The sequence below is a fragment of the Cervus elaphus genome, chromosome 25 (genome assembly GCF_910594005.1).
Source record: "Cervus elaphus chromosome 25, mCerEla1.1, whole genome shotgun sequence".
Taxonomy (NCBI): domain Eukaryota; kingdom Metazoa; phylum Chordata; class Mammalia; order Artiodactyla; family Cervidae; genus Cervus; species Cervus elaphus.
The window spans coordinates 41,809,914-42,386,629 of record NC_057839.1 but is presented as its reverse complement, the minus strand read 5'-3'; the positions used below and the strand labels follow the sequence as shown (position 1 = coordinate 42,386,629).

The 576,716-nt window shown below is 41.4% G+C and overlaps 3 protein-coding genes across 6 annotated transcripts; 2 read left to right on the top strand and 1 right to left on the bottom strand.

Moving 5' to 3' along the window:
* Nucleotides 1-107,263: 107,263 nt before the first annotated feature.
* Nucleotides 107,264-130,562, top strand: TARS1 (threonyl-tRNA synthetase 1). Of its 2 annotated transcripts, XM_043887549.1 has the most exons (20): nt 107,333-107,511; nt 111,245-111,325; nt 113,024-113,214; nt 115,917-116,009; nt 117,895-118,018; nt 119,301-119,422; nt 119,962-120,079; nt 120,327-120,391; nt 120,478-120,556; nt 121,321-121,467; nt 122,017-122,115; nt 123,339-123,505; nt 124,636-124,798; nt 124,898-125,035; nt 125,395-125,472; nt 125,587-125,687; nt 125,783-125,887; nt 127,700-127,772; nt 129,450-129,564; nt 130,019-130,562. In XM_043887549.1, exons 1-20 carry the CDS (start codon nt 107,455-107,457, stop codon nt 130,165-130,167), a joined length of 2,265 nt encoding a protein of 754 aa, XP_043743484.1. In that variant the 5' UTR covers nt 107,333-107,454; the 3' UTR covers nt 130,168-130,562. The 2 variants fall into 2 exon arrangements, with proteins under 2 accessions (XP_043743483.1, XP_043743484.1); XM_043887548.1 differs by lacking the exon at nt 115,917-116,009 and having other exon boundaries at nt 107,264-107,511.
* Nucleotides 130,563-167,587: 37,025 nt separating this feature from the next.
* Nucleotides 167,588-546,341, bottom strand: ADAMTS12 (ADAM metallopeptidase with thrombospondin type 1 motif 12). 3 transcript variants are annotated; one of them, XM_043887192.1, is made up of 24 exons: nt 545,868-546,341; nt 533,898-534,259; nt 410,358-410,508; nt 351,393-351,589; nt 350,325-350,408; nt 327,676-327,800; nt 316,986-317,135; nt 311,208-311,351; nt 310,462-310,606; nt 304,970-305,062; nt 302,904-303,049; nt 300,302-300,471; nt 288,482-288,615; nt 276,978-277,098; nt 266,304-266,548; nt 264,516-264,654; nt 242,082-242,208; nt 229,790-230,000; nt 214,667-215,806; nt 204,774-204,926; nt 195,441-195,617; nt 189,589-189,732; nt 181,914-182,073; nt 167,588-169,161 (listed from the first exon to the last, which is right to left on the bottom strand). In XM_043887192.1, the coding sequence occupies exons 1-24, from the start codon at nt 545,992-545,994 to the stop codon at nt 168,983-168,985; spliced, it is 4,824 nt and encodes a 1,607-aa protein (XP_043743127.1). In that variant the 5' UTR covers nt 545,995-546,341; the 3' UTR covers nt 167,588-168,982. The 3 variants fall into 3 exon arrangements, with proteins under 3 accessions (XP_043743127.1, XP_043743128.1, XP_043743129.1); XM_043887193.1 differs by lacking the exon at nt 276,978-277,098 and having other exon boundaries at nt 288,475-288,615; XM_043887194.1 differs by lacking the exon at nt 195,441-195,617.
* On the top strand, nt 416,962-417,342 carry LOC122683538 (ATP synthase subunit g, mitochondrial-like). The gene has a single exon (XM_043887195.1). It carries the CDS (start codon nt 416,962-416,964, stop codon nt 417,271-417,273), a length of 312 nt encoding a protein of 103 aa, XP_043743130.1. The 3' UTR covers nt 417,274-417,342.
* Nucleotides 546,342-576,716: the final 30,375 nt, after the last annotated feature.

Here is a 576,716-nt window from a genome sequence, read left to right as displayed (position 1 = left end):
TAATGCAGTTTAACACAAGTATCAGAATCAGACTCAGGTATGGCAGGGATGTTGGAATTATCACCAGACTGAAAATTTTAAATAACTATAATTAGTATGCTAAGTGATTCAGAAGATGAGATGACAAGCCATCAGTTTGGAGAAAATATTTGCAACATATACATCTGATAAAGCACAGCTATCCAAAACATATAAAGACCTCTTACATCATGACCAAGTGGGATTTATCCCCGGCTTGCAAGGTTTAACATATGTAAATCAAGCAATGTGATACACCACATAAACAGAATGAAAGATAAAAACTACATGATCATCTCAACAGAAGCAGAAAAAGCATCTGATAAAATTCAGCATCTATTCACAATAAAACTCGCAAAGAAATGGATATAAAAGGAAATTTTTTAACACAATAAAGGCTATTTATGAAACGCCCACAACTAACATCACAATCAATGGGGGAAAAGATGAAAAGTTTTTACTCTAAGATCCAGTACAAGGCAAGGATGCCCATGGTGGCCACTTTCACTCAACATAGTACTGGTAGTTAAATTATAAATAGCAATCACACAAGAAAAAGAAATAAAAGGCATACAAATCATAAAGAAAGATGTGAAATTATCTGTTTGCAGATGACAACATGTTATATATAGAAAACCCTAAAGACTATCAAATAACTGCTAGAACTAATAAATGAATTCAGTAAATTATGAACAAATTTTAAAACAAAAATGTATTTGTATATGCATGTGCAGGCACACATACACACTCACATACCACACATACCATAAAGGAAAAGATGGCAGATGATATTGGAAGGGTATTAAAAACATCCACACGATAGGAGAGAATATTAGTAATAGAAAGATTTTTATATTTGTAGAAACTCCTCAAAAAAAGACCATCCAATAGAATAGAAAAATAAAGGCTAGAGTCTTGAGCAACAATATTATGAAAAAGAAATCCAAAAGACAAATAAATATATGTGCCCAACCTAATATCTGACCTAACAAATACAAGTGAAACAGATACCACTGCACTCTAAACCAATCAGGAAAATTCAGAAAGTCTGAAGATATGTGTTGGGTGAGGAAATGGAACAAATTTAGAAACTCTAATATTGCGCTACTAGAAGTAGAGATTGGTACAGGCACTTTGGATAAAGCAAGTGGGCATCATCTACTAAAACTGAATATGTGCATATACTATGATCCAGCAATTCTGCACTTAAGTACATCCCCTAGAGAAATTCTTACATATTTGAATCTAGATACATATACAAGAATGCTCCTAGCAGTCTTCTCAGCAGTTCCAAACTGGTATTTTGGAAACAACAGTGCCCAGCAAAATAGAATGAATGGATTCTAGTATGTACCTCCAATGAAATACTACACAGCAATAAAAATGAATAAACAAAAACTATACAGTAGGTATAGTTTTGAATAAACAAAAACTATACTTAAAGACAAAATATTAAGCAAAAGAAAGAAAGATGACAAGGTAATATATAAGTCCATTTTCATGAAGTTTAAAAATGAGTGATAGTAAAATTATTATTATTTTTAGCAGTGCATACCATTAAAGTAAGTTTTTCAAGCTCTTTAGTTATAGGTAGGTATTAAAGTTATTCATGTTTTTAAATTTTACACACAGGGAAAGGGATACCTAGAGGTATACTCAAATAGTTATTCTTTGTAGGTACATTTAATAGGAAAGGAGAATGATTAGGTAGTCATTTTTAGTCTAGATATCTAAAGATGTTAGAAAGGAAATGCTCAAAATCCTTCAAGCTAGGCTTCAGCAGTACATGAACTGAGAACTTTCAGATGTACAAGCTGGATTTAGAAAAGGCTGAGGAACCCCAGGGAGAAGGCAGTGGCACCCCACTCCAGTACTCTTGCCTGGAAAATCCCATGGATGGAGGAGCCTGGTAGGCTGCGGTCCATGGGGTCACTAAGAGTTGGACACGACTGAGCGACTTCACTTTCACGCATTGGAGAAGGAAATGGTGACCCACTCCAGTGTTCTTGCCTGGAGAATCCCAGGGATGGGGGAGCCTGGTGGGCTGATGTCTGTGGGGTTGCACAGAGCTGGACACGACTGAAGTGACTTAGCAGCAGCAGCAGCAGCAGAGGAACCCCAGATCAAATTACCAACATTCGTGGATCACAGAGAAAGCAAGGGAATTCCAGGAAAACATCTACTTCTGCTTCATTGACTATGCTAAAGCTTTTGACTATGTGGATCACAACAAACTAGAAAATTCTTAAAGAGATGAGAATGTCATTCCACCTTACCTGTCTCCTGAGAAACCTGTACGCAGGTCAAGAATCAACAGTTAGAACCAGACATGGAACAACGGACTGGTTGAAAATTGGGAACAAAGTATGTCAAGGTTGTACATTGTCACCCTGCTTATCTAACTTGTATGCAGAGTACATCATGTGAAATGCCAGGCTGGATGAATTATAAGCTGGAGTCAAGATGCTGGGAACAATATTAACAACCTCAGATAAGCAGATGATACCACTCTAATGGCAGAAAGTGAAGAGGAACTAAATAGCCTTTTGATGAGGGTAAAAGAGGAGAGTGGAAAAGCTGGCTTAAAACTTAACATTCACAAAACTAAGATCATGGCACCAGTCCCATCACTTCATGGCAAATAGATGGGGAAGAAATGGAAACAGTAACAGATTTTATTTTCTTGGCCTCAAAATCACTGCAGATGATGACTGAAGCCACGAAATTAAAAGACACTCTTTGGAAGAAAAGCTATGACAAACCTAGACAGCCTATTAAAAAGCAGAGACATCACTTTGCCAACAAAGGTCCATCTAGTCAAAGCTATAGTTTTTCCAGTCGTCATGTATGGATGTGAAAGTTGGATCATAAACAAGGCTGAGTGCCAAAGAATTGATGCTTTTGAGTTGCAGTGCTGGAGAAGACTCTTGAGAGTCCCTTGGACTGCAAGGAGATCAAACCAATCAATCCTCAAGGAAATCAACTCTGAATGTTCATTGGAAGGACTGAGGCTGAAGCTGAAGCATCAGCTGATGTGAAGAGCAGACCTTGGAAAAGACCCTGAAGCTGGGAAAGACTGAAGACAGGAGGAGAAGGGGCATCAGAGGATGAAATGGTTGGATGGCATCACTGACTCACTGGACATAACTTTGAGTAAATCCCGGGAGACAGTGAAGGACAGGGAAACCTGACATGCTGCAGTCCATGGGGGCAAAATAGCTGGACATGACTTAGTGACTGAACAATAATATCTAAAGATCAGGATGAGGTTAAAGGTAGCAGATTTTTGACTGATAGTCAACTGAGAACCCAGTTGACTGGTGAGTAATCCATTTCCAAAACAAATCTCATTAAAGTTCATCAGACCTTTTTTCAGACACTCTATCAGGAATGCTAATCTTTTCCAAGAAAGTGGTTATAAATTGCCTCACACAAAAAGTTTCTACTCAAAAAGGCTTTTTCTACACAAAAAGGCTTGAACAATTTTTCTTTTACTGTATGTACCATACAAAGCTAAAAAGAAACGTGAGGAAATCATTGCCATAAAATGCAGGACAGTGACTACCTAGAGGACAAAGTGAGAGGGAGGTTCTTGGCAAGAGACACTCAGGCTTCAAGAATACTCTTCATGCTTTCTAACTGCAACTGCATGCGTGGCTTTATTTCATCGTATTGATTCATCAAACTACTTTTCATTAAGCTAAACTGGGGTACTTTTCTGTGTCATATTTTCTGTCATATTGTCATTCTGTGTCATATTTTCATGTGTCATATTTTTTTATTTTAAAAAAGATGATAAGTGGAAGATGAAATTCTGAGTAACAGAGTGATTGATTTACATATTTCATACCCACGTGAAATATATTCAATGAGCACCAAACTTTATATGACAGAGCCTCAATAGAAAGCTGGTTTCTCTGTCCTCCAAAAGGCTTTCACATTCCTCCCCATCCCACAGTGACTACCTCCTCCTCTGCTCACACGGAACTGATTGTTTGGGCCTCTCACTGGCCATAAAGTGAATGTGCCTCATATGCAATGCCTCACGACCACTCCCATGCTCTTTTTCAGGTTCTCGCATGTGTATGCTTTGTCTTCCAGCTATGGCTTGGCACAAAGAATCCCCTCGACACCCTTTCATTCATAAGAAGCAAGAGAGAGTGTAAGTGTGAATCTTAATCAGAACAGGTCATTTTAAGGCAATGTTCTAGTATTTATCATCATCATTTCTCAAACACTTTTCTCAAGTCCAGCTCCCAGAGTTGGACATGAAGTCTCACACCCCTTTTTCATCAGTCAGCAAACTCTCTTGCTTTTTTTATAAGCCCAAAGACTGGTGATGATACGATAGCACTTGTTACCCAATTATGTGGCAGCTCCTCTAGGGATTCATAAAGATTTTTGAGGCTTAGTAATTGCTCACCAACTCTTGTGCATTAAAAAAAGGGGGGGGGAAGCAATACTTTGGGTAGCAGTCCAGTGCAGAGTGAGGACACAATAATCTTACTTGTATTATCCTTGTGAGGGGTGGACTTAATTCTGACCATGAACTGCTTTTCTAATACAAATATTTGTTAAGGGTCTACTGTGTGAATATCGCCATGCCAAGACCTGAGGATATATCCTGAATTTTCTTTTTCCTCCCTGTCAAACATATTCTCATTCATCAATAGCCATTATCAAGCAAAAATACAGAATTCATTAATTAGCCCTTCCTTTTGTAACACAATGTTGCAACCAAGGCACCAAAATATAATAGCTATGACATTCAGAGTGATGTGCCAGGCCAAGATGCAAATTTTTAAAGATGGTAGTCCCCTCCCCCCAAAAAAGACTGCAAAACTCTGGAACCCCAGGATATAAAAGATAGAGGAAAAATAGAGCTCAGGGAGAAAAATTTCCTGAGAAAATGCTATACTTTCTCCTACCTCTTCTCCTCCACGGAAGAGATGTGAGAGAAGTACTAGCTCCTAAAATAAACGTGCTTCAAGGACATTGCTCAAGGAAAATTTCTAGAGAAGATTTCTGTGGAGAAAATCTTAATGTTCAATGGGTCCACCCTTTTCCAAGGAGGAAGTGAGTTCTTCCTTCTTCACTCCACCATGACATAGACGAATGATGACATAGAGAGCAGAGTAATTTATCATTAATTTCCTTCTGTTAGGACGGAATCCACTGGTGTCTGACTCTTGCCTAGAAACTTTAAAGAGCAAGAGACAGGTTGGCTTGGAGCTTTGGCAATGGGACAAAAGTTGCTACTGCATTCACTGTGTTTACTGAAGCAACAATGAAGGAAGTATTCCTATGAGCTAAATATGGGACATACAGTACTGAGAATCAGCAATTTAGGTCTAGTCAAGACAGCCTCCCTGGAGAAAACTAAAGATAAACCTTCAGATTCTCAGATAGCTTACTAATCTGTCTTCCTGCTTCTATCCCTCTCCCCTTCAGCATACCACAACACAGAAGTCAAATGTTCCACTAAAATATAAGTCTGGACTGATACTGAAGCTGAAACTCCAATACTTTGGCCACCTGATGCAAAGAACTGACTCATCTGAAAAGACCCCGATATTGGGAAAGATTGAAGGTGGGAGGAGAAGGGGATGACAGAGGATGAGATGGTTGGATGGCATCACCAACTCAATGGACATGAGTTTGAGTAAACTCCGGGAGTTGGCAATGGACAGGGAGCCCTGGTGCTGCAGTCCATGGGGTCTCAAAGAGTTGGACACGACTGAGCGACTGAACTGAACTGAAAAGGTAAGTCAGATCATGTCACTTGTCTGCTCAAAACCCTTCAGTGGCTTCCTTGTCATGTGAGGTAGAAGCCCAAGCCCTCACCAGGCCCATGAGCCTCTACACAATCAGGCTCTGTGCCTCATGCCCGTATCTCCCCTCTCCCCTCTGCTCTCTGCAATGCAGGCACACCTGCCTCCTCTTCCTTACACTCCCCAAGGCCTCTGCACTCGCCAGACTCTGCCTCCAACACTCCAATGCCTGGAGTCCAAGTCACGAGAGACAGAATTTCCACAAAGGTGGAGATTTTCATCTGCTTTGTTCACTGTTGTATACTCAGGGCCTAAGCAGTGCCCGGCACAGAGTAGTTGGTCAATAAATACTTGTTGACTGATTGGATGCATTTTAATAAAAGTTTTGTGAATGAAAATATTTCTGAGGTTATTGTTCCAAAAGGAGGCCAAAGGGGAAGAAATTTTCTTCTCTTCAGAACAGGAAGTCACCAAATCCACTTGTAAGTTTGCTGGAAGCAGTAGGCTTGAGCCTGAGCCTGTTTGTCCCTTCCTCTCTCTCACGCCTGGTGTACAGATTTCAGTCAGCAGTGATTATGATCTATGCTGTTCCCCCCTTTGTTTCCCTTTTGTTCTTGGTGTTTAATAAGGAAATCTCCAGCTTCACCATTAGAACATTATAAATCACCCACATTACGTAGCCTGCTCAGGCAGCTCTGATAGGAACCCCCTGGGCTGGGTGAGAGCTCAAACAAATCAGGAAATGTTTGCTCAGATGCAAATGTTTGGAAAAATCCTAGGGCATGAATCATGTGGGATTTCAATTTCCCTGATGCTAAATATGAAAACCATCATGATTTCTAAGAAATTATGTGTTGAGAATACATATTTTTCTTTGACTCCAAAATTTTCTAGAAATGTGTTCCTCCCTTTAAAAATCCTGAGTCCAGAATTCCAGTTTTACAGGAGGCAAAATTGCCAGGTAACAAAGGAGTGAAGAGCAGGAAGACTACGATGTTAGAGCAGCCTTCTTATCTCCCCTTCAGCATGACTCTTGTACAATTTTTCAATATAACCAAGAAACTTCAAGGTTTTAAGGAAAAGGAAACACAGAATATTAAAATTATCTGAATAATAACACTGTGTTGGCCAAAAAGTTCATTTAGGTTTTTATGTAAGATCTTAGGGAGCAAACTTTTTGGTCAACCCAATACAAACAGTATCTCAAAAACAAGAAAAAAAAAACCTGCTTGAAATACAACCACTCATGGTCACACATGAACAAACACACATACGTACACTCAAGCACCCACACAAGCATATCCTGAGGGCCCCTTGTTCCAACATGTCACAACCTTAAACTCCTCAGGCTCTCCCAAACGTCATGGTTTATTATATACAGGAATTCCACTCATTTGACTTCATGCCCTCTCAACCTGTTTCTTCACAGTGAAGCTAGAAGAAAACTGAAATTACAAATGAATGTGCTGGGGGCTTACTCAAAGCCAGAAAAAAATTCTGAAAGGTATAGTAGTGATGGTAGCAGTAGCAGTCACAGTAGTAGCAGCCATGACTATCACTGCTTACCGTTAAGGCAGTGAAGTGTTTTAATGCACTCTATCATTTGAATCTTCATGGTCCCTTAGACGATGGGGCTCAAGACATTTATTTCATAAGAAACCATTGTCCAGTGTAGTTTTAAATTGTGAACTCTCACAATTTAGCATATTAGAGAAATGAAATAAAGATATAAAAGAAATATTCTAAAAAATTCGATTACAAGGGAATTCCCTGGTGGTTCAGTGGTTAGGACTTGTCAAAGGCCTAGGTTCAACCCCTGGTTGAGGAATTAGGATCCCATAAGCCATGTGGAAGCCAAAAAAAAAAAAAAAAAAAGAAAAGAAAACCATTTCAAATATAAAATTCTATTATTCTAATGAAGTAATAACCCTTCCCAATGAGAATAACTGTAAGAATATATAAGGACCTCACTGAAAACTATTGTCAATAAATTGGGGAAAAGGGTACAAAGTCCCTGGACACACACTTACTTACCTACACAGTGTAGGTCATCAGTAATGTCTGATGAATGCATAAATGAGTGCATATATAAATCAGTGAATGAACAAACAAGCCAAATAAACAGCACTCCTTTTTGTACTCTTGGTTGCCTGAGAAACATTGACTCTTGCTCATGAATAACTTCTCTTTCTGGATCTCAGTTTCCCTTCAAATGCAGCATACTCTAGTGGTTTTTTTTTTTTGTGGGGTGGATATTAACACTCTAGAGTCCTCTGATGTTCAGAAATAGCCAGATTCCACCCCTTCCATTCTATTTCCACTGCTACCACCCTTATTCAATTTCGAATCCATATTAAAATTCATCTGCTTTCACACTACACTCCAATACATCTTCCACACTGTCCCAGATTAAGCTGCCTTTTATATCACTTTTTATCATCCTCCTTCTCAAACGACTTTACAGTGCCTACACAAAGCACAGCTCTGCTCTGACATTCAAGGCTTTCAGCTCCCACATTTCCTGCTGTATCCCGTGCTACATCTCAACACATACTTTAGATGCAGCAATTTTTTGACAGTTCATCATTTCCTAAAGCCTACTGCATTTTCCTTCAGTTCCTGTCGTCATTCATGCCATTCCTTTTATCTGTAAATGTCTTCACTCAGCTTCAACTATGAAAATTCTACCCATTCTACAGATTCTAGTTCTGATTTCCCTCCTTCAGTATGCACTTCATACTTGACTTAGTTGGAGAGATCTCTCCATCCTGTCATCCCTAAAGAAAGCCTCAGATCAAAGAACACATTATTTTTGCATAATTGCAGGGGTAAATATTATTCAGGGCAATGTTTCACTAACTGTGCTCTAAAGAACAATATCTCATGATTCTTCAAAAACAAACAAACAAATAAGAAGAATAAAGGTCCTGATGAAATAGTGTAAGAAAATGCTACACACTCTACCTTTCTCTTGGAGATTCATGGTTCATATTAGCATAGGAAAGGCTCTGAGAATCCTGAGATGAAGAAACGTGATTAACTTGATTTAACCCAATATTTCCCAAATACATTTGATCAAATTTTCCAGTTTTCCCTTATTAATAAATCATTCTTGGAAAGCTAGTTCTCCATGGAACACAGTCTAGGAAACACTAATCTAATATGACTCCCTCAAGGGAAGAGATGATTAAATTAAGCTCTAGAGAAGTGAAATAACTGAACAAAGACCATGAGCTAATTTGTAGAAGAGTCAGTAGTACACCTGGTCTCTTGTCCTCCAAACCAATCCTCCTTCACTCTATCACTATGATCATATTATATTACAGTACAAAATTGTAGAATATTTTTTATACCTTGCCAAACTTTTTATATATTGAAATTATTTTGGCAGTAATTTGCACTGGGAAGACTATATTAAAGAAACAAAATAAAGTCATTTTTTAGCTTAATAAAGAAGCTCCATATACACACAAAAAGATATTAATCAGGGAAGCTAACATCTGTACAGTCCCCAAGGATTAGAATTCATATTACCAAACTGAAATTACAGAAATACAAAATTCTGTGATATTCCATGGACAAGGTGGCTAAGAAACAAAATATATCCAAAAAATAAAAATAAAAAATAAAAATCTACAGTTAAAAAAGAAATACAAATTCAACATCATACTATTCATGAAGGCACAAGTATTAAATAAATGACGAAATCCTTCCCCAGAGCTCACTATACAGTAACTGTTCCTTTATACAAAAACAAAAGCAAAAGCATATTTTTGTCTAGTGAGAACTCAGCTGGAATCATCATTTATGGCAGATGCAGCTGACTGCCTATTCAACGGTCTCACCTCCCATTTTGCTTTCCCTTCCTGATGTGGTCAGGAAAGGTGAGCTCCTCTCCCATTTTCAAAAGATGAACCATGATTGGTCCATGCCAATTTTGCTTTTTCTCACTCCATTTGTCAGGGGATTTAAAAGTAGGAATATGACCAATATAAGGAAAGTACAGTGAGGTTTCTGGAGCTTTGTGCTCCCCGTAGAGGGGGCAGGTTGGGCTTCAGGTGGCACTGGTGGTAAAGAACCCACCTGCCAATGCAGGAGCTGCAGGTTTGATCCCCTGGGTTGGGAAGATCCCCTGGAAGAAGGCATGGCAACCCACTCCAGTATTCTTGCCTGGAAAATCCCACGGACAGAGGAGCCTGGTGGGCTATAGTCCATAGGGTCGCAAAGAGACGGACATGACTGAAGTGACTTAACACGCACGCACGCAGAGGGGATGGGTTAGGGCCACGTTTTATACCTTCCCATATTCCTATAAATGCACTTAGTTATAATGAAGAAGTGATGTGTGGAATCACTGAAATCATTCTGATACCATGAGGAATAAGCCCAAGAATAAAAACTAATACATTAAGGCTGGCAGAACAGGAGGTTCACAGAACAGAAAGGTGATCTCCTCTTATATGGTACTCCTTATTTTCTGTCTTTTCTTTCCTTCTATTCCTCTAGACCATGCACTCGAAATCAACCTCTCCCTGGTTTCTCTCTCTAGGAAACAGTAGTTCTGTATAAGCCCATATTGTCACCTCAGTGCATTAAACACTCAAGATCATACCTGTGCTATGCATAGCCACACCCACCACTCTTCAGCTTCCCAGGCTGGAGTTCTCTCCTTCCCATACATCAGTACCATTCTGAAAGTATATTTTAATGAAAGCAACAAAGACACATACACAGTTTTACCCAGGGCCACCCTGCCTCTGTAAGACTCCTTGATGGTAGGTTATCCTCAATCTCTTTGACCCTGCAGTGTTGAGCAGCATGTCTATTAGTGCTCAATAACTACTTTCTGATCAATTTAACCAAAAAAGTAGGCCCAATTAACTTATCCCTTGAAAAATTAAAAGTTCAAGAAAAGACATCCGATGAATTGAAAGGAACAGCTTGAATAAAACGGCATGGAAATAAGTTCTATGGATCCAAGTGTATTCCTACAATGATTTCAAAATTGACATATTGAAAATATGAGGACCTTTACTGCAGTATCTCATATCTACATAGCGTTTTATGACTTTCAAACAGCCTTGTGTCTACTACCTCATCTGAGCATTTCTCAAGTGATAAATTACTTTTATGTATAACAAGCTTGACAATATTGGTAAGCAATTTGAGAGACAGCCAATCAGAGGTCATTCAAAAACATATTTCAATTACAGGCTGATGTGAAGCTTGAAAAAAGAGAAACAAAATGAAAATGTACAATAAGCTCTCTAGAATAGAATCCAATGTATTGGGCCAGATCTGGGACACTATGTTTATTTCTGAATGTTATACTGTAAAAAGAACACTGTCAAAACAATGTATCTCTAGACAAGGGCAACCAAGATGATGTCTGGAAACTATCTCAAGTGGAGAATGAGAGAACTGCGAGTGTTAGCCTATAAAAGGCAAATTTTTAGGGTAGACATCTCTAAATTCAATGGTTGTCAAGTGAAAAGGTAAAAGATCCTTTCTGTCATGCTTCTGATGGCAGAACTAGTGCCAATGATAAACATAAGAACAAAGAGGATTATTTAAAATATATCCTTACCATTATTCTCCAACCTTCCAGATTGTTCAACACAAAGAAGAAATTCTCTAAAATCCAAAGCTGTCTAAAATAGACTGAACTACTTGTAAATCAAAAACACAGAATTTACAGAAATGCAGACAGTTGGAAATAGAGTTTCTGGTGCCCTTCCTCAGGAACTCTGTGAGAGGGATTCCTGTTTTAGCAAAATGAACCAGATAATCTTTAGAAATGTTTCCAGCATGAACACTCAATGATTTCATATTCTGAGAGCATCCCAAAGTACAACTGTCAAGCTGCACTCAATTTATTCAGGTAATCAATCTTTTTTTTTTTTACTTTTTATAGGCATGCAGTTGCTTTACAATATTGTGTTAATTTCTGCAGTACAGCAAAGTAAATCAGTTATTCATACACATATCCACTCTTTTTTTTATATTTCCTTCCCATCAAGGTCACATGGTGCATTGATTCTCCATAGAAGACTTACAAATGGCAAAAAAAAAAAAAAACACATGAAAAGATGCACAACATCATTAATTATTAGAGAAACGAAAATCAAAAGTATAATGAGGTATCACCTCACATCGGTCAGAATGGCCATCATCAAAAAAAATCTGCAAATAATAAATGCTGGAGAGGATATGGAGCAAAGGGAAGCCTCCTACACTATTGGGAATGTAAATTGGTACAGCTACTATGGGGAACAGTATGGAGGTTCCTTATAAAACTAAAAATAAAGCTCCCATATGACCCAGCAATCCCACTCCTAGGCATATATCCAGAGAAAATCGTAATCCAAAAGGATGCAGGCCCCCTGATGTTCATCGCAGCACTACATAAAATAGCCCAGACATGGAACAACCTAAATGTCCATTGACAGAGGAATGGATAAAGAAGATGTGGTACATATATACAAAAGAACATTATTCAGCCATAAAAAGGAATGAAATAACGCCATTTGCAGCAACACAGATCAAGAATTTCTTCATGTAATGAATCTCACCTCTCAAAGTAAAAAGATTAAATATATAATTTTCAAAAGATATGAGTAGACAAATAAAACCTAACCTATAACAGCTAACACTGAGCATCTCCAACACCTAGAATAACACCAGGCTCAGAGTCTGAGCTCAAAAATACGTGTGAATGATCTAGGTATCTAAATGTTAGGTAATTCTGACATGTTTCTAACTTTTTCACACATATCATATGAGCTTTCAGCAACAATGCTCTGAGGTAAGCTAGAAAGGTTGCTGTGTCCACTTTACATACCTTATTTTATTACCCTCTCTCAAGAGGACACTTCAATTAACATTATACCTTTATGTTTCATTAAAGGTTATTAAAAGAAAAATTTATTACAACAACATCTTATGTAAAACTATAGCTGAAACTATCACTGTCCATTATGTCCCTCATTTAAGAATCAAGATAAATTCCTCCTGTAATTAACACCAAGGAAACGCTTGTCTTGCCTTACAAGGCATACATATTAGTCTGCTCTTCCTTTCCTTCCTTCTTTCCTCTCCTCCTCTCCCTCCCTTCCTTCCTTTTTTCCTAAACAAAATAATGGAGACTCTATAAATAAACATGGTGCCTTTTTATCCTCAGAAGTTGCCAGGAAGTCCAGTCAACCTTGGGGTTCTGACTTTGACATCCCAAATTCCTAACTAAGTTTCTCCAACATTATAACAAATAAAAACTTAGAAAAAAAAATTTTAAACAATGGACTCTGGTTTGAAAAAGAATTACTTGGAATCTTGATACATAAAACAGAATAAAACTATAACTGTTGAGAAAGGAGCTCAGAGCCCCACAAACTAAGCCTCCTTCAAACAACCCCCACCTCTAGTAGCCCTGAGACTTCTTAGGGTTCCAGTGATTGTCATTTGATCATTCTTCAAAAATTACTGCTCTATAGTATTATTAAGTTATTTTAGCTGCCTTGTTTTATGGACTTTTATTATAAGCCACAAGAAAATGTCTCAACATTAGGAACATAAAGACTATATGTATAATTCCATACATGCTTACCTTCTCAGTGCTCAGCTGTAAAGAAGCCACTTGCCAATGCAAGAGATGCAGGAGACTCAGGTTCAATCCCTGGGTTGGACAGATCCCCTGGAGGAGGAAATGGCAACTCTCTCCAGTATTCTTGTCTGGACAATCCCATGGACAGAGGGGTCTGGGGGGCTACAGTCCATGCAGTCACAAAGAGTTAGACATGACTGAGCAAGCAGACACACATACACAGAGATAACACTATACAGTATTTGACTCATAATAGTTACTTTTTATTGTCTTCCCACTGGTGGCTCAGCTGGTAAAGGATCTTCCTGCAATGTGGGAGACCTGGGTTTGATCCCTAGGTTGGGAAGATCCCTGGAGAAGAGAATAACTACCCACTCCACTATTCTCGCCTTGAGAATTACATGAACTGCATAGTCCACGGGGCTGCAAAGAGTCAGACACAACTGAGCGACTTTCACTTTATTATCTTAAGTACTTTTTCACTCCTACCACTATAGTCTGATCATATGTAATGTCAACAGGAAATTTAAATTCAAGTTAAAAAAAAAAAAGGAGATACTAATCTGGAACTGGAAACCACAGAGACAACGGGCAGCACTGAAGGGCAAGTGCAAGATAAGACTGGTCAAGAGAAGTACTCGGCCTGCTGTTCCCCAATGCTGTTGAGAGAAAGGTGTCATTACCAAAGATGGCTAACAAAAGAAATAGGTTGGTCATCAAAAAAGGCTGACAATGAGTCAGAGACTGAAACTAAAAGAAATAAGAAAAGATTCTGTCATTAAACCAACCCATAAAATCCAATAGATAAGAGAAAGTTTTGACTTTAGTCATGTCCTAGCTATTTCACTTCCAAGGGAACATTAAATTGCTTGTATTTGAAGAAGTACAACTTCAACAGAGCCATCGGGAAAAACATGGAGAGCATTTATCAGTCCAGCCCAGCAAGACTCCCCTCCAGTGCCTCTTCAGACTCCTCCAACAGGAAATCTTTTAAAGCAATGCTTTAGCTCTACCACTGACATCTCCCTATAAACTAATGTGATGTTTGGCATGGAAGGTTGTTTATTTAGGTGTGTGAAGGTTCTGGCTGTTAACTTGGGTAAGAAAAGCTATTTCTCTCCCTCCCTTGAGAGACCATTCAAGTACTTCTTTGACAGAGTGAACACCCATTACACACAAAAGAGGAGCTGGACCAGCCTTCTGCAAAACTAAGTAGGTGACTTTGTATCTGACAACTCCTTTCCACCTCTTTTGGCTGTGAGCCCTGTTCCCTGCCCCCAGCTGTCCCACTGCTAAACTCAGGTATCTGCCCTGGACTCAAGTTCCCAGGATTTTGTCATTATCTAATTGCCAGCTAACTCCCTTTCTCTCTCTGTCCTATCCTTTCAAGTAGGCTACAATTGATAAGTGTTCCCAGGAACATTAAATTTTAATTGGTACTTAGGAATGCAAGAAAGTCTTTAGAGTTTAAAGAAATAAAATCAAACTGATAGAATTTGAAGTTCCATAATGGGCCTGACGTTGCTGTTTATAGGCTCACACAAATAAATCAATCAGCCCATTAAAGTGACCATTTACTAGGCCTACGTTCAAGGCTGGCCTGGGAAAAGACAGTTATTTCCCTAGAAACACCTAAGACCAGAAGATTATATTAATAGTATAAACAGATATAAAACCTATCTATATGGACTTCCCTGGTGGTTCAGACACGTAAAGCATCTGCTTACAATGCGGGAGACCTGGGTTCGATCCCTGGGTTGGGAAGATCCTCTGGAGAAGGAAATGGCAACCCACTCCAGTACTCTTGCCTGGAAAATCCCATGGACGGAGGAGCCTGGTAGGCTACAGTCCATGGGGTCACAAAGACTCAGACACGACTGAGCAACTTCACTTCACTTCATATTATATGTATATTATGTATTTACACTATATATAGTAAATACTTTATATATGTAAATATAGAGTATACTTAATGTAATACATAGTATATTTACATATATAGTACATAAACACATATACAGCATATACACCAGATATATAGTATAGATTGTTGTTGTTGTTGTTCAGTTGCTATGTCCAACTCTTTGCGACGCCATGGACTGCAGCATGCCAGGCTCCCCTGTCCTTCACTATCTCCCGAAATTTGCTCAGACTCACGTCCATTGAGTCAGTGATGCCATTCAACCATCTCATCCTCTGCCATCCCCTTCTCCTTTTCCCTTCAATCTTTCCCAGCATCAGCGTCTTTTCCAATGAGTTGGCTCTTCACAACAGGTGGCCAAAGTTTTGGAGTTTCAGCTTGAATATTGAATATTAAGGGTTGATTTCCTTTAGGATTGGCTGGTTTGATCTTCTTGCTGTCCAAGGGCCTCTCAAGAGTCTAGCACCACAATTCAAGGGTATCGATTCCTAGGTGCTCAGCCTTCTTTATGGTCCAGCTCTCACATCCATACATAACTACTGAAAAAATTTGTCTTACCTATCATATATGTATACCTAGTTATACCCTAGGTAACACAAATATCAATAAAACATATACATAAAGCATATATACACATATATAGTATATATTATATGCACATATATGATAGATAATATTTGTGTATGTGATAGATAATTTCTTGCACACCTAAGCAAAGGAATTAATTTTGTAGGCCATACATATTTTTCCAAATGTTTCCATAATTATATCTTGGCTGGCTACAGATTCATTCTGGATCATTAATTAAGGATGTTTCTGCACTAACAGCTCATTTCCAAGTATTTTCCACAATAGTGTAGTTAAACAGCAAAGTGAACTCCTGAGAGTAGGTTCTCAAATTCCCATGGATATAGTTTACAAAGGCTGAGATGCCAGAAACAGTAAGTCACAAACTCCATGCCTCCCACACTTTTCTTTATCCTGAAGAGTGTAGGATACCCCACAAAGCACAGACACAGGCCAAGTACCCAGGGATGATTTCAACAATAAGTTTGAATCATTTAAATCCAGCAAAGTGGATGCCTTGGTATAAAAAGATGTGGGATGATATGGAAAGCTTGGAGGAATGGAAGCAAAGACAGAATATTAACAGGAAATTGTATTAAGCACTGAGAAGACCAGAGAGGCTGGGGGACGGAATTCAGATTCATCATGTATAATTATCACAAGAAGGTTACAGTTTTTTTTTTTTTTCCAGCCTTACAGTGGAGACTCTTAGGCTAAAACATCTGTGGAATCAAAAGGGGAAAAAAGGCTTTATGATTGCCAGCATCTTTATTCTGCCCCCCTCCCTCCTCAACACCAGGAATGAGCAATACATTTAAAAGGTGTTTGGACTGTCAGAAAATGTGATTGATTTTTCTACTCTGCCGTAAAAGCCTGCTACATGCTGGAACAAAAAGCAAATGCTTTCCTCATATCCAGGTCTGGGTGGAACTTATATATTATTTTAACACCCATCAAGGGACAGCCTTATTTCTCCATGGAGACAGGGAAAGCAATCTATATTCACAAAAAGGGTTTTGGCCATTCTTTTTTCCCCTTTCCCTCCAGAACCCATTGGAATCTTACTCAAGACTAGAAAAACTCACAATGGAAAATTAATACAAATGGTCTACATATTTGCAGGATCAAAATGGGATGAAGAAACATGAAAGTCTGGATTATCTGGGAACCGAGCTCTGTAGGATGGAAACAAAGCTGGGTGGAGCTAATTGGTTCAGAATAAATGAGGCTACATTTAGTGTTTTGCTTTTCCATCCATCAAACTGACAGTTACAGTCAGCAGAATAGAACTGATCATTGCTGAACTAGGAAAAGAAAGACAGAGCTTGGAGCTACATGCCAGAATTCAGGATCAGGTGTCTTTTAAATTAGTGTGGACTACAGATGGTAAAGTGATTACTATTAAGTAGTTATATAATTGCTTACTTAAGGTGAAAGGTCACACCTCAGTCTGTAACTTTGCCAGAAATACACTGCCAGAATATGTTAACCTTAGAAAAGACAAAAGGGCCAGATGTAATTATAAATAGCCACATAATATAAATTTTAAATTCAAATTTTATATTATGCAATTCTATATTATTCTCCAAATCCAATAAATAAATAGTGGTTTTGAAGGACATAAGTTTACTATAAAGGATCAATAATTAAAACTGAGCAACATCTCCCAAGGGCTTAGGGAAACATTAGAGTCATTATTTCCAGTTCATATGGTACAGTTTACAGTTAATTCAATGGTAACTTTTTCATTGTTCTTCTGGGTCCCTGTAAGGTCAAGTTGGATGGGATAAAGAGTGAGGGAGGAGTTGTATTGGCTTGCTGTAATTTGGTTTATTACTTTGCTTTTAGAATGGAAATTGAGTGTAAGGAGGCTCTTACCTGGAGACTTTCTAGGGCAGGCAAAATTTATGGTAGTGGTGCCTCATCAGTGATTGTTCTGCATTTTTAGAGATTGAGGAACATCTGGAAGAAATGTGGGTTATAGGGGAGAAAACCCTAAAGGGATATGTATGCCCCATGATCTCAGTGATTATTAGGATTGAAGTTTATTTCCAAAATGCAACAGCTGGAATCTGTTCCATTAGGGGCTGTTACTGCTCTTGTAGATCACATACTGGGTAGGTGGCACTTGATCAGGACTCCTGCTACGTCAGCTTGCTTGTTTGCTTTGGAGGAAGAAAAAAGAAGATTATTAACCATCAGGTCTGGAGTCATTTAACAAATGAAGAAAGAAAAAGTACCCCAAAGGTCAATAAAAGGTTTGTCTGCTCTATTTTCCAGTCAATAAGAAATAGGTGGGTTTTATTTTCAATATTATCTATGTGGGCAAAAAAGGGAGAAGTCAAGAGTATTACTGCTCATATTCTGGGAATGATTTGGATTTTATTAATTCTAACTAGCCAACATAGTATTATGTATATTCCCTATACCTACTAAGACAAGAAAACAAACTATCTTCAATAAACCTAGGCCAAGGTAACCCCTTTTTCTTCTTAACTTTTGTAATATCTACCACACTACAATAGACATTTGGGACATATATAAGCCACCAGCTCTATCCCACTCATCTGTCAAAGAAAACACAAGACACATCTGTGAGACCACCATCTCCAAAGTTTTCAAAAAGGAAGGTGGAGCCCAAGTCCCTCTATTCTTGGAAACCTAAAAATCTCAAGGCAAATGTTAATTGTGTCCTCTGCTCAGCCTCATCCCCACTGGGATGTTGAGAGCTGAGCATAGGACTATTATGCTACATCTAATTCTCCTCTTCCTCTCCAACTGCTCTTTCTCTTTCCTAATTCAGTGGGTCTTTACCCAGTCTGGAAACAGGATGAGAAACCTGTTTAGTATGTCAGCATCGCCTTGAATCGTCCCTATCTCACTCCAGATGAGACCTTTCAGTTAGAAGCTACAAATTTGGCATGTGCTATTTACAACACTCAGGTAATAGGTGGCCAATGTGTACCTGCAAATAGGGTATCATTACCAGGAAAATCCCAAGGACAGAGGTCCCTGGTGGGGCTATGGTCCATGGGGTCGCAAAGAATCAGACATGACTTAGTGACCTCATGAGCACCAGCAAAACTAGGAAGATAAAAAAGAGCCCATTAATTAAACTTCCCATTTCATCGCACTACAGATATTTGTATATTCACTGTCAACTGTAACACCTTGAACATGATAAATGCCCAAGAAATGTCTGTGATTCGTGGGATTAATGAGTGCACTTTAGACACATTTCATATTAAAGCTGATGCCAGAGAGTTTAAATTATCAGTCCTTCCCAGCAAAATAACAGCTGAGGAACATGAATAGTTTCCATAGCCTGGGAAATAGTCCTCTAAAGACTTGTGTTTTATTTTAACAATGCATACATGGCACAATCTGACTTTTATGATAACTGGAAATATCATCGGTAGTCATTCCACTAAGTTAGTTAGTTTGAGATTTAACTGTATTATATTTCCAAATTGAATCTCAGCATTCCATCTCTGTGAAAAGTAAAAGTGACTCAGACGTGACCCGATGGAGTTCTTCAGGCCAGTATACTGGAGTGGGTAGCCTTTTCCTTCTCCAGGGGATCTTCCCAACCCAGGGATCGAACCCACATCTCCCGCATTGCGGGAGGATTCTTTACCAGCTGAGCCACAAGGGAAGCCGAAGAATACTGGAGTGGGTAGCCTATCTCTTCTCCAGGGGATCTTCCTGACCTAGGAATCGAACCTGGGTCTCCTGCACTGCAGGCCAATTCTTTACCAACTGAGCTATCAGCGAAGCCCTTCCATCTCTATATGCAAAACAAAACAAAAAGAAAACAGGCCTCCCAGGGACTAAAAAGGAAATTCTCTCCCTCTGTCAGTACTACTCGAGACAAGCAGTCTTTGGCACCTTTAGTATATCAATTTCTCATACACTAACCCATCCTTCCTAGTCCCTGCAATCTAAGAGAGACAGTGAACCACATGTATATTATTTGATCAGTTCTTCATATGGGCAGAAAATTATTCAACAGCTCCCAAAGATAAGAATCAGCTTGACCCTCATAAATATAAAAATGATAAAAAAAAAACAGTGCTTTTATCTATCCAAAGGAAAATATCTATCAAAAAGCAATCTATTTAGATAGACTTAAGTCAACTTTGTAAGTCTAAATGCAGTTCATAAATATAAAAATTCCATTCTGTATCCATAGTAACTGACATTCATTACCAACTTAAGGCCAATAGATAAATGGATGAGAGAAACCAATGATTTCTTGTCAGCCACATGGTAGACATTTATAAACACATTTTTGTTAATGGATTGTTTTATTGTTAAGTATTCCCTCATGGAGTGACATATGTTAAAGAGGACAGGAATTTTTTCTTCTAAGTTAAAGAAGATACATGAACCAGGAAACTTTAGTGCTCCATAAAGAAATTTGTATGGAGAAAATTTTTCAAGAGCACAAACCCTTTGCTTTTATTTATAAACATTTTCAGATTTAATCACAGGCAGCATAGTCTAAGGCTCAACACACTGTTTGGAGCAATCACATTTATTATGCTTTATTGTCTTAGTGATAGCTATATTTTAACAAGACCTTTCTTGTGAGCTACAGGCAAGACGAGTGAAAAAAAATGAAATGTTCGCCACTGTCATTTTTTATCTTTAATTAGATCCAAAAATATGCATAATGAATAAAGGATTTTTAGGGTTAAAACACCACCAATACTCTCACTGAATGACTTATAATGATAAACAGGACACATTTCATTTCCTAGCCAGAAAAACTTCTCTTACATATGTGTTGTTACTTTTCAAAAGTATGAAGGAGCAGTTTTGTTTAAGAAAAGACATGCTCACTAAAAAGCTTTACTATACTTATAATAGCTCATAATTCATAATCCACTATGGATTTTCTTAAATTAACAGATAAAAGGTAAAACTACTATTGTGTATTGTATATGCATGCTTGCAGGAGGTGGGGGGGACAGCATAACATTCTGACGTGGTCGCCATCCTGAAAAGGACTGCGTTATTGCTACGTGATCTGTGGCACAGCTTCCCTGGGTGTAGCTCCTATTGTGTACAACCCACTGTCAGCTATCTGCACATGATTAACAGCTAGCACATGAATACGGTAGCCAACAGAACAGGAACAGCCTCAACCTGAGCAAACATCAAAATAAACATTTACACTTATAAGAACACTACTCAGTTTTCTTCTGAAGTATTGTATGAATTGTAAGATGCTACAACAGACTGGTAAAGGAGATTCTGACACACTGTCTTCCAATGGAGATTTTGAGAGATTTTAACAAGAGAAAAAAAGAGAGGGTTAGATTAGGTGGAGCACTGGGCAGTCATGCCTGGTGATTTTGAACGAGATAGATGGTGTTTTAAGGTTACTTACAGCCAAAAGCTAATAAAAACATGTCAATCATTCCTTATTCTTAATGGACTATTAGTTATGAAATTTAACTCAGAAACTTTATTAAACTCTATGTGAATTTCAAGTATAGCTTTTAATGAGAAACTTTTGATTTCCGAAAAAAAAAAAAAAAGCGTAATATTTACGCAACTAGATCCAGACTGGAGAAAATATTGGCAAAGACATCATAAGGACTTCTTTCCACTGAATATTCAAAGCAAGAAGAGCCATCAGAGACCTTACACAGAGAAGGGTCAATTTAAATGGAGCAAAATTTATTTCAAGGACACAAGAGCTTTGTGGGAAGGAGTTTATAGTAGTTAAAAAGCACTAACAAAATAAAATTTAAAATGGATCTCCTTCTTCATATTTTGTTTATATTGGAGTGTGGGGTGGTATCAGAGACAAAAGAAAATGCGTCAGGCTTTCCTTTAAGAACCCATGTGCCTCACTCAATTAATCCTTTCTCATTTACAAAGACCCCAACAAAGTCCACCATATAGCAAGCTCTAAGGTTAATGTTTTTGTTCGATGATCCAGCGGATGTTGGTGATTTGATCTCTGGTTCCTCTGTCTTTTCTAAAACCAGCTTGAACATCTGGAAGTTCACGGTTCACATATTGCTGAAGCCTGGCTTGGAGAATTTTGAGCATTACTTTGCTACCGTGTGAGATGAGTGCAATTGTGTGGTAGTTTGTGCATTCTTTGGGACTGCCTTTCTTTGGGATTGCAATGAAAACTGACCTTTTCCAGTCCTGTGGCCACTGCTGAGTTTTCCAAATTTGCTGGCATATTGAGTGCAGCACTTCCACAGCATAATCTTTCAGGATTTGAAACAGCTCAACTGGAATTCCACCACATCCACTAGCTTTGTTCATAGTGATGCTTTCCAAGGCCAATTTGACTTCACATTCCAGGATGTCTGACTCTAGGTGAGTGATCACACCATCATGATTATCTGGGTTGTGAAGATCTTTTTTGTACAGTTCTTCTGTGTATTCTTGCTACCTCTTCTTAATATCTTCTGCTTCTGTTAGGTCCATACCATTTCTGTCCTTTATCGAGCCCATCTTTGCATGAAATGTTGCCTTGGTATCTCTAATTTTCTTGAAGAGATCTCGTCTTTCGCATCTGTTGTTTTCCTCTATTTCTTGGCATTGATCGCTGAGGAAGGCTTTCTTATCTCTCCTGGCTATTCTTTGGAACTGTGCATTCAAATGGGAATATTTTTCCTCTTCTCCTTTGCTTTTTGCTTCTCTTCTTTTCACAGCTATTTGTAAGGCCTCTTCAGACAGCCATTTTGCTTTTTTGCATTTCTTTTCCTTGGGGATGGTCTTGATCCCTGTCTCCTGTACAATGTCACGAACCTCTGTCCATAGTTCATCAGGCACTCTATCAGATCTAGTCCCTAAATCTATTTCTTACTTACACTGTATAATTATAAGGGATTTGATTTAGGTCATACCTGAATGGTCTAGTGGTTTTCCCTACTTTCTTTAATTTAAGTCTGAATTTGGCAATAAGGAGTTCATGATCTGAGCCAATCAGCTCCTGGTCTTGTTTTTGCTGACTGTATAGAACTTCTCCATCTTTGGCTGCAAAGAATATAATCAATCTGATTTTGGCATTGCCCATCTGGTGATGTCCATGTGTAGAGTCTTCTCTTGTGTTGTTGGAAGAGGATGTTTGCTATGACCAGTGTGTTCTCTTGGCAAAACTCTATTAGCCTTTGTCCTGCTTCATTCCGTACTCCAAGGCCAAATTTGCCTGTTACTCCAGGTGTTTCTTGACTTCCTACTTTTGCATTCCAGTCCTCTATAATGAAAAGGACATCTTTTTTGGGTGTTAGTTCTAAAAGGTCTTGTAGGTCTTCATAGAACCGTTCAACTTCAGCTTCTTCAGCACTACTGGTTGGGGCATAGGCTTGGATTACTGTGATATTGAATGGTTTACCTTGGAAACGAACAGAGATCATTCTGTTTTTTTGAGACTGCATCCAAGTACTGCATTTCGGACTCTTTTCTTGATCATGATGGCTACTCCATTTCTTGTAAGGGATTCCTGCCCACATCTGAGTTAAATTCACCCTTTCCAGTCCATTTTAGTTTGCTGATTCCTAGAATGTTGACGTTCACTCTTGCCATCTTCTGTTTGACCACTTCCAATTTACCTTGATTCATGGACCTAACATTCCAGGTTCCTATGCAATATTCTCTTTACAGCATCAGACCTTGCTTCTATCACCAGTTACATCCACAACTGGGTATTGTTTTGCTTTGATTCATCCCTTCATTCTTTCTGGAGTTATTTCTCCTCTGATCTCCAGTAGCATATTGGGCACCTACCAACCTGGGGAGTTCCTCTTTCAGTATCCTATCATTTTGCCTTCTCATACTGTTCATGGGGTTCTCAAGGCAAGAATACTGAAGTGGTTTGCCATTCCCTTCTCCAGTGGACCACATTCTGTCAAACCTCTCCACCATGACCCGACCGCCTTGGGTGGCCCCACACGGCATGGCTTAGTTTCACTGAGTTAGACAAGGCTGTGGTCCTGTGATCAGATTGGGTAGTTTTCTGTGATTATAGTTTCACTGTGTCTGCCCTCTGATGCCCTCTCGTAACACCTACCGTCTTACTTGGGTTTCTCTTACCTTTGACATGGGGTATCTCTTCACGGCTGCTCCAGCAAAGTGCAGCCGCTGCTCCTTACCTTGGTATATATCCTCACAGCCTTTCCTCCTGACCTTGAACGTGGAGTAGCTCCTCTCAGCCCTCCTGTGCCCACGCAGCCACTACTCCTTGGATCATTGAAAAAGCAAGAGAATTCCGGAAAAACATCTATTTCTGCTTTATTGACTATGCTGAAGCCTTTGACCGTGTGGATCACAATAAACTGTGGAAAATTCTTCAAGAGATGGGAATACCAGACCACCTGACCTGCCTCTTGATAAACCTATATGCAGGTCAGGAAGCAACAGTTAAAACTGGACATGGAACAACAGGCTGGTTCCAAATAGGAAAAGGAGTACGTCAAGGCTGTATATTGTCACCCTGCTTAATTAACTTATATGCAGAGTACATCCTGAGAAACGCTGGGCTGGAAGAAGCACAAGCTGGAATCAAGATTGCCAGGAGAAATATCACTAACCTCAGATATGCAGATGACACCACCCTTATGGCAGAAAGTGAAGAAGAACTAAAGAGCCTCTTGATGAAAGTGAAAGAGGAGAGTGAAAAAGTTGACTTAAAGCTCAACATTCAGAAAACTAAGATCATGGCATCTGGTCCCATCGCTTCATGGCAAATAGATGGGGAAACAGTGTCATACTTTATTTTTTGGGGCTCCAAAATCACTGCAGATGGTGACTGCAGCCATGAAATTAAAAGAAGCTTACTCCTTGGAAGGAAAATTATGACCAACCTAGATAGCATATTAAAAAGCAGAGACATCACTTTGCCAACAAAGGTCTGTCTAGTCAAGGCTATGGTTTTTCCAGTGGTCATGTATGGATATGAGAGTTGGACTATAAAGAAAGCTGAGCACTGAAGAATTGATGCTTTTGAACTGTGGTGTTGGAGAAGACTCTTGAGAGTCCCTTGGACTGCAAGGAGATCCAACCAGTCCATCCTGAAGGAGATCAGTCCTGGGTGTTCATTGGAAAAACTGATGCTGAAGCTGAAACTCCAGTACTTTGGCCACCTCATGTGAAGAGGTGACTCACTGGAAAAGACCCTGATGCTGGGAGGGACTGAGGACAGGAGGAGAAGGGGACGACAGAAGATGAGATGGATGGATGGCATCACCGACTCGATGGACTTGAGTTTGAGGAAACTCCGCGAGTTGGTGATGGACAGGGAGGCCTGGTGTGCTGCGATTCATGGGGTCACAAAGAGTCGGACACGACTGAGCAACTGAACTGAACTGAACTGAACTGAGGGTTAATGTTACCATCCAAACTTGCCTACCCTCATTATGGGTAGGTATAAGGCCAGTCCTCTTTGATTAGAGACAGAAGCCACCATATATATATATATATAGAGAGAGAGAGATATTAGTGCCCACTGATCATATTTCTCTCCTGTAATAACTGAGAATATAGTCTTTGGCTATAAACTGGGATTTTGGAAACACATTGCTATAATCAAAAGACTGAAATAGAACACTTAAAAGACTTCCTTGGGTATAAAAAAAATTAATCAAGTCTTTTCACTAGCAGTTACCCAAACCAGACACCGGTACAAAATCAAAGTAACAGTTGTTAACACTAATCTACTAACTTATCTTTTTTTGAGCACCAAAATGTTCACAGAAGTAGGAAGAGTTAAATAAAAGAGACAAGCATGCTGTTCCCTTGCTAAACAGTCACAGGAGAACAAATATAGTTGGATAATAATAGTTAATGTTTATTTAAAGGGCTTACTGTGTTCCAGGCACTATCCTAAACAATCATGCATTATTTCATTTAATCTTCAATCTGATACTATCATGTAGGAACTACTATTATCCAAATTTTACAGAAAGAGAAGTTGAGATTCATAGAAAACTTGCTCTATTTCCTATAGCAAAGTTATAGTATAACTATACCTCCAAATCCAGTGCATTTAAGCATTACTCAAAACTGCTCCTATAGGATAGGTGACTTGTCGATGCTTCTTTGTCAGCAGTGTTACATGGACTTAAATAGCATTCTCAGGCCCAATTCAATACTGTGATCAGTTTTGAGGGCATGGAATATAAAATGCATAGTTAAATACAGTGTGTAAAATGAGACTGAGACAACAATTAAGTATATGATTGACAACTTTTCTTTGGTGTCCCTTATCCCTATGTGAAGGTCAAAAATATGAGTTTTGTATTTCTTTGCTATGTATCTTTTGTAGACAGACTCTTTCAGCTATAATTCTTGCCATCATTATTCTGACTTCATCACTTAGCAGATTGTCTGGCATGTTGAATAAACTGCTTGGACTAAATTCAAGCCCTGTATTACAGATCCTTTGAGCTATATGAATGATATCCACCATGCATTACTAGATAGTCTTAGTGGAAATCCAGTAACCATCAAATCAACTTTTGCAGGATATTACTTGTTTTTCAGATTTGCTGTAACATGATACAGTTTGAATCTTAAAGCAGCAGGAATAATCTCTTTTTCAACTATCTAGTCTCCCTCTTGAGTAAAATTGACAAGATTCGTTGCCTCTCTAACTTTTATTTTCACATTTCTCTGAAACAGAATATCCTGGGAGGTGAGTCTGCCATTACACTAAAGAGAGTTCCATGATGTTATTAAACCTACAACAGGGGCCTACTGCAGTTAAACTTCTGCTAATGTGTATTAAGCAACAGTTTAACTTCCTGGTTCCTTGCATAACAACCCAGGTTTATTATTTTTGACCCTAGTCTAAAAGAAGGAAAAGAAAAACCTTAGAACATAAATCTGGGAAGGTTCATGTTATTTGAAGACTGGAGGCCAGGATACAAGAGTGACTTGATTATGAAAAATAAATTTAAACAAACAAATTTATCCACAGGTGAACACAAAAAATGGAGAAACGGCATAGTAACCACACATTTACTACAAACTGCTTGTGCATGTTGTGGTGAGCAGGAGGGCAGTGGGTGGTGGAAATAATATTAATAAAAGTACATGTTTCTACTAATGTAAATAGTGTTTATGACCCTATTCATAAGCTTTTAAAGACAGTTGTTAGCACTGGGCACTGAATCAGGTTCTAGCCAGGGCCTGGCAATAGAATAATTCTAACAGTTAATAAAATACACAGTGAGAACAGGATATGAATTTATGCCTCCTGAGAATTACTGTATTCACAAATGACCATTTCAGCACAGTAGTTTTGGCTGTCTCTTGGGAAAGAAAGCAACATGAGACTAGTTTGAAACAGGAAGAAAGGCAATATGCCAACTTTGAGGTAACCAACAGACATGATGCCCTTTCTTGGGAAGGCAGGAGGACCTTGAAAAGACAGATTTTCTAAGTGCCAGTAGGTAATGTAGAGATGGAAGGAAAAAGAAAATGAAAAGAGGAAAAATACCCTTGTAATTTTAGATTGCCACATAAAATACATAAACCAAACAGGTCCAAAGGAACAATATAGATGAGAAAAGTCTACTCATTCATAAATAAGAAAAATCATAAACTCTTTCCTGTCTTCTTTGGAGCCCCTGGAGGTGGAAGGGAGGTCAAGAACAACAAGCTTCTACTTTTCCTCGCAGTGTATTTAATTGTGGACAGATTCTGTCAGGTATTATCTCTAAGAATACATAAGATCCAGGACTATTTACTAAAAATGCAAAAATAGCAATGTTTCTGATATCAATTAGGGCTAAAAATTACAGAACTCCTCCTAGCTTGTGTCTTGGAAAGTTAAAAGCTGATCACCTGGCAAGCATGGCCTTACCCCTGAAGTGAGAAGCACATACTGAATTCCTCCTTCAACACTGTGCCGGGTGCCATGAGAACTTGAAAAGCAAGTACACACATTTTATGTAGGGTCCATCCTCAGAGAACTGGAAATAACACTAATGCATGTAAAAGAATTTGGTAGCAAAGCAAGTTACTTAAGTATTAAGTCCCAAAAGAAATAATGCAAAATAGTGTGAAATTTCAAAGGAATCTGATTAAGGCCTGGAACCAGGGAAAGTCTTATTGAAATAAAGAGATCAGAAATAGTTACTAAAACTTATGAAGTATTTACTAGATACAAAGCCCTACTTTGAGCACATTTGTTCTAATGCATTTAACCCTCACATTACTACCACGGGGGTACAGTTATTCCTGTTCTGCATATGAAGAAACCAAGATGCATAGGAGTTAAATACTGAATTGCAGTTTTACTTTTAAGTACAAAAGTCATTTAAGTGACCTATGTTTTGGAATCGCTTCTGTTCTATTCATCTATTTGTCTATGCTTGTACCAGTACCACGTAGTTGTAATTGTATAAACATGTTCACATTTATATACCTAAGTCATCAAAGCCAGGGTTCAAAAAGAGATAGCTAAGCTCTAGAAGCCCCTCTCTGAATCATTTCATTATTTGGAATCTGAGGAAAGGGACAATTTGAAAAGAAAAAGGAGCAAAAAGAAGGTTTATGAACAGAGCATGCCTTTCTGTGGTTAATCTGACCTGCCTCCTCTCTCTGGTCTCGTCATTCTTTTATATATATTTTTTAATCACTTGTAATTTTTTACCAGTCTTTCTACTCTGGCCATTGGAAGAATACAAAATTATCTGTCAGCCTTACCAATAAGTTTGGTTTTCAGAAGTTTTCTCAATTGCTAGTAAGCACAAAGTCAGGTTTAAGAAAACCCTTCCTGCATCCTCTCTCCTTTCTTTATACTTAAATACTGATGAGAAAGATCAAAATATTTTAAGATCCCTCTGAGTCCACAAAAGGAAAATGTATCCACTCATACAAAAAGAGTTCTTAAAGCCTTCTTAAGAGGATTGAATGTAGGATTGAAAGGTAATTGGTAAACAGGCTTACAGCACTGAGGTGCAAGGCTTATATTTTGAGTTTCTCATGTTCCCCTTTATGGTCATGATCCCTATTGCTCGTAGCATTGCTCCGAACTAGCATTGAAGCCAGGAGAAAAGCAAAGGTCTGAGCAGATGAAGGAAGATCCTAGGAAGCAGAACAGTCATGAGAAAGAAAAAGAAGGAAGGAAGAACATTCCATGCCTCTCTCTCTTGCAGCCATCAGAACCTGACACCTGCAATCCTAACCTGCAAAACATATTAGATGAGGCAGAACACTACATACAAGCGGTGAGCTGGGATGGGGGATGCTTAATAGGATACAGGTTCACACAGTGGAGGCCCAGAAAGAACTGGGAACTAGATGCATCATGTATCTCTAAACATGGCAAAACACTGGTAAAGCATTCATTAAAAAAACAAAACAAAACTGTTCTCCTACCACCTATAAGCCTGAATATTGATTCTTATAAACACATTGAAAGAGACAAGAGACACATACTCAGAGACAAGAGGCACAGGGGGAGGCAGTAGTTCTATATTGTAAATAACAGGTTAAGCAAAGGTTTATGACTCTCAGGTTTCTTACTTATAATGTCAGAATCTGGGTTATATCTCCAGGGCAAGAGATTGGAGAATTCTTTGGGACCACAAACCACTCCAAAGGAAAGATCCAACTAAGATTTTCTTGATACTAAGAGTCAATGAAAAGGTATTGAAAGAATGGCCAGACCCTTATCTGATCATTCTTCAATGATGCGTATTTGGACAAGCCCACTCCACATATCCAGAATGTTTTTAGAGTATTTTAGTAAAATATGAATGGGCAACCAAATACCATGCAACATGGATAAAAGTTAAAATCTATAGTCTATAGATATAAAGGATAGAAGGAAAAGTTCCAACATACATCTGGAAGGAGCTCCAAAAATCTTGAAACGTAGAGAATGAAGGTGAGGTAGCACGTCGACAGCACCAAGAGAGTTTATAACTACAAATTCCAGGCTCCACACCGGATGTACTGCACTAGACTCTCCATTGGTGGAATCAAAGCATCTATGTGGCACTACAGTTTTACAGGTGATTCTAATGAACTGTAAGGATTAAAAATCACTGCTTAAATCTGTGTCATGTAATCCACCCAATTAATTCCCCCCCGGACCTCCAGGTAGTGTAAGAGCACTGAACTAGAAGTTAAGAATCTCAGAATGAAGTCCCACTCTCAATCATACATTAGCCAGAAGACCTTAAAAGTCCCTGTTGATCCTCTGGGAGCTTTAGCTTCCTCATCTGCAAAATTCAAGAAACAACACACCTCCTGTGTCACAAGCTGAGGAGGAACTAATGCTCATCCACCCACTTACAACGCCATAGGCAGAGTTAAATGCTTAGCGCACAGCCTTCTCGGAACTTCACAGAAGGTCTCTGAGATTGTGCCATTATCAGTCTTATTTTATAAATGAAGAAGTAGGAACCTAGCGCTTTGAATAACTTTCATTTGATAGTTACTATTATAATAAAGTTACCTGAATTTCTCTCTCTAGCAATTCACTCTTGCATGTAAGAGCATCTATACCAATTGAGAAATTCAAATATCTTAATACTTTCCCCCATTCTAAAAATTAGGGTAACCCAGTTATAAAAATTAGCACAATAATCTCAAATTTTCTAAGGAACACTAAGATTTACCTAAAGGAATTCGTCTGCAAAAAAATGTAAATCCTTCCCCTCAAAAAACTGAAAACATGCCTCCATTGTCACTTTAACACCAATTAGTTGAGGGAGTCCTGATGAATCTGTGAGCAAGTGGGAATACCTGCCAAGTGTAAAATGCCCTTTGAGGACCATTCTGAAGGGAAAAAACCCTGAACATTTATGGAAATGTTTACTCAGTTTAATAATAAATGTCTGTAACACTGGAGTGTTTGCCAGCATAAGTCTCCTCACACAATGGCTGCGTGAGCAGTTTTCTAACTGACTTACAATCAAACTGGCACTAGGGAGAAGCAATAACCATAAACTGAATTCTCCATAATATGTTTTCAAGCAAAGGGCTACAAGACTATTTCCAGATTTGATTGCTATGATTCATAAATTCCAAAGGCCTCGTGCTTCCCTGTATCAAAATGTAGTTGGGTTTCACTAGTCCCTGTGGAGTAGAGAATTAATTGCTTAAAAACCTCAGGAATAAAGCCATCAACTTGGCTTCAATAAGAAATAGACAAGTTGGCACTAAGCAGAACAGGTAAGAAAGCTGGATGCAAGCCTGCTATCTATGTGCAGAAATAAGCCTCTATAAATTGATTTTTGCAGTGAAACATTGCAAAATAGAACATGCATGCAATATAATTATTCACATTTTAACCTAATACAGGACTTTTAAAGCAAATTGCTTCCAAAAACTTATGGGTACAACAATCCTTTTGGTCAATGCTGGGGGTAAAATAAGCCATTAAAGTAAAGTGAAAGTCACTCAGTCGTGTCCGACTCTTTGCAACCCCATGGACTAAACAGCCCATGGAATTCTCCAGGCCAGAATACTGGAGTGGGTAGCCTTTCCCTTCTCCAGGGGATCTTCCCAACCCAGGGATCGAACCCAGGTCTCCCACAATGCAGGCGGATTCTTTACCAGTTGAACCACAAGGGAAGCCTGAAATAAGCCATAAAAAGCACAAATTTCAATACTGGCAAATGCCACAGTTTCTAAAGCTTGTTTTCCCCAAAAAGGGGTTTTAGATGAGATTTCTTTGAGTCTTCTGTCACATAAGGGAAAGGTCAAGTTAATAGAGTTATCTGAGCCTCACCCTAGCTAAGGGTCAAAGAAAAACTCAAAGCCTTCAAATGTGAGGAAAAACTTAAGAAGGGGCATTACACATTAAGAGTAGGCCTAAGGCTCCTGCAGGTTTTCAAAGACCACTAGTCATCTGAAACGCTGCAGTATGATGGGTTTTACTACACAGATAGCCTGTAATGACAGCTACAGAAGTCATCAGAAAACCTGACTCTAGAACACTTGAATGCTAGGAAAGTAAATGAGTGGAGGAATATTAGTCATTAATATTTTGCACTTGACCCTGAAATCTGAAGTAATTCAAGAGAAACAGTGAAAAGAGGCTATGACTAAGAATCTAAAAGCCTTTACTAAGTGCCACATTAGCCTTGGTCAAAGCCAAAGAAAGGATTAATAACAGAATAGCCTCCTATACTCTGTGCCAAGCTCTTTATGTGCATTAGCTAGTTCAATTTAATCCTCTCAGCAACATTATTAATCCCATTTCTAGACATTAAGTAACTAAACTGCCAAGGTCACAAAACTTATTAAAGGAAGAGCTAGGATATGGATACAAGTCAGTCTGACTCTAAAATAAATCATTTAATGATCCCTGAAAGAGATTTTCAAAAATTCATTTATCAAAGACATTTTTCAAAGGCCAACTATCAGTTTACAAAATTCCAAATAAGATTCAAAAGCCTCCAAACTGTATGAAAAAGAAATCAAGTCAACTGTACAGGAGTAAAATTCAACTAGGGACAACATGGGCTCATAGTGAATAACAAATCATGTTCAATTAGTACCTCCCACAGAGCCAGAAACCGCACCTTACAGTCTGTGCTATTGCTAGAGAATTCTAATTATTATTAACACTGACTTGAAATTCTTCTCCATTTAACTTCCATTCAAAAGTTCCATTCTACCCTCTCTTACATAGAAATAGACTAAATTCCTTCTCTATATTCTCGCAGCTTGGATGTCACCTCTCTGTCTTCTCTTACAGAAGTAAAATAGCATCAGTTTCTTCAATCATTTCTCATATAAGAGTTTTTGTGAAATTGACCCCCCTGTTTTTATTTAGACTGACTTCTCTTTATGAAAATCTCTCTCCAAGTATAATACCAAATCTGAATATATACTTCTGGAATGGTCTAAGCACTAGGGAGGATAATGGAATTATTAGGAACCAATTTTGAAATGGATGTTATCACTCCAACCTGAAATCATCTTAGCTTTTTTGGCTGTCATGTAACTCTACTGGCTTATTCATATGGAGCCCTCAGTCCTTTCTGCACATACACTCATTCTAGACAAGTGAATCCGAGGTCCTAAATAAAAGATTCTGTATTTATCTCAATGGAGTTTTTTTTCTTATAAAACTTGACTAAATCCTAAACTCTCAAGATTGGTTTGTGTTACTTCCAAGCCAAAGACTGATGCAGATGCTAGACCCTACAGAGCTGATTTTTCTCCCTCTGCCACATGGACCATAATTTCCAAATAGCGGCTGCTCCCGTCAACCCCCAGAGTCAGGACAATTGTGTTGCATTAACAAAGCCCTCTGTTGACCCATGGTACACATGTAGTGGGAGCAACAAGCACTCCTTTGTTGTCTTAAGCCATGTGGGTTCTGGCAGAGCCTCCTTCTACAATCTGGTCTACCCTGGTGAATAAATGACATGAAGTTTTGTAACTCAGCAGCTGATTCCCTAGGTACCAGATGCTAGTTTCAGCAGCTCCTCTCTCTTACATAATTTAAAAAGCTGAAATACAAAGATTTCATCCTTTACTCATTGTTATTAGAAAACTGCTCCTTGGAACTGCTGCCCAATCTATAAAATCTGCCACTACCACTTCTGTATACACACACACACCCCTCATCCTCGGGGGCTTCTTTCCCTTCAAAAACGGAATCCTGCCAAGGGGGCTGGTTTTAAAGTCCAAAGATTTCTTCACCTAGGACTGGTGACTCCTAAGAGGGATGTATGCAATTCTTGTCTAAAGGACCACAATCACAGCCTCATGCAGACATGCAAATATTCAGCTTAATTGCATGTGTCATGTTCTCTTGTTCTCAAAATGCCATTGCCACACAAAAGAATCCTGTGTTGTTTTCTCTGGTGGGTGGTTAGGGCGGGATTACATTATTGAGAAAGGGAGGAAAATGTTCAAATAAAAATTACAGATGGAATTTCTAATATGTGACAGGAGGAATTTGACCTTTAACCAAAGAGTTAGTTTAGAAGATACTGGAGTAGTATGGCAGTTCTATTTCCAGTTTTTTAAGAAATCTCCACACTGTTCTCCATAGCGGCTGTACTAGTTTGCATTCCCACCAACAGTGTAAGAGGGTTCCCTTTTCTCCACACCCTCTCCAGCATTTATTGCTTGTAGACTTTTGGATAGCAGCCATCCTGACTGGCGAGTAATGGTACCTCAGTGTGGTTTTGATTTGCATTTCTCTAATAATGAGTGATGTTGAGCATCTTTTCATGTGTTTGTTAGCCATCTGTATGTCTTCTTTGGAGAAATGTCTGTTTAGTTCTTTGGCCCATTTTTTGATTGGGTCATTTATTTTTCTGGAATTGAGCTTCAGGAGTTGCTTGTATATTTTTGAGATTAATCCTTTGTCTGTTTCTTCATTTGCTATTATTTTCTCCCAATCTGACGGCTGTCTTTTCACCTTACTTATAGTTTCCTTTGTAGTGCAAAAGCTTTTAAGTTTCATTAGGTCCCATTTGTTTAGTTTTGCTTTTATTTCCAATATTCTGGGAGGTGGGTCATAGAGGATCTTGCTGTGATTTATGTTGGAGAGTGTTTTGCCTATGTTCTCCTCTAGGAGTTTTATAGTTTCTGGTCTTACATTTAGATCTTTAATCCATTTTGAGTTTATTTTTGTGTATGGTGTTAGAAAGTGTTCTAGTTTCATTCTTTTACAAGTGGTTGACCAGTTTTCCCAGCACCACTTGTTAAAGAGGTTGTCTTTTTTCCATTGTATGTCCTTGCCTCCTTTGTCAAAGATAAGGTGTCCATAGGTCCGTGGATTTATCTCTGGGCTTTCTATTCTGTTCCATTGATCTATATTTCTGTCTTTGTGCCAGTACCATACTGTCTTGATGACTGTGGCTTTGTAGTAGAGTCTGAAGTCAGGCAGGTTGATTCCTCCAGTTCCATTCTTCTTTCTCAAGATTACTTTGGCTATTCGAGGTTTTTTGTATTTCCATACAAATTGTGAAATTCTTTGGTCTAGTTCTGTGAAAAATACTGTTGGTAACTTGATAGGGATTGCATTGAATGTATAGATTGCTTTAGGTAGAATAGCCATTTTGACAATATTGATTCTTCCAATCCATGAACACGGTATGTTTCTCCATCTGTTTGTGTCCTCTTTGATTTCTTTCATCAGTGTTTTATAGTTTTCTATGTATAGGTCTTTTGTTTCTTTAGGTAGATATACTCCTAAGTATTTTATTCTTTTTGTTGCAATGGTGAATGGTATTGTTTCTTTAATTTCTCTTTCTGTTTTTTCATTGTTAGTATATAGGAATGCAAGGGATTTCTGTGTGTTAATTTTATATCCTGCAACTTTACTATATTCATTGATTAGCTCTAGTAATTTTCTGGAAGAGTCTTTAGGGTTTTCTATATAGAGGATCATGTCATCTGCAAACAGTGAGAGTTTCACTTCTTCTTTTCCTATCTGGATTCCTTTTACTTCTTTTTCTGCTCTGATTGCTGTGGCCAAAACTTCCAACACTATGTTGAACAGTAGTGGTGAGAGTGGGCACCCTTGTCTTGTTCCTGATTTCAGGGGAAATGCTTTCAATTTTTCACCATTGAGGGTGATGCTTACTGTGGGTTTGTCATATATAGCTTTTATTATGTTGAGGTATGTTCCTTCTATTCCTGCTTTTTGGAGAGTTTTAATCATAAATGAGTGTTGAATTTTGTCAAAGGCTTTCTCTGCATCTATTGAGATAATCATATGATTTTTATCTTTCAATTTGTTAATGTGGTGTATTACATTGATTGATTTGCGGATATTAAAGAATCCTTGCATTCCTGGGATAAAGCCCACTTGGTCATGGTGTATGATTTTTTTAATATGTTGTTGGATTCTGTTTGCTAGGATTTTGTTAAGGATTTTTGCATCTATGTTCATCAGTGATATGGAATTTAGAAAGAAGGTAACGATAACCCTATATGCAAAACGGAAAAAGAGACACAGAAATACAGAACAGACTTTTGAACTCTGTGGGAGAATGTGAGGGTGGGATATTTCAAAAGAACAGCATGTATACTATTTATGGTGAAACAGATCACCAGCCCAGGTGGGATGCATGAGACAAATGCTCGGGCCTGGTGCACTGGGAAGACCCAGAGGAATCGGGTGGAGAGGGAGGTGGGAGGGGGGATCGGGATGGGGAATACGTGTAAATCTATGGCTGATTCATATCAATGTATGACAAAAAAATAAATAAATAAAAATTAAAAAAAAAAAAAGAAGATACTGGAGTAGTAATCAGGAATCACAAGACAGGAATCACAAGCTTATATTAATAGATTCTGTACCTAGGTAGTAACTGACACAGCATGCCATATGATCACTACCCACTGTTTTCTCATAAATTTATGTGTGTTTTTCTTGTTTTCCTAATTTGATTGTAAATGACTAATGAGCAAAAATATCTTAGATTTTATTTAAACCAACTCTGTTAGTCACCCTGAGTCAACATAGGGAGACCTCAATCAGTATCTTTTTAGGACATTTTAAAGATAATTTTGATATTAATAATGAATTTATAACATAACTAAAAATATAACCAAACCTCAAAACAGCAGAAGTTGACATTTAGAGAGCATAACAAATGTTAACAAGAAATCTCTAAAGATGGTTTTATAGCTACTTATTTAGTTGCTATAAATTCCCCCTGTATATTTTCCTGTTAGCTATTATTTCGTTTAGAATCACTTCATTAAGTGATCTATGCCTGTCATACACAATCTCATACTTAGTTTCCCATTATTAGGAAAAAGCAAAAGCATAATATAGTTAAAAAACTGTGTGCTTAGAAAATTTTAAGTAGTAAAATTAGTAACTGAACTTGCAGAATCTACTAAAAAAATATTAAAAGAGAAGCAACATAAGGGGTCCCAATAAATTACATTAATGAAACTGGGGAAAAGATAGTACAGTAAGAATTATAGAAATTAACCATGAATGCTGTTGCATTTAGAGTCACCTGGTAAGCTTTTAAAAATACTGATTCCTGGATCTCGCCCCAGAGTAAATTAGAACCTGGTAGGTAGGGTAGCGTCCAGCATCAACAGTTTATAAAGCTCCCAGGTGATTCCAATGTGAGCCACAGTTGAGAGCCACTGCTAGAGGGAAATGAGGTGGAATTTTTAGGTGCCTTTAAGGGCTTCAGCAAGTGATGCTATCAGTTCTTTAAATTTTGTCTAGTTTAACTGTAAAATAACTTGCTTTCAGGTTTTTTTTCTTTTGACGGAGCTATTATTGCACATCACCTCTTACTCAAAATTAAGGTCATTTGGGGGCTTATAAATGGAATGAACACTCTCTCTCCTTTCAGTCGAAATATAAATTCTACACCTGCCAAAGCTAAATGTCCCTCTTAACCAGCCTTTCTCTTAACTTAGTTCTGCAGGCTCGTGTCTCTCTCAGGGTTTCTGTCTCTGACTTGTCTTGTGTTTCTTTCTCCACTGCCTTTATGTTCATCCCTTCCAGTCCCAGGAGCAGCAAGATGCTCCCTCATCCCTCTCCATCATGTTGTCCAGGCTCATGAGGAAGACAAAGTCCATGCAGTTAGGAGTAGCCAATGAACAGGATAAAGACAGACTGTGACCCAGAGAGCAGGACAGCATTGTCAACCCATATCAGAGAGAACAGAGTGGGGGTCTCCAGATATAAGAGGAGTTTGCCTGCTGAGAAAAACACTTATTTTAGATGTTTACAAGTAAGAACAGTCTTTCTATAATAAATATCAGTTAGATTTTAGGACTAAAATTCCTTAAGCCATCTGTAGTATTTTTAAAAAACAAATAGAAATATGCTTTAAGATAAAAATGTACAAATTAACTAAACTAGTATATTTCTTTGCTTTCAGCTGGACTGATGTCAATTCAGAAAGTTAATTCTAGCTATATTAACTAGACCCTCTGACTGACAGTTACATATGTCTTATTTATTAAATAAGCAAATAACCTCTTTATAATAAATGCACTCTAGGATTTTTGGTTGTTTAGGTTTTGAGTTTTTAAAAAACTTATTTTAAAAGCAAGGGAAGAGGAACTCTATTCAATTAAGAGACTTAATAGATACAGCAACCAAATGCAGCGTGGAGGCTGCACTGTTTGACTTAATTCAACTACTGATTCAACTGTGGGTTTTTTTTTTTTTTTTCTCAACATGCTGGACCTCAGGTAGTGAGTTCTCACTCAACTGTGGGGTTTTTTTAAGTGTTTTTGAGGTAATCAGAGAAATGTGAATACTGATTGGGTGTTAAATGATAAAAGGAATATCAAGTTTGATAGATTGATGGCACTGTAATTATAAGGGAAAAAATCCTTATCAATTAAATATACATAACTATTTACTTATGAACTTACATGATATCTGGGGATATGCTTTAGAATATTCTCCAAAATAAAAGAAGAGCAGGAGAGATGGGTAAAACAAAGTCAACAAAATATTAATAATTGTTAAAGTTGAGTAATGGATACATGGAGCCCATTGTACTATTTTCACTACTTTTATGTTTTAAATGTTTGAAAATTTCCCTAATAAGAAAATTAGCTTTAAAAAAGCTTCCAACCATAACATCCATGGAAAAATAATTTTAAAAAGAGATACTTTATGTGAAAAATGTTAGAAATTTTTCTCTAGATCATTTGACTCAGAGCATGTGTCAAATCAGGAAATTAAAGGAGACAGCTATCAGTGGTGTGGAAAGGTGAAAAACTTCATCAAAGAGGTGAAACTGGAACTAGAACTTAAGCAATGATCAGTGAAAACAATTAAAAATAAGTAGCATTTTGATTCGGAGAAGGCAGTGGCAACCCACCCCAGTGTTTTTGCCTGGAGAATCCCAGGGACGGCAGAGCCTGGTGGGCTGCCGTCTATGGGGTCGCACAGAGTCAGACACGACTGAAGAGACTTAGCAGCAGCAGCAGCAGCATTTTGATTAGGAGAGAGATTTCTTCTCTTTCCTTTTTTTTTTTTTTTTTTTTTTAACTTAAAAGGGTTTATTCTCTATTTCTATTTCAGAAAAAAAAAAAAAAAACTCTTTACATAAATCCAAATTATTGTTTGAGAGACATTATCTTTAATGAAGATATGAATGATACCAACCCACAGATCATGATATTGGAGACCCAAAATAGTTAATTTCTATGGAAATTAATAATAAAGGTATCAATAATAAAAACAATAATAAAGCAACTAGCAGCAACTGAGTGCTTACCACTTGCCAGGTACTATTCAAAGTACTTTATATACAGTTCTCCTTTAAGCCTCACAGCAATCCTATGAAATGTGAGCTATTATTAGTACTCAACCCCATATATCCCTTTCATACATGAAGAAGCTGAGTTCAAAAAGGTAAAAAATAACTGCCCAAAGTCACTTGCTAGCAAAATCCAGAGCTGGCCCTTAATCCAGGTCTGTGGCAACCTAAACCCCAGGTCCTTAAAAATCTTGTTCTTCTATTCCCTCATGACGAGGTCAAGTGCTCTACATATACGGGAAGCATAAGGGATATCTGAGGCTGTGATTTCTGGTTTTAGTGATTCCCTTTTGTTGCCTGACGTATGTGAGGGACAATCTAAATAGGATCTACAGAGAATTCCTCAGGGAAAGGGTTACAAACAAGGCAAGAACACGGTATAACAGAAGGATTGAGCCTCAGCCAAGTGTCCATCTAAGAAGGGTGAAAAAGAAAAGGGACTCATACGTTTCTCACACATCCAGAGGTGACAGAATACCAAAAACACCAAATAAATAAAAACTGAGAAGGATACATGCCAGGGCATGTACTGCTGTTAGAATCTCTCTACTCTAAAAGCAGGCCACTCATCCTAATTTTAAGTCTCCAGATTGTTCTGTTCTCTCTTCCATAAAACATTATTTTCAGAAAACAAGCCCCTATCTAGGTTTACCTAATAGGATGGAATAGGATAGTTGTCTACTATCCCCCAAGTATTTATGCTTTAAGCCTAACACACCTTGCCACAACTCCAGAAGCAACCAAAAAAAAATCTCCAACCTCCTAAAGTAGGCAAGGAAGGCACATGAATTAAAGAGCCAAGGAAATCTTTCCTGGGCCCTGACATGTGCATAGCTGAATCATAGTGTTAGGGACTTGGTATACTCAAATAAAAAGTACCCTCTGGGAGCTGGAAGACCTGAACTCCTATGTCCCATTTCTGCTATTAACCTGCTACATTATCTTTGGCAAGTCACTTCACCTCTCTGAGCTCCAGATTCCTTATTTTTAAAGAGCTGGGGTATAATGAAGAGTTTTATAACTCATTTATAGCTGCAGGATCCTTTCATCAACTGATATCTTTCAGAAAAACTAACAATGTATAACAGACAAAGAGTTAAACTCCTTTTAAAAATTAAAAAAAAAAATACTCAGAGACAATGTCGAGGGGGTCACTTCCCATGTCCCATTATAACAGAACACATTAAGGTGCTTCTCAGCTAAAACATTCCATGATTATACGTAAAACCCCTGCAGCTTGAGAAGAAGGCGGGGTCCCCATGGGCAGCTGCACCAGAGGATCCCCTGGCCCCTAGATGACTGCCCTCCTTTATCAGTGGGCCTCTTCCTAAAGCAAATAAGCAAAGAATGAAATCCCACAGAAACAAGAGTCTGACGTGAGGACTCAGGGAGCCTCAGCTCCATCCATGCAAACTAAAACACACTCCAAGGAAGAGATAAGGCTTATGAAAAGGAAACTAACACAATCACTTAAAAGAATCTCAACATTACACCGCTCAGGACAGGCTGCCAGGCTACTGGAAGGCTGCAAAACATCCAAGGTCAGGCCTGAAAGACTGCAGAGACCCAAGCTGTGATTTTCCTCTTTTGTTTCTCCTTGCCCTGGGGTCATGCTTTTCTGAGTCCAGATATATGGGGACGTGGCAAGGCACTGGACACAGCACACGTTTCTCCTGGCGCTGAGTCAAGCAGGACTTGAGCCCTTTGGAAAAAGGGGTTATGGAGGAGTGACTGCAATTTAATAAATCTGGAACTTAACATATATCAGAACAAAGTAGCCAGCTCAGAGGACCATCACATGAAAAACATGATACCCTGTGCTTCTGAATTTTAGTTAAATAACAAATATTTTTTACCTGAAATTCAAATTAAACTGAGCATTCTTCTGTTTCTTTTTCTCAGAAATCTGGCAACCATATACCTTAAGGTGAAATACTGTAGCCACATTTCTAATACTCCAATCATTTTTTTAAAATTCCTCAAAAAAAATAAAAAATAAAAAATTCCTCCTTGGGAATGGCCCTTACTGGATGAAGAACATTCCTTCCAATAGCCTCTAAAAGTTAAAACTTCAGCCTCAGAGATGGAATTAAATTTCTGAAAACTGCCAAATATTATTCAGAAATGAATGAGAGTGACCAAGCAAGGTAAATCCATTTGGGGCCAAAATATGAGTTGCCTGCAACAGTCATTATTCTTTTAACTTCCTACTACACACACACACAAACATGCACCTTTGATTAACCCAGCTCCTATTCTATGTAGGCATTCTCTAACTCAAAAATGGGTCCTTCCAGATTTCAGGATCTACCCAAGAGGATGGACTTCCAAAAAGCTATTTCATCAAGGTACACAAGACGGAAACATCTTTTAAAAAATGTGTTTGGCATCAAGAATGTATACTTTCCCTGAGGTGATTTGGGAATCATTATTTCAGGTTTCCTGGCAAAGAAACTAAGCTGATTTATTATTTAGTAGTGGTAAGGTCTACTGGGGGGGCTTCCCTGGTAGCTTCCCTGGAGCTGGTTAAGAATTCACTTGCAACGCAGGAGACCCTGCTTCAATTCCTGGGTTGGGAAGCTCCCCTGGAGAAGGGATAGGCTACCCACTCAAGTATTCTTGGGCTTCTCTCTTGGCTCAGACGGTAAAGAATCCGCTTGCAATGTGGAAGACCTGGGTTTAATCCCTGGGTTGGGAAGATCCCCTGGAGGAGGGCATGGCAACCCACTCCAGTATTCTTGCCTGGAGAATCCCATGGACAGAGGAGCCTGGTGGGCTACAGTCCATGGAGTCACAAAGAGTCAGACACAACTGAGTGACTAAGCACAGCACAGCACAAGGTCTACTGAAAACTGGATTCTAAGAGAGAGGCTGTAAAAGAAAGCCAAAATAAGGACTAGAATCATAATCAAGAACTGACCACATTTTAAAAAAATAAAATTCAAGCCAAACATTTGCAGAATACTTAAAGTACCTCCGTGGAGAGAGCTCTGTGGAATATAATTTGAAAAAATTTGACCAGTTATTATATAGGCCTTTCCTAATACTGTATTTCTATAATTTTGCATCCACATGTGTTCTAGGTTATGTCTGGCTTTCTGCGACCCCATGGACTATTGCCTACCAGGCTCCTCTCTCCATGGAATTTCCAGGCAAGAATACTGGAATTGGTTCTTCCTCCAGGGGATCCTCCTGATCCAGGGATCGAACTCACATCTCTTCTGCCTCCTGAACTGGGAGGAGGCACCACCTGGGAAGCCCTATATAATTCTAGGGACACATTAATATAGTGTCTTCATAATGAATCCAGACTGTGTTTTTTTGGCTGCCTGTTCAGTCTCAGAAATCACAGGCCAATGAGCTTCAGTCAGATTGAAGCCAGTTCTGACCTTCAAGAGTTCTTCTCTGCAATGCAAACAACCCCGTGTTGTTATTTTCCCTTCCTGAACCAAAGAAAGTACACACAGACATATCTTCAAGTGTCAGTTTCCTCATTGAGACCATGCCTCTATTATAATAGAATTGTTTTGCTGAGAACTATTCAGAGTAATTTCCTTCAGTCATGATATACTCTCTATTTCTGGTAAAAACAAGGAAATCTACCAGCCTCTTCCTGGCAACCCTTTGCTACTCACAAAAGAAGTGGCCTACAGAAACAGGATGGTTATATACAAGGTGAGAGGGTGGGCGAAGGCCCCAAAAAACAGGAAAAAGCTGGTGTGATTTCACTTTATTCTCCTACAATCCCATAACCCATTTTTGTATACGGCAAACAAAGTAGAAAGGTCCCCACCATGGAATATTACTCAGTCATAAAAAGAAGGAAATCTTGCCAATAGAGAATGACAAAATACCCTATGATCTCACTTACATGTGGAATCTGAAAAACAAAACAAATGAACAAGCAAAATAAAACAAAAACAGACTCACAGACACAGAGATCAAACAGGTAATTGCTGGAGAGAAGGGGGTTGGAGGAGGCAAAGAGGGGATGGGAATTAAGAGGCACAAACCTCCAGTTCTAAAGTAAATAACCCACAGGGATATAATAAACAGCATAAGGAGTATGGTCAATAATATTGTAATAATTTTATATGGGGAACAGCTGGTAACTAGACATATCATGGCGATCATTTCATAATGTGTACAAATGTCAAACTAACAAAACACTGTACATCAACCATATTTTCAATTTTAAACAGGTTCTGAAAAATGAGATAATAACAATAAATAAATAAAGGGGCATATTCAAAGATAATACAGCAAATCTAAAGCTAGAAGTAGGCCTCTTAATTCCTGACCCACTGTGACTTCAACTTCAAGAGTGAACTGTGACAACACAAGACCTTAATGTAAGCAGAAAAGGGAGGAGGGAATAGAGGAATTGTTTGCCTTGTTTGGAGAAAATATAGAGAAGACACAGGTCAACACAGGACAGAAGCCCTGGGAAAGGCTATGTTTGTGAAGGAGGATTCATTTGATTCTGTTGCTAATACTCTGACTCATCTACACTGGTGGAATCTGCTCCTCTTTATCAGTATGTCTCAGGCAATTTGAGAGCAAGAATCATATTGTATGCAGAGGACTCTGGGCATAAATACTGTTATCCCAGCTTGTCCTCCAGGCCCTCTAATTCTGCTTTTTCATCCTTCTTCTTAACCCCTTTCCAATTCCCTAGAAATAAATCCTAAGCCAAGTATCTTTACTTTTCCTAATGGCATGAGCTTTGTGACCAAGAGTAGTAGAACAGAGCCCCGGGCACTCTATGAGATAAGGTGAGTGTTTAGTGGTTAAAATAAATGTCCATTGTGCCTTATTCTTCCTTCCAGATCTTATCAACTTGGAAAATAATGCCCTTCACGCAATGGCAAAGAAAAGTACAATGCAGTCTTTAATCTGTCCTTCAGTGTTTATATATCAGCCATTTGGCACCAAGTGAGCAAACAGGGGTTTTGTTAACAGGGGGGAAAGTTGTCACTTTCACACAATGCATCTGAGCTGAGTGATGTGATGTCACTACTGTCTTAAGGTAGGAGCACCCACTAGGAAGTTCTAAACTTCTCTTGCTTTTATTGGCTTCAATAGCCCGTGGTTGAACTGCACGTAGCTGAGTGACTCAATAGTTCACTGATGTATACAATCCTCATGATCTACAGTGCATTAGCTTTTAGGACTGGAAGTTTTCTCAAAGAGCTAGAGGTGTGGGTGGGAGGTGGACTGGGGAAGGGTCAAGAGTGAGAAGTGGTTCATTTACACAGCAGATCTGCTAGAGCCTGTGACCTGAATCTTTCCATGATAAGAAAATTTTGTAGTTTTGATTACCTATATATCTTTCAAACTTTAGTGATTCCCTTCTATTAAAACGTTTCAAGTTACTTTAGCATTATTTGCCTTAGTAATTCTTTCAGAAAAGCAAGAGAGAGAAATGTCTCTAGAAGTGCTGCAGTCCCTGGGGGTCACAAAGAGTTGGACACAACTGAGCGACTGAACAACAACAAGAAATGTCCCAATGACTGACTATTTTTTATTTGTCCTGCCTGACACACTTCCTCCATTTTCTACTCAGCATGGTGCCCTGGATTTCAGCCTTTACAGACTACATCATTTCATTCCCTGCCTTCTGGCTTTCTACTGGGTAAATCCAACTGGGTTAATGGCACGGGAGGCACTGGATGGAGGCCAAAGGAGCCACGTGAGTATTAACGATAATGGTCTTTTTCTTGGTCTTACCATCTTAGCATCACTGGACACTGGAGAGGTCCTTCAGGTTAGCTGGATTTGTTTACAACAGCCTATCCTCTGACTTTCTTCTAGAACCACAATTATTCCCTTAAGGGCAGAAGTGCTCCCTTCCCTGAGCAGTCAGTTTTAGGGGTACCAACTTCCCCCCACTGTTGTTAGCCCAAAGATGCTTCACTACTCGTTATTTTCCCTTAAACTTGTGTAAATAATATTTCCTAAATTAAACTTTCCTCAGATGCTCCATTTGAGATTCTAGTGTATTTCCTACAGAGATTCGAACTAATACAACCTGAGCTCTAAAATCTCCTTGATTTGGATCACCAAAAAAAATACAAGATGCCTTTTCTTGCATAAATTCATATATTCAATCCCCAAATATTTATTGAGCACCAATAGCATCCAGGACTTCCCTGGTGGCTCAGCTGGTAAAGAATCCACCTGCAATGTGGGAGATCTGGGTTTGATCCCTGGGTTGGGAAGATCCCCTGGAGAAGGGAACAACTACCCACTCCATTATTCTGGCCTGGAGAATTCCATGGACTGTATAGTCATGGGGTTGCAAAGAGTCGGGCATGACTGAGCAACTTTCACTTTCAATAGCATGCCAGGCACTGGGTTTACAATGGTGACCAATGTGCCCACTGCTCTCCTACAGCATAAAATACAGCATGGTAGATAAATTAAAACGATAATCACACAAACTGGGGGAAAACTACAACTGCGCCATGTGCTTTTGAAGGAGAGGTACATGGCTTGATGAGGACAAACGATAGGGGTCAATCCAGTTAGAAAAATCAATGCTTGCATGAAAAAGGAAAATCTGAATAGATATCCACAAGACAAATAGGTGTTTATTGGACATAGAAGGAAAGAAAGTTCATTCCAGGCATAAGCTGATGGCCAACAAAGGTGTGACTGGAACAGAGAAAGTAGGAGGGTGTCTAAGGAAATACCAAGCTAACAAGCTTTGCAGACCATATTGAAAATTCGTTTTATTCCTCCAGTTATAGTGTAGAGATTGGATTAGAAGGCCAGAGTGAATTGTACAAAGACCATGTGGGAGTCTGTTATTCCAATTAACAAAGTGAGAAATGATCTAAATGGTGGTGGGAAAAACGGATGGAAATTCATAGATCTGCCCCTCCCTGGAAGATTTCAGTGCTTGGTTCCTTATATTTATATTAATATAGCTGTCTGAGGGTAATGACTTTTCAATGAATGGAAAAATGCTGCCTTCTCATTGTGGGATGGGAGTCAAGAAACATTGTTCTCGGTCTAAGCACAAGGATGAAACTCAGTGATGCAGCCAATACACAGGCTTAGGATATAAACCTGTCCTCATATTGACTCCCTGTCTTTCCCTCTAACAATCCTCACTGCTTAGAAATTCCATGAGAGGGAGAGACTAAAGACCTGAGAGACCCAGAGAGACTTGGGTTTCCATCTTGGCTCTTCCACCAACTGTGCTTGGCTCTTCCACCAACTGTGCAGACTATAAAGTTATTTTTCTGATCTTTACACTCCTTTTCTGCAAAATGAGAACAATTTAAGCACTTCATAGGGCTGTTATAAGAATTAAATTGGGCAATGTACATGTATAAGTATGCCATAGAAAACAGAAACAAAGAAAACATATATATATATATATATATATATATACACAAACTTATATATGTATTACATAATATTAGGTATGGCAGATTTCAAGGCTGATTGACTCAGAAGCCTAATTAATTTCTTTCTGACTTTCTCTTCTGTGTCCTTGGATGTGTTAATACTACATTGAGCTGGATCCCCTCATGATCATAATATTAGAAGTATCACATTTAAAGAAAGAGACAATTAGAGGTAGAAATGGATATCTTTTTCACTACTGCCTACTTAAATGTGAGAAACCTTTACCAAACAGCCACAAACTTAATCTCATTAACTAAAACTAGAATAAAGACACACAAGGGCAGGAATTTGTCTGTTTTGCTTACTGATGTATTCCCAACATTCAAAAGAGTAGTTAAGACTTAATAACTATTTGATTTCAATGGACTGCAAGCCCAACTCTAATCGAACCGGTAGTAAGGAAAAGGGTATTGGCACTTTTCTGTAAAAGACAAGATAATGACAATTTTATGCTTTATGGGCCACATACAATCCCTGCAGCATATACTTCTTGTTTCAACCCTATATATTCTGAGTTCATGGGTCCTCCAACAACATGCCAGGGACTGGATGGCTTGCAGACTGTGTTTGCTGAACCCTAGCTAAGACTAATCATGTGAGTGAAATGGATGCAGTCAAGCACCAGGGTCAGTAGAATAGGTACAGCACTCAGCAGGGTCCTCAACATGTGATAAACACTCAGTAGATATTTCCTGCCATTGTTTTTTGATGATACTATCGTTTTCCTTATTCTTGCTATTCTAGGACAGCTGGACTCTTAGAGACCTCTGCTCTGTGATAAACCTGCCACGAAGAGTTTAGTGCCTTTAACCCTGGACTAAAGCAGCATCTGGGGTAAGAATCATGTGAGTCACTGCAAAGAAAGACACATTGTACAAGAATAAGATATAGAAAACAATAAGGGTCAAAAACCTAGATCCATAAAATCAGGAGAGGATGTGATAGGTGTTTCATGGTAGAAAAAATGCGTTCAATACCCAAATATCAGAAAATTCAAAGTAAAAAATGTAAAATTTGGGGGCTTTCCTGATGGCTTAGTGGTAAACAATCCACCTGCCAATGCAGGAGACATGGATTCGATCCCCGCTCCTGGAAGATCTCACATGCCTCAGAGCAACTAAGCCCATGTGCCGCAACTATTGAGCCTGTGCTCTTGAGCCTGGGAGCCACAACTACTGAATCCAAGTGCCACAGCTACTGAAGCCCACACGTCCTAGAGCCCATGCTCCACAACAAGAGAAGCCACTACAATGAGAATCCTGCATGCTGCAGCTAGAGAGTAGCCCCCACTGGCCACAACTAGAGAAAAGCAGCAACAAAGACCAGCACAGACAAAAATAAATAAATGAAATTTTTAAAAATGTAAACTAAGTTCTTTTACCATCTGATAATCTCCAATAGACGAATAGGCAGCAATCTCACCAAGGTAAAAATCCTACATGTTATTTTCTGTACAATAGAACTTTTTCCCAGAGGTCATTGCTACAACATTAAAAAGAAAAATATTGCTTTTAAGATTTACAGCTGATCTGTCATCTTCATTGTTTTATATTATCTGATCTTCAATAGCAACCCACTGACGTGGGGAAGAATGTTATCATTATTATCCCTAATCAGTGTTGACATTAAAAAATTTTAACAACCAAAATGGTCTGGGACCAACCACAGCTCCCTGAAATGGAGGGGATCCTTAATGTCCCTGGCTGAGTACCACGTTAAGTCTCTTGTTACTGAATCATGGGAATACGGGGCAGATCTGAAAGGAGGGGGACAGATGGAATGGCGAGTCATCAAAGAGTACAGAAGGATTTCAATATTTTAGTAAGCAGTATGGCTGCACCAGTGTGTTCCTGGTGACTATCAGCCCTGTCTACTTTTACCAAATAGGAAAGAAAAAAAAGAAAAGAAAAGACTTTTCTAGGAAACTCTAAACCAGTAAATGGCAGAGCCCGGATTCAAAGTTAATCCTTAAGGACTTAAATCCTCTACTATTTCCTCTCTGCCACTCACTGTCTTTACTTCTGGGTTCTTTTTCGCATCCTGTGGACTACCCAGTCATGAACTCAGACCAGGAGAAAGAATGCCAGACTTGGAAATAGGAGATTCATGTTTAAGTGCTACTTCTGCTGTTGGTCAATTGTGAGACCTTGCGCAAGTCACCTGATCTGTTTCTTCACTGGGAAAATCGCAGTAATCTTGGTCTATTTAGCAAGGCAGCTGAAGAACAGCTTTGTAAAATATTAACTGCTACTCAGATGTTAGCCACTCAAGCAATGTACAGACTGGCAGTTCTCATCTTAAAAATGAGAATGTTGGAACTGGAATTCTTTTTCCAGATGAGAAAACTCAGACTTCTGAGAGATTAAATTACTTGCCCAAGGTCACACAGCAAGTGATAGAGTCAGGGTTAATATCAAAGATCTTGAATTCCAATTCAGGGAATTTCAGCTGGGCAGTCTCCAGTCACATCATTGATTACCTAAAAAGATAGAAATGTAAATGACCTTAACTTACAGTCTCAGCAGTATTGAAAGGCCTTTGTCATCAACTCCTTCCAAGTCTGCAAAAAGGCCTGCTTCTGGCCCACTGATACAACTTCTATAGTTCAGGGCACAACTTGCCAACTGTTAGGTCACTCCAGGAGCTCTGGACCTGGAAGAGAGGAAAATCATGTTAATGATACTATTTCTAGTATAGATACAACAAGCAGGAGACAGCATGGATAGGGACCATGCCTATCTTACCAGGGTCTGACTCTCAAGCCTCATCTACCATAGGCCAAAGGGGTCATGTTTGCTAATGTGACAACCTGAGAAGAAAGAGTTATTCTCAACTTAGGAAGATACACCATAGGCTATAAGTTGCCTCAAAAAGACAACCCTCATTGAAAGTCACATGGATATTCCCCATTTCCAAACCTCTAGGTAAGTTGAAGAAAGCAATGTGGTTTTGTGATACAAAACTGATTTTTAAGTAGGTAATGTTTGAATTTGTAAACCAAGTCTTCCACTTACTAGCTCTGGGAGTTATTTGCATCACCCTCGAAATGTCTCCTCTGTCTCCCAGGTATGTAATAGGGTACATTTTCCTAGTTTGCCTACAGTTAGGTCAAGTCATGTGACTAACTTTGACCAGTGCATTTTGAGAAAAAGCGCTTTATGTCACTCAGAGGCCAAGTATTATTACTGCTATGACACTCTCTAGAGGTGTCTGTTCTACTGGTTCAGCAATATTTGTGATAGTTGCTGCTCTGCAGCCTAGATCCCTAAGGATGACAACCAGGGCCCTTTCACTGACTCAGTATGAACACATGAAACAAGTGAAAAATAAACCTTTGTGTTTTAAGTCACTGAGATATAAAGGCCGTTTATTATCACAGCATAATCTAGCAGATCCAAGTTGGTACATCATCTATATGAATTTTTTGTAAGTTACTTAGCATTTCTGAGCATGACTTTCTGATGTTTAAAATTAGGATACATATCTTTTCAGGGTTGGGAGGATTACCAAAGGTTCATGTAAAGTACCTCACTGCTCCCAGCACATATTCAGTGCTCAAGCAATGTTAGCTATTTCTATTATCAAAACAGGGAGAAAAGTCAGATGGAATCAAGGTATCCTTAAGCAAACACACAGTTCACAGACTCTACTAAACCGGTCACCTAGATACCGAGCTTTGGCAGCCAGATTAGCCAGCTAGAGGGAGGACTTTGAATGCCACCAGTCACTCATTTATTCCTTCATTTTCTAAATATACAGCGAGTACCTGCTATGTGATATTTCACTGTTCTGGAAATAGAAAAAAAAGTTTCACCTCTCATGGGCTTTGTCTATACCACCTAATGCATTTGAATGACTGATAATCAGGTTATCTCACTGTATCCTCAGAAAGAATAAGAAATCTAGAATTTGATTCTTTGCATTTTGGGGACTTTTTAAATTCCTTGAAGATATTTTCACATGTATTAACATATTTAATCCTCACTGCACCCTTACAAATAAGAAAGGAAGTTATTACTATATATAGCCACTAGTAGGGAAACAAAGGCAGGGACAAGTTATTATTTTGTTTCTATTAGCATCCTGCTACTCAGTGACACTGTCAGATCCAGAGTCTGCAGTCTCAGATTCCTCCTTCAGGTTCTTTTCTTTTTTTAAATCCTGAATTCACAATAAATAAACTTGAATTACTGTTTTGTCCAGGGATACTCCTAGATAAAACCTATAATATGTTAAAATGCTATAGGTGAAGTATAAGAATGGAGTTATTCTATAATAATAATAAACCACCACAAATAGGATACTAAGCAGAACTAGCCAATGCCAAATTCTGCCTACTAGTGGGTTGAATTTCAGGAAGTACCTACTTCATAACTCCATGAGTGGACAGGAACCTAAGCACACATCTAATGTAGGAATTATTGCCACACTGGTGCAGTATGTAATTTAAAAAATGCAAAAGGCTTCCCATGTCTTTTATTAGAATAAATGTTGTAGAAATCTAGGCTGCACCTAGTCTCTCATCAATAGCTCAATATTTCATTTTAAGCCCTGAAAATCCAATATGTCAAGGATCAATTCAAATGTCACCTTTTTTATGAATTTTTCTTGATTGCCTTATCAAAAGTAACCTCCTGTCATACTTTTTGTGTATCTTAATCTGGTACCTACTGAATCCTAAAGTCATGTTCAAGATGACAGAGAAACAACCATATTAAGCTGCTATTCCACGTAGAGAAAAGATGGAAAATAAAATAAGAAATATAGATGGAGAAGTCACTGAATGCCAGACTAAAAAGTGAGATTTTCCTCTATAGGCAAGAGTAGCTGTTGGAAAATGCTTAGTCTTTTCAAAATATAAATAGCATCATATGATCACTCTATACCTTTTCCTAACTGATGTGTAAAATTCTGAGGTGCTTTTACTTCTGTGTGTGTAAGACACACACACTGCTCTTACAGGAGCTGAACTATCAGCAGTCAGGAACAGCCTTGCTTTCAGCATCTCCTAACTAAAATCATCAGGACTCCTCTCCACCAGCACTAACTCCAACTTACCAACTATGCTTGAAGGACGCGATCCCATCTCACTGGAAGCCTATCCTGACATTAGCTGTTGCCCAAAACCAACTCGCTGCAACTATCTGGCTAAATTTTTGTGGAGCCAACTTTTTAAGCAACTGTTGCCATTTTATATTTTCTGTGTTTGTTCCAGGAGTCACTTCCGAATAAGCCCTACAAAGGTCTTTCTAGCTCTCAGTCCTCCAAAGCCCCTCTATGGTACACCCACTATAGCACGTATGTTGTTGTTTAGTCAGCTAAGTCCTGTGTGATTTTTTTGAGACCCCCATGGACTATAGATCTCTCAGGCTCTTCTGTCCATGGGATTTTCCAAGCAAGAATATATATGCTACTAATTATCCCTTCTTCACTGCTCTTGATTTTTCCCAACTATTCTATTATCTACTGTGAGAAAATCACCACCCTTAGACAAACTTCATTTTGTGCATTTCCTATGACAGTGATCTTTAAATTTTTGGATACTTACCCTCCCCAAAATTGAAAACTATATACCCATTCACACATTTTTAAGTAATCCTCCAAAATTTTTCACCAAAAATTTAAATAATTGCAAAGGGTGATATTTCCAGTGTATTATAAATAGCATTTAAAAACAACTATTGCATCCTTTATAAATTTGTTCAGTGAAATCTAAATACTACAATGACTTGATACCCATCCATTTGAAAATAGGTAAATGAACACTTCTTTAACATGTTAACTTTGTTGCTTTTATTTTTGGTCATCAGAATATGCCCCTGTAGAATTCATCTAAATGAACTATATATCATTATGTTTCACTGATCACTCTATCATCATTGTCTCTAACAAAAATACGTATGTTATCTGAAATATGTATTTATGTTTTTAATTTCTTATATTCATAATTCTCTTATGTTTATAATTTCTTCTAGATTGAGTGAGCCATTAAAATTATCAGCAGTACACAACTATTCCAAACAACATAAATATACTACAAAGTTTGATAATAATTATTCAACACGAAAAGTAAAATTTTCCTGGACACATATCTTTCAATAATATATAAACATAATATATATTACATATTTTACAAAATGCCTCATAAGGAATGCAGGGCTAAAGTTGCAACAAGAAGACCATCAGAGCTATGACCATCTTTTACAAGATGAGGAAGACAGCAACAACCTCCTTGCTTTATACAACAGCTCTGCAGCCAGGGATTTGAAAACCTCCTAAACTGGGCCTACGCTTTCCTTTCTAGATCTTTCTTTCACAATTTCCTTTACAAAGTGCTCGCCTCTGCCAACACCTATTTTTCTAATTTCTGCTTTTTGTTTTATATGAGGTACCCTCTCCCCAGGCAACACAGTATAGTAATATTTGGAAATGGTTGGAGGTGTGCTATACTTTTGTCAAGCAATAGAAAGATTATTTTAAAAGGAAAGATTGAGAAAGAGAACTGGCATCCACTCCAGGCTGATCAATTTTATGAAAAAGTAAATATGGAGCTTTGGGATTTAGAAACAAATTCCCTAAATCTCTCTCACCCCACTAAATACTTTGAAGAGTTTCTGTGCATACTAGGGGTCCAAATAACCCAGTTTACTGACAGCTGGTCTAAAAAGTGTAGATATTTTAATTTCAAATGGCTCAACTGATGGGTGTTTCCTGGATACAAAACACAAACAAACAGGTAGAAAAGAGAAGTAAACATTTATTGAATCTAGACTATGTGTCAGCCACTGGACTAGGTGGTTTCATATACATTAACTGCTTTCAGTTCTCACATTAACTCTGATAGAACGATGGTGTATGAGCTTCCTTCACAACCCAGCATGCAATTTTATCATACTCTTCTATTTCTTTAAAATCACGTTTGGTTCAGTCCCCACTTGAGATGGCTAAAAATCAGCCACCACTTGATTCCCTCTTGACTCTTCATAGCAATCCCCCACTTCCAAACAAAGTTTTGGGTGGTAGTGGCCTCAGGGGAGAGAGATGCCTAATCTCTGGGAAACTAAATTCCCTCAAGGACCAGGGAGCACAGAACACAGAGATCCAGATATAGAGAATGAGGAGCATGTAAAGGAAAAGGAAAATTACGTTTTAGATTTCCCACCTTTCTACGACACTGAAACAAAACAAGATAATAGGCACACCTCAGTAAAAATCTCTGGTGGCACAGTTACTCTCATCTATATTTTAAAACTGAGAGAACTGAAATTCAAGGAGTTTAAGCAAGCTGCCTAAGGAAAACAGACAGTCTTAGGAATGGCTGTGACTTAGAATGGCTTTTCAGTGAGTATTTGTGGCTAGACCTATAAGTGGAGGGCTTCCTAGGTGGTGCTAGTGGTAAAGAACCTACCTGCCAATGCCGGAGACGTAAGAGACATGGGTTCCATCCCTGGGTTGGGAAGATCCCTTGGAGGAGCGAATGGCAACCCACTCCAGTGTTCTTGCCTGGAGAATACCCATGGACAGAGAAGCCTGGGGAAGTCCATAGGGTTGCATAGAGTTGGACACAACTGAAGTGACTAAGCAGAAACACACACTGTAAGTGGAACACTGGAGCCTTGGTGGGATCTGTTTGCTCAAAGACAGACTATAAATGAGATGTTTGTGTGTCCAGTGCTATCTGCTTTCCTTACCTCCTCCACTGACACCTGTGCTTTTGACTGGCAGGAAAGTCAATGACCTGCTGAGGTCATTCCACTGAAAAACTTACAGCCAACTGGAGTATTTATTGAGCATCTTTTATGACAGCCCCTTTTGCCATCCTTTGGGGACTTTCTAAGATATTCTGGTCTGCTGTGCTTCCACCAGAGGGTGTGGAAGAGAGGCAGCCCAAAATCTGACATACAGATAATGGAGCCAAAAATTAATTGAGATATCCATTTCTTTAAACTACAAATCCAGATATTCTCTGTCTGATTCTGTCAGTGTTCACACAGTACAATCAACACCATGAACCATGACCAGAGGCTCCACAGAGCCTTCACAGTCTGGCTTTAAGAGATCCTTTGATCAACCTCTCCCTCTTCAAACTCCCAGTGAAAAATCATTTACTTTTCTACCCTCCCCCTAGGCTTATGGGGCAACCCTCAGCAACTAGTCCAGGTTCAACGTTGAGTAAACACTTGGGTTTACTGTCTTCTAATTAGCCCCTCACTATGACCAAAGAGAAACATTCTAATGTCACAGAAGTCATTCTTTCTAAGATTTAAGACCTTGAATACACAGTTCTTCAGAGAAAATCTTATCAGTGACCTCTTTTTTTATTATTTCAATTCAAAATGTATTTTGAAACAATTGCTATCTGCTTGATGCCATAAGCCATATGAAAATAAAATACATGCCATAGAGTTGGGGGGTTTAAAATGTATAAGAGGAGCAATTGAGTTTATTTTCAGCAGAGATGGGGTTTTCACTCTGTAACCCTGGAACCTGGACTGATGGGTGATACTCAGAAAGTGTTAAACGAGTGTAAACTGAACTGAATCAGAGTAAGTCAAATATAAGTAAGTCAAATATAAGGAGATGCAAGGAACCAAGAAATAAAAGGCAGGCTGATGACCAAGTTAGAGAAGGTCTTAAGGATGGGATGAGTCTGGTTTTGAGGGACAGGTAGGTGTCCAACACAGAGAGGATATTTTATATCAAGCAAAAAACAGAAATGAGAAAATGCATGTTTTCAGAAAAGGAGAGCATTTTGTAAAGAAAATTGTGAAAGAAAAATCTGGAAAGAGAAGTTTAGGAGGTTTGGGGAAGTTTTCAGATCCCTGACTGAGGGTCAGGATTTTCTCTATGTGCTGAAGGGTCTTTCTAGAAAGCAGAGATGTTGCTACTGTACCTCTGCATCTCATAAAAGACTGTCATAGCTCTGAAAGACTTCCACTCATTTACTACGAGATATTTTGTAAAATGGGTTTCCCTGGTAGCTCAGTTGGTAAAGAATCCCCCTGCAATGCAGGACACCCTGGGTCAATTCCTGGGTCAGGAAGACGCCCTGGAGAAGGGATGGGCTACCCTCTCCAGAATTCCCGGGCTTCTCTGGTGGCTGACATGGTAAAGAATCTGCTTGTAAAGCAGGAGACCCAGGTTTGACCACTGGGTGGGGAAGATCCCCTGGAGAAGACAATGGCTACCCACCCCAGGATACTTGCCTGTAGAATTCCAAGGCAAGAGTAGCCTGGTGGGCCACAGGCTAAAGTCCATTGGTTTGCAAAGAGCTGGACACGACTGAGTGACTAAAACATTTTGTAAAAATGTAATCAAAAACTTTATCACTGAGGCTAGGAAAAAGATAGCCAGCAGTTTGTGTACGTGTGTTTACTTGGGAGAGAAGCTTCAGAGTTATTGCAAAGAGTCAGAGGATCCATATTCACAAACTGCACTATCTGTAAAATACATAAATAATATCTCAGGTAGACAAGTATCATTATTTTCAAAATGTATATGGATATAGATATTATTGGTATTTAAAAGTATAAGTCAGTCTAAACATATTACAAATTAGAATAACTCTTTGCTATTATGCATTTTCTCAGTTTGATATGGCTAATGTCATGAAAGGCTCTGTGAGTACTTTGTTACTGGAGAGAAGTTTTCAGCCTCAGAAATATTGAGGGCTACTGTGCTGAGGAAAATTCTTCCACATGAGATCTTATGGGTGATCATAATCCCAGAGTATGAATAAACACAGTGTAAAGAAGCAAATTCCTCTTCTCTGAAATTGTCGATGCAGGGATTATCTTCATGAGAAGAGGCAACCAGACCTATCAGCCCCAAATCCTCCAGTTCAAGAATCATTTTCTATTTAAGGAAAGTATGTAAAAAATAACTGGTCAATTATTGGATAATTATCTCACAATGTAAAACTAGGAGAAATGCAAAAAGGCAAAATAGTTGTCTGAGGAGGCCTTATAAACAGCTATGAAAAGAAGAAGCGAAAGGCAAAAGAGAAAAGGAAATATATACCCACTTGAATGGAGTTCCAAAGAACAGCCAGGAGAGATAAGAAAGTCTTCCTCAGTGATCAGTGCAAAGAAATAGAAGAAAACAATAGAATGGGAAAGACTAGAGATCTCTTCAAGAAAATTAGAGATACCAAGGGAACATTTCATGCAAAGATGGGCACAATAAAGGACAGAAATGGTACGGACCGAACAGAAACAGAAGATATTAAGAAGTGGTGGCAAGAATACACAGAAGAACTATACCAAAAAGATCTTCGTGACCCAGATAATCATGATGGTGTGATCACTCACCTAGAGTCAGACATCCTGGAATACGAAGACAAGTGGGCCTTCGGAAGCTTCACTATGAACAAAGCTGGTGGAGGTGATGGAATTCCAGTTGAGCTATTTCAAATCCTAAAAGATGATGCTGTGAAAGTGCTGCACTCAATATGCCAGCAAATTTGGAAAACTCAGCAGTGGCCACAGGACTGGAAAAGGTCAGTTTTCATTCCAATCCCAAAGAAAGGCAAAGCCATAGAGTGCTCAAACTATCACACAATTGTACTCATCTCACACACTAGCAAAGTAATACTCAAAATTCTCCAAGCCAGGCTTCAACAGTACGTGAACTATGAACTTCCAGATGTTCAAGCTGGTTTTAGAAAAGGCAGAGGAACCAGAGATCAAATTGCCAACATCCTCTGGATCATCAAAAAAGCAAGAGAGTTCCAGAAAAACATCTACTTCTGCTTTATTGACTATGCCAAAGTTTTTGACTGTGTGGATCACAACAAACTATGGAAAATTCTTAAAGAGATGGGAATGCCAGACCACCTTACCTGCCTCCTGAGAAATCTGTATGCAGGTCAAGAAGCAACACTTAGAACTGGACATGGAACAGTAGACTGGTTCCAAATCGGGAAAGGAGTAGGTCAAGGCTGTATATTGTCACCCTGTTTATGTAACTTCTATGCAGAATACATCAAGAAAAATGCTGGGTTGGATGAAGCACAAGCTGCAATCAAGATTACCAGGAGAAATATCAATAACCTCAGATATGCAGATGACACTACCCTTATGGCAGAAAGTGAAGAAGGACAAAAGAACCTCTTGATGAAAGTGAAAGAGGAGAGTGAAAAAGTTGGCTTAAAGCTCAACATTCAGAAACATAAGATCATGGCATCTGGTCCCATTACTTCATGGCAAATAGATGGAGAAACAATGGAAAGAGTGAGAGACTTTATTTTGGGGGGCTCCAAAATCACTGCAGATGGTGACTGAAGCCATGAAATTAAAAGGCACTTGCTCCTTGGAAGAAAAGTATGACCAACCTAGACAGCACATTAAAAAGCTGAGACATTACTTTGCCAATAAAGGTCCATCTTGTCAAAGCTATGGTTTTTCCAATAGTCATGTATGGATGTGAGAGTTAGACTGTAAAGAAAGCTGAGCACTGAAGAATTGATGCTTTTGAACTGTGGTGTTGGAGAAGACTCTTGAGAGTCCCTTGGACAGCAGGGAGATCCAACCAATCAATTCTAAAGGAAATCAGTCCTGAATATTCATTGGAAGGACTGATGTTGAAGCTGAAACTCCAATACTTTGGCCGCCTGATGCTACGAACTGACTCATTTGAAAAGACCCTAATGCTGGGGAAGATTGAAGGCGAGAGGAGAAGGGGACGACAGAGGATGAGATGGTTGGATGGCACCACTGACTCAATGGACATGAGTTTGAGTAAACTCTGGGAGTTGGTGATGGACAGGGAGGCCTGGCGTGCTGCAATCTGTAGGATCACAAAGAGTCGGACATGGCTGAGCAACTAAAATGAACTGATCTCATAACTTAATGGGAGATAGAAAAGTGAGAGAAGACATGAGCGCCACCACTGTGGCCGGTTGTTTGCACTATGGCCTTGATTTTTCACATATCCAAGGCCCTATAACTCTGGTCCTATGACTTGCTTTCCCAACAGGATGTTCGTAGAATGACATGTGTAGACACTTCAAGACAGCTTACATGCTTCTACTTGTTGCTTTTGTCCTCTGCCATGTCATGAGATGGACATGCCTAGGCTAGCATGCCATAGTGGGAGCAAGAAATGAAACAAAGAAAAACTCCCAGCAGAGGTCATCCCCAATTAGCCAATAACTAGCCAAACTCCAGTCATGTGAGCAAGCCTAACCAAGATGACAAGACCACAAAGCTGTCCCAGAGCTGGTCACAAGAGTGAAACCAGCTAAAATAAGCCAAGTCCAGATGACATTAGCTTTACCCTACAGACTCATGTGCAAAACAAATGTTTACTACTATATGTTAATGAAGTTTGTGGTTATTTATTATGCACTATTATTGTTTGTCAACAGAGGTCCATATAGTCAAAGCTATTGTTTTTCCAGTTGTTCTTCAGTTGCTCAATCTTGTCCAACTCTTTGCAACCCCATGGACCGCAGCACGCCAGGCTTCCCTGTTCCTCACCATCTCCCGGACCTTGCTCAAACTCATGTCCATTGAGTCGGTGATGCCATCCAACCATGTTGTCCTCTGTCAACCCCTTCTCCTCCTGCCCTCTATGTTTCCCAGCATCAGGGTCTTTTCCAGTGAGACAGCTCTTCACATCAGATAGGCAAAGTATTGGAGCTTCAGCTTCAGCATCAGTCCATCCAATGAATATTCAGGGTTGATTTCCTTTAGGATTAACTGGTTTGATACCCTTGCAGTCCAAGAGTCTTCTAAGAGTCTTCTCCAATACCATGGTTTGAAAGTATCAATTCTTCAGCACTCAGCCTTCTTTTTGGTCCAACTCTCACATCCATACATGACTACTGGAAAATCCATAGCTTTGATTATACATACCTGGTTTTTCTAGTAGTCATGTGCAGAGGTGAGAGAAGAAGAGAAGAGAGACAGGAGTGAGAGGAAGGGCAGGGAGAAAAAGTGAATTACTGCTACCTCATCACTCTGACCTCAGAGAGCATTACTGTTTTTAGACTCAAATGACATAGCATGGCCAAGATCAAGTTTAAGCATTCAAATAAAACTGTTGCTGAAGGTTCTCAGGTCACCAAAGGAAAACAGAGTAATACAAAGCAAGATAATCTATCTTCCAGAATATCTCCAGCTGTGTTTTCCAAAATATCTTCTGTGGGAATGTCTCTTCATGTGGCCCCTCTGACTCCAGATAAAAGTGAAAAACCTTTTCTCACTGCTCTGTAAGGCCCACAAGCCCATCTCAAAGTCCATATTCACAAAGACACAGACTTAAAAGAAGCAGTTTGTCTCCCTGTCTAAGAGCTGCCTCCCCAAAATTAGGAGAATCAATGTCCAGTCAGAACAGTGATCTCTTCCACAGATAGTGAATTCAAAGATTCACCTCCCTTTTAGAGGGGAATCCCAATAACTAGTTATGGTAGCATGGCCTTAACGAAACAGATGTGTCAGAACACAATACAATTGTTCATATGCCTATACAAGATGTGCGAACAGGCATGGGGCACTGGGGAGATGAATCCACAGATAAAAGAGAAAAAGAAAATGCTCATGGAGCCTATGTTATATCTTTTACCTGCAATGCCAGGTCCTTTCTCTCCCTACCATTTCCACTGTTCAAATTCAAACTGGTGCTCTAAGGCCACCTCATAGTGTCTCTTCTCTGAAGTTTTCTCTGACTGCTATTCCAGTTCAAACTTCTGTAGGCATTTGTCCATAGAATAATCACATAGAAGAGGGGAAAAATATAATCCTGTCAATCAGAATTGTAGTTATGCCATTCATCTTCAGTAGAACCTTGGAAAAGTTGCTTACTCCATCTGAGCTTCAGTTTCCTCTTCTAAAAATAAAGATGGCAATAGCACCTACCTTGAACAATGAATAAGTTGTCTATATAAGTGCTTGGTACCACGTGGTATATAGTACATATTATTGCGGTGGCCAAAAAATTTGCCTGGGTCTTTCTATAACATCTTATGGAAAAACTCAAATGAACTTTTTGGACAACTGAATATTATTATTATCACTGAAATAATTGTTTTGTAGTATGTGATAGTACTAGCATAATATCTGGCACATAATAGTGAAATATTACTTTATTATTATTGAAGCATTTTATGTGTATATTTTTTACTTTTCCTCTAAAGCCTCTTTTTTAAATTAGTCACTTACCCATTCTGTCTCCCCACTGGGAGTCTAAACTCTTGAAGGCACACTGTTCCAAAACATCTTATCTGTGGAGGGCAGAGAAATTTGAGGTATTCATAGCTTCAGTGTTATTCGCCCCCTGGTCAGGAATTGCTAACCTCACTCCTAATGAAAAAAATACCACCCTTGAATACAAGTCCAGCTGTGCTGCTCTGCAGGGGTAATTGAACTCTTGAAGGGACACGTGGTCTCTTTTTCCCTTAGCAACCAGGAAGAATCTAAATTAATGTATTGAATCTCCAGGATTCCCTAGGCAGGCCAGACACACAAGACAGCCTGGAGAGGGACTGTCATTAAATGAGTTGTGATAAAGAAAATAAGATCTCGTATCCCCACATTAATAAATATGGCAAATCCCAGACAGCCTGGGTGCCTAGGTCCTGGGCAGAAAATGTTTTAGGATTTTTTTTTTTTCCAGTGAGTCATAATTGTCATGGCCCTAACACCTGTCACTTGAAAAAGAAAAAAAATCAGTGTAATCACCAGAGCAGTCGCCTCAGGAATACATTCTTTTAATAATTTGGTTGGAGGAAGTTCAAGAATGCATCACTGGGTTAGTTTCAACTGTAGAGTGACCGGAGTTGCCCTAAGTGCTGAGCTCTCTGAATTTAAGGATAACGGGGGAGAAAAGAGAAGTTATAATATTATTAACAGCAGAAGATCAAGTTATTGAAGACTCATTCAGTAATGAGTAAGATCAGTTCTGATGCCAATCTTTCTGGTCCACATGAAAATATGAAAAAAAAAATTATTAGATTCCGCAACAAACCTATTAGTGATGGGGTTGGCCTGATAAAAAGATAAGAACTGATGCCCTAAAAAACAAGGGTCTGGGATTATACCCACCTTTTTAAATACAGACAGATAAAAGATGACTAACAGGGAAAGTGTCTTTACATAGTAGGGTAGAGGTTACAGTTGATAGCACACTGCTGGCAATGTCATTTTCTTGTTGTCCATATTGTTAAATTCCTTAAAGGTCATATAGACCATCTAGGTGAAACTAAAACCACAAACCATTTAGATAGATAGAGATACATATATAAACAATGTTCCAAGGCAATTCAGTGAGGAAAAGGAAATCTTTCCAACCAATCATACTGAAATAACTGATTATCAAAAGAAAACAAAAAAATCTCAACTCTTACATTCTCCACTACACAAAAATTAACTTGAAATGGATTACAGAACTAAACTGAGTTTTAGTAAGAGTTAAAACTATAAAATTTCCAGAAGAAACCATTAAAAAAAATCTTAGTTACTTTGGTTAGGCAGTTTTCTTAAACTAGATTTAAAAAAAGCATGAAAGTATTTAAAAATTGAATCTCATCAAAATTTAAAACTTTTGCTCTTCCGAAGACACCATTAAGAAAATGAAAAGACAATCCACAGGCTAGTATATGAAAATATTTGTAAAACATGTATCCACTGAAGGTCTTCCAATTAAAATGTATTTTTAAAACCCTTACAATTCATTAAAAAGAAAACAACAACAACAGAAAGAACAAAGGCTTTAAATAGTCACTTCACTAAAGGAGACACATGGATGGAAAAGAGTCACCACATCATTAGTCATCAGGGAAATGCAAATTAAAATCATAATCAAATACCGCCATTAATACGCTAAATACTAGAATTTCTAAAATCAAAAAGACTGACAATGCCCAAGGATTGGCAATGGTATGGGGCAACTGAAATGCTCATAAATGTGGATTTCTTAAAGAGTTAAGCATACATTTAACATATGACTCAGAAATTAAAATTCTAAATATTTACTCAAGAAAAATGAAAATGCATGCTTACACAGAGGTTTGTGCTCATATAGTCATAGCAGCTTTCCTCATAATAGCCAAAAAAACTGAGAGAAAAATAAATAATCATCAGATGGGGAATGAAATAAACATATTGTGATATACTCCTGCAATAAATACTACTCCATAATAAAAAGGAACAGACTACAGATAAACACACACTATGGATGTGAATCTCTAAAGCATCATACTAGGTAACAGAAGTCAGACCCAAAAAACAAATAAACTATATACTGTATGATCTCATTTATATGAAATTCTAGAAAAAGCAGAACTATAATGAAAGAAAGCAAGTCAGTGGTTAACAGGAGCCAAGAAATAAGGAGAGGGGATGGGCTGCAAATGGACACAAGGGAACTTTCTGAGGTGATAGAAATGTTCTATATCACAGTTACAATGACTGTTACACAGCTGTGCATATTTGTCAGATTTCACCAGCTTGTACATTTTGTTCCATGAATTCTATTCTAAAAATCAGTTCTAAGGAGAAACCTTTGATATGTGGAAAGAATTAGCCACAATAGTATTTGTTGCATTTTTAAAAATAACAGTAAAAACTTGGGAATAATGTCTAACTATTAGGAATTTAATTAAATCACAGCATATTTACCAGATGGATTGCTTTGAAGCTATTAAAAGTAATGGTGTTATTGAATATTTAATAGCACAAAGATATATGGTTACTTTAAGGTAGATAACAAAGCAGTATACCCACAGTCCATTTTATTATCCCTTTATGTGATTGTTCCATGGGCAAGTGAATATGTATGAGCCTATACATATATTTAGATCTTTCTGTATTATTAGGATGCTTCCCTGGTGGCTCAGGGGTAAAAAATCCCTGGGTTGAGAAGATTCCCTGGAGAAGGAAATAGCAACCTGCTCCAGGATTCTTGCCTGGAGAATTTCATGGACAGAGGAGCTGGCAGGCTACAGTCCATGGGGTCGCAAAGGAGTCAGACACGACTTAGCAACTAAACAACAAAATATTAGCGGAAAAAAAATTTTTTTTCATTTTGTTTGCTTTTTAAGTATCTGATACTGAACATATATTTCCTTTGAGGAAAGAGAAAAAAAAAAGGCATTATTTTAAAAAACATGTATCTTGTCTTTAAAAGATTTATGGTCTAGATAGAGAAAAAGATATGCAAATAGCATAATACATGGTAGAATGAAATAAGCACCCACAGAAACTGAGGGACAACTGATTGGGTCAAGTATACTTTGTAACCAAAGCTAGAACCACTGTTCCCAGCCAACTTCCAGACCATGAGGTTCTATCTGAATCACTGAGCCCACTTTCTTCACTCATGACTCTCAAGGAATCCATGACTTCTGACTGCCACTCTAAGCCCCCAGCCCAGTGCACCAGACAAGAGTGTGACGATCTGAACTTCCATTGTGAACTGAGTTCAAGTTCCCTTCCACAACAAGCCAAGGATATACTTGGATACTTGTTGCAGTATCCTTGAACTGCAGGTCACGGACAATTTCTAGAAGTCCTCTGGGAATTCCATGATAAAAGATGGCCTGCCTGGGGGAAAGAGCACTCCTAAAAGGCACTGTATGCCCCAATGCCTGGCACACAGGTGTTTAGTAATACTTGTTAATTGTTTAGTGGATATATTGAGAATCAAAGCATGGACTTAAGATTGTTTCAGCTGGTTTTTGCCCTGGCTTAATCAAGGAGGACTTCCTGAAAGAGTTGGGATTCTTTGGTTTAAGCAATGTTTACTCACTGCCTCCACTCTGGTTGTACTCTTAGGTTTGGGATAATTCCAAGACAGAACTGTCTCCTGCTGGCCACTATGATGCTTTCCGTCTCACCGGTTAAGATATTTGTTGACTAAACCTGTTGCCAGCGTTTTCTGCCAAACTTCCCTGCAGTGTTGAGTAGGGCTGAGCAAGTCACGAAGCAATGAGCAGTTTGGTCCAAATTCTTCAACTCTTTCTCAATATTCTGGATTCACTCAAACCCCAATTACCTGGCAGTTTTGTCTTTCATTTTTCAACCTCAGTTGGTTTTCAACAAAACTGAATCCCTGTTGCTGATCAACTTATGTTCTGGTCCATCCAAACTCAACTTTGCCAGAACCATCCAGTGATTCTACCTGGAAACCTCCAATGCCCTGTGCTGAAAGGATAGCAGAATGTCCCAATTTACATTCAGACAAACTAAAAGTGAGAAAATCCAGTGTTTATAGAGATTACATAGTATAATAAAATCCAGATCATGAATCTTAATTTATGGTGTAGGAAAATGAATGCTGTGTTAAGAGTCAGATACTAGGTCCAAAATCTGCTTTTATGGCCTGATTGATTAAGGCAGGTCACTTAAACTTTCAAGCCTCAGTTTACCCCTTTCTTGTTTAGGGGAGATGGTTTCTTTTATCTGGGTCACTAAGTTGCCTTTAACTCTAGTATTCAGTGATTTTACAATGTTCCCTTACAGATGCTTGGGGGAGGCAGTCATTTGGCAAGACATTTTTGCATCCCTGCCTTGTCTCATTGCTTGTCAGAGTGTGCAACAACAATAAATAACCATCGGCTACAAGAAAAGCATGTGTTGGATCGAGCTGGTATGTCAGTTCCCTGCCTTCTGGAGAGGGAAGAGGAGGCTTTGATGTCAGAATAGGTTCCACATTTTGATCTAGGGACCCCTCAGTTCCAAGTGGACCCCACTGCCAAATATTATTTTGCAACAATTATTTACAGTGAAAGAAGCATTTCATACCTCTTTAAAAACTGCCAGAGTTATTTTATTTTAAAAAGAAAGAAAAGTATAATCCCAAAGATGAAATTCCTGATCTGCAAATGGAAAACAGAAAAACAAAAAAAGTGAGCCAGATACCTGCTCTTCATACATGGTTCCTGTTTAGCAGCAGGCAAGGAACAGGCTCAGTGATGCAGCCAGTCTGTCTGTTAATATAGATTATAATGGAGAAAACAGACATGAAACACTTGTGTGATCCTACATGGTACCCAAAGGACTGAGGCCTTTCTGTGCTCAACCCTGGACTCCAGATCAACCCTTTCCTCAGCCTCTGTGATGGCCTATGAGATTGGTTACATGCAAAGCGAAAGTGAAAGTGTTAGTCATGCAGTCGTGCCTGACTCTTTATGACCCCATGGACTGTAGCCCACTTGGCTCCTCTGTCCATGGAATTCTCCAGGCAAGAATGTTGGAGTGGCTTGCCATTTCCCTCTCCAGGGGATCTTCCCGACCCGGGGACTGAACCCGGGTCTCCTGCATTGAAGGCAGACTCTTTACCAACTGAGCCACGAGGGAAGACACTTCCCTTCTCCTTCACCAAATGTGCGATTAAAGGTGCAAAGGCCTGCATTCTTCCACATTCACTCAGCTCCACTGAAACAGAGAGCATTTTCTGGAATGTGTCCTAAGGAACTGTAATCCTGACAAATGAAGTGATCCCCGTACTAATAAACCTGAGATGTGCTGCATAATCTCTCCTTCTCTTGAGATTCACTCACAATATCAAAGGCTCTAAGAAGGTCCACACACAAGAAATGGTAGTTTTGCTATTGGCCGGGAAGAACAAGTACCACTGGGCCAAAGCAGCACTTCATTTCTCCATAAAGACTATCCATATTTCCTGATCCCAAACTTCCCCCCTAACTTATCTTCCCTAACCAGTCCCCTCCATTAGAAATAATGTCTCCTCCTCTGAAGTAGGGCTTCATTTGCACTTATCTCATAAACAAAAAAAATTTTGTTTATTTATTATTCTTTTTGGCTGCACTGGGTCTTCATTGCTGCATGTGGGCTTTCTCTAGTTGCAGAGAACAGGGGCTACTCTCTAGTTGTGATACATAGGTTTCCAACTGCAGTGGCTTCTCTTGTTGCAGCACACAGGCTCTAGGGCACCCAGGCTTCAGAAGTTGTGACACAGAGGCTTAGTTGCCCATCTCATGTGGAGTCCTCCCAGCCCAGAGATCAACTCTGTATTCCCTGTACTGGGAGGCAGATACTTAACACTGGACCACCAGGAAGTGAAAGTTGTTCAGTTGTTTCCGACTCTTTGTGACTCCGTGGACCATACAGTTCATGGAATTCTCCAGGCCAGAATACTGGAGCGGGATGCCATTCCTTCTCCAGGGGATCGTCCCAACCCAGGGATTGAGCCCAGCTCTGCTGCATTGCGGGTGGATTCTATACCAGGGGAGCCACCAGGAAAGCCCAAGGATGCTGGAGTGGGTAGCCTATCCCTTCTCCAGCAGGTCTTCCCGATACAGGAATCAAACCAGGGACACTTGCATTGCTGGTGGAATCTTTACCAGCTGAGCTACCAAGGAAATCCCCTTATTAATTTTTTAAATTACTTTTTATTTGGGCTCCCCTCCCTGGTGGGCCAGTGGTTAAGAATCCACCTCCCAATGGAGGGGACACAGTTTCGATCTCTGCTCTGGGAAGATTCCATATGCCATGGAGCAACTAAGCCCATGTGCCAAAACTACTGAAGCCCTAGAACCTGTGCTCTGCAACAAGAGAAGCCACTGCAATGAGAAGCCCATGCATCACAACCAGAGTGGCCCCTGCTTTGTGCAAGTAGAGAAAGCCTGTGATCAGCTCAGTTTAGTCGCTTAGTGGTGTCCGACTCGTTGTGACCCCATGGACTGCAGCATGACAGGCTTCCCTGTCCATCACCAACTCCTGGAGCTTATTCACACTCACGTCCATTGAGTTGGTGATGCCATCCAGCCATCTCATCCTCTGTCGTCCCCTTCTCTTCCCACCTTCAATCTTCCCCAGCATCAGGGTCTTTTCAAATGAATCAGCTCTTCGCATCAGGTGGCCAGAGTGTTGGAGTTTCAGCTTCAGCATCAGTCCTTTCAATGAATATTCAGGACTGATTTCCTTTATGATCGACTGGTTGGATCTCCTTGCAGTCCAAAGGACTCTCAAGAGTCTTCTCCAACACCACAGTTGAAGAGCATCAATTCTTCACCACTCAGCTTTCTTTATAGTCCAACTCTCACATCCATACATGACTATTGGAAAAACCATAGTTGTGACTAGACAGACTTCTGTTGGCAAAGTAATGTCTTTGATTCTTAACACACGCTGTCTAGGTTGCTCATAGTTTTTCTTCCAGGAGCAAGCTTCTTTTAATTTCATGGCTGCAATCACCATCTGCAGTGATTTTGGAGCCCCCCAAAATAAAGTCTCTCACTCTTTCCATTGTTTCTCCATCTATTTGCCATGAAGTAATGGGACCGGATGCCTTGATCTTAGTTTTCTGCATGTTGAGTTTTAAGCCAACTTTTTCACTCTCTTCTTTCACTTTCATCAAGAGGTTCTTTTGTTCCTCTTCACTTTCTGCCATAAGGGTGGTGTCATCTGCATATCTGAGGTTATTGATATTTCTTCTGGAAATCTTGATTCCAGCTTGTGTTTCATCCAGTTCAGCATTTCTCATGATGTACTCTGCATATAAGTCAAATAAGCAGGGTGACAATATATAACCTTAATGTACTCCCTTCTGATTTGGAACCAGTCTTTTGTTCCATGTCCAGTTCTAACTGTTGGTTCTTGACCTGTATACAGATTTCTCAGGAGGCAGGTAAGGTGGTCTGGTATTCCCATTTTTTAAGAATTTTCCACAGTTTGTTGTGATCCACACAGTCAAAGGCTTTGGCATAGTCAATAAAGCAGATGTTTTTTCTCGAACTCTCTTGCTTTATCAATGATCCAGCAGATGTTGGCAATTTGATCTCTGGTTCCTCTGCCTTTTCTAAATCCAGCTTGAACATCTGGAAGTTCATAGTTCACATACTGTTGAAGCCTGGCTTGGAGAATTTTGAGCATTATTTTGCTAGCGGGTGAGATGAGTGCAATTGTGTGATAGTTTGAACATTCTTTGGCATTGCCTTTCTTTGGGATTGGAATGAAAACTGACCTTTTCCAGTCCTGTGGCCACTGCTGAGTTTTCCAAATTTGCTGGCATATTGAGTGCAACACTTTCACAGCATCATCTTTTAGGATTTGAAATAGCTCAACTGGAATTCCATCACCTCCACTAGCTTTGTTCGTAGTGATGCTTCCTAAGGCCCACTTGACTTCTCATTCCAGGATGTCTGACTCTAGGTGAGTGATCACACCATCATGATTATCTGGGTCACGAAGATCTTTTTTGTATAGTTCTTATGTCTATTATTGCCACCTCTTCTTAATATCTTCTGCTTTTGTTAGGTCCATACCATTTCTGTCCTTTATTGTGCCCATCTTTGTATGAAATATTCCCTGGGTATCTCTACTTTTCCTGAATAGATCTCTAGTCTTTCCCATTCTATTGTTTTCCTCAATTTCTTTGCATTTATCACTGAGGAAGGCTTCCTTATCTCTCCTTGCTATTCTTAAGACCTATTCTAATTGCTGGTACATTGCAAAAGAGCAGATTCCTCATTTTTCAGTCTTTACCAGAGAAGAACTTGCTTGTGTTAGTTGCTCAGTCGTGTGTGAGTCTTTGCCACCTCATGGACTGTAGTCTGTCACGTTCCTCTGTCCACGGTATTCTCCAGGCCAGAATACTGGTGTGGGTTGCCATCCCCTTCTCCAAGAAGACCTTGTACATGAGAGCAATCTATACATGTTTGATTAAATGGATCAAACAGTCTAGTAGCTGCTGCTGCTAGCATCTTCTAAATATCCATACCATCTCTGGCAAATAACAATAGAATGTAGGTAAATTCTGAAAATCACTAAAGAAAAAACAAAACAGTACTATACTCAAATCTAAATTGGAGGGACTTTCCTGGCAGTCTAGTGGTTAAGATCTTTGGCTTCCACTGTAGAAGGCATGGGTTTGATCCCTGGCTGAGGAACTAAGATTCCAATGATTGTGCCATGTGGCCAAAAGAAAACAAAAAATGCAAGAAAATTTTCAGGAATTCCCTGGCGGGTCCAATGGTTAGGACTTGGCACTTCCACTCCTGGGACCCAGATTCAATCCTTGGTCAGCGAACTAAAATCCCACAAGCCAGGCAGTGTGGCAAAATAAAAATAAAAAAAGCAGAAGTTGGGAAAATGAAAATATTAACACTAAAGGCAGAACTGCCAGATGTCTCTCCTCTCTTCATTTAATAATTCAATTACGGAAAAGCTGGATATCATCACTCTTTCTTCTTTATGTCTAGAAACACGCTTCATATTCATGCAATTTACTTAACATCAGTTCAGTTCAGTCGCTCAGTTGTGTCCGACTCTTTGTGACCCCATGAATCGCAGCACGCCAGGCCTCCCTGTCCATCACCAACTGCCAGAGTTTACTCAAACTCATGTCCATCGAGTTGGTGATGTCATCCAGCCATCTCATCCTCTGTCGTCCCATTCTCCTCCTGCCCCCAATCCCTCCCCAGCATCAGGGTCTTTTCCAATGAGTCAACTCTTCACATGAGGTGGCCAAAATATTGGAGTTTCAGCTTCAGCATCAGTCCTTCCAATGAACACCCAGGACTGATCTCCTTTAGGATGGACTGGTTGGATCTCCTTGCAGTCCAAGGGCCTCTCAAGAGTCTTCTCCAACACCACAGTTCAAAAGCATCAATTCTTAGGCGCTCAGCTTTCTTCACAGTCCAACTCTCACATCCATACATGACCACTGGAAGTACCATAGCCTTGACTAGATGGATCTTTGCTGGCAAAGTAATGTCTCTGCTTTTTAATATGCTATCTAGGTTGGTTATAACTTTCCTTCCAAGGAGTAAGCGTCTTTTAATTTCCTGGCTGCAGTCACCATCTGCAGTGATTTTTGAGCCCAAAAAAGTAAAGTCTGACACTGCTTCCACTTACCATAATTAAACTCAATTTCTGTAGGCTCAATATTCAGGGAACTACAGTTTTAAAGTCTCTGTTGCTAAACTTTGTTAGAATGCTTTTTTTTTTAAGTTAATTTTATACCTTGGTATTTTAAAAATGCTAAATAAAAGAACCACATAGATGATCAATTTGGAAACAATTTTAGTTTCATAAAGTGTGCCTAATATTAAAACCAGAGTGATAGAATTAGGTCAGTGTTTGGAGGATGGGAGAAATAAGTATTGATTGCTAGGGAACAAATATGAATAAGATAAATTTCCATGGGCTTCTCTGGTGGCTCAGTGGTAAAGTATTTGTCTACTAATGTAGGAGACACGGGTTCAATCCCTGGTTTGGAAAGATCCCACATGCCGCAGGACAACTAAAGTTGTGTGCCATACCTACTGAACCTGTGCTCTGGAGTCCAGAAACTGCAACTACTGAACCCACGTGCTACAGCCACTGAAGCCCAAATGCTCTAGAGTCTGCTCCACAACAAGAGAAGCCGCACAACGAGAGCCTGACCACCACAACTAGAGAAAGCCTGAGTGCAGCAAGAAAGAACCAGCACAGCCAAAAATATATAAAAAATAAACAAAATTACAAAATGATAAGTAAATAAATAAAATCTCTGCCCTCCTGCGGCTCATTATATAGTGGTTGTTGTTTAGTCCCTAAGTTGTGTCCAACTCTTTTGCAATCCCATAGACTGTAGTCTGCCAGGCTCCTCTGTCCATGGGATTTCCCAGGCAAGAATACTAGAGCGGGTAGCCATTTTCTTCTCCAGAGGATCTTCCTGACCCACTGAACCCACCAGGGAATTTCTGAAATTTTTCTTGCATTTTTTTTTTCTTTTGGCCATGTGGCACAACAAGGATCTTAGTTCCTCAACCCATGCCTTCCAAGGATCCAGTCCATGCCAAGGATCAAACCCATGCCTTCCTGACTGCCATCTCCTGCATCAGCAGGCAGGTTCTTTACCACTGAGCCACCAGGCAAGCCCTACCATGTAATAGGGCTTCTCAAGCTCAGCGCTATTGGTATTTTGGACCAAAAAATTATTTGTTGTAAGAAGCTGTCCTGCAGATTGTAAAATGTTTAATGGCATCCCTTGCCCATATCCACTAATGCCAGTAGCACTTCCTTAATTTTGAGAGCAAAAATGTCTAGTCCTTGTTACATATATCTCCTAGGAAATAAAATTGCCCCAGTGTAGAATCATTGTCATGCAGGAAGAGATCCTTAAAATTGCACAGATTTCAGCATCGTCTTTTGACCACCAGTTCACATTTAACAATACTATTGGATGTAAAAAATGTAGAAAACCTTGAGTTAATTGTAAACTGAGTCCCAAACACAACAAACAGTTAGTATTTGATATTAATTTCCCTATTCAAAGATGAATAGAATAAAAGGTAGAATATTTGTACTTTCTGGGGGCTTGAATCAGCCTCTAAGTATTCATCAACTGAGTTCTTTGCATACATATTTAGCTAAGCATGAGGAAGATAGAAGTTATATAGTTCTATATACAATGAAAATCTCCTTGAGCAGCAGAAATAATAGAATTAAATTAAAAGTCATCTTAGAAATTATCTACCTAATCCCATTTTTTTCCCTAATCCCATTTTTTATACGAGAAAAATAAGACCCAGAAAAATGAGAAAGGCATTATGACCTAAGGATATCTACCTAGTAAATAAACTTGGGCTAAAACATAAGTGTCTTGACTACTACTCAGTAATGTGGGGCAATACCAATTATACAGTCCATGGAACACTCCAGGCCAGAATACTAGAGTGGGTAGCGGTTCCCTTCTCCAGGGGATCTTCCCAATCCAGGAGTAGAACCTAGGTATCCCGCATCACAGGTGGATTCTTTATCAGCTGAGCCACCAGGGAAGCCAAGGACATCTACCTAGTAAGTAAACTTGGGCTAAAACTTCAGCAATATGTGAACCATGAACTTCCAAGCTTTCAAGCTGGTTTTAGAAAAGGCAGAGGAACCAGAGAACAAATTGCCAACATCCACTGGATCATCGAAAAAGCAAGAGAATTCCGGAAAAACATCTATTTCTGCTTTATTGACTATGCCAAAGCCTTTGACTGTGTGGATCACAATAAACTGTGGAAAATTCTGAAAGAGATGGGAATATCAGACTACCTGATCTGCCTCTTGAGAAACCTATATGCAGGTCAGGAAGCAACCGTTAGAACTGGACATGGAACAACAGACTGGTTCCAAACAGGAAAAGGAATACGTCAAGACTGTATGTTGTCACCCTGCTTATTTAGCTTATATGCAGAGTACATCATGAGAAACGCTGGGCTGGAAGAAGCACAAGATGGAATCAAGATTGCAGGGAGAAATATCAATAACCTCAGATATGCAGATGACATCACCCTTATGGCAGAAAGTGAAGAGGAACTAAAAAGCCTCTTGATGAAAGTGAAAGAGGAGAGTGAAAAAGTTGACTTAAAGCTCAACATTCAGAAAACTAAGATCATGGCATCTGGTCCCATCACTTTAGGGCAAATAGATGGGGAGACACTGGAAACAGTGTCAGACTTTATTTTTGGGGGCTCCAAAATCACTGCAGATGGTGATTGCAGCCATGAAATTAAAAGATGCTTACTCCTTGGAAGGAAAGTTATGACAAACCTAGACAGCATATTAAAAAGCAGAGACATTACTTTGCCAACAAAGGTCCGTCTGGTCAAGGCTATGGTTTTTCCAGTGGTCATGTATGGATGTGAGAGTTGGACTGTAAAGAAAGCTGAGTGCCGAAAAATTGATGCTTTTGAACTGTGGTTGTTGGAGAAGACTCTTGAGAGTCCCTTGGATTGCAAAGAGATCCAACCAGTCCATCCTAGAGGAGATCAGTCCTGGGTGTTCATTGGAAGGACTGATGCTGAAGCTGAAACTCCAATATTTTGGCCACCTCATGCGAAGAGTTGACTCATTGGAAAAGACCCTGATACTGGGAGGGATTGGGGGCAAGAGGAGAAGGGGACGACAGAGGATGAAATGGCCAGATGGCATCACCGACTAGATGGACATGAGTTAGAGTAGACTCCGGGAGTTGGTGATGGACAGGGAGGCCTGGCATGCTGCGATTCATGGGGTCGCAAAGAGTCGGACACGACTGAGCGACTGAACTGAACTGAAAACGTAAGTGTCTTGACACCCACTCAGAAACGTGGGGTGATACCAATTATTTTGCCTGCATGCTCAGTTGTGTTCAATTCTCTGCGACCCTATGAACTGTAGCTGGCCAGGCCCCTCTGTCCATGGAATTCCCCATGCAAGCATACTAGAATGGGTTGCCATTTCCTCCTTAATAGAATCTTTGATCCAAGGATCAAACCCACATCTCCTGCATTGGCAAGCAGGTTCTTCACCACTGTGCCACCTGGAAAGCCTGATTAGTTAACTGCTAAATAGAGAAAGATTTCAAGTTCTGGAGGCAATCATAGTGAAAGGAAACTCAGTAATGGCTGAAATAGTTAGAGAAGGCAGCAAAGAAGACGAGGGACTCAGGCCAGGCCTTGAAGATTACAGGTGGCTTCAGGGAAGGGCCAGTGATATTTTCCCCATGGCCCTGGTGCCAAGCTGGGAATGACATGAGAGGAGACAGAGAGGCAAGACAGCATCTGATATGAGCCAGGAACTGAGTTCATGCAAGGAAAACCAAAAATCAGATTTGGGATCATTTTCAAAATAATTCTGAGGAATCCCAGACCACCTTCCTTTCTGGGACTGTCCACACTTTTTGCTCTTCAATCTCCAACAATGAACACCCTACTGGCCCAGCTGGCCCTTGGCACCAGCTTTACTAGAGGTAGAAGGCATCCCCAAGTTTTCAAGCACCCTTGAAACTTACCAGCATCCAAAGTTATCATCTTTATGATTCAAATTATGAACTCAAAAAAATACACACCAAAGCACCAGGAACAGAAACAATCCTTGTGCTTCTAAAACTAAAACTTTCATCACCTCTTTCCCTTTAGTATTTTATCTTGAACATTGGAATGGATTTGATTCCTTTTGCCTTACGCAAGCTAAATTTCCCCTCTGAATCAAGGGATGAGTCTGGATTCAGTGAATGGATTATGTAAATCATAAGAAAAGTGAACCTTATTATATGGTTATATAAAGCTGAATTAATGCAATACCATAAACAAATAAACCTCAAGCTTGAAAATTTCATCAAAACCTGAAAAAGATTCACAAAAAGACGTTTTCAGGAAAGAACAGAGTCAGCTCACTAATATTGTCAGCTTCTCAGGAGGATTACTGGGAGAAAAAAAAAAGAGAAAGAGAGAAGCCATATCTCACCCTTTAAATTCATTAAGCATGGAGATGATCATTCTAATGCGTGTGCTCATGGGGGAAATGCACATTTTTCATGCGGAAAATGAGAGAAAGAGACATTCCAAGGTAAAGGAGTAGAATTGATTTCAGAAGGGAAAAATGAAGAAGGTAGCTGATAATGTTGTTGTTCAGTTACGTCCAACTCTTTGTGACCCCATGGACTGCAACATGCCAGGCTTCCCTGTCCTTCACCATCTCCTGGAGCTTGCTCAAACTCATGTCCATTGAGTTGGTCATGCCATCCAACCATCTCATCCTCTGTTGTCCCCTTCTCTTCCTGCCTTCAATCTTTCCCAGATCCAGGATCTTTTCCAAAGAGTTGGCTCTTTGCATCAGGTGACCAAAGTACTGGAGCTTCAGCCTCAGCATCAGTCCTTCCAATGAATATTCAGGGTTGATTTCCTTTAGGATGGACTGGTTTGATCTCCTTGCAGTCCAAGGGACTCTCAAGAGTCTTCTCCAACATCACAGTTCAAAAGTATCGATTCTTCAGTGCTCAGCCTTCTTTATGGTCCAACTCTCACATCCATACATGATTATTGGAAAAACCATAACTCTGACTAGACGGACCTTTGTCAACAAAGTCATGTCTCTACTTTTTAACACACTGTCTAAGTTTGTCATAGTTTTTCTTCCAAGGAGCAAGCATCTTTTAATTTTATGGCTGCAGTCAGCATCTGCAATGATTTTGGAGCCCAAGAAAATAAACTCTCTCACTCTCTCACTGTTTCCATTGTTTCCCCACTATTTGCCATGAAGTGATGGGACCAGATGCCACAATCTTCTTTCTTTTTTTGAATGTTGAGTTTTAAGCCAGCTTTTTCACTCTCCTCTTTCACCTTCATCAAGAGGCTCTTTAGTTCCTCTACACTTTCTGCCATAAAGGTGGTGTCATCTGCATATCTGAGGTTACCGATATTTCTTCTGGCAATCTTGATTCCAGCTTGTGCTTCACTCAGCCCAGCATTTTACATGATGTGTTCTCATATAAGTTAAATAAGCAGGGTGACAATATACAGCCTTGACATACTCCCTTCCCAATTTTGAATCAATCCATTGTTCCATGTAGTTCTAACTGTTGCTTCTTGATCTCCATACAGGTTTCTCAGGAGGCAGGTAAGGCAGTCTGGTATTCCCATCTCTTTAAGAATTTTCCACTGTTTGTTGTGATCTACACAAAGGCTTTAATGTAATCAATGAAGCAGAAACCTGATATAGCTCAGGTTTAAAAAAAAAATTGTTGAGAGGCGAGTACAGCTCCAATGCAGCTCTTAACTACTACTGTTGCCAATTGATAACCAATGTGAATAAAGTAGTATAGTCTTTCTCCCACTTTCTCAGGCATTTCTCAGGCAGAAGAGGCCACTAAGGCATTGAGGTGATTTTGCCTACTTTTCAAGCCTTCTAAACATATTGGCTGAGGGGAACCAACTGTGTAATTACTTTTCTTTCTTAGAACCAAATTTCAGTTCTGTGGGGAAAGTATGGAGGCAAAATCAGGACACAAATCCAGAGAAGACATCACTGTGTTTATTTCAGATATTATTCTCAACTTCTGTCTGAGGCCAGTGAAGGAAGAACTACAGGCAGCAGCTGTAGGAGGTGTCTGTAAAAGGGACTCCATGAGGTGTGGGGACCTCCTCAGCGAGGCACTGATGTCCTGGATGACGCAGGGTGGCACAGAGCTGGGAAGCGGAGCCTCCTCTGCACCTCTGTGCAGTGCGTCCCTCCGACAGCCCGAGAACTGCGGGCAGCATGAGGAGACCGCCCTGGGAGTGGGCCAACAGCTTCCTCGGAAAGAGCAGCAGCAGTAGCAGCTGCTGGGACACTGCTGGGGCATGTCCCTCCAAGAGACCTTGTTCACACCTCAGTAAATACTTGTGAGCACCCTCTGCGCCAGTCTTTCTTCTACATTTGGGGGATACTGAAAGAAGCAAGGGCAGAAGAAAGCAGTAAGAGAAATAGAACAGCCCATGAGAAATCACTGGCGCTCATTTGGAATATCCCACCGACTCCCAGAGATAATGGAGGTGAAGTGGAGCTGGAGGGCTACAGTTGAAGGCTGGAACTCTGCAGATGGGGATACAATCTAGTTAAATTTTGGTTCATATTCTTACTGTGGCCCCACTGGCGTGTGCACACTGGTATAGATGCACTGTGGATCCATGCATGGATAAGGGCTGGAAGGAAATATATCAAAATGGTAACAGCTGTTGTTTTGGGGCAGTAGGGTTATGAATATTTTTATATGATTTCATATAATATTTCCTATTTTCCAAATGTTCTGTGGTGATATATATTATTTTGTAACTATAAGCAGAAAAAAAATTTGGTGAAAAAGTAGGTGGTACTACCCTGTCATTAATTTAATTTGCTTTGGATAGCATGATTCTCTATGGGAAACTCTGACCATGCTGGAAACTTAGAAGAGGTGTATTTCATGACAAACCTATAGAAACAACAGGTCAGATCAAATGTGTTTCTAAACAATATTATAGATAGAAGAATCGACAAATTTCTCTGCTGCTGATTTGTAATTACATGTCTAGTTTTATTGCATTTTTTATTCCTTCCAGCAAAGTAAATTTTACCAGAAATGAAAAAGGAAGATGGTAATTATCTCTTTCTGGGAACAATCATAAAAATAAGCTCTGTAATTTCTTGGAAGATCAAGTCTACATCAATAAGTAGATAATTAATTGAATTCTTCAGATAATTCAAGAATTTTAACATCACCTCTTTGCCCTAGTGTCTCTATAAAAAGATGAGATGGTTTACATGAGTGCCTTGTTCTGTATTCTGTTACCATAAATATGGCAGTTTTAGTTCATTTGTAAGGAGTTCTCCTTGAAACATCTGGCCTTCAAAAGTTTAGTGTTGTCTTCAAAGCAACCACACGCCTTCATGTTTTATGATGTTCAGTCGCCCAGTCATGTCTAACTCTTTGTGACCCATGGACTGCAGTGCGCCATCACCATGTTTGCCTAAGTCCATGTTCATTGCATCAGTGATGCCATCCAGTGATCTCATCCTCTGATGCCCTCTTCTCCTTCTGTCCTCTATCTTTCCCAGCATTAGGGACTTTTCCAATGAGTCGTCTGTTTGCATTAGATGACCAAAATACTGAAGCTTCAGCTTTAGCATCAGTCCTTCCTGTGAGTATTTAGGTTTGACCTCCCTTAAGATTGACTGGCTTAATCTCCTTGCTGTCCAAGGGACTTTCAGGAATCTTCTCTAACACCATGGTTCGAAGGCATCAATTCTTTGGCATTCTGCCTTCTTTTTGGTCCAGCACTCACAAGCATATGTGACCATTGGGAAGACCACAGTCTTGACTATATGGACCTGTGTCAGCAGAGTAACGTCTCTGCTTTTCAACACACTGTTTAGGTTTGTCATCGCTTTCCTGCCAAGAAGCAATCACCTTCTGATTTCATGACAGCAGTCACCATCTGCAGTGATTTTGGAGCCCAAGAAGAGGAAATCTGTCACTGCTTCCACCTTTTCACCTTCTTTTTGCCATGCAGTAATGGGGCTGGATGCCATGACCTTAAGTTTTTTTAATATTTAGTTTTAAGCCAGCTCTTTCACTCTCCTCCTTCACCCTCATCAAGAGGCTCTTTAGTTCCTCTTCAGTTTCTGCCATTAGAGTGGTATCATCTGCATATCTGAGGCTGTTGACATCTCTCCCATCTATCTTGATTCTGGCTTGTAATTCATCCAACCCAGCATTTCTCATGATGTGCTCAGCATATAGGTTAAACAAACAGGGTGACAACAGACAGCCCTGTTGTATTCCTTTCTTGATCTTGAACCAATCGGTTGTTCCATACAGGGTTCTAACTGCTGCTTCTTTATCCACAAATAGGTTTCTCAGGAGACAGGTAAGATGGTCTGGTATTTCCATCTCTCTAAGAGCTTTCCACAGTTTGTCACGAAATATAACAAAAACATACTGTTTTATATTTTATATATAAATGTTGTGTTCTCCTGGAGAACTTTAATTCAACCTAGTATCTGATACAATTGGTATTCTTTATTAGTAAAAAAAAAAAAAAACGAGAAATTTTATCTAGTAGTTTTTCCCCTATTGGGCTTCCCTTGCAGCTCAGCTGGTAAAGAATCCACCTGCAATGCTGAAGACCTGGGTTCGATTCCAGGGTTGGAAGATCCCCTGGAGAAGGGAAAAGGCCACCCACTCCAGTATTCTGGCCTGGAGAATTCCATGGACTGTATAGTCCACGGGGCCACAGAGTCAGACACAAGTGAGCAACCTTCACTCACTTCACTTTCCCCCTTTAGACCGACTGCAATTTTTTTTAATGGAAATTAATTTTTCTAAAAGCAATGCAATGAGACTTTATCTCAACACAAGAAACATGTCTATGTCAGGCTTAGAGAAATGAATAAGAAATAGAGATACGTAGCAAGCTTGGGAAAGCCAGGGTTGGGTGGGGCATAGGAACGAGAGATTAGAATGTGGAGATTCCTAGAAGTGAAAGACGCTGAAAAGAGAGGTGATGGTGCTGACATACAGCATTGTCCCCAAACGGTCACTAGTCACTGCTTGATGATGATTTTAGTGGCAGCTATGCACATGAATCACTAAACCCAGAAAATAAACTATAAATGCTGTGTTGGTCGAATCAAGCCTTCAACAGAGTACATCCAAGACCTTCAAAGAATTGCTAAGGAGGTTTACTGTCCACAAAACATTCATGACTCCAATACAAACACCAGAGCAAACTCACCAAGCTTCGGAAGCCAGAATGTCTCCATCATGAAGAAAGGATGCTCCAGGTGTTATAGCCATGGAAACATATATACACGGTTATGTATGTATACTTTGTCCTGGAAGCCCAGATCTTGGGATTCGTTTGTGCCCTCCAGACCCAAATGGTTGAGTAACCTCTGAAGGGAGAAAGTTCAAAGGTTCACTGGGAATCTTTGATGCATTACAGACCTTCCTCTAGCCCATGTTTCCTTTCCTGCTAAGATCTGGGAAATCTAAAAGAGCTGTGAAGGGCACCACAGATCACAGTCAATGTGTAGAAAGTCTTGATGGTTGTTCTTTCTACTACATTGAAAATGTGGGAACTCTCCAATCTGTTTTTTTTTTAATTAATCTCAGACTGCCTGGGAAGCCAGGCAAAGCCAGTGGAAAGACATGAGGTGCTGGGGAGTTCTCCCCTTCCTAATGCAGATAAACCAACTTGGATTCTCAATATACTTCTAAATCTTGCCAAATAAGCTGTTCTGCCTGAGTAACAATCCAACAACCTTACTGTAAAAGTGAATACACTTTTCCACATTGCAAACACCATGCAGCTAAAAACGCAAGTCCTTCAATGATTGTCAAATCACATGGGAGGATGGGATGGCATTCATGTTGAATTACAATTCATCATCTCTGTGGTACTTGCCAAGGCTTTCTCATTGTTTCCACTTCTTTTCTTTTTCTCTTGGGGAGAGGGGGAACAGAAAAAATATACTTTGGCTTTTTCCCACTTAAAATGAGGAACCCAGGTCTAAGTAAACAGTGTATCTTAACACTTCTCTTGCTTTCAAGAGAGAAAAACAAGTGGAAAATTATTAAATACATCTGGAAAGAAGAATTCTTCCCTTGTAAGCTGAACTATGAGTGGAACAAGAATAGTCATATATCTGGAAAAATTATTTTGACCCCTATTATCAAGCTACATTACCAGATCATCTAGAAAATATGTTCAGTGTCAAAATATGCAATGGCACTCACCAGTTGGAGTTATCACGATTTGGGCCACATCTCCTAGTCTAGATTGCTGGGAGTTAGCAGTTCTTTTATGGGAGCTCTCTTAGGTAGGCAAGTCAGTCTTGAGCCTGAGGCAGGTGAACTTGATGCCATTAACCAGCTTTATGTGTTCTTGTGCGAGTGGATTAACCTATCTGAGCTTTGGCTTCTTCATCCATAAGCTGATGATAATAATAGTATCTTCTTCGCTAGTTGTACTAATGTATGTAAAGTAGTCAACACAGTTGTTGTTGTTTAGTTGGTCATGTCTGACCGTTTGCAACCCCATGGACTGTAGCCTGCTAGTGCCTTTGTCAATGGAATTTTTCAGGCAAGAATACTGGAGTGGGTTGCCATTTCCGTCTTCAGGAGAGATTCCCCACCCAGGGATCGAACCTGCATCTCCTGCACTGCAGGTGGATTCTTTACGATTGAGCCACCTAGGAAGCCCCAGTCAACACAGTACATGGCACTTAATAAGTATACAAGCACATGTTAAATCCAGAGTCAACAAATTAGTGATTCACAGGGCACTCGTTTTTGTAAAGTTTTACTGGAACACATTCACATTCATCATTTACATGTTGTCTATGATTGCTTTCTATTTACAACAGCTTTGAGTAGTTGCAATAGAGACCATGTAGTCTATAAGCTGAAAATATTTGCTCCTTGGCTCTTTCCAGAGTTTCCCAATCCCAATTCCTGAATAAACAATTAAAAAAATAACTATTATGACAGTGATAGCTCAATTTTCTTTACTTTCTTCTTTTTTTTTTTTTTTTTTGGTAGAGAGAGGAACTGATTTTCAAAGAAGAATAGCAACCTAGTGAAAATCACCCAGCAAGGTAGTAACAGTAATTCTCTTATCCCCATTTCAACCCCATATTCCTTCTTGCACTTAAAGAACTTTGAAAGAGGTCATTTCTTTCAGGAAGCCTGTTTAGCTTGGGGTCCCATAACACAGTTGCTATTTTTTTTCAACTGATTGGCTTTCAATTCAAATTGAACTTACTAAAATCAAACATTGGGACTTTCCTAGCAGTCCAGTGGATAGGACTCCATGCTTCACTGCAGGGGGTGCAAGTTTGATCCCTGGTCAGGGAACTAAGATCCCACATGCCCACAACATGGCCAAAAGAAATTAAAATTATAAAAATAAAATCAAACATTATCATTTGGGACTTTGAAGATGAATAAAAGTTGTACATTGTTTAGTTCATCTCAACAGCCCTTCCCCAAAATAATCTTGATAAAAATTTGGCCCAGATAGCCCCCACACTGTGCCTATCTCTCTCTGAGATCAGCTTGCTTTGAAGTCAATGTGCACAGAAAACGTCCTCCGGGGAGTGTCCCTGGGCTGGAGCCTTGGTCTCTGAAAGCAAGTTCAACAAAAGCCTCAGGGTCACCCAAGTTATCAGTCTGCTTGCAGGTTAAAAACTGCAGGGCACAGACAAACTGGCAGCTACAAATTCGTTTTCCAGAGAGACAGTTAATCTAAAAAAAGTATTTTACTTCTACAACACCCTGGCTCACTTATGGATAAGCTCTAAAGAGACACTTTTACAAAGTGAATTTGATGTGTAGCTTTGCTCTCGTCACTTCTATCCCCAGAACACTCTTGCTATTAAAATAAAAAGTAAAATTTGAGCTAAAACATTAAAAAGGGAAAGCATATGAAAGTAACTCAAGAGAGAAAAGGTGAATAAGCAGCATTTCTGATGACTTTATCGCAGAGGTTGAAGAAAGACAGCTTTAGAACATGCATAAATGGTTTCTCCCAGTGCACTGTGTTGTCTGCCCTTTCTCTATGTAACCCTCACAAAGCTATTTTGTTACAAACAAGAAACTTTCAAAAACAGAATTATTTTCTCACCCAGATGTTATGTTGGTTTATTTGTAGAGATCCAATGTCCTTTGTTGATCTAAAGATGAACTTCCAAACTATACTAAAAGTCACATAGTATGAAAGAACTTAATGAATTAAAAAATTATGCTTTAGGGTTTGGAGTTGACAAAAAATAGCAACTAAATTTGAACCATTGGAGATTTTTGCTGTTAATTATTTTGACTATTTAATATCTTATTCAATTTAAGCTAAATTTATTTCCTTCTTTCTTAAATGGCTCTGGGATTGAGAGCAAGTCTCAAAGTTGAGGCAGAATTTTATGGCCAAGTTACAAAAGCCTGACAAAGTTTATAATGTGAATGCCAATGTCATGTTAGCACAACTAACCATCGTTAGTATGATATAATCATACTATCTCTTTTTTCCAGTAATATATATGAGTTTATGAAATTCCTCCATTGAAATAAAGCACATTTGCTGGTTATTTACTGTGAATAACAGTATTTCTATATCAAGGGGATATGGGGAATATAGAAACTCAATCAGCACATGCCTGAGAGATGCAAACAGAGGTGATGGCCAGCTTGTCTGGTTTCCTCATTGAAACCAACGGGAACCTTCCCACAACAAGCAACTTCCATTTTGTAAGTATTAATTCATCAAAGGGATTGAAAAAGAGGGAGACCACATAAAATAGGAAAAATACCATAACACTCCAGTTGTCCCACACAGGAAGATATAAAATAAAACTGCAAATAGCTTCAGGGAGATACTATACAGATCCTGGTGTTCCTTCATGTTGGAGTTGAGCAGAAAAAAAAAAAAAATGGGGAGAATACAAGATCTGGTCCTTGAATTCACAGAGCCCCATCCCAGCCACCTCGGTATTGGTTCAGAGTTTTCCCATTTCTTTATCCTTGGCAGGACCTCTCTGACCATTTCTTATCTTCTGGAAAGGAGATCAGTCCTATTATTTATCACCACAGAGAAGTTAACCCATGGCCCACTCTCCTTTCTGTTCTGTCTTTTAAATTCTAAGCTTGTCCACTTTCTCAGCTCATCTCCCCACAAAGAGCTTTTCCTGGGAGGGTGTGTGCGTTCACTTTTTCTTACTGTCATCATTTTAATAGTTCACAGTTATATAGCACTTTCCATTTTCCACACTCTTTCAAACATCCCATAGCACCCCTATGCTGTAGTATTATTACCTCAATTTACTCAGGAAATGAAGCAAGTTTTAACAGACTCACTTTTTATATACATGATCCATTCCCAGCCCCATCCCAACAAAAGGATTTATTATAACTTCACATGTATAAGCATTACATAAACGACTTTCTCATATAAGCACAATTTACTCCTTTTGACAGCAAAGCTCCATTTAACCAGTTGAAGAAATCCCACTCAAAAAACTTACATGTCATACAGGATAGTCAATGCAAGTTACTTCTTGGAGGGCCAAATATAAATGTCAATATCTGTTATTTTATAATTATGTAATATAGTTTTGTCTGAGTCTAGCAATTTTCCTCCTTATTCCTTTCAAGCTATTTGATGTTACTTCCTATTTTAGTGGGCCTGCCTCTTATAGTCCCATCTGTTTCAAACACCCTGGAGTCATCAAACTAAGAATTAGACAACTATGTTTATTAAAAATTGCATGTTAGGACTTCTCTGGTGGGCCTGTGGTTGGGAAACTGCCTGCCAATGCTGGGGACATGGGTTCAATCCCTAACCTGGGAAGATTCCAGGTGCTATAGAGAGTCTGTGTGCTGCAACTAAAGATTCCACGTGACACAACAAAGACTCATGAACTTGCAACTAAGACCCCAGGCAGCCAAATAAATAAATCTTAAAAAAAAAAAAACTGAATGTTAGCTAAGATTCAATGGATGACACAGGAATTATTGTTAACAGGTTTGGTGCAGAGATCTCAACTATTTCACTTTTCAAAGAAAGCCCTTTTCAATTTTTCCATCCAGGACCATGTTAAAAAATGAAAACCTGAGGTTGCCCAAGTCTAAACATCAGCTAATCTAGGTGTTTGTGAATTCTGATTCCCATTTTCCTTCACATCTACCCAGTTTCTTGTATCCTCCTAGGACTTACCTGCAGACAGGTCTCAAAACAGAGTAGGAATCTATGAATAATATTACTTTTTTTAATTGGTATTACATTAAATCACAGAAATTTGAACAATATACTCCAGATACCCAAAATTACTTTGAGTAATAGTTCAATGAGAAAATGGGGGAAAAATCAAAGTTGATAACATGCAAAAACAAACACTACTTACTTTAAGGAGAGGAAAGTTCACTGGAATAGAAGTCAAGAAATCTGATTTTAATGCTAACTAGCTATGTGATCTTAGCTAAATCACTTGATATATCTAGTTCAAATAGTCTATTTTTATTTTTAGTTAACTGACATGATTGAACAATATGAATTTTAAGGTTCCATTCAGCTTCCCAAACACCCTGGCATCCAGGGTTTGATAAGCAAAACCTGTGAAGTTATGACATCTAGTGGCTTCTACGTTGATGTACATCCTGACTATCTAACAATTCCAATGAAGTTACTGTGTGCAGGAGGGCGGAGAGGAGCTACTCCACGTTCAAGGTCAGGAGGGGGGTGCCGTGAGAAGATACCCCTCATCCAAGGTAAGGAGCAGAGGCTGCGGTTTGCGGGAACAGCCGTGAAGAGATATCCCACATCCAAGGTAAGAGAAACCAAAATAAGATGGTAGGTGTTGCGAGAGGGCATCAGAGTTCAGACACACTAAAACCATAATCACAGAAAACTAGCCAATCTGATCACAGGACCACAGTCTTGTCTAACTCAATGAAACTAAGCCATGCTGTGTGGGGCCACCCAAGACGGTCAGGTCATGGTGGAGAGGTCTGACAGAATGTGATCCATTGGAGAAGGGAATGGCAAACCACTTCAGTATTCTTGCCTTGAGAACCCCATGAACAATACGAAAAGGCAAAATGATAGGATACTGAAAGAGGAACTTCCCAGGTTGGTAGGTGCCCAATACGCTACTGGAGATCAGAGGAGAAATAACTCCAGAAAGAATGAAGGGATGGAGCCAAAGCAAAACAATACCCAGCTGTGGATGTGACTGGTGAAAGAAGCAAGGTCTGATGCTGTAAAGAGCAATATTGCATAGGAACCTGGAATGTTAGGTCCATGAATCAAGGCAAATTGGAAGTGGTCAAACAGGAGATGGCAAGAGTGAATGTCAACGTTCTAGGAATCAGCGAACTAAAATGTACTGGAAAGGGTGAATTTAACTCAGATGACCATTATATCTACTACTGTGGGCAGGAATCCCTTAGAAGAAATGGAGTAGCCATCATGGTCAACAAGAGAGTCCAAAATGCAGTACTTGGATGCAATCTCAAAAATGACAGAATGATCTCTGTTCATTTCCAAAGCAAACCATTCAATATCACAGTAATCCAAGCCTATGCCCCAACCAGTAACACTGAAGAAGCTGAAGTTGAACGGTTCTGTGAAGACCTACAGGACCTTTTAGAACTAACACCCAAAAAAGATGTCCTTTTCATTATAGGGGACTGGAATGCAAAAGTAGGAAGTCAAGAAACACCTGGAGTAACAGGCAAATTTGGCCTTGGAGTATGGAATGAAGCAGGGCAAAGGCTAATAGAGTTTTGCCAAGAGAACACACTGGTCATAGCAAACACCCTCTTCCAACAATGTAAGAGAAGACTCTACACATGGACATCACCAGATGGTCAACACCGAAATCAGATTGATTATATTCTTTGCAGTCAAAGATGGAGAAGTTCTATATAGTCAGCAAAAACAAGACCGGGAGCTGACTGTGGCTCAGATCATGAACTCCTTGTTGCCAAATTCAGACTTAAACTGAAGAAAGTAGGGAAAACCACTAGACCATTCAGGTATGACCTAAATCAAATCCCTTATGACTATACAGTGGAAGTGAGAAATAGATTTAAGGGACTAGATCTTATAGACAGAGAGCCTGATGAACTATGGATGGAGGTTCGTGACATTGTACAGGAGACAGGGATCAAGAGCATCACCATGGAAAAGAAACACAAAAAGGCAAAATGGTTGTCTGAGGAGGCATTACAAATAGCTGTGAAAAGAAGAGAAGCTAAAAGCAAAGGAGAAGAGGAAAGATATTCCCACTTGAATGCACAGTTCCAAAGAATAGCCAGAAGAGATAAGAAAGCCTTCCTCAGGGATCAATGCAAAGAAATAGAAGAAAACAATAGAATGGGAAAGACTAGAGATCTCTTCAAGAAAATTAGAGATACCAAGGCAACATTTCATGCAAAGATGGGCTCGATAAAGGACAGAAATGGTATGGACCTAAAAGAAGCAGAAAATATTAAGAAGAGGTGGCAAGAATACACAGAAGAACTGTACAAAAAAGATCTTCATGACCCAGATAATCACAATGGTGTGATCACTGACCTAGAGCCAGACATCCTGGAATGTGAAGTCAAATGGGCCTTAGGAAGCATCACTACGAACAAAGCTAGTGGATGTGATGGAATTCCAGTTGAGCTACTTCAAATCCTGAAAGATGATGATGTGAAAGTGCTGCACTCAATATGTCAGCAAATTTGGAAAACTCAGCAGTGGCCACAGGACTGGAAAAGGTCAGTTTGCATTGCAATCCCTAAGAAAGGCAATCCCTAAGAATGCTCAAACTACCACACAATTGCACTCATCTCACACGCTAGTAAAGTAATGCTCAAAATTCTCCAAGCCAGGCTTCAGCAATACGTGAACTGTGAACTTCCAGATCTTCAAGCTGGTTTTAGAAAAGGCAGAGGCACCAGAGATCAAATTGCCAACATCTGCTGGATCATTGAAAAAGCAAGAGAGTTCCAGAAAAACATCTATTTCTGCTTTATTGACTAAGCCAAAGCCTTTGACTGTGTGGATTACAATAAACTGGAAAATTCTGAAAGAGATGGGAATACCAGACCATCTGACCTGCCTCTTGAGAAACCTGTATGCAGGTCAAGAAGCAACAGTTAGAACTGGACATGGAACAACAGACTGGTTCCAAATAGGAAAAGGAGTATGTCAAGGCTGTATATTGTCACCCTGCTTATTTAACTTATATGCAGAGTACATCCTGAGAAATGCTGGGCTGGAAGAAGCACAAGCTGGAATCAAGATTGCCGGGAGAAATATCATTAACCTCAGATATGCAGATGACACCACCCTTATGGCAGAAAGTGAATAAGAACTAAAGAGCCTCTTGATGAAAGTGAAAGAGGAGAGTGAAAAAGTTGGCTTAAAGCTTAACATTCAGAAAGCTAAGATCATGGCATCTGGTCCCATCGCTTCATGGGAAATAGATGGGAGACAGTGGCAACAGTGTCAAACTAATTTTTTGGGCTCCAAAATCACTGCAGATGGTGATTGCAGCCATGAAATTAAAAGATGCTTACTCCTTGGAAGGAAAGTTATGACCAACCTAGATAGCATATTAAAAAGCAGAGACATCACTTTGCCAACAAAGGTCCGTCTGGTCAAGGCTATGGTTTTTCCAGTGGTCATGTATGGATGTAAGAGTTGGACTGTGAAGAAGGCTGAGCACTGAAAAATTAATGCTTTTGAACTGTGGTCTTGGAGAAGAATCTTGAGAGTCCCTTGGACTGCAAGGAGATCCAACCAGTCCATCCTGAAGGAGATCAGTCCTGAGTGTTCATTGGAAAAACTGATGCTGAAGCTGAAACTCTAGTACTTTGGCCACCTCATGCGAAAAGTTGACTCATTGGAAAAGACCCTGATACTGGGAGGGGTTGGGGGCAGGAGGAGAAGGAGACGACAGGATGAGATGGTTGGATGGCATCACCGACTCGATGGACATGGGTTTGAGTGAACTCCGGGAGTTTGTGATAGACAGGGAGGCCTGGTGTGCTGCGATTCATGGGGTCACAAAGAGTCGGACACGACTGAGCAACTGAACTGAACTGAACTGAACTGTGGATTACTACAATTTCACACACACAAATATTTAGAACTTTAAAAGACAGAGCACTCTAAAGAATCATCTAGTTCAGGGTCCTCATTTTACACTCATGACAACAGAACCAAGAGTGGTCATATTCTTGCTTAATTAAGGACCCACTAGAGTTTACCCAAAGTCTGTTGATTCTAAATCCAGTGTGTTTGTCTTCTTTATTTTTATGTTCCCCACAAATGCCAAAGATGGCAAGAAATAATCCTATAAAAGATCAAGAAGGATTTTATTCCTTTATACAAGATTATATCAGTGAAAAATTAATCAGTTGATCTAAGAAAGAAATGGAAAATTTTATTCAAGCCAAATTGAGGATTATAACCTGGAACAGCCTTTCAGAAAGCTCTGAGAACTATTTTGCATGTTAGAAGTCAAAGCTAGTTATACATGTTTTTGAGACAGCCTGTACCTTACATGGGGCTCCCCAGGTAGCAGCAGTGGTAAAGAACCTCCCTTCCAATGCAGGAGACATAAGAGACATGGGTTCAATCCCTGGGTCAGGAAGATCCCCTGGAGGGGGGTATGGCAACCCACTCCAGTATTCTTTCCTGGAGAATCCCAAGAACAGAGAAGTCTAGCAGGCTACAATCTATGGGTTGCAAAGAGTCAGACATGACTGAAGCAACTTAGCGCGCGCGCGCACACACACACACACACACACACACACACATTAAATGCATGCCTGGTGGCTCAGACTGTAAAGAATCGGCCTGTAATGCAGGTTATCCAGGTTAGATCCCTGGGTTGAGAAGATTCCCTGAAGAAGGGAATGGCTACCCACTTCTTGCCTGTAGAATTCCATGGAGGGAAGAGCCTGATGGGCTACAGTCCATGGGATCACAGAGTCGGACACAACTGAGTGATTAAGCATACATGTTTGCACAATCCAAATCTATAAATACAAAATGGCAGATCATCATGACCCTTTACAAGATTGTAAGCAGATAGGTGGCAGCAGGGGGGCCTCCCCTGAGGAAGGGAACCAGAAATTACTTTCTTGACAAAAAAGTACCATTCTGGCCTAAGCCGTTTTTGTGATCTAAGCCTGAACACAATGATTGCCCTTGAATAGGTCAAAGTAATAAATGATTTTAAGGGAGGGAATGCAGAAACTAGGGAAGAGCAGTCAAGAAACAATAGTGTAAACTTGGCTCAGGGTCCTGGTTCCACAAGGGACATACATAACATATCTTTAAGGTATATAGGAACTTAGATCCCCACCCAGGCAGAGGATGGAATTATGACTTCAATCAACCTTTGCCCCAATTCTATGCCGAATTCTCCTCTGCTCAAGCCTCTCCATGAATATGCATGTTGTTGTTATTGTTTAGTTGCTAAGTCCTGTACTACTCTTTACCATCCCTTGGACTATAACCCACCACACTCCTCTGTCCATGGGATTTCTCAGGCAAGAATACTGGAGTGGGTTGCCAGTTCCTTCTCCAGGGAATATTCCCAACACAAAGATTGAACCTGAGTCTCCTGTTTGGCAAGTGGATTCTTCACTCCTGAGCCATGGAGGAAGCCCATTTGAACATTCATGTACTCTTAGCTTAAAAAATCCCCAATTTGGGGATTTCCCTAGTAATTCAGTGGCTATGACTCCATGCTCTCAATGCAGGGGGCCAGGGTTCAATCCCTGGTCAGGGAACTAGATCCCACATGCTGCAACTAAGACTCAGCCCAGCCAAATAAATTTTAAAATAAGAAGGGAGTTTGGAGGAGAATGGAGACAGGTATAGGTATGGCTGAGTCCCTTAACTGTCCACCTGTCTGGGGAGACATTGCTTTGGTAGAGATCCTCAGAGTTCTCCTTACTTCCTTCAAGCAAATCCTTCCTTCTCTTGATTTCCGGCTTGGTTGTGTCTACTGGCTTGATACCCACCGAGAATATAGTTAGGTAAAAGATCAAAAAGATGCTCTTTTTACATCAAGAAAGTTGCTCTTTTTGGTTGAACCAGTATTTCTGCCAATAAGGAGGTTTCAGTTCAGTTCAGTCGCTCAGTCGTGTGCAACTCTTTGCAACCCCATGAACTGCAGCATGCCCAGGCTTCCCTGTCCATCACCAGCTCCGAGAGCTTGTTCAAACTCTTGTCCATCGAGTCTGTGATGCCATAGGGAGGTTTGGTTAATGAATAATGCATCTGATGCACAGTAGAGGGGTAAGAAGAGGCCAAAGGACAGGGAAAAACATGTTATTTGTAAATGTTCCTTGCCTTAAAATTAGTTTTTATTGGGAGGGGGGATTGGGAAGGGGAACACATGTAAATCCATGGCTGATTCATGTCAATGTATGGCAAAAACCACTGCAATACTGTAAAGTAATTAGCCTCCAACTAATAAAAATAAATGAAAAAAAAAGAAAAAAAAGAATGAGTTTTTATTTCACCAATCATTATGTGTTATCGTACCTGTTAGTAATTATCACACTGTTTATAATGGTCATCTATTTGTTTAAATTTCTCCATCAGTAATGAGATTTATGAGATTAAGAACCGCAGGTCTCACTCATTCTTGTGCCCTAGTTTTTGTTGTTCAGTGGCTAAATCATAACTCTTTGCAACCCCATGGGCTGCAACATGCCAGTCTCCTCTGTCCTCCACTATCTCCCAGAGTTTGCTCAAATTCATGTCCACTGAGTCAGTGATGCTATCTAACCATCTCATTCTCTTCCATCCCCTTTTCCTTTTGCCTTCAATCTTTCCAAGCACTGGGGTCTTTTCCAGTGAGTTGGCTTTTTGCATCAGGTGGCCAAAGTATTGGAGCTTCAGCTTCAACATCAGTCTGTCCAATGAATATTCAGGGTTAATTTCCTTTAGCATTGACAGTTTGATCTTGCAGTCCAATGGACTCTCAAGAGCCTTCTCCAGCACCATGATTCGAAAGCATCTTCAGTGCTCAGTCTTCTTTATGGTCCAATTCTAACAGACATACAGGATAACTGGAAAAACCATAGCTTTAACTATATGGACCTTTGTCAGCAAAGTGATGTCTTTGCTTTTTAATATGCTCTCTAGTTTTATCATAGACAAATGAGTGCAATTGAATGGTAGTTTGGTGGTCCTAATACCTAATACCTAGAGTTATATTGAGCCTATCACTGATGCTTAAATATACATATTTACTACCTACTATCTAACTACCTATCAACCAAGGATTAACATACTGTCAGTGTATGCTTTTAAAATTTAATGGGGAGCAATTTTATAAAATAAAAATTTAATCGTGTACTATATGTGTAGCCAAAAGAAGACAACTTTATTGGACAGTTTTTCCCACTTTCTGTTGGAAAACCACTTATCTCCATTCTTCATTACATGGTGGGGGTGGGCAGTGGCAGTTTTCCTCAGCCGCAGAAAAGATTCAACACCAAAGATTCATGATCCAAGCCTGGTCAATCCATTTGTCTTCCCCATTTTTCTGGGTGTGCCTGTGAGGGTATTTCTGGATAAGAATAACATTTGAATGAGTAGGCTAAAGCATATTGCTCCTCCATAATGAAAGTGGACCTCATCTAACCAATTGAAGACCTGAATAGAATCAAAAAGCTAAGTAAGAGGAAATCCGTTCTGCCTGACTGTTTGAGGAGGGACATTGGTCTCTTCCTGCCTTCAAAGTCGAACTGAAAAACCAGCTCTTCTTGGATGTCAACTCCGCTCTCAGACTGGAACTTACACCACTGACCTTCCTGGGTCTTCAGCATACTGACTGCAGATCTTGGGACTTCTCAGTCTTCATAAGTGCAAAATCCAATTGGTAGCTCAATCATAAAGAATTTACCTACAACACAGATGACCTGAGTTTGATCCCTAGGTCAGGAAGATCCCGTGGAGAAGGAAATGGCAACACACTCCAGTATTCTTGCCTGGGAAATCCCATGGACAGAGGAGCCTGGTGGGCTATAGTCCGTAGGGTCTCGAAAGAGTCAGACACGACTTAGTGACTGAACAACAGCAAAAGCAATTCCTTATAATAAATCCCTCTCATGCTCTTTCTCTATAAATATATGTGTGTGTGTGTGTATATCCTATTGCTTCTGGTCTCTGGAGAACTGTAATACAGAGGATATGTATATACATGTATACACATATATATATTCCTATGTGAAAAAGGAACTGAAAAAATAGTTTTTTTCATAATCACGTCGTCATAATTCCATCACTTGGTAGGAAATCTTCAGTTTGGAAAAAAACTATCTGACTATACAATTCAATTAGAAGACCACGTGGTCCCTTACCGACAAACACTCAAGGTCCAAGGAGGACCTCCCAGTTGCTGCCCTGTTGGTTCGATGATGCCCAAAGGTTGCACAGATGTAACTTCATCCTTTTAGACGCTTGTTCTCAATTGTGAGTGATACTGCCCCCACAGGACAAATGGGAAGATCTGGAGACATTTCTGGTTATCACAACTAAGAGAAGAGTGTTACTGACATATAGTAGGTTGAGGCCAGGGATTCAGCTTAGCAACCTGCAAGGCATAGAACAGCCCCCTACAACAGAGTTTTTGGCCCCAAATGTCAATAGTGTCGAGGCTGAGAAAATCCTGCTTTAGACAGTTTTCACTATCTGAGTGAGGTAACAAATCAAAGTCAAGCAGTCATTCATTTAGTGAAAATAAATTCAAGCTTCTTTATAGGTGATCAGGATCCTGGCAAGAACAGCTGACAACCATAAACTGGGTAATTTGAAAAAATTTTACTAAAAGGACTATTTCCAGAGGCATGGGCAAAATGTAAGGAAATCACAGGAAACAATGCAAGATTTAAGACTAGCAATAATACCACTCTTACTCCTGAAGTGGGTATGGGAGGGAGCATTTACCTAACCACTGAATTCAGAGAGTTGTTCAGGGGAAACATCCTGACCGGGGTATGACATTTGGTCAGGGGATACATCCTTTCCAGGAAGAAACCGGGAAAATACATACTCTTTTCACTCTCCTCGTCCCTTCTGATCTCCAGCTGGCACTTCTCATCGGCTGAATCCAAAGGACATTGAGAAAGGAAGATCACTTGGTGAAGGTCAGTGTCTTAGTCCATTCGGGTTGCTATAACAGAATACCATAGGTTGGGTGACTCATAAACAACAGAAGTTTTATTTATTTCTCGCGGTTCTGGAAACCAGAAAGTATAAGATCAGTGCACCTGCAGATTCAGAGCGTCACACTGCATCCTCACGTGGCAGAGAGGCTGCGGAGCTCTCTGGGGTCTCCTTTACAGGGACACTAATCCCATTCATGAGGCATCCACCCTGAAGACCTAACCACTCTCTGAAGGTCTCATCTCCTAATACCATCACATTAGGGGTAAGAATTTCAACATGAAAATTTTAGGGGGACACAAACATTCAGTCTCTAACAGTAAGCCTCCAAGTCAGACCCAGGGAAAGAGTAGGGAGTGTAATAAAAGTCAGAAACCCTACAACACAGTCCATCCATTTTGACCCTCAGTATATACACTCTTGTCTTCAATTCAAATGAAAATTTTGTGTCTCCAGCACACATCAGTTGTTTCATTCTTGTTGATATCATTCATTAATGTTCCCATATGAAAACTAAAAGCTAGCTGGCATCAGTATCCTTCACAAATGGAGAAAGGTGGAAAGGAGTGGGAAGATAAAACAGTTAAACTATATTTAGCATAACTGCTACAATTCCTACTTCAGTAGCTGTTTACTAATCTGAAGTTGGTAATCATGGCTGTCTTCTTCCCTCACTCATTTCAAGTTCCCTTTACCTTCTGATCGTATCTCAGCTGGATTATTTATCCGGTAGGAAGATCCAAATATTTATTTCCATAGGATATGAGGCTTTGCTGGTCTTATTTTTATTGGATTGCTACAGTTTCACTCTGAATATGACTATCTGTCATAGGAGTGTCATGAGGTACGCCAGTGACTCTCTAGGTTCTAAAGATAATATTCATTACATCCACTATAGGGTAGAAACTCAATTCCTCACTTACAAACACGATGAGGCATCCTTGCTAGTACAGTAATGTGGGAAGTGGGGCTGGGGAAATAATACTAGATCCCATAAGGAGGACCAGATTTCTCTGCCTCCAGCTTCACAGCACAACAACCCACTCTCTCAGGTACATTCCTAAAACAAATCTGATAGATCTAATCCTTCTGATGACTCCTCACTGGTCCTGAAGAAAAGTCCAAACTCACTATACATAGGTCATCATCTCTAAATACTGCCTCTCTGTCCAGGACCTTTTTTTAAAACCATTACCCCATTTCTTTGTGGCCCCTTTCAGATACATAATTTTAAATATCCTTTGGCTTGGTTTTGTTGTTTGTCATGTGCTGAGATCACTCTTCACTTGCAAGATTGTCATTTCATGAAGAAAGATTAGAATTATGATCCCAGTTACACTGCTCATAAAAAAGAAAAAGAAAAGAACCTATTCATTCTTGAAACCTTTCTGGAACAATTAACCAATAAATAGACAGTGGACATGAGTCTGAGCAAACTCTGGGAGATGGTGAAGGACAGGGAAGCCTGCTGTGCTGTAGCCCATGGGGTCGCAAAGAGTTAGACACAACTTAGTGACTGAAGAACAACAACAGCAAAACACAAGCTATGCATTAAAGCCTTAGTAAAGGTGAACTGGCTAATACAGGGACATACAAAACAGTGTTTCTGATTTCAATCAGCTTTATAAAGAGTAACAGGTAAAAATGATAAAAGATACAAACACTAAGGTCAACATGACAACACAAGTGCCTTCATATGCTTTCCCGTGAGAGTCTGTGACTGACAGGAAATAACTAGTGTCATGGTAATGCAATTTGGAATAGTGGAAAAGAGACAAATTTCGGAGACAAATGGACCTGTGGTCCACCCTTAGTCCTGCTTTTACTAACTGTAACAGTGACCAAACCATTGAACCTCCCTAAATCTGTTTCCTCGAGGATGAGGTACCATGCAGGATAATTATGGGGATTAAATAAATTGTAGTAGTTGTTATTAAGGTGAGATTTCCACTTGGAACACAGATGTTTAAACACAAAGCACCTAGGCTGGAACCCCCTGAGATGTAAATGGTCATCCTACAGCCAGGGGGCCCCTGAATGGCGAGGAACTGGGGAAGTGCTGCTCCTTGAGGGCCATGCTCAGATAAAAGAAGCAGTTCACAGAGGATCCAGAGAAGGAAAGGATCCACACAGGTGAGGGAAGGAGAATATTAGAACACTGCCAAATTGATCAAGTATCTCTATTCGCCATCTCTGTCATTCCCTTATCTACTCTCTACAAGTGCAACTGCAAATGCTTAAAATAAGGAACATTCTGGAATTCATCTCAGGAACATACTAGAAGAGAGCAGCAGAGAAGAATCATACCTCACACTCCATCTGGGAGGAAGAAAGTTCTCTGGGAAGCAAGCAGCTTCTGGCATTGTAAGAGAAAAGGGAACTAAGCTGAGTCCTATGGGCCTGCACAGAAAAAGGGAGAGGCAATAAATACTGAAAATATGACCCTTCATTGCCATGAGGCATATTAAGGTTCCCAACATTTGATTAACTTCCAAGAAAAATATATACCCAACAAATGCTCTAGATACAAATATTAGTTATGAGTTTGCTAAGGCATTATGCTGGGTATTGAGAAACGGCAAGATCTAGATGGATCTGAAGGAATAAGTTCATGACCAAGTGAGAAGGCCAAGATACAAAAAACACTCTGTCACCTCTCCTGGGGTTCATCCCTTTCACTGGAATTTATGAGGACAGAGAAGAAACAAACTGGAATGTTACTAGGGTCTAAGTAGTGAAAGTCCTTTAATGCTAGGATAAGGACAACCTTTGCTCTAGGCAATGAAAAGTCATTGTAAGGTTCTCAGCAAAGAAGAGAGATGATAAAACTGAAGATTAACTTGGGGGATTTTTTTGGATAGTCCCTAATGAATCTGAGTTAAATTCACCCATTCCAGTCCATTTTAGTTCGCTGATTCCTAGAATGTCGACATTCACTCTTGCCATCTCCTGTTTGACCACTTCCAATTTACCTTGATTCATGGACCTAACATTCCAGGTTCCTACGTAATACTGCTCTTTACGGCATCAGACCTTGCTTCTTTCACCAGTCCCATCTACAACTGGGTGTTGTTTTTGCTTTGGCTCCATCCCTTCATTCTTTCTGGAGTTATTTCTCCTCTGATCTCCAGTAGCATATTGGGCACCTACCAACCTGGGGAGTTCCTCTTTCAGTATCCTATCATTTTGCCTTCTCACAGTGTTCATGGGGTTCTCAAGGCAAGAATACTGAAGTGGTTTGCCATTCCCTTCTCCAGTGGACCACATTCTGTCAGACCTCTCCACCATGACCCAACCGTCTTGGGTGGCCCCACACGGCATGGCTTAGTTTCATTGAGTTAGACAAGACTGTGGTCCTGTGATCAGATTGGCTAGTTTTCTGTGATTATGGTTTTAGTGTTTCTGCCCTCTGATGTCCTCTCGCAACACCTACCGTTTTACTTGGGTTTCTCTTACCTAGGACGTGGGGTATCTCTTCACGGCTGCTCCAACAAAGCACAGCCGCTGCTCCTTACCTTGGATGAGGGGTATCTTCTCACGGCCGCCTCTCCTGAAAAATGGACTGGAATGGGTAAATTTAACTCAGATGACCATTATATCTACTACTGTGGGCAGGAATCCCTTAGAAGAAATGGAGTAGCCATCATGGTCAACAAAAGAGTCCAAAATGCAGTACTTGGATGCAATCTCAAAAATGACAGAATGATCTCTGTTCATTTCCAAGGCTAACCACTCAATATCACAGTAATCCAAGCCTATGCCCCAACCAGTAACACTGAAGAAGCTGAAGTTGAATGGTTCTACGAAGACCTACAGGACCTTTTAGAACTAACACCCAAAAAAGATGTCCTTTTCATTACAGGGGACTGGAATGCAAAAGTAGGAAGTCAAGAAACACCTGGAGTAACAGGCAAATTTGGCCTTGGAGTATGGAATGAAGCAGGGCAAAGGCTAATAGAGTCTTGCTTTCTTGCAGAGAATGCAGTGGTCATAGCAAACACCCTCTTCCAACACCGCAAGAGAAGACTCTACACATGGACATCACCAGATGGTCAACACCAAAATCAGATTGATTATATTCTTGGCAGCCAAAGATGGAGAAGCTCTATACAGTCAGCAAAAACAAGACCGGGAGATGACTGTGGCTCAGATCATGAACTCCTTGTTGCCAAATTCAGACTTAAACTGAAGAAAGTAGGGAAAACCACTAGATCATTCAGGTATGACCTAAATCAAATCCCTTATGACTATACAGTGGAAGTGAGAAATAGATTTAAGGGACTAGATCTTATAGACAGAGAGCCTGATGAACTATGGATGGAGGTTCGTGACATTGTACAGGAGACAGGGATCAAGACAAAATGGTTGTCTGAGGAGGCATTACAAATAGCTGTGAAAAAAAGAGAAGCAAAAAGCAAAGGAGAAGAGGAAAGATATTCCCACTTGAATGCACAGTTCCAAAGAATAGCCAGGAGAGATAAGAAAGCCTTCCTCAGTGATCAATGCAAAGAAATAGAGGAAAACAATAGAATGGGAAAGACTAGAGATCTCTTCAAGAAAATTAGAGATATCAAGGGAACATTTCAGGTAAAGATGGGTTCGATAAAGGACTGAAATGATATGGACCTAAAAGGAGCAGAAGATATTAAGAAGAGGTGGCAAGAATACACAGAAGAACTGTACAAAAAAGATCTTCATGACCCAGATAATCACAATGGTGTGATCACTGACCTAGAGCCAGACATCCTGGAATGTGAAGTCAAATGGGCCTTAGGAAGCATCACTACGAACAAAGCTAGTGGATGTGATGGAATTCCAGTTGAGCTATTTCAAATCCTGAAAGATGATGATGTGAAAGTGCTGCACTCAATATGTCAGCAAATTTGGAAAACTCAGCAGTGGCCACAGGACTGGAAAAGGTCAGTTTGCATTGCAATCCCTAAGAAAGGCAATCCCTAAGAATGCACAAACTACCGCACAATTGCACTCATCTCACACGCTAGTAAAGTAATGCTGAAAATTCTCCAAGCCAGGCTTCAGCAATACGTGGACCATGAACTTCCAGATGTACAAGTTGGTTTTAGAAAAGGCCGATCAAATTGCCAATATCTGCTGACTCATCGAAAAAGCAAGAGAGTTCCAGAAAAACATCTATTTCTGCTTTATTGACTAAGCCAAAGCCTTTGACTGTGTGGATCACAATAAACTGTGGAAAATTCTGAAGGAGATGGGAATACCAGACCACCTGACCTGCCTCTTGAGAAACCTATATGCAGGTCAGGAAGCAACAGTTAGAACTGGACATGGAACAACAGACTGGTTCCAAACAGGAAAAGGAGTAGGTCAAGGCTGTATATTGTCACCCTGCTTATTTAACTTATATGCAGAGTACATCCTGAGAAATGCTGGGCTGGAAGAAGCACAAGCTGGAGTCAAGATTGCAGGGAGAAATATCAATAACCTCAGATATGCAGATGACACCACCCTTATGGCAGAGAGTGAAGAGGAACTAAAAAACCTCTTGATGAAGGTAAAAGAGGAGAGTGAAAAAGTTGGCTTAAAGCTCAACATTCAGAAAACTAAGATCATGGCATCTGGTCCCATCACTTCATGGGAAATAGATGGGGAGACAGTGGAAACAGTATCAGACTTCATTTTTTCGGGCTCCAAAATCACTGCAGATGGTGATTGCAGCCATGAAATTAAAAGACGCTTACTCCTTGGAAGGAAATTTATGACCAACCTAGACAGCATATTAAAAAGCGGAGACATTTCTTTGCCAACAAAGGTCCATCTGGTCAAGGCTATGGTTTTTCCAGTGGTCATGTATGGATGTGAGTTGGACTATGAAGAAAGCTGAGTGCCGAAAAATTGATGCTTTTGAACTGTGGTCTTGGAGAAGACTCTTGAGAGTCCCTTGGACTGCAAGGAGATCCAACCAGTCCATCCTAAAGGAGATCAGTCCTGGGTATTCATTGGAAGGACTGATGCTGAAGGTGAAACTCCAATAATTTGGCCACCTCCTGCGAAGAGTTGACTCATTGGAAAACACCCTGACGCTGGGAGGGATTGGGGGCAGGAGGAGAAGGGGACGACAGAGGATGAGATGGCTGGATGGCATCACCGACTCGATGGGCGTTAGTTTGAGTAAACTCCGGGAGTTTGTGATGGACAGGGAGGCCTGGTGTGCTGCGGTTCATGGGGTCGCAAAGAGTCGGACACGACTGAGCGACTGAACTGAACTGAACTAATGAACCTAGACAAAGCCTGAGCGGGTAATTAGCCAGAACATTCATTTCCTAAACATGACTAACTTTTATAGCCCTTCAGAGTTTGCAAAGTACATCTAGTTTCATACATCTAGTTTGATTGTATTCTCCCAACAAGTTCCAGAATCATGAGTTATTCTTATCCTCATTTTACAGCCGAGGAACACGAAGACATCAGACAGGCTCTGGAAGGACTTCCTGAGAGAGTCGCTGCTTCAGTTTTTTCCCATGCACTAAACATTAGGCCGGGGCATTCTGTAAGTGTTGTCGAATGGAATAATATTTGCTCTCTCAGTCTTTCTCAGCCAATGTTCCAGACAGTAGACAGACAGCAAAGATACACACGGACTAAAGAGCACTGCTGTGTGGTAGGACTAGGACTGCTTAGTTTTAGAACTAGGTCTAGGTATCCAGAGCTTCAGCAGTTGTCCCAAATTCCACTCTTCTCTGCATGGTTTTGGAACTGTATTTAAAAGTGTGCAGGGAGTAACTTTTTTGACTTTTGTGGTTTATCCAGAGATTTCACCAGCTATGTGATCTTAAGTAGAATTTTGACTGTTGAAAACATTTTTTAAAATTAGTACATGTTATTGACCAACAAGTCAAGGATAGAGGTCTTTATTACAAAGAGACTATGTTCTTTCATAAAACTGCAGTAGAGAAACAATTGAATTAAAGTATTGCAAACCCAAAGGTGAAGAAAGTAATTACATTTTACAAACCCCTGTGTCTGAAGTCTCAGTCTCTGGGAAGCAAGTATTCTTAGGAGATCCAAGCAGAAGGCGAGAAGCTTGAAAAATACACTTCAAGTCTTAGTGTTAGAAATCAGCAGTTGTTACACTGAAAATAAAACAAGAGAAGACAAGCTGATTAAGTTGCAGAAAGAGAGATTTTTTTTAAGAAAAAATTATTAGGGTGGAGGCAAGAAAGCAAAAAGTATATCTTTAAGAAAAGGACAGATAGATACTAAAAGGACTAACCTCAAAAGGTAGAAGAGAACTAAGGTGTTCTTCAAAAAAGCAGCAGAAAATGAGGAACTGTGTTAGATGTTATTTGTCAAAATAATTAGATCCACAGAAATAAAATATAACAGGATGGGAAGCAAACCGACTAAACAAACTGAAATAACTTATAAGAAACTAGGATTTAAACACCACAGAGTGCCTTCTGCAAGATTTAGACAGACTTTCTATTTTGGAGACACCCACTAAAGACTGAGACTGTCAAATCAAAACACTCATAGAACATTTAGACAGTTTTGGAAAGTAAACTAGAAATACTGGTGTAAAATACTCAAAGAGTTAGTTCTGAGTGAGCTTCAACTTGACAAAGTTATAGTGCTTGTGCCTGAGTAAACATACGGTTATATATATATACACACATATATATATATTCACATACACATATGTACATGTATATTATATATAAATAAATCTGCATCAGCATTATCTTCTGTACTGTGGTCTCAGTTCAGTTCATTTCAGTCACTCAGTCATGTCCGACTCTTTGCGATCTCATGGGCTGCAGCACGCCAGGCTTCCCTGTCCATCACCAACTCCCAGAGCTTACTCAAACTCATGTTCATCAAGTTGGTGATGCCATTCATCCATCTCACCCTCTGGCATCCCCTTCTCCTCCCACTTTCAATCTTTCCCAGCATCAGCATCTTTTCAAATGTGTCAGTTCTTCATATCAGGTGGCCAAAGTATTGGAGTTTCAGCTTCAACATCAGTCCTTCTAATAAATATTCAGGATTGATTTCCTTTAGGATGGACTGGTTAGATCTCCTTGAAGTCCAAGGGACTCTCAAGAGTCTTCTCCAACACCACAGTTCAAAAGCATCAATTCTTTGGTGCTCAGCTTCTTTATAATCCAACTCTCACATCCATAAATGACTACTGGAAAAACAATAGCTTTGACTAGACGGACTTTTGTTGACAAAGTAATGTCTCTGCTTCTTAATATGTTGTCTAGGTTGGTCATAGCTTTTCTTCCAAGGAGCAAGCATCTTTTAATTTCATGGCTGCAGTCACCATCCACAGTGATTTTGGAGCCTCCCTCCCCCCCCCCCAAAAAAAAAACAAAGTCTGTCACTGTTTCCATTATTTTCCCATCTATTTACCATGTAGTGATGGGACCAGATGCCATCTTAGTTTTCTGCATGTTGAGTTTTAAGCCAACTTTTTCACTATCTTCTTTCACTTTCATCAAGAGGCTCTTTAGTTCTTCTTCACTTTCTGCCATCCAGGTGATGTCATTTGCATATCTGAGGTTATTGATATTTGTCCCAGCAATCTCGATTCCAGCTTGTGCTTCATCCAGCCTAGTATTTCGCATGATGTACTCTGCATATCAGTTAAATAAGCAGGGTGACAATATACAGCCTTTATGTACTCCTTTCTGATTTGGAACCAGTCTGTTGTTCCATGTCCAGTTCTAATTGTTGCTTCTTGATTTGCATACAGATTTCTCAGGAGGCAGGTCAGGTAGTCTGGGATTCCCATCTCTTTAAGAATTTTCCAGAGTTTGTGGTGATCCACACAGTCAAAGGCTTTGGCGTAGTCAATAAAGCAGAAATAGATGTTTTTCTGGAACTCTTATGCTTTTTCAATGATCCAACGGATTTTGGCAATTTGATCTCTGGTTTCTCTGCATTTTCTAGATCCAGCTTGAACATCTGGAAGTTCACAGTTTATGTACTGTTGAAGCCTGGCTTGGAGAATTTTGAGCATTACTTTGCTACCGAGTGAGATGAGTGCAATTGTGTGGTAGTTTGAGCACACTTTGGCATTGCCTTTCTTTGGGATTGGGATGAAAACTGACTTTTTCCAGTCCTGTAGTCACTGCTGAGTTTTCCAAATTTGCTGGCATATTGAGTGCAGCACTTTCACAGCATCATCTCTTAGGATCTGAAATAGCTCAACTGGAATTCCATCACGTCCAATAGCTTTGTTTGTAGTGATGCTTTCTAAGGCCCACTTGACTTCACATTCCAGGCTATCTGGCTCTAGGTGAGTGATCACTCCATCATAGCTATCTGGGTCATGAAGATCTTTTTTGTATAGTTCTTATGTCTTTTCTTGCCACCTCTTCTTAATATCTTCTGCTTCTGTTAGATCCATACCATTTCTGTCCTTCATTGTGCCCATCTGTGTATGAAATGTTCCCTGGGTATCTCTAATTTTCTTGAATAGATTTCTAGTCTTTCCCTTCTCTTGTTTTCCTCTTTTTGCACTGATCACTGAGGAAGGCTTTCTTATCTCTCCTTGCTATTCTTTGGAACTCTGTGTTCAGATGGGCAGATCTTTCCTTTTCTCCTTTGCCTTCAGCTTTTCTGCTTTTCTCAGCTATTTGTAAGGCCTCCTCAGACAACCGTCTTGCCTTTTTGCATTTCTTTCTCTTGGGGATGGTCTTGGATCACTATGTCCTGTACAATGTCACGAACGTCCGTCCATAGTTCTTCAGATACTCTATCAGATCTAATCCCTTGAATCTATTTGTCACTTCCACTGTATAATAGTAAGGGATTTGATTTAGGTCAAACCTGAATGGTATCCTGGTTTCCCCTACTTTCTTCAATTTCAGTCTGAATTTGGCAATAAGGAGTTCATGATCTGAGCCACATTCAGCTCATTTTTGTATCCATGATTCTGCATGATGATTGGCATCATTTTCAACAATATTCATAATTTTAACCATATTTTTCATATGTAAAATGATCTCTAGGATGAATTGCAAAGAAATCAGAATGAAAAAAATCATATCAGTAGGGACCATTTATCTGATAGCTCTAAGGACTTCACACTAAAACATAAATCAAGATTTATTTGAAAAGCATTATGTCACTCCAGATGTGATTGGTAAGTAATCTTTTCGTAGTAATAAACACCTTACAAATGGTGTCACATTTTCCAAAGTGCATTCCATGGAACAAGTAGTTTTGTTAGATGTTATTAGAAGCTAAGCACCCCTGCATCCCCTCCCTACCAAAAACTTACACACACACACACACACACACACACACACACACACCCCTCCACACACACACAAAAATCACACCATAACAAAAAAAAGCCCTCTTGGTCATTTTTAAGTGAAATAACACCCAAGTTTCTATACAGTAACTGAAAATACTGTCGAATCACAAACAACTTTTGCCTTAGAGATAACACTTGTTAGCACCTGTCATGCTCATCATCTCCTTCTCAAGATGCCCACAGTCTATGGGGAAAGCAGTTGATCCCTGCAGCAGGATGGCTGTACCACATGACAACCCCTCAGCTATTATGGATCAGACCAGGGGAGGCACCTGACCTGGTGCCAACCAAGGAACAACCAACCCATCCATAAGCTGGCCTGTAACTTACAATGATGTGCCTTGGTCATTAGACAACTACTTTGATACTCCCTCGTAATTTGAACCAAGACACATGAAATAAACTGGCCAGCTGGTACTAGGAGGAACAAAAGACAAGACTAACTGAATCTTGTTACTAGCAGAGTGCTCATCTCAAGTTCAGTTGCTCAGTCATGTCCAACTCCTTGAGACCTTGTGGGTGCCAGCCTGCTCTGTCCATGGGACTTCCCAGTAAGAATACTGGAGTGGGTAGCCATTTCCTCCTCCAGGGGATCTTCCTGACCTAGAGATTGAACCCACATCTCCTGCACTGCAGGCAGATTCTTTACCAACTGAGCCACCAGGGAAGCCTCCTACTAGAGTTCAAAGACACAGCTTCCTGTTACAACAGAATACCTCAGATTCTGATTACTCATCAAGCTGCAGTCTTTGCAGCCTCCCACGAGGCCCAATTGTCAATTTTCCTACAGTCCCTATGGCCTGGCCTCACAGATGAGATTCCAATTTCCCTTTCTACTTCATGTAGCTTAGGGATAAATTCCCTATTAGTTAAAATCACCAAATGAGTCTCTTTGCAACCAAAGACCACCCCTCCTCATTCTCACTGTAATCAGATTATTCTTACCTGGTTATGTTCCAGTAAATGTTTTTTCTAAGATGTACCAACACCAAAGCAGAACTTTCTTCCATTGTTATACACCCTTTGTACTTCCTTTTTTTTTTCCTCTAATGGTCTTACATGAGTGAATAAGAAATTATTATAGATCATCTTGAATCTTCTCTAATTCATATTTCTAAAAAGTTGATTATGTGTAATCTTCCATTATTTGTAACATTTTTTTTTGTAGCATAGCTCTTAAATAATTTTGTTCCACTTCTCAATGCCGAGCTGTTGGAAATCACTATCTTAGAAAGTATGTAGGGTACTAAGCATAATACTGGTTGTCAGTCAACATTTTTGTGTGGATGGTAAATACAAAAAAGTTGCATAACAGCATGGACTGAGATCTGCTGGAAGCTCCCATCTCTGCTTAGTTCTCAAAGTGCATGTGATGAAAGTACCCCTTTCCTAACACCAGAGGGCACTGTGCCATCAAGATAGTGCCAGCAACTTTTTCTTTTTTTTTTTTTTCCCGCAGCTGCTTCTACATTCCTGTACCACATTGACCCCTTCAGTAAAGCCTTCTGCTTTTTCTTTTTACCATTCTTAGGCCAGGACTGGTTCTGAGGTTAAATGAGAACAAGTTTCACCGCAGTAAGAACACTGTAATTTTTAGCCAATCTTATTCTGCCTCTGGGGCTTTCCTGGTGGCTCAGAGGATAAAGCATCTGCCTAAAGTGCAGGAGACCCAGGTTCCATCCATGGGTCAGGAAGATCCCGTGGAGAAGGAAATGGCAACCCACTCTACTATTTTTGCCTGGAAAATCCACTGGACAGAGGAGCCTGGCGGGCTACAGTCCATGGGGTCACAAAGAGTCGGACACGACTGAGCCACTAACACTGTTCTGCCTCTAGCAAATTCAGTATCTTGATCTTTCTTGGTCTTCATCAGGAAAACACTGCTAATGAGCACAATTAAATTGTTTTGCATTAGAAGCAAAGACTAGATCTTGCTGATTCTCATTGTGATTTAAATATAGGAAGTCAGATTCATTTACTTAAGCCTATAAAATTGTGTCTAACTCCTGGAACTTCTTAAAGAGAACATCCCCCAAGTACTACCAATAATCTACTCTAATTATAGACCTTCTTCTCAATCTCATTAGTATAGAGGCTTGGGTTTCTTTCTTTCACAATCCATATTAAGAGGTAGTTTTTCAAGCAAGGATTGTCTCAACACTCATTAATTCCCTCAACATGTATTGAACATCAACTGTGTGTCAGGTTTTTATCTGCTAGATGCTGGCAAAAATACACAAGTTGTGCTTCTGTGACGTTTTCAACCTGAGAAAATAATTTTTTAATTGTAAAACTGAAGTGGTTTTACAATTGTGCTACAAAGAGCGCTACAGAAAGCTACCAGAATATGTAACAGGGAGACTTACCCCATCCCAGTAAGAGTGGTCAAGAAATTCTCCCTCAAAGAAACGGTTTCTGAGATCTAACAAGTAGTTGCTAAATAGGCAAAAAGTATGTGGGGCAGTCAGAGATGAGAATGAGAATAGCCTCAATAGGCAGACCCAAGAAATAAAAATGTCATTAAGGTTGCAGCTCAGTGTAGTGAAAAAGCGGGGCAGTCAGAGGCCTTCAAAACCATGACTTTCTTTACACTGAAAGCCACTTAAAGCTAGAGGTTGCCATGATTATATTTGTATTTTTTTAAAAAGACTATTCTCCCTTGTGGAAAGATAATAAAAGGAAATTCACTGAGAAATAGACTGCTGGCATGTGAAAAAAAAAAAAAAATGAACACAAGAAATCGGGTTAGGAGGCTATTGACTGAACTTCATGAAAGGATGACCCTGAAGGAGGCAAGCTGTCGAGGACTGATGTTTAGAAAATATAATCCATGAAACTTGGTGGAGTACATAAACTGTAAACCAGCTCATTATGCTTCTGATTTCAAAATAGCGACTGTTTTAAATTGACTGATAAAATAAATGAGAGTCATTCGATTCCAAACACTGAGACCTCTGTGTGGGAGAATCCGAGGAGTCGGCGTGGTTATTTCCTTAAGTAAAGTTTCGTTGCATTTTCATAGTCTCTGTGGAAAAGTTCCCTGATGCAACAGACTGGAGGTGGCGTGTAATAATAATGAATATCCGAGGAAAGGCGCTCGTCCCCGGATCAACAAGGCTTAGGTCTTGGGAACTCTGGATTGCAAGAAGGAGGGCCTCGCTTGGTTCACCGCTATAGACTTGAGAGCCGGGAAAAGTCCGCAGAATTCAGCAGTCACGGCAGGTCAGGATAGCGCCGAAGCATCAAGGAACTATGGCCTCTACTGCAGGGTCTGACCCTGGGCCAGGAACCGGTAACCGGAAACTTCCCGGAAGCTCAGACTTAGCGCGTCTTGCTCGCTACGGCGGCCGAAAGGGCCCTGGAGTAACAGGCGCAGTCAGCCCGGAAGAAGGCGCACGCGCATTGCGGACTTCTGGGCTCCGGGGATGGCCCTATAACCCGCCAGGAGTGAGTGCAAGTTCTGTAGTTTCCTCTCCCGCCCCGCCGCTGCCAGATTTTCTAGAAGGGGTATCACCAAAGACGCTTTTCTATTGGTTTAGAGAAAGGAGGGCCCGCCATTCCGGGTTGTCGATTAGCTGCCTGCTCTCCCATCAGGTTGGAGGAGGCGGAGTTTGGGCGCTTTCCGATTGCATCATCTGTGGACCACGAGGCGCAAGCGCAGTGCTCCTCGGCGCCTGCTTGGAGACAGCTGTCCTTTCCTCCTGGCCGTCGATCTGGGATTTAGTTTTCTCTTGGTGGTTTGCGGATGTCCGAGGAGCAGGCCAGTAGCCCTTCAGCGAAAATGGGAGACGAGGAGAAGCCGGTGAGTGGGCTGAGTGGATCCCGGAGGCCGCGCTGGGGCTCTTGTACCCTTGTTGCCCAACGTGGGGAGAGAGAGGGGTGGAGGAACCCAGGGCGGGGGGCGATGGAACTCCGGGACAAGTCAGGGCCCCCTTTGGAGAGGAATCGCAGATTCATTAAGCAGGGCGGGGCCTTGCAGATCATCTCTGGGTCCATCTTTTTGTAGATGAGGACGCTGAGTGTCTTGCTCAGAGCCACACAACTAATTAGAAGCCGACAAGAGAACTAGAATCTAGAGCTTTGGACTTATAGACTAGCGTCTTTGGCTCACTTTAGTCAGGAAGAATGTTGCGGAGCCTCATTTAATTTTAAAACCACGTACGGGTAAAAGACCCAGTAAGGGAAAACCAAGTCACCGGTATCTGCCCAACTGTATAATAAACGGTGGAGACCACCCCTCTTGGCAAACTCTAGAGAAGTTACACAGTTGCCGGATGCTGGAGGCTTGCCTTATCACACTGACAAACGTACATCATTTCACGTCTGAACTTTTCCCTTTAGTGGCATACTATGCTTGGGAACATCTTCCCAATCCTGTTCTGTGGGCCAACTTTTGGGTTGAAAGTTCAGATCGCTTTTATGTAAATATATAGTATGTACACTTGCCCATCTTTGTTCTGTTTTCGTTGGAAATGAAGAACGGCTGCCCCGTCACGTTTCCAGTTGTTACAGGAAAGGGGAAGTGGACCTCAGGGTTCCAGAGAGACCCATTTTAGTGTTGTGGCTCTACTGTTCACTATGCTGTGCTTAGTCGCTCAGTCGTGTCTGGCTCTTTGCGACTCTAGGGACTGTAGCCCACCAGGCTCCTCTGTCCATGGAATTCTCCAGGCAAGAATACTGGAATGGGTTGCCTTGCCCTCTCTAGGGGATCTTCCCAACCCAGGGATTGAACCCAGGGCTCCCGCATTGCAGACGGTTTCTTTAAGGGAAACCCTGTTTATTAGCTGTATGCAAATAAAAAGTTACTTACTCTTTTTTAGCCACTAGCCTCTTTTGTCAAATGGAGAGGTGTTGTACAACACAGAAAAAACCTTGATGTTAGTTCTCTCCTTTATCATTACTGCTTTCATTTAGCAGTATCCATGTGACCAAAAACATTTAATCTGAAAAACAGAATTGTTTCCTCTCTTTCCGTTTTGAATTTTCATAGATAGACCTGCAATTAATTTTGTATCCATCTTTTTACCTGAATACTTGGCTAGTTACTAATAATATTAATGTTCACTATTATATTCTATTCTTATATATTACTTGTATATGTAGTGTATATTATGTATAATATATATCACATAATACTATCATGTTATAATTAATACAATATTAATCATATAGTGAAGGCATGCAGGTAGTCTTAGAATCCTGTCAGGACTTGACTAGAATGGACTTAACAGTGTATTCATTGTTCAACTGTCGGCTGTAGATGAACCTTAAAAGTTCAGTAAGTCCTGAATCCCAGAGTAGGAGACGTGTTAGCTTAAAAGGAAATTTGGAGTAATATTTTTACAATTTGTTTTGTGTTTTAAGTGATGCAAGTCATAAGCTTTGTGAAATTGAAAAGAACAATCAAAATGTCCACAAGTGATAAATGAATAAATAATGAAATGTTATTTGACAGTAAAAAAGGAGTGCAGTACTGATATACATAATGTAGATGATCTTGAAATCATATACTGGCTTAAAGAAGCCAGTCACAAATGACTTTATTGTATGATTCCATTTGTATGCAATGCCCAGAATAGGCACGGCTATAGAAACAGAAATACTAGTTGTTGCCAAGTGCTAGGGAGATGGGGGAGGAAGGAATAACTGCTAAAGTATACAGGATTTCCTTTACAGATAATGAAATTGATTATGGTGATAGTTGGGCAACTGTAAATACACTGAAAAGCCATTGAATTATGCATTTTTTTTTGTGGGTGCATTTTATGGTGTAGGAATATATCTTGAACTGTTTTTAAAAAGTTCAAAGATCAAAACATTTACAAAACTAAAGTGTTGTGCCCCCGCCCCCATCCCCAGTTCTGCCCTAACACTCCTTCACTGCTGAAGATCACTCCCTCCCTTAGAGTTGACCACTGTCAGCCTCTGGGTGGGTGTCTTTTCTTCCTACCACTTAAGGTTTTCTGAACCTAGAAAAATTATCTAACTTTTTCTAATTTAATCATGTATAAAATGGGAATAATGATAGCCATCTCACAGTGTTTCTGTGAGAATCCAGCGTGATTGTGGAGGAACTCTGTAGATGGTAAAACTTACGTGGTGCAATTTGCTCTAGGATGTTTCTCTCTGAGCAGTGACAGGGAGGTAAGCCATTTATTTCTGAGATGATACTCTTTGTAGTAGTGTAGTACTGTTAGTTGCTAGTCATGTCCGACTAGTCACATGGACTGTATAGCCCACCAGGTTCCTCTGTCCATGGGACTCTCCAGGCAAGAACACTGGAGTGGGTAGCCGTTCCCTGTAGTATTCCTTAATGTGGTTCGGGATTTCTCGACCTCAATGCTCTTGACACTACAGACTGGATAATTCTTTGTTGTGGGAAGCTGTCCTGTGCCTTGTTGGATGCTTAGCACTTTCCCTGGCCTCTGCCCAGTCTATGCCAATTGTACTCCCCAGTTGTGACAAGCAAAAAGGTTTCCAGACATTGCCAAACGTTCACTGAACAGGGCACTGCTTCTGGGTGAGAACCACTGGTTAAGACTAGTTCTTGCCATTGGTGTCTTCTTGCACAGGACTTCCTACTTTAAAACTTTCTGTGACTTCCTGGAATTGAACTGAATTCTAAGAAGTCCACATTCTTTATGGTAACTTTTAGCACTTCTGTCTGAGCCCTCTCCTGTCTCCACTGACAAGATTTCCTAAGAGGTTTAGTCATTATCACTGTCTCGTTTCCAGCAATAAAGAAATGTCCTTCATTGCCCTACATGTATATGTATGGCTGAGTCCCTCCGCTTGCTGTTCGCCTGAAACTGTCACAACATTGTTAATCACCTATACCCCAATACAAAATAAAAAGTTTTAAAATAATATACAAAATAAAGAAATGTCCTTCATTCTCAACATCCAGCCTGTTGAAACCTCCGTCCTGTAAAGTCTTTTAAAGCTCTAATGGTTGCTGTTGGCCTAGCGCATCTGACCTCACATCAGAGTGCTACAGCTGTTTTCTTTTCTCCTCTAGGAGTTTCTCACACCTGTATGCCTTAGTTTCTCTGGAAAGATTAAGTTTGTACATGATAGGGATTGAGTCTTATGTTTGCTTCTTCTGCAGGGGTTTTAAAACAAATACTGTGAGCACAGGGGCTCTGGATAGTATTTGTGGAATGGGTCAGTATATATTACATTAGTATTTTTTTTTTTCCTGAAAATACAAACTAAATAAATTGCATGCTTCTTGTGGCTATATAGTATATGTCCATTTAAACTTGAAGCAGGGAGTCATGAGAATAGGGAAAGTGAATGAAATTTGAGGACTTGGATATTACCAAGTAACTCTTCTGTGCTTTTTAAAGGCCTGTCTTAATTGTAAGTTGTTAACTTGTCTTTGGCAGTGGTGAAATTTCCTCCTCTTTCAAAATCAGACTTCCACTTTTTTAAAAAACGGATGCTACAATAACATCCTCAAAACTTTCCTAGGGGTAGCTTGGATGGATGTCAAATTAAATTAAAGAGCCTTCATGTCTTTTTTGCTTCTTTAGGTAGGTGCTGGTGAAGAGAAACAAAAGGAAGGAAGCAAGAAGAAGAATAAAGAAGGATCGGGGGATGGAGGTCGAGCAGAGGTAAATGTTTTCAGGGCTCTCTCATCAGAGATTGACCGGGCAGGGAACTATCTTAGACTTGTCCTGTGTGAGAGTCTTATGGTTTTCATGGGATTTTAGGATGGCACAAGATGGAAAAATCAGGGAGAAGAACCAGGAAAGTCTAAGAGGGAAAGAAAGACTAGCGGTTACTTGTTATTGAAAAAGAAAAACAGCTGAAGTATGATTGTAAGATAATCTGTGGGATTAGATGTGAAAACCAGAGAACAAACGTTGGTAAAAAGAGGACTGTGATAATTATTCAGTTTCCAGATTGGGTGCTAGCCCTCTGACCATTTCCTTTAATGAGACATTGAGGGACTTGGTGTTTGAGCTTATATTAAGTACAAGAGAAACCAAAAAAAAACCCCATTCCTTCACCCCATTCACACTGTTTCCACCTGGACCTGCCACTAGGGACTGGTTTTAAGCCAGGACAAATCTCCTGGAGGCCTCACAAGTGTAGCAAAAATGCTTTCAGTTCACCAGGCAGACACTGGAAGGAACTGGCATCTCAGGAGTCATCCCAGAATCCACCTAGTTCCTGGGTGCTGTAGGAGGCAGTGAGACTCATCTTCCTACTTTGTTTTTGAAGTTGAACTGCTATGAACTAGGCTTCACTTTTTGCTTTTGTCATTGCAACTGTTTTATTAGAGACTCTTTAGAAAATGACCAAAAGACAGAAGAAGAAAGGAATAGGCTCTTAAGAAGTACCCTATAGCACAGTAAACTGACTTAAGAGCTCTTTTTATAAACGTTGCATTGCTAAACTTAAAGCACTTCCACTTACTGAAACGTAAGTTTGTAGGTGATCAAGCACCACTAAGTGTTGCTTAGAGCCCTGCGTAACCATTTCTGTTACGTTCTGTCCATTGTATCCCACTGTAACTGTAGGGGGAATTGTTGACTGAATTTCAGAATTTGTAAGAAAATGCATAATGTTCCCTAATTTCTTTTTTATACTTTTAATACGAGTAGTACATGCTGTTCTGTTAAAGTTTGAGAATCAGCCTGGAAATAGGAAAGAAGGGATATAATTCGAGGACTTTTCTGATTCACGAATGTGTGTGTGATGTGACTGATGTGACTGATTATCTGATTATGGAGATTATGATTATCTGATTATGGAGAGTATCTGCTCCATGAGTGGTGAATAAGTTAAGTTTAACACTAAGTGCTTCTGATCAGGAAGTGCCAAATGGATGTGGAGATAAAGAGCAGTAAGATCCAGAGGGTTATATGGGTGGGTAGGACCGTACGGATGCTTCTGAGTAGGTGGGACCAGGTAATATAAGCAGCATTGTATTAATAGAATGATGGGCTCTGAGCTTTCAGTTAATTTATTGGTGCTTCCCTATCAAGGAGTATGGACCCCTGTGATGATTTAATAAAAAGCCCCCTAAGAGCCCCTGAATGACTAAAGAAAGGGAATGACTGTGGTAGGAGGGAGTTATAAAGAGATCAAGACTCTTCCATTAAAAAAAAAAAATTAAAGGCCCAAAAAAAATTGGATTGAAAGGAGAAGGAAATTTTGTAAGAGGGAAAAAAATAAAGCACTACTTCACTTAAGATAAATCTTTAAAAAAAAAAAAAGATAAATCTTTTTATTATTATTTCTTTTGCTTTTCTATATGAAAAGGAATACGAGTATTTACTGACTGTTTATTTGTTATCTTGCAGTTGAATCCTTGGCCCGAATATATTAACACACGTCTTGAGATGTACAATAAGCTAAAAGCAGAACACGATTCCATTCTGGCAGAAAAGGCAGAAAAAGATAGTAAGCCCATTAAAGTCACCCTGCCTGATGGTAAACAGGTGGATGCAGAATCCTGGAAAACTACACCATATCAAATTGCTTGTGGAATTAGGTATGAGCTATACCTGTCTTGACCATTTGTTGTTTGTAACTAAACTTTTTTTTTTATCTTTCCAAGTTTTATCCTCATAACAGTTATGTTCCTGTTCAGTGCTTTTATTGTTTAATTTACTTTATTTGGGTTTTTAAAAAAATCAAAACAGTTTAGAGCTTTGTGGTCAAGATTCAAAGTTAGTATCTTGAAGACTTTGGTCTTATTTTACAAAAGATGATATATTTCTTCTGCATGCATGCATGCTGAGTCACCTCAATAGTGTCCGATTCTGTGCAACCCTATGGACTGTAGCCCGCCAGGCTCCTCTGTCCATGAGATTCTCCAGGCAAGAATACTGGAGTGGATTGCATATCCTCATATATTTCTTCTACTTTGATCATAAAATGTCACATAAGCAAGTAGAGACTGCTTCATCTATTTTTACTAAAATTCTCAGTTTTAAAATTAAAAATGAAAGTACCTCATCTCAAATGGGAAAGTTAAAAAACTAACATGACACATGAAAAACTATTATTTTTGTAAATCTAATGTTAAAACTTTCGTTGGGCTGGGTTAAAGTTATTTCAGGTAAGTGAAAATTAGATGCATACTTTGTAATAAAGTAAATGCTTTCTTGATAGGGATGAATAGCTGGTAAATTTATCAAAAAATGATTAAGTTGGAAAGGCATAAATTGATACATATATTTTCTACCAGGTATTGGCAAACTATGGTCATAAAAAAAATGACTAATATGACTATAATGGCAAGGTTGGGGGTGGGTGGAGTGCTAATTAAACTTTTACATTATCTTAACACACTTGAGAAGCCTTCTGAGTGCAAAATCCTTCCAGATTTTTATGCAATTGTTTCATCCACACCTGGCATAAATTGATGCATATATTTTCTACCCGATATTGGCAAACTATGGTCATAAAAAAAATGACTAATACGACTATAATACCAAGGTTGGGGGTGGGTGGAGTGCTAATTAAACTTTTACATTATCTTAACACACTTGAGAAGCCATCTGAGTGCAAATCCTTCCAGATTTTTATGTAGTTGTTTCATCCACACCTGACTTGACAACTTTTTTTTTAAGTGACTTGCCTGTATCAAGCCTTCCCAAACATTCAACTTGGTTTTCACAGAATTGTAATTCCCTTGTTGTATTATTTACCTGTTTCTGTTTACTTATAATGGTTACATATTGAGCTGAAACCACTGAAATCATCATATGAATTGTCAAAAATGATTATCATCGCTATCATATTGTTGAACCTAAGAGATACAATAACAAGTGCACAAACAAATTTGGGAGCCATCACATGCAGCTGGTTTTTGGTAAGCCCCCCAGCTAGTGGGGGTAGGAGCAGTTCGGCCCATGAGCCATGTGTTCAGTATGCCCTGGCCTTCTTAGAAAGGGAATGGAATGTTGCTATTAATTCGACAAGTATTTCTACCTAAAGTACTTCTACCTTACTCCAAAGATGGTAAGAATATTAAGCAAGTTTCCATGTGAGGTCATATATAACTGGATATATGGATAGATGTTTAAGTATCAGTTCAGCCTTTCACTTGAGAGAGAATTTTACAGGTTGGTTGTTTAAGAGATTTCTCCATTTCTCCAGTCTCCAATGAGATTGTAGCTGTGTCAGTGTTAAAATCCAGGCTCCTGTCACTCCAGGAACTCATTCTCTACATACTACAACATTCTTCAGATTATGTTGTACTTTATCAAGTGGCCAATTGGAAAATAATTTTCCCTTTCTTTTTAATTAATGCTTCCATTGAGGCTAACTAGTCAGAAAATATTTTGGGGGAAACATCAAAATTCTAAGTTGAACCATGTAAGACACTGGTGAACCCTAGGCCTAGAATTAAGTCACTGATATGAAAGTGAGTGTTTTATGACACTTTTACAAAAGCCTGTAATAACTTCTTGTTCTGTGAAAATGTATAGCGTGAATAACAGGCTATTTAAAGGTTCAGGTGATTTGTAGTAAATATATGAAAGGAAAAAAGGGAGGGGGGTTGCTCCATTTGCTTCAGAATGTTCTTCTTTGAAGTTTTGTTCCAAATCTTACTTTGTAGATTATTTTACCCCTTCTTTGAAAAATTGAAATGATCCAGTATTATTCATGTATAATCTGTATTTTCAAAATTGTTAGCATCTCAGAGTACCTTTTGGATCCTAAGATGAAACTTATTTTCTTTCCAAAGAATACAGAGAATATTAATCACCTATTCATCAGTACTTTAATCTTTTGACAAGTGTTTTACACCAGTATGATAAAATATGCTTCCCTCTGACAACTCCATGTATCTTTTGTGAATGTAGAATTATTATTATTTTTTTTTTGATCCTTTTGATCTCAGGGGGAAAGGAAACATTGGGTATAATATAATGGGAAATTCAGTGGGAACACTGAAGATGGGGTAGGAATGGGTTTTCTGTTTGTTCTTCAGTTCTGATGCTTCAGCAGGGAAGGATATATAAGCAGATTGTAAACCCTTAAACAGAACAAGGAGTGAACCAGCCCCCACAGCAAGTTCAGCTAGTCCAAGCCTGCTGGTGGTAGACTTAAGACTCGCCGTGTGAGGGCTTCATGGTGTAGGGTGTTGCCTGCTTTTGTCAGGTTAGAGTGTTACAGACTGTTGCCTCTCCAGCTGCACGTTCGCGTCTGTAATCTGACTAACCACACTCAATCCTGCCTGAGCCACACAGCTGCCTGTACCTCTCCTAACACATCTCTGCTTGCATCCATGCCAGTTCTCACACTTGGAGTGCCACTTCCTCTCCTTTTCTTCCTGTCCAAATCTTCTGATCCTTCAGCCCCCGGGTACTTTATTTTTTTTTAATATTTGTTTATTTTTGGCTGCATTGGGTCTTTGTTCTGGCATGATGAATCTTCATTCCAGCATGTGGATCTTTCGGTATGGCCCATGGGCTCTTCATGGCGATGTGTGGGTTTCTCTCTATTTGTGGTATGCCGGCTCTAGAGCATGCAGGCTCAGTAGTTGTGGTGTGAAGGCTTAGTTGCCCAGAACATGTGGGATCTTCATTCCCCGACCAGGGATCAAATGTGCGTCCCTTGCTTTGGAAGGAAGGCGGATTCTTAACCACTAGACACATGTTTAAAGCCTGTCCAGGTGTCTCTGATCTGTGCTACTTTCACTTCCTCAGAGCTCCTGTGACTTCTGTACCTGGTGTGGTCTGACACCTCATCACTTGTACTTTGTACTATGTATTTAGGTGACGTTTTTATCCGTATTATAAAACGTTTTACTAGATAGCATTTCATTTCACATATGTTTGTTGTAAATAATATCATTTTAGGCATTTGCAGAATTCTGAGATTAGTGTCACCTCTCAAAGGAAAGATCTATTACAGATTTCAAGCAGAAGAAAAGCAGAGAAGTTATTTAGAACCGCCCTATCTCCCCCCACCCCTTTTTTTTCTTTAGAGTCTAAATAGCTTGGTTTTATGGAAAATTAATTTTGAAGAAATTAAAATGTTAGCTACTGGAAGTTGTTATTGTTTGTTATAGTTGCCATGTTTGCTTAAACAAGAAGCATTAGGTGTCAAATAATAGTGTTTGAAATTTTCAGAATTTTCTAGTTATATTCTTGGGGACTATCTTCAATTCTGTTGCTTTTTAATTTTATTTCAGAAAGTTAAATGTACATCACCATATAATACACAGTCAAACCTCAGAAACATTACAGGTTCAGTTCCAGACCATCGCAGGAAAGCAAGTCATGTGAATTTTTTGGTTTCACAGTACATATACAAGCTGTTTGCATTATACTCTAATCTATTAACTGTCCAATAGTTTGGTCTGAAAAAAGAGGACATGCCCTAGTTTAAAAACACTGTATTACTAAAAAAATGCCAACCATCATCTGAACCTACAGCAAATCTTAATACTAACATCAAAGATCACAGATCACCATAACAACAAGTATCATCATAATGAAAAAGTTTGAAATATTGTAAGAATTAAGCAAATGTGACACAGAGGCACAAAGTAAGCAAATGCAGTTCTGGAATGGTGCCGACAGGCTTGATGCAGGGTTACCACACACACACACACACACACACACACACACACACACACACACACACACACACACACACACACACACACACACACACACACAAATATATAGTTCTGGAAAGGGTGCCGACAGGCTTGATGCAGGGTTACCACACACACACACACACACACACACACACACACACACACACACACACACACACACACACACACACACACACACACATATAGTTCTGGAAATGGTGCCGACAGGCTTGATGCAGGGTTACCACACACACACACACACACACACACACACACACACACACACACACACAAATATATATAGTTCTGGAAATGGTGCCGACAGGCTTGATGCAGGGTTACCACACACACACACACACACACACACAAATATATATAGTTCTGGAAATGGTGCCGACAGGCTTGATGCAGGGTTACCACACACACACACACACACACACACACACAAATATATATATACGTGTGTGTGTGTGTATCTACAGGGTGTAGCAAAGACGAGATATGCCTGTATATAATGTTTTCTTATTTTGATTCTCACATCAACTGTTGTGCTACAGAAGATTCTTTTTTATAGAGCCTTATGTTTTTATACATGTGTGTATATATTTTAAGTCAAGGCCTGGCCGACAACACTGTCATTGCTAAGGTGAATAAAGCCGTCTGGGACCTAGACCGTCCTCTGGAGGAAGATTGCACCTTGGAGCTGCTCAAGTTTGAGGATGAGGAAGCTCAAGCAGTAAGTTTTTATTCAGATTCACAGTCTATTCCAGCTTATTATTTAAGCCAGCAGGTGGCTAAAGTTGGTTGATGTCTCATTGTCATATTTGAAGTCTTAATTTTTGTCTTTCATGTAGGAAACAGAATAAAAGTGTTTGTTTTATAAAATTAAGAAGTGCACTTAATTCAAATTTATTCTTACTCAGGATACTTCAGTGAGGGAAAAGTGCTCAGAATTTTATTAGAAATTGATTCAGCAAGCAAAAATTGTTCTCTACACTATTAGTCAACACTTAATCAAGGTGTATCTATTTATTAAATTTGAACATGATTTAAATTTCTGTTCCTTTTGGAAAATTGATTTTCATATCTTTCTTACCTTAAAATGCTGAAAGCACTATAAAAATCAGGCTGCATTTGACAGCAGAGTTTTTCCCTTATTTCTCCAGGGTGGAATACCATGTAAGAAGAAACATAATATTTTGTTTTAGTGACGGTGATTTGCTTACATGAATCAACGGTTTCCAAATGTACTCTGGAAGTTTTTAATGAGAATTTAAATTTACTTATTACTTTTTATTTTGATTTCAAGGTCCATGTGTTTGTTCTTGGTTTTAAATTGTATTGTAGGCTCTAGTTGTATGTTGTTTGGGGTCAATAAGAAAAAAGGGCTTCCATGGTAGCTCAGATGGTAAAAAAAAATCCACCTGCAATGTGGGAGACCTGGATTGGATCCCTGGTCAGCAACATCCCCTAGAGGGGAGGGAAAGGCAACCCACTCCAGTATTCCTGCCTGGATAATCCCCATGGACAGAGGAGCCTGGTGGGCTATAGTCCATGGGGTCGCAAAGAGTTGGACACAACTGAGCAACTAAACACAATAAGAAAAAAAGCAGGTATAACTCGTAAGTGATATTCCACAGCCAAGTAAAGGCCAGAGCATAGCCTGTGGGATTGACTCAAGAGACCCTAGACCATTGCAGTTAATATGACAGTCATGTTGTGGGTACCTGTTGTTTTCAGGGAACAAAATCCATCCAATTTAATTAATGATGCTAATTTGTATTTTAATTAGTTTGAACAGAGAATTTCTAAGATACAAATACAATTTAGTAATTAGAATCCTTTTAAATCCTTTTGGCTCTGAATATAATCACATTGCAATTGGTAGATTTATAAATTTAGATCTCCTTGTCTTGAGTTTATTCTATACTAAACTTTATGTATCTTTCAAAACAAACAATTAATTTACAACTTGTACTTCCAGACTCAAACCACCTTATTTTTCTTTGAATTTTCAGGTGTATTGGCACTCAAGTGCTCACATAATGGGTGAAGCCATGGAAAGAGTCTATGGTGGATGTTTGTGCTATGGACCACCAATAGAAAATGGATTCTATTATGACATGTACCTTGAAGAAGGGTAAGTTGTGTAACTGGATAAAGAAAATAAAATCTGAATTACTATGGGTTCATACTTTATTTTTAAAGATTTGTCAATAAAGGAGAAATGATATAAAGCTTATTGCTTCATAGTTAGCCAGTATTCCTGCTAAGAAACTTTGAAGTGTTGTAGTAACTCATGAAGTAGTAAAGACTTTCTTGAGAGCTCTGTTCTAGATCAATGAAGGTGATTTAGATCATAGACCTAAACCTTATGTCGGGAAATGAAATGAAGGTTGAACCTCTCCTTTCCTAGTGGGACATGTGGGAATTGTCTTTATGAAGAACTCGAAGTCACTGAAAATATAAAAATAGTTTATTAAAAAAATGTCTAGTTTAAAATTCTTAATATATGATACAAGGGTCTAAAATTCTTAATATATGATGCCAGGGTCTAAAATTCTTAATATAATGCAGAGGTCTGATCTTCTATATTAAAACCTTTTGTTTTAATGTTCCCCCAAGCTGTGGTGTGAGTAGAATGGGATAGAAAGAGATTGATTCTATTTTATTCTTCAGGGGTGTGTCCAGCAATGATTTCTCTTCTTTGGAGACTTTATGTAAGAAAATCATTAAAGAAAAGCAAGCTTTTGAAAGATTAGAAGTTAAGAAGGAAACTTTACTGGAAATGTTTAAGGTAAATTGAACTGTAACATGGCCTCCACTTCTGTTTCACTCATTAACGTTACTTAAAGTACATTGGGCTTAGCTTACTAAGTCGATGCCTATCCTGTTCTTTAGAAAAATTTAACAAATGTTTTTAAAACATGTATGACATTTATAGTCATACAATTAGACATACTTCAAATTGTATTTTAGCTACAGTATTTAGAAATAAAAATTAAAGAGTGGTTATTTTTTTAAATAATTTTTTCTATTTTCAGTACAACAAGTTCAAATGTAGGATTTTGAATGAAAAAGTGAATACTCCAACTACCACAGTCTACAGGTGAGAATATCAAGTGTCGTTAAATACTACTATTGTATATGTCATTTTAAGTCTTTGTTAAAATTCCTTTTTTTTTTAATCTTCAGGTGTGGCCCCTTGATAGATCTCTGCCGGGGTCCTCATGTCAGACACACTGGCAAAATCAAGACTTTGAAAATACACAAAGTAAGCAGTGTAACTTTGGAGGCTCTATATAGACATACTTGTCTACTAAAGATGTATGTTTATTTAAACTTGCATTCATTTCTGTTTTCAGCCATGTTTCTCTTGCATATGTAAGGGTGGATTTTTTTCCTGTGCTGTCTGCTGACTGTGGGCACTGTGTGTCTCTAGCCTTTTTTTTTTTTTAACTGAAATTCTCTCAAGCAGTGACTGAGAGACTCACCACCCATCACCAGAGCACATGGTGGTGGAGATTTGGGGAACTTACAAAATCACACAGTCAAGCTTTGAGACCAACTCACTGTAGGGTGCATGCTTTTGACTTTTTTGTATGTCTAAGGTGGTCTTGTATCCAACTTGTATCCAAGTTGGTCTTTTTTTAACCAAACTAATCATGATAATAAGATTTTGTTGTTGTTGGTTCGTTAGTTGATTTTCCATTTTTGCAGAATCTTCTTGTGAAAGAAAGGTGCCGCAAAAGTCAGTTTTGTTTGTGGAGTTGTGATGTCAGTGAGTATTGAGAACTGGGCAATTTTGAGAGGATTAAGCAACTAGCTTCGTGCTGTGGAATGAGTACAACCACCCTAGACAGACCTCAGCAACTGGGAGATGCTTATATATTACCTGTTCGCTTTTTGTGCCATTTTTCTTGAAATAAGGGCTAAATACGAATTTGACTCATAATGTAACTGTGAGAAATAACATGTAACTCTTAAATGAGATATTAAGAGTTTGAACATTATCTCATGGTTATTCCTTTTTTTCAGAATTCCTCCACCTACTGGGAAGGCAAGTCAGATATGGAGACTCTACAGAGAATTTACGGCATTTCATTTCCAGATCCTAAGATGCTGAAAGAATGGGAGAAGTTCCAAGAGGAGGCTAAAAACCGAGATCATAGGAAAATTGGAAGGGTATGTTTAAAAAGAATAATATGTGTAGACCAGATTTTCATTTGAAATATAATTGTATCAGGTAATGGGAATTTAATTCTGAAGAGGTGCTGTAGCTTTCAAGGACTTACTGTATTATCCTGGAAAAGCTGTAAATTACTTATTCATTGTCCACATTATCTTTCTAGAATGTGTTCAGTACTGTGCAGAAATTCATTTTAACTACTCTTTTTATTGAGAACACATGTTGATGGCCTACATTTTTCTGTAAAAGAAGTACAGTAGCATTTCGTAGAGCTGGGAGATGCTTTTGAAATTCCCTGCTCTCGCTGACTTACTTGAAAGACATGGAAACTTAAGTCCCAGGAACGTTTATCTGCCTGTTGCCCAACATGACACAGAGCATCACCAGTGGATTCTGTCCTTTACTTTATTCCTCTACCCCTAGATGTTTACTAAACTGGAAGTTAAGTTTGGTAAAAAATATTCATTTCTAAAAGTGTGTTCACTCTGTGCCAGGCATGATCCATATATATACGTATAAACTTCCTTTTGCTTTTGTATACCCAGGACCAAGAACTCTACTTCTTCCATGAACTCAGCCCTGGGAGTTGTTTTTTCCTGCCCAAGGGAGCCTACATTTATAACACACTTATTGAATTCATCAGGGTAAGCCATATTCATTCTTTTCTTCTGTAGATTTAAGACATAAGTTGATTTTTATTAGATAAGGTCTGCCAGAGGGAAAGATAACCTTGTGTTTGAGAAGAAACATTTTAAAGAATAAATGAAAATGGATGTATTAGGTGTCATAAAATGTATAAAAAATTCTTTCCTCCTAATATGTGGTCTTGTCCATATAGTTGGGTATATATGCATGAGACAAGCTGGTGAGCTTGAAATGGGGCCCGTAACCCCTTATGCAGGAGATCTGTGGCTTTCTGACCATTCATTTGTATTTTCTTTGAAAAACAAGCTAATCTTTACATTACTTTTTTCTTTGTAAACTGTGACAACCGTACGTTTATAGAGAATAACACCACCAGTATCTCTGTACTCGTCTCCTAATTAAAACATATCCAAATGGGGCTATATTTGCTTCAGATTTTTTATTGAGGTAGAGTAATACATGGGCTTCCCTGGTGGCTCAGTGGTAAAGAATCCTCCTGCCAATGCAGAAGACATGGGTTTGATCCCTGGGTCAGGAGGATCTGGAGAAGGAAAGGGCAACCTACTCCAGTATTCTTGCCTAGGAAGCCCCATGGACAGAGCAGCCTGGCGGGCTGTAGTCCTTGGGGTTAAAGAGTCACACACTACTTAGCAACTAAACAACCGAGTAATACATACATGCTAAGAGGGGAGAAACTCTCTTTTGAGACTCCTTTCTGATCTACTTCCTTCCTTTCCTAGAAGAAACTGTGTATTATTTTAAAGTTAGCATGGATGGATCCTTTTTGTCCATGTTATTTTTACATCTACCATATAAATATGTATCTAAATTAGGTGTTTGTATGCTTCAAAGTTACATGCATGAAGTCTTGCTGTGTATTAGTCTGCCCTGTGATTTTCATTTCAGATAAGTACACATCCAGTTTATTTTCACCTGTTCAGTATTAATCCACTGTATAACTTCCACAGTGTGCCCATTTCCTTACTGGGCACACTGACGTCATTTCCCTTTCTCCCGTGTGACCAGTTGTGCTGGAGTACCCTCCTCTTATACATGTGCAGGGGCCTCCTCTTTGGTGAATACCTCCCGGCGGAGCTTGGAGATTTTAAGATGTGCATCTTGAACTTTACTAGATAGTATAAAGTGGCTCGTGAAATTGTTCCTTGCACCTGATGTGTAAGCATGTATTCCCTACACATGCACTGTGTCTGTTTCCTAACAGAGTGAATACAGGAAACGAGGATTCCAGGAGGTGGTCACCCCGAACATCTATAACAGCCGGCTCTGGGTGACCTCGGGCCACTGGCAGCACTACAGCGAGAACATGTTCTCCTTTGAAGTGGAAAAGGAGCTGTTTGCCCTGAAACCCATGAACTGCCCGGGACACTGGTATTCAGCAGTTTTGAGTTTCTCTCAGGTTTTCTAGCCATCAGTCCTAGATTGTTTTTCCTCCTTTGAAAGTATTAATTTAAAAAAAAAAAATGATGCAATCAGAAGAGTATTTAAATACATCATCAGTGCAGTGGTGTAACGTCTTCTGTCCTCAGATCTGTAGACATTCAAGAGTGGCACTGGGGCAGCATCAGTGAACAGGCAGAACACAGAACAGGGGAGACTTTTATTTTTTTATTTTTTTAAGATACATATATCAGAACCTCCTGCTGATGAATTGACATCCTTGGAAAATCCTCCTTGCCTTGAGGCAGCTCACTCTGTATCCTTGGAAGCTGGGTGAGGAGTAGCGTAAGGCAGACCAGGGAGAGCTGGGGCTGGCTGCAGGTGGCCAAGTCATAGCTCCTAGCACCGGTCCCAGCAGCCAGGCCTCGAGGACAGAGGGCATGAGACAGAGGAGTCTCCACGTGGGCCCTGACTTGTAAGTCAGGGAGCCAAGTTCAAGTTCATTCTTAGTCTTCCCAGGTTCTTCAAAGTTTCTGAAGCACCTTCAGACTAACCGGGAACTAAAGCACTTGGGGGAGCAGTAAGAAAGTACAGGAGGCACTGGTGGTAAAGCTCCTGCCTGCCAATGCAGGTAGACGTAAGAGACGCGGGTTCAGTCCCCAGATTGGGAAGATCTCCTGGAGAAGGAAATGGCAACCCACTCCAGTATTCTTGCCTGTCCCACGGACAGAAGAGCCTGGCAGGCTACGTCCATAAGGTAGCAAAGAGTTGGACACGACTAAAGTGACTTGCATAGCACAACAGAAAGTACAGACTTTTGTTTCCACTGTTTATGTAGCTAAGATTTTCTTTACAATATGAGCCTTAAAGGCCATCCTCAAAGAGCACAAGGATAGGACTTCAGGATTAATGGAAATATATTTTTTTTCTGGCTTGGTTATGGATGGTTGTATTATAATTTATTTGCTCCTTTATTCATGCAAGTGCTTAGAGAAGCCCAGACTTCTGATGCATGAACAGCTAGATCCAGTATTTGACAGCCTTTCTTAGCAGTATCAGAGAAGCAGTTGTGTTCTTGTGAAATTAAATGTCAGTGGAATTTACTTTGCTCTCTTCTTTAGCCTCATGTTTGATCATCGGCCAAGATCCTGGCGAGAGTTGCCTCTGCGAGTTGCTGATTTTGGGGTGCTTCATAGGAATGAGCTGTCAGGAGCACTCACAGGACTCACTCGGGTCCGAAGGTTCCAGCAAGATGATGCCCATATATTCTGTGCCATCGAGCAGGTATGAGACTCGGGTGAGACACCTTGAAAGACATGTCAAGAAAATCGAGGAAAATTAAATTACCACTGTGCCCCCCTCCCTTTTTCTTTTTTTGTAAAGATTGAGGATGAAATAAAAGGTTGTTTGGATTTTCTGCGTACAGTATATAGCATATTTGGATTTTCTTTTAAACTGAACCTGTCTACTCGCCCAGAAAAATTCCTTGGAGATATTGAAGTATGGAATCAAGCTGAGAAAGTAAGTGGTGGTTTTCAGCATGCTTCAGTATTACTTGAGTGAAATTGGCTTGCACCATAACGTGAGAAAGCCAAGCTTCTTTAAATAGATAAAAGCGAAAGAAAATTGGAAATGGTTTCTAGGCTTGTGTAAGCCAGTTTTTTCCTCTGTGATTTTGTATTTTAGACATGGTTGAGTGTTTTTTTAGTCATCAAGCTGTAACCTTTAAAGGGGTTTGTGTTATGAGTATGTCTAGGTGGAAAAAATTGTAAAGCAAAGAATAGTAACCCATGAAAGTAGTTATAATATTTTTAGTCTCAAATTAGGATGGAAGAAGTTGCATTTGAACAAAAATTTAAATCATTTTGTTTTATCCTTAGCAACTTGAGAACAGTCTGAATGAGTTTGGTGAAAAGTGGGAATTAAATCCCGGAGATGGAGCTTTCTATGGTCCAAAGGTCAGTACCAAAGTCTAATTAAGAGTAGTATGTCTTTTCTGTTTGGGTGAAGAAGAGATTACTTTAAAGTTTTTAAAAATTCACCCCTAATAGAACCCAATCTTTGCCTCTTAGATTGACATCCAGATTAAAGACGCTATTGGGCGGTACCACCAGTGTGCAACAGTACAGCTGGATTTTCAGTTGCCCATTAGATTTAATCTTACTTTTGTAAGGTGAGTTTCTAAGTGTCTGCTCTGAATATTCTTCCGTAAGGATATAAAGGAACATATATACAAAATAAAGGAAGACAATTTTTTTTTTCTTCTAGCCATGATGGTGATGATAAGAAAAGGCCAGTCATTATCCATAGAGCCATCTTGGGGTCAGTGGAAAGAATGATTGCTATCCTCACTGAAAACTATGGGGGCAAATGGTAATGTTTGTCATTTTCTTGTGTCTTTGTCTAGACTGTGTAAATTAACTGTCAGAAATGTCTGCTGTCCAATTTAGTTCTGTGGTGGAAAGGGAGAATGATTCTAGTTGGTAATTTCTAATTAATGACAAGTGTTTACTAAAAAGTAAGGAATTACAGTCTAAACCCAAACTTTTTAGCTATAAGAATGTTTTTAATTATTTTTAGCAGTTGATTGGTTTGAATGTTATATAATTGCTTTCTAATTAGGAATTATTAATCAGTAAGAAGCTTATTGTTTTGATTGCTTTCTAAGTAACTTTGGAAACTTATAAAACTTTGTTTTTTGTTTGAGTAAACAAAAGTAGGCCTTCAGCAATACCTTGTTCAGTGTTGCTGATGATAATAAATAAGTATTTTGGACCCTTTAGAAGCCAAGTTTTTTTTTTTTTTGGATTGAAAGTACAGAGTCCAAACCAATTAATATTTTTGTATCTTATTTCTAGAAACGTTTGTTTCTGCCAGCAAGATAATAAGCACATGACTTCGATTTTATTTTCTCAGCACCTTTGTCTGGGCCCCCATTTTGGGAAGGCAGTTCAAAACAGGAAATGGTTATGAAACACCCATTTTGTACAGCCTGCATTATTACTGCATTGCAGTCACTTCAGTTTTATTTGTAATTTGATTAGTTCAGATATTTTAGGGGTCAGGGATGTCATACATATAAAATGAAATAAGCTAATTTCTTTACAGTTATATTTCACAAAATCAAAACAAATATGGGCGGTATTCTCTGCACAATCTCGAGAATAGGGGCATGTTCTACCAAACCTGTAGTAGGTGGGGAACAGCCCACCTCAGCGCATGTTCTACCAAACCTGTAGTAGGTGGGGAACAGCCCACAACTGGGGTAGAATTTGGTGCTCACCAAATTCAGCCTAATTTGGTGCTTGAAAGTGAAAATGAAAGTTGCTCAGTCATGTCTGACTCTTTGCGACCCCATGGACTATACAGTCCATGGAAATCTCCAGGCCAGAATACTGGAGTGCATAGCCTTTCCCTTCTCCACGATCTCCCAACCCAGGGATCAAATCTCCCACATTGCAGGTGGATTCTTTACCAGCTGAGCCATGAGGGAAGCAATTTGAGGCTTACTCCAGCCTAACAGTAGCAATTACTCCCCTAATTATAGCAAAATAACTTGAACATAGAGGCGGGACCAGGAGCAGCACTGGCTTGAGTCTGCAGCGGGTGGGGATTGGGTGCCTGAAATCCCTGAAAGGAGAACTACAGGTGGGCTCACCTTTTTATAAGCAGTGAAAACACACTCACTTTTACCAAGTGCCATCACCAGTTACCAGCAGTTTCAATTTGTTGAGTCCTGCAAAATGGATCTTGAATAAACTGAGGCACAGTCTCTGTCCCTACATGAAGAATAAGTAATGCAATAACACTTCAGTAAAATAACCTTTGGGATAAAATAACTTGAATCATTAGGTGCTTTCCTTATCAGCGTGTTAAGCCCTCCAGCAGCAGGTGCCGTGGTGTTTGCTGTTAGCTGCTGTGTTGAATTATGGGACGTGGTCCCAGCTCTCTATCTGCTTTGCTCTCTCTCTGCTTAGCAAGACAAGTCTTAGTTACAGATTTTCCCTTTTTTCTGCTTCTGAATCGTCCTTCAGTCCTTATTGGACATGGAGAAAAAGCCAGGTTGTTGGAAGTGGCCCTTGCATGTTTTAGGAAAAGGTACTGAATAGTAGACTAAGAAATGTGCTATCCTTGTTGAAGAAAGTTCCCAAATTCACATTAAATATTTTTTGATTTCTTCTGAAGGCCCTTCTGGCTGTCCCCTCGTCAGGTAATGGTAGTTCCAGTGGGACCAACGTGTGATGAATATGCCCAAAAGGTAATCCTTAAGTATGACTTTCTTTGAATTTAATAGCTGTTGTTCAGCTTTTCAGATCTCATAAATTATATCTGTGCTTTGTAAGTCAAGCTGCTTGTGATATAGAGAAGTGTTTACATTTTCAGTCTTTGGTAAGCCTAAGTAGATCATATTACCACTTTAATATTTTTTTATGTGGTTCTGTGGTGAGTAGACTTAATTTGTAAAGTTTTATACACACTTGTATGTTTTAGTTTTTAATGTTAGCAAATAGTGTGACATGTAAATTCAAATGCATAATGTAGTGTAAACTGCTATTTGACCCAGGGTAGTTCTGCTTTGTTTCTAATGCACATTTCTTTCATTTGAAGCTTTTTTTCAAGTTGATGGTATGACAGAGCAATCTTTGCCCTCCCTACCAAAAAGCCACCTTACTAACAAATGTACGAATAACCATTCATACTTCACACCTTAAAGAGTAGAACAGTCTATTCTGTTATACAGCAACAATTCCATGCTAAGGAATCTCAAATTATGAAAAGTTAAGTTATTAATAAAAAGCATTGTTTCATAATTGCAAGCTGAAAGTAATAAATTGGCTAGACAAAAATCTAAATATCAATGAATAACATTTTAACATCAAAACCACCATGTTGGACTTCCCTGGCAGTCCAGTGGTTAAGACCCCACGCTTCCATTGAAGGGAGCACGGGTTCAGTCCCTGATTAGGGCACTAAGATCACAGACCGCACTGTGCAGCCGAAAAAAAAAAAAACCCAGCCTGCATTCGGATCAGAATAAATTGCACTCAGGTCTCTCAACTGCCTTTTAATAAAGGAACATTAAAAAAAAACCCACTGATAGGCAGACTATTCAAGATACACTGTATTCCTGTTACCTCACACAGTAGTTTTAGTTAGAAATTATAAGAATCAGTTATGCTTTCCATGGTTAATGGATTTTACTTTATTGTATATGCATTATGAAAGCTCACACAGTAGAAAAAAGGTCAGTTTTAGTTAACTCACTTTTCAGCTGTAACACTGACTTTCTCCATGTGGGGATGGAGTGGCATTTCAAATTATATAGGAGGTGGATTTTTGATTATACTGAGTTGTGGGGGGAGGGCACTGCTATTAATAACTAATGACTAGAGACCACAGGTGTTAAACAGCCTGCAATTACCAGGCTTCTTACCCAGTAGCAGAGTAACTAACATGTGCACAGGGCTCATGTTAAGGAAAAAAGTACTAATGCTTCATACTTTAAAATAGGTTACAGTTGAGAGTGTAGTCTTATCCTGGCACTGTAATAAACTGAGTAAGAACCTTTTTGACATTTGCATACTTATAAAATCCCAGAAGGTTCATTGGTTAATGATCAGTAATGATCATTAACAATCATTAATGATCACTAAACCTATTAGTGAAGTAAAAATGGCCCATTCAGATCATTCTGTCTTATTGAGTGGTAATTGGTTGTCAGATAGATGGAAAATTTAACCTAGTTTATTTAATTCACTAGTTTATCTCTCAAACAATATATTGTTTTGTAGTTCCACATCACGATAATATATGCTTCAGTATATTTACTAGCATTCCTTTTTTGTTTGCGTAATTGTCCAAATTGTTAATAAAATTATTTAAGATCAAAATATAATTCTCCTTGAGATCTGAAGAATTCTCTCTGTTTAAATAGGTACGGCAACAATTCCACGATGCTAAATTCATGGTGGACATTGATCTGGATCCAGGCTGTACATTAAACAAGAAGATCAGAAATGCACAGTTAGCACAATATAACTTCATCCTAGGTAAGAAAGGAGACTTACCAAAGATAGCCTGCCAAACCTTAGGAAAACTTGAAACTCGGAGATGTAGGCTTAAGGGAATTGTCATCATGAGTAGTTCTTTCCAGTCCTGATCTCAAACTGTATGTTTGTTCTGTTGATACAACAAAGGAACATTTTGGTTTGAAAACTTGAAAGATTCAAGTAATCTTGAAAGGTTTGTCTAAAAATCTTCTCCCCTTCACCTCCTACTTTTTGTCTGGTGAATTTTTATTAAGTTGGCTGGATTAAGTGACTTGGTAATAAGCACAGCAAGCAGTTCTAGTCATTGTAGAATGGTGGGTTGGGTTTTGTTTTTTCATGAGTAGATTTGGTCACTTGTACATTTTAGTGAATCAGAAGCTACAGAGTAGATTTCTGTTCGAATATTCAGTAGGAATCTTTTCACCTAACAAAAGCTTTGTGGGTTTTGGTTTAGTTGTTGGTGAAAAAGAGAAAACCAGCGGTACTGTCAATATCCGCACCAGAGACAATAAGGTGCACGGAGAACGTACGACCTCTGAAACCATCGAGCGGCTCCAGCAGCTCAAGCATTCCCGCAGCAAACAGGCAGAAGAAGAGTTTTAAGGAAGAACTTTGCCCAGCTTGGCTCAGTAGAAAAGGGTGAGCAGGTTTGCCTACCGTGAACTTTGTATGATGGAAAATATCAGCTTATACTGACCTTGGAATAATTTGGCGGAGCCTTCGGAGATTACTGCAGATCAATATTTTTTAATTTAGCCTTTAGACTATTTAGACTTTAGACGTATTTGAAGAAGGTAATTAAAAGTGACCCAGTAACATGATTTTATTCATTAAATTTCTGAACACTGAAATTAAAGCATGAGGAATGTGCTAATGTAATGTGGAAGAATGTTTTTGTAAATGTAATACAGCTAAAATGTAAGTTTTTTCAGATTTGGTCAATGGAAAAGATCAGAATTGGATTATGATATAAAAAATAAAAACTTCTGTTCACGTAAGTTTCAACTGCTCTGTCCTTCATGTCCATATACACCTACCCGGAACAAATCACTTGATCCAATATTTATCTTTCATGTTTTGTAACACAGATGATGTAAGTTGGATGGAGAGGTCAAGCCCTTAGTGTGTGCTGTTCTCAAACTGCGGTATGAAACAGGGGCCTGCTGCTCAGTCATAGGATGACATCTTGTAGGAATGTCACTTGTAGCTGTTTTGGAGACACAAACCTTTTAAAACCAACCATGAAGCTATTTTAGAGTAGATTTGCACACATTTTTAAGAAGGGTGAGTCATGGATATAGATATCTATTTCAGTTTCAGTTCAGTTGCTCAGTAGTGACCGACTCTTTGCGACCCCATGAACTGCAGCTCACCAGGCCTCCCTGTCCATCACCAACTCCCGGAGTTCACCCAAACTCATGTTCATTGAGTCAGTGATGCCATCCAACCATCTCATCCTCTGTCATCCCCTTCTCCTCCCACCCTCAATCTTTCCCAGCATCAGGGTCTTTTCCAATGAGTCAGTTCTTCGCATCAAGTGGCCAAAGTATTGGAGTTTCAGCTTCAACATCAGCCGTTCCAGTGAATATTCAGGACTGATTTCCTTTAGGATGGACTGGTTGGATCTCCTTGCAGTCCAAGGGATTCTCAAGAGTCTTCTCCAACACCACAGTTCAAAAGCATCAATTCTTCTGTGCTCAGCTTTCTTTATAGTCCAACTGTCACAACCATACATGACTACTGGAAAAACCATAGCCTTGACTAGATGGACCTTTGTTGTCAAAGTAATGTCTCTGCTTTTTAATATGCTGTCTAGGTTGATCATAACTTTCCTTCCAAGGAGTAAGTGTCTTTTAATTTCATGACTGCAATCACAATCTGCAGTGATTTTGGAGCCCAAAAAAATAAAGTCAGCCACTGTTTCCACTGTTTGGCCGTCTATTTGCCATAAAGTGATGGGACCGGATGCCATGATCTTAGTTTTCTGAATCTATAGAGATCTCTATATCTAGATATAAAAAGGATGTTTCATAGATTCAGAGAACAAACTAGTGGTTACTAGTGCAGAGAGACAAGAGACGAGGGGCAGTATAGGGATAGATAGAGGGTTAGGAGATATAAACGTTTAAGTATAAAACCAGCTACAAGGATATATTGTATAGTACTAGGGAATTTAGCCAGGATTCTATAATGAATATAAATGGAGGATGATAATCTTAAAAATTGTTAATCACTATGTAACTTATTTAGTATTGTATGTCAGCTGTACTTCAATGAAAAAAGAAATGTGTGTTTATGGCAGATTCTTCTGGGCCCTAGAATTCTTTATGCAAATTCCATATTCTCTCATAAGGAATAATTTATGAGTTTCTTTTTTGCCAATGAATGGTGTTTGGGAGAACACCACAGAATAAGGAATTTCTTGTTTTTAATTAATAAGTGGAGACTTATTAATTCCTCTTTAGTGATTCTAAAAATGTAGCATCTTGTCAGTTCTCCAGTAACTCCAGTAGTTTGTTTGCTAGGGTCACTTCAAAGCAGAGCCAATTTGCATCAACTAATCCTCATTTTAATAAAGGAGATAAGATCTTTAATCATAGGGGTTTTTCTTTTTGAAACTTCATAATTAAGCCTTTCTTATGACTGTCTTAAGACAGCCTTTGACAGATTTGTAATTAACTTCTTATCTGATCTTGGGAAATTAATTTGGCATTTGAACCAAAACTTTGTATTCACAAATCATAACACCAAAACATCTGATTCATTTCACAACTATACTTGACTTTTATTTCTTTAAAATCATAGTACCTGAGTTTGGATTTTTTTCCTCAGTTTTTAAAAAAACTCATATTACGAAGAATTATTTTAAATTGTTTTCATAATGTAGTTCAAAGACCAGCTATGATTTATCTAGATTTTTTTCCAGTCCCCTTTTTACACTTGAAGCAACAATGGCTTTTCTTGCAATACTTGGAAATACTACAAAATGTAAGATATAAAAGTATAATAAAGACATAGGTAAGCAGGACTGGGAATCAAAAGATTACTCTTTGTAACTGACACCTTCTTAACTTAGTCCTCAGATTTCAGTGGAAGTATTAGGGGACCACTCTTATCTCAGGTGGCGCTAGTAGTAAAGAACCTGCCAGCCAATGCAGGAGACATAGAGACATGGATCAGGACATCCCCTGGAGGAGGGCATGGCAACCCACTCCAGTATTCTTGCCTAGAGAATCCCATGGACAGAGGAGCCTGATGACAGTCCATAGGGTCACAAAGAGTCGGACACTACTGAAGCAACTTGGCAGGCATCCCAGCAAAGCTCTTGTGCCTGTAGTTTATTTTCCTTCTCTTTCCCAGAGAACAGACTTCTATTTATTGTACCCCTCTGATCTCTTCTGGCATATAATGAAGAATCGACAGAATCCACATTCTGGAATTTCCTGGGCAGTCCAATGGATAAGACTCCGTGTTTCCACTGCATGGGGCACAGGTTTGACCCCTGGTCAGGGAACGAAGATCCACATGCCACACAGCATGGCCTAAAAAGAAGTGATAGAACCTAATTGTTTAGACTGTATCAAGAGTTACATGATCTTGGTAATAAAATATACAGACAGGAACGATGTAAGAACAATGACATCTGCAAAGACAGATTTTGTGGTGTAAAAATCACAAAATTAGGTACAAAAATAAAGTAGGTGCCAAAATGTGTGAAGTATGTACCAAAACCAAAATGAAGCCAAAATCTGTAGAGACGTGAAGTCTGTACTGCGCAGGCGGGTTAGGACGGTCTAGACAAGTGAAAGGTTGAAGGACCTGGGATGGCCGGCTGAGGTCACACCTGAGCCCCTCGTGACCTCCTGTGCCCACTGCATCCACGTGCTTCACTGATCTTTACTACATCCCCACACACCTGCACTGTGACTGCTGGACGGTGCTTCTTGAGTTGTACTGGGCACAGGCATCTCCAGGAGATGCCGTGAAAATGTGCACTTACGTTGTAGGTCTGGGTCCTGGGATCCTGTGTCTAACAAATTCCTAGTTGATGCTGAGAAGCACACTCTGAAAATCAAATTGTAGTAGAAGGCCTGAAAGGAAACCAGGCTCTTGTACTGTGGACCCTCAGCTGATTCCCACTGTGCCAGGCAACCACATGCCATACCTGTGTAGGCTTCCGTTCCTGTGTCCAAATATGTTACTCTCTGTCACTTTAGAACCTTCTTTCGACTTTTGCAGAAGATGTGGATTTCAATTCACATCCTTTCATGTCTTCCCTGCATCCTAATATATATCAACTTTTTGTTAAATGCATAGTAGGTGTTACTGGGCTTCCCAGTTGGCTCAGTGGTAAAGAATCCACCTGTCAGTACAGAAGACGTGGGTTCAACCCCTGGGTTGGGAAGATCTCCTGGAAAAGGGAACGACAACCCACTCCAGTATTCTTGCCTGGAGAATCCCATGGACAGAGCTATAGAGCATGGATCACAAAGAGTCAGGACACAACTTAGCAACCAGACAACAGCAACAACAGGGTGTTATTGTTACTAGGTTCACAAATATGCTCTAATCATATTCTATGATTACATTTTCCTAGTACAGCTTTTCTTAATGGACTTGATAGTTTTCTCTTTCTTTTAAAATGTTTTCCTTGAGTATCTGACTTGAACAGTTCTTTTCTGTACCTTTCATTATACTTTTCCCAAAAGTCAATTTTCCTCCAAACTTTATTGAGGTATTATTGACATACATATGTGTCAATAATGTAGTAAGTTATGCACAATGTGATGATTTGGTACACATAAATATTGCAAAATGGTTTACTGCAGTAAGGTTAGTTTACATCTCCATACCCTCTACTACCATTTTCCAAGACAAGTTTCTTTTAGAAGCTTCCAGCGTTCTGCTGCAACGTGGGCTCATGGCAGTCCTCACCTGGATCAGCAGCTCCCATCTCCACTCCACATTTGATCTCTTCCCTGAATTTCATATCTTCCTTTTACTTGGGTCACAGCTTCATGTCGGTGGGCAGGATTTTCCAGCTGCTTTTCAAAGAAGGATGTGTGGAGTTGGGTATAGAATCTTGGTTGAAAATAAATTATTTTTCTAAGGCTTTAGAAGACATTGCTTTCATTTTCTTCTGCCTTCTAGTATTTCTCTGAAGAATCCATTCTTATTCCCTGTCCTTTGTGGGTTACCTGTCACTTTTTTTCTCTGAAAAGTTTAGATCTCTTTTTCTTTAGCCTTATTGTTCTGAAATTACATGATGATGGTGTAGGTCTTTTACCTTCCATCCTGGTGAGCAGCCTTTTCATTCTGGAAATTGGTGCCCTGCAGTTCTGAGAAAGGCTTTTTGTGTTGTCTTTGATGACTTTCTTCCTTATCTTGGTCCTAATGAGCCTTCTATTATATACGTGTTCTACTTTAGGGGAGATTTCCTTAACTTTTCTTTCTATAATTTCAAGTGTGTGTGTGTGTGTGTGTGTGTGTGTACAGACTGGAGAACTTTACTGAATTACAATCTGATGGGCAGTTTATTTTTCCTTCTGTTCTTCGTGCTTAATTTCTATCATTTAGAACTAATTTCTATCATTTAGTTGTTTTACATTCGAGTTCTCCTTAACTTTATCTTCCCATTCATTCTATTGATTAAAAAAAGTTTCAACTGCCACTTTTTTTAAGTTTTCAGGATTATTCTCTGTTCTGAGCCTGTTCCTTTTATAATAACATTCTGTAGGGGTTGTTAAGTTTCTTTAGAGAAGTTTCTTCCAATCTCCCTGCAACTTAAGCCTGCTGGCGTTGCATGCAGGAAGGGGCTTGGCAGAGGAAGTCTTATTCAGGATGCTGACTGTAACTTACTCTCCCAATATCCAAGCCCACTTCATCTTTGTCCTCCTCAGACCCTGGTGTCTCAGAAGGCTGCAGGCTCTCTGAGAATAAACCAAACATTCTTCTGGGAGGGGCAGCATGGAGCAACCACCTGACTGCACAAGGTAGGGCTGCAGACAGAGGTTTAACTACTCTCCATGCAGACTTCAAATAAAGCCCTTGGATTTAGTCCCCTTTCTTCCATTGTACCCAACGCCTCTAATTCCTGAAAGTTCCTGGCTTCTTCGAGGCAAATAGTCTTGCTCTTTCTAGTCTGTACAAGCATTTTAATTTGACCTTCCTTTTCTCTGCTGCATCATAAGCCAGTGCCCCATTTACCTTCTTTTAGTTGGATACAATTTAGTGACTAAACCACAACCACCACAAAACAGTTCAACTCTTGGTGGGTGCCAAGCCAATAGACACAACCAAGCCACCGATCAGGAGAAGGAAGGATTAATTACTTGCAGCAGGTAAAGAGAATCCCCGTGATCTCCTCCAAAGCAGTATGTCCCCAAAGAGCAAAATTGGGGATATTTTAAGCTAAGGTCATATGCATATTCATGAAGGTGTTTGAGCAGAGGTGAATTCACCGTAAAAATGGGGCAAAGCTTGACAGATCCTAAGCTTTCCTTGAAGTCAAGAAGGTCGATAAAGTCAACATCAACATCCCTTAGGCTCCAGTTGATCTGGTGGTTGAGCACTAAAGATGGGGGGAAGGGTTTAAATTCTGCAAAACAGTTCAATAAAGTGCTTCAGACTAATCTTTACCACTGAAACAGAACTGGGATTTTTTACAACTGATTTGTTCATCTTTAGATAGTTTCCTTAAGGGGTATCCCAGAGTGAAAAAGCTGGTTTAAACCTCAACATTCAAAAAAAGAAGATTATGGCATCCGGTCCCATCACTTCATGGCAAATTGATGGGGAAACAATGGAAACAGTGACAGACTTAATTTTCTTAGGCTCCAAAATCACTGCAGCTGGTGACTACAGCCACAAAATTAAAAGACGCTTCCTCCTTGGAAGAAAAGCTATGACAAACCTAGACAGCATATTAAAAAGCAGAGACATTATTTTGCCAACAAAGGTCCGTGTAGTCAAATCTATGGTTTTTCCAGTAGTCATGTGTGGGTGTGAGAGTTGGACCATAAAGAAAGTTGAACACCGAAGAATTGATGTTTTAGAACTGTGGTGTTGGAAAAGACGCTTGAGAGTCCCTTGGACTGCAAGGAGGTCAAACCAGTCAGTCCTAAAGGAAATCAGTCCTGGATATTCATTAGAAGGACTGAAGCTGAAGCGCCAATAGTTTGGTCACCTGATGCAAAGAGCTGATTCATTATAAATGACCCTGATGCTGGGAAAGACTGAAGGCAGGAGAATGGGACAACAGATGGTTGGATGGCATCACCGACTCAGTGGGCATGAGTTTGAGCACGCTGCAGTCCATTGGGTTACAAAGAATTGAACACAACTGAGCAACTGAACAACAGGTGGTGCTAGTGGTAAAGAATCTGCCTGCCAATGCAGGAGACGCAAGAGACTCAGGTTCCATCTCTGGCTTGGAAAAACCCCCGGAGGAGGGTACAGCAACCCACTCCAGTATTCTGGCCTGAATAATGCCATGGACAGAGAAGCCTAGCGGGCTATAGTCCATAGGGTTGCAAAGAGTTGGATATGACTGAAGCAACTTAGCATGAATGCAGCCTTCTACAACAAATCTTTTATTTTGGAATTTTGAAGCTTTTTAGGGCTTCTGCCTACCAATTAAAATAGGTACATTAGTTTAAAATGAGGGCTCTAAAATTTTAACAATTCAGATGTTTCTCCAATTCAAAGGATCCATGGAGTTAGCTCTACAAATATTTTCCCCTGCTAATCTAAATTTAGAGAAGATGAAAACACCACTGTTGCTTCCAGTAGATCCTGCAGGCACATATCCAGAAGACTGATGGCTTTAACTGCCAGCTGAAAATTGTTCTGGAGTGTCACAACCCCAACGTGGCCATTTCAGGCCTGATCTTTATTTTCCAAATAAGTACTTGCAAGCATACTTAAACCCAGCTGGTGCTCCCATAGGTGACTGTTGCAAGGGAGCTGTTTGGTCTTTGAGGCATAATTTCCCAGGATTACTTTCATAACCTGACTCTCCTGGTAGCGCAGCTGGTAAAGAATCCCCCTGCAATGCAGTAAGACCTGCAGGTTCTATTCCTGGGTCTGGAAGATCTGCTGAAGAAGGAATAGGCTACCCACGCCAGTAATTTTTGGGCTTCCTTGGTGGTTCAGCTGGTAAAGAATCTGCTTGCAATGCAGGAGACCTGGGTTCGATCTCTGGGTTGGGAAGATCTGGAGAAGGGAAAGGCTGGTATTCTGAATACCAGAATACCCACTCTGGTATTCTGGCCTGGAGAATTCCATGAACTGTATAGTCTATGGGGTGGCAAAGAGTTGGAAAACACTGGGCAACTTTCTCTTTCATAGCCTAATTCAGATATGAGATATGATCTCAGCAACTTTCTGAGCCCAGTGTGGAGGACCACATGTCTGCTATCTCTGAGTCTAGCTCCCCAAGGAGTTACCCTTGGGTCAGTTCAACTTCTTTTATGTGGCTTGGTTTCTCCCAATGACAGACAGTCCAAAACTGTCACGGGTGCTCAGAGGCTACCACGAGGTGGTCAGTCTCCATCATGCCCCTGGAGCAATATTCACTTAATGGTGATGGTAGGGCTTTCCCTATGGGACCTCTGCATGTTACCAGAGCTGATCCTCAGACACTCTCGCAAGGTTCTCAGTTGCCTGAGGAAGCCTTGTGACCAAAAGGAGCAAAATATCCCTTTATTCACCAGAGCTGCATAATTCAGTCTCATTTCACTAGCAAAAGTTTTGTTCAGACTACATATCAACTCAGTTTTTTCCAATTCAAGCCAAATTTAACAAAATCCAGCCATCTATGATTCCCTGACTCTCTTGCCCAGACCCCCGGGCCCTGCCTAGGAAAAGCACCTGTGCACCTTAAGACTCCATGTCTTAAGTGAAAACCAGCTTGAGATAAGATCTGAGTATCTTATCTCAAACAATAAGATCTGAGTATCAAGAGAGCTCACTACAACACCCGAGGAATACCAAGAAGCCTGTGGGGCTCAATGGGCCCATGCTTGTACTGAGCACCGGTTCCAGGTAGAATCCAGGTGTCTCTGTCAACTGTCTCTGATATCTTGCCTACTACACCAAGCATGTGTCAATGCAAAATCAATCAGTTGATCTTAGAAAGAAATGAACATTTTTCACTCAAGCCAAATGTGAGGATTACAACCCAGAAAGAGCATTTCAGAAAGCTCTAAGAACTCTTCCACCTGTTAGAAGTCAAGGCACAGTTATACACATTTTTTGAGACAGAGACTGTACCTTAAATAATATATTATTGACAGTTTACATAATCCAGATCTAAGCACCATGCAACCTCTATCAAGAAAGAATGTTATCTTTAAGGAACTGTCTTATTAATGTTGAAAGAATGTTGTTCTTTATGGGTGAGCAGGTATTTCTGCTGATGGGGGAGGTTTGGTCAACGCATATGCATATACACAATACACAGTGGTGGGGAGAGGAGATCAAATCATGGAGAAATTTTTTATAGTTAAATTTTTCTGGTCTCATCATAAAATAGTTTTACTTCATATTTGACTTGGAAAGGAGATGGGATGGGGGGAGTTTGGGGGAGTAAGAGGCTGGGTTACTGTGGAATTGAGGGTGGAATGGTGCCATCACAGGGAGGTATGAAAGTGAAAGTGAAGTCGCTCAGTCATATCCGACTCTTTGCAACCCCGTGGACTATAGCCTACCAGGTTCCTCCATCCATGGGATTTTCCAGGCAAGAATACTGGAGTGGGTTGCCATTTCCTTCTTCAGGAGATCTTCCCAACCCAGGGGAACCTGGGTCTCCCGCATTGTAGGCAGATGCTTTACTGTCTGAGCCACCAGGAGGTATGGATAATTGCATTTAATTCACAATGGCCTGTGGGAAGTGCCATTTATGTGTTGCCTTAGAGAATATGAAGTCATGTGCTCTCTATAGGTTCTTGTTGTTGTTTAGTCGCTAAGTGTTGTCTGACTCTGCGATCTCCATGGACTGTAGCCAGTCAGGCTCCACTGTTCTTGGGATTTCCCAGGCAAGAGTACCGGAGTGAGTTGCCATTTCCTTCTCCAGGGGATCTTCCCGACCCAGGGATTGAATCTGAGTCTCCTGCATTGCAGGGAGATTCTTTACAACTAACTGAACCACCTGGGAAACCCTTTATAGGTTCTTAAAGACACTCAATTTGGAAGAGACCTAGGTAAACAAGTTACTTCAAGATATGACCTCTTGGAGTTTTCACTATCTCAGAGTTCATTATGCATTTCCAGTGAGGTCAGAACTTCTTTTATCAAAGGGGCCTCTCCTCTGGCTACTAGTGTAAGGAATTTTATGCTGGGAAAGCCTGATCTATGAATACGTGCAGCTATTTTACCTTTAGGCAGCAGAGGGCAATCTTGCCCTTCTTATGCAGATTGACATTCATTTGATGAAGTTGAGTAAAATCAGCTAAAAAATGCAGACTGACACACATTTGACAAGGTTGAAATAAAATCAGCTAAAATAATCTTAGCTAGTTGCCCCTTTTCTACAAAGACAGAAGTAAATTCTTTCACACAGTCCAGTCAGGGCTTTGAAACCCTCTCCTGATAAACTGTGAGGCAGAGAATACCTGCTTCCTGGACTAGTTGATTCACAAGAGGAAAGGGACAGGGCTTATGGGACACAACTGCTACTTTATCAGATAGCATTATATCCTCTTAGCTGGGGAGTGGGGAGTGAAATGAGCTGAAAGGAGGGATAAGGAGACAGTCTAAATAGAAGTAGGGAATTAATGGGCTTCCCTGGTGGCTCAGATGGTAAGGAATCCACCTGTAAATGCAGGAGACCCAGATTCAATCCCTGGGTCAGGAAGATCCCCTGGAGAAGGGAATGGCAACCCACTCAAGTATTCTTGCCTGGAAAATCCCATGGACAGAGGAGCCTAGCAGGCTACAGTACATGGGGTTGCAAAGAGACATGATTTAGTGACTAAACCGCCACCAGGGAATTAACATCACCTTCTAGCAACTGTTTAGATCCTTTTGTTGTTGTTCAGTTGGTGGTGTCTGACTCTACAACCCCACCGACTGCAGCACGCCAGGCTTCCCGTCCTTCACTACCTCCCGGAGTTTGCTCAAACTCATGTCCATTGAGTCAGTGATGCCATCCAACCATCTCATCCTCTGTTACCCTCTTCATCTCCTGCCTTCAATCTTTCCCAGCACCGGATTCTTATTCAAAGATACTTTTTGGCTGGTGAGAATGCCCATGTAGGTGAGTGGGAATGCTCTCATATATATTTTGGCTGCAAAGGTCAAAGCTTTAGCCCAGGTCTTCTCTCTGAAATATAAGTAGGACTCTGATTTTTTTTCTGTAGCCACTATTTTCAAAAAGCATCTACCATTTGGAACCCCAATTATCCACAATTGACTGCATAAACCGAGGCCAAGGTCTTGGTTTATTTGATCAAAAATGAATACATTCAATATATTCAATATATTGACAAGTCTCAGCACCTGCTCATCCACTAACAGAAGAAATAGCACTTGTTGATAAAATCCCTGCCTCCTTATCTCCAGTGAAAATCTTGCTCCTAGTGCTCTAGTTTCAAGGAAGGTTGGTGGAGGGTTATGCCTCAGGGAGAAAACGTGCCTAATTGCCCAGATGTAGGAATAGAACTGAGAATATCGGGTTACCAAAGAGTATAGCAAAAGTCTGTGCCCACTGTTATATCATCCTACGGGCAGAAATCTAGGGAACTAAGATTTAAGGCATCACTTAATGCATTTGATTTGCTTGGGATGTGACCATCCACTTTCACAGTCCATACTCACCACATTCCGGGTTGACAGAGTCAGAGGACTCGCAGACTCCACAGCTCTCTAGATTTTTCTGATGCACATTAAGTTTGGGAAAGACTGGCTTCAAAAGCTTAGCTAGTGGGAAATTTGATGGAATATTTTTCCTTGAAGGAGAATGACTTTACATTTCAAAAAATAAAAGCCAATTAGAGGCTAAAAGCCTTCTTGGTGGGGAGACAAGCCCTATTACCAGTTCTGCCATCAAAGACAATGATTTAGAAGCTTAGCTAAGAAGCTGTGCCCTGATTGTGACGATTCATTTAGAAAAATGTGGACTAATGACTCCTAGGAAATGTTAGACATTTGAAATTCAAATGCATCGATAAAAGTAAAAGACGTTCACTTCAGAATTTGTGGACTACAATGTAAGTAACAGACATTACTCTAAATCAACAGACTAGAATACATAATGCAACATAAATGGTACCCTGATAAATTAATTCATAAACTTTAAATATTTAAACTTTATTTCTTCAAAGTATCTGTATTTCTCATATAAAGCAGCAGTTCTCAAGCTTTGATTATAGGGGAAATCACCTAAGAAGATTGTTAAACCATACAGGTCTTCCCTGACTTATGATGGGCTTCTCTCCCCGTACACCCACTGAAAGTTGAAAATATCATAAAGTGGAAAATTCGTTTCATACACCTAACCTATAAAAATTATAACTTCGCCTAGGCTTAGAATTTAAGCAACCTTAAAAGTATTTAGAACACTTGCATTTGCCTACAGGTGGGCAAAACCATCTAACATGCAGCCTATTTTATAAATACAGTGTTGAATATCTCATGTAACTTACTGAATACTGAACGTGAAAAACAGAATGGTTGTAAGTGTATCCATTGTTTGCCCTTGAGATCACATGGCTGACTGGGAGCTGTGGCTGCCCCTCACAAGAGAGTGCTGCTGAATTCTGCTGGCCCAGGAAAAGATCAAAATTCAACATCCAAAGTGCTCTTTCTACTGAATGTGTAATTATTTCACACCATTATAACCATCATATATTCCAGGTGATATTCTCCAGTTATTTCAATCCGTTAAGTCAGGAATTAGTCTAAGATTTTAACTAGGACCCTAGATGATTTTGAAATGTGTTAGATGGGCTAGTTAACCCTTGCAAAACAAACACAAATTCACTGACCCCTCTGGCCAACTATTCTTCCTCCCCTTCAAAAATCCTCTTTAAGATAGTTAATTCAACCAACCTTTCCATTGAACTGTACCAGGCTTCCCTGGTGGTTCAGTGGTAAAGAATCCACCTGCCAATGCAGGAGCCTTAGGAGATGAAGGTTTGATCCTTGGATCAGGAAGATCCCTTGGAGGAAGAAATGGCAACCCACTCCAGTAGTCTTGCCAGGATAATCCCACGGACAGAGGAGCCTGGCAGGTTTCAGTCCGAGTCAGACACGACTGAAGTGACCGAGCACACATACATGACTCATTTAATAGAGTCCTTTTCCAGAACCATGAACACAGTAACTTCTTTCACTTTCCAGGATTGATTTTTTTTAAATAACTACTTATCATAAGAAAAAATTGTGATGGCATATTAACAAAGGGTGGCTCGCCGGCAGCAAAGTGCAGGTGAGAGCAATTGAGCTGCACAGAGCAAGCCGGTGGAGTCTCTCTTTACCTGGCATGAGGAGGCAGCCTTGAGTTGACACCTGACCCCAACTAACCAGGCGTCTCAGGTGTAGGAACTTGGGAATAACCATCCTCTCCTCCTTTCCTCAAAGGCATGGCATAGTCCTAAAATCCCTCCAAAAAGCATCCCCCCCCCCTTTCGGGTTTAAATAGATCCTTTCTGGCTTCTCATTGTGATCTGCAAGTTATCCCATTTCAAGACCTTACAGGTACCACTTCCTCTGCAGAAATGGGGAGCAAGGATGGGACCCCAGCCCGTAAGAGGCAGGCACACACCAAGACTCCCCAACCTTGAGCTTTTCTGTGGTAGACTTAACAGTGTGTTGGAAGCAGGTGGTGCCTATGACACAGAGCAGGGTTGATGAGTGAGGATAAGGAAAGACGAAGTGAGGACCCTTCTAGAGACCAGCTTCAAGACAGGAGAGAGCTTATTCTAGATATGCTCTGGGTTGAATTAGAAAGACCACAGAAACCCACACACCAGCATTTGGGTTAAGCTTCTCTCCCTCCCTCCCTTCCTTTCTTCCTTCTTTCCTGAACAATTTAGTCCAAATATCACTAGAACTGTGCAAAATAGGCATCTACTGTGGGAAGAGGGGCAGGACCAGAGTATGGCATCAGAGCCTAGATGGACAGAGGAGGCATCCATGTGTTTGAGGGAAAGACAGGGACAGAGGCCTTGCAATCCTGGCAGTCCAAGCAGGGTTAAGAGGACCCCCATGTAGGGGTGGTGGTGGTGTGGCCCCAAACAGGAAGTTAAGAGCACAGGTTAGGTGAGGGAGGGGACAGTGGGAGGTAGGGGGAGGTGGTGATGAGAGATGAAAGATGAGTCATGAGCCAACAAGTACTTTTATGAAGGATAGTGGGAGTCAAGGAGTTACAAATATGGAGGGAAAACTCAAATCAGTGATACTAGTTTGAAATTGAAGACATCATTGTGGACCCATGATCTCTAGTATATATAGATAGGTATAAAAATAGAGATATGAACATTTGTGTTTATATACACACACTCAGACACCACTTCAAACAAGTGATCAAAAAAAGTGTTCTTGGGGGCAGTGCATGTTTTATGGGATCTTAACCTGGATCTTTCCAACCCAGGGATCAAGCCAAGTCTTCCACATTGGCAGGCATGTTCCTTGCCACTGAGTCAACAGGAAAGCCCTCTTAGCCCCTGCTGCTGCTGCTGCTAAGTCGCTTCAGTCGTGTCCAACTCTGTGCGACCCCATAGATGGGAGCCCACCAGGCTCCGCCATGCCTGGGATTCTCCAGGTAAGAACACTGGAGTGGGTTGCCATTTCCTTCTCCAATGCATGAAAGTGAAAAGTGAAAGAGAAGTCGCTCAGTTGTGTCCGACTCAGCGACCCCATGGACTGCAGCCTATAAGCTCCTGACCAGGGCTCAAAACCCCAGCAGCCTCAGCAGTGAAAGCTTGGCATCCTAACACTGAACAATCAGGGAATTCCCAAGTGTTCAAAATGAACATCAGTAAGGGCTTCCCTAGTGGCTCGGTAGTAAAGAATCTGCCTGCCAATGCAGGAGACATGGGTTCGATACCTGGTCCGAGAAGATCCCACATGCCACGGAGCAACAAGCCTGCATGCCACAACTATTGACCCTGTGTTCTAGAGCCTGTGCTCTGCAACAAAAGGGGGCACTGCATTGAGAAGCCCACTCTCCGCAACTAGAGCAGCTCCTGTTCTGTGCAGCTAGGGAAAAGCCCACACAGCAACGAAGACCCAGCACAGCCAATAAATAATAAATAAAATTACTTTAAAAAAAGTTTAACACTTCTAGCAATGGGGCAATTTCAAATCAAGTGTCCCCGATAGGTTTCAATAAGAAGACCATGTCATTTCTGTGATATTCCTGCCAAAAATCATAACCTGAATCTAATCACGAAAAAGTATCAGACAAACCCTGATTCAGAGACATTCTGCAAAACACCTGGCCTGTAATCATCAAATGTGTCAAGGCCATAAAAAGTCAAAGAAAGACTGAGGAATTATTCAAGACAGAAGGGGAATACGATGACCAGATGCAGTGTGTGATTTAGATTTGATCTTTCTCTATAAGGACGTTACTGGAACGATTGGTGAAACCTGAATGGTGTCTGTGTGTTGGACACTGAATGGCTATCAGTCTTGAATTCCTGATTTTGAAGTTGTTTTGTAGTTATGTAGGAGGAGGTCCTTCTTTATGGGAAATATACTGAAATATTCAGAAGTGATGGGGTAGCTTTTGATGCTTCTGAACTGTGGTGTTGGAGAAGATTCTTGAGAGTCTCCTGGACTGCAAGGAGATCAAACCAGTCAATCCTAAAGGAAATCAGTCCTGAATATTCATTGGAAGGACTGATGCTGAAGCTGAAGCTCTAATACTTTGGCCACCTGATGCGAAGAACTGACTCATTGGAAAAGACCCTGATGCTGGGAAAGATTGAAGGCAGGAGGAGAAGAGGATGACAGAGCATGGAATGGTTGGGTGGCATCACCGACTCGATGGACTTGAATTTGAGCAAGCTCTGGGAGTTGGTGATGGACAGGTAAACCTGGTGTGCTGCAGTCCATGGGGTCGCAAACAGTTGGACACGACTGAGCGACTGAACTGAACTGACCTGATGGGGTGGCAGGTCAGCCACCTGCCACCTACTCTCACATGGGTTCAGGAAGAAAAGTTCTTCGCATTATTATTGGAACTTTACTGTAAGTTTGAAGCTATTTCCCCCAATAAACTATTAAAATATATATGTATTTCTTTAAAATTCATTTGGGGATTTAAGAAGTTCCTCTTTTTTTCTCATTGAGGTACAATTTACATGCTGAAAATCCAGTCTTTGGGTTGTATAATTCAATGAGTTTTGACAAACATATACAGTCATGTAACCACTACAAACATTCAGAAACCTTAACCATGGATGCCTCACTTTTAAAACTTATGGAATGAGTTGGCCTTTTAGAAATGCTCTCATTTATGTTACAGGTATAAATATTAAACATTTTATTACACTTCCCTTTCAAATATTCAAGCTCATAATTACATATAATACTAAAATATGTTTGACTTCTTTAAAAAAGGTTAAAAATCATATGCTAAAACAAGCGAAAAGTCCTGGCATGGGCTCTGCCCTTCACTGAAAAGAATGTTCTCGTTTCCTGTCCTTTTCCCCATTAAGGCTGAATTAGTGCACCGTGGGCGGAGGGCCGCGCCTGCGCCAGGAAAAGCCTCATTAGCAGCAGGGAGAAGCCCCACCCACCTGCCCCAGCATCTGCCCGGCTGTCACAGGCATCTTCTTGGACATGACATGCTCCCCACAGCTAAAAAATACACCGACGTGCTCCGCTGTGGGCTGCAGGCACTTAACTTCCCTTGTCCTCGGTCGGTTAATGGGCTGTGAAGTGCGGCCTGACACTTGCTCAGACACTGCAGAGAACAGCGCGGTGTGTGCCGGGGGCTCAGCTCTCAAGGTGGTTTGGAGGAAAGGAGGCAGACGTGGATGATTGAGCACAAGCTTCATAGGTTCCTTCCTTAATTCATTCTCTGGCTTTCCCTTCCTCTTAGCAAGACCAAAAAAATTCAGCTCGTCACAACTCAGAGGTACATAGGAAGGGAGATTGTTTTCTCTGTAATTGGAACTTTCTCCTGAGCCCTCTCCTATAGAATCCTAGGCAAAAATTAATTACATCTCCAGGTCTGTCTAGAGTTATTCCCTTTAAGTGGGGTTCAGTTTCTGTTAGCTAGAAATGCTCAGTTCCTCCTATAGCTTCTCTGTCTTTTTTAACAATTAACATTGTGTTAAGTTTTTAACAATTAAGATTGTGTCTGACTTTGAAGAATATAGCTTACTTGACACTGTGGCTTTGCAAGGAAGTTGGGGTGCCCAGGGACCTCTAGAGACCTTGTGCTGCCCAATAAATCTCCTGGTTTCTAAATACTGACCAACTTGAAGACAGGCTGAGATACTCATTTTCCTCCAGCTTCTTTTTGTTCTGCAGGATTTTCTGCAAGACTCCCTTGTCCCTATTAAGACTACTGCTTCTGGCAATTTCCTCAAGGCATACAAGCAGGTTCGTCCACATCCTGGGTAGCCTGCCTCTAGTGGATGGGAACTAGGATTGCAGGATCATACAGTACCTCTATTTTTAGTTGAATAAAACTGTTAACTGTTCTCCACAGTGGCTGCACCAGTTTAAATTCTGTTCTCCACAGTAGCTACATCAGTTTACCTTCCCACCAACAGTGTAGGAGAGCATGCATGCTCAGTTGCATCTGACTCTTTGCGACCCCATGGACTGTAGCCTGCCAGGCTCCATTGTCCATGGAATTCTCCAGGCAAGAATACTGGAGTGGGTTGCCATTTCCTACTCCAGGAGATTGTCCCAACCCAAGGATTGAACCCTGGTCTCCCGAATCTCCAGCATTGGCAGGCAGATTCTTTCCCACTGCACCACTTGGGAAGCCCACAGTGTAGGAGGGTTCCCATAATAAGCACTTTGAATAGCACTTTTTCACATATTTTTACATGGATTAGTTAATTTAACCCTCACAGTAAGTCTGTGAAGACAATATTATTATTATACAGCTAGTGAAGGCACATAATAAGTGTCAGAGTTTGGGAACTCAGGTTTTGAGACACTAAGACCCTTGTTCATACCATGTTGTGAAGGGATGAAGGGATGTGTCACATAGATTTTTCTTCCCTGGGTCATGGAGACCCCAGGTGGAGTGAACTAATGATGAGAAGGCTGTGGAAACTAGCACATGAGATGAGGTTGTTGCATGGGATGGAATCAGAGTGAGCTGGGGTGGTCGGTGCTCTCCAGGACTAATGAAAGCCAAATCAGAGAACCTGTGATGGGATCCCAGCCCCTGTCCCGGGGGTGTAGGTAGGCCCAGGACTGGAGAGGCCCCTGTAGTTCAGTGTTCATATCCTTCAACGGGAAGATAAGGAGTAAAGCATACAAAGGATTGCTATTTGTTCTGTAAACCAAACAGCTGGTATGGACAGTTGATTGTATCAATAGACGGCAGAGCAATCAGGCTCATTAACCAAATGCTGTTGAAAGAGATGGTTGACCCAGCTCTCCATCCTGCTGCATTTGTCATTTGGTAGGGAGGCTTGGCTCCTAATAAGTCTTTATTTCTAGAAACTTCCCCCTTTCAAAGTAAAGTATTTTAAGGGAAAGAGAATAAAATGTTTCAAATACTTTATATTATTCTTGCAATGTAATAAGATTTTAAAGGTTTGGGGAACATCTTTCCCAGATAAAGCAGACAAAGAGGTAGAGGGTGTATTTCCTGAACTGTCTTATCAAAAGGAGTCTGGGTTAGAGACGGGTGATGTTATTCAAGCTGTTCTTGCTAAATGCAGAGAAGCATAATAAAGAGAAACCCAGAGAGGGTGTGGTATGTATGTGTGTTTCCCCACTCTGGGTGGCAACTCTCTGACTTCCTTACTGATAAACTCTGATCCAGCCAGACTCCACAGAAGCAGAGATAACTGCAGGTCTGCAGGAAGTAAAGGGGCTCTCTCCTTAACCGTAGACTCTCAGCTTATTAGGTGTAAACTTGTGTTGGATGAGGTTTGGGAATTGGGGTACAGGTATCCATCTGAAGTACTGCACTGACAACTTCTCCTGCTCTGTTCCCTAGACAGGCCTTTGTCTAAGACCTAGTATCAGGCTCAGGCCTGGAGTTCCATTTGACAGCACCCCGTCCCCATGCCAAACTACAGAGAAAAAGGCCACACCAGTTTAGCCTAGAATACCATATGATCACTTGCTTATAACTCTTAAATGACCCTTGTGTGGTCATGCTCAGTTGCTAAGTCATGTCCGACCCTTTGCAACCCCATGGACTGTAGCCCACCAGTCTCCTCTGTCCATGGGATTTCCCAGGCAAGAATACTGGAGTGGGTTGCCACATCCTTCTTTAGGAAAAAAAGTGAAAGTGAAAGTCGCTCAGTTGTGTCCAGCCCTTTGCAACCCTATGGACTATACAGTCCATGGAATTCTCCAGGCCAGAATACTGGAATGGGTAGCCCTTCCCTTCTCCAGGGGATCTTCCCAACCCAGGGATAGAACTCATGTCTCCAGCATTACAGGTGGATTCTTTACCAGCTGAGCCACCAGAAAAGCCTTCTCTAGGGGATCTTCCCAACCCAAGGGTCAAACCTGGGCCTCCTGCATTGGCAGGCAGATTCTTACCACTGAGCCACCTTCGGCTAAAGTAAAAGGGGGACAAAGCCTGTTTTATCGCATCCTTTATGGGATGAGATAGAATAATGGCCCCACACAGCTGTCCATGCCCCGTTCCCAGGGTGACCTGTGACTGTGTTAGGTTAGATGGCAAAAGGATATTAAGACTTCAGGGAAAATTAAGGTTGCTCATCAGCTGACCCAAAGCTCGGGAGAGCAGATTGGTTATCAGGTGGGTGTAATATAATCACAGGGTCATTACAAGTTGAAGAAGAAGGCAAAAGAAGAGAGAGGGATGCAACGTGAGAAGAACTTGGCCACTTGGTGCTGCCTTTGGAGTTGGGAAAAGGAATCGTGAGCCCACACATGCAGCCGGCCTCTAGACACCAGGAGAGACAAGGACATCAGTTTTTTGCTAGAGCTTCCAGGAAAAACAGCTCAGCCAACACCTTGGTTTTAACTGAGTGAGACCTAAAGAACTGTAAGGTAATACGTTTTTGTTGGCTTAAGCCACTGCATTTGTGGTAGTTTGTTAGAGGATTTAAGCTCAGCTTCCAAAGAGGAAAGCTAGCAGTAGATTTCCTTCTCTTTCTTTCTCTTCTGTTGTCCTTCTACCATCAGTTTCACATCTCTCAATGAACGGTTAAGTGAGAGAAATGTCCTAGAGCAGGTTGGCAGGTTCTTTCTAGTACCAGGTGGGAGATTTATTATGAAAATTATTATAAATGTAAAAGAATTCATTCCACATTTCCTGTGAGACCCAGCAGATCCTATAGATCTGTGTATGCATGTATGTGTATGCGTGTGTGCTCAGTTGTGTCTGACTCGTTGCAACCCCATGGACTGTAACCTCCCAGGCTCCTCTATATATGGGATTTCCCAGGTAAGAATACTGGAGTGGGTTTCCATTTCCTCCTCCAGGAGATCTCTCTGACCCAGGGATCAAACCTTCATCTCCTACATCTCCTGCATTGGCAGGGCAGATTCTAAAGAATCCCAGGTAAATGGTGTGTATGTATGTTAGTCGCTCAGTTGTATCTGACTCTTTGCGAGCCCATGGACTATAGCCCACCAGGCTCCTCTGTCCATGGGGATTCTCCAGGCAAGAATACTGGAGTAGGTTGCTATGCCCACCTCCAGGGGATCTTCCCGAATCAGGAATCGAACTTAGGTCTCCCACATTGCCGGCAGATTCTTTATTGTATGAGCCACCAGGAGAACCCGAGGTAAAGGGTAGCTCTATCCCTTTAAATGTCTCAATACTTGCTCTATTGCTCTCTGGCATTGTAAATCCTGGATGTGGGTCCTGGTTTGAAATGCCTCTTATCAACAGACCATGGTGAGCACTGCTGTGGGGAGCAGCCCAGCTGAAAATGGTGAAACCAAAAGGAACAGGTTTGGGAAGAACCCTTTACTGGCAGAAAGGTTTTCAATATTGTGGCAGACCGGGAAGTATCAGTGGCAGATGCTTTCAATCACCTACTACTGATGCCCCGGCAGGGATTGCCTTTCCCAAGGAATGGAGGTCAGAGTTCTACCGTGAGCCTTCTTTCCTGCCCCCAGTTGGCCCCTTAGGGCCTTGTTCTATTAAAGGGCTATGTAACCTCAACCTTTCTATATGGAATCTCTTTTTTTTTTTTCAAAAGAAATCTAGAAACATATACATCTCCTTCCCAGAGACCTGAGAGAAGAGCTGTTTGTAGTACCCAGGAAGCAAATGCTGAGGGCTGGATTGTCTGCAATTAAAGTGATGACAGTGATGGCTTTATGTAATTAACTGAGAGTCATGTTCTTAGTCACGGTTGCCATGTGCTTCTCTGTTCATGAGATCTGTTTCAATAGCAACCTAGATGGAATGGTCAGCTGTTCATCTGCTCACTTACTCAGCAAATACAAGCATCACTACATGCCTGGCAACCTTTTATATGCTGGGGACGTGGGAGAGAACAGACAAAGCCTCTTGCACTCATAGCTTCTACATCCTAGTTGGGGGATGGATAATAAAAATAGGACAAGTGCTGTGAAAAAAATAAGGCAGAGAAGGGGTGGAGCACTCCTAGAGGTAAGAATAGTGAGGGAAAATGTTAGACTTGAACAAAGAGGACACGTTCAGAGGACACAAGGGAGGAAATTATGTAGATATCTGGGGGAGGAGCCCTCCAGGCAGGGGGAACAACAAGTTCATCACCATCATTGATTATCATTCAGAGAATTATTAATATTCCTCCCTGTCTTGCTCTCTATCAGGATCAATCACTGTATGGTTAAACCTTTTGAGCTTGGGCCAGTCTCTGTTCCTTAGTTTCCAAAATTTTACATTCAATTGCTCCCCAATGTCTGAAACATTAGATTGAACCATAGGAAATGCCAGTGAAATACCATATGAAATGGTTACCAATCATTTTATGTACGTTAACTCTCTTCTCTTACCCTTTTCTCTGAGAGAGAGAGTCTGATGACTTAAGCTGTTCCACACAAATGTGTAGGGAGCTGAGCCTTATCTATAAGCTTGCATAAATGGTGGTCACCCTAACTTTTTCAAGCAGAGACTTGCCTCCAGTCCCCCTAAAGCTTATGATGGAAGCCCACCTACTCCCTGGGTGGTTGGTCATAGGGAGCTCCTATCCATTCCTACCCAGGGGGACCATGGTCTTACACAGTAGGTCAACCATCATCTCAATACAATTGGGTAAGAGAGTTGGACACAACCAGAGACAGGCAACCTTACTTTAGTCACACAGCTGCTTTGTCTCATGTATCAATGTTTCTCACTGGCCCCAACCAGCTGGGGCTGCAGCAAAAAGACCGTGTACAGGAGCTGTTGGAGAGCTGCTAGTGGGTCCTGTACTTCCTCAAGGCTTTAGGTCTGCTCTGAGGGCCCTTCAGGACCCTTCTATTAATATATTCACAGTGTACAGAGGCTGACCTCTTCAGGGAGGGCTTCATATTTAGACTTTTGTTGTTTACCTCATATGCTGCTGCTGTGTGTGTGTGTGTATGTGTTGTTATTCAGTCACTCAGTCGTGTCCAGCTCTTTGTGACCCCATGGACTGACTGCAGGGCACCAGTCTTCCTTGTCCTTCACCATCTCCCAAAGCTTGCTCAAACTCATGTCCATTGAGTTAGTGATGCCATTCAACCATCTTGTCCTCTGTCATCCCCTTGTCCTCCTACCTTCAGTCTTTCCCAGCATCAGGGCCTTTTCTAATGAGTTGTCTCTGCATCAGGTGTCCAAAGTGTTGGAGCTTCAGCTTCAGCATCAGTCCTTCTAATGAATATTCAGGACTGATTTCCTTTAGGATTGACTGGTTTGATTTCCTTGCAGTCTAAGGGACTCTCAAGAGTCTTCTCCAACACCATAGTCCAAAAGCATCAATTCTTCAGCATTCAGCCTTCTTTATGGTCCAATTGTTAAATCCATACATGACTACTGGAAAAACTATAGCTTTGACTATACAGACCTTTGTCAGTAAAGTAATGTCTCTGCTTTTTAATATGCTGTTGATGTTTGTCATAGCTTTTCCAAGGAGCAGGCATCTTTTAATTTCGTGGCTGCAGTCACCATCTGCAGTGTGTGTGTATATATATACCTATTTATATAAGCATTCAAAACTTACAGTTTTTATAACTTTGCTTTTACATTTCTTCATTTAAAAAAAAATACATCAGAAACCTTAAAAATAGAAGTTGCTTAGCCTTTTTAAAAGACCTTTGTGAAACCCTAGGTCAATTTCACCAACAGGGTCAAAGAACAGAGAAAATAAAGGATTTCTCTGTGACTGTGGGGCCATCTAGATCAGCATTACCTGCAAATTCGAGGGCCCTCTCCTTCCTGCTGAGTCAGAATCAACTGGGACCTGGGCCAATGAGCCTGCATTTGGAAAAAGTTCCCCCATGTAACATATACAAACTCCATTTTGAGAGCATAGGGTTGGAGGTGTTGAATGGGTCCTTAGACGTTGGATTTCCCAAAGAAAGGAAGAGGGCTGAGGACAGAAGGAAGCCAAAGATGCTGGTGAATCTTGGGGAGAAATGAGGAATGAAACAGGGATATTATGTGGGTGGCATGACTCTCAAGGAGGTGGTCTCTCTTGTGTATGGCTGAATGATAATGGATACATCATGGGCCCACCAGCTTTTCCAGGCCCTTTCCCAGACATCATTATATTACGGGGGCTCCACAGTTGCTCTGGGAGGTTCTAAGATAGATCCAATAATATCAGGACCACCTAACTAAAGAGGAAAGGAGTAATGAACAAGCTCTCTCCTGTCATCATCCTGAACTCCCTTCTTGGCATCACATTTCTGATAACTTCTGGGTGGACACAGCAGATAGCAAACTTTCAAATGGTTCTGTTCTTATTTTCATCCCCAGACCTGTATACACTGTGCTTGATGATAACTTGGTAAGGAGTTGGTGGTGGTTTAGCTTCCTAGAGTGAAATGTGGGAGCTATTTGTGAAATCCCAACAATTTATTAATAATTCAGGATGACCTCTAATCAGGATGATAATTGGCTTCTTTGTCAAGTGCAGAGGGAGGATAATTGGTGTATTTGAAATTGACATTGCCCACACAGCCCCTCTGCCCACTTCTCTTGCTTCTGGGCCTTCTGTGAGTCACATCCTTGACAGTGGGCAGAGCGAGTAAGCAGGACAGGAGGCTCTGAGGTGGGAGGGGAGCACACATCAGAGTCTAAACTCAAGATCCCCTGGCTCGAATCCTCTATGACCCACCTCCCAGAATATTGGAAATAAAAGCAAAAATAAACAAATGGGACCTAATTAAACTTAAAGGCTTTTGCACAATAAAGGAAACTATAAGCAAGGTGAAAAGACAGCCCTCAGAATGGGAGAAAATAATAGCAAATGAAGCAACAGACAAAGGATTAATCTTAAAAATATACAAGCAACTCCTGCAGCTCAATTCCAGAAAAATAAATGACCCAATCAAAAAATGGGCCAAAGAACTAAACAGACATTTCTCCAAAGAAGACATACAGATGGCTAACAAACACATGAAAAGATGCTCAACATCACTCATTATCAGAGAAGTGCAAATCAAAACCACAATGAGGTACCATTACACACCAGTCAGGATGGCTGCTATCCAAAAGTCTACAAGCAATAAATGCTGGAGAGGGTGTGGAGAAAAGGGAACCCTCTTACACTGTTGGTGGGAATGCAAACTAGTACAGCCACTATGGAAAACAGTGTGGAGATTCCTTAAAAACCTGGAAATAGAACTGCCATATGACCCAGCAATCCCACTCCTGGGCATACACACTGAGGAAACCAGATCTGAAAGAGACACGTGCACCCCAATGTTCATCTCAGCACTGTTTACAATTGCCAGGACATGGAAGGAACCTAGATGCCCATCAGCAGACGAATGGATAAGGAAGCTGTGGTACATATACACCAGGGAATATTACTCAGCCGTTAAAAAGAATTCATTTGAATCAGTTCTAATGAGATGGATGAAACTGGAGCCCATTATACAGTTAAGTAAGCCAGAAAGATAAAGATCAATACAGTATACTAATGCATATATATGGAATTTTAAAAGATGGTAATGATAACCCTATATGCAAAACAGAAAAAGAGACACAGATGTACAGAACAGACTTTGTGACTCTGTGGGAGAAGGCAAAGGTGGGATGTTCTGAGAGAATAGCATTGAAACAAGTATACTATCAAGGGTGAAACAGATCACCAGCCCAGGTGGGATGCATGAGACAAGTGCTCAGGGCTGGTGCACTGGGAAGACCCAGAGGGGTGGGATTGGGAGGGAGGCGGGAGAGGGGATCGGGATGGGGAACACATGTAAATCCATGGCTGATTCATGTCAATGTATGGCAAAAAACACTACAATATTGTAAAGTAATTAACCTCCAACTAATAAAAATAAATGAAAAAAAAATCCTCTGGTTCTAGTCTGCTGATCCCAGTCTGGCCAGTCCCAGCCACAACCCAGCCTATCTTCCTGGGTGGCCTTCAGAAATCCAGGCTTCCAGGCTAGAGCAGCTATTCTGGCTTAAAGGTGGACACCCCAAAGCAGGTAAGGAACATTGGGCCCTGGGCAGATCAGGTTCCTCATTTCACTGTGTTTCCCCCCTTCTCTCTGCCTCAATGATGTGGTTTGCAGAGGTGTTTAGAATTGGCTACTGATTATAAGTTAGAAAAGTGAGTCTCAGGGGGATGGGAATGCATGTGTCCTGACCCTCTGGGGAGCTTGGCCAGGTCAGTCCCCATCATGAATTTTGGTTCAGTTGCCATCATGAATTTTGGTTTAGTCACCATCATGAATTTTGGTTTAGTCACCATCATGAATTTTGGTTTAGTCACCATCATGAATTTTGGTTCAGTCTTAGGTCTGGACCACCAGGGTCTCATGAGCCAGTGCTGGCCCAGAGATGACTCATTTAGCCTCTCAGACAGCAGAGTGATCCGAGGGATGGGGTGGGCTGGGCCTGGGACATAGCTCATTTGATAACTTTAAAACACTAAGACATTTGATTTGTGGACCTTCCAATGTTTTCTTTCTCCAGGCCCCATAAATGCTAGGAGGGAGCCTAAAGCAATATCTCCCAGGGCCTAGAATGGGCAGGGAGGACACCAACCTCTTGTCTGATGGAATAACCTAAGGCAATTTTAGAGGAACCTGACATATGCCTCCGTTTACTGCCTGGGCTGCAGAAGATGGGGATCTGCACAGACAGGAGGAGGGTGCAGATTAATGCAAGGACAAGGAGGAAGTATCCATCCAGTCTGTTCTGCGAAGGCCCAGCTGTGCCCTTGGTCTCCTCCCATGGTCAGTGGGTAGAACAGGACTATCTGTATTTCTGTGGCTTTGTCTTTCCACTGTCTCAACCCAACACACACACAGTGTTCCCCATTCTAGATGGAATGCATTCAGGTTCCTAAGCATGATCTGGGCATTCTCAGCTCTTCCACCTCCTCTGTCAAATTTCAACTTCTTTATCACACATCTCTCCTAGGAATAATAAACAGAAAAGACGATCTCAACAAAAGTTATTAAGTTCTTATTATGTTCCTGGCTCTATGCTAGGCATTGAAAATCTCAGAACATATTGTCCCTACTGGTCACTTGCCAAGTGAGATTAAGAAGATCAGACGTTTTGATGCCATAGTGGGTGGTCAGCTAGCTGCCCACACTGGGCCTCAAGAGGTGGCATTTTGAGGGGATGGATCAATAATAATCCAAGTTCTGACTGTCAGTGGAGAAACTGAATTCTGATTTAGAGGTATTGACTACAGTAGCCTAACTCCAGGAAATTGATGTATAAACTGGAGTTTCAACTTATTATATTTCCAGGAGTTCTTTATCAGATGACAGTGATACTTGTATAGGGTGGTGAATGAATTTTTTTTTTTTTTTTTGGAAAGTGATGGAAAACAGTATGTGCATTTTTATCTTTGCCTGCTTCCTTTAGGCACTTGCTTTCCCCATGTTTCTCCTTCAAGAGATGGATTTATCAATTTGGCCTCAGCTGGCTTTCACAGGTTGGCACAGCAAGGCTGGATTTCCAACGCTTACTGTTTTGAGTCAGAAAGTGGACACAGATTTTTGTCAGAGTTTCATGGACTCAAACCAAAAGTTAGGTTCCAGTGAGCATTTTGCTAGTTAGAAGTGAATAAGCTAAAGTGGGAAAAATCTTTTTCTTTCAAAGGTATTTTCCTTGAGATATTGGCAAATAATATCCTTGCCTTTGCAAGGAAAGGATAGCAGAAGTCAAAGCAAATGAACAAGGAGCAAACGTATATTAACAGATGATCCTTCTGCTTCACTCAGACATGAGTGTGCATAATTTTTATAGCATGGGCTATAGAGTTTGCATTGAGTTAACATTTATAAGTCTAATAAATAAAAATAAGTAGGTTTTAGGATTGTTTGGCTAGATCACAGTTTAGATGTTAGAATTAAATATGAACAGTAAGTGATACTCTTTTAAAAAAGAGACAGTGGCTGCCAGTGTCTTATCTCCCTGGCCACTTCTGTTACTACATAGCCCAAGGCGATTTCTATGGGTGGCTGATCCCATCCACCTGGTGATCTTACTAGGGATGCGCAGAAAGTTTGTTGAGGCTGCTGTTTCCCTTTTCCCTGTGTGTGTTAGTCATTCAGTCATGTCTGACTCTTTGTGACCCCAAGGACTGTAGCCCACCAGGCTCCTCTGTCCATGGGATTCTCCAGGCAAGAATACTGGAGTGGGTAGCCTTTCCCTTCTCCAGGGGATCTTCCCAACCCAGAGATTGAGCCCAGGTCTCCTGCATTGCAGGTGGATTCTTTACTGTCTGAGGCACCAGGGAAGCCCTCCCGTTTCCCTACTTCACCCTAAAGAACAGCCTTCTGAAGAGCACTTGTGTTTTGTTCTTGTCTGCCCACCTTCCCTCCTATCCTTACCATCTAAGGAGAATCCTATCATTGACAAGCTCTTTCCTGGGTGCTGTTATGCTGCCAAGTGAGAGGAGTGGTTAGGGAGACTCAGGCCTGGAAAAGTTGAATGAAAAGGGAAGTGTTGAGCCTTCCTGACTCTTCTTTTTTTCTGTGGGAAGAATTTGTTTGAGAAAGCTAGTTTCTCTGTGCAATAACAAGAGGAGAAGAAGGAACTGCTTTAAACATAGCTGCAGGTCTTAAGTTGTACTCCTTCATGTTCTCTGGGAGAGGCTAGCAGAGTTTGAAATCATTTTCCACTTGTTTTTGTTGGTGGGGGAGACTCTATTCCTTTGAATGAGACACTGAGCTGAGACTGGGTTTCTCAGATGATTTTTCTCCCTGTGGATGATCTTTCCAAGCTGTGAAGCCTTATTATTCTGATTCCTTATGTACCAACTATTCTGCTTGGTGGTCTCTTTGGAATTCTTCCCTTTTGCAGTATTTTGGTTTTGAATTTCTCTTCTTAGAAGTTTGGGTGAACTCTCTGCTGGATGGCAAACTCCTTGAAGGTAGGGGCTTGTGTTAATGCTTCCTTAAATAGGCCAGAGCTTGAATTACAATGCCGGTTGCATAGTAGGAAATCGGTCAAGTTTTTAGTGAACAAGTATATGAATACAGGAACCAGGGGATTATGCAAGGCTAGGTTTCCACTCTTTCACCTACAGTCTTACATGACTAGAGGACAGCTCTCATTCACCAAAAACACTGGACAATTTCATACCAAACTAGACGTGGCACAGAGAATCATCTAACATATAACCTGCAAAGGGCCCCAGAAAACCATTCTTTGTTTACTTGGCCAGAGTGGAAATTTTTTCCTCCTACCTGGGAACCTCAGAGGTCATGAGCAATAACACATCTTGAGGGAAGTTGGCCTTTTGAACTGTGTTATAAAAAATGTATAAAGATGACCCTAGGAATACTATGGTACAAATGAATAGTAAGATTTCAGTCTAGTGATTATGTTGTTAAAAAAAAATCCCAACAATGGACATAGCTGTACCACCTTCACTTCTGATCTCTCTACTCCAAATAACCTGGCAATTGAAATTGTTCCCAGCATTGCAGCTCTCTAAGTGATTAGGAGGGAAGAAATTTTTGTCAGTTTTTATATTCCTTTCTCACCTTCTGAGGTTCAGATGCGTTCAAATGCCCATGTCACCAACCACCAGACAAGTGAAGATGAGTTTTCTTAATGTTCTGCTCTTTAGTGAATCATAGAGACAGTAAAGGACAATTGGCTCTCAGCAATACATAGCTAATCCATTTCTCAATCCACAAGGGCCAAGGAGAGCTAATTTAATCTCAGCTTCATTAGTTCATCCCTTGTCTGAAATCAAAATCAAGCACAAGATAATCAGTTAAAACCAAATTGCCATTTGTGCAGCCTTGGGGTTAAGCTGGTCCCCAATGGCTCCACCATCAGACTCCATCTGCAATTATTTCTACGGAGTTGGAGAAAGGTACTCCTGCTTTTTCACTGATTGGCACCACCGTCGTCTCCCATTCTTTTTCCTCAAAGGGGGCTTGCTTTCCTATTGAGACTCACTGTTCCTTTTAAATAAGTACCAGCTCTGTGAGCCATCTGGGGGAGTGCAGCTCTTTCTCTTTCTGAAGGCATACCACCAGGAGCAACCACACATGACTAGGTCCAGGTTATGACAACCAAGGTGATAATGATGACCCAGGCCCTATGGAACTGAGTAGTTTGCCATGGATGTCTAAAGTAAGACAAAGCCAGGAGAGATTTGGAAAACAGAGGCAGTTCAGAGGCCAGGAGAATGGCCTTTGTCCTGGAAGAGTCCCAGCATCAGTCTCCAGAGCTGCTTAGTGAAGAGGCTGGGAGGGGAATGGACGTGTGAGCTTGTAAGCACCTTGCATTTTCATTTTCATTCCTTTTGCTCTTCATTGTGGTGATCATCGCTTTCACAGAAATGTTTGATATTTTTTTCTTATTATGTCTACTGGCTTATTTAAGCGATTTACTTTCCAATTATGATTTTCTCTTTCCTATAGATTCTTACTACTTTTCTATTTAGAGAAGACTTTTCAGTATTTCCTTTAGTGTTGCTATATTCTTTTAGCTTTTGCTTGTCTGAAGAATTCTTTATGTCTCTTTCTATTCTAAGTGATAGAATGGGTAGAATATCCTAGGTTGCAGATTTTTGCCTTTGAGGACTTTGAATATGTCTTGCCTGCAGCATTTCTGTAGAGAAATCAGCTGCTAGACTTATGGGGGTCCCCTTATATTTAACTCTTTGTTTTGCTGCCTTTAGAATCCTTTTTTATCTTTAACTTTTACCATTTTTATTATATTATGTCTTGGTGTAGATCTGTTTGGGTTTATCTGGTTTGGGACCCTCTGTGCTTCCTGTGTCTGGGTATTTGTTTCCTTCTTTAGGTTTGGGAAGTTTTCAGCCATAATTTCTTCAAATATATTTTCAATCCCCCTTTCTCTTCTCCTTCTGGGATTCCTATTTTGTGTAAATTGGCACACTTCATCTTTTACCACAGTTCTCTTATATTGCTTTCATTTTCTTTTTTTCATTTGGCTTTCTCTCTGCTGTTCTAATTGAGTGATTTCCATTATTCTATAGTCTAGATCACTTATTTATTCTTCTGCATTATTGGTTCTGGTAATGCATTATTGCTTCTGCATCTTTAGTTCAACTTTCAACTCTTTAAATGAATTCTCTAACCTTTCTTGGCTCCTCCTTATAGTTTCTAATTGCTTTTTACAGCAATCTGCATTTCTGTTGAACCTTTCTTAATTCCTCCAGTATTTACATTATCTCCTTTTAGAACTCAGTGTCTATTGGACTGGAGAGGTCTGTTTCATTGTTCTTTCAGGGGAATTGGCTCCACCTCTTAACTGGGTGTGATTCCTTGGCTTCTTCACTTATGTTTCTCTTGCTCTGTGAGTTTAGGAGAAACAGTTATCTACTTTGGTCTTGGTGGACTATTTTTATGTGAGAGCATTCCTCTGTAACCTGTGTGGGTTTGATATTTTTTTTGGTAAGAGGGCTGTTTTTAGTATGGCTGCCTGCCACCTCTTCCTCAGTGTATGCTGACTGTTATTGCCTTGACAGACGGTATAACAGATGCTGTGGTGACCAGAGCCTGTGCTGGATGCTGAGGGTCTCTTTTTTGCTCGGTGGTTTTCACTGCCCTGTCAGGGGCAAGGTCTGCTCCCTGTTGTTGGAGCAGAAGTCTCCAGATCTGTCTGAGCTGCATTTCCAGTCTTTGCTGCAAGGTAGGCAGGATTGGAAGGATTCCCAGATGGTGCTAGTGGTAAAGAATCTGCCTGCCAATGCAGGAGACATAAGCGATGCAAGTTTGATCCTTGATTCGGGAAGATCCCTTGGAGAAGGGCATGACAACCCACTCCAGTATTCTTGCCTAGAGAATCCCATGGATGAGGAGCCTGACAGGCCATAGTCCATAGGGTCGCCCAGAGTCGGACATGACTGAAGTGACTTACAAATGCAGGCAGGTGGGATTAGAACACTCTTTCTGGGCGAGGAGCCCCTGAGTATTCTTCCCTGGAGCTGCTCACCTGTGAGTGCGCTCTGCTGTGTCATCTTTCACCCTTCATGTGGATTCACAAAGTACTCTGTTGTTGTCACTGCCCTCAGCCCCGCCTCAGCCATGGGCATGCCAGCGATCGGCCCTGGTGCCTCTCAGGCTTTGTGCTCACAGGGCCAGCAGGACCATCGAGCTCAGGTCACAGGGCTGAAGTAGTTGCATACCCAGGACCCACTGTGGGAGTTATGGAGACAGCTCAGATTCTGGCCCGGCCCAGCTCCTGCATGCATGCACCCACAAGGCCCACAGCTGCTAAGGTCAGACCCCTCCCAGCCTCGGGAGTACATGCCATCTCTTTGGATGCTCTGCATGTGCTGAATTCACAAAGCTGGTGGAGGAGGTGTAACTCAGTGTCTGTGCAGCCTTGGATTGAGATTTCATTTCCGTTTCCTAAGTCCCATGGCCCCTGGGACTCAGCTGTGATTTCAGCCCCACCTCTGTGCATGGGCAGCCTACTGGTGTCTGGGCCTGGGCTGCCCAGGCAGTGGCTGGAACATGTAAGCCTGCCTGGGCCAGAGCCTCTTCTGGAAGCTGCAGAGGCAGGGGTCAGAGGGTGGGGTGAGGGGCTGCCATGGTGGCCCCACCCCTCCTGTCATGCCACTTAACAGGGGAGCTTCTCTTCCATGATGGCCTGGGCTGCTTCTGGAAACACCCCTGGTTGCAGCATGCCACACCCCATCCCCTCCAGCCTGTCTCCGCACAGCCAACACCATGGACTAGTTCTCTTAATGTCTTTCTTGCCTCTCTGTCTTCCCATCCCAACCCAGCTGTCTGTGGGGATGTTTCCCAGTTGTTCTTCCAGCCAGAGAGGAAGCCATCCAGTGATGGTCCCAGAGGCTCCACTGTAGCTGGCGTCTGAGCAGGACCCCAGCTGGTGGCTGCCTGACGTCAAGTTCCAGCTGGATTATGCTCCCTGCCTTGGTATTACCTTGGCCCCGGGACTTGTATCCCATCACTGCCGGATCCACACAGACCATCAATGAGCACCCCTAGTCCTGGCCACATCCCATGAAACAAGTTGGGGTGAGTTGGGCAGTACCGCTGAAATGAAGGGGCCCGGGGGCTGTCCAGAGGGGAGTCGGGGGACAGTGCTTGGTGGGAGAGTGAGCTCAGAGATAGGGCCATTCTCTCCTTAACTTCTGTGTCTTGCTTTTACGCTGCTTCTTCTGTCTTTTCATTATGATCTTAAAATCACATCATCATTCAGAATTTATGGGAAAGGAACCATTTTTTAAAAATAATTTTGTTTATTTATTTTTGGCTGTGCCGGGTCTTTGTGGCTGCACAGGCTTTTCCCTAGCTGTGATGAGATGGGGCTGCCCTTCGTTGGAATACTTGGGCTTCTCATTGCGGTGGCTTTTCTTGTTGTGGAGCACAGGGTCTAAGGTACACGGGCTTCAGTAGTTGTGGCCTGCAGGGCTCTAGAGTGTAGACTCTACAGCTGAGCATGGGCTCAGCTGCTCTGAGTCATGTGGCATCTTCCCAGATCAGGGATTGAACCTGTGTCTCCTGGTGGGCAATATACCCGGGAAGCCCTGGAACCTTCTTTTTTTTTTTTATAATGTTCCCCTCTGCTCCCCTATATCATCCATTCATGCTAATCTTACCTTTTTCACATAGAAGCAGGGGTCTTCCTGTTCAAGGGTGGACAGTAGTAGGCTATCTCTTTGGGATCTTTGATACCCCTGTCAGCCTTCTCTCAGGGCAAGAGGTATGGCTACTATTAGTGAATATTTAATGGCCATGGGTACTTCTATGTACCAAGTTTAATGGCTTGAGTAGTTCATTTGTCTCTCCTCTTTCCCCCAACCTTTCCCTTACGTACCTCTTGAGCCTGAAACCTGGCGCTGCAGAGAAGGGTAGGAAAGCCCTTTTCCATGTTCTTCTAAAATACATTCCGAAAGCCAGCTTCACCATCAGTAAAGCTGTTGTTTTGATCTGGCTGAGCATGTCTGTGCTGTTTGGTTCAAAACCTCAGTTGGAGGAGGGTGATTATTCCAAACCCTCAATATGTCAGTTTTCCATTTTTCCCACTTCTGGTTTATTTCCTCTGACTCTAGGATTGAACACCTGAGCCCTCAGCAGCTGATTCAAGACTCTTGTGGAGCCATCCTCCTTACCTTCTCTCTCCTCTGAAATTATTTTAAATCAAGCTAGTGACCTTTGAACCTTGATACACATTTTTTTTCTTTGGAAGTTTTCTGGCCCACCCCATCAGTTCTTAGTGAGGTCTGAGTGTTAGGGTGAGCTCGGTTTTACTCAACCCAGAAACCCTGCTACTCACTCCAGGGTGATAGCTGTTCTGCTGCAGTTTTTCAGCTTCAGAACTACTGACATTTTGAGTTGTATAATTCTCTGTGGTGGGAGGGGCTGTCCTATAGACAGTTTAGCAGCATCCTTGGCCTCTACTTGCTAGATGCCAGTAGCACCCTCCATCAAATTTGTGAAAACCAAATGGGTCTCAGACATTGTCAGATGTCTCCTGGGGACAAAACCATCTCTAATTAAGGACTTCTCTCCTAGGGGAAAATGGACGCAGTGAAGAAGCAGCAGAGAAGTGCCTCTGTCTTTGTGGCAGGGTTAGCGTTGGCCTCATAGGGAAAAGCCTTTGAGCTGAGCCTTGTAGGATAAGAGTTACCTAGTGGTCATAGGAGAGTTTTCAAGGTACAAACAGGGAGGTGTTCATGGCCCTCTGATTTCTTGACCCAAATCAGCTTCCTACCACCCCTATGCATGCCTACAAACATTGTAGGGGTCACTTGTGGATGCCTCACTCTTCCCTGCCTCAGTGATCTTACTCATTCCATGTGAGTGGATTCCATGTCCGTAAGTCCAGATTCTTTTGGGTTGGCCCCAAAGTTTGTTTGGGTTTTTCTGTCTTACAGGACAACCCGAATGAACTTTTGGGCCAACTCGATACAATTGCTGGTTATACTTACCATGCTGTGCACCACCTTTGGAAAAAATATGTTGGATTTCTAAAGCGAATTCCTCTTCATCTTTATTATTACTTTCTCTTAAGCATTAAGAGAAGGCATGCCTACAATTCATTGTTGTTTTTTTCTAAATTTTATTTATTTTTGCCTGTACTGGGTCTTCATTGCTATGCAGACTTTCTCTAGTTGTGGCAAGTGGGGGCTTCTCTCTAGTTACAGTGCACAGGCTTCCCACTGTGGTGGGCTCTCTTGTTGCAGAGCATGGGCTCTAGAAAGCTTGGGTTTCAGTGTATAATTGTGCACGTGGGCTCAGTAGTTGTGGCGCCCAGGCTTAGGTGCTCCAAGGCACATGGGGTCTTTTAGAGATTGAACCTGTGTCCCCTGCATTGGCAGGCAGACTCTTAACCACTGGACCACCAGGGAAGTCTCCATTATGTCTGAATTTTGGATAGATTGAGGGACTAGGTTATGCAGTGAGCTGCAATTCCCAATATGCTGGATCTGGGATTGTGGCAGATTTCAAGTATCACTTCAGATGGGCGTATGGTGGGTTGTGTTGGTTACTGCACAATCATTCGTGAGAAGAGACCCAAGTTCTACTTCACCTGGGACGTGACTCATATTGTGACATACAGATTTAAGGGTGGAGGAGGAGGGAGTCTGCAGGGAGTGAGGGAGGGAGGAATTGACAGATCCTCCTCCAGGTTGCTAAATTCCAGAGTTGTTCTGGTGGCTAGTGGGAGTCTCATAGCAGGGGTAAATGAATCACATGGAAACACCAGTGAGTCTGGCCATTTATTGATGCCACACAACGGCAGGCTACAGTTATCATTCTGGTTTTAAATACTGTGGTACCCACTGAGGTACCCCTTAAGGAGTCTAGGCCTGGGAAAGCAGTACAGAGATGCAGAGAGGACAATGGATGAGGCCATGGACCACATGCAACCACTTTGGAGGGCAGTGACAGGCAGAATTGTGCTTTCCCAACCATATTTTTTAATGACATAACTTAAAATAATACTAACAATATTTGAACAAGCAATACAAAAAAAATAGCATCAAATATGTTGGTTAAGTTGTAGCACCAGATAGTTCATATCATGAGGCCTCTCTCTCGAAAGTAAATTGCTGTGCACTGATTTCATTGGCCTAGGGCTTCATCCTAAAGTCAGAAGTGCTATGACTTGTAATCTCTGGTGAAGCAATGTGTAGCTTTTACAGTTTCGGGGATTTTAACCAATTGATTGGGAAATTATGACCTGAAACAATATAAATCCTTCAAATCATGTTCCAAAAACGTGATGAAAGTTATCAACAATACTCAATATCTGAAAGCTTCACACTGGGATGGCTCCACCACGTAGAGATGGATCAGGAGATTTGGACAGAGATACACTCTTGTTTAAGAAGTCCCAACATTAAAATGAGTCACTCATACAAAGGGGTAGCTGCTTGTATCATAAATTGATTTCGTTTTTACAAAGGTATTCACTCTTTAGTCTCTTGAAATGTTTCCTCATGGTGGTTTGAATTATGTTTGGATGTTCAAGAACTAAATGAACCCATACCTTTTCAGAGAAGAGTTAAGTCTACCACTGGGAGAGGTGACATAAACCAGATTGGGCTTGAGAACCTTTATGTATTGAAGCACCAGGCCCTGTGGTGGCCTCTCTGGTTCATGGTAGACGCATATCCAGTGTCTTTTGCTACACTTCTCACTTGCTTGTTCAAGGTGGGAGGAAAGGAGGCCACGGAGGAAATAAAGCAACATCGCTACTTCACGTTGGCCCCTGTGAGCACCAAAAGAATGGTGAGATGTCATCTAGGTTCTTGTCTTTCATGTCTTCCTGTTAATCTGAGGTCCCTCTCTTATTGCTAGCATGGGGACCTTTCAAAACCCTGATGACCCAAAGTTGAGTGACTGTCAAGGGAACAACCATGTCAGATGACTCCAGTAGCAAGTACTATCTTGCGACCCAGAATGACAGATGCTACACAACTGTCTTACCTCACAGCCTCAATACAGGAAGTGAATGTTCATGATGTAGGATTAGGGGCCAATATTCTGCCTTTGAGAAACAAGAGAAAGGCCTAGAATAGGGCACCTGGCCAGACCCTCTCTACATTTCTACCATCTTTTCCTCATGGGTCATAAATAAAATTTTGCGTATTGGGAAATCTGGCCTAGTTTGCTGAGGTCACGGGAATCTGGGTTTGTTCCTGAGTTTTGTAAAACTAGTCATATCCAGGGCTCTGATGACATGCATGATCCTGGGATAGCAGTTGTTGTTGTTCAGTTGCTAAGTCTGTCCGACTCTTTGTGACCCCATGGACTGCAGCATGTCAGGCTTCCCTGTCCATCACCATCTCCTGGAGTTTGCTTAAACTCATGTCCACTGATTTGGTGATACCATCCAACCATCTCATTTTCTGTCATCTGTCATTCAGTCTTGTCCAACTCTGTCCAACTCTTGTCTGACTCCTTGCAACCCCAGCCAGGATCCTCTGTCCATGGAATTCTCCAGGCAAGAATACTGGAGTGAGTTGCCATTCCCTTCTCCAGGGGATCTTCCTAAATCAGGGATCGAACCCATTTCTCCTGCATTGCAGGCGACTCTTTACCATCTGTGCCACCGGAGAAGCCCTGGACAGCAGAGTACCAGGTTAAGTTAAATCCATCCAACTTACTAAATTGATCCCCTTGAAAGCCTATACTACACTTCAGGGACAGTTTTTGCAAACTGCCTCATTAGAAAAAAAATCAGGTTCTCTTCTACTCCTGTCACTGATGATTTAAGCATCTTCTCTCTAAAACTGATTTCACCAGAGACTGTCATCGGCCAGCAATGTTTAGATTTAAGGACAGAATATAAGAACCTAATCATACAGAAATAAATTCCCTGGTTTTGGTAAACATTTTTACTTTGCTACTGTGTCTGGTCCTATCTCAAATTCCATCCCAACACCAGTGTTTTATTTTCCACAGGCAATTATCAGAATAATACACAGTAATGGCTTGAAAAAAAAAAAAAGCACATAATATAAAAATTTTCAGCTTCTGATATCCAAGCAATAGAACTGGCATTGGCCAGCAACACCATCACACATTTAACAGAAGACGCATATGGATTTGCCCACTTGTACATCTATCTACATGTTTATATTCGTTCTGCCACCATCTGGATATTAGCACCATGTTTCAATAGCACCATTCTGCTGAACGGAGAGATAACTCAAGGGAAAGATGGGACACTGTGCTCCATGGTGAATGTTAATGGTACTTGTGTGTGAGTCTGAAGACAGGCGGTCCATGACATGAAGATGACTCTTCTGCCTTCCCCCCTGTCAAGAGCTGGTTCTGAAGGCTTCTTTCCCTGGGGGCTCTACTCCTCTCACCCTCCCCTGATTTTCCAGGTTCAGTTCATATAAACACCTCTTACAAACCAGAAAATTCACCTTCATCTTGAGACCATAACCTACTTTGACTCCTGCTGGGTGATGGGAACATCAAAGATTCAGCCTTCTTAACTTTTTTGGACTCCCTGACTCACCTGTTCCCTTCAAGGAAACAGATTCTCAAAAGTAACTACTGGGTGTGCTAGAGAGTAGGTCAGCTTTACCTCTTTTTTGAAAAGTTTTTTTCTTGAGACTATTAGTTTATACAAAGTTTTTCTATACTTGATACAATTTACCTAGGTCTTAGAGATATTTTCATCTAGAGCTCCATTTCCCAACCTGAGGGTAGGTGGGCGGGTTGTAGACGCAGACCTGGCTGTAGCTCTTGTGATGTGTAAAGCCCCAGCGGTGGAAAGATGTTCGCCCTGAATTGAAGACCCAGGCAGGGATGTGCCAGGGAACGGACAGTCACACAGGAAGACTCACATGCTCTTCTACGAAGCAATGGGTATGTGCCAGGGAAGTGGGAAGAACAGAAGCCCACATTCTCTTCCTGATACAAGAAACTGATTTCTGATCATTGGTTTTTTAAGAGTTTTCATAGAAATTATCCTAAGTCAGAAATGGCTTCTGTATAACCTAAATCCCTTAGGTTTACTAAAGCTACAGTTCCTGTCCATTTCCTCTTCTTCTAGTGTCCCTAGGAAGGCACGGGAGTCTAAACAGCTCAGATGTAGAGTCTACAGGGATTAGGGACAGACTGAGTCTGTAGCCAGGACTTTTTCTTCCTGCCTCAGTTAAATATTGGGTAGAGAAAGTGGTCCCCTGCCTGGATGAATTACAAGAATGTTCCTGAAAGTTCCCCCATGACATCTGAAACAGCAGCTGCCCCAAGTAGGGAGATTTAGAAAAAAAAAAAGAAAAAAGGGAGTGATTTCATCAAAGTAAATTAACAAGTGTATTTCTTCCCTGGATAAGTGAGGCTGTTTCCTAATACTCTTGAGGTAGTCTGGGGAAAATATGGTCTCTCTCTGTTTTTATCTTTAAGGGAGAAACAAAAGACATCATTTCACAGAGTTGTCCACCTGGGTACCTTTTCCAGGAGATGACCCCATGAGAAGCCCAGTTCTCCTGGACACCTCACCTGCCTATCAGGGAGCAGTGAGCACAACAGTGCCATGACTCCTGAGGGACACTGTGTGGCTAAAGGGACACAGTGTAATTTTTGTTATGAGTCAAAGTTGAACCTGAAACACACAGAGTAACACAGCGAGGAAGTGGTCCCTGGGCTAGAACATGTCCTGGTCAGCAGGCTGCTGCAGTCAATGGTGGGGGGTGGCTTCCTCCTGCACTCAGGGTGCTTTGGGGATCTTGAGTGGCTGTCGCTTCCTTGGCCTTTGGGTGTGGGCCACGTGCGTCTGGGAACACGAGAGGCAGCACTGAGCCCTCACGGTGGGCACGGAACATTTCTTCATGGTTTTCAGCGTCTGGCAGAAACTGGCTGATAAGTTGTCCTTGGTGCAAAGGAGATCTGTGGGAGGAGACAAAAGATGAGAAAAAAAAAGATGATCTTTTTGTTAAGTGAAAGAGCACAACTTCTATTAATGGAAGATTTTATATGTCCACTGGGAAAGGAGCCATAGCAATTCATAATAACGTTGACATCCACTGACGGTTACTCCTGTGTAGTAATGTGTTGATTATAATAGTTCCTAATTTAACTAATAACAATGTGTTTGAGCCTAGTTATAATAATTTAAAATTCACAGTCCAAAACCTTTGTACCAGCCTAATATCTTGACAGTCCTTTCCTCATACATGATTGGACTAGATTTCTCAGGAACCATCCTCGCCTATTCTGTGGGTGGTAGATACTCAGACTGCAGTGGCCTTTGTCTGGAAGAAATTCAATAAGGGCCAGATAACAGATTTTTCTTTTATAAAATGAAATTTGTTTTAAACTTTGCTTCTGCGCCTTTCAGAGCTCTACCTGATTTTCCTTCTCCATTACAGATTTGAAGAGTCCTACAGTAAAGCTTTTTACCCCAAACAGGCTGCTGTCCTTTGTAAATAGAATTGTCAGTAAAAGAAGAAATTGAGGTAATATTCCTCTTTATCCAAATCTGTGACACTGTTTCACCTCTCACTGCATTTTTCACCTTCAGGTCACAAAGGCCAAAAAATGCTTTTCACCTGCTCAGAACTCATCGTTCCTTGACTGTGCCTTTTTTTTCTTCTTCTTCATATAGAGATATCTTCTGTTAACTGTCAGAATTCCATGTGGTTTGCAAGTGTTAAGTGCACTTGAGAGTAGGTAACACAACCTTTTCATTGCTGCTGCTTTTCTTCTTCAGGCCTCTTCTTAAAACTATTATAAAAGTCAGTGTCCCCTAATCCCACAGGAAACTTCTGTACATGATCTGATATTTCAGAAAGAGTACGTATTTCTACCAAGTGTTCCTACTGTGGACTAGGAATCTGAGCTCTTCATCTCCCACGTTCCTGCAGGAGCAGCAGATGTTCTCCATGGGGCCTATCAGAATGCAATGCACATCACAGGCAATCCACCCAAAGGACTGCAATGACGGAAAAAAAAACTTTACTTGTTTATATAGCCGAATGAAGACAACACATTAAATTCATGTTCTCAAGATGCGTGCATGTGTGTGTGCTCACTTCAGCCATGTCTGACTCTTTGTGACCCTGTGGACTGTAGCCCGCCAGGCTCCTCTGTCCATGGGATTCTCCGGACAAGAATACTGGAGTGGGTTGCTCTTTAGAATGAGGCAGGGCTTCCTTCCTGGGCTTCTGGCTTTGGAACAGGGCCCAGCATAGATGCCTGGGCACCATAGGGTTGCTCTGATTTCTAAGTCTCTCCTGAGACCTGGGTGGATGGTGGATGGAGAAGGTACATCTGGGGTAACTCTTTGTCCCACAGTCTCCTTGCCATGAATTTGTGAGTGCTCTGGTGCTACTACAAGAGAAGACAGTGGAAGTCTGAAAGCTTAGCTTCCATTCCTCCTCTCCACAAAGCTTCTTTTGGCCATGTTGGACCACATGGATCCCTTCTGTCCCTATCTCCAAACCTGTATTATTATTGTAACATTTGCTCAAACGTGGCACTATGTTCTATCTTAAACTGTTCTGTAAATGGTGTGTGAGCCTTTTCTACTAAAGGCTGAAGTGTGACCTCTCTCTAGGGTGCCTACCATTCTATTGGGTTGGCCAAAAAGCTTGTTTGGGTTTTTCTAAAACATCTGATGGAAAAACCCGTGAACTTTTTTTGCCAACCGAACAGAAAAGTTTCTTAGAGTACCTCAAAGTCTTTAACTTGTTCTGGGTTGAATTGAGTCCTCCAAAGCTTAAGTGTTCCTTCAAAGTTGAAGTCTTAACCATTGGTACCTGTGAATGTGAGTTTATTTGGAAATATTTCTTTGCAGATGTAATTATGATGTAAATCAAGATGCAGGCACACTGGAGTACAGTGGGCTCTTAATCAACATGACTGTGTCCTTATCCAGAGAGAGAAGAGATAAACACATGTGGTAAAGAGAAAGTCATGTGATGACACAGACACACAGAGGAAGATTGCCATGTGATGATGGAGTCAGAGACTGGAGTTATGCAGCTACAAGCCAGGGAAAGCTGATGACCACCAGAAGCTAAGACAAAAGAGCATGATCCTACCAAGAATCTTGGTTTTTTAACTCCTTGCCTCCAGAACTGTGAGAATAAATTTCTGTTGTTTTAAGCTTCTGATAAGTTGCAAGAGCAACTAGGAAAGTAATGCACCTCCTCCCCCATAACAATGATGGATATAACAATTTATTAAGCACTAACCACATACTAGGCAATGTGCTTGATATATACTATTTCATTTGATCCTCACAGAAATTTACTTACAGGTACATCTATTTTTCTCCTTTTAAAACTGAAGTTCCAGAAAGGCTTACTAACTGGCCCAGCATCACACAGCTGGAAAGCAGATGGTGATGCTGGAATCCGAATGTTGCCTTAGTGCCTCTAGAGCTGTGCCTCCAAGAGAACGGATCTCTTGTGCTGGTGATGGGGGAGGAGGGGCCCACATGGACAGATCTTCCCTCACCAGAACATCTTCATTTGTTTAACCCAGGGCTCCCACTTGTCAGGTCCACACCTCCAGGAATAAAAGAGGCCCAACCAAGCCTGGTGTCCTTGCCTGATCTTGGGAACCACAGGATCACGAGCCCTGCTTTTCAATGGTCCTCAGAGCCCTGGGAACATGTAGGTCCCGAGTTTTCCTGTTTGAAAGTGGGGAACTGGAAGGAAGAGTAGAGGAAGGCAGTGACCTATATTGGGAGCCTGTGTTCCAGGCCTATGTTTAGCAGCTCATTTAGACAATGACTGTGAGCCCAACAACATGGCAGGGCTTAATTGCACCAGTTCTCCTTATTATTGTAAAACAATGAAGGCTGGCTGTGTTCATCAGCCAACTGGATCCCAGCCGAAGCACACACAATACTTATAATTAGGGGCAACTTAGAGAGGACGTCCCAATTTGCCTATGTCTGTTCAATAGAAGTCACACTTGGAAACTTAAAGGGACAGTTATAAGCTTGTTCCCTTGCTATAAGCTATGTCTAAGTTGAAGGGATAATATTTTGCCCACAAAAGGTAAAAAATAATTTCCATGTTGTTGGCAAATACAGATTGTGTAAGACTTTGGGTTCCTTGAGGCTAGGGAACTGTGGCATACTCATGTCTGTATCCTTAGTTTTTAGGTTTTTCCTGAAACGTATCTTGTGATCAGCAATATTTGCTGAACAAATGAATGAATTGAAATTCTGTTCATCTGGAAGAATATCTTTCAGTAGGAAGTCTGCTGAGAAGTAGCCAAGACAGAGCAGGAAGACCCTGAGCCCACCTCTTCCCACAGGCATACTAAAACTACAACTGTGTACAGAGTAACTACTGATAAGAAAGGCTAGCAGAAAAGATCTACAACTAAAGATATAAAGAAGAAACCGCAAGGAGACAGGTAGGCAGATGGAGATGTAGTACAAGTTAAGACCCGTAACTCTGGGCGGGTGGACCACAAATGAAAATAATAATAACAGAGGTTCTCCATGAGCAGGGGGCCTGACCCCCACATCAGGCATTCCAGGTCAGTAGTCCTGCATGGATAATATGAGTCCCCAGAACATCTGCCTTAAGGCTGATAGGGCTGAAATTTAGGAGAGCCAAAGGTGCTATTAGAAATAAAGACCCCGTTCTTAAAGGGCTTCCCTGCTGGCTCAGATGGTAAAAATTCACTTGTGAAGCAAGAGACCCAGGTTTGATCCCTGGGTCATGGAGATCCCCCAGAGAAGGGAATTGTTACTACTCCAGAATTCGTGCCTGGAGAATCCCATGGACAGAGGAGCCTGTGGCCTATGGGCAATGGAGTCACAAAGAGTTGGACATGACTGAGCAACTAACACTTTGATTTATAGGGCACACACAAAATTTCACATGCTCCAGGACCCAAGGCAGAAGCAGTAATCTGAAGGCAGTCTGTCTGTACCAGGATGCCCCAGGTCAGGCAACTACCAGGTGGAGACATGGCCCCAGTCACCAGCATCCCTGCTGGTTTAAGACCCTCTGAGCTGCCTTGACTTGGCCCTGCCCACTGGAGGGTCTAGGGCCCAGCCCTTTCACACCAATGTGCTAGGACTAGCTTCAGGACCCCCAGGGCCCAGTCCCCACCCACCAGCAGGTTGACACATCAACTCCAGGACCCCCAGAGCCCTGAGGCCAGAAGTCCCAGGACCAGGTTTCACCCACCAGGGTTCACCCTGTAGCTTGCCATGTCAGTAACCCCTGGCCCTTGCCCATTTGGCAGGCCAACATCTGCTCTGAGACACCTTGGACCCTTCATCCAGCAGCCCCAGGATATGGCTCTACCTACCAGTGGGTCGACACCAGCTCTAGGACCTTCAGGACCCTGTAACAAGAGACCCCCGAACCTGGCTCTACCAATCTGCAGGCTGACATCAACTCCAAGTCACAGGTCACACACCAGCAGGCCAACAGCAGCTTTGGGACACCATGGACCTCACAGCCAGTCATGTCGGGAACCAGCTCCACCTACGGGTAGGCTTGTAATCAGCCATCCCATGTCCTGGCCCCACCAAGGCAGAGGCTGGCAGCAATCTACAGGAAGCCAGCCACACCTACCAGACCACCCACAGTGGTCAGCCCATCACAACAGAAGGACCCATGCAGCCCACGTGGGGACACCTTTAGAGCACAAAGTTTATGTGATGAGAGTGGACTATGCTGCTGGAACACATGGATTTCTCCTACAAAAGGCTGCTTCTCCAAGGTCAGAAAACATAACCTATCAGATACACAAAAATAAAAACAGCAAATCAGGCAAAACGAGGCAATAGGGGAATATATGCCAAATGAAGGAATAAGATAAAATCCCAGAACTAACTGCACTGAAGACAGGCAACCTATCCAAAAAATAGTTTAAGGTAATGATTACAAAGATGCTCAAAGAACTTGAGAGAAGAATCAGTGAATAAAGTGAGAGGATTAACAAAGAAAGAATCAAACAGCTGAAGAATAGAAAAGCTGAAATAAAAAATACACTAAAAGTAATTAACAGTAGATGAGATGATAGGAACAGATCAGCGAGCTGGAAGACAGTAGTGGAAATACTGAAGTCGAACAGAAAAGCAAAAAAAAAAAAAAAGAGGACAGTTTAGAGACCTCTGTGATACAATATTAAGTGCACTAACATTCACACTATAGGGACCCCAGAAGGAAAATTAGGGAAATGGGCAGAGAACATATTTGATGATGTAATAACTAAAAACTGCCCTAACCTGAAAAAGCAACGAGACATCCAGGTCCAGGAATCACACAGTCCAAAATAGGATCAGCTCAAAGATGATCACATTGAGACACAATGTAATTAAAATGGCAAAAATTCAATGGAGAAAATTAAAAGCAGCAAGGGAAAACAACAAGTACAAGAGCACTCCCATAAGGCTATCAGCTGGCTCTTCAGCAGAAACTGTGCAGGCCAGAAGGGCATGATATATTTAAAGTGATGAAAGAGGAAATTCTTGGTTGTAATCAAGAATATTCTACCCAATGGAGAGATCGAAAGTTTTACAAAAGCTAAAAAAATTTAGCACCACTAAACTTCTCTGGTGACTCAGACAGTAAAGAACCCACCTGCAATGTGGGAGACCTGGGTTGAATCCCTGGGTTGAGGAGATCCCCTAGAGAAGGGCATGGCAACCCACTCCAGTATTCTTGCCTGGAGAATCCCATGGACAGAGGAGCCTGAAGGACTACAGTCCATGGGGTTACTCAGAGTAGGACACGACTGAGTGACTAAGCACACAAATTAGCTTTACAAGAAATGCTAAAGGGACTTCTGTAAGTGAAAAATAAAATGCCACAATTAGAAACATTAAAATTATAAAAGGAAAAATTAAATGGTAAATACAAATACGCAATAAAGGCAAATATACAAAAAAGCAATCATGTAGAAAGATTAAAAGGCAAAAACAGCAAGTTCGTCTATATCCACAGTAAGTAGCTAAGGAATAAACAAAACAAAAACACATAAAATATGATGTCAAAAACAAACATGAGAGAGAGGAGTAAAAATGCAGGGTTGTTAACAGATTATTGACCAGGGATTTCAGTAGACACTAATACCTGTGGCCAGTGAATTGGTATGTAAGTGAACATTGAAATGTCTCCAGTCAGTAACATTCAGGTGAAAAACAGATGTATTAATATGACTCTGGTCAATAACGTGTTAAATACATCCTATACATAGAAAATCCTAAAAAGATGCCAACAAAGACTACTAGAGCTCATCACTGAATTCAATGAAGTTGCAGGATACAAAATTAATATAAAGAAATCAGATGCATTTCTATACACTAACAGTGAACTATCAGGAAGAGAAATAGAAGAAACAATTCTATTTACAATGACATCAAAAAGAATAAAATATCAAGGAATAAATTAAAGGAGTTAAAAACTGTACTTGGAAAACTATCAGACGCTGATGAAAGAAACTGAAGATGACACAAACAACTGGAAAGATATCCTGCGTTCATGAATTGGAAGAATTAATTCTGTTAAAATGACGATACTACCCAAGGAAATCTATAGATTCAATGCACTCCCTATCAAATTACCAAATGCATTTTTTACAGAACTAGAAGAGATTAATTTTTAAATGTTTATGGAAACACAAAAGATTCACCAATAGCCAAAACAATCTTTAGAAAGAAGAACAAAGCTAGAGGTATTACATGTCCTGATTTCCAACTATATGACAAAGCTATAGTAATCAAAACAGTATGGTACAGACACAAAAACAGACACTGCTCGATGGAACAGAATAGAGGGCCCAGAAATGAACCCACTCTCATATGGGCGAATAACCTATGACAAAACAGTGAAGACTATACAATGGGGAACCGACAGCCTCTTGAACACATGATGCTGGGAAAACAAACAGCTACATGCAAAAAAGTCAAACTGGACTGTTATCTCACACCATGCACAAAAATAAATTCAAAATGGATTAAAGGCTTAAGCATAGGAAAAAAAACCTACAAAATTTTTTGAAGAAAACAGCAGTACATGCTTTGATGTCAGTCTCAGTCTTTTTTTTTTTTTTTTTTTAATCTGTCTATTTAGGCAAGGGAAACAAAAGCAAAAATAAATGGGGATATATCAAACTAAAAATCTTTTGCATAGTGAAGGAAAATATCAACAAAACATAAAGGTTCCTACTGAATACCCAAGATCCTGATACTGGGAAAGACTGAAGGCAGGAGGAGAAGGGGATGACAGAGGATGGGATGGTTGAGTGGCATCACCAACTCGTTGGACATGAGTCTGAGCAAGCTCCAAGAGTTGGTGATGGACAGGGAAGCCTGGCATACTGCAGGCCATGGGATTCCAAAGAGTCAGACACAACTGAGCAACTGAACTGAACTGAATAGGAGAAGATATTTGCAAACAGTGTGTGTGATAAGGGGTTACTATCCAAAATATACAAAGATCTCATACATCAACATCAAAAAGCATACAACCTGATTAAAAAATGGGCAGAGGATCTGAACAGAAATTTTTCCAAAGACATACAGCTGGCCAACAATCATGTGAAAGGATGCTCAGCATTACTAATCATCAGGGAAATGCAACTCAAAACCACAATGAGATATCACTTCACACTGGCCAGAATGTCTTGCATCAAGATCACAAATCACAAATGTTGGCCAGGATGTGGAGAAAAGGGAGCCCTTGTGCCCTGTTGGTGGGAATGCAAGTTGGTGCAGCTAATATGGAAAACAATATGGACACTCCTCAAAAAATTAAAAATAGAACTACCATACAACCCCAAAATTCCACTCCTAGGTATTTATCCAAAGAAAACAAAAACACTAATTAGAAAACACATATATACCCTTATGTTCATTGCAGCAACAATAGCCAACATATGGAAATAACATAAATGCCCATCAATAGAAAAATGGATAAGATGTATATATCATTCAGATATATACAATGAAATGATACTGAGCCATGAAAAAGAAATTAAATCCTGCCATTTGCCACAATATGGATGGACCTAGAGGGTATTAACATTAAATGAAATCAGACAGAGATTTTACTTATATGTGGAATCTCCAAAAATAAAAAACAAAAACAGACTAATAGATACAGAGAAAAACAGGTGGTTGCCAGAAGAGTGTAGGGTAAGGGGAGGAAAAGAAATAGGTGGAGGAGATTAAGAGGTACCGACTTCCAGTCACAAAATTAATGAGTCATGGGTATGGAATGTACAGTGTGGGGAATACAGTCAATAACTATGTAGTATATTTATACGGTGACATACCATACCTAGACTTATCATTATGATCAATTTGAACTGTACAGAAATATCAAATCACTATGTTGTATACCAGGAACTAACGGTGTTGTTTGTTATGCTTCAAAAACTAACTCATAGAGAAATAGGTCAGATTTGTGGTTACCAGAGGTGGTGTCTTATCACCAGATGGAAGGCAGGATGAGATGGCTGGATAGCATCACCATCTCAATACACACGAGTTTGAGCAAACTCTGGGAGACAGTGAAGGATGAGGAAGCCTGCAGTACTGCAGTTCATGGGGTCACAAACCGACGGACACAAGTTAGCAAGTGAACAACAGAGGTGGGTGGTGTGGCGGAGGGGGAATTGGATGAAGGCACTCAAAAGGTAGAAACTTCTGGTTATAATATAAGTACTAAGGATGTAATATATAACAGGACAAATATAATTAGTGATGCTGTACATTATATACAAAAGTGGTTAAGAGGAATCCTAAGCATTCTCATCACAAGAAAACAATTTTTTCTATTTCTTTAATTTTGTATCTATGAGATGATGTCCATTCATAAACTTTTCATGATTATCACTCCCTGTTGTATGTAATTAAATAATTATGCTGTACACCTTAAACTTATACAGTGCTATATGTCAATTATATCTCAAATAAAACTGGGACAAAAATTTTTTAAAGTCTACTGACTCAAATGTTTATTTGTATCAACTTAAGTACTGTCATTCCCTATTACTTTCATTATTTTTATTTACTTCTGTACCCCTCATTCCCCAAATTGAAAAACAACAACTCAAGAATGGTGTGCATAAAGGGTTAGCTTTTGATTTTTAATCATTATGAATGTAATGTCTAGAGTATAGATGATACTCAGTAAATATTTCTGAATGAACGTTTAAAAAATTTTTCTAAATCGAGATACTTGGATTCTATTGTCCCCACTATGAAAGTGGTCATTCTAATTTAGAGTTTAAGTCACTAACAATTTAGATAGCACCTAAAGGAAGTAAAAGGCAAACCTTACATGAATTCATACCTGATTTTACAAGATAGGCATGAGCTCAGTCACTCGGTCATGTCTGACTCTTCCTGACCCCACGCACTGTAGCCCACCAGGTTCCTCTGTCCATGGGATTTCCCAGGCAAGAGTACTGGAGTGGGTTGCCATTTTTGTCTCCCAGGGAACTTCTTGACCCAGGGACTGAACCCGCGTTTCCTGTGTGTCCTGCATTCACAGGTGGATTCTTTACCACTCGCCACCTGGGAAGTCCAAGATGAGCTTGGGGGCATGTTTACTGTGGTGGCTGGCGAGTTGAGATGAATCTGGACATTGGATGACTTGTTTCAAAGCATTTTAGAGGGCACGGGGGTTAGGGTAGCTTTTTTAAAATCAAAGAATTTCATGCAGCTGCTCTTTCCTGTTGTTTCTATATGAGTAAGAATGGCTCTGCCTTCAAAAGAAGCTTGTAATCACCTTTTGTTGTCCTGATAACTGTTGGTGAGTAGAATTCATTGTTATTTACATCCATTGCCAGCCAACTGTTAGTCATCATCTCTTCAGTGTGAGATTTCAATGTAAAAATTATCAGGTACACATTTAACCCAATTTTGATTGTTGAAAATTGTCTTTAACTCTCGTGTTGCTGGGCAGTGCAATGTAAATTTATTTAAAATAACCAATAGGGACTTCCCTGGCTGTTCAGTGGTTAAGATTCCATGCTCCCACTGCAGGGAGCATGGGTTCAGTCCCTGGTCAGGGAACTAAGATTCTGCACGCTGCATGGTGCAGCCACAAACAACAACAGACCCTAGGCATGGTCAACCAACAGTATGTTGCTGCCTCAATTATATAAAAACCAACATAACTTAGAAGGATTCTGTGCCCTCAGCGTTTAAAAACGTGGTACCACAGAATGTGATGAAATGAAAGGAAAAGAGTTCCAAATTGACCCTTTGGTCTAGAACAGGGTGCTTCTTATGAAAAGAGGCTCATCACTGCTAATTATTAGAGAAATGCAAAACAAAACTACAATGAGGTACCTATAGATTATCATACTAAGTGAAGTCAGTCAGAACGAGAAAGATAAATACCACATGCTATCACTTATACTGTATGTGGATTCTAAAATATGACCCCAATGAACCTGTCTGTGAAACAGAAACAGATTCAAAGGAATAGAGAACAGACTTGTGGTTACCACGCATGGGGGTGGGAGAGGAATGGACTGGGCTTTTGGGATTAGCAGATGCAAACTATTATATACATAGAATGGATAGACAACAAGGTCTTACTGTATAGCACAGGTAACTATATTCAATATCCTGTGATAAACCAAAATGGGAAAAGACATGAACAAGAATACATATAATGGAATCACTTTGTTGTACAGGAGAAATTAACACAACATTGTAAATCAACCGTACTTCAATAAAATTAAAAAATAGAACAGGGTGCTTCTCAAACTTTAAGGCACATCCAAATCACCTGGGATTCTTGTTTAAATGCAGATTCTGATTCAGTAGGTCTGGGGTGAGGCCTGAGATCGTGCATTTCTGACAAGCTCCCAGGTGACGCCAAGGCAGCTAGTCCAGGGGCCACACTTTGAGTAGCCAAGAGTCTGGAAGGCTAAAACTTAATAAAACCTCTGAAAACAAGCCCCGGGTAGCTCTGTTTGGAGTTTCGAGTAAGACCAGTGATAGCCACTGTCAAATGCACGCTGGTCAGAGAGAAGCTGCATGTGATCATTAGATCTGAAGCATTTTCTCAGTGCACTTTGTTCAGGATTTCCAACCCATACCTCTCTCCTGACTTTTGCACCTGTGTAAAAACCAATCACAGGCCACTCCTACCTAAAGGATTCACAGACTCCTCTGAAAACATATCCCACACAGAACACAATACCTTTCCTGGTTCCCAAATCCACCCTGGGCCTCCTCTTTCACGGAATGGTAGCCTCATCCACTCAGCTACCCCAGTTGGACCTCTGGGCTGTGTTCTCCACCTCTTTTCCCACACAAAGTCCTGTCAGTCTCTCTTTTAAGCAGCCCTTGAATCCACTCACTTCTGTCTGCACTTCTTATGCCTCAGTTCTCGCCCCACACATCTCCTGATTAAAGCACAGTTGCGTCTCTGACCTGGTCCCCTTCTCCACCTTCCACAGTGCAGAATGCATGACTCTCTTACCTTCACTCCTCTGGAATACGTCAAGGGCTCCCATCTGCCCTAGGCATAAAGCAGCTCATCAGCGTGCTTCACGAGGCTCTTTATCCTCTAGTTCCAGCTTACCTCTCTAGTCCTACTGCCTCCTAACTCCCCTTGAACTGTGTACTGTATTTAGACTTACATGCCATGACATCATCATCTGCCTGCTTACTGCATACCCTGAAAGCTGCTCTTGGAAACTGCAGCCTGACCTTTCTACTCACCCTTCGCTTCCCTCCACCCCCACCTGCAGTTTATGTCTGATGACCTTCCCAAGTACTCTCTTAACATCGGAACTTGATCAGTATCTCACTGGTTGGTGATCTTCCTCATTTGATATTATGTTTGGCACACAGCAAGTGTCCAACAAATACCTGTTAAATAAATACATGATCTGCAGATAAACAATCTTTAGGGAAACTCTTCTCAATATATTTACTCTGACCACAGTCTCTGCTGAATGCCAGCCCTCAGTGCTTGGAAGGAGGCAAGGAACAAATCTGTAAACCACAGGTTTGACTACATCTCATGCTTAAAAATATTTGAAAAAAGGCTACTACTGGTAGAGAGCCTTAAATAGCTTCAAGTCTACTTTTCCTGGGAGCTGTTGGTCAATGGTACAAGAGTGTGGGTGTGTCAACTCTCAGCCCATTGGCCTCAAGAGCAGACAGCTCTAAGACTTAACTTCCCCTGGAGCATCCCCGTGGGACCAGGCTGAAGCCAGGACTGTGTCTGAAATGGCAGGCTGGCTGTGCTTTCTCCCTCTTCTGTCTTTTTTCCCTCTCCCTCAGCATCTTCTGTGGGAGCACTTCCTTAATGAATCCCCGGCACACAACTGTGCACCTTGGAGTCTGTTTCTGCAGAACCTAAGACAGCAGTGCTAGGTGATAGAAAGGGCCATTTAGCACTTGACTGGGTTCCTAAGAAAGGCTAGCTAGAACATATCTCAGAAACCTTTGAAAAAACAGAAGCGATTCTCATCGGTGTGGGAAGTCAGTGTGAATGTGCTCTAAAACAGGAAAAAGGATGAGATGGTCCGTCAAGGAACTAGTGTCAAACTTCACCAAATCAGACAAATGGCTCCCAGGGAAGCCGGCTCAGTAACAGGGACTAAAATGGCCCACAGACCGAGTCATGCAGGACAATTTACTTATGAAAAGCTCTATGCCCCCCTGAGCAAAGCCATTCACCTACCAGCGTTCTTCCGGCAGGCCTGCGGGTTGCACTTCTGGAATTCTGGGGGTCTGGGTTCGTGATCACACAGGCATCGGTCCTGGCCTTCGGTTTTATTGTTCTCTGAGGCCATGCAATGGACAGTCCTCTTCTGAAAGCCACCTCCACAGGACACAGTGCACTGGAAGACAGGGGCACGTGGAGAGAGTCAGAATTCTCCCCCAAGATTTCCGGGGGCACTCCGGCAGAGGTGCTTTAACCCCACGGTGATCAAGTAGGTCATGCTGCTAAGTCGCTTCAGTCATGCCCAACTCTGTGACTCCATGGACTGTAGCCTGCTAGGCTCCTCTGTCCATGGGATTCTCTAGGCAAGAATACAGGAGTGGGTTGCCACGCCCTCCTCCAGGGGAACCCAGGGATTGAACTCACATCTCTTAAGTTTCCTGCACTGGGAGGCGGGTACTTTACCACTAGTGCCACCCAGAAGGATGGTCAAGTAGGGGAAGCCTCAATTATCACAAGTCTTTTTGAAGGAGCCATAGAATAAAAGCAGGAATGATTTGGAGATGTGAATTTAGGAAGAGTTTAGGTTATAGACTGGCAATTGAATTTGGCTTACTTTACTATTGGGTTCTCTGAAGAACGTGGACAGAGGGTGAACTGCAAGCAACATAGAAAAAATTTCATATCTGGGTCCTGGTGCCTCAGTAATCTAGTTTCTCTAAACTGGTTTTGATCTGGGGCTGGGAATCAGGTGTGAGGAGAGGCCACAGAGCTACAAGGAAGGCTAAGAGAGCATAAAAAGGGAAGAGGGAGAAGAAGAGCAAGGTGGAATGGAGGGAGGATTTGGAATGGACTTGGATGCATGTGTGGCCTCAAGCCACCTAACAGACAAGATTCATGTAATGTCCTGATGTACATGGCCGCCTGGAAGCAGAAGGAGACTCTCTGGGCTGTGAAAACCATCCTGAGGATGTAATAAAATGTGTCTGAATATATTATATATACATATATATATAGACACTCTTTTAAAAAAATTATTATTATTGTGGTAAAATATATACTGAAGAATTGATGATTTCAAATTGTGGTGTTACAGAAAACTTTTGAGAGTCCCTTGGACTGCAAGGAGATCAAACCAGGCAATCCTAAAGGAAATCAATCCTAAGTGTTCATTGGAAGGACTAATGCTGAAGCTGAAGCTCTAATATTTTGGCCACCAGATGCAGAGAGCCAACTCACTGGAAAAGACCCTGATGCTGGGAAGGATTGAAGGCAGGAGGAGAAGGGGACGTCAGAGGATGAGACAGTTGGATAGCATCACCAACTGAGTAAACATGAATTTGAGCAAACTCTGGGAGATAATGAAGGACAGGGAAGCCTGGCGTGCTGCAGGAGTTGGCTATGGAGTCGCAAAGAATTGGATATGACAGCGACTGAACAATAACAATAAAAATATGTAAAACGTAACATTTATTTTAACCATTTTCCACTATACAGTTTCACTTAAATACATTCACATTGTTCTATGATCTTTACCACCAAACATCTCTAGGACTTTTCCATTTTCCCAAATAGAAACTCTCTAGCCCTCAACCCACCCTTGTCCCACCCCTGGCAACTATCATTCTAAATTTTTTCTCAATGAACTTGACTACTTGAGATACCTCATATGAGTGGAACCATACAGTATTTGTCATTTTGTCGCTTGCTTATTTCAGTTAACATCTTCAAGTTTCCTCCATGTTATAGCAAGTGTCAGAATTTCCTAAGATGCAACAACATCCCATTGTCTGTAGAGAACACATTTTTTTTTTTTGAGAACACATTTTCTTTATCCGTTGATGGACACTTGGGTAGCTTCCACCTTTCAGCTATTGTGAATCACATATACTCTTATGATTCACATTCTATTTCATATTTTACTACTTTTAGCCTCATCTTTCTTATATAATTAAAATCTCCCTAAGGGAAGAAACCAGTTCTCCTTTCTTTATCCTGCATGGCAAGTAGGTAAGTGCTAAACATAGCCTGACCATTCAGTAAATACTCATTGATTGACTGACAGAAAAAGACTACTGCATGCCAAATACTGGAAAAATCTACAGGCCCTAAATATTCCATCTGCCATTTCAATTACTGTTGGTCAATAAGACTGTGATTGTTGTTCAGTCTCTAAGTCATGTTCGACTTTCTGTGACCCCATGGACTGCAGCACACCAGGCCTCCCTGTCCCTCACCATCTCCCGCAGTTTGCCCAAGTTTCATGTCCAATGCATTGGTGATGCCATCCAGTCATCTCATTCTCTGATGCCCTCCTCTCCTGCCCTCAATCTTTCCCAGCACCAGGGACTTTTGCAATGAGTCAATTGTTTGCATCTGGCTTAGACAGTCAACAAGATTACTAGATTTTAAAATACTACCCACACTGGGGCACTACTGAAACTCAGAATACTGCTACCAAACCCTGTTTCCCACAAAACTCCAAATGTGATAAGAGGAGAAACATCAATTTTTTCTTAACACCCACAGCTTTATTTTAATCTGTTCTTCATAAAGCCTACAGCAAGGTGATAAGCATGGAACTTCATGTTGTTTTATAAAGTCAGAGATTCCTCTGATTAAACCTAAAGGTAATTTTATTCAGTGAATAAAATTGATATGAATCAAATTCTCTGTGGGGAAAAAGATAAGAAAATAACTTTGTAACTGATCCTGAATAGACAAAGTGCAACACAGGACAGAGGGAAGAACAAGGGAAATTAATAAAGGGTGTTGGATGTCCTGGACCAGAATTCAGGAAACTTGGGATTTCTCACTCTTACACATAGTCCTGGATATCATTCAACCGCTCTCTTTCTTCCACTGTAAAATAAGATTGTTAGATAAAGAACATATGACTTCCATTCCTGCTTTCTACTTCTAAGGATCTGATGGAACTAGGCTGGGCTGGTGGTCCTGGGTGCTGAAGTCACACAGGCCCCCTGGGCAGGACAAATGTAGATCAATGGAATACAGCAGAAAGCCCAGAAATAAACCCATGTACCTATGGTCCATTAATTTTTGACAAAGGAGGCAATAATACACAGTGGAGAAAAGTCTCTCCAATAACTGGTGCTGGGAAAATTTGATAATTTACCAGTTTTCCAATGTAAAAGAGTGAAATTAGAATATTCTCTAATACCATATACAAAAAATAAACTCAAAATGGATTAAAGACCTCAATGTAAGACTGGATACCATCAAACTCTTAGAGGAAAACAGAGGCAGAACACTCTGACATAAATCACAGCAATATCTTTTTTGATCCACCTCCTAGAGGAATGAAAATTAAAACAAAAATAAACAAGCAGAACCTAATTAAATTTAAAAACTTTTGCAGAGCAAAGGAAACCGTAAACAAAATGAAAAGACAATTCACAGAATGGGAGAAAGTATTTGCAAATGAAAGGACTGACCAGGGATTAATATTCAAAATCTACAAACAACTCAGGCAGCTCAATATTAAAAAAAAATAAAAAGAAAAAAAAGCCCACAACCCAATAAAAAAACACTGGGCAGAATAGCTAAATAGACATTTCTCCAAAGAAGATATACAGGAAATCAAAAATCACTTGAAAAGATAGTCAACACTGAGACTTCCTTGGTGGCCCAGTCCTTAAGACTCTGAGCTTTCAATATAAGGGGGCACATGTTCAACCCCTATTTGGGGAACTAAGACCTCACATGCCACAGAGACAAAAAAAAAAGGTACTCAACAGTGCTAATTATCATTGTTGTTTTAACGGCTAAGTCATGTCCGACTCTTTTGCAACCCCATGGACTGTAGCTCGCCAGGCTCCTCTGTCCTTGCGATTTCTCAGGTAAGAATACTGGAGTAGCTTGCCATTTCCTTCACCAGGGGATCTTCCTGTTCCAGAGATTGAACCTGCATCTCCTGTATTGGCAGGCAGATTCTTGACCACTGAGGTCTAGGGAAGCCCTCACTAATTATTAGAGAAACGCAAATCCAAACTATAATAAGGTATCACCTCACATTGGTCAGAATGACCGTAATAAAAAATTCTACAAACAATAAATGCTGGAGAGGGTGTGGGTAAAAGGGAACCTTCCTGTACCATTGGTGGGAATGTAAATTGGTACAACCACTATGGTGAATAGTACAGAGGCTCCTTAAAAACTAAGGTTGCCGTATGATCCAGCAATACCACTCCCGGGTATGTGTCTGGAGTAAAGAATAATTCAAAAAGACACATGCATATAGGGTTATCATCACCATCTTTGAAACAGATCACCAGCCCAGGTTGGATGCATGAGACAAGTGCTCAGGGCTGGTGCACTGGGAAGACCCAGAGGGATGGGATGGGGAGGGAGGCAGGAGTGGGCATCGGGATGGAGAACACATGTAAATCCATGGCTGATTCATGTCAATGTATAGCAAAAACCACTACAATATTGTAAAGTAATTAGCCTCCAACTAATAAAAATAAATGGGAAAAAAAAGACACATGCACCCCAATGTTCACTGCAGTAGTCGTTACACTAGCCAAGACACTGAAGAAACCTAAATGCCCATCAACAGATAAATGGATGAGGTGGGTGTGGTACATATTCAAGAACATTGCATGCATGTTCACTCAGTTGTGTCTGACTCTTTGTGACCCAATGGACTCTAGCCTGCCAGGCTCCTCTGTCCATGGGATTTCCCAGGCAAGAATACTGGAGTGGGGTGCCACTGCCTTCTCCAAAGGATCTTCCTGACCCAAGGATCAAACTTTGGTCTCCTTCATTGGCAAGTAGATTCTTTACCACTGGGCCACCTGGGAAGCTCCCAGTGGGATTTTATGCCCATGAATGGGCCCAAATTCATAGCATTTTAATGACCATTCATATTATATCAAATTTCCTTTCCTGATGGTCACATTTAATTTGATTAGTGATGCTTATAATTGTGACACAGGACACCAGGGTATTTATGAAGAGCTTAATTCTAAGACACATCTTTATTTGTTGAGTGCAATATTTTCAGGTTGTGAAATCAAAGATGGATGAGGAAAAACTGGGTTTTAGAAATAACTGAACCTCTAATAAATAGGAAATAAATTTCCAAGACAGATATTTTAAGATGCCTGAATGTAAATTAAATTTTCTTATTATGAAAAATAATACAAGTGTATGACATTGTTTTCTGATGTTCACAAGACCCATGGGAGAGAGAGGAAGATGGGTACTGCCCCTGGCATAGAGCTTAGTAGCATGCATAACCAGAAGCTTGCATGGACTCCAGAATCTCCTTTGGCAATTCATCACAACTCAACATTAGATTTCAAGGAATATAGGGCATTTATAGAAATTACTATGGGTCCTATCTGTTTAAGGGAATGGTTGATGTCACTCTTCATTGTCTACTGGGCATTTTTAAGGTATGAAAATAATAAAATATGTACTTTTAATTTGTTGCAGGCTAACTGATTAATGTACCATATTCTTTTGGCAGTAATGAGTTATCTTATTCTTTATGGGTTGAGTGGGGTGGTATCCAGAGACTGATGCAACCTTAAGTTGGATGCACCAATAGGAGTCTTTTTTTTAAGAGTACATGCCAGCATTCATATTGATCATGGCTATGCAGGTATAACTAGACAAGTACAACAATGAAAATTACTAAGACCATATCAACCTAAGACTATCTGGGGATATGATATTTGGCAAAATACTGCATTAGCCTGTATTATAATTATAACCATCAAAAGATACTTTCATTAGAACAAGTTACTTTAAAAAATATTAATAGTTGAAGGGTTAGTGTATTAGACCCTCTAGCTCTCCTTGTCTCCCACTGTTGGCCTTTGATGGGCCCCAACTGATGAGGCAACCCACTTCATGGAAGCACAAGCCTTGGGCTTGTTGTGTGCCTCTTACCCTGACTCTGAATTTTGTTATTGCCAGTGAGATGTGAGACCCAGTGGGACCTGCCCACACCTGAATGACCCAGGACAATGGGAGATGCTATCCATCAAAGGGGAGACTTTTACACAATGTGGGGAGATAGGAGCCAGTAGATAATCTCTCTTCTTGTCTCTGGACAGACTAAGCCACAGCAGTTCAAACAGCTTTATAAAGACCTTCTTTCAAGAGCAAGCCATAAGCTGCTCTTAGACACCAGCAGTCTAGGTTAGGAAAAAACAGTCACCCTGGGAATGGACCACCTTGCCCTTGATTCCCCTTCTTCCCTGCCTCCTTCCTCTTTTCTATCATTCCTGCTTCCCTAACATTATATTTTCTTATATAAAGTATTAGATTTTTGATTCAAGGCTTTATTTTCTAGAGAACCTAGAATAAAACAAGTCAGAGTGATGGAAGAATCATTCTATGGGAGAGTTATTTTATTTTCAGTGTCATTGGTAGTCATATTTCTACAATAAATAAACTTCGTAAGAATTGTAAAAGTTTCCTCCATTTACAATTTAATGATTTTATTTGTCTATCCATCAAACATGCTGGCCTTTTGGCAAACTGATAATCTGTGGGTTGACAAGTGACCAGAACTTCACTATATCATGATAAGCCTCAAGCTTCAGGGCACATGCAACTCCTATATGCTCTAGAAAAAGTCAGAGGATCCAAGATGGTTAGGACCCCAAGTCACTTTTCCTTAGGCTCTCTTCCTCTGAGCTAGTTTTTAGTATTTTATCTCTTCTCTTTTGAAAGTATTTGATCTTCTTCTCTTCTGAACTCAAGATAGTTAACATTGAGCACCATGTCAGTCATGGGTCACCTTTCAGCATTGTTTTTGTTGTTGCTCAGTAGTGTCTGACTCTTTGCGAACCCATGAACTACAGCATGCCAGGCTTCCCTGTCCTTCACTATCTCCCAGAGTTTGCTCAAACTTATGTCCACTGAGTCAATGATGCCATCCAACCATCTCATCTTCTGTCCCCACCTTCTCCTCCTGCCCTTAATCTTTCCAAGCATCAGGGTCTTTTCCAATGAGTCAACCATTTTAGCATACTTAGACATATTAGAAAGCATAAGGGTAAAATATAGAACTGAAAGAAGTTTTGGTATATATACACAATGGAATATTACTCAGCCATGAAATAATGCATTTGAGTCAGTTCTAATGAGGTGGATAAGCCTAGAACCTATTATACAGAGTGAAGTGAGTCAGAAAGGGAAAGATAAATACTGTATGCTAACGTATATATGGAATCTAGAAAAATGGTACTGAAGAATTTATTTACAGGGCAACAATGGAGAAACAGACATAGAGAATAGACTTATGGACATGGGGAGAGGGGAGGAGAGGGTGAGATGTATGGAAAGAGTAACATGGAAACTTACACTACCATATGTAAAATAGATAGCCAACGGAATTTGCTGTGTGGCTCAGGAAACTCAAACAGGGGCTCTGTATCAACCTAGAGAGGTGGGACGGGGAGGGAGATGGGAGGGAGTTTCAAAAGGTAGGGGACATATGTATATGTATGGCTGATTCATATTGAGGTTTGACAGAAAACAGCAAAATTCTGTAAAGCAATTATCCTTCAATGAAAAATAATACATAAAACACTTTAAATCAATGGACACATTAGACATTTACAGGAATAATATATGACTTTTAACATCAAAAGAAAACAAAAGCTATTTTTTAAAAAGACTAAAACAAATGAGAGAGATTATAACTGATTCTTACCGGGTCCCAGTTCCCAGCGGCCCAGTGACAGCAACGGGGCCCGCTGCAGGGTGCGGAGGACGTGGGCCGTTTAGTCCAGTCACAGAGGCCTCCTGGACAAGTCACCCCTCTCTTCTGAACTCCGCCTCCACAGGAGCTGGAACACTGGTGCACAAGAGGGACAAGGTCAGGTGAAAATCACAAGGGATCATTTTCAGAGATAAAGGGTAGGGATGTGTCCTTTTCCACTGTGTCTGCAGTGCGTGACACTGCACCTGGAAGATACGAATGCTCAGTAGAGGCTGAGCAAATGTTTATTTTAAAAAATACTCGACAGTTCTTCTCTAGTTCCATACTCTGTATTTCAACCCATTCCCCCCCAATAATTTAGTAAGAGGGTTTTTTTTTTTTCCTTTTCAGTTCTGAAATTTAAAAAAAAAGAATCTGTCAAATAAGTCTGCAACTTTTTTTACTATAATATATTAAGTTATAAAGATATATAAAGTTATGAAGATATAGATGTATATCATATTAAACATAACTTTTCTTTAGAGCAGAAATTCCCATGGTTGCCAAATAAATTATTTCAAGTGTGGATAAAAAAACCAGTTGGGTGAGCACTGGCCCAGTGTTAATTGAGATGAGGCCTAGCCTATCACAGTATATCACAAAGTTGGTAACAACAAATAGGCCCAGCTGTGCTGTGCTGTTCTGAGTCCCTCAGTCATGTCTGACTCTTTGTGACCCCATGGACTGAAGCCCTCCAGGCTCCTCTGTCCATGGGGTTCTCCAGGCAAGAATACTGGAGTGGGTTGCCATGCCCTCCTCCAGGGGAACTTCCCGACCCTGGCCCAGCTGTGTTAAGTCCAAATCTAGGTGGTTTTATCTGATCACTGTAGCATGTTCCTAGTTTCTTCACAATCATGTGTATTTGGATGCTTTTCGCCAAAGTATGTAAAAATAAATTACAGGCTGCCAAAAGAGCTATTATTCACTTTTAAATAAAGAACCCAAGACAGAAAAAGTCAATTGAATTATATTTTCTTTAAAATTTACTATTAATTTGTTATCCACACTGTTATTAAGAATATTAGTATCTCTATTGGAACCTGGAACATCTGTGTCAAGTTCCTCACAATGGCCACTCGGTCAATTCAAAGACAGTGGTGAAACAAGCCCTAAGACCCAGCCTTCCCACCAGCAGGAGAGCACCAGCCCTGACCCTGTCAGGGCCCACAGCCAGCTGCACTGGAACCTCTCCCACCCACCAGTGGGCCAATAACAGCTCCAAGATCCCCAGGCCACGCAACTAGCCACCATGTGAGGCACAGCCTAGGAATTAACCAGGTCAGGAAGAGCCCCTCCTACCAGAGCTCCCACAGTAGTCAGTTCCACCACAAGAGAAGGGTCCATGCAGCCCACATGGGGGGTACCCCTAGAGCATACAGCTCTAGTGACCAAAGGGGAGTGTGCTGCTGCCTCATTGGACATCTCCTACATAAGGCCACTTCTGCAAGACTGGGAAATGTGACCAACCTACCCAATAGGAATAAACAACACAGAATTAGGCGAAATTAGAAGCCAGAGGAATCTGTTCCAAATGAATGAACATGATAAAAGTCTGAGAAAAAGAACAAAACAAAGTGGAGGTAAACAATCTGCTTGATGCATTGGAGAAGGAAATGGCAACCCACTCCAGTGTTCTTGCCTGGAGAATCCCAGGGACGGGGTCGCACAGAGTCGGACACGACTGAAGTGACTTAGCAGCAGCAGCAGCAGCAGTTGTGATTACATAGTAGTAGTTGTAGTGTTAGTCGCTTAGTTGTGTCCGTCTCCTTGCGACCCCACAGACTATAGCCCACCAGGCTCCTCTGTTCATGGAGTTCTCCAGGCAAGAATACTGGAGTGGGTTGCCATTCCCTTCTCTAGAGGATCTTCCCAACTCTGGGATCAAACCCAGGTCTCATGCACTGCAGGCAGATTCTTTACCATTTGAGCTATAGGGAAGGTAAAGATCATAAAAATGCTTAATAAATTCAGGAGAAGAATAAATGAATAAGGTGTGAATTTCAATAAAGAGTTAGAAAATATAAAGAAAGACCAGACAGAGGTGAAAATACAATAACTGAAATAAAAAGTACATTAGAAAGAATCAGTAGTAGATTAGATATTACAGAAGAACATCTCAATGAGTTAGAAGAGTAGTGGATATCACTCAAGCTGAATAGAAAAACAGAAAGAATTTTTAAGAGGCCTCAGAAGAAAAACCAATTCTGCCAACACCTTGATCTCAGACTTCCAGCTTCTATAACTCTGAGAAAAAATATTTTCATTGTTTAGGCCAAAAAAGCAATAACAGAAACAAAAACAGTGGTGAAACAAGACCTAAAGAAAGGAGACTGATAAAGAAAATTCTGGGGATAAGAGGAGGGGGAAAAAAATCAGAAAATGCTGAATAGTTCAATATGTCAAACGGAAAGAATTCTGGTCAAGAAACCAAAATATAAAATGTAGGTGTTTTTATTCTGATTAGCTCTGACAGTCCTAATGGAGAGCACACTTCTGCAATAGAATTTTGTTCTGTTCATCTCCTATTAAAATGGGACTCAGCCTTCCTTCCTCACTACATTAAGTTTTAGAATTAAATTTATCCATGTTTGAAATGGTGATGTTGATAGGTTTTCTAAGGGTCTGGTGCACTGGCTGCAATGTTCACAAAATAAATTCGAGGTGACAAGTTTGATTCCTGAAAGAATATAATTCTAAAACGTGTCAGGTTTTTGCTCACTAGAATAATTTTCTAAGCTATATTGTTTCATTTTCCTGAGGTTTCTAGAAGAAAATTAAGATAATTCACCAAAAATCTTTGAAAAATACTTTTGAGTACTTTGAAAAGCACTTTGAAAAATCTTGGTATTTTGAAAAATCTTAATTATGGCACGGTAACAATAACAAAACAGTTATGATTGCCAATATCATGCCTATTACATTAGGCACTATGTGTGTGGTGGTAATCATAGAAAACAGGGAAATTATACACAATTAACCTTTCTGTTCAATAAAATAACTAATCCATTGCTTTCCCATTATTCCAACTTGGAGAGTCAACACGGATCTTTTCCCACTTATTCACTGCTTTTAACCCTATATGAGGAGGGAAGGAGAGGAACCCCACATTTGAGATCCTGTTGTATTCCTGTATGTGTGCATATAGACACAGGGTTACCTGGCTAAGTAATCTCCAGGAAGGGGAAAGTGGTCCTCAAAGTGTGGTCCCCAGAACAACAACTTCAGTATCTTTTGGGTACTTGTTAGAAACGCAAAACTTCAGGCCCTACCCCAGACTTCTGAATTGGATACCATGGGGATGGGGTTCAGACATCTGTGTGCTGACGAACCCTCCAAGTGATCCTGAAGCATGCTAAAGTTTGCGAACCAGTGAGGGACATTCTCACAGTTGAAAGGTTTTTTCCATGGCAAGTAGTTTAGGCTGGGTGACACTCACAGGAGGACCCCAGAACATTCCCATGAAGGCATCCATTAGATAATATGCACATACAGAGCAGCATCATGAGGGCTCAGGAAAAGCACCTAAAGGTGCCCAGTCCCTAAACAGTCCCCCGACATTTCCGGGGAAATGTTCAACCAACTTCAGTATTTTCTGTCCTTACTGTTCCCTCTGAGGAAAGTCTTCCAACTGTGTGGTTTGCTCAGAACAGAGCAATTTATTAAGAAGGGCGTTGGGAGGTCTTCTGGAAACAGGCTCATGGTTGAGACTCTGTGGAAGAGGAAATAGACAGAAAATATCTTTTTCACAACCAGAGAGCAGATACAACTGGTCATCTTGGATAACTCGCAATTGCAATTTCTCTGACAAGGCTATCTAAGCTCCTCTGCAAATTCCAGGATTCTGGAAGCTGTCACCAGGAAAACCCAATGGACAGAGGAGCCTGGTGGGCTACAGTCCAAAGGGTCGCAAACAGTTGGACACAACTGAGTGACTAAGTACGTCACCAGGCTCAGCAAACATGGAAAGCTGAGAGGCCTAAGTCCAGAGCCTGGGAGTGGTAGGCACTTTATGTCCCACAGCAAGACAGGGAAGGAGGTGAAAGAGAGGACAGTGGTGGTTGTTGCCCTCAGGAAACACCAGCGGCCTGAGGAACCAGCATGGCTGCTTGACCCAATGGACAGTAAGAAGCAAGAGGGGGTTCAGTCTTCCAGGGTTGGACACTAATTCTATATCCCACACTGTGGTTTTCTGTCTTACCTTTTCTAGCATGCAAAGTTATTGACTTACTGTTCTTAGTTCTCTCTTTGGTCCATGTCTATTCACCTAAATTCTACAGTATAGAATACAGGAATCAGAGTCAACTTGAAACTTGAATTAATACTCCACAATTTATTTTCTAGTTGTGCAAGCTTCTTAACCTCTGAGTCTCAATTAAATTCTTTCTTTACCTATAAAATGGAATCAATAAGGCCTACCATCCAGGTTGTTACAAGAATTAAAACAAGTACTGTAAGTAAAATGCCCAGTGCATGGACACACTCAAAACACACTGAGTTCTTTCTTTCCCTCTTATTTCTATTATAGTGTAGTTGGGAGTATTTTCTTTTTTATTGAAGCCACTAGGGAAATGAAATCATTATATTTCACCAAAGAACAGTAACTTGGTTTCACATACTGAAGTAAGACAAAGATGAAGCAGAATCCCAGCCCTTGCAACACAGGATGGAGACACACACACACACATACACACACACACACATCCCTTATTTGTGTAAACAAGGATCTGGGCATTTAAGAAGTAGGACTCTGAAATCATACTGTGTGGAAAGGATCTGACCATTATCCCCAGGGTAAGAGGGGCATGTGATGATCTGTCCCATATGCTGCTCATCAAGGTGGTTCATGTATGACCCCAATTCCCCAGTATATCCACTGAGACTAGGTCATAAAACATTGAACAGTCACAGTTTAAATCACACAACATAGCCTTCAAATTGTTGGGCTTGTCCAGCCTCCCCACCTGTAACTGAGCAGGACCCTAAGGGGCCTTCCCAGCACAGCCTCACCCCCACCTCCACTTCCCCCACCATGTCCTCCACCCGCCTCTTGTCTATAGAAAAACTTCCTTGGCCTTCCCCAATTTCCAAAGTGTAAATTTAATCACAAAGTGAGAAAATGCAGAAAGGAAAACAATCAAGCAAAATGAAAATAATAATAATAATATTGGGCTGGCCATTAAACAAAGTCAAAGACCTTTACTTCCTTCTCAAGGGCTATAGATAATAATCTGAGCCATGTCCTCTGAGCTGTTTCATAGATATTGAAACCCCTATCAGGGGGAAGAAGTTAACTATATGCTGCCCACAAGCATGTAGACCCCAGAAGGCTGGGGTTGGACCCAGAAGGCTGATGATGTTGACTCCTGATTACCTCACTATCAACCAGTCCGAAGAATTCCACGAGCTGATCACACACCCTACTACTCCCACCACCCCCCGCCCCATTCTGATTTTAGAAACTTTATCCCGAAAGCCTTCGAGAATTCAAGCCTTTTAAACACTAACTACCTGGACTCCTTGCTTGGCACACTAGCTATAATAAATGTTACACTTTCCTTCACCACAACCTGGTGTCAACAGATTGGATTTACTGTGTATGGGCAGGTGACCCACCTTTGGATCAGTAACACACGCAGTGTAAGGCGTGAATGTAAGGAGGCCAGCCACTGGCTTGATGAGGCCAGTCACTGGCTGAATAGAGGCCAGCCACTGGCCTGAGGCATGTGTGGTCTTCCCTGGACTCACAAGGTGACACAGAAATTCCTGTTTTCCCAGTTGTGTAGATGGTGCACCAGGCGCAGTACCTCGCTCCAGGGCTCCACCTGCCACTCCTCGCAGGGCTCCACGTTACAGCTTGAGGTCAGTGGAGGGGGAAGGCCGGCCAGGAACCGGCAGTGAAACGGCCTCAGGCTCCGGCGGTCCCGGCTGTCCACACACTGAATCTCCCGGATCTGGAAGCCCCCGCTGCAGTTTCTGGAGCACTGAATGAAAGGAAAGGGGACACCTGAGTCCTGGCGTCAGGCCGTCCATGCCCAGATATCGAGGGGGTTCACAAAGGATCACAGAGCTCGCAGCTTCGAGTGCCCAGCTTCTAGAGGGGTTGGTGACCTGTCTTTCCTCACACACTGTGGAGAGAAGAGTCACTCTGACAGCTCCCTAAGATGGGGCTCCCCGTGTTAGAAAATGCAGGTGTGAAGTATAAGAACCGGGTGACAAACGCTGTTCTGTCACAGACTCACAGTGAGCCCTTGGATGAGCTGCAGAAACGTTCTGAGCCTCACCTGTCATGCCTGTAAACTGGGGCAACAACTGTTATACGGGGCTAGCCTGAAGATTACGCGGGGGTGGGCTTGGGTGACGCCGGTGCAGCTGTTCCTTAGGATGTCTGTGTTCACTGGAGGCAAATGCAACCGCCCACGAGGGGAGCTCTCTGCCAAGACACACCCAACTCCCCCTCAGAATTCTGCTGAAAACCTCCTTTCTCCCTGACTCTGGACACAGGATTGGTCACCCTTTTTTAAGGAAAACAAAGTGAATAACTGCTCAGTGGTTTCATCCCGGGAGTAGGCCAACCCTGTCCTTGGCCCCACCGCCAGGCTTCCCTGCACGTCACCATCGCCCATCATCTTTCCTCCTAAGGCCGCCATCGCATGCCTCCATCACCAAGGGTGTTCCCAACCCATGCCCAGGGCAAGCCCTTAGAGAGGTCTTCCCGACTCCCCCGCCCATGCCCGAACCTTGTGCAGCAGCCCCTGCACCCTGATCCCAGTAAAGGAACTCTTCACCAGCAGGTTGCTGATTTCCTGAAGCTCACGACAAACACGGCTGCCCCCAAATCACCTACGTTTATGTGGCGTATTCAGGAGGACTTCTTTGGTTTACTTTTTGACCTCTTGAACTTTGGAAGCTCCTCCATCCTTCATCTAGGTAGATTTTATTCAATCATAACTCGAGCTTCCAAGACTTGGTCTTCAGTCTATATAGAATGCTATCATCATCAGTTTCGCTTCAGCTCATCTTGCTTGTGCACCCTAGTCTCTCAAGGCCAGTCCCGGCTTGTCTTGTCACTGTCCACCCCCAGGTGGGGACCCGAGGTAGATGGCATGGAGGCTGAGCCCTGAGCTCCTCAGCCCCTCTCCCCTGGATTTTCTGTGGATTAATAATATGTCCTGTGGTCCTTATGTCCTGAATCTTCCTTCCTCCATCCTTTGCTTTACTCACTACTGCTCTTCCTTTAGACTTGGCTTAAATGTCACCTTCTCTATGAAGTCATCTTTGAATACCTTCTCCAAAGGATATCTATTTCTTTTATTATTCATCTCAAATTCTTCTCTGTTTCCATTGCAAGAACTTGAAATGTGAAACAACTTCTATTTATTCTGTCCATCTTTTCTGTTAGACTGTTTCACTGCCCTGAAGCTGGAAACCCATCTGTCCTGGTCACCGTTGCGTCTTGAGCATCCAGCATGGGGCCATGCATGGCACAGATGCTCCCCACAGCTTGTGGAATGAATATATGAATTCTGAGAAAAGGGAAGTTGCGGATTCCCAGTGGGCCAAAGAACTCTGTGGTTACCATGGGGATAAAGAGCAGCCTTCTGCACCCTCCCCATCCTTCCATAAATGTTCTCATTACATCTTGACTGAGAAAATACACCACCACCAAAGCCCACTGCTCTAAGGTATGTTTTCATCTGGCCCCTTCTCTACTTGGTAAAATACCATGTTCCCTTTCCAGCTATGGTGGAATAGTCATAATTGTAGTGTTGTGGATGGTGAAAGAAAATTTCTCAGAACCTTTCATTAGAGGTACCTCTCAAAATACTGATCCCCCCCCCTTTTTTTTGCCATTTGGCAGATAGTGCAAGTCACCTGAATGCAAAACTTGGGTTGTAGCATAGCAGATGTGGGCCCATGAGACAAGGGGGCAGATGGATGCTCTAATGCTTCCATAAATCAAGTGTATTTAGCTTCTCAGAAATAAGCAACACTTGCCAGACAGCCCCCCAAAAGCAAATTTAAAACTTCATTTGCCTGCCATGCTGTAAGCACACAGAGAATGAAATAACTGCCAGTTTAAAATCAGCCACAGAACAAACATGCAGAAAATTCTACACAAAGCAGCCCTTTGTTTGACAGATTTCCAGGAAATAACCCAAGGTTAAGACAAGAGGGCTCTTTATTAAGGATAGGAATTTTACAAGACATAGTGTACAATGCGGGTTTATTTTCTTATTTTTCATTTGTTGCTACAATCTGTTATTCCTAGAGTTTTCAAATTAGCATTACCCTTTTGTCAAAGAGTGCATTCACATTCAGGGGGAAATGAAGTTGATTAATATGTTGAAGTAAATATTAAGGAAGGCACTCACTAAATCTGTGACTTTTCTATTTTATTTTCAGAAGGGCCTCTGATTCAGTTAGCAAGAGGGAAGTGGCAGGGCATTAAATCACTCCACTTTGAAAACTGCTCTGCCTTGGTGTATCGAATGCCAATTACTATATTCATTTTCTTTTTGCCCTAAAGGAGGGCTATTTATATTCCTGTTTTCCTAACCTGGAGCCTGTGGACCAGACTGAGGACAGGAGCCAGGCTAAGGAGAAGAGAAGGACTGGCTAATGCCCATGTGCGACCAAACAGGTCTAGCCATTTTCTGGTTCCCACGCCAGTCTGTTTAACTGATGTGATCAGCAAACCAGACTGAGTTAGAATGAAGAATCCTCTTAGCCTACAGAAGCCACTGGCAGAGAGAAAAATAATACACTCACAACCAGTTCTTCCTTGTGTCGTTTCTGATTTATGGAGCCATCCTGATACATTTTCCATGTTGGACTCCTACCTAGTGTTCAAATGAGTATAGTGAAATTAACCAACCTGAAATTGGGAATCAGGAGACTGCAGAAAGTAAAGAGGAACTAAAAAACTTCTTGATGAAAGTGAAAGAGGAGAGTGAAAAAGTTGGCTTAAAGCTCAACATTCAGAAAACTAAGATCATGGCATCTGGTCCCATCACTTCACGGAAAATAGATGGAGAAACAGTGGAAACAGTGCCAGACTTTATTTTTGGGGGCTCCAAAATCACTGCAGATGGTGGGATCATGGCATCTTGTCCCATCACTTCATGGGAAATAGATGGAGAAACAGTGGAAACAGTGTCAGACTTTATTTTTGGGGGCTCCAAAATCACTGCAGATGGTGATTGCAGCCATGAAATTAAAAGACACTTACTCCTTGGAAGGAAAGTTATGACCAACCTAGATAGCATATTAAAAAGCAGAGACATTACTTTGCCAACAAAGGTCCGTCTAGTCAAGGATATGGTTTTTCCAGTGGTCATGTATGGATGTGAGAGTTGGACTGTGAAGAAAGCTGAGCCCTGAAAAACTGATGCTTTTGAACTGTGGTGTTGGAGAAGACTCTTGAGAGTCTCTTGGACTGCAAGGAGATCCAACCAGTTCATCCTAAAGGAGATCAGTCCTGGGTGTTCATTGGAAGGACTGACGCTGAAGCTGAAACTCTAATACTTTGGCCACCTCATGTGAAGGGTTGACTCATTGGAAAAGACCCTGATGCTGGGAGGGATTGGGGGCAGGAGGAGAAGGGGACAACAGAGGATGAGATGGCTGGATGGCATCACTGACTCATTGGACATGAGTTTGAGTAAACTCCGGGAGTTGATGATGGACAGGGAGGCCTGGCGTGCTGTGATTCATGGGGTCGGAAAGAGTCGGACACAACTGAGCGACTGACCTGAGCTGAACTGACTGAGACTGCGTTCAAGTATCTCCTGACACCAAGTGGCTATGTGACTGCACCTCTGTAAGCCTCCGTTTTCTCCATTAGCATTAAAAAGAGGATAAATTGGATGATTAAACTCTTTCATATTCTATAGTGATATAAGTGTCTGGGATCACTGGACTTGTATTATGCTTTGGTTTCAGAATACTTTCTTGCTCTCCGGAAGTACTAAGCAAGGACATGGAAATAATTCTTTTTTGCTCCTTTCCTAATACTAAACAGATTCATAAGACTCTTAAGATCATTCAAAAAATAATTCATTTCAAAAATTCTATTTGAACAGCACCAAAATTCATTCATCTGTCTACTCCCCCACCCCATCCCCACACTTCACTTCCTCTCTGCTATTAGGCACTTAATTATGTGCCGGCTCTGTACGCCAATCTAGCAGAAGGAAAAAGTCATGCAATGAGTAGAAGTCATGAAGATGACATGTCATAAGCTGTTCATAATCCAGTGAAGGAACAGAGGAGGAGGTGGTTGATTTTACTTGAAGAAGGAAAGGCTCAAAAAGAGGAGACAAACCTTGAACTGTATCTTGTAACGTGGGTAAATGCTCACTCAGCTGACAAACAGTGCGGGGGACATTCAAGGTGGAAAGAATGACTATGCAAGTGGAGTGAAGCAACAAGTCTTGTTTGGGAGCATGTCTATCAGAATGCTAGAGTGGAGGGTACAGATGGAGAAAGAGAGATGGGAAGGGGCCACGATAAAGGATCTCATGGTTTGAACATCAGTCCTCATCTAAAGTGATATTGGGTTCATGCTTTCTGTGAGTCTAAAGGCTTTCTTTAATTGCTGTTCTTTTCTCACTTAGGGATTCCCTTCATCTAAAACACCAGGGGCTTCCAAAAGTGGCTAACAGGTTAGACATACAGTAAATAATACCAAAAGAAAATAAATGCAGTGATTTTGAGTGTATTATTTTCCTTCTGGAAGGTCAATTTTTGCTTTCCTGGCACAGAAACTCCCCTATAACATGCAATTCTCTGTTATGAAATTTTACACGTTGGGCTTCAATATGTTTCTGGGAACATGTTATATATGAAAGTCTGTACTTAGCAAGACAGGGTCTCTTTCCCTATATTATTCATTTGTAAAAGTTCAGATCCAAAAAAAAAATGTAGCACTGAATATTATGAAATGAAAGGTCATAAGAAAAGGTTGCCACTTTTATTTTCAAAAAAAGTGACAGATAATAAAGTCAGCTACTGTTAAAATAAAATTGCAACACTGCCTAGGTGGGGAGACAGATCATTCCAAGAAAATGTAAAAATCTTTGATTCATTTCAGAAATAATCAAAATCTGTTAGACTGAACTATGAGAAGTTATTAACATTCTGAGAGAGATAATAAAGAGGTTGTTAAATCACCAGTTTATAAAACTGCTGGAGGTACAGTCAAAATGTTCAGTCAGTAAGTGTGTGATGATGCATAACTTTGGTGTCAAACCCAACTGAAGGTTTTTTAAGCTCATCTTTGTCACTTATTGCATTTCTTTCAGCACAAGAATCAGCTTTTTTTCCCTTAAATTTTAATGTTCTGAAATTGTCATGCGTCTTAGACTGGCATACATATTTATTATGCAGTGTTTCCTTTCCTTCTGAAAAGCTGTCATTACATTGATGAGTTGTCCCCCAGTTGATGGTTTTTCAGAATTGAGAGTATCAGTACCAACTGATCATGTGCTAATGATTTAAACCCTCTAAGCCTTCACTTCCTCAGTGGGAATTATAAAGAACGTCCTTTATTGGATGAAAATAAGATTGTTCATCTAAAATTCTTGTGCAGTGTCAGGCGTGTAGGGGTATTTGGTGAGTGCCAGGACACCAGGGAGGTCAAGTCTGCCAAAGTTCATGGAGGACCCTGACTCCTTAGTACTGGGGACTGGAGACTTGATGGATTGACAGGATTTACTCTACCGCCCCCTGTCCACAGTCCCCTGCCCCAAGTCCAGGAAGCCAGAAGTTAGTAAGCACCTGAGAACTACTCCTAGCCTTTACCCAGAGCTCAAAGTTCACCCAAGGCTTTATATGAACAGTTTTTTATCATTTACAAAGTGGTTTCATGAACACTGTTTGACTTGTACAACTTTATGAGGTTGGTAGAGGCCATGTGATGTACTTCATTTCCCAGAGGTGAGAAAACTAAAGCTCCTAAGAGGCTGGAAGAATGGATTAGCACCCTATGCTGGTGACGGTGTGTGTGTGCTAGTGTGCTAAGTCACTCAGTCCTGTCTGACTCGTCGTGACCCTACGGACTGTAGCCTGCTAGGTTCCTCCATCCATGGGATTCTCCAGGTGAGAATACTGGAGTGCCATGCTCTCCTCCAGAGGAATCTTTCCAACCAAGGGATTGAACCCGGGTCTCCTGCATTGCAGGCAGATTCTTTACCATCTGAGCTGCCAGGGAAGACCTTGGTGACAGAGTGGGGCTGCCACCCCAGACATGTCTGATCCCAGGCCCAGTGCTGCTTCTAGGATTCAATTCTGTAGAACTACGCTTTCTACAGTATGCCTCTGGGACAAACCTAAAGACCATGATCTTAACTTTGTTTCAGACAGATCAATGCATGAAGAAGAAGCAAGTCACTTCAAACACAACTTCTGGACTTTGTAAAGGTAGAGATCTTAATACACAGGCTCATTGGACTGTCACAAATATGAGAAAATGTCCACAGCAGTTGTATCAGGACTCCATCAAGGAGATGAATATGGGGCTGGAGACAGAAGCCTGTAGAACAGCTGTAATTCAGGCTGCACACACAGCAGTGGGGAGTTTCTGGTGAGTAATCTGGGGGACCTCAGGTGTGCTCTGTGGCTTCAGGTGAGGCTATGGCATACCCTTAGTCCCATGAGATTAAAGTGTCTCTGGATCTGGGCTTGTGGTTGGTGGGATAATGAAGAAAGAGTCAAGATCAAATTAGAATTCGGCCCTCTGAGAAGGTGTTTGTGAAAAGGAAAACCATTGAGTTGGCAGAGTCTAAACCCTCTGGGTGGGCTTCACTGGTGGCTCAGATGGTAAAGAATCCACCTGCCAATGTGGGAGACACGTGTTCGAGCCCTGGGTTGGGAAGATCCCCTGGAGAAGGAAATGGCAACCCACTCCAGTATTCTTGCCTGGGAAATCCCAGGGACAGAGGAGCCTGGCGGGCTACAGTCCATGGGGTCACAAAGAGTCGAACAAGACTTAGAGATTAAAACACCAAAAACAACAAACTCTCTGGATATTTAAAGGTAAAAGCAGGGGTGAGCCTACTCTAGGTTTGGAGGTCTGCCTCTGAGTAAGTTTAAGCGTCCCAACAGAACAGTGAAACTAAGATGCCCTTCAAATCTTTCCGAGTACATGATTTAGACTTCAGACATCCAAATGGACTGGTTAATAACATGGCAGTCAAAAAGCTGTCACCAAAATTTGGTGTCATTCAGTCACCAAAATTTAAGATCACATTTAAATCAACATCTCTAGGAAAAACGCAAGTCCTGCATTCAGTATTCCTAATGACAGAAAAAAACAGACATCAGGGCAATTGACTTTCAGTAGTTAAATGGGGTCTTTGACAGAAGGTTTATCTATTATCCTGAGGGAGGAGATAGGATAGTACTGACAGGAATGGAGTAACTTTGAGGATTTGAGTTTAGATATGGTGCTCGCCACATTCTGGCAGACCTTGGTGATGTGTCTGAGACAGCTTCTATACCACACCAGGAGTGGTACAGGGGTTAATAAGTATATCAGCAAGCCTCCTGGCCAAGACAGAGAAGAGATCCAGAGACTGACAGGGCAGGTATGAGCTGCCAGAGCAGGGCTTCCTTTAGGGGGTCTGACCCCACCAAGAGCTACTGGCTCTCCCATTCCAGTTTTCTATCAGCTAGAATTCCTGGAATTTTACACTGGACTGACCTTTTTAAAAGTGTGAGCTATCTCACACATCTGTCCTTTTTATGAGCCATGTAATTTCCAAGGAAAGGATTAGTCCCAGTGATGGGAAAGTGGAACTTTAGGACTTGGTCAACATTTGGCAAGGTCAGGGACAGAAATGTTTCTTGAGATTTTTCTGGATATGGAAGAGAATTTGTAGCCAGGCATTCGGTCCCTTTTGGAATTTGTTATGAGTTGGAAGAGAAAAGAAAACAACAACAACAACAACAAGCATTCATTCCTTAAAGAAAAACGGTATGAGAACAGAAAAAAGGGATGTTGGCAGGGATCAAAGAAATGTGTGGTGATTTTCTCAGGGAGTAGCCCTACTTTCTCTCTCTTGCCAAAGATCAGAGCCTTTCTTTGGGAAAGGGGGCCTATTGCAGATTAATGACAGTCCTTGCTCCTGTCTGTCAGGTAAGTCTGCCAGGAGAACCAGAGACGGCCAGTGAGACACCTCATGGTCCTGCTTGTCTGGGGACCTGAGTTTTCCACCAGATGAGGGTGCTAACAGATGCCAGCCTCCCCAAACTTTGGGGCAGGTCTTTCTCCTTCTGTGTCAAGGCCAGCAAGGGAAACTGGCTCCCCAGAGAGAAGAAGGCAATGGTGCCTACAAGGTGTGTTGATGTGAGGGGGTATGGAGGGTGCGCTTGGCAACAGAGGATGTATGCACAGCTCATAGCTCTGCACCCCTCCTGCCAAATGGCTCTGAATCCCATCTCGACCAGTGGCTCTATGACCTGGGTGCATCTGTATCCCCCAGGGGCTGGCTCTGCCCCATCATGGTGACAGGTGATCTGGGCCTGATTGCTGCCCAGAAGAACCAAGGCCAACCAATCCTAAGACCTGACAAAGCCTTTCACCAGGGCCTATGCAGGCAGCACAGAGAAATCAATAATGACTCTAGGTTAGCAAGGACAGGAACATCGCACTTCAAAGAGATCAACATAGGAAAGACACTTTTAAAGACCAACCTTTGATGTTTCAGCTTTCTTTTCATTTTGAGTCTGGTAGATTCCATGCTTTGTGAGCAGCTGCTGAACCATGATTTAATTACACATCTGCTCATGTATCATTATTAATTATAATGTTAAGTTTAAGCAATTTAGAAATAGTGTCGCAGGCTGGACAAGCAAATTAAATTACACAAATTTAACTTCTTTCCTTCTCATTTTATCCGGTAAGGGAGGACAAGCAGATAAAAACATGTGGGCTAATGAAAACTTCGTGCTTGCTCTAAGGCTATTGTGTAACTGAAAGTAGGCTTATGACAAGGCCTATGGTTCACTCATCTGCCAGTTTATAGCAGCAGGGAGGCAGGAAGCGAGGCAGGAAAGCTACTTTAGCAAATGGCGCTGGTGTAAGTCCACCCGCCCCCGCCCCCGCCCCCCGAAACACTGCTGAGCTGATCCATTACCTTGCTCCAGTTTCCCACTTTCCAGCTAGCGCAGGGACGGAGGTGGCACCTCTTGGCCGGGTCTGGCCTCCGCAGGGTGGCGCAGTCGGAATCCACGTGGGTGCTGCACTGCACGCTCCGCCGGTAGGTCCCCAGCCCGCACGTGGTGGAGCACTGCCCGGGAGGAGGGAGAGATGACAGAGGCTCAGGGTCGCTTCCTCACCTACAGCTCACCCCGCCCCACCCCACCCCGGAGGCAGGGCTCCTCCATCTTGGCTACTCACTAAACCTGCCTGCAGAGCTTCAGAAACTTAACCAGCGCTGGGGCTCCCGCCGCAAGCAATCGGAATGGCTGAGGGTAGGGCTCAGGCAGGAGTAGTTAAAAAAACAAACCCCAGGTGATTCTAATAAGCAGCCAGGGTTGAGAATCCCTGATTTCTATGTGGGAGGAAAACCCAGTGCAAATGGAAATTTGCTTCCCTTTACAAAGTATCCTGGCTAGAAGGTCTATGGAATGACTACGAGCTACAGGCACACTGCTACATTTCATCAACGCTATTCATGGAAAGGGAAGAGTAGAAAATAGCCTAGGTCAATGGTTTTTTCACCTGGCTCATTTATGGAGGCAAATGGGCTTTGCTGGTGGCTCAGTGGTAAAGAATCAGCCCGGCAACACAGGAGAGGTGGCTTCGATCCCTGGGTCAGGAAGATCCCCTGAAGAAGGAAATGGCAACCCACTCCAGTATTCTTGCCTGGAAAATCCCACAGATGGAGGAGCCTGGCGGACTGTGGCCCTTAGGGTCACAAAGAGTCAGACACAACTGAGGAACTGAGCACTGTATTATGTGTGTATATATACCAGTGAGCCAGGAGGGAAGCCCTTTACCTCCATAAATGAGCCAGTTGAAAAAACTGTTGACCTAGGCTATTTTCTACTCATCCCTTTCCATGAACAGCATTGATGAAATGCAGCAGTGTGCCTGTAGCTCGTAGTCATTCCACAGACCTATGTGTATATACACACACACGCATAATACATACATACACATAATACTTATATACACATATACATAATACACATAATACGTATATATAAAATATGTGAAAGTGAAAGTCACTCAGTCATGTCTGACACTTTGTGACCCCATGGACTATACAGCCCATAGAATTCTCCAGGCCAGAATACTGGAGTGGGTGGCCTTTCCCTTCTCCAGGGGATCTTCCCAACCCAGGGATTGAATCCAGTTCTCCCACATTGCAGGTGGATTCTTTAACAGCTGAGCCACCAGGGAAACACAAGAATACTGGAATGGGTAGCCTATCCCTTCTCCAGGGGATCTTCCCGAGCCAGGAATAAAACCCGGGTCTCCTACGTTGCAGGCAGATTCTTAACCAGCTGAGCTACCAGGGAAGCCCATATATATAAAATATATTAGAGATAATAACAGCTGAAGTGCATAGACTCATTGCACTAGTGACCCCACTGTTCACACCCATGCTGTTTGCAATGGACTTCACAGCTCCTCTCATCAAATGATAGAATGTATTTCCCCAGCTGTTGAATCAGGACTGTTCTTGTACCTTTCTTTTGCCAAGAAATTGCAGTGGATGATGGTGTGCAAGTTCTTAAGAAATCTTGCTTGTTTTAGTTCTCTCTCGGACCCTTGTTTCTGCCATGAGAATAAAACTGGCTAACCTCCTGGAGGATGAGAGATCATGTGAAATCAAGCTGGGTGACCCAGCTGAGGCCATCCCAGACCAGCCAGCCTTCAGCCAACCCTTCAAAACATAAGCTGAGATCAGCTAAGCTCAGCCTGGGTCAGAAGACACTTCCAGCAATCCACAGACTCATGGACAAAAATGAACGTTTACTGAGGTTTTATGGTTGATTGTTACATAGCACTATTGTGGTAATAGATAATGGATACAACTACACAACAGGTACTTTTCCTATATTTTCTCTAACCTCAGAGACTCGGGATACAATTAGAATTCTGCAGTTCACTAATTGTGTGATCTTTGGTGGTTTCCTAACTTCTCTAGCAAGTAAAACTGGTGATAAGACTAGGACCTCATTTAAGTTGCTATGAGAACAGCAGAGTTAATCCATACACAGAGTGAGTGATCTACAAATGTTAACTATTAAACATAGCACTGTAACTGAAGCTCCAATACTTGGTCACCTGATGCAAAGAGCCGACTCATTAGAGAAGACCCTGATGCTGGGAAAGATTGAAGGCAGGAGGAGAATGGGACGACAGAGAATGAGATGGTTAGATGACATCACCAACTCAATGGACATGCGTTTGAGCAAGCTCCCAGAGACAGTGAAGGACAGGGAAGCCTGGCATGCTGCAGTCCATGGGGTTGCAAAGAGTCGGACAGGGCTGAGCAACTAAGTAACGACAAAAACAAACATTGCACACCTGCAAGGTCATCGCTATGCGTCCCACTCTCCAGATTTCTGGGGCCCAGAGAGCTTAGCAGTTATGCTCAAGGTCACAAAGACAATACAATGTTAATTTCACACCATGGCAAGGAAAAAAAAACAATGTTTGTTCTAAACCCAGGAGAGGAGCTAGTGAAACCAAATTCCCAGGCTAATGATGACCTTGGTACATCTCAAGTGATGTCTATAGCTCTTTGTGCCATATTTATGTGGTAAATAAACATGTGTCTCTGGGGAACTGAGTCTAGTCCTGTAGGGTTCAGATGTGAGTAGACATTTGTTTAATTCCTTTTTGACAATTTCTATTTAGGCAGCAAACGAGTCCAAAGACAAAGATGACAGGAGGACATTCATGGAATGCAGTAAGCGAAAGGGGATTCCACTGATTGTCTCCTATGTTGGTTTAAAATTGGGAGTGGGGGGTGCAGAGAAGAGAAGATCCTGAGGAGGCAGAGGAACAGCTTCTCTTTGTCCTGGGAACCTTCTCCCTCCTTACAGCCAGTGACCCTGTGATAACTGATTTACCAGGTCAAGGAGCAGGTATTGGGGTGTTCAGAACTGGAACTGCTGTGCAGGGCTGTATCAGAATCATGTGAAAACTGCTGTGAAAGGCTGTGGAAAATTACACTGTCACTTCCATTTACATGACTGCACAGCATACATTTCACTGACTGGCCCAGGGGATCTGACTGAATGATGAGGCAATGGGATGAGAAGTAATCTTCTGTCACAGTGAGATCCACACCCACGCACAGTGTGAAGCTCCTGAGTTTTCTGTCTTGTAATATATCTCAAAGTAAATACTCACTGAGCACTTCCTATATGCCTGACACTCTTCTACACACAAGTTATTATTCCTCTTATTTCATAATAACCGTATGAATCAGGCATTGTTATCCTCATTTTAAAAATGAGGAAATGGGTGTGGAGAGAACATACAGTCAGTAAGTGATGGAGCTAATACTCAAACCTAGAATGTCTGCTTTCAAGTTTTATGTCTATTCACAATATGAACTTGGTTTTGGTGGCTTAGATGGTAAAGAATCTGCCTGTAATGCAGGAGCCCTGGGTTTGATCCCTGGGTTGAGAAGATCCCCTGGAGAAGGGAATGGCTACCCATTCCAGTATTCTTGCCTGGAGAATCCCACGGACAGAGAAGCCTGGTGGGTTATAGTCTATGGGTTCACAAAGAGTCGGACATACACATTTAATATTTGAAATCACAAGTAGTTAGAGGCATACGCTGTGAACAGCCCTTCAGCACAGGACAGAAAGTGGGAGGACAAGGTGAGAGAGATTTCTGATCAAATACTAAGGAACTTTAGAACTTACTTCCAATATTAAAGAGCAAGAAAGTCTTCATGGAAGACGCAGCTCAAAGCTTGATACTGAAGAACAGGTGGGATTTATTAATAAAAGGAGAAGGAGAGGAAATTTCAGGCAGAGAAAACCATGGAAACAAAGGAACTGAGCTGAGATGAGCAGAAGGTTTAGTGGAAACAGAGCAGTTGAGATTTGCTGAGGCTTAGGTGGGTGAAGGCATAGGAGTTAGTATGTTGAAAGCTGAATTATTCAAGGATGTGAGGGCTGTTGGATAATAGAGTGGACTTTGTATGATCTGATATGCAATGAAGAGACATTAGCAATTTATGATTAGGTGTTCGGAATGATTAGAAAATTCCTTTCGGAAGAGTGATATGGTAGTAATATGCCAATACATTGCTTGTGATGATATGTGGAAAGCACTGGGGAGAGCAAAGATAGTAATTACCCAGACCAGCAAGGGCAAGAGCAAGGGCAAGGGTCCTAACAAGAGTAGCAACCGAGTGTCCACCATTCTTGACTATTGTGGCGCTACTGGCATTTTGGATTTCCCAAAATGTCATAGGACCCTCATGATCTTTGGCTCCTAGACCCTGAATGCTGGCATCAGCCTCTCCGCCAGCACTGTAATAAACAAAGCATCCCTACTTTTTTCTATATGCCACCCAGCAGCAGACTGGAAACCACTGGGCCTAAATGAGCAGGAAATAAAGAGGAGATGACAGACACGATGTTTTTATTTCCTGTTCATTGAGGCCTCCCCAGTGGCTCAGTGGTAAAGAACCTGCCTGCAATGCAGGAGACGTGGGTTAGATCCCTGGGTTGGGAAGATGCCCTGGAGAAGGAAATGGCAACCCACTCCAGTATTCTTTTTTTTTAATTAATTAATTGGAGACTAAAGTTTACAGTATTGTGGTGGTTTTCACCATACATCGACATGAGTCAGCCACGGGTGTGCAGGTGTCTCCCCATCCTGAACCCCCTCCCACCTCCCTCCCCACCCCATCCCTCTGGGTTGTCCCAGAGCACCAGCTTTGAGTGCCCTGCTTCATGCACTGAACTTGCACTGGTCATTTATTTAACATATGGTAATATACATGTTTCAATGCTATTCTCTGATATCATCCCACCCTCTCCTTTTCCCACGAAGTCCAAAAGTCTGTTCTTTACATCTGTGTCTCTTTTGCTGTCTTACATATAGGGTCATCATTACCATCTTTCTAGATTCCATATACATGTGTTAATATCCTGTATTGGTGTTTCTCTTTCTGACTTACTTCACTCTGTATAATAGGCTCCAGTTTCATCCACCTTATTAGAACTGACTCAAATGTAGTCAGTCTTTTTTTTTTATATAGCTGAGTAATATTCCATTGTGTATATGTACCATAGCTTCCTTATCCATTCATCTGATGATGGACATCTAGGTTGCTTCCATATCCTAGCTATTGTAAACAGTGCTGCAGTCAACATTCCACTCCAGTATTCTTGCCTGGAGAGTCCCATGAAGAGAGGAGCCTGGCGGGCTACAGTCCATGGGGTTGCAAAAGAGTTGCACACAACTGAGCAACTAAACAACAAACAGGAAATAAAGAGGAGATGACAGACACGATGAGAGGACAGACACAGACCCAAAAACTGTTAGGGTTTTCTAGTAGGACAGGGAAGCCTGATCTCAGTGGTTAACCTGGACTTCCTAAGGTGTAGTGACTGAGTGGCCAATGAGACCACTCTAGGGAGGGACAATCCCAAAGAAACAACTTCAGAGATGGGTAGAATAAAAAATCAGGGGACAGTGGGAAACTCACAACCCAAAGTTTTCATTCTGAATCCTGATCCTCTCAGACAGTTCTGTGTATGAAACATTTTGACTCAAAAGATGCTTAAAGGGAGCAGGCACCAAGCCCAGTCATGGAGGGGACTCCTGCCAAATGTGGACTTCTAGGCTGGTAATATCCTTGTAGCTTTCAAAACCTCTGCAGTCTGGGCCAATTCCCCCTTTCCAGCCAAACTGCCTAGAATTAATAGTCCCCAACGGCTCCACCATGGTTGCCAAATATTGGGTGAGCTATGATGTACTCAGCAAGACAGTTTATTTCTGTCAAAGTCAAAGGATGACAGGAGATAGAATTAATTCTTTGTATCTTGATTGCCTATAATCAGAATGTTTCAATTAACCTCTGGGCTTAAACAGTCATTGGAGCTGATAGGTACTTCTATTTAGGTTTACTTTATTTGAATATAGTAACTTCTCACTAGATCAATTAACATTTGTCAATTAACATATATTAAATATCCTCAGAACAAAAGCATTAAAACACATTTACATAAGAGGATGAGAAAGGAAACTAATTTCTAGGTCATCCAAAGCTACTTTTTAATGAAACTTTTGTAATATATTATTCTGTGGACTGAGAAGAGCTGTCCATCTTTATTAACCCTCCTAATGTGATGACTGTTTCACCTGAAAGGGTCTCTCCTTGGGCTGTACTTTAGGGTCTCCTTCCATTTCAATACTATAAATGTTTCCCCAAAAGTCACCAGTGACTTATTCATTGTAAGATCCATTAGGTTCACTGTTAATTCTCACATTGCTTGATGTCCATGGCACTACACCTCTTGATTTAAGTCTTAATTAGTAGACTGTTCCTTACTAGTCTTTCACATGGGATCTCTTTGCCAGCCAGCTTCTTAAAATGTTAGTGTTTTCCAGAGTCCCATCCTTGGGCCACTCCTGTTTGCAGCCTTCAGGTTGTACTTGGATGACCTCGCTCACTTCCAAGGTTTGAACTTCTCCCTATTGGTCATGGCCACCAAATGCCATCTCCAGTTTTCACCACTTTCAAGAACCTCAGATAAATACACACAAACATCTGCTGGTTATCCTTTGGATATCCCAAAGGTCCTGCCAACTAAACTCAATCTATAACTGGACTCATCATCCTTTCTTTATCTCTGTTGAAACTCACTCTTTCTGTACATTGTATGATATCTCAGTTTATGGGAGCACCACCCATTGGATACCCAAGATTCCAATGGAATAGTCATGACAGACTCCTCTACACCTCTCTTCTCCTCACATTCCACATCCAATTATTCACAAAGTCCTACTGATTTTAAGTTCCCCATATCTCCTGAATTTATCTTTCCCTCTTCATCCCAAGCATTCTTGTCATAGTTCTCATTCCTCATCTAGACTACTGCAGTATCCTCCCAACATGTCATATCCCTTATCCTCACTGCTTCCGGAATGGGCCACCTAAAACACACAGTGGGCTATGTCATTCAGTGGCAGAGACTGCTAGATCCTCACTACAGTCCTTTTTCCTCATCCTCCTGAGCATTCAACTAGATTATGTTTTCTATCCATTTTGCACTTGGCTTGGGTCAAATGAGTTCTAGACAGTGGAACATGAGCAGAAGTAATAAATGCCCCCTTCTAAGTTTGGCCCATAAAACCTCCTGTGGGAGAGCCTCTGTGCTCTTTTCCTTCCTAACTGTGACTAGGATGGTGACCACAGGGCTAATTTGAAGACGGGAGGATGGTAGAGCCATTGTCAGACTGGAGTCTCAAAGAACTGCACATGGGTCAGAGCCTCATTCTCTACCGCTACCATTGCAGACATAGAATTACCATGTATTATTATGTGAGCGAGAAATCAACTTCTGTTTTGGTGAACCATAACTTGTTTGGCTCTATTTGTTAACAACAGCCTACCTCTCACTGTGCGTCTGCACATGACTTCTAAGTACACACACATATTGTACATATGCCATTATGTACAATGTCATTCATACTTTATTCTGATATTGATACCATATACATGCCTTTTGACTAGTCTTTCACCCTCTGTTTGTCCTTCCTTGTATTTTTCTCAAGGCCCACGCTGTCTTTAACGGAAGATGCTTTCAGACTTCATCTCCACTGACTAATTAACAAAATCCTACAAATTAACAGGTAGCCTCAGTTTCCAAATCTTGTTCTCTTTGTTGTTGAATTTAGACCAGACTGTTTTGTTGGATAGAGGACAGTAAGCCTATTTAAGTCCTTTAGGGGTGACCCATGTTTTTGAAAGGAAAAATACCTTTTGAGGGTACTGTGTGAAATGATACCATTCATAAACCTACACAGTACATTTTCATTTCAAATATCTAGGCTGGCTGAATCCACTTCAGTGACCATTTGCTCCTGCAAACTCAAGAATAACCACAAGCCCTCAATGTTATTTGAAAGCACCTTCTTATGAACCATGTGATTTTCTCATCTGTCTACCCAGGGTTACCACATAACTGGCATTGTTTTTATGGATCATATGATAAAGGAAGAAACAAATATAACAGAAGGCAGAGACAGTGTGATGCTTCTGACTGTAAAGCAATGGATCATAGGCTATGAAGTCTGTCTGCTTGGGTTCAAATCCCTTCCATGTGTGTGTGATTCTGGCTAGCTACTTCACCTTTCAGCTCTTCCTCATCTCAACAATGGGGGCTACATTACCAATCTCCTTGGGCTGTACTGAGGGTTATGGGAGTGACTACATGTGAAATAGCATGAAGTCATTCTATAAAGCATAGCACACACTTCATACGCATTCACTGTCAACGTACTTCTCATCATTAAGAGCCCATTTAGACTTTGCTAACGGAAAGAAATCTGACCAAAATGTCAGGGATCATGAGATTCATTCCTCTCCTTTTCTGAACAAATTGGATTACTCTAAGCCTGGAAATCTTTTTTGTCCTCCTGAAACTGGATTCTTTACTTGAAAATGGAGATAATAAGATGACTCTCCATTGACAGAAAATGTAATGAACATGATTTCACTTTAGAAATCAAAATAGATCAATGTGAAAACATAGTTTGAATACAAATTAAAAAAATTTGAAAGGTTGCATATACCTATTTTTTGCCAGTATAGTCAATTTCGGGACCAATGGTGCTGACTGATTTATACAACAGATTTTAAACAGTGAACTTGTCAGCTGCTGCTAAAATTCACTAGAGAGACTGCAGATTAGAGTGGAAAGATTTAGAAGGCTCATCTTCCAATTTACATGTCTATAGACAAGTCACTTAACTGTTAAAAATCTTTAGTTTCTGTAATTGTGAACTGGTACAAATGGAGAGCTTACCTGCTCCCCAGGACTATGAAAAGGAGAAAACAGGAGACTACATATGAAAGTGGTTTGGAAATTAACATGCTTCATAAATTAAATGTATTTTTATTTTTACATTAGCTGCTAATACTTCTTTTTAGCTAGGGAGATGAGTCATGCATCGTCATAAAAATTGCTGAATGATTTGAACATGTGATTATTTTGCCACAAAGTTCTCTTTTGAGTTGTCAATTTATTTTTAACAAGTTCAAATACTGTGCATTCAAAATACAAATCGGTGAGAAATGATTGTGATGCTTCAAAGGATGTAATTAGTTTTAGAAATGGAGAAACAAATATCTAGCCAAATTCCTGAAGCCTGAAAACAGGAACCAATGTTTTGTCATCATGTTTATTTTCTTCTTACTCTATCTATGAGTCAAAAAGAGTTTTTTTCAAGAGAATTTTTTTAATACAAGCAAACACTGAGTCAAAAAAAAAAAAGGAATTGTTAATAAAGTAAGCATAGAATTCTTTTAAAGAAGTTTGTTTTAGATTTCCATTCCAATTGTGACTACTTGATAGGTTTAAATCAGATTCTCAACATTGGCTTTCTGAATGAAATGTGAACTCAGGTCCTCCCATAGGATTCTTTGAATCCTATGGATTCTTTGGTCCTTCCTCATAGGATTCTTACAGTTTGTAGCTGGAAGGGACATTGGAGAGGAGAGGTGATTTGTACTAGCTTCATGGTTCTGGAGATCAAAAGCAGGTTCAGAGAGGCAGACTGAATTCTCCACTGTCACACAACTGGCTGACTCAGGTCTCCAATTTAGTTCTATGTTCTTCTCACTCTATCTCACTACATTGTTCTCTTAACCTGGACTTTTTTTTTTCATATGTGGAGTTAGGTGAAGAGGGAGGTGAGGGCATGGACCTGATTGCTTCACTTTTTTTCAAGTCCATTTGGAAATCTGCACAGAAATGCAACACCCCTAGCTAATTCCATATAGAATCAGGCCTGGGTAAGAAACAGAACTCTTACCTCACTCCAGTTTCCAACAATCCAGTAGGCAGGGCTGTGTCCCATCGAGAGATGCTTGTAATCTGAGGCATTCAGCAGAAATCCCTCAGCCATCAGACTTGTTGCATCTTCCTTGGTCAGGACTGGTCCGGGACTCTGTGTTAGGTTCATGTTGCTTGGAAGTTCTGGGGGGCGATGGTTTACTGGCTCTTTGGAGTATGCTGGCTGGTGGTCTGCTCCCAGAGGGAGTGGAGTATTAGCTGGCTTTTCAGTGACCATCCCTTCAGCTCTGGATGCTCCATTTTTGACAGTAATGGGCCTTTGGCTGGGTACCAGTCCTTCTGATACTGTGCTAAAGGGTGGCCATAGAGATGTCCCCACAAGATAAGGGGTTGGTGGAGCTCCAAGTGGTATTTCTATACTTCTTTCCCCTGGAGCATCATTTCCAGGTACTCTGATCTTGGTCCATGTCACAGAGTTGTTCTCATCTTTTTTCTCAGATGGTTCTCTGTCTTCCCCTGAGCCACTATGAATCTCCATTTCTGGCTCTTTGGTCAAGGGACTGTAAAACGAAGTCACCTGCCAAGTCACAGCATTGCTGGAAGTTGACAAGTCAGAACCACTCGTCGTTGTGATGATAAGGTCTCCCTTGGAGGTAGGACCAGTGTCGGGATTGGAAACATTCTCTTCATTTGGCTGGATGCTCAAAGACCGAGAAGTGAGGATGGGCTGGGAAGTACTTCCAGTGGAAATGACATTATGGGTGTCCAGTTCAGTTTGGATTGAACTATTCTGCCCCTGCTTCCCATCCAGGTCTCCTTTGGAGGCTGTGGAAGGATCAGGGCTGTTAACTGTCGGAGCGCTTGGGCTCAGAGGCCCAGGCACTGTGGGTGTAGTCAGCACCCCGGGACTGGGTGTAGTCAGCACCCTGGGACTGGGTGTAGTTGGAGGGACAGGCTTGAAGGGGTCATGTGTTGGTAGCTTTTTCCCACTGAAAATTGTGCCTCTGTTGGGCTTCAGAATTCTCCGGCTGGATGGGCACTGCTGGAGGCCACAGAGAGCTCTGCTGTTGGGTTTCCTCGTCATGTCGCAGGGCTCATCGTGGTTCTTGGCACACGTGACACTGCGAATCCGTACTCCACCACCACAGGAAACAGAGCACTGGAAAAGAGAGATGGCTGTCAGTCGAGTGGGAAAGACGCGTTGCTTCTCAGGCTACAATTTACAGCAAATCAGGACAGGCCCAGTAGAGACTGCACTGTGCAGCTAAAATCATTTCCTACCTTTGTATTTGACTTCTCTGCAATTTTAGTTTCCCATAGAAATATGTATTTTGGGGAGACCAGCTGGGGCTCAGGACTAACAATCTACCCTTCACAAACTGAAAATGCAAAACCATGACGTGGTGAAACTGAAGTCTCTCTGGGCCAGGACTATTGGATGGTGGATCCACAGAGGGCAATGATTTAAACAATCGCCTGATTTTTCAGGAGAGATAGAAATATTATCTTCCCTAAGGTTTCAGTGCTAATAAAGTGTTTTATGTATTTTCTGGGATCTATTAATTTAATGATAATGAGCCTGTCCCTTTATATTCATATAAGTCACACAGCCTCACTCAGGTATTCTAAGCTCCATTTTCTTGCTTGTTGTCAGATGGACTCAGATTAAAAGCTAGACAGTCAGTGTATGCATAACACGTATATAGCTCCAGGACCTTTTATGAAATTTAAAGGTGGGAAGTTAATCAAAGGTGGGGAGATACCCTGTCCAAAGAGTTAGGGGAGCCCTGGAGCATGGTGTCGATATATACATGGATGTTGTGGCAGGTGCCTCTCTCTAGTGGTCCTCCCAGGGCATGCAAAGCACGGATGGCTAGACTGCCTTTGAAGGAATCCTAACAGGACAGTCACTCCTCAGGAGTCATGGTAAAGATCTCTTTGCAACCCTATGGACCATAAGTCACCAGGCTCCTCTGTCCATGGGGTTCTCCAGGCAAGAATACTGGAGTGGGTTGCCATGTCCTCCTCCAGGGGATTTTTCCGACCCAGGGATAGAATGTGCATCTCTTACATCTCCTGCATTGGCAGGTGGGTTCTTTACCACTAGCACCACCTGGGAAGCCCAAACCATACATAGTACATAGTTGTGATCAATACATAACACTAGGTTTCTTGATATATTTTTTTAAATCACATTTTTACCCAACTGCTCCATTTTTAGCTTTCTTTCCCAATGATAGGTTAAAGTATCTACCCAATAGTTGGTTCTTGAACTTGGACTGTCCAGGAGTTTGTGTTGGCTGGTTCGCATTTGTCTGTCTTACCTCTCTGACCCTAACATAGGTTTCCTGAAGATGGGGACTACATAATGTTCTCCTCTGGAGAAGGGAATGGCAACCTACTCTGGTATTCTTGCCTGGGAAATTCCATGGACATTGGAGCCTGGTGGGCTACAGTTCATGGAGTCGCAAGAGTTGGACATGACTGAGCAACTAACACTTTCACGCTTGGGGGAACAATGCTTCATAGACCAAATCCTACTTTCAAGTTCCTCTGTATTAGAAAATAAATTTCCTGGATTTCAAAGGGCTTCACAGTCATTATTCTGTGTGATACCCTGTGAATATCAGCCCTGTGAGACCTATACAACTGTGAGATTTACAAGACTGGAATTATTATTCCATCTCTTACAAGAGAGGAAGCTGACACTCAGGAACCCGCTTGAAAGGTTACAAGTCAGTGGCAGAGTAAAAATTGGATTAATTCCATGCCTCTCCCGATCCACCAAAAAAAAAAAAAACAAACCCTAGCACAGCATGGTGGACAAGCAATTTGTCTACTGAATTCACTTATTGACTTGATCAAACTTTTGATTTTTGAAAAGTTACCCAAAGGCTTTTATTCATAAGTGAACTCCGGGATACTTCTTGGAATACAATGATCACTTACTACATATTTATTAAGTGACTATTCTACCTGGAAAATAATCAGGAATGGGGATATTCTTCTCCCCGGGAGCTTATGCATTTTTCACTTTGAGTTTCTTGCCTTCTCAAATCCTACTTTCAAGTTCCTCTGTATTAGAAAATAAATTTCTCCTTAATTTTGTTGCAATCCAGCATAATCACTCACTGATATCTGTTAAAATCAGCATCTTTGAAAAGTAGGAGATGCATGTGAGTACAGAAGACTGTGTTGCTCAGGGAATGTTCAACTGCAGAGTTGGGTCAACCAATAAAGCTGTAGTGCTTCCCAGGTGACGCTAGTGGTAAAGGACCCACCTGCCAATCCAGGAGACATAAGAGATGTGGGTTCCATCCCTGGGTTGGGAAGATCCCGTGGAGGAGGGCATGGCAACCCACTCCAGTATCCATGCCTGTAAAATCCCATGGACAGAGAGCCTGGGGGGCTACAGTCCACGGGGTTGCACAGAGTCAGACACAACTGAAGCTGTGAGATAAGATGTCAGCAAACACCTAAACAACCAGCTCGAAGACTGAACTTCCAAGTTTGTTTTGATGTAACAGTATTAATCTTTGGACTTCCCTGGTGGTTCAGACGGTAAAGAATCTGCCTATAATGCAGGAACCCTGGGTTTGATCCCTGAGTCAGGAAGATCCTCTGGAGAAGGGAATGGCAACCCACTCCAGTATTCTTGCCTGGGAAATTCCATGGACATTGGAGCCTGGTGGGCTACAGTGCATGGAGTTGCAAGAGTTGGACATGACTGAGCAACTAACACTTTCACGCTTGGGGGAACAGTGCTTCATAGACCAATAAATGCACACTTATTTCCAACTACATGGAGACCACCAATAAAGCTCTTAAAACCCTGCAGTGAGGAAATGGTCTCTTGTAGCATCTTCTGTGACTCACTTCACTTTAAAGCCTGGAAAGTGCAGCCTGTGGGTTTTTATTTTTCTGGCTTGCTACAATGTTTCTGCTTTTCTTGTGTATGAAGAGACTTTATGCTGCATTCATTTTAGTCATCCTGAGTCACTTCTCCACTGATCTGAACTCCTAGTGTTTTCAAATCTCCACTTTGTAAAACTGTATCAGTCTAAGTAAATAATACTCTAGGTATGCCTGAACATATTTCCATGCTGGCTGCCTCAGACGGGTTCCAATTTGAGAACTGATTCATAAATCAGGACCTGGATAACCCTAATACCAAGCAGGTGTACCCTGCCTTGCGTTTTCTTTCCAAGAAATGTCAGAGTAGACATAGCTAAAAGTAGGAAACTCTGATTTTTTTTCTTCTCTGGTTGTAACCTTTTTTGGTTTATTTTGATTTGCAACATCTCTAAAACCCACAGAATTTACTCTACAACTTTACAAGCATTTTTAAAAATCCAGAAGGATATGCATGTGTGCCCTCCACCCCATGATGAACTATGAAATTAAAAAGTTATAAAACCTGTAAGAAATAGCACCTGATATGCCATTATAAACTCTAGGCATGATGTAGGGACTAAGTTCAGCTTCCTCATCTAGAAACTGAAAGTAATAATAACCTTTCAAGACTGACGATATATTATACAAGACGGCAATCTTAACATAGTGCATAATATATAGGAGACAACTGGGAATTGGAAGGCATTATTATCACTGTTATAATAACGATGCTGATAGTAATAATAGTAATAATAACAAAGGGCATGGGGGTCCCCAATTTCTACTATCCCTCTGAAGCACAGAGTGACACACAGACCTATCTTGCAGGATGCTGTGAAGTGAGCATCTGTGTAAATAAAGTGGTTGCAGGCACAAGTCTAGAAGATACCACGGAGACGCATATTCCCATTAGTTTATTGCTGGATTTTTTTTTTTTTTGAATTTGGGTTTCCTAGGGCCAATAGATATGTTTTTATTTCTAATTTACAAATTATAAGTATTAAATAATTGTATTCACTATGAATTTGTTCAGCCTAAAAGAATAAAGCAGGAGTAAATAATTGCTATCTAGATAGTTTAATTAAAACACATTAGGTTTTGGTCTTTCAAAACAGAAGATTATTCTAGAACAGAAACACCAAAGTCGCAGCCTAAGAGGTACCTATGGCCCATGGGCATGTATTCTTTGGTCTGCTCAACCTCAAAAGAAACAAGCAAATAACAAAAGACAAATATAGAATTAGCAGGCAACATTTTAAAGTGAGAAGATTCCATATTAAAACTCCAGGTTTTTTAGCTTCTCTTGAAAAAGCAGGTGATCTGTAACTATGGGCCCCATTCCCAACTGGCAACTCAAAAACTTCATGACCCAGATACCTCGTCTGGGGAGTTTACATGTTTCTTGACCTACTATTCAAACCCATCCACTCTCCTCACCCAGTAGACATGGCATCTTTCAAATAATCGATGCTCACCATTCCTTCGCACTGGGGCACATTATGTCCAGTGAGGCAGTCAGTGTGAACTGTCTACTGTGTATACGGAGCCTAAAAACTCAGGTGGTTTTTCTCCTAGTCGCAGCAGAACAAGTGGTACTGTTTTGTATTCAGCCCACGCATTTCCTAGTATATCTTCCAACTGTGTTTATCTCCTTAGGAGCTGTCAAGCCCTTCAGATGAGATAAATGCAGGACACAGCGCCACACTTAGAGCTCATCTCAATTGCTAGTTTCAGGATCCTCAAAACCAGTTTCTGAGATGATTACCTTACGCCCTTCTTGCCTTATAATTTTGAACTCTGTACCAGGCAAACAGTTTGTCAATCTGTGAATGTCCTCCCTGGGAGTTATCTTGCCCTCACTTGCCATCACTCTGAGATTAAGGCCTCTGGGGGGAGCCTGCTGAGAAAGAAGTCTGCTGCTAAATTAGTCAACTCCCAACTCCCTCTGCCCGAGGGATGCTGTGGGGGAGGGGGCTTGCAATTGGCTCAGAGCTGTCATGCTAAAAGAGAGTTTATTCAAAAACACAGCTGGGGTTTATCAGAGAGGTTGGGTTAAAGGGATGAGTAGGGAAACAGCCAATACATAGTCTCAGGAAGTGATAAATGAATGATTGGTTGTTGTTGTTCAGTTGCTCAATCATGTCTGACTCTGCGACCCCAAGCACTGCAGCACGCCAGGCTTCCCTGTCCTTCACTATCTCCTGGACTTTGTTCAAACTCATGCCCATTGAGTCGGTGATGTTATCCAACCATCTCATCCTCTGTCATCCTCTTCTCCTGCCCTCATTCTTTCCCAGCATCCTTTTCCAATGAGTCGGCTGTTCTCATGAGGTGGCCAAAGTATTGGAGCTTCAGCTTCACCATTAGTCCTTCTAATCTCATACTAAAATCATTTTGAAAGTAAGTGACCTATTACAGGTTGAACTGTGTCCCCTCCAAAAAAGATAGAGCCTTAACTCCTGGTCCCCCGCTTCCTTTGTGCCTCAGAATGTGGTCTTATCTGGAGATGCTGTCTTTACAGAGGAAGTCAAGGTAAAACGAGGTCACTGGGGTGGACCCTAATCCAGTATAACCATTGTCCTCACGAAAAGGGTAAATCTGGATGCAGAGACGCACATAGAGAGACGGCACCACATGGAGATGAAAGCAGAGGTGATGGTGATGCATCATCTATCAGCCAAGAGACACCAAAGATTGTGAGCAAAGCATCAGAGGTCAGGAGAGAAGCATGGAAACATTTCTCTCTCACACCCCTCTGTCCATGGGACTTTCCAGGCAAGAACACAGCAGCTGTGCCCTGCTCCAGGGGATCTTCCTGACCCAGGGATCGAACACACATCTCTTATGTCTCCTGCATTGGCAGGTGGGTTTTTTTTTTTTTTTTTAACCACTAGTGCCACCTGGGAATCCTCAGGAGGAATCAACTCTGTGGACACCTTACTCTTAGACTTCCAGTTATTGCGAATGAAAACTGCTGCCCGTCATGGCAGTAAATAAAGGATGCTGCAGTTGTCAAACCCAGCCAGCCCTGAGGGGACTCAAGAAGGGGAAGAGCAGGGCCCTGACTCAGATAGCTAAGGTGTACATCAGAGGCATGATTTCAGAGAGCCCAGACTCTTGCATCTTCTCATACATAGAAAAGTACTAAATTCATTAACTTGAGACATCTGGTTTTCTTTAATTAATGCTAATCTTTAGATATGAGGCCCTATAGTTCAGGGGTTAGAATACTGGTCTTGTAAACCAGGGGTCGTGAGTTCATATCTCGCTGGGATCTGCTGAGTTCCAACTACCTAGTCTTTGTTGCAAAAACCTCAGTGTCAATCCCAAGCTTCCAATTTATCCGTCCCCTGCCTTTCCCCCTTAATGACCACAAGTTTGATTTTTACACCTGTGACTCTTTTCTGATTTGTGCAACAATGGAAGTCAACTATGCACGCTAAGTCACTGCAGTCATGTCTAACTCTTTGTGACCCTATGGACGGTAGTTCACCAGGCTCCTCTGTCCATGAGATTTTCCAGGCAAGAATACTGGAGTGTGCCCTCCTCCAGGGCATCTTCCCCACCCAGGGATTGAATCTGCATCTCTTATGTCTCCTGTGCTGGCAGGCGGGTTCTTTACCACTGGTGCCACCTGAGAAACCTCTATATTCTGGCTCCTCCCTTTCCTCTTTGGTACAGTCCCTCAGAGCTATCTGAGAGGTGGCATCTCAGGCTTGATGCCTCCCTTCTGTCCACCAAATAAAACATAACTCTTGACTTTGAGGCTTTGCATTTTTTCAGTCAATGTTACAAAATTGGTGAGACAGTACATTTCTATTATTTAAGGTGCCCAGTTTGTGGTACTTTGTTAAGGCAGTCCTAGCAAGCAAATATACAGCTCGGAGGAGAATCAGTATGACCCCCAACTGGTTTTCTTCGAGTAGCTGTTTCAGACAAGGGTGCTCGCGTGTGTTCTCCAGGAAACCTGGCGGAGCATGGGCTGCTGGCATCTGGGAAGAACTGAGATGCCGGCACTCGCAGAGGTGACACGCCAAAAGAGCAGGCAGTCAAGGCTGAAGCATCAGGTGTCCAGCCTCACATGACTGTCCGGGACCTTGAATGAAACTGGGGAATACTGAGAGTAATTGACTCAGCCATGTCTTCCCACCTTCCGGGCTGTCTCCCTGCAGTTTTCAGGAACTCTTGTGGCTCTTCACATGAGTTGTGTGTGCCTGTTTTCATTTAGCAACAGATACACCATGGGCATTTGCTGCAGTGCTTTCTGTTTGAAGAGCCAAGAGAGCTTGATCATGAAACATTTAGTCTACCCGGTCACACGTGGAAGCCAAAACCCATGTGAACAGCTTTGCACTTAATAAACTCTCAGGAGCTGGGCTAATTAACTGTTGTATTCATTTGTTTGTTTGTGTGCTTTGGTCAGGCACAAAGAGAGTAGATTAAAGATCTCTGCAGACCCTGAGCATGTCTGCTGTTGAGGCTCTACCCTAAGGCCCATCCAATATATTAAAAACCATCTCTCGTCTCAAGTGACATATAATCTTCTTCTGTAAAAACAATTTGAAAAGCTTTTCATTCTTTTGCTTTTGAAAATATTTGGTGAGGACCACTCATTTAATTTATGAGTGGTTCTGATTTCTCTGTGATCATTACACATAGTCTGGAATTCCAGCAAAGTGAGAAAAGCCAGTCTACAAATTGTTTCCTAAACAGAATACATTTTTTATGAACACTGAGAGCTGTCATGTTGTTACATTTTGCAGATGTTTGAGAGGCTTTACGCCAGAGTTCAGAGTAAAAGCTCTGTTGCCAGCAGTCAAATCCTGGCTCCATTGTTTAAAGGCTGTGTGACTTTGGACAAGTTTCTAAATATCTCTATGCTTCTCTTTCTTTACCAGTGAAATGGGGCTAATAAGGCCATTGTGTGCTCAGTCGTGTTTGACTCTTTACGACCCTGTGGGCTGTAGCTCACCAGGCTCCTCTGTCCAGGGATTTTCCAGGCAAGAATACCGGAATGGGTGGCCATTTCCTCCTCTAGGGGATCTTCCTGACCCAGGGATCAAACCCATGTCTCTTGGGTCTCCTGTATTGACAGTTGGATTCTTTACCATTGAGTCACCTGGTAAGCCTGGTAATACCTACAAAGGTGTCTAATATACATACTATATGCTTGATAATCCTTATTTTTAATATGTAATTAAATATTGATTTCTGATTTTTCAGTGTCCTTTGCTTTATTGGAGCAACACAGTAGTTTTACTTTTCAGATTTTAAACACTTTTGTGGGTCCATGAAAACGTTGCAGTCGCTAAGCCACGTGCCCCTGCATAAAAGGACTCTGAGCTCAGAGAGGGAATTAGATGAAGATGCAGGGGCCAATACACGTTCCCCCTACAATGTAGAAGGATTCCCTTTTCTCCACATTCTCCCCAGCATTTATTATTTGTAGACTTTTTGATGGTGGCTATTCTGACCTGTGTGAGGTGACACGTTATTGTAGTTTTGATTTGCAATTCTCTAATAATTAGTGATGTTGAGCATTTTTTTCATATCTATATGTTTTCTTTCGAGAAGTGTCTATTTAGATCTTCTGCCCACTTTTAAAAACTGGATTGTTTTTTTGATATAAGAACTATATGACCCAACAAACCCTATTCCTTGGCATATACCCAGAGAAAGCTGTAATTCAAAAAGATATATGCACCCCAGTGTTCACCGTAGCACTGTTTACAGTAGCCAGGACATGTTCAGTAACAGAGGAATGGGAAAAGAAGTTAGGGTACACACATATAGTGGAATATCATAACAAAGAATGAGAGAATGCCATTTGCAGCAACGTGGATGGATGTAGAGATTGTCATACTGAGTGAAGTAAGTCAGAGAAAGACAAATATTATATACTGCTTATATATGGCATCTTAAAAACTGGGTACGAATAAACTTACAAAACAGAAATAGAGTCACAGATGTAGAAAACAAACATGGTTGCCAGGGGCAAGGGTTGAGAGGGGTAAATTGGGAGACTGGGATTGATGTATAAACACTGCTGTGTGTGTGTGTGTGCACGCTTAGTCGTGTCTGACTCTGTGAGACCTAGGGATTGTAGCCCACCAAGCTCCTCTGTCCATGGGCTTTTCCAGACACGAACACTGGAGTGGGTTTCTATAGCACTGAGAACTCTCCTCAGTACTCTATAATGGCCTATTTGCAAAAAGAATCTTATGAAGAGTTGATATATGTCCATGTACAACTGATTCACTTTGCCATACAGTAGACACGGGCACAACATTGTAAATCAACTATACTCCAATAAATTTTTTTTTTAAAGAAAATGCAAGGACCACAGATCAATTCTGTCAGGGAACTTGGGCACCACTGACTGGACAAGGCTTGAAAAGTAAGAGTAATATGGAAAACAGACCCTTGTCTTCTTGCCTGATAATAAAGTTCCCATTTAGTGAAGGCTCCAGTATTCTTGGGCTTCCCTGGTGGCTCAGCTGGGAAAGAATCCTCCTGCAGTGCAGGAGACCTGGGTTCGATCCCTGGGTTGGGATGATCCCCTGGAGAAGGGAAAGGCTAACTACTCCAGTATTCTGGCCTGGAGAATTCCATGGACAGTACAGTCCATGGAGTCGCAAAGAGTCAGACACAGTTGAGCCACTTTCATTTTCACTTAACTATTTGTTAGGCACTATGTGAAGGGCTCACATGGATTATTATCAAACTTTATGATAATCCTGTCTTTCTAAATGAGCAAAGGTTGAGAGAGGCTTAACACTAGCTCAGTTAGAGCTTGCCAAGGCTGGAAAACCTAGGAAAATTACTATCCCAGGAAATCTATTAATCTAACTGCTGGGAGAAATATGGGAATTAAAGAACTAAAATCAAACTCATAGAGTTCAAGAATTAAGTGAGATATTTAAATAGAGTGGAAAGCAGCCAACAAAAGATGGATGACATTCTTATTAATTCCATCTATTCACTTTACCAAAAAATGATTATAGGTATAGAGCTTATTATGTGCCAGGTATTCTTCTTATGAGAATTTTAGGAATATTAGCTCATTTCATCCTCATAACTTCCCTAGAGTCTAAGCACTACTGTTATCCTCACTTTAGAGACGGAGGAAATAAGTCACAGGAAGATAAAAGTAACCACAGGGGGAGTAAATTCATACATCTGTTAAGTGGCAAAGCCAGGATTTGGACCTGGTAGAGGGAGGTGCATGCTCTTCACCACTAGACTGGCCACCTCTCAAAAGGCATGTCACTGAAGTGGGGTATCTAGTGGGAGCCACAGAAACTTTGATACTTATCTTCATTTACAATAGAGCCCCTCTTCTGGACCCTCCAAGCCCAGAAAGTAGGCTGGGAAAAACCAGAATAAGATTCTTGATTCCTGAGATTGGGGGTGGGAGTCTGGTGTCTAGAATATGAACTTAGAGGGGAAGGGGCTGGTCACAGGGAGCAGGAAAGCTGTCTTTGGGGGCAGCCACTGACTCTCCCTGGGAAGGGAGAGACCTCCTCCTTCTGAAATCTTCTGGGTCAGGGAGGAGTGGGCCAGCCTGGCACAGATAAGCCCACCCTCCCCTCATTGGTCTCTTGACAGGAAGGGCATCTCATGGATTTGCCTCTTCTTCTTCTTACCTTGGTCATCCCATGGCGGACCTTTCTATGGGCTTCTAAAAGCATCACAGTTGATCTCAAGACGAAATCCGACCATAAATACTACGTGTAGCAGGAGTCACTATATAACACCCCCCCCCCCCATTTTATGGCCCTTTATTTGAAAAGTAAGTACATATTTTTCTTAATCAGTTGGGTGCAATTGTAGGAAAAATTACTGCTTTCTTGATTTTATCATTTCTAAGTTTATTGGCTGACTTCTTTTTTGAACACTGTATCATCTCTTAAAACATTTCCCAGTATAGAATGTCAAAGACATTCATGCTTCAGCAAAGCTCATTAGAGGGCGAGTGTGTACAGACATTAGCAAGACAGCAGAGGGGAAAAAAGGAAGATCCACTCAATGAATATTCTGATGCTGATTTAACTAAAAGCGCCGCTCCCAACATCTCTAAATGAAGGCAGCAGCTCAGCTTCTCAGGGGAACTGGACACTGGATTCCACATCTGCCATCACTACACTCCGCAGTGCCCTCTGTTCAGAACAACAGACCCGAGCACTCATCACTTTGTGCCAACATTTCAGTCCCTTGTTGTCCAGTGAGGCCCATCGTTTTGCTCCCCAGAAACAGAAACACAATGATGAAAAGGACTCCTCAGCCAAATATGTAATTGTGGTCCTTTGAAAAAGCATGAAGATTCTGGCAATTAGTAAATTCTACATGACAAGAATTATTAACTGCTTTGGATGCAGCCAACGCACTTTTGGTAAACAGTTTTAATGGACCAGTCACAATACCCCATTCAGCCTTATTTTGACAACACTGTAATTTACAGCAATCGAGGTTGGCAGTGGACTAATAGGTCAGGCCAGCCACAGGCTGTGATTATACCTTCCCAGGAACAGCAGGGGAATACCCTGGCCTGTTATTGATGTGTTCACATGAATCAGTGCAATACCAGCAACACGGCTGTATTAGGTTGTAGATGTTTTCTTTGCATGTACACCTTTGTCTTTCTTTTTTGGGGGGTCCTAGCCCTCCCTTTTGATTAGCAGTTATTACAATAAAGGAATAATATATTTTTTAATTTCCACCCAGCTGCTCCTGAGAGTATTATATACAGAATTAGAAGCTAAATAAGGGCCTCCCAGGGGGTGCAAATGCTAAAGTGGTACAGGAGACATAAGAGATGCGGGTTCAATCCCTGGAATGGGAAGATTTCCTGGAGGAGGGCATGGCAACCCACTTCAGTAGTCTTGCTTGGAGAATCATATTGATAGAGGAGCCTGGCAGGCTATAGTCCATAGTGTCGCAGAGTTGGACATGACTGAAGTGACTTTGCACACATGCATGCAGAAGCTAAATAAACCTAAACTGTGACTATGAGCTAATTAAATAGTTTTGGAAATACAGTTATCAAAATGGTTGTATTCAAATGAGTGTTTTCTGCTTTCAAATAGTTATCTTCAGAGATGGTACCTTTGCTTATACAAAATTTTGAATTCTTTTTTTTTTAGAATCATATATTATCAACAAATGAACAGTTTTGATATCTGCAGCTGGTCAGGAAATTCTGCATAGAAACTAAGTATCACATAGTATCATTCATTCTCAGTGGGGGCAATGAAGACTGGTTCTGGGGTGGAGTGAGTAAAAAAAAATCTCACCCTCTTTATGTCTAAAGCACAGATATATACAGAGTACATAAATAAATATATGGTATATCTGTCCTAAGATCACATATTATATAATTCTTTCATATGAAATGTTCAGAAAGGTAGATCTCTGGAAATACAAAGTGGATTAATGATTGTCTAGGGCTGGGGAGATTGCTGGGAGAAATATCTATAACCTCAGATATGCAGATGACACCACCCTTATGGCAGAAAGTGAAGAGGAACTAAAAAGCCTCTTGATGAAAGTGAAAGAGGAGAGTGAAAAAATTAGCTTAAAGCTTAACATTCAAAAAACTAAGATCATGGCATCTGGTCCCATCACCTCACGGGAAATAGATGGGGAGACAGTGGAAACAGTGTCAGACTTTATTTTTTGGGCTCCAAAATGACTGCAGATGGTGATTGCAGCCAAGAAATTAAAATACGCTTACTCCTTGGAAGGAAAGTTATGACCAACCTAGACAGCATATTAAAAAGCAGAGACATTACTTTGCCAACAAAGGTCCATCTGGTCAAGGCTATGGTTTTTCCAGTGGTCATGTATGGATGTGAGGGTTGGACTGTGAAGAAAGCTGAGTGTCGAAAAGTTGATGCTTTTGAACTGTGGTGTTGGAGAAGACTCTCGAGAGTCCCTTGGACTACAAGGAGATCCAGCCAGTCCATCCTGAAGGAGATAAGTCCTGGGTATTCATTGGAAGGACTGATGCTGAAGCTGAAACTCCAATACTTTGGCCGCCTCATGCAAAGAGTTGACTCATTGGAAAAGACCCTGATGCTGGGAGGGATTGGGGGCAGGAGGAGAAGGGGACAACAGAGGCTGAGATGGCTGGATGGCATCACCGACTCGATGGACATGAGTTTGAGTAAACTCCGGGAGTTGGTGATGGACAGGGAGGCCTGGCGTGCTGTGATTCATGGGGTTGCAAAGAGTTGGACATGACTGAGCGACTGAACTGAACTGAACTGAGGGCTGGGGAATGAAGGTACGGAGCTGGGATGATGATTAATGCATGCAGGGTTTATTTAGGAGTTGATGAAAACATTCTTAAATTATTGTGGGGATGACTGTATAACTCTGCAAATATACTAAAGGTCATTTGCCTGTACCAGAGAAGGCAATGGCACCCCACTCCAGTAATCTTGCCTTGAAAATCCCATGGACAGAGGAGCCTGGTAGGCTGCAGTCCTTGGGGTTGCTAAGAGTCAGACAAGACTGAGTGACTTCACTTTCACTTTTCACTTTCATGCACTGGAGAAGGAAATGGCAACCTACTCCAGTGTTCTTGTCTGGATAATCCCAGGGATGGGGGAGCCTGGTGGGCTGCCGTCTATGGGGTCGCATAGAGTTAGACACGACTGAAGTGACTTAGCCACAGCAGCAGCATTTGTTTGTACACTTTCAGTGGGTGAATTTTATGGTATGTGAATTATATCTCAATGCAATTAAAAAAAAACCACTTCCCTCCTTAAAAATAAAGTCATGAGGGAGGAGGACAGTTAGGAAAGGGCCTCTAAAAAGGAGGCTCTTAAGGAGCCATTTCCTTCTCCAGCAGATCTTTCTGACCCAGGGATCGAACCCAGGTCTTCATTGCACACAGATTCTTTACTGTCTGAGCCACCAGGGTAGTTCAATGAAAAAAAGAAAAGAGAAACACTGCCTTGCACCAAAAAAGTGAATTTCATCTTAAATCTCTGTATTCCCAGTTAAAACATCCATGATGAGAGTTCATCCTCAATTAGCCTGAACAGTTCTTGGGTTATTCCTACCCAAGCCAGGTAATATCCTCTGGGCCTCATCAGGAGGTAGAGTCTGAAATTAGTTTTGCTGCCCCGAATCTGGTCTCTAAGAGAAGTGGGGCTGAGAAAAAATTTTAGAAGAGGAGGATGGGTGAGAGGGCTAATGAAGGATGAATAACCCCGGTGTCCCTTTTAGCCCCTGGGCTCACCTCACTCCAGTTGCCCACTGTCCAGTCTGATGGACACAGGATGTCTCTGTTGCAGGACACGAGGGTCTTGGGCTTTAGCAGATGCTGGCAGTCTTGAGCGGGGAGAGCCTGCTCATCTGAGCCCATGGTCTGGATGCACAGCACTGTTCGCGTCTTCTCTCCGTGGGGCCCACATGTCGCGGAACATGCTTCCCACTCCCCTGCCCACCACCTGCAGACACACAGGGACATGTGAGAAAAGATTAGCCTGAGTCAATAAACATACACTTCAACCACTGGATAGAAATCCGGAGCAGAAATGCTGATTACAGAGCTGGGAGGTCCCCGAAGATGTTTCAGCCCAGTAGAGGGCGCTCTGCAGACAGGGCCATGGCTAGCTTGTTCAATCACAGCTAGGGAACTCCACAGAACACTTGCCTAAGTAGAGGATAAGCAAGCATGTCTTTAAATGAAAAAACAACCCTCCCCCCAAATCCCCTCTTTTCTCAGACAAGAAAACTGAGGTCCAATTTTCTATTGCGAAACCTCAAGCAAGTTTAAGCCTTACTCTCCACATCTGTTGAATGGCTGTAACAATATTGACTTTAAATGAGTGTCATTCATGTACTGAAATACCAATTTATGTACAGTGCATAGAACAGAGCCTGACATAACACAAGCTCAGTCATTTGTAATTGTAATTATTGTTGTTTTAACTGCTGCTATTGACTAAAAAAATCCAATTAGAATCTAAGTCTCCTGGCTCCTAACTGAATATTTTTCTATTTCAATATGATGCACTTAATTAATTTTCAGTTATGTAGAAGATGATCAGTCAGGGGCATTGTCATCATTCTCTCCCTCCTCCATCTCCTTCAGTCTACCTGTGAATATTCTCACTGGTCGCTTTAAAAGAAAGAAGTAGGAAAACAAGAAAAATATTAAATAAGATAATCTCTTGGTTTTTTGTCAGCTGTTCTTGATAAGTTGAATTGTTGAAACTATTGGCTAAATTAATATCCTGGATTCTCTATGGAAAAATGAAGATGTGTGATTTTCCTCTGCCTGCTATCATGGTTGATGGCCTCAAGGTTCTAGGATGTGGGGCCCAGTGGTTACACTAAAGTCACTTTTGAAAGTGCCAAGGAACCCTCTTCAGAGCCGTCTCTTTTCCTCCTTCTTCATCATTGTTCAAATCTTCCTCAATATCAAATACAGAACAGGTGTCTTGACCCAGTGCACTTTGGGTCCACCACTGCTTAGATGCATAGTCTGCTTATTCATCCCTCCATGCAGGAATAAAATAGAATATTTGTTTTTCATGGGAAAACAGTACAGCATGTGAATTCCTTCATTCTTGACTTTAAAGAAATCTTCTGACCTTGAGACAGTATCAAATTTTGAAGCAAGTTAAACTGTGTACTATTACTTATGTTTACAAAATATTAGATTTGAGTAGAACTTCTTTGACTCTCATACTTTTAATCTCTGGTTAAAAATACTAGAAGAAAGCTTTTCCTCAATTCTACTATATTCTTCAGTTATAAGTAATTAAGATTACTTATTTAGTCCCTGGTATTTAACATCTGGTCATCTTGTGTAGATAAAGAGCTAATATTGGGACCATATGATGTGACACCAAATAAATGCCCTCTGTGTTAATCTAATTACTCTGTCCTACCTCTGACATTTCTATGGGAGGCCAGACACACTATCAATTAAAGCAAATGCCATTCTGGAAGGGCCTTAATGTGAGCTGACTGAAAGTCTAATTTGTCTAACTACTTACTACAAGGCTTTCAGCTATGTTACTACAAGGTAATAATAGACTTCCTCATTTCTCTTTCTGAAGTTGCCTTCACAGACTCCTGGGGACATCTTGCATACGTTTGCTCCTAGTGTAAGATGAAATCCACCCTCTTTATTTCCCTGCAAAGGTCCAGGACTCGGGAGCTATTGCCACACTGTTCTCTGTTGTCCAACTCATTATTTTTGGTGTCTGCTATAATCCTACCTCTTCGAGGAGATTTATAAAAGAATCTTGTTTTATATTTATATTTATAGGAGATTTATAACAGAAGACTGTTTACGCGCTCTGAGTGATAGCTTAGAAGCACAGTATAACATTCCAAGAACTCAGTAGGACAAAAGGCCCAGACCACGCATTTATTCACCACCCCCCCGAAAGGCAACCTTTCTCATTTAATCAGCATATAATCAACAACAATCTAATCCAACTTTTTCTATTTTTGCTATTAATTTTTCCCTTGCCAGAATGTCCATGATATCTATCATGCCTAAAGTACAAGTGGATAACTGACCATGCATTTTCTTATACTGGGTTTTTTTTTTTTCTGTCTCTGTAATTAGTCAGTCTGAACATTCCAGGTATTAGGTAAAAGTCCTAAGGATCTCGCCTATACCAGTGATTCTCACTGTATCATCACTTGGGGATCTTTAAAAAGGTATCAGCTTTCAGTTCAGGCTCCCTTGCTATACTGGATGGCCAGAATCTCTTGAGGTTAGTGCCAAGGCATCAGTGTTAAGAATTCTTTGATGACTTTCATATGGAGTCAGGATTAAAAACCACTGGTGTTATGATGGGCTTCTCAGGTGGCATTAGTGGTAAAGAACCTGCCTGCCAATGTGGGAGACGTGGGTTTGATCCCTGGATTGGAAAGATCCTCTGGACGAGGGCATGGCAACCCACTCCAGTATTCTCGCCTGGAGAATCCCATGGACAGAGGAGCCCGGCGGGCTACAGTCCATAGGATTTCACAGTGGTGGGCACGACTGAAGTGACTTAGCACACATGCATGGTGTTATGACATCAGATAAATGAATTTGATTGTTTATCTTGAAGTTTTTTCTATAAGGATGGACTCTGTAGATTTAGTATGCTATTAGGACAAAGATTAGGACAAAGATAGTAGTTATAAAAATTGATTTTTTTTAAATTGATATTTTAAAGGAAATTTCTATTCTAAGCAAGCATTTAAAAATTCAGATTAAGACTTATAGTTTTCTGAGTAATGAGGATCAGAAAAAATTTAATTTTGTATTTTATTGGTTTATTGGTAGTCAGAACTTCCTGAGCAAGTACTGGTATGGGTGTGGGTAGAAGATACAGATCCTTCTGTTTGAAGGATGTCCAAAGTACAGTAAGCTTTTCCAGGGTAACTATAAGCTCTTTGACGGTCTTGAAACACACACACATTCCTATATCTTATATAATTCATACGAAAATTACAGTATGCTTCACTGATCTTTATAACAGTGTAGCCACATTCTCACTGCATCCTGTTCATCCCCTGATTTTCTCTAGTTTTCTTGCTATCCCCCGCTCACACCACACTCATTCCTCTCCCCACTCCCGTGGACTTTCCCCAGTCTTAATGACCCCCTTCTTGTCATTTATGCCTTTGAACTGTGGTGCTGAAGACTCTTGAGAGTCCCTTGGACAGCAAGGAGATCAAGCCAGTCAATCTTAAAGGAAATCAACCCTGAATATTCAGTGGAAGGACTGATGCTGAGGCTGAAGCTCCAAGACTTTGGCCCATCCAATGTGAAGAGCAGAGTCATTGGAAAAGACCACGAAGCTGGGAAAGACTGAAGGCAGGAGGAGAAGGGGACAACAGAGGATGAGATGCTTGGATGGCAGCACTGACTCTATGGACATGAGTTTGAGCAAGCTCTGGGAGCTGGTGATGGACAGGGAAGCCTGGCGTGCTGCAGTCCATGGGGTCGCACAGAGTCAGACATGACTGAGTCACTGAACAACAATAGATTGGTGCTTCTCACCCAATGGAGATTCCCACAGCCACCTCCCCAGGGGACATTTGGGAATGTTTGAAGGCATTTTTGGTTGTCACAAATTGGGGAGGTGCGCTCTTGGCATCTAGTGGATAGAGAACAAGGATGCTGAGAAATATTCTACAAGCCACAGGACAGCCCCCACAGCAAAGAATCAGCCAGCCCAAAATGTCTTTAGTTCTCAGGCTGAGAAACCTGGATTTAAATCATGAGGCATTCTTTTTGCACAAAAACCTACATGCAGCTGCCAAGCTGGAAAGCCCTGTTATAGGAATTTATGGAGCATTTAAATATACAGAGCACCATCACAGCTGAAGCCTGGCAGAAGTTTGCTTTCCTGTAAACCAAAGTTAAGAGAGAAGACCATAGAGAGAAGAGACTCAAATAACCTCTTTCTGGAGTCAGATACACTTTCAATTCCAAAGAATTTCTTTCTTGACAGGCTACCGCATCCTGGAGGGTGCCGTGCAAACTTTCATTCTGGAAGCCAATGACCATATAACACAGATTTCTTACATTAAGATTAACAGAAGCTTTTTATTAAATCCTTTTAAAAAAATCTGTCTTAAGTACCCATTTGGGAAAGAACACAGAAGGTCCAGATTGGGTATAGAAGCAAATTGTTACTGAAAGACAATAATCCAGAAATAAAAAGATTAAATCTTGCATATGAAATCATTTTAGGAGCAGAAATGACAGCCCTGAACAATGGTATGAACTTTTCAGATAGCATGAAAATCAGGTGACAGAGGAAGATGTTGCAACTTGAAATTCATATCTAAGGAAACTACTGGACTAGTCTTTCAAAGACAAATAATATTAAGATAGCCATTGACATTTATTATTCTTTAAAAAAGCAAATTAACTTAATTTCCTTTCTTTAATCCCCTTGTGAGTTTGCAGGCATGATTTAGCTTTGAAGTTACTTTCTGCTTGTTCATAACTTTTTCATTGTGTTTTAATGTGTGAGAAATATTTTAAATTTGGATTTCTGATTTCATCACCAAAACGTGCTCACCCTGAGATCCTGGGCAGCAGCATGGTGTACTAGTACCAGCACAGAACACTCAGTAGGTTCATCCAGGTTCAAATCTAGACTCTACCACTTCTGCTAAGTGATTTGGGAAGAATCTGAGGACTTTCAAAAAAGCAAGAGAGTTCCAGAAAAACATCTATTTCTGCTTTATTGACTATGCCAAAGCCTTTGACTGTGTAGATCACAATAAACTGTGGAAAATTCTGAAAGAGATGGGCATACCAGACCACCTGATCTGCCTCTTGAGAAACCTATATGCAGGTCAGGAAGCAACAGTTAGAACTGGACATGGAACAACAGACTGGTTCCAAATAGGAAAAGGAGTATGTCAAGGCTGTATATTGTCACCCTGCTTATTTAACTTATATGCAGAGTACATCATGAGAAACTGAACTGGATGAAGCACAAGCTGGAATCAAGATTTCCAGGAGAAATATCAATAACCTCAGATATGCAGATGACACCACCCTTATGGAAGAAAGTGAAGAGGAACTAAAAAGTCTCTTGATGAAAGTGAAAGAGGAGAGTGAAAAAGTTGGCGTAAAGCTCCACATTCAGAAAACTAAGATCATGGCATCTGGTCCCATCACTTCATGGGAAATAGGGAAACAGTGTCAGACTTTATTTTTGGGGGCTCCAAAATCACTGCAGATGGTGACTGCAGCCATAAAATTAAAAGACGCTTACTCCTTGGAAGGAAAGTTATGACCAACCTAGACAGCATATTAAAAAGCAGAGACATTACTTTGCCAACAAAGGTCCGTCTGGTCAAGGCCATGGTTTTTCCAGTGGTCATGTATGGATGTGAGAGTTGGACTGTGAAGAAAGCTGAGTGCTGAAAAATTGATGTTTTTGAACTGTGGTGTTGGAGAAGTCTCTTGAGAGTCCCTTGGACTGCAAGGAGATCCAACCAGTCCATCCTAAAGGAAATCAACCCTGAATATTCATTGGAAGGACTGATGCTGAAGCTGAAACTCCAATACTTTGGCCACCTGATGCAAAGAGTTGACTCATTGGAAAAGACCCTGGTGCTGGGAGGGATTGGGGGCAGGAGGAGAAGGGGACAACAGAGGATGAGATGGCTGGATGGCATCACCAACTCGATGGACATGAGTTTGAGTAAACTCCGGGAGTTGGTGATGGACAGGGAGGCCTGGCGTGCTGCGATTAATGGGGTCTCACAGAGTCCGACACGACTGAGCAACTGAACTGAACTGACTGACTGACTGAGGACTTCAGTGTCCTCATCTGTGCAATGGCATAAAAGTATCTACCAATCAGAGTTGCTAACATGAATAAATTACTTGGCAACATGGAAAAGGCTTGAAGTAGAGTGGGTTCTCAATTCAGAAATCAAACTCCTTGATATTTATCCAAAGGAGCTGAAATCTTTTTGCTCACACAAAACCCCACATAGTGATGTTTACAGTAGTTTTATTCATAATTCCCAAAACTTGGACACAATCAAGATGGCCTTCAGAAGGTGAACTGATAAACTGTGGTCCATCCAGATAATGGAATAACATTCACACTGAAAAGAAATGAGCTATCAAGTCATGAAAAGACATGGAGAAACCTCAAGTGCATATTATTAAGTGAAAGAAGACAATCTGAAAAGGTTATATACTGTATGATTCCCACTATCTGAAATTCTGGAAAAGACAAAACTATAAAGATGGTAAAAAGATCAGTGGTTGCCAAAGGAAAGAAGTAGACATGAACAGGCAGAGCATGGAGATTTTTAGATAGTGAAAATACTCTGTATGGTAACATTACAATGGGTAATGTCATTATATATTTGCTAAAACCCATGGAATGTACATCACCAAGAATGAGAACCCTTTGCTAAACTATGGACTTTGGGAAATTATGATATGTCAGTGTAGGTTCATCAATAATTAAGTAAATAAAGTATAAGAGAAAAGTAAAACAGTAGGTTCTTAAAATTGTTAGTTACCTCTACCTCATTACCATCTGGGGATAATATCTACCCCCTACCTCCCAACTTTATCATGAATCTTTTGGGAAGCTGAAACACAATAATAAACAAGAAGGACTTCTATAAATTATCCATTATGTTGGACTATTTCATGAAATTCTATTTAACTTATCACATGCTACTTTAGTGGAGTAGGAAATGACAACCCATTCCGGTATTCCTTTTTTTAAAAAAAAATATTTATTAAATCAATTTATTTTAATTGGAGGATAATTACTTACAATATTGTGATGGTTTTTGCTTGCCGGGATAATTTCATGGACAGAGAAGCCTGGCAGGCTATAGTCCATGGTGTTGCAAAGAGTTGGACATGACTGAGTACACAACACATGCTACTTTAGAATGCATTTTCAGAAATTGTACCTGTTATGTGTTGTATCTACCTAACATCTTCAGGAGTCAAAATCTCTGACCTTAGAGAGTCTTACTTATTTCAACAAAAATGAACTGCATAATAGCAGCACTACAGGTGAATTTGCTAGTTGTTTACTTTTGAGAAAGATTTTAGTCCTGAGGCATTAAATAAACCAATACAGATACAGCAAAAGGAATATATATATGTGTGTGTATATGTATATATATATATATATAAAATATGAGGACAAATAAATGTTTAGAAAGAACTTTCATTAAAGTTAGCTATCTGGGGTCAAGTAACCCATCCCAATACAGGTAATCATAAATTTTTAACATAAATGTATGTATATATATATGTAGGTATGTGTGTGTGACCTTGGGTATAAAAACAAAACCAAAGGCAGACATTCTACTTTCAAGTTAAAAAAATGCTACTGGGATCTTTAATATCTCTCTCCAATGGCTGTGCTTTAGCCTGAGGTCTGAACTGGGTAAATTCAGGCTTGATCTTCTACTTTTAGGATTTTTAAGGACCATAAGCTGGAGCCCAGGCATTAATCATGTACAGAAATTCAAGAAACTCAGATCTTGGGAAATGGATATCAGACAGAGGGAAATCAAAACAAACAAACAAAAATGCTACTAAATGATAAAAATTTAAAAAGAGTTGTCAAATTGCATATGCTTTGCTATTCTTTAAGTATGATCTTAAAATTGTTTGGAAGGAATTGGAGGAAATTATGTTTCCAACACAACAGCAGAAATTGGGCATAGGATGTATTGTTTCCCTCCCTTGAAGTGCAATGATGTGCAGTGGCAGAAGCAGCAGCTGCAAAAATGATCATCAGCTCCCCAAGAAAACCTAAGCACTGGATGTCACATTTGTACTGAGTGGGACAGCCTACTACCTATTTGCGGCCACCAACACTTCTATTCTAGATAGTAATACCAGAGGTTCATTACTGATTTTGTGACAGGAGGCTGTGGAATTGGTCCATTTTAAAATTTTGTGCTGAATCTTTTTGCATCAGTGCACTCAGCTTAGGAAGCATTCCAGAGAAAAGCCCAAAATATTGTTTACCTTGGAGCTTCCCAGGTGGCGCTAGTGGTAAAAAGAAATCTGCCTGCCAGTGCAGGAGACTAGACATAAGAGATATGAGGGGGAGGGAGTTGGGAGGGGGGTTCAGGATGGGGAACACATGTACACCCATGGTGGATTCAAGTCAATGTATGGCAAAACCAATACAATGTTGTAAAGTAAAATAAATAAATAATTTTTAAAAAAGAGAGAGATTTGAGTTTGATTCCTGGGTCAAAATATCCTCTGGAGGATGGCATGGCAACCCACTCCATTATTTTTGCCTGGAGAATCCCATGGACAGAGGAGCCTGGCGGACTACAATCCACAGGGTTGCAAAGAGTCAGACACAACTGAAGCTACTTAGTATGCACATCATTTACCTTGTTCTAACAATGCTGCTCTTAGAAGTGCAAGCTAAAGCAATGTTAATTAACCACAGAGCTCCAAAGAGGACAGGGCCATGGACAGTGATCAGGTCCCTGGGCAAGGAATCTGGGTGCTTGACTGCTGGTCCCAGCCCTGACAACTGCTCTGTCTTGCTGGTGTACATGTCTCATATAGCTCCCCTGGCTGTAAGCTTCCTTAGGAAGTGACATATTTGTGCTATTTGTGCTATTCCAAAAAATCCTGAGAAAGCTCTAGTTACTTATTTTCCAAGGTTTGGTGCTTCTATGACTTGGTGAAGAGATTGCCTCTCCTCTCCCTTGCTTTTACATTGTGTGTGCATGTGTGTGTTCAGTTGTGTCCGACTCTCTGTGACCCACAGACTGCAGCAGGCCAGGATCCTCTGTCCACGGAATTCTCCAGCCAGGAATACTGGGATGGATTGTCATGCCCTCCTCCAGGGGATCTTCCCGACCGGGGATCGAATCTGCATCTCCTGCACTGGCAGCTGATTCTTTACCACTGGGCAACCCGGGAAGCTCCCGCTTTACATTATGCTGGCATTAATTAGTACACTGGCATTAATTAGTACACTGTTTGTGTTACTTTCCTAGGGCTGCTGGAAAACAGGTCACCACAAACTTGGTGGCAAAAACAAAAGAAATGGAGTTTCTTATAGCTCTGGAGGCCAGGGAGACAAGTCAGCACTACTGGGATGAAGTGAAGGTGTTGGCAGGGCTGCACTCTCTTTGGAGGCTCTAGGGAAGATCCATTCCTTCCATCTTCAAGTCTGTGGTGGTTGCCAGGACTCCCTGGCTTGTGGCCCGTCACTCCAGTTCTTCAAATCTTTCTGTTCCACCTTCATATTGTTTCTCCTGTGTATGTGCGTGTGTGTGTGTGTGAAGTTCCCTCTGCTTCTATAAGGATACTATGATGGAATTTAGGATCCAAATCAATTATTCAGCATAACTTGCCCATTTCAAGACCCTTCCATTTAATTACACCTTCAAAGGCCCTTTCTCCAAATGAGGTAACACTTGCAGGCTCCAGGGACCAGGAAGTGGATATCGTGGAGGCTAGTTTATAGCTACTACATGACTCCCTTTAGGGCCAACTTCCAGTCCCCAGAATTCAGCCTGTATCACTTGGAATTCCTCTGTCAAGGCTCCTTCTTGTGTCTACCAGGCTCCAGCCTCAGTTCATCTCCCATCCATCAGCCTCCGGACTTTGGCCCCAGTATCCATCTCCTTCTAGCACTGGTGGTATCTTATAGGATGACCTTCAACTAGAAAATTCTGGTAGTTAGAGTACAGAGATAGGTAAAGATAACCACCCTTATGGGAACTGAATTCTGAAAATAGTGAGGCCAAGACTTTAGTTACAGGTGACTGAGAAAATGTCAGATATGGACTGATGACTCTTTTCAAACAGAGAGTGGCTACCAAATCCACTGTCTTCTCTGATTATGCTGCTTTTATGGACACAGCTAATATCCCCATCTCTCTTGGTCTCAGCTGGTAAACACCTGCATCAACATCTTTTGGTGCCCACCAACCTAGCACAGGGCTTGCTTTGTCTTAGACACAAATCAAGTGAAGGGAGAGGTACATGCCTGTCTTTGAGGGGTCTGTTGTATGCCGACCCATTGCAGCCTCACAGCTAGTCGGCCTTGAGTTTTAGGAGCTCTGCCTGGAGCCAGGTACCAAAATCATAGCTTTTATTATATCACAAAACCACAGTGCTCAGTACATGTAACTCTTACATGGTTATTATTGCCATCGTTCCTCTCATGGGAAATAATGGATGTTTAACAAAGATTTGCTGGTAATATTAAGTAAGGCCCAGGCAGACTAAGTATAATAATAAAAATATCCCTGAACCCTAGGGCCAGAGTTAGACTCAGGAACTAAACAGCTGTGGTTTTAAGAAGGTAACCACTCACCAGAAAGGGTGACATTGAAAAGTGAGGCGAGCATCCCACGGGTGTGTGTAGTGGTTGGCAGCTGATGAGGGCAAAAGGAAGTGGCTGGTGAGAGTCATTGACTTTTATGGAGATAAAAATATGATGAAAGCATGTAAACTCCACAAAGGGACAGGCTATTGGTGAGATAAGGCAAGCGATAAGAAAGATTCCTCTTTCCAGGCTCATTCTTCCCTGAGAAGCATCTATAGAAACTGCAATGATTACATAAGAAACCTAATGGGGCCTGATCCTCCCCTCAAGTCCCTGGTTCTTCCCAGTGAAACAGTTATGGGAGGGACTTCCCTGGTGGTCCAGTGGTTCAGACTTCACCTTCTAGTGTAGAGGGTGTGGGTTCGAACCCTGCTTGCAGAACTAAGATCCTACATGCCTTGTGGCCAAAACCTCAAAACCTAACAAAAGCAACATTGTAACAAACTGAATAAAGACACCAGGGTAGAGTCACAGCGAGGGGAGGGGACAGTGGTACCTCTGTCCTCTCTCAATGGGGATGGGGTCCAGCTCTGAACCTCACAGCCCACCTTCCACCCAGAAAGACACCCCAGAACTGGATAGAGAACCAACCTGACTCTGAGTTGAGAACACCCTGGCCTCTGGGACCTCCCTGTCTGAGACCAGAAGAATCTGACACTGTCTGCCTTAGCTGAGTTGTTTAGATGCTTCTTTTTGACCTAGTTATTTGGCATTTATCCCATTCTTTCAGCTCTTCTTTAGAATTCTGCCTGTCACTTGGTAGATTTATTATGCCAACCTGTCCCCTCCTGTTAAACTAAGCTCTTCTTAATGTGTCTTCTTGGGACTGGAATGAATGCCTGATGGGATCTGCAAATGAAATACATCTCTGTTTATAGACACGAGGGAATGAAAACACTCCCCACAATTAATTCTTTCTTTCCTCCCCTCCCTTCTTTCTTTTTCTTCCTTTCCCCTACCCCTCTTTCTCTCTCTTTTTAACAAAAGCCCCTCATAATAACATCCCAGCTGCCTTCTAGAATCTTGAATCTATATGATTCGGAGCAGGTGAATACCTCTATTAACAGCAGTTCTCAACCAAGGGTGATTTTGCCCCCAGAAGACACTTGGCAAAGTTTGGAGACATTTATGGTTGTCACAACCTGGACGGGGAAGATAAAATGCTACAAACTTCTAAACAGACACAAGCCAGGGATGCTGCTAAACATGTGACAGCCCCCAACAACAAAGAATTATCCAGCTTCAAATGTCAACAGTGCTGAGGTTGAACAAGCCTGGTCTATAAGTCCACTTTTCAAGGCAGTGGTCCAAAAATGTCAGCATGTTCTCTAAAAGCTACTATTGCACTGGTTGGTAAACTGCTCTTGGAAAAGTCAAACCAATTAGCTAAAGAATTTTTGTATGATCTACACACCATTCTGTTAACAGTGCTTTGGGACTTACGTCTTACCAAATAATTAAACATAGATCACACGAGCTTTGTAGGAAATACTATTCTCTGGGGAGAAAGCGTTCCCCACTCACACCTTGTCACAGGTTCTAACAGCATAGCCACAGAAACCTGTGACAGCTTGCCTATATTTATTCTAGTAATGAAGCCATCCAGCCCTCCCCCATCACTGAGCCCTTGATTACTATGAAATCAGACACCATGGTAGGCAGACACACAGAACTCGAGCTGTTAGTTACCTGGGTGGACAATCCTTTTCATGACACTTCTTCTGTCTCCCATTGGGTTGTGTTTCTGGGTCACAGAACGTTGCTTTCACTACCCCACGACCCTTCTTCACACAATGGGCAGTCTGGCGTCGGATACCTGGGGGTTTAGCAGAAAGGTTCATACATATTAACCCTGAGCCCACATTCCTAGTGTCAGGTGAGGCCCCTGATCATGCCTATAACTGATGAGAAAGTTGTCCATAAAGTATTTGGTCTTTATTTTTATTTTCTTAAAAGTTTTTTTTTTTTTTTGATGTGGACCATTTTTTTAAAGTCTTTATTGAATTTGTTACATTAGTACTTCGGTTCTATGGTTTGGCCTTTTAGCCATGAAGCATGTGGAATCTTAGTTCTCCAACCAGGGATCAAATCCACATCTCCTGCATTGGAAGATGAAGTCTCAACCAGTGGACCACCAGGGAAGTCCAGAGTATTTGGTTTTTAAAGTAGGAATGGGGATCTCCTTAAATCTGTTCATGCTGCTGAAGGCAATGGGTGAAAAATATCTTCCTTAATAAGGACCACAGATGATATAGGCAAATTAATATGTAATCTAGTATATAGATTCCACTAGCTGTGGAGACAAGACTAACACACATACGCCAAATAAAGCACAAAGTGAGATTTAAATACTGAAAGCAGATGCCATCACCAGCTGTTGCAACACAATCAGACTTATTTAGTTTAATAAGAGAAGAGAGGAATGGGAGCTTTATATTAGTTGGGGCTTGTAAACTCTGAAAGATAGGAATAAAATTCAAAATAATGCTGTGAAGTTGAGAGGTTATTTTTTTTAAAAGTAGAGGGTCTGACAGCGGGGATCGAAAATACTGTTGCCTTAGACACCAGGTTACTAAGTAAGAAAGAGAAGCACATAGAAATAGCTGGGTCTACAGGTGAACACAGCCCATGTGGGGGCTGGATTTGACTTTGGATATAGAATAATAGTTGGGTTCTATCCCTGGGTCAGGAAGATCCCCTGGAGAAGGGAATCGCTACCCACTCCAGTATTCTTGCCTAGAGAATTCCTTGGACAGAGGAGCCTGGCAGGCTACGGTCCATGGGAGCACAAAGAGTTGGATATGAATGAGTGACTCCTTTCACAATTTGGAAGCAGTCTGTTGTTCCAAATATGACTGGTTCCAAATTGGGAAAGGAGTATGTCAAAGCTGTATATTGTCACCTTGCTTATTTAACTTATATGCAGAATACATCATGCAAAATGCTGAGCTGGATGAAGCACAAAGCTGGAATCAAGATTGCTGGGAGAAATATCAGTAACCTCAGATATGCAGATGACATCACTTTTTTTTCCATTTATTTTTATTAGTTGGAGGCTAATTACTTTACAATATTGTAGTGGGTTTTGCCATACATTGACATGAATCAGCCATGGATTTACATGTGTTCCCCATCCCGATCCCCCCTCCTGCCTCCCTCCCCATCCCATCCCTCTGGGTCCTCCCAGTGCACCAGCCCTGAGCACTTGTGTCATGCATCCAACCTGGGCTGGTGGTCTGTTTCACCCTTGATAGTATACTTGTTTCCATGCTATTCTCTCAGAACATCCCACCCTCGCCTTCTCCCACAGAGTCCAATAGTCTGTTCTGTACATCTGTGCCTCTTTTTCTGTTTTTCATATAGGGTTATTGTTACCATCTTTCTAAATTCCATATATATGCGTTAGTATACTGCATTGGTCTTTATCTTTCTGGCTTACTTCACTCTCTATAATGGACTCCAGTTTCATCCATCTCATTAGAACTGATTCATGTATTCTTTTTAATGGCTGAGTAGTATTCCGTTGTGTATATATGTACCACAGTTTTCTTATCCATTCGTCTGCTGATGGGCATCTAGGTTGCTTCCATGTCCTGGCTATTATAAACAGTGCTGCGATGAACATCGGGGTACACATGTCTCTTTCAGATCTGGTTTCCTCGGTGTGTATGCCCAGCAGTGGGATTGGTGGGTCATATGGCAGTTCTATTTCCAGTTTTTTAAGGAATCTCCACACTGTTTTCCATAGTGGCTGTACTAGTTTGCATTCCCACCAACAGTGTAAGAGGGTTCCCTTTTCTCCACACCCTCTCCAGCATTTATTGCTTGTAGACTTTTGGATAGCAGCCATCCTGACTGGCATGTAATGGTACCTCATTGTGGTTTTGATTTGCATTTCTCTGATAATGAGTGATGTTGAGCATCTTTTCATGTGTTTGTTAGCCATCTGTATGTCTTCTTTGGAGAAATGTCTGTTTAGTTCTTTGGCCCATTTTTTGATTGGGTCATTTATTTTTCTGGAATTGAGCTGCAGGAGTTGCTTATATATTCTTGAGATTAATCCTCTGTCTGTTGCTAGATGACATCACTCTTATGGCAGAAAGCAAAAGGAACTAAAGAGCCTTTTGATGAAAGTGAAAGAGGAGAGTGAAAAAGCTGGCTTAAAACTCAACACTCAAAAAACAAAGATCATGGCATCCAGTTCCATCACTTCATGGTAAATAGATGGAGAAACAATGGAAACAGTGAGAGACTTTATATTTTGGGCTCCAAAAGTTCTGGGAGTTGGTGACGGACAGGCAAGTCTGGCATGCTGCAGTTCATGGAGTCACAAAGAGTTGGACATGACTAAGAGACTGAACTGAACTGAGCACTAACACTAACTAACTGAGTAATAATTAACCCATCTAGTGCTTGCCTTGCCCAGGGCACTGCTCAGACTTGTATGTGTATATATGTGTGTAACTACCTATGTGTGTCCCAGATAAATATATACACATATATAAGTGTAAGTCTATCTAGCCAAGGCTATGGTTTTTCCACTGGTCATGTATGGATGTGAGAGTTGGACTATAAAGAAAGCTGAGTGCTGAAGAATTGATGCTTTTGAACTGTGGTGTTGGAGTAGTCTCTTGAGAGTCCCTTGGACTGCAAGGAGATCAAACCAGTCCATCCTAAAGGAGATCAGTCCTGGGTGTTCATTGGAAGGACTGATGTTGAAGCTGAAATTCCAATACTTTGGCCACCTGATGTGAAGAGCTGACTCATTGGAAAAGTCCCTGGTGCTGGGAAAGATTGAAGACAGGAGGAGAAGGGGACGACAGAGGATGAGATGGTTGCGTGACATCACTGACTCAATGGACATGGGTTTGGGTGGACTCCGGGAGTTGGTGATGGACAGGGAGGCCTGGTGTGCTGCGGTTCATGGGGTCACAAGGAGTCAGACACAACTGAGCGACTGAACTGAAGTCTAAGTGTGCGTATGTATAACATAGCACCTATTATCTACTATGATGTATAATAATTAAAACCTCACAACCCAATGAGGTCAACACTATTGCTACCTGACAGATGAGAAAACAGAGGCACAGTGAAGTCATACAGGTTAGGAAGGGAAAAGAAAGGACCACTGGCTTTACTAGCTAGGACATCATTGGCAAGAAAATGTGGGGGAGTGGCCAGACATCACGGATTGAGAGGTAAAGGGCAGGTAGGAAGAGTGTCATCATCTCTCCTGAGGGGGACAATGATTCCATGCAAAATGGGAAAGGCTGGGTGGGAAGACTGAAGATGGAGGCCCCAGGCAAGAGAGCAATTGGCCAGCACAGAGACAGGCACCCTGAGTTCTCAGGGCATCCGGGCCTCAAGTGGGCTCACTGTTGAAGCCCAGAATTGGAAGGGCCACGTGTGCACCAATAAGCTAGACACCTCCTTGCTTTAGTGCCAATGACATGAAGGGATTCCCCATATCCACAGTGCTGGCGGGACCCAAACTGGGGAGCTCCCCTACCACGCACTGCCTCACATGCCCTTACATGGACTCATGCCAATATCTGGGGCTAGCTTGCATACTCAGATGCCAGAGATTGTATTTCAGATGAGATGGCTGGATGGCATCACTGACTCAGTGGACATGAGTTTGAGCAAACTTCAGGAGATGGTGAAAGGCAAGAAGCCTAGTGTGCTGCAATCCATGGGGTCATAAAGAGTCAGACACGACTGAGTGACTGAAAAACAACAAATTCAAAAATATCAGAAGGAAATGCAAAACAGTAAGTGAAGACTTTAAAATGAATCAACAGTATCTTGCTGTTCACTCAGTTCAGTTCAGTTGCTCAGTCATGCCTGACTCTGCAACACCATGGTCTGCAGCATGCCAGGCTTCCGTGTCCATCACCAACTCCTGGAGTTTGCTCAAACTCATGTCCATCAAGTCGCTGATGCCATCCAATCATCTCAACCTCTGTTGTCCCCTTCTCCTCCTGCCTTCAATCTTTCCCAGCATCAGGGTCTTTTCTAAGGAGTCAGTTTTTCAAATCAGGTGGCCAAAGGACTGGAGTTTCAGCTTCAGCATCAGCCCTTCCAATGAATATTTAGGACTGATTTCCTTTAGGATGAACTGGTTTGATCCCCTTGCAGTCCAAGGGACTCTCAAGAGTCTTCTCCAACACCACAGTTAAAAAAGCACCAATTTTTCAGCACTCAGCTTTCTTTATGGTCTAACTCTCACATCTGTATATAACTATTGGAGAAACCACAGCTTTGATTAGATGGACATTTGTCAGCAAAGTGATGTCTCTGCTTTTTAATACACTGTCTAGGTTTGTCATAGCTTTTCTTCCAAGGAGCAAGCATCTTTTAATTTCATGGCTGCAGTCACCATCTGCAGTGATTTTGGAGCTAAAGGAAATAAATCTGTCACTGTTTCCATTGTTTCCCCATCTATTTGCCATGAAGTGATGGGACTAGATCCTAGCTTTCTGAATGTTGAGTTTTAAGCCAGCTTTTTCACTCTCCTCTTTCACATTTATCACGAGGCTCTTTAGTTCCTCTTTTATTGTTTAGTTCCTGATTTTATTGTTAAATCAACACTGTTTAGTTCTATTTAAAGAGACAGGTAACCTTTCAACCACTCAGGCTTTCTCAAATGATAGACTATGTCCTCTTTTTTTGGTCATATAAACAAAGTACTACCAACAGCTTGAAGCAACACTATAAAAGAAACTTTCATGGCATAATGACTGAGTCATTGTCTGGAAAGACAGACACACTTGTAGAGAAGTCTTATATAATATGAGTGGAGTGGAGATTGCAATGACTGAATCCAGAAAAACTGACGTGACATCTGCCATTATAGAAGAGAAAAAAAAGAAAAAGCTTAGATCTTAAAAGTTTCAGTAAAACTTTGGATAGTTTGGCAAATTCTTGATCTCAAAACATAAAAGGCAACTGTCAGATGACTCTTCACAGGTTGGAAACATCCCCCCACAAAAGGCATGTTTCTGTGCATTAAGAGGAAACATAAGTCAGTGCTTCTCACCCCAGAAGTAGTAGGAGGGCACAGACATTACAAACTGCCCCCACCAGAAAGTTAATAACATTTCATGAGTCAATCTGCTGGACCAGCAGCCAGATGAGTGGATGAATGGGCCAGGCAGATACTGCTGAGTGCATGGGGGAAAATAAACCACGAGTCAGAGTTTCTCTGTTGGAATTAATGGTCATTGTTGACGCTGTTCAGTTGCTCAGTCATGTCTGACTCTTTGTGACCCCATGGACTGCAGCACGCCAGGCTTCCCTGTCCTTCATCATCTCCTGGAGCTTGCTCAAACTCATGTCTATTAAGTTGCTGATACCATCCAACCATCCTCTGTCATCCCCTTCTCCTCCTGCCTTTAATCTTTCCCAGCATCAGGGTCTTTTCTAATATGCCAGCTCTTTGCATCAGGTGGCCAAAGGATTGGAGCTTCAACTTCAGCATCAGTCCTTCCAAAAAATATTCAGGATTGATTTCCTTCAGGATTGACTGGTTTGATCGTGCAGTCCAAGGGACTCTCAAGAGTCTTCTTCAACACCACAGACAACTAATCTTCTATTCCTCTAGCTCTTGAGTTCTCACTTCATAGATACAAAGCTAAGCCCAAACCTTCCAATGAGGGGCCCCGACCCAGCAGACTGATTTCTCCCAGGTTATAGGAACACAATACCTGGCCAGGTGCTTCTGACTCTATTCAGGTGCTTCTCTGTTCATTTGGTAAAATGTAATCTATAATTTCATCCCTTATCAAATTCTAGTTAAATAAATAAGACAAATAAAATCCAAGAGTCCTAGGTTCTATTCTCTACTTTTCCTTCTACTCATCACTAGTTTAACTGCAGCAAAATGAGAATAATGACATTCAGACTGTTTAAGAGTGTGATGCTGAGCTAGTTTATTTCTGGGAGTGTCTTCTACTTTTAAAATCTATAATCCATGAAGAGAAGATAAAGTTTAATCATGGAAAACATTGACTAATAAGTGAATTCTGGTTAATATAATTTTACCATTAATTTGGAAAAGTTTGTTTCACCTGCCATCAGAATGTCTCAACATTGCTAGTTCATATTGCCTTGGTGACAAGGTATATTTTCCAAAGATGGCTGCAACAATAACCTCTCTTTTGGCATGTTCTTCTCTAGTTATCCTGACTTGAGACTGAATGAAGAAATGAAGCTATGTGAGTTCAGAGGTGAGGTCATAAAAGACCATGTGGCTCCCGTCCAATTCTTTAGAATCTGTCACTCTCAAGACCCTCCACCTGCCATTGAGTAAGAAGCCCCTGTCCTTGGAAAGACCAGGTTTAGGTACTCCAGTTGACAATTCCCAGTGAGTTATCCAGCTCACATGTCAATCATATGAGTTAAGAAGCCTCCAGATGATTCCAGCCCTCAGGCATTTGAATCATTCTTTGCCATCCAGGTCTTCCTAGCTGAGGTGTCAAACACTGTGGAGCTAAGGCATGCCATCCCCACTGTATCCTGTCTAAATTTCTGACCTACAGAATCTTACCTACGTGCATGCATGCTAAGTCTCCTCAATCGTCTCTGACTCTTTGTGACCACATGTACTGTAGTCCCCCAGGCTCCTCTGTCCATGGGATTCTCTAGGCAAGAATACTGGAGTGGGTTGCCATGCCCTTCTCCAGGGGGATCTTCCTAACCCAGGGACTGAACCTGAGTCTCTTACATCTCCTGCATTGGTAGATAGGTTCTTTACCAGTCCAGTTTTATAGATAAGAAGCCCAATCTTACCTACAGAGCACAGTAAAATGGTTGTTTTAGTACACTAAATTTAGGTTGCCATGTTATATAGCAATAGTAACCAGAATAGTACTCAATAAATGCTAGCTTCCTTCTTTTTTTGAGTCATGACCCAGAGCTACCACTGAGGTTGGCTTGCTAGGAAACTCACCACTACTGATTTTATTGACTTTTCATTTCACCCTCTCCTGTGTTTTCTGTTTTCATTCCATTTTTTTGTTTGTTTGTTTGTTTTCACTCTAGATCCATTCTGCGGAAGCTGATGCTATGGATTGCTGTGGCTTCCAATTAGATTTGGGGAATGGAGACACTGTTTCTTTGGATAATTGCTCCTTCTTTTACTTCTTTAGACCTAGGATGGTAGCTTTGTTCCCTCCATCCTCTACTATTAATGGATGGACAGAGGTAATGAATCACCTTTCTTAGCTTCCCTAAGCCCTATGCACACCTTTGAAAGTAGTCAAGGTATTCTGTTTGGGTGTGCAGGGCACCTTGACTGATAACATCTTCATTGTAATAAAAAGCTCAAACCATTAATTATGAGTGGCATAGTCATTAATCAACTCCGTAAACCAACTGCTGACATAACAGAATCTTTCTCTGACATAGGATATTGTAATACTTCTTTGTGGAGGGGGTCAGAATCAGTCATCATTTTAAGAGTAGTAATCAGGATATAACACTGCAAATGCAGAAAGTGTAACAGATTAGGTCGAATCTATGTGACCCTGACCTTTTCCTGTAATTCAAAAAAGAAAAATGATGTTGGCTTTTAAATCTGGCTTGCCTTTTGACCCTTTAACATACACACTGAACACAGCCCACAAAGAAATTTTAAGTGATTAAGGTGCCAATCAAATGTTGGCTCAGAATGAAGTTAACTGATTATCTATAAGTATTTACTTGAAAAGGGCAGTAAGTGGAAATCAATCACATTCTAAATAGATGAGAATCAAACCCAAAGTTTTGTAGAGGAATCTGAGTCACTGTCTCCACATATAGCAATGAGAATGTCACCATGAAGCTGTAAACATATAGCAAACTTGATTAGACACTGGTAGTGAGAGGTTGGGGCTTTCTTGAGGCTCAGAAGGTAAACAATTGACCTGCGATGTAAGAGACCTGGTTTGATCCCTGGGTCAGGAAGATCCCCTGGAGAAGGGCATGGCAACGCACTCCCGTTTTCTTGCTGGAGAATTCCATGGACAGAGAAGCCTGGTGTGCTACAGTCCATGGGGTTGCAAAGAGTCGGACACGACTGAGTGACTAACACACACTGAGAGATTAATTAAGAACTTTTACTTTTAAAAAATTATCTTCATATACACTTGAACCTGATCATCTTGAGTGAAGATTATCCCTTGATATAAAGAACAAGTTTCTTATGTCCAAAACCAAAACAAAATTAAACAGAACAATGCAGTTCATCATATTCTCAATTCAATATTGAGATTGTAAAATAAAGAGAGACTGTTATATGGTTAATTTAGCTCATACAAGAATTTTCTGACTTAAAAATTTAATTTAGGAGGAGATAAACTGAAGACTTAGCTTATGGTAATGATCTGTGGCAGAAAATGTAAGATTTCCTATTATTTTAACTTAAGATCAAAGATACTCAAGCACTGAATATTTAATCACAGCATCTGAAAAAGATTCAAAGTACTGTGTACCCAGTCTTTAAAATACTGAAAAAGAACAAGATCTTTTTAAAAAATAACCATTTGAGGACAAGTTAAGCAGTACAAGTTAAATTTTACACCAGGACATAATTGATAATTCTCCTAAAACTGGATATAACCTGGAGTCTAATAATGTGAGATAAAAATAAACACTGCCAGAATTCTCTTAAATAAACAGAAACAACATTTAACTTCATAGGAAGAATAGGAATTATATAACCATATGTCTTGTTGGCAAGTCTATCTAAATCTATAAACTTTCAATTTCAGTTCCCAATAAACATGTATTTTGTATTTTCTGGCTCCTTGACTCCCTTTATCTCTGAGTTTCTTTATCAGTGAATTCAGACCTATCCTTCATAATGAAGGTTCAGTCAAGAAGAACTTGAATCCCATCACTGCAAGAGCTCAAATACATTGATGTGCATGTGTGTCTTCAACAACCACTACAATGTCGACCTTAATACCACCACCACTGGCATTAGAAATGGTTTTGAATCCTGCTTTTAACATGTATCAAATGATCTTGGGCAGTCTTTCTAACCTCCTCCAACCTCATTTTCCTCATCCTCGTGTTCATGAGAGTATTGTATAAGGTTGCTGTGAGGATGTAAATGATGCATACACTCTGATATATACATGATGTATCTAAGATGATGTCCCCTAAGTCCTGGCACAGTGCTTAATGCATGTTAGGTCCCTGAGAAAAGATTTTAGCCTGAATGTGAAGCCTCTTTGTAACCCACTCACTAATCATGGGGCATTATTTGCCTGCACAGCTCTGTTTCCTGAATGTTGTGAGGTCAGGGTTGGCTTCACACTCTGATACCAGGGAATAGAGCAAATCTAACTCATCCCGTCCTCATAGTCCAATAATGTGAGCTTCTTACTGCAAACAACAGAAGCCTGATTTATACGATTATTTCTCTAGCTCAAAAGGACATTGAAACTGACTTCAGTAAGTACAAATATTAATTGGATATCAACTAATGAGGTCTGATTTTATTATTGTCCATTGCTGAAACCCACACTTGTCACAACACTGGTTAAGACTTAAGGCCAATAATTTCTTCTTCCCTGAAATCCCAATGAACTGATTACATATACTGACTGTCATGATCAGAAAGAAATTTTTAAAGAAATAAGTAAGTACATAAGATATGCTCAAATAGGAGCATTGCTGGTGCTTGAAGAATGCTTAATGGAATGAGGTAGGATCCATTTTCAAAACTTAGGAAAGTTTTGAAAAGAAGTACTCTTTCCTGCTTATAATTCCTCTTCTACACCTTCTATGTACACATCAGGCAAAGCACAAGCTTAAAAAAGAGGCAGAGGCTAGAAACATCTCACAAAACTCACAGGTTAACAAGAAAAGCAGTCAGCCAGCAATTTCAGGGAACACTGAGCAAAGCCAGCCTTCAGAGAAGCCAACTAAGAGATTCCCAGAAAGTGCATTATTAGGGAACCAAACTAAGGTCCTGGAAACAGGGGAGGGACTAATCTCTGCTGGCCGCATGTGATAAAAAAGGGATGGAATGCGACGAAGATGACCAGTAGAATATGAGAACATTAGATTAGCCTCCTTGGAAAGGATTCTGGTTAAAAGTTCCATATGTAGGGAACTTGGAAGTTGCCACTCTGTTGTAATGACAAGTAAAAATCTGGACAGACTGAAAAACCAACTATTCTTCTTGGGCATGTGAGAGGAAAGGGTATAGGTCAAACTGCTATCTCTAAGACTTGAGACGTGGACAGATGAATAGAGGGAGTCACAGATTCCCAACTTCCCAAAGCAGAAACTCATAAGTGGACCATCATGGGAAGCTGAATTTCACAAACTTAATGTTAAAAGAGTAACTAAAGACCCTCTTGATGAAGGTGAAAGAGGACAGTGAAAAAGCTGGCTTACAACTCAACATTCAAAAAACTAAGATCATGGCATCCAGTCTCATCACTTCATGGCAAATAGATGGGAAAACAATGGAAACAGTGACAGACTTTATTTTCTTGGGCTCCAAAATCACTGAAGATGGTGGCTGCAGCCACAAAATTGAAAGATGTTTGCTCCTTGGAAGAAAAGCTATGATAAACCTAGACAGCATATTAAAAAGCAGAGACACTATTTTGCCAACAAAAGCCATCTAGTCAAGGCTACGGTTTTTCCAGTAGTCATGTATGGATGTGAGAGTTGGATCATAAAGCTGAGTGCTGAAGAATTGATGCTTTTTAAACTGTGGCTTGGAGAAGATTCCTGAGAGTCCCTTGGACAGCAAGGAGGTCAAATTGGTCAACACTAAAAGAAATCAATCCTGAGTATTCATTGGAAGGACTGATGCTGAAGCTGAAGCTCCAATACTTTGGCCACCTGATATGAAGAGCCAGCTCACTGGAAAAGACCCTGATACTGGGAAGGATTGAAGGCAGGAGGAGAAGGGGCATGACAGAGGACAGATTGTTGGATGGCATCACCGACTCAATGGACATGAGCAAGTTCTGGGAGATGGTGAAGGACAGGGAGGACTGGTGTACTGCAGTCCATGGGGTTGCAAAGAGTCGGACATGACTGAGTAACTGAACAACTGAACATCAGATACCAAACCACAGATCCAGGATATCCCAAGATACCACATCAGAATAAATGCCAAAAAACTACACCTAGGTATATCATGTTCAGATTACAGAAAATCAAAGACAAAGAAAAAAATTGTGAAACAAGTCAGAGGGAAAAAACACCTTACTCACAGAGGCACAAAGAACTGCATAAGACTTCTCAGAAATCTCACAAGCAAGAGGAGAGTGGAGTGAAATACTAGAATTGTTGAGAGAAAAAAAAAAACAAAAAACAGCAACCTAGAATTGGGCACCCTATGAAATTACCATTCAAAAGAGAAGCAGAAATACTTTCTCAGACAAACAAAAGTGGAAGGAATTTGTTGCCAGTAGACCTGTGGGAAAGAAATGTTAAGAAAGAAGGAAACCATTAAAAATCAGAAACTTTAATCCATATTAAAAAAAGGAAAAGCATTAAAGAAGCAATAAATGAAGGTTAAATAAAAACTTGCATTTTTTTTATTCTGAGCTGATCTAACAGAAAACAGTTTTTTAAAAATATTAATAATAATACCAACAGTGTATTCAGTTATTTTGATTATGATGCCTATGTGTGTATGATACATATGTATATGGGCTTAGGTACATAAACAAATAAAATGAATGACAGAAATGATACAACAGACAAGAGGCAGTAACTAGGATTATTTTGTTATTATAAGGTATTCTTACTGCCTATGAAGTGGTAAAGTGCTATTAATATTTGAAAGTGGACTTGGATTAGCTGTAAACATATATTGCTAATTCTAGGGCAAACACTAAAAAAAATAGATTAGCTACTCTAGGCTAAGAGTTCTCACTAGTTCATTAGTAAAAGGCAACTGGAAAGTTATCAGATCTCTACTGTGTGCTACTAGTAGTTTATTTTATATATTTATGCATATGATAAACTATATAGTCCTTATTCTGTAGCATATATTTAAATCTGTCTCAATGAATCCTATTATTTTTATGAAGCCCTACATATTGAAACATATATATTTTGATATTTTTGGGGGTTAATATCTGGACTTGGTTGATCCAACTTGACAGTTACAGAGGATAAAGAGATTCCCTATTGGCTCAGATGGTAAAGAATCTGCCCGCAATGCAGGAGACGTGGGTTCAATCCCTGGGTCAGGAAGTTCCTCTGAAGAAGGGCATGGCAACCCACTCCAGTATTCTTGCCTGGAGAATTCCATGGACAGAGGAGCCTGGTGGGCTCAGTCCACTGGGTCACAAAGAGTTGGACAGACTGAGTGACTAACACTTTCTTTTTTTTTTTTTAAATCCTACTTGACAATTAACAGAGGACAAGCCAGATGGAATAGCACCAAGATGAGTGCAATTTTAAAAAGTCAAGGAAGTATCTGACTCTGATTTTCTGTCTTCTAAACATCACTATGGGCTTCCCAAGTGGCTCAGTGGTAAAGAATCTGCCTGCCAATGCAGGAGATGGGCGATTGATCCCTGGGTAGAGAATATCGCCTGGAGGAGGGAATGGCAACCCACTCCAGTATTCTTGTCTGCAATATCTATGGACAGGGGAGCCTGGTGGGCTATATAGTCTATGGGGTCACAAAGAGTTGGACTGAGCGACTGAGCATGCACAATCACTATATGGTCACCTATCAGGATTAGAGTAAAATACATGCCTTAATGTATTATTCTCACCCTTTATCAAGGATATGTGGACATATCCCAGATGTATGTGATTATTCTGAGCCTTCATAGGAATCCTGTTAGATAGACCCTCGATTAGTTTCAGTGAATGTAGGTATCTGTTCTATATGTATTTATTTCTAATGAACATGATCTAGTTTCTAAGGCAGTTTAGTACAGTTCTAGCAATCTCCAGGAGCTTCCCATGGTCTTTGGAATTGTCAGTATTTGCCTTTTCCTATCAGAACATGATGTTTCTTAAACAAAGGGACAATGATTGATTATACTGCAGAGAGAATTCAGCCAAGCCAGGTGATGTCCAGAGTGGGGCAGGGGGACATGTTCTCTCTTTGGTGCAGGTCACTGTTGTACTTCTACACCTAAAAACACAGCATCGAGGAGACCACAGACACACAACTGGCAAAGGTCACACTCAGAAGTGATGACTCACTGTCTCACAATAGTGCCACTGCTGTAAGTTTTACGAGACATAAGGCAATTTTGGTTAGAATGTACTACAACTAGAAGCTTCCTGCAGTACTGAGGTTAGAATGGGGCAAAACTATGGCTCTTTCAGTCTTATAAAAGTGAGCTTGAGGTTTTGCCAAAATATTTCTTTTTAGTAAAGAGTCCTGAAGCTTCCTAAAGCTCAACACAGCATCTGTGTCAAGCCATTTCTGCAGCTGTTCCTTCACAGATAATCCATTGGTTACACTTTCATGGTTGATCTTTTGATGGGTGACTGGGGTAAATTTTCTTCAACAAGCCTCTTGTAATGAATGGTAGCGCTTGTTCTTCCATTCCCTTCCAACCTTTCCCAAGGGACAGCTCATCCTAAATTCTTCCAGAGTCACCCCAAAGTCACGCCCCACAGATAAAGCAGGAGTAAAATCAAATATGGCAGAGAGGACAGAAGAATGAACACAAACAGGAGATGCTGTTGTTGTTATACTCGGAGTTCTCTTTGAAAAGTGGGCTGTGGGAAGTAAGTGGGCTGGCTTTGATGATAGTCAACTAAATTTATAATATTCTCTTGCCAAATTTTCATATGGATTTCTGCTCCCGAACAAAGATAAAAATTGAAAATAAACTAAGGAAATAACATCTTAGTGGATTTTTTTAAATCATAAATTTCATTTTAAGTAAGTTAGTTATCTCAACTGTTAATAATATAAAAGCAGAAAAAACACAGGCTGCCTTTTGCCAGATTTAATCAGAATGCTCTATCTACAATAATCAATATAACTTGCTTCTTGTCCTTCACTCATTTCAACAAAAATTATTGCATTTTCTCACAAACTATATTTTTTGGATTCCTCATTTTGTTCTTGTTCCTGGAGGCATGTTAGTTTAAATTCATCTTTGAAAAAAGGAGAAGGGGTATGTATGTGGAGGCAAAATATTCTCTTAAAGCCAACAGATATAGAGTTGCCTCTACACAGATATAGAAGGAGTTGACTGTACACACAAGTTGCCTGATTGGGAAGTGGAAGCCTCTTGATTTAGAGACGTGTGACAGCCTTTGGTGGATGGGCACAGGCAACATCCCACCAGTCCTTCTTTAGCAGGTCAAGACTGAACCAGCAGAGGCAGAGCTCTATCTTTCCCTTGGAACATATCATTTTGGTTCTCCTTCAAAAGCTTTCATCCAGATAAGAAGCCAATGACTGATTACATCTTACTGAATTTATATTTTAGTAGATCTCTGCTCAGAATAGACAAGAGTAATACATAGGTGTTGGCGAAGACTCTTGAGAGTTCTTTGGATGGCAAGGAGATAAAATCAGTCAGTCCTAAAGGAAATCAACCCTGAATATTCATTAGAAGGACTGATGCTGAAACTGAAACTCCAATACTTAGGCCACCTGAGGCAAAGAGCCAACTCACTGGAAAAGACTCTGATGCTAGGAAAGATTGAAGGCAGGAGAACTAGGAGGTGACAGAGGATGAGATGGTTGGATGGTATCACTGACTCAATGGACATGAGTTTGAGCAAACTCCAGGAGATAGTGAAGGACAGGGAAGCCTGGCACGCTGCAGCCCATGAAGTTGCAAAGAGTTGGACATGACTTCGCTGAACAAAAACAACAAATATGTAAAATTACTGGTGGTTCAGTAATATGCAAAATTATAAAAAGTATTCAATTATAACTATTTAAAAGGGAAAACCAATATGTCACAATGCTTAAATGTAGGTAAAAATTCTGGCAAAAGGGTGAGCAGGACTTAAGTGAAGGGTCTGCCAGAAGCTATTGTGGGTGGTGGCCATGTACTTGGCTCCAGTGAAGTCTCAGGGCTTTAACTGCTCCATCTGAGATGGGAAGGAGACCACCCTTACCACAAACTTCCTAGATCCTAACTTGAACTTCAGGCCTAGGAAGGTGGCAAAGTAAGGACTCAGCTTGTCACATAAACACTCCACCAAGCTGCCTGCTGTCTCTGTGATAATTCCTAATGTATTTTCAATGTCACAAGGAGAGGCAATTCTGAACCACCTTAACAAGTACTGTCCTGAAATGAAGTCCCACAGGGTGGTCAGGAAAAAAGTGCCAAAACTAGGAAGAGTGGGTGCATGTTGAGAGTAAAAGGGAGAAAAAGGACAGGAAAGAGAAAAATAAAAAGACACCAAAAGGGAGAGTTTGTCCATAAAGAAGGTTGAGCACCAAAGAGTTGAAGCTTTCAAATTGTTGTGCTGGGGAAGACTCTTGAAAGTACCTTGGACTACAAGATCAAACTAGACAATCCTAAAGGAAATCAACCCTGAATATTCACTGGAAAGACTGATGCTGAAGCTCCAATACTTTGGTCACCTGATGCGAAGAGCTGACTCATTGGAAAAGACCCTGATGCTGGGAAAAATTGAGGGCAGGAGGAGAAGGAGGTGACAGAGGATGAGATGATTGGATGGCATCATTGACTCAAAGAACATGAGTTTGAGCAAGCTCTGGGAGACAGTGGAGGACAGAGGAGCCTGGTATGCTGCAGTCCATGGGGTTGCAAAGAATTTGACACAACTTAGTGACTTAACAACAAATAGGAAATCATGCTCAAATCAAACCTATAAATTATAATTCCAAAGTCCATAAAGAAATATAATATCATCAAAAAAGCAAGAGAGTCCCAGAAAAACATCTATTTCTGCTTTATCGACTATGCCAAAGCCTTTGACTGTGTGGATCACAACAAACTGCAGAAAATTCTGAAAGAGATGGGAATACCAGACCACCTGATCTGCCTCTTGAGAAACCTATATGCATGTCAAGAAGCAACAGTTAGAACTGGACATGGAATAACAGACTGGTTCCAAATAGGAAAAAGAGTATGTCAAGGCTGTATATTGTCACCCTGCTTATTTAACTTATATGCAGAGCACATCATGAGAAATGCTGGACTGGATGAAGCACAAGCTGGAATCAAGATTGCCGGGAGAAATAGCAATAACTTCAGATATGCAGATGACACCACCCTTATGGCAGAAAGTGAAGAAGAACTAAAGAGCCTCTTGATGAATGTGAAAGAGGAGAGTGAGAAAGTTGACTTAAAGCTCAACATTCAGAAAACTAAGATCATGGCATCTGGTCCTATCACTTCACGGCAAAGAGAGGTGGAAACAGTGGAAACAGTGGCTGACTTTATTTTTGGGGGCTCCAAAATCACTGCAGATGGTGATTGCAGCCATGAAATTAAAAGACACTTACTCCTTGGAAGGAAAGTTATGACCAACCTAGACATCATGTTAATAAGCAGAGACATTACTTTGCCAACAAAGGTCCATCTAGTCAAGGATATGGTTTTTCCAGTAGTCATGTATGGATGTGAGAGTTGGGCTGTGAAGAAAGCTGAGCGCAGAAGAATTGATGCTTTTGAACTGTGGTGTTGGAGAAGACTTTTGAGAGTCCCTTGGACTTCAAGGAGATCCAACCAGCCCATCCTAAAGGATATCAATCCTGGGTGTTCACTGGAAGAACTGATGTTGAAGCTGAAACTCCAATACTTTGGCCACCTCATGCGAAGAGCTGACTCATTTGAAAAGACCCTGATGCTGGGAGAGATTGAGGGCAGGAGGAGAAGGGGACAACAGAGAATGAGATGGTTGGATGACATCACTGACTCAATGGACATGAGTTTGGGTAAACTCTGGGAGTTGGTGATGGACAGGGAGGCCTGGCATGCTGCAGTTTATGGGGTCGCAAAAAGTTGGACACAACTGAGCAACTGAACTGAACTGAAAGACAGTAAAATAATTACAACAGGAATTTACTCAGGATAAAATATGTTTGATAGGACAGTGCTATGGAATGAACATTTGTTGACCATATGAAAATTCATATGTTGAAGACCTATCCGCCGCCCGCCCCCCTACCCCATCATGGTATTTGCAGGTGGGGCATGTGGGAGATAATTGGGTCATGAGGCTGAGGTCCTCATGACAGAACAGACACCCTTATGTAAAGAAGAATGGGCATGAGAGAGCTTGCTCTCTCTGCCATGTAAGGATACAGTGAGAAGATAGCCATCAAGTCAGAAGATTCTCACTGAGAACTGAATCTGTGAGCACCTTGACCTTGGAATTTCTAGCCTGCAGAACTGTGAGAAATGAAGCTTCCCAGTCTGTTGTGTTTTATAATAGCAGTCCAAACTGAAAAAGACAGCAATCTGACATATATTTTAAAATAAGCATGCTACTTGCTGCCTTTGGACATTTTCACTTGGACATCTCACACGCACTTTAACTGAATTCACATAATTATAAACTCCTCTTTAGAACTGTTTCTTGTTACATCTCCCTGCTTCAGTGAGTAAAACTGCATTTAGCCAACTATGCAAAGGAGAACACTGAGTGTTACCTTTCAACCATCCCTCAGGCTCAAAAAACTCCCTACCGACAGATAAACTGAATCAACCACTAAGTCCAGGCTAGTCCACCTCCTAAATATCTCCACATTTGTATAATTTTTCTACCTGTAACACCTTACTTTTATTTATTTACTTACTTTTAAACTTCTTTATTGAGGTATAGCCGACTAACAAAAAATGTTTTGACAGTTTCAAGTAAACCACGAAGGGACCTAGCCATATATATACACTTATCTTTTCTCCTCCAAACCCCCAACACCATCCAGGTTGCCACATAACATTGAGCAGAGTTCCATGTGCTATACAGCAGGGCCTTGTTGGTTATCCATTTTAAACATAGCAGTGTGTACCACTTTACTTTTAGTTCAAGCCACTAATATTATTCCCCCAGATGACTGCCAAGATCGTCTTTCTCTATGCCATTCCTCTAGTGTTTCTCCCACATGGAAACAAAACATTGACCCTAGTTAACTCTGGGAGAAAGGAAAGAGAGTGGAATTAGGGAGTGCTCTTTAAGTATATTGGTGCAATTTTTTATTCTTTAAAAATGAAGATTGAAATAAACATGACATAATAATAAGATCTGATAAACTTGAGTGGTTGATATACAGGAGTTTGCTACTGCATTCTCCTTTTCTTGCTGGGACATTTGAAATATTATCCAGTGAAAAAGTGTAAAACTAAAATAACACAATAACAAAATGAATAAAGTAAAATAAAATGATTGCTACTATCCATTTGTAACCCTTTTACTATGGGAACCAATTTGATAATAAATTTCTTAATGTTTGGTATAAATATCTTACTTTTTGAACCTGGAAATTACATTTTCAAATTAACATTTAATGAGATCATTCTTCACATGGGCCCCAAGACGCTCATTAGAGGGTGTAATGATCAATAAGGAATTGGCTAAGGGAATTTTGCTTTGTCTTGCCAGTGAAATATAATGGGTCCCTAAAAATGATTGCTCTGGAGACTGAATAATACATGGAAAGGTACCTATGTTAGGATGTTAAATGAAAACATGGGTGTTTGTGTACATAAATCCATCCACATGCACACAACTATAAACATCTACTGGAGAAGGAAATGGCAACCCACTCCAGTGCTCTTGCCTGGAAAATCCCATGGGTGGAGGAGCCTGGCAGTCTACAGTTCACGGGGTTGCAAAGAGCTGGACACTACTGAGCAATTTCACTTTCTTTCACATAAACATCTATGATGAGAAACAAGAATATTGAAGGGCAATGAAGCAAAATACCAAAGTGCATATACATCAGGGTGCTGATTTTAAAAAAAATTTTTCATTAACATATTTAACTTAGTTTTATAATATATAAAGTTTTAACTTCACATAAAAATACACCACCAAATGATTCAATGTTAATTTGATTCTTCTCTTTTTGTTTCTTAATGAGTCTTGCTAATGGTTTGTCAATTTTGTTTATTTTTTCAAAAAACCAGCTTTTAGCTTTGTTGATTTTTGCTATGGTCTCTTTAGTTTCTTTTGCATTTATTTCTGTCCTAATTTTTAAGATTTCTTTCCTGAAATGATTCAGTGTTTCAGGCATGCTTCAATCTTTATATTTAACAGTGAGTGTCCTGTGTAAATATTAGCATTTCATTCTCTATGTCTGAGAGTACGAAGGTGGATATGCTGTCACTCTTCTCTGCCAGAATGAACACAACACAGGGCTATTTGAATAGATAGCAGAGGCTGAAATCCAGGTGAGTATGTGGCCACTATGATTGCTCTGCTAAGGTTTAATAAGCAGAGTGACATTTGCCCAAGTTGGCCGAGGTGTAGCTGAAGGACCAGGCTGTATCAAAATCAAAGGCCCAATTCACATTTGGTAAGGCTGTTGCATCTCCTTGCTAACTGCAGATGTATCTTTATGATTCTCACACCAATCAGCCATTTATATTGTATTTCCCCTGTTCTGAAATATCACACAAGTCATGCAAAGGGTTCAACCTATACTGAAATTGAAGTAGTGGGTGGATGATGTTTTCTTCTCTGAGGAGGCTCTGCTAAGGCAGGAAAATGGCTGAGTTTCTCTCCATGGTGTCTTGGGACAAATGATTCAAACTTAAAGCTTAAAACCCCAGGATAGAGAAGCCTAGCAGGCTATAGTCTGTGGGGTTGCAAAAGACTGGGACACAACTTAGCAACTAAACAACAACAACAATCCTTGCACAGAAAAGAGAACAAAAGGGATGCAAAATTGAAAAAGTATGTGTTAGCCACAATGAAGTCTCGATGACCTCATGCTCCTCACAAGTGCTCCTCAGGGAAATATTTTCTTATTTTCTGCTTAAGTAGCTTTTGCTTCTCAGCGTGTCCAGCCCTCCTGGGCAGTGGGAGCAGGATCCTTGGTGGGAACAGCAGGACTGGCTCTTACGGATGCCCCTGAGGCTGCTGCCAGTGCACGTTTGACCTGGACAGATTTCCAGAGGTTTGGGGTTTTCAAAATGTCACGCATTTTGAAATGAACATGATGACCTGTTATCTCTAAAGGTTGTGTGCTGTATGCTCACTAGTGTCTGACTCTTTGCAACACTGTGGCCAACCAGGCTCCTCTGTCCATGGGATTCTCCAGGCAAGAATACTGGAGTAGGTTGCCATTTCCTTCTCCATTCTAAAGGTTAGCTCTTGCTTTTCTATATTGAAGGAGGGAAAGGAAGAAATCAGTAATACAAAAATTGTCTCACTGTCGCTGGATGTCTTTCCATGATTATCTCCCAGGGGGCAGGGGGTAGAAGGAGCAAGCAGACAAGTGGAACAAAATACATGAGAGGAAGCCAGGGAGACGGACACTGTGTTCTCCTGGCTCCTTCACTCCATCACGTTGATTCTCTTTGCTGTATTGCTGATTCTGGCATTTCAGCATATAGTTGTCCTTGTTTTATAGGCAGTAGTAACAATGCATACATGCCTGCTAAGTCACTGCAGTCGTGTCCGATTCTTTGCAACCCGACAGACCGTAGCCCGCTAGTCTGTCCATGGGATTCTCCAGCCAAAAATACTGGAGTGGGTTGCTTTGCCCTCCTCCAGGGGATTTTCCTGACCCAGGGATCGAAGCCACTTCTCTTATGTTTCCTTCTTTGGCAGGTGGGTTCTTTACCACTAGCGCTAGTTGCTCTCATATATGCAGTAGTAACAATAGAGGCAGAAAATTCCAGAACAGACTTGGACAGGATCCAAAAGAAGAAAAGAGAGTTAGAGTCTACTATTAAAGCCCCCAAATGAGTGAAGAGCCCCAAGTACAAGAACAGGCCCCGACTCCTGCCTTCAGAGACCTCGAGAGCCCATGTTCTACAAGCGTCCACGTGCTCCTGTCCAGCTTCTAGCATCGGTCTGCAGCTGGACTGTACCTACACGGCTGAGGCCAACCAACAAAACCTAAGCAGAAGTGGTCTGCATCACTCCAGGCCAAGGCCATTATGAAGGGCCATTCTGCCTCTTCAATTCCTCCCCTCCCAGCGGGGCAATTTCAGATGTCTCAGCTACAAGACAAAGCAGGGTCATCTGATCTATGTCAGATGCAGAATGGGATAAAAATAAACCTTCACTGTGTTCCTAAGATTTTGATTTGTTACTGCAGCAGAACTTGTCCTATCCTGGCATACTTAACAGCAAGGAACCTCTTCGATGCTTGATTTTTTTTTTTCAATGCTTGATTTTATGAGACAAAACTATTATTCCTGTAGGTATGAAAAACTGATCAATTGGAGACAGAAGAAGACCATTGGGCTAAGAATCAGGAGAGCTGGTTATGGTCTGGATGTGGCCGTAATTAAAAGGATGCCTCTTGTAGGTGGTTTGACTTCTGTGATCCATCAACCAGAGCAGTTATAAATCTTTATGTTTTGCTTTTTAAAAAGACACACAGGTTCTCACAAAGCACTGGATTTGAGCTCCATGAGGCCCTTGAGGGTTGGGATGGGGTGGGAAATGGGAGGGAGGTTCAAGAGGGAGGGGACGTGGGTGTACCTATGGCGGATTCATGTTGATGTACGGCAGAAACCAACAGAATACTGTAAAGCAATTATCCTCCAATTAAAAATAAATAAATAAGTAAGTAAAAAGACATGTAGGGACTTCCCTGGCAGTCCAGTGGCTAAGACTCCAAGCTCCCAATGCAGGGAGCCCAGATTCCACCCTTGGTCAGGGAACTAGATCCCACATGCTGCAACTAAGAGTTAGCATACTACAACTAAAGATCCCACATGCCGAAACAAAGACCTGGCAAAGCCAAATAAATAAATATAGAAAACAAAACACTTGTAACTCTTTATGTAAACAAAACTTTTCATGAGGATAGTATATAAAGCTGATTAAAAAAAAAAAAAAAAAACCAAACCGCCTCTTTGTTTATACCATGCCTGACACATTTACTACCCATAGAAGCCCCTGGGCACTCTTTGTAGAGCCCTGCAGACCCAGGGGCATGAGTGCAAACTGCCGGCTTGACCTGTCTCCATGGCTTATTCTGAACTCATGGTTCATAGAGAGAGCATCTGTTCTCACCTGTTCCACATGTTACACTGCACTCTGTCCAGCGGCCATACTGCCAGAAGTACACCAGCTTCTCCACGTCATTGTCAAGGCCATCCTTCCGGATTGTGTACTCATACTTGATACCAGGGTTAGTCACCTGGAATAGAAGCTAAAGAGCAAGAGAGGGGTCATGCTAAACTCCGATGTGACCTTACACTGCAAATCACAGTCACATAAAAATCCTGCCCAATGTCCACCACCTTAAAGTAGTCATGAAGGCATGCACTGGAACAAACGCCATTAAATAAATACATCTACTTCCACCTGTGAGTCTACATACATCTACATCTAATCTGCCCCAATCTATTATTTCTTGACTGAATTCCCATGGGAAATCTAATCATATGGGAATTATCCTGAGGGATTGACCAGAGTACCCTTTCCAACAATAGCTGGTAGGTCACTCTGTGCCCTTGCATACCTACTAACTTTGTGGTTATGAGTAATTTCCTTGATCTCTTTGTGCCTTACTTTCCTTATCAACAAGGTAAGGATAATCACAGCATGACTATGGATTGCTGAAGAGGGCTAAATAAATCATCGTTATGTGATTATATATGGTTGGATCTGTGCCTGGCATATAGTTAGCACTCAGTAAACACTAATTTGGTTGTTATTGCTTTATGATGCCCTCTTCTAACTCTTAGGCTGATTTCTTTAAAACATATAATTCTGCGGTTAAAATGGTCATGGGTTTTAGCCAAAGCATAAAATTGTAATCAGAATTTGGGACCTTCTCCTCCTTTTCCCTCTCCAGGCAATCTATTTATCAGGTGTTTGAAATAGATTCATCTTACATTAGAGGTGGTGGATTGGTTGCTCCATGGAATTGCAGGTCCTCATATATAAAACTTTTCCCTGGTGGGCCTCTAAAATGTAAGGTCTCTTGACATTTACGGATCATGGCTGTCAAGCCTTGACTTCCAGCTTCTGTGAATGCTCTGATCTCTGGTTCTGAAATGACTTTCCTCTAAATTCTGAATATAGTTAGATGTCACTGTCTCTTGGGCCATTCGTAATCCCCAACCTGCCTTGCCTCTGCTGCTATAATTATCCCACTCCTTTTCTACAGTTCTTTGCCAGTACGGTAGACAAATCACTTCTGCCTTTGAAGAGCACATCCCATATATAAATATATTTCTCCTCCAAGGGTTTTAGAAAGTCAAATCTTTTGTCTGAGGACAACCACATGAAAACACGTGAAAGAACCTTGTCAGTTCATCACCACTGCCTGAAAGCTGTTTGAAAACTCATAACAGGCTGACATAGACTGGTGCTATCATTTTCATATCCAAGGAAAAACTCATCCTGAAATAAATAGCCTGCATTGACCATACTGGAAACTGAACTCCATGGATGATATTAGGGCCCCTGACATTCCATCATGAGAATTTCAGCAATTTTAGATAATAAAGGGTTAGCAACACTTCCCACCTTGTTCCTTGCTAAAAGGAGGTTTAAGGATTCTTAATCAAGGTGTGTTAAGTCTCTTCAGCCATGTCCGACTCTTTGCGACCATATGGACTATAGCCTGTCTCTATGGTGGTTCTCCAGGCAAAATCCTAGAGTGGGTTGCCATGCCCTCTTCCAGAGGATCTTCCCAACCCAGGGGCCAAACCTGCATCTCTTGTGTCTCCTGCATTGGCAGGCAGGTTCTTTACCACTAGAGCCATATCCTCTGGCAAGCACTTTGGAAAAGAAAATTAGAAAGATCCTAACTAGTGTAAACGTCAGCAGTTTCCTTCACTTCTGTGTTACCTGGATCCACACTGACTCATTGGTGGGACCCGTGGCCATCAGTTTCTCCAGGTCTCCTTTTCTGTCGTATTGAAAGATGGTCCCTGCCAGCTTGTAGTTCCCATTCCACTGGATAATAAATCCTCCATTGAGGTAATATTTTTCAGGGTCTTCACTCCTGATGGCCAGAAAGTTTCCAGCACCTTCAACCTCCATTACCCGTATGTCCCTGGCTCCTTTTGGAATCAGTCCGATGTCAACATAACCTAAGGAGAAAAGAAAGGCATGCAGGCTAGCTGAACGCAGTCTGTTTCCAACCCATTATCCATGCTCTTTCCAGCATCTCCACCATTTAGTGCCCTTGTCTTCCTGCTGGGTGGTTACTGAGACTGGCAGATGCACTAATCATGGGGAACTTTAAGGAGCTTGGCCATGAGTAGAAATCTCAGGAGCTTTGTGACTCAGTACTTAATCAGTTTTATGAGAGGAGAGGTGAAATAAATGCAGATCAGATTCTGAAGCTTTTGTGGTTGACCCAGCATTTGTTTTTCTGTGATTTCCTGTTGATAGTTCAAGATGTTACAACCCCTAGCCAGCTTCCCATTTGCATTTTGCTTCCCCATTTTTTGCTGCTATCAGATTAATCTTCCTGAACACTTGCGGTGGCTACATCTTTTGCCTCATCCTCATTGCCTGAAAATTAAAAACAGATGAGGAAATAATTTAATCATAGCTTAAATTTATTAAGAGAATTCTGTAGGGAATCTTGCATTGATTGCCACCTGGCACACTTGAATACAACTTATGATGAGAAACTCAGCTCTGAGCACAGCTTTTTATATTGCTGGACAATTATATTCATTAAAAAGTTTTTTTCATATTTTCTTATGTTTTGATGAAATATAAACTTATGTTTTATCCTCATGTGTTCTAATCCAACATTCTCAAAAAACAGAACATCCACTTAAAGACCATGATCAATTCTAGCTACAGTCTTATCCTCACTTATTGGATATTATGGTAGGAGACCTACAGGCGAGAAATGGAATTAAAACATGAAGGGTTTCCTCTCTTTGCCAGACTCTAAGCTAAGCCCTTTATGCATTCATCCTATTTATGCTTCTTAAGAACGTAAGAAGCATATGTTCATCACCTCATAGCTGTGATAGGAAGGAAAGACTCTGGGGAAGGCACTGGGAAAGGAGTACTGAGTGTGGGATTCAGAAATCAATTCTAGTTTCTGCATCACCACGAATAAGCTCCATGCTGTCCATCAACTTATCCAACTGCTTTGAGTGTCATCTGTAAAAGGAAGGAGCTTGAATGAGATGATGTCTGACATCCTTCCTAGTGCTGATAATCAGTTATTTTACCCATTTCTAGGCTAAATTTTCTTTGTTCCTTTACTTTTTCCATACAAAACTTGATTTTAAGATCTTGATCATCCTGTCATTTCCCACTGGATTAATCCTAGGTTTTATTCTAACAAGCAAGTCCTCATCTCTGTCACCTAAAAGTGCCCTGACTGCTTTCTTTCCCTCAGACATTAACACAGCATAGAATCCTGGGTGTTAAAACCCAAAACAGGCCAGCAGGAATGATTTACTCAGAAACTGGGTACAGACCACAACTTCAGCTCTATTTTTCAAACTGGCAGCTGCCATCTAAAGGAACCAAAGTGTAAGGACATGAAGTTCTTGATTAAATTCCACGAGGCCCTCACAAACTCACCTGAGACAGTTGATTAAAACTACTAATTTACAACTAGCAGGGCAAAATATTTATCACATGTAACTGAGGGTGATGCAATTGTTTAAAAAGACTTCGGAACACTGCTTCCTACAGCCATCGCAGAGCTTCCCGTAGCGGAGCTCATGCAGAAAAGTCAACAGGCGTTAAACGATATGCTGCTGTTGTTTAGTCACTCAGTCGTGTCTGACTCTTTTGAGACCCTATGGACTGTAGCCCGCCAGGCTCTTCTGTCCATGGGAATTTCTCAGGCAAGAATACTGGAGCGGGTTGCCATTTCCTTCTCCAGGGGATCTTCCAGACCCAGGGATTGAACCCATGTCTCCTGCATTAGCAGGTGGATTCTTTACCACTGAGCCATCTGGAAAGCCCATTAAATAGTATGATAACCACCATATCCCTTGTCTTAAAACAAACAAGAAACCAAAGAAAATAAAAAAGCTATGAGAAATAGTTGAGAAAACAACCCCCAAGAGTTTGCTTTTTATTTTCCACTTAAGAATATTAAAATTAGAAATATTTATTGTGTGTAGATTCTGCCATATTAAAAGGGGAAGTACATCAAATTTAAAATAAAAGATTTGATTGAATACAATCTCTGCTTCTGAATAGTTTGTAGACAGAAGATGTAAACTGAGGCAGATTTAGCCATGAGCAAAAGTAATACATATTTATGTTTTTGCAAAAGAACACCAAAGAGAAACCCAAAAAATAAAATTCTGATATTTGGAGTTAAAAAGAACCATAACATATCCACAGACTCTTACACATGACAAAATAGCCCACAATAGAGAGGAGTGTAAAATGAAAAGTAAAAGTTTCCATTTCCCTCCACCCAGAGTCTTAAATCCCAAAGATAATTACACTTAATAGTCTCTTGGATTCTCTTTCGAAACCTTTCTTTGTACTTATAAACACACATACACATGCTTTTTTAAACAAGTGATATATCATACTATATGAACATTTTAACTATTGCTTTTTAAATTTAATGTAACTTACACATCTTTCCACATTTTTGAGCATTTCAACAACTGCCAAAACGACATAAACCCATTTTTTAACCAACATACTGTTAATGGACATTTAGGTGGAAGGGAATGACCATCTGTCTATCTACAAAATGAAGAAATGTTTTCCAAGAGAGGAGGCAATCTATGCTACATCATCCATATGTGTGTATACATATATACACACATATCTATAACCAGGATTTGTTATACACTTAAAATAGCATCTTTAATGAAAAAATGTGATTGGTAGAACAGACCTGAAAAAAACCCCCTTGAATGTCTCATATTCATGGGTCTTCTTTACAGAAATGAGAATCATATAAAAAAAGTTGTAGAGGTGAAGGGTTATTGAGACATTTATTCTATGTCAAGGGAAAATTTTCAGGGTTGGTAAGTAGTACTTACTTCAAGTAGTAAGAACGATTAATATATTCATTCAGCACATCACTTTTCTTTCATTTTCGTCAGTAAACACTATCCTTTTGCACCAGTATTGGGGAAAGTGGAAAGACATAATCTTGACCTCAAAGAAGGAGTCTCTTCTTTGTTCATGGAGACCACCTGTAAAAACCATCCCTGAGTCTAAACATCTTAAGCTAAAAGAATATTCAGGACCTTTGAGGATGGGGCAGAAGACTGGCCTCACTTCTGAAGACATATCATAGGAGCAACAATGGATTATTGGTGCTAATATGTGTCTTATCCAACTATTCTATAAAAGGGATTTGCTCATTGTCTTATTTTGTTTCCAGTCTGTCACTTCAAATAAAAATGTGTTTATGAAGGGGTCATACTGTTAACCCATGCAATTTATCTACAACTACCAGCTTGCCTTTTTCTTTTTTTTTTTTTTAATTTGTTCTGTCAGTTTGTGGCAAGCAAGACGATCCTCACTGTAGGCCAAGATGTCATGGTTTCTGTGAGGAAAGATATTTTTCTCGCCTGGGAAAGACAGATCACTGTCTGAAGCCTGGCTTGATGGCAGTGACACCCTGGTGTCTGGTTCAGATTCAAACCTGCATTTGATCTGCTCACAAATCACAGTGAGGAAGAGCTACATATAATTGTATTCATCAGCTAGATCTTTGAGAATTAAACTGCTCTGGATTTGGAACTTCAGCCTCAATTATTTCAAAAGAGGGTATGAAGGGGCCTGGAGTCATGAACATACCATAAGCAACCATGATCCTCTTGTTACTGGGTTGGTTAAAAAGTTCATTCAGGTTTTTCCATAAGATCTTACAGAAAAATCTGAATGAATTTTTTGGCCAACCCAATGGAAACCAGTGGAAACAACAGAGGGAACAGACAGAGGCTTCCTGACTCTGAACACTTCCAGGGTAAAGGCCCACCATCCTGAGCCCAGGAGGGCTTTCAGCTCTTCTGATGGGAGAGCTTCTGTGTGAAGTGTCCATTCTCCCTACTCCTTCCAACTCAAGGTTTCCCGGAAAGTGTGACTTAGGACAGTTTCCAAGTAATGGTGTTATTTTGGTAAATATGTTTTCAAGAAAGCCATGTCCTCTCATCATCATCTCCTAACTTCTGCCTCCAATTCTGTCTCTGGGATGTTTTCTTATGTGATTCTCATCCCCTTCACATGAACTTCTTTAGTCCAGGCCCTCATCTCCTGGACCTGGGCTGATATCCCAGCACTGGGCTCTCCTACTCCAGGCAATTTTGTATGTCATTGGCAAACTAGTCTTTCTATGACACTGACCTCCTCATGTCATTTCACCTTCCTAAAATCATATAATGGCCCCGTATGTGCTGTGCTAAGACACTTCAGTCGTATCTGACTCTTTGCAACCCTATGGACTGTAGCCTGCCAGGTTCCTCTGTCCATGGGATTCTCCAGGCAAGAATACTAGAGCCGGTTGCCATCCCCTCTTCCAGGGAATCTTCCTGACCCAGGGATCAAACTAATGTTCTTACGTCTCCTTCATTGGCAGGCAGGTTCTTTACCACTAGCATCACCCTGGAAGCCCCAGAGTGGTCCCTATTCTCTCTTAAATCAATAGGAAATAAACTGAATATTGTGAGACAGCCTAGGAGCAACTTTGAGTCATGAAGCCATATCATTTCTTAAAAGCATCTCAAATCCTACTGCCCAGACTTGTATAGACCCTGCACTCAAAACTGAGGCCACAGCCCCGACCTGCGCTGTGAGTGCTCTTCATGGGCTCCGTTCATATTCATGATCACATTACTTTGTCACAGAGCCTAGAGGCCCCAAGCCAAAGTCCAGAATGTGCTTCATTTTGGAATTAAGATGGGAATTTAAGTTATAACTTTTGTCAATTCTGAACTCTATGTGAATTTAATCTTTTGACCATAAAGATCAGTGGCAGAACCTAGGGAGCTGCAGCCAGAAGAACCAAGCATATAAACACACAAAATCAATTCAGGATTGGATCCAGGGGGTCAGGTACACAATTTCAGGCAGCTGCTGGTTTTCCTCCATTCCAGGAATCTCTTCTTCTGAAGATATGAATGCTAGTAGCAAGAGTTTAAGAAGAGGGACATTCTGTGTGTTTCTTCTGCTCTCTAGACTCTAGACCTTTTTTTTAGCATGCTGAATTGTAGAAATGAAAAACTGTATGTAAGGTATATGAGACAGTGGAAATTGAATTAAGTATTGTGCCAAAAGACTATGTGCATCAAATCTACTCAATAGATATGCAAATGTAGTACTTAAAACATAAAATTAAAGGTGAACTTTATATGGTAACTGTTCTAGTTCCATAAAAAGATTTTAAACAAAAGTTGAGTATATTCTGGTTAGGACTAAATAAAGGAGGTAGGAATCAAGGCTAGTGGTTTGGCTCCTGAGTTAAGTGACAAAATTAGTCGTAGGAGAGTTCCAGGGTGTTCAGAGATAAGCCCAGGATTTGGGTTAGTGGTCAGAGGACCTGGCATTGGTGGGGTCAAGAGAAGCCAATAAAGGCCATAGGAGTCCAGACGGGTGGTTTTAGGAAGTCAATTGGATTAAGTGCAAGAAGTTAAAAAATGCCATGAAAGAGCTAGCTAATATTAAAGATCAAGGTAGGTGAGTATTACAGAATCAAGGAGATTAGGCAGCAGGAAATAAATCATGCTGAGGAACTGGACAACAAGGGGTCAGTGTCCTAGACCAAAGAGAATGGGCTGCAGGAGTTTGGGATGAAGGCCAAGGCTCTGGGGGGCAAGCCCAGGGTGTCCTTGGAAGAAGAGGGTTTAATATTCTCCCAACTTCCTTTCGAAACAGGCTCCTAATTTAAATCCTCCCTAAGAGCAAAATGTCACAGTGGATTCCTGGTGGTTTCATCACCCCGATAGTGTGAGGAAACAAGCAGTGGGAAGAGTCACCATCCTATTCATTATTCTGTCCCCCATGCCGAGCACTCAATAGGTGCTCAATTAAAGTTTCTCAAGTAATAGAGCAAGTGAGTGAATGAACAAATGAACCAAGGAGTTCCTGTATATCGTACAGTGTACTCTGGGCCTAAGTTCTTCAAACTGAAGACACTTTCCATCACAGTAACCAGGTGCTACACCTAGATGCCATTTTTTTTTCTCTTTCTCCATGAGAGGAAATAGAAGTTATTATGCAGGGTCTACAAGATGATAGCCCTTTTGTTCCCCAAGCATGGTCCTACTTAAAGGACTAGATGTCACCATCTAGTATGCAGCGTCAGATCTACTAAGCAGAGTTCCTCTTCTCAGAGAAAGATGGAAACTTAGCTGTTGGGACATTCCAGGGCAGCCATGAGTAAAGACACCTTCTCCAAAAAATTCTGCCCAACTTTAACACTTAGATACCAACAAACGATCAGCCTTGGTGCTGGGAATGGGGAAGAGAAAATACACCATGGAGGGTTGGACGGGGCCTCAGAAATGCCCCAGAGAAGTGGCTTCCCCAAGGTCAATGGCAATCTAGACCAGTAACCCAGTCTTTTTGCCTCTGAGCATACTTCAACTCCACATCATCCTCTCTGTTTCTTAGAAGCACTCACAAAAAATAAAGAAAAAGGCTTGACTAGTATTTCACGCCTCCATCATCAAGAGCAGCAGCAGCCAGGGAGGAGGAGGTATTGGGTATGACTGCCACGGACATCTCTATTGCAGACTTTTTCACCTATATTTCTACTGGAAAAAAAGCTGACAGCCAAAGTAAAGCAGGAAAAAAAAAGAGAAGAACTCAGGCAGAAGCCACGGATCAGTGTGGCCATGCAAGCTCTGAAGGATTTTTTAATCCTTGTGAGTGACTGAGCACATATTCTCGTTATTTCCTAGTCATGGAGATAATTTTGCCACAACAGCTAGTCTGCACCTGTTGCCCAAGTTCATTGCTTTTCAGGGTTGCCTGATGGCTTCTTACTTTCCTTAGAAGAAAGATACTGGATTTTCTTTCAAGGTCATGGTTAAGAACAGTGATGACAAGGCTCTGGGGATCTCATGCACAAGTCCTGGAATAACAAAGCCATCTTCAATCAATCAGCCCCATGTTGCAGCTATGAACACACACTTGTTCTGGGAATAATTCTCCAGAAGGGACTGTCACAAGCCACAGACTCTTGAAGGCAAATGGGACCCTCGTGACCAGCTTGCTGTCAACAACAGCAGCTCTGGGTGGAGAGACAAAGAGAAAAGAATACTTTAGAACATGCACAAAAAAAGGAAGGATTCAGAGATTTCCATCTTTGGGCTGGCTCACCAATGAGCCAACTCATTGAAAAAAGACCCTGATTCTGGGAAAGCTTGAAGGTAGGAAGAGAAGGGGATGACAGAGGGTGAGATGGTTGGATGGTATCATTGATTCAATGGACACAAGTCTGAGCAAACTACAGGAGATGGTGAAGGACAGGGAAGCTTGGCGTGCTGCAGTCCACAGGTTCACAAACAGTTGGACATGACTGAAGGAGTGAATAACAATCTTTTGGCTAGAAGCAGAAAGTGACTAAAACCTAATATTTTAATACTGGGTATGCAGTATTATAACAATATTTGTGCTATAAAAGAGTTACAACACTCCAGCAAAACCACAGGCTGGACATCTAGGAGAAAATACCTACTCAGATATTATGTCAACATAACTAGAGAATAAAGATTTGCCTCCTTTATTGTCAAAGGAATATAGAATCCACCCTATGAAAGATTTTTTTCACTGAAATTTACATGAGTAAATTGAATACCTACTATATATATATATATTCATATATATCCTTTGTGTTTGCTGATTTGGGGCTGGGTGGAGAAAAAGCCTGAAAGACAATTCAGCCTTCAGATTGCATTGTGTTAGAAAAAAAGGATACAATATAAGGTGCAAAAAGGGCAGCAACACAAGAGAGCATGTAAACAAGTACAGAAAACAACTAATACAGTGGGTGTCTTCCAGGAGAGGAACTTTCTCTTTTGATTTTGGCCTTTGCATACATCATCTTCCCCTCCAAAACAATCTGATTCCCTTTCACAAAATTTTCCATCACTGTTAGGCCTCACTCAGACTGGGAGTGGTGGTGGGGGCAGCCAGCTTCTTTACAACGTTTCTAGCTTTATCGGGCATGTAGCAAAAGTGGGTTCCGGCCAGTGTCCAGTGGGTATATGGAACACAGATCCCCAACTGGGTGCCGCAGAGTCCAGAATGAGTGCTTACTGGGTTCCTCTACTGTGCTGTGGGTGGCCGTGCCAGAGGGCTTTGAGAAAGCTGTCAGGGCAAAAACAGCATAAAGTTGACACACTCTCTGGATGCCAACAGCCATCAGAAAGCAGAAAGGCAATGGGGATAAAAATGCTCAGTGGTGGGCATACAGCCAGATGGGCTGCAGTTTCTGAGGTAGGTGTGGTAGCGGGAGGAAAACTCAAGATGTTTCTGGTTCGTTTTCCTCACCCCTAGGACACCAGGGCAGAGATGAGATCCCAGAACTAAAGCCTGACTTCCTAAGGACTTAAAAGGTTAAGCTGTAGAGATTTGAGAATGAAAACTCTGCTTTTCAAAGGAGTTACCAGAATGTTACGGAGAAAGTGAAAGCGAAAGTCACTCAGTCCTATCCGACTCTTTGCGACCCCATGGACTATACAGTCCATTGAATTCTCCAGGCCAGAATACTGGAGTGGGTAGCCTTTCTCTTCTCCAGGGCATCTTCCCAACTCAGGGATTGAACCCAGGTCTCCCACATTGCAGGTGGATTCTTTACCAGCTGAGCCACCAGGGAAGCCCAAGAATACTGGAGTGGGTAGCCTATCCCTTCTCCAGCAGATGTTCCCGACTCAGGAATTGAACCAGGGTCTCCTGCATTGCAGGCAGATTCTTTACCAACTGAGCTATCAGGGAAGCTCTGTTATGGAGAAGGAAATGACAACCCACTCCAGTATTCTTGCCTGGAAAATCCCATGGACAGAAGAGCCTGGTGGGCTACAGCCCAAAGGGTCACAAAGAGTTGGACACGACTGGGAGACTAAGCACACACACCATAATGTTAAGAGCATATCATGTCTGAGGCCACAAGAAAGAAATAAAACAGGATAAATAAAGGAATGCAATTTTAAGTCTGACTTCTACTAATCCAAGTAAATAAGGTCACATCTAAATAATGAAAATTATTTACATAACACCTTTGTAAAGACTGAATAAATATTAGCTATCACAGGACACTTGACCATACACTTAAGATAGATGGGTTGTCATTCACATCCTTACTAAAATGCAAAAGCTGTTTCATGCATAATAAAGCTATCAAATAGTAGACATGAAATATAATCCCGCAACCATAATTTGAAAGGGCAGGACAAGCATTTCACTTTACAATTTTACCTTACTGATTCAATAGTCAAAGATCAAAAAACGAGGATGGAAGTTAAATCTGGGTTATCCACTCTTATGTGCACTAGGGAACAACAGGTCAGTTAATGAAGAATCTCTTGGGCATACTTAGTCACTTCATCCCAGGTGGTAAGCATGTTTAGAAGGGAGGTGCCCCAGGATCCGACTTCTGCCCTGGGCGTCACCCCAGCCCCAGCACAGGGGTACCGTCCCCTCTCTACCTGGGTGGGGCACACTGGCCTCCCTACTCCCAGCACCTGCTTCCCTTGGAATCCAGAGAATCAACCACTGGACCCCTGACCTCCCCAGAGTAGCCTCAAGCAATGATTGATGAGAGCTGTTGTGTACTGTCTCAACTCCGTCGCTCCTATGCAGGGAAAATTCTGAAGTACAACAACTTCTATACTGGCTCCCATATAACGTAACTGGCTTAATGATACTCCCTTACCTGTCTGGTTATTTCTGGGGAGGAGCAAGGGGGATGAGCTCTCCAACCCCAAAGATTATTAGTAGCCTGAAGCTGTTAAAGGAAGAAATCTCAAAAAAGATAATCATGGGGAAGGAAGGGTGGGGTGTGGGTAAGGAGCACGTGTTAGCTGGGAGAAGCCACCTGGAGATACTTAAGGCACCACTGGGAGGGACCCTCTTATGGGGAGGGATTGGGAATAAGAGCAAATTGAAGTAACCCTGCCTTGCTTCTCCTCTGGTCCTAAAGCTACATCTTGATTCTTCTGCCTTTAAACCCACTGCTGGCTTCTCTGCCCTCAGTTATGGAACCTGTCCCATGTCTGCATCCTCCTCCACCAGCTTTTCATTCCCTTCTCTCCCTCAGGCCTCGGTCCACTGGCCCTCAGCCCTGGATCCTCTCCCAGGGATCACACTACTAAACCTGGTCCTGTGGGCAGCCACTCAGCCATCTTGGATCCCTAGTTCAATGTAATGCTTCCTGTAGTTGCTTAGTAATCAATCCCTTTTCTACAACTGCCAAGGAGTCTTTGTAGCCAAGGCTCTATCTATTTTGAATTCTGTGAAAGTTAACAATCTGCTTAAAAAGTTACAATCTGCTAAAAAAAATAGCACTCCATCTTGACCTTCATCCTCAGTCCCCTGCCACTGCAATTATTTGTTTATTACCAGATCCTTCTTTCTGCTTAAACATCTTCTTCACAGTCTGGCAGGCTGAGCCATCCCCAAGGCACACACCACAGCGGTCCTCCGTGGCGTTGGAGTCGATCTCATAATCGCAGCCGACCATCTACAGGGAAGAGAGGTTAAGGATGAGGGACATGGGCAGGAGATGCCACACCTGCCCTGGACCTCTGGCTCTTCTTCCCCCTTTACTCTGGACGAGATCAGGGCTGAAGGCCAGTACATGTGTTTTACACTTGTGTTACATGCAAAATGTACACACTAGTCATTGTTCCTATATCAGGTATTGACTACCGAGTTGGTGGCCAAGACAAATACTTGGTATCCAAGAAACAACTGGAAAGGGCCCTAAAACACTAACTCCCGTGGATTAGAACACAGAAATACTGAACACTGACTTGCACACGGCAGGTGGTAGTGGTGGTTTAGGCTCTGAGTCATGTCCGACTCCTGCAAGCCCAAGGATTGTAACCTACCAGGCTCCTCTGTCCATGGGATTCTCTAGGCAGGAATACTGGAGTGGGTTGCCATTTCCTCCTCCAGTACATGGCAGGGCTGTTCATTGCAGCACTGTTTATAATAGCCAGGACATGGAAGCAACCTAGATGCCCATCAGCAGAAGAATGGATAAGGAAGCTGTGGTACATATACACCGTGGAATATTACTCAGCCATTAAAAAGAATTCATTTGAATCAGTTCTAATGAGATGGGTGAAACTGGAGCCCATTATAGAGAGTGAAGTAAGCCAGAAAGATAAAGACCAATACAGTATACTAACACATATATATGGAATTTAGAAAGATGCTAATGATAACCCTATATGCAAAACAGAAAAAGAGACACAGATGTGCACAACAGACTTTTGGACTCTGTGGGAGAAGGCGAGGGTGGGATGTTTCGAGAGAACAGCATCGAAACATGTATATTATCTAGGGTGAAACAGATCACCAGCCCAGGTTGGATGCATGAGACAAGTGCTCGGGGCTGGTGCACTGGGAAGACCCAGAGGGACTGGGTAGAGAGGGAGGTGGGAGGGGGGATCGGGATGGGGAATACATGTAAATCCATGGCTGATTCATGTCAATGTTGGCAAAAACCACTACAATATTGTAAAGTAATTAGCCTCCAACTAATAAAAATGAATGGGAAAAAAAAAAGAATAAAGAATAGAAATGGAGTCTATAAAGAAACATTTCCTTTTCCTGGTGGTGACCAGGGCAATACTCAAAGCATCCACTGATGATAAAGGAAATACTGCTTTAGAGAAACAAGGTATACATTGAATGGGTCTGCAGTTTCCCCTGAGTGAGAAGCAAAATTAAAAACAGTTTCAAAAACAAAACAGTGAAAAACATCTTAGAATCAAGAGTCATTGGAGCAGCAAATCTCTTTCAGATGTGCAAACCTCACGCCCTCTCCTCTCTAATGAGATTCCCAGGGATGATGCAATGGCTATAGTCATCATCACCTACAGTCGGTCACTCACTCCCTTTACTTTCCTGGTTTCATGCTGAGACCACTCCAGTCCCACACAGGATGAGATCTCAGACATGCAGACCCACATCAGACTCTAGGGAGCCTCCTATGATCCCAGCCCCTATCACACTTACCGTATCCCAGCCATCCTGACCTCCTTCCTTCCAGCTCCACGGGAGAAACGGGTTGTTTCTCCCCTGAGCCAGGACTAATCTTGCTCATGTGCCTGGACCCGATCCCCTCTCAGTGTTCTGTCCATCGGTCCTTCTCAGCCATCACCCTTCCCTCTCCACTTGTTCCTTCTCTTCTGCTTACTGCCGGGAGCCAACACACGAGACCCTACCCATGACAAGGTCATGAGGGAGAAAACCTGACAGGCATGGCGGATCAGGTTTTCAGGAGTTTTGAAAAGGCCAGCTCAGGAGATTCCACCCATGACAAGGTCACGAGGAGAAAGCCTGACAGGCAAGGCAGATCAGGTTTTCAGGGATTCCGAAAAGCTGCCCCCGGCGCTCACCTTAAAGATGGTATCTGTCTTTCTGATGCCTGCCTCAATAGACTACTCCCTAATTTCTGTGACACAGGCAGAAGGCCTTCTCCGATCTCTTCCCAAATAAGAATCAATTTAGAACTTTAATCAATAAGTTTCCCAGGTGGTGGTATTTTATGAGATTATCCAGGGTGAAAGGAGTGTTTTAATTTAAACTCCTTTGCTGGTAGTTTGTTAGCCAAATGCATTTATGCCCTTGGTACTGATATGCATGACTGCTCATAATACCCTAATCATAAAACAGCATAAAGAACCTGGTCATATAAAGGCCCTAATAGACATAGAGCCTTTTTAGGGGGTGAAGGAGTCCTATTAGAAAACATAAGAAAAATTATTCTAAAAGTGGTTATTGGGTTAACATTTGCCTGCTGTGTTTTTACTCTTAATGTGCTAAGGTTGTGTTATGGAAACCATTGTTAATATAGTTAAAGATCTAGAAAAATAAGAGCTTAGCCCTAGTGTGGTAACAATGAGATGGTTGTTAATTGTCAGCCAGGAGTGCTAGGTAAAAGCTGCCTCACCAAAGTCGCAGAGTCAATGTGGGATAAACTTCTTAGATAAACTCAACTGACAACTTCTGCAGAAGGATTAATTTTTGTGTTAACAAGGTTATACTTCCACTCTGTACTGTTGCCCTATGAGACTGCTACCTTTCAGTTAAGGTCACCATAGAAACAGAAAATAGGTTTACATTCACCTGACTTGCATAAAATGTTAATAGGCCCCAAGGCCAGAAGATAATGTACAAGACCCTCATAAACAAAGAAGTATGCAGAAAACATCCTGGTTTCGTGAAGAACAAGCTGATGTAATGTTAAACTATCTTCCCCTTAGAAATGTACTAATTTAGGGTATAAAAGCTACGGTAAAAAATAAAGCATTGCCAGACCCTGCCAGACTCAGCTGCACCCCCTGTCTGGTCACTCTCTCACTCTCTCTCTCTCTTTCTCTCTTTCTCTCTCTCTCCCTCGAAGACTTGGCCCTATCAAGGCTGGTCTCACGTGTCCTCTCTGGCCGACGCCGTTCATCCTGAGGGTACCCCCTGGATCCTGCCGAGGCTAGACTCTGGCAGCTTACCAGTACAGCCACGTCTTTCCCATCCAATTCCCATACTGGAAAAGGAGAGTAATTAAACTTGGGGTGTTTGGTGGCATCAGATACCAAGAATGGTAACATTTCGATGGAAAGTCATGAAACACGTGAGCTTCCGCTGAAGTCCTTTGTCCCTGGCTCCTGTCTATGGCTTATATTCCTTAACCACATTTCAATGATAGAAAGAGGGAAAACCACACCTTATTCTCTTAGTGGGATTTTTCTTTTCTGTTTGGGAAGAAGAATTGTGCCCAAGTAGTTTTTTTCTCTCTCTCAAAGATAAGTTCCTTTCTTATTTTAAAGCCACCTTGAATCGACTGAAAGGAATAACCATTTAGGTCTTAAAATACACTCTCCCTCCACTAGCTAAATAGAGAATGAATGCCCACAGATAGAAAATAGCACCATTCCTCAGCTTAACCATCTCTGACTTTCTTTATGTTTGAAGATTGTGCCACTTGACCCAATTGGGAAAAACAAAATGCTAAGAGATTTTAAAAAAAACTCAATTACGCTAATCACAATGGAAAGGGAAGAAACAGTCTGGATATGTGCCTTCAGTGGCCATAGGTAAAATGCCAGCCCTTTACAATGATGTATTTATGTCAAGCTTGGTCATCCTCTAATAAGCTAAACTTTACACATCTGTCCCCAGGGACTTCATTTCTTCACTGATTTGGAACAAGCCAGGGAAACATACTTTGCAACATAATAAAGTGTTTCTAAAAATCTCTACCAAGAGGGGATGTATAAAAAATGTGAAGAGGGACTTCCCTGGTGGTCCAGTGATTAAGACTCTGAGTTTCCACTGTAGGGGCCATGGGTTAAATCCTTGGTTGGGGAACTAAGACCCTGCAAGCAGCATGAAGTGCCAAAAAATAGTGGCAAAATATGAAGAAAAAGGAAAGAAGTTCAGAAAAACAAACCCTTGAGTGCATCCTTCTCCTCCACCAACATCTGCCTGCATCCCTCGGGGGCAGGGGTGGGGAAGGAAACACCCCCGTCAGATGCTGACCCGGGGCACAGTGCGTGGTGCTCGCGGAGACTTCACCCTCTGCTCCTCCAGCAGCCGCGCACAGCGCGGTCAGCACTGAACTGAGCACAGAACCGAAGGCTTGGAAGGTGGAAGCCGGTCCTCCTGGCTACACAGAACCTGGAAGGCTCTCAGGGGAAAACGAACAGACGTCCCTCTCTTCCGTGCCCTGTGATCTGGCAACAGGGCTATGATAGATAATACTGTCTTTCTGCCTTCAGCAGATCAGAGAGGGCTTTGCTGCTGCTACCAATGTAACAACGACTTCAGGAAGGCTCTCCTCCCTGTGACTCTTAGGAGGGCAGACAGCCACCCCACAGGCTGCGTTTCTTTACAGAAGGAAATCACTCTAATTTCCTATCATTATTTCTTTAAAAAAAACCAGCTTTCTTGGGGATGCAGCTGATATATAAAATACTATACATATTTAATTTTATAATTTGGTGAGTTTGGACTCATACAAACACCTGTGAAACCATCGCCACAATGAAGGCAATAGACATATCCATCAGCTCCAAGAGTTTCCTTGTGTCCCTTTCGTGTGTGTGTGTGGTAAGAACACTTAATATGAGACCTACCCATTTCATAATTTTTAAGGGAACAATACAGTGTTGTTAACCACAGGCAATGTGTTGTATAGCAAAGCTCGAGCCACACTCATCTTGCGTAAGTGAAACTTCATGCTTATTGAACAGCAACTGTCCATTGTTCCCTCAGCAACCACTGTTCTCTTCTCTGCCTCAGTGAGTTTGGCTATTATAGGTTCTCCTATATGTGGAATCCTGTAGCATTTGTCCTTTTGCGATTGACCTGTTTCACTTCGCATAATTGTTCCTAGGTGCATTCATATTGCCAAAATGACAGAATTCACTTCTTTTCTAAAGTTGAACAATATTCTGTGATAGGCATATACCACATTTTCTTTATCCATTCATTTGTTGATGAACATCTGGGTTGTTTCCATCCATATCTTGACTAGTGTGAATAATGTCACTATGAGCTTGGGAGTACAAATGTCATTTCAATATCCTGATTTTATTCTTTTGGATATATACCTAGAATTGGAATTGCTAGGTCTGCGTGCTGCGATTCATGGGGTCGCAAAGAGTCAGACACGACTGAGCGACTGAACTGAACTGAATGGTAAAAATTAAATTTTAATCAAAAATTAAATATTTAAATTTAATTAAAGGTAAACATGTATTTAAGTATTTTAATTTAATCAAAATTAAATATTTAAATTTAATTAAAATGAAATATTATAGTTTAATTAAAACCAAATATTTCAATTTAATTAAAACTACATTATCTTTAATTTTTTGAGGAACTCCCATACAGTTTTCCATAGTGGCTGCATCACTGTACATTCCCACCAACAGTGCACAGGATTCCAATTTCTCCACATCCACACCAATACTATCTTATGTGTGTTGGTAACAGCCATCCTAACAGTTGTGAGGTGATATCTCATGAGTTTCACTTGTATTTCTCTATGTTTAATGATGTTGAGCACCTTTTCATGTATCTGTTGTTCATTTGCATATCTTTGGAGAAATGTCTATTCAAGTCTTTTGTTCATTTTTAAATCAGGTTATCTATTTTTCTGCCATTGAATTGTAGGAGTTTCTCATATGTTTTAGACATTAACTTCTTATTGTATATATAGTATGCACATTTTTCTCCCATACTCTAGGTTACCTCTTTACTCTGATGGCTATTTCCTTTCCTGTGCAGAAGTGTATCACCAATTCTTGACCCTGTCATCTGAACTGAAGAGTATCCTATCTTGAGTATTACATAGAGAAATCAGGTCCCAGTCTTTTACTGGGGCTTTTACCCCTATGTAAGTGAATAAGTGGAGAAGGCAATGGCACCCCACTCCAGTCCTCTTGCCTGGAAAATCCCATGGATGGAGGAGCCTGGTAGGCTGCAGTCCACGGGGTCACTAAGAGTTGGACACGACTGAGCGACTTCACTTTCACTTTTCACTTTCATGCGCTAGAGAAGGAAATGGTAACCCACTCCAGTGTTCTTGCCTGGAGAATCCCAGGGACGGGGGAGCCTGGTGGGCTGCTGTCTATGGGGTTGCACAGAGTCGGACATGACTGAAGCAACTTAGCAGCAGCAGCAGCAAGTGAATAAGTAATGTATTTTCTTACCTAATTCTCATTTTTTCATCATGAGTTAACACTGTTTTACTTAGGAAATTCTCATATAACTGAGGACTGAAATACCAACTGGTGCCTTGACCTAATCCACTGAGAATGTCATTATTTCTTTCTGCAGTCCCTTGGCAAAGGCAGAGACTGGAAGAATGCCTAGTGCCAAGATGAGATTCTTTCCTAGCCAATGGAACTTTAGTGTGATGATAGGGCCAGTTATGCTTAACTGAGAACAGGTAAGTGACATTATCCTTTAACAAATGGGACAGCAGCAATAATGCTTTCCTCACCATAACATTGAGGGCCAGGAGCCTGGATCTGGTCTTCTGGAGAGATATTTGGCTCAGAGAAATTGACACCTGGGTGTTCAGCCAATCACTGAGTTGGCCAAAATGCCCACGAAAGAGAACAAAGAGGAGTAGAAAGATTGTGAGAGCAATGAGAAAGGAAGCTGACTTAGGACAGGTAGGAAGACTGTCAGGTAAGGCTGGGGACTCAGCTGGGGTTAAAGACATTGATTTATAAGGGCACAAATTCACCAAGTTGAATTATTATTTTAAGAAGTGTACAGTAGGCTTATTATAAGAGCAAAAATCATTATGGTGGGTTGATCAGAATCAGGATCCTGGGGTGAGAGGCTGATGGATGGCTAAGAGAAGACTAGGGGATGGTTGATGTGATAGTTCAAGGCATCAAGGCTGTTCGGGAAGGAAATTAAGCCAAAGCTGTACTGACTGGGAGAAAAGGGAAGAGCAAAGAACAGAAAGTCAGAGAGCTGGTTACCGAGAGAAAGGGTGAGCGAGCTGGAAGGCTGGTATCCTGTCTTAGGACAGCAGGTAAGACTGCAGCAGTGGGACACTGGGAAAAGGGGTGGGAATATCTGTTCATATATTTAAAAGCTTATTGCGTGTCATATCTGTGATTCAAAATAGATGACATCCTGAAAAGTCATTGTTTAAATTTGTATCTGTGATAAATAAGCTTAGAAGTTCAGAGAATAGAAAGGCCAGAGATAAACCCATGCATTTATGGTCAGTTAATGTGACAAAGGAGGCAAGAATATGCAATGGGAAAAAGATTCTTCAATAAGTGGTGCTGAGAAAACTGGACAGCTACATGTAAAAGAGTGAAATTAGAACATTCTCTAATATCATATACAAAAATAAACTCAATATGAATTAAAGACCTAAATGTAAGACTGGATACTCAAAAACTCTGAGAGGAAAATACAGGCAGAACACTCTTTGACATAAATCACAGCAATATTATTTTGGATCCTTCTCCTAGAGTAATGGAAACAAGAGCAAAAATAAACAAATGGGACCATATTAAACTTAAAAGCTTTTGCAAAACCATAAAGAAAATGAAAAGACAACCTATGGAATGGGAAAAAATATTAGTAAATGAGGCAACTGACAAGGGATTAATTTTCAAAATAAGCAAACAGCTTATACAGCTCAACAGCAAAATAAATAAATAGAAGACCTAAATAGACATTTCTTGAAGAAGATAAACTGATAAGTACATGAAAATACACTCAATGTCACTAATTAGCCAGATGCAAATCAAAACTACAAGTGAGGCATCACCTTACACTGGTCAAAATGGCCATCACTGAAAAGCCTACAAATAATAAATGCTGGAGTGGGTGTGGAGAAAAGGTAACCATCCTACATCATTGGTGGGAATGTAAACTGGTGCAGCCACCTTGGAGAATACTATAGAGGTTCCTTAAAAAGCTAAAAGCAGAGTTGCCAAATGATCCAATAATCCTATTCTTGGGCATATACCCAAAAAAACTCTAACTCAAAAAGACACATGCACCCCAGTATTCACAGCAACACTATTTATAGTAGTTAATGTGTGGAAGCAACCTACAGTGGATAAGAATCTGAAAAAAATATATATATATAATATATATAAATATATATAAATATATATATATATATATGTCTATATATATATATTCCCTGGTAACTCAGCTGGTAAAGAATCCTCCCACAATACAGGAGACCCCAGTTTGATTCCTGGGTCCGGAAGGTCCCCTGGGGAAGGCATAGGCTACTGATTCCCGTATTCTTGGGCTTCCCTAATGGCTCAGACAGTATCTACCTGCAGTGCAGGAGACCTGGGTTCAATCCCTGGGTTGGGAAGATCCCCTGGAGGAGGGCATGACAACCCACTCCAGTATTCTTGTCTGGAGAATCCCCATGAACAGAGGAACCTGACAGGTTACAGCCCATGGGGTCGCAAAGAGTTGGACATGACTGAACAACTATGCATAGCACAGCACAGCCTACTGAATTACTTTGCTGAATATTTGAAACACTGTAAATCAACTATACTTCAATAAAAAGTAAATTACATAAAAAGAAAGAAAAATACCAAGTTACCTAGGGAGAGATATTAGCCCAGGCCTATACTTCATATAAGATTGAACAGCAGAAGAAAGAAGAGCAATGTTTACAAAATTTAGGGGGAAATTTTGTAAAGAAAGGGGAAAGAAGAAAGGGAAAGAATAAAAGCAAAATTATAAAATTTTATTTTATAAAATAAAATTTATACATATTTTTAAATGAGAAAGAACTCTGAGGACGCTGTATCCATTAATGCTTTCAAAAAATCTAGCAGAAGATGGGTGTAAATCCTCCCCAAAAAAGGACAGGAGAAAATAATTTGACTGCAAATACCACTTTACTTAAAATCTTAGCCTTGTGTAGATACAGAGGGTAAATGAAATAGTAGAAAAAAAATCAATAAATAGAAAAAAAATTCCCTTGACAACAAAATCTGCAAATCTAACATGCCAAAATGGTGGCAAGTATTATAATTTCAAAACAGCTAAATATATGAGTATAAGCAACTCTAGCAGGTATTTATATGACCATAAGCAAACATTTTCATATACACAAAGATGAATCAGACACCATATAAATTTTTTTCTAATGGCATAACTTTTTCTTTCAATACATGTTCAATTCCCTTTGGAAAAAACTGTAGTAAGTGAATAAGAAGACTAACAAAAAATGAAAATAACTACAATCTGGATCTTTAAAAGATAAATTGCATTTAGGCTATTAAGGTAAATTTGATTTGACATAATTTCTCAGCTTAAAAACTTAGCTCAGTGTGGTATAGACAGAAAGTGAGTAATTAATGTTTCTAAAAGGCCTTAACTGGTTTCCAGAAATAAAAAAGCAAGCTGAGAGAATCTGACTTATTCTATTAAGCTGATTTAATTGGCTTCAAGAGAGATACCCAACACCCCTTATGTTTCCGTTGAAACTACTTGCTTTTTTCCATCACAAGCTAAAGACAGTCTCTATACAGGCAAAGGTATTTAGGTCTAAAAGATAATTTTAGCATCACATTCATTTCTTGATGACTAAAGTTCTCAGCTCTAACAGCATATGGCAATCATCTGAGGAGTCTTAAAAATACCAATGCCTAGTCTCCACATCCAGGCAATTCTGAATTAATAGGGTGGCGATAGAGTCAGCCATCAGTAGGGTTTTTAAAAGCTCTCCAGCTGATTCTAATTGGCAGCCAGGCCTGAGAACCACTGTAGTAAATGGCCATGGGGCTGCTGGGGCCTAAATTAGCGAAACTTTTTCCCACTCTGGGGAACAGACCTGACCTAAAATATATTAATTATTTTTGACTCTTTGTAGATATAATGGCAATTAGTGTGTCAGGAAGAGAATTTTGCCTGAGTTCGTTCTAATTTAGAGTCTGATTGTGACCTGCTGTTAGCTCACTTAGTCCTGGGAATCATATATTGCCTCCCCGTGCCTTGGTCAGGACTGGAATAAGTCCATCAGCAACTGCAGGGTGATAAATTCACCCTCCCAGGGTGCTAAACATTGATGGCCAAGATCTTCTCATGGTGATAACTCAGTCCAGTGGAAAAACTGTGACGATAACTTGCAAAAATGAGTAAAATATATTAAGAGTTTTTGGTGTGCCGTGGGCTCTGTTAAGGGCTTTACATTTAGATTAAACCTCATTTGATCTAAGAAGATATGTTAATATCTCAATTCTGTGAAAGATAACTGAGTCTTAAAAAGATGTAGAGTTACACAGCTTGGAAATAGTGGTATTGGGTTCATATTCTAGACCCTAAGAACTAAGCCATTATGCTTTACTAATAGTTAATTATTTTTATATAGCTTTTCTTTCATTGATTAAAAACACCTTCTTTTTATTTGTTTTTGGCCGTGGTGCACGGCATGTAGGATCTTAGTTCCCTGACCAGGGATCAAACCTGTTCCCCCAGCTGTGGAAGCACTGAGTCTTAATCACGGGACCATCAGGGAAGTTCACAAAAAACCTCCTCTTTAAACTGAGGTTTATGCCCAAGTACTGGATCTCAAAGCTTGTTTCTTAGTTCTTTGCAAAATAGACTGTAAGCAATGGGAGAAATTCCTCAGTGGTTGTACATGTAAAGGCATTAAAAAATCAGTTTGGTCACTAGGTCATGTCCGACTACTTGTGACCCCATGGACTGCAGCACGCCAGGCTGCCCTGTCCATCACCAACTCCCAGAGCTTGCTCTAACCCATATCCATTGAGTTGGTGATGCCAAGTTTGATTAAAAATCAGACCCAAGTAATTTATATAAAGGCAAGAGTTTCCTAATGGAGTCAATGTGAAAAGTTAAACTGATATCAGAAGACCTGCTTTATAATTATCTGTCATGCCATCTCTCTTCCTAAGGTGATCATGTTGGTGATCAAGGTGAATTAAATATCAAAATGCTTTGTGAAAAACACTATATGATTATTTATTAGTTTTTCCTCAAATTTACTGTTGGCAAGTAACCAGTGAGTAATTCAAAGCCACTGAAATAATCTGAGTTGCCTTTTCCTAATAATTCCTCCAAAGAATCATTCCTCTAAAGGATAATTTGATTCTTCTTCAATTTGACTCAGCTCCATGCCTGAAATATCACAGAGTGCATCAACAGCTCAAGAAATGAAGACAACAGCAGGAGGACATTTGGTTTCTAACTGTGACCTTGATGAACACTGAAAAGTCTTGTCTCACAGACTGTATAAAAATACCAGTCCACATGCAAATACCACAAAAGCAAAAGATTAAAACATCTAACTTTCCAAATTAATAAAAAAAATCACAATTTTATAAAGTTGTAGATTAAGGAAACATACCCAATACCTTACACATGCCATTAATACAGACATTTCTGCTGTTGCCGCCTTCAAAGCAAGGGGTACCATCAATGACAGCATCCAGCATTTTCTCGGAAAAGTGGCCGTCGATGGGTCGGCAGTAGAGCTCACAAGGGCGTGCTGAAGTGAAAAAGAGACAAATTCTCGCGAGTTAGCTTCCCAGCTCAGCACCCTTCCCCCAGGATTTGTACACAGGACCCCCAGGTGTCATCAATCTGGAGATTCCCATCTTCCACCTTTCTATGACACATGCTGTAATGGGGACTTCTTTCTTTTAAAGAGGTTTACAACAAATTAAATTGGGAAGACTGCTTTAAAATGCTGTCTCTTATTACAAATGAGGAGACCTTTCAACCCAATGTTGAACTGAGCTTCTAAAAATAAGGTACGGAGTATCTGGGGTTAACCTAGAAAATAAGTAATAGAAACCAGAGATGCAAGACTCCAGACAAGCATGATGCTTGCCTATTGTTTGCAGCAAGGTAAGCAGACCACCACGGGAGATGCTTCCATGGGGGCCAGCTCATTCCTAATACCACTGCCACTATCATAAACCAAACCAACAAATATTCTCCCTTACTCTCTTCAAGAAGTCCTTGGACACAGGTTTATAACCACAGAGAAACAAAAGATCTGTGTTTTGTCCACAGCAGAAGCCACCCTGCTTATCACAGTGGTCTCTCCCACCATGCTAGGTCCTGCACTGAATCCATTCTAAGGTTCAATTTTCTGTTCCCTTGTGAATGAAGATGGGTGGTTTCCCACAGACAACTTTTCTAAAGATTTATTTAATAAAATCCATATCTATTTGTAAGTACTCAGAATAACCAGAAAAGGAGATAACTTTCAAAACATAAATTGCCTTAAAAATTTTAATAGGTAATACATGTACATGCATGCATGCTAAGTCGCTTCAGTTGTGTCCAACTCTTTGCCGTTCTATGGATTGTAGACTGCCAGGCTCCTTTGCCTATGGGATTCTCCAGACAAGAATACTGGAGTAGGTTGCCATGCCCTCCTCCAGGGGATCTTCCATGACCCAAGGATCGAATCCGTGTTTCTAAGGTCTCCTGCATTGGCAGCCAGGTTATTTACCACTAGGGACATCTAGCAAGCCCAATATTTGTAAATAATAAGAATTCAAATAGTAATTTTCTTTGAATATTATGTCTTGTTTTTTTTTTAAGTGAAAAATCTAAGATTATCCCCTTCAGAAATGTCCTTTTGGGGTCTCTTCTGGGTCTGTTTACTGGGGAAAGGACTGTTAATTTCTTGGTGTTGTGACCAGCTGAGGGCTTGATGAGACCAGCCATAAGTCCATTTGCCATGAACACACCTCAGTGTGGATGGGCCCCAAATGCAAGCCAGTGTCACAGTTCTAGGTACGGGTACTCAGGGATGTCATGATCCATGTGGTAAAGAAATAAAAATGTACAAGTTACACAAATCTAACTATGAGCAAAACTCAAACATGGAAAAGGGAGAAATTTGAGTCAGAGCTTCTAAAGCATCTGCTCAAAACTTCAAGGAGAAAGGTAAAAGTGAATAAAGAATACCAACTGATTTTATATAAAGTGCAGTAGATAAGTTGTCTGAGGATACGAATGAAGTTAACATGAGTTGGAGAGATCACTCCAGAAAGCGCCAACAGCAGAGGACCAGCAGACTCCAGGAGCAATGCATAAGCCAGGGGTACTGTAAATCTTCATACCTGGCAGCATGATTAGCTCTGTCACTGCCTGAGCTGGAACAGAAGTGCTTGGAGGAGCCGCCTGGGAGCAATTCTGCTCTTTCAGAGATAAGAGCATCCACCCAGGTGTGCTGGGTCCAAGTGTGCTGGGAAGCAACTCAGGAAATATCAGGCTGTCAAGCGGAAGGATGGAGGCAGGGGAAGCACTTTTACATGAGGCTTTGATTTGAGCTTTAGAATTTAGATTTGAGATTTTTGTATTGATATTGGGACACATTAAGCCCAAAGAGAAAGCACCCCTGAATTATTGTAGAGCTTTTCTAAAGGAATTATCTGTTCCAGCCTGCTGGGGAGGGCTGGGACTAGAGGTGCCTAAACTGAAAAGTGAAAGTGAAAGTCACTCAGTCATGTCCGACTCTTCGTGACCCCATGGACTATACAGTTCATGGAATTCTCCAGGCCTGAATATTGGAGTGGGTAGCCGTTCCCTTCTCCAGGGGGTCTTCCCAACTCCGGGATCAAACCCAGGTCTTCCACATTGCAGGTGGATTCTTTACCAGCTGAGCCACTAGGGAAGCCCAGAGGTGCCTAAGGGTGCAAATTTTAAGAAAACACTCACTCTCAGGGCTGTAAAAATGGATCCTTGCAGCCAGTAAAACCCCCATCCAAAGGCATTTTGAACTCCAAAGTGGTGAAGTTCCAATGTTTGCCTTGGTTATATTCCCTCTGGGCTTGTGCTGTTTGACTCACTTTCTGAAGGATAAAACTATTCAGAGATTTGGTGGGTGTTACTTATTTAGTGAGTTAACAGGAATTTTTGCTTGTTAAAATAACAGCCAGTGTATTACCTGAACATTATTTACCAGATCTTCTTGTGCTTTGCAGTCATTACGTTATCTCATTCTAACAATCACAATCACCCTAGGATGTTAGTTCTCTTATTATCTTCATTTAGAAGAGAAAATTTTAGGCCCAGAGAGATTAAGTGTTCCAAGAGCTCACAGTATGTGGGACACAGTAAAAGCTGATAGTTCAGCTTAGCACTCACTCTATTAGCCCCTAACCTACACACACAGAATTATTTTTAGCAAAAAAGAAATGCTTTAATGAGACCTTTAAAGTAACCACTTTTTTTGCTCTTAGACAATGCATTTATTCACAGATCACATCTGAGAAACAAACTTGGCAGAATACTCACTGGACTCCGTTTTAAAAATCTTTCATGGGTCTTAAATATGGTGAGAATCACTAGCCTCTAGAATCATGACTTCTACAGAGGGCAGAGACATAAAAATTCATGAAGGTCTAATATTACCTTGAGAAAGTTACTTACTCTTTCTGTGACTCAGTTCCTCATCTGAAAATTGGGGATAATGATATCTACTTTCAGGATAAATATGAAGACTAAGGCAGAGATTGTATGTAAAGCACTCAGCGTGGTACCTGGTATACATTAAGTGTTTAACAAATGACAGCTTCATGGTTGTTGATTTCACCTCCTCATCATGACCTGGTGAATTCTGAAGGTCTTTGCCCTATAAGCTATGTATTTATTATTCCAATCCTCTTTCAGAACAGTCAAAAGACCTGTGTTTGTAATGCTGGCTCAAATTCTCTTTCCCACACATACACAAATCTTTCTTGAAATATCCTCTTCTCCTTCAGATTATTCCATGATGCCATTTCTAATCAATTCTGCACTGATTTCATGCTTTGATTTACTATTTGCTAAAGAATGGCTGTCTTGTCAATTTAGTAGAAAGAATTCTGCACCCTGTTGGGTCAGTAGGTGGCCCCATGACGTTCCTTTTCTGTGACTGTGGACCCAGTTCAAAGCTCTTCCACCTCCACAATACCTGTTGAGGTCTCCACAGCTCTGTGCTTCTAAGACTACAGATTTTACAATCCCCTTAACCAGACTGCGGTGTCCTCAAGAGCACTGCAGGCCTCTGCGCATTGATCAGCTACTACTGCCAAGCACGCTGTGAGAAAGAGGAGCCAGGACATGCTGGCAAGGGCCGAAAGGCATAGGAGGAGCAGAAGTAAGCATGACCTGGGAGTCTCTCCTCCACGCGATCTTTGGAGTTAGACTCATAGGGGTTTAAATCCCAGCCCTGATGCTTCCATCTTGCCCAGGGCCTTCTTGCTCTTTGCATGGAAGGACTGACAGAGGATAACACCCGGAAACCTGAAATAAGGTATCTGGCATACAGCAGTTGTTTTAATGTGATTACCATTAACCTTTCCCAGTGAATACTAGTAGATTATGACACTCAGAAAAGGCTCTTAACCCATGAGTACTTAGTAACAGCCATGGCAGTGATCAACACTGTTAGGGAAAAACTTGTGGACAGAGTGGCAGAAAGATCGACTCCATCCTGAGAGATCATCCACTCAGTCATAAAAATGAGCCTTGAGGGGCTTCCCTGGTGGTCCAGTGGCTAAGATTTCACCTGCCAATGCAGGGGACATGGGTTTGATCTCTGATCTGGGAAGATCCCCACACCCTGGTCAACCGAGCCCAGGCGCCACAACTACTGAGGGCTGCATGCCTTAGAGTCTGTGCTCAGCAACAGGAGAAGTCACCGCAGTGAGAAGCCCGCCAATGTAACAAAGAGTAGCACTCCCCTCTCTGCAACTAGAGAAAGCCCGCATAGCAGCAAAGACCCAGCACAACCAAAAGCAATTTTTAAAACTATATATTAAAAAATGAACCTTGAACTTAGCGACAGGGGTCAAGGATGTTCATGGCAGCTGTTTATCCAGGAAGAAACAGACACATCAATTAAGCTTCATTTACATAACGGAAGGCTAATGCAGTCACTAAGAGGAATAAAGTAATAGTGTTCCACTACATGAGTGAGTAAGTCGCAGAACTGGCAAAATATGAGTCCATTTGTGTGTAAACGGAAATCTGCTGTTAACAATACTTGCCTCTGACGAATAAGTGTGCTGGGCTAAGAAGAATTCATTTTTATTTCATTTTATTATATACACTTGCATTTTTAAATAAGAAGCATACATTTCTTTTATAAATAATATCTTGACCCTCAATCAAGACAATGGAGGAGGTCTCATTCCATGAAGAAATGCCCTCATTTCAAGACTTCCTTTCATCTTCCTTCTGTGATACTGGATTAGCATATTCTTTGCGGTTAGACAGGCTAACTGAAGTACACTGCAAGGAAGAAACACAGATTTCTATGGAACCTAAGCACAGTGGCCTATGGAGTCTTAGGGTTTCCATGGTGGCTTAGTGGTAAAGAATCTGCTTGTGATGCAAGAGTTGTAGGCGATAAGGGTTCGATCCATGGGTAAGAAAGATCCTCTGGAGAAGGAAATGGCAACCCACTCCAGTATTCTTGCCTGGGAAATCCCATGGACAGAGGAGCCTGGAGGGCTACAGCAAAGAGTTGGACAGCTGAGCATGCACTATGGAGTCTAAGAATACCTAGTAAATAATCTGTGCTAAAAGCAAGGGCAAAGCACAGACCCACTGCTGTGACCCCCAGAACCTGCACACCTATGCCCCACCGGCGTGCCCAAGGCCAGAAGGAACCTGTACTTGAAAGCAGCCATTGTGAATTTAAGGTTCCGGGTTCTGAGGCAGTTTTCAAGGCAGCCCTGGAGTCCTTTCTCCCTGCCCTTTCCTCTGGCCTCTGTCTTTCACGGTGTTCTGAGTAATGTCATCAGGTGGGCCTGTGACACAGGGCCCTACATAAGGGGGTAAGAGGAGCAATTAGTTCTCCAAGGTCACCACAACTATCAGAGAGTCTGTACCAGACACCAAACTCACTACTTCCACAATATCCACAGAGTGGAGTGTCTTACCACCTCATCTTTCCTCACACATCCTTTTCGTCCACTCATGTGGTATTTCCCCTCCAGCTTTTCCATGCATTTACAGTTCAGCTGAGTGAAAACTCTAAAACTAATGGGCTGTTGAGCTCTGCCCTCACGCTGTCTGATTAATCCTCTCAAAGGAAGCTGAGGGAACTGAATGTACTCTCTGAATTGAAGGCTGCATTTTCAATTCTGCTGAAACAGGGCAGTCCAACATTTTTGGATAATGATCTTCAGAAGTGATCATTAGAAATGAAACTAAAACTTGCTAAGAGGGATACACATGACTTCTTAGGTCAAGGAAAAGTTTGCAGGCATCTCACGTTTCGTCAGTAGGTTGCAATTTGAATTTCGCCATTTAAAAAGTGTTTTCATAGTTAATGTTTAGGCTACAGAGTGTAGCCTGGGCTAACTCTTGGCTCTATTGTATAGTCTGAATTTAAGAAGTTATTTATTCTCTAAATCTATTAGCATATCCATAAAAATTAGGTCAAAAAACTTAAATTTCCACATAGGATTTTCTTATGGAGTTAAAATTAAGAAAATGCATATAAAGTGTTGAGTGGGGATGGGGAATAAGTGTAAATCTATGGCTGATTCATATCAATGTATGACAAAACCCACTGAAATGTTGTGAAGTAATTAGCCTCCAACTAATAAAAAAATTAAAAAAAAAAATAAAGTGTTGAGTGAAGTATGTGTACAGAACAAATAATGATATGAGTTTAATATAAGCTGTTCTCATTGAAAGAAAGTGTTAGTTGCTCAGTCGTGTCTGAGTCATTGTGACCCCATGGACTACAGCCCGCCAGGCTCCTCTGTCCATGGAATTCTCCAGGTAAGAATACTGGAGTGGGTAGCCACTCTCTTCTTCAGGGAATCTTCCCTGAGGCAGGGACTGAACCTGGGTCTCCTGCATTTCAGGCAGATTCTTTACCGACTGAGCCACCAGGGAAGCCATCTGTTCTCATTATCAGGCAGTGATAAGTTTTTCTGTAAAGTAGCAAAAAAATGTGCTGCCTTGTTTTTAAAGGCATCAGTTTATTTTCCCCACATAACAGAAATTTGGGGGCTATCCTCCTTCTGTCTTCCTCTTGGCTGTCTGAGTGTGGTTGCAATAGGGCAGGCAGCAAGAGAAGAGTGAAAGGCAGAAAGATGGGATTGGGGCTCAGGGCAGCTGCATCAAAACCATTAAAACCCTTCTCAGAGGCCTGACCCAGTGAGGCTGCCCTCTTTATCTCTTTGGCTGAAATTGGGGCTCCTAGAAATACAGATTAGCCAGTCTTCTACTTTTCCCTTTTCAATTGTAGAGGAAAGTGAAGGGGAGGTGGGCTGTGAATGGTTTTGAGGTGTCCACAAACATCATTCTTATTATGCCATCATTTTCCCTCCTGAAGCCACAGATTCCTAGTTTGTGAAATGAGAGGCATCTGGCTAGAAGATCTCCTGGGATGCTCACCACACTGACATTCTCATTTAAACACTGGGTCTTCATTGCCATGAATGAGCTTTCTGTCTTGCGGCAGCTACTCTCTAGTTGCAGTGCGCGGGCTTGTCATTGCCGTGGCATCTCTTGTTGTGGCACGCGGGGCTCAGTGGTTGGTGCATGACCCACTGTGGCAACTCTGAAGGTCCTTCCAGCTGTAGAGCTCCCCATGGGGGTGGAGAAGCCCTCAGTGAGACCGCACTGTAGCCCGGGTTCTGTCCCTGCCTGACCCCCTTTCCTTCCCTCTTCTTCTGCACCTGTTGAACTTCTTACATGCTAGTATCCGTCTCAGAATCTGTTTCCTAAGGAATGTAACTGCAACAATTAAAGATGTTCCTGAAAGATCATCTTTCAGGAGGTGCAGACTGAGGTCCGACCTCATGTCAGATCCTCCACATTGGCTGGAAACCTCACTGGCAGCAAGCATTACTAGGGCTGAGATATTTAGAAGCAACGGCTAAAAAATTAGCCTTAATGAGGAGCTATTTGGAGGTGCTGAGAAAAACATCCAAAAAAAGGAATAGAGATTCCAAGAAAGTGATAGCACCAAGATAAGGTCTTGGCCATCCCCTAATAGAAGATGAAGGACATAAACATATCTGATTAACATGGGCTAATCAAGTCCCTAAGAATTTACAGAAATTAGTGTTAAGTATCTCAGTTTCTTAAACAGACTTTATTCTTCAATTCCACCTCCATTATATAAGACACTATAACCCTGACTAAGTTGCTGTCCTCTCTGTGATGAAGTTTCTTCACCTCTGGAGGATGGGGATGAGGGTCAGTGAAAAAACATATAGCCACAGCTCTTCATGTTGGTGCTTCCACGAATGTGATCAAGGGGATTTTGGCTGCCTTTTTTTTTTTTTTCCCCGCCAGGAGAATTGGTAAAGAAAATGCCCATGTTGGAAAGTAAGTTGACCTAAATTAGTACTTTTCAAACCCTTTAGGCAGAAGAATTATTTTTCTTTTTTCAAATAAGATCTTGCAAATAAAGTAGACAAAAATCAGAATTTTAGGAAGCATAAATTTTGTAAGTTCAAGTATACAATGCTTAAAAATAGTTCAGTGGGATCCAAAGAGACTATTAAGAGGAACAGAAAAGTTTGAAATCAAGTTTATAGATGGCAGTTACAGACTTATATGGTTGCAGCACCTAACTTTTTTCTATGGGTTTTTTTGTTTGTTTGCACATGCATGAAGTTCAGTCATGCCTGACTCTGCTACCCTATGGACCATAGCCCGCCAGGCTCCTCTGTCCATGGGTGGGGATTCTCCAGGCAAGAATACTGGAGTGGGTTGCCATGCCCTCCTCCAGGGGATCTTCCCAACCCAGGGAAAGAACTCAAGTCTCTTAAGTCTTTACACTGGCAGGCGGGTTCTTTACCACTAGTGTCAACATTTGTTTGTTTGCACAGCATTGAAAAATCTTGACTCACACAAACAGCTGTAAATGGTAACAGTTTAGAACAACTTGATCTGTAATCTCAGGATATTTCTCAGTTGAATTGTGTTGATGGGAGACTTTTATTCTAAGGTCTGTAGAAAACCAAATTAATATGTATGAGTTAATATACTGATGGTTTTTCATACGTTAAAACTCAACATATACTATTTTTTGAATGTAAGCATTATTCCTTACTATATTTTAAAAAATTAACTTTGCAATTAAATTAATTAGAGAATGAAAATAGAATCAAACATTTTTGGACGCCCTGGAACAGAATTTGAAAACTACAAGGTTTGATGGAGTCTCTATGCTTATTCCAAATGTTTGAATCTATGATTATTCTTCTGCCATTGGCTACTTAGCAAATCTGCCAAAACTCTGCTGCACATTGAGTTTACCCTCTCGTGGCTTCTAAGGGAAGCCTGGGAAGGTGTAAAGTACTCACTGCCTGGCACAGCTCGAGTGCTCTGCACAGAGCTATTGTCATGAACACCACATTGTTGTCACCAAGGATGCCCATAAACTAAGCAACTAATAGCAACTCTGTAGTACAGAGTCTGATGGGGGCAGAAGTCAGTGTGTTGATCAAGGTGGTAGCTACTCAGTTTAGAGCTCAAATAATATCACAGGAGCCTATAAGAAAACCACTGAGATGGAGAATGGAGGCTCACAGCCCAGGCAGACGAATCAAGCAGATGGCACTCAGGATAATTCCCTCACATGGTATACACAATCTCAATACCAGTTACAGATGCAAAACAATCACTCCAAAAGTGAATGAAATCTCTGTCTACTTTTATAACTCTCATTTCTTTAATACCTACTGCTATGTTATGCAAAAAGGAGGCACACAATTTGTTGCTATTCAGTCACTAAATCATGTACAACTCTTTGTGACTCCATGAACTACAGCACCCCAGACTTCCCTGTCCTTCACTATCTCCCTGAGTTTGCTCAAATTCATGTCCACTGAGTCAGTGATGCCATCCAACCACCCCATCCTCTGTCATTCCCTTCTCCTCTTGCCCTCATTCTTTCCCAGCATCAGGGTCTTTTCCAATGAGTAGGCTCTTCACATCAGCTGGCCAAAGTATGGGAGCTTTAGCATCAGTCCTTCCAATGAATATTCAGGGTTGATTTCCTTCAGGATTGACAGTTTGATCTTCTTGCTGTCCAAGGACTCTCAAGAGTCTTCTCCAGTACCACAGTTCAAAAGTATTAATTCTTCGGCGCTCAGCCTTCTTTATGGTCTAACTCTCACATCCATACATGACTACTGGAAAAACCATAGTTTTGACTATACAGACCTTTGCCAGCAAAGTGATGTCTCTTCACACAATCATTGCTTATAAACCAATGAAAAGTTAAGCTGGACCAAATCTTTTTATTCTAAATCTGGCTACTTGAACCATCAGAGTCCAGCAGACACGAATCCAACCCTGAATCTGGCAGGTGTGGGGACTCCAAACTAAGCACCTGTCACAACACTGAGGCAGCTATGCCATTTTAGTTCTGCTCATTCAGGGTCTCTAGTACTACTGACGCAACTAGTTCCAACAAAGCAGAATTTCCAAAATATAGGTAGTACCAACTGTCTATACCTTTCATTACTATTTTTTTTTTTTGCACCCACATGAGTACATACAAGAGCTTTTCTGTATTCAGGTGCTTAGATCAGGAAGTAAAATTGAACCAAAAACCAAATGACTCACTCCTCTAGAGCATGAATGACACTAAACAATGGGAGACAAGGAGCAGATGTCACCCGTGACAACCAACAGCCATCAGGGTATTTTGGAGACACAACGTAGGAAAAGCACTTTTTTTCAAAAGCAATTGACTGTATCATTTTCCTAACAGTCCAAATATGTAATTTTCATTCACTGGCCGACACCTGGGAGTCCTCTTGTGTTCTATTATACTGGACTTCAGAAGCTTAACAATCACACACAAAAGAGATGTGCTTACTTTTCACTATGTTGTTTCAAATTTCCTTAATTCAGAAGCATCTTTTCTTTCATTCTCTACTGGAATAACAACGAAGAGCACAGATCCTCTTTGATACTGTAGTTAAAGGTCAATGATTCTTCCTCATTTTCAGAAGAAAATGTGTCACTGGTGCTGATTCAGGAGAAACACTGCCAAGGCTGCTGCTCCATTATCCAACTTCACTATGCCCTCATCCTCTGATGTGCCTCCTTTAGATGCTTGACTTTACATTTTACCCTTATGTGGCCCTAGTGGTAAAGAGCCTGTCTGCCAGACAGGTACTGCATTATAGTACCCTGATAAAGGCTGTGGCCCTCGACCTGGACATAAGAGACACTGGTTTGACCCCCTGGAGGAGGGCATGGCAACCCACTCCAGTATTCTTGTCTGGAGAATCCCATGGAGAGAGGAATCTGGCAGGCTATAGTCCATAGGGTTGCAAAGGGTCAGACACGACTAAAGTGACTTAGCACGCATGCATGTTGTCCCATAGATACAAAATGTTGATTTCCAGCCCAGAGATGGCTCTCACTCATTTGCGATCAAGTTACTCATTCATTTTCTTTTTTTTTTTTTTTTTATGCTGGGTGCATTTTTTTAAAATTTTAATTGGAGGCTAATTACTTTACAATATTGTGGTGTTTTTTTGCCATACATTCACATGAATCAGCCATGGGTGTACATGTGTTCCCCATCCTGACCCTACCTCCTACCTTCCTCCCCATCCCATCCCTCAGGGTCGTCCCAGTGCACCAGTCCTGAGCACCCTGCCTCATGCATCGAACCTGGACTGGTGATCTATTTCACATTTTCTACCATCTTGTCTTGCCTTGTGCTTTTCTCCCCTCACTGGGAATTGCTGACTCTACTTTGAATGCCTTCCCCTTCTTTATTGCAGAAGAAAGATGACACATGCTTAAGAATTGTCAACTGCTTCCTTGAAAGACTTTTTTGAAATTACTCCACACCCATAATGACCTTCTTTTCTGAATTTCTGTTAAAATTATATTCACTTCCACACACTCATCAATAAGCACTTCCATCAGTGATTAGTTTCTGACAAGCCCACACATTGCTTAGTTGTACCTCAGCTGTTTTGAAGTGAGTCATCATGTTTGATGAAATTCTCTTCTAACTCTCACAGAGCTTGGCAGGGAGTTGGAATATTCACCTTCAACATTTACTGATTCACTTAAGCAGGTCAGTGTCTCCACCTCTTAAAATATAAAACTCTTTATGGCACAAGTCTCTTTTTTTCTCTGTAGTACATCACGGTACCCTGACAGATAAATGCTTTCTGATAATGGCTGTGGCCCGAGATCTGGAATATTCCATTACAGCTCCTTACCTGGATTAAAAACCGGAAACCAGTGGTAGAATTCATTCCTATAGGGAACAGTGTCAAACTCACTGCACTGCATCTGCCGAAAAGTGGGTGTATCTGGGCGACAGGGGTGGATGTTGCACAAGCGATAGCGCTTTCTTTCTCCAGTGCAGTACTTCCCTCCGAACTTTGGTCTACACACGAAACACACAAATTGTTCTTTAATTTCCTTAACGGCCAGTATTTTATGTTAAAAATGCTCTGTCCCCCCTCCCCCATCTCCATTTCTGTCTTTCCTCTTTTTCCTACTGTACACATTCTTCTCTGGCTAACTTTTATGATTACCTTCATTATTTTAGTTTCCCGTTGAAAACCCTTTAATGGCACTCTGTGACCACAGGATACAGTCCAGCCTCTTAAGCATGATGGCATGCAAGGCCATCATGATCCTGACTTACCTCACCTGATCACATTTTCTTCCCACATTCCTTCTCATTTGCACACTGCTCCCATGATACCAGCTGACTTGTTTGCTTTTTTTCCCCACCCTGTGCTTCTAGATTTCCACTCTTCTCTAAATGTCTACATACTGCCCATCCTTTAAAGACAAATACACGTTATTTCCATCTCCATCATGAATTCTATCTGAATTCCTGCCAGAAGTAATCTCTTTCACCTCTGGATAACATTTCATTATCCAGCTGGAGGCACTTTCTGCACTTATCACTCCCAAAGGTAATTCTTTGACCAGGGCAGTTCACATTCACCAACTCCCTATGGGCAGGACTAAGCATTGTACTTCATAGTTGAGGGTAGGCTGGTGGTTTCCTATTTGTGATGATGAAGTGATACTCTATGACTTGGCAGCTCTCCAATTCATTTCCATCTAAGAGCCTTTTAGGAGCCAAGCCCTGCTGGGTTCTCACTAGACAGCTGACCAATATAAATCAAGGATATAGTGTCAGCATAGGCTGGTCAGGCACTGACCTGAATCTGTGACTATATTTTTATTGACCTTCTTTTCAATGAACTTAAGCAAACCAGCTACTGAGATCAGATATGATCACTCTATGGAGTCACCCAAGGAGACTCTATGACAAACTGTAGCCTCTAAGATGGGAGTCAGGACCAGTTTTTCCCCTCAAGCCAAGTTAGGGGATCATCTTTCATTTCCTCAACAGGAATGTCCCTTTTCTGACAACCATGGATTGCTGACCATCCTCCCAAGAAGGCTAAGGTCTGGCAGTGGCTGATACAAAACACTACCACAGATCCTGGAGCAAATTGCCTGTATTTCTTGATTACAAAAATGGAAATCGTTTTTCTGATCACATTGAAACAAACTGTAAAATAAAGATTTTCTGTAAAAAAAATTCTATAAGAAATTCTTGTTTTGAATTTTTGAAGCCACAGGAACCTTGTGTTTTAATAAAAAGTAAGATTTTAAAACAATTTTGCCCAAATCCCTCAAATGTACACTTACTTATAGGCATGGGAAATGATAAAGATGTCACAGTAACTACCATTTATTGACAAATTTATATAGTAGTTAGTGTGTTGAGTTATTCATAGATATTAACTTATTAACTTTTAGAAGAAATTACATATATAATTACATATACAGTTTACATGTGTATATATACATGCATATATATATATATATATATATACACACACAGTAATATATTTATAATAAAAAGGAGGTAAGATTTAGAACTGAGATACTGATGGAATTGTTTTAATATATATCATTTGCCTTTTAAAATATGTGAGTCATACTGTTCAACACAGACTAATGTAAATTTAGATAAAAGAAATTTAAAACATTTTCTACTTATAGAAGTCATCATATGCACACTGCTAAAAAATTATACTTAGGAACTAGTATACCAGCAAATAAATAAATTAAGAATGTAATATATATATTTGTAAATCAAGAAAACAATATTTCACATAAAATATCACTATACAAACTTAAAATATCAAAAAATTAAGCAACTTGATTAAAAAATTGGAAGAAAAAAAAAGCAAAAAAAAAAAATTGAAAGCAACTTGTGAAATAACTTCTATGAAATCCTTAATAAGCTAATACAGAACTCTGAGGTTTATAAAATTCTTATCCAAAACATTAAAAATAATCATCCTCAAAAAATCTGCCACCCAATTTGGCACATAATTGGTTACCCAAGAGAAGAAAACTGTTTTTATAAAATTATACATTCATTATGATGGAAAGAAAGCTGTGTCTTATCAGTAAAATTGGGTATGATAATCCTCACTGATAGAATGGGGTTATTTAAGAGGACTTAATTGTATAATCTTCTAGAGATTTTCACATGAATTGCACTTTTAAAAATGTTTTGCTTATTTCTCCAAATGATGAAATCAGTTTAGTTACCCAAGTTCGAATCCAGTACCAAGCCAAAATGAGACAAAGCAAAAACTTTGTTTCAGAAAAAAAAAGGCAGAACTTTTTTCTTCTCTATGAGTCTTCCTTGTGGCTCTCTTTGTATTTGGGAACATACATAGTTTCCTTGGAGCGCCCTGGGGTCACTGACATCACCCCATTCACAACTGGTCTCCCAGTGCTCAAGGAAGGAAGAAAAACATCTTTGAGTTGACTTACTCAGGGTTGTTGCAGAGCCTCTCTGCACTCTGGGCTCCAGCCCCACAGGTCCTGGAACAGTGGGACCAGGGTGACCAGCGGCCCCAGCCTCCAGGAATGCTCTCTGGTTTTTTGCCCACTGTGATACACTTGCCAGCCATACACCACTGAAAAGGGAAGAGACAGGAGATGCGTATGTCAGAAAGGTTTCATAACAAGCTGACTCAGGACCCCTAGCAGCCTGAACCCAGTTCTTCCTGATCAAGCAGACTTCCTACAGTCACACATCAGATGTAGAACAAAGAGCATCTCATAAAAGAATTTCCCCCGAGAGTCTTGGGTTTTAGAATCAGAGAATTTCAGGAATTAAAGGGAATGTTATGTGCCTAGTTGCAGTGAAAGGAGTATGACTCAAAGTGTGACTGGCAGACTTGCATGCCAGAATGTTAACTTCCTTTATTAAGAAAATCTTGCTATGGAAAGCATGTCAGCTGACTCTCCTTAGTAACATAGCTGTTCAATAATATAATTGATTTACTTTCTAATGCAAGCTTCTTATCTTGTTGAGAACCATAACAAACATTTTGTAGACTGGAACGGTGATAGCACTCCTTTATAGCCTCTATGGGTATTTAATGTTTGCAACAGATAACTCATCCCCTCTGTAAAAAATCTCATTGCTGAAAAACCCAAGTTGTTACAGAAGTTTAAGTTCTTTCTAATGAGAAAAATTTCTGCTCTCCTGTAACTCTTTGCATTGCTTCCAGTTCTGACGTTTCAAGTGGCTCAGGAAAAATTCCACTCTCTCCCTCTTCAAGGGACTCCTTCAACAACTATCAGTTTAGGAGGGTGAACATACAAAAAGAGAAACAAGAAATGCAAGCTGGTTGTTAGAAATGGCCACATTTCACAGTGGTTCTGGGTGTGTTTCATCTGCTTGCCTCCTCTTCCTCATTATTTCTGGTGACTGTGGATTTTGATCAAGCTCTATGATCTCAACGATGAGTCACGACATACTCAAGCTACATGAAGACACCCACTAAAGACATAAATCCTAGGCCCACACAAACCCAAATTGTGCTTTTGAACAACACATATTACCCTGTCTTCAGGCAGTCTGGACACCTAACATCTCTGAGTTCTGGTATCTGGTTTCCTGTTTAGTAAGCTGGGTAGGACTTTAAGAAATGCAGTCAGGTCAGATGACGAACAGGCTTCCCAGGAGTCTCAGTGGGTAAGGAACTCACCTGCCACTGCAGGAGATGCAAGTTCGATCCCTGGGTCAGGAAGATCTCCTGGAGGAGGGCTTAGCAACTCCAATATTCTTGCCTGGAGAATCCCATAGACAGAGGAGTCTGACGGGCCACAGTCCATGGGGTCACAAAGAGTCAGACACAACTGAAGAAACTGAACACGCACGCTTGCAGATGATGAGCAAGAAGATAACATATGGTCTGAAATCAGCATCTTTGGAAAAAAGAAGCCACTGACTTGTCCTTCCCAATGTTCAATATGAAAGTGAAAGTGTTAGTCGATCAATCGTGTCCGACACTTTGCGACCCCATGGACTGTAGCCCATCAGGCTCCTCTGTCCACGGAATTTCCCAGACAGGAATACTGGAGTGGGCTGCCATTCCCTTCTTCAGAGGATCTTCCAGACCCAGGGATCGAACCCAGGTCTCCCACATTGCAGGCAGATTCTTTACCGTCTGAGCCACGAGGGAAGCCCCAGTGTTCAATACGGAGGGGGAGAAAAGGTTAAAGAGAAGGTTGATGATAAGCTCATCGGATGTTACTGCTCACAAACTCCACAAAAGTTGTCAGGAAAAGGTGGGCCTGATGTTGTGTAATTGCAGTGTGTCTTGGGTTTCAGCCCTCTCTCCCTAATTACCTGTCCCAAGTGAAGGCTCAAGAGGAGGCTCACTTCCACAAGTGGAATCCTTTCCTCTGGCAAGTCTAACTGTATGATGATCTCCATTCACCCAGAAACAGCTCCTCTCCAGGGTCTCCTCTCCAGTTCTGCCCAAGAATGTAAGCCCCTTATCCCTACCTTCCTTCCTCAGCCTGGCACCCCACTGACACCTCACCTTCTTCTCACCACATTGAGTCCCATCTGCAGCAGCGTCCAACTTGGAGCGACAAAAGCCCTTCACCGAGCACCACAGTGTCTGGCAAACATTCTGGAAAACAAACATGAGTCTGAGCTTTTTTGTATTTTTCAAAACTTACACAAAAGCATTTCTACAGTGATGGTGTAATCTACACAGGTTCATCCACATAACCACAATAAATGCTACGGTTGTTACTGAGTAAACTGATGGAAACTGATCACTCAAGGAACCTCCGTTTAAACTTAATCTGAACATTGTCATTATACATAAACAGTTGGCTATAGGCCATTCTAGGCCATATGGAAATGGGAGATAAAACACATTTGCCGAGAGTAGAATTTCTATATGTGTGGTATGATGTCCACCGTTCAATGCCCTCAGGAAGGGCTAATGGTGACATTTGTCATCAAAGGAAAATCCAGACTGTGATGGAAGGCAATCTGCTTACAAATAGCTGGGTGATTATAACTTGAGCCTGCTCATTGAAGGAAAGGGAAACTACTCCATCTAGAAAACCTCAGGTTATTTACTTATTACCCCAAATAGCCAGTATGTTTTAGCTGCCAGGGAGTGAATTGGATACTCCCTCTCTTTCTCCTCCTGCAGCAGGAACAAGGGAAGGTTGACAAAATTCTTGTTTATCATCTGAAATGATTCAGGTGCTTCCGCCCACCTTTTAGTCTTCCTTTTATCCACTCATTTGCTATCATTCCATCTACTTAGTATACTCTATACTCAATATGTTCTTTCATCATAAGACCTCATAATTTTTAACCATTTTAGAAAATTCTTAATTTTTATCTTTCTAAATCTTGCTTCTCCATGATTATCTCTATTCTTTCCTTTTGAAATTTCTGCAATTAATAATTATTATTGATGGACCTTCTTATTCTGTCCTTCAGATTTCAGCTTACTTTCATATTTTTTAGCTCTCAATTTCCTTGTACATAAATGTTGAAAAAGCCTGGATTTCTATCAGGAAATGGCCAGTCTCTCCTCCATCACACAATTCTGAGAAAAACTCAAGTGGGATGGGAAGTAATTTTTTCAACTCTAAAGTTCAGTCGATTTTCTCTTTAATTCTATCAAGTCTGCTGTGTAACTCGTCTACTAAATTTTACGTCAATCATGATATTTTTCATTTCTAGATATTGTAAGTGTTCTTTACAACATCCAACCAATAATTTAAATGGACCCAGGGATGGCAGTGAAAATTCTCTCCAAAAGAATCTGCCAGCCATCTAAACCATAGAGAATAGCCTGACATGAAGCTTCAAAACCAAGAGTTTACAATAGAAGCAGAAATTGACAAAAGGAAATAATACATAATAAGTGAAACTGAGAAGAAATCTCAAATAGGAGAAACAGACACACACAGACTCTGGACATCAAAACTGTCCATTATAATTTGCAATTATAAATTATAAAATAAATGTGTTTTATATGATTAAAGAAAAAGAAGATCATACTGAAAGTTTAAACTAGAAATAAGAGGTCATAAAAAATAAGAGAAAATTTAGGGAAAAAATCCAAAGAGACTGTTATAAGTAAAAAAAAAAAAGTAACATAAATGAGATTAAAAAGTCAACAGGTTAAATAGAGGATTGGACCTATTTGAAAAGAGCAATAGTGAGTTTGAAGAGAAAAAGAAAGTACACAAAATGTGGAGATATTAAGAGATGAAAAATATGAAGGAGAGAGTTCAAGATGAAAGATTAGTGGGGTACAGTCCAACGTACATGCATTTAGAATTCCAGGTTAGAGAGTGGAGGGTTAAAATAATATTTTAAGAGATTAGCTCAAAGAGAGAGCGAGGATGAATCCTGAAGCTCCCTTTAAGCCATTTTAGAGAATCTGAATGTTGTTGGAGAGGCACAGGAGGCCGTGAAATATTTTAACAACAGAGGAACACAATCAGATTTCCTTCATAAATGTCAATTTGGCTATGTTTTGGGGAATGGGTCAGAGTCTTAGAAAGGAGTCCAACCAGGGGACTCACTGAAATCATATAGGGACACATGGATTTTAGAGACCTTTTGGAGGCAGAATTAGCATTGCTTGGTAACCAGTTAGAAGTAAGAGTGAGGGATTTTTACAACAATCTTATCTTCTCTGTGAAGTCTTGCTTGTTCTGTCTGAGCAGTTGCTTCCTCTTAAAAGTTCTTTCTCTATGTCCTTTTTTGTGTTTATCTGACTATTAAAATTTCCCTGTCAACCTCCCCCACCAGAGCAGGAGCTCCTCAAGGTCAGAGAACTTATCTTATTCATTCTTTTGAGGTTTCATCTTTTTCATACTATGCAGGACATAGCATAAAATCTGGCAGAGGTCAACCAGACTCATTCATGTCTCTGTATAATTAACACTGATATTTTTGCACTAAAAGGCATGGTTCAGAGAATAGACAAGATCCAGATCACAAAAGGATGCAAGGAGTTGATAGTTTATCCTGTGGTCAGTGAGGACCCTAAAGGCAGAGTAGAGCCATGGTTAGATTTGTGTCTTTTTGAAATAACTTGAGCAACAGTGTGAATGGGGGCGAGGCTAGGCAGAAGGTAATTACAACAGTAAGGAGAGGTGATGAGGTAACGAGAGGTAATGGTTGCTGTTCAGTCACTCAGTCATTTCCAATGCTTTGCGACCCCATGGACTGCAGCACACCAGGCTTCCCTATCCTTCACTATCTCCCAGAGCCTGCTCAAACCCATGTCCATCGAGTCAGTGATGCCATCCAACCATCTCATCCTCTGTCGCCCCCTCTCCTCCTGCCCTCAATCTTTCCCACCATCAGGGTCTTTTCTAATGAGTCAGCTCTTCTCATCAGGTGGTCAAAGTATTGGAGTTTCAGCTTCAGCATTAGTCCTTCCAATGAATATTGAGGGTTGATTTTCTTTAGGATTGACTGGCTTGATCTCCTTACAGTCCAAGGGACTCACAAGAGTCTTCTCCAACACCACAATTCCACAGCATCAATTCTTCGGCACTCAGCCTTCTTTATGATCCAACACTCACATCCATACATGACTACTGGAAAAACCATAGCTTTGACTATATGCACCTTTGTAGGCAAAGTAATGTCTCTACTTTTTAATATTCTGTCTATGTTGGTCATAGCTTTTCTTCTAAAGAATAAGCGGTCTTTTAATTTCATGGCTGCAGTCAGCATCTGCAGTGATTTCGGAGCCCAAGAAAATTAAGTGTCTCACTGTTTCCACTGTTACCCCATGTACTGGCCATGAAGTGATGGGACTGTATGCCATCATCTTCATTTTTTGAATGCTGAATTTTAAACCAGTTTTTTCACTCTCCTCTTACACCTTCATCAAGAGGCTCTTTAGTTCCTCTTCACTTTCTATCATAAGGCTGGTGTCATATGCATATGTGAGGTTATTAATATTTCTCCTGGCAATCTTGATTCTAGCTTATGCTTCATCCAGCCTGGCATTTCACATAATGTACTCTTCATATAAGTTAAATAAGCAGAGTGATAATACACAGCCCTGATGTACTCCTTTCGCAATTTGGAACCAGGTTCTAACTGCTGCTTCTTGATCTGCATACAGGTTTCTCAGGAGGCAGATGAGAGGAGGCAGGAGTCTGGTATACCCATCCCTTTAAGAATATTCCACAGTTTATTGTGATCCACACAGTCAACGGCTTTAGCATAGTCAATGAAGCAGAAATAGATGCTTTTCTGGAATTCTCTGCTTTTTCTATGATCCAATGAATGTTGGCAATTTGATCTCTGGATCAAATAGTTCAAAGGTAATAGTAAGAAGAGGTAATGAGAGATGGACTCAGGAGAGCAGTAATAAGAATGAAGACGACAGGACAGAGCCACAAATTCCATCACAAGCTAAATACCAGGGCTTGACTTATCACTTAGATGTTGAAAATAGAGAAGAATGAATAAGGGGTAAATCTTATTCCTACCTTGGCCTCTGGAGGTGCTCAGCAACCAGACAGGAAATTTAGGAAAGGGAGCAACTTCAGGTGTTAAGTTGGTTGCTATGGAGCCTGCAGGTGTGAATCACTGTGATTCTTGAAAAGCACTATAGCGTATTCTTTTGTTTTTCCATCTCTCAACTTTTATTCAGTATCAAATTAGAAGACTTACAGAAGACATAAAATTGTATTATATCCAGTTGATACTAATGTTTACACAGAAAACCCTAAGGAAGCCACCAAAGATGTTACTAGAATTTCTTTTTTTTTTTTTGAAAATTATACTAAATTTTTTCTTTTTTTTATACTTTTTTTTTCATTTATTTATATTAGTTGGAGGCTAATTACTTTACAATATTATAGTGGTTTTTGCCATACATTGACATGAATCAGCCATGGATTTACATGTGTTCCCCATCCTGAACTCCCCTCCCACCTCCCTTCCCATCCCATCCCTCTGGGTCATTCTAGTGCACCAGCCCTGAGCACTTGTCTCATGCATCCAACCTGGGCTGGTGATCTGTTTCACAATTGATAATATACATGTTTCAATGCTATTCTCTCAGATCATCCCACCCTTGCCTTCTCCCACAGAGTACAAGAGTCTGTTCTATACATCTGTGTCTCTTTTTCTGTTTTGCATATAGGGTTATCGTTACCATCTTTCTAAATTCCATATATATGCATTAGTATACTATATTAGTATTTTCTTTCTGGCTTACTTCACTCTGTATAATGGGCTCCAGTTTCATCTACCTCATTAGAACAGATTCAAATGTATTCTTCTTAATGGCTGAGTAATATTCCATTGTGTATATGTACCACAGCTTTCTTATCCATTTGTCTGCTGATGGGCATCTAGGTTGCTTCCATGTCCTGGCTATTATAAACAGTGCTGCGATGAACATTGGGTACATGTGTCTCTTTCAGATCTGGTTTCCTCGGTGTGTATGCCCAGGAGTGGGATTGCTGGGTCATATAGCACTTCTATTCCCAGTTTTTTAAGGAATCTCCACATTCTCCACACCCTCTCCAGCATTTATTGCTTGCAGACTTTTAGAGCATTTTCTTAACCACCACCCAGTTGTAAAGGATACCAAGGAGGTGGGTCAAAGAATATGAATGACCTCAACTTCAATCCTTCTACCTTACAGACATCTTGCCATGAATAGAAAGTTTCCATTTCTGGATCTTTGAAAGTGAAAGTCGCTCATTCGTGTCTGACTCATTGCAACCCCACAGACTATACAGTCCATGTAATTCTCCAGGCCAGAATACTGAAGTGGGTAGCCTTACCCTTCTCCAGGGGATCTTCCTAACCCAGGATGGAACCCAGGTCTCCTACATTACAGGCGGATTCTTTACCAGCTAAGCCACAAGGATTTCCCAATATTTCCCTGGCCCTCCTTTAGCATGTTGGATCTCAAGCCCTGCACATACCCGCCAGAGGCACCAGTGTTTTTGATACCCAACATTTACTTCTTACCCAACACTTACCAACACTTACCAAATACCCAACACTTACTTCTACTTCCTGGCAGAAGGTAGCATTTGGGCCATACTGCAGCTGGCATTGGTGGTGAACATCATAGATCACTCCAGGGGCAATGATGTTGGACTTCAAGCCTTTCTTTTGGGGGATGTCATCCAGACAGAACCCCCAGCCTCGGCTGACAACAAGTGAATAGAAATGAGAGCAGTGGCTTACAATTTCCTTCTAAATGAAACATTTAGTTTTTCATTCAAGAGAAACTTCTATTTCTCTAGTATTCTCTGTCCTTTAAGATAACTTTATTTCTACTATGCCCAAGGAGGTAAGACTTGTCTAAAAGGAAATGCAAAACACAATCCCACACCATTTGCTCAGATGTGATCTAAGAAATATTTATAAGCAGTGGTAAAATGAAAAAAAACATCATATTACCCCCAATGGGGTATGGTGACAACTTCTGACTTGTCCTAGTCGTTCTTGCCAGTCCCCCAGGGACTTAACTCACTCTTGGATCATAAAGAGCCCCTTTCAGATGACAGCAAGCTGAAGGAGGGTGGGGGGAGACAGACTGTTCACCTGGCTTAAGCTGGGGGCAGAACCCACCTGGATCTCAGGGTCAGAGAGCAGAAGCGAAGTTACCTGTTACAGTTACTGTTACCACCCTGACACTGTGACCTGTGAGAGGAACTGAGGCTCTTCCAGGTCTTGGGTAGAACGCAAAGTGACCTCCGGTGTACAGAGCCCTGAGTGAGGCTATGCTGAGATGCGTGGTCACTTACTCCAGGAAGCGAGTGATATAGTCCTTGCTGCATTTGGACCACATCAGCGGGGCGGGATTGTACTGCAGCTGGCGGGACATGATGTACAGGTGCCTGCCCACGGGCTCACAGTCGTTTTCCTTCCCATCATGCTGGATGCCGAAGCTGCAGGGAAGCACAGAGCACAAGGATATTAAAGAGGCAGGCATGAAACAAGAAGAAAACCATAGTTCCTCCAAGGTGAAAATAACCCACAGAGAGCCACCTTTGTATAACAGGCATCTGATTACAAAGTGGGACTTTGAAGTTGGAGGGGGCTAGCTAATTTTCAACTAGAAAGCACAGGAAACATTTTAGGCATGGTTTTGTTTCAAATATACAACCCTGGGAGCCATGTGGCTAATCCAAAAAACTTCCGTTTGGCAGAAAGCTAAAAGCTTCCAGTTTAGCTTTGGCTTTCCATGAGATTACAGTCAGGAGGGCAAATCTTGCCTCCAGCTGTCTTCTTTCTCCTGCTGTAGCAACTGCAGCACAAATGAACAAAACCTTCCTTTTGCTTTTTCATCATAATTTACTGGAGAGCATTAAAGGCAAAGCCTATGGGAGACTTTGTCAGAAGCTGCAAACTTGGAATGGATGGATTTCTTTCCAGTATCATACAAGTCCTTCAATATATAGACATTAGGCAGCACGCACAGTCTAGTGGGCTCCCCAGGTGGCACAAGCGGTGAAGAACCCATTTGCCAATGCAGAAAACGTGAAGAGATGTGGGTTTGATCCCTGGGTTGGGAAGATCCCCTGGAGAAAGGAATGGCAACCCACTCCAGTATTCTTGCCTGGAGAATTCCTTGGATAGAGGAGACTGGAGGGCTACGGTCCACGGGGTCGCAAGGAGTCAGACACGACTGAGCGACTAACACTTTACTTCATCATTGTCTAGCTGGCTTATTTTCCTTTTTCAGATGTGAGTTTGAGGTTTGTCAAAAGTCACAAGCTAGCTCATGACAAAGCTAAGTGTTCTGCAGATCTCTGTGCTCCTAAATCAGGGCTCTTGTTGATGTCTCCTTCGGTCAGCTCCCTGACCTCCCACTGCCAGGGGTAAACAGGTGAAGTAGCCGTGAAAGGCCCTAAAATGCTTAACTGATCCCCATGGCAAGGGGGTGCCTGGGAAAGAGGCTGACTGAGAAATGTCTGTTTATAAGCCAAGACCTCAGGATCACTGCCAAGATGCTTTCCGAGTCCCCACAAGACCTCTCTCTGCTGGAATCTGCTTTTTGGACACTTGCAACCTGGAGATGTTGGCTCAACTTTCAAAATTTGAACAGAGGAAACTATGACCTTTTACTCTGCTAGTGAAATGCAGTTCCTCTGACAGGAAAGCTCATATCCAACTTTAATAAAATCTCCTGATCAACATTAGCAACACTTGCAGAAACAGTCTTTGTGGGATTTAGAAATTTTCTTATATTATTTTTAATGCATTAAGATGTTAACAACTTACTTACAGACTCTGATCACATTCCACATGAATACAAAATTCACAAAGGAGTCACAGAATTAATCTACAAAGCTCTTTTATCACCCAACCAAAAAGAATTTAATTCAATGAAAGTTTTTTTTTTTCTCCCTCATCAGGCCTTCCCCGGGCTGTTGAAAATTCAGTCCTACCCTGTTCATTAAGTGATCCACAAGTTCACCTGTTTAAAAATTAGGAAAAATCTTAAACAAACATGGTTCTAAAAATCTCCATTAATAATGGCTTTTCTAGCATCAGCCATTCCAATATGACAAGCCAGATGTCTGGATCTTATATACTTTATGCTAGTCACTCAGTCGTGTCCAACTCTTTGCAAACCCATGGAGGGATTTCCCAGGCAAGAATACTGGAGTGGGTTGCCATTTCCTTCTCCAGGGGATCTTCCAGACCCAGGGATCGAACCCAGGTCTCCTGCATTGCAGGCAGATCCTTTACCACTGAGCCACCAGGGAAGCCTATCCTAGATACTGGGTGACTTCAAACCTACCCTCTAAATACATCAGCTCCCCAAAAGCTCATGTTGCTCCATCTAAAGTTTTTAGTTCCCTAAAGCATTCCCCTCTCCAGCTCTATCACTCCTCTGTGCTCCCATCCAACAAAAGAAAAGCAAAGCTACTAAACAAAGGTTCCTGTGGACATGTCTACTCTCTCTATATGAGGTGAGCGCTCGAGTCATATGGGATCAGTGGGTCAGTGAAAAATGAGAGACAGGAAGAATACATGAGGTCAGAGGGATGGAAGGTGTTTCCAAGAAGCTACTTCCCAGCAAGTGGGATGAAGCTCAAAAGCAGTTTGGACTAACAGCCTACTACAGGCTGAAACAACTCACTGGCTATTGAATTAGCCTGCTTTGCTACATCTTGGTTTTACAATTCCTGCTAGATGGGTTTATGAAAATTACAGACATGAAATAGCAAGCTAAGTCACTGCATGAGTCTCAGGGTATCACTTGGGCAGACATTTCTTGCCTTTTACTATTCATTTTATGGTGGAGTAGAACCAGCAGAGAACAAGAACCATGAAAGTATGAATGTGAGCTTTTCTAACTCATTCAGGAAATACCAATTTGGCATATGCAACAAGGAAAGCTCTATAACTGAAATAATGGAATATCCCAATCCAGAAGAATGGGAAATACTGGATGGATGGTACATTGCAAGTGTTCACCTCTATCATGATATTTTCATTACTTCAAGGGAAAGGATGCTCGGTCTCAGAGAGGTTTTAAAACTTCCTTCTGGAATTCCATCTTCGTTTTGGTAATTCACTTATTAAGGGATGAGAGCTTAGGTATGGATGATGGATCTAATCTAGGCTTCTCATAAATAGAACTTAAAAAATTTTTTTTCCTCAAAATAAAAATGCAATTATTTAGGCCAAAGCACAAGTTAGTTAACTTCACTTTCTATTTTAAATCCTATGCAATCAGTGATGAAATAAATAAGTTTTCAAGAACAATGGAGTACCTTTGTTATTAAACTATAATGACTATCTGAGGTTAGTGGCTTATTATATTTTTCTTTTTCTGGCACCAGGCTGTTTCATTGATGTGCCCAGTGTTTCTCAGTTTGGTCCACAGCTGGTTAGAACTTTATATCTAAAAAGAGAACTGAATATTTCAGAAGCTTCTTGTGCTATGAACAAATTTCTCAGGGTACTCCTAATGTCTTCTCGTCTTCAGTTTTGTGTCCTACCACAAGCTTGTCAAATTCAAGCTTGTATGTCTTTCTTCAACGTTGTCTTTCCTTCCTCTTCTTTCTTTGTTTTCAGTCACTCCACTTGGCTTGCAGAATCTTAGTTTTCTGATTAGGGAGTGAACCTGAGCCCCCAACAGTGGAAGCGCAGAGTCCCAACCACTGAACCACCAGGAAATTCCCCAGTTTTGTCTTTCCTATCAGTGACCCTAAACTTTTTTTGCCATTTAAAACATAGTGTTTTATTTAGGTCAGCTGTACATGGCCCAATGCGCTCTTTTAAAATTTTAATTCATTATATTTACATATTAAATTTATATTATTATATCATTATTGATTCAGATGCAAGTTGTAATAAATAATACAAAGAGGTCCCACGTACCCTTTACTCACTTAACCCTCATGGTAACATCTTGCAAAACTATAATACGATATCACAGCTGGGATGCCGCTGTTCATACAGTCAAGACACAGAACATTTTCACCTGGTGGAATTCCTCACGTTGCACTTTGTAGCCAGACCTACTTTCCATCCCTCCCCCATCCCCTTCTTAAGTTCCGGCAGCCACTAATATGTTCTCTATTTAGATAATTTTATTATTTCAATAATGCTATGTAAGTGGAATCTTACAGTATGTAACCTTTAGGGACTAGTTTTTTTCACTGAGCATAATTGTTCAAAGATTCATCAAGGTCACTGTATGTATCAAGAATTGGTCCTTTTTCTTGCTGAATAGAATTCCATGATATGGATCCATCACAGTTTATTTAACCATTCGCCACACTGAGTTGAAACAACCCCAGGGTCCAGTTTGGGGCTATTAAGATTAAGCTTCTATAAACTTTCGTGTATAGGTTTTTTTTAATATGAACACACATCTTCATTTCTTCTTGATAAATGCCCAGAGTACAACTACTGGATCATAAGTAGCATCAGTTTACTTTTTAAAAACTGCCAAAATGAATTGAGGATATAGGATCCATTCTTTGGACACAAGTCAGCACTTGAGAATGTCTTTTATCAAGCAAGTCTTCTCCACTTTTCTTCAACTTGGGCATACCATTGCTGAGAATGTCTTGAGCAAACATTTCTCAGTTTGATCCAGTTATATTGCTTGACACTGCTTGACTAGAGATGCTGCTGACACCAGTGACTTTATTTGAGGCCACAAGGGACATCCTTCCATGTACCAGGATTGAGGGTGCCTTTACATTTGCACATAATAATTTTCATTTTGCCAAGTTGTTATAAACATGCCAACAACTATGGCCTGGTCTTTTCAGTATTTTGTCCTCAATATTATTTAATTAAAAGCAAGTCACTTAACCTCTCTGTATTTGAATTTTTGATAATTAAGGATACTACACTATAGCAAATTTGTCTCCCAGGGCTTTTTGGTAAGGATCAAAGAAATCACAGTACCTAATCAAATCTACTCATTTCAGATATAAGAAAATAAGCACAAAGAAGTGAAGGGAATTCTCTAAGGTCATAATATTGGCTGATGGAAAAGCCAGAATAACCACTCACATTTCCTAATTCCCAAGCCAATACTCTGGTTTAGTACTTTAGGTAAAAGGATTTTGAAAAGTTCCAATATTATATGAGAAAAATGGTGAGAAAGCCCAGGCCAGAGAGGCCAGGCCTTGAATAACCTAGTCAACAGGGCTCTTCCTGATCCCACCTCTTTTTCCGGCTGGACATTCAGAGTATGCCCAGGGTTCTGCTTTCTTTCAGGCTGGTGGCCACATAACAGGTAGGAGTGCTGCTGAGCCATTTATATGACTCCCCACTCTGAGCTTCCACCTAGTATGATGTTGTCTCATTACTGGTTAATAAATACATCAATATATTAAGTTACAAATAAGCTAAGATCTTTCCTCCTGAGAACCTCTGATACTCAGAGAATCCAGAATTCTCAACATTCCTTTACCAAAAATTTCTGAAACCTGCCTTCAATCAATTGATCTAATCAAATTTACACATTTTTGTGACAACTTGGACTTCCTGTTAACTGGTGTTCATTTGATAGTCTTTCCAAGTTTAAAGCAGTTTTCCATTTTTCCTTTTTTTCAGTGTCCCCCTTTAATACACACAAGTACAATGGGGCAAACAATAGCATCTACTTCATAATGTTGTTGAGGGAAGTCAATGACACAATGTGAAATGTCCGGCATAAAGGAAAGGCAAAGAATGTTAAGATTTGTGACTTTTTAGTGATATTAATAACATCACTAATTCATAAGAACTAAATAGGAATTACTACTCCTGAATTAATCAATTAAGTTAAAGCTTATCTCCTTGTTTCTGCTCACCTCATTCTAACTCAGAGACTTGCAGAGGTCTCTATGATTCTCTGATGTTGATGGTCAAGTGGTAAGGGCAGAGAAGACAGTGGAATCTTGAACTTGTGTCTTTCCCCAATCTTCCCTCCCCTCCCACTTTACAGATGAGAAAGCAGAGATTTAGGAGGTGATTCTCAAGCCACAATGCAATCTGATTCTCCTGAAACCCTGATACTGATGCATGATCAGGAGGAGGAGATCTCAGTTTCCTTGGCCCTTTACCTGTGTCCGAGTTCATGGGCAACTGTGAAAGCCAAGGGGAGTCCAGAGTCTTCATTGATGTTACAACTCCGGTGAGGCTGGCACATTCCTGACAGGTGGGACAGCCCCAGAGTCTCACAGCGGTGATTGACACCCGCACAGAGGTCTTTTCTGAAAGCAGAGAACAGGGATATGGAGGAGCCCCAAGAAACATCTAGGAAAAAAACCCATATGGCCATGAATTCACATTCAATATGGTCTGTAAAGCATGATTAAAATTGTTTTTAAAAGTCCACATAAATTTTAGGGAGTGATTTTGAATTCACGAGGATTATTCTGATTTTACGACTTCATTATTGAATCTCATTCACACCCAAAGAAATATATGAAAATACAGCAAATGTTTTGAGTTGCTTTTATTCTTAATCTCAGGAAGCCAAATTATATTATTTGACACATAAGAGAAGCATTTGATTGAAAGTTGGAATTAATCAAACTTTTAAACAGGGAAAGGACAACCATCAGTGGTTGAGGTTTTTCAAACATGAAATGCCTCTTTGGCCTTTCTGAGGTACGTGTTCAAAAGGTATCCAAGAACTTTTATTCATTCATGAAAAATGCAATTGGTCCCATCAGTCTATCCAGAGATCAAATTCATGGTCTCACCAGTCCCACCACCCTAACAATAGTGCATATGGGAGGGGATGGACACACAAAGAGACTCCTAGGATCTCACAGGATACAAGGAAGTTGGGTCCCTTGGAGGGAGGTGGGAGGGGGGTTCAGGATGGGGAACACATGCACACCCGTGGCTGATTCATGTCAATGTATGGCAAAATCACTACAATACTGTAAAGTAATTGGCCTCCAATTAAAATGAATACATTTATTAAAACAACAACAACAACAACAAAACCCTGTCCATTGAGGGTCTATTAAGTATCCAGCAATAAAGAGGATAAAAGGGGATGACCAAAGGATTGTAAAATATGGGTCTTACAGGTAAGGAGCATAAGCTCCTGATAAGGGATCAGCTCCACCTCCAACAAGCACTGGAGATAGTATAAGAAAAGACATGCCTTGATATGAATCACACCAAATCCACCTTGTACTGAAAGCTCCTCTATAGGGAACTCTGTTGAAGTGGATCTTGGTCTAGTGCTCCAGAGACCAGTTCAGTCCTCTCCTTCCCTCCCTCCCTCTTCCTTCAGAGCAGAGATTCTCCACAGGGGTTGGTTTTGTTCCCTGCACCCTCCTCAGGAACCTTTGGCAATGTCTGGAGACAGTCACGGCTGTCACAACCTAGAGGAGGGTGCCACTGACATCTCATGGATGGAGGCCAGGGATTCAGTTAAACACACTCCAATGCACAGGACAGACCCTCACAGCAAAGAATTAGCCAACCCAAAATGTCAATGGTGTCACTACTGAGAAATCCTGCTTCAGAACTTGAAATTCTCTCTACTGTCTAGAAGCTGGTTGAGGTTCATCAAAACTTGAAACCAGAACTCTGTTGTAAGGAAGAAAAATGATCATAATAAGAAGAAGAGGGAGGAGCCAAGATGGCGGAGGAGTAGGACGGGGAGACCACTTTCTCTCCTACAAATTCATCAAAAGAATAACTGAACGCAGAGCAAACTTCGCAAAACAACTTCTGATCGCTAGCTGAGGTCATCAGGCGCCCAGAAAAGCAGCCCATTGTCTTCGAAAGGAGGTAGGTCAAAATATAAAAGATTAAAAGTGAGACAAAAGAGCTAAGGACGGAGATCCGTCCCGGGAAGGGAGTCTTAGGCGGCATTGCTTGGGGTAGGGTCCGGGCCTGAGTGCCCTGAGGACAATCGGAGGGAGCTTCTGTGAGTTGCCAACTTGAACTGTGGGAGACCAAAGGAGAGAGAGTAAATTAACCGGCCCGAACACACTGCCGACCGTTCCCAGAACAAAGAGACCGAGAAAATCCAGAGAAGAGCTCGCAGGCTGCGGACCGGCCCAGCCCCGCCGGAGGCAGGAGGCAGGGGGGAGGGGAAGCTCGTGGCGAGACACGGCACAGGCACCCGACTGGCGCGGGTGGGGACTGGGGCTGGGGACGCGGAGGGCGGAAGGCGCACGCACCCGACTGGCGCCAGCGGAAACTGAGACTGGGTCCGTGGAAGGGAGTGGGCGCGCCACACCTGGGGAGAGTGCACCCACCGAGCCCCTGGTTGCCTGGACCGCCCTGGCTGCCTGGACCGCTCTGACGGGGAAGGCACAGAGGGCAGGCGCAGCTTTTCGCCCGCGCTTTTGTGGAACACCCGAGGGCTGGAACCTCGCGCAGCGCGGGGCGCGCTCCATATAGAACAGCCGGGAGCCTGAGCAGCGCAGACGGAGAAAGCAGCGTCAGCCCCTCCCGGCAGCGCCAGCCCGTCCCCGCGGCGCAAGCCCCTCCCCACAGCACCAGCCCCTCCCTGCCCCGCAGAGTGACGGAACTAGCTACCTGAATAAGAGTCCACCTCCGCCCGCCTGTGTCAGGGCGGAAATGAGGCTCTGAAGAGACCGGCAAACAGAAGCCAAATAAACAAAGGGAACTGCCTCAGAAGGGACTGGTGCAACAGATTAAAATCCCTCTAGAAAACACCGACTACACCGGAAGGGGCCTGTAGATATCGAGAAGTGTAAGCTGGAACGAGGAGCTATCTGAAACTGAGCCGAACCCACACTGACCGCAACAGCTACAGAGAAACTCCTAGATATAATTTTACTTTTTTCTTTTTTTCTTTTTTCTTTTTCATTATTTTTTCTTTTTTTATTTTTTCTTTTTTATTTTTTCTCTTTTATTTTCCTTTAAAATCCCCTATTACTCCCCCATTACTCCTTAACTTTCATTTCCATAGATTTTTACGATTTTTTTAACTAGGGAAAAAAAAATTTTTTTTTCTTTCTTTTTTTCTTTTTTTTTTCTTCTTTTTTTTTCTTTCCTTTTTCTCTTGTATTTTCTATTTTTCTTTTTCTCTTATTTCTTTTAAAGTCCTCTAGTACTCCTCTACTACTCCTTAATTTTCATTTTCAATACACTATAACCTTACAAAAAAAAAAAAAAAAGAGAAGCCCTATTTTTAAACTGAAGATTATTCTCTCCCAATCTTGACTCTCTGTTTTCTACCTCAGAACACCTCTATTTCCTCCTTTCCCCTTCTCTTCCAATCCAATTCTGTGAATCTTTGTAGGTGACTGGGCTACGGAGAACACTCTGGGAACAGACAGCTGCATAGATCTGTCTCTCTCATCTTGAGTCCCCCTTTTTCTCCTCCTGCTCATCTCTATCTCCCTCCTCCCTCTCCTCTTCTTCATGTAACTCTGTGAACCTCTCTGGGTGTCACTAATGGGGGAGAATCTTTTCGCCATTAACCTAGAAGTTTTCTTATCAGTGCTGTATAGTTGGAGAAGTCCTGAGACTACAGGAAGAATAAAACTGAAATCCAGAGGCAGGAGACTTAAGCCCAAAACCTGAGAACACCAGAAAACTCCTGACTACATGGAACTTTAAGTCATAAGTGACTGTCCAAAAGCCTCCATACCTACACTGAAACCAACCACCACCCAAGAGCCAATAAGTTTTAGAGCAAGACATACCACGCAAATTCTCTAGCAACGCAGGAACATAGCCGTGAACGTCAACATACAGGCTGCCCAAGGACACACCTAACACATAGACCCATCTCAAAACTCATTACTGGGCACTCCATTGCTCTCCAAAGAGAAGAAATCAAATTGCACGCACCAGTACACTGACGCAAGCTTCCCTAACCAGGAAACCTTGACAAGCCAATCGTCTAACCCCACCCACGGGGTAAATCCTCCACAATAAAAAGGAACCACAGACCTCCAGAATACAGAAAGCTCACTCCAGACACAGCAATCTAAACAAGATGAAAAGGCAAAGAAATACCCAACAGGTAAAGGAACATGAAAAATGCCCACCAAGTCAAACAAAAGAGGAGGAGATAGGGAATCTACCTGAAAAAGAATTTAGAATAATGATAATAAAAATGATCCAAAATCTTGAAAACAAAATGGAGTTACAGATAAATAGCCTGGAGACAAAGATTGAAAAGATACAAGAAATGTTTAATAAAGACCTAGAAGAAATAAAAAAGAGTCAATTAAAAATGAATAGTGCAATGAATGAGATCAAAAACACTTTGGAGGGAACCAAGAGTAGACTAACGGAAGCAGAAGATAGGATAAGTGAGATAGAAGATAAAATGATGGAAATAAATGAAGCAGAGAGGAAAAAAGAAAAAAGGATCAAAAGAAATGAGGACAACCTCAGGGACCTCTGGGACAATGTGAAACGCCCCAACATTCTAATCATAGGAGTTCCAGAAGAAGAAGACAAAAAGAAAGGCCATGAGAAAATACTCGAGGAGATAATAGCTGAAAACTTCCCTAAAATGGGGAAGGAAATAGCCACCCAAGTCCAAGAAGCCCAGAGGGTCCCAAACAGGATAAACCCAAGGCGAAACACCCCAAGACACATATTAATCAAATTAACAAAGATCAAACACAAAGAACAAGGGAGAAACAACAAATAACACAACAAGGGAGAAACAACAAATAACACACAAAGGGATCCCCATAAGGATAACAGCTGATCTATCAATAGAAACCCTCCAGGCCAGAAGGGAATGGCAGGACGTACTGAAAGTAATGAAAGAGAATAACCTACAACCTAGATTACTGTATCCAGCAAGGATCTCATTCAGATATGAAGGAGAATTCAAAAGCTTTACAGATAAGCAAAAGCTGAGAGAATTCAGCACCACCAAACCAGCTCTTCAACAAATGCTAAAGGATCTTCTCTAGACAGGAAATGCAGAAAGGTTGTATAAACGTGAACCCAAAACAACAAAGTAAATGGCAACGGGACCACACCTATCAATAATTACCCTAAATGTAAATGGGTTGAATGCCCCAACCAAAAGACAAAGATTGGCTGAATGGATACAAAAACAAGACCCCTATATATGCTGTCTACAAGAGACCCACCTCAAAGCAAGAGACACATACAGACTGAAAGTGAAGGGCTGGAAAAAAATATTTCATGCAAACGGAGACCAAAAGAAAGCAGGAGTCGCAATACTCATATCAGATAAAATAGACTTTCAAATAAAGGATGTGAAAAGAGACAAAGAAGGACACTATATAATGATCAAAGGATCAATCCAAGAAGAAGATATAACAATTATAAATATATATGCACCCAACATAGGAGCACCACAATATGTACGGCAAACACTAACGAGTATGAAAGAGGAAATTAATAGTAACACAATAATAGTGGGAGACTTTAATACCCCACTCACAACTATGGATAGATCAACTAAACAGAAAATTAACAAGGAAACACAAACCTTAAATGACACAATGGACCAGCTAGACCTAATTGATATCTATAGGACATTTCACCCCAAAACAATCAACTTCACCTTTTTCTCAGGTGCACACGGAACCTTCTCCAGAATAGATCACATCCTGGGCCATAAATCTGGTCTTGGAAAATTCAAAAAAATTGAAATCATTCCAGTCATCTTTTCTGACCACAGTGCAGTAAGCTTAGATCTCAATTACAGGAAAAAAATTGTTAAAACTTCAAACATATGGAGGCTAAATAACACGCTTCTGAATAACCAACAAATCATAGAAGAAATCAAAAAAGAAATCAAAATACGTATAGAAATGAATGAAAATGAAAACACAACAACCCAAAACCTATGGGACACTGTAAAAGCAGTGGTAAGGGGAAGGTTCATAGCATTACAGGCTTACATCAAGAAACAAGAAAAAAACCAAATAAATAACCTAACTCTACACCTAAAGCAACTAGAGAAGGAAGAAATGAAGAACCCCAGGGTTAGCAGAAGGAAAGAAATCTTAAAAATCAGGGCAGAAATAAATGCAAAAGAAACTAAAGAGACCATAGCAAAAATCAACAAAGCTAAAAGCTGGTTTTTTGAAAAAATAAACAAAATTGACAAGCCATTAGCAAGACTCATTAAGAAGCAAAGAGAGAAGAACCAAATTAACAAAATTAGAAATGAAAATGGAGAGATCACAACAGACAACACTGAAATACAAAGGATCATAAGAGACTACTACCAGCAGCTCTATGCCAATAAAATGGACAACTTGGATGAAATGGACAAATTCTTAGAAAAGTATAACTTTCCAAAACTGAACCAGGAAGAAATAGAAGATCTTAATAGACCCATCACAAGCAAGGAAATCGAAACTGTAATCAAAAATCTTCCAGCAAACAAAAGCCCAGGACCAGATGGCTTCACAGCTGAATTCTACCAAAAATTTAGAGAAGAGCTAACACCTATCTTACTCAAACTCTTCCAGGAAATTGCAGATGAAGGTAAGCTTCCAAACTCATGCTATGAGGCCACCATCACCCTAATTCCAAAACCAGACAAAGATGCCACAAAAAAAGAAAACTACAGGCCAATATCACTAATGAACATAGATGCAAAAATCCTTAACAAAATTCTAGCAAACAGAATCCAACAACATATTAAAAAAATCATACACCATGACCAAGTGGGCTTTATCCCAGGAATGCAAGGATTCTTTAATATCCACAAATCAATCAATGTAATACACCACATTAACAAATTGAAAGATAAAAATCATATGATTATCTCAATAGATGCAGAGAAAGCCTTTGACAAAATTCAACACTCATTTATGATTAAAACTCTCCAAAAACCAGGAATAGAAGGAACATACCTCAACATAATAAAAGCTATATATGACAAACCCACAGCAAGCATCACCCTCAATGGTGAAAAATTGAAAGCATTTCCCCTGAAATCAGGAACAAGACAAGGGTGCCCACTCTCACCACTACTATTCAACATAGTGTTGGAAGTTTTGGCCACAGCAATCAGAGCAGAAAAAGAAGTAAAAGGAATCCAGATAGGAAAAGAAAAAGTGAAACTCTCACTGTTTGCAGATGACATGATCCTCTACATAGAAAACCCTAAAGACTCTACCAGAAAATTACTAGAGCTAATCAATGAATATAGTAAAGTTGCAGGATATAAAATTAACACACAGAAATCCCTTGCATTCCTATATACTAACAATGAAAAAACAGAAAGAGAAATTAAAGAAACAATACCATTCACCATTGCAACAAAAAGAATAAAATACTTAGGAGTATATCTACCTAAAGAAACAAAAGACCTATACATAGAAAACTATAAAACACTGATGAAAGAAATCAAAGAGGACACAAACAGATGGAGAAACATACCGTGTTCATGGATTGGAAGAATCAATATTGTCAAAATGGCTATTCTACCTAAAGCAATCTATACATTCAATGCAATCCCTATCAAGTTACCAACGGTATTTTTCACAGAACTAGACCAAAGAATTTCACAATTTGTATGGAAATACAAAAAACCTCGAATAGCCAAAGTAATCTTGAGAAAGAAGAATGGAACTGGAGGAATCAACCTGCCTGACTTCAGACTCTACTACAAAGCCACAGTCATCAAGACAGTATGGTACTGGCACAAAGACAGAAATATAGATCAATGGAACAGAATAGAAAGCCCAGAGATAAATCCACAGACCTATGGACACCTTATCTTTGACAAAGGAGGCAAGGATATACAATGGAAAAAAGACAACCTCTTTAACAAGTGGTGCTGGGAAAACTGGTCAACCACTTGTAAAAGAATGAAACTAGAACACTTTCTAACACCATACACAAAAATAAACTCAAAATGGATTAAAGATCTAAATGTAAGACCAGAAACTATAAAACTCCTAGAGGAGAACATAGGCAAAACACTCTCCGACATAAATCACAGCAAGATCCTCTATGACCCACCTCCCAGAATATTGGAAATAAAAGCAAAACTAAACAAATGGGACCTAATGAAACTTAAAAGCTTTTGCACTACAAAGGAAACTATAAGTAAGGTGAAAAGACAGCCCTCAGATTGGGAGAAAATAATAGCAAATGAAGAAACAGACAAAGGATTAATCTCAAAAATATACAAGCAACTCCTGCAGCTCAATTCCAGAAAAATAAATGACCCAATCAAAAAATGGGCCAAAGAACTAAACAGACATTTCTCCAAAGAAGACATACAGATGGCTAACAAACACATGAAAAGATGCTCAACATCACTCATTATTAGAGAAATGCAAATCAAAACCACAATGAGGTACCATTACTCGCCAGTCAGGATGGCTGCTATCCAAAAGTCTACAAGCAATAAATGCTGGAGAGGGTGTGGAGAAAAGGGAACCCTCTTACACTGTTGGTGGGAATGCAAACTAGTACAGCTGCTATGGAAAACAGTGTGGAGATTTCTTAAAAAACTGGAAATAGAACTGCCATATGACCCAACAATCCCACTTCTGGGCATACACCCTGAGGAAACCAGATCTGAAAGAGACACGTGCACCCCAATGTTCATCGCAGCACTGTTTATAATAGCCAGGACATGGAAGCAACCTAGATGCCCATCAGCAGATGAATGGATAAGGAAGTTGTGGTACATATACACCATGGAATATTACTCAGCCATTAAAAAGAATTCATTTGAATCAGTTCTAATGAGATGGATGAAACTGGAGCCCATTATACAGAGTGAAGTAAGCCAGAAAGATAAAGAACATTACAGCATACTAACACATATATATGGAATTTAGAAAGATGGTAACGATAACCCTATAAGCAAAACAGAAAAAGAGACACAGACATACAGAACAGACTTTTGAACTCTGTGGGAGAATGTGAGGGTGGGATATTTCAAAAGAACAGCATGTATACTATTTATGGTGAAACAGATCACCAGCCCAGGTGGGATGCATGAGACAAGTACTCAGGCCTGATGCACTGGGAAGACCCAGAGGAATTGGGTGGAGAGGGAGGTGGGATGGGGGATTGGGATGGGGAATACGTGTAAATCTATGGCTGATTCATATCAATGTATGACAAAAAATAAAAAATAAAAAGAAGAAAAGGAGAACAGATCCTTTGTATTCTTACTGGGTGATAGTATGGCTACTGGGGTCAAACTAACTGGATTTAAGTCCCTGCTATACCTGTTAAAAGCAGTGAGATTTGGGGCAGGTGACATAATTGATAAGACTCAGTTTCTCGATCTGTAAAATAGGAATGATTGATAGTAATGAACTATCAGGGTTGTTGTGGGGATTAAATGGAATGATAATTGTTCTAACAGATGTAGCACTGAACCTGGCCCATGTCAAATACCCCTCAAAAGCCAGCTCTCATTAACTCACTCATTTATTCATGTGAAAATGAGAGGTGAAACTATTCTGCTTTCAGAGAAAGAAAAGAGACCCAGCTGAGACACAGCTGCCCACTGGCCAATGCTGGTTTTATGACCCAGGGTTCTTTCCTAGAGCCAGGTCTTAGCTAGACTGAAGTCTTCTGTGGGCCATTTTCCTGGGTCCTCATGTTCCCTGGCTGCCTGCTGGCTCCCCAAAGCCTCTGTGCTTAGATTCTACACCCACACCAACCTATTCCCTAGGGAAATTACAATCAACACAGGTGTCACAAGTCCTGATGAACCTAATGTAATAGGTTTATGCCATGGACTTATTTTGGAACATATTTGCAATCAGCCAAAGTTTTGATACTATCATTCAAAAGAGTGATTCTGGGATTGAAGTTTCTGGTTAGGGTAAGACAGGTATTTGGATAGGGTGGGAGCTAATTATCATCTCCTGTAGATATCCAATGTACTCGAATAATCCTGTCAAAGGGACAGAGGACAAGCCAAGATGTTCAGGGGCAGTCCGTCCTCCCCAGGGACAACAAACAGATACCCAGGGCCTTCCCAATCATAAGGCTGGAGGGCCAGGCTGAAGGGCCTCTTCCACTCTACATCCCTGGATTCAGGATGTCTCTGAGTCTGCATAGGAGTACCCAGTGAAAACTTACCCCTCCCCCCTCGCTAACAACTTCATTTGTCTAGATTAAGACAGTATCTGTTATATAGTAGGTGCTCAAAAGATATCTATTGGATTAATGAGCACACATAGCCTTCCAAGAGCCTGGGTTGATAAGGTAAATTCACTAGGTTTTCACATCTATGAGTCCTAGAAGTGCTGATGGTTCTTATTAGCACATGGGGTCTCTCTATAGTCAGAACAAATAGTGTCTTCATGAGGGTAAAGGAGACAGAGGTGCAAGCAAATCACTCTGCCTATTCAGGGAAGGCCCTTCTCCCCATATTCTGTCTTCAACATCAGTCAGAGATGGAAGACTGGTTTCTGTAGAGAGAGTTGCAGGTTTTAAAATTGGAGGAAATTTTTATGAAATAAAATTAAAGGATAAGAAATTCCACAGTGAAGAGTTATAGGAGGCTTTAATGAGGATCTGCAAACAAGCTTACTGATTGTTTATAGAGCTGCACCGAGAAGCCAGTTTTAATGATGAAATCATCTCTGGGATAGGAACAAGCAGATGCAGTTGATTAACACAGAGAGCTGTGCATATTTAGCAAGTTTACTAACTTCTCCCTTACTGGGATGGGAGTCAGAAGGTATCTAGTTCACAGAAGCTGCCTTTTAAATGACCAAGAACAACAGAGAGTAGAAGAATCTCATGAGTTTGAATACCTGGCAACACTTTCACTTGCCATTCCCCCCACCCATCTTACCATCCCTGGCTCTGGGGTACCTGGTGAGAAGGACGGCCACATCATGATGGGCAGGGTTGAGGTCACTCTTGGGATTGATGCTCTTCTGCCACTTGCAGAAGCTGGACAGTGTCTTCTCTGCATGGTGAACTATTTTCAATCCTTGCTGGAGAAAGAAGAGGGAGAGATTGGCATGGGTGAGATTTCTGTGGTCAGGGCCCATCACATTAGGCCCCAAAAGCAGCCAAGTGAGAAGAGCTCTGGGTGGGTGCTCCCCAGACATTTGGCAAGACTCTGGGGAGGCCAAGGTATTCCTCTGGGCCACTCTCCTGCTCTAAACACTATCGTTTCCATGACTTCCACTAAAAGAACATAAAGATGAGAACTGTAGGACAGAAATGATCACTGGGATAAGTAGACCTTGAAGGAAAACTAAAAATATATTAGGAAAGACCAACATCTGTTTGATGTTCTATTTCTAGTAGTTCTTTGTTTCCAAAGCCAATATGATGCCAAAGAGGTATTTTCATTTCTAATGCAAAATGAATATATTTTCAACAAAAAGCTCCTTCATTTCATGAGGTATCCTGCAAGGATGAATGGAACATTTCATTGTCTGTGGTCTCCATCTTGGTTTGACATCCATGGATGAAAGTCAGAAGGTGACATAATCTCTCCAGGCTTTTAACCACTTAGGATCATTGACTGTCTGACAACAATTAGAATGCTGGAGTAGATGGCCCAGCCCACAATGTCAAGGGCTCCTGAGTCATATCCAGCTGGCCCACAGTTACTATTGAAGATGGGAAGAGAGGGCTGGTTCCAAATTAACTGAATGAACACTTGTCAAATGAAGAAGAAAAAAGATAATCATCCCTAGAGGGACTACAGTTTAATTTGAATTTTTAAAGGAGAAATTCCTTTCCCCCACCTCATTTCTATGGAGTCTCTATATAGCCATCTCTTGTAGAGGGTGGGGTCTATAGGGAGAATGATGACCTACATTGGCCTACTCTAATCTGAGTCTATTACTCTGGGCTGAGCCCAAGAACTACAGGGTTGTCTCTATATCAAACTATGAGCTTTTTTCTCTATATTCTGTATTTTGAAGAGACATTCAAATTCAACAAGGCCTGAGAGTGTTAGAAGCCCTTTAAGGTCCCCCCATCCATACTGATTGACTACCAGAAATCATCTTCTCCTCATGAAAACACAGAAAGGTGGCTCACTGCTCATGCAAACTCACTGAACTCCTAGAGTAAAGAAGTTAAAGAGAAGAAACAGACTTCATGGTTTAATAATCCTCATCATTCGCATCTATTAAAGGAGCTATGGTGGAGGAGGAGAGGTTCTGGGGGACTAGTTGGGCACAGGGGCGTCAGCCTCCTGGTCAAACTGTAGGTTGAGCAGGAACCCTACTGGAAGAAACCAACCATATCTACCTTAAAGAACTGGCCTGGTGGCATGAACTACAAATGGAAAGGAGGAAAAGAGGAAGTGAGGGTGGAGGGAAGAAGGAAGGGAAAGGAAGAAAGGAAGGAAGGAAATATTTATCGATCTTTATATGCCAGATAGTGGTAGATAAGTTCTCTTTTTAATTTAATTGTACCCTCTTAGTATTATTTATAGGCTTCCCTGGTAGCTCAGTTGGTAAAGAATCCTTCTACAATGCAGGAGACCCCGGTTTGATTCCTGGATCAGGAAGATCCGCTGGAGAAGGGATAGGCTACCCACTCCAGTATTCCTGGGCTTTCCTAGTGGCTCTTCACTGGTGGCAGCAATATTTATAAAGAAGTGTTGCTATTTTCATTTTAAAATAAGAGAAAATTAAACCTCAGAGAAGTAAACAACCAGCAGAAGGTTGCTCAGGTCAGTTACTGAATCAAAGACTATGAAGACGGAGGCTCCTAGATGGAGCTGTGGTTCTGTTAATAACTGGTGATCAGCCTCGTAAGAATGGGGCCTTACTTCCTCTCCTTCAGACAGGAAGGCAAGCTATAAAACAAACCATCGTGGTTTTGATTTGCATTTCTCTAATAATGAGTGATGTTGAGCATCTTTTCATGTGTTTGTTAGCCATCTGTATGTCTTCTTTGGAGAAATGTCTGTTTAGTTCTTTGGCCCATTTTTTGATTGGGTCATTTATTTTTCTGGAATTGAGCTGCAGGAGTTGCTTGTATATTTTTGAGATTAATCCTTTGTCTGTTTCTTCATTTGCTATTATTTTCTCCCAATCTGAGGGCTGTCTTTTCACCTTACTTATAGTTTCCTTTGTAGTGCAAAAGCTTTTAAGTTTCATTAGGTCCCATTTGTTTAGTTTTGCTTTTATTTCCAATATTCTGGGAGGTGGGTCATAGAGGATCTTGCTGTGATTTATGTCGGAGAGTGTTTTGCCTATGTTCTCCTCTAGGAGTTTTATAGTTTCTGGTCTTACATTTAGATCTTTAATCCATTTTGAGTTTATTTTTGTGTATGGTGTTAGAAAGTGTTCTAGTTTCATTCTTTTACAAGTGGTTGACCAGTTTTCCCAGCACCACCTGTTAAAGAGGTTGTCTTTTACACGCCAGTCAGGATGGCTGCTATCCAAAAGTCTACAAGCAATAAATGCTGGAGAGGGTGTGGAGAAAAGGGAACCCTCTTACACTGTTGGTGGGAATGCAAACTAGTACAGCCGCTATGGAAAACAGTGTGGAGATTTCTTAAAAAACTGGAAATAGAACTGCCATATGACCCAGCAATCCCACTTCTGGGCATACACACTGAGGAAACCAGATCTGATAGAGACACGTGCACCCCAATGTTCATCGCAGCACTGTTTATAATAGCCAGGACATGGAAGCAACCTAGATGCCCATCAGCAGACGAATGGATAAGGAAGCTGTGGTACATATATACCATGGAATATTACTCAGCCATTAAAAAGAATTCATTTGAATCAGTTCTAATGAGATGGATGAAACTGGAGCCCATTATACAGAGTGAAGTAAGGCAGAAAGATAAAGAACATTACAGCATACTAACACATATATATGGAATTTAGAAAGATGGTAACGATAACCCTATAAGCAAAACAGAAAAAGAGACACAGACATACAGAACAGACTTTTGAACTCTGTGGGAGAAGGTGAGGGTGGGATGTTTCAAAAGAACAGCATGTATATTATCTATGGTGAAACAGATCACCAGCCCAGGTGGGATGCATGAGACAAGTGCTCGGGCCTGGTGCACTGGGAAGACCCAGAGGAATTGGGTGGAGAGGGAGGTGGGAGGGGGGATCGGGATGGGGAATACGTGTAAATCTATGGCTGATTCATATCAATGTATGACAAAACCCACTGAAATGTTGTGAAGTAATTAGCCTCCAACTAATAAAAAATAAATAAATAAATAAAACAAACCATCGACTATCACCAGATTGCCTTGAGGTTTGTTTTAAACTCTACATTTGCTTATTTGTTTTGGGGAGAGGAAGGATGTGAAAGACATACTCATTAATTAAAAAATAATGCCATTTTGCATTATTCTGAAGAAAATGAAGCTGGCATAAATCTAACAAAATATGTACAGGATCTGTATCCAAATTATTACAAACTTCTGAGAGATGGGATGAGCCTTGATCTAAACTTCACACCTTATATAAAAATTTTCTCAAAGTGGACCACAGACTGATACATAAAATTAAAAAAAAAATTATAAAACTTAAAAAAAAATCAGGGGAAAATCTTGGGTCCCCAGGACTAAGAAAAAAGTTTAGAGACTGGATACTGATAAGGTAATCCAGAAAAGTAAAAATTGAAAAAATGAGTCTCATCAAAATGAAAAACTTTTGTTCTGGAAGAAACCTTGTGCAGAGAAAGAACAGAAGAACTCCAGAGTGAGAGAAAGTATTTGCAAGCCAGATAGCTGTCAAGCTCTTGTCTCTAGAAAATCTAAAGATCTGTCAAACTTCAACAATGAAAGAACAACAAGCAAACAGGCGAAATACATGGAGAGACATGTCACTGATGGGGATATACAGATGGCAAATAAGCACAATAAAAAGATGTTCAATCTTATTAACCATCAGAGAATTGCAAATGAAAACCACAATAAGATGTTGTTGTTTAGTCTCTCAGTTGTGTCTGATTCTTTGTGATCCCATGAACCATAGCCCACCAGGCTCCTCTGTCCATGGGATTTTCTTGGCAAGAATACTGGGGTCGATTGCCATTTCCTCCTTTAGGGGATCTTCCTGACCTAGGGATAGAATCTGCGTCTCCTGCATTGTAAGTGGATTCTTTACCACTGAGCCACCAGGGAAGCCCCTTTCACCCCATTAGGTTTCCTCCAACTTCTCTGTTCTTCTACTTCAAGGAGCATCATAATTTTTTGAATTAATCAAAAACTTTCTGAAAACTTTTGCTTTCAATTTGCCTTAGCAGCAAAATACCTCTATTGTAAAAGTATCATCAAAAAAAAAAAAAAAAAAAAGTCTCATGTTAAAAAAAGAGAAAGCTTAAGTTTTGAATATCTTTTAAAAATGAGTATGGGTGTAATCATAACATGGTAGTTTTTAGTGATCAACCCATCTTCTTTTACATAATGGAAACACACCTTTGGAATTTTCACCATAGACAAAAGGAACAAAAGAAATTGTGGGGGATTTTGAAAATGAAAAAAGAAAAAAATCTTACAACATATCCTTTTACCAGGTTCTGCAGGAAAACTGGTATTTGAAGAAATCCTTTTTTTTTTCCTCTTTGTATTTAAGGTAAAATTAGGTACCTAAAGGGGTCACTCAGCCCTGAGAACATGACAGAGGAAAAACTCTCAGGTATAATGAGACATTACTATATGCTTATCAGAATGACTAAAATTTTAAAAAGTGACAGCACCCAGACAATGTTAAGGTCGTGATAAAATTGGGTCACTCACACTGCTGGTGAGAATGTAAAATGTACAGCCTCTATGGAAAACAGTTTGAAGTTTCTTTGAAAACTAAACATGCAACTATCATATGACCCAGCAACTGCATTCCTGGACATTTGTCCCAGAGAAATGAAGACTTACGCTCACACAAAAGCCTATAGTGGAATGGTTACAGCAGCTTCATGCATGGTAGCAGAAAACTGGAAAGAATCCAATTGTCCCTCAATGAGTGAATGGTTAAATAAACTGTCATGTTCCATGGAATGCTACTTAGGACTAAAAAGGAACAAACTTTCCATACACACAACTTGGATGGATCTCAAGGGAATTATGACCAATGAAAAAAATCCAGTATCAAGAGGTTACATGAAAAAAATCCAATCTCAAGAGCTTACATAAGGTACAGTTCCATTTATATAACATTTTTGAAATGAAAGAATTAGAGAGATGTAGAACAGATTAGTGCTTTCCAGGATTTAGGTCAGTAGGCAGAAGGGAGGTATCAAAGGGTAGCATCTTTGTAATGAACTGTTCTGTACTGTGGCAAAGGTTCCAGAAATCTACACATATTAAAACTGCATAGAACTAAATGTAAACAGACACAATCAAAGTGCATGCTCAGTCACTTCAGTCGTGTCTGACTGTGTGATCCCATGGACTGTAATCTGGGAGGCTCCTCTGTCCATGGGATTCTCCAGGCAAGAGTACTGGAATGGATTGCCACTCCCTTCTCCAGGGGATCTTCCCGACCCAGGGATCGAACCCAGGTCTCTTATGTCTGCTGCACTAGCCGGTGGGTTCTTTACCACTAGGGTCACCTAAGTGCTTGTAAAACTGGTGAAATCTGAATAAGAGAGGTAGTTTGTATGAATATCAATTTATTGGTTCTGATCTTGTACCAAAGTTGTACAAGATGTTACCCTTGGGGGAAACCAGGTAAAGTGTATCAGGGATTTCACTGCAATATTTCTTACAATTATGAATCTACAATTATCTCAAGAAATTTTTAATATCTTAAAAGTAACAATTGGCCCAAACCAAGGCTAGAGTGTTGCAATAGGTCTTATAAAGTGCTTTAAAATATTGGTCTACCAAAGGATTAATCTCAAAAATATACAAGCAACTCCTGCAGCTCAATTCCAGAAAAATAAATGACCCAATCAAAAAATGGGCCAAAGAACTAAACAGACATTTCTCCAAAGAAGACATACAGATGGCTAACAAACACATGAAAAGATGCTCAACATCACTCATTATTAGAGAAATGCAAATCAAAACCACAATGAGGTACCATTACACGCCAGTCAGGATGGCTGCTATCCAAAAGTCTACAAGCAATAAATGCTGGAGAGGGTGTGGAGAAAAGGGAACCCTCTTACACTGTTGGTGGGAATGCAAACTAGTACAGCCACTATGGAAAACAGTGTGGAGATTTCTTAAAAAACTGGAAATAGAACTGCCATATGACCCAGCAATCCCACTTCTGGGCATACACACTGAGGAAACCAGATCTGATAGAGACACGTGCACCCCAGTGTTCATCGCAGCACTGTTTATAATAGCCAGGACATGGAAGCAACCTAGATGCCCATCAGCAGATGAATGGATAAGGAAGTTGTGGTACATATATACCATGGAATATTACTCAGCCATTAAAAAGAATTCATTTGAATCAGTCCTAATGAGATGGATGAAACTGGAGCCCCTTATACAGAGTGAAGTAAGCCAGAAAGATAAAGAACATTACAGCATACTAACACATATATATGGAATTTAGAAAGATGGTAACGATAACCCTATAAGCAAAACAGAAAAAGAGACACAGACATACAGAACAGACTTTTGAACTCTGTGGGAGAATGTGAGGGTGGGATATTTCAAAAGAACAGCATGTATACTATCTATGGTGAAACAGATCACCAGCCCAGGTGGGATGCATGAGACAAGTGCTCAGGCCTGGTGCACTGGGAAGACCCAGAGGAATCGGGTGGAGAGGGAGGTGGGAGGGGGGATCGGGATGGGGAATACGTGTAAATCTATGGCTGATTCATATCAATGTATGACAAAACCCACTGAAATGTTGTTAAGTAACTAGCCTCCAACTAATAAAAAATAAATAAATAAATAAATAAATAAATAAATAAAAGAAAATGAAATATTGGTCTATGTGGGTAACTTACTAAATAATTATATGTGAGTTCTCACAGTTTTGAATCAAAGGGAACCTATAATATTTCAGATGTGTTACTAGTGGGTAGGAAGAGCCCACACACCCACACACACACTCTGAAGTTCAGTTAAGCTCCTTATTTAGATAACCATGAATATAAAGACTTGTTAGAGCCAGAGTGGCCACACAAGCAGAAGCAGATGGAACTCCTCTTAGAATGTTTTCCTCGCGCTCACAGTCACTGGTGGGATACTGCCAGTTTGGAAAAATTCAATTTTTTACTTCAATATTGTCCGTTCACATTTTGGTTGGGAGCTGGACACAACTTGGTGACTAAATAACAACAAGTACATTGGTTCAGTTCAGTTCGGTTCAGTCGCTCAGTCGTGTCCGACTCTTTGTCATCCCATGAGCTGCAGCACGCCGGGCCTCCCTGTCCAACACCAACTCCCGGAGCCTACGCAAACTCATGTCCATTGAGTTGGTGATGCCATCCAACCATCTCATCCTCTGTCGTCCCCTTCTCCTCCTGCCCTCAATCTTTTCCAGCATTGGGATCTTTTCAAATGAGTCAGCTCTTCGCATTGGACTCATCGTTTTCCAAGAACTTAACACCAATCTACATGTGTGTCTGTTTAAGGAAAAGTTCAGTTCAGTTCAGTTGCTCAGTCATGGCCGACTCTTTGCAACCTCATGAATCGCAGCACACCAGGCCTCCCTGTCCATCACCAACTCCCGGAGTTTACTCAAACTCATGTCCATCGAGTTGGTGATGCCATCCAGCCATCTCATCTCCTGTCGTCCCCTTCTCCTCCTGCCCTCAATCCCTCCCAGTATCAGGGTCTTTTCCAATGAGTCAACTCTTCACAAGAAGTGGCCAAAGTATTGGAGTTTCAGCTTCAGGATTGGTCCTTCCAATGAACACCCAGGACTGATCTCCTTTAGGATGGACTGGCTGGATCTCCTTGCAGTCCAAGGGACTCTCAAGAGTCTTCTCCAATACCACAGTTCAAAAGCATCAATTCTTTGACACTCAGGTTTCTTCACAGTTCAACTCTCACATTCATACATGACCACTGGAAAAACCATAGCCTTGACTAGATGGACCTTTGTTGGCAAAGTAATGTCTCTGGCATTTTAATATGCTATCTAGGTTGTTTATAACTTTCCTTCCAAGGAGTAAACGTCTTTTAATTTCATGGCTGCAATCACCATCTGCAGTGATTTTGGAGCCCCAAAAAATAAAGTCTGACAGTTTCCACTGTTTCCCCATCTATTTCCCATGAAGTGAATGTCTACAAATATCCACTCTCCCTGGATACTGAGCCAAATTCAAGTGTGAGCAAGGACCTGGGGAAACAGTCATCTTCCACACCCTGCCGCATGGAATCTGCCTCCAGTTTTCCCAGCGTTACTATGAGTCCATTTCCTTGAAGGGCCTTAGGAATTATAAATCCACTCCGCTCATTTAAACAGTGAGGAGATCCAGGTCTTAGAGGGGAGGACTTCAGCCAAATCAGAGCAAGGTTGGAATGCCAGTTTTGCAGCTACTAGGCCAGGACTGGTAGTTTCCAAACTACTGAAGTTGTTCAGTTTCTCAGTTGTGTCTGATTCTTTGGGACCCCATGGACTGCAGCACACCAGGCTTCCCTGTCCTTCACCATCTCCCAGAGTTTGCTCAAACTCAAGTCCATTGTGTCAGTGATGACATCCAGCCATGTCATCCCTGTCATCCCCTTCTCTTCCTGCCCTCAGATCTTTGCCAGAATCAGGGTCTCTTCCAATGAGTTGGAAGACACTTCTCTAAATATTTTGCTTTGAGTAATTGGAAAGATTTAGCAATTGACATATTGTCAGTTATTGTTTATTTATCTCCCCCACCTCACACTCCCACCACCAGGGGGAGACAAACACAGATAGAGACCCTCTACTTCTGAGACCCCTAGCTCTCCTTCCTCTTCTTATTCTCCGTCCTGTTCTTGGGTAGCTCTTCTTCTTTTTGGCTCATTGCTATTAATAGTTCACTCTTGATCACAGTTTTATTTTGAGTAATCACCTATACACATAAACTTTCAAGTCTATATCTCATTCCTAACCTCCCCTAGAGTTCAAACTCATGGGCCCAAATCTCTTGATGGACACACTCTTCTGGATGGCACCACAGGTAGCCCTAACTCCACAACCCTGGCCCTCTATATCCCTATGTTAACCTGCTATTCTTCCCGCATCTTCTTAGTTACAGGAACCACCATCAAGTTGGTGTCCTCCTATTGGTCTCCTCTCTCTCTTTCAACATCCCATTTTGTCATCATGTGCTGTTAACTCAACCTTCTCTCCATCTTTACTCCCAACTGTCTGAGTTCAAACCCTCATCATTTTATTCTTGAATTAATTCTTGCAGCATCTTTCCACTGTTCTCCTTCTTTCTTCTTTTAAAATCTGTCCTCCTTGCCATTGCCAGGTCAATCCAGCCAAAACTAAAGTCTGCTCACATCACCATGCAAGACTTGAGACCTTTCAAAGTCTAGCCTCCAGGAAGCCCTTTCTTCATGTTTAACCTCACAGTTTGTGTTCCAGTAACACTCAAACTGCCTATGTTACCATTTGCCCCACCCCCAGACATATGTTCTTTCTCTCCTTGCTTTCTTCAGGCTGCCTCCTCTGTCTAGAAAGCCTCATTTCTCTCCTTATTTATTCCCTTTAACTTACTCGGCACATCCATTAATTCTTTAAGATTCAATTGGGACATTTCCAAGAAGTCATCCCTGCCTCCTTGTCTTGAGTAGTTTTCTACAAATATATCGTGTGCATCTTGGTTCACAGCATTTGACCCACCAGGTTGAAATGTTAAAATTGTGTGATGTGACTCAGAGATTTCTAAGAATCCGCCTTCCAGATTATAAACCTCAGTTTAGCTTGAATAAAATTCTTTTTTCTCTTAACTTAGTAGTTAATAGAATTTTTGTCAACATTAGAAAGAAAAAAAAAATGTTAGAGCCCCTAGTCTACCCCCAGATCATGCCTGTTTTCTCCTTATTGCCTTTGCCAGTTCCTCTTACAGCCACAGCAAGTGCAATTAACTGACCTGCTGCTCATTTGTAGCTCGGTAACTTGCCCTTGTATAAAACTTTCATCTACAATATGTGGCATTTAACACAAGTTCCATGTTACTACTTTCCTGTTTAATGTCATGACTCTTGCAAGAAATTTTAATTGAACACAACTTTTTTCAGCCTCTTCATCTCCAAGTCTCATAAGCGGCTAAGTCCAAGAAATACTCAAGTTTCTTGAATGCACATGATCCTAGGAGCCATGGTTAGCTATGCCTCAACACCGTGTAGCTCTCAGCATGCACAAAATACAAAAGAGCTTCAGAGAGATGTCACTGATGCACAATGAATAAGGGGAGACTTGTACTAAACATTTCCTATAAAACATCCTTGTCATTATCTGCACTTCTCAAAACAAACCCCCATCCACACAAATTTTTTCTTCCTATTTCCTTTGTAAACAAAAATAGATTTCCCTTTTTGTTCCTTCATCATTTTTTCTCACCTCATTTTCTCAGCCACTTCAATCCAATTCACTTCTCACTTTCCCTTTCCTATTCACTTGAGTATGTGGCCTGATTGAACAGGGAGGTGACCTAGAGGAAGTCATCAATGGCTTGCAGAAATAGTCCCAAATGGGAGAGAGAAAATGATTTTGCAAGAACGTGGCTTTTATTATAAGTTGTACTCTTTGTAATTGCTCTTATTATAATGAAAAAAATCATGTATTGATTTGCTAGAGAACTTGTGATTCACTGCACAGTCTGATCATGCTCTGCTAGCCAGGCTTAGGTTCTTAGAAGAAAGAGAACAGGCAGAGAGAAAAGCAGTAAAAAGTTTAACCTGAAAACTTCCAGTGTATCTAAGGAATAACTCATCTGATGGTCAGAGGAAGAGATACTTGGTTTTTTTAAAGTGGTGAGTGTACAAATTCATTGACCATATTTTTGACATTTATCTTGAAAAAGCAGCAGTTCTATAGATTATTATAGACCCACACATCACCTTCGGGACAGGGGAGGTCACCAGTCTGAGTTGCCAAAGTTAGCAGGCTTTTAGCTCCAGAGTCTCACAGAAGTGAACCCAACACTAAATCTGGAGAGACTTTCTCTGTGCAAACAGCCATCTCCTTCCTATTTGTCAGCCCTGCTGCTCCTTCAAGCCAGCCTGACACCCCAAGGCCCTACCCCTCAATGGCACAGTGATCTGGGGCCATGGGGCTGGCTTCATCCCAACTCACTCCCACCCCAGCTTTGTCTCGATCCTGTTCTTAAAAGAAGTCTCCAACTTCTAAAGATCCTATTTATCTACTTCAGGTGTTTTGTTTTCCATCAAAGACTTGGGTACAATTTCCTCATCTGTGAAATGAGTATAATAATAACAGTTGCCAGGGTTGCTGTGGGACCTAAATAATGATGACGACAATGGTAAGAATGAGAATGATACTGAGAGTAACACTGATGGAATGGTTTCTACAAGCCTGAGTATGCTGACCATTATGTGAATTAACATGCTTGATTCTCACAGCAACACCAGGAAGTAAACATTCTGATCCCCACTTTACCAAATGAAGAAATGGAGGCACAGACAAGTAACCTACCAGAGCTTATATGGCTAGGAAGAGGCGGGACCAACTCCAAATCTGTGCTTGCCACGGTGTCAACTGCTCACCGAAGTACGAGGGAAGAGAGCAGTCCCTGGCCAACTCGTGAGCAGGGAGGTCACTGAATGAATTGGTCTAAAGTGGAAAGGGCTAAAAGGCTAAGTTTGAGTCTGAGTCCCTGAGGGAGAATGGGAGTTCAAAAGATAGGATAGGGTCATAAAGTGAAAATGAGAGTTTGATTCAGGGCTGGATGGAAGCAGGACAGGAAAGAGAGCAAGTTGGTTCATACGTGAAGCCACTCTGATTTCTTGGCCCACGATGTCTTAAAAAGCACGGCAAACCTTTCCAGCTCACGGTTTTGTGTATGTGTGTTTCCACTGGTCTGAAATATGACCCTCTATTCCTTGAGATGTCTCTAGGATGCTCCAAAATGAGTATCATGTCAAACTTTTCCTCAAAATGTGATGGAATTCCACAGTGGTTTTCACATGGCAGTAACTAAGAAATAGCACCCTACTCCAGTAATCTTACCTGGAAAATTCCATGGTCAGAGGAGCCTAGTGGGCTACAATCCATGAGGTCACAGAGAGTTAGATACAACTGAGCACATATGCAACTGACACAGAGGAACTGTATTTTATGTATGGAGGTTAACCACCAAGTCTCTTGAACCCAGCACAAAAAATGAAACTCAAAATGGTGTGAGCTGTCAGGTAGGATTTTGAGTAAGGAAGAAGAGAGTCATAGGAATGCACTGATGGCAGCGACCTACCTCCGTGTCCCCCACTTCATGTCACTCTCCACAGAGCCCCAGAGTCATCTCTCTAATGCTTCTCTCTCCACTTCATCTCTCAGTTTGGAATCATCCAGAAGGTTTCACAGGATTAGATCCACATCCCATTAGGGGTCATAGGCTTGTCATGACTTGGCCACTGTTGACCCTTAGCTTCACCCACTGACTGTTGCTCTCACTCATTCACTCTTTCCTTTATGTGTTCTAAACCAGTGGGGCTGAGTGGTGAGCAACACCAGACCCAGCCTCTGCACTTAAGTCCCACACACTAATGCAGGAGAGTGTATCAAGTCAAGAGATATAAAACCACCATAACTCAGATATGTGCTATAAAGAAGAAATGTAGTGTTGTGAAATTATATAAAGGAATATTACTGGACATGGATCTCAAGGAAGGCATCCTCAGCCAAGTGACACTTGAACTGACATCTGAAAGATGAAGGTGTAAACTAACTGCTCAGTATGAAGACATACTGAGCAACAAGATGAGCAGTAGGAGAAAGCAGTATGTCAAGGCTGTATATTGTCACCCTGCTTATTTAACTTATATGCAGAGTACATCATGAGAACCACTGGGCTGGATGAAGCACAAGCTGGAATCAAGGTTGCCAGGAGAAATATCAGTAACCTCAGACATGCAGATGACACCACCCTTATGGAAGAAAGTGAAGAAAAGCTAAAGAACCTCTTGATGAAATTGAAAGAGGAAAGTGAAAAAGTTAGCTTAAAGCTCAACATTCAGAAAACTTAGATTATGGCATCTGGTCCCATCACTTCATGGCAAATAGATGGGGAAACAGTGGAAACAGTGGCTGACTTTATTTTTTTGGGTTCCAGAATCACTGCAGATGGTGACTGCAGCCATGAAATTAAAAGATGCTCACTGCTTGGAAGGAAAGTTATGAACAACCTGGACAGCATATTAAAAAGCAGAGATATTACTTTGCCAACAAAGCTATGGTTTTTTCCAGTAGTCATGTATGGATGTGAGAGTTGGACTATAAAGAAGGCTGAGTGCCAAAGAATAGATGCTTTTGAACTGTGGTGCTGGAGAAGACTCTTGAGAGTCCTTTGTACTGCAAGGAGATCCAACCAGTCCATCCTAAAGGAGATCAGCCCTGAATGTTCATTGGAAGGACTGATGTTGAAGCTGAAACTCCAATACTTTGGCCACCTGATGCGAACAGCTGACTCCTTTGAAAAGACCCTGATGCTGGGAAAGATTGAAGACAGGAGGAGAAGGGGATAACAGAGGATGAGACAGTTGGATGGCATCACTGACTCAATGGAGATGAGTTTGAGTAGACTCTGGGAGTTGGTGATGGACAGGGAGGCCTGGTGTCCTGTGGTCCATGGGGTCGCGAAGAGTCGGACATGACTGAGCGACTGTACTGAAGGAGAAAGCATGATGAATAGACTATCACTCTATCCTAAGAGCAAGTGGGACACAGTAAGAGATTAGAGAGAGAATCATGAAAACACTGGATTGCTTTAAATCAGGGATGGGCTTCAGAAGGGGTGTCAGGAGAGTAGAGATAATCAGATTACCATTTTGAGATCATCCTGGTTGCAATAAGAAAACAAGATCCAAAGGAATCCAAATAGAACAGAAAGTATATATAACTAGAGCCCAGGGAAGAGACAACTGGTCCTGAATTTAAGTGATGTAAATGGAATTGATCAGAGAAAACTGGCAGTACCTGATGATGGGCTGGATTTGGGGTGGAGGCACGAGAAGAAGGGATGATGGACAACCTCTAGGTCCTTGGGTCCTACAACCGGACACATGTTGACATCACACATAGAGACGGACAACACTAGAACAAGACCAGGTGTGAATGGAGGTGGGTAAGTTTTGATCGGCTATTTTCTCTCCTGCCTCCAGCGCAATCACATTGTTTCCTTTTTCCACAACAAGCAATCTCAGTTTGTGGTTTTCTACTTTGTGCCTTTTTGCAGGAGATGCTAAGCTCCTTAGAATCAGAAAATAGGACTCAGATTCATGTTTGTACCTTCAGTGACTAACACAGCATTTGACATACAGTTGGTGTACCACCACTCTCTTCTCATTTGCAGATGAAGAATAAGGAGGGATGCAGCTGTGATGGGATGTTCTCAGTTACCCACAGGATAATGACAGAGTTGGGATGATGACAGAGTCAGGACTCAAACTCAGGTCCCCCTGATCAAGAGCAGTCACCTCTCAACATCTCACACTAAACTTTCTGCCTGTGGCTGCTGCCTCGATGTTAGTTAAGGAATCATTACTGCTCTTTCTCAGGGCTGCTTATTAGTCCAAGATGTGAAGAACAACTCCAGCTCTTCTCTGAGAATCAAGAAAATGAGAATTTTTAACCACAACACTCCAGTGGGATGGCAATTCTGTTGTCAAATTGTGAACCCTATGCCACTTGGAGATTCTATAAAAGCTTGAATGAGGAAGACACCTGGCAATTTGGAGAAAGGAAGCTGTGGCTATTTTACAGCAATTCATGTGTATCTAGTTGCACTTGCCAAGTGAGGATGGAAAAAAAAAAAATGTAATCGTGATAGGGCCAAAGAGGTAATGACCAATCAAGTTCTTTCAAAGGATTCCACTGGCAGTGAGACTTTGGTGGCCTTGTTTCCTGAGAATGAAGAGTTGCAGGGTTCAAAGGGGTCTAATCCATGGAAACCACATATTGAGCTCCTACTAAGGCTACTGTTGAGACTGTGAGGGTAAAGGTTTTTCCTTTCTACACTCAGGAGAACCTTCCTTCACCCCACTGCCACAACCATGGCTAAACATGCATATATGTTAGATCATTATACAAGAGTGAAAATTTGTCCTCCAAGGTCAGTCAGTCAATTCAGTTGCTCAGTCATGTCTGATTCTTTGAGACCCCATGGACTGCAGCAAGCCAGGCTTCCCTGTCCATCACCAAATCCTGGAGCTTGCTCAAATTCATGTTCATCACGTTGGTGATGCTATCCACCATCTTGTCCTCTGTCGATCCCTTCTCCTCCTGTCTTCAATCTTTCCCAACATCAAGGTCTTTCCTAATGAGACAGTTCTTTGCATCAGATGGTCAAAGTACTGGAGTTTCAGCATCAGTCTTTCCAATGAATATTCAGGGTTGATTTCCTTTAGGATGGACCAGTTGGATCTTCTGGCAGTCCAAGGGACTGTCAAGAGTCTTCTCCAATGCTACAGTTCAAAAACATCAGTTCTTCAGCACTCAGCTTTCTTTACAGTCCAACTCTCACATCCATACATGACTACTGGAAAAACCATAGCTTTGACTAGATGAACATTTACCAGTCTCTGCTTTTTAATATGCTATCTCGATTGGTCATGACTTTTCTTCCAAGGAGCAAGCATCTTTTAATTTCATGGCTGCAGTCACCATCTGAAGTGGTTTTGGAGCCCCCCAAAATAAAGTCTGTCACTGTTTCCACTGTTTCCCCATCTATTTGCCATGAAGTGATGGGACTGGATGCCATGATCTTCATTTTTTGAATGTTGAGTTTTAAGCCATCTTTTTCACTCTTCCCTTTCATTTTTACCAAGAGGCTCTTTAGTTCTTCTTCACTTTCTGCCATAAGGGTGGTGTCATCTGCATATCTGAGGTTTTTGATATTTCTCTCGGCAATCTTGATTCCAGCTTGTGCTTCATACAGTCTGGCATTTCACATGATGTACTCTGCATATGTCATGAACCTCTGTCCATAGTTCTTCAGGTACTCTGTTTATCAGATCTAATCCCTTGAATCTATTTGTCACTTCCACTGTCCCTTGTAAGGGATTTGATTTAGGTCATACCTGAATGGTCTAGTGGTTTTCCCTACTTTCTTCAATTTAAGTCTGAATTTGGCAATAAGGAGTTCATAATCTGAGCCACAGTCAGCTCCCAGTCTTGTTTTTGATGACTGTATATAGAGCTTTTCCATCTTCAGCTGCAAAGAATATAATCAATGTGATTTCCATGTGTAGAGTCGTCTCTTGTATTGTCAGAGAAGGGTGTTTGCTATGACCAGTGTGTTCTCTTGGCAGAACTCTGTTAGCCATTGTCCTGTTTCATTTTGTACTCCAAGGCCAAACTTGCTTGTTATTCCAGGTATCTCTTGACTTCCTACTTTTGCATTCTAGTCCCCTATGATGAAAAGGACATCTTTTTTTGGTGTTAGTTCTAGAAGCTCTTGTAGGTCTTCATTGAAGTGTTCAATTTCAGCTTCCTTGGCATTAGTGGTTGGGTCATAGACTTGGATTACTGTGATATTGAATGGTTTGCCTTGGAAATGAACAGAGATCATTCTGTCATTTTTGAGATTATACCCAAGCACCGCATTTCAGACTCTTTCGTTGACAATGAGGGTCACTCCATTTCTTCTAAGGGATTCTTGCCCACAGTAGTAGATATAATGGTCATCTGAATTAAATTTGCCCATTCTAGGCCATTTTAGTTCACTGATTCCTAAAATGTCGATGTTCACTCCTGCCTTCTCCTGTTTGACCACTTCCAATTTACCTTGATTCATGGACCTAACATTCCAGGTTCCTATGCAATGTTGTTCTTTACAGCATTGGATTTTACTTCCACCACCAGTCACATACACACCTGGGTTGTTTTTGCTTTGAATCTGTCTCTTCATTCTTTCTGGAGTTATCTCTCCACTCTTCTCCAGTAGCATATTGGGCACCTACCGACCTGGGGAGTTCATCTTTCAGTGTCATATTTTTTTGCCTTTTCATACTGTTCATGGGGTCCTCAAGGCAAGAATACTGAAGTGGTTTGTCATTATCTTCTCCAGTGGACCACGTTTTGTCAGAACTCTTGACCATGACCCATCTGTCTGGGATGGTCCTATATAGCCTGGCTCATAGTTTCACTGAGTTAGACAAGGCTGTGATCCATATGATCAGTTTGGTTAGTTTTCTGTGATTGTGGTTTTTATTCTGTCTGCTCTCTGATGGAAAAGGATAAGATGCTTGTAGAAGCTTCCTGATGGGAGGGACTGGCTGTTGGGGGTTCTGGATTTTGCTCTGAAAGGCAGGGCCATGCTCAGCAAATCCTTAACCCACTTTTCTGTTGATGGGCAGGGCTGTGTTCCCTCCCTATACAGGATACATATACCCTTCTACATTACCAAACTACAGGGGTAATGGCGGTAATGGCAATTGTCAAGTACAATTTTCTTCCAAGTTAGTCAAGTAAAATTTTTAAAAAGTTAAAAACATAATTCTCATACAAATACATGGTGAGCACATGTTCAAGATTTATTTAACTCACTAATAAGGAGACAAGCAAGATCAAAAACCTGGTTCAAAGGCAGATACATAAAAACTGATGCAGTGATAGTAAAAAAAAAAAAAAAACAAAGAAGAGGAATGCTGGACTGAGACTGCTAAATTCGATACACAATTATGTAATGTACCACAGGCAAATAAAACCATAATCTTTGGAGTTATCTTCTCTGCTAGACACAAATCCTTTCCATCTCTACCTAACAAAACCCATTTGTATTCTATTAGTATCCTGCATGTTATCACCTAACTTTACCATGTCTAGACCACAATCAAACAAATCTATATTTCCATAGAGTGAGAAGGGTCATGCTAGCCACTGAAAGGATATATTGTCTTTGTTTTGCCTCGTTTCTAAGTTTGGGTTAAATCTTTTTTTAAAAAAAGCTTTACAGGAAGGGAAATAATAGGTATTCCATGATACCCAGAGTATGTCTTGAGTGACTAAAGCAAGTAGAAGTGGTCGTGGAGAGAGGAAGGAAAAAGGGTAAAGTAAGGCTGCAGAGATCACTGACGTAATATCTTCTATTGTGGAGGTTTCCACTCAGAAAACAGTAAAAACTTGCCTTGAGCATTTTGACCTCAGGTCTCCTGTTTGCAAAATTCAGACTTTAATTGGAGAAAGTAGTGAAAATCACTAGACCATTCAGGAATGACCTAAATCAAATCTCTTATACACTGGAAGTGACAAATCAAGGGATGAGATCTGATAGAGTGGCTGGACAACTATGGATGGAAGTTCATAACATTGTGCAGGAGGTAGTGACCAAAACTATCCCCAAGAAGAAAAAATGCAAAAAGGCAAAATGGTTGTCTCTCAGGCCTTACAAATAGCTGAGAAAAGAAGAGAACTGAAAGGCAAAAGAGAAAAGGAAAAATATATCCATCTGAAAGCAGAGTTCCAAAGAATAGCAAGGAGAGATAAGAAAGCCTTCATAGGTGAACAGTGAAAGAAACAGAGGAAAGCAATAGAATGGGGAAGACTAGAGATCTCTTCAAAAAAACTGAGACACCAAGGGAACATTTCATGTAAAGATGGGCACAGTAAAGGACAGAAACAGTATGGACCCAACAGAAGCAGAAGATATTACGAAGAGGTAGCAAGAATACACAGAAGAACTATACAAAAAAGTCTTAATGACCCAGACAACCACAATGGTGTGATCACTCACCTAGAGCCAGACATCCTGGAGTGTGAAGTCAAGTGGGCCTTAGGAAGCATTACTACTACAAAGCTAGTGCAGGTGATAGAATTCCAGCTGAACTATTTCAAATCCAAACAGATAATGCTGTTCAAGTGCTGCAGTCAATATGCCAGCAAATTTGGAAAACTTGGTACTGGCCATAGGACTGGAAAAGATCAGTTTTCATTCCAATCCCACAGAAGGGCAATGCCAAAGAGTGTTCAAACCACCACATAATTGCACTCATTTCAAATGCTAGCAAGGTAATGATCACAATCTTTGAAGGTAGGCTCAAACAGTATGTGAACCGAGAACTTCCAGATGTTCAAGCTGGATTTAGAAAAGGCAGAGGAACCAGAGATGAAATTGCCAACATCCATTGGATCACACAAAAAAAGAGGGAATTGCAGAAAAACATCTGCTTCTGCTTCATTGACCATGCTAAAGCCTTTGACTGTGTAGATCACAACAAACTGTGGAAAATTCTCAAGAGATGGGAATACCAAACCACCTTACCTGCCTCTTGAGAAACTTGTATGCAGGTCAAGAAGCAAAAGTAAGAATGACATGGAGCAATGGACTGGTTCCAAATTGGGAAAGGAATACATCAAGGCTGTATATTGTCACCCTGCTTATTTAACTTATATGCAGTACATCATGTGAAATGCCAGGCATGATGAAGCACAAGCTGGAATCAAGATTGTGGGGAGAAATATCAGTAATATCAGATATGTAGATGTCACCACCCTAATGGCAGAAAGTGAAGAGGAAATGAAGGAGCCTCTTGATGAAAGTGAAAGAGGAGAGTGGAAAAGCTGGCTTAAAACTCAACATTCAAAAAACAAAGATCATGGCACCCAGTCCCATCACTTCGTGGTAAAAAGATGGAAAACAATGGAAACAGTGACAGACTTTATTTCCTTGGGCTCCAAAATCACTTTGGATGGTGATTGTGGCCATGAAATTAAAAGAGGTTTGGTCCTTGGAAGTAAAGCTATGACAAATCTAGAAAATGTGTTAAAAAGCAGAGCATTACTTTGCCAAAGGTCCATATAGTCAAAGCTACGGTTTTACCAGTAGTCATGTATAGATATGAGAGCTGGACCTCAGAGAAGGCTGAACACCAAAGAATTGATGCTTTCAAATTGTGGTGCTGGAGAAGACTCTTAAGTGTCCCTTGGACAGCAAGATCAAAGTAGTCAATCCTAAAGGAAATTACCCCTGAATATTCATTGGAAGTACAGATACTATAGCTGAAGCTCCAACACTTTGGGCACATGATGTGAAGAGCTGACTCATTGGAAAAGACCCTCATGTTGGGGAAGATTGAGGGCAGGAGGAGAAGGTAGCTACAGAGGATGAGATTGTTGGATGGCATCATCAACTCCATGAACATGAGTTTGAGCAAACTCTGGTAGGTAGTGAAAGACAGGGAAGCCTGGCATTCTGCAGTCCATGGGGTCGCAAAGAGCAGGACACAACTGAGCAACTGAACAACTCCTGTTAATGGAGATTTGAATAATGCCCTTCTTTATCTATCTTAGCTGCTGGTTAAGAGCTATAGATTTCAAAGTCATTTCACCAGATTGGATAGTTCATTCATTCATTAAATTTCACTTACTTCATTTATTCATTCATTTCTGCCCAGGCACTGTGTTAGGTGCCAGAGATGAAGCCAAGAATAAAGAAACGTATTTACTGCTCTCCTGGAATTCACATTCTGATGGTGATTGAGATAAGCAAGAAAAAAGTAAACAAATACACAGAATATTAATGGATTCTAGAAGCTGTATTAAGCAAGGAAGTAAACTCCATTCTGCAATGGAGAATGCTAAGTGGGGCCAGCTTTGGGAAGTCTGGTCATTGAGACCTCTCTGAAGAAGTGTCATTTAAACAGAGGCCTGGGAGTTCACAAGGTGTCAGCCATGAGCAGAGCCAGGGGAGGGACGTTTCAGGCATTGGGAACCTCAAGTGCACAGGCCATGAGGCTCAAGAATGCCTTGGGTGTTCTAGAACCTATATGAAGCCCTGTGTAAAGTGGTGAAGAAAGGCAGAGAGTGACACACAGAAAAATGGGCAAGTGGAGGAGGCCAGATCATGAAACTCTCCATAGGACAGAGTGAGAAACGCTGAAATGGTTCTGTGAAAGTGAAAGTTGCTCAGTCGTGTCCAACTCTTTATGACCCCATGGACTCTCTATTCCATGGAATTCTCCAGGCCAGAATACTGGAGTGGGTAGCCTTTCCCTTCTCCAGGGGACCTTCCCAACCCAGGGATCAAACCCAGGTCTCCCACAATGCAGGTGGATTCTTTATCAGCTGAGCCACAAGGGAAGCCCAAGAATACTGGAGTGGGCAGCCTATTCCTTCTCCAGGGGATCTTCCTGACCCAGGAATGCTTGCATTGCAAGCATATTCTTTACCAACTGAACTACCAGGGAAGCCCAAAAATCCATTAAATGTTTTGTGCAGTGGAGCACCCCAATTTGTATTTAAAATTTCCATTCTAAACTGTTATGTCAAGATTGGATTATGTCAAGATTGGATTATGGTGGTGGTGGGTGGGGAAGATTTACAACAGGAAGAACAGGAAGGACTCCACTATGGTAGAGATGAAAAGGCAAGCGATGATAAAGCCAAAACAAACACAATGACTGTGGAGATGACTAACAATGGGTGATTGAGAGATGCATTTTGAAGGCATGAGCACTGTGGGCCTTGCTGCAAGATGTGCAAGACAAGAAAGGAAGGTGGATCAAGAATGATTCCCAGGCTTCTGAACAGTGCACAATAGCACTGCGTACTGAGATGGGGAAGTGGAGGGCTGGAGAAAGGCAGGAGGCATGATTGAAATGCTTTGGGCAGAGAGCAACTGAGAATTCCATTTTGAATTTTATTAAGTTTCCAAGTTCAAGTAGATTAGAACACATCCAGGTTGAGATGTTGAATAAGCAATTGGATATGAGTCTGGAGCTCAAGTAGCAGGTCTAGGCTGGAGGTATCAATTGAGTCTCAGCATGTACACGTGCCGTAAGTCTCTGAGGCCAGATGGAATCCCCGAGTAAAAGTGCAGAGAGACCAGTGGGCCCAGAACATAGACATGTGTTACTATGCAAGAGGGAAATAAACAGTAAAAGGGTTCAATATTTCCACATTTCTTCAAATTGTTTGAAATCACTCAGTCAGAACATGATTTAATCCACTGTGGAATATTCTTAGGCACTGCTGTCAAGCTGATTTGTGCGTTACTAGATACAAAGACTGTCAGATGATTCCAAGTATGTATATCTTGGAAATGTTCTCCATCTCCCACTTGACGTCCCTGAATTCCCAAGAAAATAACACAGATGGGCTTCCAGACATCTTTCTGGTACCCTCTTTCTTGTCCATCAACAGCTCTTCTGAAGATGGGAGGTAAAGAGTGTGAAGGGTGTCCCAGGTGGCACTAGTGGTAAAGAACCCACTTGCTAATGCAGGAGACGTAAGAGACGCAGGTTCGATTCCTGGGTTAGGAAGATCCCTCAGAGTAGGAAATGGCAACCCACTCCAGCATTCTTGCCTGGAGAATCCCATGAGCAGAGGAGCCTGGCAGGCTACAGTTCATAGGGTCACAAAGAGTTGGACATGGCTGAAGTGACTTAGCATGCCAAGGAGTGTGAGGATCTAGGTTGGAGGTGTGGTGGGGAAACCATGCCTTACCTCTTCTTCTTCAAGTAGAATGAGCCGAACCACAACGATGTGGATTGCATTGCCAATGCTTGGGTTATGGAACAACCCGGTGACCTACAGTCAAAAATGGAAAATCATTAGTCTCAGGTGAATAGAGAACAGATAAATATGGGAGGAGGAGAAAAACAGCACTGTAATGCATTTGCAATAATTCCTTATCTTATAGGTCAGAAATTTTTGGTGGAGTTCAAAGATGACCAATTGGGAAGGCAGAAAACATTACAATGCAAAAGGGACACTTCAAATTAGGGGTCACTAACTTTATTCCAATTCTAGCTCCAACTATCTTGAAGAAATAATGTTCCAGTTCTTTGCCTCAGTTTCCTCATTTGTGGAAATTCCTATATAATTTCCTATATAAATCAGTGAGAAAAAATAAGTCACTTGATAAATAACTACTAGAAAACATATGTGATAAATTACAGGTTTTCCTAGAATACATGTTTTTAAGAAAAACAGTAATTTGCTTTGAATTTCCATCCTTAATTAACTAGGCATGTGTGTATTTAGTTGCTCAGTCATGTCAACTCTATGTGACCCCATGGACTGTAGCACACCAGGCTCCTCTGTCCATGGGATTTTCACAGGTTTTCACAGGTAAGAATACTGGAGTGGGTTGCCATTTACTTCTCCAGGGGATCTTCCCAACCCAGGGATTGAATCTGCATCTCCAGGGTCTCCTGCATTGCAAGTGCATCCTTTATCCACTGAGCCATCAGGAAAGTTCAACTAGGTATGGAAAATATTTATAAATATAAATACAAATACTACACATAAAACTATTATATATTATATATGTAAGACCAGGGAATTCTGTGGCAGTCCAGTGGTTAGAACTCTGCCCTTTCACTGCCAAGGACCCAGGTTCAGTCCCTGGTTGGGGAACTAAGATCCCGCAAGCTGTGCAACCAAACAAATTAAAAAATTAAAGAACATAAAAGGACCACAAAAAGGTCTCTTGTTTCTTATTTGGGGGGTGGAGCAGTTCTAGTGATATCTATTCACCTGCTGCCCATGCCTCCATGAGGTCTGACATACCATGTTCATGATGGTGAGGATATAAGATTCCACGTTCTCCCTCCCGTGGTACTCAATCATCTTCGTGTCGGCCACCACCAGCGTCTCCACCCACCTCTCCTTGCTGATGGAACGTCGAGAGAGGCTTCTGCCTCGCAAGTGGCTCCTCTCCCACTTCTCTCGCAGTAGCTCTTGTTTCTGGGAGGTGCCAGGACTGTCTAAACATTAACCAGAAGATAATGGATTCATTCTCTATCTCTCTCACATACTACTTACTTATGTTCATAAAGATACAAGGCTGTAAGTTTAAGTTATGTTTAATAATGGTCAAATATAACATTCTTATCTACATGATTGAAATGGAAGAAGAATACCATTCTTCCACTGAAATGGAAAATAATTAATACAACAAAGATAAGTGAAATTGGAATATGACAGGGAGGTTCAAAGTACGGCTCTGAAATAATTGTTACCTATTTTATCAAATAGGTCCCTTATTATCAAAAGGATATTACAAGCAAGAATGAGAACTTTTTCTTTCCCTTCTCCTCCTTCTACTCCTCTAAATTATTCAGAGCTTACTGAATGCAAGGCAGGGTACTAGGCTTTAAAATGCCAAGTTGTTTATCCTCTTGAACATCTGGGATACATACTGCTATCTCCATCTTGCAAATGTGGAAACTGATGCTCAAAGCCACTGGTTAAATAACTTCTCCAAAGTTGCACAGCCCATAGTATTAGTGGAAGAACCAGGATTTTTTCTGCCCTAAAATCACGCATTTTCATATACACCACACTGTCTCTCAGAGAGTAAACATGAATAAAACTGCAGAAATGTAAGCTGGAGAACCTGCATGTGGTTCAGGACATTCTATTCCAAGAAGGTACAAAATGAGCTGGACAAAGATCTAGCAAACAACAGTAAAACTCTCAAGGTCGCTCATAGATTTCAGTATGGAAAAGACTTAATATATGAGGGTCATAGTTCGAAAGGCAAAACCCAAGAGAGGCTACAGAATCAGGAAGAGAACTGAAAACATCTTCAAACTCCCAGAAGTTTGAGAAGCACTGCCCTGAAACTTGAAAGAGGTCTGTGTAAAACCAAAAAAAGTATGAAGTGCTACTTCGCACATTGAGAAGCTTAACGCCAAGTGGTGGTCAAGTCTGAAAGGTTTCAATGGGCTCAGAATGGCTTAGTGAGTGAGTGAGTGAAAGTCACTCAGTCATGCCCAGCTGTTTGTAACCCCATGGACTATACAGTCCATGGAATTCTCCAGGCCAGAAAACTGGAGTGGATAGCTGTTCCCTTCTCCAGGGGATTTTCCCAACACAGGGATCAAACCCAGGTCTCCTGCATTGCAGGTGGATTCTTTACCATCTGAGCCATCGGGAAAGCCAAAAGGAGTTAGGGAGTAGACAAAAGATGAATTTACCAAAAGAGTAAATAAGGCAAGAAGCCTGGGCTGATGGACAAGCAGAGTCCCAATCTTTGAAGATTTCTATCTGGAAGACAGTGACGTACCTGCTCCCTACTCTCCTCAGGACCCTGGAGCACTGGCTGGGGAGAACATGCAAGCAGAACAGCAAACCTCTCAACCCCTTCCTCATCCCTGGTGATGGCCACCCAGCCTCGGCTTGTATACTTCTGGTGCTGGGGGCACACATCAATTCCCAGTTCTCTCCTGCGCTGAGCTAGAACTTCCCCCCTGTAATTTCCACTTATTAGTCTGGTCCTATTCTTCAAAGGCATCTATAACACCACCCTCTCCTGAGGCCCTGCCTCTGATGCGGAATTGGGACAACCAAAACCACATCCTGCCCTCTGCCCACAGTGCTCTCTGGGTTATAGAGTTGATTACACTCATTTGCTCTGTAACCCATCCTGGTTCCTCAATGTTGCTTCCTATGTGAAGTTAGGACGCACTGCACTGACTAATATTTACAAGAGAGATGAAACACGATCACCAGTTCAGTTGCTCAGTCATGTCTGACTCTTTGCTACCCCATGGACTGCAGCATGCCAGGCTTTCCTGTCCACCACTAACTCCCGGAGTTTACACAAACTCACGTCCATCAAGTTGATGATGCCATCCAACCATCTCATCCTCTGTTGTCCCCTTCTCCTCCTCCTTTCAATCTTTCCCAGCATCAGGGTCTTTACCAATGAGGCAGTTCTTCACATCAGGTGGCCAAAGTATTGGAGTTTCAGTTTCAGCATCAGTTCTTCCAATGAATATTCAGGACTGATCTCCTTTAGGATGGACTGGTTGGATCTCTCTGCAATCCAACGGACTCTCAAGAGTCTTCTCCAACACCACAGTTAATCATAGGTCTAAATAAATTCAAATTCTATTCTTGGGCTTAATAAACTTGGACTTTCTAGGTGGCGCTAGTGGTAAAGAACCTGCCTGCCAATGCACGAAATGTTTGTTTTAAGGGGAGAAATCTAGCCAAGGGGGCAGTGTAAGTAAGGATGATGTCCAGTCCTCACAGAGGACTGACTTCCTATAACTGGAAGTGGAGGAAGAGCAAGGATCTGGGCAACATCTGATGAGATGTCCAGGATGCCCTGTGTACCAGCAGAGTGGAAGCCCTGGAGATACCAGGGAAATGCAAATAACTGAGCATTTTCCCTTTTCCCAAATGCTTTTGGCAGCTCTTCACAAAGCTTTCTCACATTTAGCGCTCTCTCAGGTAGCAGACAAACCTAGACAGGATATTAAAAAGCAAAGACATCCTTTGCCAAGAAAGGTCTGTATAGTCAAGGCTATGGCCTTTCCAGTAGCCACATATGGATGTGAGAGTTGGACCATAAAGAAAGCTGAGCAGCAAAGAATTGATGCTTTCGAACTGTGATGCTGGAGAAGACTCTTGAGAGTCTGTTGGACAGCAAGGAGATCAAACCAGTCAATCTGAAAGGAAATCAACCTTGAATACTCATTGGAAGGACTGATGCTGAAGCTGAAGCTCCAATACTTTGACCACCTGATGCCAAGAGCTGACTCACTGGGAAAGACCCTAAGGCTGGGAAAGATTGAGGGCAGCAAGAGAAATGGGTGGCAGAAGATGAGATGGTCGGGTCACCGATTCAAGCTGATGGTTGAATCAGCATCACCGATGCAATGGGCATGAACCTGGGCAAACTGCAGGAAATGGTAAGGGACAGGGAAGCCTGGTGTGCTGCAGTCCATGGGGTCAGGAAGAGTCAGACATGACATGGCATCTGAACAACAGGTAACAGGCCATCATCTGCCACCTCTGTCTTAGACTCGGGGTTACCTGCAGACAGGAATAGACCAAGCCTTGAGGAAGTTGCCTGGAGGAGGCTCAAGTATCATCAGGAAGCAGGGAAAGTGAACACAGAGCAGAAGACTCTGGAAATTATACTTTCCTGTACTCTAGAGAGTGTCTGTTTAGCATGCCAGTAGTTTCTAGAAGCTACCTCTTCTGCTTAGGGAATTGTTCTAGGATTTGTCTCCTACCATGACTCAACTCTTCCCTCATCTGGATTCTTTTCAGCTGCCTTGTTCTCAGAGTTCCCATGGAGAAGGAGGTTTAGAAGGATGTTTCACTTAGAATGGTTTACCGCTGATTGGATATTGGCCTTTAACTGGACCTACTGCTAGGTGTGAGAACCAATTTCCCCCAAGAAGATCCTCTCAAGTTAGTCTTCTCCAGGTCACACTCTATAGCTTCCAGATAAGTAAGACCTAGTATCCTTGCTCCTCCCTTCTTGCCACCAGCATGAGTGAAATCTTGGGATGCAACTTGGCAAGAACACAAACACCAACAGCCATCTCTGATAGAGAGCCTGGCCTGTGATGAATATTTTTTTAGATCTGATATTTACTGCAGTCATCCTTTAATATCCACAGGGAATTGGTTCCAGGACCCCCTGCATCTGCCAATATCCATGAATATTCAAGTAATTTATATATAATGGCATCATGTTTGTATATAACCTAAGCTGTATACTGTATACTTTAAATTATCTCTAGATTACTTGTGATACTTCATATAAAGTAAATGCTATGTAGATAGTTATAAATACAATATACATGCTACACAAACAGTTGCAGATGAGCAATAAGTTCAAATTTTTCTTTTTGGAATTTTCTAGGCTTTTTTTTGGAGGGGGCAGTATTTTCTAGCCAAGGTTGGCTAATCTGTGGTTGGTTGAACCTGCAGCTATGGAAGGCCAACTGTATTTAGTTCTCAACAAATATTTGAGGTAAGTCTTATTCTTATCATTTTTTTTTTCTTTTCTTTTTTTTTTTTTTTTTATTACTTTTTTTTTCCAGTGGGTTTTGTCATACATTGATATGAATCAGCCATGGATTTACATGTATTCCCAATCCCGATCCCCCCTCCCACCTCCCTCTCCACCCGATTCCTCTGGGTCTTCCCAGTGCACCAGGCCGGAGCATTTGTCTCATGCATCCCACCTGGGCTGGTGATCTGTTTCACCATAGATAGTATACATGCTGTTCTTTTGAAATATCCCACCCTATTCTTATCATTTTTAAGTGAGAAAAATGAGACTCAGAGAGATTATATTTATTCAGATTTGTCCAAAGCCTCATAGCCATTAAGCAGCATATGAGCATTTTAGACAAGTTGGTCTGAATCCCATTTAAACTGTGGTGTGGAGATGGGAGTGAAACTCCTGTGCATGACTTGCCTGGAAAAAAAAAGAAGGGTGCCTTAAGTCTAATAGAACCTAGACAGCTTGTCCAGGCCCACTATTTTTAAGATTTTTTGATGCAGACCACTTTTAAAGTCTTTATTGAATTTGTCACAATATTGCTTCTGTTTTTTTTTTTATATTTTGGTCAAAAGGAATGTGGGATTTTAGCTCCCTGACCAGAGATCGAATCCACACCCTCTGCATTGGAAGGCAAAGTCTTAACCACTGGACAGCCAGGGAAGTCCCTGAGACCACCACTCCCCACTCCCCACTCCCCACTCCCTGTGGGCCTGGCTTGGGCCACTTCTGCACTGATCCACTTCCAAGTCCCAGCACCTTGGGCAAATGTTCTCATCACCATCCCTGACTCCACCCTCATGTACAGGAAACTGAACTGAACTCCTACTGTAAATTTTTATTTTAGCTACGGAACACTTTCTTCAAACAAAGATTACGCAAAGAGCGTGGAAAAGACAGTGACTATGATCAGGTGGCAGATGACCCTGAGGGAGATTCCAGAGGGCACAGGTTTAGGCCACCAGATGACACCATCTCTTGGGGACCTTTCAGCTCTGCTGCTGAGTTGAACCAGCACACCTTCCCATTACCCATGCTCAGCTGCCAACAGTCGGCTGCCATCACACACCTGCAACCAGATGCCCTTCCTAGCAGGACACTGCGGCCTTTCCCAGCAGACCTCAATGTCAGTGCTGGGGCCATGTCCTATAGCAATGATGGCTGAGCTGCCAGAGCTGTGTGTGTGTGTCCTTCAGGCTGGCTTTGGATAGATTTGAAATGTCTCAGCTAGGAAATTCATTTTCATTTAAAAGAAAAAGTTGACCTCTTTTACTGAGAACTAAAAATATTTTTACACTTATGTAAGACTCTCCATTTCTCAAAAGTGGTCACTACTAAAGTGGAAACAGATGTCTTTAAAGATAAACAAGTGCAGCTACATGAATCTAAGTGTTAGTAACTAGTAGATGTCAAAAGCAAGAACCCCCCCAGGTTTAGGAGTGTGGACATAAATTTAAGCACCTGAATAAATAAGGTGAAACATACTCTCCAAGGGCTGACTGGTCTTGCCTGATGAAGTCCTAACTTCACTCAGAACGTGCTAAAAAAGAGGAAGGAAATCACCAACGACTTTGGAAATGTGAAACTCCCTGAAATAACAACACAGAAATCAAATCAAGTCTAAGTAAAAGGGAGGCTTTGAGATCTCTCTGGAGAGTCAATCAGAATGAGAATTTATAAACATTTTAATTCATCAGTATTTTATTGTAAATTACCACTTTCATTCATTGCTAACATTTGGACTGATGAGGAATTCCCCTGATTTGAAATCTAATCCCACACACTTTCTTTCCCTTCCTCATCTTCCAATAAAAATGTACCGAGGCACTTCTCACCATCAAGACCAGATGAGGAGGAGGCAGCTGGGGGCAAAAGGAAGACTAAGAAAATCTGAATAATCAACCAAGTGCATAATGAGTCCCAGCACGCTTGAACACTGGTAGAATTCTGGTGACATATTTTCCTCAGCTTCGTGACTAAGGGATTGGTGAATAAGTCAGGGACCTTCACACATACCCAAGGGAAAATGTTCATTGCTCAGTGGTGTTTGACTCTTTACAATCCCATGGACCATAGCCTGCCAGGGTCCTCTGTCCATGGAATTCTCTAGGCAAGAATACTGGAGTAGGTAGCCATTCCCTCCTCCAGGAGATCTTCACAACCCAGGAATCAAACCCGGGTCTTCTACACTATAGGTGGATTCTTTACCGTCTGAGCCACCAGGGACCCACGCACCTTGAAAGGCTTCTAACAGGCTCTAGATCCTCAGTGGTAAGCTCTCCTTTTCTGCAGATCTCAATAAAGAGTTTATTCCCGCACAGTTACATTTGTATGTAAGGGATGCAATTCTTCCAGCCTATAAAAACTAACTATATTGGGAATCTCCAGATGGGAAATTGGCACTGTTTCCCAAGGATTCTTGATCTTGGGACTGTTTACAGAGCTTCTCTTAATACTGAGACTTCCATGGCACATTACTTGGGAAATACAGCTTTAAAGAAGACAAGCTCAGGAAGGAAGTTAGATTAAATGACTCAGTTCAGTTCAGTTGCTCATTTCATGTCTGACTCTTTGCAACCCCATGAACCACAGCACGCCAGGCCTCCCTGTCCATCACCAACTCCCAGAGTCCACCCAAACCCATGTCCATTGAGTCGGTGATGCCATCCAACCATCATATCTTCTGTCGTCCCCTTCTCCTCCTGCCCTCAATCTTTCCCAGCATGAGGGTCTTTTCAAATGAGTCAGCTCTTCTACATGAGGTGGCCAAAGTATTGTAGTTTCAGTTTCAACATCAGTCCTTCCAATGAACACCCAGGACTGATCTCCATAGATTATAAAAATCTGTTACTCTAAAATTATCTGCATGAAAATAAAAGGGAGAAAAATGTCTTGCCCAGAAGCTACAGAATGAGAACAGAAATCCAGGTTGCTTTAAGTAGCTTATGCTTTCTTCTGAGGTTTTAATGAAGGTTTACATATTGATGGACCAGAAAGACCTATTACATAAGTATAACCACTGAGGCAGTGGAAGAGACTGGAGATGAGTCTCTTGGAAAATGGAGCTCTCTTCCATCTGTGGGGATATGAGTGATGGACCAGCATGGGACCATCTTACCATTTACCTAGGGCTGGTGTTGAGCTTCAGCAGGACCTTCCAAGGAAAGGGCCACTCTGAAACTCCACATCTACCTCCCTACATTTTCTGGCTGTACTTTTTAAAGATTACTGAGCTCTCTAAACATATTACTGCTCTATAAATATGGTACAAACTACTTAACAGGCTTTTGTCAATGCTCACACGGACCTACAGCCAAGCATTGACACAGAAAGAAAAAAGAATTGGTGCTCTCCAAACAGATCCAGGCCTCTCTAAGGTGGCAGGCAACCTAAGGTGAGTACCCTCATAGTTTCCCTTCTCCATTTGTCCCATCTCTGTTATTTGTATCAGGTCCTTAAAACTACCACGTCAAATACCATATCATGTCTAAGGCAATTTCTGCTTGCCTTTACACTGACTGTGTCAGACTACCAGTTGCCCCAATATTTGTTCTTCCTCCTTGCATTTTTGCTGGGCAGCTGGCCTCCTAGAAGAAAAACTAAGTGTCCCAGTCTCCTTTGTGGTTAAATTCTGACCAGTGGGACACGAGGCAGTGTTACATGAAACTTACAGAATTTAAAGGGAAGGCATGGATACTTCTCTTCTTCCTCCTTCCTAGTCTGCATTGGGATGGTCTGGACAAGGAAGTAGAAGCCAGATATCCAAGAAGATGGAACAAGATGGAAGACAGATGATAGGAGTCTGAGTCCCTGATGACTGTGGAGCACTATATCAGCCTCGGACACTTTATCTCCAGATTCCACTCAAGTGAATGATGAATAAAGGTCCATTTTTCAACTAGATTAAAAGAAGACTGTTTTGTTTGCTCCTTTATCTCCAGCATCTAAAAACATAGTTCTTTGCACTCAATAAAAATATTTTAAATAAATAAAACTTACACGGGGTTTTCTGCTACACATAAACATATCCCGAGTGATATGATGATTAACCACCCCCTCCATGTTTGTAAGCATCTCTCCTCATCTACAACTCCGGAAACGAGCTGCTTCCTTCTCCAAACGGTAACATTTGCTCTAAACCCTCAGCTCAGCAAGTTGATTATACAAAAATAACTAGTGGGTTCTCTTTTAGTACCTCCACTCTGTCGCTAGCAGGAATAAGACTGACCCACACAACAGCCTCTAGAAACACTATATTCATAAAGCTTACACATGTACTCTTGTTCTGAAGAAAACAATTCCATGAGTTCTATGTATGGTTTTCTTAAGAGATCTGAAAGTACCAAGGTTGACTGCTTGGGAACTTCAATTCACATGCATTTTTAAATGCAGCAAGAAAATTCTGGGTGATGCCTAGCAGAGTGTTCATTTATTAACACTCTACCCACTGGCATCAGAAGCTCACTGTGTCTGTTAATAAGAAATGTAACAGTCAGCTACTTTTGCTGCTGCTACCTCTCAGATCACACATAACTGCTTGATATTTCACCAGCTTGACTCCAGGACTTAAATAGGTCTAAGCTCTTCCTGCACCCCCAGAGTCGTTGAATAAAAAATGTTAACTTGGCAAGAAAGCAACAGTCAGGCTATAAGTCAAGAGTAAAGAAATCTTTGAGTGTACTAATCAGAGAAAGAGATTACAGAGACCCTGAGAAACCATCTGCCCCACTTTTGAGAGACAGCAACAGAACAATTCCAGCCTGATGAGATCCTTTTTATTATATTTATATCATACTTACATAAGCATGCGTGTACAACATACATACGTATGGATGTATTTGCAATTCTTTCCCTCTTACTAATGCTTAATTTTACATCAATATAACCTCTTGCATAAATATTTTACTATAGCAAATTAGATTTGTACAGGCTTCAAAATGTTCTGTTATTCTCCTGGCAGAGTACATGGCCTTCCTCCACCCAGCCCTGGGCCAAAATTGGACATTTCTTTACAATTTTCCTCTGTAGGTATTTTTTTTATAGCTTGGTTGGTTTGGTTCCTAGCACACCCATTCACTGAGAATGACACGTTTTCAAAGTTGGGGCTTCATGTATGAGTCTCTCTATACCTCACCACCTTCTGTGATCTCAGAAACTCGTCCTCAGGACCTGACCTGTGGACGCTCAAACTCCAGAGCTCCAGGAAGTTACTGTATTCAGCATTTGGTTAACCTCTGGTATCTGTATTCTCATTTTCCTCTCTTTTCTTTTATTGCCTTTCCTTCTTTCCTTCCTTTTTCCCTCCCTCCCTCTTTTTCTCTTTCCTTCTGAGAAATTTACTCGTGTTCATGTCCACTCCATTATCTGTATTTAAAGAAAAGGACTCTTTCTTTCAAAGCTCTTTATCTAGAACTTTTAGGTTTTCCATACTGGAAGTAGAGACTAGGGGCTCCTAGTCTCCAATATCTTTGTGTCATTTTTCACGGTAAAACTCAGCCTCACTAGGACACTTACTTTATAAAAATGTCTCTTTAATAAGGAAACATGACAGAGTACAGAGTTTCCCAATGTGTTATAAGAATTTGTTTTCTAAATACTCTAAAGGCAATGAATACACTGTTGTTGTTGTTATTGTTTTCCCCTTAGCTCTCTGGGACATCACAGATCTGAGACAGGAATTCAGGGCAAGGAGAACTCAGGAGATACCAATTATAATCTTAGGGGACATTGTTGTATCAGTTGCAATCAAGGATCAATTTGCTTTTGTGACTAGTAACAAAAAGAGGGACTCTGCAGTTTGCTTTTTTCTAATAAAGGTCAGAATATTACTTCTGTTGTGAATCAAGGGCATTTATCTATTATCAAATAAGCAAGTAAATGGATTTGTTATTGTTAATTCCCTTATTTCAAAGTTCTGTGCTTCATTTAATTTCTTTTCTGTGTGGATGAGCCTGCCATTTTGGAGAGCAACATCCTGAGAAGGAAGCCTTTCTATTCAAGGAAGAACTGAACCAGTGTCTCAGTCATCTGTGTAACTCAAGACTCAGCCTAGACCCTGGCATCCTTTAATAGGCAACAAATATTTACTGAATGAGTATATGGATTCATTCACTTAATAATGATTTGTGGGAGTAGGGTTGTGCATGGAGAGGTAAAGAAAACAGGAAGTATTGGTATTCACATTCTAGTAAATCTAATCTGAGTTTTATTATTCATTCATCAAATATGAGTCCCTTTTGGCCTGATTTTGGTACAGTGACAAAGATGAGTACTACTTTAGAGAAGCTGCAAGTACATGTACCACCTAAAGGGTTCGTTTGGGCTCCATGAGATTCATGAATTTGTAAGTGCTGAACTGGTCTGAAATAGCTGTCTGAAGACAAAGGATACATCCAGGGTGACAGGCTACATCCTTCACTGGTCTGATGACAGGCTTCAAAGTCACCCTGGCCTGCCTACACAGGATGAGTCCTGTTAAGGGGCAGACACTGCAGAAGGACCATGGCATTATCAGGCAAGGCCTCCCTGCCCGTGTCAGTACCAGGCAAGGACCATGTCAGTATCATGAGTCCCCCTTCATGTTGTCGCTCCTCCTCATTTTGGGGAGGAATTGCCTGAAGAACACAGTTGATCCCTGAACAACACAGGTTTGAACTGCACCGATCCACTTACACATGGATTTTTTTCACACACAGTACCTATATTTTCATTTTGTCCTCTGCTTAGTCACTCAGTAGTGTCCGACTCTTCAAGACCTCATGGACTGTAGCCTGCCAGGCTCCTCTGTCCATGGGGATTTTCCAGGCAAGAATACTGAAGTGGGTTGCCATGCCCTCCTCCAGGGGATCTTCCCAACCCAGGGATCTAGCCCACATTTCCCGCATTGCAGGTAGATTCTTTACTATCTGAGTAAAGGGAAGTGAAGAACGACTCTTTAAATTAACTAAGTGTGGGTGGGGGGGGGGTTGCTTTCAGCTAGAGATCACAAGGTGTGGAATCAACAAAACTAGGGTTTGAGTTCTGATTCTATCCAAATGGTTTCAGCTTCCTACCTGTGGGTGAGTCATCGAACAGCTCCATTTCTGGGGGGGCAGAGATAGCAGTACCTGGATTTTCAGCTGCACAGGGGTCAGTACTTCCAACTCCTGTGCTGTTCAAGGTCATGTGTATTTCAAATGCTGAAGGTGTCAACGGCCCAAAGAGGACGAATGATCTGGAAACCTGCGACAGGCATGTCCTGGACCAAGAGAAAGTCACTCACAGAGAGAATCAGAATCTATCCATGCAGCACCAGGGCTGCAGCCCAGGATACTCAAGACCACCAGCTGATGGTCAGGGCCTGGTTCCGATAGAAGACCCGTATCCCATAAATACTGAACTCAAACTCCTCTTACTTTCCTTGGGACCCTTTCATTCATTCAGGAGACAAGTCGTTCAACATCAAATGAGCCATCACCTTAACAGTCATTTGCTCCTTCTTCTCAACTTCTATGCTTCTGTCAGCACATTTACCCACCTCTAGCTCCCAACCCCAAAGCAGTACTAACAACGAACACGCACACATGTCCAAACTGGGCAAGTTCAGTTTCCCAAAGGAAACACTATTCTGAAGTGAGGTGTCTTCCTCACTCTAAAGGATAAGGGAACCCACAAAAAAGGAGTCTAGTTTTGAAATTCCCTCTAGTTTTGAAATTTCTCAGAAGCTCATTAGAGAAAGTGAGATTGTGGGTAATTTTTTGTTCTATGCACTCTATTGTACTTTCTATATTGCTTTTATAGTTAGAAAGATAAACTTCAAAAATATGGTGAAGACTTTTCCTTTTATATTCTGCACCGCAATTTTATAATTTAATAGCAATGTTTTTCTGACTTTCCTCTCTAATTCTCTTGTTAATGTCTGTCCTTTTCACAAAGTAATCAAAGGCTATTCTCCCAACCATCTAAAATGCTCCCCTAGCAACAGCAATCACATAATAATCACCTATGTAATTATTGAGAAGTATAAATCTACCCAATTTGTCTATTCATTCATTTCCTGGTTCTCCAAAGGTAGAGAAATAGACCTGGGGAAAATGCAAAATTAAGGGGAATAAAAGGAAATATTCCCTCTAAGTAATAAGCCAGCGATTCTTCTATGAAAGTAAGTGACTGGTAGAGAGCTTGGAAGTTATGAGCTAGTATGTCCATTAAGGAATACACACTCACTGGGGTGAAGTGGAAAGAACACCATGGCCCAGAGAAGCACAGGACAATACACAGTCACCAGCCACATGTGGTGATAGGGCCCTTAAAACATGACAAGTCAAAACTGAAATGTGCTGTAAATGTAAAATACACCCTGGATTCCAAAGAGTTGGCAACCAAAAAAAGAATGCAAATTATCACATTAACAATTTACATTGATTACATGCTGAAATAATAAAATTCCAGATATCTCAGGCCAAGTAAGTGAATTTCACTTGTTTCTTTTCATTATTTCTCTCTTTTTTTTTTTTTTTACCTTGGCTGCTAGGAAATTGAGAACTACATATGTCATTTGCATCTGTGACTCCCAGTATGTTTTTTTATTGCATAGCACTTGTGTAGAGCTCAAGGTATTGTATATTAGTCCAAGGCCTTTTCATTATTGCTGTTTTGTCTAACGTCTGACTTACAGAATTGCTCTAGGGAGGAATAAATTAGAATGTGGGATGAACCTCAAGCATAATGCCTGGCATGTCCCAGAGTCACAGTAAGTATTGTTTTGTTTTCTTCGTTCCTATTTGCAATGAAAGACATGATGTTCATTACAGGTCAAAACTCCAGTTCCTCTCATTTTCAGTTAAGCCTTATTTAATTCCACTGGCTGGGGAAAGCCATGACTTAATCCCACCTCTGCCCTCACTTTGTAGAATATGTCACTCACCCACTAGAGCAAAGTGACAAGGAAGCAGAACTCAGAAGCAAATAATTTTTACTCACTGTTTTTCCAAGCTCTTTTTGGCAGAAGAGAAAGAGAGATAGGTAAATTTCTAACACTGAGATTTATTTTAAAAAGTAACTTCCTACATTGTCAGAGAGATAAACAAATAAACAAAACATAGTAAATACATGGAGAAGGAAATGGCAACCCACTCCAGTATTCTTGCCTGGAGAATTCCAAGGATAGAGGAGCCTGGCGGTTTGCAGTTCGTGGGGTCGCAGGGAGTTGGACACGACTGAGTGACTAACACAACACAACAGTAAATACATACAATGGAATAGTAGTCAGCCTTTAAAAGGAAGGGTGTTCTGACGTACGCTACAACAGGAACCAAACTACAATGCATTGCTGATGCTGTTCAGTTGCTAAGTCATGTGTGACTCTTCATGAACCCACGGACTGCAGCATGCCAGGCTTCCCTGTCCACTGTCTCCTGGAGTTTGCTCAAACTCATGTCTATTGAGACAATGACACCATTCAACCATCTCATCCTCTGTTGCCCCCTTTTCCCTTTGCCTTCAATCTTTCCCAGCATCAGGCTCTTTTTCAGTGAGTCATCTCTTTGCATCAGGTGGCCAAAGTATTGGAGCTTTAGCCTCAGCATCAGTCCTTCCAAAGAATATTCAGGACTGATTTCCTTTAGGATTGACTGGTTTGATCTCCTTGCAGTCTAAGGGACTCTCAAGAGTCTTCTCCAACACCACAGTTCAAAAGCATGAATTCTTTCACACTCAGCCTTCTTTTATGGTCCAACTCTCACATCCATAAATGACCATTGGAAAAACCATAGCTTTGACTATATGGATCTTTGTTTCCAAAGTGATGTCTCTGCTTTTTAATGTGCTATCTAGGTTTGTCATAGTTTTTCTTCCAAAGAGCAAGTGTCACTTAATTTCATGGTTGTAGACACTGTCTGCAGTGATTTTCAAACCCCAGAAAATAAAATCTGTCACTTTTTTCCCCCATCTATTTGCCATGAAGTGATGGGACTGGGTGCCATGATCTTAGTTTTTTGAATGTTGAGTTTTAAGCTAGATTTTTCACTCTCATCAAGAGGCTTTTTAATTCCTCTTTGCTTTCTGCCATTAGAGTGGTATCATCTGCATTACAGACAGGGTTTACTTCTTTGAGTTTCCCTTGAAGTGGCATTAACAACCCCCTCACCCATCCCTACCTTGACCCAGCATAGCCCCTGAGAGCAAGTTTGGATCAGTAAGAAGTTATCCAAATTTGGATGTCTATAATTAGTGAGAAGCTCTTCTCAGATTCTATATGCTCAAAAATATAGAAGAAAAGTATAAAAAATTTAAAAGATGGCCATAAAAGCAAAAGATAACCCATAGCCTTGACCTTCCAAATAACCACAATCAGAACTGGCAATTGGGGCTAGTGTCTGAGTTCCGTTGCCAACTGGAGACCTAACTTGTGGGGACAAAATATGGAGATATAAACCTCATAACCATCAGTGCAGGACCTTTCCCATAGTCTTAAATGGCCTTAAGCCATTTGAAAGGAAGACGGAAAATCCCCACAGCCACAAAACCAAAACATTCCTGTCATTTTCCTTTTTCAACTTTCCTGCTAATGTCAATTTAAAGGACAGTGACAACCACCAACCACAATCTTTAAAGGATGTTGTAGTACATGCACTAGATCAAATGGATTCTCTGGGCATTCACAGATGGCTAAAAACAGATAGATTAAGTCTCCCATAAGCCATCCCCCAGAAGTATTATTAACTTGACACTTAATGACTATGCTCATGGAACCTTAACAAGCACAAAGTTCAACCTGATACATAACCAGGGCATCATTCTCCCCTTAGACAGGTTTTTTCCTTTACAAGAGAAAGAGAATTGGCCAAATGATAAAGGCATTGCTATCAATAATTTATATAATACAACTTCCAGCATTTGTTCTAGAATCAGTCCAGCTTCACTGCAATATATTCTTTCTTTTGCTATAGTATTCATGGTCTCAGTGGTGATCAGGAGTCTATGAGGGTCTGCACCTGCCTTCTCAATCATCAAAGAAGTCCTTGTGCTCATCTTTCTCTTGCCGAATTCCCCCCTAGTCCTGGATCCCAAAGGTTTTCTCCTATTTTTTTCTTAATAATATTATAGTTTTACATTTTAAGATTAAGTCCATACATTCATACATCTTGAAATGATTTTTAAATGAGAAGTAAAGATTAGGTCAATACTGACAGGGTCTCTGGCCTTGTGGAGTTTAGAATCTGAAGATGACAAGTCACTATAAATGAGACAATCAAACAGATCAGAGGTTGCCACATGTACAAGCAAAGATATGACAAGAAGACTGCTGGAATATATAGAAAATTCTTAAAGAGACGGGAATACCAGACCACCTGACCTGCCTCCTGACAAATCTGTATGTAGGTCAAGAAGCAACATGTAGAACTGGACATGGAACAGACTGGTTCCAAATAGGAAAAGAAGTATGTCAAGGCTGTATATTGTCACCCTGCTTATTTATATGCAGAGTACATCATGTAAAATGCTGGGCTGGATGAAGCACAAGCTGGAATCAAGATTGCCAGGAGAAATATCAATAACCTCAGATATGCAGATGACACCACCCTTATGGCAGAAAGTGAAGAAGAACTAAAGAGCCTGTTGATGAAAGTGAAAGAGGAGAGTGAAAAAGTTGGCTTAAAACTCAACATTCAGAAAACTAACATCATGACATCTGGTCCCATCACTTCATGGCAAATAGATGGGGAAACAGTGGAAACAGAGACAGACTTTATTTTTTTGGGTTCCAGAATCACTGCAGATGGTGACTGCAGCCATGAAATTAAAAGATGTTTGCTCCTTGGAAGAAAAGCTGTGACCAACCTAGATAGCATATTAAAAAGCAGAGGTATACTTTACCAGCAAACATCTGTCTAGTTAAGGCTATGGTTTTCCAGTAGTCATGTATGGATGTGAGAGTTGGACTATAAAGAAAGCTGAGCACCAAAGAATTGATTCTTTTGAGCTGTGGTGTTGGAGAAGACTCTTGAGAGTCCTTTGTACTGCAAGGAGATCAAACCAGTCAATCCTAAAGGAAATCAGTCCTGAATATTCTTTGGAAGGACTGATGCTGAAGGTGAAACTCCAATATTTTGGCCACCTGATGCGAAGAACCGACTCATTGGAAAAGATCCTGATGCTGGGAAAGACTGAAGGCAGTAGCAGAAGGGAATGACAGAGGATGAGATGGTTGGATGGCATCACCAACATGATGGACATGAGTTTGAGTAGGCTCTGGGAGTTGGTGATGGACAGGGAAGCCTACTGTGCCATAGTCCATGGGGTTGCAAAGTCGGACACGATTGAGTGACTGAACTGAACTGAGGGGAAGAGTGTATTTTAGATAGGGTGATCAGGAAAAGGACTTCCCAGGTGGTGCTAGTGGTAAAGAACCTGCCTGCCAATGCTGGCAGAGAGGGTGGGTTTGATCCCTGGGTCGGGAAGATCCCCTGGATGAAGGCTTAGCAGCCCACTCCAGTATTGTTGCTTGGACAAACCCATGGACAGAGGAGCCTGGCGGGCTGCAGTTCTTAGGGTTGCAAAAAGTTAGACACGACTGAAGCAACTTAGCACGCATGCAGCTATGATCAGGAAAAAACACTTCAAAGGGTGTGGCACTTAAGTTGAAACTTAGATGATAAGAAGCCCATGTGCAGACATAGATGGAGAATATTCCAGACAAAGGAAAGATCAAGTGTGAATTCTTATAACAGAAATGAGAAACTATCAGAAAGATCAACTGGGACACGGTGAATGTGGAGCAAGTGACAAGAGATTACCCTGGACCGAGGGCAGGGCTAGATGATACACACCTTTGAGAGATGACAACCAAGGCAGCACCTTAGAAATGAGGTGATCATTGCTGCCTCTTCTCTCCTACACTGAAGATTTCTAAAAACTTGCACCCTCATCATCTTCAAATGCCATGGTCTGCCTTCTAAGCCGGCTTTATCCCCAACTTAGGATCCTGCCAGACAAAGCCCTTCACATTCAATTCAGAGTCTGATGAGTAACTGACTCACCCTACTCAGATTATTCCCCAGACCCTGAATCTTCTTTCCCCTTTCAGCCCCACCCCAGCTTCCACTTCCAAAGAACATAGAACTTTCCAAGGCACTTTGTTACTAATTCCCCCCAGGGGTAAAAACCATTGGTAACCTGGCGCCATTGTTAGATAGCACACAATTTTTACAGCTGACCTACTGTCTGCGCTTCCTTTTCAATGATTATTTTGAAACACATATGACATACTTTGCATGCACAAGAGGCTGAGAAAATTCTAAATTAAAGCCCTTGCTGAGTTTAGCTGGCATAAACTTGGGGATTGTGCTACACAGATAGATTCTGGTGCCCTTCCAAATAACAACACCTTCCAAACACCACTCCCTACCATCAGTCTCTGAAAGACTGGAATTATGTCCACAGATACATAAGCAACATCCTCCCACAGAAACAAAATGGAAAACAAATGCCAGGAAGTAAACATCATCATTGCCTTCCTCACTGCTCTTCTAGTCACCTCTTTGAAAATATCTGCGAAGTTAGAGTTGCAGTATGTATTATCTTTTCAAATTCAGAAGTGCAAATACTACTTAAACAATAAGAATACAATAGACCATGGAGAGATGGAATGACCTGGAGGACACGTACAGAGAACAGTATCATAATCTTAGTTTTGAGCATAGAATGAGGTTCATGTGCAGACCTTCAAAACCAAATTAGCACAACTTCTTAGTTAACTCCTGAGTGACTCTGGGTAATTTATTTGGATTCTCTCTGCCTCAGTTTCCTCATCTGTGCATTGGGAAGACCTTGGAATGTAACTTTTGGGACTATTACAAACATTAATGACTTGATGTGAAAATACCTATAATAGTAGTTGACATACTAAAAATTTAATGAATGTTACTACTATTAATAATTGAGCAAATAAATAAAAACTGGCTGGAAAACTAAAAAGACTCAGTTAATACCAAATTGGGCTTTGGATGCTGAGAGATGTATTCAACATATCCCCCAAATCACATACTGCCCCTGGAGAACTAAAGACTTTTTAAATGCCCTTCAGGGGTGGGCTTCGAAGATAGATGAGGGAACTGGGGGTGGAAAAGAACTGCCTAGAGGAGAGAAAGCAGATTGGGAAAAGAAAATCCTGAAATCCTTGTCTTTGAAGAAGGGCCTCTTGCAGGGGTTGGATGGGTTTACAGCACTAAGCTGTGAGAATTCAGGTGAGTGTGAGTGAAGAGGTTCCATAGATTTCAGGGGTATCAGAGGTAAGAAAGAGAATCCATGAGGTTTGACAACGCAGAGCCAAGGCCAAGATCACTGAGGTAAATGAGAAGCTGTGATGATTTACGTAATAAACTAGCAAAGATGAACTAGTTTGGCCTCTCAACTTAAACCTCACTCCTCTTGGACCTACTGAGTCCCTCTTAGACCAAGAGATGAATCCAGATGAGATAAGCTAACTCAATGTCTTCTTGCTGGACCCTGGGACTTTGGCTCATTCAACACAACATCTGGTGCTTAAAATTACAAGGTTGCTTGTGGACCACTGGGTCACGGCCTGGACCCAACAATTCATCGCAGAACAAGGAGACCTGGCTAGGTTCATGGAATTTGGCCTCATTTCAAAATAAATTTGGGACTCAGCAGGGATTTTCATCTTGATTTTTAACAAATACTAGTCAAATACCCAAATTCCACACAAGATTTGTAATTGTGGAAGGCCCATAATCTGGGGCCTTGGGACTCTGAATTGATGTTTCTGAAACTAAGGAGATGCTTTCCGCCCACTTCTTAGAGCTTGATTCATAGCACAATGCAACAAAGGGAACAATCAGTATTATGAAAAGGGCCAATCAGGGAGCTATACATATACTCTTCACTGCATATTGTTGTATCAAGATTTATTGTATATAAATGTGTCCAGTCAGCAGCAGTAGTGAGTCCTATTAGCTCACTGCTTAGGAAATCAAGTTCTAGGGAAGCAAAAACAGAACAAAAAAACAAAAACCACCAACATACAAAATAATATCATTATCCATCCTCACAAGAGTTTTTAGAAAGTACAGATTTAAAGCTAGAACAAGTTTTTCTTATTCATTCCAAAGCACTTTCAATCCTCAAAACTACAGGTGCATCACAAACAGAAATATGGAAATGGATCTAGCATGGTAATTTTATATTATCTATATCTATCTATCTATCTATATATATATACCCTGATTATTTCACAAAGGAGTTAATGTGTCATCCAGTTACAGACACTATGACAAGATAAATTAGAAGACAGCAAGAAAAAATAAGAGGGAGAAGGTAAAATGAGTGAAAAATGATGTGTGTGTGCACTCAGTAGTGTCCGACTCTGTGACCCCATCAGCTAGCCAGGCTCCTCTGCCCATGGCATTTTCCAGGCAAGAAAACTGCAGCAGGTTGCCATTTCCTACTCCAAGGAATCTTCCTGACCCAGGGATCAAACCTGTCTCGTGTCTCCTGCACTGGTGGGTGGCTTCTTTACCATGCTGCCACCTGGGAAGCCCCAAGGACCAGTAGGGTCTCTCAAGTCACATCATCCTGACACTATCTCTTTTTCCTCCCTTTTCCATTTATAACCCAATGAGACTAATTTAAAATGTGGTTCTTATCTTCTGTCTTTCCTGGCTTTGTTTGGTCTACAAACTTGGCTTCAGTTTTAGTCATTACTGAGAAAAGGGCAATATGATTAGTTATTCGAAAAACCCACTGGTTAATAGAAGAAAAATCATTTCTGAGATCTGCAAAAAAAGAAAAGAAAAAAAATGTTAAGGTCTAGTGATTCTGCTCATCATTCAGAGTGAGTGTCTTAAAGATCTTGTTTGACAATGATCTCCTTTCCAAAGTGAGAGTGTGGGCAACTTGGCTGGACCCCTGTCCACCAGGTAGAGACCAAAACCCTGGGTGTGGACTTTGGCTGTGCTATGCTTGTTTGTATCTGAATGTCTGATTAAGTAATGGCCTGCGGCTATTGATATGCTATGAGAAAAGCTTTTTTTAAAAAAAATGGAGAGTAATTATTCATCCTCAAGGTCTGCTGACTTTCAGGGCTTCTTTTTCTTTTTTTTTTTAAACTCTAAACAGGAGGTGGTTGGTTGGTTTGACTATATCTGTGTCTCTATCTGCATTTCACCAAATTGTAGAACTGAAGCTGTAAGCTCCTGGCACATACACATGTAAAGCAGATGTGTATGCCTCAGTACATTGTTATATGTTCATCAACTTTGCTAGTCTACTAGAATGCTTCTGTATAACAGAGGGTTAGTTCTTAACTATTATGTCCCAGTTTTCACTATGAAATAAAAATGAGTTACTTTAGTTAAAGCTATAAATAAGATGAGTGGTTGAGACTACACTGAGAACAATAGTACCTAAGAAATAGGTTTACATGTACACAAGATGGGCTTCCCAGGCAGAGCTGGTAGTAAAGAATCCACCTGTCAATACAGGAGATACAAGAGACAACAGGTTCAATCCCTGGGTCGGGAAGATCCCCTGGAGAAGGAAATGGCAACCACTCCAGTCTTCTTGCCTGGAGAATCTCATGGACAGAGGAGCCTGGCAGGCTACAGTCCATAGCGTTGCAAAGAGTTGGACATGACTGAAGCAACCTTGTATGCACATATACAAGATAATGGGGTGTGTTTTGTTTTACAAATGAAAAAGGAAAGTATTTCTATCTTAGAGTAAAATATCTGGTTGTGCTAGAATATGAAAAAAAAGCTGGCAAAAGCCAAGACCTACATGGGAACAGGATACAGAGGGGTCAAAGGAAGGAAATTTTGCCTTCATTGATAAAATCTGCAAATTTAAGGCTGAAAAAAAGAAATTTGTTTAAAATGTTGACAAAATTGGGTTCAATTTTCACTTTAAAAATGGTCATAAATTCTATGCAAAGTTAGAATATGAATTTCTTCCCATTAAAATGATAAACTAGTCTTAGAATATTCTGTCTGCTCTTAACAAGAGGTAATTAAATTTATTCTTCACCTTTGTGTAATCTGTTCAGATAATAGAGATTTGCTTCTCCCCAGAATATATTCTGTGCTTTGCGCTGATTTTGTATGGCCCTGATTTTGAAAAAACAAAGAACAGGGTGCTGAAAGAATTAAAGTTCCTTACAATTATGTGATTTTTGACATATTTATTGTTAAATATTGGATTATCATGCTGGTAACAAGAAGTGAAGGGAAGCAAAGCCATTGGTGTTGTTTGGCATGTAGGCTTCTGTTTGAATAAAGTATCTGCTCTCTTTTGATAGCTCTTTTTGATGTAATTTTTTTCAAGATAACACCATGAATTTAGGGAAAAAAAAAAGTATTCCTGGCAAAGTATTTTTAAGAGCCAAATCATTTTTGGCACATACTATATGGAGAAAATGCCAGCAACCCACTTCTTCATCTTGGTACCAATGCTATTACTCTCTTGTGGCAAGACATGCTATTTGCATAGATTATAAAAGATCTGTTTTTTTTTAACACAGATATAATTCAACAAATTGATTAGTAAACTTAGGCCATACATAGAGTATCATACCTGAGTTAAATCTCATATCACCTGGTATGACAAGCAACAAAAATTGAATGTTGCAAGTGGACCTAACGTCAATAAAACCAAGCTGAGAAATTGGTACGTGCTTACAGGGGTCTAGCCTTATAGGCAGTAAGGAGAATCACTTCCTGGCAGCCAAGGAACTTTAGCAATTTGTGGTGTCTCAAGAAATGGCAAATTTATATGCAGTTGTAGGCACTGTGGATGAAATCCAGATGGAAGTGAACACCTTAATTTTGTTTTTCTTGCTTTGGAATAAATAACATATTGTGTTGTTGTTCAGTCACTAAGTCATGTCTGACTCTTTGCAATTTCGTGGACTATAGCACACCAGGTCTCCCTGTCCCTATCTCCCAGAGTTTGCTCAAACTTACGTCCCTTGAGTTGGTGATGCCATCCAACCATCTCATCCTCTGTCACCCTCTTCTCCTGCTGCCCTCAATCTTTCCCAGCAACAAGGTCTTTTCCAAAGAGTCAGCTCTTTGCATCAGGTGGCCAAAATATTGGAGCGTCAGCATCAATCCTTCCAATGATATTCAGGGTTGATTTCCTTCAGGACTGACAGGTTTGATTTCCTTGCTGTCCAAGGGATCAGCAGACAAGAATGATTAAAACAGACAGACATTTAGCGAGATGATCCTTGGAATAACAGGTTATTGAGATGCAATCCTAGATTCTTTACAAACTTTCCAGGACAAAGCTCATTCTCTGGCTTCTGTATTGCTTGGCTTCTCACGGTTCTTGATTTGTTGGCTGCACAACAAGAATGGTGGTATGTGTTATACATGCTGCTCCTTTAAAAGGAAGCAGGCAAAAAACACAAAGCCCAGTGAGACTAGCCTTTTTGCAATCAAAAATAATCTTAGAAGACTGTTTATGACCACACAAAGGACTGTTAAGAAAAAGTATCCAAAACTTGGAAGAAAAGCAAAAAGATAACTGAGGCAGTTGTCTAACAAGCCCACCCAGGATTTGCTGGGCCCTAGGCTTAGAGATGTAGCTTTGTTTGGCTTACTATTTACCACTGATAAGAGCCCAGGAATTTTACAACTACACAAAAACAGATGTTAGTTTGTAGAAAACTTATAAACTACAATTGCTTTTTGTTCAATAGACAAGATAACCCCAAAGGTTATGGTTTTATTGCACTGTAGGAAATGAACCAGTTGTGTATCAAACTTAGCAGTTTCAATGCTGTTTCTTCTTGATTGCAGAGTTCTTTTTTATTCTTCCTTCACTGGCTGTATACTGATACATGCTAGTTTCTCATGTCCTCCTATGAATCAGCTTTGTCATCCTCCCAGTTTCCTCATTACTGCAGTAATTAAAACCTTGTACATGGTCACCATAATTTTTATTGGAATGTGTTTTATTCATTGGAAATAATATTTTGATAAGAACAAAGGATCACAGTTCAGCCACTAACAAAATACATTTAAAATAACTCAAGTAATTTACTTGCAATGATGAATCATCATGACAAGGATCAATCTCTTAAGCTCATAGCATCCCTACAAAATTGCCCAAGCCCAAATTCTTCTCCATTTTCACCTGCCTCCTGATTGCACATTACAAAAACCCCCAGAGAACTAGTCTAGTAGGACTAAACCCTACTCAGAGGACTGGGGAGAGTCACTGAGCTGGTCAAAACAGAATCTTTAATTTACTGGTTGGGGAGGGAAAAAAAATCTAAGAACATACATACAATTTTCATCCCATCACAGAGTTAAAGGAATTATATGGATTTAGAGGCTGGAAAGTCAAGTTTAAGTAGAGATTGATAAGAAAAAAATCATATTTTTTGGTGCTTTTTGTGCACATCACACAAGAGAGGTGAAACTGGCCAGGGAAGCCTGCAAAAGAAGATTGTCCTGTCTTCACATCATGGGGATTTGCAAGGCTTATATTTCCTTGCTGAAGGCTCCAGATGAGCCATGATAAGGAAGAAAGAGGATACTTTACGCTAGCCACAGTGTTCAGCAAATAGTTAAAAAACAGAGGCTTATGCAGGCAATATTTTTAAATAAACAAGGCAACATTTGCATCCCTTCTTTGCAACTTTTTCTTTCTTTCTTTTTTTTTTTGGTAAATCCAATTTTGCTTTTATTTCTGTTGGAAAAAGTACTAGTGGAGTCCATTAATGGTCTACATTTATGCCTTAAATGTCAATATTTTCCATCTGTAGAAGAAGGTCTTCATTACAGCCATTAAAATTTATTTATTATTGAAGTATAATCACTTTACAATGCTGGGTTAGTTTCTGCTATACTGCAAAGTGCATCAGCCACATGGACACATATATCCCCTCTTCCACTTTCTTTTGGCACCATCTTGCCTGTTTTTTCAGGCAGAAAATAGTCATTTCAAGTAAACTGCCTTCTTGTGCCTCCAAATTTCAGCTAGTCTTACAGAAGGAACTCAGAGCAGAATTTTCATCTTCATATCAATGTAATAGTCAAGTGTACTGAAGAAAAGGAAGCAACGGACTAAGAAACTAATAATAATGGCCCTGAGCCAGATTCTATTAGAAGAACGTTGTATATGTTAAGTCATTTGATCTACACGGTAAATCTGTGAAGTAAATACAACTATTACCCTATTTACAGAAGACATGGGTTGCTTGCCAGATAATCACACAGACAGTAAGTGGCACAGCAAGGCTTTAAACACATCCAGTAGCCATGCACGGATGTGAGAGCTGAATAATTAAGAAGGCTGAAGGCTGAAGAATAGATGCCTTTGAACTGTGATGCTGGAGAAAACTCTTGAGAATCCCTTAGACAGAAAAGAGATCAAACCAGTCAGTCCTAAAGGAAATCAGTCCTTAATATTCACTAGAAGGACTGAGGCTCAAGTTAACACTTTAAAACTTCGTGCACCTGATGCAAAGAGCTGACTCATTGGAAAAGACCCTGATGCTGGGAAAGATTGAAGGCAGGAGGAGAAGGGGGTACAGAGGATGAGATGCTTGGATGGCATTACTGACTCAATGGACATGAGTTTGAACAAACTCTGGGAGATGGTTAAGGACAGAGAAGCCTGGCGTGCTGCAGGCCCTGGGGTAGCAAAGAGTCAGACACGACTGAGTGACTGAACTAAACTAAAACTAAAATGGAATAGAATCAAATAGAGAAAATCCTATGCATTCCAAAACCCACAACAAATAAGTAAGCTGTAAAAATATACAAATTATGAACCACTGAGAAGAAGACAGATGCCAAGGAAATGCAAAGTGGTATTGGTGAGAGGAAGGCTCTATAAAGAAGCCAAGAGCAATTTATTTTTGTGACAGATTTTTAAAGAGGTGATGAGAGAAAGAGATACTCTGGTATACTGTGGACAGAGTGAATAGTGATGCAGCCCTTCTGGACCACAGTCTGGCAACAGTTCTAAAAATTTTTAAACACAGTTACTCTTTGACCTGCTGTTCCATTTCTAGAAATTTAGCTACAAAATAGCTGCATACATGATTAACTTGCTCTTCTGACCAGGGAGGCATAAGATGGTCAGGTGACTCGACTGTCCAATAAGCATCTATTAAGTCCAGTGGTTTCATAGCACAGTTTCTAAGACTCTTAAGAAGGTTAATTATGCAAAGTGGCATTTGAAATCCCTTACCCATAGGACAACTTCTAGCCACTGGCTTCTGTCATCTTTACTTTCTAGAACTTAACTTATGAGTAAAAGGCAGCATGGAAAACAGAAATGTTAGTAGTTCCCTTAAAAGTAGAGAAGTTACTATGACATATGAATGTTATATTTTTTTTAAAAAGTCTTTTGCCCCAAATCAAATAAAAATATTTTTAATCATTAGAAGATAGAAGTGAAATACTCAAAAGGGAGGAAGAAAAGTTAAAGCACTTATTTATGTCCAATTTAAACCTTTAAATATTACTTGCTGGTTGATTTGTATGGTGACCTTAGCCATCTGTATACACAACTTCAACTTCAAACTCTTTATTTCAAATGTTTGTCAAACATTCCACAAAAAAATACTCTGCTTGTAAAAACATGCAAACAAACATCCACAGTGGAAGCTATCCAGAGACTTCTAAAATTGTGAACAACTCTCACCCAGTTGGACAATGGGATTAGAATAAATATTTTGCAGAGAATGAAAGAGATTTCTGGCATCAACATAGCAAGCTTCTTAAATAGGCTCTTCACAGCTCTCCTCCTCAAAAAAAAAAAAAAAAAAAAGTGATTACCCACTCCAAAAAGTGGCTTCATTTTCCAACTCCAATGTTTTATCCAAACTCAAGGAAAGGTATTCCAATCCTTCCACCCTTCCTGTTATAAACAGGTCAAGGAGATTGTCCTCTGATGGTAATCATCAAGAATACACTCTCAAAAGGATTGTCAATGGTCAAAAGAAAACCAGAACCAAAGATCTGATCCATGTTTATATACTTAGGGATTTGATATACATCTCCAAGGACAAATCTCATCAGATAGACAGACAGCAGCTGAGGTGAGTGGCCACAATATTAGCTTCCACTTTAAACAGAATGTGAAGTTGCCTACTGAAAGGAGGATTGCATGTTCCAGGCTATATGTGCTTATTCCATGTGCAGTCTGTCAGCCTGGCTGAAGGATCTAGGGAGACAACAGTTGAATGGAAAGAAAATGGAACTCCCATACGACCCATTTATGAAACTGCCAGCATCAACCGAAGGTGAACATATGCATATTGCATGACCCAGCAATTCCATTCCTAGGTGTGAAAGGAATATGTGTGTATGTGTGTGTGTCCCCAGTGAACATACATATAGTCCACCCTAAATGTGTATGTACATTCACCAAAAGACATGTACTAGGAACTTCCCTAGCGGTCCAGTGGCTAAGACTCTGCACTCCCACTGCACAGGGCCCAGGGTTCTATCCCTGATCAGGGAACTAGTTCCCATACACATGCCACAACCAAGAGTTCTTATGCTGCAACTAAGAGTTCTTATACCACAACTAAAATATTCTGCATGCTACAACTAAGGGCTTCCCCAGTGGCTCAGTAGTAAAGAATTCGCCTGCCAATGCAGGAGCCACAAGAGATGTGGGTTTGATCCCTAGAAAGATCCCCTAGAGGAGGAATAGCAACCCACTCCAGTATTCTTACCTGGAGGATTCTCTGGACAGAGGAGCCTGGCGGGCCACAGTCCACGGGGTCAGACACAACTGAAGCGACTGAGCATCTGGTACTGTGCTCCAAAGACCCTACACGCCACAGGAAGATGGGAGACCCCATGTGCGGAAACTAAGACCCGGAGCAGCCAAGTCAATAGTTTTAAAAAAGGCATGTATTACAACATTGATAGCAACATTAATCAAAAAGCCTAAATGGAAACTATTAAATGCCCATCAGTAGTATTCACATGATGGTATTCTCTACGGTGAACGATGATATCAAACCACACGCAACCTTGCGGGTAAATCTCACCAATGCAATGTTGAGGGGAAAAATCAGGTATTAGAATATGTATTGAATTACTCCATTTATATGAAGTACCAAAAAGCCAAAAGTAATCTATTCTGTTAGGTTTTATAAGTTGAATGATTACAAAAGAATAAAAATTGGATGTCCAGTCAGTTCATTGGAAGAGGGTGCTCAGGTCAGGAGGCAGGATCAGTCAGGACAGGGATCCCTGCCTCTTTGCTTCTCTACAGCTCCAAGGTGGTTGGAGCCAGGAGCTCCCTGGCCTCCCTGAGAGGGTTCATTTTCCCTAAATCTAGATTTCCACCAGTAAGATGCAAAGCATCGGTATTTTAAAGGCTTCAAGCTTGATAGGAATAGGGAAGTGGCAAGATAGATGATATTGCTGAGACTATGTCAATGCCGGAGTAAGTATTCTAATTATGCATCCTGAGTTGGATTGATCTCAGCTTGCCTGGGTCTATTCCACAGCATCATCCCTTCACCACCTGCATCTTTCTTTCTTTGCTTTCAAGCAGAAGTCTTTGCTGAGAGCACAAAGCAGCAACTCAGCCTCCCATCTTACTATATGAAACTGCCCTTCTCTCAAAGGTCCTCTGAGCCTCCAAAGAGCTCATCTCAGATGCCATGGTCTCTGCTCACAGTGACCTGACGCTGAGATTTCTTTATATAAACAAGCAGCAGGACGTGTGAGTGAAGACTTTGCATTCTGATGGCAGTGTGACAAGATTTCCCCCTTATCCTGGCTTCAATAAAACTTTCCCTTGTAACTTGAGATAAAAGCATTTCTTTGGTCGCAATATTTCCCATGGCAAGAATATAAAACTGCAATGCAACTAACACAGCAATCTCATTTCCATTTCCATCAAACTCAGAAGATACCTTTTTATATGTGAACTTAATGAAATGCCACTATAACCAAGATAACAATATGATCGACCAGTAATTATGTGCTAGGAGAATACAGCAAAGCAGTGACACAGATTTTCACAATGCACAAGTAATAAAACCATTAGTACTCTTGACCCTGTATTGGGTTACTTGTGTGTAACAATAATGGCAGTGATAAACAGTTACATTATTCTTGCCACTGTTCCAAGTTTTAGATATATTTTATCTTAATGTTTTAAAAATATTAACAAAAAGTTTTATAATATTATTTTTAATCACCTTTTTAATTTTAATTGGGCTTCCCTGATGGCTCACAGTAAAGAATCTGTCTGCAATGCAGGAGACCGGGTTCGATCCCTGGAGAAGGGAATGGAAATCCACTCCAGTATTCTTGCCTGGAGAATTCTATGGACAGAGGAGCCTGGCCAGCTATTGTCCTTGGGGTCACAAAGAGTAGGACATGACTGAGAAACTAACATTTTCACTTTATATTAATTAGGGTATTGACTTTCTCTTTATATACATATAGATATATGTATCTACACATACACACCCATATATATATATATATAGATACATATATCTATATATACAGATATATATGTTTTAGGCTGTGCCATGAGGCATGAGGAATCTTAGTTTCCTCACTAGGGGTTGAACCCATGTCTCCTACACTGGGAGCTCAGTCTTAACCACTGGACTGCCAGAGAAGTACCTTAACACGTTTTAATGCCAGAAACACACTATGAAGTGGAAACTACTATTAACCCCATCTTCCAGATGAAGGATGAGGGAGGCCAAGAGAGAATAAGTAATCAGCGTCAAGTCCCAAAGTTGGCTGGGGTGGGCTGGGATATGAGCTCAGGCAGCCTCACTGCCCTATCTAAGAAGGCTGGATCGTTCTGCTTGTTTCTTAGAATGAATATCAAAGTAAGTTCGATTCTTTTCAGAGGATTGTAGCCATGTAGATAAGAGGACTATCGTGAGTCCAGATGGGACAACTACTGTATTAACAAGAGCTCACTGGGGCACTTCCCTGGTGGTCCATTGGCTAGGACTTTCCCTTCCAATGTAGGAGTTGTGGGTTTGATCCCCAGATGGGGACTAAGATGCCCACATGTCTTGTCACCAAAAAAACGAAAACACGAAACAGAAATGATACTGTAACAAATTCAATAAAGACTTTAACAATGATCCGCATCAAAAAAAAGCTATAATAAAAATTCATCAGGAGTAATTCTGGAAGCAGGAGAGCCAAGGCAGGCTACTGAGGGATCATGAAGGCAGGACAATGGTCCAGGCAGGGATCACCAAAGTCTGACGACACAGGAGCAGCAAACTGGCCTCCCTGTAGCGGGACAGGTTGTGCGCAAGGGGGAAGCACCCAGCACACAACCTCAGGAGTCAGAGGGAAGGCAGGGAGAGTGGTAACCAGGAGGGGTGAGATGACAGGGCAGCACAGGATCTAATGCAAATCCGGGTCACCTAAGCACCCTGCTCTTCTCCTATCCCCTCACGGTGAGCTGATGCTTCCCCGGCTCCTTTGCACTGGGATTTGTCACCCTAATCCCGGGTTTTGCCTGTAGGCTCCACTGATCCTTATATTCACAGTCTATAAACTACTCCCTGATTCTTTCTTTTGTGTAAGAGGCAGAGAAATAAACCCATCACTTTTCTGCTTGCTAACATTTTATTTGTGCTTTTAATCCTATTTTGCTCACTAAGATCTTACCCATCTTCCTTCAACCTCCTACACTTCAACTTCTTGCCCACCTGATCCTGCCTCTCTCCCTGCAAAATGCATAGATGTCTCCTCCCTCACAGCCATCTGCCTTTGGCCTCCTGACATGTCTCTTTCCCTAACAGAACAGATGGGAGCCCTAATCTCTAATAGACCTGGGGTCATGTACTGTTTTTCAGTTGCTAAGTTGTGTCCGACTCTTTGTGACCCCTTGAACTGCAGTCCACCAGGCTCCACCGTCCATGGGATTTCCAGGCAAGAATACTGGAATGGGTTGCCATTTCCTTCTCCAGGGGGGTCTTCCTGACCCAGGAATTGAACCCATTCTCATTGGCAGGCAGATTCTTTACTGCTGAGACCTTGAGAAGCCCCAGAGTTGTGTGCTGGCCACATCAATACCAGCCTGTGTGGGGTTGTCAACTGGCTCATCCTTGCTGCTCTTGAAGTTTCTCCTCTGGAAACCAGGGGATAAAAACAGCAGAAGATGGAGCATGTGTGCACCCCCAAATGTGGAGTGAGGCAGAGGGAGTCAGTGTCCACTGAATGTTTCCTGGGCTTCTCTATGCTGCTCGGCCTCCCTTGTAGTCAGGTTAGGGCCAATGGCCTGTACATGGATGTGACCTGTGTTTTCAATAACTCTGAAGTTCAGGGCCAGCAAGTCAACTCCTTCCTGTCTTCTTCCACAGCACTTTGAGACCACATGTTTCCACAAGGAAAGACAGAAGACTTCGGAAAACTTCCTGACCCCTTCAGACATGATGTCAGGGGGAGGCACCTTTCCTGGGTGCTACTGAGGCGTCCTTGGTGGCTCAGTGTTAAAGAATCCCCTTGCCAATGCGGGAGACGCAAAAGATGCAGGTTCAGTCCCAGGGTTGGGAAGATCCTCTGGAGTAGGAAATGGCAACCCACTCCAGTATCCCTGCCTGGAAAGTTCCATAAACAGAGGAGCCTGGCGGGCTACAGTCCATGGGGTTGCAAAGAGTCAGACATGACTGAGCGCACATGTGTGCACACACACACCTACACACACACACACAGATTTGGGAGGTGACTTGTGGCTGAGCCCAGCATCACTCTCCTGAATTCCCCAGGGCCATGGTACAAGGCGGAGCCATTCCTCTTACATTCTATGAACCCACGGGGTGACTGTGGGCAAGCAAGCTAAATCACTGCTCTGGGTGTCTGTATTCTCTTTTCTAAATGGAAATTTTTATGGAAATCTGGCTTTTGAACTCCTTTCAAAACATAAAGCCCTTTCTTTCAATGAACTCTGATGCAGAGAACCAAAATGGAAAAGAAAACATATTCACAGGTGGTCTAGCTGATTGAGAAGGCAGGGGAGGGGGCAGGGACTCACATAGCAGCTGTCCCCTGGGTCCTGAGAAGAAGTCCACACAATCCCCCTTCTCTTTTTATGCTAAACTATACTAGAAACAGACATACATTTCTGTTCCTGTCTTAGACTGTTCTACACCCAGCAGGAGGAATATGCTAGCTGTGTGTTCTGGACATTCCTCTTCCTGCGGGACAAGGCTATGAACCATGACTGAGAGCTTACTTATCAAGATCCATTTTAATATGCCTGCCTTGATGAGCCCACCAGTCTCAAGCTATTAGGTCATAAACTCTTCCAAAGCCCAACTATCTCCTCCCTTATAAGACCTGCCTTGAAATCACCCACCTCAGGTTCCCAAATCTTCCCAGTGTCCTGCCCTGACTTCCCCTATGAGATACTGCCCAGGTCTTCTTTACCCAGCACCCAGAACATCTAATCAACCTCGCTTTGCCTGCTCAACAGGCTGGTAGTCTACGGAAAGTGGACAATCAGTAATCCTGAAACAGTTCCCATGTGGTTCTGGAGAAACACTGGTTTTTAAAAACCACTGAGCTGGATGATCTTTAAGCCCTACTAGCTTTACCATTAGGAGAAGGCAGTGGCACCCCACTCCAGTACTCTTGCCTGGAAAATCCCATGGACGGAGGAGCCTGGTAGGCTGCAGTCCATGGGGTTGCGAAGAGTCGGACACGACTGAGCGACTTCACTTTCACTTTTCACTTTCATGCATTGGAGAAGGAAATGGCAACCCACTCCAGCATTCTTGCCTGGAGAATCCCAGGGGCAGCAGAGCCTGGTGGGCTGCCGTCCATGGGGTCGCACAGAGTCGGACACGACTGAAACGACTTAGCAGCAGCACCAGCAGCAACTTTACCATTCTGCTTTAAATTCCAATCCTGATTTCCTCACAATGAATCCTCCTGGGTCACCTGGCTCGCTAGACACAATTTCTCTTTATCTGATCATATAAGACCAAACATTAAGGCAAGGCATTTAGCACCAGAGTCAGCCCTTTCTTCCCTGCCTTATCATCTCATCCAGCCCTAGAGAGGGAGATTTTCCATTACTCAGAACTCTTCCCTTTACAATATCAAATTCTGTCACCATCCCAGGGCTCAGAACTCTCTGAAATATTTAAAGCTTTGTGTGTAAACTTGCCCAGGCAGCGGAAGGAGGGAAAAGGGGCTGAAATGAAGCATTGAAAGTAGACTGCATCGATCAAAAGACAGAATCAAGAGTCAGGCCCCATGTAGAGTTCCGCAAGGAAAGAGCACAGGTACCATAGCTGTGAATGGCCTTGTCAGATGGTCAGTGAGGAAACTCTGACTTTGTGGAGCCTGGAGTTAGAGCTATAACTCAGCTTGACAATACCTTGGAAATTGTGTTGTTCAGTAGCTAAGTCATGTCTGACTCTTTTCAATTCCCTGGACTACAGCACACTGGGATTCCCTGTCTTTCACCTTAGGAATACTCCATCTCAAAGTAGACTCCCAGGACGAGCAGCATCAGCATCCCCCAAGAACTTGTTGGATATTCAATTTCCTGGGCTCCACTCCAGACCTATCGAGCCAGAAGCTCAGGGCAGAGGGGTACCCAGTGGTCTGTGTTTCAACAAGAATCCCCCTTCAGGGTATTCTGATGCATGCTCAAGTTCAAGAACCTCTGCTATCTTAGAAAACACATCCCCAACTATTTAATTTATAGATGAAGAAAAAAAAATGGAGAACTCGAGAGGGTGAGTCACTGGCCCCAGGCCACACAGATCATTAGCACCAGGGTCAGGCCAAGACCCAGGTGTTGTGTGTCTTGTTCTAGGTCACCTTCTACTATACAGCCTAAGCCGTGGCCACCAAGCAGACACACTGTATAGCAGTCACCAGAAAAGTCTATAAACAAGAGGCTTGAGGCAGCAATCTGGTGGAAAGGTACATGTCCAGAGGACTAATCTTGAAGCCCCCACTATTTGGTGAGAACACTGATTTCTTTCACATTGGAGGCTAATTTGCAGAGGCCTGGGAGAAGGCTGAAGGGCTAAGATATGGGCTGCTAAAGAAATTCAGGGGCTGAACTCCAAGTCTCTGGTTGGTGACCACCTCAAAATCATCAATTTGTCTTTGACACCTTCCTAAAAAATCATCTTTTATACATTTGTCCGATGCTGTGCACTTCATGCAGCGCCTTCCCTCTCTGAAGCCACGTGAAACCACCCTCGTGGAAGGCCAGGTCCGGAAAGGCACCTGTCAAGGCAGCGCTTCCTTGACTTGGCTCTTTGCCAGCTGCTATCTTCTCTTCTGGCTCCAGAGGAAGTGCCAGCTCTAATCAAGGCGGCTCATCTCCCCCTGGACAGAGGTTCCACAAAGAGTCCTCTCTCCTCTTCCTCCCCTTGAGGGGTGTTTCCACCTCATGGCTGGGGCACCACAAATCAGGGCTGCCCGGGGCCTGAAGTTCTGGGTCAAGGTCAGGAGCAGCCTGGAGATCTGGCCTGGGGTGAAAGTCTACGCATGTTGTCTGAATAAACCCAGCACTTCTGAATAAACTCTCAGTGATCCAAGAACAGGGCATTCAAGCTTGTGACGCTTTTCCTTCTCCTTAGAGGCATCTCGCAGCTTTGTGGCTGCCTCTCTAGAGAAACAGCAGTTTTCTGTGAGCAGCTCTACCTTGAAGAGAGAATTATTCAAATGTTAGCTTTAGAGACAGTGGCCTGAGGTCTCAGCTTCTTGGGGATTGCCACTTTCCAGACTTTCCAAGGTTTTCAATTATTACAGATACATGATGTTAGCTCGGGGCTTATTCAAGCAGGCTCCTGGCTCTCTCTTCAGGTTCATTCCCTTTTTCATCTCTCTGGCCACATCAGGCTTCTTTCAATCCCTAAAGAAAGCTGTCTCTGTTCAAGGCCTTCATGCATTTTGCTCCTGAATTTTGAGTGGATGTCCCCTCTCCTGTTCTCAGCCTATGAGTCCTATGGACCAACTAGCATCCCCTTTGTCCTCTGCTGCTCTATGTTGCTAATTTCACTTTTGGTTTTTATTGGTGTGCATTTTTAAATTTATAATATTTATCTCTTTATCAGTTTTCCTATGAGACTGTGGGCTCCTCGAGGGCATGCTGCCTGTTTAAAATCCACCCTCAGCAACCAGAACTCAGGCACTCAATACATATCTGCAGATGAATCAGAAACACAGAGACTGTAATTTCTCATATTTTCTAAAGAAAAAAAATAAATATAATAACTATGGACTCAAAGCCCTGGCATGTCCAAGAAATGCTCAGGTGGCAGTTCAGTGAGTCTTGGACATCCTGTCTCCCTGCTCCCCAGGCAGCATGAGCCCACCTCCTCCCCCAGAAGAAGGCCCCATTCTTTGTCTACCGCTGAGACTGCTGAGGCTGGAGGAAGTTATTCCATTTGCCATGTTTACTGAAATAATACATTTCAGCTGAAAGTCCACAGGCTAAAAGGGAAGAAAGGGAAAGGGGAGGAACACTCCCAAAGGACTGCCTCAGAAAGGACCCTATGTGGAAAGTCTGGGAGGGAGGGAGCCAGGTTCCTGCCCACTGGGCACCCTCTGCTGTGGGTCAGATGCTCCCAGACGGTGAGGTGGACAGAACGAGTTTTTGGTGCTCCCTCCCTCCCAATCCTGCCCCTTTCCATCCATCCACAGAGTCATGACCTCTAGAATCATAAGCTGTCTGCCTGGTGGCTCCCACATCCTCTCAGTATGAGGTCTGATCACCGGCATCTGGTGGGGTCAGCCTGTCCCCGGACCCTCTCTGCTGAGGCCATTTGCTCTTTAAGCCTGGTGTGCTGCAGTCCATGAGGTCATGGAAAATCAGACACGACTGAGCAACTGAACAACAACTCCATGGTGAGGGAAGGACAGTGTGCTGGCTGGCAGGGACTCAGCTCTTGGGCTGTTACAGGCTCTTCCAGAAAACCTACTATTACCCCAGATTGGGAAAGGCCACCGAGCTCTATGGAGAGTTCAGACAGTGTGAAGCAGAGACTGAGGCAATTAGAAATGGGACAGAAAGAAAGAATTTCTACAATCAGACAACTAACCAGGAACATCAGGCATGGCTGGACAAGTCATTTAACCTCTCAATTCATAAAGTATCTCATTACAAAGAAACACATATCACTTGAATATATATATATATATATATATACACATGTATACACACACACACATGTACTTATACACATGGGCACATATATGTGCATCTATACGTGTATATATGCAGGGCTCAGTGGCAAAGAATCCACCTGCAATGCAGAAGACTATGCGGGTTCTATCCCTGGGTCAAGAAGATCCCCTGGAGGAGGGCATGGCAACTCACTCCAGTATTCTTGCCTGGAGAATTTCCATGGACAGAGGAGCCTGAGGGTCTACAGTCCATGGGGTCGAAAAGAGTTAGACATAACTGAAGAGACTGAGCATGCATGCATAGGAAAACTGATGATGTGAAATATGAAATGTTAATATTAGCTCCATGTGATAAGAGTACACCAATATCTTACATTCTTTATACTTGCATGAAGTTTCCAAACATTATACTATGCAGATATAACTTACACAATCAGAGAAAGACTTTAATGGGATAACAGTTTCCAGCTCATGGAGTGCACAGGTAGATATGTTATCTGGTGGGATCAAGACCTAAAGTACTTTGAAGAATCAGAAGCATCACCCAGATGAACGTTTGGGATTTTGGCAACTGGCAAGTCAGGCAAATCCTACTTGCTAGTGTGTGGTAGGGTCTCCCAAAGCTTCTTTCCAAATAAAAGGAAGGGACAATACCATGGTGAGACCCAGAACACCAGTTTCAGGTGGTGGAGCAAGACGGTTGGGAACGTGTATGTGTGTATGTATCACTGGTACAGAGGATACATAGCTTTTCAACAAGCATGTATTACATACCCAACTTTTCTAAATGTTGTTGTTCAGTCACAAGTTGTGTCCAGCTCTTTGGATTTCATGAACTGTAGCACTCCAGGCTTCCCTGTCATTCACCATCTCCTGAAGTTTGCTCAAACTCATGTCCATTGAGTCAGTGATGCCATCCAACCATCTCATCCCTTCTCTTCCTGTCTTCAGTCTTTCCCAGCATCAGTGTCCTTTCCAATAGTTAAAGGTGTGTCTATGGGCAAAAGTTAAATTCTGGAACTACAAGCAAGGTCACATAATAGAAGGTTCCCTTCTCTCACCCTGATGCTCTCAACAATGTCCTTCACCAGCCACCCAGGGTTCTAGTACAGACTGAATCTAAATCTTTCTGTGTGAAATGGGATTATACACGTTTGCACATGTGTGCGTGCATGCTGAAGCATGTCTGACTCTGTGCGACCCCATGGACTATAGCCCACCAGGCGCCTCTGTCCATGGAATTCTTCAGGCAAGAATACTGGAGTGGGTTGCCATTTCCTACTCCAGGGAATCTTCCTGACCCAGGGATCAAACCCTGGTCTCCTGCATTGCAGGCAGTTTCTTCATCCTTGGAGCCGCTAGGGATTATACACAGTTTATGCCAATAGTTGCAAAAACAGCTTACCTGTGATATTCTTTAAATATCAAAATTGCACAAGGCCACAAGATGGCATCATTATGCTATCAAAGTCTAATAGGGTGGGTGGGTGGGTGAGTGCTGAGAGTTAATCCTCTTTGGAAGGATAGATAGAAAAATGAGAATTGGGAAGGATCACAGAATCTTTTTTCCTCCATCTCCCACCCCATGTCTCCTCCTGCTATTGTACTTTTGCCTATACATGCTTAAAATATGGTTTGAATGCCTATTTTTATTTTTCGCATAGAATTTTCACTCAATGTCTTAATCTCTGTAAGAGTTGATAAAATCTATAATTTTATGATTTTTTAATAAGAGGAAAATATACTAAAATCAATCAGCAGTCTTCCAAAGACTGGTTCCCACTACTGATCTACAGGAAGCAAATGTCAAAAGATAGAAAGTCCCTCTTCTGTCTAACTATGGCAAGGATTATTTCATTGAGAAATCCCACTTCATACAGTGCTTTCCACACTGGTATGATGCCATTGCTTCACGGAAGATAGATGGGGAAACAGTGAGAGACTTTATTTTCTTGGGCTCTGAAATCACTGCAGATGGTGACTGCCACCATGAAATTAAAAGACACTTACTCCTGGAAGAAAAGCTATGACAATCTGAGACAGCATATTAAAAAGCAGAGACATTACTTTGCCAACAAAGGTCTGTCTAGTCAAAGATACAGTTTTTCCAATAGTCACGTATGGATGTGAGAGCTGGATCATAAAGAAAGCTGAGCATCGAAGAATTGATGCTTTTGAACTGTGGTGTTGGAGAAGACTCTTGAGAGTCCCTTGGACTGCAAGGAAATCAAACCAGTCAATCCTAAAGGATATCCGTCCTGAATATTCATTGAAAGGACTGACTCTGAAGCTGAAGCTCTGGCCACCTGATGTGAAGAGCTGACTCACTGGAAAAGACCCTGATGCTGGGAAAGATTAAAGGTGGAAGGAGAAGGGGGTGACAGAGGATGAGATGGTTGGATGACATCACTGACTTGGTGGACATGAGTTTGAGCAAGCTCTGAGAGTTGGAGATGGATAGGGAAGCCTGGCGTGCTGCAGTCAAAGGGGTCGCAGAGTCGGACACGACTGAGCAACTGAACTGAACTGATGATATCATTAACCCTACTGATAGATTTTAACACATTCCTAATTGTGACCATGAAAGATAAGCAGCTCTACATAATCCTTTAACTTTGCTTGTTTAGGATAATCTAATTATTTTCCTGAGGCCCATGAGCAACTCTTAGGAATCAGACTGACCTAGATACAAACTCCAACTCCACACTTACTAACTGGAAGATCTCTGACCTGCCTTGGTTTTCTCTTCCATAAACAGGAATATTTAAAATGGCCTCAGAATATTATTGTGTCAATTAAATATATGATATTGTTCCCTGGTAGCTCAGCGGTAAAGAATCCACCTGCAATTCAGGAGCCGCAGGAGACAGGGGTTCAATCTCTGGTTCAGGAAGATCCCCTGGAGGAGGGCACAGCAACCCACTCCAGTATTCTGGCCTGGAGAAGAATCCCATGGAGAGAGGAGTCTGGCAGGCTACAGTCCATGGGGTCGCAAACAGTTGGACACAACTGAAGCTCTCATGCACGACTGTATAAAATAAATGGCCATTTATTTTTAATCATTGTTATTATGAACTAGTAAACACAAGTTTCCCCTATACTTATCTTTCTTTTCCTTTACAGTATAACAAGCATTGAAGAGAACAGGCAAATAAACAGAAGCTCCTTGCTGTCTTTTCATCCAATCCCAAGCTTCATTCAGATGTGCTCAGATATGGCCTTTATCTAAGGCCTTGAAAAGGTATGGTTGATAATGAGGCAAGACAGCCACGAAAGGGCAGGTCATGGTGTACATGTGTACTCAGTCATTATGTCATGTCCTACTCTTTGAGGCCCCATGGATTGTAGCCCACCAGACTCCTCTGTTCATGGGATTTCCCAGGCAAGAATACTGGAGTAGATTGCCATTCTCTTCTCCAAAGGATCTTCCCAATCCAGGTAACAAACCCACATCTCTTGCATTGGCAGGCAAACTCCTTACCACTGAGCCAAATTCGCACAGACTATGATATCCAGCTCCAAAAGAGGGACCAGTGATGTTTACTAAGATGAAGGGTCAAGTCTTAAGAGGTCTTAAGAGGTCATATAAGGCAAAAAGGAGTAAGCGCCTTCTTGAGGACCACAATGGCAAATCCAAAATTAAGGCCAGTTAGAATGGAAGCATGAGTGATAGAAATAAGATGCTTTGTCCTAGCAGAGGCTGTTCAGCAGAAAGATGCCAGAAATCTAAAAATGGCTTGTGACCCAGACTGAGAAATGTTAAGAGTGAATCTTATTAGAATGTGTGCATTCTCTGAACAACATCAGAGAATTTGTTCTTCAATAGAGATGTGAAAAGGCAGAGGAACCAGAGATCAAATTGCCAATGTCTGTTGGATTATTGAAAAGCAAGAGAGTTCCAGAAAAACATCTATTTCTACTTTATTGACTATGCCAGAGCCTTTGACTGCATGGATCACAACAAACTGGAAAATTCTTAAAGAGATGGGAATACCAGACCACCTGACCTGCCTCTTGAGAAATCTGTGTGCAGATCAGGAAGCAACAGTTAGAACTGGACATGGAACAGACTGGTTCCAAATTGAAAAAGGAGTACATCAAGGCTGGATATTGTCACCCTGCTTATTTAACTTATATGCAGAGTACAACATGAGAAATGCTGGGCTGGATGAAACATAAGCTGGAATCAAGATTGCTGGGAGAAATATCAATAGCCTCAGATGTGTAGATGACACCACCCTTATGGCAGAAAGTGAAGAAGAACTAAAGAGCCTCTTGATGAAAGTGAAAGAGGAGAGTGAAAAAGTTGGCTTAAAACTCAACATTCAGAAAACTAAGATCATGGCATCTGGTCCCATTACTCAATGGCAAATAGATGAGGAAATAGTGGAAACAGTGGCTGACTTTGTTTTTCTGGGCTCCAAAATTACTGCAGATGGTGACTGCAGCCATGAAATTAAAAGACGTTTCCTTGGAAGAAAAGTTATGACCAACCTAGACAGTATATCAAAAAGCAGAGACATTACTTTGCCTACACAGGTCCTTCTAGTCAAAGCTATGGTTTTTCCAGTAGTCAAGTATGGATGTGAGAGTTGGACTATAAAGAAAGCTGAGCACCTAAGAATTGATGCTTTTGAACCGTGGTGTTGGAGAAGACTCTTGAGAGTCCCTTGGACTTCAAGGAGATCCAACTAGTCAATCCTAAAGGAAATCAGTCCTGAATATTCATTGGAAGGAGTGACGTTGTTGCTGAAACTCCAATACTTTGGCCACCTGATTTGAAGAACTGACTCATTTGAGAAGACCCTGATGCTGGGAAAGATTGAAGACAGGAGGAGAAGGGGATGACAGAGGATGAGATGGTTGGATAGCATCACCAACTCAATCGACGTGAGTTTGAGTAAACTCTAGGAGTTGGTGATGGACAGGGAGGCCTGGTGTGCTGCAGTTGGACCTGACTGAATGACTGAACTGACTGAACTGAAGGGATGGTGAAAAGGTATAACCTCATGGTCCAACTCTGACCTGCTGGTCTTGGCTAAAGCTGCAATTGAGAAATATCCTAGGGCTTCATCCAGGCTGAGCAGGAAAGGATGCTGTGACAGGTTAGATGTCTGGCCAGACACCAGAAGAAGCAATGAATGTGCCATACACCCATCATCTCTCCTCTCATTCAAAATCCAATTACAAACCATGAAGAAAATACCAGAAAAAAAGAGATGAATACTTATCTGATACTAGAACGAGAAGGAACTTTGGAAGCAAAAAAGAAAAGGGAGAAATTGCAAAGAAAAATATCTAAGCAAAATTCTAACATGCTTAGGTATAAAAAATATTAAAAACATAAAAAGCAGAAAAAGTATTTTTTCACAAATATGACAAAGGTATTATATATTTATATAGGAAGCTTTCTTATGAATTATTAAGAAAAATGCTAATGATCCAATGGAAAATGACAAAAGAACATGGTGAGATGATTCTTAAGGAAGAATTTTAAATGACTCAAAAATTTAGATTACACACATACTTACATTCAAAGACACAATAACTAGAGCGCTCATGAGATAACCTATCTTATACATAAAATTACAGAAGGTTAAAGATATACTACTCAAAGCTGGTAAGAATATAAGTAGATAATTATATATTGTCTTAGGAATATAAATTGCCTTTCTGAGAATACTTAAAAATATTTCCAGTAATTCATTAATAGGAATCTAACCTAAGGTACTATTTTTAAATGATGGCAAAATTTATAACACAAGAATAATAATCATACAGAATTTTACAATAACAAAATTTGGGGGAAAAATCTAAAATGTCCAAATTAGAAAATGGTTAAATAAAATTCAACCTATCAAACAGAAGATTTTAATCAATCCTTAAAACTGCTTTGGAATAATTTTCTTATAAAGCCTGCCTGAAAAGATTCCAGACAACCTAATTGTGTGTTTCATTACTATAGCATATTATATTTTATCCAATATTAAATTGATTATATCATGTCATATGACATATAGAAAATAAAATATTAACAAATAATGGTTTATTTTTGGTTGTGTGACTATGAGTAATTTTTATTTTCCTCATTTTATCATTCTATATTTTCCCAGTGAAAAATAATTTTTTATTTTTTCCTTTTATTAGAAAAAATTTTAATTACGTTGATTAAAACTGTCACATGAAAATTTTTCATGCAAACTGATCACAGAAAAGAGTCCTGGAGCACAGTGGGTCAGAACAAGTTCTACAATTATACAGGCCCTTGACACCTTTAACTACATGAGCTTGGGCAAGTCACTGAACCTTTCCAAGCCTCAGTTTTCTTGTCTGTGAAATGGGAATAGTAACAGCTCCTACTCATTAGACAGCTGTGAGTCTTAAGTAAGAGATACTCCCAAGTGGTTAGTATTGCTTTCGGCCTATAGGAGGTACTTCAGTACCAATTACTAGCTGGTGTGAAGGGAACTGATCATCAGTTTTAGATGGATTGGATCCAGCCAGTGAAAGCAGCTCTGCGCCCTGGGTCCTTACACTCCGAATACGAAGCACAGGGCTGTGCTTGGTGGAAGCCCGGCTGGCTTTGTGGTTGGCCACAAGAACCTATGTGAGCTGGACTTTCCTGGCACCATCAATGCCATTTCCTAAACCATCCTTCCACACGTAGTCAAGGAGACACGTCAGCAAGACACCGCTTCTCCCAGCCCCCTTCCCAGAGACCAGCACGTCCTGAGCTCTTCATCCTCTCTGACTCACAGACACTGAGCCATGTGAGGACCATGTGCATTTTGCAGCTGAAGACAATGAGGCTCCGAGAGCTTCAGAAATTGTCTGACATCACAGAGTGGCTCAGAGATTTCACACGCACATCACTGTGATTTAAAGCCTGGACTCTCCCACCACCACCCACACACACACACACACACACACACACACATAGAGTCAGCTCTTAACATCAGGATGCCTCCAAGGATGGCTTGAGCAGTCAGGCAGGGATGCAGCCCCTGAGCAGTGGTCAGCCACTGCTGGACAGCGGACAGCAGAAAGGCCCCATTTCCTCCTTTCTTTCCTCCATTCTGTAACCAAGGGATGTGTTCCTGCCTCTTCTCCTGGCAACCGGAGAGCAACACCCCTCTGTCTCTCAAGTGAAGTAGCCATCACCCTGCCACTCCTGGGGCTCTGGCGAAAGCAGGCAAAGAGGGACCCCATCCCCCGGCAACTTGGGCTCTGCCTGAGCTGCTCAAAATGCTTCCAGGTCAGAGGTGAGGACACAGCCGTGCAAAGCTGGCCCTCGGGAATCACAGCAGAGGATAGAGGCCCAAAGTCCCTGAGGGAGCAGCAACATCAGCCAGATACCACAGCTGACCAAGAGAGCTTTCTGCTTCTCCTGACTTTAACCAGCTTGAGACTGTCACCATATGCTTTTGAATAACAGCTACAAATTTTAAAAAATCCTAACAAGAGCAGCAGCTAACACGTAGTACATATTCAATTCACTGTGCTAAAACATATAGCTTTTAAAATTCCTTACTACTACCCAAGAGTGATTTTTATGAGCCCAAATTTCCTGATAGTGATTCATGACGACAGTATGCAAGCTTACATCCAGGGTGGGTTAGGACGTGGGACCCTACTCTGAAGAATGAAGAATCCCAGAGGCCTGACAGGAAGGGTGCTGATGCCAAAAGAGGGGAAGAGGGCTGGGAGGGCACTTCCTTGGAAGAAAGAACAGCTGGGGTATCTGGTCAGGGCTGGAGACATGCCCAGAGCCTGACTGGAGAAGTGGGGTCTGGAGCCCTCAGCAATCAATTTCTAGACCAGTATCTGAATTTCTCCAGGCCTACCTTGCTGCAAGGCGCCTTGATGAGTTCTACTAAAATCTCAGATCTCTGGTAAGTTCTTCTTGATTTTTAACTGACCTGAGACCTAAACAATAAATTTGAAAGAACCACTAACATGCACTAAGCATTTACTTTAATATGTCATACTTACTTATCTCTTTTAATCCTTACAGCCACCCTCCCTGTTGAAGAAACCCAGGCACACTGAGGTTAAGTAATTTGACCTGGGTCCTTCCTTTTTTTAAGGAATAAATCAATGAACTCTTGAATGATAGCCCTATCAGTCTCCATCAGTGGCTCTTAAAATGTTAGCTTGCATCAGAACTGTCCAGAGGGCCAGTTAAAACACAGATGTGGGGGCCCCACCCTCAGAGTTTCTGATTCAGTAAACCTGGGATGATGTCTGAGGGTGTGACTTTCCAACAAGCTCCCAGGTGATGCTGATGCTCCTGGTCCAGGGACCACTCTTTAGGGTCTTGACAAGGAGTCAGAAAAATTTTTTTATGACGGGCCAGTAAGTAAATGCTTTAGGCTTTGACATCAAGGAGCAAAATCAAGCTCATTATATGAGTACTCATATGACCATTTTAAATGTAACCATTGAAAAATGTAAAATCTATTCTTAGCTTTTAGATCAAATTTGAGCTAGCGTGTGTGCGTGTATCCTCAGTCACTTCAGTTGTATCCGACTCTTTGTGACCCCATGGACTATAACCCGCCAAGCTCCTCTGTCCATGGAATTCTCTGGGCAAGAATACTGGAGTGGGTTGCCATTTCCTCCTCCAGGGGATTTTCCCAACCCAGGGATTGAAGCTGCATCTCTTTTGTCTCCTGCATTGACAGGCAGGTTCTTTATCACTAGCGCCACCTGGGAAGCCCAATTTGACCTAGTTCAGTTCAGTTCAGTCGCTCAGTCATGTCCGACTCTTTGTGACCCCATGAATCGCAGCACACCAGGCCTCCCTGTCCATCACCAACTCCCGGAGTCCACCCAAACCCATGTCCGTCGAGTCGGTAATGCCATCCAACCATCTCATCTCCTGTCGTCCCCTTCTCCTCCTGCCCTCAATCTTTCCCAGCATAAGGGTCTTTTCAAATGAGTCAGCTCTTCACATCAGGTGGCCAAAGTATTGGAGTTTCAGCTTCAACATCAGTCCTTCCAGTGAACACCCAGGATTGATCTCCTTTAGGATGGACTGGTTGGATCTCCTTGCAGTCCAAGGGACTCTCAAGAGTCTTCTCCAACACCACAGTTCAAAAACATCAATTCTTCGGTGCTCAGCTTTCTTCATAGTCCAACTCTCACATCCATACATGACCACTGGAAAAGCCATAGCCTTGACTAGATGGACCTTTGTTGGCAAAGTAATGTCTCTACTTTTTAATATGCTGTCTAGGTTGGTCATAACTTTCCTTCCAAGGAGTCAGCCTTTTAATTTCTTTTAATTTCATGGCTGCAGTCACCATCTGCAGTGATTTTGGAGCCCAGAAAAATAAAGCCAGCCACTGTTTCCACTGTTTCCCCATCTATTTGCCATGAAGTGATGGGACTGGATGCCATGATCTTAGTTTTCTGAATGTTGAGCCTTAAGCCAACTTTTTCACTCTCCTTTTTCACCAGGAGGCTCTTTAGTTCTTCTTCACTTTCTGCCATAATGGTGGTGTCATCTACATATCTGAGGTTACTGACATTTGACCTAGACTCTAGACTAATTCCTGGTCTTCGTCCCTCTGTGCCCCACTCCACACCTGTTTCCTTCTTAAGATCCCTTCTGCCCAGTGGCCTCATGAGGAAAGTGCACCTTACCTTCAAGTGGGGCTGAGAGGCCAGCTGGGGTCCAGCATAGGTCACACAATGGCAGTGATGGTGGTACCAATGCCACTAAGGTCAGAAAACCTGCCCTGGAGCTGACCCCAAGCCTCTGGCACTCAGGGGCACCCTGGTCACTATGGATTAGAAATGTTCCATGAGGATGTCTGGAAACTGATAATGTTTTATTTTTTCCAGGGCTATATATAATATGAAAAGTTCTCCAGTGTTGTTTTGGGGGAAGTTGAAGATTTCTTATCCTGTTTTGAAACAGGAATGATGATAATAAAGACATCCAAATTAATGTAATCTGCTTTGAAAGCACACCACTCTTTGCATATTTCAGATAATCTCAAAGCAGAAGATCTTGTACTAAGGTTTTGAGGTTTTACCATACTTGTGAGGATCTATCCATGTTCTGAATTTTTATGTTCATGGGCTTCTCATTTATTGAGCACCCACTTTTGTTCTTGGAGATTACAAGCAGGGGAAGAAAGCCTAAGCCCCATGCAGAGACCACCTTTCCATTCAACCCCACCCCCCTGGAAGTTCATGAAATTGGTGGTGCGGAAGACATTCCAATAATGACACTTGGCTACTGACTGGTTTCCCAATGATAACCTTGAGGAGCCCTTCACTCCCACATGATCAGAGACATGTAAACAATTCCTGAACTCCATCCAGTTAGAACATGACTCAAAGCAGATCTCTATGCTGAGCCCTCCTGGGGAATAACAAAGTAAGCAGTGCAACTTTCCCTGACATGCCTGGAGAGCTCTGCAAAATGGAGAAATCCAGCTTCAAAGGTCTCCAGTGAGGTCTCAGCGGGCTGTCAGCATCTTCCCCACAAGTTCAGTCTGCATGCTGGTTTGAATGCTTTCTTACTGTGAAAACATCCTGCATCGTGCCCCACGGCATGGGACTAAAATGCTAATGCCGGCACTATGCATGCCCCTCAACATTCCGGAAAGAGTGAGATTAAGGGAATGACAGAGGGAAAAAAGAGAGTGTATTAAGTACTGTATTTCAGTACCCACACTCTCTTGGCTACTAGTCAGAATCCAATGGCACGTGTGCTCCATGCTTTGCAGTCTTTTACAAACGGGCACCCAATGTGGGAAGCAGAGGGATAAGAAGTCTCCTGTAGATGAGAGGAACTGGGCTCTCTAGGATGGTGACCTCACTGGTGGTACTTGTGTGCTCAGTCACGTTCGATTCTTTGTGACCCCATGGACTGTAACCCTCCAGGCTCCTCTGTCCATGGGACTCTCTAGGCAAGAATACTGGAGTGGGTTGTCATTTCCTTCTCCAGGGAGACTCTGTCAAATATTGGCCAATCGCCTTCCTTCATTCAGGTCCATAAGCCCTCTTCCCAAAGCTTGGGGAAGCTTCCCAAAGTTTATGTGTTGGAAGTCAAGATTTTTTGCAATTATAAATGTAATTTGGAAAGTTGAAAGGTGGTTGCCAGGGGTGGGGCCAGGGATAGAGGAAATAGGGAGCCATTGTTTACTGGGGGTGGAGTTTCAGTTTTGCAAGAGGAAAGAGTTCTAGAAATTGATCACACAACCATATGAATACACATTAACAGTATTGAATTGCATGCTTAAAAACTGTACGATGTTAGGCTTAATGTTTTATGTTACTTTGCCACAATTTTATAATAAAGCAATTTGTATCATATGATCTGAGCATTCCTACTAGGGTCTAGGGTAGTACCCTGAAATAAATATGTGGATTCTTCTGCAATGAAATGTACAGGTCTCACCAATTAGGATATATGAAAATCATACAGTCTCACATCAATGCAGGTCATTTTGCCAATTAATTGTCAAACTGCCAAATATTCACTAAAAGACATTTTGGGTTTCAGCAGTCTATGGAATTTGGAATGGTAGCTCCGGAACTGTGAGTCTATAGCTCCCACTGACCCACCCTACCCCACACCTCAGGACGAAATGTTCATTATCCACAGTTCACAGATGAGAAAATAGAAATAGGATACAGCATGAGTAGGAAAACAGCCACTGGCCAAAGGCCTGTTGACTTGTGGAAACGCAAACTTGCCTGGTTCCACTGCTGAGGCTTCACCTTGACCCGAGGCTAACATGGACACAGACATGGTCAACAAAACACTGGAGTCTGAAAGAAGTACTTTGAAATTCAAAAGAGATGCCAAAGAATATATCCCGATATGGTGCTAGTGGAAGGTGTATGAGATGGGGCCACTGGGGCTTGGACACTGGCCACGACTTGCAGTCTCACCAGCCCAATTCATGTCCCTCTCAGGCAGAAACATGAGCAGCACAGACCTCCGTGCTGTCTCTGGGAACTGTCCTTTGATCTTTTGTTTCTCAGGCCTGAGTAAGGAACACCGCTGATCAGTGAGCTCTTCTCCCCTTCTCCACAACACTAATCACTTGCTTTCGACTGAGGCTATTCCCCAGGAATAGAAAGCATGCAAATTAGAAGTGCCTTTGATTCTCTCAACCTGGCGCATCTCCTGCATATTCCTAGGAGAAATGAGGCCAAAGGAGATCTGAAGCCTGACAGAGCTAATGAGAAAAAAGCATCTCGTTCTCATGTCTCACGGCTGAGGTCAGCCCTTGGTTTGGGGATGCTCCATAACTGCAGATACTGTATCAACCGGTCTTCACTGCAGCAGCTCTGAGCTGATAGCAGACCTGTACTGACCACTGTCTGTCTTCTGCACATTCTCGCAGAATCACCAGGAATCACTGCAGATGTCACATCAGAGCGCTGAACAGCCTGAGGAGGGATGGTCCTCAGTGTCTCAGTGTTCACTAACCCCGCTGGCAGAAAGCACCAAAGGGCCAAAGTTTGGGGTTCCAGAGGAGATGGGGAGAAGGGCTCTTGTTCAGTCACTCAGTCATGCCTGACTCTGCAACCCCATGGACTGCAGCATGCCAGGCTTCCCTGTCCTTCACTATCTCCTGGAGTTTGCTCAAACTCATCAACAGTATGAAATTGGGAGAAGGGCTGACTCCTGAGTAAATGCTTCCTGAGGGTGGAATGAGGAGGAGGTGGCCTTACAGGTCACAATCCTCCTGCCCTCTTCTGAGCACATTCAGCAGCGGGGACCCCTGGGAAGCGTGGCTGCCCTGAGTGTCTGCTGGCGGCATTGATGCCAGCACTGCTCCTCGCACAACTTCTCAGCAAAGGAAGCCTTTCTGCTCAGGAGCATGGACTCTCCCTTCTCTGTTAAGTTAAACAAAGAGCTCCTCTGTTGACTGAGAGAAAACACTGGGCTTTCAGCATGGAATCTATAACGAGAATGGAAATAACGTCCATGAAACCCTGAGTCATCACAGCTGAGCAAGCTGTCCTGGCCTCCTGGAGCCAAAAGTGCATGATGGGTGCATTTAAACACACCTGCACATGCACACACACACACATAACTCAGGCTGAATGTAGATAAAGCATGAGGTCCTCAACTAAGAATAACAGGCCCACTGTATACGACATCAGTTCAGTTCAGTCACTCAGTCGTGTCCAACTCTTTGCAACCCCATGGACTGCAGCATGCCAGGCCTCCCTGTCCATTACCAACTCTAGGAGTTTACTCAAACCCATGTCCATTGAGTCGGTGATGCCCTCCAACCATCTCATCCTCTGCATCCCTGTCTCCACCTGCCTTTAATCTTTCCCAGCATCAGGGTCTTTTCAAATGAGTCAGTTCTTCACATATTTGACATCACTTAAATATAAACGGGAGCTTCCCATGTGGCACTAGTGGTAAAGAACCCACCTGCCAATGCAGGAGATGCAAGAGATTCGGGTTCGATTGCTGGGTCAGGAAGATCCCCTGGAGGAGGAAATAGCAACCCACTCCAGTATTCTTGCATGGAGAAGCCCATGAACAGAGGAGCCTGGCAGGCTACAGTCCGCGGGGTCACAAAAGTCTGACACGACTTAGCGACTAAACAAACCACCACTACAGTAGAGATTAACACAACACTGTAAATCAGCTGGACTTCAGTAAAGAATATATATATATACGTATACATATATATGGGAAAAAGATCTTCATTGTTTAAGTGTGAGACACCAGTGTGTGCAAACCTCGTGTCATGTTAACCCATACTGGTATGAATGAAGAATGTCAACTTTACTTTGTTTCTTAATAGTACAAGATAGGAGCAGAAACATACTCATGACATATGAGAGTTAAAAGAATCTGCTAAGATCTTCCAATCCCTTCATCTTACTGATGAGGAAACGGAGGCCAGGGCTCCTTAGCTAATCTAAGTTACAGAAGGACCAGGTGTCACAAAACCTGATTCCCCCAACTGCAGTCCATTTCCAAGTTCTACTGTGAAAAGAGAAAAATGTAAATCTCCTTTGCCTGTATATATGCTGTGCTAATTCACTTCAGTCATGTCTGACTCTTTGTGATGCTATGAACTGTAGCCCGTCAGGCTCCTCTGTCCATGGGGATTCTCCAGGCAAGAATACTGGAGTGGATCACCATGCCCTCCTCCAGGGAATCTTCCAGACCCAGGATCAAACCTTTGTCTCTTACATCTCCTGTACTGGCAGGCAGGTTCTTTACCAGTACCTCCACCTGGGAAGCCCTGCCTATAAATGAGCAAAACTAAAAATAATGCTTCATAATAATTGCTTTCTACCTTTGGCTAACTGTGCAGTATCTCAAGCATGTCATTAACATATGTCAGAGTCACTTTAATCTTTTGCAAGCCAAGCAATTTTAAATACAGAGCCAGCTATACTTTTTGTAGCTGCTGCTGCTAAATCACATCAGTCGTGTCCGACTCTGTGTGACCCCATAGACGGCAACCCACCAGGCTCCCGTCCCTGGGATTCTCCAGGCAAGAATACTGGAGTGGGTTGCAATTTCATTCTCCAGTGCATGAAAGTGAAAAGTGAAAGTGAAGTCACGCAGTTGTGTCTGACTCTTCGAGACCCCATGGACCCCATGGACCCCCTCCTCCGTCCATGGGATTTCCCAGGTGAGAGTACTAGAGTGGGTTGCCACTGCCTTCTCTGATACTTTTTGTAGAGAGCAGCACAAAATGAAAACACAGGGCCCTGGCCAGTGGCAGGAAAACCAATCTTTCCTTCCCACAGCCCATCATCACAACTCACAGCAGAAGGGCGACCCCCCAGGAATTGCAAATACCATGCCGAGATATGTTCAGTACCTGAATGGGAGGTGGTAGAGCAGTCCCACTCCAAGCCACCACTGGATGGAGAGGAGCACTGTCACCTCACCTCAAGACACTGTGGGATGCACACACCATCCTAAACCTCCTGGGTGGGCACCCAGGCTCCTGCTGGGGAGCAGAGGGCAGCCAGGGAACACATCCCTCCCCCACCCCAGTACAACCTAGTCACTGCCCTGGTAGGGTCGCACTAGAAGAGGTGTCAGAGTGCAAAGCAAGAGGCCAGGAGGACTTACTTCAATCTAATTACCTCTTTAAGGATTCTATCTCCAAATACAGTCACATTCTGAGATACTAAGGGTTAGAAGTTCTAACCTTTGACATATGAGTTGTTGTTGTTGTTCAGTCATTCAGCCGTGTCCAACTCTTTCCAACCCCATGGACTGCAGCACGCCAGGCTTCCCCATCCATCACCAACTCCTGGAGCTTGCTCAAACTCATGTCCATTGAGTCAGTGATGTCATCGACCATCTCATCCTCTGTCGTCCTCTTCTCCTCCTGTCTTCAATCTTTCCCAGCATCAGGGTCTTTTCCAAAGAGCCAGTTCTTCACATCAGGTGACCAAAGTATTGGAGCTTCAGCATCACTCCCTTCAATGAATATTCCGAATTCATTTCCTTTAGGATTGACTGGTTTGATCTCCTTGCAGTCCAAGGGACTTTCAAGAGCCTTCTCTAACACCACAATTCAAAATCACCAATTCTTTGGTGCTCAGTCTTCTTTAAACATATGAGTTGGGGAACACAATTCAATCAATGATGGATACCGACCCTCAAAAGTTGGATATTCTGTAGAAGTGATCTCAGGGAAAACAGCTCACTAAGAATCAATACCCAATCTATGCCTTCTCTCAGAGAGGCCTTCTCTAAGCCCCCTGATCATTCAATTACCTATTCTAGACATTCTTACAGCCTCAATCTCATACACATTATTTTCATAATTTTTTAAGTTCTCCTCCCACTAGATTATATAAGTTTGTGAGGGCAGAATCCAACTATGAATGTCAAGAGCTTTGTTCCTTAGTATCTGGTCCACAGGAAGCAACAAATTAAAATTTTCTAACTGAAGGAAGGCCAATCAGTGACATACAAACCAATGGAAATAAACACTGGGACCTTCTAATCTTTGGCTTACTGGCCTAGGAAACACCCTGGGGACCCACTTCTTGAGCCTTTGGAGGAGAAAATTTGGAACATAAAGTGCATTTATCATTTTCTCAAATATTTAATTTCAAAACTAACAAGTAAACTTCCTTCTCCCTAACAAATTTGTAGCTATTTAACAAGACTCCCCAGAGAAGGCAATGGAACCCCACTGCAGTACTCCTGCCTGGAAAATCCCATGGACAGAGGAGCCTGGTGGGCTGCAGCCCATGGGGTCTCGAAGAGTCAGACACAACGGAGCGACTTCACATTCACTTTTCACCTTCATGCATTGGAGAAGGAAATGACAACCCACTCCAGTGTACTTGCCTGGAGAATCCCAGGGACGGGGGAGCCTGGTGGGCTGCTGTCTATGGGGTCGCACAGAGTCGGACACGACTGAAGTGACGCAGCAGCAACAGCAAGGCTCCCAGCTGCTGCACAGAAATGAGACTGACTGAGTGTATGTGTCAGGAGAGGGGGAATATTTGTTTTCCCAAATGCTGGCATTAATCAAGCTGTGGGACAAACATATAGTTAACATTAATCGCCAGAAGAACACATCTGCCTTGCCTTGGTGACTCGGAACACTTCTGGAATGCTGAGACCCCTAGCCCAGGTAAGATGCATGTCCTGCTCACACCTGCAGGGCTCCATTGAAAACACACATCATGCCTTCATTTAATGGACAAACATTTATCAAACAAACAATTATGCATCAGACATTGGCCTTGGATACAAGTATCTCTGACACTTGGGATGCAAAGATGAGTCTCGTGGTGAAAACAGAATATAAGTTCACCAGAACAATCATGAATGAAGCTATGACTCACTCATTTACTCACTCACTCATTTATTCAACATTTACCAGGTGCTTACTATGACAGGCTCTGTCCAAGGCAATGGGGATTCAGCAGAGTTCAAAAGCGAGGAAGTATTTGCTCTCATGGAACTCACAATCTTGTTTTGGGAGAGATAGATAATAAACAAATAGGTAAAATAACATCAGATGATGACAAGTGCTATGAAAATAAAGCAGGAGAAATGGTTTACAAAGTGAGAGAGAGAAAGCTATCTTACTTAGAGGTCAAGGAAGGCTTCCTTGATTGGGTGATTTTGAGCAGAGACCTGACTAGCGTGAAAGATGAGCCATGAAAAGATCTTAGGGATGCGTATTGCAGGCAGAGGGAATATTGAGTGCAAAGGCTCTGGGTGAGCCTACATCTAGGAACGCCCAGATGGCAGAGCTGTAGGAAGGCATGTAGATGGCAACCAGAGGCCACAGCAAGATGCAGAGTGAGCTCAGGAAACGGACCCATTAGCCCTGCATGGAGGGGAGAGGCCTCATAAGGAAGGAGCATTTGAAATGAGACTGAAACGATGCCAGCAGCTTGCCTAGTGGACCAGCTGAGAATTCGTCTTCCCACTCTCCGCAGGAAGCTAGAAGCCATGTGTGCTCTAGGTTCAAAGACCAGCCCTCAGCTGCAGATGACTGGCCTGGCTGGTCCTCATTGACTCACTCATCTCCCAAAGCATCTGCTCTTCTTGACCTCTACTGAGGAGGCACACCTAAACATCCCTAGCTGATGGCTCTCTCAGGCCTCCATCTCCACATTCCTGCCAGGATCACTCTTATGTTCACCATCGCACCCCCAGATCTAGAACCTTACCTGGCATGAAGGAGGAGCTCGTTGAGTAAATAAACATCTCTTGCTTTTTCTTATCTATCTTTCCATCCTCTTTTTTTTTTTTTTCCAAAACAAGAATTCAAAGTAGCTGCTTTCAGCTACAGCCTCAGGCCACATCTTTGTCTTGCATTTTCCTCTTCAACAGCAAGGTATCGGAGTATCCACTGAACTCCTTCAGGAAGGCATGGGTATTCTCATGGGTTAAACTGGCTCCACAGAGGTAAATATACAAGTATCCAGTCAGCTGCCAGATGCAGCACAGAAGGTCAGTAAGTTCAATACTTTTGAAGTTCAACATTTCTGAGTTCCTACCCTGGCTAGGAAGTCTGCCAAATCTTGGGGATACACCTGTGAATGAGCAGACCTGATTTTTATCCTTGTTGAGTTTATTGCCTAGAGAAGGACACAGACAGACGTTCGTTATAGGATAAAGCCCGTGGCAGGGCAAGTAGCTGGTGATAAAAGTCACAGGAGAGACACCTAATACAACAGAACCTAACACTGTTCTTTTGGCAGTCTAGAAGGTTTTCTAAAGGAAGCCGTGTGTGAGTCCTAGAGATAAATACTTCTGAGGCAGTAAGGCACTGGGGAGAACATGTTTCTGAAGAAGGGCTCTAAGTGCAAAGCCTGGAGGCAATGAAAAGCAAAGCTTCTTTGAGATAAACAGTAGTTCACGATGGCACAGACTATACTTGGAATGACAAGAGGTGAAACTGGAGAAACAGGCAAAAATCACACAGAGAAGGAGATCCTAAAACTCACTTAACAGCTGGGTCTGTATCCTGAGGGCACGCTGGCAGACTTTTAGCACGGGAAAGAGATGAACTGATTTGCTTTAGAAATATTTCTCTGGCTTCTAATGGGTGAGATCAAAGGTGGGGAGACCTCAGTGATCCAGGTGAAAGCTTATGATGCTGAAGGCAGACATATTTAGAAAACTATTTAGGTAGCAGAAATGACAAGACTTGGTAATGTGTCTTGATTGAAGCCTTGAATCAAAGAAGAAAACCCAGGAGTTTGTTTGCCACACAGACCTTTAAGCTAGAGACTGAGTTGTTCATTTTTTAGGGACAGTACCACGGTCCTGTAAGGGTCACTGATGGCTCCAGCCATAAGCATACTAGAGTGGGATGCAGCGATGAGACAGCCCTCCCCATCTCTGCAGGCAGCAGGAGGGAGCCAGAGGTGGGCCAGAACAGGATAAATCTCCTCCCAGCCTCACCAAAGGTACATGGAAACACAAGGGTGACCGAGGGCAAAGCTAGGAGCTACTTCTCATCAAGATACCCTGTGTGTGTCCCTACAGCGTTGTGGGAAGGGAAAAGTAGTTTAACAGCTAACTACTCACATAACATTTCTTCTGTGATCTGAATGAGAAGGAAGTCCAAAGGAGAGGAGATACGTATGTATGTACGGCTGATTCATTTCACTGTACAGTAAAAACGAACGTAACACTGTAAAGCAACTATACTCCAATAAAAATTCATTTTTAAAAAGGAATCAGATTTCTAAGGAAAAAAAACCTTCTGCTGTATGAGAGAATCACCTTTTAGCTGAATGTGATCCTTTGTTCTTATTGATCCAAATCCCTTTTCCAGCCTAGAATGCACTCCCCAGTGTCCTTTGTCTTCTAAATTCTACCCCAACTTCAGCACAGTCCCACTCACTCTGACAACATATGCCCAGCACAGAGCACCTGGAAGAGATTACATGAACAGATGCCACGCTTCCTAGGGAAGCTGTTTCCTGTTTGGGGAATGGGAATGTATGGACCTGAAATGAGTCAAAAAATTGTCAAGTGCTGAGAAAATGCAAAGAAAGAAACTACCATGGTGAGGTCTGGCTAATGAATAGGGCTTTTGACTGGATAAATAAGTATCTCATCACTACAGAGAAACATTCCTAAAGTGTTAGTGCTCTGAATTCCTACAGTCTTGGTCTTGGATTTTACTAAGCAAACAAAACTAACCAGGTTTACCATTTTATTTTCCCAAAGAAGTATTTCCCCAAGTTCTTTCCAATAATTTTTTCATTCCTTTCACTAGTAAAAGCTAGAAGCACTTTGCCAATCCTCCTACCAGTCCTGAAAGACAAGTCATCAAAAATAAACATCACTTCACTAAAAGAAAAAATTAAAACTACTGAATAACAATTAAAAATTTAACTACCTCATAGCAAGGCAAAGCATGGATCACTGTAGAGTAGCTATAATCATATGGCAATCAGGAATTCAAGAAATTCAAGATAAGCCTCAAGCAGGTTGTACCAACCAAGAAAATGTGCTGTTAGCCGAGGAAAATTGACAGTGCATTTTAGACACAACAGAGAGTATGGTGATTGCTTAGATCGTCAACTCAAGGAATTTCCATTAAATCAGAACAAAACTATAAACAATACGCCCCCAAACACACAATATCAGATTAGTGATCTGATATGCTAATTCCAATGAGCAACTGTTAACTCTATTATAATATTTAACATTTGTACAGACTACTTAGACAGGAACATTTCCAAATGACTTAGATGAGAAATCCACCCAAGACTTCAATATGGTGGACTAGATACTCCAAAAAATCTCTCCCAGTATTAAGCCTCTAACAAAGTTTACAGCATTTAAAAGGGAGGCTAAAAAATCCTCAGAGGCCATAAATCAAAAAGAAGTCAGCCGAAATTCAGGAGAAAAGTAAAAAATGCAGGGTGATGATCTTTTTTGTGTCAACTCGCCTTGGCTACAGTCTTATTTATTCAGACAAACACTAATCTGGGTGTTACTGTGAAGGCATTTTGCTGTTGTTGTTTAGTTGCCAAGTCATGTCCAACCTTTAACCCCATACACTGTAGCCACCAGGCTCCTCTGTTCATGGGATTTCCCAGCAAGAATACTGAAGTGGGTTGCCATTTCCTTCTGCAGGGGATCTTCCTGACCCAGGGATCGAACATGGGTCTCCTGTATTAGCAGGCAGATCCTTTACCACTGAGCCAGCTGGGAAGACTGAAGTCATTTTGTAACTGTAATTGAAGTCCATAATCAGTTGAATTTAAGATTATTCTTGATCATCTAGCAGGCTGGATTCAATCAGTCAAAAGACCTTAAAGGCAGAGCTGAGACTTCCCAGATGTACAAATTCTGTCCATGGACAGGTATTTCAGCCTATGGATGAGAGCAGCAGCCTGCCCTTCCTGCCAGCTGATTCCGGATTTGCCTAGCCAGCCCGCCAGTATCATGTAAACAATTTCTTGCAAGAAACCTCTTAACAGATACTTGCTATTGGTTCTGCTTCCCTGGCTGACCCCTGATAGGTGCATGGAGCTCCCCTATTTCTGCTCTGGAAAGAAGAGGCAAGTTTAAGACCCCCCTACGTGAAAGGCCAGATTAGGATCCATTAAGTGAAAAAGTGAACCCAGAAACAAAGAAACAAGTATGCAAACCTAAACTTGGCTCTCTGAGCTTCAACTCTGAGTAGAGGGCGGGAAACTACTCCTGGAGCTTCTACAGCCACAAACCATAGATTTGGGGCCCAACTTCACAATGGAATATGTGTAAGTTCACCAGTAAGCAGAGAAAGATACCATTCCACATTCACTAGACTGGCAAAATTTATAAATGAGAATATCAAGTATTAGACAGAATATGTAATAATGGGAACTGCTATATTCACTGCTCCTGAACAACTTTGGAAAGCAATTTTACATCTGGTAAAGTCACAGATGTATATATCCTATGAGACATTGCTTTCATTGCATACTAGCTATATGCCCTGGAAAACCCTATGAGCCTGTGTTCTTAAAAAAACATGTACAAGATGATCTGTGCAATATAATGTATAATAGCCCCAAACTGGAAGCAGTTCAGATCCATTCACAGAAGGCCAGTCCAAGTGAAACTCACATAATGTGAGTGTCTATAACAGAAAAAAAAGGAATTACAGCTACATGTCCTGGCACAAACACAACGTGGTGGAACACAAAGTCCAATGCATATATTAAGATTTCATTTCCTTTCATGATCTTACCACGTATTTTAAAGATAAAATCTGGACTGGATCTCTGTCCTAAATCCAGGCTGATGCTCTTCAGACCAAGGTCTAATTCTACCCACAACTGTACCCACAGAATCTTGGAGAGCACCAGACATAAAGTGTTGGTACCCAACAGACACCCAACAGATACTCGTTGACTAAATGAATAGTTTCTGACCATAAAAACACACGCCCAGGAACCAGACCCTGTGTTTCCAGCCTAGTATCCTGATGTATGCAACCCCGAAACCTGACTTTACTTCCTTGGACCCCCTTCTGCCATAGATGACCCTGCAACTGTTGTTATCTAACCTGACTCCACTTCCCCAGCTTCCAAAAACCAGACTCTCCCCAGATACTTCCATCTAAGCTCCACTCAAGTCCCAGTATATGTTCCCACCAAAAACCCAGAGAAGGGAGCTTGTCAATGTCAATAAAATGAGGCTTTGAAATTTGCTATAGATTTAATTCCAGCAATCTGTACTTTCCCATCATTTAACATGGAATCCAGAAAGAAGAACAAGAACTTTGACAGGGCTCAGGAAATATAACACTTGAAACAGCAAACAAAACTCGTTAAGAAATTTCAGTTCAAACCGATCAAATTGTTAACAAAATAACATCACATTAAAGGTCTGGGTTGGTTTCATTGGGCCATATTAAAAGAGACTGTGAAATTCCCGAGTACCTTTCTATTTGGGAAATAAACATAAGTGAAGGGACACATTTTAGGGGAAAGTGATTCACTTTCTCTCCTGAAGTCCTAGAATACTTTTAAACTACATCTTTTTATTCAATATCAGGGGTGTTCCTGCTCTGAACATTACAAAGATAGAATACTTTCCACAAGAAAAGCTGATCTTTCTCGAGATAATCACAGTAATTCGATCTGGCAGCACCGATCTCCCTAAGCACTAGGTATACCTTAATGTGGGTTAATGACATGGCTAGTGTCAGTGAATTCCAGGGTAACACAGTACAAGATCACTGCAATTACCTGGCTCAGAGAGACCAGCACATTTCAATATGCCAAGATTTTAAAATTCCAGATGTCAAGCATACTTTGAGAATAATTGCCAGCACATTAACTTATTCTGCAGTCTCTAGCTGTCATGTAAATACTGCATTTCGCTTACTGTCTTAGGAAAGGAGATAGTCACAAAGAACTGACACTTCCTCCACATCCAGAAGCCTCACATTTCTTTTCTTCTTTTTATCAGTGTTATGTGGACTGGATGCACTCTACATTCTAGATTCATCTGTGTGGCTACAAGTCACTCTTCATTTCATTTTAATGATTTACTGAATTTCTACTTTGCACCTATACTATGTTATATATACTGTTTGGGGGAGGGAGTTTCTACTCTAATGAAGCTGTGCAAATAGTTGATGGAACAAGATTTATATTCAAGGAAGACTTCAGCCAAAAGAACCTTAGCTGAATTCATTATCTGATAACATGTTGATATTTTTTCAGTTTCTCTTCACATATCATTATCAGCATCATCAAATATTTAAATCTGCCTTGCATATACAGATATGACAAGCTGTCTAGTAATATTCCACATTAATGTGTTATAACATTGCTGATACTGAAAAGCACAGTCTCTAAACTATCTTCTTCTAAGGAATTAAAAAGAGACTAAAAAAAAAAATTCAGCATTATTAATACCATATAAATATCATCAACCAATGTTGCAAGGATGTAGGAGATTCCTTTCCCCTTTCCTGTTAAGAATACAGACTTGAGTACAGAGAAGTGAAATGTATAAGGGTACATATTTTCTGGCCACAGAGTGGGGAAGAGAAAACAGATTTGAATAATAACAGGTCACATAAATAAAAAAAAAAATAGAGCAAAACAAACTCCCCCATCCAGTGAGGAGATTAAGTACAATACCCTTTAATCCACAGGTTGGCTCCTTCATCTCTGGGATGCCTCGCCTCTGCCTCCTGTATATGACGTGTGGGTGGTACTCTCCCTCAGCCAGAGGATGCTTTTTGACAGGCTCAATGAAAAAGTCTCCATGTGGTAGATGGAAAAATCCAGTCTGTAAATACATGAAAGACAAAGGTTTTATTTGAATCCATTCTTTATTTGGACAAAGAAAATTCATAAAGTGAAAATTATATAGATAGGATGACCTCTGAAACTCAGAAGACTTTCATAGTCTGCCATTTCATCTCACAGAAGAGCGACACATAAATAATTCAGTGAAATGTGTTCATAGTCATAGTTATTAAATGTTTGAGGGTCATGAGCCCTTTGAGACACTAATGAAAAAAGTGTACATACACACACATAGCCAAAGGTAGCAAACAATTTTTCGAGTTTGTGGATTGCCTTTACCCCTCAAACCCATTGCTGGTTATCTATAAATCTCAAATTAGGAACAGGGCTTCCTGGCTGCTCTGTTATGGAACTTGTAGTTCCTATTTCATGGACATTTTGGGGAAACATTGATCTGTATGTGGGTAGCCCAGCTACATGCTCACATGTGGTTTCATCTTATTTGTTTATTTAGTTTTGACTGCACTAGGTCTACATTGCTGTGTGCCAGCCTTCTCTCATCATGATGAGCAGAGGCTACTTTCTAATTGCAGCATGTGGGCTTCTCATTGCTATGGCTTCTCTCTCTTGTTGCAGAGCATAGGTTCTAGGGTGTGAGGGCTTCAGTAGTTGTGGAGTATGGGCTCTAGGGCTCAGGGTCAATAGCTGTTGTGCACAAGTTTAGTTGCCCCATGGCATGTGAAATCTTTCCGGACCAGGGATCGAACCCACGTCCCCAGCACTGACAGGCAGATTCTCAACCACTGGACCACCAGGCAAGTCCCATGGTGGTTTGACTTGAAGTGTTTAATGCCATTCTGCTCTCAAGGAAACAAAGAAATATAATACTGAGTTCCTGATCTGAGACTTGAGTTTCCAGGAGTCTAAAGCAGGCACTCTCATCTCACAGATGCGGGAATTAGCAATAAGTTGGGAAATGATGGGCAATGAGTAACTCTTTCTGGAGGTCAGGTCTAGAAGAAGGGTAGTATAGCCGACAACTCTGTCTTCTCTTTGTGAAAGTTTCTGAGTGCCCATTTAAGATATTTAGAAGCTGCTTTGCCAATGACCTCCTATGACAGACTTAACGCTCAGGACCTGAATCCTATGTTGATGAAAAAGATGGCTTGCCGCAGACACCCAGTTTGCAGCATCACAGTGCAGTGACCAAGAGTTCAGGCTTTGGAATCAGCCTGTGTTCACATTTCAGCTTCTCCACTTTTTAGCTCTGTGATGTGGGACAGATGATTTGCTCAGTTTGAGCTTTCTCAACTGAAAAATGAGGATAACCAAGGGATGCCATGAAGATTAAATGAGTTAATATACGCAAAGTTCCTAGAAAAGGGTATGGCCTACAGTCTTCTCTGTTTTTAGACTCTTTTCAGATGTCAGATTTCATGCCTTTTCATTGTCTTAGGGTCTCCAGAGTCAACAAAACAGTTCAATGAATATTGTTTACAAAAATTAACCTGGAAAGTTTGAGGTGAGGACAACGGTGAACAGGTCCCAAAGTTCAAGGTTGCTCGTCACAGCTCAGCAAGCTGCTGAGCTGCTACGGGCTGCTCTGCTCCGTAGGTGAGTCTGAAGATAAGCTGAGTGCACCCCCTGTCCTCGCCCCAGGTTAGGAAGCAAAAGGGGTTCCATGAAGGGAAATGCTCTCTGTTGAACAGGCTTTGACTCTGGGGTCTTTCCAAAATGGTTGCCTCACTGTTGTTGCTGTTCAGTCACTAAATCGTGTCAGACTCTTCGTGACCCCACGGACTGCAGCACACCAGGCTTCCCTGTCCTTCACTATCTTTCAGGGTTTGCTCAAACTCATGTCCACCGAGTCCGTGATGCCATCCAACCATCTCATCCTCTGTCAGCCCCTTCTCCTCCTGCCCTCAATCTTTCCCAGCATCAGGGACTTTTCCAATGAGTCGATTCTTCATACCAGTAATATAACCAGATCTGAATATACAAACCTCACACCTTATTTTGATTACTCACTTTTAAATATCTTTGATAATAAGGAGAATACAAAAAAAAAAAAATTTACTGACGTCATAAGGACAGCTGTGTGACCTTGAATAGGTCACTCAACCTGTAAAATGTAGATAATGCCTACCACCTCACAGGGCTGTGAGGAGGAGCAAATGAACTGAGGCTTATCAAAGTGCCATGCAAACAGCTTTACAAACGCACAGTGATGATATTTTAACTACCAACTCCAATAGCTGACATCTGATTTCAAATTTGCTCACATTTGCTGACAGTTTTTTTTGTTTTTTTTTTTCTCAGCATCTTTCTTTGAGAAAGAAACCTCTGGGACAGGAAGCATTGACAAGGTCCAGACTGTAAAGTAGCTAGAAACAGACTCATGTAGGGCTGAGATTCGGTTTTATTTCTACTCTGAGGCAAAGACCAGGGACATGAAGAGACAGTTGGCCTCTTGCAAATGGAGCTCATTTGTTCCACGGAAATGAAATAGAAGGCAAGGACTCCTCGGGCATGGCTGGTGTGCAGTCCCTTAGTGCAACTTCCATCAATCTAATACTAAAGACTTTGAAGAAAAAAAAAGTAACATCAACAAGAAGGATGTACTGGTATTTCTCCAGCCTCAAATTTTGGACCCAGGTGGTTCAGAAGAAACAGATGGGACTGCAGTTGCGGACACAATAACTGTTTTACAGGCAACATGAATGAAGGTGCCCAAAAGTCAAATGAGCATTTTCTTAACTGCTTCCTTCCATTTGCATTTTTACACAAGGCCAGTTTTGCCAGCAGGCACCTGGAAATCAGCTACCTCTCCGTCCTAAATACTTCGCAGAAACTGGACCCAGCCCAAGAAAAGCTGTGTGACTCATCAGCTGGAGGGGAGGCAGGACATCTGCTCATAGGAAGGGGGTTGCTGACCTCAGGACCCCATGTATATTGCAGAGAAGGGAATGGACAGGAGAGGAGATGAAGAGATGCGCTGGTTCAGGGAGAGTGAGGTGGGAAGATTTCCCAGCTGAACTCCGCATCTCCCTCGCCCTCCAACATATAAACACAGAGCTTTGCACACCTGGTACCCAAGGGGCCACAGTTCACTGGTCTCTTCTCGTCTAACCAGAGCTGGGTCACGCTGGAAAATCATACACCCTTTGCATTCCAATAGAAGCAAGGACTGGCTCCATGTTCTCCCTGAAGCTAACTACCCAAGAGGACCACTTTCTCCTGTTGCCAGCTTTGGATCTGAATCAGAGAAGGTGCTCTTCTCCTTTATATAATGCTTACCTCATGCATCTTTTTTCAAAAACTTTTTATTTTATATTGCAGTATAGCTGATTAACAATGCTGTGATAGTCTCAGGTGGACAGCAAAGGGACTCAGGCATAAATGTATCTGTTCTCCCCCAAGGTCTTCCCAGGTGGCTCAGATGGTAAAGAATCTGCCCACCAATGCAGGAGACATAGGTTTGATCCCTGGGTCGGGAAGATTCCCTGGAGGGGGAAATGGCAACCCGCTCTAGTATTTTTGCCTGGAGAATCCCATGGACAGAGGAGCCTGATGGTCTACGTTTATGGGGTCACAAAAGAGTTGGACAAGACTTAGCGACTAAACAAACAAAAAATTCTCCCCCAAACTCCTCCAGGCTGCCAGATAACATGAAGCAGTTTTCTGTGCTAAATAGTTAGGTTCTTGTTGGTTATCCACGTTAAATATATCAGTGTGTATGTGTCAAATCTCATGTCTTTGAAGAAGACCGAGAATGGACCTGAAGAAAAAGTATCCAATTCTCTGGGGAATTCTCAGATTCCTGAAAGAACCAGGGCAGGATGAGCCCCTGGCAGAAGCCCAAAGAACACAAGTTTGCCCTTTCACCTCCATTCACCTCTGTCATCTCTTTCTCCTCTCAGCATCCCGGCATGCCTCTCAGTGTCTTTTGGAAATAAACTCACCTCATTGTTCTAAGTTATAAATACCTGCGAATGCTTCCTGAGGCTCTCTTCTAAGAATTATTCTAAATAAACTTTATTTCGAAGCACTATAAACATGCAGAAAAATATAGACATTATAACTGCAACGTCCCATAAAACTTTCACAGAGGAAACACCTAAATTCAGGAAGAGAAGCTTTTCAGTAGCCAAGAAACTTCCTGCTTCGCTTCTCACTCAATATCACCCCCAAAGGTAACCTTATTCTGATTTCTAACACTAATACACTCATTTTAAACCTTGCCTTAATTCTTTACAGGAAGGGTTACTTGATACGAAAAGTAACAATGTTAACTACGTGCTTGTTAAGTCACTTGTCATGTCCGACTCTTTGTGATCCCCTGGACCGTAGCCCATCAGCTCCTCTGTCCATGGGATTCTCCAGGCAAGAATACTGGAGTGAGTTGCCATGCTCTCCTCCAGGGGATCTTCCCGACCCAAGGATCGAACCCATGTCTCTTAGGTCTCCTGCATTGGCAGGAGGGTTCTTTACCACTAACGCCACCTGGGAAGCCCCAGTAATGTCTACTAGTTCATTTCAAGTGCTAGAGACTTGGCGGTGGAAGAAATTTAAGGCAGGGAGATGTCTCGAGACCCATTAAATCAGACTCTGCCTACTGCTTTCTCCTCGGCCTCCGGTGGTGGGGATGAGAAAACGGCTGAGCTACCTTGGGGAGAGTCATTTGGCATTGAGACTCTGCTGCTCTCCGCTAGTGAAGAACAGGGGTAGGACCTTCAGAATCTTTAGGACCAATTTCTTTTTCCTAGTCTTCCACTGAGGACAGCTGCCTACAACCTCTGCTCCTTCTCTTCAACTCCCATCAAAGTATTAGTCATCTGGATGTATTTGATGTTATACTTCAGTTTGTGCAATGATTTTGCGTCCAGCAGCAAACTGGCAGTGTGAAATTTGTGAATAGACTGTTCTAGAATTGCAAAGCCAGGAGGCCTTGAAGAGTCACCTGGTCTAGGCTGTCATGCCTTCAGCTTTTACCACAGGTAAAAACAGTAGGCTGAAGAATAAAAACAATAGTATTGTAAAAGACATGGGGGAACTTATCAAACCAGTTCCGACACTCAGCACTCAGGGTCCTGTGTTGCACAAGTCAAGGGGGTGATATTCACATAGTGAGTGGAGCCCCCTGGAGGTGTGCAATGGAGCATTGTCACTAAAACTCATTAGCCTGTCCTGGAAAGAAATTCCTGTTCATTTGAAAATGTCAGAAGTTACCAGACCAATTTATTTCTTTCCATGGTGATGAAGACAAGAAGATGAACATATTCTGAAATCAAGAACAGAAAAAAGTTGATTTGGGATAAAGATGTATGCAAGACACTCAATTATAGTACATAGATCACTGGGAAAGATATCACCTGTGGCCCACTATATACACAGGAAAGAAGATAAAATCAGACCCCCCAAATCACCCTTCTTGATGATCAATCTGTACCTGTCACATGGCCAGCCCAGGGCTAAGATGCCTAAGAGGGGCAGTGACCCCTGCCCTCAAGGTTTATAACCTAGCCAGGAAGACAAGACTGACTTCCAAAAAATAGCAGAAAGGAAAAAAGCAAAGACCTAGAATTTTTGTGTTGAAAAAGGGTACAGTGCTCACATGTCCCAAGAGGTTGGCCCATGACCTCTGGGCCTAGAGGCGAGCCCTTAAGTCCTGTATCACAGTCCCTTCCCAACCAAACACAGCATCCTTGTAGAAGGTGGGGGATGCATCTCCCTAAGTGCCGCAGATTCCAGTGCTGTGGTCCAGGAGAGGCAAAGGCCACTGAAAGTAAATGCTTTTAGAGGGCATAGACAGAAGACTGAACTATAGTCTCCAATAAACCTGGTCCAGTCCTAAAGCCACATGACAACCTGCCAGAATTATTAACTTTTAATTTTTCTGTTGCTGGGTTGTAAGAGGAAGAACAACTTTCTATCATTTAATACATAGCCAGGAGCTTAAGTCAGAAGTCAGGGGATGACAGAAGCCACAAAACACAGAAATGAGACCACTGGGAAGATTAGTCCAGGAATAACCTCCCCCACCTGCCGTGATGCCAAGAGCTCCCTGACTGGCCCCCATGGAGCCAAAAGGGAGTGTAATTGGTAATGTCACTGATTCACAGATTCTACATATTAGTCTTAGCAGCCTTAGATAAAGCTCAAGCCAGAAACACATATCTGGTTCATCCACCTGTTAGTCACCCTTATGCCAGTCAGGTATTGTTAACAATCAGATCTGGTCTCTACCTCCTAGAACAATGCTGTCAAATAGAACTTCCTGCAATGACAGAGATGTTCTATATCTGCAATGTTCAATTCGATAGCCACTAGCCTCATGTGTCTGCTGAGCACTTGATCTGTGGCTAATGTAACAGTGGAACTGAATTCTTAACTTCATTAAACTCTAATTATTATCTTTAAACAGTCCTAGGCGCTTCCGGGTGGGTGACATTCAGCCGGCCAGTCAGGGCGATGGGCTCTCTGTCCTAGGACCATGGCCCAGTTTGTCTGTAATCTCGTGGAGAAGGCCCCGGTGCTGGTCAACGCTGCTGTGACTTACTCGAAGCTTCGATTGGCCATGTTTTGGTACTATGCCAAGGTTGAGCTGGTTCCTCCAGCCCCTGCTGAGATCCCTACAGCAATTCAGAGCTTGAAAAAAATTATCAACAGTGCTAAAACCAGTAGCTTCAAACAGCTCACTGTTAAGGAAGCTCTACTGAATGGTTTGGTGGCCACTGAGGTGTGGATGTGGTTTTATGTTGGCGAGATCATAGGCAAGCGTGGCATCATTGGCTATGATGTTTGAAGACCAATTTTTAACATGTGATTGTATTTGCTTTATTATTCAAGTGTTCTTGGACCATGTGTGAGCAGACTGCTATTTGAATAAAATAAGATGATGTGTCAGAAAAAATAAATAAATAAATCAACAGCCCTAGGTGATTAATAGCTACCATATGTGTGTGTGTGTGTGTGTGTGTGTGTGTGTGTGTGTGTGTGTGTGTGTGTGTGTTAGTTGCTCAGTCGTGGCCGACTCCATGATAGTATGGACTGTAGCCTGCCAGGCTCCTCTGTCCATGGGATTCTGAACAGCATATATCTAGAGCGTGGCTGACTAGTGAAGGAAAGGGATCCATACACATTTACATCACACAGTGACAGGTGCTGGAATCAAGGGCAAATCTGAAGACTTGTTTTAAAAACAAGCTGCAAATATGTGACATTTCACTGATCACAGTTTGTTTTCTGTAATCAAGCCAATCAGGAGCCGGCTTAGAAACACCAGAAATGTATGCATTACATACAGACTTCAGAGAATTGAAAGAGGCAACCAGGTATAAAAAATACAACACTTACCAAGGTTAAAATGAATCATCAGAACAATTTGGCAGGACAAGGGCTGTGTGAAGGAGCTGCCACCATCCTGAGGCCAGATCAGAAGGGATATGAAGGTACCAGGAAAAGCCTGGGACTGGGGTTGTGATCAGACAGCATCAAAAGCCCAGCTCTACTTCTAGAACGAGCTGTTCCCATGAGAGCCCTAGAATATCAACCTACAAGTCCTCATACTTCTCTGATGCTCATAAGAGGAAACTGTCCAAACCCTAATATACACAAGATCATATACCAATCACTGGCTGTCAGTTCAGAGGCTAAGTAGTAGAAAAAAATATCCTGTCATTGAAAAATTGACGAGATGGGTTCAAAAAATATATACGATCAAAAAGTTATGATGGTTTAATTGAAAGCACGAGCTACGGTCAAATTGGGCTTCCCACATGGTACTAGTGGTAAAGAACCTGCCTGCCAATGCAGGAGACATAACAGACGCAGGAAGATCCCCTGGAGAAGGGCATGGCAACCCACTCCAGTATTCTTGCCTGGAGAATCCCATGGACAGAGAAGCCTGGTGGGCTACAGTCCACAGGGTCACACAGAGTCCGACACGACTGAAGCAACTTAGCATGCCCAGCACACACGGTCAAACTAGCTAATACGTAGAGCCTCAGTTTTTTCATCTGTAAAATGGGTTAAAATCTATCTTAATTAGCATGGAACTATCACAGACATTTTATATAAAATGCCTAGCAGAAGGCTTGACATACATATGGTAGGTAGTCATAAATGTACAGTAGCTCATTTTATCATAGCATCATCTGCAGTGGACATGAATATAAAGGAGTGACTGAAAGCAGTTATTCTCATGTTCAGCCTTTTGTTTCATCTCTTAGCTGCAAGTTCTCTCGGCTTCAGTTTTCTCATGTGAAAAATATAAATAGTGGTAGTAACTTGCTAATTAGCTTATTAAAAGGTGTCATGTGTATTAAATGAGTTAGTATAAAGTGCTTGGACAAGTGTCAGCACACAGCATGTATCTAATAAATGTGAGTTATTAGTTATTATGATAGTCTAAGGAAAATTCATCCCAGATGCCTGACGTGATGGTTTATATGTCACTGCAACATACTACAAGGTGCCCAGGTTACACATTATTTCTTGAGTCTGTCTGTGAGGGTGTTTCCAGATGTCATTAGCATGTAAATCAGTGGACTCAGTAGACTGTTGTCCCCAGTGTGGGTGGGTATCACTCAATTTCTTCAGAGTCAGATCATCTCTGGCCCTCAGACTGGAGTTGACACCATCAGCTATCCTGGTTGTCAGGCCTTCAGCCACGGACCAAATTATACCATGACTGTCCTGGTTCTCCAGCTTGTAGGTGACAGATTGTGCAATTTCTCAGCCTCCATAATTGTCTGAGCCAGTTCTTCATAATAATTACATTAATTAGGGGAGAATGAGTGATGCCTGGATGTAAATTGAGCTGCCTGGAAAAATTTGAGAGGAGACAGAACTGATAGATTTCTCTTTCTTGCTGTTTGATAGTCTTAGAGCTGGAAGCGATGGTGGAAGACTTCTCAAACTTCACACACCTCTCAGCATGGGAGGCTGGCTTTCAGGGCATGTCTTAGGAATAATCAAGCCCAATTTCCAAACTGGGATTTCTTCAAATGAACCAAGGCTGAAGTCTTCAAGAAACTTAATGTGAGTGTCAGCACATAGTATATACCTAATAAAGTCTCTAGGTCAACAGTGGGAGCCAGATCCGACCTTCCCCCTTCTCCTACTGGAAACAGAATAATCTACAGCAGAATTTGTGTTCCACTAGCAGAAAAGTCTGGGGACAGGGCTGAGTTCAACTCTCAACTCCAGCACGATTAAGCAAGGTAGCTTTACACAAGTAATTTAGTCTCTCTGAGCCTCGGTCTCCTCATCTCTAAAATGGGGATGACAACATATTCTTTGCTGAGGAATTTTGATGGAACAGAGTAAGGTAATTCTTATAAGGCCTTTCTGTCTTCATGGATTCCTTCAAAGTGATGTGCTTGGACTCTTCCCTGGGATTCAATCAATCATTTCCTTATCTTGTTGTTCCGTTGGTAAATCATGTCCAACTCTTTGTGACCCCATGGACGGCAGCATGAAGCCTTCCCTGTCTTTCACTGTCTCCCAGAATTTGCTCAGATTCAGGTACATTGAGTCTGTTATCTGGCAGGCATGGTTAACATGGTTATTTTATGGTTGTCTCAGTTTTGAGTTTCAGAAGAAAACCTTCTGCTTACATAAGGGCAGAAAAGCTGCCTAGTAACTAATTTTCTTCATTTCTTACTTGACAGTATTTGGAACTGAGTACATTTATTCAGTTATAGTTCCCAAGAGCTCTCTCCACAGATTCACTATTTTTCTTATGGAAGATAGACAGATAGGTAGGACAGCCACTCAGCCCAATAAAGTGGATTTTTAGAAATTTAAATGTAACCACCAAAGAGAATGAGGCATCAGATGATCCACTTATTTCTAATTCTACTGTGCAAAAGAACCACATGGAAAGCTTATTAAAAACACATACACTGGGAAGCCTTGTCCAGATATTCTAGTTAGTAAGGTTATTTATTTATTTTAATTTTAATTTTTTTTTTTTAGTTGTGATATGTGGGATCTAGTTCCCTAACCAGGAACCGAACCCAAACCCCCTGCACTGGGAGTATGGAGTCTTAGCCACTGGACCACCAGGGAAGTCCTAGTTAGTAAGTTTAATGTGATACCCAGGAATCTGCATTTTAGCAAGCACCTTGGGGTTGTTGACAGATAATCCGTGTACTATACCTTGGAAAACACTACACTTTCCCCTTAGGTGGTGCTTGATTGCTTTTTAACTTCTCCCATCAACAAACAGGCATAACACTATGAATATAATGAAATATTCGTAATGACTCTAATCAAACACTAATTCATCTCAATCAAAAGAAGTTTCAGCAATAATGATTGTTGATTGCAGTTTATGAAGAATATTCCCTGAATCTGAGGTATGCAGGGGAGGCCCATAACATTTTGGCAGATCAGGACACTTCAAAGATTAAAAAAAAAAAAAGTTTAAATCATTCTAGGAAATAAGTGAATAAATGTTTTGGATTTGAAATGTGAAATAAATGTGAAATCATTTCACAGAATATGCAATCTGAAATAAGCTGGCCTGACACAAATCCTGATGAACCCTACCAAACCTACTATTCTCAAAAATTGAAAAGGGAATTTTTATCACATCTCAAACCATGTGTTCCCAGATAAGCCAACAGAATCAGAAAGATCATCTAAGAGCCTGTAGCAACCAAAAACTCATCAGAACTTCTCTGTCATGCTGTATTCAGGGACAGGCTGGGAGCCTCCTAATTGACAGTTTCACAAAATGGTCTTTCTACCCCATCAGACACCTAAGGTCATTTCTGACTTCTCTTTCTCCCAAAAATCTTCTATCAGAAAAATTTTTATTTCTCAAAATTTCTCTATGTCTTTGCTTTTTTTTTTTTTTTTTGGTCTCTCTAAGCAGTAATCCATGTCTGTCAACTCTAGAAAATAAGTCCAACCGAAAGGAAGAGAGAAAAAGAAAAAAAAAAAAAACAGCTAACACCTTGGGCACCCAGGAAACATGTTATTAGGGAGAACAAGTGAAAGCATTGTCTCCCACGGGGAGCAGAAAGCCATTAAGGTAGACTCGGCCAAGATACAGCACTATTTTTTTCATGATGCCCCAGCAGGCCGTCATTCTCATCAGAAACTACCCTAAAGATGCAAAGCCCTCCCTAGGCTGTGGAGAACACGGCCCTAGTCCTGCTTCTCTCACTGTGACAATCCCTGATGGGCAATAATCCCCGATCAGGGAGAGCTCCCACCCATGGAAAGAGCACAGAGCCTGTCAAGACTGTTGCTATGGCCACCAAAGTGATTCTGAGCTGAAACAGAGCATTCCAGGGATGTTTACCAATGGCTCGGGGCCAAAGGGGGATGCCTGCTCTGGTGGCTTGGTGATGCGAGCTGGCAAACCATGAGAGAATTTCATAGCATGTGAATTTCACTAAGTGCCACAGCAGAGAAAGGGAAAAAAATAAAGAGCAGGTCTCGTGTGAGATGCTAGAGACGTGAATGTGAGCATGAGGAAATATTTATATCCTCATTATATTCTAAAATGGAATTAAAGCAAGATTTGCCTTTCCACGGGCTCTTCATGAAAGAGTAAGTCCACACTCATTATCTCCACTTTATATGCCACACCAAAGTCATAACTATAGTGGGACAAACTTATTTTAGTTATTTGTAATCTCCTACTACCCTGTAAGGAGAATGGGTCTGGGTAACTTTAGTACTTTTCAACCAAGGGCAAAAGAAAAAGATCTTTTTTTTTTTCTTTTAGGAAAAAAGAATAGAGTTCTACTATGAAAGTAGAATAGACTTTCACATCCTTGAAGACAACATTTAAGTGGTAGAGGAAGGGAAATAGCAACTGAGGAAGTCTTAAACAACTGTGTTTAAGAGAGAAGGGACAAGTTGGGAGTCCCAGAAATAATCCAGATGTAGACAAAGTGGCACCTGGAGAAGCAGAGGCTGGAAAGGAGAAAAAAAAGCCCACAGGAGAATATGTATCAGCCAGTGGTCAATGAGAAAGACATGCAAAATGAAAACGAGGATTTTTGCTAGCATCATAAGAAATGTACAAGGTAAACTCCTGGGTCTCTTCCACCTGCGAAACCTTCAATAAAACAAACACTGTTCTCTAATACTTTTTGTGACTAGAAATGCTGTATTCTCCATCACAGATGGTACAAGAAGAAAAGACGGTCAGTAAATGACACATACGAGGAACCTCTTTTCCTCTTTAGGTAGAGGGTAGAATCATCTGCTTGAGGCCAGCAGGAAAGGTGTCTATAAAACTGCTCTGAAGAATGGGGGAAGCCACCAGCCTTTGATGGAGCCCAGTTGAAGGCTCAGCTGAGACTATGAGCCACTGAAAAGCAAGTCAAAGGAAATGACAAATGGGGCAAATGCAAAAGAGGTCGTGATCAGAAAGAGGAGTATTAAAGTTTAAGCATCTAGAGTTTATAATGTAAGTGTGGTGTGGTAGAATGAATCTAGCCCCCAAAAGACAAGCACAGCCTAACCCCTGGCACCTGTGAGTAGGTTACTTTACATGGTGCGTGGGACTTTGCAGATATAATTAAGTTAAGGATCTTGAGAGAGGGAGACTGTTGACCCACAGTAATCAGGAAAGTCCTATAAGAGGGAGGCAGAAAGATCAGAATGAGTAGTGGGGGAGGTAATGACAAAAGCAAGAAGTTGTAATGAGGTGAGGAAGAGGCCGCAAGCCAAGGAACAGAGGTGGCCTCTAGAAACTGAAAAGGATAAAAAAACAGATTTCCCCTGAAGCATCCAGAAGAAATGTGACCCCCAAGGACACTCATTAGTCATGACCTCCAGAACTTGTTGTTTTAAGCCACTGCGTTTGTAGTGATTTGTGAGAGCAGCCTCAGGAAACTCATACATGGGAGACTGGTCATGGGACTAGGTCACCAAAGTGAACCCCACTGAAGGAGTCTAGGAAAGGGAAGTCAAGAAGGTTAAGGATCCATGAGGTTAAGATGTTCATCTTGACTTGCAGCTAAAAAGACCCTTCACACTGTGACCCCAGTATATAACCAACCATTTCAGGAAGCAATGCTTCCCTATTTTCCTATGTAGGTGGCATTCTGATACATTCCATTTTGTTTTAATCAATTTAAATCCTGGTTCTAAAACAGTAAGCTGATTTCACATTAATGTAATGGATCACAACTTGCAGATCCAAAAATGGATATTGTGGGGAGAACTTGGACTTTATTGCTAAATCTGAATCCGAGTTCTTATTCTGGTTCTATGCTTGCTTCCTGTGTGACCTTGGTCAAAGTGGCTGACCAATGAGTCCCAGGTCATTCTTATGAGAAATGGAGAATGCCCAATTGCTAAAGCTGTTAAGAATAAATGAATTGTTGTGAGGAAGCACCTATTACAATGGCTGGCATGTAGCATGAATTCAAAAATAGCAGCTTCTTGTAAAATCAGAGAATCTTAAGATACTTCAAGGGTCAATTTTTCAGTAGATACTGGATTAAGATTAAGGGCAGGAGGAGAAGGGGGTGACAGAGGATGAGATAGTTGGATGACATCACCGACTCAATGGACATGAGTTTGAGCAAACTCCGGGAGATAGTGAAGGACAGGGAAGCCTGGCGTGCTGCAGTCCATGAGGTCTCAGAGAATTGGACATGACTTAGTGACTGAACTACAACAAAATACCTAATACATACCTAAGTATATTGGATAATATTTATCATGCGCCACTAAGACTTCTCTTTTCAGCCTAAATATTTGCACTTCCTTCAACCATTTTTCATTTCTTATTGTGCTAATCCTTCAGCAACCTGGTTAAGCTCCTTGAAATAGTACTACAGCTTGTCAATCTCTCTCTAAAAATCACGCCAGAATTGGACATTGAGATCCTAGCACTTCAATGCCATCAACTTTGGAGAAATGAAATAGTGGGAAAAGTATATATATTTTCTTCCTTCACAATAATCAAATTCTTCAGGGGAGAAACTGGTGAGGCAAAAATGTGGTCTAGTAAGAACTTACTTATTTTACTAGGGCTTAAAGAAATGATCTATTTTCTCTAGGGAGTTAAATGAAGGGCCAGGAAATAGGCTTCCGAATTGGGGGAACACAGTAACAACACTGAGGACAGAGTGTCTCAGTGCTCCCTGAAGTTCAGTAAATTTTTTTTCTTAAACATGGTCCTGAGTTGACTAGACATCTCCTTCATTAGAGTTCTAGTTCCCTGACATTCTGACCCTTATTTCAGCATTGAGGTGCAGAGGGCCAGTAAACAGTTTATGGCAGTGCTGTTTGGGATATGAACAGACCACACCAAAACTAGCCCTCTGTAAAAACAGTTCAATTTCTCTGCAAAATGTGCAGGCAATGCCTCGACGTTACCGCAGGGGAAAAGCAGGTCTAAGAGTACAGTGAGTAGTTTGTTTGTTTGTTTGTTTTCCTGCTGCATTGCAGGTAGATTCTTTACCAACTGAGCTATCAGGGAAGCCCTTCAACATTTTACTTAGAAGAATTTCAAAAGTACAAAAACCTCAAAGAACAGTAAAATAAACATCCATACAGTTGCACTTGGATTAAAAATACTAATATTCTGCCACTTTTGAAATATATAGGCTGTACTATTTGAAAAGTAACTTGCAGACAGGATGGCAATTCAGCTTTAAATACATGAGCAAGCCTGTCCTAAGAAGCAGGTACTCTTCCTACATAACCACAGGTCCATTACCTCACCTAAGAATTAGCAATCATTATACATAATCCTAATTTCATTCCATGTTCAAATTTCCCATATTGTTCCCCCCAAAATCTTTTAGAGTTATTCAACTGTTTCTTTATTTCTTTGTTTGTAATCTAGAACTAGTTGAGTTTAATACAATGCATTTTGGTTGTTTCATAATAAATTTAAAAAAATAGTCATGTACATCAATCACACAAGTTTAAAAAGCTGAATATTTTTTTAAAGCTGAATATTTTTAAAGCCTGTTATGAAAAACAATAAAATTTTGTTCCACCTCTCCTAATCCCCAAAGGTAATGATTCTTGACTTTTTAACCTTGTTCTTCTGTAAGTTATCTCTATGTTTTCTCAATAACATGCTGTTATTTTTAAAAATCAATTTTAGGCAATATCTAAAGTATTGTGCCTGCTATAATAGATGAGGACTGGCTTCCTTACACAGCACCCATGCCATTTTCTCAATATCATTACTTCTGTCAAACCAATAGAGATGACTGCTATTTGGTGGCTAAGTCATGTCTGACTTTTTTGTGACCCATGGACTATATGGCCCATCAGGCTCCTCTGTCCATGGGATTTTCCAGGCAAGAATACTGGAATGGGTTGCTATTTCCTTCTCCAGGGGATCATCCCAATCCAGGAACTAAACCCATGACTCCTGCACTACAGGTGATTCTTTACCACTGAGCCACCAGGGAAGCCACATAGATAACTGTAGTTCCATTTCTAAAACAACGTAAAGGCAAACCTGAAACTTAGCCAATAGACACTGATACAACTTACTGACCAGTATCTCCTCTATTAGGTTGGCCTCCAAGCCACACAGGGTACTAGTATTTCCTTTAGGTACAGCCATTTGTTTTCCTTGGAATTTCTACTTGTTTTACTTTTCTTATTGTGCTGCCTTCCTATTATAATAATCCATTATTTTTAAATCCCCAATGTATAAGGCACTGTTCTATGGACTCCTGTTTTTTCTTGGAGATATCCCCTGGAGCTCTCTATCTCTCGGCTCCTGCCTCAGTTCAGTTCAGTCGCTCAGTCGTGTCTGACTCTTTGCGACCCCATGGACTGCAGCACACCAGGCCTCCCTGTCTATCACCAACTCCCAGAGTTTACTCAGACCCATGTTCATTGAGTCGGTGATGCCATCCTACCACCTCATTCTCTGTCGTCCCCTTCTCCTCCCACCTTCAATCTTTCGCAGAATCAGGGTCTTTTCAAATGAATCAGTTCTTCAAATCAGGTGGCCAAAGTATTGGAGGTTCAGCTTCAGCATCAGTCCTTCCAATGAATATTCAGGACTGATTTCCTTTAGGATGGACTGGTTCACTCTCCTTGCTGTCCAGGGGACTCTCAAGAGTCTCCTCCTGCCTAGAGGTTCACAGTTCCGCTCTGGGCTATGGATACTATGCAGGAACTTCCCTTGATCATACCTCCAAGTTAGAGCCACTGATCTTTTGGTTCTCACATTTTTATATTTCTTCTGGCACCCATTTTTAAAAGTCAGAAGTTTTCCTAAACATCAGTCCTTTCTGAGTGTCCCCTTCTTCTCTCCCCAAAAGGTTTATGGTCATCTCTTGACCTATGCTATTTAAAAATTTTCAAATTTATATGCCTTTGAGTGACTCTTCTCTCATCCATTGTATGGGACATTCAGTGGTCCGTCTCACTCTGGTTACTGCATTTTTCAGCTCTTCAGTTATGAAAAATACTCTTGGATGTTGGACCTTCTGGATTGCTCCTCCATTTTCCTTATTTTTTCTCCCATCTTTTCTCTTACTCTTCTTTATCAGTTTTGTGGGAGATGATCTTGACTTTATCTTCCAACATTTCCATTGATTTCTTATAAATTGCATCAATCTTTTTTTTCTCATTCCTGGCCTCTAGCTGTTCCTTTTTCACAGTATCATCTTCTTGTTTTATGGGCACAATCAACTCTAGAATACTTCTAAGGACTCTCTTTTTGGGTTTCATGGCTTGCCTATTGGTTTGTTGCATTCCTTCATGTTTCCTGCATCTGATTTTTCCAAAGTTAATTTTTCCTGTTTACACTGCTCTATTGCTTTCTTATTGGAAGCTTTCCTAAAATGTCTTGACCTCCTTGCTCATCTGCCCACATTTATGAGGGAGCGCTGAAAAGTTGGTGAAGTGCTCTGTGTATGTATGGAGGACTTTTGACTATTTAAGTGAGGGGTCTGATAGGTGCCTAATCTGTGTGGCTGGAGGCTTTCCTAAATGCCAGAATGTAATGGTCATTTTGGGGGGAACCACTTAATTCATGCAGAGAAGCAAAGTCTAGCCTACGGCTTAGGGGACAGACATCTGCCTGCAGTAATTCTGCTTAGAAGTAGACAACCATTCTATTTTCAGCCCCATGCCTTCATCCTCCCTGCCCTCCATATATCCAGCACTTCTAAGTCCCAAAATGCTTTGTGGTCAAATCAACTTTCTTCTTGTCTATATCCCACCTGTATGTACAGTCTGGGGTCAGGCTCACTTGGCATGAAATATCGGTTATTACTTGTCCCACTTTCCATCTTCTGGAATTTTGTCTAAATATCATATCCTAAAATAGCTCCTCTCTTATTCTCCATTATTATTAGGAAGGAAAGGAAACCTATTGTTCCACCTGTCACTTTTTGATGGTTCCAGAAATATTCAAAATAAAAGTAATTAGATTAATAAGACATACTTCTAACAGATTTAAGTAAACAATGAATTAAACCTTCACACCAACATCAAAGAGATTATAACACTGAAACTCACCCTTTTTTTAACTCAGGAAAATAAGTCTACTTTTCTTTCAATTTGCCATTTGAAACTATTTATATCTCAAATAATTCATAATACAGAAATAATAAGTGGCATAAAACATTTTAAAAATCCCTATCAAAAGAATAATTATACACTAAATAGAATAATTTTACACTGAAATAACATGGCATTCTTATCAAAATCTATGCAGCACAAACAATTTACTTAATTCTGGAAAACATGTGCTGAATTCTATAGAACTTTCTGAAGCACCTAAGTGATAGCTAAAGTTTACTCATCATTTGTGACCTTGCAGTAACCTTAACCTTGATGAGGGTGATATTCTTGGAGATGAATTGGCCTGAAACAAACGTCAATCTGTCTGACAATTTATGACCTACCAAATTACTAATGATAGTAATTGTAAGCAAAGTACAAAGGTATAATCAAGAATTTCTGATCACAGCAAAAACACCAAGATAAGGGTTATTTTCTCTTCTATACTTTTTCTATATCTCCCAAAGTGACTACATTTGATATAATATACATGTACATATATATATACATATATATATGTTATGAGTATGTATATATATATAACACATATATACATTTGATATATATTTCTCTTATAAACAAAACAATTATTTTTAAACTTGACCAGTGGCTATCTCTATGTAACACACTTATTTAATAAAATTAAAAGTACAAAGTTCTTTCCCTGTAAAGAAGAATTACAGGAAATGTAGGTGAATATTCTTCACTCCAGGAAGCGGCACTGAACTCCCCCTATCCTAACCCTACCTTTAGTGTAGCCTGTGTTTGGTGACTTGGTTTCCTAGAGAGGGGTACTGAAAGGGAAGAAAAAACAGGAACTTTACAATGGGGAATCATGGGGAATCAGTGCTACCCCACCCAGGCAATAAAGGAAAGCGTCATCAGTGATTAGTTATATGACAGCATATGCCCTTGATACGAGGTCACAAGAAGGGCACTTTATCTCTGTTGTGGCCTTCCCCAAAACCCAGTCTGCTGCTGCTGCTGCTGCTGCTGCTAAGTCACTTCAGTCGTGTCCAACTTTGTACAACCCCATAGACGGCAGCCCTCCAGGCTTCTCCATCCCTGGGATTCTCCAGGCAAGAATGCTGGAGTGGATTGCCATTTCCTTCTCCAATGCACGAAAGTGAAAAGTGAAAGTGAAGTCGCTCAGTCATGTCCAACTCTTCGCGACCCCATGGACTGCAATCTACCAGGCTCCTCCGTCCATGGGAGTTTCCAGGCAAGAGTACTGGAGTGGGGTGCCATTGCCTTCTCCAAAACCCAGTCTAATCATGAGAAAAGTGTTAGGGAAACCGACAAAATATCCCTCAAATTGCCTAGGTCCTCAAAGCCAGGCTAAGCCGAGGAGACGGTCAGAGTCCACAGAAGACTTTGGTGATATGATGACTAAAATGTGATGTGGGGTCCTGGGTGGGGTCTTAGAACAGAAGACTGATGTTAGGGGTCACTAGTGAGCTCCACAGAAAGTGTGCTGTTTAGTTAACAGAAATGTACCAACGTTGGTTCCTTAGTTGTGACAGATACGCCATAGTATCACTAGATGTTAATAAGAAAAACTGGGGCCAGGTATACAAGAACTATAGGTACTAACTTCGCAAGTTTTCTGCAAATCTAAAACTGCTCTAAAATAAAGAATATCCTTAAAAAAAAAAAGAATATCCTTTTAAAATCACAGACAACTGTGTTATAATTGATGGAAGGTGAATCCTAATCAAAATCTGGGAAGAGAAATTAAAATGTTTCCTCTGTAAAGTTGGGCAATTCTTCTGTCAATATGGTCCCATCCTATAACAGTTAGGCAGACGCTCTCACTTCAGAGGAAGAAAGAAAGGACAGACTCTGCATTTTAGGAAATTATAGATTGAGAGGCTCAGAGGTGCACACTTTTGATCCCAAATTCCAATCCTCTGGAGAAGGAAATGGCTTTCCATTCCAGTATTTCTGCCTGGGAAATCCCATGGACAGAGGAGCCTGGCAGGCTACAGTCCATAGCATCGAAAGAGTCAGACATGACTTAGCAACTAAACCACCACGATTGTCACTTATAAAAGTATTTCCTAAATGACTGGTTCAGGACTTCTCTGGAAGACCAGTGGTTAAGATTTTATGTTTCCAATGCAAAGGGTATGGGTGCAACTCCTGGTCAGGGAGTCACATGGTGTGGTTAAAAAAAAAATAAAGAAGAAGAAGAGCTTCATTTTCTCAATAATTCATTTAAATAAGGAAAACAGTTTGTGCACAGAGATATCCATTACTCCATTATGTATAATGATGAGTAATAGGACACAACCTAAATGATGAGTAACAGAGGACTGGGAAGTAAATTGTATAGCATATATAGAATGGGACATTATGCAGCAAATAATGTGTTAGGTTTTTAATGATACCAAAAATATTCATTATATGAGATTAAATGAAAGAATACAAAATTGTACATTCAGCATGCTTTCAATTATGTAGAAATATAGATAAAATACAGGAAAAAAAATACATCTTTTAATGTCAATCACAGTCATTCCTGACTAGCTGGGATAATGGTTTTTCTCTTTTATATTTTTGCTGAAAGCTCTGAATTTGCCACATTGGATATGTTATTTCATGTATGGTAAAATAAAGTGACCTTCAAAACATTTGCTAGTGTTTTCCTTCATAAAATTCAATTACACATAATTTTTATTTTCTTCATTGGGCCTTTCTGAATTTTTCTAATCTCTATATTCGCACGTGATACTTCAAAAACCAGATAGAAAGTATAAAATGTTTTATTATACTCTGTAAATGGGTTGAGTGGTAACATACATTTTAGCTAAGGAAAAAATCTGACACATCTTGAGTGCTTAAAACCACCCTCACCCTCACCCTAACTTATACACAGAGTATGATGCTTGGGGATATTTAATATGGAAGCAAGATTTTAATTGAAGTGCTTTTAAAATACATTCTGTTCCCGATATCAGTCATCAGTTTGTCCAATTACATTGCTAATTATAGGTCACAGGTGAGGTGGCTGAGAGCAGGAAAGAGCGGGTAGGGCTGGAGAACGTGAATGTGCAGGGAGAAGAAGACAGGGAAGAGGGAAAGGACAAACACACCGGAAAAGAAGAGAAGGGAAAAAGAATTACAGAAAAAGAGGGAAAGGAAAGAGTGGGAAGCATGGAAAGAAGATGACAGAGAAAGAGCAAAACGTGTACCGCTCTCAAATCTAGGACGTGGGAAAATACCTGAAATAAATTCACTAAAAGGCAGTTAAGAATACAGGCTTAGAAATGTCCTTAAGTCAGTAGATAAAGCAACAGTGTTTATCAGGTACCAACTATGTTTAAAAACATTTAATAGCTGTGAGAAAATGTCCTGCGGAGGTGACCACGCATGCCTGTGCTGGTCAATATCCAAGAGCGGTGTGTGAAATGAGACATACAGGTTGTCCCCACACTGTCTTCCCAGCGGCTTGTCTTGCCCAGTAAGGTGGCTCCAGGCCTCTCGCCCACCTCCACTTCCTCTCTGTTTCACTTGTTTACCTCGCAACACAATAGGGAGAAGTGTAGCTAATTTTTGAAAAGCCACTCTCTAAAGCTGGAAGGGAGCTTTTGAAGACAACTGTCAGCCACAAGGAAATAACACCAGTAAGCTGTTGGAGGCTTTGGGTGATCAAAAATCACCATTTTAAAAGTCCTTCTGATCCATAAAGAAAGGGAAATTCTTACTAAGTATTTTCTGAGTGTTTCACTTGCCAAGGTACTAGTTTTCAATCATATTTAATTGATGCAGGAGAATTGTACATTGCCTGCTCTATAATTTTCAGGACATTGAAAAAGGAAAATGCAATTACTGGACAGCATACAATCATGCTTCCCTTACAGGGTTTATGGTTATTATTCTGACTAATTTAAAAGATTTTTTAAATGTCTGTGCTTTTCATTTTATAACATATTGTGGGTTTTAGTAGTAATTCATTTGATTTAAATGCTCCTCATGAGAAAATAGAATGCCACTTATTTCCATGTTCAGGAACATTTAGTGGTGCAATAAAAAACTACCCAAGCTATATACTATATAAAATGCATACTGTTTGAAAGAAGACAATAAGAAAATAAAACAATATATGTATGGTAGGCAAAATCACGCCCCCAAAAGATATCCACATCCTAACTCCTAGTAACTGTGAATATGTAGATTATACAGCAAAGATTAAGACTGCAGATGGAATTAACATTGCTCATCATCTGACCTTGCATTTGGAAAATTAGCCTGGATTATCCAGGTGGAACTGATGTCATACAAAGGATTATTTTAAGCAGAAGAGGGAGGTAGACCGAGAGAGCCGGTAGTGTGAAAAAGACCCAGCCCCATGCTGCTGACTTTGAAGATAGAGAAATGGAGCCATGAGCCACGAATGCAAGTGACCTGTAGAAACTGTAAAAAGCAAGGACCTGACATCCTCAAGTCTCTGGAAGAAATGCAATCCAGTTGATGCCTTGACACTGAGAACCATTTCAAACTACTGACCTCCAGAACTAAAAGGTAGGAAATGCGTGTTGCTTTAGAACACACAGCCTATGATAATTCATTAAAGAAGCAAGAAACTAATACAATACAGGTACATACCTATGTGCAAAGTCACTTCAGTCATCTCTGACTCTGCGGCCCCATGGACTGCAGTGCACAAAGCTCCTCTGTTCATGGGATTCTCTAGGCAAGAACACTGGAGTAGGTTGCCATTTCCTTCTCTTGGGGATCTTCCTGACTCAGGGATCAAACCCACGTCTCTTACATCTCCTGCCTTGGCAAGCGGGTTCTTTACCCTAGTGCCACCTGGGAAGCCCCATAGTTACATATATCAAGTGCCAAAGGAGAGGCTGCCAGCTAGAATGAGCATGCCAGCTCCAAATGAAAGATTACCTAAACTCTGATGGAAGCGAGTACTTAACCCTGAGATTGTTGAAAAGGGCTTACTTTGCTCCCTGGAAATTTTAGTTGCTTGATTCAGATTGAAGTGTTTGTAAGAAGCTAGAATGAAGCCACTGTATTCACCTTAAATCAATGACAGTGACAAGAATATCTCAGTCCCCAGAGTTTTTGCAAATCAGCACAAAGAAAATGTCAAGCTTGTTAAGATTGAAAACACAGTTTCTCTACTAGGAAGAAAAATTAGAGACAGCATTCAGATACTTTGTTGTCTTTCTAGAAATCTTAACATATATGATCTAGGGCTCTGAGGTGGAATGCAAGAGGTGAAAACGAATGACACAGGAAGCTGGTCTAGCAATTAGGAGATGTGGTGTTACCCTGGTTTGTGACCGTAAGCAGTCATGCAATCTCTTGGATCTCAAGTTTTGCAAGTGAAAAGTGAAAATGATAATACCTGCCCTGCCTTCTTCCTATGAATATCGTGAAAGGCAAACAAAACTATATATAAGAAGCTGCAAGTAATACACACACACACATATATCCCTCTAACATTTTAAGCTTAATAATTTCAATCATTTGTTTTCCTGAAAATCACAATTATGCTTTAGTAATATAGTTTTCTTTCAAATAAACTCATGCCTGGAGCTGGTGGCTGATTGCTTTTTTTTTTTTTTTTAATAAAGTGACAGTCTATCTGACACAAAAAGTCTCATCTATGGAAAGCATGAGCTCATGGTTTTAAACATGGCTTCATTCCAAAGGCTCCAAACACAACAATCTGTTAAACCTCAAGGGCATTAAAGAGGAAATGGCCTTTCTGTACGGGGTCCTGGTTGTTTCCAATTATGAACTGAGCACTGGAAAATGTGAAATCTGTGGGGAGCAAGAGAGCCCGTTCAGATCAAGTTTTAACCTTCCTGGAGCCCATTGGGAAATTGTGGGGACATTGCTGGATCCTGTCTCACCATTTTTTAATTGGTAACTTGCACATTGTTTGGGAGAAGGAGGAGTTTTCAACTGCCTGTGATTCAGCTTCTCCCAGGACATATTAGGAAATCTAAGTCAAAGTCATTCCAGCTTTCATTGATTATATGTCTACAGCTTATCTTGGGTTTTGCAGCAATGTAACAATGTTTTATAAAGTGTTTCTCAAACCAGTCTGAAATGTAGATTCAAAAAAATTCAGGGGTCTAAGCAGATAGTCAGTTCTGGATTAGACCCAGGCAGGACAATTAAAATAAAGTTATTTCAGTTTCCCTGCCCTCAAATTGCATTCTTATCCTCTTTCCCCTGACATACGTGCACTTCTGATGTCATCTAGAAAGTCCTTTCCTGACCATGCAAACAAAAGCAGAGCTCCCATCCCACCACCCCCTGTCCACCCCACATCCTTTATTTTTCTTCAAAGCACTTATTACATACCCCTTATAGGCATATATTTACCAGTTTCTTCTTTTCTAACATCACTCTCCACACTAGAATCCAGTCCCATGATGGAAGGAGTTTGTATCTATTGTGTTCACTGTATATCTCCATTGCTTGGAATACAACTCAACCTACGGTAGGTGTCCCACATATATCATACATCATATGATATATGCTCAGTGATGAATGTTGACTAATTGATGCCTAAAATCCACGGTTAGATCTTGACTCCTTTGACTTAGGGGAAATAAGGAATCTTTTTCCTGAAAAATAAATGACTTTGGAAGCAGTATCTTGGTAGGTTTTTCCATCTGTATGAATGAGTGGGTCTCAGTCCTTTCCTGGGAACAGAGGTTGATAAACCAGAGAAAAACTAAGAGACTCAGTATCCAAGTGGAGAGGCATTCACCGAGACATTAATTGTACCATTCTAAAGATATTATGTGGCTTCCCTGGTGGTTCAGTGGTAAAGAATCTGCCTGTCAATGTAGAAGATGTGCATTCGATCTCTGGGTTGGGAAGATCCCCTGGAGAAAGAAATGGCAACCCATGCCAATATTCTTGCCTAGAAAATCCCATAGACAGAGGAGCCTGGTGGGCTACAGTCCATGGGATCTAAAGAGTCAGACACGACTTCGCCATTAAACAATTACATTATTCCTCTTTCTTACTTTTGTGTGTATTCTAAATCTAACATGAGTAATTTGATTATTAAAAATTTTAACTAAAAAAAGAAATATCTCAAATAAGTACAAAAGGGGCTTCTGGTTTCTGGCTCTGCATAAAAGGAGCTTGAAACTCACCACTCCATCCTAACACATAAAATGCTGAACAGACTGAAAAATCAACAACTCTTCTTGGATCCATAAGAGAAGGAAGGACACGGAGCAAACCACTGATTCTAAGACTGAAGGGACGGATGGTGAATACAGGAAGAAGCAGCTTAACGGAGCAGAGGCTCACGGGTGGAAGCCACTGGGGGACCCAGGGCTAAGGTAGAAAAACCTAAACCGTGATCGATGAATTGCTGGAGGCTCAGGTGGACAACTCTGAGAGTTAACTCTAGGGGAATCCAGTTACAGAAAAGCGTGAAATTGTTGGTCACTGATTCATCTCGGACTCTTTGCAACCTGATGGACTGTAGCCCGCTAGGCTCCTCTGTCCATGGGCTTTTCCAGGTAAGCATACTGAAGTGGGTTGCCATTCCTTTCTCCAGGGGATCTTCCCGACCAAGAGATCAAACCTGAGTCTTGCATTGCCGACAATTTCTTTACCATCTGAGCCACCAGGACTCCTACAATACTGTGAGATTTACATCCAGGAGCTCAACCTAATTCCCACAGTAAGTATCAGAGAATCATCCTCCTGTGCTTTCATTATGGAGAAGGCAAAAAGGAATCATTTTGACATTTGTCACTCTGTTCTTCCTAACAAGACTTGCCCTCAGTAAGGTCCAGTAAACCAGGGCCTAACCTGCCAGGTATCATCAGAGCCTAACTGACCTTGGGGAAGGGAAATATCCAACTCTAAACAGCTCAAGCCTTCCACATGACAGAAAGGAAATATTCAACTCCAGCCTACTCTAGTCATCCTGTCCCAACTAAAGGGAAAAGGAAAAAACTGAAAAACATCTGTGAAGTTTACAACCCAGAAGCATTTGGTGTTGTTGCTGTTGGGTTGCTAAGTCATCTCTGACTCTTCATGACCCCATGGACTGCAGCACGCCAGGCTCCTCTGTCCCTCACCATCCCCTGGAGTTTGCCCAAGTTCATGTCCATTGAATCAATGATGCCATTCAGCCATCTCAGAAGCAGAGGCTCACTTAAACACTGAGACATCTAAATGTCAGACTGCACAATACTTGCTATTTTCATACCCCTTACCATCATATTACTAAAGGCCTGTTTACTGTAGTTCCTTAGCCTGTTATATAATGTCTACGTATAAAAAAAAATTACCCCAAAAATATAACTATTAATACATGAGGAGAATTACCCCAAAAGTATAACTATTAATACATGAGGAGATGGATATGTTAACCTGATGATAGTAATCATTTCACTATGTATATCAAAACATCAGGCTTATACCTTAAACATAAACAATTTTTTATTTTTTCAAAATTACAAGGCATACCAAAAGGCAAAAACATCATTTAAAGAGACAGAACAAGAATCAAAACCAGACATGGCAGAGATGCTGGAATTATCAGACCAAGAATCTTAAACACTCATAATTAATACACTAAAGAGCTCTAATAGATCATGAAAACAGCATGCAAGAACAGATGGGCAGTGTAAGCGGGTAGATGTAAATTCTAAGAAAGAACAAAAAATTGCTAAAGATAAAAAACACTAACAGAAATAGAGAATGACTTTGATGGGCTTATTAGCAGATTGGACATATGGCTGAAGAAAGAATTTTGAGCTTGAGGATACATCAATAGAAACCTCTAAAATTGAAAATCAAAGAGAGCAAAGGCTGGAAGAAAAAAAAGACAGAATATCTAAGGACTGTTGGGACAATTACAAAAGGTATAACATACACATAATGGGAATGCCAGGAGAAAAAAGAGAAAGGAACAAAAAAAAAAGTTTGAAAAAATAATGACTCATAATTTCTCCAAAGTAATTAATGGGCTTCCCTGGTCGCTCAGATGGAATATCAGACACAAAATCACAGATCCAGGAAACTCAGAGAACAACATGCAGGATAAATACAAACAAAAATGAAAAAATGACACCTTGGCATATTAAAAAACACTTGATAACGACTATCAACAAAAAACCTACAACTAACATCATAGTAAATGGTGAGAAATTTAAAGCTTTCCCGCTAAGATTAGGTATAAGGCAAGCATGTCCTCTCTTACCACCCCTGTTTGACATTCTACCAGTCTAGCTAATGCAAAAGGATTTCCCCAAAATAAAAAGTACACAGATTAATGAGGAAGAAATAAAATGGTCTTTGTTTGCAAATGACATAGCCATTTATGTAAAGAATCAAAAAACATCCTAGAACTGATGCATGTTTATAGCAAGGTTATGGGAAGCAAGTTAATATACAAAAGTCAACCACTTTCTCTTTCTTGCTGCTGCTGCTTAGTCACTTCGGTCGTGTCCTTCTCTGTGCGACCCCGTGGACTGCAGCCCACCAGGCTCCTCTGTCCATGGGTTTCTCTAGGCAAGAGTACTGGGGTGGGTTGCCATGCCCTCCTCCAGGGGATATTCCTGACCCAGGGATCAAATCCGGGTCCCTTGCACTGCAGGCAGATTCTTTAACACTGAGCCACGAGAGAAGCCCAATCACTTTCTTATATACCAGTAACGAACAAATGAAATTTAAAATTAAAAACATGATACAATTTACATTAGCACCCTCAAAATGAAATAGCTTAGGTATAAATCTAATAAAATATATACAATACCTATATGAAGAAAACCCTGAAGAACAAAATCCAAGAAAAAAAATGGACAGACATCCCATGTTCATGGATTGCAAGACTCAACTTTGTCAAGATATCTGTTCTGCCCAACTTGACCCACAGATTCAATGCAACCTCAATCAAAATTCCAGGAAGTTATATTTATGTAAGTCAACAAACTGATTTTAAAGTTTATATAGAGAGGCAAAAGACCCAGAATAGCCAACACAATATTGAAGGAGAAAAGTTGGAGGAGTTGACACTACACAACTACAGTAGTCAAGATAATGTAGTACTATAGAAGAACAGATGATTAATGGAACAAAACAGAGAACCCAGAAACAGACCCACATAAACAGAGTCAACCAATCTTTAACAAAGAAGTAAAGGTAATCTTTTCAATAAATGGTACTGCTGGACACTGGCCTTATATCCTTCACAAAAACTGACTCAGAATATACAATGGACATAAATTAAAATGTATAACTATAAAATTCTTAGAAAATAACAAAAGAGAAAACTTAGATTACCTTGGGTATGATGAGGACTTTTTAGATACAATGCAAAGGCCTGATCCAAGAAATAACTGATAAGCTGGTCTTCATTAAAATTAAAAATTTCTACTTTTCAAAAAAACCAATGTCAAGAAAATGAGAAAACAAGCTACAGATTGGGAGAAAATATTGTAAAAAAATACACCTGCTAAAAGATTGTTATCAAAAATATACAAAGAACTCTTAAGACTTAATAATTTTTTTAAAAAATCTGATTTAAAAATGGGCCAAAGACCTTAACAGAAATTACCAAAGATATATAATGTTAAATAAGCATATGAAAAGATGTTTCCCATCATACGTCATTACAGAAATGCAAATTAAAACAACAAAATATCACTGCACACCTATTAAGTTAAGTCGCTCAGTCATGTCTGACTCTTTGCGACCCCGTGGACTGTAGCCCACCAGGCTCCTCCGTCCATGGGATTCTCCAGGCAAGAATACTGGAGTGGGTTGCCATTTCCTTCTCCAGGGGATCTTCGCGACCCAGGGATGGAACCCAGGTCTCCCGCACTGCAGGCAGATGCTTTAACCTCTGAGCCACCAGGGAAGTAGAATTGCCAAAATCTAGAACACTGACAACATCAAATGCTGATGACCATATGAAGCAACAGAAATTAATTATTTCATTCTTGGTGTTTTCCCTGATAGCTCAGTTGGTAAAGAAACCACCTTCAATGCGGGAGACCCTGGTTTGATTCCTGGGTTCAGAAGATCCCCTGGAGACGGGATAGGCTACCCACTCCAGTGTTCTTGGGCTTCCGTTGTGGCTCAGCTGGTAAAGAACCCACCTGCAATGCGGGAGACCTGGGTTCGATCCCTGGGTTGGAAAGATCCCCTGGAGACAGGAAAGGCTATCTACTCCAGTATTCTGGCCTGGAGAATTCCATGGACAGTCCATGGGGTTGCAAAGAGTTGGACATGACTGAGTGGCTTTCACTTTCACTTAATGGTGGAAATACAGAATGGTCCAGTAACTTTGGAAGACAGTTTGGTGGTACCTTATAATACTTAGACATACTTTTGTCATACAATCCAGCAATCACACTCCTTGTTATTAGCCCAAAGGAATTGTAAACTTATGTCCACACAAAAACCTGCACTTGGGTGCTTATAGCAGCTGTATTCATAATTGCCCAAACTGGGAAGTAGCCAAGATGTATTTTAGTAGATGAATGGATAAGCAAACTGTGGTCCATCCATACAATGAATTATTATTCAAAATGAAAAAGAAATGAACTATCAAGCCATATAAAGACATGGAATAAACTTAAATGAATATTACTAAGTGAAAAATATCAGAAAAGGCTATAGGTATGATTCCAACTATATGACATTCTGGAAAAGGCAAAACTATGGAGACAGTAATAAAATCAGCAGTTTCCAGAGACTGGGTATGGGGGGAGGGTTGAATAGGTGGAGCACAGGGGATTTTTACGGCAGTGAAAATTCTCTGTAAGATAACATAAGCGTGTACCTGTACATGTCACTATACATTTGTCCAAACCCATGGAATGTACAAAACAAATAATGAACCTTAAGGTAAAAACAGTGAAGACTTTCCCAGCAGTCCACTGGTTGAGAATTCACCTTCCAGTGCTGGGGGCATGGATTCAGTCCCTGGTGGGGTAACTAAGATCCCACTTGCCACATGGCATGGCCAAGAAATAATTGAAAGAAAAAACTGTGGACTTTGAGCCACTATGATTGTTAATATAGGTTCTTCAACTGTAACAAATGTATCACTCTGGTGGTGGATGTCAACAGTTGGGTAGGCTATGCATGTACTAAGGGGCATGTAGGAAATCTCTGTAGCTTTCTCTTAAAATTCTGCTGTGAACTTCAGTTCAGTTCAGTCGCTCAGTCGTGTCTGACTCTTTGCGACCCCATGAATTGTAGCACACCAGGCCTCCCTGTCCATCACAAACTCCCGGAGTTTACTCAAACCCATGTCCATCGAGTTGGTGATGCCATCCAGCCATCTCATCCTCTGTTGTCCCCTTCTCCTCCTGCCCCCAATCCCTCCCAGCATCAGGGTCTTTTCCAATGAGTCAACTCTTCACAAGAAGTGGCCAAAGTATTAGAGTTTCAGCTTCAGCATCAGTCCTTCCAGTGAACACCCAGGACTGATCTCCTTTAGGATGGACTGGTTGGATCTCCTTACAGTCCAAGGGACTCTCAAGAGCCTTCTCCAATACCACAGTTCAAAAGCATCAATTTTTCGGCGCTCAGCTTTCTTCACAGTCCAACTCTCACATCCATACATGACCACTGGAAAAACCATAGCCTTGACCAGACGGACCTTTGTTGGCAAAGTAATGTCTCTGCTTTTTAATATGCTATCTAGGTTGGTCATAACTTTCCTTCCAAGGAGTAAGCGTCTTTTAATTTCATGGCTGCAATCACCATCTGCAGTGATTTTGGAGCCCAAGAAAATAAAGTCTGACACTGCTTCCACTGTTTCCCCATCTATTTCCCATGAAGTGATGGAACCAGATGCCATGATCTTAGTTTTCTGAATGTTGAGCTTTAAGCCAACTTTTTCACTCTCCTCTTTCACTTTCATTAAGAGGCTTTTTAGTTCCTCTTCACTTTCTGCCATAAGGGTGGTGTCATCTGCATATCAGAAGTTATTGATATTTTTCCCAGCAATCTTGATTCCAGCTTGTGCTTCTTCCAGCCCAGCATTTCTCATGATGTACTCTGCATATAAGTTAAATAAGCAGGGTGACAATATACAGCCTTGACGTACTCCTTTTCCTATTTGGAACCAGTCTGTTGGTCCATGTCCAGTTCTAACTGTTGCTTCCTGACCTGCATATAGGTTTCTCAAGAGGTGGGTCAGGTGGTCTGGTATTCCCACCTCTTTCAGAATTTTCCACAGTGAACTTAGGACTACTCTTTAAAAAATTAAATTGCAAAAAAAGTTCTGAGTTTGTTTAATAGGTATAAAGTTTCAGTTTTGCAAGATAATAAGAGTTTGGTAAATGGATGCACTCACAATATGAATGCACTTAAAGCCACAGAATGACCTATGTAAAAATGGTTAAGACAATAAATTTTATATTGTGTATTTTAGCACAATATAAAAAACTGCCAAAAAAAAAAAGAAAAGAAAAATCCATGTCCTTGGAATGAGAACTGTCAAATAAAATTATGTTGCAGACAGTCTTGCTGTCTCTTTCAATAAGTAAATTCTGTGTGGTTTTAATTTTAGACTCAGGAGCCATCTCCTTGCACATGAGCTACCATAACCTACCCAGACCAGAGATGGCAAAACTCTGGTCCACACGCTGCCACCTGCCTCACCTATGTGGCCCTGGGTTGTGTTCACAGCAGACACTGCTCTTCATTCTTGGCACACTGTCCAGACTGTCTACTCACCTTATGGACCCTCTCCACAGTGGTTTGAGCATACTCTCTCAATTAATGAAATTTGAAATGAGAAATGAAACTTACTTACCATTGTAATCTGGACATAACTCTTCCTAAGGTGTTCTATTACTCATTTGGAAAACATATGGAAGGTCAGGAAATTGAGCAAAAATAATGGCAGAATTTAAAAAATATATATATGTATATATTTTAGGAAAAGAGATGAAAAAGATTTCCTGTGTGTGCCTTCATGCATACATAATAAAGTATATGCATGTGAATGAAACATGAGATCCTCTTTCCCCAGAGTTCTTGAAAAGGAGTCACTAGGCTGTATTTCATCCCTTTGCAAAATGAAAATCCTGTCTTAAAGGCAGCTCTGCATGACTTTTAAGACCTGAGCTAGCACTGGATACGTTTCCACTGGATTTGATTTCTTTTGAGCACCTACTCTTTGAAGTGCATTAAGATAAGCCCCACCACATGTGATGCATATATAAATAAGGCTTGTATATTGCCTTCTAGATACAGACATGAATAACTGTTAATACAAAGCAGGCAATGAGAAGGAACAGATCCCATGCTGTGGAGGTACTAATGAGAAAGCAATTGATTCCATCTGGGAAGGTTTCACAAAAGAGGTGTCTGCAGTCTGGGCCTTGGAGAATGAGGAGTGCTTTACAGTCTGGGAATAGAATCTTTTAGGCAGCTGAAAAGACTTTGCACAAAGTTCTGATATGAAAGGTAGAGGCATAGCCAGGATTCCAGCACAGAGAAGTTGTTCTTGACTGAATCTTCTGTTCTAATTCTTCTTTGTCCTTTTGAGAACAGCTTTCGCTACTTATCTTTTTGTTCAATGACATTTCAGGTTCTAAGACTCATCCCTTTTTGAATTTAGGCTCAACACAGTAACTCTTTGGCCAACTTTCCAATAATTGGTCTACTCAACAGTAAGAACACTCCGTTCTTGAGATTTGGGTTGGAGCTTGGTAGAGAAGTAGTCACAGCTTTAAGAACCATACGCCCTTTAGTTTTCATTCTTCTCCTTTAGGGAGCTTAAAGTGAGAACTGGCTGCTGATGAGTGAAATATGGTCCTTATAAAATGAAAACCTGCTGCCAAACAATTTATGTTCTGGCGTGTACTCTGGATCAGGGGTCGCCATTCTCCGGACCTAATGATCCGAGGTGGACCTTGATGACCTGAGGTGGAGCTGATGTAATGATAACAGAAACAAAGTGCATAATAAATGTAATGTACTTGAATCATCCCGAAACCATTCCCACCCTACCCGCCCAAGTCCGCGGAAAAATTATCTCCCAGGAAACTGGTCCCTGGTGCCAAAAAGATTGGGGACTGCTATTCTAGATGTACATGTGTGTCATCTACAGAGCCTCCTTTGTGGCTTATCAGAGCTCCACCACTGTGGCCATCAAAATGATAATCCACGGCCTATTTTTCTATGTGAATTAGTAGTCACTAGACTCAGAATTACCTGCCTCCTAGTAGTAGCATGGACCTAAGTATATGTGTAAAACTGATAAGAAAACAGACCAAAACTATCATTTTTTTTTTGGTCTACCCTTGCACCTTGTATTCTGCTTAACCCCAAGCAGATGTTGAAGTTGAGTGATTTCTTTCCGGAAGCTAGCATAGCACTATAATCACTGACCTACTGAAAAAGAATAGCTTTTGTTAAGATGCTGGTGTAGATGCACAAATAACCTTCAATTCTTTCTGCTGATGGGGAAAAATAGGGTTGAGTTGGCCCTTTATTAAGAGAAACATTGTTTGTTAAAAAGCGGCTGACCATCAAGCCTTGCCCTAAGAAAGCAGCTCACTGGGCTTCCTCTGAATCCACTATATCAGACTTTTAATTTCACACTAACATGATCTGAGATCATCACTTTCGTCTACCCAATCAAGAAGCATTTCTTAGTTGTTTCCTGTGTTCCAGCTTCTCCGTCAGAGCCCTGAGAATGTAACACTGAACAAACTAGACATTCCCGTCCTTGCAAAGTTTACAGTCTAGTGAAGAACATAGATAATTAAATAAGCAATTAGCATGCATTGTAATAAAAGTCCTGATTAGTAATACGTGGGATTCTATAAGAGCACATGAGAGCCTAGAGTTTGCAGGAAACTGACAGAATAATTTGGCACCAAATAACATGTTTTGGGGTTGTTTGTATGTGGGTGAACTATCCTGGTTTTTTTCTAACCATGATTGAACATAACGTTATGAAAAATTACCCAAAACTTGGAAATAATGCAAAAGGATGATAACATGTCCTTGTGATTTCACACTGGCTCACTGTCAGACTGGCCTACTCAGAGGCTGCCTAATTCTCTAAAGGAATGTACTCTTACTTGAGTTACTTTTTACCTCTGATAAGAGTCTAGATTCTGCAAAGTTAGAATTAACTTGTAGAAGATTGAAAAACTGAAGTGACTTTTGTCCAAAAGAAATGCGAATAGTTACTTGTCAGTAGAGAAGAGAACCCTGAAGGTTAATTTTCATCGCCTTGTATAATATTAAACTGTTTGCATCTGGCTTGACTTTATAATCCCAGGATTCTCTTTTACCATTAGCTCTTACTTGTGCTTTTTTAAAAATTTATTTATTTTAATTACTTTACAATATTGTAGTGGGTTTTGCTATACATTGACATGAATCATGTGCTTTTGTTTTTAACCAGCTTTACTATGCTGCTGTTCCTGCTTTAATGAACTGAGTTTTTAAATTAAATTAATTAAATTATGTTTTCAACAGTGTCATAGTGTCACCTAGGGACCATAGGACATGCTGAACTACTAAAAAAAAATAGACTTTGATCAAAACATGTAGAAAAATTAATTCTAATGCTAAAAAAATTTTTAAGTTATTTCTATACTAGAAACAAACCAAAAATGAAGCACTTCTATTCACAGTCAATCCTCTATATAGAAAACCCTAAAGACTCTACCAGAAAATTACTAGAGCTAATCAATGAATATAGTAAAGTTGCAGGATATAAAATTAACACACAAAAATCCCTTGCATTCCTATATACTAACAATGAAAAAACAGAAAGAGAAATTAAGGAAACAATACCATTCTCCATTGCAACAAAAAGAATAAAATACTTAGCAGTATATCTACCTAAAGAAACAAAAGACCTATACATAGAAAACTATAAAACACTGATGAAAGAAATCAAAGAGGACACAAACAGATGGAGAAACATACTGTGTTCATGGATTGGAAGATCAATATTGTCAAAATGGCTATTCTACCCAAAGCAGTCTATAGATTCAATGCAATCCCTATCAAGCTACCAACGGTATTTTTCACAGAACTAGAACAAATAATTTCACAATTTGTATGGAAATACAAAAAACCTCGAATAGCCAAAGTAATCTTGAGAAAGAAGAATGGAACTGGAGGAATCAACCTGCCTGACTTCAGACTCTACTACAAAGCCACAGTCATCAAGACAGTATGGTACTGGCACAAAGACAGAAATATAGATCAATGGAACAGAATAGAAAGCCCAGAGATAAATCCACGAACCTATGGACACCTTATCTTTGACAAAGGAGGCAAGGATATACAATGGAAAAAAGACAACCTCTTTAACAAGTGGTGCTGGGAAAACTGGTCAACCACTTGTAAAAGAATGAAACTAGAACACTTTCTAACACCATACACAAAAATAAACTCAAAATGGATTAAAGATCTAAATGTAAGACCAGAAACTATAAAACTCCTAGAGGAGAACATAGGCAAAACACTCTCCGACATAAATCACAGCAAGATCCTCTATGACCCACCTCCCAGAATATTGGAAATAAAAGCAAAACTAAACAAATGGGACCTAATGAAACTTAAAAGCTTTTGCACTACAAAAGAAACCATAAGTAAGGTGAAAAGACAGCCCTCAGATTGGGAGAAAATAATAGCAAACGAAGCAACAGACAAAGGATTAATCTCAAAAATATACAAGCAACTCCTGAAGCTCAATTCCAGGAAAATAAATGACCCAATCAAAAAATGGGCCAAAGAACTAAACAGACATTTCTCCAAAGAAGACATACAGATGGCTAACAAACACATGAAAAGATGCTCAACATCACTCATTATTAGAGAAATGCAAATCAAAACCACAATGAGGTACCATTACACGCCAGTCAGGATGGCTGCTATCCAAAAGTCTACAAGCAATAAATGCTGGAGAGGGTGTGGAGAAAAGGGAACCCTCTTACACTGTTGGTGGGAATGCAAACTAGTACAGCCGCTATGGAAAACAGTGTGGAGATTTCTTAAAAAACTGGAAATAGAACTGCCATATGACCCAGCAATCCCACTTCTGGGCATACACACTGAGGAAACCAGATCTGAAAGAGACACATGCACCCCAATGTTCATCGCAGCACTGTTTATAATAGCCAGGACATGGAAGCAACCTAGATGCCCATCAGCAGATGAATGGATAAGGAAGCTGTGGTACATATACACCATGGAATATTACTCAGCCATTAAAAAGAATTCATTTGAACCAGTCCTAATGAGATGAATGAAGCTGGAGCCCATTATACAGAGTGAAGTAAGCCAGAAAGATAAAGAACATTACAGCATACTAACACATATATATGGAATTTAGAAAGGTGATAACGATAACCCTATATGCAAAACAGAAAAAGAGACACAGAAATACAGAACAGACTTTTGAACTCTGTGGGAGAAGGTGAGGGTGGGATGTTTCAAAAGAACAGCATGTATACTATCTATGGTGAAACAGATCACCAGCCCAGGTGGGATGCATGAGACAAGTGCTCCGGCCTGGTGCACTGGGAAGACCCAGAGGAATCGAGTGGAGAGGGAGGTGGGAGGGGGGATCGGGATTGGGAATACATGTAAATCCATGGCTGATTCATATCAATGTATGACAAAACCCACTGGAAAAAAAAAATAATGAAAAAAATAAAAAAATAAAAAATAAAAAAAATAAATAAATTAAAAAAAAAAAGAAAAATTACAAATCAATTTTTAAACAGAGGTTCAAGATTTATACCCTCAAGTTTATGAAACATCACTACATCACTGAGATAAATTAAGAATCTCTAAAGAATTGGAAAACATACAATGTTTAAGGATTGAGGACACAGTTTTGGGAAATTCTCCCCAAACTGACCTATAGTTCAGCATCAGTTCAGTTCAGTTCAGTCACTCAGTCGTGTCCGACTCTTTGCAACCCCATGAATCGCAGCACACCAGGCCTCGCTGTCCATCACCAACTCCCGGAGTTTACACAAACTCAGAGTCAGTGATGCCATCCAGCCATCTCATCCTCTGTCATCCCCTTGTCCTCCTGCCCCCAACCCCTCCCAGCATCAGGGTCTTTTCTAATCAGTCAACTCTTCACATCAGGTGGCCAAAGTACTGGAGTTTAAGCTTCAGCATCAGTCCTTCCAATGAACACCCAGGACCAATCTCCTTTAGGATGGACTGGTTGGATCTCCTTACAGTCCAAGGGACTCTTTCAAGAGTCTTCTCCAATACCACAGTTCAAAAGCATCAATTTTTTGGCACTCAGCTTTCTTCACAGTCCAACTCTCACATCCATATATGACCAATGGAAAAACCATAGCCTTGACTAGACGGACCTTTGTTGGCAAAGTAATGTCTCTACTTTTTAATATGCTATCTAGGCTGGTCATAACTTTCCTTCCAAGGAGTAAGCGTCTTTTAATTTCATGGCTGCAATCACCATCTGCAGTGATTTTATCCCTATCAAAATTTCAAGTGAATTTTTTCTGGAGAAGTTAAGGAGATTATCCTAAAATTTGTACTGAAATGAAAAATACCTAGAATGGCCAAAATAAGCTTTATAAAAAGGAACAAAGTTGGAAATGCAATCCCTTATTTCAAAGTTTACTGTGAAACTGCAGTGACAAAGACAGTGTGTGGTATTGGTGTAAGGAAGGATATCCAGATCACCAGAAGAGAATAAAGAGCTAAGAAATCAACCCTTACTCTTAAGTCAATTAATTTTTAATGAAATTGCCAAGGCAACTTAATGCAGAGAGAATAGGAAAACCAGAAAAGAAAATGGGGCTGAGACAACTGGATACCCATATGGACAAGAATGAAGGTGGACACCTACCTCACACCATATGTCAAACTACACTCACAGCGGATCACAGACCTAAACGCAGAAGTGAAAACTATGAGGAGAACATCATTGTGACCTTGGATAAGGCAAAAATTTTTCTTATATATAATGCCAAAAGAACAAGTCATGAGAGACAAAGTTGATAAATTGACTTCACCAAAATTTTTATATTCAAAAAATATCTTTTAGAAAACAAAAAAGCTGACACACACAGAAGACACGTACACAATATCTGATAAAAGAGTTGTACATAATGTGTGCATGTATGTATATACACATACATACACATATATTACACATAAGGTTTTATATATTGTTGCTATTGTTTAGTTGCTAAGTCATGTCTGAGTCTTTTGTGACCCCACGGACCCACCATGGATCCACCCCTTTTGAGCCCACCAGGCTCCTCTGTCCATGGGATTTCTCAGGCAAGAATACTTACACACATACACACATAAGTCAATAAGACAAACCAATTACAAAATTGGCAAATCTGAATAGACACTTCAATAAAGATCAGTTCCTACTAAACTCATAAAAAGGTGTTCAACATCATCAATTATTAGGGAAATACAAAAGAAAACCATAATTATATACTACCACATACCCATCTGCACCCATCTTGAACATCTGTTTAAAAATTCATTTGTAATTTTTCAATTCTTTTTGATGATACTATAAATAGAAATTTTAGTTTCATTTTGGGTTTGTTTCTAGTATAGAAATACTTTTTAAAAAAATTTCAGCATTACAATTAATTTTTCTATAATAAAGATTGAGGGCCGGAGGAGAAGGGGGAGACAGAGGAGGAGATGGTTGGATGGCTGCAGGGCAGCCTGGCATGCTGCAGTCCATGGGGTCACAAAGAGTTGGACACAACTTAGTGATTGAAAAAGACAAGAATTTAAACATCTAGGAATACTAAGTGTTGGCTAGGATCTGGAAAAACCAAAACCCACAAATAAGGCTGGTGAAATGGTAAAATGGCACAATTAACTTGGGAAAAGGTTTGGCAAAGGTTTTCTCAGAAGACTAAACATACACTTTTCATATAACCAAGCAATTCCACTCCTAAGTATCTACCCAAGAGAAAAAAAAACATATCGACACAAGGCCATGTCTGCAAATATCTACAGCAGCATTATCCACAACAGCTCAAAACTGAAAACACTCCGACAGCCATCAGTTGGTGAACAGATAGGCAAATTATTATATATCAATGCAATGAAATATTGTTCAGCAAGAAAAAGAACAAACCACTTATAAATGCAAAAACAAAGATGGACCTCAAAATATTATGCTAAGTGAAAAGAGCCAAACACAAAAGACTACATCTGTATGATTCTACTCTACAAAATTTCTTTAAAATGCACATCTCTTAGAAAAGAGAATTTGCCCTGAGCTAGGATGGGAATGAGAACTGACATGCAAATAGGCAAGAGTGAACTTTTAAGTGTTACAGAAATATTCCAAAACATTCTGGTGATGACTCAACAACTGCATAAATTTACCAAAAATCTCTGAACTGTACAGTTAGAGTAGGTAAATTGTATAGCATATAAATGATACCTCAATAAACCTACCAAAAAACATTTCTAAAATCATAATTTCCTTTTGTGGGCTAGTGGTTCTCCAATGAGGATAGACAGGGATGGGTGTGGGGTAGTGAGGAAAAAGGAGGCAGCATGTTAGAATTATCTAAGAAGTTTTTTTGTAGCATACATATATTTGTTCTTCTTTGCATATAATACTAGAAATCAAAGAATATCATCATCTATTATGGGAAGGCTATATACAGTTTGCAAACACTCCCTCAAATGACTCTGATATACATGACCCACATAAGTACCCCTGAGAATCTCTTCTTGATCAGATTGGGTCCCAGGAGTCTATGTTTTCAATAAGCAAAATGAGTGTAAGTTTAAGAGACTCTGCCCCACGTTCTACAAGGCTAGCAACCTTCAGCATTGTGGCAGGACACAGTGGCATAAATGATACTCTGGGAAGACCTATATTCTGATCCTCTTTTAATCACATCTACCCATCCACCCAGCATTTGCAGTCACCTCCACTGCCAGACACCAGAGACAGCCAATATCTAAAGACTTTAATGAATTAAACCAACAATGAAGACTCCCAATTCCCCCTCTTTGGTGGGGATTCTTGTCCCTGGAAAGGAATCTCTCTGACCTCAATAACAAGAAGGCCAACCATTTTGCTTTGATTATGACCTAATGGTACTTGTGACATATGTTAGCGATGAGACAATCTGCTCCATTTGTGCTTATTTGTGGTCCTCTACATAGCATATTAAAAAGCAGAGACATTACTTTGCCAACAAAGGTCCGTCTAGTCAAGGCTATGGTTTTTCCAGTGGTCATGTATGGATGTGAGAGTTGGACTGTGAAGAAAGCTGAGCACTGAAGATGATGCTTTTGAACTGTGGTGTTGGAGAAGACTCTTGAGAGTCCCTGGGACTGCAAGGAGATCCAACCAGTCCATCCTAAAGGAGATTGGTCCTGGGTGTTCATTGGAAGGACTGATGCTGAAGCTTAAACTCCAGTACTTTGGTCACCTGATATGAAGAGTTGACTCATTAGAAAGACCCTGATGCTGGGAGGGATTGGGGGCAGGAGGAGAAGGGGACGACAGAGGATGAGATGGCTGGATGGCATCACCGACTCGATGGACATGAGTTTGTGTAAACTCCGGGAGTTGGTGATGGACAGGGAGGCCTGGCGTGCTGCGATTCATGGGGTCACAAAAAGTCAGACATGACTGAGCAACTGAACTGAACTGAACTGAGGTTGAGAAGTGCTTTGCATGATTATGAGACAGTGAGGCCATACTTCCCCTAAGTTTTTTCCTTCGAAGCATTTTGTCATTTCTTAGTCAAGAGAAGTTCCCCATTCTTGGAAGAAGTTAGGCAACACAAAAAATATACAGTATTTGCAGTCACCACCTACTGCTTTATTTTCCTGATTGTCAGGTTTGCCAAAAAGAAAAAATCAGATTGCTAGAGATGAAGGCTAAATGTTCCTATTATTTTTAGAAAAAGTACAGCTTTGTAAGAGAGAGAGAACATGAGGGCTTAAACAAAATCAAAGTGCTATCCATCCAAGGTGCATAGCGAGCTCTGTGCATGTCAACAAGGTTCCAGTCTAGCAAACTGCCTGAGGTCTCTACCTTGTTCAGCATTGTGGACAAAAGCTTCAGTGTTCACATGAAGGCTGGTTCATGATGGCTGCATGTTTCTTGAGAGAAGAAAGCAACTATGGGCACTTCAATTACATAAAGGTGCTTTGGTGGTGACATGAGTCATCAAAAGCGCAAATTGAATGGCATCAAGCTGAAAGGACCCCCGTGTTGTGGTCCACCCTTGAAGTGTTAGTCACGCAGTTGTGTCTGACTTTTTGAGAACCCATGGACTATAGCCCACCAGGCTCCTCTGTCCATAGGATTCTCCAGGCAAGAATACTAGAGTGGGTTGCCATGCCCTTCTCCAAGGGATTGTCCCAACCCAGGGATCGAATCTAGGTCTCCTGCATTGCAGGCAGATTCTTTACCATTTGAGCCACCAGGGAAGCCTGTGGGTCCATCATTAGGAAGGCCTGTTTCCTGGTTTCCACATCAACTGCTCACACCGAACCCTCCCATGTCTTGGTGGGACCCTCAGACAGAACCACTTCTAGGAATCATTACTACATCACTATGGGGTACAGAGAGTCTCCTGTATAGAAAAGAGAGTGATAATTTTTTCAACATTTTACAAAGACTCTGGGAAGCAGGACTGGAAACAGAGCTGTTTTCTTCTGACTCTTCAGGAAGAATTAAACACTTACTGAGAACCTACCACATGTAAGGGAGAACTCCAGTGCAAGACAAGTTAGACAGACATAACACAGCCCCTGTCACCATGGAGCTCCCAGCTTCACTCCACGGGAGGGAACAGGGAACTCTTAGTCACCTCCAATCAAGATGAGCTCATAAGGACGCCAATTAATTCCAGAGCAGATGGGGGCCCCTGTCCTGGCCTGGATTACCAGCTAATGGTTGTGGAGCATGTCCAGGTCCTTGCACTGCAATCTGTGCTGGGACACAAACACCTGCCCACGGATGGGTCCTTCTGAACAGTCATCAGCGGTTGCCATCACATAACAGAAATTGGATTAACAAACCCCCACCCAACCGAAATAAACAAGCAATTTTGAGAGCGGCCTGGATCATCTCTCTGCCTGTCCAACAAATGAGTACATATTCAAGATAATAAATGTAATTACATTTGAGGCTAACTCACTGGAATGGTATAAAAATGTCCCAAGAAGTGAGATGGGCTGGGATCCAGGACTTATTTACTGCAGAGCCTGCACCTGGACAAATGTCTCCTCTAGTAACAGAATACAAAGATGTTTACAAGGAACTAAAAATAACTGCATGAATGAGCATGCTACGTCATTTCAGTTGTGTCCAACTCTTTGCAATCCTATGGATGATAGCCCACCAGGCTCCTCTGTCCATGGGATTCTCCATGCCCTCCTCCAGGGGATCTGCCCAACCCAGGGATCAAACCCATGTCTTTTACATCTCCTGCATTGGCAACCGGGTTCTTTATCACTAGAGCCACTTGTGCAGTTGAGGCAAATTATGAACAGCAAGATACAAAAGAACCAAAACCTAACTGCCAGTTCTGAGGTGTCCAGAGCAAAAGCAGGGTACTGTGCATGGTCCCTCACACAGCACAGGAAGTGGGCAGACCACCCCCATCACCCTCCATCCAGACCCCTGAACCTGCCCCTTTCCTCACCCCATTTAAGAGACCAGCTCACCACCCCTCAGGGAGTGAACAAGGGAACGTGTTACTTTTCACTCCCTTGTGCTACAGCATGGGTCCCAATGAAGACTTGCCTGGCCTCTTCTCAATTTCTATTGATTAAAGAATCCACAAACCCTGATTAGTAATAGAAGGAAGGAAGAAGGTGAAAAGAGAGGGAGGACAAGGAGGGAGGGTGGGAGGGAGGAAAGGCAAGACTACTAAAATATACCAGGTGGAGGTACAAGAAAGAAGTAATGTTGTCTTTCTCTGGATAGTTCCATGGGATTTCATTTGCCAGGGACTCCGGGGTTTCCCAGGTGGCACTAGTGGTAAAGAACACACCTGCCAATGCAGGATATGTAAGAGATGTGGGTTCGATTCCCGGGTCGGGAAGATCCCCTGGAGGGGAGCATGGTAACCCACTCCAGTATTCTTGCCTGGAGAATCCCATGGACAGAGGAGTCTGACAGGTCACAGTCTGTAGGGTCGCACAGAGTCGGACACGACTGAAGCACACACTAGCAGAGTCAGTGGGAAAGGAATGGGGCGTGATTGGAAAAGCCAGAAGTAGGTGCACCAGCCAGCGAGTTTGAGTTTCAGTTGTGAGCAGATCCTTGGATCACAGCCTGAGAGAAAGAGAGGGCCTACTAATGAGGAGGAAGTGACTCTCAGCATAAGCAAGTCTAGTCCTCAGAAAGCCCATGTAAGGTTAGCAGAGCACCTCCACACACATTCTCCTTCATTCCCCCACTAACCCTGCGAGAGAGTCAGGGCAGGCGTCACCATCCTGTCTGTGCAGACCCAGCAATTACACTTCCTCCAGGTCCTCTGACTGTCCCCAGAGTGTTCTGCAGGGGAGTTCTCCACTCACTCCAGGAGTCTGGAAGCTCCAGTCTCTCAGAGCAAAGTCCCAGCTCACCAAAAATGTGATTCAGGGCACAGAAGGCTGACTCACGCAGACACACACACTCAGGATGCACGGATCCTATAAACCAAGGGTGGTTTTGCTCTGAGTAAATCTTAGGATCCGTAGGGACACGAGAGCTCTCATAGGCGGTGGACAGCGTGTGAGCTTCCCACCAGACTGGATGGCCACAGAAACTCAGCCAGGGGATGGCCTGACAGCTGCCGGGTCTTGGACCCAGGGGCTCAGATCCTCAGAGAACCAGCTGCTGCCCCACGTGGGTACTGTGAACTGTGGCCAAGGACACACCTGTCACCCAAATGCCAGTTGGCACTGCCCAGGCATTCGGTCCCCAGGCTGCAAGTGGGCCACCCCCGAGGAGAGTGCGGAGTGGGGAAGCCAGTGCTCCCCAGGGCCATGGAGAAACTGACAGGAGCCTTCCGTGGTCCCCCACAGGGCCCTCAGGCAAGAAAGCAGGAAGTAATCAGCAGTCCACAGAGGAGAGATGCTGCTGGTGGCCAAAGGGTGCCCGGCAGTCACATTCCTAGCAGGTTTGAAAAGAAATAATGAACATGTTGACAGCAGTGACGTTTTGAAAGCAACACAGAGACAAGGCTCCTGGCACCCTCTCCCTGGTATTTCAGGGCTGTAGTTTAAAAGTGAAAGTGTTACTTGCTCCATCGTATCCCACTCTTTGGGACCCCATGGACTGTAACCTGCCAGGCTCCTCTGTCCACAGAATTCTCCAAGCAAGAATACTGGAGGCCATTCCCTTCTCCAGGGCATCATTCCAACCCAGAGATCAAACCTGGTCTCCTGCATTGCAAGCAGATTGTTTACTGCCTGAGCCACCAGGGAAGTCCCTTGATGTTCCTGACAAATTGATCAATTCAGGGGAAAGGTGTGCTCAAGTCAGCTCTGGGAGAGGAAGGTGTCCTGGGCTCTGCAGCGCCCTCCCTCTAACTGGACCTTGTCCCACCCCTCGTACTGAAAATAGGACCCTCCAGCAACCCACATGACATGCAGACATGCACATTCAGACATCATGATTTTAAGTAAATTACCAGCATCTTGTCATTTCACCCCAACACTACACTTAAATTTATGGACATCTTCAAATATAACCACTATGCTTTTATAACACCTAACAAGGTTGAGAAGTAATTTCTGAGTGTTATAAACAATCCAACTTTTCGCTGTTTTCTCAAAAAAATAAAATCTCCTTACAACTCATCTGTTCACATAAGGAGCAGACAAGGTCCACACTTGACATTTGATTTGTTTTGCCTTTTACATCTGTTTCATCCTACAGCAGGTTGACCTGTCTTTCCTTCCTGCAGTAACCAGGTCAGTTGTCCTATAAAACAACTCATAATCTGATTTTGTCTGTTCACTTCCTTGTACCCTGTTCTACAAAGTGCTAAAATTAGTTAGAAGCTTGATTAGACTCAAGCACATGGTACATGTATGTGTGTATACATATATGTGCATCACTCATGCATGCATAGATTTACACACATATACATATATCTGAATCAAATCAAGCTTCTAGCTTGACACATACATATATATATGCATACACACAGACATATGGTTAAATAGTGGATACCAGCTTCTTTCACACATACACATAAACATATGACTGAGGACCCTTCAAAGATAATGCTGTGTTCTTCCTGCTGCATCCCAAATGAGGTATCCCTAACATCTATCTGGTTCACCCACACTTAGTGACACAAACATTGATCAGAGGGTTCCAGGTTGATCACCAGATTAACAGGTGATCCCTCCACTGTAAGATCAGGCTCCAGTGATGAAGGCAAACCAAGCCCCGATCTCAAAGCCTTCTAGGAGATGGAGGACATCACCTCTGGCCTAAACTCTGCCCCTGATTCCTCACCCACCTGGTCACAGCTTCTCCTGGGCAGGGCAACATAGCTGATTGACCCTTAATCCCTGTCTATCAGCAAGAATTAGCTTTCTGGTAGCTACTGGGTTGAAAGGAATGATCAGGAGTTTTAAAATCTTAAACTACCCAAAGAAGAGGGCCTGTGCAGCATAGAGTATTGAAAAGTTTGAGATCCTAAACTTAATCTTGATAATTCACATGCTCTGTAACCCCAGACAAGTCAGTTAAACTCTGAATCAACAGAGAGGACTCAATGAAAGAAGAGTCCAGAGAAATGTTCAAGCCAATCAAAACTTTATCTTCTGAGACTTAAAACTTGGCACGCCTGTGTGAGACTGTACAGTGAGAGCTGAGTCACGTTAACAGAAATTCTTTGGAGAAAATGTCCACAGACAATTGTTGCTTTGGTTCCTGAAATTTCTCATTCTTGGTTGTTCCATCCATCTGTGATTCTCTGAGACACTCCAGACATCTTTTCAAATCTTCCAATAAATTCCTTTTTTGTCTGGCTTAGGATAACCATATTGGTGTCTGTGGTTTGCTATAAAAAGAACCTTTATTAATATATCAACCATCTTCCAAGGCCAAGTTCAGATTCTGGCACTCCCTGAAGATATTTACATGGCTACATCAGCCATGGTTGATGGCTCTCTGTCCATGTATTATGGGGCTAATCACCTGTGCAGCTCACTCACAGTATCTGAGGTATTTACACTGAAACTGACTCCCCACTTGCTTCCACACTTTATTAGTCCGCTAATGGGGACTAATTGACCCCTAATTGATGGGGGACAAAGTGACCCTACACACAGAGGAAATCCCCTTGATACCAGGAGTGTGAATTTCACCTAGCCAGCTCCCATCTTCCACTCAGTCCCCCTTTTCAGAAGCTGATGGACAAAAACTATTACCGTCTGAGAGTACCGGTTTTCACTGATCTTGTAACAACACAACTCCACATTTTACACGATTGACAATCCACTCCAATTACTGCCTTGGTGAAGTCTCCTCTACTGCTTTTTATCCCCGGGGAGACTTGTGCAACTGTGGACACACAGGAGATGCTTGGCAGACATGTGCTGACTCAGCCCCTTGCCAAGGCTACTCTCCCTGACCTTGTGCAGAGCCATCGCTGACTGGGGTGGGAGGAGAGGTGACAAAACCACAAAACCACAAAACCACAGGAGTTTGAGTACTTTTGATCAGTCCTGCAGCTGCTGCAAGACTGAAGGACCAGAGGCTTACCCCTGGGCTCACTGGCCTTGGTTACCAGGCTGCTTCCATAGCGATGAAGAAGAACAGTGCCCTTGAAAAGCTAATCACAGCTTCAGGGCAATCCTGATGTAAATTTTAAAAGATGCCCCTTCTTTTCCATACTGCAGTCCAACCCATGGTGGGGGGCAACATGGTGAGCAGAGTACAAGCTAGATTCCAACTCCTATTCGTCCTGTGGCTGGCATCTTTGTCCAGTGCACAACCTGATCAACCAAATACGGCCCAACCCAGGCACCTCTGAACTGACACCAAAGTCAGCCTCTCCAGGCAGCCTTCCAAGATTGAGCCACTGCCTCTGTTCCCCCTCCCCTGGGCACTCCCCAAACACCAGACTCAACCGCAGACTCTGGGCCAGTCACCCGCCCTTGGGATTGCCCTGGGGGCATTGGACAGGTCCGATCACTGGGCTTCACCTGTCCTAGGGCTCTAGCCGCTTGTCCCCACAGCCACTCTGATGATCAGCTGCCTGGAGTGTGATCAGCCCTCTGCAGGGCACGGCCAGACGGCACCTGGTAACCTCTTTTGCCTTCTACTCACCTCCTCTTTTGAGACTTCTCTGTTGACTCTGAGGTGAGAGACACCACGGCACCCACTCCTGACACTCAACCATGCATATGCAAGAGCAGAGGAATAGGATCTCATGGAGAGCTCTCTGAACAAAGGAGGACAGAGCCAGCACACACAGCTGCTTCCCCTCCCACCTCTAAGCAGGCTGCCCTGAGAAGCAGGACCCTGTTGTTTCTCAGAAGCAGCCGTCAACCACACTTGATGCCAAGGGGTTCCAGGTTGGCAGCACAGCCTCCTTCCTCCTCTGCCTCACTCGTTGCCCCTCACTCCTGCCCCCCGAGACTGTGATCCTGACCAAGGAAGTGACCTGGCAGCCTTGGCCCCTCGCTCTCCTTTCTGAAGAACTTCGGTGAAGGCCAGCTTCCTGTCTCTCTACTGGGTTATTTTTGGTGTTCCATCTTCCCCTACCCCAAACTAAAAAGTTCCTGAGGACAGAGGCCAAGTGTTCAGATTCCTCAGGACACGTGTGCATTGTCGTGTCAGTCGCGTCCGACTCTTTGTGACCCCATGGACTGCAGCCTGTCAGGCTCCTCTGCCCATAGGATTCTCTAAGCAAGAATACACCTCTTCAAACCACAGGCTCGTGTCCTTGTGATTTCTGCCCTCACAGGAAGACAGCAAACGACAAAGAGAAGCTGCAGCAGGCGTGAAGGACCTTCCTCTCCCAGGCTTCTCTGGAGAACGGCTCCTGCAAGGACAAGGCAGGAGACTTGGCTGCCCCAGAAATCATCCTGGGACCTGAGGAGGGTGGAGACTGGCTGCCCCAGACATCATCGTGGGACCTGAGGAGGACTGAAGGAACATGTTCCCACAGAGGATACGCCTGAGTTCCGTTTCCTGGAGATGTAGGAATTCAGACATCACTCTGGGTGCGTGCAACCAGTCAAAGCAAGGTGCACGTGCCTTTAGGGCACCCCCCCTCACCTCTCACTCCCTCTCCCTGGCTCCTCAATCGACCTAAAAGTGTAGTCACTGTGTGAACTTCGGCAGTTCCTTCATCTCTCAGAACCTATCTGTAAAACAAAGGACATCTCTCTCTCTCCCCCGCCATCCCCAGCTCCCTCCCTCTCTCCTCCCCTAATTCTAGCCCTCACTCTCTTTCTCTGGACTTCTGCAAGATTTAAATGATGTTACCTACGGCACAACTTAGCAACTGAACAACAACCTATGAAGAGGCCCTTCCTTGATATCTGGTGTGTGCTCAACCCTTCTACCATATCCACTTGCATCTATCACCCCCCTGGCCTCAGACACTAAGACTCTCCAGGTCAGAGGGTCCACTTACTCCATCCTGTGGTCTCTTGATTGGTTTCTCAGCCCTCTGCCTTGTCCCACGTCAGGAGCCATTCCCTTTCCAGGGGATCTTCCCAACCCAGGGATCGAATCCAGGTCTCCCACATTGCAGGCAGTTTCTTTACCATCTGAGCCACTAGGGAAGCCCCATGCTCATCACAGCAGGTTAGCTATAAGTGAGGCCATGTCACTGCACTCCTCAATCTGCCCCCATGGCTCCTAGCTCCCTCAGAGGCAAGGCAAGGTCCTAACAATGGATCTGAGGCCCTAGGAATGTCTACCCCCACCCCCAGCTACCCAACATCCTACTCACTCAACTCCAACTACACTGGCCTTTTCGCTGAACCTTAAACACCAGGTACATTTCTGCCCAGGGCCTTTGTAAAAACTGTTCTTTCAGTCAATGGAGCCCTTTCCCCATATACTTTCACAGCTCCCTCCCTCATCCCCAGGGATCTGAACTTAAAGTTGTCTTCTCATTGAAGCCCTCTCTGGCCACCCTATCCACTTAACCATCCCCATAGCTCTTGCCCTCCTTTCCTGCTGTATCGTTCTCCTTGGTACTGATCACCATCAAACAAAGTAGGTATTTCTATCATGTTTATTTCCTGGATATCTTCTTCAACATGGAAGCTCTAGGAGGGTAAGAATTCTTATGTGGGTTCACTATTGTCTCTAGAATACTTCCTGCCATCTAGTGGGTGCTTAATAAATCTTTGTAGAATTAATAAACCCCTCTTTTACTCCTTTATGGCTACATATGTATCTCCAATGTGTCTAAAATTAAGAATAATCTTATTTCTCTGTCCATTCCCACAAAATGAGAATCTGCTCAAATGTTTAAAGGAAAATGTCAAATGTTTTTATTTCTTTTAATTAGGAATTAAAGTTGTAGAGAATAAACTCCGTTTTGTTCCATTTCTTAAAAATAATCTTCTGAACAGCATGAAATACTGAGAAATGTGATGACCATCCAGCAACAGAAGCTCTAGGGAGGTAGGTTTCTTAACATCTGGACACTGATATACATGGAAAGTTATCTAATCATATTTTTTAATTGAATTTTATATTTTTCAAAATGAGACTTTAAAACTTACCCAAATTTTACCCAAATTAACCCAACTTTCTTATTGTTTAATACATTTCCACATGAAGCTCCATATGTTATCCTCATATTATATTTGATATCCACATTTCAATTTATATTGTGTTTTCAGTACAAGGGTTCTAGACAATAATCTGTTTGTCAAACCAGCCCCCTTTTTAAACGAATCTCAAAGTCTGGTACTATCTGCAAGATGGTTCCAGCAATAGTTATTAATGATCCTGCCAGCTCTAAGATAATATAGAAATAGTAGATACAGTCTTGACATCTTAGACCAGAAAAGACACATGTAAAACTTGACCAAGACCAATCATCAAATACTAATTATTATAAGTGTTAATACAGGACAAAATCAGCAATGCTGGCCTCTTACGGGGGATAGAACCCAGAACGAGCCTTGAAGGAAGGATAGAATTTTAAAAACACACTGGGAAAGGGGAATAAAAAGCCAGAGGAACAACTGGACTCAAAGTCCAAAGAAAGAAATGTCAGAGAAGAATAAATATCTGGGTTTGATTGGAGTGGAAGGGGCTGTCAGAAGGAGTGAAAGATTAGTGTGGAAGAAAAGGAGGAGGCTAATATCTAATCAGCCTTGGCCATCTTAAATTCCATACTCATAATGAGGGGGAAAGGTTGACCAGATGATCCTTCAGCCAAGTGCAGTGATTTTCCAGTTCAATGTGTGATGTATTTTCTCTACCTCTGAGCACACCTGTCTTTGAGGAATCATGGCTGATGCACAAAACATGAGGGAACAACAGAATACACATGTAAGCAAGTGTCAGAATGTGGCACAGACTTGTGAAGTTTCAAAAAAGGACAGATACATGTTTTTAGAAGAGTCAAGGAAGAGTTCCTGGGGAAGAAGAGACTCAGCCACCTTTCCAGGTGTTCTCACTATTTAAGAAGAGTGCCATTGAAGGCACCCAAGCAAGCAAGGTAACGCTGGCCTGGTGGAGGGGTGGTGGAGGAAGCCTGCAAAGGACCTCGTTCCTTTGGATCCAGCCTGGTCCCTGAGCTGATTCTCATCACACTGTCCTCTCTTCTCAGTTTATAGCCCAGCTACTCCATGAAGTAAATAAACCAAGAACATGACATCCCCTGGACTGGAGACAGAGGTGCAGGTAAGGAGGGGTGTGCTGACCGCATAGCTGAGACCCTTCCTACGGTCCTTTTCCCTTCAGTCCTGCCACTGTGGGTGGCGCATCAGTAGATGAAGAGGTAACAGCTGCCCTCACAGCTGTGGAGTCTGTCTCAGCACTCTCTGGCTTGGCAGGCACACATGCACCTGAGTGTTTCCCTCAGAGTCTGCAAGGGGCCAACTTTCCAGAAGCTGAGGGAAGAGCAAAAAAGCAGTGCACTTTCCGACTCTATGAATCACGTCTCGAACTGTCACCCGTCAGAAACTCAGCTCCCAAAATAACTCCACTGGCAGCTTGAAATAGTCTTCAGGGGACAGCTCAAGGATGTCCTTTTCCTCCCAGAGAAGACACCGACATTTACATCTTGTTTTTAGTAATTACAAAGTTCTAATTATTTTTAAAAGGCACTTGAAAAGTTTGTTACTTCCAGGCAGTTGGTTTTAAGAAGGGACTTTTGCATACAACAAAGTCTGGGTTTTCTTGGGAAACTCTAAAGGCATAGCAGAAGAAAGCTGGGCAGAATGTTCTCAATATTTCCAGCCCTAAAGCAAGCACTGTAGGACCCATGGGCTGAAAGAGTCAAGTCAACCCAGTGTGCAAGCATCTGCCCTGGTCCTCAGTGTACATGATGGCACTGCCCTAGCAGTAAAGACAAGAAAATCATGAGGCTGGCCAGCTCAGCGATTTGAAATGTCTCAATATGTTATAACACACCAACCCTAAAATAACATTCCATGGGAATAAGATTAAAAAAAGGTGTCACCCCCACCTAATGCTCTATGATGGAGGACACCGAATACATGGGAGGGATCTGGGAAAGAGAGTGCAGAAACAAACAAAATATAGATCTCCAGACCCCCTGCTGTTGTTCAGTGGTTAAGTCGCGTCAGACTCTTTGCAACCATGGACTGCAGCATGTCAGGCTACCCTGTCCTCCACTACGCCACAGCTTGCTTAAATTCATGTCCACTGAGTTGGTGATGCTATCCAACCATCTCATATCTAACCAGACCCTCTAAATCATGTGAAATAATACGGGGGTGGTGCAGACTCTACTCATAGAACTGAGACTAAGAAACAGTCAGTCTTAAATAAAAAATTTGAGTAAGTGTCATCCAAAAGCACACTTGGGAACAAAATGGAAGAGGATTCTAGGAAGGAAGTTATGCAGAGGAGGAGTGGTGGGCAGACAAACTCCTAGAGCTCCTCGCAGGGGAGTTTGGATGCGGGGTCCAGTGGGGATGAAAAATGCTCTTCTCAGAGCCTCTCCCTCTCACAGTCATTAAGAGCCCAGACATGGAAGGCTCTGGAAATCCACCATGTTCACCCCACCATCTAAAGTAAAGGCTGAAGAGAAGGAAGGGACCAAGGACCTTAGGTGAACTGTTTCAGCAGCAATTAAATGATGGAGTAAGCTGAGGAATAGTCCAGCAACAAAAACCTGGAAATTCCACTTGGAGAGCCCCACTATAGAGAGACCGACTGGCACCTCCATTACAATGAACAGAATCTTTCTGGGCACCATGGAGAACTGCCAGGATTTATAATTTATTCCCCACTGTTGGCAAGAGAAAGAAACCTTGCCCAAGTGCCCAAAGATAAATGCACAATTATGCTGCCTACATCATTATTTGTATTGTCTAAATGTCCCACAACAAGGACATCCATTCAGTTCAGTTACTTAAGTCTTGTCCAACTTTTTGCGACCCCATGCACTGAAGCACACCAGGCTCCCCTGTCCATCACCAATCCCCAGAGCTTGCTCAAACTCATGTCCATCGAGTCGGTGATGCCATCGAACCTTTTCATCCTCTGTCATCCCCTTCTCCTCCTGCCTTCAATCTTTCCCAGCATCAGGGTCTTTTCAAATGAGTCAGTTTTTCGAATCAGGTGCCCAAAGTATTGGAGCTTCAGCATCAGTCCTTCCAATGAATATTCAGGACTGATTTCCTTTAGGATGGACTGGTTGGATCTCCTTGCAGTCCAAGGGACTCTCAAGAGTCTTCTCCAACACCACAGTTCAAAAGCATCAATTCTTCGGTGTTCAGCTTTCTTTATAGTCCCACTCTCACATCCATACCTGACTACTGGAAAAATCATAGCTTTGACTAGACAGACCTTTGTCGGCAAAGTAATGTCTCTGCTTTTTAACATGCTCTCTGAGAAGACAGATTGCAGTACAGACCCACAGTGGGTACACTACATAGGGGCTCCACAGAGTGCGTCATGAGGGCAAGGCTGCCATGTCCATCTTATTCAGTCCAGTACCCAGCAGAGGGCCTGGCATATGGTAAACTCTGGAGAGACGAGTCAGCAAGTAGAATGAACATGCTACTGTGCAAACTTTAGAATAAGCAAGACATATATTGACGTAGAAAGATGTCAAGGTATACAGCTGTATGAAAGTGAAAATGAAATCATCCAGTTGTGTCTGACTCTTTGTGACCCTATGAACTGTAGTCTGCCAGGCTCCTCCATCCATGACATTTTCCAGGCAAGAATACTGGATTGGGTTGCCATTTCCTTCTCCAGCTGTATGAAAGGCATCTAATTATAAAAGAGTGTAACTCCATGCTTACTGTTAGTGATATGTACATGTTTATTTTTTTATATGCTTTCATTTTAAAATTACATACATTCATACAGATAGGCAGCATTTATACTGTGTTGTTCACTGATGCCCATACTCCTTTTTTTCCAGGCACACGGAAAACTGAACATTTCTGGGCTGCCTTTAGTTGGGTGGGGCCACATGTCTAGTTATGACCAACAAGTTGTGAGCATAAGTGACATGTGTCACTTATAGGCCAGAACATTTACATACCAGCATGGGCCTCAGAGTTCTCACTCCCTCCCAAGTTTATCTTGAAAGTAAGTGTTGAGATCAAGCCTCTAGCAACCTAGATCTTGGAGTGACTATGATGAATAGGTGCCCCAGTCAACATGCATGTAATACTGGAGTAAGAAATAAACTTTTCTGTGTGCAACCGGGTTTAGGGTTGTCTGTTACCCTGAAGCAACTGTCTGTTGCTTCAGTTGTGTCCAACTCTTTGCAACCTCATGGACTGCAGCACACCAGGCTTCCCTGTCCTTCACTATCTTCCAGAGTTTGCTCAGATTCACGTCCATTGAGTCGGTGATGCTATCTAACCATCTCATCCTCTGCTGCCCTCTTTTCTTTTTGCTTTCAGTCATTCCCAGCATGAGGGTCTTTTCCCCAGCATAACCATACCCATTTCTGACAACTATAAGACACATACACACACACACGTATGTCTATACATGTATGCATATATATGTATTTACAAATACATATATGCAAGTATCAACATGCATAAAAAATTTGGAAGAATAATCAGATGAAGTTTTATCTCTGAAGGCAAGCTTAGGGGCTTCTACTATTTACAACCCTCTATTTTAAAAATTGTTTTACACTAAACACAGTCATATCTGTAATTAGTAAGTTTGATTGCTCCCTCTTCTTGACTTAGTCCATGCATAAATCCAAATCAGCCAATGGGCAATCTTAAATGGTAGTTCTCTTTCAATGTCTGATGCCTTCATCTCCTGGCATCAGCAGCTTTAGCATCCCTGTAAATAATTTAACTGAGGAGGCTAAAATAGGGGGAAGCTTTCGTCTTGGACCAGTCTAGTGAAAGTGAGATTTGAGAAGCCTGTCTTTCCCTCATTCAGCTTTCTCACCTATGCCTTACTCATTTCTACTCTTTGCTTGCTTTTCATCCCTCCGTATTATCCCTACTCCCCAGCTACCCAAACACTGTGCTTCTCCTCCAGCCCCATCTAAACCCCACTGGCTCCTTCCTGTAAGCCACCAATTCTAAGCTTGGCTACACATCAGAGTCACCTGGTGACTTCACACATCTAGTGTCAGCTGCCTCCCAACCAACTGCATCCACGTGTTTGGTTGTGGGATCAAGGTGCCAAGAGTTTCCAAAGTTCCCCAGGTGATTCTAACATGCAACCAAGGTTAAGAATTGCCTTGGGGAAAGAAACTGAGGGAGAACCACTGCTCCAAACTGAAAACAGCTCAGACAGTTTCGTTGACCACCTCCAAGGAGAAAGCATATTTTCACAGGGAACAAATTTGAAGCTAAAAAACTGAAGTTCAAAGGGATGACACAGAATGGAATCTGCCCAAAGTTTTCAGAAGCCAGAGGCTATCCCTCCCACCTCTCCCTTAAAGAATAAGTAAAGGGAAAGATGGGATGAAAGGATGAAGAGGCATCTTGAAGGAGCCAAGCTTTGCCTGCTATCGAAACTAACAGGAATCCTTTTAAATGTAAATCAAGTTATGTCGATTCCAACTTTGTTAATATCAGGACTGCTACTTGCCATTCCAATTCTGTGATAAAGCAGTGGTGCAAAGGGAAGTTTCAAAACCCCATTCAAAGCCCAAATCTCAGTCATATCTTCATTTTATTTAAAAGATTAAAACTTGGGTGAAGGAGAGAAATGGTGAAGAAGGTCAAAAGGTATAAACTTAATAGTCATAGGGATATAATGAACTGCATGATGACTATAGTTAATGATACCAGATTGCATACTTGATGGCTGCTAAGAGGGTAAACGTTCTAAAAGTTCTCAACACAAGAAAAAAAAATTTTTGTTAACTATGTATGATGACAGATGCTAACTAGACCTATAATGGTGATTGTTCCAAAGTATATACAAATATCAAATAATTGTATTGTGCACCAGAAACTAATATAATGTTATATGTAAATTATACTTCAATAAAAATAAATACAAATCAAAACCCTGCAATTTCAAATAACAGTTGTGTGGATTTAACTGCCTTCGGAAATGAATACTGGATGATGGATGACCTTTGTGACAACTGATGCCTCGAGAGCCCTTCAAAGCAGCCTGACTTCTTTCCAGATATTATAGGATCAAATCACGTCCAAAAGGAAAAGCAAAGAATTCACAGAATGCAGGATTAAAAGGAATCTGAGAAACCTTCTTCTATAAAAGAATCTCTACATTCAGGCATGAAAAGGTAATATTTTGATAACAAGAGTGTCAGCAAACAATCCTTTAGCTTATCTCATATCAACAAATTGGGGGGGGGCGGCGAGAGATGGGAGGGAGGTTTCCAAGGGAGGGGATATATGCGTGCATAAAGCTGATTCACTTTGTTGTGCAGCAGAAACTAACAAAACATTGTACAGCAATTATACTCCAATAAAACTTTTTGAAAAATTTTTAAAAAAATTTGAAAAATTTAGATGCCTGGCCTCCCACAGTCCCAGTCACTAGACAAAAAGAAATTACCTTCACTGTTATACTCTTAAAAGTGGTCAAGGACCTGTGACCTTCTGGCCAAATGAGTTGAGGGGACCTCCTATCCTGCAGAACTCAAGAAAATGCCATTTATGTTGTAGTCTATCTAAATACTATCACATGAAACTCACACACCTGTTAGCTGTCCTTCTAACACCTAACACCTGTTGGGTTAGCTATCACCTCAAACCTTTTAGGATGTGTGCATGCGTGCATGCTACATTGCTTCAGTTGTGTCCGACTCTTTACGAGCCTATGGACTATAGCCTACCAGGCCCCACCACGCTCCTCTGTCCAAGGGATTCTCCAGGTAAGAATACTGGAATAGATTGCCATGCCCTCCTCCAGGGGATCTTCCTAACCCAGGGATCAAACCCACATCTCTTAACATCTCCTGTATTGGCAGGCAGGTTCTTTACTGCTAGCGCCACCTGGGAAGCCCACCTTTTAGGATAGCTGCTGTCAAAAAGACAAGTGATAACAAGTGTTGGCAAGGATATGGAGAAAAGGGAACCCTGTGCACTGTTGATGGGAATTAAATTGCTACAACCACTATGGAAAACAGTATGGAGGTTTCTCAAAAAATGAAAAATAGAACACATGGTCCCTTAATCCCATTTATGGGCCTATATCCAAAGGAAACAAAGTCATTCTCTCAAAGATGTATTTGTAATCCCATTCTGACTGCAGCATTATTCAGAATAAGCAAGACATGGGAATGACCTTAGTGTCCATCAGTGGATGAACATAAAAGAAAAAGTGGTATATATATGACACACAAACAGTGGAATATTATTCAGCCTTTAAAAAGAGGGAAATCCTGACACTTGCAACAACATGGATGAGCCTGGAAGGCATTCTGCTGTGTAAAATAATCCAGACCAAAAAGGATAAGTACTAAATGATATGCATCACTTACATGTAGAATCTAAAAACATTAAAAGTTGAACTCATAGAAATACAGTAAAGTGGTTGCCAGGAGCTGAGAGATGGGAGAAATAGGAAGAGGTTGGTAAAAAAGTAGAACTTTCTATTTCATACAATATGAATAAAGTCTGAGAATCTCATGTATAACATAATGACTATAGTTGATAAGACTGTATTGTATAATTGAAGTTGACTTAGAGAGTACAACTTAAATGTTCTCACTTTAAAAAAGGTAAGTGTGTGCTGTAACAGATGTGATAATTACCTGAATGGGAGAACCATTTCACAATGTATATGTCAAATCATTATATTTTATTTTTTTATTTTAAACATCTTACCGTTTTGTCAATTTTATGTCAGTAATGCTGGGGAAAAAAAAAAACAACTATTTCCTGGAGTTATAAGAAATAAAGGTTGGTAAACACCGGGATTTAAAGAGTCATGAATAGCATAATAAACTGCTCACACTTTGATAAGCCTTCTCTTTAAAATAAGACCCCTTCCAACTACTGTCAAATGGGGTTTCCCAGGAAAAAAACTCTGGGACCCAGAGGGACACAGGAATATTGACATGCAGGTGACCACACCTGAGCACAGAGGGCAAAGTGAGCTGGCTCATAATGCCAGAAGGTACAGATGATGGTAGGGGTGGGGTTCCCCACAAGAGAAATTTGGCACATTCTGAACCACTTTGGACTATGAACACATATTTGGTAAAGCGGGAATTGTAATACCCGGTTTACTGATTGACCATCATTCATCAGGCACCTTCATTCCCCAACTACTTTATGTACCTACTAACTTGCCCACTTCTTTGGCCACGTATGAATCTCGTCATTCACAAAACGAGGATAAGGCCCTACTGGCTCGGTTGTCAAATGGATTCAATAGAGAACTATATTGTAAAACACCTTACCCAAGGCCTACATAAAGTATATGTTTAGTTAATGTATTTCCTCTCTCTTTCTTTCTTGGCTATCAGAAGGATTGAGTGACCACCTGAAGGCAAGATTGCAAAGGACGGTAAAAGGCCTTTGTTGTTTGGTCAAGGCCCTGGCTTCAACAAAAGACCAGGAGAGCAACTCAGAGGGCCCCCCTTCTATATGCTGCATGCACTGTGTCCCCCTCAAACCAGGCAGAGGGGATCTGGGGTGACGTCACTAGATGAAGAAGTGGTACAGAGCAGAAGGCCAGAGTATGTCCCAGGACTAGAGGGATGTGGGGCCAACATTCTTGAAGGTGCTCTAAACCCCAGGACTGTGGCCTCCTGTGAGGGCCCAGGTAATACCACTTGTATCAACGAAGCACTGGAACTGAAGGAGATGCCATTATGATACACGGACTTGATCACTTTAGAAAAATACAAGACCTGTTCTAGTTTTCACTCATTCAGTAGTCTTACACACATACACAGGGACACACACTTCAATTTGGTGAGTGGCTCAGTCATTTGATGCAGATTAAAATCATCATGGAGGCATGAAATTCAAGGCACTATACTAGCCTTCCAGAACTGGATGCAGGTAGCTGGGGAGGGGTCATGAGGAAGCTGAACACAGAATCCCTGCTCAAAGAGCATAATTCTAAAAGGACAAAGGACACAGGAGGAAAAAAAACAGAAAACATCAGGACTGGAAAATCTGACCTAAGGGGAACATTTAGAAACTGAGTCATCGCAGATAAGTGTGTTTTCCAAAGTACTCAACACTGTCAATTTTGGCCATGGCCCATTAAACTCTTTCACCAAGCCATGTGTTTTGACCATGTTCAAGAGCCTTCAACTAGTTGTTCCTACTACAATTCTCACAGTCTGGAGGTTTTTCCTAGAAATAAACAACCAATGTGGTTTTACATTAACTGGCTTTGGGGATGACACTAAGGTCTCCTTTTGCCAATTAAAAGGTACTTTTTAAGCATGAGCTCATGTCAGCTGGCACCAACTAGAGATTGCAGAGGATACAAATTAAGGAGCAGCACCAATCTCTTCCCGCAAGAAGTTCACATTCAGTGGTATCCTGTCTCTTCTACCTGCTTATGAGAACCATTTGCTAAATAACTAGGCATTTTGTGAGCAAGCTATTAAACAGAAGTGTGATGTCTTAAATAATGGCCCTCCAAAAAATATCATGTCCTAATTCCTGGAGCTGGAGAATGTTAATTCAAATGGCAAAAATAAAATAAAATAAAACAACTTTGCAGATGTGTTAAGAATCTTGAGATGGGAGTATTATCTGGGTGGACCCTTAGTGCAGTCTTATAGAAAGACATATGAGGAGTGCAGAAGGAGATCAGATACAGAGGAGAAGGAGGCCATATGACCAGCAAGACAGAAGGTGGAGGGATGTGGTCACAAGCCAAGCACTACCAGCAGCCACCAGAAGGTAGAAGAGGCAAGGGTTAGAGGACCGCTTAGAGCCTCCAACGGAGAAGGCAATGGCAACCCACTCCAGTACTCTTGCCTGGAAAATCCCACAGACGGAGGAACCTGGTAGGCTGCAGTCCATGGGGTCGCTGAGTCGGACACGACTGAGCGACTTCACTTTGACTTCTTACTTTCATGCATTGGAGAAGGAAATGGCAACCCACTCCAGTGTTCTTGCCTGGAGAATCCCAGGGACAGGGGAGCCTGGTGGGCTGCCGTCTATGGGATCACACAGAGTCAGACATGATTAAAGTGACTTAGCAGCAGCAGTATCAGTAGAGCCTCCAGAGGGAGTGCAGACCTGCTGACATCCTGATTTCAGCACAGTGAAACTGATTCTCGAATACTGGCCTCCAGGAGTGAGAGAGGATAAATTTTTGTTGATTTATGCTCCTAAATTTGTGATCATTTGTTTCAGCAGCCACAGGAAACTAATACTTAAACCCACTGTTTCTGTTTGCTGTTGTTTGTTACTCATTCCTGTCCGACTCTTTCGCAACCCCATGGACTGTAGTCCGCCAGGCTCCTCTGTCCATGGGATTTCCCAGGCGAGAATACTGGAATGGGTTGACATTTCCTTCTCCAGGGGATCTACCTGACCCAGGGCTTGAACCTGTGCTTCCTGCATGGCAGACAGATTCTTTACCACTGAGCCACTTGAGAAGCCTATACCACAGAAATAGGCAATGAAAAAATCAGAGCTTTTAATTTCAGAGAGCCGGCGTGTTCTCAAAGCATACCTGGGCAGTTTAGCCTGAGACGAACAACTAGAGAACATGCTTCATGGCATGACATGGCATGATGTACTATGTTAGGATGTCATATGAGTCATGTGACTTCATATGCCAGAAAAAGCACTTAACTTGTGACCAGGCTCCTCATTCTGATTCTCCCTCAAACAGATTCCATCTGTCCTTACATAGCTCCTTTAGTTTTCTTTGTGGTTTCCTTCTTAAAAAAATAAAAGCCTCAAAACGAACTCATTCACTCTAGGAACATTTATTAAGCACCTATGGTGTACCAGAAACAGTGCTGAAGGTACAAGGATGAGCAAGACATGATGTCTGTCATTGAGGAGAAGCTGCCATTAGTTGCATCAAATAGCCATGATCAAAAGCTGCCTGTGAGGGAAAGTCAGAGATGACGGCTAAGGTGTTCCCATCTCAATGATTTTCACTCTTTCAGATCCCAGTGCCAAATCACTGAGATATTTTGTCACTGGGAAAGGAGAGAACCTCTTTCCCAGACTAATCAAAGAGCTTTCTGAAAGAGGCTGAGTTGAAACGTTTGTTTCTCTGTTGAACATATGCCCAAGCTACTATCTCCTAAAAAAAACTATGTTGGGCCAAATACAAAACTGAATCCTAACCACAGGCAGGTCGTATTTGTGCTTATCACCAAAGACACCTCTGCTCCGCGATACCATGGTAACAGCAACTTAGCAACCATGGCTTGGAGGGCTACCTGGGTCCCTGTTCCCTGCATCTTGCCCCATTACTCCTCATAAATGTCCTCACCAACTCCTCTGCTTAAAGTTTTATGAAGACCTCAGGCAGTCTTCTCTGGTGGCATCCGAAGTTAACATCCAGGAGGAGCTAATAGAAAACAGTCACCTACTCTTTCTAAGGCACTGCTCCTCTGAATCCTTACCCTCTCCTCCTCTCACCACCCCAATAAATGCCTTGAACATTCTTTGACACTGTAGATGTTAGTAACAAGCAAGCAAAGTGAATATCCCATAATTCGTTTTTTTATGGAAGCGGTACCATAATTGCTATCATTAGGATATTTGCATAGGGTTAACAGATTTACTCCTCCAGGTGTGGTATCTCTTTGCAGCAAAATCTTGTCTATTCATTCGTTTAAGAAATGCTTATTGAGGAATTCTCCATGCCAGGGATTGAACAAGGTTCTGGAGATTTAAGACATTTAAAAAGCAACCCCTGCCTTCAGAAGAAGACCTAACCAGAATCAGCAAGTGTCACTGGTGGGGTGGTCAGCTGGCATTATAATGAAGAGCCACACGCCCTGAGGGGCTCCCACTAATCCTCTTCTCTAAGTCAACATCAATAGTCTATACCGTGCTGATTAGCACAATGTATATAAAAAATTATTAGTGAGACTGGGGTCCTGTTCATTAGCATGGTGAGTATTAGAAATGTAATCTCATTGAAGAAATAAAAGATGTTGAAAATGTATAAATTGCCAAGACAGTTGAGCAACACTTCTGTTCTTATATGAACAAGTATAAGAATCCAGCATGACCAGAAACATAGACAGGGCACTGGGGCTTAATCTTCAGTCAGTCCCACACCCACTGATGGGATTAGAAGGATGACTGACTGCACACCATCCTGCCTTGGAATGTGGCCACGTCTGCCTAGAATGAGCAGCTTCAGAGAGGGGGCAGAACCCCGAAGAGGAGACAGAATTTACTGCACAGATCTGTGCACTGTTTTGTGCCTGCCTTACTAATTAATGTTTGTCTAATAAATGTCTATGTGTGTGACAGAAAAAAAAGAAGTCATGATGCTTGTGCTATAAAAGAAAAAAAGAAGGCTTTTCTAATTTGGAAAAAAAATGACTTTGTAAAGAATGTAAATTACAAAACACTTAAAAGTAAATTAAATATAATTATGTTTAATTAGAGTCTACTGCAGTCTAAGGAGTAAATAAAATGTCTAAAATTAGATTTGTTTGCAATTCAAAATAAGATGATGAAATATTAAAAGAATTCGTGCTTTAAAGTTATACAAATCCTGGTTCCTCCATCAATGAGCTATAGATCTGCTGTGAGATTTAGCTTGCTCATTTGTAATACACAGGTCATCTATGTCTTAAAGGAGTGCTATACTGGCACTTCCCTGGGGGTCCAGTGGCTAGGACTCTCAACTCTCAATGGAGGGGAGCCAGGTTCCATCCCTGGTCAGGGAACTAGATCCCACATTCAGCAACTAAGAGTTTGAATGCAACAACAAAAGATCCTGCATGCTGCAATGAAGACTGAACATCTTATGTGCTGCAACTAAGTAAGATTCAACGCAACCAAATAGATAATAAAATAATCTTTTTAAAGGAGTGTTGTATTAAATGGGATAATGCATTATAATAGGGGCACTCCTGGTGGCTCAGACAGTAAAGAATCCGCCTGCAATGCAGGAGACCTGGGTTTGATCCCTGGGTCAGGAAGATCACCTGGAGAAAGGAATGGCTACCCACTCCAGTACTCTTGCCTGGAGAATTCCAGGGACTGAGGATCCTGGTGGGCTATAGTTCATAGGATTGCAAAGAAGGGGACATGACTGAGTAACTAACACAATGTGTTATAATAATCACAAAGTGCTGACTAAGAGTACTTAGAGTAGATCTCGAACACAGGAAGAAGCCCTGTGCATTTTCAAAAAGTATTAGTTCCCTCTCTCCCCTGTTCCCCCTATCAATATATAGAAGTCACTAAAGAATCTAGAAATGTATAGCAGATGCTCCATATCTTCAGGTTCCACATCGTTCTCTGATTCAATCAAACATGGATTGAAATTTCACTGAATTCATGGATGGGGGACCTGTGGATATGGAGGGCCTACTGTACCACACCACCTTATATAAGGAATTTCAGCAATAATGGATTTTGGGATCCCCCATGGATACCAAGGGACAGCTATAGTCAGTACATACACAACTGTATTCAGTACATACACAGTCTTTTAAGGATGTAAAGACCATTCATGATGGCTGCCTAGCTAATTCCTTTCTCAACACTGATCTATGGAATAAAATGATGCTGGTCAGTTACAGCTGAAAGTGGCTGTAACTTTTTAATATCCCTACATGGAAATGTAAAAACATTAACAAACAACTTCATGCCAACTTTTTACTTTTTACAAACTATTCACTGAAATCCAAGTTGAAGAATCTCAGTTCTAGTCAAATGACGGAACTGGTGCTAAACTCCTTTCTCCATGGATCCTGCCAACAATACATTTCAGGCTCTCTTAGAGCTTTAAATTTTTAATGGGGAAAAACACATTATTGAGGCAGGTGCTATTTATCAAATACATAGGATATATTAGAAAAATATAACATGGAGAATATTCATTTTTTACTGAGTGCATGTTCAGTTGTGTCCAACTCTTTTTGACCACATAGACTGTTGACCACCAAGTTCCTCTGTCCATGGAATTTTCCAGGTAAGAATATTGGACTGGTATTCCAGAACAGGTAAAAAAAAAAAAAAAAAGAATATTGGACTGGGACTCCAGTCCCAGACCCCTTCTCCAGGGGATCTTCCTGACCTAGGGATCAAACCCTTGTCTCTTGTGCCTTCTTCATTGCAGGCAGATTCTTTACCACTGAGCCACCTGGGAAGCCCAATTCTATAATTACTAGCACATTACTTTCATTCTAGAGGCTGTGGGATTGTAGTTCTTGCTTCTTTTGTTTGCCCTCTGAAGGATGACAGAGGATGAGATGGTTGGATGGCATCACCAACTCAATGGACATGAGTTTGAGCAAACTCTGGTTTGTGAAGGACAGGGAAGCCTGGCATGCTGCAGTCCAGGTGTTAAAAAGAGTCAGATGTGACTTAGTGACTGAACAACAACAGCAGCACATAACTAGCACATTTAGAGAATTTAAAATATAGATTCTCTCTAGAAAGATGGTACTGATGAAATTATTTGCAGGGTAGCAATGGAGACACAGAGAACAGACTTATGGACACGGGGCAGAGGGGTAGGAAGGAGAGGCTGAGATGCCTGGAGAGAGTAACATGGAAAGTTACATTACCATATGTAAAATAGATAGCCAATGGGAATTTGCTTTCTGTTTCAGGGAATTCAAACAGGGGCTCTGTAACAAGCTACAGGGGTGGGATGGGGTGGGAGATGGGAGGGAGTTTCAAGAGGGAGGGGACATATGTATACCTCTGGCCAATTTATGTTGATGTTTGGCAGAAACCAACAAAATTCTATAAAGTAATTATTCTTCAATTAAAAAATAAATAAATAAAATCTAGAGTCTACACTAAAAACCACTATTTCTTTAAAAATGGTCATGAGGTGTAAGTTCCTCTGGGTTTTTGCCTCAGTAACATGCTTCCCTCCCTACCGTGGGAGCTCACAGTGACTGAACCATACTTAGGAAAGAATGCAGCCTACAGTCTGGCTCTCCTTCTAGTCCACACCAAAAGATCAAAAAATAAGCCAACCGATGCTGAGGATGATGATGACAAATCAACAACACAATACCAGATTTTCATTTAATGTTTATTATGTGCCAATCTTTGTAAAAAGACATTTACATCTACTTTCTCATTTCATCCTCACAGGAACCTAATGATAAAAGTTCTACCATCATCTCCATTCTACAGATGAGGAAAACAAGGATTACAGAGGAGTTATGTCATTTGACAAAGGTCACACAGTAAGTGATGGAGCTAAAAGTTGAAGCTAAGTGTTTCTGATTCTAGACACACATTCTAAATGTGTCTGATTCCATGCTTTTATCTTTCTTTGTTGTACTTTGGAATTTCAGTTCTCTTCTAATAAGCAAACAGATGAAATGTCCACCAGCAAGTCACTTTCTTCTTCTGAAATTTATTTTTCTTATCTACATAATGATTGTTGCAGGAAGAGGGAGACAAAAAGTAGCAGAAGCAAAGACCCAAAGGCAGAAGGGAATGTGGAACTCTGGAGGAGATAAAACTCCAGTATTGTTGAAACAGAATGAGAACAGAGAAAAATGACTGGAGACACGGAGGAGCCAGAGGGAAAGAGCTGTGTAAGCAGTGGGAAAGGGTTTAGACTGTATGCTGAGGTCACAGAAAGACATTAATGGGTTTTAAACAAGGAACGACATGAGCAGATGTACATTTTCAAAATACACAGAGGCAGTAAGTGGAAAATGAATACCAGGGGTTAGAGTGCAGGCGGAAGCAGTCTTCAGTCTGCAGTCAGGGCGTGGTGGATGGCACTGGGAAGGCAGTAACAGGACGGGTGACAGTGAGAGAGAAGAGAAATGTACAAGGTAGAATCAACAGGACGTGATGAATCACCGGCTGTGGAAGATAACAGAGGAAGGGGCCTGGAGGATGTGCAGGACTCTAGCTTGTGCCACTGGGTGATATTGATACCATTTACTGAGACAGCGAAACTGGCAGAAAAAGGTTGGAAAGGACAATGAATTCAGCCCTGGACAAATTGAGTTTGTGTGAGAGCCACACGGAGATTATCAGTAAGGAAGCACTTGGAGCTCAAAACAAAGATCCGGAGCAAAAAAATAGGAATTCACAAGTTATTTCATACAGATAGAAATGGAAAAAGATGAGATAGAAAGCATGGCATAAAAATGAAATCAAAGAAATGGAACTAAGCTCTGAGAAAGAGTAAAGCCAGGAAGTGGGGGGCAGGGGGTGGGGTGGTGGTGAGTGAGAGATGAAGTGACCTGAAACTAACAAATTAAGAAAGTATAAAGTCCTTAGAAAACCAGGGTAAGAGTATAAAACGCCATTGAGAGTTCAAGCAAGTTAAGCCCCGAAGTGTGTCCATTGAACCCAACAGTCTAAGAGGCACTCGTGACCTTGACAAAAGAGGTTCTGATGAAAGGGGCAGGGGTGGAAGGCAGAGGGTAGTTAGCTGATTAGAGGTGAGAGTGTGAAGGGGGCAGCAGACATCTTTGTTCGCACGGGAAGTTTTACTACAAAAGAAAGAAAAAAGAGATAAGATGGGGAGAATTGTTTTTGCTCTGGTGATTAGGGCATGCTTAAATGTCCAGGGAAAATGGGATGAGGATGGAGCTAGACAGAAGTAGGGTACAAGACAGAGAGGTGACAACTGATTCTGCAAAGTACTCAAGGAAGCAAAGAGGGCAAGCATGAACTTTAAGCAGGAGAAAGGATTCAGGAATTAGAAAAATGTCAATCTTTACACACACTAGTGTGACTTTTTTTTTTAACGAAGGCTGTGGGGAGCCACCCAAAAGCAGAGCCTGGGAAAAGCTATTTCCATTTGCAAAGATGCTTCAAACACAGGGGACTCTCTGTCAGCAATGGCTCTCAAGAGTTGGCTTAGTTATGGACCATGCAAGAAGCTTTTACAAAGCTTGACCTTGGGTTACATGCCATACCAATTAAATGAGAATCTCTAAGGTGGGAGACAAGCGTCAGTAACTAGGAAACACCAACCCCCAAGAGGTTCTAATGTGCAGTCAAGTTTAAGAACCAGTCATCTAGAGATTGTATGTGATTTAATATTTACCCTTAAGAATGGATTATATATGGTTAGAACCAAAAAGAGCTTTAGGGAGCCTTTAGTTTTATCATTTCCAAGTCAAAATTGAGCAGCAAATTTATAAAGGAAATAGAATATAAAACATTCAAGTGCACCGCCCACAGAAAGGGAAAGCACAATTCTGATTAACATTTAATTGTATGGTTTCATATGAATGAACTGGGTTCAGATGTAAAATGCATTTCTTACAGTGGGTCAGGGTCAAACAAGTTTGAAAAACAGTGACTTAACTCCTTTCATAGATGAGAAAATTGAGGTTCAAATTAAACACACATGGGAACGATGGCAAATTCCAGACCAGAATCGAGGTTTCCTGACAACTACTCCCAAGGTACCTAATGGTCCCCTGTTTCCTGTGCGCATTGGTTTCCTCTTCTCAGCAGTATTGTAACCTCCCTGAGAATAAGGGCTACATCTTAAATTCTTTAGGTTTACCTACATTTGCCAATTTCTTTGTTTCCCACATCCTTCTTTCCTTTGGGTTGGATGTGCTTCGTGTTGAAATAATTTTTTTTTCTCATCTTCATTATTTTATTTTATTTTTTTCATTTATTTTTATTAGTTGGAGGCTAATTACTTTACAATATTGTAGTGGTTTTTGCCATACATTGACATGGATCAACCATGGATTTACATGTGTTCCCCATCCCGATCCCCCCTCCCACCTTCCTCCCCACCCCATCCCTCTGGGTCTTCCCAGTGTACCAGCCCCGAGCACTTGTCTCATGCATCCAACCTGGGCTGGTGAAATAATTTTTTATCAAGGTTCTCTTATTCTTTGTTTGAAATCTGTTTTGGCCTCATTTGGATGATAATTTAATTCAAAGATTCACAAACTATAAGTTGTGAATAGTCACAAACAAAACAAGCTTATAAAACCCCTGGAGATCTTGTGAAACTACTATGATTCGGTCAGTCTGGGGTGGACCCTGCACTTCTCACTTGCTACCAGATGACTGTGGTGCTGCTGGCCCTCCATCACACTTTGAGTAACAAGGGTTTGGCAGATTCAGAATTTCAATGTTAACAGTCATTTTCCCCCAGGGGCCCTATTGCATTGTCATCTGATCTCTACTGTTACTAATGAGAAATTCTATACCAGTCTAGTATTTGCTTTTGGTGACTTTAACTGTTTCTGATGAAATGCACCTAGATTTATGTTTATTTGTCCTACTTGAGGCTTGGGATGCTTCTTCCATCTGAGGATTGAGTCTCTTGTCAATTCTGGAAAATTATGAACTCATTGGTTCTTCCCATATGGACTTGTGAAGCTTACGTTACATTGCAACAGAAGGAACATCAAACATAAATAAGTAAAATGGTAACTTACAAGATAGAAAGGTGCTATGGGAAAAAGAAAAAGTTGCTATTTGGATGTGAGGGAGTGCAATTTCAAATATGATGGTCAGGGTCAGCCCCATGGGGAACATGACATTTTAATGAAGATAAACAGGCGGTCCAGGGGGAGGGCTTTCCAGGCAGAGGGAAAAACCAATACAAATCCTCTAGTGGAGATGGTTTGAGGGTGGGAACCATATAGGTACTAGCTTGTGGATCAACGTGTGGGAGGATTTTGGCTTCTATTTAGGATGGGATGAGGAGCTATTGCAGAATTTTAAGCAGGAAGTGACATAAGCTGACATTTTCTCAAAGAATCACTATGACTGCCATGTAGGAGAGCTTCTTTTAGAAGCAAAGAGACAAGTTACACGTTTTCCTCCAAATAATCTTCGAAAGATATTGTATAGGGGTATAAGCATGGGATGTAACCATGATATTGGCATTGGAATTGGTGAGAAAAATACTGAAGTTGAAATCAGGATGTTCCAACTATCAGCAGTCTTCTTGAAAGGTAAAGCCAACCAATTCCCAATGGTTTGCATGGGAAGTGAGAGAAAGATAAGAGAGGGGTAGCACCGAGGTTTTGGGCTTGAGCAACCAAGGAATGAAGTAATCATGAACTGAGATAGGGAAAGCTGTGGGTAAAGCAAGTTTAGAGAGTGAGGAGTGGGGAGGTCCAGAGTTCAATCTTAGATGTGTTTGAGATTTCTAGCAGACTGCCAGGTGGAGACATTGAATAATCAGTTAAATGAACATGAGTCTGAAGTCTGAGGGAGAGGAATATGGACTGCCAATATTAATTTGGGAGTCATTAGCATGTATCAGCCTATATTTGTGTTTGGTTAGATCACCAATGAGTAGAGATAGAAATAAAAGTTGGCTACAGGTTAGTTTTAGAGTGCACTTAGTTTTAGAGGTCAAAAAGGGGCTAGCAAAAGAAACCAAGGAGTGACCAATGATACAGAAAGAGTTTGGTGTCCTGGAAACCATAAGAACACAGTATAACAGAAAGGAGAAAGGGATTATTTATGTCAAGTGCTGTTGATGGGTTCACTAAGACCTGACTACAAAATTTATGACAGTAAAGGTCATGTGAGAAATAGGTCATTAACTGCCCCATTCTACAGAAGAGGAAACTGGGGTTCACAATTTGTAAGTGTTGGAGCCAGTACCCAAACCGAAGCTTCTTATCTCTAAATCCCTCACCCAATATAATCTTAGATGAGAATTCAAGTTCAAATCTTGTCATTGATCTGACTCTATAGTCAAACTCATTTGAGAGACGGCTGAAGACTTGGTAGTTTTTTAAAATGTTGGGGGCCTGGAATTGAGGGAGTACATAAGAGGAAGACATTTCAGTCCTCAAGAAGTTTAAATTTAACTTGCAAACTCAGGTTAAAAGCACTGAAGACAGTGATGTACAGAATGATGCTAAGTTGTGGAGTGCTAAGAATGCAGTAGCAAGAATGGAAACACAAGTGTGATCCTCACAATGCAAAGCTCCCCCCACAAAACCCCCAGCCTAAGCATGCTGCATTTTACTCTCTGGAGAATGCTATTGGATAAACAGAACATTCATCTGGTAGCAGGACAAAATGCTTTAAAATAGGTCTGTAAAAATAAAAATCCACTAATGAAGTCAAAGTCCCTTAAATAAGATTTGTGTGATGAATTTCTCTTAGATTGCATACTCCTAAAATTTCCAGCTCCCTGTAACCAAATAGTAAGCATGTTTTCATCAGACAATGGCTGCTACTTTTCATTTTCTCTCCAGATTTCAGAATGACAAAAACCAGATGTTTCCAACACAGTAAATTCACTAGCAAAATATTTTTGGCTTTTTACATATCCCCCACTCCCACATACACTATCTTTTATGTTTATGCTATTGGTCCTCTTAAATTGTAAGCTATCTCAAATCTATTTACCAGGAAATTTGGGTGGAAAGAATATAAAAATGTAAGTGAAATAATCATTAGAAATTTGGACTTGATCCTTATGTAAATCCTATGGAATATCTGAGACCACTAAGAGGTCTGTGCGTGCATGCTAAGTTGCTTCAGTCACATCCAACCTGCCGGGCTCCTCTGTCCTGGGATTCTCCAGGCAAGAATACTGGAGTGGGTTGCCATTCCCTTCTCCAGGGGATCTTTCCGACCGAGGGATTGAACCCACATCTCTTACATCTCCTTCATTGGGAGGCAGGTTCTTGACCACTAGCGCCACCTGGAAAGCCTTAAGAGGTCTGCGGGCACCAGCAAAACAAGGACTATAGCCAGAACAGGGAGGTAACCTAGATGTCCATCGACAGAGGAATGGTTCATATATATGGTGAAGTACTGCTCAGCCACAGAAAGGAACGAACTATGTCATTTGCAGAGACGTGGACGGACCTAGAGTCTGTCATACAGAGTAAGTCAGAAAGAGAAAAACAAACATTGTATATTGATGCATATATGTGGAGTCTAGGAAAATGGTTTAGGCGATCTTATTAGCAAAGCAGAGGTAGTGTCACAGACGTGAAGAATGGGGGGAGGGGTGGGATGGATTGGGAGACTAGGATCGACATGTATGCACTGCTCTGTATAAGAGAGATGACTAATGAGGGCCTGCTGTGTGGGCCAGAGAGCTCCGGTCAGCACTCTGTGGCGACCTAAATGGGGAGGAAATCCAGGAAAGGGGATACATATATATATATGTATGACTGGGTCACGTTGCTATACAGCAGAAGTTGACATGGCAGTAAAGCAACCACGTTCCCAATAAAAAATAAAAGTAATATGACAGATGCTGCTTCACAGGGAACTTCCCCACACCTTAAAAGAAAGATGTTTAATAGAGGGATTAGATGATATGTGGACTTCTCACACTGAGAAGTCAAGCAATATTAAAGAGTCCCTCACTGTGGAAAATCTAATCGCCGGTTTACATTTAGTGAAGAAAACTTCTCAATATAACTGTTTGACTGCCACGCGGGTTACTGAAATGACTGTACCCCAACGAGAGCCACAGCTTTGGGCTTCATTTTTATCCATGGCACCCTATTTTCTCCTCCCCTCTTCTTCTCCTCATAGTATACACCATAATAGTTTTAACAAATAACACAAAAAACATACTCTGCAAGTTTTCTCAGCTGTGGACATAAATAAAAGTTTGTACAAATTTAGAAGCCGAAATCTATGATGATGGATGTTAAGGAGTTTAACAGTCAGAGACTGGAATTAGGAATATAAAAATAACCTGATTTTAATAAACTCATATATATTCAACAGTCTTTATTTCAAAAGCACAAACATAAAATTAGCTTTCTGACATGAATACATCCTAGCACCTATACCCAGACAGGTCATTAAAAAAAACAATCTTTTTAAATAGCTCTATTGAGGTGTGAATTACAGACCATAAAATTCACCAGTTGTAAGTGTACAGCTTAGAAATTTTTATTAAATTATAGAGCTATGCAAAATCCATTTATAAAACACTGAAATATCTCTCCATTTATTGAGATTCTCTCTAATTTCTCTTAGTTGAGATCTATGCCTTTTAGTGTTCAGATATATTGCACTGCTTTTGTTAAATGCATTGCTACGTATCTTATTATTGTGACTGAAACTGATTTCTTAATATCATTTTTGGGTTACTTATTGCTTGTACACAGAAATGCAACAAATAATTGCATGACAAGCTGTTTATCTTGCAATGCTGTAAAATTCATTAATCCATAATTAAAGAAAGTTTTAAGGAAAAAAAAAGGAATATAACTTCACAATCCAGGAACATTGCTCTGAAGTTGAGGTATTTGGTCACTAAGGAATTTGCCCTTCTTCTGCTCCACTTCCAGCCTCTGGACATGGAATCAAGCCAGGACTGTCCTTACTTGACTCCACAGCAGTCACTGGGGACAACGGGCTAGCTATCTCTAAGCCAGGCTCTGTTATTTTTACGTCCACGTACTCATCACCACTATCTTGCTTCATAACTAAATTAAGTACCAGTCACTTCCTCTGCCCCCTGGCCCACCTCTTCACTGGGTTCTCTTCCATATCTCATCTGTCCTTTAGTTAGAGTCATTGGCCATAAGGAATAATATACAAAGATACTGGCCTTGGAATCAGTTCCTTGAACACAAATTAACAAGTCTTGGCCCTTCCACTTCTAGCACCATGACCTTCTTCTCTAAGTTCCAATCTCCTCATCTCCACAAACAATAAATTTGGTGCTAATAGCATTGCTCTGCCAATTCATAGGGTAAAACCAAACTCAATAACAGGATGCAAACTCACTCTGAAAGCAGGACGGTCAAAACTAGAGCTTCCCAAACTTTGCATGTGTGCTAAGTTACTTCAGTTGTGTCCAACTCTTTGCAACCCCATGGACTGTAGCCCACCAGGCTCCTCTGTACATGGATTCTCCAGGCAAGAATACTGGAGTGGGTTTCCATGCCCTCCTCCAGGGGATCTTCCCTACCCAGTGATCAAACCTGCATTTTCTGTGGCTCCTGCATCACAGGTGGATTCTTTATTGCTAAGCCACCAGGGAAGCCCTTCCCAAACTATAAATTGCTTCAAAATTTCCTGGGAGTCTGTATGAAGAGCAAAGACAATATGCAAAATAAATGAGTAGAATATATAGTTCGTTGGAAGATAAGAAGAAGTACAAAGGTAAAATTCAAAGCATGGCAGGGGAATATAAGGGAAAGGTATTTTAACCAGGATGGTTAGAGTAAGTCTCATGAGAAGGGGATGTCCGAAAAGACTTAAAGAGGTGACAGCCACGCAGCTTTCTGGGGGGACATGTGATCAGCAAAAGGAGATGGGAAGGACCATGGCCATACGGGAAGGTGCACAGGCTGTGTTCAAGGAACAACAACAAGACCAGACTGGTTGACAGTGAAAGGATGTAAGAAGAACAGTGAGGAAATGGGGCCAGGCCCCATAAACCATAAACCAGACCCCATAAACCAAGTTAAGGACTTTGGCTTTCACTCTGTGTGAGATGGGAGCCACGGGAGGAGTGCCAAGAAGTGACTTAGGCTTTGAGTGGATGTCTGGCTGTAGTTCTAAGAAGAGCAAGCAGCAAGGGACAGGGTGGAAGCTGAGAGACCAGTGAGGAGGTCATAATGGACCAAAGTGTCAGTTCCACTGGAGGAAGACAAAGTGGCTGGAAGCTAGACCTACGCCGAACAACCAACAGGAATTAAAGATGAATTTGGCACGTGAGAGGATGAGAGAGTGAGGTTGGAGATGACCCAAAGGATACAGGAGCTGTTAGCTCAGATGGGAAGATCTGAGTAGTGCAGGTTTAGGTAGGAGGAAGAGAAGTTCCATTTCAGACAAGTTACTACCTTTAGCTCAAGCAAACATACAGGAAAACGCACACATCTTAAATGGACAGCCCAATGAATTTGTATGCAAAGAACATATCAGGGTGCTCACTACCAAAATCAAAAAGTAGACTCTTTTTGCCAACACAGAAGCTTTTATTATATACCCCCGCTTATCACCACTCACTCCAAAGGTAACTGTTACTCTGACATCCATTACCATAGATTAGTTTTGCTTGCTTATTGCACTCCACATTTGTTGTTTGTTTAGTCACTAAGATGCATCTGACTCTTTGTGCCCTCATGGACTGCAGCACGCTAGACCCCTCTGTCCCCCACTATCTCCTAGAGTTCGCTCAAATTCATGTCCATTGAGTCGGTGATGCTATCTAGCCATCTCATTCTCTGCTGCCACCTTTTCCTTTTGCCTTCAGTCTTTCCCAGCATCAGGGTCTTCTCCAATGAGTCAGCTCTTCACATCACATGGCCAAAGTATTGGAGCTTCAGCTTCAGCAACAATCCTTCCAATGAATATCAAAAATAGGGAGAAACATCAACAACCTCAGATGTGCAGATGATATTACTCTAACGGAGAAAGTGAAGAAGAACTAAGGAGCCTCTTGATGAGGATGAAAGAGGAGAATGAAAAAGCTGACTTCAAATTCAGCATTTAAAAAACTAAGATTATGGCATCCAGTCTCATCATGCATGCATGCTAAGTTGCTTCAGTTGTGTCCAACTCTATGGGACCCTAAGGACTGTAGCCCACCAGGCTCCTTTGTCCATGGAATTCTCCTGGCAAGAATACTGGCGTGGGTGGCCATGCCCTCCTCCAGGGGATCTTCCCGACCCAGGGATCAAACTCACATCTCTTATGTCCCCTGCATTGGCAGGTGGGTTCTTTACCACTAACACCACCTAGGAAGCCATCACTTCATGGTGGATAAAAGGGGGGAAAGTGGAAGCAGCAAAAGATTTTATTTTCTTGGGCTCCAAAATCACTGCAGATGGTGACTGTAGCCATGAAATTAAAAGATGCTTGCTCCTTGGAAGGAAAGCTACAACAGACCTAGATAGCATATTAAAAACCAGAGATGTCACTTTGCTCACAAAAGTCTGTATAGTCAAAGCTATGGCTTTTTTCAGTACTCATGTACAGATGTGAGAATTGGATCATAAAGAAGGCTGAGCACTGCAGAATTGATGCTTTCGAAGTTTGGTGCAATTCTCAAGAGAAGACTCTTGACAGTCCCTTGGACTGCAAGGAGATCAAACCAGTCAATCTTAAAGGAAATTAACCCTGAACTCCATATAAAAGAAATCAAAGAATAAGAACTCTTGTGCTTGGCTTTTTCCATTCAATATTGTCAGAAGCATTCACATTGTTAAGTACAGCAACAGTTCATCTATTTTATTATTGTATATTATTCCATTGCTTGAATACACCACAGTTTATATATATGCATTTGTTGTTGATGGATATTAGGTTGTCTCTAGATTGATACTATTACTAATACAACTATCATGAACAGTCTTGCACCATGTATCTTTTGTTGCACAAATATATGCATTTCTTTTGGGTCCACATCCATATGTACACACATGCTGCTTCCTCTAACTCAGAACCCAGCCACCATGCTATAAGCAAGCCTAAGAAGCTGCATAGAAAGACTCACATGAAGAAGAATTGTTACCTAATCAATAACCCCAGCTGAACTCTCAAGGGACAGCCAGCACCAACTTGCAGGCCATATGAGTGGTCTACAGATCATGCCAAACAAATTCCTAAAGCCACGTATTAATTTAAGCTCCCACCAGCAATATTTAAGAGTTCATATTACTCCACATTCTCACCAATGACTGTACTGTCAAGTGTGTGGTGTGTGTGTGTTTATTCATTTTAGCCATCCTGGTCGATGTATAGTGGTATCTTGCAACTTTAACTTGTATTCTCTCATAAGGAATCAGAGAGATTATTGAGCACGTTTTCATGCCTATTGGTAATGCTAATATCCCTTTTATGCAAAGCACTTGTTCAAGTCTTTTGCCAATCTTTTAACTGCATATTTTAGTGGATTAAAGATGGCTAAAATTTGTTGTAACCACCCACCTCCTCCCCACTGCCCCACAGACACACAGACACAATGAGAGATGGAACATACTTCTCTATCCCCTTGAATCTTCACTGGGTCATCAACTATTCTGATCAGTAGAACATAGTGGAAGTGATGCAATGGCAGTTCTGGGCCTACCCTTGAAAAGGGCTGATGGTTACTGTGTCCTCTCACTTGGAACCTAGCCACCATGCTGTAACGAAGCTCAAGAAGCCATGAAGAAAGGCCCATATGGAGGAGAATTAAAGTTGCTGGCAAACAGCCCCTGCTGAATTCCCATGTGGCATCCAGCACCACTTTACAAGCCTAAAAGAGATCTATTTTGCACGTGTAAACATGTAACTTTTTCTCCACCTTCTTTTCTCATTTAATGTTATATCATGCAAATCATCCCTTAGTACTATACAGAGATATTTAAGCAAGTTTTTAGTATAATAAAACATGAGCCTTTTTCTTATGAAAAGAAAACAGGGATTTACTTGTCCTAGAGATAGATACTACACTCGGAAGAATCTGAGAGACCCATATACTTCCTGCATGAAGCATCAAGGGGCCATCCCACAATGGTGTCATCAGTGACATACTTCCTATTCTTGATCTGGATGAGCAGAGCAGAAGGGCAGAAAAGAGAAGAGGACAGAGTACAGACAGAGAGAGAGAAGTACTCACATAGGGCTCAAAGTTGACCAGCTGGGAAGGGAAAAGAGAGTCACCACTTTCCAGCTGCCATTTTGTATCTGTGATTATCGAGCAGTAATTTCACTTCCTTTCTGTTAATGAATTATATATGCAGACTCTTCAAGATATAGTGTGCCACAGGAGGCTAACATTTACTTAGGCATGTGTAGCATTGACTGTGACCTTGGGAAAATCCTTTCCTTTCTCTGGGTCTCAACTGTACCATCTATAAATTTTGAGATTTCTCAAATGCTAACATTCTTTGTTTTCTTTCAAAAAATTGAAATTGCCAGGACTATTGATAATACTTATAAAATAAAAAATTCTGGGCTTCACCCTGCAGGGGGAATTTCATTCTTTGACATCAAGAGCAGTAGATTTAAATTAAATGTAGAGCGGACTGCTAACAACAATCTAGCTATTATCACATTAAAAGAGGCTGAAAGAGCCACATGGATTGTTCGCTTCTAATAATGCTTTATGTGTGGCCCATCTGGGAACTCTTAGAGAATAGCTTTACACATATAACCTTTAAAACTGTGTTCAGTAGATCATGTTTGGCATTTGCACACAATCTTAAGACAACTGGAAAATAATGGGTAGAGGAGATAATAAACTGCTCTGTAGTCAACAGAACTAAAGCTAGTATTAGCTAAGAGAGGAAATTTCAGTTTCTGGGGTTGGGTTTTTTTTAATTACTGAACTATAATTTTTTATTGCTAAGTATAAATAAAGTTTGGAAAATATAGCTCAGGAAAGTAATATCAGGTAATATTATAATACCTGATGACATTCCTATAGCTTTAGTAATATCTATAGTCTTTGTAATTTAAAATTTTGACTCATATCATGTTGTTTCTCACATTTAACAATATTATGAATTCTTTTCTTCATCATCAAATTATCACCCAAGATACTGAGAATGGCTTCTTAATTTTCTATTGCATGAAGAAAGTCTGTTTGAACATTTCCCTATTGCTGGGCATTTGGTTTGTTTTATATTTATGTCTTTTTGTTATTATGATAAGTGCTTTTGTAAATATTCTGGTAGCTGAATTTTAGAATATATACTGGAAATAAAATCCTAGAAATGGAATTATCAGGTCATAATTCATACAAATTTTTATTTTGATATGTATTAAAACACATCCCTCTGAACACTTGTACCATAATCCATTCCAAGCAGCAGGACATGAGTGTGCCCCCTTCCCTAACACTACCAATACCCATTAACTTTAAAGCAACTGAAATCTGATAGGCAGCAAATACATTTTACTTAAAATTCTTAAAAAACAAACAAACAAACAAACAAACAAAAACCTCATTCCTGTGGCTTAGCTTACTCCAAGCCATATTTTAATCCAATTCATCAACATGCTTCCTTCCTTTCTCTGCTCTGAACTTGCTTGGCAGATCCTAATTACCCAAATTCATTTCTTCAAAAGGTTTATTGAAGAGTTTTCAATATAGTAATGGATCTCTGCCAACCAAGTCACTGATACTAAATTCCAGCTCTGCATTTAGAATTGTTGAATTTGTGATTTGCCAAAACTGTTTACTCTGTCTAGACTAAGATAGTAACATTTGTTATTCCAAATGTGTTTGATTAAGATTTAGGAGTTCTCAAGTCATGTTTCATTTTGTTTTTATAACTGCTTCTCTATGATATTACTTCTAAATAACTATTATATTTTTTTCTTCATCCCTAGTCCCCTCTCTGTTCTTGGAATCTACACTTCATGGAATATTCCATCTTCCACAGTTACAGACCTCCTATATTCTGGGGAAATGCCTAAACCTTAATTACCTTCATTTTAATTCCTGGAAAATAAAAAGTCACATAATGCTCTATGTAGTCTCTAACCCTTGTCTTTAAGTGGCAAACCTCCTCCTAAGGATATACCCTCTGAACACAGAAGCAGTGCTCTGGGATGTAGATTTGAGTCCTGGCTTTGACTGTGTGATGTTATTCACTATTTCTCTAGGCCTCGGTTCCCTCATCTGAAAATAAGGGAATTGGGTTATATTCCCTTTAGGACCTCTTTCATCTCTATGGTCTTCTCCAAAAGTCCCAACTTCCCAACGAAAAGGGAATTTCTAGACTTTACTAACTGCACAATGTCACTAAAACACAAAGCCCTCCTCCAGACTGCCTATCATATTTACCACCCAATATATTTTGACACTTAATTATATTTAGTTGATATCTTTTTCTCCCCAGGTAGCCAGCTCAATTGCCTTCAGGGACCAAACTGGTAATATAAAATGAGTGAAGCATGCTGGCTTTTCCTCTTTCAAAATTGGCATGTGCTTTATACTTAGATACAGGAACGGCCTTCACTCTCACAAAGAATTAGGCTTTCTCCCATTTTCTTGATACATTTAACACCACTTATTTATCTTTTGTTTCTCTCTCTTTTTTGTAGTTATGCATGAGAAAAATAATATCACTCAAAAGTTAGAAAACAATTACTCAGCCATTAAAAAGAATAAAATAATGCCATTTGCAACAACATGAATGGACCTAGAGATTGTCCTGAATAAAATCAGACAGAGGAGAAATATTGTATGACATCCTTTATATACAGAATCTAAAAAGAAATGATACACATGGACTTATTTACAAAACAGAAACAGGCTCACAGACTTGGAGAAAGAACTCATGGTTGCCAGGTGGGAAAAGAGGGTGGAAGGGATAGTTATGGAGTTGGGGATCAACATGCACACTCTGTTTTATTTTAAATGGATAACCAACATGGTCCTACTGTATAGCACAGGGACCTCTGCTCACTGTTATTCTGGATAGAAGGGAAGTTTGGGGGAGAATGGATATAATGTATATGTATGGCCCTGTTTCTTTGCTGTCCACTTCAAACAATCACATCATTGTTAATCGGCTATATTCCAATATAAAATAAAAAGTTTTAAAAATCAGAAAACAAAAATACAAAAACAATGATAAATGGTGAGAACTCCACCTCAGCCTTATTATCAGATGAAATACAGGAAGTGGTGGGGTCTGCAGTGAATTAGACAATTGTCACCTAACCATGGGGGCTTGCCTGTGGCTTAGAAGGTAAAGAGTCTGCCTGCAATGCAGCAGACCCGAGTTCAAACCCTGGGTTGGGAAGATCCCCTGGAGAAGGAAATGGCAACCCACGCCAGTATTCTTGTCTTGAAAACCCCATGGACAGAGGAGACTGGCAGGCTACAGTCCACAGGGTCTCAGAGTCGGATATGACTGAGTATCTTCACTTTCACTTTCACCCAACCACGGGGTGGAAGAACACTCAGCCCCTATGGACTGACTCTGACCTTACTGCCATGTGGGCCTACTGTTGTAAGATCTTCTGGTTTTTCTAGAAACAGGAACTTCATATTTTCAGATAGAAACGCCTGATATTTTACCTGCTATCTCTGGTTGATTTACAGTACTAGGCAAGCCAAATAAAATATGTTATATGTCTTTGTGCAGTAAGTCTGGGACATACCTTGTAGAAAAAGTTAGAAGGAACCATCAGATGAGATAAAGATGTCATTTTACCATCAAAAAAATGAGAGTGAATTGAGGTAGAAAGGGAGAGGCATGAAGAAAACCAACCTCTAAAGTTTCAAATTATTAAAGATCCCAAAGTAGACTGTGGTCAGGAGCAAACTCACCCACTGAAGAGGCAACAATGACAAGAACTAAGATATACCAGGAACCATATTCCAGATATTATGCTAAGTTTTAAATGGTTACATTCACTTAAATTTCAAGTTCAAATAGTTTCAAGTGCCTGACCCAGGACTTAAACCCAAGCCTATACACTTAACTTCTATGTTCTACCCCATGAAGCCCACTGCCAGAGGAAAGGAACAAAGTGTGATTAGGTGTGGGTTTGTAGCAGCCCCACTGGAGAGCTGCGGGTCTCAACAGCCCTGGAAGGCAGCCTCCTTTCTCCAGTAAAGACCATCTGCCAGTTCATTTTAATAGAGGAAATGGCCCTTAAGTTTACATTTTTGCAAGCTTCAGTTAGGCAATTTAGTCCACATAGAAATAAAACACAATATGAATAAGAACATAAACACACCTGAAAAAAACAGATTTCCTCATTCTAAGTCACCCAGTTTTTATCCAGAGCAGGGGTGAAGCAGAAGAGTGCCCTGCTGGTTGCCTAAGGAGAGAAGCCCATCAGCTAATTCCTATTACAGCAATTAAACAAGGAAATCATTATCCTGAGGGAGCCCCAATGCCATGGTGGTCCATGTAAGCAAACCAAAGCTTAAGCGTGTAAAATGCCTCAAGGTTATGACATTGAAATGTAAGGATAACCAACGCCAATTAGCCAACTAGGCTTAAAGCTGTGCTGTGCTGTGCTAAATTGCTTTAGTCATGTTGGACTCTTTGCAGCCCTATGGCCCATGGCCTGCCATGCTCCTCTATCCACAGGAGATGTGGGTTTGATCCCTGGGAAGGGAATGGCAATCCATTCCAGTATTCTTGCCTGGAAAATCTCATGGACAGGGTATCCCTGGCAGGTTACAGTCCATTGGGGAGGGGTGGATCACAAAAGAGTTGGACACAACTTAGTGACTAAAAAACAACATTGTTGATATAAAATACTATGTCAGTTTCAAGTGTACTACATAATGATTTGACTTTTGCATACACTATGAAATGATCACCTTGATAAGTTTAATAACCATCCATCCCCTCACAGTTATTACAATATTATGGGCTATATTCCTTATGCTGTATATTACTTCTTGATGACATTTATTATATAACTGGAGGTCTGTATCTCTTAAGCCCCTTCACCTATTTCCCTCAAACCCCCCCACCCCCCTCTCTTCTGGCAATCACCCATTTGTTCTCTGATTCTATGAGTCTGTTTTGTTTTATTTTAAACTCGTCTACATTTTAATATGCCTCAGTTTATCTTTTAGCATTCCGAAGAATAGTTGTCTAGGAATAGGCCATCAATTCAGGAACACAAATGTGGGAGAAAGGTCCTGCAATGGTATTTGCAGCTGAGCCTGCCTGTCTGTTCACCAATCCCAATCCTTCTTTCTGTCCACACAAAACAGCCTCACTTCCCAGCATGCCTTGTTCTGAAAAGTTATGCAGTCATGGCTAGAATGACACTTCCCGATCTGGCCCCTAAAATCACCCAGGAGATCCTCAGTTCACACCTTGATAGCTTTTCAGCAGGTGGGAAGTAAAGGACTCCAACATGGGAAAGCCACATGATGAATGAGGCTACACTTCTGCGTCATCGCTGGAAGGGGCACCATTTCTTGGAGGAGAGTCATCTGGAAGAGACGCTGACTCAATTGGGCAATGATGTGAATGAGAAACGATATTTATTGTGACTGGCCATTAAGATTTGGGAGCTATGTGTTAGAAGCAGCTGGCAAGCACATTGTAACAGAGTTCACAAGAAAACTAGAGGGATTTCATCTATGCCTAATCAAAGGTCCATACAATCAAAGTTATGGTTTTTCCAGTAGTCATGTATGAATGTGACAATTGGACCATAAAGAAGGCTGAGTACCGAAGAATTGATTCTTTTGAATTGTGGTGTTGGAGAAGACTCTTTTGAGTCCCTTGGACTGCAAGAAGATCAAATCAGTCAATCCTAAAGGAAATCAACCCTGAATATTCACTGGAAGGACTCATGCTGAAACTGAAACTCTAATACTTTGGCCACCTGATGCGAAGAACCAACTCATTGGAAAAGACCCTGATGCTGGGAAAGATTGCAGGCAAGAGGAGGAAGGGACTACAGAGGCTGAGATGGTTGGATGGCATCATTGACTCGGTGGACATGAGTTGGAGAAAACCCTGCAAGATAGTGAAGGACAGGGGAGCCTGGTGTGCTGTAGTCCATGGGGTCGCAAAGAGTCAGATATGACTAAGCAACTGAACAACAATCAAGGATAAAGTTTGCACAAGCTTTTCTGTCCTTCAAACAATGAAAGAGTTACACATGAGGAGGTCTTTAGAACCCTCATGTGTAACCCCACAAAACCTGCTTATAATACCCTTATCTCTGTAAAGAGTCAAATCACCTACTGAAATTCTGAACAGCCCTCCTAGCCAAGTGTAAGAACACAGAGCACCCAAAAGAAATCAGTGATCAGGAATCTAGTGATACCTCAGGACTCACTGTGGACCCACATTTTTCAAGGAGGAAAATCAGGGTTGGCATGTCACTTCACTGGACAGGAGTTTGAGCCAGTGGCAAACTCTGATGACTTTCAATGAGAGAGCAATGATGGTGGCAGAACCTTCTGCCTAAAGGGAAGTTTGTACATCCAGGATTGGGGCTTCAAATGCCACATAAAACCATATGGTTCTTAACTAGTGATGCAGAGGTAGTACTTAGAAACTTATACGTGAGCAAAAGTGTTTTTTATTTTGGCAAAAAACAGATCAGATAATTTCCAGTGGATAGCTCTAAATACATTGGGTTTTACTCAGCAAATTATGATTGAAAAAGAAGTGATAATTTATTATATGAAAATTCTTTGGAAGTGAGATAGTTGGACCAAACTGCAAACAACTCTTCCCCATACAAGCCTCTGCTGGACTCATAGTTCTATACAGAAATTACTGGAAGCACTTCTGTGATTCGTGTCCTCAATTATGTAAGCTCATGAGCATCTGCCTTACTAGAATCAGGCTTGTTCTAGAGAATGAGGCTGAGCCAGGTCACGTCTGCAAACTGGATTTAGAAAAATGCCATACTGGAACAGATCCTTCCCTAGCCACAGATGAATAGGTTATACATATCATTTGACCCAGCTGTTTGACTGCAGTTAGGGAAGGGGGAGATGCTACAAAAAGCTCCCTCCTGAAAGGAAGGAAGATGAAAATATATGTATTTTCACCTGTGTATTGCTAGATGCTCTGCTGGTGATAAGAAAGACATTTCCAAGGGAAGTAAAAAAATAAATTGGTTTTCTACTTCTCTTCTAAAAGTTTTTATTCAATGTGTGCCTCTTGGTAAGGTCCGCAATAGTGTGCTCAGAAAAGAGGAGCTCTCTTCCTAATCCATGGAACCGAAACTTTTTTTTAATGGAAGTCTACTTAGCGGAGGCAAAGGATTCACTGCTCACCTAACTTTCCCATTTTTTAAATTGTTAACGGGAAATGATGATGATGAAAAATGATGGTATGAACAACAGCGTATGGGGTCATTCAATTTGTACCTCAACATATACATGCATATACATTTATGTACATATATATGTATATATGTATACATATATAAGTTCAACAGCTTGAAAATGTGTCAAAAACATTCCTGATGAAATGTGTACCACTACACATTATTTAATTAATTATATAACAGATAACAAACTAAACTTAAGTGCAATTTGTAATTAAAAATCAAGAATAATAGTAAGGGATTTCCCTGGTGGTCCAGTGGCTAAGACTCCGTGCTCCTAATACAAGGGGTCTGAGTTCAATCCCTGGTCAGGGAATTAGATCCCATATGCCAAAACTAAGAGTTTGCATGCTGAAACTAAAGATTCTGCATGCTACAACTAAGATCCGGTGCAGCCAAATAAATAAATGCATAAATAAATAGATATATTTTTAAAAAGAAGAGTAGCAAATATGGGGCTTCACTGGTGGCTCAATGGTAAAGAATCCACATACAATGCAGGAACCACAGGAGACACAGTTTGGATCTCTGAGTCGAGAAGAACCCCTGGAGGAAGCCATGGCAACGCCCTCCCAGTATTCTTGTCTGGAGAATGCCATGGACAGAGGAGCCTGGCGGGCCACAGTCCACAGGGTTGCAAAGAGTCAGACACGACAAGTGACTCAGCACGCAGCACGCATGCAGTAGCGAATACAAAAAGCTAAGTACCACCCTGATGGTAACTGGTTAGAAGCTTCTGTTCCGAAACTGCAGAACTGCAGCCACCCACATTTGGAGGGCAGTGCGTCCCCTGCTACACTGTCAAGCATTACAGGGCCACCAGATTTCTTCATAAAATACTGAATTAGAGTCTAAAATAAGCTCCAACAATGCACTAATTTGAGTTTATGAATACTGAAGCTTAATGACCCTTAGTAACACACAGGAATGGTTGCTATTAAATAGCTCTCAGTCATCCACTTAGCAACTAAACCAGACTAAACCAGTCATCCACAAAAATTAAAACTGAGAGAACAGCAAGCATCACTCCCCTCATAAAAACCTGGCCCAACAGAAGGCTGTTCAAGGCTAACAAGTAGACCTGAAACAGTGCTTTCAAGATCAGCCTCAGCATGTACTTTGCGCTCAGTCGTGTCTGACTCTTTGTGACCCCCATGAGCTACAGCCCACTAAGTTCCTATGTTGATGAGATTTGCCAAGCAAGAATACTGGAGTGGGTGGCCATTTCCTTCTCCAGGGGATCTTCCCCACCCAGGAATCGAGCCCACATCTCCTATGTCTCCTGCATTGCAGGCAGATTCCTTACCTTCTGAGCCATTGGAAAAGCCCTTGTTCAAGATCAACCCTGATGAAACCCCCCACACCCCCACTTTTGAGCACCTTCAACCAGGACCAGATAACATAGTGGGGCAGAACCAGGGGAAGGTCAGTCTTACTTACATCAAAGAAACCGATGAAAAGTTAGAGTTAGAACTTTGTACTTGTAACTCAGGAAAACTGTATTTCCTAGTCAATCAACAATAATAAAACATAAGACCCAAATGCTTGTTTACTTATTTCTTTAGTGGTAGTCAGGAGTAGTTTATAGCTCAAAGACAAGAGCTGAGTTCTGAAGTCACAATGGAAAATCAAATCCCGGCTTTTCTAATTTTTAGTGTGAAATTAGACAAATTAGCTAACGATTCTAGGCTTTAGTGTCCTCATCCATAAAGTAGAAATAATAATAGTCTCTACATATAGGGTTCTTATAAGAATTAAAGGATGTAATTCAAGGGCTTGCAAACTCTGGTCCATGAGCCAAACCCAGGCCACTTGTTTTTGTAAATAAAGTTTTATTGGAACACAGTCACATTCGTTCATGTATGAATTGTCTATGGCTACTTTCACTTTGCAACAAGAAAGCTGAGGAGCTGTGACAGAGACTGTGTGGCTCCCAAAGACTGAAAAATTTGCTATCTAACCTTTCACCCAAAAAATGTGCTCTCCTCTGACAGAATCCACCTACATCATTTTGCACTACTACTGACATGTAAACATTTAGCTATTGTTTCATACTTAGGCCTTTGCATTCTGTTACTTATAAAAACTAACTTGTGAATTATCAGGAGATATGAAGCAGAGGTATATGCATTGGCAGGCATATTTTTACCACTGTGCCACCTGAGAAACCTATATTATATATATATATATAGGCATTAAAGTGAAAGTGAGGTCGCTCAGTCGTGTCTGACTCTGCGACTGTAGTCTACCACTCTCCTCTGTCCATGGGACCTTCCAGGCAAGAGTACTGGAGTGGGTTCCCATTTCCTTCTCCAGAGGATCTTCCAACCCAGGGATCGAACCCAGGTTTCCTGCATTGTAGGCAGACAGTTTAGCATTAGTTTTACATATAATGATTTAGTTTTACATATATATATATATATGTAAATCACTTTGCTGTACAGTATAAATTAACACAACATTGTAAATCAACTATACTTCAAATTAAAAATATTTTTAATTGAGAAAACAGTTACTTTGATTGGAGCCATGGTGGGAGGGCTGGAAAAATACCATTATCATATACACATAATTATATAGGTGTTCTTTAGAACCAATACAAATTAATTGAAAACATGAAGTTCAAAGTCTAAACGCCAGAGGGCTTTTTCTTTGATTCTCATGTGCATTTTTATGTTCATCTATTACTCTACAAAGGCATAAAATCTATGACTAGCAATAGCATAAGGTAAGTACATCCCTAATATCTCTCCTAGAACAAATGGAGACAAAGCAATGGATTCTTAAGTCACTCTGGCTGCATAAAGTCTCTTCCTTACCTCATATTTTCTACTCTATGCATTGCCAGAGGGACCATTTTGCAAAAAAACAAGATGGGCAGATGTTCCACTTGCTTGACAACTTTCAAGTGTGGACTCAGGAGGAAATCTTGACATCTCAGGCAGAATCTTTCTTCTGCACAGTCAGGAAGCTGAATTTCTTATATCAAGCAAACAAACACTATATGATAATGATGCAGAAGAAGGCTGAGTACCCAGAAGGCCAAGAAAACAGCCCCAGGCTAAGAGCACCTGGAAAATGTAGCTGAAAAGCTATTCTTCAAAGCCAGTGGTGAACAACATTCAGACCCTTCTTTGGGTAATGCACCTGCTGTACTTGGCAAGCTGTTGGGAACAGATGAGGCAGGCTGACAGTCAAGTCACTCACAAGAACATGGTGTTTTGTAACGTTCAGAACATGGACTTCAGCTTGATAAGCCTAAACTGGCTCCCTGTATAGCTGGACTGCATCCAGCTCATTATATTCAAGGTATGATCAAGTTCCTCATGGCACAGTCTATGATATATTTACTTCCAGATCAAGTCAAGATTTAAGATGAGGATGAGGTCTTTGCTGGTTAAAAATGTCAAATGGACAAACTAATGAACAACAACCGTGAAACTCTCTCCAGGAGATCAAGGACACTGAAACAACACTAATCTGACAGTCCCAGGCCACTTCAGATGTTCAGATCATCTCCCAGTTATCCAATGGAACATTAATCTAGTTGCTGCTGTAAAGGAATTTTGATGACATCATTAAGGTCCCAAATCAGTTGACCTTAAAATATGGAGATTATCAGAGTGGCCATGATATAATCACATTTGCCCTTTGACATCAGAGTTGTTTCTGACTTGTCACAGGGGAAGAAAGAAGAGATGGGAAGCATGAAAGAATTTGATGCGTCATTGCTAGTTTGAAGACAAGAGGGTGGCCATGTGGCCAGGAATGCAGGTGGATTCTAGGAGCCAGTAGTCTCTGACTTAAAGCCAGAAAGTACCACAGTCCTACAATTACAATGAACTAAGCTTAGAGACAAACTTTTCCCCAGAGTCTATAGACAAAAACTCAGCCAAAAAAATTTAAAAAAAAACTCAGCCAAGAAAACACCTTGATTTCAGACATGTGTTACTCTCAATAGAGAACCCTGCCATGTTCTGCCAGATTTCTCACCTACAGAACTCTGAGTTAATAAATAGTGTTGTTTCAAAGCCACTAAGTTTGTGATAATTGGTTTTAGCAATAGAAAACTAATTCTCAGCAAATTTCCCCTTGAGACCCACTTCCCTTCACTCATATGCATACTCTGTGATTAACATGTACATTTGAACTTGTATAGGTTCCTTAAAAAAATAGGTAGATAGATCCTTATTTTGAATATGTTGCTGAATTTGTTGCTGTTGTTCAGTTGCTAAGTCGTGTCCAACTCCTTGCAACCCCATGGATTGCAGCCCACCAGGCTCCTCTGTCCGTGAAATTTCCCAGGCAAGAATATTGGAATGGGTTGCTATTTCCTTCTCCAGGGGATTTTCCTGACACAGGGATTGAACCCAGGTCTCCTGCACTGGCAAGTAGATTCTTTACCAATGCCATGTATTCCACACTGTTTATTAATTTTTTTACATCTATTTTGTTAAGATCTATACATGTTGCTATGGTGATATTTAGTGAGTTTCTTCTGTTACAAAGTATGTATTCTGTAGTATCAACTACATTTTTATTAATGCGTTCTTCTAAGTTGGCCTTCAATTCTCTGGTACCAAAACCAGCACTATAATAAGCATCCCTTGTAGATGTCTCCTCATGATCTTATCTTAGAATACCCCCAGAGTTCATACCCAGGAATTGGATATGTCACAGACTATATGATAGTTATCAAATCACTCTCTCAAATGTTATACCAAGATACTTGCTAGATAGTGCAAGGATTCCTATTTTCTATCTCTTTTAAGATTTGACATTACCAACTTTGTAATCTTTGTCAGTCTCCTAGGTATAAAGTGTTACCTAGTTCTTCTAATTTGCATTTCTCTAAATCAATAATTTTGAGTGTTACTTCATATGTGTTATATGTATTAGCAATAATGTGTATTAACAATTTGGATTTCCCTTTATGTGAATTTCCTGCTTGTATGTTTTTTCAATTATTTTTATGTTTCCCATCTTTTTCTAGATTTGATTAGCTATAGATTCTAGAAATTGATTTCTAGAAAGTTCTTGTATCTTTTGGAGATCAGACTTTTCTGGTGTCACCCAATGTAATATTTTCCTGTTAACTTGGAAATCCTCAATTTTATATAACCACATTCATCAATGTTTTGTTTTATAGCTTGTGCTTTACTGGAATATTTATTAAGAAATATTTCCCAGGATTAAGTCACTGAAATAGTATTCAGTACTTCTCTGGACTTCATATTTTTACCTTTTTCATTTCAGTCCTTAATCCTCCTAGAGTCCATATCTGTATGAGACTCTAGTTTTACTTTTCTCCATATTGTAAGCCAGTTTTCTTAGCACCATCTGCTCAACAATCCACCCTGGGTAGAAGCAAGATGAGAAATATGGATGTGGGTGGGGCTGGAAAGCCAAAGTCATCCCACCATGCTCTGGAGGAGGGCATGATGCAGTGACTCAGATGGTGGTGGTGGAAGAGGTAAAGGGAAGGGTCCATCCCAGGAGATACTGTCCTGAACATCCTCTCTGGCCCATGTGCTCTCATTACTAACCTTTCAATTGTCTGCTTCTATTGAAAACAATAGTTCTTTTCCACTTAGGGGGTGTGGTAGAGAGGGTCATGCTGACATATGGTTACACATGTGCTTATGTAACCACGTAAGCCTTGGTTACATCAGCAGCTGGTGTTACCCACACTGCACTGAATGTGTTCCAATTCATCTTCAAATTTTTTTCATCACAAAACTGATGAAGTTTCAATAAAATTAAAAAATGGCATAGCTCCTTAGGCCAGTGATGGGTGAAGAATCCATTAAAAAGACCACACTAGTGAGCTGCACCTCCCCAAGCTGGCCTTCCCTGAACAAAACAAGAGGGAAGACCCTTGGGCCTTCCCTCAAGGAAGGACTACAGGACTCGGTTTCAGAGACTAGGCATCCTGAATTGCCTGATTAAAAAGGCCTTCATCTTTCATGGTATACTTTAGTCTCACTGCTCTTTTTTAAAGTTTTGGGGGAAAGCTTTCCATTCCTCTTCTCACTCAGCCAGGCCCTTCCCTCCTCATCTTTTCAAAGAGCACACAACTGACTTTCTGCTCTATCTTTTCAGACCCTCAACTTCTAATTCGGCCTAGAAGCTCAGAAGTGATTTCCCAGGAACTGCATGGAAAGAGGATCTGACCCCTGGCCTTTGAGCTGCCCCTGCCTTCTTTAACCCCCATGGACCTTAATAATTTGGTCCTCCTGAGGCCTCTCTGTTCCCTGAACTCATTGCCTGGAAACAGTTCCCTTCCACAGCTGTGGGCAGATTCCACTGAGCCAACCAACCACGGTCAGCAAGCACAAAGCCGCCTATGGAAGCCCTACTAATGTCAACCAGCTCTCCTCAGTTCTCATGGAATTCAGCCTCACTTTACTGAGGAATCCATTTGGCACCCATGATGGAAAGTCCAGAACCTTCCCAGGAGAGTCAACAGTCTCAAGGCTCCTCTGTGGTACTCAGAGAGTCTCTCCATGTCCTCTTGGTCAACCTCTACCTCTGACCCCATAAAATGTTAGTGTCCTAAACCCTGACATTATGAAGGAAGGCAGGCAAGACATTCCAGACTAGAAACAGACCAGGGTCACTGGATAAAAATCACAGCCAGGGAAAGGATGTGGCAGCCATTTCTATTCACCCTATGGGAATAGGGATTTCATGGATTAGAGGAGAAGAAAGCATGGGACAACAGTGGGGCAGAGGGGAGGGACTATGAGGAAACAGACTTGAGTGAAATTGCCCAAATAGAGGGGGAGAGGGAGGAGAGGTAGGAAGAGATGAGTAGCAAAAAGGGGTTAGGACAACTGGAATGCAAATTTGATCTACAGAGCAATTGACATAAGGCCAGTCTAATTACATGAGGAGATTTATTTTCGAAAGAGAAGATAATCACAAAATGGTCAGCCCACCAAGAAAGCAGCTGATTGACATAGAACAAAGAAAGGCCTAGGGGCAGAGCATTGTAACAACTTAAAAGTCACTTATGAAAGAATTCTGCCTTCTCCTCAACTCCTTCTGCAAAAAAAAAAAAAAGTCCACACTGTAACTGTTGACAGTTGCTGGCTTCATGCCTCTGGTTCCTGATTTAATTCCATCTTCAAAATGATTTCCATCATAATATGTTACAGACTCTTGCCTTATGAAGTATGCACACATGCACACACACATAACTCAGGACAGACCCAGAATACAAATGGAAAAAATATAATGGCAATAATAATAAGAGAAAACAATAGATATTATTTATGACATTCAAGAGACTCTTTTAAGCACATGTCATATGTTAACTCACTGAATCTACACCCCATAAAATAGCTACTGTTTATATTCCCATATATTGACTATCTCATCTAAGATCATACAGTGAGAAGGAAACAGAACTGGAATTCCATCCATGCCCTCTGGCTCCACAATCCATCACTAAAACCACTCTGTTCCACGGCCTCTTAGATAATGGTGATTCACATGTCCAGCAAAAATAAACAATGACCTTAAGTCAAGTTCCTTGTGAAAGATTCCTCACTAAATAGCCCATACAGTAGTCTAGCTGCTAAAGGCAAATATTTTGCTTGACTTATTGTAATTCAAGTAACTAATATGAAGAGGCACATCATTGATTCCAGTTGAAGTGCCCTCTTTCCATCTTGTATCTAGCTGGTCCTCAACCTGGATGACTTCTCACCCCCCAGACCACACGGGAGACAGCACTACCAAGCCAAGAGCTTGCCTCCAACTGAATCTCCTGTATAGCTTAATTATTGACAGAATAAGAAGTGCAAATTAATCTGGCCCCCCCATCTTCTCTTTATTCTGGCTGCTTTCCCAATTACTAGCCCACATACCTTCACAGGAAACAAAATATGACAAATGAACAGGCCCCAAGATGAAAACTCCAGGTGACAGAGACAGTGATGAAAACCCTACCCCAAAACCAAGGTGACTTTGGGAGCTCGAAGTAGGCAGGTCCTCTCAAATATCTCCAGACATCCAGGGAGAGTCCTGCCAGGAACAATAAGGTAGGGCATGTTCCCTATCAGGAGAAAGGGGATCACAGGACCCTTGAGGGGGAGCAGTACCAAACATAGTTCCTCCCCTTCTGAAGAATACAGAGATTTCCATGGGTTTCAGGTGCTCACCAAGACCACCATTCATGACCTCTTGCTAAAATCACCTGGAAAGTTTCATGTGGAAGAAGGAGAAAGAGTATCTGCCATTTACTTTCTAAAGGTAAAATCTGGAAGTCTGTGCAAAGACCAATGGTTAGAGTAATTAAATAGGAAATGGGATCTTTTATTCATTTCTAAGTTGTACCACGGACTCTTGTGAGCTTCATCAAAATCTGGAAGCTTCCCATGCCTCCGTTTCCTCATTGGCACCATACAAAGAGAGGATGTGTTTTGCAAAGAGAGTGATCTAACAAATAAATGATCATCTTTGAGGGAAAAAAAAAACCTACGGGCATGGGCACTGTATACCTATTTAAAGTTACGGCCTGAAAACCAAAAATAATCAATGTAGTTGGAATTTTCACAAACACAAAATGGAATTTCCTTTTCTTGTTTCAATTAAGTTCCATTAAACTGACATGCAGGCAAATGTGTTATACATCAAAAACTTTACAACACGTAATGTGAACAATTTCTCCCACTTGGTCGGCATATGTGCAAGAAGAAAATTTCCACTCAGCACTGAAGAGGTGGTGGTGTCTTCCCTTGATATGTTTGGATTTGGGAACAATGATTCAATGTCTGCTTATTTGGAATAACTGTTTACGAAAGAGCTGAATTTCCCCTTCTTTAAATAGAACCCATACTTTGCCTCACTTAAATCAATATAAATATATGGCTCACTCCGTCTGACTCTCACCCATGCATCAGAGACAACCGTGGGAGGCAGAGATCAGACTGAAAACTGACCTGCATCAAAAAGTGAAGGAGAATAAGGCCACTTGCTTATTTGTTCACCCTTTGGAGCAACTTTTTTTCTTCCTTTTTTGTCTTCAAGTCTATACAGTCCTCTTATTAGCACAGATTTCAGGAACACACTTGCTTCTCTCTATTAAGAGCTATTCCAGGAATACAACAGCAGTGAATAAGTCACTGTGAATAAAAGTAAAAGATGTGAGTCATTGCCCCCTCATTTTATAAAGGCACACAGGAAATCACTGTGAAATGATAAGGATGAATAACGAAGGTAGGAGCGTGATGGGGGAGGAGAGGAAATGCAATTTCTGTTAAAAAAAAAAAACAAAAAACCTCTGCTTTGAAAAGCTCCAAGTCTGCCTCAGGGCACAGAGCAGTACTTGGTTTTTTAGTTCTTAAGTCATTAGACTAATTGGCTTTTTTTTTTTTTTGGACTTAAGCTCAAAAGGGGCAGAATGAGAGGGGGATTTCACTTTTCTCTTTAGTATTTTTATGCATGTGGCAGACATTCTATTAAATAAGATGTGCTACTTTTATATTTAGAAAAAACAATGAAGGTTATTTTTAAAACAAGTTCTTCACATTCTTGAGAATGGAACGGTTTTCTTGCAAAGGCTCCTCCTTAACACTGAGCTGCCTGCCAGGTATGTGTCAGGGAGGGACCGAGCCCTCACTCGGGAACCCATGACCAGCTCTGAACCAGGGGCTCGCATTCTAGAGGGCTGGGGCATGCCCTTCTCCACACAATTCCACTTCAGGAGTCAGGAGGGCAAGGCCCACCTGCCAAGGTCAGATCAACCCCTCCTAACCACATACACACCCACACCCACACACACACATTTCACCCAAGTTCCCTGAGCAGACAGGAATTTAAGACAGATGTCACTAGATCCTTGGAGGACTAGGACACAGTGTTCCAACTGTGAGACATACACGCTGGCCAAGAATGCAGCTTTCAAATGCCTGCCTAAAACACAAATTTAGGTCACAAGTACAAACAGGAGGACCAGACTGATTCCAACTCACCTAAAATTTTGGGGAATAATCAAAACCAAAGTAGTATTCGGGGGCAAGAAAACAAGAAGCAGAAAAGTCATCAACCCTTGTGGCAACATGAGCCACAGTAACATCAGCAGAACAGAAACATCAACCACCATCTCTCTGGCACTCTGTAACCCAGGAATGGTATGAAACAGTTTTCGAATTCAGGACAAATGCTTTCTGACTCACTGGAAAAGACCTGATGCCCGGAAAGATTGAGGGCAGGAGGAGAAGGGGACGACAGAGGACAAGATGGTTTGATGGCATCACTAACTCAATAGATGTGAGTCTGAGCAAACTCCAGGAGATGGTGAAGGATAGAAAAGCCTGGTGTGCTTCAGTCCATGGGGTCTCAAAGGGTTGGACACGACTTAGTGACTGAACAACAACAATTTTACAAACAAGGAAAGTGAGACTCAGAGAAGTTACTTTCCCAAGACTGCACAGGTAAAAAGCAGCCGAGCCAGGTTTGAAAACCTAGGCTAATTCCAGGGCCCCCGTCATTTGCACTCAGGACGATAAGCTCCACAAAGTCAGGTCCGCAGTGAGGTCCATGATCAGCATCTACCAAAAAATGAAAGAACAAATAGCCTGCCCCTTCCCCAAGACAGCACCATTTACTGAGAACCTACACTGCCAGGTAAGGATCTGGCAAGGATTAGCTCTAGTTCTTACACTAATTTTGCAAAATCAGTCTTATTATTCCCATTTTAGAATTGAGATAACAGAGGATTGGAGAAAATCTGTGCAATAGTCTCAGGATTGGAAAATAGAGAACAGCATGAGACTTTCCACCTGCCTGTAGAGAATTTATGATCAGATTGAGGAAAATACCATTTACCTATCTATCTATCACCTACCTATCATCCATCATCCATCTATCTACAGTCTAGCTAGGCCATTTATATTAAGCCTCAAATGCAAGATATGTGCTTCAGAAGCTCAGTACAGATACAAATATTCCTGATTCTGTTTGTGTTTTCTTGAAAATTCACTTGTAGCAATGCATTCCTCCAACAGAGAAAGCCCAGCAAATGTGAGTGCCAAATCTGGAAACCACTGGGCCATGACTGCTGTGGCTTGATTGGGTGGAGGGAGAAGGCTGTTCACCAGCCACAAGACCGTCCCCTCAGCCTGGAGAAGCAGGTGGTATCAGTCTAAAATGGCTTGAAATCAGTAACATCTTCTTGCCTTTTCATACTGTTCATGGGGTACTCAAGACAAGAATCCTGAAGTAGTTTGCCATTCCCTTCTCCAGTGGGCAAGAATACACAGAAGAACTATCCAAGAAAGATTATCATGACCCAGATAATCATGATGGTGTGATCACTCACCTAGAGCCAGATAGCCTGGAATGTGAAGTCAAGTGGGCCTTAGGAAGCATCACTACAAACAAAGCTAGTGGAGGTGAAGGAATTCCAGTTGAGCTATTGCAAATCCTAAAAGATGATGCTGTGAAAGTGCTGCACTCCGTATGCCAGCAAATTTGGAAAACTCAACAGTGGCCACAGGACTGGAAAAGGTCAGTTTTCATTCCAATCCCAAAGAAAGGCAATGCCAAAGAATGTTCAAACTACCACACAATTGCACTCATCTCACACGCTAGTAAAGAAATGCTCAAAATTCTCCAAGCCAGACTTTAACAGTACATGAACCATGAATTTCCAGATGTTCAAGCTGGATATAGAAAAGGCAGAGGAACCAGAGATCAAATTGTCAACATCCCTTGGATAGTCAAAAAAGCGAGAGTTCCATAAAAACACCTACTTCTGCTTCATTGACTACACCAAAGCCTTTGACGTAGCCTTTGTTGTATGGATCACAACAAACTGTGGAAAATTCTTAGCGATGGGAATACCAGACCATCTGACCTGCCTCCTGAGAAATCTGTATGCAGGTCAAGAAGCATTAGTTAGAACTGGACATGGAACAGATTGGTTCCAAATCAGGAAAGGAGTATGTCAAGGTTGTATATTGTCACCCTGCTTATTCAATTTATATGCAGGGTACATCATGCAAAATGCCAGGCTGGATGAAGCACAAGCTGGAATCAAGATTGCCAGGAGGTAGTATCACTAACCTCAGATATGCAGATGACACCATCCTTATGGCAGAAAGTGAAGAAGAACTTAAGAGCCTCTTAAAAAAAGTGAAAGAGGAGAGTCAAAAAGCTGGCTTAAAACTCAAATTTCAGAAAATGAAGATCATGGCACTTGGTCCCATCACTTCGTGGCATATTGATGGGGAAACACTGGAAAGAGTGACAGACTTTATTTTGGGGGGGACTCCAAAATCACTGCAGATGGTGACTGCAGCTATGATATTAAAAGACACTTGCTCCTTGCAAGAAAAGCTATCACCAACCTAGATAGCATATTAAAAACCATAGACATTACTTTGCCAACAAAGGTCTATCTAGTCAAAGCTATGGTTTTTCCAGCAGCCATGTATGGATATGAGAGTTGTACTATAAAGAAAGCTGAGCTCCAAAGAATTGATGCTTTTGAACTGTGGTGTTGGAGAAGACTCTTGAGAGTCCCTTGGATTGCAAGGAGATCAAACCAGTCAATCCTAAGGGAAATCAGTGCTGAATATTCATTGGAAGGGCTGATGCTGAAGCTTAAACTCCAATACTTCAGCCACCTGATGCAAAGAACTAATTCACTGGAAAAGACCTTGATGCTAGGAAAGATTGAAGACAGGAGGAGAAGGGGATGACAGAGGATGAGATGGTTGGATGGCATCACCAACTCGATGGACATGAGTTTGAGCAAGCTTCGGGAGTTGGTGATGGACAGAGAAGCCTGATATGCTGCAGTCCATGGCACTGCAAAGAGTTGGACACACCTGAGCAACTGAACTTAACTGAAAACATACAGGTAGCTCCTCCAACCCCTAGAAAATGTCCCTCCCTTAAACCTAGACATTCTCCAATGGGTGATTCATCTCCTGCATTGGTGTCAGCCTTCCTCAAATAATCTCTGTTAAAATGCAAATCCCCATCTGGGTGGCATATTAAATTTCTGGGAGAGGAAGATAAAAGTCAGGACAACCAGCAAGGCTGGGAACAAATTCATCCATTCAGCAAATCTTTAATATTCACTAGATAACAGTGAACACATGTGAATAAGACAAGACAAGGATTCCTCTGGTTTGGGGGGAACTTCCATTCTAGTTGGGGCAGTGGGGGAGACAGACAACAGTTTTCAGGCAATGAAGAAACAAAAATTAAGTTCTCTGCTGGGAAAGAAAGCAATGCTGAAATGGGGTGGTAACATGGCAGGCCAGTTCTCAGATGACTCTCAAAGGAGGTGATAAGTGAGCAAGTGAAGAACTGAAGGGCCAGAAGGAACCAGATGCAGGTAAAGAATATTCTGGCCAAAGACAGCAGCACACACAAAGAGCTTGAGGTATCCCCAAAACATCAAAGGCAGGCAGGAAGGCTGGAGACCTGAGGAGTGGTACGCAAAATGAGCGGACAAAACCCTGAAGAGAGGTTATGTCAGCCTCTGCAGCAGGTGGGTGATTTTAACCTATCAGTGGGGAACCATTGGAGGGGCTGAAGCGCACTGGAGAAAACCCAGTTTATGTATTTAAAAGGTGGCTCCAGCTGTTCTGTGTAGAATAAATCATACAGAGGTAATGAGACCAGGTGGGGCTGGGGCAGGGGGGACTGGACTAGAGTGAGAGGGGACATAGGGAGGAAAGAAGGACTTGAACTATACTTTGGAGCCAGAATCAATGGGGCTAATGATGGCCCAGCTGCAGTGGTGAATGGTGGGAAGGGGGAGGGATCCCAGTCTCCATGCATTAAGCCAAATATGTATTAATAAAATAATGTAATAATAATATCATAAGAGAGTCATCATAAGAGCTCTGATCACCACACTCATACAAATAAATTCCTTTGACAATGGAGCACCTGGGTCCACCAGGAAATTCTTGAAAATCATACATTTCTTATAGGAATCTGACACCATAGAGCAGGGAATGCCTTTGTTTCAGGGAATGCCTTTGTTTCTAGATGAATGGGATTCCTGGGCTCAGGTATGAGTATTTCCTCTACCTCTCCCAGCATCTGTAGATGTGTTTCTGCTTGGTGCTCCGTGGAGAGTATTATTATCTTGTAAAAGTTTTAAAGAATGAGTGGAGTGTGACACGACACAGCCAAGGAGACAGATTCCGGACAGTGACTCTCTGGATTCAATCAAGGAGTTGTCAGCACACACTTCCTACAACTAGAACGCTGCTGAGAAGGAATTACTGGAAGAAACCATACTTAACGGTTTTTAACCCAAGAAGCAGATTTTCTATTGAGCAAGGCCTGCCTTTCAGAAAACTTATGTTTAAAAAGTTTAAAAGTTGTATACAGTCATATGATTAAAAAGTGTTAAGTCATTTCAGTCGTATCTGACTCTTTTTGACCCCATGGACTGTGGCCCACCAGGTCCCTTTGTCCATGAGGTTCTCCAGGGAAGAATACTGGGGTGCGTGACCATTCCCTTCTCCAGGCGATCTTCCCGATTCAGGGATTGAACCCAGGTGTCCTACATTGGAGGCAGATTCTTTACCATCCGAGCCACCAGGGAAGCCCATGATTAAAAAGAAAAAAAAAAAACGCTATCATTTACTGAGAACATTAAATTAAATCAGAATTTACAGTTCAGCTTAACATCTCTCTCATTTTCTTAAAGTAAGAATCATCATGATCGCATTTTAATTAGTCTCTACAACATCACCACAGAAATGCTTACATAGAAATTCCCATACTGACTCTGGTGGACTCATATAGGTATCTAGACTGCCATGATGAGCAAAGACTACACCAATTTAGAAAATATGAAGCAGTGGGGTCATCTTTCAAGAGTCTAAAGAACTAAAGAGGTTCAATCACAAGAACAGTATCAATTACATGGATTGTTAGTCTTAGATCAGCCAGACTCAACTGAGTCAAAGGATAAAAAAAAAAAAAAAAAACTTACAATAGAAAATGATAGCATCAGAGGAGAAGGCAGGAAAAGGGAGGCAGACAAAGAGAACTGTGGAGAACAAAGGTATTAGAGGAGGAGAAGAAACTGGGGAGAGAGAAGAAAGGAAGACGCAGAAGCAGGAGAAAGATGGTGAGGGAGAGGAGGAATGTGGAGGGGATGAGGGGACAGAAGTGCGGCGGAGAAGAAAGGAGAGAAGAGGGGCTCACCACAGAAGACAGGTCATTTCCTAAGAGAAGCTGTGTCCCTCAGCCAGACAATTGACTGAAACAGTTGGGAAGGATAGCATGGTTAAAGCAACTTCCTCTTGTTCTGACTGAAAAACAATGGACTCAGGATGTACCAACTGATGTTAACCTGAGATGCTACCCCAGCTCTGAGTCCAGCCTCCCTCAACCACAGTTCCCTCACCTATAAAGTGAAGCAGGTCTTTTCAAACTTGGCTATTCTCTGTTTAAAAAAAAAAAAAATCAGAACAGTGCTGAGATTAAGACCACAGTAACAGGAGGTCAGCTGTTTCAATCTCCTAAAGGATGTGTGTCCTTTAAAAAGTCACTAAACTCATTTGTGCCTCAGTTTTCTTGCCTAGAAATGGCAGGTGGCAATAATATTTATCTTATAGGTTTTTAGTAAAGATTAAGTTAGATTGAAGCCTGGTCAGAAGGGTGGGCTATTTGTTAACAGAGATCTTTTATTTTAAATTTCAAGTATCTACTAACCCATATGTGGGTGGTGTAGGCTAACCATGATTTAAATCAGAATTTTGCTGCCTGCTCCCATTAAATGTTTGACAGTTGAACTAATGGGCACGTGCCCCTCCCAAGCCATCCCTGGTGGCTCAGATGATAAAGAATCTGCCTGTAATACAGGAGATCTGGTTCAGTCCCTGGGTCAGGAAGATCCCCTGGAGAAGGGAAAGGCAACCCACTCCATTATTCTTGCCTGGAGAATCCCATGGACAGAAGAGCCTGGTGGGTTACAGTTTGTGGGGTTGCAAAGAGTTGGACACGACTGAGCGACTTACACTTCCCAAGTCTACACATTACTGAATCACACTGAGACAAAACACAGTCCTTTTTTTTTTTTTTTTACAGTCCTTTCTTTAGAGAATTCCAAGACAGCCTCCGTGATGTGTGGCTGGCACTCCTGGCTCCAACCCTGGGAGGGATCAAGAAAACAGAGGACTGCACTCCACGCTGAGGGAAGCCGACTGGACAGGGGCATCCTTGCTTGGTTCCCAAGCAAGGTCAAGCTTCTCACCTCCTAGGTTTGTCTTCCTGGCATTTCAAAAATCCTGCTAATACTGTGCTCCCTTGCCCCTATCTCCACCGTCTTGATCACTGAAAAAAAGTTGTATGGAGTTCTTCACTGAAACACAAGCAGTAAAAGCATAATAACTTAGCCCTGCTCCCCTGCTTTTGTCCATCCTTTTATGTTCACTATAAATACACCACAGGGTTTTGCTTGGTACTTTCATGAAATGGAAAGAAGAAAATCTTCTGTGTTTCAATAGGGTCGAATAAAGTGACTAGCTGTGGGGGAGAAAGATGCTACAAAACAAAGATGGCTTAGGCATCAAAAAAGTCAAAGCTATTTTTCTAAATGTATTTTGATGAAAAGATTATTCTCTAAGCTACCCCCAAGTTCCCCATTCACTGACATTCCTGGATAGATCCTAAGTGTGTACTATTTGCAGAAAGAGGCTAAACTTTGATGAAGGAGTAAATGCCCTAGGAAGGTGTTCACTTAATTCATTTTCTCTAAAGCTTTATAAAAGTAGCGTGACACAGGTCCGGAACTCAAAAGATTAGCACAGCCTATTTTATTCTTTTTCTTTCTTTACCTCCATCTTTATAATAGCTTAATTTAAGACATAACAATGCTCAGACTCTAGGGCACCCTGCAGTGTTCAGATTCCTCTTCCCTCACTAGCTGTGAACTGGCAGCCTTCCTATCCACTCCCCTGCCTCCGTTTCTTCACCCTACCTGTGAACTGACCATGGTTCACGTGGCATTTTAAGAGCTCAGAATCAGAAACCCAACAACCTGAGTTCACTCAGTTGCTTACTAGATGCAAAAACTCAACTTCCTTAACTTTTCTTTGTCTCAATTTTTCCTTCTGTCAGGTGGAGAATACTATAGCACCACCTCATAGATTTGTGTGTGTGTGTGGCAACTCTTTGTGCCCCCAAGGACTGTAGCCTGCCAGGCTCCTCTGTCCATGGGATTCTCCAGGCAACTGTAGTTGAAGTTAAATGAAATAAAGCTGTAAAACATCTAGAGTAGGGTTCATTCTGGTAATGTTACAGGGAAGAGTCAATTTTGACTCTTTCATGCTAGATATGTTTCTTTAACTTTAACCCTTGTTTGCTTTTCCTTTTTTTTGCCACTTTTGTTATTATAATCATACATAAATGGCTTGCCTCAGAGAATCCTGCCCCTCTGCCTATTAAGCTAAAGTGCCTTTATTCATAACCAGATCCACCTGTAGATTACAGGAAGAAAGAAATTAACACAAACCCCTGTCTGAGGCTTGCCATTCTAGGAGATAGCTGCAAGAATTAAATGGTCTTCTCACTTTGTTTTCCTCACCTCCCCCCAGTTCTAATCCATAAAAGAATCTGGCATCCAGACATCGACAGAATGGTTATTTTGAGAAATCACTCTGCCATCTTCTCTGTCAGCTGACTTTCCAAAAAAAGTTGTATTCCTTGCCTCAACACCTTGTCTCCTGGATTCATTGGCTCCTTGCAGTGAGCAGATCAAGCTTGGACTAGGTAACAGTAACTGTCATAGCAATCACAGTATCAGCTCTCTGCTCAAGACCTTAGGAATGCAGCAGCCTTCCTCCAGCCTTGGTCCTCTGCCACACTGAGACCCTGTATCCCCAAGGCAAACCAACAGGGGTAGGAATGATCTTCAGCCCACAGATGCAGCCTCTGTCCCGCTTCTGAACTAGCCTGTGGATCAGCCTCAGGGCCCTAGCTACCAAGGCCTGTGGTTTAACACAAAGATTCAGGAGGCTAGAAACTCCCATGTCCTCTAAGCTGAGCTGCCTGCATGCCCAGTCCTGGCATGTTCACCCAATCTCTGCGACCAGCCTTCAGCACAATCTCTTGGCTCTTACATCAGTCCTGGATTGTCAAGGGGAACTCTAGACTACTCAGGCAGGTCCTGAAATCCACAGCCCTGATTTCCCAGGGTTCAGAGGCTCAGGACACTGCTGGAGCTCCCTCTTCTTCCTGAACCCTGACCTCACACTTCTCTGCACCTTCACCCTCATCCTCCTTGTGTTAGCAGAACGGATCTGACACTGGTGTCCGGCATCTCCCCATCCATCCCAAGCAAGCCCTTGTCCTGAATATGCTCTGCCTGCCCGTGGACACGCTTGCACCTTAGCCGTGCCCCATGAATAGGGAGCGGTACAGAGCCTTCGAGAAGCAGCATCTGGTCAACCTCGTGGGCTTCACGCCAGCCTCCGGACTAACCTGCCGCCAGGCGTGCACGCGCAGGGAACGCGGAGTAGGGCGCCCCGCCAGCTTCCTGGGCTCCCCATTCACAAACCCCCACCTACCAGGCCAAGCAGCTCTTTGCCCTAAAGATCGAAATGAAGGTGAAGGACTCGGCTGAGGCTAGAACAGCCCCCAGACGTCTGTCAGGGACCCAGGATCTGCGGGAACCGGCGCTGCGGCCAGAAGGGCGCAGCCTCCCACCCTGCGCAGCCGCTGGAGCGCACCCTGAAGAGGCCGGCCCTGGAGGAGCCAGCTGAGATGGACTTCTGCCGTCCTCAGGAAAGCAGCAGGCGGAGCGCAGAGCACGAAGCCCCGAGACCAACGCAGCCATGTGCTCACGAGCTCTGTGGAAGTTAGGAGGGTTCAGCTTCAAGGGGGGCGTCTCCAAGGCTGTGGGGGTACAGCCTGCACATCAGTGACCTGCTGCTACCTGGGCGCAGGCCACGTGCCCGAGATCCACGCCAACACCCCCCTCCACGCCCGAGGCCCTGGCATTGCTTTCTCTCAGCTAGAAATGTACAAAAGCACAGACACCCTCAAAAAGTCGTTTAAAAAAAAAAAACAAAAACCTTTAAAATGTGGGGGGTGGGGAACTTACAAATAAAAAATTCCCATCCAAGGCAAAGTCATTTCACTGTGCTCCGAGTCCTGGACCCCCTTGCTCCTCAGGGTCCCTGTCTCATCAGTGGTCCTCCTCTCTGTGTAGTGAGAGGCTCCCAGGGCCTTTTCTCAAGCCCCTCCCAACTTCCCAAAAGAGAAAGTGAGCTCACCCATAACCCTTGCTTCCTCTCCATCCAATGACCTGTATTCTTCTTTTTCTTCAACAAGAATTGCCCACATTTAAAGCTTAATTTCCTCCCATTCACTCTTCCTTGAATAGATTTCTGCCCTCCCCACATCACTGTTATGCATACCATAAGATTTTTAGGCCCTGACGCCTCTTCATTTTCCTCTTAAACCCACACCCTTCCTGACCCCGCGATCTCACACACCTGGATGACCAGGTGAACAGAATTAACAACATCCATGCATCAGGTAACCCTGTCACACACCCCTTCAACCATCTCTCAGCAGTACTTCTCCATCACCAGAACAGGAGGATTATGATTTTGCGTTGTTAGGGCATCTAGGGATACAGGGCCAATAGGAAATTGGATAGATTCATCTGGAAATCACAACAGAGAGAAAATCCTGTGTAATGAGCAGAGAAGTGAAATGTGTTTTCCTCATGCCCTTTCGACCTCAATCTCCTTTTACTGATTCCCATTCTTCCTTTTTAATGTTTACATAAATTTAGGGTGCTATGTTAGGGGTATATTTCAAGTTATACAGCTGAGTTGAAGGTCAAATAGAATTCACTGTGAGGATGGCTCCCCTATAAGTAAACTAGGCTTGCATCTAGCCTCAAAGGGAGGGTTGACAAAGCTTTTTAGAGCAAAAGCAGTTTAAAACAGGAGTTGTCCACACTGTGATTTTAAACAGATCTTCACACTAAATATTTAATAATATTATTAAATTTTATTAATTTAATAATATTATTAAATACTACAATTTTGGTTAATTTATTAAAATTAATGTTAATAAAATTAAAAGTTACTTTATATCCACAATGCTTCATAAAGAACTATTGAGAAAACTCCAGGGGTGGCTGGAAAAACACAGGAAAATAGGAAGCAGGCATGATTCCGGACACTGGGGGAACTTAGTCATATAACAGTTGGTGGAGACATCCTGCAGATGACTCATATAAGGAGAGAAGACCCCAAGATACCAGGATGGTGGGTGTGAACACCAATAACCAGTACAACAGTGAGATGTGAATGCTAAGGATGGAAACAAAGGCCAGGACAGCTACCAAGGGCAGAGCCACACTTGGCGGGCACACAAGAAATACCAGGGAAGAACTGGGAAGCTGTCACCAACCCAGCTGAATTGGAAAGGTACTTGGTGGCCACTGGGACAAACATGGTCAAATTACAAAGTGCCCTTCCCTCTCCCTAGTCTCTCTCTACTCCTCTCTTCCTAAACAACTCAGTTTGATAGCTCTTAAGTAGGGTAAAGTGAAGTAAGCAACTGCAAGACTGGGTCAGGAGATTGAAGGTATGAGACAAGCGGAGGTGGGAACAGTGCAGAGTGAAAAGGTAACAGGCCCAGGAGGGATGTGTGATGCAAGGCAACAGAACCTGGTACCCAGACAAAGGGGAACAGGCATCCATGTTGATGGGAAAGTGGTACAGTGCTGGGTGTCAGAGCCGAAACCAGGAAAAGTTACAACCCCAGAGGGAGACAGTCTAGCTAGGGAATCAAAGCCCATTGGGCTGGCATGAGAGTTGGGGCCCAGGTAGGGTGAGGAGGGCACTCACATGAGGCATCTGGGTGGGTCATCAGCATGGAATAGAGGAGCCCAGTTCAGTCAACAAGGGCATCTACACAAGAAAGGAGGTGGCTGCAGCCGTACCAGCAGTGGAATATTGGTTATAAATAGGGGGACTGATCAAATGACTAAATATACTAAGAATAATGGGAACTAGTTTTGTCACTGTCAGAGAAGACAGTTTACAAATTTGGAATGAGAGAAAACAAGAATAAGTCCTAAGTTGTTGGACTGGAATTGAATTTATTACTATAAATTCATAATCTTCTAAATGTATAGATAAATATACTAATAACTACAGATGTGACTGTGTTTTGATTTATAGGTGTGTATATATGCGGACACACATATTTCATTGAGTGGACCTGGAAGAGTAACATCCAATAGCAGTGAGCACATCTAATGTCCAGATCTTTGCTTCTATGTACCATTTTCAGGAAAGGGAGAAAAAAAGTTCCCTGAAGTAATGGCTGATTCTAGAGCTAGGAAAGTACAAGATAAGTCTAGAATATCTTACTGTACCCGAAAACAACAGAGTGCTCAAATAGTGATGGATCAAGTCTAAAGGACACAGATGCCAGGCTGAAGGACTTTCCCTGACCAAATTGAGACACATGAGCAACACAATAAATAATGATATATTAGGACGCAAGTTCATACTAACAACAATAAATGAATGTCTATGAGAAAGAGAATGTTTACATATTTTCAAAGTCCTTTCCCCCTAAATATTTATTAATTAGAGTAGAAAGACTTTCTGCTTTACACTGCTTTCTTGTAGTTCCTCCAAGGCGCTTCCTTTGCTATTTCCCACTCCATGACCTGTTTACATGTTCCAGAAATGCTCTCTTCCTTTTATCACATTTGTCCTTCAAACTCAGATCAAAAATTATCTTCTCCAAAAAGCCTTCTCCCAAATCCCAGACCTTATTGGGTCCCTATTTTATATGCTCCTGTAGCATTCATAGCACTTACCAACATCCCAATTGTTTGCAATTAGTTATCTAATATCTAATACCAACAGCTAGGCACACCAACATCCTTCTTATATTATGGACATTTATTAGTGGTAGCAGTAAATGCTGATATTCTCACTTCTCCATGTAAGCATTCCCTGTGGAATGTTCCCAAGGTAGACACTGACAAAATGCACAGAGAACTTAGAGAAAATCCTCAACGGATGCTTTATCGCACACTCCCTGAAGCGAGCTATAGTCACAGGCTTAAAATGCAGATCTTCCAGCTCCAAGTTCAGAGCTATGCCACAAGGCTCCAGCTTTGTTCTGGAAATTCCACAGTGCCCAATTTACATACAACTTCTGTCCTCCACAGAGACACTGAGCCTTTAAAAGTCTACAGTAAGAATTCCCTTCCTTCTTAAGGCTGACTGATAGCTTATATTATTTAACTTTTAAAGGAAGACTACGAATAGCCAAAGGGTATATGAGAAGATGTTCAACATCAATAATCATCAGGGAAATGCAAAGCAAAACCTCAGTGAGGTACCAACTCACACCTGTCAGAATGGCTAATATCATAAAAAAAAAAAAGCTAGGACTTCCCTGGTGGTCCAGTGGTTGAGAATCCACCTTGCAATGTAGGGTATGTAAGTGCAATCCCCAGCCCAGGAACTAAGATCCTGTGTGCCTCAAGACCCAGCACAGCCAAATTAATTTAAAAAAAAAAAAAAAAGAATGTATTGTATAACATGGGGAGTGAAAAAGAGAAGCTGACAAGGTTGAGGAGGATGTGGAGAAACTGAACCCTTATACACTGTGGGTAGGAATGTGAAACAGTGCCACTGCTTTGGAAAATAGTATGGATATTTCACAAAAACTTAAAAGGAGAACTACCATACGATCCAACAATGCCACTTCTGGGTAGGTATTCAGAAGAATTGAAATCAGGATCACAATGAGCTCTCTGCACTCCCACATTCATCACAGCATTATTCAAAAAAGCAAAAACATGAAAATAACCCAAATGTTCATCAGTAGATAACAAAGAAAATATGAAATACACACACATACCACCATGGAATAGTATTCGGCCTTTAAAAAGAAGGAAATCTCACCATTTCAGACACCATGGATGAACCTTGCATTGGTAAACAATGGTACATTAATGATAGTAAGTACCTTGGCCACAGACTGGGCACAGTGTCTGAGGTGAATTCCATGAGACCTTGGAAATTGTTCAGCCTTCATTTCACAGACAAGGAAGCTTGGACTGTGATGTATTTAGGGACTTGCCTCAGAGCTCCTGAGAACTAGGAGCAGTAAGGCATAAAGTGAAGGTTTCTCAACTCCAAGTCCAGTGCTTTTGATAAATAAAAAAATAATATTCCCCAAAAACCTAAATCACAATGGGCTGGGCTAGAGATTGAATTAAAAGGGAAGAACAGTCCACTTATCATACTTGCATCTCTTTATTAAAACAGTTGAATGGAAACATAATTAACTAGTTAAAAAAACTGAATCCTTTCCAGAAAAGGAATGTAAAACATTTATCAGTAGATCTCAGAGCCTTTCCTGTTCATTGGACAAGGCAAATGCCATCACAATCTTCCAGAGAGAAAGAGAAGGGAAACTGGATGAGTGTCTTCCATCCATCCTCCAAGTTCAGACATGCTCCCTGCTCTAATGCCATTTCAAACAAATGATGATCAAGGATCTTTTACATCTTCACCTATAGTTGTCACTGTGATTTCATCCATATTCTGAACCAGAGCTTTAGATGCAAATCCATTTCTGTGGACATCTTGTCAACAAACTGTGGGAAATTCTTAAAGAGATGGGAATACCAGACCACCTTACCTGCCTTCTGAGAAATCTGTAGGCAGGTGAAGAAACAACAGTTAGAACCGGACATGGAACAACTGACTGGTTCAAGATTGGGAAGGGAGTAGGACAAGCCTGTATATTGTCACTCTGCTTATTTAACTTAAATGCAGAGTACATCATGCGAAATGCCAGGCTGGATGAAGCACAAGATGGAATCCAGGCTTCCAGGAGAAATATCAACAACCTCAGATATGCAGATGATATCACTCTAACGGTAAAAAGTGAAGGGGAAGTAAAGAGCCTCTTGATGTAGGTGAAAGGGGAGAGTGAAAAAGCTGGCTTGAAACTTAACATTAACGAAAATTAAGATCACGGCATTTGGTCCCATCACTTCATGTCAAATAGAAGGGGGAAATGTGGAAGCAGTGACAGTTTTTATTTTCTTGGGCTCCAAAATCACTGCAGACAGTGACTGCAACTGTGAAATTAAAAGATGCTTGCTCCTTGGAAGGAAAGCTATGACAAACCTAAATCAGTTCAGTTCAGTAGCTCAGTCGTGTCCGACTCTTTACGACCCCGTGTACTGCAGCATGCCCGGCTTCCCTGTCCATCACCAACTCCAGGAGCTTGCACAAACTCATGTCCATCGAGTCAGTGATTCCATCCAACCATCTCAGCCTCTGTTGTCCCCTTTCCCCCTGCCTTCAATCTTTCCCAGCATCAGGGTCTTTCTCACTGAGTCAGTTATTTGCATCAGGTAGCCAAAGTATTGGAGCTTCAGCTTTAGCATCAGTCCTTCCAATGAACACCCAGGACTGATCTCCTTTAGGATGGACTGGTTGTATCTCCTTGCAGTCCAAGGGACTCTCAAGAGTCTTCTCCAACACCACAGTTCAAAAGTATCAATTCTTTGGTGCTCAGCTTTCTTTACAGTCCAACTCTCACATCCATACATGACTATTGGAAACATAATAGCTTTGACTAGATGGATCTTTGTTGGCAAAGTAATGTCTCTACTTTTTAATTTGCTGTCTAAGTTGGTCATAGCTTTTCTTCCAAGGAGCAAGCGTCTTTTAATTTCATGGCTGCAGACACCATCTGCAGTGATTTTGGAGCCCAAAAAAAAAAAAAAAAAACCAAAGTCTGTCACTGTTTCCATCGTTTCTCCATCTATTTACCGTGAAGTGATAGGACCAGATGCCATGATCTTAGTTTTTTGAATGTTGAGTTTTAAGCCATCTTTTTCACTCTCCTCTCACTTTCATTAAGAGGCTCTTAGTTCCTTTTCAGTTTCTGCCATAAGGGTGGTGTCATCTGCATATCTGAGGTTACTGATATTTCTCCCAGCAATCTTGATTCCAGCTTGTGCTTCATCCAGCCTTGTATTTCACATGTTGTACTCTGCATATAAGTAAAATAAGCAGGGTGACAATATACAGCCTTGTGGTACTCCTTTTCCTATTTGGATCCAGTCTGTTGTTTCACATCCAGTTCTAACTGTTGCTTCTTGACCTGCATATAGATTTCTCAGGAGGCAGGTAAGGTGGTCTGGTATCCCCATCTCTTTCAGAATTTTCCAGTTTTCTGTGATTGACACAGTCAAAGGCTTTGGTAAAATCAATAACGCAGAAGTAGATGTTTTTCTAGAACTCTTGTGCTTTTCAATGATCCAAAGGGTGTTGGCAATTTGGTCTCTGGTTCCTTTGTCTTTTCTAAATCCAGCTTAAACATCTGGAAGTTCATGGTTCACGTACTGTTGAAGCCTGGCTTGGAGAATTTTGAGCATTAGTTTGCTGGCAGATGAGACGAGTGCAGTAGTGCGGTAGTTTGAACATTCTTTGGCATTGTCCTTATTTGGGACTGGAATGAAAACTGACCTTTTCCAGTCCTGTGGCCGCTGTTGAGTTTTCCAGATTTGCTGGCATATTGAGTGGAGCACTTTCACAGCATCATCTTTTAAAATTTGAAATAACTCAACTGGAATTCCATCACCTCCACTAGCTTTGTTTGTAGTGATGTTTCCTAAGGCCTACTTGACTTTGCATTCTAGGATGCCTGGCTCTAGGTGAGTGCTCACACCATCGTGATTATCTTGGTCCTGAAGATATTTTTTGTACAGTTCTTCTGTGTATTCTTGCCACCTCTTCTTAATATCTTCTGCTTCTGTTAGGTCCCTACCATTTCTGTCCTTTATTGAGCCCATTTGTGCATGAAATGTTTCCTTGGTATCTCTAATTTTCTTGAAGAGATCTCTAGTCTTCCCCATTCTAATGTTTTCCTCTATTTCTTTGCACTGATCACTGAGGAAGGCTTTCTTATCTCTCCTTGCTATTCTTTGGAACTCTGCATTCAAATGGGTGTATCTTTCCTTTTCTCCTTTGCCTTTCACTTCTCTTATTTTCTCAGCTATTTGTAAGGCTTCCTCAGACAACCATTTTGCCTTTTTTGCATTTCTTTTTCTTGGGGATGGTCCTCATCACTGTCTCCTGTACACTTCTCCTATTGGAGAAGGGAATGGCAAACCACTTCAATATTCTTGCCTTGAGAACCCCATGAACAGTATGAAAAGGCAAAAAGATATAACACTGAAAGACGAACTTCCCAGGTTGGTAGGTGCCCAGTATGCTACTGGAGAAGACAAATCTAGATAGTGTATTGAAAAAGAGACATTGTTTTGCTGAGAAAGGTCCGAATAGTCAAGTCTATGGTTTTCCCAGTAGTCATGTATGGATGTGAGAGTTGGACTATAAAAAAAGGCTGAGTGCCAAAGAATTGATACTTTCAAATTGTGGTGCAGGAGAAGGCTCTTGAGAGGCCCTTCGACTGCAAGGAAGTCAAACCAGTCAATCCTAAAGGAGATCAGTCCTGAATATTCATTGGAAGGACTGATGCTGAAGCTGGAACTCCAATACTTTGACCACCTGATGTGAAGAGCTGGCTCATTGGAAAAGACCCTGATGCTGGGAAAGATTGAAGGCGAAAGGAGAAAGGAGCAGCAGAGGATGAGATGGTTAGACAGCATTACTGACTCAATGGACATGAATCTGAGCAAACTACAGGAGACAGTGTAAGATAGAAGAGACTGGTGTGCTGCAATCCATGGGGTCTCAAAGAGTCAGACACAACTTTGTGACTGAACAACAACTCCCTGCCCCACTCTTAAGACACACACACACACAGTCTGCTCCTATATCTGCAATAAACACCAATTTGTCTGGAAACTCTATGAGCAGCTCATTTTCAGCATTCTTTCCCTATCAAGCTACACAGAGGTAGAAAAGAGGTAAGAAATTTATATAAATAAGTTCAATAACTTGTTATATAAGTTATGACTTATGTATATTTAAAATTAGATATAGTGTCAACATATATTTGAAATATATAAATTATTTTCAAAGTTCTATATACACATGTCTCCTAAGTTAAATAAGCCTTACTGAACAAACAGCTCAAACTTGTGTGTTTGTTCTGCAGATGTGCTTTTAAAAATTGTAAAAATAAAAATAGTAAGAAAAAGGAAAGCCAAAGAGAGAGCCCAGAAAACCCACAACTGGGGGAGAAAATTGGTCCTTAGAGATAAGTCAAGAATGTTGGAGGATCGCAAAGAGAGAAGTTCAGTTGTAAACTTAAAAAAAAATAAAATAAAATAAAAAACTTACTAAGAGAAAGGAAGCCTGCTTGGAAGAAAAGTAGTGCTATCTGATGACCTAGTCAGAGGCTGGAAGCTGTGCCTTTTTAAATTGTGTGACTCATTCCTTGGGACCAAAGCAGAAAGCAAGTGAGGAAAATATTTCCAGAGAAAAATCTGTCTGTAAACAGGGTGGCGGGTGGTCAGGGCCTGGTGAAGGGGTGAGTCAATGATACGAAATGGGACTGTTTAGTATGAACTTTTGCAACTGATAAATCGGTTTCTCAGAATAGCTCCCTGTCCTCGCAGCCAGTTTCACTGCAGAGCCATGAAGGGATTGCAGTGAGGATGTGCAGTCTGGAAGTCAAAGAAGCTGAGTCTGGAAGGAGGCACTGGTGTAGGAAAGTCACTCTCAATGAACTCCAGGCTTATCTCAAGCAGGGAAATCAGCAAATCCAACAATACACACTATTGGGAAATCTCAGAAGGTTTTTTTTTTTTTTAATGTGTTTGTTTAGAGGAAGATTTTCAGTGCTAAACTATTTGAAAAGCCTTAAAAGCAGATAACCAGGTATAATCCATGAAGAAGGCAAACAGGACATCTTGGTACTAACAAATGGTTATGGACAAGTGGAAAAAGAAACATGTACTTTCTCTAAGGCCCCAATGTATTTAGTCAAAGATTAGAACTTAATGAAAGTAAGGTGGCCCAGCCCAGGAACAGAGGTCATGTCTCCCATCCCCGTGGTCTGAGGGGGCAGGGGCACTATTATAAGCAGTCCTGTTTGCATGGACAGTGTCCTCCCAGAGCTGAGAAAGGAGCCCCATTCTTGCTTTGCCTTTTATACCTAGACTTTCATGAACATTCTGGAAAATGCCACACTTATAATCTCATAAGGGAACATTTATAAACATCAAGATCTTCTCATTCTGAACCCAAATGTAGCATCAACAAGTCTCCATCTCTTTGAGAAGGGGATGAAAGTCAGAACAGTGTTGGTTGTTATTATTTCCCTCAGGTTTCCAAGGCCCAGAAAGCTTTTCTCTTCTCAACAGCCTAGGTGAAATATGGAAGCAAGAGATTGCTACTTAGCACACACACCAGAGAGATGAGAACGAAAGAGCCTGAGAACCACCAGAAGCTGTCCATGGACTCTAACATAACAAAAGACTGCAGAAGACAGAAGAGCAGCAAAGGATGACAATGGGTACATCTGACCACAGTAACCCATCCTACTTGCCGTCCAAGGGTCCATGTACCTTTTCCATCTTTTTCTGTTATATCACAGTATCTAAGATTCCTCTTATACCCTTTCAGTCATCAACACTGATTAGAATAGCAGCTTCCCCCAGCCCCGATTACATCTATGCATCATTGGGCATCTGAGCAAACAATTTGCCAGAAGGATGTAATTTGTAAAAGACTGAACTCTAATAGAATTAAGGTCTCTGGGTTTGACAGGCCAGTGCTTGTCAAATTTTAATGCACATGCAAATTCCATGAGACTCCTGTTAAAATTTATGTTCTGTTTCAGCAGATGAGGGGTAGGAGCTGAGAATCTGCCTTTTTAACAAGCTCCCAGATGGTGCTCATTCTGCTGTCCATAGGCCACAGTCAACTCAAACAAGAGACCCAAAGAGGCAAAGGATCCCATCTAAGGTCACATGGTTAGTAAGCATTGATCTCAGTTCCACCGACTCTCAAATCAGTAAGATTGCTCCATGTGAAAAATATGCCATCACCCCCAACCTGGCTGTGTCTCTCTGACATGAGTTATCTGGTGGTTAAAAATAAATCGGTCCTCTCACACTGAAAGATCATCTCCAAAAATCAAGTAAAACATTTTTTCAATTACAAAGCCTAAAACCCAGGCCTCCTGCTTTCTCATTTCTCAAAATTCTTATTAATATCTGTCAATCAATGGAGATATTTTTTAAGGGAACCAGATCTTTCTGAAAGCTAATATTTAAGCTCCATGGACCTATGAGTCATGCTGGATTAAAAAAAAAGGAGATAAATATTAATATGTAAACACCTAGTGAGAAACTCTGGACACCCAATCTTCAGTTTCTGTAATGAAAACAGAAACAAGATTCAAAGTCAAGTCTCCAAAGAAGAGGGGGGTAACATCTCTATGCAGCATTTGTGTGGACCATGAGACAAGTAATTGACCTGATAATAAACAGAACATCCGGGCACTCATCTCCCATCACAGCTGACGGTCATTTCTCTCCTGCACAATGCCAGGACCATAGGGAAGAAGTGATTCATGATCACTGCTTCTTGAACTACTGATTCTTCAGGTCTCTCTCCCACTTTCAGTCTATCAAGTTGGGGACTCACAAAATGAACCTGATGAACTGAAAAGGAAGCAGAAAGACAAAAAGGGAGAGAAGGGAGAGAAAGAAATGTTCATGTTTATGAGCCTGTAACACAAAGCATTAATAGTGATGAAAGGACTCTCCCACCAGCCAGGGGCCCGGCTTCAAAGTCTCATGTCTGAGTAAGCATGGGTCTTACCAGGCAACCCCCAAAGGTCAGGGGTCATGGAGAATTCCTCAGCCTGGGAGCAGAGTCAGGAGATACACAGAGCATTTCTGTCCCTCCCCCTGGCAAGGAACAACAAACTCTGACACACAGGCGTCCTGCAACTCAGATGCGTGCTTTCTGCAAATAAACCACCAAGTTCCGCATGGTGAAGCAGGCAAGAAGCCATGCTGAGGAAGTTTTCCCACACAGCTCTGCCAAGGGGTTTCATTCCTCAGCTCCAGCACCCCAGGCTTCAGCCACAGTCCAAGAACAGGAGGACAGGAACAGTTACATTTTTTGCTTGTAGGGCAAAGAATCACTAGGACTTTTCATCTAGGCCAAGAACTCAATGGCACTCGAGGGAGTCAGTGATATAATATAAAGCACATCTTCTCAGTAGACACACCATCATAAAGCAGAGATTCTTAAACACCACTAACCTCATTTGTAGCATTCATATAGCAAAATGCAGGGAACACTTAATTCTCACATTTTTGAACATTCAGCTCAGTTCAGTCACCCAGTCACATCCAACTCTTTGCAACCCCATGGACTGCAGTACACCAGGCCTCCCTGTCCGTCACCAATTCACGGAGCTTACTCAACTCACGTCCATTAAGTCGGTGATGCCATCCAACCATCTCATCCTCTGTCGCCCCCTTCTCTTCTTGCTTTTAATCTTTCCCAGCACCAGGGTCTTTTCAAATGAGTCAGTTCTTTGCATCAGGTGGCCAAAGTTTTGGAGTTTTAGCTTCAGCATCAGTCCTTCCAATGAACACCCAGGACTGATCTCCTTCAGGATGGACTGGTTGGATCTCCTTGCAGTCCAAGGGACTCTCAAGAGTCTTCTCCAACACCATGGATCAAAAGCATCAATTCTTTGGCGATCAGCTTTCTTTATAGTCAAACTCTCACATCCATACATGACTACTAGAAAAACCATAGCTTTGACTAGACGGAACTTTGTTGGCAAAGTAATGTCTTTGAACATTAGAACCTAACAAAATTTAAATTGTTAAAATTATTGTAACAGCACTTCCTAGCAAAAAAGCTGATACCTGGCTGGTTAGAAGCTGGAAAACAATTCCAAAGTTTCATACTGTCCTGCATCCAAAGATTGAATTTCTTTTCAGAGTATCTTTTCCATTTGTTCTGGGGACAAAGATTAAAATTCTTTCACTTCAATGTGAAGATGGCTAAACAAAGAATGAAAAGGATGCCTTCAAACGCAGCTCATGGGTTATTTATTTCAGCAGAAATATCTCACTGTTTTGGGTGTCTTTACAGAGCCAGGTTTTTTCTCTACATATATTGACAGGAACTGACCCTTCATGGAATTGTTTCTTCATGGGAAGACCCCTCCCTTGTGTTCCAGCTCAAGCTGTTGTTCACTGGAGGTTAGAAGCAAAGACTCCAGAGTTTCAGGCAATAGGACAGACTTATTCTTCACCTTGAATCAAAGGGGAAACTGGGAAAGGCACTCAGTCAGGACTGACTGTAGCTCAGTTGAAAAGGATCTGTTTCTAATGCACACAGCCCCCACCTCTCCACACTGTTATTTGAAACTGAACACCTCAGGCTTTGGGAAACATGCTGAAGATGAATAGTTGTGTTCTCCTGTGATTGTCACCTGGGGTCCACAGAGTCAAGTCCTATGGGAAGAGGGCTCTGGGACTACTGCAGAGCACATGTTTGTGCAAATTGCAAGAGAGGGTGATTGCAAGAGAGGCAGATGAAATTTTAGCAGATGCCCCCTCCAGACAAATGAATTTAAAAGTCACCTCATCCAAAGCTAAGTACAAAAAGATGTCCCTCTTTGACCCCTTTTCCTCCTAGAGCCAGGACATGGTTTAGCTGGAAGAGCCTGAGCTGGGTTCCAGCCCTGAGTCCCCTAGATGGGGTACCTTTGTAGGATTTGTAACACACGAACTGCCTGATGGGACCCTAATGGGCCTTTAGGTTAGGAATTTCCCTGAAGACACTAGATATTCTTTGAAACAGAATATCTATTCTCTTCTTTTCTATTCTTTGAAAGAAACTTCTAGAAAGAAGAACTAGAAACAAAGATGGGGAAAATGTCCCCCTTTCTCAGAGGCCTCATGATTGGGCCCAGGCTTCAGAAGAAAACTATGTTTCAGCGCATCCCTTGCCCTGGAGACGTGTTGGGTGATTCTTTTGTGTGTGTGTGTGTGTGTGTGTGTGTGTGTGTGTGTGTGTGTGTGTGTTCATCACTCAGTCGTGTCCAACTCTCTGCAACCCCATGGGCCAGAGCCTGCCAGGCTCCTCTGTCTATGGGATTCTCCAGGCAAGAATACTGGAGTGGATAGCCATTCCCTTCTCCAGGACATCTCCCCAACCCAAGGACTGAACCCAATTCTCCCACACTGCAGGCAGATTCTTTACTGTCTGGGCCACCAGGGAAGTCCAGGGCAATTCTTGCTACACAGCAAAAGGCCAAGGGCTTGATTAGAGATTCTCCTGAAGCTCAGCCTAGGCTCAAAGCACAACCAAGGTGAGCAGAAGTTTTAGGTTATTATTTGATTTGTAGTACAGGCAAACCTTTAAAGAAATCTTGCTGAAAGGTCTGGAAAGATTCCACATGCCGAGGAGCAACTAAGCCCATGTGCCAAAACTACTGAGCCCACACTCTAGAGTCCAAGAACTGCAACTACTGAACCCATGTGTCGAGAGCCCGGGCTTCCCAACAAGAGAAGCCACTGCAATGGCTGCAGTGGCTTCAAGCCCACCCACCACAATGAAGAGTAGCCCCTGCTCAATGCAATTAGAGAAAATCTGCACAGTGAAGCAATGATGACCCAGCACAGCCAATAAAAAAATTAATTAAAATTATAGTATGGATTCTGATGTGTTTTGCAGAACTAAGGAGAGGCCTGAATGAGAATAGCAAATTGACTGCAGTGTCCACTTGCCAAAGTCGACATGGTGGCAGTCACCACACCACCATCACTTGTAGAGTGATGGACCCAGGAGGGCCTTGTAGCAGAGGCAACATCACCTTGCAATGACGGGGGGCCAGGGCCCTGGGAACCCACCAGAAGTGGCGCAGGGACCATTTAAGCAGATTGAATTCTGGGATTCAACAGATGGCATTCAAACCATTGCTTGGGTAGTTAAGGATCTATAATCTCATTGTGAAGCCACAGGCTGGAAAGGCCTACAGAAACTTGGAGCAGTATAAAGACGAAATAGTGAAGTGAACACTTTCATTCATTCAACTACTATTTACTGAGTGCTTATTATGAAACATAGCTTAACATGTGTACAAGACAGGGCGAGGGAAAGGAAAGGTAAGCAAAAAAGAGAAGAAAATATCAGGTACTGTAGGTTACCTACATTACCTGGGTTACCTAGGCAATGTGATAGAATACTGGAGGAGTGTAGACTTTAGATTGTGCAGTCAGGGAAGACCACAAGCTGGTATCTGAAAGATAAGAAGGAGCAGCTATGTAGAAAACTGAGAGAAGAGTGTTCTATGGAGAGAGGAAACTGTCCATGCAAAGACAATAAGGCCAGAGAGGGCACGATACTTTGAAAAAGAGAGAGAAGGTAAGGAAGGTGGGGTGGGGAGGAAGAAGAGGAAAGAAGGAGGAAGGAAGGGAGTGAGGGAAGGAAGGAGGGAAGGAAGAAAAGAAAGAAAATTAACCTTTAACTAAGTCTCAAACTTTATACAAAAATTAACTCAAAATGGATCATGAATTTAAATATAAAATGTAAACATTGGGGGGCTTCCCTAGTGGCTCAGACAGTAAAGAATCTACCTGCAATACAGAAGACCCAGGTTCAATCCTTAGTTCAGGAAGATGCCCTGGAAAAGGGAATGGCAACCCACTCCAGTATTCTTGCCTGGAGAATTCCATGGACAAAGGAGCCTGGAGGGCTACAGTCCATGGGGTGGCAAAGAGTCAGACATGACTGAGCAATGAACAGTTTTATTTTCACTTTTTAAAACCTAAGGAGAAAAAAAAAAAAAAACCTAAGGAGAGGATGGAGGCAGGATGGAAATAAGTGTGTCTGAAAGAGCAATGTGAGTGATAGTTGTGATGATAATCTTGGGCATCTTGACTTGCCAATCCTGTCTGTGATATTGCATAGTAATTTTGCAAGATGTTACCATTGGTGGTAGGCAGCGGCAGGGGAGTGGGGAAGGGTACATGGGACTTCTCTGTCAGTTCAGTTCAGTTCAGTCACTCAGTCGTGTCCAACTCTGAGACCCCATGGACCACAGTGTGCCAGGCCTTCCTGTCCATCACGAACTCCCAGAGTTTACCCAAACTCATGTCCATTGAGTTGGTGATACCATCCAAACATCTCTTCCTCTGTCGTCCCATTCTCCTCCTGCCCTCAATCTTTCCCAGCATCAGGGTCTTCTCAAATGAGTCAGTTCTTCACATCAGGTGACCCGAGTATTGGAGTTTCAGCTTCAACATCAGTCCTTCCAATGAATACTCAGGACTGATCCCCTTTAGGATGGACTGGTTGGATCTCCTTGCAGTCCAAGGAACTCTCAAGAGTATTCTCCAACACCACAATTCAAAAGCATCAGTTCTTCAGCACTCACCTTTGTTTATAGCTCAACTCTCATATCCATACATGACTACTGGAAAAACCATAGCCTTGACTAGATGGACCTTTGTTGGCAAAGTAATGTCTCTGCTTTTTAATATTCTCTGTAGTGGTTCTTATAACAGCAAGTGAATCTACAACTATCTTGAGATATAAAGCTTAACTTTAAAAAAACTAAAAATAATACCTTTTCATAATTTTAATTCATAGTTGAGCTCAAAACAAGAAAGGAAATCTCAATATGCCCAAAGGGAAAAGGAAAAAGAGTTAACTGGGAGTTGAAGCTGAATAACCCTATTATTCAGATTAAGAGTCAGAATTTAACTGTCTAACAGGGGCTGGAATTGAGGCTAGGGTTTAGGATGGAGCCAAGAACTGTTTTCACCTTAACAAAGAACTGAGAAATACTGTGCCTGATTGTGAATAAAAATCAAAAATACTTGTTTACTGACTCTAGTATGCAGTCCAGATAATGGTGCCTAGCTCAAGCCCTTGATGGAAGTGGGGTACCCCATGAAGAGACAGAATCCCAATCCTGTATCATGCATAAGTGTGGAGTCTAATGCTCTGCACTGTCCTCCCAGTCCAGAAAACTAAACTGAAAGACGAACAACAAAGTAGCCTGCAGCAAATCCTGAAGGGCCCTTGCAAAGTTGCAAAGTGAAGTCGCTCAGTGGTATCCGACTCTTTGTGACCTCATAGACTATAGCCTGGCAGGTTCCTCCATCCATGGGATTCTCCAGGCAAGAATACTGGAGTGGGTTGCCATTTCCTTCTCCAGGGGAACTTCCTGACTGAAGGATCAAACCCAGGTCACTGGAATTGAAGGTAGACTCTTTACCGTCTGAACTACCCTTGGCAACTGCAAATCCAAAACCACCCCAAGGTTCTCACAGGTAACACCTCCCACTGAGGATGAATTCCGAATCTAATTGATTAAAGGATACAGTTTCTCACCAAAGAATACAGAATTAAACAAATCAACTAAACTCTTCAAATGAAACAAGTTCCATAACTTCAAAGTTACGCAAGTGTTGAGGGCAAATAGAGGATGAAAGTGGGGAAGATGACAGAGGGAAAGTCCCCGAGTCAGGACGTGTGCTGACCTGGTCTGCAAGCAGCCTCCAAGAGGATGGGCACCATGGTCATGTGAGAGGATACTAACTGCAGGAAGGAGGTCATCTCCATCTTGTCATGGGTGACCTTTCTCGGGTCTTCAGTTTGCAACCAGCTGAGTCTTCTCTAAGGGAGACTAAAGGAACCTCAAATTATAGACAACTCCAAGGGAACACAGCCCCTAACATTAGGATTACCACATCTGAAGCATAGAATAAGCCAGCCCTGAGCCATAAGAATGAGAAGCAGATGTCCTGCTCCACAAAAGAGGGTTTCCTGCATCAGATAGCCTTCCCAAATGCCACCTCTGTCCTCAGGAGTGCGGGGAGGCTTAGAGCTGGCATATTTTAAGCCTGTCATCCTGTGAATCTGAGTGTGGGGTCAACCCTAGGTGAAAGGGAAGAGAAGTATCCTGGCGATCAGCTCCCAGACAAGTGGTCAAAGAAATCAGACACAAGTGCAACCACCAACTTTGACTAGAAACACTGTAGGTGAGCGTTGTTGAAGGATGGTACATGAGCAAGTGAACCTGAAGCCAGCCAGCTTGTATGCTCACCAAAGAAACTCGTTTGGCTTTGGTGCCTTTTCTTTATAGCCATCCACTAATTGTCCAATTATGTGTCAAAAGCTCTAGAACAATCCCAGTGAATTGGTTCTTCTGGAAAACTCATTCTATGATTTGAATCTCAAATTTCCCATCACCTTAGCCACCACCTAAGTCTTTGAGTTCACATTTGCTTCTTTGTGCTCCTGTGCTTTAAATGAATCTGAATCTGAAAAGACCCACGTGGTGGTTCTCATAGCTCCCTGGGGCCATTAGAAATTGCAAAGTTCCTATTCTATTCCCAAGCCTGGAATAATTCTAAACAATATACAATTTCCTTTAGAGAAAACAAGGCGAAATTAGGGAGCAGTTGAGGGCAAAGGTCCTCCATCCTGGCTGTGCACTAGAATCCTGGGGAGAGCAGCAACTTTACAGCAATATTGGCTAATCCTGCTAATTAACACCCATTCACACTAATTCAGTGGTTGGCAACACCTAAGGTACATCAGACTCTCCTAAAGAGTTTTTAAAAACACTGATTCTGGGCCCCACTCCCCTCTGACCAGTCAAATCAGAGTATCTGGGAGATGGGGTTGGGCATAGGTAATTTTTTAAAGCTTCTTAATTATTTACTATATAGCACAGGGAACTATATTCACCACCTTGTAAGAATCTAAACAAAAATAATCTGAAAAATATACACATATAAAATAGAATCATTCTGCCGGACACCTGAAACTAACACAGTATTGTAAATCAATTACACTTCAATTAAAAACAAAAAAAGAAGCTCCTTAATTGATCCTAATGATCAGCCTGGGTTAAGAATGACTGCCCTAATCCAGGGCTTCCCATACTTCAGTGAGCATCAGAGTCTCCTAAAAAGTTCATTAAGTCAAAATTTCAGGCACTTCACTGGTGGTCCAGTGATTAAGAATCCACCTTCCAATGCAGATCCCTGGTCGGAAAACTGAGGTCCCACAAGCTGCAGGGCAAGGAAGCCTACGCGCGGCAACTAAAGAACCCCACGAGCTGCAACGAAGACCCAGCACAGCCAGATAACTCAATTATTTAATAAAGCAGATAACAGAGATCAAAGTAGATCCATGGTTCCCGAGAAGGAGCAGACATGGGAGGATTGGGGAATGACTGCTAACAGTTTCTTTGGGGGCCAGTGAGAATGTTCTAAGATTGATTGTGGTGATGGGTGCACAGCCCTGTGAGTATATTTAAAGTCATTGGATTGTACGCATTAAGTGCTAAATTCTATGTATGTGAATTATATCTCAATAAAGCTTCAAGGGCTTCCCCAGGGACTAAGTGGTAAAGAATCCACCTGCCAATGCAGGATCCCTGGGTCTGGAAGCTCCCCTGGAGGAGGAAAAGGCAACTCACTCCAGTATTCTTGCCTGAAAAGTCCCATGGACAGAGGAGACTGGTGGGCTACAGTCCATGGGGTCACAAAAGAGTGGCCCAAACTGAACAACTGAGCACACACACAAAGTTGTTAAAACACACTCATATAGGTTTCTGCCCACCCCCAGAGATTCTGATGCTGTGGGTGTGAAGTGGAGAAATTTGAGGTGATATTTATTCTGTGAGGTCATAGACCAAACGGCTCTAGGCCACAGAAAGGCAATGGTATTTAAACTTCCTAATATTTTATGAGCACAATAATGGCTTACGAATGGTTAATGACTATATGTAGGTCCCCACATGAGTATTCCCTGGAGCAGTGTGGCCTTTGCATGTTTGTCTTGTGGATCACTTCACTCTTATGTGCCTGTCCTAGAACAAAGGCTCTTTATTCTGTTACTCTGGGAAGATCAGGTGACACTGATGCTTCCAGGGTTGTGTCATAGAAATGAGAGCAGGGATTGCACAGGGAAAACATCATATGAACCCAGAGAAAACTCAGAGGATGAGGACCATGAAGCCAGGAGATATCCCTCAGTTCAACCAAGCGGTGAATGAGGCCTAGGGAGACAAAGAGGGTAAAATTTATTGTGCTGTTTATGATCCAATTAAGGGGAAATGATACACAGCTATATATGAAAATCTAGATATACCAAATAAAGGGCAAAGCAAGACTTTCCACTTACTGTACAAAACAGTTCATCCACAGAGGTCCTTCAGAAAGTTGAACCTTCTCAAGACATTTACAGTGATGTACAGTGTTTTATGGGGCTTCCCAGGTGGCTCAGTGGTAAAGAATACACCTGCCAATGCAGGAGATGCATTCAATCCCTGGGTCCAGAAGATCCCCTGGTGAAGGAAATGGTAACCCACTCCAGTATTCTTACCTGGGAAATCCCATGCACAGAGGAACCTGGTGGACTACAGTCCATGGGGTCCCAAAAGAGTTGGGCATGACTTAATGACTAAACAACAACAATGTCTTATGTTAATCTTCCCACAGTTTTCTAGCAAAGCCAACTCAAACAGATACAGGATAAACAAACTCAAATTATGAAGAACAGGATTCTCAAGAAACAGGCAGTAAGGATGGAAAACCTGAAATGAGCGCCTCCTATAGGAATGCAAATGCCGCTCAGGAGTTTATCCAAAAAAACCTGCTCTGGCACAGTGCCAAGGCGGATGCCCCAGGCTCTGCCAACAACTGCCTCCAGGACTCCAGCACCTCTCCCCCTGCAGTCGGGCCCTAAGCACACTTGATTGGTACCGACCCCTGACTCCCACTCCAGTGTGACAAAAACCTCAACATCACTCTTAGGCATTGTTTGCCAGGCAGCTGCCAGAGGGGTAGTTGCTGTTGTCACTGCTGGAAGTACAGGGGAACAAAGGGGCCACTTTTTTTTTTTAAGTTTAAATTTTGAAAAAACAAACTTGGTCACATTTTGAGATGTAGCACAGAACACCTGAAAGACATGGGCTGAAATTAACAACAGCACAGTAAAGATATTCAACATCTCCAAACCTCATCATCTGTTAAAACATAACCAAAATGGTGGTGAGGTGGATAATGTTGTAGAGAGGACAATGAGCATAAACCACATAACAAACCACACATTCAGGTGCCTGGTATATTAGAAACATAAATAACAATAGCAGCCAATATTCATTATGTCCATTATTTACCAGATACTCTTCTAAGATTTATATATATATTATATATAATGTATATATATATTATGTATATATAGATATACAAATGCATTTATTACTCACAGTGCTGTATTACAGAGATTAAGATACTTTTCTTGCAAAGCACAGATAGCAAATATTTGGGGCCTCATAGTCCCACACAGTCCCTATCCTGACCACTCAGCTCTGCTGTTGTAAGTCAAAAGCATGGGCATATCTGTGTTTCAATAAAACTTTATTCATAAAAACAAAAGGTGATCCAGGTTTGGCCCATGGGCTATAGTTTACCAACCCCTGCTTTGTGAGTTGGGGACTATTATTATCTCCATTCCACAGAGGAGAAAACAGAGGCATAAAGGGATCAACTGACAGCCCAAGGGTCCATGTGCACTCTGATTATAAACTCATCAGAATTGATGCTTCTGAACTGTGGTGTTAGAGAAGACTCTTGAGAGTCCCTTGGACAGCAAGGAGATCCAACCCGTCCATCCTAAAGGAAGTAAGTCCTGAATATTCATTGGAAGGACTGCTGCTGAAGCTGAAGCTCCAATACTTTGGCCACCTGATGCAAAGAACTGACTCACTAGAAAAAACCCTGATGCTGGGAAAGATTAAAGGCGGGAGAAGGGGATGACAGAGGATGAGATGGTTGGATGGCATCACCAACTCAATGGACATGAGTTTGAGTAAACTCCGGGAGTTGGTAAAGGACAGGGAGGCCTGGCGTGCTGCAGTCCATGGGGTCACAAAGAGTCAGACATGACTGAGCGACTGAACTGAACTGAGAATCAACAATGAGCTCATAGCAGCTGCTGGCTAGCACCATCTTTTTTTTTTTTCTTCTGGCTCTGCCAAGAGACAGACAAGATCTTAGTTCCCTGAGCAGGGGTCAAATCCGGCCCCCCTGCACTGAAAGCTTGAAGTCTTAACCACTGGATCACCAGGGAAGTCCCTCACCATCCTTACTATATGCCTCACACCCAGTCCAGGTCCAGATTTTCCTAATTCCAAGGGGCTAGCCAGCCAACCAGTCAGAGCTGCCTCAGAGCTGCCTCAGAGGTTGAAGACTCAACTCTGATCCACCCCCCTCCACTTCTTGCTGTGATATCCTTGGTTGAACTTCTCCCTGGACCCTCAATGCCATTATTCTCTCCATTCCATCCATATGGATTTGACTTTTAACTTTATGCACTTTTTCCCCAGGCTGTTTGGGAGCCTGGATCATGTATATCACAAGTGCTCAATTCCTATGTGTTGAATGTGTGTGTGAACCTGTTTCCAGTGGGTGTCCAGGCCATGACAGCCAGGGACTGAGGGCAGAGAAGGAAGAGGACTCACCAGTCCATGGCAGGCGCTGAGGGCTGCAGTCCCGACCCTGGTGCCCTGCTGCAGAACTGTGCCCCTGAGATGGCAGGGGGGGTCCGAGGAAGCCTCCATCTTCACATGGGAGAGGTTCCCGTATCTCCTCTCCACGATGTAGCTTTTGGAAAGTAATCCCTGATTGACCGTCAAGTTAAAGAACAAGTCCTTCTCCTCGTGTGAAATTCTATAGTACACCCGGTCCTCTAGGCCATCCAAATCTCTCTTTCTCCTGCTGCTGGAGACAGAATGGTGCAAGCCATAAGAGAGAAAATGCCCGCTCGCATCGACTTGGACAGGAGCCACCACGTGGTATTCTGGCAGGGCCTTGATAAAATGCTCTGGGGAAAAAAAAAGGAAACACAGAATAAGACTAAGAGATCCTTTCGACATGTACACACTGCTATCTTTAAAATGGATAACCAACAAGGTCTTACTGTGTATCACTGGGAACTCACCTCAGTGTTACGTGGCAGCCTGGAAGGGAGGGGTGTTTGGGGGAGAATGGATACATGTATATGTATGACTGAGTCCCTTTACCGTCCACCTGAAACTATCATAACACTGTTAATCGACTCTCCTCCAATATAAAATAAAAAGTTGGAAGAAAAAAAAAGACTAAGAGATCCCACTGAATCTATGGTTAAGACAAATATACTCCTGTTTGAACTTGGATTTTAGTTCAAAATCCTACTGTTGACCTGAAGTTTGGAGATCGTTTCCATGGTATGAACTCCATCCACATCAAGTTCCCTAAACAACTCAAATGGACCCAGGGCTCGCTCACAGATGACGGGTGACTGTGTAAGCTGACATCAAAACATAGCTCTGGATGTCAGATGTTTCACCTGAGACAGACTAAGACGAGAATTAATGCATGAGGAATATGGTTAGGAAAGTGGCGAGATCAGTATGGCAAACAGGAACATTTTAGGTCTAGAGCTCATTCATACAAATCACAGAACTTCACCATTTATCATAAGGAATCTAAATGCCTCTAAAATTTTCAGTTGAGTCATGTTGAAGGAAAAATGCAAAAGCATAGTACACCCACCAAGCTGACCCTGAAAAACCTTGCATAGTTACAGCATAAGTGTTCTGTAATGTAGCAATGAGTACATAAAAGAACTTGGATGTTTCTTTTTTATTTTTATAAAATATACAAAATAAAATGGTAGGTGAACATATTAGATTCAGAGGCATGGGGTCAAAATATAAAAATTTCCACTTTTTTCTTGGAGCACAGTTGCTTTCCAATGTTGTGTTAGTTTCTGCTCTACAGCAAAGTGAATCAGCTGTATGTATAGATATGATGCGGTACGTGTATATACAATGGAATATTACTCAGCCATAAGAAGGAACCAAACTGTGCCATTTGCAGAGATGGGGATGGATCTAAAGAAGTAAATCAAAAAGAGAAAAAGAAATAGTGTTTATTAACTCATATATGTGGAATCTAGAAAACTGCCACTTTAAAGATACAAGTTATGAACACTTCTTCCTTTCTTCCACACATCAGAATGAACACATCTTTTGAGTTCCTTAGGTTGAAATCCCTACCACTGCCTCTTCACTTTCCTATTTGATAAAAACAAGAAATCTATTATATCTAGTGGAGAGTAAGCAGCAGGTTCCACATTACAGACCACCTACTAAAGCAAGCCATTAGCCACTTGAGCTGATAAACTAATCTTTTGCTTCAGGTCAAAAAAGAGGGGGCGGTGGGGAAAGAAGAAAACAAAGGAGGGAGGGAGAGGGACTAGGAGAGACAAGGGGGGAAAAATTTACTTTTCTACTTCTACCTCCCAGCTGTCCCCCTGCACTTTGTAACTTGTATTACTTTGTTCAACTTATTTTCCCCAGCTAGAATGTCTCTGTGCTCTCTATCAAAATCTTATGTTTAACATCATCTTATGCTCTTTTAGCTTTCCTGGTGGCTCAGTGGTAAAGAACCCACCTGCAAATGCACAAGATGCAGATTCAATCCCTGGGTGGGGAAGATCCCCTGGAGAAGGAAATGGCAACCCACTCCAGTATCCTTGCCTGGGAAATTCCATGGACAGAGGAACCAGGTGGACTACAGTCCACGGGGTCACAAAAGAATCAGACACAACTGAGCAACTAAACAACAACAACAACATGGTTTTTTTTGTTTTTTTTAAATTTTTGGCCTCGCCCCAAGGCATATGGGAACTTAGTTCCCTGACTAGGGATTGAAACCATGCCCCTGCATTGGAAAGCAGAGTCTTAACCACTGGACCACCAAGGAAGTCCCATCTTATGCTTATTTTTCAAAGTTTCAACTCAAATCCTCCCTCTTCTTTCTCCCAAAGTCCTTAAAGTTCTCTCTCTGTTCTGAACCACCATGTCCTCACTTTCTATAGCTCCCAGAACAGCCTGATTCTACAGAGCCTTTTGTTTATTATATTACTGATTCCCAAACCCTTTAGAGGTGAGAATTTTGCATATCACAAGTGCCCAATTCATTTGTGTGCATGTAACACTGAACTATAGCTGACTATTCAAAGAACTGAACTTAATGGGGTACAACTATAAAAGAGAGCTTTTCTTTTTGCAGAAAACTCTCTTCAAACATACTTGTAGTTCATCTGTGCCTTGGATAAGTAAAATAAGAGAAAGATAAATACCATATGATCTTACTTATATATGGAACCTAAAAAACAAAGCAAATGAACAAACATAAGAGAACAGACACATAGATACAGAGACCAAACAGGTGGTTGTCAGAGGGGAAGGGGGAAGGGGATGAGTGAAATAGGTGAAGGAGATTAAGAGGTACAAGCTTCCAGTTACCAAATGAGTCATGGGGATGAAATACACAGTGTGGGGAATATAGTCAATAATACTGTCATATCTTTGTACAGTGACAGATGGTCACTAGACTCACCAGTGATCATTTTGAAATGTACAGAAATATTACTGAATCACTATGTTATGTACCTGAAACTAACAGAGGTCAATTATACTTCAAAAAAAGAAGGAAAGAAAGAAAGAAGGAAACATGAGACAGAACAGCTTTCACTCCTAGGTACTAACAAAGTCTCAGTTTTTAAGAGTAAAAAGTCCAGACTCCTTGCTTCTGACTGCAGTGACTAAGAGCACCAGAGTGCAGAGCAACACGAACAAACCTTAAAAACAGTCCTCAGTGAAAAGTAGGAATCAAAACAACTTAATACAGAGCCATTTACATTCAGGGAAAATTCACGCAAAAACAGTAATACAAAGTTTCCCAGGCCAGGACATACACAACAAACCAAAAAAATACATATGGAACCCATTATAACAGTTTTCTATGCGGAGGGCTAAGAGTGGAGAATGGGGACAAAAATGCATAAATAAACAAAACAAGAAAAGCATTTTGCACAAATTAATAATGAGAATGTACCATGAACTAGGAGTCAGATTGACTCAGGCCTCTGTACTGCCCATCTCCAAGGAATATCTGGACCTCTTAAGAATCAGAGCTTCACTGCCCTTTCACGTTCAGACCTCAGGAAAGGAATGGCCAGGTTGGCTGAGGTTGGATGTAGTCAGCTTCTCTAGTATTTCCCTCCTGTTGCTCTCTTCTTCTATGACTCAGAGTGATATCTCTGGTTCCCCCAGGGTTGAAGCATTGGAGAGCAGAATGGGATAGAAAAGTCTTATTCAACTGGGTACAACCATCAACTTGCAACGGTACCCCTGTATGCTGATTCCTCTCAAGAGAAGCTTATGTACCTTCGAGGACCTGTCTCTAAGGTACATCCAAAGAATTAAACATGACAGGTATAAAATAAAAGATTAACTTGCCTGAACCCCAGCACCTACTGCCCAAAGAATAGAAAAGCAAATACATTTACAGTTTTTTACCTAGTTACTTTTGATCTACTGGGTTTTTTAAGAGAGTCAGCATAAGCTGGCTGTGTAATAATATAATGATTACAATTATAGTAACCATTTAATGAACACTTGCTATAATTGTGCATGCGAGCATGTTCAGTTGTGTCCAATTCTTTGAGACTCCATGCATTGTAGACCACCAGGCTCCTCTGTCCATGGGATTTTCCAGGCAAGAATACTGGAGTGGGTTGCCATTTCATCCTCCAGGGGATCTTCCTGACCCAAGGATTGAACCCAAATCTCCTGCATTGCAAGCAGGTGCTTTACCACTGAGCCAGTAGGGAAGCACTTGCTACAATGGTGCTCATTTATTCCACACAAGACTGTGTCACAGATTCAGTTACTATCCTCATTTCATAGAAAAAGAAACAGAATCTAAGAGAGGTCACAGAGCCAATATACAACATACTTAGATTAAAATCTTGAGATTCCTATTTCAAAATCATGTTCTTAGCCTGCACACTTCATGTACACAAGCAGTTGCACTTGGCAGAGAGTACAGCAGAGTAGAGGCGAGAACACTGCCCCTGGGGACAATGATCTGGCAAGAAAAGAACTGGCTGACTTCTTTGAGAGGCCTCAAGTCACTCAGCAGTAAATAGAAAAAATAACTGCCTCTTTATCTGGTGAAGTAAGGGGAGATAAAATCACCTTCACCCTTGATTTTACTGCAAAAGAGGTGGCTAAGCCACAGCAGCCAATAGGTATGGATGGAATTAGGAGATTACCTAATGGAGTGTGTTTTATGTGGGCAGTCCAACTGCACTAGACTCATCTACACAATGGGAATAAAAATAATAGTATCTTGGGGTGGTTGTGGGGCTTCCCTGGTGGCTCAGAGGGTGAAGAATCCACCAGCAATGGGGAAGACCTGGGTTTGATCCCTGGGTTGGGAAGATCCCCTGGAGAAGGAAATGGCAACCCACTTCAGTATTCTCGCCTGGAGAATCCCATGGACAGAGGAGCCTGGTGGGCTACAGTCCACGGGGTCGCAAAGAGTCAGACACGACTGGGTGACTAAGCACAGCACACAGGGTGGCTGCGACAATTCAATGTATTAAAATACGTAATAGATTTAGAACAGTGCTTGACAGACAATGCTCACTATCTAAACACTAGCTACTCACTCTTGGTATTAACGATAGAGACTTGGCTACTAGGGACCCCTGAGGCCTTAAATATATGTAAGCTCCAAGCAGAGATGGGGAGAGGCCCAAGCTCATCTTGGCTTCCTCTCAGTGGGCGTTTAGTTTGGACGAGTAGTTAGCTATTGTCCTGGCCAATAGAAAGCAGAGCTCAGAAGGCATATGACAAGGATGGGGAAACAAGATGTCAAGGAATAAGAATAACTCCTACTTTTTTTTTTTTTTTACCAATTCTATTACCAAACGTGGCATTTAGAGTATACCAACTTGGTTTCATCTAATCCTCACAATTGTCTGGGATATTACTAACAGTGTTCCTTGTCTGAGCCTTCATTCCCACCTCTGTAAAAAGACAATAAAGAGGAGTGAGGATTCAGGCTGGGGCAACCTGACCCCAGAGCACACCCTCCTACCTTCTGCCCTCATTACTTAAGGGTCTACCACTGAGAGCCAGATGTCAAGGGGGTGGGGGGCATCAACAAGGCTGTGGATGGGACTGACACATGCCATAATCACAGCACAGTTTGCACTAGGATTGATGGGTGTAAAACACAAGTCACAAATACTTTGATTTGCCTTGTTTAAGATTATATTTGAAACAAGTTTAGATGATACTTCATGAGAAACTTTGGGGAAAGCCCGTTGTTATATGCACTTTTGAAAATACAAACCACCAACCGACCTTTTACCCTCTCTCAGAAAGAGAGAGATGAGAAATTATTGACCTGCCAGATTTTGTAAACTTTAAGTTAAATCTATACTTAGTCTTTATATTTATTTCTATATGAGAGAACAATTGAATTTCTAAGACTCCTTCCTACAAAGGGCAAGGATATTACTTCCTGTAATAGTACAAAGTTTATTTTCATAATTTTCTTCCATGTGTTCTTATAATCTTTTGATTGTATTTTTATTATGGAAAACTACATACATGGAAAGGTTGTGGAGAATCATATTGATTCAAAACTTTGACTCAAAGTTGTAAAATACACCACAAGAAATTGAGTTTGCTCACCAGCCTTACGTTAACTAACCCACAGACAGTAAATGCTGATGAGAATGAAGACAAATCCCATATCAAAACTGTGAAGGCTCTTCTTACGTTAAGATCTGAAATCATTTCCTCTTTGCAGAAGTTATCTTTTGCAAATGGCATAAGCATATGATCATGACATTGGTCTTGAAACCCACTGTAGCTCTCCCTTGGTTCTGCACAAGCCCATGCAAGGGATGGGCTTCATGGAGTTGTCAGCAGCTAAAGGGATCATGGAAGGACCAGTGACCTGTAAACAGTAAAAGGTGTACGAAACCGAGGGGAGATTGTCAGCTGCAGAAGAGAGGCAGTGTGTTGTGTGCAAGATTAATATTTCCTGTGGTTCTGATGTTGAAGCTGAAACTCCAATACTTTGGCCAACTGATGTGAAGAGCTGACTCATTGGAAAACACCCTGATTCTGGGAAAGATTGAGGGCAGGAGGAGAAGGGGACGACAGAGGATAAGATGGCTGGATGGCATCACCGACTCAATGGACATGGGTTTGGGTGGACTCCGGGAGTTGGTGATGGACAGAGAGGCCTGGAGTGCTGCAGTTCATGAGGTCACAGAGTTAGACACAACTGAGCAACTGAACTGAACTGAATGGTTCTTATACTAGGTTGGGAGCCTTGTGGAGGTCATCACACACTCGTGTATATCACCACTGAGCACTGAGGGAAGAATATTAGGCAGAGATTGTCCAATCTACCTGTTTGCAGTCCTAGAAAGTACTGGGTTCATCTCCATGGTCCATTCTACTTCCCTTGTGGTACCATAGACAGGAAATTGCCTGCTAATTCAGGGGACACAGGAAGATCCCACTGGTCCTGTGCTCTGGAGCCTACAGGCTGCAACTACTGAAGCTCCGGTGCCCTAGAGCTTGTGCTTCTCAACAAGAGAAGCCACCACAAGGAGAAGCCCATGCACGCCAACAAAGAGTAGTCCCCGCTTGCAGCAAGTAGAGAAAGCCCAGGCAGTAAAAGAGTCCCAGTGCAGCCAAAAATAAATAAATAAATAAAATTATTAAAAAAAAAAAAAAACAATAAAATGTTGACTCTCCTGCCCTGCCCCTGAGAACTAGGAGGAACTTTAATAGTCATCAAGGTTCTGAGTCTGCCTCCCACTGTGGGACCTTGTGAGACTCCCCTCAACCTGCTGCTGGAGTGGCAGTTAGCAGGTGCTCAATAAATGCATGTTGACTGACTGACCAACCAGACCTCCCATTCCTCATCTGCAGAAATAAAAAGGATGGCAGACATGATATCTGAAGTAATTTCCAAGTTTAAAAGTTCAGAACTTGGGTGCAATCGAAAAATGTTGTCAGAGTGGAAATGGAACTCTTTAGAGATTGAGTAATTGTGAAGCAGCAGGCAGTAAGGCAAAGCCCTAATCTTCTTATTCCCAGAAAGCTTTAAAGATTTCCTTTTCAATGCAAATCAAATTTACAATAAGGTATCACCTCACACGGGTTGGAATGGTCATCATTAAAATATACAAATAACAATTGCTGGAGAGGACATGGAGAAAAAAGAACCTTCCTACACTGTTGCTGCAAATGTAAATTGGTGCAGCCACTATGGAAAACAGTATGCAGGTTCCTCAAAAAACTAAAAATAGAGTTGCCGTAAGATCCAGCAATGCCACTCCCGGGGATATATCCAGACAAAATTCTAATTTGAAAAGATACATGCACCCCTATGTTCGTAGCAGCATTACTCACAAGACACGGAAACAACCTACATGTCCATCGACAGATGAATGGATAAAGAAGTTGCGGGACACATATACAATGTCATACTGCATGCACGTGTGCTTAGTGGCTTGGTCGCAACTGACTCTTTGTGACCCCATGGACTGCAGCCCTCCAGGCTCCTCTGTCCATGGAATTTTCCAGGCAAGAATACTGGAATGGGTTGCTATTTCCTCCTCCAGGGTGTCTTCCTGACCCAGGGATCAAACCCGAATCTCCTGGGTCTCCTGCATCACAGACAGATTCTTTACCACTGAGCCATGGAGAAGCCCACATATATACAATGGAATATTACTCAGCTATAAAAAAAAGAATGAACTAATACCATTTGCAGCAACATGAATGGACCTAGAACGTATCATACTAAGTGAAGTAAGTCAGAAAACAAATATCATCTGGAAGCACTTATAGGTGGAACCTGGGCTTCCCATGTGGTTCAGTAGTAAAGAATCCACCCACCAATGTGGGAGACAAGGGTTCGATCCCTGGGTCAGGAAGACGCCCTGGAGGAGGAAAGGGCAACTCACTCCAGTATTCTTGCCTGTATACTGCCATATAGAGAGTAGCCTGGCAGTCTACAGTCCATGGGGTCACAAAGAACTGGACACAACTGAGCAACTCACGCACATATGTGGAATCTAAAATATGACACAAATGCATCTATCTATGAAGCAGAAACAGACTCACAGACATAGAGAACAGACCCCAAAGAGGAATGGGGGGTGGGTGGATTGGCAGTTTGGGAGTAGCAGGTGTAAATTATTATATATAGAATGAATAAACAACAAGGTCGTACTGTATAGGACAGTGAGCTGTATTCAATATCCTGTGATAAACCATAATGGAAAAGAATGTATACGTATGTGGAATTGAATCACTTAGCTATACAGCAGAAATTAACACAACATGCATATCAACTATACTTCAATTAAACAAATTTTTTTAAAAAGAATTTCCTTTTCTATCTAGTTTACCTTCATTCTTATTCTCTCACTTATCTCCCTCTTTCTCTCTCTCTCTAAGTTCTAAATGGAAATCTTCTCAACAATGTCTCCTTTGCACCAAATGGGGATTACTTGTAAATCCACCAGTGAGTTGACTGAGAACAAATATTTTGGTGAAAAGACTTAAAAATCTGATTTTTTTTCCTGGTTTTATTTTATTTATTTTAAGCTATTACAAAATAATGATTATATTCCCCCGTGCTATACAATATACCCTTGTAGTTTATTTATTTTATACATAGTAGTTTGTTATCTCTTAACTCCCTACCCTTATCTTGCCCTACCCTCTTCTCTCTCCCCATTGGTAACCACTAATTCATACTCTATATTTGTGAGTCTGTTTCTGTTTTGTTATATTCAATCATTTTATTTTTTAGATTCCACATATAAGTGATATCATATGATGTTTTCTATGTCTGATTTATTTCACTAAGCAAAATGTCCTCTAGGTCCCTCCACATTGCTGTAAATGGCAAAATTTCATTCTTTTTATGGCTGCGTGGTATTCCATTGTTTATATGTACCATGTCTTTATCCATTCACCTACTGATGGACACTTAGGTTTCTTACATATCTCGGCTGTTATAAATAGTATTGCTATGAACACTGGGATACATGTATCTTTTTGAGTTAGTGTTTTCATTTTCTTCCAATATTTTCCCAGGAGTGGAATTCCTAGATCATGTGGTAGTTTTATTTTTATTTTTTTGAGAAATCTCCATACCGTTTTCCACAGTGGCTGTACCAATTTATGTTACTTCTAACAGTATACAAGGATTCCCTTTTCTCCACATCCTAACCAACATTTATGACTTGCTGATTTTATGATGATAGCTGTTCCGAAAGGTGTGAAGTGACGTCTCATCGCAGTTTTGGTGTGCATTCCTCTGATGATCTGGGATATTGAGCATCTTTTTATGTGCCTGTTGGCCATCTACATCTTTCTTAGAAAAAACATATATCCAAGCCTTCTGCCCATTTTTTGGTTGTTTGTTTTGTTTTTTTTTATATTGAGTAATATTTATATGCATATATATTTGGATTTTAACCCCTTATCAGTTATAGCATTTGCAAATATTTTCTCTCATTCAGTCAATTGTCTTTCATTTTGTTGATGCCTTCCTTTGCTGTGCAAAAGCTTTTAAGTTTAATCAGGTCTCATTTGTTTTCTTTTGCTTTTGTTTCTTTTGCCTTAGGAGACATATCTGAAAAAAATATTTTATGATTTATGTCAAAGAGTGTTCTGCCTATGTTCTCTTCTAGAAGTTGAATGGTTTCAAATCTGACATTTAGGTCTTCAACTAAAATCAAAATAGGTTTTGGAAATTATTTTTAAAATCTAAATATCTATGCATCACCAATAAGCTCAGAGTACTGCACAGCTCTTTTTTGGTATCAACCCCTCTCAGCACATAACCCTCAAGGTGACTTATCTCTCGCATTCCAGAGAGGAGAAAGCAAGTCCCAGTGGAGTCTGCTCCACGCGGAGCTGAATTCACTTACAAAGAAGATGTGGCGCAAGCAGAGCTGAAAACCAGTACAGGAGAGTGTGTGTTTTTGAACCAAACCATCTCCAAATGCCCTGGGAAGTGCTCGCAAGCTTTGTTTGTGCTGCCAGCAAAAGAGACTTTTCACAAAAGGGCTGTTTTTCAAAGGACAACAAACACTGCTATTTTAAACTTGGGGGTGGGAGATCTATCAGGACCTGGACCGTTTACACAAGCGAGTGCTGGCTGACTGACATCTCACCCCAGTGTCTGCAGCTCCGGCTTCCAAGGAAAGCAAAGGGTCCCGCTTCTGATGGCTCTGGGAGTCAGCATATGAGCTCTCCATCTGTAGCTGAACTTTGCAACGTAGGCAGAAATCCTCAACAAGGTCAGGCTGGTGATGTTTACCACCCAAGTGGTCTTGGGGATTAAAGGGGGCCAGGAAGCTATGGAAGACTTGAGCACAGTCAGCAGACACAGGACTTAACGGAAACTAACCCCCATGCTCTGCGCGCGCGCACGCGTGTGTGTGTGTGTGTGTGTGTGTGTGTGTTTTCCCTATTATTGCTCTAGGACAATGCTGCTTGACTGTTAAGAAGCCAGCTGCTGGAGTCAGGCTACCTGGGTTTACAGCCTCACTCCACCATAGCTAAGCCCATAAACTCCCCAGGTTTCAGCTTCCTTGTATGTAAAGTAGAGGCAGTAACAACAGTGCCTGCACCCAGGAGGCTGTTGTCAGCAGTCAAGAGGCCAACACACCAGAGCGCTCCCACGTCCAACCACACTGGCCATGGCTGCTGCCATGACTGTTGGCTCTCAGAAGCCCAACAAACTGCCCGCCAAACAGGAATGTGTGTCTGGCCCTTGCAAAGCCAATGAAAAGGCAGAGACGACAACACCATCATGCTCAGGGTGTTAGATTTTAAAAACATGTAATAATAATAATGACAAGGAGTATAATCACCAATTTCCATCACAACTCCAGTGCTTTTTCTCACATTATAGAGATTCATGAAATTCTGGAAGAGAAGCAGCCAGCGGCGATCAGCAAGACAGAACAGGGAAAGGTGAGCCCCTACGGTAGGAAAATTTCTCTAAAAGGGCTGTTATTTTTACAACACAGCCCTAAATCTTTCCAGGAAAGGAAAACACAGCCAAGCTCACTCAGCAGGGGGGCGGAATCGCATTTCCCCTTCCCTCACCAGAAGTTTCAAACTAACTAGAAAAGTGACAATGACTGCCAGTGGCCGGCCGGTTGGAAATTTTATTTAAAAAAAAAAAATCATTTTCCGTGTTCAGAGTCTGAAAAATAGGGATTGAAACAGTGCAGTGTTCAGAGGAGAAAGAGGCGGTGAGGGGTTACTAGCTAACTCTATAGAGTTTTCGCAGCAGCATCCTTAGTGTACAAGAGACCCGACCTTCGGTTTCGTAAGAAGTAAGGACTCGACACGTTAAGCACTGAATTCCGAGATGCCCAGAGTTACCCAGCTCCCAGCCCAGATTTCTTTGCAACTCAGCCAAACGGCTTTGCGGAGTTCAGCTGAGTGGGGGAAGGGAAAAAAAGAGCAACCAACTTTGCACGCGTCTTACCCTGCGGTTTTCGAAGGAAATAAGGAAAAGTCACTAACCTTGCCTCTTGTCTGGGAAGAGCACCGGGCCCGGCTGAGGTTGTCGCCCATAGCAAAGGGCCCCCAGGTTCAGGAGCTGAGCCACCACGGAGAGCTTTGCAAGCCAGCTCCTCTGGGCACATGGCATGATTCAGTCGTTGGGGAGAAGAAAAATCAACAAGTTTTAGCTCTCAGCTCAAGAAATCAAGTCCTCGCCCGTGGCCGAGCAAGAAGATGCAGGGGTGCATGGTCCAGGAGTGGGGAGAGGGAGGCTGCAAGGCTGCCCGCGATCTCCCTTTGCTTTTTTTTTTTTTTTTTAAGCAGAAAGGGGCTAGTTACCTTTCCGTCCCCTCCCTCCTCCTGAAAGGGGAGTGATTGAGCTGACAGCGTCTGCTTTCCGCGGGCTGTGGAATGGGTCGGAGCGTGAGGGCGCAGCCCACCCCCGATCCCCACCCCTCTGCCTTGGGCGCCCGGCCTCCTCCAAGCCAGCCCCGCGCATCTTCCTCCGGGACTCCCACCCCCGCGCTCCGCCGCCCCGCCCAGAGCCCGGCCGAGCCGGCCAAATAGGGGAGCTCAGAGAGAGTCACCCTGGGCGGGACCGCGAGTGAGAGGCCCCCAGGCCAGTCCCTCATACACGAGGAAAACATTGAGGGCAGAGATGGGGTAGAGGGGACCCCATTCCCCGACCCTCCTCAGCTCAGTGCTGCCCCCTCTCCACCCTTTCTCCTCCCCGTTCTGAACTTTTCCTACCTCTACCAAGCCTCCTCTGCCGGCTCTCTGTCTCCAAGATTCTCTTCCAGGGCCGGCTAGGGCTTCCCTTTCAAAAGAGTAACAAGCAGTTTTTCCCTTTGCCAGGTTACACGAAGGGAAATGGTGTGTTCACATGCCAGGGAGACCCTGGACAAGAATCTGTGCCATGAGGTGATGGGACCAAAGGACCATGAACAGCTCTGAGGCTGCAGGTCTCTGCGGGGCTTTTCTAATCTTCCTAAGCCCACCTCCACTCACCCAAAAGGAAACCGGAAGAGGAGAGGAAGTCAGCCCCAGAAGGTGTCAAGGTGTTTCTCCAGTTTACCTGCACGGGCCACCAATGGAAGGCGAAACCATCCAGAGGCTCAAGCTTTACGTCAATGAGACTGTGGCAAACTAGGGTGCTTGCCAGGCATCCTGAGAATTTCCTGGGATAATCCACTCAAGATTTTGCACCTCAGGGCTGAAACAGGCCTCTTTAGTCCATCCAGGAGGAATTTGGCCCCATAGTGGTTCTCCGTGGCTTCCTGCCAACCCATATGTGTTCTGTGAGTGGAGTGGGTACCAACTCATCTAGCCTTGCCCAGGGCCAAGCAGTGAGCCAAGCACAGGTGATGCTCACAGACCTGGGGCGGGTGGTTTGAAGGACTTCAGACTGGATTCATACATACCACATGTCAAGGCATAGGTGTGAGATTCCTGTTATTGCCATTACAAATGCCCATAAGTTTGGCAACTTGAAACAATACAAATTTAGTGTCTTGCAGATCTGGAGGTCAGACGTCTGAGATGGGTCTTGCTGGGCCAAATCAAGGTTAACACAGCCGCATTCCTCACTGAAGGCTGTTTCCTTGCCTTTTCCAGGTTCTAGAGGCTGCCCACATTCCTTGGCTTATGTCCGTCTTCCCTCATTTTCAAAAACAGTAAGAGCCATTTGGATCTCTTAAGTTGCATCATCCTGACACTATCCCCTTTTCCTTCCTTTTCCATGTATAAGGACCTTGTGATTGCATTCTAGAGCCACCCAGCTCATCCAGGTTCATCTTTTTATGATAAAGTCAGCTGACTGTTGCTATTGTTCAGTCACTAAGTCACGTCTGACTCTTTGTGACCCCATGGACTGTACACCAGGCTCCTCTGTCCACCATCTCCGGAAGTTTGCTCAAATTCATGTCCATTGAGTCGTGATGCTATCTAACTATCTCATCCTCTGCCTCTGCCTTCTTATTTTGCCCACAATCTTTTCTAATGAGTCGGCTCTTTGCATCAGGTAGCCAAATGGAAGAACTTCGCATCAGTCCTTCTGATGAATATTCAGGATTGATTTCATTTAGGATTGACTGGCTTGATCTCCTTACAGCCCAAGTGACTCTCAAGAGAGTCAGCTGATTAGCAACTTTAATTCCATCTGCAACTTTTATCCTCCTTGCCATGCAACATTACATGTTATGTTGTGCTATCATAGATCAGTCATAGAACTGCTCTAAGCCTCTGTTCCTTTTATATAAATATTAGTTAAGAAGAGCATAACTTTAGTCCAAAGGAGATTCAGATAAGACATGCATGTCTAGTGAAATGTCATGAAGACCCAACAGAAAGGCAATTGCAAGGGTGTTGAAGAACCACTTTGGGCTAGAACTCTTTCTTTCCCTTTTGTCCTCTTCCCCTTCCCCTTGTCCTTCCCCTCCTCCTCTTCTTCCTCCTTCTGTTTCTTCTTCTTTTAATAGCAAGCAGAGTCTCACCTGAGGGTAAGAAAAAGAGTTTCCTACTGGCATTTAAAGGCCAGAGATGCTGCTAAACTGCCTGCAACACAAAGACTTCTCTCCACAACAAAGACTATGCCCATAGTGCTGAGGTTGAAATAACTTTTTCTAGATACATGTACAGCACTCAGAGTTCTTTTATACTCTTTGCCATCAAAAGAATTTTTGTTCTGGAGTAATGACTTACTGGATTTCACTTCCGAAGTTCACTTACAATGCTGTGTCAGTCTCAGGTGTACAACAGAGTGTTTCAGTCATACATACACCTATATTTATTATTTTTCAGTGTCTTTCCTATTTTTCTTTTTTCCTTCTTTTTCCCCAAGTGCTGTTGAAGAGACTTACATAATTGCACCTAGTGGTAACGACCAGTTCATCTCTCCAACTAGTTGGAGAGATACTATATTTTATATAATATCTCAGCACAGATATGCATCCTGCTGCTGTTCTAAGACCAAGTTCCTCTTACTCTCTCCAGAAATTATGAAATTCCTCCAAAGACTGCTGTTACCTCGGAGCAGAGGGAAGAATGAATCCTCCTCTTGTCAATGGGAAAAGGAAACAGATCCTTTTGGTGACCAAGGCTGTAGCAGCAAAAGAGCCCACAGTCTTTCCTGATGTGTCCTCTATAAAGAGAGCACAGCTGTGAAGCAGTTCATCGTCTCCTAAACATCCCATGACTGATGCGAATATGCTCCCACTGAAGAAAAACTACAAACACATACAAAATGCCAGTGTTATATAAGAGGTTGGGACAGCAAATATAGTATTTATCACACTCTGACTATCTACTGGGCATTGTCCTGTATCTGTATTACTTTATTTAATCTTCACAAAACCCCATTAGTTAGACACGTACTATTATTATCCTTGATTTGTAGATGAGAAAACAGACACTGAAAGGTTACATAACTTGCCTAGGATCACATCACTATGAAGTGGAAAATCAGGGTGAAGCAGTGAATGAAAAGACTTAGCCAAGATGCTAAGTAGAACCAAATATAGACCTATCTTACTTGCTCACAGTGTCTTCATCCACAAGGAGTGGAGGGACTAATACTGACGTTCAGACATCGTCACTGTGTGTCAGGTGGTGGTTCAGTTTGTAAGCAAAGTATTTTCCATGTAAAAATACAGATTGAGACAAAAGACTACAATGCCTCACAAAGAGTTCCCTCTGTTACACAGGCAAACAACAAAGTTCCTACTTCCCTTAAACAGTCATAACAAAGTTCATGCTTTCCTTTAAAACCTGTAGAAGAACAAGGGATGGCTGAAATTCAAGGAACATTAGCTCAAGGCATTTTTCACAGCTCTTATTAGCACTGGAAAGACGAAAGAAACTGACATAGACCAAGAAGACCAACTCTGACGTGGCCCCAAGAATCACAAATTAATACCACAGAAAGAGAATTAACATCTGTTAACCCTACCTCAATACCACCATCACCACCACTTCATAATGACAATCATGGTATCATGCTTTATAGTTTACAAGGTTCCTTTAGTAAGCCAAGTTAGAGGATGAAAGGGAGAAAAGTCTTCCTCTGAACTTTTCAAGCATAGTTAGACCTTAATTCTGCTTGGAAGTCAAAAAACAATGTCTTCAAAAATCATACATTTTAATATTGCTGTCACATGTACTATTTTCTTTTAAACCTTTCTGCAGTCCTTGAAAGAAGATGGGGATGGTATTTGAAACCCTGGGATTTGTCAGCTCACTTCTATTTTTCCACCTACTTGTAGTCAATGTATAATTGTATCAATAATCAGCACTGCCCATTCCCATCACCAAGAGAGCTTGTCTTCCTCACTCAGTTTGAAGCTCCTGGAACCTACTTGGCTTTGTATTAGATGAAGGCCATTGAACCATTCTTCAGACATTATAATTAATCCATTTGACTGAAGAAACAATGTCATGTCCATGCCTCTTTTAAAGCTATGGCTGAAAAGGCTATGGATCCCTGATTAATGAAACATATTATTGGCTGAAAGAAAACAGCACTTCTCAGAAAAAAAATTGTGTAGCTCTTGAATCAAAATGCTGCAGCCAATTGAATCTAAAGTTGGTTTGGAATCATCTTAAGCCTAATCAAAATGAAACGTAACAAGGGTTTACTATGGTTGATGGAAGGAGATCCACATAGGTCGTCGGCCAGAGGGAGCCCAGGTGAGGTAAGGGGGATATGGAGTAGCCTGGTGAAAGATATCAGAACCTCAGCAGTGTAAAAAGAGTATCCGTGTAGGATAGCTGGCCAGTGCATGTTTCAGAACCATGGCAGATGGAGAAGGACACCCACCTAAGAGCTGATGACCCAGCAGAGTGCTGAAATACTGGCAGGGTAGTGGGATGATGGTGGCAGCTGAGGCAGTGACTGGAGATTATTTAGATGCAGGGGGATTGATCAAATATGTTAACAGAACAAGGATAGTGGAAGTCAAGTTTCTCAGTGCCAGTGAAGAGAAGTAACCGTAAGAGGAAAGAGAAGAACAGAATGAACCCAGGAATGCTGTTTTGTAACTGAATCCATAGTTGGAACCCATACTTGTTGATGTCTGTATAGATGTATGCAGAAATAAAGATATGAATGTGTGAAAGTGTTATGTATATGTGTGTATGTATATATATATATATTCCCTAGGCCTGTCCATTTGAATATGTTGGAGCAACAACACCCCAAAAGCAATGAGCACATCTGATTGCTGCTGCTGCTGCTAAGTCGCTTCAGTCATGTCCGACTCTGTGCGACCCCATAGACGCAGCCCACCAGGCTCCTCTGCCCATGGGATTTTCCAGGCAAGAGTACTGGAGTGGGTTGCCATTGCCTTCTCTGAGTGCATCTGACACCCAGGTCTTAAATTCTAAAAATACCATTTTCCTCTAAAAAAACTAAGACTCCTTAAAGAAATGACTGATTTCAAAACTAAGACTTGGAAAAAACAGAAGATCGTCCTGAATTGTTCCCCAAAAAATTTATTGTTAAAGAACAAATAGAAACAGCCAACAACAACAAGGAAAGACTCAAAGAAAGATGAGGGCACATCAAAAAGAGAGAGAAGCTGGCATGAAACAGTGTCCACTAGTCAAATCTAAGAAAGTTTAAGCAGAAATACACAATAGTAATAAATTATTAGACATATAATAAAATAAGAACCTTGAACCCATTCCGATACAAATGATAAGTGAATAGAAAGAAAAGTCGATGAGGAATGGAAACTTTATATAATTTTATCTTACCTCCTCCCAAATATTTGCTATGAAGTACTCAAAGAGTAGACTGCAAAAGCCTAGCAGGTATCACCTTAATTGAGTTAACAAAGGAAGCAGAATCAGCAATGTGGAAAATCAAAGCTGTGCACAACCTGATAGGCATCAGTGAGAACATGACTTCTGTGAAATCTCTGCCAGAGATACATAGCCTGAATATAACAAGAAGGAAACATCAGACAAACCAAAATTGAGGGACAGTCTACAAAACAGCTGGCTTTTTATCTTCAAAAGGCCATGAAAGTCAAAGGAAAACTGGAAAACTCTTCTAGATTCAAGGAGATCAAAGAGATTTAACAAGTAAATTCAACACAGGAGTCTGAATAGGATCATTTGCTTACAAAAGACATTGTTGGATCAATTAGTGAAACTTGAAAAAGGACAGAGGATTGGATGGTAGTATTGTTTCATTTAATTTTCTGAATGTGATGTGGTTTTGTAGAAGAGCTTCCTTGTTTTTTAGAGGTATACCTTAAAGTATATGAAAGTGATAGGGCATCTAGCTGACAACTTCCTCACCAATAATTTAGAACACAAATTTTTTTAACTGTCGACTTTTCTGTAAGTTTGAGAATGATTCTAAATAAAAACATCAAATGTAACAGTCTATTCTCATTCTTTATAATAATTTAACACTTGGTGGACATGCTATAGAATTGGAAATTAGAGAAGCCTAACAGTGAGAAGTTAGATGACATCACCCTCTTGGCAGAAAGTGAAGAGGAACTAAAGAGCCTCTTGATGAAGGTGAAAGAGGAGAGTGAAAAAGCTGGCTTAAAACTCAACATTCAAAAAACTGAGATCATGGCATCCAGTCCCATCACTTCACGGCAAATAGATGAGGAAAAAATGAAAATATTGACAGACTACTTTCTTGGGCCCCAAAATCACTATGGATAGTGACTGCAACCATGAAATTAAAAGATGCTTGCTCCTTGAAAGAAAAGCTATGACAAATCTAGACAGCATATTAAAAAGTAGAGACATCACTTTGCCAACAAAGGTCCATCTAGTTAAAGCTATGGTTTTTCCAGTAGTCATGTATGGATGTGAGAGTTGGACTATAAAGAAGGCTGAAGAAAAAAAAAAAAAGAAGGCTGAGCACTGAATAATTGAAATAATTGATGCTTTCAAACTGCGGTGCTGGAGAAGACTCTTGAGAGTCCCTTGGACATCAAGGAGATCAAATCAACCAATCCTAAAGGAAATCAACCCTGAATTTTCATTGGAAGGACTGATGCTGAAGCTGAGCTCCAATATTTTGGCCACCTAATTCGAAAAGTGGACTCCATTGGAAAAGACCCTGATGTTGGGAAACATTGAGGTCATGAGGAGAAGGGGGCGACAGAGGATGAGATGGTTGGATGGCATCACTGATTCAATGGACATGAGTTTGAGCAAACTCTTGGAGAGAGTGAAGGACAGGGAAGCCTGGCATGCTGCAGTCCATGGAGTCACCAAGAATCAGACACAACTGAGTGCCTGAAAAACAAGCAAAAAAAGTAGCTGATTCAGTGCCCATGTATGATGGTCTCTGAGCACCCATGCAGACAGCTGTGAATGTTACTATTATCAGACAGGTATGTGTTGGTCCTGAGCCACACAGGCACCAGTCCCGTCTGTCACTCTGCCTTAAAGATTAAGTCTAATCAAAGAAGAGTGTGCTTATTGTTCCCAAGGAGAGGAAGAAATTAGGGATTGAATGTACCAGGGAACCTTTGAATACTACTACCTTAGCAAGAAGAGAATACCTCAATTATTCATTCAACAAATATTTATTGACTGCCTACCATATCCAGGCATTGAAAATATAGCAATGAAGGAAACAGAGACTCTTTCTTCATGCTGAAGTTAAGTTCTAGTTTGGGAATGTGTGAATCAGGGAGAAAGGAAATAAACAAACAGGTAAATATATAGTATGTAAGATAGTGGTCGGAGCAATGGAGAGCAATAAGCAGGCTAAAGAAGACAGGGAGTGATTGAGAGGGATGTATATCTGTTTTATATAAGGGGACCAAGAATGGCCTCTGTACCAAGATGATATTAAAAAAAACTTGAAAAAATTAGCTATCTGGCAGAAGAATATTCCAGGCCAAGGAAACAGTAACAGCAAAGATCCTCGGGGAAGACATAGGCTTGGAGGACATGGAAAATTGAGGCACGGGTGGTGTGGTTGGAGTGTGTGGGCAAGGGGAGGGTGATGGGAGAGGGGGAGAAGGGAAGACTTGAATGTCCCTAGTAGAGACTTTGAATTTTACCCTGAGCAAATTAAGAAGCCACTGCCAGTTTTGGATAGAAAAGTGATTTAGAATTTCCAAGGATCTCTTTGGTTGCTGGGTTGAGAGTAGCTCTAAGAAGGGAAAGGCAGGAGCGTGGAGAGCAGTTTGATTACTGAACTAACTCTGGTAAAAGATGAAGGTGAATTGCCTCAGGTGGTAGCAAAAGACATGGTGGGAATTACTCAGATGCTGAATTTATTTTGAAGGTAGAGCCAACAAGACTTTCTAATGAACTGGACGTATGGGACAAGAGAAAGAAAGAACTCAAGGATGACGCCAAGGCTCAGAATTGCCAATAACTGAGATGAGGAAGATGGAAGTTAGAACAGATTTGGTAGGGGGGGTGGGGAAATCAGAAGTTCAGTTGGAGACTTGTTAAGATGTCTCTTGAGACATTTGATATGAAATGTCAACAAGGGCATTGGATATACAAGTCTGGAGTTCAGAGACATTCAGATTGGGTGTACCTATGGACATCATATGTATATGCATATTACTGACCGCCATGAAGTAGAATGTGTGGATGTAGCAGAGAAGAAAAGAGGCATGAGGACTGTACCTTGGGTGCTGCTGTTGTGTGTTAGTCACTCAGTCATGTCTTTGTGACTCCATGGACTGTAGCCCGCTAGGCTCCTCTGTCCATGGAGTTCTGTAGGCAAGAATACTGGAGTAGGTTACCATTCCCTTCTCTAGGGGATCTTCCTGACCCAGGGACTGAACCCTGGTCTCCTGTAGTAAAGGCAGATTCTTTACTGTCTGGGCCACCAGAGAAGCTCTGGGTGCTGTAGACTAAATATTTGTGTCTCCTCAAAATTCATATGGTGAAATTCTAACCCCCAATGTGATAACATTAGGAGGTAAGGTCTTTGGGAGGTGATTTAGGTCATGAGTGTGGATCCCTCTTGAATAGGATTAGTGTCCTTATAAAAGAGCTCCCAGAGAGCCCCCTCACCCATCCACAATGTGAAAACCCAGCAAGAGGTGACTGTCTGTGAACCATCATATATGTCTCACCAGACACCAAATGTTCCATTGCCTTGATCTTGGACTTCCCAAGCTCTAGAACTGTGAGAAATAAATATCTCTTATTTATAAGCTACCCAATCTATGGTATTTTTGCTATAGCAGCCCTAATGGACTAAGACATTGATGTGGAAGGGGTGGTACTCCAACATTTAGAGTTCTAGGAAATAAAGAGGAATCAGCAAAGAAGAGTGGGGGATGACCAACAAGATAAGAAGAAAACCAAGAAAGTGTGATATCTTTGAAACCAAGATACCACAGTGATCCACTAGCTCAGACTGGAGGTAGGGACAGAAGAGGAGTCCTAGATCTATAAATTCACCTGCATGGAAGAAAAAGTGAAAGAAAGAGACCAAAGATTGCGTTTGTTCAGTTGAGAAACAATAACTCCATCTAATAATAAGCGCAGCCCAATTGATGTCTTTGAAATCTGACCAGATTAGAAATTTTGTCATGAAGAGTGGTGTCAGGAAGGGATGGGAGCACCAAGGAATGTCCACAACCCTAGCTCACCTCATTATTTATATTCTCTTAACACGTTGAGCCCAACCAGATCCTATGAGTGTCCTGGACTGAGGTCCTCATCAGAGGAGACCAGCTCAGTGTCCGTATCAATGTTCTTTGATCTCTTCCTGTAGCCTCCAAGAGCAGACCATCAGCTGTGCCCCCAGAAACTTTGAAGTGAGTAAATGAGATTAGTTCATGTAGCAATAGGATATATCATAATAGTACCTACTCTTTTGTTACCCTTTGTTGAGGTATAAATGACATACAATGAACTGAACATGTTTAAAGTGTACAGTTTCATGTGTTTGCATATATATATATATGTATATAAATACACACCTGTGAAACCATCACCACAATAAATTTTGACATATATGCGTGTGTGTGTGCAAGTGTGTGTATGGACATGTATGTGTGCATCTGTCAAACCAGAAGTTTCCTTTTGCTCCTTTGTACTCCCTTCCTCCGATCCATATTTGCATCACCCCCCGCCACAGGAAGTCAGTGTCCTGTTTTCCATCACTGGAGATTAGCATTTTCTAAAATTTGTATCTCCTTTTAAAAATATTTATTTATTTGGCTGCACCAGGTCTTAGTTGTGGTACACAGGATCTTTAGCTGCGACATGTAAACTCTTCATTGCGGCATATGGGATCTAATTCCTTGACCAGGGATCGACCCCAAGCCCTCTGCATTGGGAGCTTGGAGTCTTAGCCACTGGACCACCAGGAAAGTGCCTATACTCACTTTTATCTGTCTTCATTCACTCAGCATAATTACTTGCGTATTTTGTGTGCCAATACTCTTCCTTTTTACTTCTGCACAGTATTCTATCATATGGATCTACTGTAACTGGTCTGTTCATTCATCTTGTTACTGATTTCTCTGATAACCACTGAGGAAATGATGGCAAGAAAGCTTAGTTCCGAGCACTTAGTCTAAAATCAGGCAGATACATGCATAACATTAGTTTATGTTAAAAAAAAAAAAAACATTAGTTTATGTTAGAGGTCTTTCCTCACCATTTATGAAGTAAGGGCCCTAATTTCCATGGGCAGTATACATTTCTCCTCAGGATGAAGTGCCTTTAAAAGATGTACATCCAAATAATGAAAGCTCATCTTTGAAGTCGACCCTGGATTAAGTTGAAGAAGGAAATGACAATCTACTCCACTATTATTCTTGCCTGGAAAATTTCATGGACAGAGGAGCCTGGTGTGCCCCAGTCCATGGGGTCACAGAGTCAGACACAAGTGAGTGACTGATTGACTTCTGTGAGTGCTCACACAAGTGAGCACACTGGATTAAGATGAAAGATCTCTCAATGGTGTGATAGAGGGTTTCAACATAGTTTGCACATACTGCCAGATCCAGGGGGAGGTTACCTCCACAGCCACGGGATAACAAGTCTTTGCAACCTTTTGATTTTCCATAGCACAAAGTCAGACTCTCTGCTCTTGCAAAGCCCATGGGATGGCTGGCTGAGGGCAAGATGCCCTGCTAATACCTTTATCCACTTTGGCTCTCCAAATGATGTTGCCAGGGTCTTCTCCTTGGCAACAAGAAGGCTCTTGGTTCAGAGTCCCTCTGAGTGTTGCTGATAACACTGTTAGTTACTTGTTTTGCTGTCCTGCTAAATCTGTACCAAGTATCCTGTGAAAACCCCCAAAAGCAAAGAGTTGTATTAATTCAGTCATTGTTTCCTGTGTAAAGCAGTGGCCATGATCACATTAAGGTGCTGTGATTCATCTTTTGAAGGGGAGAGAGGTGATCTGTCTATGGTTAGACAGATGGAGCCTTTGAAACCCAAGGTGAGAAAATTTGGTACACAGGGTAAGTTTAATGAATACATGGCTTAGTGTGTAAAGTGGGCTTCCCAGGTGGCGCTAGTGGTAAGGAACCTGCCTTCCAATGCAGGAGACTCAGGTTTGATCCTTTGATCAGGAAGATCCCCTGGAGGAGGGCATGGCAACCCACTCCAGTATTCTTGCCTGAAGAATTCCCATGGACAGAGTAGCCTGGCAGGCTACAGTCCATGGGGCTGCAAAGAGTTGGACACAACTGAAGCAACTTAGTGCACATATACACACACACACGCACACAGAGAGTGTAAGACAAGCAAACACTTTTGAAAGACTTTCAGAAAGAACTGATGTTATCACATGATGAATTAGAAAGTGGCAACGAGCTGCATTTCACGCAGTGAGATTCAAGTTAATGAATCTTATGATTTGTTGTGATTGATTTTCCACTTGATTAAAAGCTGTAGGTACAGGGATGATGTTTTATTTATTTCTGCATTTTCCTCAAAGATAAAAATGGTAAATGAATATCTGATCAGAGGATGGATGTGTGGGTGGGTGACTCAGTGGAGAATATTCTGAGGAATGATCTGCCTTGAGGCTCATGGAAACACTCCTCTATTAAAAGCAGGTGATTGGGACTGACATATATACACTATTGATACTATGTATAAAATAGATAACTAAAGAGAACCTGCTGTATAGCACAGGGAACTCCACTCAATGTTCTGTGGAGACCTAAATGGGAAGGAAATCTAAAAAAGAGTGGATACATGTATATGTATTATTTAACTGATTAACTTTGCTATACAGCAGAAACTAACAACATTGTAAAGCAAGTACACGCCAATAAAAATTAATTCAATTTTTAATTCAATTCAATAAAAATTAATTCAATTAAAAAATAAAAAAAGAGTTGGCTTCCTGGGACTTCTCTGGCCATCTACTGGTTAAAACTCTGTGCTTCCATTGTAAGGGGTGTGGGTTTGATTGTTCCTGGTCTGGGAACTAAGCTCCAACAAACCACAGGGCACGACCCGAAAAAAGACTTGACTTCCTCTCCCTAACCCCACCTTACTTTGGGAAATAGATTCTGGTCTGAGTATTAGACTATCCACTCCTCTCTTTGCCCTCAGGAATAAATACTCTCCGTGTGTCTCCTAAAAGCAAAAGTAACTATTGAAATCACCAGTCACTGCAGCAAAGAGAGGTTTATTAATGTTGACACTTGCTCTGACAGCAAAAGCACTAGGTGTACCTCAGCAGAAGATGGGGTGTCGGCCACTTTTAACAGGACTGTGGCATATTAAGCACTGGACCCCCAGGGATGTCCCACTGTTAGGTAATGTTTAACCAAAAGTTCACAGGACAGGTCAGCATTTAAAAGTATTTCAGCTACCTTCATCTCTGACAAAGGTCAGATTTTTTTAAACTAGAATTTTTTTTAACTAGAAAGATATGTGGCTTAAGAAAGATATTGTAGAAACACTCCCAAACTTATACAAACAGGATGTAATATCAAGCAAAAGTGATTTCCAGTTTCAGCCTTGATGGAGCAACAGAAATGCAATTTCCCTTTCAGTGTATATGACTAAATATATAATGGGCAAAATATCTGAAACAATCGTTTCAGACACTGCAACAAGCAGTACAGGACAACAATCCCTGAAGGAAGGCAAACAAGTGATGTGAGCTCTGCAATTACCCAAATGACAGTCTAGAGGAAATTTCCAGGCTGCAGCTCAGGGAGGGACCCCAAACAGCTTAAAGGTCTCTCTGAATTGAGGAAACAGTTAAAGGACTCTTATGCCAAAGCAGCTAAGAGTTTACTGGTCATATTATGGAGGAGGAGAGACCTATACAGACAGGCAAAAGTTGCATATAGAGAGTTTCAGAATTGTGCAGAAAATTCCCTGCAAGGCTTTAGCTGAATACTTCTCAACCCATGCATGAGAACAAACTATCTGAAGCAGGAGGAAAATTAAAAACAAAAACAAAAAAACGCTGAGAAGATTCAGGTAGAACAACTCAAATGATTACACAGGGCTAGGAATAGTTTGCTTTGCCATTAGTCAAACTGGAAAAAAAATACTTAAAGTACACAGGACATCAGACAAATGTTGCCTCAATAGTGAGGCAAAATTAGACCTGGAATAAATGTTGTCCTGGTCTCACTTAACAAAACTTAAAAGTGAGCCTTCATGGGATTAACATATACACACTACTATATATAAAATAGATAACCAACAAGGACCTACTATATAGCACAGGGAACTATACTCAATATTTTGTAATACCCTATAATGGAAAAGAATCTGAAATAAAATAGAAGTACATACATACATATACATATATTCATATACATACATATGTGTATATATATAAAATCATTTCAGTAAGTGGTGCTAGAAGAATTGGGTAACTCTGAAAAAAGTAACTTTGATCCTGAACTCACACCATATTCAAAAATTAACTTGAAAGCGTTCATATTTTTCTTTCAAGTGAAATTTATGAGCTAAATAAATAGAACTTTAGAAGAAAACATGGGAGAAATCCTTAGTAAACTTGGGTTTGGCAAAGATCTCTTAACTAACAATCCCAAAGCACAGACTCTAAAAGAAAATAAATCAATTAATTGGCCTTCATCAAAATTAAAAAATTCTAATCTTCAGAAGACACTGAGAAAATATTTGTAAAACATATATCTGAAAAACAGCATGTTCTCTTGAATATATCTCTTACATATCTTACATAACTCAGTAAGAAAAAGACAAACAACCAATAAAAATGGCAAAATATTTGAATGGGCACTGCACATAAAAGATAGCTAATAAACACATGGAATTATTATTAATATCATTAGTATACAATTAGGGAATTGCAAATTAAAACTAAGATATTATTAAATAGTGGAATGGTTAAAATTTAAAAGTCTGATTATACTGATATTGGCATGGCCCTATGGAGAAGCTTAAACTCTCACATACTGCTGATGGGACTGTAAAATTGTATATCTACTTTGGAAAACAGCTTGCTAGTTTCTTTAAAAAAATTAACTAAACAACCTAAATGTCCATCTACAGATGAACAGATAAAGAAAATGTCATACACATATACAATGGAATACTACTCAGCCATAAAAGAATGAAATAATGCCATTTGCAGCAACAGAGATGGAATTAGAAATTATCACACGAAGTGAAGTAAGTCATAAAGAAAAATACCATGTGATATCACTTATACGTGGAATCTAAATATGACACAAATGAACTTATATATAGTGGCGCTAGTGGTAAAGAAACCACCTGCCAATGCAGGGGACTAAGAGACAGTTTGATCCCTGAGTCGGGGAGTTCCCCTGGAGAAGGGCATGCAGTCCACTCCAGTATTCTTCCCTAGAGAATCCTATGGATGGAGGAGTCTGGGGGGGCTACAATCCATGGGGTCACAGAGAGTTGGACACAACTGAAGTGACTTAGCACATGCCTGAAACAGAAACACACACAGACACAGAGGACAGACTTCTGGTTCCCAAGGTGAGGACTGGGAGAGGGAGGGATTAGGAGTTTGCCCACAGACTCCAGCCACACCACATCACTTTGCTGCACAGCTGAAATTAACACAACAGTGTACATCAACTATCCTTCATTTTTAAAAAAAAGTTAACTGTACACTCACCAGATGATCCAGCTGTCCCATTATGGTATTTATCCACAGAAAATGAAAATATATGTCCACATAATATTTATAGATGAATGTTCATAGCAGTTTCATTTGTAATAGCTAAAAACTGGCAACAATCTAAATCTATCAACATTTGAAAGGATTTAAAAATTGTGTATCCATACTGTGGAATAATAGTGATAAAAAGGAGCAAACTACAGTCAGCAACATGGATAAATCTCAAAATACTTAGGCTGAGGGAAACAAAAGCAGACTAAACAAATAAACATAGATACATACTGTATGGGGTTTTTTTGTTTTTTTTTTTTTCCTGTATGGTTTACATAAAATCCTATAAAGGCAAATCATCTGTAGTGACAGAAAGCCAGTCGGAATGAGTGACTATGAAAGAAGGATAGATTATGATATTCGAGAGGAAATTTTGGGCATGATAGAATAAAATTGTATATTTTGAGTTTATACAGTTTATTATATGTCAGTTATATCACAAATATCACATTTCAAACATGTTTTGAAATTAGAAAATAATCCATCTTTATAAATGACATCACTGCCCTGATAGATGAATAGATTTACCTCTGGTCTCTGATGATTATTCATTTGATTCACAAGAGTCAGACACAACTGAGTGACTAAACAACATCATCCTCTACTCATTAGCCATATCCTGCATTTTCCTCAGGTGAACCCTTTACCCTACATGCTGGCTGGATGCGCTGGGCCTACAAAAAGGGTTGTATGCCTTTGCTTTACAAATAAATGTGTGTGGTGCAGTGTGGACTGAGATAAGCTTCTTTGACATCTGGTAAAGAGGTGGTGGGGCGGAGACCACAATCACCCCTTACCCACCTCTAACCCTAGGTGAATATTGATTTTTAGCAAAAGAAACCAAGAAGCTATACAGGAAAAGTCAGCTGAAGTTCATTTGTGATGCTGGGAGTGAGAAAAGCATAGGGGCTGATATTCAAAAGCATTCCTCACTGATGTTGTCATTGTTAGACCTATATGTGAATGCCAAAAGCAAGAAAAAGAACAGAATTGTCCACGCTTGACAGAATAGGAGGCAACTGGGAGAACCTAGGATTGAAGGTTTCCATTCCATCCCAAATTGAGTTACAAGCAAGCCTAGAAGATAATAGATAGTTAAAATACCTGTGTCATCCTTAAACAAACAATAGGGCTTCCAGGACACTGATTTTCAGCCTTGCTTGCACAGGAGACTAACCTGAGAAACTTTGCAGAAATAACATCTGGATCTCACTCCAGACTTATTTAATCAGAATTCCTAACGGGAGGAACCCAGGGATTGGAATGTTTCTAAGCTCCTCAAGAGAGTCTAAGACAACTCAAGAAACAGACATCAATAGGTCATTCTGCCACAGAAATTTTGTTGTGTTTAATTTTTCCCTCTGACTGGCTTTCATATGCTTAGAAGGGAAAGATAGTCAGTCCCCATACTGTCCCTCCTTCCCTCCTATCACATCCTTGTCTTATTATCAGGTTTCTTTAGGGAGAGAGGGGTTAACAGCCCTTTTTTAAAATGAGCTTCAGAGTAGGAGTTGGGGAAAAGCTACTTCCTTGTTTTAGAATTTGGTTCTCAAATCTTAGCACATCAAAATTACCTGGAGGTCTTGCTGACCCCTGATAGCTGGACCCCATCCCCATGGCTTCTTATTCAATAGGTATCAGATGGGGCCTGACAATGTGTATGCTGATGCTGCTGGCTGGAATCTCATTTGAAGAACCACTATTTCAGAGGTCACAGGGTGATTAGATTGAGTGTTTTCTCAACTGTAAAAGAAATGGAGTTTCAACAAACTACCAAAGGAAGTGCTCAACCTAGAAGATAGCAAACCTTAGGAACTGGGATAGGAGGAAGGTTGGAGATTTCAGACGTGTTCAGAACCTGCCTCAATGCAGCATCCCAGAGCAAAGGTGACAATAGTGGATGGCTCATGGCTTTAGGGTCATAACTTTGAGACATCCAACACAGGGTCCACTTTAAAAATAGTCACAATCTAAAAGTTGAGAGTTAATATTTTACTCAGTGGGAATTTTTAGGACTTCAAGCCTGGGAGATAGAATCTCAAGTAACCCTGAGAGAACTGCTCAGAGGAGCGGAGGGGAGGAGCCAGATTATATAGAAGTTTTACAACAAAGGGCAGGTAATCTTAATATCAAAAGATTATTGTTAATTAAAGAAAGCCACACTTCCCAAGTTAAGGAATTTAGTGCTGTTCTTTGTATGGGAAGATGCAAAGAGTCTGGGCCCATTGAAATCATTCCTTTCATATGCATCTCTGCTATTTGAAGCCAGCCTCCTGTGTTTTTCACATCCTGAACTCTCTGGGGGCTTACCATAGGGAGAGGTTGCAGTTCTGATGGCTGCCAGTATTCTCCTTCCTGACTGCCCTTGCTGTTCAGTCATGTCCGGCTCTTTGGGACCCCACGGACTGCAGCACTCCAGGTTTCTCTGTCCTTCACCATCTCCCAGAGCTTGCTCAAACTCATGTCCATTGAGTCAGTGACGCCATCTAACCATCTTGTTCTCTGTCTTCCCCTTTTCCTCCTGCCTTCAATCTTCCCCAGCGTCAAGGTCTTTTCTAATGAGTCAGCTCTTCACATCAGGTGACCAAAGTCTTGGAGCTTCAGCTTCAGCATCAGTCCTTCCAATGAATATTAAAGGGTTGATTTCCTTTAAGAAACTGCCCTTAGGGCTCAGGAATTCCTGTAGGAGGGCTGCAAGTGCTGACGACTGTGACATCCTTGTTTACTGATATGGTAGGAAATACTCCAGGGCTTCCCTGGTGGCTCAGATGGTAAAGAATCTGCCTGCAATGCAGAAGACCTGGGTTCAACCCCCGGGAAGGGAAGATCCCCTGGAGAAGGGAATGGCTACCCACTCCAGTATTCTTGCCTGGAGAATCCCATGGACAGAGGAGCCTGGAGGGCTACTCACTCACTCCATTTCTCAAGAGGAATACTCTTGAGAAATGAGTAATAGCCTATATGGAGAAAGACCCTGAAGAAGAATAGATATGGATATGTATAACTGAATCACTCTGCCGTACACCTGGAACTAACACAACATTGTAAATGAACTATACTCCAATGTGTATATATGTGTATAAAGGTCTTTCAATGGCAAAGAGTATAAAAGGACCGAGTATCAGAAGCTTAGCTCTGTGGACTTTCCTTGTGGTCCAGGGCAGGGGGCCTGGGTTTGATCCCTGGTCAGGGAACTAGAGCCCACATTCCACAACTAAGAGTTTGAATGTTGCAACTAAAGATACCACGTGCCACAACTGAGGCCTGCTGCAACCAAATAAGTAAATAAATAAAGATAAATATTTTTTAAAGAAGCCTAGCTCTGACAAGTATCTAGAAAAAGTTATCTCAACCTCAGCACTATCGGCATATTTTTTGCTGTGGAGAGGTCTAGGCATTGTAGACTGGTTACCAGCATCACTGGGCTTTATTCATTAAATGCCACAAGAAACTCCTCCCCCTGAAACATAACAGCCAAAAGTGTTAAATATTCCCTCGAGGGCAAAATCACTTCCTTGTCAAGAACTGATCAATTCATACCTACTTGGTATTGTGTCAATCGCTTAGTCCTGTCGACTCTGTGACCCTATGGACTGCAGCCCTCGAGTGGGTAGCCACTTTCTTCTCCAGGGCATCTTCCTGACCTAGGGATCAAGCCTGAGTATCCTGCATTGCAGGCCAATTCTTTACCATCTGAGCCACCAGGGAAGCTCCCTACTTGGGATGGCTATAATTTTTTTTAAAAAGAAAATGCCAAGTGTTGGCAAGGATGTGAAGAAATTGGAACTCTCATGCATTACTGGTGGGAATGTGAAATAGTGTAGCCATGGTGAGTACAGTTGACAGTTCCTCAAAAAGTTAAATATAGAACAACTATGTGATCTGGCAATTCTACTTTTATGTAGGTATCCAAAAGAATTCAAAGCAATGACTCAAATATCGGTACACAATGTTCCAGAAATATGATTCACAATAGCCAGAGTGCAAACAATGTATATGCCCATCAACAGATGAGTAAACAAAATGTGATATATACATATATGGAGTGGGTTGCCACTTCCTTCTCCAGGGGATCTTCCCGATCCAGGAATCGAACCAGGGTTGAACCCAGGCAGATCCTTTACCACTAGCATCACCTGGGAAAACTTCCAATGCAGCTGTCCCCAGATGTTAGGCCCCATCTGGACGGGCCACCACAGCATGTGTGTTGGCATGGCCTGAGGACCAGGATTCCCCTTTCTTCTCCAGATAGCATGAACCCTGTGATAGAACCCCCATCAAGAGCAAGAAGTCCCTAAATTTGACCTGTCTTGATTTCCCTCCAACTTAGTCAGGGGGAAGCTTAAGCCAGGTTTAAGTTGATTCAGAAGAATAATGAAATGTGACATTTTTTGCCGGCAGAATGCTGTGAAGGGATCCAGATTTGTTTTAACATCTTCTAATGAAACAAGTCCCCACTAACCATTTGACTAAGAGCTGTATTGAGATTAGTGGATGTAAACTATTACATACAGGATGGATAAACAACAAGGTACTACTGTATAGCACAGGGAGCTATATTCAATATCCTATGAGAAGACCCAGAGGAATCGGGTGGAGAGGGAGGTGGGAGGGGGGATCAGGATGGGGAATACGTGTAAATCTATGGCTGATTCATATCAATGTGTGACCAAAAAAAATAAATAAAAAAAAAAGAAAAAAAAAACAAAAACCATAACGGAAAAGAATTTTTTAAAAAGAATGTCTATATGTGTATAACTGGATCACTTTATTGCACAGCAGGGATTGGCACAACATTGTAAATCAACTGCACTTTAATTTTTAAAAATGGAAAAAAAAAAAAAAAAAAGAATGGCATTGTTTCCCTGATCTGAGAGGTCCCTGAGGGCAAAGATCAGGGGAAACATCATTTTCTGTGCATGGAGAATGGCAATTGCCAAGTTGTGAATGTATAGAACGTGGTGAGAAAGACTGAAGAAGCCTTTGCCATGGACTTTACAGATTGGATACTTCAACTAGGAGTTGCCTTTTTATTGTTGAATGAATCTTTGTGATCAGTAAATAAATAGGATTAATGACTCATCCATGGGTTCAAACTGCATGCATTTTTCTAGGCACTATGGTACAAAGATGGATTAGATATGAGCTATAGTTTTCAAGAGGCTTTCAGTTTAGAGGAGGGCTAGTTTATTTTGTGTCTGAGACAGTAATAAGCACTAAAATCAATGTTTATACAAAGTCCTAGGAGAGCACAGAAAGAGTGACTAATTCTCTCTAGTAAATACTGGGAATAGTAAAATCTCTCAAAGAGGAAATAATGTGTGAGTTGAACCTTGAAGAACAATTAGTAGGTCAACAGTAAGGCAACAGAGATAAGAGAGAAATGTCCATTTAGGCAAAGAGAGCTCTGTGGGCAAAGAAATGGACTAGGAGGTTGCCTACTAAAATATGGGGAATGACCTGTGGGGTAGTATCAGTGCAAATCAGCAAGTGTTAGGGACGTGGTAGCTCATGGGGAAAAGCTGACAAGAAAATAGGAAGTCAAATAGGAGGTGGGACCATAATGAGGAAACGTCATATTCAAGTGGTATGAGCAAATATGAAGTTACTGCTTTATTATTATTATTTTATTATTACTTGGTTATGCCAGGCCTTAGCTGAGGAATCCAGGATCTAGTTCCTGGACCAGGAATCAAACCTAGGCCTCCTGAATGGGAAGGGGTGGAGTCTTAAGCACTGGCCCACCAAGGAAGTTTTTTTAAGAATGTTTATATTCTTTCATTGTTATTGTTGTTCACTTGCTAATTCATGTCTGACTCTTTGTGAGCCCATGGACCACAGTCTGCCGGGTTTCTCTGTCCATGAGATTTCTGAGACAAGAATACTGGAGTGGGTTGCTGTTTCCTTTCCAGGGGATCTTCCCAGATCAGGGATCAAACCCCTGTCTCCTGCATTGGCAGGCAGATTCTTTACCACTGAGCCACCAGGAAAGCCCATATACTTCCATATCTAATGCTTCACCTCTGCCCCAAGCCCCTGAGTTACCCTACCTGGGGTTGCTCTGGTCCTCTTTTGAGACCCCTCCACCCATCTCTTTAGGATCCAATAATTAGAAGGCTAATCCCTGACATACCAGGGGCTTGCGTGTATCTCTGCTCTTATCTTTAACATTTCCATATACCTCTTTCTTTGGATTTAATTTCTTACATCTAGTATCTTGAGTTAAAAGCTTCGATCATTAATGTTTACCATTTCTTCTTTTTAAAGGTATGTACTTATGCTTTCATTGCATCCCACAAAATTTGACGTGCCATACTTTATTACGATTAACTTTAAACATCTTGTAACTTATGTTAAGTATTAGTTCTTTAGTCATGGGGTTGTTCAAAGTATTGCTTAATTTTGAAACATTTGAGGGCTTCTCCATCTCCCTTATGACGTCTATGTCAGAAGCTTTCTCTGTCTTTTTTCACTGTAATAAAACTTCTGCCACACAAAAGCTCTGAGTGATCAAGTCTGGTCCCTGAACCCGAAGCTAAATCTTCTTCTTTGGAAGTCACGAATCTGACATCATTCACTGTAAGCTAGCATCTTGGAGGCTCGTCCAGGATCTTCAGGACAAGGTAAGAACACTCAGAGCTCTAGTCCCTCTGCTTTCTCAGTATACACATTTCCCCCTTTATTTTACTAACTCTACAGTGTACCTGTGTGTGTGAGTGGTTGAAAGCCTATGGGCAAAGCATGTGGACAAAACTTTCTCGCTCAGCTTTTCCTGGTCTCTTTGACCATTCCATAACTGCCTGGGGAATTGGAACTACTAACCTAATCTGTCAGATCATAGACTTTCGAAGGACTTGCCATTACTATGTACTTTTACTTAAACTCCCCACCCCCACCCTAAGCTTGGGCTTCCCTGGTGGCTCAGAGGGGAAAGAAACTGCCTGCAATGCTGGAGACCTGGGTTCAGTCCCTGGGTCAGGAAGATCCCCTGGAGGAGGAAATGGAAAACCACTCAAGTATTCTTGCCTAGAGACTCCCATGGAGAGAGGAGCCTGGTGGGCTACAGCCCATGAGGTCACAAAGAGTTGGACACAACTGAGCAACTAACAACAGTTATCCTTATGTTGATTGATTTCAAGCTTGATTCCACTATGCTCAAAACACATGTGCTATAGGCAAACACACTCTGATGTAATGGGACCCAATCAGATTTATAAGCTTTTGTGTTATGTATTTGGCTTAGTTGCAATATGCAGGCTCTTTTTTGTGGCACTTGGGATCTTACATGGACTTTTTAGTTGTGGCTCTCAGGTTAAGTTGCTCCCCAGCACGTGGGATCTTAGTTCCCTCACCAGCAATTGAATCCACATTCCCCGCATTGCAAGATGGATTCTTAACCACTGGACCACCAAGAAGCACCCTGGTAATTTCTTACAGAAACAAATCTGTTACCTAGGAAAGTGTATGTGTGTATATGTTAGTCGCTCAGTCGTGTCTGACTCTTTGCAATCCCAGAGACTATAGCCAGTCAGGCTCCTCTGTCCATGGGATTCTCCAGGCAAGAATACTGGAATGGGTTCCCATGCCCTTAGGAAAATCTTGGAGGAGTCCCAGGCCTCTCTTGATCTGTAAAGGGTCTCAGTAGATGGTATGTTTTCGTTATTTAGTTGAAACATGTATCATATTATTCAAGGTCTCAAGTCTAGTAAACATATGCTCAACTTCCCTTTTTAAGATTTTCTATTTGTCTCTATTACCTGCATTCAGCTTGGTGGAGACAGTTCCAGTTTTCTCCTGAGAAGCAATTTTTCCGAATAGAAGATAAAATTAAAAGGCTCATTTTGATAACTTCCTCCCCCAAAAGTCATAGAAACCTCATCTTCAGAAACTGATGTTTCCTGAACTACCCATGATGGTTTGGGCTTTCTTTCCTTCGCTCTCTTCTTGAGTGATTTCATCTGTTCTTATAACTTTAAAGACCATCCAGCCCTAACTTGCAAGCTCCACATAACCATGCTTCTGCCTGCCTATTTGAACTCTCCAACTGCATGTCAAAAAAAGGCAATATGTCCGTAAGAAATCTGTTTGCCTTTTACCAAAATCTTTTGTTTTCTAGCCATTCCATCACAGCAGATTCCTGTTAACCACACCTAGGAGGAGATCATATTGGAAACTACTCTTTGTCTCACCTCTAACACCATCCAATCCTTTACCATCACCACACCCTGGTGATTCTATTAGGTTGCTGAAAAAGTAATTGTGGTTTCAAACCGTGAATTTTAAATCATTATAACTAGGTTCAAACACATTGTTATTAATCAAACTAGGAACCATTACAATCAACACATTTTTGCCAACAAGAAATAAGTTTGTTTATTCCTATAGCATAAAGATCCATGCTTCTGTATTCGATGAACTCTTGGAAAGCATTTTCTGCCTCCTGCTGGTTGTGGAAGCATATTCCCTACAAAATGTTATCAAGGTGCTTGAAGAAGTGGTAGTCAGTTGGTAAGAGGTCAGGTGAATATGGCAGATGAGGCAAAACTTCATAGCCCAATTCATTCAACTTTTGAAGTGTTGGTTATGAGATGGCACGTGGTTGGGCATTGCAGAGAAGAATTTGGCCCTTTCTGTTGACCAGTGCCAGCTGCAGGAGTTGCAGTTTGTGGTGCATCTCATCAATTTGCTGAGCGTTACTTCTCAGATATAACAGTTTTATTGGGATTCAGAAAGCCGTAGTGGATCAGAGGGGCAGCAGACCACCTGCAGTGACCATGACTTTTCTTTGGTGCAAGTTTGGCTTTGGGAAGTGCTTTGTAGCTTCTTCTTGGTCCAACCACTGACCTGTTGATAAAATTCAAATTAGGAATTCTCTTCATCCTCACCATCCCCACCTTTAAAAAAAAAATTATTTATTTATTTCTGGATGGGTTGGGTCTTCATTTCCGGGAAGGCTTTTCTCTAGTTGCAGCGAGGGGAGGCTACTTTATAGTTGCAATGTGCCGGCTTCTTATTGCAATGACTTCTCTTGTTGCAGAGCACAGGCTGTGGGGCACTCAGACATCAGTAGCTGCAACATGTGGGCTCAATAGTTGTGGCTCTTGGGCTCAGAAGCACAGGCTCAATATTTTGGTAAAGAGGCTTAGTTGCTCTTTGGTATGATGGATTTTCCTAGATCAGGAATCAAACCCTTATCGCCTGCATTGGCAGGCAGATTCTTTATGACTGAGCCACCAGGGAAGTTCCATCCTCACCTTTAAGCTGTATAATGGACTGAATGTTTATGTCTCACCAAAATTCATAGGTTGTAATCCTAACCCTCACTGCAATGGTATTAGAAGGTGGGACATCTGAGACATGATTAGTTAATGAGGGTAGAGCCTTCATGACTGGGATTGGTGTCCTTATGAAAGAGACCCCAGAAAATTCTCTTGCCCTTCCTGCCATGAGAAGACCCAGCACAGAAGAACAGAAGATGGCCCTCTACGAGCCAGGCTCTCACCAAACACAAAATCTACCAGTGCCTTAATCTTGGATGTCCCAGCATCTGGAACTACAAGAAATAAATGTTTGTTGTTCCATTCACCCAGTCTCCAGTGTTTTTGTTACAGCAGCCTGAATGGGCTAAGACAACCTGCCACTATCTTCCATCCAGACTTCGGCAATAGTCTTTTTCCAGGCTCCCAGTTTGCACACTTCATGCCTTATAACTATTTCACCAATCAGTATGGTCTTTATAACATGTGAACTGGACTGCATAATTTCCCTCCTGTCTTGACTTGGACTCCTCCCAAAATAGATCAGGATTCAGAAATTCTAGTGAAAGTAATTCATTTGGGAGGAGACCCCAGAAAACACTGGAAGTGAAGTGTGATAGAGAAGAGGAGAGACACAATAAGCGTGTTAAACAAGCTATCACTCTGCCAACTGAAGCTTATCTCTGAACTCTGGGGAATAAGTTAAAATACACACCCAGAATTATATTCCAAAGGGACAAGGAAACTGGAGTATTTCTACACCAGCTCCCAATAGTCATTGGTTGTAGGCTCCTCTCCTCTGAGAGGTGAGATTAAGTCCCCACTACTATAGGCTGCCCCACAAACAAGAAAAGCAGCTTCAAAGAAAAGCCACTGGGGGAATCACAGGAGCTGATACTTGAAGGTCAAGTTGGCTAATAGGGAAATGGTATGTGCTGAGGGGAGATGGGCAGGGCACTGACAACGTCTAATACACCTACGCAAATCCCTCCAGTAGCTTCCTGTTGAGTTTTGAATGAAATCCGAATTCTTAGTCATGGCTTCCCAGACTGATCTGACTCTTGCCTACCCTGGTATCATGTGCCATTCCTGCCAGCATGGTCTCCCACCCGGGGGCAACTTTTGATTTTTTGCTCTTTGCCTGCTGGAACAATCTGCCTAAATCTGTTGGCCAACCATTCTTTAGAATTGAAGTAAGAGAACTTCCAACCACTGGCAGACATATTATCCTGGTGTTTTCCTTTTAAAGAATATTCTTCTGCTGGAACCCATGTAAACAAACTTGAATCCATGTCTCTCTCTGCCTCCAAGGCAGAGGATGTGCAGAAAGTTGATGACTTTTGGCTTGGGGCTGCATACTTGCCTGACCTGGAACTCAAACAAGCAGAAGGAAGTGATCTCATGGGCAGTACAGGAGCCCTGACCCCAGCTGCTGACCAATGGCAACAGGGTGAGCCAATAGGTCACTGAAAATATCAGCAAAACACAGCAGTGCCTATTGTACTATATGGGAATGGTGGAATGGTTGCTGCTTCACTTCAAACTCTACATCTTTGAAATTCTTGAGGATACTAATTTCTACACGATATCTTCAGGTTGGCAGCATGACTTTGGTTTAGTATTTTGGTAGGTAGAAGCAGTTCTAGTAGCTTTGACTTGGTCTTTCCTACCATGGTAACAAAGATAATTATTAATTCCATTGGAGACAGAAAGCTATGAAAGGAAAAAATAGCTCTCATATACTCTATGGCTGAGTTGTTAATGTTTACATAGTCATTGCAGTGTAAATGCTGGGGACGGATCTTTCAAAAGTATAATACAACGAAATTGGAAGGTGTCAGAATGCTGGCAGAAGTACAAGGAGAGTGTGTGTCAGAAAAAAAAGGTAAACTTTCACCTTCCACGGTAAGGAGTAAAAAATTCATGCCTCAAATGAAAAGATAAAGTAGCAAGACAAGCATGTTAATCAGAGTTATGCAGTATATAGCAAACAAATCAAAAGATTTGAATGTGCCTCTGGGCAGAAGAGATATGGAGGGCCCAGCTGCAAGGGAGCTGCAATTTTTTTTTATAATAAGCCCTATAGAACTACAAATCTTGCTCTTAACAAATGATTCCCATTTTATTGGTGTAAGGTCGGAACTCAGAAACAATTTTTTTTTTTTTTGGCTGCGTTAGGTCTTCATTGCTGTGTGCAGGCTTTCTCTAGTTGTGTCAAGTGGGGGCTACTCTCTGTTGTGGTGCAAGGGCTTCTCACTGCGCTGGCTTCTCTTGTTGTGGAGCAGGGGCTCTAGGTGCAAGGGTTTCAGTAACTGCGGCACGTGGTCTCAGTCGTTGTGAGCCTAAGCATGGGCTTAGTTGCTCCCATGCCTGTGGAATCTTCCCAGACCAGGGATCGAACCATGTCCCCTGCATTGGCAGGTGGATTCTTAACCACTGGACCACCAGGGAAGTCCTCAGCATCAATACTTTTAAGTGGCTTTAGTATGCAAGTGGCTTTATAGATGGAGGTATAGCTTAGGCTTCCCCAATGGCTCAGCAGGTAAAGAATCTGCCTGCAGTGCAGGAGACACAGGAGACATGGGTTGGATCCCTGGGTTGAGAAGACCCCTTGGAGAAGGAAATGGCGACCCACTCCAGTATTCTTGCCTGAAAAAGTCCATGGGCAGAGGAACCTGATGGGCTACAGTCCATGGGGGGCCCAAAGAGTCGGACACGACTGAGCACACACACATGCACCTCATTGACCTAACACATTCATTAATACTCTTAAGATAGAGAAAATTGGGGGATATATACACACTCATATAGGGTAGGAAAAAATGAAACATATTTTAAATAAATCAATTGTCCTGGAGTTAGACTTGGATATTCTATAGGAGTGGATAGTTAAGAAAAACTTCTAAGTTATCTTTTAAGGAACTGCCTTAGCAGGAAGATTGCATCTGAATGCAGCAGAGTTCAGTCTATAAATGTGTCCTATGCTCACACATGTGAAAAGCCTGGGCTCAGCACTAATGGCAAACAGCAACGATATACATCCTGCTCTGCAACACTGACACTTGAAATATTCAGAAAGAGCCACAGCACTCCTTGATCGGAGGCACGCCTTGAGAGATGTGCTGATAGAGGGCTCAGTGATACTCGAGAGGGAAAGGATCAATACCTATTTCTCAGAGAATTCAGAAAGCTTCCCAAAAAAAAACAGTAGCCTTTTACTAGTAATATTAAGCAGTACAAGTAACATCAAAATACGTTGAATTTGGAGAGAAGAGAAGAGAGGAAGAACTTTAATAAGAACATTGTTTAGCAAAGACACTAACTTGGGAAAACAGATTGCCACGAGTGAATTCACAGCAATAAAATTTAACAATTAGACTTATGGGGCAAGGGAAGGAATCATAACTGGTTTATTAAAACAGACAACTAAAAAAACCGTTCTTTTAATTTTTCCACAAGGTTGATCCTTATAAATCTACATACACTTTGAAAATTTGTCGATTTTCCAAATTTTCCATTAGGAATTTTTATGGTAAGATTTTGGTAATATTTTAACAGTATACCTAAATGATATTTGACCATAACTGATATGCCTCTCTCTTTGAACATATTAGATGCTGTCTGAGAAAAACATGGCCCATGATTTTAAGAGATATGGTCTAAAATATCTTAACGTCATACTGAAAAAGAACTTATTTGAAAAAAGATCGTTTTGATTCCGTAACACAGACTTACTTAAGTGGTACTATAAATTCCTGCACACAACCTATACTTCACTTTCAGAGAACACAGATTTGGAAATGAAGAGCATTCTAGGCTCAGAAGCACTCCATCAGTGTTCTCTGGGAGTTGCACTTGGGAGTAGCCTCTCCTGGGGCCTCAGTCTGTCTTGCCGGCCAAGGACTTAAGATCTGGCAGATCTCAGGAGCACATGGTCCCCCCATCCTACAAAGAAGGAAATGTCATTGTTGGGCCTAAATGTGATTCTTAAGGAATTCAGCAAGACCCCCTTTTCTTTCTTTGCTTCCAATCCTAGTGTGTGATCAACCAACATTGAAAATTAAGATTTCCTTGGGACTTAAATGTTTTCACACGGAGAGCTTAGAGAACGAATTAAAATTAATCCAAATGTTCCCAAATTTGGGGGAAAATTAGTATCACCTGGAAGAATGTTTTAAAAATATAGACTGTTAGTCAAGGCTATGGTTTTTCCAGTGGTCATTATGGATGTGAGAGCTGGACTATAAAGAAAGCTGAGCACAGAAGAATTGATGCTTTTGAACTGTGGTGTTGGAGAAGACTCTTAAGAGTCCCTTGGACTGCAAGGAGATCCAACCAGTCCATTCTAAAGGAGATCGGTCCTGGGTATTCATTGGAAGGACTGATGTTGAAGCTGAAACTCCAATACTTTGGCCGCCTGGTGCAAAAAGCTGACTCATTGGAAAAGACCCTGATGCTGGGAAAGATTGAGGGCAGGAGGAGAAGGGGACAATAGAGGATGAGTTGGCTGAATGGCATCACTGACTTGATGGACATGGGTTTGGGTGGACTCCGGGAATTGGTGATAGACAGGGAGGCCTGGCTTGCTGTTGTTCATGGGGTCACAAAGAGTCAGACACAACTGAGCGACTGAACTGAACTGGGCCCCTTTCCAACTCCAATTCCAATTCGGAGAATCAAAATCTCTGTGACCACACGGGGCTGGGAGGAGAGCTGCAATTTATATTTTAGGAAGCTCCCCCCCTGACTCAGATGTCACCTGCTCAGTACTTATCCTCAGAATATTTGAAAACCACAATTTCTCTCATGTACACAGGAGGAAACTGAGGCAAAGGGCTTTCAGGGCATATCCTAGGCTTCCTTGTTTTTCAACAGCACCTTGAAATATTTTCACACTTTTTTAACTAAAGGAGAAATAAAAATTTGATGGAGAAAGAGCTAGTAAAAATTGGAGTGAGAACTGAGCTTTAAGAAGAGGCTGCTTATGCAAGGATAAGAGGTGGACACAGAAGCAGCTTGTGTGCCATATTGGTTCAGAGAAGGGCTGAGCTTCTGTAGATCACAACTTCTCAAAGGAAGTGGTTTGGTTTATGTTTTCCCTGGTGGCTCAGTGGGAAAGAATCCGGCTGCAATGTAGAAGATGCAAGAGACGCAGGATCGATCCCTGGCTCGAAAAGATCCCCTGGAGAAGAGAATGGCAACCCACCCCAGTATTTTTGCCTGGGAAGTCCCCTGGACAGAGGAGCCTGGCGGGCTACAGGCCATGGAGTTGCTACAGTCCATGCAGTTGCAGAGTCCGACACAACCGAGCGACTAACACTTGTTTTTATTAAAACTCTCGCGCCCCCTAGCGGGTAAAACGAGCAATCCAGAGACTATAGTGAAGGTGTTCTCTGGAACTGTGTTCCGGTTTTGGAATCAAGATGTTTCCTTTTCTCTTCTTTTGTTTTGCATGAAGTGAAGTGCAAGTCCTTCGGTCGTGTTCGACTCTTTGCGACCCCACGGACTATACAATCCATGGAATTCTCCAGGCCAGAATACTGGAGTGGGTAGCCTTTACCTTCTCCAGGGGATCTTCCCGACTCAGGAATCGAACCGGGGTCTTCTGCATCGCAGGCAGACCCTTTACCAACTGAGCTATACCGTGTTTCTTTAAAGTCACAACCTTTTTATCTCTGTAAGTAAAGTCAGGAGCTCTGCAAGAGTGAGGACAATTACGTTTAATATACTTTTGTTTCAGTTTAGTCCAGCACAATGAGGAAAACATTTCAAATTTCTTAAGTGTTTCCTAAGAAGCGTACATTTTACACCAGAGCAGTTGATCTGGCACTTAAATAAACTGCAATTTAAGAAGTGACTCAAATGGTTTATATTGATTCCCTTTGCCCAAAGGAACTTAGAAGAGTCCTTAAAATTTACTTCCATTGGTCTGAAGCAAACAAACAAGCAAACAACACCTGGTTAAGAGTTCTGATTATAATAGTAGTATGGGTGCTGGTGCCAAAAAACAGCCCTATGAAATCCTCTTTTCCAACTGCATCAGAGTAAAGAGAGTGTGGTTGAATGTGAGTAAACTGTTGAAGAGCTCTGGACTGAGAGCTAAGCATCTAATGCCTGTGCAGTCAGCGCATCAATTACATGCTCTGCTTCGCTTCAGTTCTCAGAATACACCAAAGCAGATAGCAACACCCGAACCCAGAGTCTGTTACCTGAAGACGCTTTGAAAATCCTGACAACCACAGACGCCAATTAAAGTGGTCAGCGATTAGTAAGGGGAAGTGGAGATGGCGTTTGTATATTCAGTTAGAGCCCACCACCTGATTTAATGTATGGGCATGAAAAGAGACAACTATCGTTGCTTTTAAAAAAGAAAAATGGGCAGAAGATTGTGCATTTGGAAGTGAGAAAGAAAAAAATTCTCATAATTATGTTGGGGGGTGAGGAAGGAAAAGCGATCGCAAATCAAAGCCGACTTTCTCCAGCAACAGA

Bases quoted from the DNA above. Each gene is read 5' to 3' on its own strand.
- LOC122683538 (XM_043887195.1), top strand. From the start codon at position 416,962: ATGGCCCAGTTTGTCTGTAATCTCGTGGAGAAGGCCCCGGTGCTGGTC.
- ADAMTS12 (XM_043887192.1), bottom strand. From the start codon at position 545,994: ATGCCATGTGCCCAGAGGAGCTGGCTTGCAAAGCTCTCCGTGGTGGCT. The intron at 264,655-266,303 runs GTAACACAGAAG...CTTGCTCTTTAG, and splicing joins ATGAGTCAGTGTGGATCCAG to CTTCTATTCCAGGTGACTAA. The intron at 204,927-214,666 runs GTAAGAGTTCTG...CCTCCCGGGCAG, and splicing joins TTGTTGGAAACTGGAGTGAG to TGCTCCACCACGTGCGGGCT.
- TARS1 (XM_043887549.1), top strand. From the start codon at position 107,455: ATGTCCGAGGAGCAGGCCAGTAGCCCTTCAGCGAAAATGGGAGACGAG. The intron at 118,019-119,300 runs GTAAGTTTTTAT...TTGAATTTTCAG, and splicing joins AGGATGAGGAAGCTCAAGCA to GTGTATTGGCACTCAAGTGC. The intron at 120,080-120,326 runs GTAAATTGAACT...TTCTATTTTCAG, and splicing joins CTTTACTGGAAATGTTTAAG to TACAACAAGTTCAAATGTAG.